The sequence below is a fragment of the Homo sapiens genome, chromosome 2 (assembly GCF_000001405.40).
Source record: "Homo sapiens chromosome 2, GRCh38.p14 Primary Assembly".
In the NCBI taxonomy this organism is placed as follows: Eukaryota; Metazoa; Chordata; class Mammalia; order Primates; family Hominidae; genus Homo; species Homo sapiens.
Genome location: NC_000002.12, coordinates 198,291,476 through 198,868,191, shown reverse-complemented (window position 1 = coordinate 198,868,191; position 576,716 = coordinate 198,291,476). Strand labels below are relative to the sequence as shown.

At 35.8% G+C, this 576,716-nt stretch overlaps 3 long non-coding RNA genes across 4 annotated transcripts, besides 1 other annotated feature; 2 read left to right on the top strand and 1 right to left on the bottom strand.

Moving 5' to 3' along the window:
- Window positions 1–95,861: 95,861 nt before the first annotated feature.
- Window positions 95,862–375,257, top strand: LOC105373831 (uncharacterized). 2 transcript variants are annotated; one of them, XR_923759.3, is made up of 4 exons: window positions 95,862–95,933; window positions 288,484–288,545; window positions 372,979–374,415; window positions 374,846–375,257. It is a non-coding gene; the product is annotated as an uncharacterized LOC105373831 (long non-coding RNA). The 2 variants fall into 2 exon arrangements; XR_923760.2 differs by lacking the exons at window positions 372,979–374,415; window positions 374,846–375,257 and adding an exon at window positions 314,654–314,917.
- Window positions 295,451–305,962, bottom strand: LOC105373830 (uncharacterized). Its single transcript, XR_923757.3, has 3 exons — window positions 305,881–305,962; window positions 296,715–296,838; window positions 295,451–296,336 (listed from the first exon to the last, which is right to left on the bottom strand). It is a non-coding gene; the product is annotated as an uncharacterized LOC105373830 (long non-coding RNA).
- Window positions 375,258–493,094: 117,837 nt separating the features above from the next.
- On the top strand, window positions 493,095–568,829 carry LINC01923 (long intergenic non-protein coding RNA 1923). Its single transcript, NR_110267.1, has 3 exons — window positions 493,095–493,309; window positions 493,575–493,716; window positions 566,376–568,829. It is a non-coding gene; the product is annotated as a long intergenic non-protein coding RNA 1923 (long non-coding RNA).
- Window positions 558,193–558,487: a silencer, noted in NCBI's record as "tiled region #7560; HepG2 Repressive non-DNase unmatched - State 12:CtcfO". NCBI's record gives its function as "represses a minimal TATA promoter and a strong SV40 promoter by Sharpr-MPRA in HepG2 cells {active_cell/tissue: HepG2}" and the evidence as "EXISTENCE:reporter gene assay evidence [ECO:0000049][PMID:27701403]".
- Window positions 568,830–576,716: the final 7,887 nt, after the last annotated feature.

Here is a 576,716-nt window from a genome sequence, read left to right as displayed (position 1 = left end):
GGTGAAACCCCCTCTCTACTAAAACTACAAAAATTAGCCAGGCATGGTGGCAGGTGACTGTAGTCCTAGATGCTCGGGAGGCTGAGGCAGGAGAATTGCTTGAACCCAGGAGGCAGAGGTTGCAATGAGCCGAGATCACACCACTGCACTCCAGCTTGGGCGACAGAGTGAGACTCCGTCTCAAAAAAAAAAAAAAAAAATCATTCTCTAAATTTTTAGGGTCAGGTTATATACCCCATGTTTTTCACTGTTTCAACAAATTTAGAGTACGATAAAATGTCATACACTAACATAATGATAAATAAAAGAAGGATTCTTTCTTTAAAGAGCTCACAGTTTAAGTAGAGTAGACAAATAGGCGTGCAATTCTATCAGGGTGTGGTAAATAATACCACATGGTAAAAGACTGGGTATTTTAAATGTATACCCCCCGCCCCAGAAAAGCCCTTAAATCATTCTTTGGTAGTTGTGGGTGATGTGGTAATGTGAAAATGCTTCCAGAGAAAATAATCTCTAAGATAAAATCTGATTATTCATTTCAGACAATAAAAATAGAATTACTATTATTTATGTAATTGCTTCTAAAAGAGATGCACATTTGCTTTTAAGTTAATTTTTTAATGTCTTCACTCTCCTGCTTCTTCCCTTTAAAAAAATACTCCCATATTCTGGACTTGTGATGCTGTAAACTAGGTTTCTAGTTATGAGATTTTGGAAAGAATAATTTTAGCAATCAAATATAAGAAAATATTTTAAAAAGTGAATGGTCAATTAAAATTTACTTCCTCTTACTCATAGAAAGTTCACAAAAAGTTTCAAACTCGATATTAGAAGCTAAGAAACTCAATTTTAAAAATGACATATAATGTACAGAAAAATATCAAAATGAAAATTCAGGTGATGCAATATCAAAATTGACATTCAAAGATTGTCAGATCCAAAGTTATGCATACATACTCATGGTTAATGTGAGGCAGAGGAAATATTTTATGATTGGGAAAGGTCACACCAAAGGGCATTTATCCTTCCTGGCTTCCTTGTGTGTAGAAAGGCTTATGGTTACTTTCTTCACAAATGAGTTTATTCAAAGTGAAGATAACATCTCTACCTCTAAGGGTATGAGGAAGAGAACAAAGACTTTTTCTTGGGAAAAAAAAATTGTATATTTCTTGTTAGTAACAGAATGTCTCCCAAGGGGAAAGAACCAAATCGATGAATTTTGTGCTGTGCCCAATTTTCTGATTAGAGAGAAGGGAAAATATTCTCTTCCATTTCCCTACTTATTCTGTAATAAAGTTAAAGCAAATAGAAAAGAAAATCCAGTTTATCAAAATTCTCCATTGGGAAACCAATGGCTTCTAGTTTACATACTATTTGTAATTAGCTTTAGGGTCTCTCACCTAATTCTTTCCTTTGAATTAATTAAAGTACATTTGAATGTGACAGACATTTCAAAATTCTCTGTAATCTTGCAGGAAGAGATTTTTTTTTTTTTTCATTTTCATTCTTTTTTCCCTCCATAACTATAGAAGCTCCAAGCTCTGAAGATATTACCACAATGCTGCAAGGTTGTTTACCTTCGCTCCTTCACAAAAGATAATCCAACAAATTACATTAATTATAAACCAATATGTTCCATTCAATTCCCATATGAGCCAAACCTGGGGATGAGCATCTGCTCTTATTTTCTGAGCTTGGTTTTGAGGACAAGATTCACAACAATGCTCAATCCATAATTAACAGAAAAATTAAAGATGCAACATCCTGACATCCTGCTTTTTGAAGCAGTATGCTTAAAAATATACATGCCTACTCCTGGCAGGCTTTTTTTCTCCCCAACTCAGAAATAGTTTATTGTTATCCCTGGCATGTTTTTGTTTGTTTAAAATATTTACATGTATGTTGGACTTAAACATGCAAATATTTTCTACAAAAAGAATGAATAATAATTAGCCATTGTGACTTCTAAAAAATTGGGCTTTCATCTTTCTATAGATAATATCCTCTCTTTCTTTTCCCTTAAAAATCGTGTTTATTGTGTATTAAGCATATTGTTTCATGGTATGGGAAATGGAAATGGACAAAATTTATTTAGAATATTTGGTTTTCTTTTTTTCCTGCTTGGCCCATAAAAAGAAATAATAGTAAATTGTACCAGATACCCATATACAACTACATATATATTTAGCACATACATCTTTTATTCTATTCATGGAAATCCCAGTTAAACAGTTGGTGGTAAACAAATATTTAAAATATCTGCATTATAGATACCTAATTCATATATAGCGTCCATATGTGATTGAATATAAATAGGCACACTGTTTAAGTACACCCACACACCACACACAAAGTGAGTGGAGGGAAGGGCAGCGAATGAGCTTCTCTTTTTCTTGTGCAGATATGTAGTACCTTAGTATAATGTGAACATGAGCATTCTTTACATAATTGCTCTGAGATCCTAAGAAGAAAGGAGTCATAAAATGAGCATAATTCTATGTACCTCTGAAGTGGTTTATCATTTATCTTTACTGCATATCCAATCAAGAAGGAAAAGTTATTCTGCTTTCATTGAACGTCCTCTGCCTCGAGTTATTCTCAACACCAGCTAGGTGGACTTAAAAAATCTTGCCATACTGAAATGGATTTTTATCGTAGAATTCGTGTTGTTGGAGAGAGATGAACGTGGTACAAGATTCTTGGTTCTTTGAGTGATAGGAAGTCCAGGTGACTCTTACGGTGGTCTCATGGGATGCTATGTCACAGAACACTGGCCTGGAGGCTGGATGCTCAGAACCACTGGCCTGATTTCTATGGAAAGAGAAAGTTTATCAGTGGGGTGGGCAGGGAGGGCAGCTGGCTCTGGCTTCATATTCACAAGAGGCCTGCAATTTGTATGTTAATATTCTCTCCAAAAGAAGTTTTACATAAAATCATGAACAACATTGAAAGAAGGACATAATACTTAAGATGCTTCTAACTACAAGCAAGAAAAATCCCAACTAAGCTGTTTCTTAAGTTTTTAGAAGTTACTGTTTTAAATAATAAAATGGTCACAAGCTGGCAGTGTTTGTGGGTTCGTAAAGTCATCAAGGACAGACCCAGGCTTTCCCATCTTTTCACTCTGATATCATTCATGCTTGGGTTTGTTCTCAGTATTGCCACTTCATTATTTCAAAATGACTGCCACAGCTCCAGACATCATATTCTCACACAGCATGTTCCAAAGTAGGAAGAGCCAGAAGGGGAGAAAAATCTTCACCTTCTCTAAGGCCCTCTATTTTTAGGAAGGAAAATATCTCCCAGGAACCCCCTGTTAATTTCCCTTAAGGTCTTTTTGGCTAGAATTGGGTACCATGACAAGGAACATAATAATATTAGCTTAGTGCAAAAGTAATTGCAGTTTTGGACCGTGAAGGTAAAATCATTATAACTAGGCTCAAACACATTAATAACCAAAATAGAAACCATTACAATCAACACATTTTTGCCAACAAGAAGTAAGTTTTATTCCTGTAGCGTAAAAATCCATGTTTTGGGATTTGATGAACTCTTGGAAAGCATTTTCTGCATCCTGCTGGTTGTGGGAGCATTTTCCCTGAAAAAAGTTGTTGAGCTGCTTGAAGAAGTGGTAGTCATTTGGAAAGAGGTCAGGTGAATACGGCAGATGAGGCAAAACTTCGTAGCCCAATTAGTTCAACTGTTGAAGCATTGGCTGTGCAACGTGTGGTCGGGAGTTGTTGTGAAGAAGAATTGGGCCCTTTCTGTTGACCAGTGCCAGCTGTGGGCATTGCAGTTTTTGGTGCATCTCATTGATTTGCTGAACATAGTTATCAGATGCAATGACTTCACTGGGATTCAGAAAGCTTTAAGGGATCAGACCGGCTGCAGACCACCAAACAGCGACCATGACCTTTTTTGGTGCAAGTTTCGCTTTGGGAAGTGCTTTGGAGCTTCTTCTCGGTCCAGCCACTGAGCTGGTCATCATCGATTGTCATATAAAATCCCCTTTTCAGGGCCTGTCACAATGCAATTGAGAAATTGTTTGTTGTTTTTGCATAGACTAAGAGAAAACAACACTTCAAAACAACAAACTTTTGTATTTTTGGTCAGCTCATCAGGCACCCACTTATTGAGCTTTTTCACCTTTACAATTTGTTTCAAATGCCAAATGATCCTAGGAATGGTCAACGCTGAGTTCTTCAGCAGCTTCTTGTATAGTTCTGAAAGGTTCAGCTCAGATGATTGCTCTCAGTTGGTTGTTGTCAACTTCCTGTGGCCGGCCATTAGGCTCCTCATTTTCAAGGCTCTTGTCTCCTTTCCAAAACTTCTTGAGCCACCACCGCACTGTATGTTTGTTAGCGGTTCCTGGGCCAAATACATACTTGATGTTGTGAGTTGTCTCTGCTGCTTTATGACTCATCTTGGACTCAAGAAAATCACTCGAATTTTCTTTTTGTCTAACATCATTTCCATAGTGTAAAATAAATATAAAATAAACAGCAAGTAATAAATCATTAGCAAAAAAACCAGAAAGCAATAAATGGGCATTAAAATAATATATAAAATAACTACATTTATTTAAGAATGTATTCCAATATCAAATGGCAAATTTCAACAATGCAAAAACCACAATTACTTTTGCACCAACCTAGTGTGATTAGACTAGGTCAATAATATTTCATTTTTATTATTTTCTAAGACTGAGAACATTGTTGCCAATGAGAAAATTGCTGTTGCAAAAATAAACAAGAGTTTGCTTCCCATCATGTATCTGTTGTACAGCATTGCACATGTGACCTTTACCAGGCTCTATCATCTGGAGTGCACTGTAATATAAACACACAAACAGGCACATGCACAGATACATCTATTATACATATATTTCTGTATAATGCCACAAAAATTATTTATATGTATATATTCCTATACTTTATAATGCCACAATTTTTTGCATTGGATGTTCTTACAGTATTAATAATGTTTATTAGTTACATAAAAACAATTTTCGGCCGGGCGCGGTGGCTCACGCCTGTAATCCCAGCACTTTGGGAGGCCGAGGCGGGCGGATCACGAGGTCAGGAAATCGAGACCATCCCGGCTAAAACGGTGAAACCCCGTCTCTACTAAAAAATACAAAAAATTAGCCGGGCGTAGTGGCGGGCGCCTGTAGTCCCAGCTACTTGGGAGGCTGAGGCAGGAGAATGGCGTGAACCTGGGAGGCGGAGCTTGCAGTGAGCCGAGATCCCGCCACTGCACTCCAGCCTGGGCGACAGAGCGAGACTCCGTCTCAAAAAAAAAAAACAATTTTCAAATATTACATGATGTTTGCCAATCTGTTTTGGAATTTCTTCTTATACATTTTTTCAAAGTATGGAATGGCATAGGCCTCTCTCAACCTCTATGAGATACTGGTGGTAGAATTTGCCAGCCGTGTGTTTATAAACATTTGTTACTTAATTTCTCTATACCTCATTTTTTCCATGGATGAAACTGGAATAAAATTCCTAGGCTGCCTAATTGGATCCTGCTCCATGGGAAGGATCCAATGATCCAATGCATGAATTACATAATACTGCTTTGGGAACGGCCTCAACTGGTAATCTCTATGTTATCCTTTTAGTGTTTCATACTGAGCTGCAGTGCAAAGATGGGTGGGGAAGCTTGCTCTGAGTCCCAGGCCACAGTGCTGGTCAGCACAGGAGTTTCCAGTGAAGGAGCTGGAGGCCCACTGGTTCCACTTGTCCTCCTTCCCTGCCCAGCCAACCACAACATGCCTCCAAAGGCAGAAAGTCTAACACTGGCCCAATTGTCTTCTGGGATATTTTGACCCCATCAGGAGACACTTTCCAAACATCACATTATTCAGTGTATTGTTGTACAACATTTGTAAGGATTGAGTTGTCCCCATAGAGTTTAACATAACATTTGGTAAGAGACAGAAATTAAGGCTTTGTAAATCCCATGTTTCTGAGATTTTATCTACTCTACCCCCTCTTCAACGAGGTTCCAAAAATGCTAGGAAAATCACTTTTAGTATTTTCACTGACACCAGTAAATAAGCTTCTTGCACCTCTTTTGGTCCAGATGTTTTCACACACAGAATATGGCTGGGCTCAAACCTCTGATGTGAATTTGGACATGTTATATTTAGCTGAGGGCTTAGCATCTGTCTCGTTTCTTCAGTTCACAATATTATCGACTGCTGTCTCTGGCCTGAGCATTCTTCAAAGGGCAGACACATAGTTAAGAAGTTCAAAATTAAGATGAGGAGACAAAACCCACAGGTATAAGGTATACCTGAAAATTATTTTTACAGCAATTGTCATATTATGTTATAATTCTGTGTTTTGTTTTGTTTTGTTTTGTTTTGTATTCCCCCAAGTCCTTGTAAGTTATTTAAGGATAGGAATGTGTCTTTTGTTTCTCTTTGAATCTCTACTGACTTGTATGGTACCTGATATGTAGCAGTTGCTCAATACATGTTTACTGAATAAATAAGATTACTAAGATATGAATAAAGAATTAAGTAAAACCAAATGTGTAAGACACTGGGCAGGTTCAGGTGAGTAATTCATGAAGGATTTCTGGAAGGATATGGAAGGTAAGGAGAGAAGACAGAATCAGATTTGGATGCATGTGGGTAAAAATAAGAGTAGGGTAGAGATGAGGGAGTGGAAAGAGCCATGTGGCAGCATTTTAAGAAGCAGAAATAACATTTGGAAAGACCCAGAAATGAGAAATATTATCTGAGAAACACCATGAAGCCTATATTGAAGAAAAAGCTTTTTTCTTTTTTTCCCTAATACTATAACCTTATTTCCAACCTTTTACTTTTACTGTATCAAGGGAGAGGCAACTAAGTACTTATAGCTTATTTACATGTGTATAGTGTAAGAAGTACTCTCTCCTAAGATCTCTAAGGGGGAGTATGCAAAGATATGGAAACTTGGAAATTAGGAGCCTCAAGAATTCTCCCTTCATTAAGAGACAATGTGAAGTTTTGGTGTAGGTTATTTGGCAGAGAAGGGATTGTGAGAGATCCTAAAAGCCAAATAATTTTTTCCTCCTAAAGTTTCTTCCTAGAGAGATGGATTTCCGCTGTGCGCCTCACAGGTTTCTCGGCATTTTATTAGGAATGAATTATCCCAGCCATAGTTTCAGACACTGCAACTTTTGCTAAAATTCTCTGCTTAGAGATTTGTATTCTCCTGGGGCTTTATCACACCCTTATTCTTAAAAATCTCCTGGAAGCCAGTAAACAATCCAGTGAGTCAAAGTTCTTGGCACTGCATGCCCTTTTCCAATTCACCTGGTATTAGAATGATAAGCAGAAAAACTGATTGTAAGTCCAATCAAGTAATAGGAAGGAAGAGGTTCCATCTGTGTTCCCACCATGAATTATCTTCTGTATAACAGCAGGCCCAGGTCAGGAGGGGAAGGTAGGATGGGAAAATTCTAAAAAACTTCTGATTGGTTCTCATTACATCAGTAAGTGCTTACTATGCATGTAACAGTTAAAAGCCACCTTTTCTTACTTTTCTTTTTCTTTTTCTTCCTCTTTGTTTTTATTTTCTTTCAACACCTTCCCTGTGCTCATTTAAGCAGTGAAAGAATAGGAAAATTCATTTCATGGCCAAATGTTTTAGTATGATTTTGGAAAGTGTTCACTGAATCTTAGATTCAACAAGCTGAATCTTTCTTATTTTATTTTATTTTTAGTCTTGTTCTTGTCTGCCCATAGCTGAGGTGGGCTTTATTTTTTAATTTTTAATTCTTGTGAGTACAAAATAGGTGTGCATATTTATGGGGTACATGAGATATTTTAATACAAGCATGCAATGCATAATAAACACATCATGAAAAAGGGGGTATTCATCCCCGCAAGCATTTATCCTTTGTGCTACAAACAATCCAATTACACTCTTAGTTATTTTAAATGTACAATTAAATTATTTTGACTAGAGTCACCCTGTTGTGCTATCAAATACCAGGTCTTATTTATTTGCTCTATTTATTTTCTTGTGCCCATTAACCATCCCCACCTTCCCCTCCCAACCCTCCCACTGCCCTTCCCAGCTTCTGGTAATCATCCGTCTACTCTCTATCTCCATGAGTTCAATTTTAGTTTGATTTTTAGATCCCACAAATAAATGAGAACTGTGATGTTTGTCCCTCTGTGCCAGGCCTATTTCACCTAACATAACGACCTTCAGTTCTATCCATGTTATTGCAAATGACAGAATCTCATTCTTTTTTATGGCTAAATAGTACTCCATTGTGTATAAGTATCACATTTTCTGTATACATTCATCTGTTGATGGACACTTAGGTTGCTTCCAAATCTTGGCTATTATGAACAGAGCTACAACAAACATGAGAGTGCAGATATCTCTTAGATACTCTGATTTCCTTTCTTTTGGGTATATACCAGTAGTGGGATTGCTCAATCATATGATAGCTCATTTTTTCATTTTTTGAGGAACCTACAAACTGTTCTCCATAGTGATTGTACTAATTTACATTCCCACCAACAGTGTATGAGGGTTCCTTTTTCTCCACATCCTTGCCAGCATTCGTTATTGGCTGCCTTTTGGATATAAGCCGTTTTAACTGGGGTGAAATGATGTCTCATTGTAGTTTTGATTTGCATTTCTCTGATGATCAATGATGTTAAGCACCTTTTCATATGCCTGTTTGCCGTATGTATGTCTTCTTTTGAGAAATGTCTGTTCAAACCTTTTGCCCATTTTTGATTAGATCAGTAGATTTTTTCCTATAGAGTTGTTTGAGCTCCTTATATATCCTGGTTATTCATCCTTTGACAGATGGGTAGTTTGCAAATATTTTCTCCTATGCTGTGGTTGTCGCTTTACTTTGTTGATTGTTTCCTTTGCTGTGCAGAAGTTTTTTATAACTTCATGTGATCCCATTTATCCATTTTTTGCTTTGATTGCCTGTGCCCATGGGGTGTTACTCAAGAGATTTTTGCCCAGGCCATTGTCCTGGAGTTTCCCCAATATTTTTTTGTAGTAGTTTTATAGTTTGAATTCTTATATTTAAGTCCTTAATTCATTTTTATTTGATTTTTATACATAATGAGAGATAGGGGGCTGGTTTGATTCTTCTGCATCTGTATATTGAGTTTTCCTAGCACCATTTGTTAAAGAGGCTGTCTTTTCCTCAGTGTATGTTCTTGGCACCTTTATAAAAAATGAGTTTACTATAAGTGTGTAGATTTGTTTTTGGGTTCTCTATTCTGTTCCATTGGTCTTTGTGTCTCTTTTTGTGCCAGTACCATGCTGTTTTGGCTACTATAGCTCTATAGTATAATTTGAAATCAGGTAATGTGATTCCTCCAGTTTTGTTGTTTTTATTTAGGATAGGTTTGGCTATTCTGTGTCTTTTGTGGTTTCATATAAATTTTAGGATTGATTTTTCTATTTTGTGAAGATTGGTATTTTTATAGGGATTGTATTAAATCTGTAGATTGTTTTCTGTGGTATGCACATTTTAATAATATTGATCCTTCCACTCCATGAACATGAAACGTCTTTCCATTTTTTTGTATCCTCTTGAATTTCATTCATCAGTGTTTTATAGTTTTCATTGATCTTTGATTTCTTTGGTTAATTCCTAGGTATTTAATTTTATTTGTGGCTATTGTAAATAGAATTATTTTTTGATTTCTTTTTCAAATTGTTCACTGTTGCTACTGATTTTCGTATGTTGATTTTGTATCCTGCAACTTTACTGAATTTATTTATTAGCTGAATTTACTGAATTTATTTATTAGCTCTAAGAGTTTTTTGGTGGAGTCTTTAGGTTTTTCCAAATATAAGATCATATCATCTGCAAACAAGGATAATTTGACTTCCTCCTTTCCAATTTGGATGCCCTTTATTTCTTTTTCTTGTCTAATTGCTCTAACTAGGACTTCTAGTACTATGTTGAATAATAATTGTCAAAGTGAGTATCCTTGTAATGTTCTAGATTTTAGAGGAAAGGTTTTCAGTTTTTCCCCATTCAGTATGTTACTAGCTGTGGGTCTGTCATATATGGCTTTTATTATATTGAGGTATGTTCCTTCTATTCCCAGTTTTTTGAGGACTTTTATCATGAATGTGTATTGAATTTTATCAAATGCTTTTTCAGCATCAGTTGAAATAATCATAAAGCTTTCACCTTTCATTCTGTTGATATAATGTATCACACTGATTGATTTGCATATGAGGAACCATCCTTGCATACCTGTGATAAATCCCACTTGGTCATAATGAATGATATTTTTAATATATTCAAGAAGCTGAATAGTTCTGCAGACACCATGCCCATCACTTATAAAAGTCTCTAAAGTTGTTAAGTGTCTACATGCTACTCATTTCTTGTTCTAATTAATAAATAATCAGTATTTTTACAAAACAATGGACTAACTGTGATGACAACTTTAAAATTGGGGGAGGAATGAAGGGGAATGTAAAGATGCCCCATTGTGTGGAAATGTCCAGTCAAAAAATAAGTGCATATTTTCTTTACAAACAATACTTCATCTCAGAGTGTCAAACATACAATTCCATTTTTAAAGAACCCTAATTTCATCTACATTTACAGGACTCTGCTTGGGTAACATATTTGTAATTTTACAGATTTTTTTGGGGGGGTGTCATTTACATTAATAAAATAGGGAAGTTTCCTTCCACACAGAGACTCAACTGAAAGGAGGAACCTGGGGCTGCCATGGCAGAAGCCTACATTTTACCTCACAAAATTGTGGGCATATTACTAGAGCAGGGTTTCATAATCTGAGAACCACAAAGATCTTAAAAAAATTGTTCTCAAACTTTGTGGCCTCACGACCCCTAAGCACTCTTAAAAATAAAGACTTAGAGCTTTTCTGGGTTATCAATATAGATATTTTCTGTATTTGAAATTAAAATGAAGATATTTTTAAAAATCTTATTAATTTATTTTAAATTAAATTAATAAACCCATTCTATATTTATATAAATAACATTTTCATTAAAAAGCTATATTTTTCAAAGCATGAAAAAAATAGAAGAATGCCTTTGTTTCACATTTTTACCTATCTATTTATTTGTCCAGTTTAAGAAAAGTCAACTGTTTTCTCATATCTACTTCTGTATTCAAAATGTTGCAACATATGGTTTTGATTGAAGACAACATGGCCTCATACAGATATGTAGTTGTGAAAAAAAGGAGTATTTGAATAGCCTTTTCAGGTAATTGTGAATATTCTGTTTTAATACTACAGCAAAACTGGACAAATAGTAGTTTTATTAAGGATAGTTGCAATATGTGATTTAAACCATTATGAATGTACCATTTGAATTCTGTTACATTAAAACCCTTTGGCTTATCTCATTTGCTTTTTTTCTTTTTTAGTGGTATCTCATTGTACTTTTAATTTCTATTTTCTTTTTTAAAAATAATTTTAACATTTATTTTAAACTCAGGGGGTACATGTGTAGGTTCGTTACAAAGGTATATTGCATGATTCTGAGGTTTGAGGTATGATTGATCCTGTCCCCCAGGTGCTGAGCATAGTACTCAATAGTTAGTTTTTCAACTTTTACCCTCTTCCTCTCTCCCCACTCTAGTAATCCCTAGTGTCCTTTATGTCTGTGAATACCCAGTGTTTAATTCCCACTTATATGTGAGAACATGTGATACTTGGTTTTCTGTTTCCGTGTTAATTTGCTTAGCACAATGACCTCCAGCTGTATATATGTTGCCACAAAGGACATAATTTCTTTCTTTTTTATGGCTACATAGTATTTCATGGTGTATATGTACCACATTTTCTTTATCCAATCCACCATTGATGGGCGCTTATGTTGATTCTATGTTTTTGGTATTGTGAATAGTGCTGCGATGAACATATTCATGCATGTGTTTTTTTGGTAGAAGGATTTATTTTCTTTTGGGTGTATACCCAGTAATGGGATTGCTGGGTTGAATGGTAGTTCTATTTTAAGTTCTTTGAGAAATCTCTAAACCACTTTTCTTTTGATTATTATTATTATTATGCTTTAAGTTCTGCGATACATGTGCAGAATGTGCAGGTTTGTTACATAGGTATACATGTGCCATGGTGGTTTGCTGCATCCATCAATCCGTCATCTAGGTTTTAAGCCCCACATGCATTAGATATTTGTCCTAATGCTATCCTTCCCCTTGCCTCCCAGCCCGATAGGCCCCGGTGTGTGACGTTCCCCTCCCTGTGTCCATGTGTTCTCATTGTCTAAACCACTTTTCACGGTGGCTGAAGTAATTTACATTCCCACCAACAGTGTATAAGTTGTCCCTTTTCTCTGCAGCCTTACTAGCATCTGTTGTTTTTTGACTTTAGTAACAGCCATTCTGACTTGTGTGAGATGTTATTTCATTGTGATTTTGATTTACATTTCTCTGATCATTAGTGCTATACAGCATTTTCTCATGTTTGTTAGCTGCTTGTATGTCTTCTTTTGTTAAGTGTTCATGTCTTTTACTCATTTTTAATGGGGTTAATTGTTATTTGTTTGTTCAATTGGTTAAGTCCCTTATAGATACTGGATATTAGATCTTTGTCAAATGCATAGTTTGTGAACATTTTCTCCCATTCTGTAGGTTGTCTGTTTACTCTGTTGATAGTCTCTTTTGCTGTGCAGAAGCTCTTCAGTTTAATTAGGTCCCACTTGTCAATTTTTTTGTTGCAATTGCTTTTGAGGACTTAGTCATAAATTCTTTACCAAAGCCAAAGTCCAGAATGGTATTTCCTAGGTTTTCTTCTATAATTCTTATGTTTTGAGGTTTTACATTTAAATCTTTAATTCATCTTGAGTTGATTTTTGTATCAACTCAAGGTAGAAGTCCAGTTTCATTTTTCTACATATTGCTAGCCAGGTATCTCAGCACCTTTTATTGAATAGGAAGTCCTTTCCCCATTGCTTTTGTTGACTTTGTCAAAGATCAGATGGCTGTAAATGCTTGGTTTTATTTCTGAGTTCTTTATTCTGTTCCATTGGTCTATGTGTCTGTTTTTGTACTAGTACCATGCTGTTTGGTTACTGTAGCCTTATAGTATAGTTTGAAGTCAGAACATTGGGCCTATTTTATATGGGTATTAATCCCATTCAAGAAGATTCCACTTCCATGAACTAATCACCTCCCAAAGGTCTCACCTCCTAATGCCATCACCTTGGGGGTTAGGAATCCAACATATTAATTGTGAGAGGATATAAACATCCAGGCAATAGCAAATCTGAAAGAGATCTGGAGAAAAATTCATAGTTCTAATCCTTGCTAGTTTTGATACAAATTTTACTATATTTAGTAGACATTCTTAGTATTTTGTATGTGTTTGGGGCAGAGGGGTTAGTAACCATTTTTAGGTTATTTTGAAAGGTGGGTTATTTTACATTCTTATTTTATCATTTATTTGGTTTTATAAAGCTGAGTGGAATAAAAATATCTTGATTCTGACATCATTTATTGAACATTCTCAATGTCTTCATATTTATCATTTTTTCAGTTTTTATTGTGTAAAAGTAAGATATATATAGATAGATGTGTAGATATATATAGAGAGACTTATTTATTCCTAATTATGGCTTCTATTTTGTCAGTAACCATACAATTATATCTCTACTTATGGTTAAGGTAAATGTACTATGCCAGTGTGGCATATTGAAACATATAAAGATTTAGATCTGCTTCAAATTCCAAAACTTCCATTAACTTGCTTTGTTTCTTTTTTTTAACCTTTAAGTTCAGGAGTGCATGTACAAATTTGCTACATAGGTAAATTCATGTCATGAAGGTTTGCTGTACAGATTATTTCATCACCCTGGTATTAAGCCTAGTACACATTAGTTATTTTTCTTGATCCTCTCCCTCCTACTACCTTCCACCCTCCAGTAGGTCCCAGTGTGTGTTGTTTCCCTGTATGTGTCCATGTGTTTCCATCATTTAGCTCCTGCTTATAAGTGAGAACAGGCAGTATTTGGTTTTCTGTCCTTGTGTTAGTTTGCTAAGAATAATGGCCTCCAGCTCCATCATGTTACTGCAAAGGACACAATCTCATTTTCTTTTATGACTGCATAGTATTCTATGGTGTATATATACCACATTTTCTTTATCCAGTCTACCATTGTTGGGGATTTAGGTTGATTTCATGTCTTTGTTATTGTGAATAATGTTGTGATGAACATACATGTGCATGTGTCTTTATAATAGAATGATTTATACTCCTTTGTGTATATACTCAGTAATGAGATTGCTGGGTTGAATGGTAGTTCTGATGTTAGGTTTTTGAGGAATTTCTACACTGCTTTCCACAATGTATAAGTATTCCCTTTTCTACATAACCTCACCAGCATTATTATTGTTATTATTTTTTACTTTTTATTAATAGCCATTCTGACTGGTATGAGATGGTATCTCATTGTGGTTTTGATTTGCATTTCTCTAATGATCAGTGATGTTGAGCTTTTCCTCATTTGCTTATTGGCCGCATATATGTCTTCTTTTGAAAATCGTTTGTTCATATCCTTTGCCCACGTTTTAATGTGGGTGGTTGTTTTCTGGTAAATTTGTTTATATAGATGCTAGATATTAGGACTTTGTCAGATGTATAGGTTGCAAACATTTTCTCCCATTCTGTAGGTTGTCTGTCTACTTTACTGATGGTTTCTTTTGCTGTGCAGAGGCTATTTAGTTTAATTAGATCATATTTGTCAATTTTTGTTTTTGTTGCAATTGCTTTTGGCATCTTTGTCATAAAATCTTTGCCAATTCCTATGTCAAGAATGGGATTGCCTAGGAATGTCTTAAATTCATCTTGAGTTAATTTTTATATATGATACAAGGAAAGAGTCCAGTTTCATTCTTCTGCTTATGGCTAGCCAATTATCCCAGCGCTGCTTATTAAATGGGGAATCCTTTCCCCAGTGGTTGTTTTTGTCAGCTTTGTCAAAGATCAGATGGTTGTGGGTGTGTGGCTTTATTTCTGGACCCTCTATTTTGTTCCATTGGTCTATGTGTCCGTTCTTATGCTAGTACCATGCTATTTCGGTTACTGTAGCCCTGTAATATAGTTTGAAGTTAGGTAGTGTAATGGCTGCAGCTTTGTTCTTTTGCTTAGTATTGCCTTGGCTATTTGGGCTTTTTTGTTGTTGTTGTTCCGTATGAATTTCAAAATAGATTTTTTCTAGTTCTTTCTGACTTCCATTGAATGAATCTTTACCCATGCATGATTTTATGTCACCATGCAGTGGCCATTTGGAAAATATTGGTTTATGGAGTTATACAGATCTTCCAAATGTCGCCATATACAACATATTTTAAAAATAATTTTGTTAGTATCATCTTTGATCAAATAAAAAATGTCTTAGGGAAGCTGTCAGGTGCATAATGGTATATATGTTTTCTAAAGTTCTTTGACCTTTGGGAACAAATACTTTTAGGTTTTTTGTTTTTTTTTTCTTGAAGTTATACTCTCTTTGTTTATTTGTGAGAAAATCTCTACCAAATACCCAAACTGTTGTCTGAACAACATTAGTTTGTCAGTCGGTCATCTTATCAAGTAAAAATAGTGTTCTAATAACAGAGAAACAATAAGTTCAGCTCACAGCTTAACCACCAGTACCCTTCCTCAAGACAACCTTATACTTCAGGATGCAGCAGAAGCATTACATGTAGACTTCCTGTTCCATATACAGAATGTCACTCAAGGTTTGACATCCAATAAAGTTAACAATTTTATTGCATCATCAAGGAGTTGCCTAAGTGAAACTGATTTTTAAATTTGTGTTCCTTATTTTTATTGTAAGTGCATGGCATTGAAGAATACCATGATTAATAGACAATATAGTGAATACAATGTTAGTTTATTCCTGCTGCCTTGATTCATGCTAAGGGGCCAACGGTTTTATCCAATATTACTTTTGTATTATAAGTGCAAATGTCAATACAGAGATAAAGGGAAATATTGTGTACGTATAATTATGAAAATAGATTCGACCTCCTGTATGTCTGAAGTGAGTCTTGGGGACCATAAGAGTACACAGACCATAATTCGAGATCCTCTGCTCTTGAACACCAGTGAATAGATGTAAGTTTTATCACTGGATGTGTATATATGTGTGTACTTTTCTCTTAGGGCAATGTCCAGAGCCTTCATTCTATTTTTTAGAAATGTGACGTAACCCAAAACAATTTAAGAAGTGTTGGATGTTGAGGTGCAGTCAAGCAGTAGGTGCCTTGCGATTTTTCAAATGAAGAAATGTGGCTTTAAAAAGTTTAGCCATTTGAACAAAGTTACACAGCCTGTAAAAAGGAGAGTCAGGACACCATTCCATTTTTCTTTTTGGCCTTAAAGTTCATGTTCTCAACCCCTATGCTAGAACTTAGGATAAGGCATTGTGAAAAATGGTACAGGAATACAAGAATAATGAGATGCAATGGGTCTTGTCATTCTTGTATTCCTGTACCAACGTGGCCTCAAGAAATTTGCAATATAGAATGAAAGATGAGGCATATAAAGAAATTTTAAACAAAAATAGCATGAAAAGGATAAATAACATTCACCTAGAGTATGTTGGGGGCTTACAAACAAGGACGTCCCATCAAATTTCACAGACCAAGAAAGATGTAGTGACCTTGGCAAGAAGATGGCCTTCAGAATGATTGTTACAGGTAGAAGCAATGTCATAAACAAAGGCAGAGAGCCAGGAAATTGAGGGTTGTGGTTCAGAAACCATGGGTAATCTAGTTCAGCTGGAGAGCCTGGAAATCATATACAAGTGAATTTAGTAAAATGTATTGAAATCAGAGGGTTATATGCTGAAATGAAGAGCTATATAAGACTTGGGATTCCACAGAGCCATTGAAAGATTTTTGAATAAGATTTGGGATTATCGTGCTCTTTTGCCTTGGTACATTCTTGGGACACTATTATTCATTGAGCAGTGTTTATTCAATGCCAGGACACTTTAAATGGAAAGAGTTTATGAAGGATTGTTTATTATAATTGTTATAATTTACCAGAGAAAGAAAATAATAATTTTCTTTCTTTTGTAAAAAGATGAATGAACGGTATTTAAAATGTGGCTTTCCATTGATGCTTGAGAAATATATTCACTTGCATAGACATTTTCTGATTATCACTGGATCAATATAATGGAACAATTATTCGTATTTCTCAAAATGGTTTCTATTCATGCTATTTGCTCAATACCAAGGATGTGGCCTGATATAACTAAAAAAAAAAAAGAGCATCAATCAAGTGTTCTCACCAGTCTGCTTAAACTTCCATTTGAACTATTAAAAAATGTTTAGATTCTCTTGGAAAGAAGAAAGGAAGTCTCAGTGCAAACCATAATGCAGAGAATAGTGAAATAGTTACTGAAAACAGGAATCCCACATTCCCACTCTGAAGAAAGACATTCTATCACTACAGGACTTCCTGGGTGTATGCTGCTAGATGGAGGCTCTGAGACTGTTACCACCACATTCAGGGTTGGAAGAGTTGTTTGTTTCCTTTCTTTTGGGGCCTATACAGGGCCATTAGCTGTGCAAATGATTTCTACTTCAGTTGAAAGAGGCTTGTAAATATACAGCTCTCTTGGAAATTCCTGGCTGTAAAGATCTACATAACTGCCATGTTTCTCCTGGAAATCAATATTCCACTGGCTAAGTACTACTGCCACCACTACCAGCACCACCATCACGATTGCCACTACCATTACTGGTGGCCACATATTGTGTACTAAGTACCATTTCTGTGCCAAACAATTTACAGGCAAACCTCTAAGGTTGGTATATTTCCTTCATTTTATACACATAAAATGGAGGATTAGAAGAGTTAAAAAAAAATCATAAAGGTACAAAGCTAGTCAAGAGGCAGTCTGTCCCTAAACCTCTCCCCTCACCTAGCTAATGCCTACTTATCCAGAAGCCTCATTTTTAATTTTTTTTTAATTTTTCCATATGTTATTGGAGTACAGGTGGTATTGGATTACATGAGTAAGTTCTTTAGTGGTGATTTGTGAGATCCTGGTGCACCCATCACCCAAGCAGTATACACTGCACTGTATTTGTGGTCTTTTATCCCTTGCCCTCCTCCCGTTCTTCCTATCAAGTCCCCAAAGTTCACTGTATCATTCTCATGCCTTTGTGTCCTCATAGCTTAGCTCCCACATTATCAGTGAGAACATATGATGTTTGGTTTTCCCTTCCTGAGTTACTTTACTTAGAATAATAGTCTCCAATCTCATACAGGTCATTGCAAATGCTGTTAATTCATTCCTTTTTATGACTGAGTACTATTCCATATATATATATATAAAATGGAATTATGTATATATAAAATATATATAAAATATATGTATAATGGAATTATATATATATAACATGTATAATGGAATTATATATATATAACATGTATAATGGAATTATATATATATAACATGTATAATGGAATTATATATATATAACATGTATAATGGAATTATATATATAATATGTATAATGGAATTATATATATATAATATGTATAATGGAATTATATATATATAATATGTATAATGGAATTATATATATATAATATGTATAATGGAATTATATATATATAATATGTATAATGGAATTATATATAATATGTATAATGGAATTATATATATAATATGTATAATGGAATTATATATATATAATATGTATAATGGAATTATATATATATAATATGTATAATGGAATTATATATATATAATATGTATAATGGAATTATATATATATAATATGTATAATGGAATTATATATATAATATGTATAATCGAAATATATATATAATATGTATAATCAAATTATATATATATAAAATGGAATTATATATATATAAAATATATATAATTCCAATATGTATAAAATATATAATGGAATTATATATATAAAATATATATATGATGGAATTATATATATAAAATATATATATGATGGAATTATATATATAAAATATATATATGATGGAATTATATATATAAAATATATATATGATGGAATTATATATATAAAATATATATATGATGGAATTATATATATAAAATATATATGATGGAATTATATATATAAAATATATATATGATGGAATTATATATATAAAATATATATATGATGGAATTATATATATAAAATATATATATGATGGAATTATATATATAAAATATATATATGATGGAATTACATATATAAAATATATATATGATGGAATTACATATATAAAATATATATATGATGGAATTACATATATAAAATATATATATGATGGAATTACATATATAAAATACATATGATGGAATTACATATATAAAATACATATGATGGAATTACATATATAAAATACATATGATGGAATTATATATATAAAGTATATATATGATGGAATTATATATATAAATATATATGTAATATATAATATATTATGTAATATATAATATATTATATATTATGTAATATATGATACATATATAATATATATTATATATAATATGTATAATATATAATATATATAATATAATATATATATATAATGTGCAAAGAAACTGTACACAGTTTCTTTATCCACTCGTTGATTGATGGGTATTTGGGTTGGTTCCACGATTTTGCAATTGTGAATTGTACTGCTATAAACATGCATATGCAAGTATCTTTTTTGAATAATGACTTCTTTTCCTCTGGGTAGATACCCAGTAGTGGGATTGCTGGATCAAATGGTAGCTCTACATTTAGTTCTTTAAGGAATCTCCACATTGTTTTCCATAGTGGCTGTACTAGTTTACATTCCCACCAGCAATGTAGAAGTGTTCCCTGATCGCCACATCCACACCAACATCTACTGTTTTTTGATGCTTTGATTATGGCCATTCTTGGAGAAGTAAGGTGGTATCACACTGTGGCTTTGATTTGCATTTCCCTGATCATTAGTGATGTTGAGCATTTTTTAATATGTTTTTTGGCCATTTGTATATCTTCTTTTGAGAACTGTCTATTCATGTTAGCCCACTTTTTGATGGGATTGTTTGTTTTTTTACTGGTTTGTTTGAGTTCGTTGTAGATTCTGGATATTAGTCCTTTGTCAGATGTATAGATTGTGAGGATTTTCTCCCATTCTGTGGTTGTCTTGTTTACTCTGACTGTTCCTTTTGCCATGCAAAAGCTCTTTAGTTTAATTAGGTCCCAGCTATTTATCTTTGTTTTTATTGCTTTTGCTTTTGGGTTTTTGGTCATGAAATCCTTGCCTAGGCCAATGTCTAGAAGGGTTGTTCCAATGTTATCTTCTAGAATTTTTATAGTTTCAGGTCTTAGATTTAAGTCCTTAATCCATCTTGAGTTGATTTTTGTATAAGGTGAGAGATGAGGATCCAGTTTCATTCTCCTACATGTGGCTAGCCAATTATCCCAGCATCATATGTTGAAAATGGTGTCCTTTCCTCACTTTATGTTTTTGTTTGGGAGGCCTCAATTTAAATATCATTGTCTCAGAAGTCTTGCCTGACTCCGTAGTTCTGATTAAATTATCTTGTTATAAATTCTCGTAGCTCCTTTTTAGTGCTAATCTTATATTACGCTTACCGTTTAATGTCTGTCTTTGCTGCCAGACTCAAAGCCCAATTAGGGCAGGGACAGTATCCATCTAGCCTCCTTCAGTATTTCTTCAGTTAAATAATGAAGTGACTTAGCCTAAATTATTTACAGTACACATGCTATTGGGGTGCCCCTGTCAAAATGATGAAAATGATGATGCTATCTGCAAAGATATATTCAGACACTATTACCATTAATGTCTCATCCCTCTTATTTCTGAGACCAAGGACATGGCATGTGTATTTTGGTAGGGCAGGTGTATTTTGATGAATCAGAAGTGGAAGTCACTGTCTCCAGAGCTCTGATCTTAGATGGGCATCAGATCTGCAGACCCCAAGCTAAAGAAATGTGTAATGAGAGTACTGAGCATCCAGGGTCAGACATCCCAAAACAGAGCAAGAAAAGTAGTGATAAGACAGCAACACATGTGTTTTTCCAATTGTATTTACCTTTCCCCAGAGCTTTGCTTATATTTATCCCTCAGTAGGTAAAGCTAAGACTGGAATGACCAGTGGACAGAGAAGAAATTTGAAGATTTTGTGCTTAAAACAGTCCAAGAACAGGAAACTCTCCTCTTCCCTTCTGGTTAGCAAGGTAACTAAAACACAGTCTTTGTTCATACATTTTTGTTGACTGAATGATTAAAACTTCCTGGAACCCATTGGTTGGCAAAAGCTTATTCTATATTTTTTCATGGACATTATTACTTAATTTGATTTCTTTAAATTTAAGAATCTCTTATGAGCTTATGCCTTTTAGAAATTATTGTACACAACTGAAATCACAAAACAATATTTACCTTTAATGTGTAAAATAAAAACTAACATTTTCTTTTCTATACTTTTTTTAAAAATGCTAATTTTTTAAAAAAGACACATGTGGAATTGATTTCATGACCTATTAATGGATTGTGAAACTTTCTCTTGTAAATTTAGTTTCAAGTACACATACACACACACACACACACACACACACACACACACATTTCTTATATACTGGGTCATTATGTAAAATACATGTATTACCATTACAGGTGGACACATTTGAAAGGTGCTCTTCTAAATCAATGCTGAATTATCTTTCCCAGCTTTTCTTGAAAACATCTGGTATGCCCTGTGCTGCAAACCATCTCAGTCAGGTCCCCAAGCCCATCTGTAGCCTGGAGGGTAATCTCCCTTTTGCAGAAATTACAGGGTTTCTGCACTTATTGTTAATGGGGAGGTCTGTCTTGCTCAGAGGCATCTAGAACATTGGAAGACATTTTCTTTTTCTGGAAAAATATTCAAGAGTGAAGAGTGGCAGAGGACTATGTAACTGATTTGGATGGCAAATTTTTTTTTTAAAAGCATGGCTTGTAAATGTTATTATCCTAGTATTTCTCAAGTATCATGGAGCAGAAGTTAATATAGTTTCATTTTATTAACCAGTTTTCCCTCTTCTTGTTCTTTTAAAAAAATTGTACATTCACAGCCATTAAAAATGAGTGTGTAAGAGCATCTTTCCCATCTGGGCCAAAAGACAACAATAACAAAAGAGGTACTTCCATCATTTAGTCCAACACTGTCAATGTCCTCTAAGATCAGTTACATGAAGGAAAGATAGATGCAAAAAGGAGATTATGCAAGTTGTTACAAAAGCATAATTTAGGCAGTGCTAAGTGTAGGTTAGTGAGGCTAGTTTATAAGAGAATTGATTAGAACATCATCTGCAAACTGCTTCTAACAGATTATAACTGTTTATTTTTCTAGGGCCACATTTCAAACCCCAGACAGTGAACAAACATTTTTCTTTGATTTTTTATTTTGTTCAGTTTTTTTTTGTTTGTTTGTTTTAATTTTGTAAAGCTTAGTCTTCTGAATTTTGACATTAACTTTGTTCCTCAAGAACAAGGTTTGAATTTGATTATTTTTCTGGATAGGGCATATAATAGAACTATTTTATAACTTTTCATTCACAAGTTTTTGCATGCTGGATATGTCCAAAGTACAAAGATATTTGATGGGAGATTCGAGGATGACCTTGACTTTAAGGAACATCTAAAGAAGGCAAATATGTGCCTATTTAAGACCATCTGGTTGGGCATTATAATTGCTGAGAAACTTACACAAAATACAGAAAGCCAAATCCTCTTCACAGAATGTGAATTTCTGAGTAGAGCTCAGGCAGCATTATTTTATAGAAGATTTCCCTATGATTTTAATCTCCAACTCTGGACTCTTGAGATACATTGGGAAATGCCATGTGAAAAGTGTAGAAAGAACAAGGATTGAGAACACACTATAGGCCTTTAAGAACTATTTCTGGCCTTCCCTCACTTAGTGATGATCCTGCGTGGTTTATTAGAAAATGCTTACCTGTGGTATTCACATCTGTAAAATCTTATGAAAAAATACCTCAAAGAGTAGAATAAAGATTAAATTAAGCAATGGGTGTGAATAGACTTTTAAAAATGTAATAAGCTCTGTATATGCTATCATTGCAATAACTAGCTTTTTAAAAATTTTGTTGTTGAAGGAGAATGGTAAGCAAAGAACTGAAGGAAGGCAGACACAGCTGGTAGAAGACATGTGTTGCCCTTTTATCACCACCTTTCTTGTTCTATTTTGTGATCTCTGACCCTAGATGCCCAGTTACCTCATTAAGAATTCCCATGAACATGGTACATAGAGACTAACAATTTGGGTTCTATCTTGAAAGCAATGAGAACTCATGGAAATGATTTTAACATAGAGAGTTATATAGTCAGATCTGTATGTTGGAAGCATCACTCTGAAAGCATCGTGTTGAAGTATGAAAGTGTGAGACAAGACTGGAGGGAAAAAGACTAGTTAGGAAGTTGCAGTAGTAATCTAGGCATGCTTGGATTGATAGGCTATATAACTTTTACAGAATAATAGAATGAGGAGACCATTAGACACTTCTGGCCTGGAAGACTACATAGGTGATTGTACCATCCATCCAGGTACAGAATAAGGAGAAAAAATATATTTGGTTCAGTGGTGGTTGGGGATGGAGGAAATGAACACATAAAATGAGTTTTTGATGGGGTTGAGTTGGAGATGCCAAGAGATAATTGCCAAGAGCAAGTGGATTTATGATTCTAGTGTCCAGGGAAGAGTTCTGAGCTGAAATGTAGATTTGGGAGTCATTAGCAAAAGGATGGAAGTTCAAGCTGTGAAAGTGAATGGAATTACCTAGAGAGAGCATGAAGAGAAGAGGGCAGAGAACATAAACATTGTGAAGAGACATATAAAGGAAGAACCTTCAAGAGACTAAGTAGAATTGGTTGGAGGAGTAGGAAGAAACCCCTGATAGAGCAGTGTCACCTAAAGCAAGGGAAGGGAGAGTACCTATCGGGATAGATTGATTTCAAATGCTGCAAAGATGTCCATTGACATAAGAACCGATAACCACCCATTGGATCTAGCAACAAGAAAGTTATCAAAAACCATGAAAATAGTGCTTTTAGTGTAGTAATGGGAGGAGATACCATATTGAGGTGAAGTAAATAGTGAATATGTGACAGGGAAAGAGACAATGAATGTACACTACTTTTCTCAAATATTAGCTCTGTAAGGAAGGAAAATCTAAAATGACTGTAAGGGAACCTTAGGTCAGAAAAGCATTCATTCTTTAGAAGGTGGATAGTAAGAAAGTAGAGGTAAGGAATTACCCCTTTAAAGAAATTATGCTGAAAAGATGGAGGGCAATGGGTGAGTAACTTAAAGAAGTAATGAGATGCAACATCTTAATATTTTTAAAAGAAAAAAGTAACAAAAGTGATTAAATAAGGAGGGCTACTGAAGGGCAGATAAGCAAGCTTATAGTGATATATTGGACGTTATTAGGGTATAAGAGCAAGTAGAAGAAGTTGAGATTAACAGCATATAAAAATAAAGAATGATAAAAGGGTCAGAACTTAAGGAATACTTTATATAAAAGTAGAGGCAAAGAGGTTATCTAAACTATACCTCATTGAAACAAAGATGTATGGTTTTCATATTTTAATGCTTCTGAAGTTGGAATATACAATCGATGTCAAAATAAATTTGCTAAGCCCAAGAGTGAAAAGTTAGCTTTGATATTATTGTTGTTTTATGTTGTATGAAAACTTAGCTATGTGTAGAAAGTATCTGCCTCTTCAGTTGTTATATGAATTATTTGCATTGGTAGTTCCATATGAGATTGAATTAAATTTGAATCCCTAGTAATTATTTAAAAGGTCTGTTAAAAGGTTGTACTTTGTAATATCTAAATGAACAGCACAATAGTGGGTTCCCTGACATATATCAGGCAGTAAAAATGACCAAATTTCTTAGAATAGATCAAAGTATGTTGAAATTTAGGAGAAATTAATTTGAACAATTATTAAATTTGTGGGAATATTACTTTGATTCCTAATACCAATGGGTCAGTGACATCTAGTCGGTGCTTAAGAGAACATTTTAAAACCTAGTTAATTAAATTAAATGTGACTACAAGTTTAATGAAATAGAAAATACATATGTAATACCAGTATTCTTTTATATGTCTTGAAATTATTTGGTCAATCTTGGAAATTCTGCTGCGGTTAAGATAATGAGCACAATTTTGAAAAAGAAGTCTGTCACTGTGGTGGAGTACATGCCTCTGGATAATCACAATTTAGAAAGATCTTTAGATTTTGTGTGAAGATGGCTCAAATCTACTCGAACTCTGCTTACCTTGAGGAACTCAAGGCTATGTGGCTAAGAGGTTCATGTTCATGAATGCTATTGTGGTTTAGTATGCATTTTATACAGTGACTCAACCTGTCCCCTTAAGCTATTACTACATCCTTTAGTACTTATATTTTGGCCCAGCTCAAGAATAACTAACAGAATGAATGAGTTTTAATTTAACATACTACCTATCACACCTATCATCAACTCAAGAAAATGTCATGTAGGCTGGGCATGGTGGCTCATGCCTGTAATCCCAGCACTGTGGGAGGCTGAGGCGGGAAGATCACCTGAGGTCAGGAGTTCAAGACTAGCCTAGCCAACCTGGTGAAACCTTGTCTCTACTAAAAATACTAAAATTAGCTGGGTATAGTGGTGTGTGCCTGTAGTCCCAGCTACTTGGGAGGCTTAGGCAGGAGAATCACTTGAACTCGGGAGGCGGAGGTTGCAGTGAGCCGAGATCACACCACTGCACTCCAGCATGGGTGACAGAGCGACACTCAAGAAAAAAAAAAAATGTCATGTAGTGAGTGAATTGTCATCAGAAGTACTTCTGCTGCTTTCTCAGTGTTAGAAATCACTCCTTCTCCCAGACCCTCCCTCAACCAGCCTACTACTAACTCACAGCCTACCAGCTTTTCAATTGGCCTTCCCCTTCCCACTGGTTCTCCATCTCTAAACTTATCAAAATTTCCCTGTCCTGTGTCCTATTTCTCTATGACCTATTGTCTGTAGCACTAATGTATAATACATTTTTAAACTTTTTATCACTTACTCTGCTTTTAAATCCCACTAAAAAAAAAGCAGTCATAGTGGAAATTTCAGGCTCCAAGGTGCAAGAGCTTAATATTAAAAGCCATTAGTTCTTTGTCCACTATAAAATGATAGAGGTAGAACTCAGTTGATGTTGGTGGAGAAAGAGGGAAAGAGAGAGACATTTGGGGAGGAGGTTTTATGTATAAATAGGTATGATAATCTTGAAATCTAATAATAGATAACGAACTCAGCTTTTGTGAATATCTGCAGAGCATATATCTTGGTGAAATTGTTTATTTTCTTCTGAGAGTTAAGATCTGTTTTTATTTTTATACTCTGGGGCATGAAAATATAGAGAAGGAAAAATAATCCAGTATTTAAAAATTATTTCATATACACATATATACATATGTATACACACATACATATATACAAATATGCATATTATATAAGCTTGTGAGAATCCAGAAATACTCCTTTGGCCTGAAGATAGGTGCTGGCAGCTCAAGGAAAGAATCATCTCCATAGATGGTGTACTGGAAGCAATCTTCTTACCAAGGAGTGGCGGAAGCCAAGTGTCCCAGCACCTCATGCTCTTGCCATCCTGACCACTATGTTGAGACAAAGAGCATCTTCCTGGGAGTCCCAAGGAAACTGACCCAAAGCAGCAGAAGTATTTACAGTGGGTACTTCTCTGTTGTAGCATCCTGCCCTACTCTGCTTTCTCAGAGCGTCCAGAATGCATACAGTGCTTTAAGTACGAAACAATATTAGTTTGAAAAACCTGGAAAGCAAGAAGGACCAATAGGCTAGAACTCCAATATGTAAAACAAGTTTCAAAAGAGCAGAAATGTTGGCTGGTTCTTGAATTGAGAAGGCAAATGTGTGAAATGTTCACAATGGTTCTAAGCAAAAGTCTTGAGGTTGCCATTACAGTATCTGCTCCGTTGTTAAGCAGCTAGTTACTGTCCCTAAGCCTGAGTCTTTTTTCACCTCCAAAAGAAAGGATATTTGACAGTGTTAAGCACTGAAATCAATTTCCTATAGTACAATTTATGGTAGAACATTGGACTATGTAGCTTTGGAAGTTACAAAACCATTTTTTCTCGCCAGTCTTCTGTATTTGCTCTGATAGATCCTGATTTGTCCTTGTTTCAGGATTTTCTTATATGCCAAGCAATTTATGTCAAGCTATGGTTTGGCTTCTGTCTGTCCAAGTTGTCTCTGAACATTTTTTCCTTCAAAGTTGAATATATTACATCCTTCTCATGCACTTAAAATAAACAACATGGTTAGAAAAAATTATTAATTGCATCTGGAATCCTTGTCTTAGAATTATGTTCATAACTAGAGCCTTACTGGAATTTGTACATGTGTAGAAGAGCATAATAAATTTGGAATTTACTGATGATTTTACTTTATTTGGTTTGCAAAATGCACCCTTAAGTGAGCCTGGAGCCTCATTTAATGTGGGATTCTGTTCTAAGTGAATGGAAAATGCAAGGGAAAAATTAAATAAAAGAACAATATAATCAGCTGAAACCAAAATAGACGGGAATCGGGATTGAGACTGTGAGGATAAAGAAGGGGTGAGCAACAGAGTGAGGGTAAATAAGCACCAGAAGCATTTACTAGCCCACATTATTTATTTATTTTTTCCTAGCCAATCTGCCTTTCTGTGGGGTCATGGGTAATAAAAGAAATAAAACCAGTAGGTCCTGCTTCCCAAGCAGTAATTCAGAAGTGGCACAATCAGTTAATATTAGGCAGCTGTGGTTGGCACAGAGCGTAATAATAATGTAGTGAGCTGGAAGGGGCCTTAGAAAGGGAGTTGTGCCCAAGATAAACCTAGACAAGCAACTGGTGACCAACAAAATTTTCACCCATGGTTTCTGATTTAGATCCAGACTCATTTTCACCACACTTCCCAACAGAGAAAGAAAATAAATCTAACTAATTTGCAAAAGAAATAACTCAAAGCAAACAATAAAACATCATAAACAAGGGAAATAGCTCAAAACTAGAAGTCAGTGAGATAAAATGGGCTATTTGACTGAATTCTTTCCTCGGCTCAGCTTTATTACTAATGGAATCAGAGTTGATCCTTACCATTCCCCCTGCCAAGCTCTCAAAGAAAATCATATCATGTTGAACATCCTTGCTTTTGACCCAGAACAATTTGAGTCTTTCTTTCCTCTGACTGTTTCACATTTTGTATTTCACAGTAACAGTAGCGGACCTCTAACAGTAGTGGACCCAGAACATCCTGCTCTCCATGATAAACTTCCAGGCCAGAAACTTTCCTATAACATAACACAATGCTGGTATCAGGATGAGCAAACAACAAGGCTTAAGTGAATTATCAGTGTCTTTTCAAGCTGACTTTTAGCTAATCTGGATTATATTATAAAACCTGATTCCTCAGACTCTTAGCTTCCTTACTCAAAATTTCTAAATATCAGACTGCATTTTGGGGGAAGGAGCTGTACTCACATTCATTGTTGTACTTTTTAAAAGGCTCTGTAATGAGATATAAAGATTTGACTCACATTTTGAAATGGACTAACCAGTTTTCCATGTTAAAAAACACATATTTTTTCTTTCAGAAACAGAATCTAACATATCATACATTCCTTAGGTATCTATTCAGCCTTCAGAATCTGGGATATTCTTTCTATCTATCTATCTATCTATCTATCTATCTATCTATCTATCTATCTATCTATCATCTATCTATCCATCTATTTTGAATGAAGTGATAACCATAGGAAGATATGACAGTATTTTTAAGGATAAACTTTAGAGTTACTTTTTCCTTGTAGCTAAGGAAAGCATCCAACTTTTGTGTGTGTTGACTAGTTTCTAATGGACCAAATCATTCTTAAAGCAATCCCTTAGATGCTCAACGAAGTGTTAGAAGCTGCTAAAAATGATTTCCAATTTCCAAAAAAAATTCTTTGCATTCAGATTTAGATAGAAACATCTTGAGTGGGATTTTCTTTGCCTTGGACCAGGCTCGAGGCGAAGAAAATAATTATGCTCTTTTTTGTTCACAATTCTGAAGCTAATGGTATACTTTTTGCAGCTTGTGGGCAAGTCAGATTTCATGTTAAAATATTTCAAATTTTATAATAGGGTCCACTAACTATCGTCTTTTTCCATGGAGCTAAACTGTTATATTCCACGGAATTATATTGAAACCGGAATCTATGAGTCACATTTGAATTCATCTCTTTAAAATACATGGTAACCCTTTATTTTTTTTTAATCCATCTTCTCATAAAACAACCCTGGTTAGCCACTTTAATGAGCAATTTTGTACCTACTTTTATTTCTTAATGAACTTTTCCCCTCTGGCTGAATCCTAGTCTCATAGTTTATTTTCATTGCTATAGTGACATCGGTCAGGGACAGCTCTGTAAAATTAATCATCACATTAGACCAGGCTTCAGCAAGAATTCTTTTCTGAAAGAAAGGAAGTCCCATAATCCCACTTGTATACCCACCTCTGGTGTTTTGTTTTGTTTTTTTTCACCCTAAAGATTGAGTTCCATAAATCAATGAGACATAGCAAGTTTGAGACAGAGTAGAAAATAGAGCAACATTCTAATAAGCCAAAAGCATAAGATGTTTGCTTTCTTTCATGTTTATATATTGGTTAGTTAAAACATATTATAAATTATTGCTGAATTAGGTTGCTAAGTATTTTAAAGGAAAGGATTCAAGTTAGTTATGACTTGTATAACTTCTTAAGTAAATTTATGCAATAAATCGAGATGCTGATTCAAAGGCTTAATGGGGGTAAGCATGTCGGTTGACCACTCAGCTTCTCTTAACCATAGCTGAATCACAGATTTCAGCAGACATGACTGAAATAATCACTTTTCAGAGACTTGGATTTGAAACAGTTGTCTTTGTGAAACACTTATCAACTCTGTCCCCAAGTGCCAAGTCATTAATTCCTACTGAAAATTTTTTTTAGATGATTTTGAAGTGAGCTTTTAAAGTAAGAGAGTGAGAAAATCTGTTGGCTAAAAATCAAACTTGTTTGTTGAATAGTAAATTATTAAGTTAGGTATCCAGTACCCAGTGGATTAAACAAATCCGCTTTTATAGGGGAAAGTAATTTGGGCAGTTAAAAAACATCATTGTCCCTACGCTCCCTCTCCCTGCCTTCATTCAACTCCTATTAGTTTCATTCCTGGATTGGTTATTTTGTTCATATGGCATAGTATCTTACAACATTTTATTGTTGTTTTGCTAGAGACCATTGATGGAGTTATTTCCTTCTTGCATTCAATAATTCAGAGTTCTAATAGGAGCCTCTTTTCTGTACAATAATCTCTGATTTACGGCTCCTACCTTCCAGGGTATAAACCCTGCATTTCCTGTGCACCAAAGTGTTCAAGGCCTCAAAAAATCAGAGGCTCCAAGAAATCCAGTGATTTGCTGATTTACAGCTGATTGGCTCTAGAACTTAGTTCTCTTCACTCCCAGGACAACTTTCTATGAGCTTCTATTATAATCTCTCTTTTGTTTATTGCTCAATCACAGAGATATCTTGTCACATCTTCTTTTATTTGGGATACTGGGAGCAATGGCAAATTTGAAAATTTCCTCACATCTCTCTGAATCCTAGTCTGATCCAAAAACCTTTCACTACTCATACCTAAGCCATCTTTTACCTACTGGCTTTGGATTGTGTTAAATGCCTCTGGGAATGGGAAGGCATATACCCTAAGTTGTTAACAATAATGTACATATCAGTACATAATATACATAACAGTAATGAAATAACCTTTTTAGCTGAAGCAGGGAAGTAGGTTTTGTTAGTAGGGTAGACAATTAGAGCAAAAAGCCAGGAGGGAAGGATATATTAATAGTTGCTGTCAAAGATAAGTTTCTCCCCTTCTCTATCACTCTGGATCATTTAACTGTGGGGAAGCAGTATATTCTACCTTTTTATTAATTATTTTTTTTAAAATAAATTTTATTATATATATTTAAGGTATGCAACATGATGTAATGTGATTCATATAGATAGTAAAATGATTACTATTGTGAAACAAATTAACATATCCATTATCTCACATAGTTACCCATTGTTTTGCTTTTGTTTTTGTGGCAAGAGCAGCTCATATCTACTAATTTAGCAGGAATCCCAAATACAGTACAATTTTGTTACCTATAGTCTTCATGGTGTACATTACATCTCTAGACTTGTTCATCCTACATACTGCTACTTTCTGTCTTTGGACCTACATCTTCCCATTTTCTCCCCCGACCCCTACCTCTGGTGAACACTGTTTTATTCTTCATCTCTGTTTATTTGACATTTTAAAAAATATCCCACATATAAGTGAGATCATGCAATATTTTCTTTGTGTGTCTGGCTTATTTCACTTAGCATAATGTCCTCCAGGTTCATCCATGTTGTAGCAAATGTCAAGATCTCATTCTTTTCTAAGGCTGAATAATATTCCAATGTAAGCATATTTATCCATACATTTGCATACAAATATGCATGCATATTTATGCATACATTGGAATATATATCACATGTATATAACAACTTCATTATCTGTTCATCCCTCAGCAGACACATAGGTGGTTTTCATGTCTTGGCCATTATGAATAATGCTGCAATGAAAATAAAAGTGCAGCTATCTTTATGAGGTAGTGGTTTAATTTCCTTTGGGTATATGCCCAGAAGGGGGATTGCTGGGTGATACAGTAGTTCTATCTTTAATTTCTTTAGAAACCTCCATACTGTTTTCCACAATGGCTGCACCAACCTACATTTTCACAAATACTTACAAGGTTCTTTTATCTCCACACTCTTGTCAACATTTGTTATCTTCTGGCTTTTTGATAATAGCTATCCTAACATGTGATTTGGTATCTCATAGTGGCTTTCATTTGCATTTTCCTGATGATTAATGATGTTGAGCAACTTTTCACATACCTGTAGGACACATTTTTGTCTTCTTCATAGAAATGTCTATTCAGGTCCTTTTCCCATTTTTAAACTGAGGCATTTGTTTTTCTACTTTTGAGTTGTATGAGTTTTAAAAGGAAATTTTGGATATTCACCCCTTATCAGATACATAGTTTGCAAATATATTTTCCCTATCCATAGGCTGCTGTTTCATTTCATTGATTGTTTCCTTTGTTTTGCAGAAGATTTTTAGCTTGGTTTATTTAATTTTGGTTTTGGTGTATCATGGGATTTTAAATGATAGCATATCATGTCTTTGCATGTGCTCCTCTTTTTTTCCCCCTAATACTACTGTCCTCACAAATAAATTAATATTCCTATCCTGACTGCTTGCTTTGGCCTGGACACTTGTCAGTACAAATAGAAAGTAGAAGAGGAGGCAGGGGGAGAAGAGAGGATAGAGAAACACTTGCTGCTACCCCACTTTGAAATGCCTCTTGATACTCCACATCAAGATAATGATGGTCACTGTTTATTGGTGGCACCTTTCAGTAGCATTGCTGAGCCTACTCCTACTTAACCTGCTTCTCCTGAATCAGAGTGTTTTGGGAAATTACACTGACTTGTAGTATTGGGGTGTGATTTTTAGTCACCAGTTATTGCAATTAGCCAACTATGGATAGTTGATTCTTTTAAATCCCAAAAACTTCGAAGAAAAATTTCAAACAAGCAGCAAAGTTGAAAGAATTAATTTTACAGTAAACACCCATATACCTACCTACTACATGCAATTAATGACAATTATGCTGGCTTTATTACATTTCCATCCTTCTATTAATTTCTCTATTCATTCAGTATTTCATCTTATTTTTTATGCATTTCAAATTAAATTGCAGACATCAGTTCAGTCCCTCCTAAATATTTCAATACACATATGATTCGCAAGGGCTCAATATTTGTCAATCTCTGCCCTTAAACTCCCAGTGGAAACCACTGTTCTAATTTTTTCCTCCATAGAGAATCATTTTCAGTTCTAGAATCTTATATTGTTGGAATCAAATAAAATGTGCTCATCTGTGTAAATTTTTCTTAACACACATAATGTTTTTGAGATTCATCCATGTTGTTGCATGTGGTACTACTTTGCTCTTTTTTGCTGCTGAGTGATATTCCATTCTATGAATATACCACAGTTTACCCATTCTCCTATCGAGGAACAACTGAGCTGTTTCCAGTTTTTTGCTACTATGAATATAGCTAAAGCTGCTGTGAGTATTCTTGTACAAGTTTTTTTGTTAATGTTTTAATTTATCTAAGGTAAATGCTTGGGAGTTAAATTGCTGGTTATAGGGTGTGTATACGTTTAGTTTTAGATTTATTTTTCCAGAGTTGCATGGGTATCTTGATGTTCTACATCCTCACCATACTTGTGGGTGTCAGTTTCTGATTTAACCATTCTGGTGGATGTGTATTGGTATTTCATTGTGGTTTAGTGTGCAGTTCCCTGGTTATTAATGATGTGTAGCAGTTTTTCAAGAGCTATGGGCCATTTGTATATCTGTTTAAATGTTTTGGCTATTTATTACTGGGTAGTTTATCTCTTTATTTTTGTTTTGTAGTAGTTCTTTAGTTTTCCTAGATACTATTCCTTTGTCAGATATATATTTTGCGAATATTTCCTCATGCTCTGTGGATTGACTGCTACTTTTATTGAAAGTTGATGGTGTCTTATAACTAGTGGGAGAGTTTTTAACTTTGACAAAGTCTAAATTATCAATTATTTATCTTATAGTTATTGATTTTTGCTGCCTAAGAAATCTTCACCTACCCCCAAGCCCTGAATATCGACTCTTATATTTTTCTTTAAAAGCTGTACTGTTTTAGATTTATGTTTAGATCTGTGTTCCATCTCAAATGTATTTGTATGTATGGTATAAGTTTGGGCCTGAAGTTGTTTTTTTTTTTTTCCCCATATCAGTAGCCAGTTATTTCAACACCATGTGCTAAAAATACATTTTTTTTTTTCTCATTTGGACTGCTTTGGTGCCTTTGTCAAAAAGCAAATAACTGTATAACTGTGGATTTATGTCTGGGCTCTCTCTTCTGTTCCATTTGTCTATTTGTCTATCCTTATGGCAGAGCCACACTGTCTTGATTACTGTAGCTTTAATAGCAGGTCTTGGAATCAGGTGGTGTAAATCCTCCAACTATGTTCCTTTTGTCAAGATTGCTTTAAATATTTTAAGTGCTTCGAATTTCATGTAAATTTTAGAACCAGTTTAATTTCTAAAAAAAGTCTATGGGATTATAAATGGTCTGCATTGAATCTATCAATCAATTTTGAGATAATTGACATTTTAAAAACTTTTTATTTTGAAATATTTTTAATGTTATAGGAAATTCACAAAAATTTGACAGAATTCCCACATGCCTCTTAACCTAGCTTCTCCTAATACAAACATCTCACATCACTGTATTACAATTATTAAGTCCAGGAAATTAGCATTGATATAATACTTTAAAATAAACTGTATCTTAATAATACGAATCTGCCAATCCAGGAACATGGTACATATCTCCATTTGTGTTGTTTTTAGATTCCATCATAATATTTTATAGTTTTTAGGGTAGAAGTTCTTAAATATCTTTTGTTAAATTTATTTCTAGCTATTTTATATTTTTGACATCATGATAAATGAATTTATTTCATTCTTCAATTGTTTGCTGCTAGCATATACAAATACAATTGAATTTCTTTTTTAATTTTTGAAACAAGGTCTCACTCTGTTGCCCAGGCTGGAGTGCAGTGGTATGATTATGGCTCACTGTGGCCTCGACCTGCTAGACTCAAACCATCCTCCCACCTCAGTCTCCTGAGTAGCTGGGACTACAGGTGCAGGCTAACATGCCCTGTTAATTTTTTAATTATTCTGTAGAGATGAGATCTCTCTATGTTGCCCAGGCTGGTCTTGAAGTCCTGAGCTCAAATGATCCTTCTGCCTTGGCCTCCTGAAGTGTTGGGATTATAGAGGTGAGCCACCATATGTGGCCTGATTTTCTACATAAACAATATCATCTGAAAATGCAAACAGATATATTTATTTCTTGCCTATCCTTGACTTATTTCTAATTTTTTTTGCCGTTAAGTATGATGCTAGCTATGGTTTTTTTTTGTTTGTTTTTTTTTTTGTAGGTATGCTTTACAGGTTGAGGAGGTTTTCTTCTATTCATGGTTTTCATTGATTTTTTTTTTAATGAATGGGTGTTGATTTTTGTCAAATGCTTTTCTACACCTTCTGAAATGATCATATAGCCAGTCTCTTTTGTTCTCTTAACATGATTTTCATGTATTAAAACAACTTGAAATTTCTAGGACAAACACTACTTGATCATGATATATTACCCTTTTTATATATTACTAAATTTAATTTGCTAATATTTTGTTAAGCATTGTTGGGCCTATGTTTATGAGGGATATTATTCTGTAAATTTATTTATTTGCAGTGTCTTCATTAAGCTTTTATGTTATGTTGTTCTCATAAAATAATTTGGGAATTATTTTTTCACCTCTATTTTCCAAAATAATTTTTATAAGATTGGTATTGTTCTTTTTCTTAAATGGAAAGAATTCACTGTTGACATCAGCTAATCCTAGCATTTTCTTTGTGGGATTAAAATATATATAATGAATTCCAATTCTTTAATACATACAGGGCTAATTTCTTATTTCTTTTTGGGTAAGTTGTGTTTTTCATATAATGTATACTTTTCATGTAGGTTATCAGATCTGTTGCCATAAATGTGTTTCCCCAACTCTGGGTGGACATATTACCTAGACGATTTGGGAAGAGGTAATAGGGAAAGCAGGCAAAATAGCTCTCCTCCAGCCCACCTATGAGGACAGTTTCCGGTATTTGACATTCTTGCTACTTGAGTTTGCTAGAACAAATTCTCATAGGCTATCTTTCCCCACTCTATTTACTCTTTTCCGCACAGAATATTCTCCTACTCTGCTTCCAGATAAAGGTCAGCAAAGGTAGGCAAATCTTATGGATTTTGACCAGAGAACTTTCAGCTCTGCGGGGAATATGTTATTTATGGTGTCCCACCTGCTTTTTCTCCTGAAGCTACTATCTTATTTAGCAGGTTTTATATTTATGTTCTCATTTGTTTTTGTGATAGATCTGGATCATTACTGATCCTCGTTTTCTCATCTGCTCTTTAACTAGAGAAAATGCGTGGTAAAATCTTATAATTTTTTATTTATTAGCTCAGCTTCATGGAAGGTGGGACTACTTTTCTAGAACTGATATTCTGGGAATGCTATTATTTACTAAACTTTGTATTTTCCCTTCTCCTTTCTCCTTCCTAACCACTTCCTTCATCCTGAATGTTCCTGGAGAAGTGTAAGTAGGACTGTGTGTGTGTGTGTGTATGTGTGTGTGTGTGTGTTTAATTGGAAATATGCTGTGGCACATATTACTACTATTGATGATATCCAGTTCTTCTCTATTTCTGAGCATATGGATAGATTGTATTTCTCCATTTCTTTTCAGTTAGATAGGGCTATATGCAATAATTTGACCAGTAAAATGTTAGCATGATAGATATGATGCGTGCCACTTCTGGGTAGAAGCGTTTAATTGCAGGTGCCCAGTACCCATTCTCTACTCCTCCTACTGCAGTTGAGAGAGCATGTGTTGATATACAGGTTCACTTCTCACATTTGCTACTTTTGTTGTTGGAATGCTACTGATAGATTGTTTGACATTATGTTTTCTTCTTTATTTTCAGTAGGTTTGTGTTCTGAAGTGTGGTCCTGTGAGCAGTGTCAATATGCCATCTTACTCCATATGTCCCAATATTAGCATCTAAAAAAATCCAAACTGTTCCGATTTTAAAAATTGAAGAAAAGTTAATTTATATTCACTAAGGAATATTTCATTCCTGGCACTGCTATGAATAATAGCTCATCCCCTCTCTGCTATCCAGCCTAACACAACAAAACAGTTTTCATACTCAACACTAAACTCATTTACACACAGCTAAAATAACGAATAAAGGAGTAAGAACATGTTTGGGGAAGAAAAAAATAAGCTTATTTTGAACTTACCAAGTTTGAGGTGCTGTAGAACATTAGCATAAAAGTATGGGTTTGTATCTTAGGAAAGAGAAGATAGCTTAAAGTGCAGATTAAAGAATCACAAACATAAATATAGCAGCTGAAACATGAGACAAAGTGCTTTAGCTAAAATTCATAATGCAAGAGGAAAATAAAGAAAAGAAAAGAAAAGAATAAGCCTCTGGAAATTACGCTTACAAGGACCTACAGAGTTGTAGGAATCAGCCAAGAAGCTGCAAAACAGGGAGGTGAACCAAGAGAGAATAGAAAAAAATGATGGGGTTTTAAGATGGATGCACTAAAGTATCAATGGAGGAAATGAGTTCAATTAGAATGAGTACAAAAACTGTGCCACAAGATTTGACTATTAATTTGTAATCATGGTAACAGCTATTTTGGAATGATTAAAGTAGAACCCAGAGTTTAACTCTTGATATTATTTTAAGAGCATGTGCAAACTGCAATCTGAAATTTTCATAGATGTTTATAAAGGATCTTTCATTTTGGCCAGGAACTAGCATTTTGAAGATTCTACATCTGCAAAGATTATATAGTTCCAAAACAACTATCATCCAGTTAAATGTCTTCTATGCTCCAGGTGGTGTTTCAGGCCCTGGGGTTGCAACAATAAGTGGAATAAAGGCCCTATGTTGATGGTGCTCAACCTAGTCATAGAATGAATGATGAAGAATAATCTAGCGTTGTTGGTATAGTGGTAAGCATAGCTGCCTTCCAAAGATGAAGAATAATCTAAATTATATCATTTTGAAATACTCAACAGGAAACATTATTCCTAGAAGCATACAATATAAAGAAGAAACATCTTAAAAGCTGTCAAAGGACATTCATACATGCATTAAAACAATCAACTGGGTGATTTTCCAGATGTAAATATTTCTTTTGAAAGCATATAGTTTTTTTTAATTTTAAATTTGGTTATTTGTTTTCATTTATTTTTTAATTTTAAGTTCTGGGGTACATGTGCAGGGTGTGCAGATTTGTTACATAGGTAAATGTGTGCCATGGTGGTTTGCTGCACCCATCAACCCATTACCTAGGTATTAAGCCCAGCATGCATTAGCTATTTTTCCTAATGCTCTCACCTTGCCTCCCTCCCCCAACAGGCCCCAGTGTGTGTTGTTCCCCTCCCTGCATCCATGTCTTCTCACTGTTCAGCTCCCACTTAAAAGTGAGAAGTGGTGTTTTGTTTTCTGTTCCTGCATTAGTTTGCTGAGGAGAATGGCTTCCAGCTCCATCCATGTTCCTTCAAAGGACATGATCTTGTTCTTTTTTATGGCTGCATAGTATCCCATGGTATATGTGTACTACATTTTCTTTGTCCAGTCTATCCTTGATGGGTATTTGGGTTGATTCTATGTCTTTGCTATTGTGAGTAGTGCTGCAATGAACATATGTGTGCATGTATTTTTACAATAGAATGATTTATATTCCTTTGGGTATATACTCAGTAATGGGATTGCTGGGTCAAATAGTATTTCCAGTTCTAAATCTTTGAGGAATCACCACACTGTCTTCCACAATGGTTGAACTAATTTACATTCCCACCAACAATGTAATAGCATTTCTATTTCTCCACAACGTCACCAATATCTGTTATTTTTTGACTTTTGAGTAAGGGCCATTCTGACTTGTATGAGATGGTATCTCATTGTAGTTTTGATTTGCATTTCTTTAATGATCAGTGATGTCAAGACTTTTTTTTTTCATATGATTGTTGGCCACATGTATGTCTTCTTTTGAGAAGTGTCTGTTCATATCCTTGATCAACTTTTAATGGGGTTGTTTGTTTTTTTCTTGTACATTTGTTTAAGTTCCTTACAGATGCTGGATATTAGACCTTTGTCAGATGCATAGATTGCAAAAATTTTCTCCCATTCTGTAGGTTGTCTGTTTACTCTGTTGATAGTTTCTTCTGCTGTGCAGAAGCTCTTTAGTTTAATTGGATTTCATTTGTCAATTTTTGTTTTTGTTGCAATTGCTTTTGGCATCTTTGTTATGAAATCTTTGCCTGTGCCTGTGTTCTGAATGGTATTGCCTAGGTTGTCTTCCAGGAATTTTATAGTTTTGGGTTTTACATTTAAGTCTTTAATCCATCCTGAGTTAATTTTTGTATATGGTGCAAGGAAGGGGTCCAGTTTCACTCTTCTGCATATGTCTAGCCAGTTCTCCCAGCATCATTTATTGAATAGGGAATCCCTTCCCCATTGCTTGTTTTTGTCAGGTTTGTTGAAGATCAGATGGTCGTAGATGTGCAGTTTTATTTCTGAGATTTCTACTCCATTTCATTGGTCTATGTGCCTGTTTTTGTACCAGTACCATGCTGTTTTGGTTACTGTAGCCTTGTAGTATAGTTGGAAGTTGGGTAGCATGATGCCTCCAGCTTTGTTCTTTTTGCTTAGGATTGTCCTTGTTATATGACCTCTTTTTTGGTTCCATATGAATTTTAAAATACTTTTTTTCTAATTCATTGAGGAATGTCAATGGTAGTATAATGGTAATAGCATTGAATCTATAAATTGCTTTGGGCAGTATTGCCATTTTCATGATATTGATTCTTCATATCCATGAGCATGGAATGTTTTTCCATCTGTTTGTGTCCTCTCTGACTTCCTTGAGCAGTTGGAAAACACACTTCAGAAAAGCTTATAGTTTGAACTTGAATTTCCTATCTAGTTATTAGGTGAAATCAATGCTTTTCTAATGATGTTAGATTCACACACAAAACAAATTTATTAGCTGGCTTCATTTGAAGCTGTTCTGACTACCTATATGCCACCACCAAAAAAAAAAAAAAAAAAAAAAAAAAAGAACAAAACAAAACAGAACCTTGGAGGAGAAAACCACAAAGACAAAATTCAGTACTGACTGTCAAGGTAGTATGATGCTTCCATTTCAATTATGTCCAAGAAACTTCCAAAGTAATGTCTCATTAACCAATTGAGCCATAGAGAAGAAGTTAAAGTCATTTTTCCAGAGATCAACTTTTGACCTACCCTTAACATATTTCGGTTATCCCCTATTCATTTATAATTGTTATATTTAAGTAGTCTTCAGTTATTCACTTTCTTATTTTACATCATCACAAAGAATGACACCTAAATACATTATTATGGAAACAATTATTGTTATCAAAAATATATTTATTTTTATCAAAATAATATTTTTTGCTAGGTCACTTGTGCCATTTAGGAAGAATCTGAAAAAATATTAAGTCAATGTATTTTCCACTACATGGACTCAATGTATTTACCACTTCATGGACACTTTATGGACAATCACACTGAAGCAAAGAAAAAATTTGATCATTGCTAATTAACACATTGTATGAGAAAACAGAACTTTTTGAAAATATGTGTAAAAAACATTCACTGCTGATTCTCAAGACACATTTCACATCATGACTGCTTTTTACTCATTTGAAACACTGTCTATGCACTTCATAGAGTAAAGGTACATCATGTGCAGTTAAATCTGTAGATCTCATGTCCTACAAATGTCAACCTTGATATCAGCCTCTCCTTTTGGTGCCATTTCATTCCAGTAATAAACAAGTTTAGGGAGATATCAGGGAGGGAATTGTTGCCCCTTAAAATAATTCTGTGCACTGCTTTTAGGAAATAAATGGAAGATACCTTTAAAATGTATTTCTGAATATATATTTTTACCTGTTGCCACTGACTTAGATCATGGAATTAGAGCAGTGCACATTTCTAAATTAAATTTCAATTTGACCTGAAATTAATGGGCATCTACTTAGGAGAACTATGGTCAGTATATCTGGTTCAAAGATGAGTAACCAAAAGCCTTCACTAAATATATTTATCGCTTAAGAGTGAGACCAATTAAATATAAGTTATCCACCATCTGAAAGCAAGTCTAGATTTTTAAAAATACAACATGACAAATATATTTGAAGGTAAACAGAGTAGGCCCTTTACATGTGCAAAGACTACGGGCTGAGACCTTCAAACACTGTAAATTTATGAATGCCACTAGAACACCAACTTTATTAGAAACAGTTCAGCTAGTCTTGCCCTGCTCCTGGATTTTTGTTTGACTGACTAAATATAGTCAAAGAATTATTGTCTTGCACCTCAATGGCCTGGAGTTTTTATGGTAGAATAAATACTGCTTAGTCTCAAAGCTTGCTGTGCTCCCATCAAATACACTCCCATCCATCCAGGGCTACCTGAAATCCTACCCATGCTTCTCATTCTTGGCTATGGATGTTCTGAAAGCCACCCCCCACCCCTCTGCTTTTTTTTGCATTATAGGTCAGTTTCATCTTTTTCCAAGACATTTTCCTTACACTAATATTTCTCCTCTATGAATTTTTAGTTCTCAGTGAAAATCCTTGTATAGCAATTTGGTCAGCTGATGCTGCCCCTTCTATTAACTCTGTATTTATGCAAAAAAGCCAAACTTCTCAAAGTTTGAAGTTTATCAACCTGCTCTTACTTGTAATAAAGATTAATTTGTAAACTGTTGACTTCATCTCACATTGCTTCTCTTTACTGGTGCCTTTTAAAAAAATAAAAGCACATGTCCGTATAGAATTCTAATCATTCTGTGCATATACTTAAGCTACAATCAACTGAAGTTGACCAAATTGTGATTAAATAAAATAAGAGTATTTAATAAGGTGTTTCTACTGATCAAAGCAGACTCCCTATTCAATTTTTCTTTTGTGGACACATTCTTCAAAGGTGTCATGGCATTCAGCAATCTGTCCCCTGAATAGTTTATAAGTTCAGTATTCACTCTAAAATAAAAACTAAGACAAACAAAAAACCACTTTGCTTTCTCTTTACTTCTGTCTTTAGCACTAAAACTTGATTTAGAGAATCAGGTAATTTTTTTCAAAAGAACATATTTTTATCACTTCTTGACAATTTCTACCATGCTTGATACCAGAGAAGAGAAATAAGGCCACTTTGAGATGCAGAGGATAGGTATCTGACTAGACTCACTCCTGCATATCAGTCTGTGAAGCATATTATACAAGGAAAAACAAAGAATCATCTGAGAGTTGGGGTGGTTCTATGATTGTTAAACAAAAATATATATCAACAAATGGGGCATGCATTTTAACCTGCTATAGGCTCATTGTTTCTACATATTTTTGATATGACTAAGAAATTTTCTACAAACTACCCAATCCATGTGAAATTAAAAACATATATATATATATATATATATGGACAATTACCATGAGATTACAATGGGAAATAAAAATATCATCTTTGAGGCAGGGAATAGTATATGCTGACTAATGAAATTTTCTAATAAACACCATTTGAGTAGAGTAATTATCTAGATCAAGCAAAGTAGGGCTAGTGTGGTCAAAATTGACTTTCAGGCCTACACAATTATTTCTCTCTCCATTACATGTTTATGCAAACAGTGTCTTAGCAAAAATACCTCCTTAAAGTTGTAAATAAAACACTAAATGTAGCATCATATTGTAAAAGAGGCTTCAAAGAAACATGTAAGTCAGATATTTCTGAAGACACCACATTCACAAAGGTTTCTAGTAAGCAGAAAGCCTTCCATGGGGGCTTCAAAGCCCAGAGGTTCTGATGAGTGTTTGTAGGAACCCCCGAGACATGGACCCTCTGAGGACCTTTTGGCCTTGTATCCTAATAATAGCCTCCATAATATGACCTTTAAGAGCCCATTAAAGGCCATGAGTTACAATAATAATTGACTAATGTAGACATTCCTCCTAAGCCAGTGCTTGCATAGGCAGGTGGGAGGGGGATGGGAAGTGGTAATTATATTATTACTCTTTATTTTCAGTTCTCTCTTTTCCATATTTATTACATCTCAAAATGCAATCATTAAAGGATAAAACCTCAGATAGGAAGTAATAATTATAATAAAAACAATAGCTATCATTTATTTAATATGTAGTATACCTACAATGGCAAGCACCAAGTTCATAAGCACATTTAAACCCATCAACAACTCTTGGAACTCAGAGTAAAGAGTATCATTATAATAGGTGAAAAATCTGAGCCTTGAACTCATGAAGAAGCTTGCCAAAGTCACACAGGAACTCAACTCTTCCTATTGTCAGAGTGAAAGTTCTGAAACACTATGCTTGCTTTTATTGCTACGATGGCCAGTTATTAAGCATGAAAACAAATACAACTCTATGCAGAACTAAACAAAATATTCTTTTTCTTTCTTCCTATTCTTGTTCCAGCTTAAAGATATATGTATGTATGTATCTATCTATCTGTGTGTGTGTATGTGTGTGTAAAACCCTACTATAAGTAATTACTGATTTTTACTTTATTTATTTATATTCCAATGTAATTTAGCTGAATGTCCAGACTACTCTTTTTAAAAAAAAAAACCAAACTACAGGGTACAAATTTAAATCTCATGTTAATAAAGCAACTTATATGGCTATTTAAAAGAATAACATAAAATATTATTTTGAATAATAGCACCATAAGACATTATCATTTTGTATTATTTATGATGGCATTTAAAATATGGTAGTGCTATGTGACTATTGCCTATTGTGTCCATTGCATATAATTATTATAACGTGATTAGGTTTTTCCTTTAATGGTTGTTTATATCCTTAATTTTCCACACACTGTACAAATCTCATTTTTATAAGGTTAATTAGAATTACTCTGTCTAGGAGACCATCATTCTTGTTATTTAGGACTTTTAATCAGATTATGATGGGCACTTCACATTATGACTTTGAAATAACAGATGGTCCTGTATGTTTTCCACTGACATATTTTGAGCCTTAAGCTTACAAGTAATACTTAAGAAATAATCAAATAATCAGATACCATACTCCAGATTAATTCAGCAACTATTATGTCACTCAATTAGTTTCTTCAGTTGTTTGTTACATGGAAAGCATATATTAAAGTCATAGCTGGGTGTACTGAAAGACAGTGGACCAAAACTTCAGTGATAAGATATATCTTGGTATTATTTTATAAAAATAAATACCTTTAAGTGATATTGAAACAACTTTGTATACATACAAAGAAACAGACAACTTTCTTTGATTTCAGGATTGTAGAAATGATTTCAATAGTACATTTACACTTTAGAATTTGTATCTTCACAGGAACAGAAGGCCTCTTTTATAGGTTACTAAAATAGTCTTATAAATGGTTTCCTAACCTGTGAGCAATACTCTCTACATTAATTCCACATTATACAACCAGATTAATCTCCTAAAATAGATCCCCATTCATGTCACTTTTCTCCTGCTCAATATCCTCAATAGTTATTGATTTCCTTCCAGATGAAAGGCAGATTTCTCAACCTGGGATTCTAATGATGGCATGGCCACAACCTATCTTTCTTGCTTTGTCTCTTATCACTTTCCTACCCAAATCCACACTGATCAATTTGCTGATTAGTTCCAATACTTGCATTTTCTTTACTTATGCTTATGCTGCTCCTTTACCTATGAGAGGTGAAGCTGGCTGGGCTTCTGGGTCAGGTGGGGACTTGGAGATCTTTTCTGTCTAGCTAAAGGATTGTAAACACACCAATCAGTGCTATGTGTCTAGCTGAAGGTTTGTAAATGCACCAATCAGCACTCTGTAAAAATGCACCAATCAGCGCTCTGTGTCTAGCTAAAGGTTTGCAAATGCACCAGTCAGCACTCTGTAAAATGGACCAATCAGCACTCTGTAAAATGGACCAATCAGCAGGACATGGGCGGGGCCAAATAAGGGAATAAAAGCTGGCTACCCAAGTCAGCAGCGGTAGCGCTGTCCCCTTCTATGCTGTGGAAGGTTTGTTCTTTTGCTCTTCACAATAAGTCTTGCTGCTGCTCACTCTTTGGGTCCACATTACCTTTATGAGCTGTAACACTCACTGCGAAGGTCTGCAGCTTCACTCATGAAGTCCACGAGATCACAGACCCACAGGGAGGAACAAACAACTCTGGAGGCGCCAGCTTTAAGAGCTGTGACACTCACTGCAAAGGTCTGCAGCTTCACTCCTGAAGTCAAGCGAGACCACGAACCCATCGGAAGGAAGAAACTTCAGACACATCTGAACATTGGAAGGAGCAAACTCTGGACACCCCATCTTTTAAGAACTGTAACACTGATGGCAAGGGTCCACGGTTTCATTCTTGAAGTCAGCGAGACCAGGAACCCACTGGAAGGAACCAATTCCGGACACACCTACTTGCAGGATTGAAAACCCTTTGAATGCTTACTTTCATGTTGAGTTAAATAGATTATATAGCTTATGCAAGAGGTCAGCCAAAGGGCCAAACAGTAAATGTTTTAAGCTTGGTAGGCTACATACTCCATGTCACTACCATCCCACTCGAAGTGTAAAAGCAGCCACAGACAGTACCTAAATGGATGTGGCTGCTGCTGTTCTAATAAAAGTTGACATAGGGACACTGAAATTTGAATTTCACATAATTTTCTTATCAGAAAATAGTATTTTTATTTTCCTTAATCATTTTAAAATGCAAAAATCATTTTTAGCTCACAGGCCATTATAAGAACAAGCAGTGGGTCATAGTTGGCCTACACGTTCTACTTCACTGACCTCTGGTCAATACAATGGACTACCATGCAGCCATGAAAGATGAGGAGGTAGACCTGTGTGAACTAAGATGAATTACATTATTATGTATTAAAGCAAGGAGGAGAACATTATTATGACATTGTAACTTTGGTAATAATAACTTTTAAGTGTTTTTTTTTTTTAAACATATTGTTAACCTTCTTTTAGGAAGCTAAATAAAATCCTGTGAATGATAGGACTGTACATTGGGGAGAGGAAAATTTTACTTTTGTAATATTCCTGTGTGACCAGTTGAATTTTCCAGGTCATGTATTATTTTTGTTATAAGTATTATTGAAAACATTAAGAGAATATATGTGTGAGGTAAGATGATGGATTATTTTTAGTTTTTGTCTTTATCATTTTCTATAATAGAAACCTGTTAATAGTATTTTTTGCGTGTAGTTTTTTTTTTTTTTTTTTTTTTTTTTGGAGATGGAGTCTCGCTCTGTCACCCAGGCTGGAGTGTAGTGGCATGATCTCAGCTCACTGCAAGCTCCGCCTTCCAGGTTCATGCCATTCACCTGCCTCAGCCTCCCAAGTAGCTGGGACTACAGGCGCCTGCCACCACGCCTGGCTAATTTTTTGTATATTTAGTAGAGATGGGGTTTCACCATGTTAGCCAGGATGGTCTCGATCTCCTGACCTGGTGATCTGCCTGCTTCAGCCTCCCAAAGTGCTGGGATTACAGGTGTGAGCCACCGCGCCCAGCCAATAGAGTTTTTAAACTACCAATTCTTCAAGGCCAAGAGGAAAAGACATTTTCCCCTCTTTCATTCCAAACTATTGTGCTCCTTCTCTTTAATCTCCCTCTCAATATAGAATTGATGAAAGTCTCTTATCAATTCCTTTTGGAAGAAGTTTATTTTTCCTACCTTAACACACATATTTGCATATGTTATACTCTTGTGGCCACATTAAGATAATAGGCCGCCATATTTCCTCTAGGATACACACTATTGCATACTCTTCCCTTCTACTCAGAAAACCATACTGGAATGCCACTGGAAACCTTGAATCCATTCTAATTCTCAAAATATAAATGTTTTGGTCTAAATACTTAAAGTATTCAACAGAGAAAAAGCAGGCCACATGCAAAGAATTAGCAATCAGAATGTCATTGCACTTCTCAACACCTACATTGAGAGCTAGATCAAAATGAATCAAAGCCTTCAACATTCTGAAGGAAATTACTTCCAAACTGGAGTTTTAAAGCCACTTCTACTATCAATCAAGGGTGAAAGTAGAATAAAGACATTGTCAGACATACAAAGCCTCAGAAATTTTCCTAGGAAGCCACTGGAGGAAGTGATCCACGAAAATGGGGTAGTAAAGCAAGAAAGACATGGGATGCAGGAAATAGAGGATCAGAGCTGGGGAAGAGAATTCTCAAGATGAGAGTGCAAGGAAATCCAAGCATAATGGCATGCCAGGCATAGAAGGCAATGAGAGCACAATGTGACAGAAAAGCCTTTTTCAAAAACATCCAATTGATGAAATATCTGACATACCTGTACATCTTTAGAAGAGAGTTATATGATTGGGGGAATTTGTTGTTTAATCATTTGTAAGTATATAGAAAATGTAGCAAGCAAACAAATACAAACATGACAATTATTAACCCAAAGGAAAAGAACTCATGAGAACCGAATGTGCCCATTTATTTCAAATTTTACATTTAATGACCTTGGTAACCTGAAATTGAACAAAGCAGGAGTATTTATGCCATGGGACTCAGCACACTGTACCAATCGGGACTTATACAATTATTTTCTTTCCAGAGAACCAGTTTACCAGCACACCCCTGGCACTAAAATCTGAGTTGAGTTTATGTAGTAACTACCAAATGTTGATCTAATCAAAGTTATAACCTTATTGGGAAGAGGGGTGGGGGTGATAAGGGATACATATGTGGTAGGGTCAAGGAAGTAAGAGAAGTTAAATCCTAAACTTCTTACATGGTGGGAATTCAACAGGTAATGTCTAAAATAGAAATTTTAAAAAATTGAATAATTTAGAGGAAAAAACAGCCAAAACCAACAAAAAAAGTGGGGGAGAGAGAGAGAGAGATTCCATTACTCTTTCAGAAGAAATAACTTTCTCTGAAGCTTCCAGCAAACCTCTCCTTGTGTGTCATTGATCATAAATGGGTCATCATCTGTCCATTTCTAAACTAATTACTGGAAAGGTGATTACTGTTAGACCAGCCCGTCCCTCCTTTGGAAGGGAGGTTGGGGCAGCTTCCCATGAGGCACTTTGTCTGAACAAATAAAGTAGTTACCTGAACAAATTTGAAGTTTTATTAGGGAGACCTGGGTCATGGAAACTGGTTAAGTAAGGTACAGTGCAGTGTTCATTACAGATGGACAATAGGAATGCCACTCCAGGATATTTTCATATCATGCAGTCTTGTTTCCAGGTCAACTCTGTATTTTTATTATTGATTGTGATTTTTGGAAACAGATCTGCAAAATAAGTCATTAGGATGTTAATATATTACGATGTGCCTTCCGTGATTATTGGCTGATTCACTGCCATCTGGTCAGGCAAGGGATACATTATACAAAGCAAGAAAGGAGAAGAATTAGATGAAGGAATAAAAATATTATATTAAATGAGACATATAAATTTAAAAATAGACTCCGAGTAGTTATACCAATTTTGGGGAGGGATAGTCCTAAAAGGTCTGTTGTTTTATTCATTTATAGTGTGATAAATAATGTTTTTCAGTAAGGATATAGATCTTTAATCACTATTTAAATCATTTTATTTCCCAGAATCCTCGACCCTTCTGCAACAATCATGTGGGTTTTATGGTCTGATAGGCCAAACTACTACCATATAAACATTAGCCTTTTCTAAATTCCTTTTCCAATCTTTATTATTTAGTGTCTGGACCAATATCACTTTATCTAGTGAGAATTTAAAACAAAGATAACTCCTGCTTGCTTAAAACAACCTTTGGAATGCCAAACCCTTAAAAACATTAAATTAAAAATATAAACTCCATGCACTTGAAGAATCCAAGAGCTAAATTATTATTATCCTAAATTATTATTGTCCTCATTATTTCCTCTAAACCATTTAAGTTCTTCAATTTTCTATTGTAGACTTTCTCTCTTGATCTCTCACTATGGGAGAAGTGTACTGTTAAGGAATTAGCACCCTCTCTCTTCTGCACCCACCACACATATACTCCCTTTCGTCTCCCCACACCATTCTCCCAATACAGTTATACTATAATTTTGATTAGATAAATATTCAGTATTTACATTAATGTGACATATAAACTCAATTTAGAGCTGAGTGATGTGATATATATAGCAAAGTTTAGAAAAGAACTACAGATATTTTTGTGTTAGAGTATGAGTAGAACTGGTATTCTATTTCCATAGGCTCATCTCTCCCTGCCTGAAGGATTTTTACCTTTCTTAAGCTGTGTAATTCGTTAAACAGTTTCCTTTGCCTTTTAATAAAAATTAAAGCTTTGCATGCCTCTTGGCTTTGTTTGCTACCTGCTTTTTCTAAGTTCCTGATGGGGCCTCCCATGTTTCCACCTGCCCTCACATGTGTAAATAGCTTGTTTTTCATTTATTATTTGATAGATAAGGTCTGAAAGTTTTCTGTTGGCTTGCTTTTTCACACACTGGATACAATTGTGTGTTATGTTTCTCTATGTTGGAAGTGGCCAAATATGATCCTGCTTTGAGCTTGACAGAATCCATGTAAAACATGCTCAGGCCTTGTTATTTTGTTCTTTTCCTGTGTAGATCTTGTGGCCACTTTACAAGCACTTTCAAAATGCTGCTTGTTTGAACAAGGAATTAAATGCAATTAAGTTAGAGTCCCATGTAAGGCTAAGTCTAATATGACTATAGTCGTGCAGGTGAGCATTGTGTTGGGTGAAAAAACAGAAACACTGTGATTAGGGCTTCAAGAAAACAGTTCATTAGACCTGCAGAAGCCACATCAGGGTAACTCTACCGCAAGTAATAATGGTACATATCCAGGGAATGTACAAGGGATACAACCACTTAGTATTTACTGTATAAGCAGCTCCTAAACTACAAATACTAATATGCTGCAAAGACTCCATATTCCTAATGTAAAAGACAAAGGATAAAAGACTTGTTTTCTCTCTACCTGTATCAATCCAAGCCTGGTTTATAATACTCCAAATTACCTACCATAACTGCCTTTTGCTATATTTAATTACTTATAATCTCCTAAGGCTGTTATGAGATAATAGATGTGTAAATGCTTTGGAAAGTAGAAAGTGCTCAACAAATGTTAGGTGTTATTAGTAATTAAACAAGTTTTCCTAATAAAAAGAGCATGTATGCCACAGAACTGGCAACTAGAAGATTCTTTTTTATTTTTTATTTTATTTTGCATTTTGGAACTTCATCTAGCCTGCATAAACAAAAACAAATTATCACTTTTCTTTGTCTCCATACCAGTTAGAACCATAAAAACTCACCTATCCATGTAATTCATCTGCTAATATTCTGGTTTTGTATCCTGAGTTAAAATGTGAGATCATTCTCCCCCAATTTAATTTTTTTGACAGTGAATATTTATACTAAATTTAAATTAAGTGTAAAAGAGCAGATTGATAAGAACACCAAAAACCTTGTAGATCAACCAATAACACCAGCTGTCCAAATTATTCTACAGCATTGCAAAGGTTCCTCTAAACTGCATATTTATTGCTGGATACATTCCATCCATATGACGTACAAATTTGAGATTTATACTTTTAAACATAATAAGATGGAGTTCTGCCATGCCTACTGGGTGATAAGTAAATGCATACACAACCAATTTGGTTTAAATCTCAGTCCATAATATTTTTGCATTAATCTTAGGCCATATGACTTTTTTTTAAGATCAAGTACTTATAATTGTAGAATGTACAATTTCTTTCCTATATACTTTCTACTTAAGGTTTCATAAAACTTCAAGGGGCCTCAGTATCCTGAGAAATATGACATTTTCACTTCCGTTTTATGCACTTATAGAATCCTGATAAAACAAAGGCAGTTATTTACACTGTGGCTCTAGATAATGCTTGATGGCCACAATGAGTCAATATTTAAAATGTATCTTTTACTATCCTTTGTATAGCCAAATATTTTGTAAATAAATAAGTTATTAATTACTGAAACATGCAAGTAGCCTCACAATGTGTACATTTATAACACTTTGAATAAGGGAAATCTCATTAATTCAAATAAAATGGAAAATACTGGGCAGAATTAGTAAACAAAAATCAATTAAATAATACTTTAAACAAATTTAATTTTATTTCTTTCAGATGCACACAGTAGCTGAATTAGGCTAGAAAAAAGTTGCATGATTTTTGCTGTCATCAATAGACAAGACTGTTTAAATAGTAAATATATTTTCACTATGTAAACGAGTACTTCTCAAGTGTTGAGAGGTAATCTGTTTGCTTGTTCTTTAAAACAACTCTCTACATAATCTCTCTTTATATTACCTAAGAAGAAAGAATAAGGAAGGTAAATGTTAACCCCAATGCTGAATGGTCCCTAGTTCCAATCCTAAGAGTTTTAAGAGTTAACATTAATGAGGTTTTACTGTTCTAATAGCTCAGTGTCACATGAGTATTGAGAATTTTACCTTTGAATTTTTTACATTATTAGTATTATTGCTTGAGAACATACATGTTTTTCTCTTGGTGTTTTTCAAGGATAAGCCTGTCTGATTGTCAGTGACTCTTAGGAATTTAGCTAAAGTATGGTTTTTATCAATACACCAGGACCTTCCTATTCACAGATTTTCAATGTTATCCTGTATTTGTAAGTTTAAAACATACCCTTTCATGGAATTTGCTCATCAGTAATATTTGCTAAGTTGCTGTTTTTTCTGACTGTAGCTTGCCTTCAGCCTGTTTTTATTTCTACAAAGTGGTCTACAAAGTGGGATGCTCAGAATACAAGGTGTAAATAATATAATCCTTTTTAGAAGGAAAATATTAGAATTGCTCTTTATGTACAGTTTTTTCTAATCCTTTAAGTTTTTCTCTCTTTGTATAAGGTTTTAATGTTAAATATTACATATTTGCATGGTACCATATCTTTATAATTTATAAATATGTAAGTTGAAGTTCATTGAGGGTAACTGTTTAAGTATTTTACATAGACGTTTAAGGATGACTGATCTAAGAGTTCTTTCAGATATTCAAACTTTCCCATTAATTCACTTTGTTATTTGTCTTTTTTTATGTTATTTTCGTCCCCAAAATACAGTAAAACATTCACTGCTCAGGTACACAGATATCATTTGCCATTCTTTATTGGCCTGATATGCTGCTTACTTTAGCAAAAAAAAATTGATTGTTAAATTTTTGTTTATGATAATAAAGTGTCATGACCTCTTTATGGCCTGAACAGTTTTTTTCTTTTTTTAATCTTTCCTTAACACAGCATTGACTAATCTTCTAATCCATGACTTGAAGTTCATTTTTCAGGTTGTAAACCGATTTTAATTTCACCTCCGGGTGCCGTATGACCCGGTGGAAGTTGAAAGGCTACTATGATTTGTTCCTTTTATTGAGTCAGCTAGTCCCCAAGTCTTCCACCCACTCTCCTGCAATGAATATGCACTGTTAATATAGCTGTAGACAATATTTGGTGTATATTATGGTTATTGTTGTTCCTGTTGATGTCATTTTTATTGCTATAGACTTTTGACTTATAATAATAATCACAAAATGAACAGAAGCCAGAGCTGTGTAACTAGAGACTTTTTCTTTTTAACAGCTGTTGTAAACTCCAGTATGTAATGTGTAAGGCTCAATCCTTTTCCCAAAATAACATGATAAAGCTTGCTAGAGACACAATTAGGCTCAAGAAAAGTTTTCCTCCATTTGTGGTTTATAATGTAATAACATTGTGTTTGTTGAAGGTGGGTAGGAGTAGATGTGTTTATGAGCCTGCTGTGAAGTGTTGGAACTTAGTCTTTTTATCACCGTATGATCTGTTATAGCTTGGCACACAGTAGGCACTCAATAAATAGTTAATGAATAAAGAATGAACAATAAATGAAAATAATTTTAACAAAATTTCATAATAAAACATTTCTAATGCTCTTTTGTATCATTCAATGTTATACACTTTGAGTATTATTGAATCATGTGTGCTGAATTGCATACTGGGAATAGAGTATGTCCATGTTGGATGCTGTGTAAGACAAGCAGTAATTTGCATATAGTGATATATGTTCTGGGAAGGATTTATTAAAACACAACTGATATAAAGGGGCTAGATAAAAATATAATTATAGCAAATTGATATAGAAGAGCTAAATAAATAAAATAAACATACTATAAAGGTACATTCAAAATTCATATTTGCAATTACTCAAATGTTGACCAATTGCCTAATATGTATTGAATGGTGCCAAAGATTATGCCATTGACCCACTATCATGAAGACAAGGTAATTGTATTTCTAGTAATGGTGATGACCAACTTATATTGCTTTAACCTGTTGCCCTCTGAGACCAACCAATGACATATCCTTGTAGATACCTTAATAGAATTAACTTTACTCTCTGCTATACCAAAACACAGAATACAGCTAATTTTTATCTCCAAAGACCAAAATGATCCTCTGGCTTCACTGATGCTAATCTTTAATCAATTGAACTAATCAGCTTTAGGCTCCATATATGAACCAATAAAACATGGATTATTTTAAAAATGGGAACTATAAGTTTATGACTTGCATAACTTTCTCCTCTTTTACATCCTGAAATCATCATAATCATGCTTATCTTGATACAAGTAATTGAAGGTCAAGACTGTTACTGGAAGTTTTAAGGAGTTACATCATCACCATTTACTCATACCTTTACCCCTTATTTCTGGCATTTTAATTATTATAAATAAAGTTTACTGGGCTTATTTAGATTGGTGGGTTTTTATTATTTTTCACTGGGGGCAGGACCCTGACAAGAAGCCTAAATTTCTGGGCATTATCTTTTGAGAAATTGCAAGGAGAAGAAAAACTGAGGACTAAAACATGACTGCTTATCAAAGTTGGGTATTTCTGGTGCTATTATTATTATTATTATTATTATTACTGTTTCTTTGTAGAAGCTTTGTGAGGTTTTATTATTGTTGTTGTTGTTATTGCAGAGTTTAGCCACTTTAGGACCAAAAGTGAGGGTTAGCTCAACCTTGATCTAAAATGGAGTCTATTCAAAGAGGCACATCTTTACCATAAATTAGATGGATAGTACCTTTGGGAATTTCCGCATCTTACAACTGATAATTTATAATAGATTTTGATAAGGTTAACTGCTTTGTTCTAATACTAACTTTATGTACAAAAAATATATGTAGAGTGGAGAACAGAAATGAAATATCTTGAGAATGGCTTTTCTTAGAGAAACTTTATCATATCTGAGCAATCAAAAATTGGTGTCAGAATAATGGCTTTTAAACAAAAATTTTCTGAATATGAAGTTCAATGATTACTTTGATAGTTTCAGTCATATATATTACCTAAGTTGTTTTTATTTTATTAGGTTGCATACTACAGAGCTCAGAGACTATATTAAAGTCCTTATACCAATATATAAACACTAACTTCTAAAAGTAAAAGACAAACTTTATAAAAACTTAATTTGACTCTCTTCTGAAGCTCACTTTCTAATTTTCTAAAGTAAAATATTTCACTTAACTTTTTATAAAGTAAAACAAAAAATAAAATTTAAAATGCTCCTTTTGTATTGCATAAAGACATATTTAGAGTATAAAAGGATTGAACCACATAAATGTAAACATGGGTTTAATATTTTTTTAGCAAACAAAATATAAATTAAATCGGTAGTTATTTTCATAGGGTCAAGTATTAAATATATTTTTTTGAAAACTGCTTACAATATTACTTTGGATGTATGAAGCAATAAACAAATAAAAATAGAATTAGATTCTTAGTGAGAATCTATTCTTAGAGGAAATGGGTATTTTCCCAGGATTTTTAGATGTTTATAATTTGGATGTCTCCCAGTATTCATCCCTTTCCTATCCCTGGAACATCAGTCATTTTCCGCATGGCACCTGGACCTGAAACGATGCTTCGAATTAATATATGTTAAAAATAAAAATTTAAAATTAAAAAAGGCTACCCAAATGCTTTTTACTTTGTAATAAAAGAGACAGAAAGAGAAAGATCCTTATGTATGATTTTTCTGTCTATAGGATTTTTCTTAGTAGTCTGACAGCCCTGCCAGAAAGCAATTAAAACCATCATATTCATTGTAACTGGTGAGTTGCTCTTTTTGGTGATGTAGCTATGTGGCTTCTTACCCCTGTCTCTGATGATGATTGTGGTTTAATTTTTCCAAGGATGCTGTTGTTTAGTAGTAAGCCTAAATCATTTAAAAAATAAATTATATACTTTTATTTTCCAGTTTTAAAGAAACATTTGGGCAAGCAGGATTATTTATACCCATTATCTATGCTCCATTTTTTTAAGATCATTAATAATTTTTTCCACATGGACTTGCTCCTTTTATTTACTGGTTTAAAGGATTAACCTATGCAATAAGATTCCATCTGCTCTGATATGTAAAGCTCTTATATTTAATTTTCATATTCCTATTAAAAAGAAAAGGATGGGGATATTAAAATATGTTCACATTTCTTATTGAATCCATGGTCTTCTGAGTTGAATCTTAGGGAAATGATCTTACAATGCTAAGATCTTACAGATGAACTCTTAATAAAAATGTTATGTTTAGTGAAGTCATTTTTGATCGTATAGATGTTTAATATATTTAATGCTTTCCCTCTGAAGTTAGTAAAGCTAGCAATGCCTTTATAGATAATGATTAAACTGCTATTAAAAATAATGTATATGCTTTTAGAATATGACAAGTGTTAACGTCAAAAGGAATCATTGACATTTATTGAGTGCTTGCCATTTGGCAATTTCTTTTACATAGATTATTTTACTTATTTTTCACAAGATTTCTTCAAAATTAATGTTAACACCCCTGTCTTTACTTATGAGAAAACTGATAAGCAGAGAGGTTATATAATTTTTCCCAAATCACACAGCCAGGAAGCAGAAGGGCCAATATTCAAATCTTGTATTGTTTTAATACATGGCTCATACACTACCCCTGGATAGATTTGATTTTAGAAATCATCTAGTTTGGGCCGGGTACAGTGGCCTGTAAACTCAGCACTCTAGGAGGCCAAGGCAGGCGGATCCCTAGAGCCCAGGAGTTCGAGGCCAGCCTGGGCAACATGGTGAAACCCCATCTCTATAAAAAGTACAAAAATTAGCTGGGCGTAGTGGCATGTGCCTATAGTCCCAGCTACTCAGGAGGCTGAGGTGAGAGGATCACTTGAGTCTGGGAGGTTAAGGCTGCAGTGAGCCGAGATTGAGCCACTGCATTCCAGCCTAGGGCACAGAGTGAGACCCTGTCTCAGGAAAAAAAAAAAAAAAAAAAAGGAAAAAAATAATCTAATTTGAACCTTTCACATTTTTACATGAAACTGGGGCATAGAGCACTAGTATGACTTACCCAGGGGCTGGGACTCTGAGAGCATTTTCTACTTTGCTGCCATTGGATAACTTGAATCAAACTTCAAGGACTGAATAATTGAATGAATTAATGAACAAAGGACAATGACGGGAGGCATACAATTGATAGAGCCCTAAACCAACAGTTAGGAAATTGGGCTCTAGGCTTGTTCTGTCTTTTTTGACCCATATGGCCTTGAACATGTTGCTTAACTCTTTCTGATTCAGTTTCTCCATTTCCATAATGGGAGTCATAGTGAATTTCCTGCCCTAGAGAGTTTGTTGCAAAAATCAAATGAAGTAATACACGTTAAAATTACTTTGCAAATTGCAGAAAATTTTATAACGTAAATCATTTAAAATCCATGTGCATTTAAAAGTACATACAGTTCAAAGCACACATACTAGACAGTAAACTTTACAATGCAAGTCATTCAGGGAAATGATATGTGACACACCAATTAGTCTTCACTGGACTGAAAAACTGTGGCTAACTTCTGCACAAGTCCAATCAAATTTGGTTAGCAGACGACAGAAGGTAATGAAAGGACACTCTCTGGGTGGCTCAGGGCATCTCCAGAAGTTAAAATATCAGCCCTTGTTTGACAGTGCTTCTTTTTGTCTAATACTATGAGGTTAAAATTCTAGTTTGAGGAGGGCAATATGGGTTCCCCAGGCTCATGTCAGTTTCTGTGCGTTTGTGTAAACAGAAGGAGAATGTAAAAACTTCTTAGCAGTGCATCTAATGATTTTTAATGTAGATCTCCCAAAGAACAGTCAATTTATCTACGTTCTTTGGGTTTACCACATAGAATCTTCTAAAATTCTGAAAAGAGGGGACAATGGAAGACACAGATATAGGGCAGGAAAAGTTAGGTAATTTGACCAAGAACAGCAAGTGGGACAGTTAAAGACTACCATTTAGGGAAGGATGAACAATTAAGGACTAACATATAACCTATTAACTTTCAGTTCAATGAATAATACACTAAAATTTCCTTCAAGGAACCTGGAGAACTAAGAAGATAATGTTTTATGCAGTCCCCTGAAAATTACACTTTGGGCTGCCTTAGAATACTCTTATTTCAAAGGTTTACATGTGAATTTATCTCATTTTTCTCTTCAAGACAATCCTGGGAAGCAATTAAGGCAGGTTGTACCATTATAATGCCAGGACACTGGGACTCACAGAGGTTGTGCTTTCTGCCTAATATTGTCGAGGCAGCAGACATTCTATCTTGGGGATTTTGACTCCTAACCACCATTCCATGCTGCTTCTTTAAGAAGAGAATATAAAGCTGACCTTCACATCTTTGACATCATGGTCCATATTGATAAGCATAGTAACTCCTTTGTGCAAAGAAAGCTGAAGATAAAATATTTTAAAAAATAAAAACTAAATCAAAATGGTTTGAATCAGTCATTTTTTTCAAATCTCAGATTCAAGCCACAGCCCCTTTTACATCCAACGGAAAGTTTTAGTTTAAAGGGGAAAATTTGCAGGAAAAAGCCTAATTCTTCCCAGTTCAGATTTCAAACAGTCTCTCTTCTAACCTAGTGTATCTTTAGGTCCCCTCTTGCCTAGCAGGATTGTAGGGAGTGCTGTTTTTGAAGTTCCATCAATCTATTAAACATTAGACAGAAGGTTTTAGGAAACAGGCCATGTGTATTGTGACGTACAGTCCTGGAAAGAAAAATGATCAATCTGTGTATTTGCCTTTTAACTAGTTGTAGACAAGTTGGCCACATCCTTGGCACATTAATGAATTCTGTCATGTCTCATCTCCACTGCTCTCTTATTATATGAATTCAGTTCTCCGTTTGGCAATAAAAATAAAGTCGCTGATTTAAGTTTCTACTTTCAAGCTAGGGCTCATGGTCCTTAATAATCAAGAGACTGGATCCATACGGAGAACAAAAAGTTTTGTAATGTGATTTGTAATGTGTAACTTGAACTAGATATTTAAAGGGAATTTTCTGTAAGATTATTCACAGAGACATATTCTTGCAAATGTTTTCTTTTAGATAGTGTGTGATCCTACACCTTTATGAAACTGCTTTTTCCTTCTTCTAAATTCCAGATATATGCAGGAATTTAGAATGTTATTGAAAATAGAGGCTTTCACATTTATTCACAGATAGATTTAAATTACAGTTATTAAAAACTTGATCAATACCAAAACATGTGAGTTGGGCATTTGATTTTTCCCAATTTACAGAGAAGTGATTGCAAATACAGCTTACAAGGCCCAACTATATTTTCCCCATAGTGTCTCTATTGAAGAGGCCTTTCTAGAAAATAGGGCTACTTTCCTTAGCATCTGGTCTCTTTTATCTGGCACATTGATTCCTGGCTCCTTTTTATCTAGGACAGCCTATTTATAAATCAAATATAACCACTTAGATCTCTCAACTAGTAGCCCCCCTCCTGTATTTAAATTAGTCTTTAGGGTATGTTCAAGTTTTTCCTAATGACGTATGTTAAGAATTTCAAGGTCTTTTTGATTCATTGGATAATGTCAAAAGAATAAGAGTGAATAGATCCTGAAAGGATAAAAATTTATCAACTCTAGACATTATCTTGAAGTGGTAAATATGTCTATACTCTGGAATATATGTTTTAATTTGAGCAAAACATTTTTCTGTATTAAACAAAATGTTCTGTTTTTCTCATGTGGGACTCTGACTTTATTACATTACCATAAACAATTAGTAAGAGGAGTCCGTCAATAATCCATTTGACGACTTCAGATTTATTTTCCTGTACTATGAGTGGCAAAATATTGTTTCCTTAATGGCTTTGTTTCCCTTGTCATTTTCTCAGTCTGGGACATTTTTTGTTAATTCATTGATTTAAGAGCTATTTATTGGAATGCTACTATCTGTCATATAAATACTGTCCTTGTTACAGCAGAAAAAGATCTTTCTCTCATGAAGTAGGTGTTGTGGTAGAAGGGAGAGGCAATAAAAAAAACAAGCAGTTAAAATGTACTCTTATTGATTCCAAGATGCACTTTTTTTTCTACCTGAAATGTTTCTGAAAGGAATATACATTTTATAACTGATGACATCTGATAATCACTGGTGACCTGGGGACGATGGTGATATGGATGTCACTGCCTGCTCATGAATGAACAGAAGCACCAGCATCAAAAATTGCAGAATTAGTGTCAGTGACCACAAAGAAATTGCACGCAATAGTGGAATGGTCTTTTAACTCTTAGAAATCAAAAAGTTCTGAGGAGGAGCTAAAAGAGGTGGGGAATCATGTTTAGCCCTGTCCTCAAAGGGGAGCTTTGAGCCTGTGCTTCTCCTAACGACATGTTTAGTGAAAGTTCTCATCCAATGGGAGAACATTTTCCCCTTTAAGATTATTCTATAGGAGTGAGGGGAAAAAATCAATGAATCAACATTTTCATACATTATCCTGTCATTCCTTTGGGCTAACAATGCAAAGCAGGAATCCTTAGGTCCTCACACTTCAAAACTACTCCACGATATAGGTATTCCTCAAAGGGAAATTTATCTTTTCAAAACATATACAACAATATTTTTACTGAGACTATACCAGAGCATTTAGACAAAAATTATAATTTAGTAAAAAGTATAAAAACAAAATCTTCTTGTTATATACATAAGAAACTTTCCTAAAAGATTCGACTTGTTTCCCATCTCTCTTTGCTTTGGCTTGCAGATTATTCTAAAACTTTGCAAGTTAAATTATATCATCAGATGTTGGAGGACAAACCTACTTCCCTGCACCAATTTGCAGGCAATGCAATTGCTTACATGTCTATACAGCTCTTGTGGTACTCAAAAGTAATCTAACCAAAATCATATTTTCACATGCACTGACTTAAGACAATATATATACTTTATTTCTAAGTGAAGCCCCAAGTTATTTTTTTCCTGTATGTCTTTATGAGGAGGTGCTTAACATGTTACCTTTTTCTTTTGGAAAATTCTCTTTTAAACTCTTTGGAGGACTGCAGCAGCAAGCAAGCTTTCTTCCCAGAGAAAACAAACTTTGCTACTCAAGTCACTGATGATGGCTTATTTATTTCAGTCCCGGCGTGTAATCTTATTGGCACTTAAATAATGATCCTGTCTTTGAATGTATAGTTTTCAAGTCTTTATTTTATGCATTAAACTCACAGCTGTTGTTTTATCCTTGACATTACCATTGATTTGGTAAGAAGAACTTTCAGTATTTTTTTAAATAAAACAAACAAAACTCCACTTTCAGTAAGTTCTGTAAGTTGTCTCAACTGCCCACCATGACATTATCAAATGACAAAACCCAGAACCTCCTAGAAAGCAGAACTTACCTTATAGAAGTATAAAACAAAACAACACACACGCACACACACACGCACACACACAAGCCTTTAGTAATCACTTAAATGAACATAGTATAGAACCAGGGTTATGCATTCCTTGACCTTTCATTATATTGTCAACCTTTGCATAAATGCCCTTGACAGTAAGACAGTAATGAGAAGATAAATATGCATTAGCAAGTTTTAAGAGCTTACTTACCTGGTTCTTGGACCAAGTATGCTTTCATGAGAAAAATGAATAGCTATCCTAAAAATCTGGCCTCCACCATAGAATGAGGTCATCATCACTGAGGAAATCTGACCAACTGCAGGGGCCCAATTAAGTAATTTTTAGCAAAAACCCATGTTGACTCAACTTTTCTATCCTGATTTGGTTTTCATAAGTCTAAAGACTGAACATAAATCTCTCATTCTGTAAAACTCCTCTTTTAAATATTTTGTTTATTATGTGATAATGCAAGCCATTCTTTTTGTTTCTTACATTCTTGAGGGGGCCACATGGTGTGTGAAAAAAGTATGAATTTCAGAATCCATAAGACCTGGGTTCAAATTCTGGCTACATTATTTACCAGTTATGTGACCCTTAAAAAATTACTTATTCCCTTGGTTTATATACTGTAAAATGGGGTTAATGATGAGAATCAATAATAGTACACATCCCAAAGGAAGTATTAAATAAATGGTTTGTTTTTTACCTTTTCCTCTCAGTTTTTTTCCTAATTGGATATAATGTTTGAACATCATAATCCCTACGAAAAATCAATTTTCCTCCCATCAATTGAAATAATTTGAGTAATGGAAACTTCTGCAATATAATATTTAACAGAAAATTATGACATAAGAGGAGTAAAATAAAATAAGCACATTTCAATTAAAAGAAAAAGAATTTGCAAGGACTATCAAAACTGTAGATTTGTATCAGTGCCCCGTCTTCTGACAGTAAGCAGCCCCTCAATAAATTTTTCTCCAAATCCTATTTAAATACTTCTGAAGACACAGAAAAAGTAAAGTTGTATCACTAACAAAAATGAAGACTTTTGGATATGCTTTTAAAATAACTTTGAAGGGATTCCCATTAACCTGAAGACAACAATGCTGAACTGAGGAAAGCCAGGTACTTATAAAGCTTTTCATCACAGTGTAGTTCCTTCTAGCTTAAGAGGCCAAAGGAAAACATTTTCCTCTATTATGCTCTCTGCCTCCGATATGAGACATGAGATATATTGGCATATAATTGGAAATAGTTATAATCAGCCAATCATCTGAGACCAGATCAAGTACCCTATAACGAATCCACATGATGGAGCACTATATGGCTCCCAAAGTCATGTTGCTGATGAGGCAGGTGCATCGGGTTGTTAGGAGCCCAGTCTCTAGAGTTATCCCTGGATTGTATCTTCTCCTCATTACTCGTTGAACCAGATATTTGTTGTACACTGTCCTCATTTGTAAATGCCTAAAAATTGGCATTTGATCCTCTCTTGGTGGAAGGTTGGATTCTGAGATGACCAGGGTAGAGTTCTTCCACTGTTGACTCTCATGGTCAGTTGCAACCCCCAAAACCTACAGGGATGGAAAGGGAGAAGGGAAGCAAGTACCTCCGGGACATTGGATGCCCTCCATAGTTTAAATCTGGAAAGTTGGCATAGGCACTCAAGATCCCAGATTGAACTGAACTTTAGGACCATCATTGTATGTATGCAAATTTCATTGATTAAGTATGTTGGAGAATGAGGCAGTGGCATAAAACCGCTTCAGCAAAACCAAACTTCATGTTTTTAAGTGTTGGGAATTGAGCTCAAAACTGAGCAAATCAGCCAGCCCTCCACTGTACTTGAAGGGGATTCATTCAGCACCAGGAGAAAGTAGTGCCATGCAATCTGGAACTCTGTTTTATTTACAGCTTATCTATTACTAGAATAAAGCTCAGCACATGAAAACTTCAGTATTTGTTAAATGAATGAATAAAGAGAGAGAAATGAGAAAAGAGGAATGAAGGGTAGCTCATCTATTCTGACTGTTACTAAATCAAATTTGTGTGCATCTGTCCTCATTTAAGGATAAATAAAGAAATAAATACACCAACAAGGGGCCTTTGAGAAATATTAGACAAAAAAATCATTCAAAAGAAAAAATTACTTCCCAAATTATCTAATCTATGAATTAGAAAATTTTTTTTGACACCTTCAAATGATTTTGTTCAAATCATCAGATAAGAACAAAAGAGCTGGCGCAAAAGGGCAAGAGAAGATGAAAAGAAAATAGGAATAAACTTAGTTAGAAACCAACCTGACAAGAAATGTGGATGAGATGTGGAAAAACTAAAATACAGAAATACTTTTATATTTTATATTTTAAAAAAACAAAAATATAAATGCCAACTAAAAAGTAGAACTCCACAATGTTAATAGGTGTTGACTCTGGATTATAGAATTGCCGAATATTTCATGTTCATATTTATACTTTACCATTGTTTTTCTAAAATGAGAATGCATTCATTTTAAGATAAGAAAAAAATCACTTTAGGGAGGCTAAGGCAGGAGGACTGCTTGAACCCAAAAGTTTGAGAACAGCCTGGGCAACATGGCAAAACCCCTCTCTACAAAAAATAAAAATAAAAAATTATCTAAGCATGGAGTCCCAGCTACTCAGAAGGGTGAGGTGGAAAGATAGATTGAGCCTGGGAGGTCAAAGCTGCAGTGAGCTGTGATTGCGCCAATGCACTCCAGCCTGGACCACACAGCAAGGCCCTATCTCTAAAAAACAAACAAACAAAAAAGATAAGAAAACATCATTAAGTTTTTTATATAAAAAAGAGTATGCCAATTCATATAGGAGTGTACTAAGATGGGCTTGTTATTATGAGATAAAAATGAGTGTAGTTTTCTTTTGGACTAAGCTTCACAAATTTTAATTCTATTTCTTGACCTAGTAACTTTCTAAGAAACTGTTGCTCTGGCTATGACCTTAGAATGGATTTATGTACATGGTTGGTCACTATAGCAATATTTCCAATAGTGAGTAATTTGAAACAGTATAATCAGCTAACAATTTGAGGCCAATGAAGTAACTTATGTTATATCCAGGTAATGAAGTGTTATATATAGTTATTGAAATTGTGTTGCTGATGAGACAGTTGCACTTGTTTGTTAGGAGCCCAGTCTCTCCAGTTATTCCTAGGATTATATCCCTTCCCCACTATTCTCTGGATCACTAATATACTGTCCTCATCTGTGAAAAGAGATTAAAAGCAAATGATGTCTTACTTTTGTTTTAAGTATTAAATAACATGATGCATAAAAAGTGCTTCTCACAGCGTGTCACAGATTGAGCCTTCCATAAATTTTAACAGTAACTGTTTTTGAAATTATAGAAACAATTTATGATATAAAATTAAGTCAATGAAGTAGAATACATGAATGTGTGTGTACGTGCACATGTGTGTGTGCACAGAATGAGCCCGGCAATATAATCTACCTATACCTTTACACATCACAAGCACATATGCACACATCAGAATCTTAGTTTTTATTTTAGGCAGTAGAATTATGAGTCATTTTTCTTTGTAATTCTGCGTATTTCCAAAATTGTCTATAGCAACATATATTACTTTTAGCATTAAGAAAAACAAATTAATACATAAAAATTTCATAATATAGTAGTTTTTATATAAGAGCTACCTGACTCATAGTAAGCATTGAACAAATACTTGTACAATGAATAGATGAATTAATGAATGAGAGCTAGTTGTTTCTATGTCCTTAAGTAACCCCTGATAATCCTCCCAAAGCATAACTTTAATCCAGAAAATCCTCTGCTCACAGAATTCCAAAGATCAGAATGCCAAGAAGTGAGTCCAGGTTCTTAAGAGAATAGCATAGAAAGTTCTATAGGACCTGGTTGAAAAGCACCTTTGCTGTTTTCTTCCAAGCACTTTACCTTTTCCCCGATATACTATGGCCTGGCTAAACTACTCACCCTTTCCACACCCAATGTACCCTTGTCACCTTGACTTATTTTTCCTGTCACTCAGACTCCCCTACCATTTTATCAAGCTTTGAGGCTGAGGGTCAGGAGCTTTGCCCAAATGCAGAACAGAATTAATTCCATCCTTTGTTGTGTTCCCATAAAAAATATTAACATATTTGTTCATTTTTAATACCACTTGTCATGTCTTATCCTTAAGATTTTTGTTTAATTTTCTAATAAGTAAGAAAATATTTATTTTAGTTACATTATTATCCTGTTTTCATCCCAAAGGAAAAAACAGAATTGTCTCCCCTTAACCTGTAGGAAAGGAGGATGAAATGTTTCCTTATTTTTTATGTATAATCTCTTCTTCAAAATATTTTATTTCACAGAAACACATATAGTGAAAATTTTAGAAATACAAATGGGTATAGAATAAATAGTTATTATATAACTATTCTATATTATATAATTATATAATATAAAATAAAATAATATATAATATAATACAATATAATATATTAGATAATATAATATATAACATATTACATAATATAATACATATTATATTATATTAATATATTATGTATTATATAATTATATAATATATAATATATTAAATAGTATTATATAGTTATATATTACATAATTAATATATAATAAAAATTATATAATAAAAAAGAGACAGAAAGTAGAATACAGTTTACCAGCGGCTAGGGGCTAAAGAGAAGTTATTGTTTAATGAGTACAGAGTTTTTGCTGGGGATAATGAAAACATTTTGTATATATAAGATAGTAGTGGTGGTTACACAATATTATAATGTATTTAATGCCACTAAATTGTACATTTATGAATGGTTAAAATGACAAATGTTATGTATGTTTTACCACAACAAAAAAGAAACCATCACCCAATCCAAGGTCACTATATAATTATATAATTATATAATATTCTATAATAAATATGATCATATCTCTCCAGAGTTTTATTGAGTTGTAACTGATGTACAATAAATTACAGATATTTAGAGTGTACAGTTTTATGTGTTATTAAGATAAGGAGCATCTATTATCCCCAAAAGTCTTTTACTTCTCTTTTGTTATTTTTAAATCAACAGTAGTTATTGAATTAAAATGTGGTTTTACTGAGACATAATTCACATGACAGATAATTCATCCATTTAAAGGGTACTATTCAATTTTTTTAGTATATATCCAGAGTTGTCTAACCATCATCACCACAACCAATTTTAGAACATCACCCCAGAAAGAAACCCTATATTCATTAGCAGACATCTACTTTCTCCATCTCCCTCCAGCCTTAGGCAACAACCTATTTACTCTATTTATCCATAGATTTATCAATTTTGGACATTTTATATATATGGAATCATACAATGTGGGGTTCTTTGTAACTGGCATGTTTCATTTAGCATAATTTTTTCAAGATTCATCATGTTGTGGCGTGTATCAGTATTTCATTCTTTTGTTGTGGCTGAATAATATTCAATTGTATGCTGGTACCGCATTTTTTTAATCCATTCATTAGCTGATGAACATTTGAGTTGTTCTTACCTTTCGGCTATCGTGACTAATGCTGCTATAAACATTTGTGTGGAAGTGTTTTTTTTTTTTTTTGAGTCAGAGTCTAGCTCTGTCGCCCAGGCTGGAGTGCGGTGGCGCAATCTCGGCTCACTGCAAGCTCCGCCTCCTGGGTTCACGTCAGGGGCCCGCCACCACACCCGGCTGATTTTTCTGTATTTTTAGTAGAGACGGGGTTTCACGGTGTTAGCCAGTATAGTCTTGATCTCCTGACCTCGTGATCCACCCGCTTCGGCCTCCCAAAGTGCTGGGATTACAGGCGTAATCCACCGTGCTAGGCCAAGGGTTTTTTTTGTTTGTTTTGTTTTGTTTTTATTAGACAAATGACATTATTAGGCGAGTATGTGCATTGGACAGTTTCCTCACAGCAAGGGGACTGTTCAGGTACTACAACGTGATGGTTACTACTCAGAAGTGGGGCAGGGCAAGGGAACTCCTGGGAAAAGCAGAATTATAAAGGAAACTGTGTGTCTAGCTGATATCCCTAAGCAGCAAAAAGGATCAAAGAACTCTGAAAGGCATAGGGGCTTGGGATATTTTTAATACAGGCACTTATTTATGACTAGCAGACGTTAAATGCAGTTTCATGGGCTTTGAAAAGCAGGCAGGCTCTAAATGGCTAACAATCTCTTTATTTGAGCTATGCTTGAAACTACTGAGCGTGAAAAAATTTGCATTTGGTACAGGTGAGCTGTTGTGTGCACAAGTTTTTCAGTGGATATCTGTTTTCATTTCCCTTAAGCATATACCTAGGAGTGGACACTAGGTTGTAAGATACTTCTGTATTTTACCATCTGAGAAACTGCCACACTGTGTTCCAAAGTGGCTGCACCATTTTCCATTCCCATGAGCAATATTTGAGGTTTCTGACTTCCCCGTATCCTTGCCAACACTTGTTTTTCTCTGAAGTTTTTGATTCTAGTAATCCTAGTCAGTGTGGTATCTCACTGTGGCTTTGATTTGCATTTCCCTTATGGCTAGTGATGTCGAATGTGTTATTATTTGCTTACTGGACTTTTGTGTATTAACTTTGGAAAAACATCTGTTTAGATTTTTGCCCCATTTTATAATTAGGTTATTTTTCCTTTTGTTATTGAGTTGTTAGAGCTTCTTTGTTTTTGTTTTATTTTGTTTTCGAGACAGAGTCTCGCTTCATCGTCGTCCAGGCTGCAGTGTAGTGGCATGATCTTGGCTCCCTGCGATAGAGCTTCTTTTTTTATTATACTTTAAGTTCTGACATACATGTGCAGAATGTGCAGGTTTGTTACATAGGTATACATTTATCATGGTGGTTTGCTGCACCCATCAACCCATCATCTACATTAGATATTTCTCTTAATTCTATCCCTCCCCTTCCCCCCGCCCACCCACCAACAGGCCCCAGTGTGTGATGTTATGTTCTTAGAGCTTTTTATATATTCCAGATACAAGTCCCTTATCAGATATATGATTTGCAAATATTTTCTCTCATTCTGTAGGGTTTGTTTTCACTTGCTTGATGATGTCTTTTGAAACCCAAAAGTTTTAAATTTTGATGTAGTCCAATTTATCTATCTTTTATTTTGTTGCTTATGCTTTTAGTGTCATGTCTACAAAATCATGAACTCAACAATTCAAAACTGAGCGAAGAACTTTGAGTATCTCCAAGGAAGATACACAAATGGCCAATAAGCACATAAAAAGATCCTCAACATTATTAGCTATTAGGTCGATGGAAATTAAACCACAATGTGGTATCACTCCATACTGATAAAGGAGGCTGTGATTTAAAAAAAATCAGAAAAAAAGAAAGTCTTAGCAAGAAAGTAGAGAAGTTGGAATCTTGTGCACTGCTGGTAGCAATATAAAATGGTGCAGCCACTGTGGAAGACCGTTTGGAAGTTTCTCAAAAGATTAAACAGAGAACTACCATATGACCCAACAATCCCACTTTTATCCAAAGTGGGACTTCAACAGATGTTTGAGTAGGGTTTTCCACAGATATTGGTACACCAGTGTTCATAGCAATGGTATTTGCAATAGCCGAAAGATGGAAACAATCCAAATGTCCACCAACAGATGAATAAAAAAATGTAGTAAAAACATACTAATGGAATATTATTTAGCCATAGAAAAGAATGGAATTTTGATATATGTTACAATGTGAATGGACTTTGAAAACATTATGCTTAGTGAAATAATCCAGAGATAGAAAAATATTGTTTTGCTTCACTTATTAGGTACCTAGAATAGGAAAATTTGTAGAGACAGAAAGTAGAATACAGGTTAACAACAGCTGGGGGCTGAAGAGAAGTTATTGTTTAATGAGTACAGAGTTTTTGTTGGGGATAATGAAAACATTTTGTATATATAAGATAGTAGTGGTTGTTACACAACATTATAATGTATTTAATGCCACTAAGTTGTACATTTATGGATGGTTAAAATGATAAATGTTATATATGTTTTACTACAACAAAAAAGAAACTATCACCCAATCCAAGGTCACAAGTATTTATCTCTATGTTTTTTTTTTTTCTAAGCATATAGTTAGAACTCCTACATTTGGGTATTTCATGTATTTTTAGTTAATTTTTGTACATACGATAAAAGGTATGGGTGCAATATCATTCTTTTGCCTGTGAATTTCTGATTGTACCCTAGCCATTTGCTGAAAACCGTTCTTTCCTCCATTTAATTGTCTTGATATCCCTATCAAAAAGCAATTGACCATAAATATGAGCGTTTTCTCACATTTCTGGACTTCTTGATTCTATTCCATTGATCTATAGGTCTACTATTATACCAGTACCACACTGTCTTAGTGATTTTAGTTTTGTAGTAAGTTTTGAAATAAGAAAGTGTGAGCCTTCCAACTTTGTTACTCTTTTTCAAGATTGTTCTGGCTATTCTGGGTCTCTTGCAATTCCATATGAATTTTGGATCAGGTTATCAGGTTTTTTTGAAAGGAAGCCCACTGATACTATAAAAAGGATTAAGTTGAACCATGAAAATGTAATATCCTTCCATTCATTTAGATCTTATTTAATTTTTAAACTATGTTTCATAGGTTTCACATTACACATTTTGAACTTAAATTATTAATTATTAAATTAAATTCATTTCAAATTGTTTTATATTCCTTTTGAGGCTATCATAAATGAAAATGCTCTCTTAATTTCTTTTTTGGGTTGTTCATTGCAAATGTATAGAAATGCAAATGATTTTTGTATACTGTTCTTGTGTCCCTACAACTTTGCTGAACTATTTTATTAGTTCTAATAGTTTTTTAGTAAATTACTAAAGATTTTCTTCATATAAGAACACATCATCTTTGAATAGAGATAGTTTTACCTCTTTCTTACAATCTGGATGCCTTTTATTTCCTTTTTTTCCCCAGGAAAATTAGACCTGGCCAAAATCTCTAGTAAAATGTTTAATTAGAAGTCGTGGGAGTGAACATCACTTTCTCGTTCCTGATTTTAGGGGAAAAGTATCCAATCGAGTTTTTTTGCTATGATAAAATGCTGGATTTTGTCAAATGCATTTTCTTTTTTTTATTTTAATTTTTATTTTAAGTTCTGGGGTGCATGTGCAGGATGTGCAGGTTTGTTACATAGGTAAACATGTTCCATGGTGGTTTGCTGCACCCATCAACCCATCACCTAGGTATTAACCCCAGCATGCATTAACTATTTTTCCTAATGCTCTCCCTCTCTGCACCCCCAACAGGCCCACACAACAGTGTGTGTTATTCCCTTCCCTGTGTCCATGTCTTCTCACTGTTCAGCTCCCACTTATAAGTGAGAACATGCAGTGTTTGGTTTTCTATTCCCATTAGCTTGCTGAGGAGAATGGCTTCCAGCTCCATCCATGTCCCTGCAAAGGATGTGATCTTGTTCCTTTTTATGGCTGCATAGTATTCCATGGTATATATGTACCACATTTTCTTTATCCAGCCTATCATTAATGGGCATTTGGGTTGATTTCATGACTTTGCTATTGTGAGTGGTGCTGCAATGAACATATATGTGCATGTATCTTTGAAACAGAATGATTTATATTCCTTTGGGTATATAGCCAGTAATGGGATTGCTGGGTCAAATGGTATTTCTGGCTCTAGATCTTTGGGGAATCACCACACCACCTTCCACAGTGGGTGAACTAATTTACATTCCCACCAACAGTGTAAAAGTATTCCTATTTCTCCGCAACCTTAGCAGCATCTGTTGTTTCTTGACTTTTTAATAATTGCCATTCTGACTGGTGTGAGATGGTATCTCACTGTGGTTTTGATTGCATTTCTCTAACGATCAGTGATGTTGAGCTTTACCCTCAAATGCACTTTTTACAGCCATTGAGATGATCATGGCTTTTGTTTTGTTTTTGAGGTTTTTTTTTTTTCTGTCATTCTATTAAAATGGTGAATTATATTGATTGATGTCAAACCAATCTTGCATTCCTGGGATAAATCACTCTTGGTCAAAATGTATAATCCTTTTTCACATGTTGCTAAATTCAGTTTGCTAGGATTTTGTTGGAGGATTTGGCCATTTAATTTTATAAATTGCTTTTAGGTATCTATGAAGATAATCATGGATTTTCTCTTTGAGGTCTTAATATAGTAAGTTATATTAATAATTTTCTTAACATATAAATATCCATTAGGTAGTGATGTACTATCTTTTTCATATTAGGTTGGAATCTACTTGCTAATATTTTATTTAGTATTTTTGTTTCAATATTTATTAGTACCTGGGGTAAAAGAAAATAATTTAAAAGAACGAATAAGAGCTAGTATTTGCTAGCACAACAGGGGGACTATAGTGAGAAATAGCTTAATTGTACATTTAAAAATAACTAAAATATCATAGTTGGATTGTTTATAATACAAAGAATAAATGCTTTAGGTGATGAATATCCCCATTTACCCTGATGTGATTATTACCCATTGCATACTTGTATCAAAATATCTCATGTAACCCATAAATATATACACCTATAATGTACCCAGAAAAATTAAAAATTAAAACATTTAATGTATAAGTAAGTTAGTATTAGCATTAGCATACACCTACTAGGTCCCCGCAAAAATTAAAAATAAAAAAATTGAATGTATAACTAAAATTAGTATTAGCACACACCTACTATGTACCCACGAAAATAAATTTAAAAAAATTAATGTGTAAGTAAAAATAAAAAATTTTAAAGTATAAGTAAAGAAAAATTTAATCTATAAGTAAAATTAGTTTTAAAATGCAACTAGTTTGCATTTAAGTTTTCAGGTATACCTTTGTGTTTATTTAATTATACTTAAAATTTTATTCAAAAATTTGTAATATTCATTTTTTATCTTTTCCTAAGCCCTACACAACTTAAGTAGTATTGAAGTTCTCTATTAAAGTAATTGGTTAGATTCACCTGTGAAAATTACTTGTCTTAGTCCTTTTGTGTGTGGGAGAGTGTGGGCAACAGTGGTTATATAGCTGGTGAAATAGACCTTTTGTGTATATTTCTTTCCATCAATTAATTTAAATATAATCTTTGTGTAATCTGTCTTATAAACCTATGACCTTTGCAGATATCTAGCATAATTTTCTGAATATTATACAATTTTCAAAATTCATTTATGTTTCTTTGACATTAATACTATTTAAGTAGCCACTACTAAGAAATAATTTTTCATTATTTGTTAATAGTGACAGCTGCATGCAGCACTTTAGTCTCAAGCTGCAGTTTGGCATATATTAGCAACAGAGAAATATGAGCAGCTCTCACGAATCCAGGATATTGCCTATCTCCTATTCATACACCCCCAACTTAAGCAAAGATTATCTCCACAAGCCTTCAGGAAAAGCCACATGGTTCTGGAAATTGCTCAATACTGATGAAGACACCCTGTGTTGTTGCTCATGTTTAAATTAAATTTTAAAATCAGGCTTCAGATTAGGAACAAGGAATCAGGATAGTAATGAGACAATTTTAAATAAAAAATAAAGATGTAAGAGTTCCTGGCATTGATAATTAAGAAAACCTATATGGGAAGATCAAAGTATCCTCCTTTCTACAAACTGATTTAGGGCCCATTATTTTAGGTTCCTTTTCTTGAAGCCACCTGCCCCAATATGTTGTTTATATTTCTATCAGGTTGCAAAATATTGAGACTTAAAATTCTATAATTTTATTATTCTCATTATTTTTCTTATACTTTAATAGATTCATGTGTTGCTTAACAATGGGGATACATTTTGAGAGAAGCTCATTAGGTAATTTCATCATTGTGCCAACATTATTGAGTGTACTCACACAAACCTAGATGGTATAGCCTACGACACACCTTGGCTTTATGGTCTAGCATATCACACCAAGGTTACTAATCTTTACAGCGTCTTATTGTACTGAATACTGTAGGCAATTGTAACACAATGGTAAGTATTTGTGTATCTAAACATATCTCAACATAGAAAAAGTACAGTAAATGTATGGTATTAAAATCTTATGGAACCATTTTTATGTGGTTCATTGTTGACCAAAGCATTATTATGTGGCTTATGATTGTATTATTGTATCAAGCCTGTAAACTCAATATTTAGTAATCAAATTTTCAGTAAGGACGTGTCATTTTTTAACCCTTGATGGTTTTCAAAGGTAACACTATCAAAAGTCTAAGAAGAGTGACCCATGGATCCAAACATTCACCAAAATTTGAAAAAAAGAGAAACAAAAGTTTCCAGAGCAGCCTGGACACCTGGGATCTGACAAAAGTTTGAGGGAGGCACAGAAAGGAAACTGGAATTTCACTCAAAGATCAGGGATAACAGTTGGTGAAACAGTGTGGGCAAACAGGAAAACTAAGCTAGGAAGGCTAGAAGAAAATAATTAGGCTTGAGAATGATCTGGTCTGGGTGGCACCTTGAGATACCTGAGCTGCAGAGGTAAAATTTTTTGGTAAGTTAAATCAAATTCTGAATGAACAAAAGAGGAAAAATTGTGGACAGAAGAAACCAGTGATAAACAGTTGACATCTCCTCACCCATGTTTAGCATTTTTATTAATTTTTTAATTAATTTTCAGCATTTTATTTTATTAATTGAATTTTCTCAATCATACATCCCAGTAATTATTGTTAAATTTTTTAGACTTTCAGTTAAATTATATTTCAGTATTTCTTAATATTACTCAATATTAGCATAACTTCAAATCATTTTCTTCGACAAAACAAGAAAGAGCATGTGCTCATTTCCCTTCTCTCTTCTTACCTACTCTACCCCACTCAAGCTGTCCAAACACTGAGTTAATATAGTCTAGGATTTTAATTATATATTATTATAACAGTTTTGTTATTGAAATGAATTTATTGAAATGTATTTAAATTGCACATCACTGTTTCCTTTGTTTCTGTAATCCAAAATTTCCTCTCCAGTTTAGTTTTTATTGTGCTGTAGTATATTCTCTATATTCTCAAGTAATTCCTTCAAAATGGCCTGAATCCTTGAAGTATAAAAATATTTTACTTTTTCTTCACATGTCAGTGATTGCTTGTCTATGTACTGCATTTTTCCTAAGAACCATGATTCTATAGCAATAATGCTTTATTATATTCAGTTTTGTAGTTGGGAATTGTTTCCAGCCTTATTTTCGTTTGTTTTGCAGATAATTTTTATTTTCCTTTCAAGGTGGTTTTACCATTTTATCTTTATTATTGCTGTTTTGTATATGTCTAGTTGTGGATCTTTTCCATTCATTCACTTTAGCACTTGGACCCCTATGCTCTGAAAACTTGTGTTTTGTTCAAATGTTCAGTTTTCTAATTATTTTTAGTGCTTACTACATTTTCTCTTTTCTTTCTTTCTGCAACTCCTAACCAAAGGACATTAGGACTTCCAGATTTATCTCCTAAGTTTTAATTTTTTCTTTTACATTTATAATTTCAGTGCCCTTTTTTTGGCTATATTCTGGGAGAACTCGTTAGATTAATCTTTGAGCTCCATAAATTTGGTTGTATCAATGCTGCTGTGTATTGAGATTTTGTTTTTTTGAAGTCATGTTTTTTTTAATTTCTACAATTTCTAGCTGAGTTTTTCATTGTTGCTATTGTTCTTGTGTTTTTATATTTGTTACAGTTATTTAAACTTATTTTTCTCTCTTTGTTCATTAGCTTTGTTTATCAGGTATTAGCACTTCTACTTTTGAATCAGATACTGATTATCTTGGTAGTTTTTCCCGCAAATACTCGATGATTTTCGCTTGTATGACAATATTTGTACCTGAGATTCCCTGTTGGCCTGTGTTTGAATACTGTAAATGTTACCAAAGTCTGCTTTTAATGATTTTTTCTTTTTAGGGAAAAGGTAGTTCTACTATTAGGTGGGGTTTGCCAGATACTTATCTCTAGGATATGAATGATCCGTATTTTCGCCACTCCAGGCACAAAACTTCTTCAGCCTAAACTCCTACAGTTTCTGTTCCAAATTGCTACCATTTCTTTTTGAAAGTACAGAAAGATATTCACTTGGCTGGTCTTATCATGACATCCCAATAAATCATCCCAATATCACTCTGGCAGCTCCTTTTCTTCACCATATATGTCACCTCTAAGTTGATAGCACCCTTAGGCATGCTGTTACCTATATTTAAAGTCTTTAACTATACGAAAACCTGTGGGATTATTTTCAATCTGACACCAGTTATCTCCTCTCATTCCAGAACTGCTCATGGTTTTCTAGTTCAAGGAAGATACTTGTCTTGTTTTTCAACACTAATGTGTGCAAATATGTATGAGTGTGGGTGGCAGGGGATAGGTGGTTGTTTGTTTATATAATTTTACTAGAATTTTAAACTGTCAAGCATATTTTCCATACTGACACACATACACACACACACTCACATACACACACACTAGTTATATATAACTAGATATTTTTTTCCTAAGAGATTAAGACTGGCAGGAAGGATGAGCTATATGCTCAGATGACTTTTGTAATCTTTTGGTAACCTAAAAATAAATCCTTATTTTTTTTTCAACAATAGGCTTTATTTTTTTAAGAGCAGTTTTAGATTCACAGCAAAATTGGGGTGGAAGGTACAGAGATTTCCTACATACCACTTGCCTCCCATATGCAGAGCCTCCCTAACTATCAACACCATGCACCAGAGTGGTACAATTGTTCTAGTAATAGATCCTGACACATCATCATCACCCAATGTATATTAAGTGAACACTAATGTAAACTGTGTACATTCTACAGGTTTTGAGAAATGCATAATGACATGTTCCCATCATTATAGTATCATACAGGACAGTTTCACTGCCCTAGAGATCCTGTGCGCTCTGCCCATTCAGCCCTTTTTCTTCACCCCCCTGGCCACCGCTGGTCTTTTTACTGTCTCCATAATTTTACCTTCTCCTGAATATCATATAGTTGAAATCATACACTATGTAGCCTTTTCAGATTGGTTTTTTTACTTAATAATAATCTTAAAATCTTTAGCTTTTAAAATATTAAGTAGTGTTGAAATACGTTAAGAAATATGAATATATTAATATAGAAATACAAAAGCATTAAGTAATGTAAAATAGGATTTCTTGCCCAAGCTGCAGGCCCACTTTATTTTGGCCTCCACCGTACCACTAAACATTTCCCTATTCATGGAATCAGTGATGAGACTAAGGTCAGGGATGGAACGAGGATTGGTGGTCCACCGAGGGGCAAGACAGGCACAAGATCCCATATTATACAGGATAAGCTGCTTATGCTGCCATGGTAACCCATCCCCAAATTTCGGTGGCTCGAAACAGAAATGGTTTATTTGCCACTCAAGCTACATGTCCACTGATTGCAGTAACTCAAGGGCCAGAAATGTAGAGCAGCCACCAGCTAGAATCTGGCTGTTCCCTGTGTTTGAGGGAAAAAGAGCTTTTGCAGGGTCTGGCACTCTCGATGAAAGGTCCTGGTCCAGAGTGGCACACATGGCTCCTCACAGCTCACAGCCACTGGTCATGTGGCCTGTTCCACCACACAGGGGCTAACAAGTACAATCCTACCCAGAAAGCATGGGGAACTGGAGATATTTCTAAGCAGCACTAGTGAATAAGTTTGTAAATCAAAATGTACACATGACATCAAAATAGCTGTAAAATATGAGGGTCAGCATTTTTTAAATATTATGTGCTGTCATCACTTCTTGAGCAATCTAATTCAGACTCTTACCTTCCTTTAATGTTCATCTTAAATAATGCAAAATGATATATGTTGAGATATATGTTTTCTTAAGTCAGAAAAATTTTAAGAACCAACGTCATAGAACAGTTTTGCCACATTTTAGGTATGGAAGAGGTTTCAGGTACTATATAGTTCAATCCAGCTACTTTTAGCTATTGTATACATTTATATGTAAGTATGTATGTACTTATATCTGTATATATATGCATACATACACAATATCATATATATTATTAGCATTGTTTATTTCTTTAGAATCACATACACACATAGATACAATGAATATTAAGTATCATATAAAATGCTTTGCTGAGTTTTGTGGATGGGGTGCTTATTATTTATATACAGTATATGCTGTTAGAAAAACACTTAACTATTTGCTCAAATACAGTCTGTTCTATCTGTGCACAATTTAGGCTGTATAATTAGCCGGGGTAAAGAGAAAACTCATCTCCTTTAGCTAGATTGACAACTCTTGAGTTGATTCAAGTTAGTGTCTTAACTAAGGTTTTCCTTCATTGTGTTCTCATTGATTACATATTAGTTTTCTTGCACAGATACCTAGAACTAGATGAGACTGAATGAAAAGTCATTGAGCTTAAATATTATCAGTAATAACAACGTATTGCTACAAAATATTAAACAATTAAAAATTAAAGATAACATTTTGGTCAAGATGAAAGTCACCAAAGTAATTCAAATATTAATATAATAAGACCTACCATTTGATGTGAGAAAACTAAAACTTTGGGAGATTTCATGGTTAGTAAATATCAAAGGAAATAAACTCAGACTAATGTAACTGCAAAGTCTCTATGTTTTCACTCTGCCAATGTGGCAGAGACAATACTGGGTGCTCCTGGCCTTTCCTTTTGTCTTGAGCACGGGGGAAGACCACATTTCCTAAACCTCCCCTGAAACTGAGACTGTATGACTGAGTGTGGCCAATGGTACGTGGGTGGAATTCATGCATGCCACTTCCCAGGCTTGACCATGAAAGTCCTTTGGGGACACTCTGGCTTTCTTTTCCCCCTGTTCCAGCACCCTCTGAGCTCATGTGTTCTAATAGGTACAAAATGGCAAAGCCTCAATGACCCTGGGCTCCTCGACGTCATACCAACCTTTATTGCACATCTACAGAGAGCAAAAAAATGTTTTTGCCACTGAGATTCTGGGACTATTTTGTAACTGTATTATAATCTAGTCTATCCTGACCAAAACATCTAGTTTAAGATAGAGTTTTGACCTTAATTCAATTGCAATCATATGATTTGCAATTGTAATCAAATATCTATACAGCTGACATAAATGAAAATTGAATCTGAACTTTTGGATTCTAAAACTGTTGTAAGTTCATTAAATATCATTTTATCTAAACACACTGATCCTTCTAAGAAATTAATTTTTGGATTCTTGGTGATGTTTTTAAATATTACGAAATCAAGTCAATATTCATAAATTCACAAGGCTATAATATTAATTTACTTTTTATCTTAGACCCTGTAACTCTTTTTACAGTTAAAGCAATGGAGTGCTGTCACTGAATATTTGTTCTCTGCAAAGTCTGTAAGTACTTTCCAATGAGAACCATCTATAGAATTTTTGGAGAAACTGGTAAAATTTGTTAACGTTTATTTCATTCTCCCACCCTTAAATAAGTGCTCAAATACATTATCTGACATAGACCTAATCTGATCCAAAATGCTTTGTTTGATCCAGTGATCATTCAGTCTTCTGGAGTTATATCAATTTTATGACACAAGAAGGGAAAGAACTTCAAGACTTTCCTGCTGGAAAGTGACAGTCTTTTTGCACAAAAATACTTCCCTACATAAGAGCTCTTACTAACAGAAAACAGAAGAAAAATTTGCATTTTGAGTGCTATGGAAAAAGATCCCCATGCCATCACTTGCTTCTGAGCAACATACTGTACGTGTTACCACATGACAATTGAGGCACACACTCATTTGTTAATCTCTGCAGTGGCAGTTCTTACCCCTCTGGATAGAGCGAACCTTATTCTAAGAGGTTCATCTGAAACAAGTTAAAGGTGATGGCCTTAGAATGACTACAGATCAGAACCATTTCTGCTTCTTTTAGAATTATGCATGTGAACACATAGAGCTACCGCTAGCTTGTAAGATGTCTTTATGCAAATAAGAAAAGACACTCCCTCTGGGCAGGCAAATCAGGAAAGAGTCTCCTGGAAGTGCACCTTTGTGTAGTGTACAAACTATACAACAGCACACGGTGGCTCCATGAACATATTGAAATAAGGTCTTGATGACTGGCAAGGTGTGATATTTCTTTACAGACTATTATTAGTGTTAGTCAGTTCCAAGAAGGTCAGAATATAATTACAAAAACTAGATTTCTATTTCCTTTATGAGGATTCATGGGTGACATTCATTTTAAGTATTGCTGCTTAGGATAGCTAGCACCTCCTGAGAAACTAGCTCATTCTATTGTGTGCTTTATTCTGGCTACTAAGAAGTAAGAATCCAATTTTCGATCCACTCCATAGTAGTCAAGATCCTTGGTTGCAAGTGATAGAAATCCAACTCAAACTGACTTGAAGAAAAAGGGAGATAGATTGGTGCAGAAAGGCTCAGAAAGCAACCTTAACATTATCAACATTTTAGGCTTGATGATTCTTTGTTAGAGGGGTAAGAGGCCATCCTGAGCATTTTAGAATGTTTAGGAGCATCCCTGGACTCTACTGAGTGGATGCCAATAGTACCATTCCCCCAGTTGTGACAACCAAAAATGGCTCCAGACGTTACCAAATGTCCCTTGGGGGATGAAATTGTGGTCAGCTGACAGCCACGGGTTTAGATAACTGAGAAGTCCAGGTATTTAAATAGCTTCAAACAGGATCACATTCATATTCAAATGTAAAGGCCCCAGAGCAGGCTCCTATTCTACCAGCTCAACAACTCTGAGGGTTGTGGTGGGGTGAGAGAATACCTCTTTCTGCATACCTCCAGCAAAAGCCCCAGGTAGCACTCTAGCTGTCAGGGATTATATCAGAAGCCTACCCAGGAGCCAGAGGTGTGGTCAGCCCCTACTTAAACTATGTGAGAAGGGGTTTACTTAAAGACAAGAAGTGCTTGTTTAAAAAAAATAGGGGATATAAGGCAGCTGGACAGGTAAAATCCACAAATGTCTACTCAGAATTTACATATTTATTAAACATATTTATTGAACAACTTATTGGTCGCGGGAATATAGTGAAATACAGATCACAGCTCATACTAGGCATTTTGCATATTATTTCTCAATCTTATCTTATTTTCTAATGTCCTCATTTTTTATCTTGTATATATGTCACTAAGCTTCTTAAAAATATTTTCTGGAAATAGTGGACTAAATTATAAGTAAATATATGTTGGAGCAAAACACTAGTTTTAGGAGGAAGATAAGTCTATCAGTCATTCTCATTCTGCTCCATGCATTTTAGGATGACTTGGGCTTCCTTCTTAATTAGAATAGCCAATTGTTAAAATATGTTCTTGTTTTCAAGTGGACAAGACACAGCTGATAAAAGTCTTGCTCATTCCCTGCAAGCGCCACTTAGTCCTCTCTCTCTTCCTCTAACCCCATTAATAGTTTTTAAAATATCTGGTAGGGTTGTCGTATTTGGTTAGTACAAATTATGACAGCAAGTGACAGCAATTTCAAAACATCAATGTCTTATATAACATAGAACTTTAATTCTCTCTCATGTCAATGCCTAGAGTTAGCCATCTAGTTTTAAAGACCTGGCTTACAATATCAGGGGTCCAGTCTCTTCAGATTTCTGATTTAATGTGTGAGTCTTCAATAACCAAAATTCCATGAGGGACCAGAATGGCTCCTGGAATTATAATTATTATTTTCTAGCCAGTAGGAAGAGGCAATAACTCTTTTTCTAAGAACATTTTCTAAAATTACCTATACCACTTCCACTTACATTCCATTGACTTAAAAATCACTCATGTGGGCCTCCTTACTTGCAAAGAGCTTCTCTTACCAAAGAATAAGGGTAAAACTGGTATTGGAGAATAGCCAATAGTGTCCACATTAGTGGGCTCATTTCCTGGTGGCTCCAGGTTTTACAAAGTTGGCTCTGTGTCCTGGAGAGGTAAGAGATAGGGGACAAGGTTTTGTTAGGATTCACTCAGAAAAACAGAACCAATCTATGTTTTATGGGAATTAAGGGATCAATATGGAAGTTAGGAATTGCAGCAATGTGGAAATTGCTGAGTGAAGCTTAGGAAGCCAAGCTGAGATTTGGAGAAACCATTACTGAAGACTCATGTTGAGTAATTCTCAAAAGTTTCATGGGGAAATTGCTGAAATTCTCAAAAGGCTTTGAAAAGTTTCCACTAAACATCTCGGTGTGTATAGCTAAGTGGATAGTCCCAAGAAGCCTGAGACATTTCAATGACATCATGTCTACCCATATGACGTGCTGCAAATGCCTAAAAATGTAGGCTTCTCACTTCTGTCTTCCACATCTTACTTGCACTCCTTTCACTGGCAAGCTTTGACCTAAAACAATATAAGAAGGGAATTCTGGGAAATGTGACCTTTGGAGATAGAAATAATGATAAATTAAAAAAAAAAAATTAAGCATAAGAGGCCTGAGTATCATTTATCCCCAAATTTGTCTCATTAGGGTTTATAAGGATCCCAGCAACAGCCTAGTAATTAAAATGGATCATATTATTATGAAAGATAGATTATATTATTACGACTTCTGATGTCCAGCACTCCAGTGCTCTTTTTGTCTGTCTAAGTAGAGATTACAGTGTAGTGTGAGAATGTACAATGACAGGCAGGCCCAGATTCTGCCACTCACTTAAACTACTCAAAATGACCTATTCACCTCTGAGAATGTGCCAAGCAATGTGCTAGCCATGTGACCCCAGGCAAGTCTTCTTTAGATCTCAGATCCAGTTCTTTCACTAAAAATGAGGTAAACACTTAATTTCAGAATAGATGTAATGATACAATTTAAAAAGTGAATGTAAAGAAAAGCACCCAGGCCATGTCTAATATGAAGTCAAACTTCATTTCGCTCCTAACTCATTTTCATCAAAAATCATCTGCAGTCAGGATATCATGATACTTAGTCCAATACCAGGAAGATATACCATTCTGAGCTAGCACCAAATTAGTTTTTATAGTAAGTCATACATTTTGTTAAAGAAATATTATTTATATTATTTTAATATAAAGATTTTAAATAGTGGAGCCAATTCCTTTCTGTGAGTCTAACTCTTTAGCACTAGGAAGAGGCTGGAAAACCATCTATCAGAGATGTGGTTATAATAATTCTTGCACTGGACCAGCTGAATTCTACCAGAGGTACAAACAGGAGCTGGTACCATTCCTTCTGAAACTATTAGAAAAAGAGGGACTCCTCCATAACTCATTTTATGAGGCCAGCATCATCCTGATACCAAAGCCTGGCAGGGACACAACGAAAAAAAAATTTCAGGCCAATATCCCTGATGAACATTGATGCAAAAATCCTCAATAAAATACTGGCAATCTGAATCCAGCAGCACATCAAAAAGCTTATCCACCATGATCAAGTCAGCTTCATCCCTGGGATGCAAAGCTGGTTCAACCTACATAAGTCAGTAAACCTAATCCATCACATAAACAGATCCAATGACAAAAACCACATGATTACCTCAATAGATGCAGAAAAGGCCTTCAATAAAATTCAACACCCCTTCATGCTAAAAACTCTCAATAAACTAGGTATTGATGGAATGTATCTCAAAATATTAAGAGCTATTTATGACAAATCCACAGCCAATATCATACTGAATGGGCAAAACCTGGAAGCATTCCCTTTGAAAACCAGCACAAGAGAAGGATGCCCTCTCTCACCACTCCTATTCTACATAGTATTGGAAGTACTGGCCAGGGCAATCAGGCAAGAGAAAGAAATAAAGGGTATTCAAATAGGAAGAGAGGAAATCAAATTGTCTCTGTTTTCAGATGACATGATTGTATATTTAGAAAACCGCATCGTCTCAGCCCAAAATCTCATTAAACTGATAAGCAACTTCAGCAAAGTCTCAGGTTACAAAATCAATGTGCAAAAATCACAAGCATTCCTGTACACCAACAATAGACAGAGAGCCAAATCATGAGTGAACTCCTTTCACAATTGCTACAAAGAGAATAAAATACCTAGGAATCCAACTTACAAGAGATGTGAAGGATCTCTTCAAGGAGAACTACAAACCACTGCTCAAGGAAATAAGAGAGGACAAAACCAAGTAGAAAAACACTCAATGCTCATGGGTAGGAAGAATCAATAGCATGAAAATGGCCATACTGGCCAAAGTAATTTATAGATTCAATGCTATCCCCATCAAGGTACCATTGACTTTCTTCACACAATTAGAAAAAACTACTTTATTTCATATGGAACCAAAAAAGAGCCCATATAGCTAAGATGATTCTAAGCAAAAAGAACAAAGCTGGAGGCATCATGCTACCTGACTTCAAATTATACTATGAGGTTACAGTAACCAAAATAGCATGGTACTTGTACCAAAACAGATGTATAGACCAATGGAACAGAACAGAGGCCTCAGAAATAATAACGCCACACATGTACAACCATGTGATCTTTGACAAACCTGACAAAAACAAGAAATGGGGAAAGGATTCCCTATTTAATAAATGGTGTTGGGAAAACAGGCTAGACATATGCAGAAAACTGAAACTGGACCCCTTCCTTACACATTATACAAAAATTAACTCAAGATGTATTAAAGACCTAAATGTAAGACCTAAAACCATAAAAACTCTAGAAAAGAACCTAGACAATACCATTCAGGACATAGGCATGAGCAAAGACTTCATGACTAAAACATCAAAAGCAATTGCAACAAAAGCCAAAATTGACAAATGGGATCTAGTTAAACTAAAGAGCTACTGCATAGCAAAAGAAACTATCATCAGAGTGAACAGGAAACCTATAGAATGGGAGAAAATTTTTGCAATTGATACATATGACAAACGGCTAATGTCCAGAATTGACAAGGAACTTAAACAAATTTACAAGAAAAAAACCAAACAACCCCATCAAAAGGAGGGCAAAGGATATGAACAGACAGTTCTCAAAAGAAGACATTTATGCAGCCAACAAACATATGAAGAAAAAAGCTTACCATCACTGGCCATTAGAGAAATACCAATCAAAACCACAGTGAGATATCATCTCATGCCAGTTAGAATGGCAATTATTAAAAAGTCAGGAAACAACAGATGCTGGAGAAGATGTGGGGAAATAGGAATGCTTTTACACTGTATGTTTATTGCAGCACTATTCACAATAGCAAGACTTGGAAACAACCCAAAAGCCCATCAATGATAGACTGGATCAAGAAAATGTGGCACATATACACCATGGAATACTATCCAGCCATAAAAAAGGATGAGTTCATGTCCTTTGCAGGGACATGGATGAAGCTGGAAACCATCATTCTCAGCAAACTAACACAAGAACAGAAAACCAAACACTGCATGTTCTCACTCATAAGTGGGAGCTGAACAATGAGAACACATGGACATGGGAAGGGAACACCACACACCAGGCTTTATTGGGGGGTGGGAGCTAGGAGAGGGATAGCATTAGGAGAAATACCTAATGTAAATGACTGGTTGATGGGTGCGGCAAACCGCCATGGCACATGTATACCTATGTAACAAACCTGCACATTCTGCACATGTATCCCAGAACTTAAAGTATAATAATAAAAAAACTCATTAAAAAAAAAAATTTCACCTGCATGAACTGATATTTATCTGCCTCACCACAACCCCTCAACTCATATGCTGAAAAGTATGCTAAATTTAGTGTAAACCTTATTGAGTAAATAAAAATATTTAACTCTTTGGAAAAAAGCAATAATTCTTGCACTGATTTGTTGGCAAGAACGTTTTAAAAGTAACTTTAAATTCTGAGATCTGAGTGATCTTTCTAGTTTCTTTATTTTAATTGTATCTTACATTTTTCCAAATATGATTTCTGGATTTGACTTTTCTATTAGTGTAAAGCTGATTTAATTTTTTTGAAGTGGAGAAAGGAATAGGTGGGGGGATGTACTGGTAGAAATGATAAGAAAGAGTTTGAAACTATGGGGTGGGGAAAGAAGTTACATAATAGAATGAGGCTTTCTTCTGTGGACCATCAATTTTACTCAGAGGTTGAAAATTCACATGTCTCCAGGAAAGTAGCATATAAGAGAAGGTGACTAGGAAGGGACGGTGGTGAATGGGTTGCCCGTGAATAGTCAACAGTGGCAACCCAGCCAGTGTCCAGCTCAAGTGGATTGTCACATCAGGATTTTGTACTTTAGAGCTTCTGTTGAAACCAGTACATTAAAAACAAAATCATATCTGTGAATCATATCCAGACTACAGGTCACCAGCTTTAAAGTATGATTTTAAACTTAAACCAGCAAGTGGAATACATTACTAAGTGCTACAATGTAGAGGAATGTTTCTCTAAACTATTCCAGTCTTAAAATGATTTGTAAATTTTTGCTCAGACGTCTGAAAAAAATCATTCTCTTAAGGTTATATCAGATATTTTCCCCTTTTGAAATTTGTAAAACAAAGCGATTTTCTAAGTAGAAGGGGAAATAGGGTTACTGTTAGACACTGTGCCCTCCTACTGTGCTTATAGAGTTCGAAGGGTGAAAACAAGCTGACTCTTCAGTTGCTACCTGGCATTGGCAGCAAGGCTGGGCTTCAGGTTCCTGTGCCCATGGTTGTCCCTGCACAGGAAGATCCTGCTGATTCTATTTCATATTTGTGGGTATCGCCCCTGCAGCTAAACCTAACAGGTGTGGCTCTTCACCATGAACTGGGTAATAAAAATATGTTTGTAGTTTAATCATGGTTTATAACCTATTAAATTTAATGTTTTATGCCTCATAAACCTGGTGGTGTTCTTTTGTTGGTGGTTGTTGCTGTTGGTCTAAGTGCATATTTGCCATGGATTTGTATAGATTCCTCTAGCTAAGATGGGCTAGCTATTAGAGTTACCATACACCACCAAATTTCAGTATTAGGCCACATTTGAATTACATGGTGGAAGGCTTTAATCTAAAAGGGTTTAAGTCTTTAAATTCAAGTGTACGATCACCTAGAACTCAGAGACATATAGTTAGTATTCGTCCAATAAGATCCATTGACTAAAAAGTTTTGTTTGATTTGGTCACTTCTCAGACTATTGGTTCTTGAATGAAAACATTGGAATCAATCATTATAACACTAATGATGCTGGTTATAGCTAAGATGCTGGTTCATTCTGTTTTAGAATACACCATGGCATAAGTAAGCATTCTATGGATCTAATCATGAGAAAAATACTTAGAAACAAAAAGGCAATTTAAATCTTAAATACATCTATTATTTCTTTCTTAAGGTTTTGATTGCCAAACGGGCAAATGATTTCTTCATTCAACCAATTGGAAACTGATTTGATGGAACATTAGCTCTCCAAGAACTCTTAAAATTGTTACATAAAGATCAGTGCCAGTAGATTTTGCTTCAAACAAAGTACCTCTTCTCTCAAAGTGAAAATTAATATTTAGTATTTTAAAAATGATTTATTTTCATATCCATCCAAAGAGTAGTATAAAAACACTTGGAATTAAGAAAAAGTTAAATCATCTGGCAGTTCAACATTATGTGATTAACATGAGATTCTTCTTTCTTTCTCTCTCTCTCTCTCTTCTTCCTTTTCCTTCCTTCCGTTTCTTTTTCTTTTCTTTTCTTTTCTTTTCTTTTCTTTTCTTTTCTTTTCTTTCTTTTTCTTTCCTTTTCTCTCTTATTAGAGTCTTGCTCTGTGCCCAGGCTGGAGTGCAGTGGTGTGATCATGGCTCACTGCAGCCTCAAACTCCTGGGCTCAAGCAATCTTCTCCACCACAGCCTCCTGAGTAGCTGGGACTACAGGCATGTGCTACACACCCTGCTAATTTTTCTTTGCAGAGATGGGGTCTCACTGGCTTGCCCAGTCTGGTTTGGAACTCCTGGCCTCAAGAGATCCTTGCACCTCAGCCTTCGGAAGTGCTGGGATTGCAGGTGTGAGCCACTGTTCTTGGCCCCAGTGTTCATTTCTTTATAGGTAATTCTGAGCCTATTTCTTTTGCCTCACTTATCACTTTTAAAAATAATTATATTCTATCCATGAATTGTTTATTTTAAATGACTAGTAAAAATGAAAAAGCCCCTAGGAAAACATGGATAAACACTATCTTTAAGGAGACATCAGTCTTCCGAATTTTAGATTAACCTTGAATATAAAACTAGATTCAACAATCTTAGTGTAGTTGATTGGTCAATACACTCTAACAGTCAGCTTGCTGCTCTTCCTCCAGGCAAAATGAGTTATCAAAAATGCATAGAAAATAAAAAAACAAGAAACAGCCACTGGAAGTAAGATGTGGTAAATATTTACACATAAGAGAAGTAACATGGCTTTCAAATCAGAAAGGCAGGAATAAAAATCCTTAGTTTGCCACTATCTATGCTCTTGGACAAGATACCTAAGCTACCTGTCTCTCAGTTTCCACATCTGTGAAATAAAGATAATAGTAGCTAAATTTCAGGATTGTTTTGCATTTTAAATCATGGAGTCTTTGTAAGATGTTACATAGAAACGTCATAGATACTCAGTGAATGTTAATGATGATGATTATTACTCATATTTATGACATTGGGCAATTAGTGTACACAGTACACCATTCTCCCTAGCCAATGACATTTTGATGAAACGAAAATATCAGTATCTTGAGTGCTAGTTGAAACTCATTTAGAAACAAAATACAATGAAAAAGGTATATGATACCTTTGGGAAATAAATCTCAGACATTTGTTTTGATTAAGACAATGCTCTGGGAAGTGCAATAGGAGGGAATTGTAAGTTCTGGGGTTCATTTTAACCTTGCTTTTCTATTGAGAACAACAGGCAACGATCATGGTATATGGTGTGCATATGATGTGGCTTCTCTTCCTGCAGTGATTGGGCTGAGGCTAGCTGTGACACTCAGATGTTAGCAATATGGGGTCACATTTGAACTGGTGACTCAGAGGTCAAGTGTTCTATAGTCTATCAGTTCCTTTAGTCAGATTCTGTGTCACAACTTTATTTTCTTAAATAGAGAAAGCTAGCCTTATAGGAGCCATTTTAAATGAATAAAACATAGTGTTCTGTATAGCAAATTCTATTTTAAATAACACGATCTGGCCGTTTTCTGGTTGGCCTAAATAATTGTGACCATTACTAATTTGCAAGGAGATACAATAGAGTTAATATGTTTATCACTAAATGAAACTTGATGGAAATCAGTTATTCTTAGATTCCCAAGGCCTCTCAGGATCTTGCAAGACCAAACTGAGAACTATGAATTATCTTGTAAATATGTAGAAAGATCAGAGAGTTCAAACATTTAGTCGATGAAATACCAGCTAAATCAACTTTTACTAAATTTTAGAATTGACATAGGGATGTACAGTCCTAACTAGCAAACAACAACAGCAGCAACAATAAAGTTATAAACAAACACACACAAAAAGGCGGGGGTGAAGAAATGGATAAGTATATCTTTAATTCTACCATAAATCTGGCTCCTATTCCGTGACAGCTACTGGGATGAGTGCTTTTTTACGTTCTCTCATTTAATCTTCAGGACAACCGTGAAAGTGGATATTATTATAGCCATACTGGTGAGACTCAAATGCTGGCAGTGTCCAGCATGCAGTAGGCACCTAGTGAATAACAATAAATATGAAGCCCTCTCTTCTACTGAAATTCCCTCCTCCCCCAAAATGATAACTAATGCCTTTGTCAGGATAGCTACTTCTGCAATGAGGATGATAGTTTGACACTTATTGATGGGGCTTTTCTCTTTTTTCTTTCCAACCTAGCATATTACTTTCTTCCTGACTGTCCTGAGACCTCCACCTGCCTAAGAACATTGGAGGAGAAAAAGATTTGTCTCAGAACAGTGAAAAATTAAAAAAAATACAGCTTCTGATATTTAAAATATCACATACAAGAGAATACCTTAGAAACCCAGATTGTCTTAAGAGAGACTTTTTTTTTCTAGATTAAATCTCTCTCTGTTGCCCAGGCTGGAGTGCAATGGCTCAATCTCGGCTCACTGCAACCTCTGCCTCCCAGGCTCAAGCCATTCTCCTGCCTCAGCCTCCTGAGTAGCTGGAACTACAGGCATGCGCCACCATGCCCAGCTAATTTTTGTGTTTTTAGTAGAGACGGAGTTTCACCATGTTGGCCAAGATGGTCTCCATCTCCTGACTTCGTGATCCGCCCACCTCGGCCTCCCAAAGTGCTGGGATTACAGGCATAAACCACTGTACCCAGCCTTAAGAGAGACTTTTATAAATTCATTTGCGTCATCCCGTTGCAACCCATGAAGAAGATGTGTGCTCTCTAGCATAGGAAAAAAAATTGCCTACAGCTGCTCTTCTAGAGAGGGGTGGTATAAGGGAGAAAATCAATCCTGTGTCTGCCTACCACAGAGTAAGTCTGTGAAAGAGAAGAGAGAGAAATGAGAGAAAGTTATCAAATATCTGTTCTGATTTCTTTTTTCTCTACTGTGGCTCTATGGGATTGACGGGCAGAACCTGGAGAAGAAAGGACACCCAATAGACTTCTCCAAATGGAACTCTTGAAGAAAGAGGGCCAGGAAATGACTGGAAAGGTCCACCTAGGAAGAGGGTAGAGTGGGGTGGCCAGGCAGGCTAGCTGGTGACCAAGAGAGGGAACCACTAAGTCAGAGGAGAAACACTGTGACTTGAGGTCTGCATCCAGGGAGAGCTGATGGGAAGCTGTCTAGGTGAAGAAGAGATGACCCTTGAGTTAAAGAATGGATCATTAGCTCACCAAACAGATATTTGAGTGCAAGAGGCCAGTGGGACAGAGATCAGTTGGACAGCACTCCACCCATCCACTTGTTCTTTGTCTTAGGAAAAGCATCAAGAGTTAGGAGCAGGCTATCTGAGAGACTGGGCCTTTTTATCCAATCTCAGAACTGTTGATACATTTAGAAATTCCTAAGTATTAAGCTTGGGAATAACAATTTTGTTCTTCAACCCAGCAGATGTGGGCTGAGAAGGTTTACTTGCAGATGAAAGGAAGGATTGACATTTCCTCAGCCTTCCATACATCGGCATGAGTTAAAGTTTGACACTATGACACTTGTAGTCCATCTGTAAAAATTGTCCTTAAAAATGAATGCTTAATATTTTGTTAACTTATCATTGCAGGATTTGCAGCCCCTCTTCCATCTTCTCTTTCCCAGGTCACTTCCAGTTCCTGGGTATCCCAGGGAAGATAATCTTACAGGTGTTCACAAATAAGTCTCATCAGAAGTGGTCTCACTGTGTCATTTCTCTTCTGCTCTGTATCCTTAGGAGTTGGGTACCTGACCCCAGCTAAACATTAGAGTAACCTAGAAAACTGGAAAAGCAGTATCCACGCTGGGGGTACCAAGAGTTAATGGGTCTGGGTGAGGCTGCAGACGTAGATATGTCTTAAGATTTCCCCAGGTGATTTTTACGTGCAGCCCAAGTTAAAACCACTGCCTTAGTGTACTGTGCCGAGGCATCCAGCTCCAGGGAAGCTGTGTGAAGGTTCCTTACTGTTGACAACAGGCTGACAGCTGGCCCATCAATGTGTCTTTCCTGGGCATTGTTGCTACTTCTGCCAAATACTGCCCCTTCCTTTGGCACAGCCACTTCACACTGGCCCTTCTGTTTCCTGCAGTAGTGCTTCTGATGTGCCAGCCCTTGAGGGACCTAAATTATGCTTCACCATACAGTAAGAGGTTGAGCCAGGGTTCAAACTGCTAACACTAACTTTATTACTGGTGGTCTCTACAGAAGGAAAAACAAGTACAATTTAAGAGAAAAGGCTCAAATCAGACTATGTTTTCAGTAAGTACAATGATTAGAAATGGGCCATATATGAGAGGACAGAACCACTTAACTACAGTGATCATTCTCCCCTCCTGAGTCTGTGTCTGAAGGGGATACAGCATCACCCAGGACTCAACTAGTCAACTAGAGGACCACTACAAACCACTGTGGTAGTTAGTGGGAGAACATTCATTCAACAAACTGCAAATAATAACAAATTGTAGGTGTGAAGCTCTTAGCTAGGAGCTGAAAATAAAATAAGTAAGACACAACTTCCTGCTTTCAGGAAACTCATGTTTGTTTGTTTATATTTTCTAATTTTATGAACAACTTTCAAATTATTTAGTCAACATGTACATTTGAAATATTTTCATTTAATTTGTATGGGAGCATCTAATAGCATACAGCTGCACTTGTTCCCAATGAGATTCAAAGTAGTTGCCTTACTTACAAATAGTCTTCAAAATAAGAACATTATGACATACCCTGGCAAACTAAAATGTGTATAGAAATAAAGTTTTATAAAAATAAATGAATGCTGCTAGCAAGTAGTATATTACTCGGCCCCACCCTTCTGGAAGTTCTGGGAGCTGATTACATGATTTAGTTCAAACTTTCAATAACCTCATAAAAGAATCCAATCCACAAACTGTTTACAGCTTTATTGAAGGAACTTAACCTTTCTTATTTTATAAAATAGGTAAGAATTCTGAGAGGAAAAGAACTGAAGAGAGCAGCAATTGGGAAAAGTCAACACATATAAAGTATCGTAATAAATGTTGTTTTCCAATGGAAGAGAGTCTAAGGTAATTTCATAAGTTATTCATGAAAGTGGAGTATCGAGGTCTGTGGCCTATTAAGAACTCATGATCACTTCAACTATCTTGCTCTAAGCCATATAAATCAACCAAATTCAGCATGCGAAAAAAGCTGTCATGGGAACACTAGTCTACCCTGAAGTTAGCCATCCCTTCATAACAATAGCTGAACTGATCTGGAGCTGGAAAAAAGCCACGGGTGGGGCACCCACTGATAGATTTTACAAGATGCCACACGTATTGAAAACTTGGTAATAAAAGTATATAAAATTTTAATCTTCAACTTTTCCTTTAAAAAGGATGGTAGAGTAAATAGGGAAGTGAGGTGAAAATGTGTTTTTAACAGTGTCAGGAAAGCAAGGGATTTTAAGTTCAAGTCAGCTCTTTTGAAGATATTTTAAAACCAAAAACAAACAAGAAAGATCTTGACAAATATTACTGTTCATCTCTCTATCCTTAAGTACAGGGTCTATTGCTAAGACTGCTAATGCATTATTTACAATAAGGATGAGTCTTTTGATTTCCTATTTTGTAACTTCTGTTTAAGTTTGCACAGATATCTGTAATTCCTAATAATCAGGTATCCTTACTTCTCAGTGTTACTTAGCTAATTTTATTTAATAGTTATATTTGTAGTGGGGATTCACTGGATGATGAGAGGATTGAAACCAAATTTTTAAGAAAGTTTCATTTAATAAAGTTACTATCAAAATAGGAGTTACTTATCATTAACATTTTAAAAGTCCATAACCACTTAATTAGGCTTATAATGCTTAGTGCATATGCTTTATGATGAGGCTGATAGGGGACAATCGGCTTTCACACTAGTTGAGTGAAGTTGTGTCATGTACCATTTGTAAGAAGAACCATATAGTAGAGTCAAATTTCTATTATGAGCTGTCAGTAATCCTCATGCTGTATTTGCACACCACAGTTCTCACGAGGGTAATATAACTCATACTCCTAGTAGGCACTCACTTGGTGTGTGAGTTGAACTGTTTAAAGCAGTCTGGATGGAACATGCCCATTGCTCTGGAACATGCTCTGTCCAGCTATGGCACGTTCCACAACAATACCAGGAAATCTATTGGCATGCTGACTCTGCCCCTGAAAGCATTCAACTGGTTCTTCCAAGCCAGCCTGTGCAGCTTCATACGGCTATATAATAGCAGTTGCATGGAATAGCCATAGTTCTAACTCGGAAGACCGTTGAGGGGACTCTAATTTTTGGAAGAACCAAGTGAAGATAATGTCTCTATTTACAGCCTGCCTGCTTTTGTCTCATAGTCCATAGTAACAGCTAGGAAAAGCAATGGCAGAAAAAACTTAGTACCATCATTCTGTGAATTTTCTTTAAGATCCAGAAGGGTGAAAATAGGGCATTTTATCTAAGCTCAACCCGTAGATCAACATACATCAGTTGTTATGACACTGAACAGAAAATTCAAACACAGTAAAATGTGTGTAGGTATGACTTTAGCTAGAGTGAGTGTTGTCTCTCCTTCCTACTTTAATTCACCTTCTCCTGAATGATTTGCTGGTCTCAAGACAACATATTTTGTATTATTTTCATTCATACCCAATTCTCAGGGTATGATGAAATATATCCCCCTTTTTTCATTCTTGGTTATTAATGTGCATAAAATTGCATTTCCAACACAAGAAGTAGTAGCTATGACTTCCCCTTGTGAGAAGGTTCTGAAATTATAAGTTAAAACAATTTTTAGAATCTAAAAGAGAGTTAAGTGTACTATTCCAACCTCATCTTTAATGAGAAGTATGAGAAAGAGTGAGCCATCGTTTTCTGACACATTCTAAACTTTCACTTTCTCTCTTGGTCCATTGCATTATTTCTAAAGCTGCGGGAAAAAAGGTAAAAATTTATTGGGTATAATAGTTTGTTGTACACTGACAGCAATGGGTGAAGAAAAAAAAACAAAAGAAATAGTTTGTGTCTGAGAATAACAAATGTATACATATTTTATAAAAGTGTCTCAAAAGCAGATAAATGGAATAAACAGATTAAAAATTTAAGCATTTTTTTTTTAAAGTAGTCTGATTGAAAGCCTGAGGAAGGGAGAATGAAAGTGCATAAACCACTGGGTTAGACAGAAAAGTCATCTCAAACTCATTCTTATTGGGTCAGAAGCTTCCAAGGGAGCCTTCGTTGCACTAATTATCTCCCTGTGATTACTTAGGTGTGTTTCTTTGTTCCTGTGTTTAAGAGTGTAGGTTTACGTCACATCCTGTTATCAATCATTATTATAGCTCATAATAGTCACAATGGGAAATTTGGTTTATGAAACAAGGCCTTTACCCTAATTAGCAATCAGGTGAGCAAAGCTAGCTTTGGGCTTAAAAATGCTGTGTATCCATATACTATCAGCCAAACTCTACTTATTATCTGGCGATCAAGAATAGCATATAATGGAATACTTTCCCACCTTTGGCAAAGGCACTGGAAAATCTGGGGACTATATGCCAGTAGACCTAAATGCTGGAAGGGCATCTCCAGAGTTTGAATAGTTTTAAGAGCTGTGATAAATTCACTTTAATGGGCGTCACCAAGGCTTTAAGTGGAGAGAAGGTTCATAAAGGTTAGTCAATCCAAATCAATGATTTTTAGAAGTGGATAAAAATTACTGCATGTCACATCTGGGGACAGTGAAGTGTTTGTGAGATTGTTAAGCAACTCACATTACAGACACATACCAGGATTTTGATTCAGTAGATCAGCAATCTCTATTCCGAGTTCACTTAAATCCCCATGAATTTATGATCAGGAACATCTTTCATTTATTCACACATTCATTCATTCAGCAGCCATTTTTGGAAAGCCCGTGATGGGTAAGGCATTGTACTCAGGGTGGAGAATACAGAGAAAAAAGGGACAAGCCATCTTCACATTCAAGAAACTCACCATTCTCAGTGACCCATGACTTGAATATTGTTGAGTAACACTACACATTTGAAGTATATCTATTTTGATAAGAAATGGGATGGGGAAGGGAGACAGCTACATTTGCTATGGTGAATTTTTTAGAATGCCAGCAATAGGGGAAGCTGCTGCCTCCAGCAGGCTTCATTGACCTCATTTAATAACTATTCCTTTGTTTCCACAGTTCCCCGCTTCTCCTTTGTTGGCTTTTGGAAAGTGGGATGAACATTGTTCTCTCAGATGTGTATTTCAGCTTCCCCTAGTCCCACCTTTTTGTCTCTTTAAAAATATGCTCTATTTTACTTTGAAAGCAGAGATGCTGAAGGAGTTAGAGAAGTGACATGAAAAGCTTTTAAGGAAAGAAATTTCAAAAATGTATTGGCAGCAATGACTCTTACCTACTTTACCTTGACAAAACAAAATAAAACAAAACCCCAAAACAACAACAAAAAATCATGCCAACATTCTGTAAAGCAGTTAGCTCTCTGATCAACAATACAGAATTGGTGACAGTCCCCAATAGCAGAGGAAACTGCTTGTGTCTCTGAGTCGCAGACCTGTGCTAGGTAACCCTGACCACTCTGCTACAGCAGAAGTGCATGAAAAAAACAAAACAAAACCAAACAAAACAAAAAAACAGGAAAAAAAAACCGATTTTCCCCCAGCCCTTCACATTGAGATTGACCATCTTAAGTGCTTTACCCTCAGAGTAACAGAGCTTGAACTGTCTTTTCATTAACTATCCAAATTATTTAGATAGTAGAGAAATTGCACTTCAGAAGTGTAAATCAGCTTTCTAAGGTTGTTATTGTAGTAAGGTTTACGTGCTCTTCAGCATTAAGGCATCAAGGTAGGCATTGAAGAGACCGATGGAATGAATGATAATTGTACCTCAGCTGCGTTAGATACAGCTGAGGCCAGGCACACCAAGGTAATCTGAGTATTCTGTGACTTCATTGGGCAAAAAGCTATACAATTATTTTTAATTTATTAAGAAGAAATGGACGATTAAATATAAACAAATTCTTACTCTGCTTACGCAATCAGAAGTATATTTAATATTAAGCTTAAATATTAGTAGACCTAGGAACAATGGGATTCTGTTGCTTTATAATTCTCATTTGTTACTGTACAAACAATAAGTCCTTGTATTTTACTTGCATGGAAAAAAGAGTAAAAGAAAATAACAGGTATATGTAGAATTTTTCTTTTTTATAAAAAGAAACAATAACTTCCAAGGTATTGTTTGGTATCCACACTGAATAGATCTAATCTTAGTTCTCCTTTTATAATACTAAACATTAAATAACTTATTCTTAATAGAAGTAAAACGTCATTTTTATACAGGATTAACTCTGTGCACATGCTCCTACATAGTATACAACATAATTAATGATTTGTACGCTGCAAACATACGTTAAAGAAAAAACATAATTTAAAATAGTGACAAAATACTTGATTTTGGATTCTTGAGCCCACATCCCTTAAAGAGTAGTGCCAATTTTCACAAGAGAGAGCTTGAAATTATAAGAACAAAATTAATTTTAATTCACTTTAACTAAAAGTCTACATATTTGAATATATACATATGTATCTTCCCAAGATCATTTTTAGGAAGAGGGAGAACATATAGGAAAGGAAGGGAAACAAACTCCTATTAAATGTCTAGTACAAGTTTATTTTTTATCCTCATGGCAATCCTGGGATGGTGGTTTTATTATCCCTGCTTTAACAGAGGGAGGACTTGAATCTCGAGTTAAAGTAATTTGCTCAGGATTGTAAGGTAAGTGGTAGGAAAAATAATCACTCTCCAGAGAGTCGACCAAAGTTTTCCACTGTACCTACCTCTAAAACTCTGGTAGGACATTACAATGTAAAAGGACAGATTTTTGTTTTTGTTTGTATGTCTGTTTGGTGGGAGGATATAAGGTTAGAGGGCTGATGATATTTTGGGTTCATTGTCTAGAGACCTAAATCAATCAGTTTCTTTTCTTCCCTAGCATGTGAGTAACCAGAGATGTGAGTAGGAGAAAGTTCCATCTTTCTTGTAAATTCTTTTCTAATAATTAGAGTAATAGCTCCAACTCGTGTAACTGATTTGATATTAGGAATAGTTCATTTAAATTGTGTAATGTCATCATAGACTCTAAATTTTCAAATTATATGTTATCTTAATAACTAGCGTCAGAGAAGCTGTATCGTTCTTCAAAATATAGCTTTTTTCCTTCTTTTAAAATGTGATTTTCACAATGGTTTTTAATGGCTTAGTGGGAAGACTGCCATCTACTGAATCAACAATACCTTTTCATGTACCACCTGAATAATTCTCAAAATCAGTACTATATAAAAGTTAAAGTTATATATATGTATATAATATATGCACATATATATATAAAGTATACATACACATATATGTGTGTGTGTGTATGTGTGTGCAATGTTTATGGACTTTAGCCCTGAAAATGAAATCAAGTGAGTAATCAATTTTATACACACACATATATATAATCAATATATATGTGTGTATATGTATATATATGTGTATAATGATGGTCATTGTATTTTTTCTTTGCATGTTTACCTGTGACTCTCTCTTAGACCCCAGATATGCAGAAAATGTATTCTTCAGATTTTCAGACATTTTGCTAAACAAATCTCATTTGTATAGAATTAGAATTATTTATTCCAAAGAAATTCTAAATGTGAACCTAAATCTCTGCTTTTTGTCAGGTCTTGCAGTCATGCAATATTTGATGACCTAAAACACTTTTTTCTTTGCTTGCTCTCTCCCTCCTGTCTCGGCTCCCATCTCACATTTCTCTCATAAACCCAGAGGAGGAAAGTAGAATTTTTCGAGGTGATTTTTTTACAACTTTTATAATTACTTCAATTTCATTGTGAACATAGGCCTGATTGTCTAAAAAAGTCTGTGCTGCTAAGTTGAAAATAATATTGAAGGATGATTATTCAGGACAGCCTATGTCCTTCAGACGCATCATTATCCAGTCAAAAGAAAATTTTACTATTTCAGCTTAATTGTAATTAGTAACAAAATCACTAATCATGTGGTCTTTTTGTGGAATATGTGCGTGCTGGTTTTTTCCCTCTTCTGCTCAGGGACAACCCAGCTCAGGGAATCAATAGGCAAACAGCACATTCACTCCTTTTACTGAATATCCCATTTGTTTGTTTTTGGTTTCTGGGGTATGTCATTTTTTGAGGAGGAGATGAAAGTTTGCTCTGAGATCTTCATTCAGAGGAGTTGTCAAATTATAACTTATTTTCTTTTCCTTATCCCAGGACACCAATAAGGAGACAAGTGGGTTCAGTATGGAAAGTCTTCTATCTATTTGGTTCCATAGATATTACCTTTCTCTCTCTTGGTATCCCTGGAAAAATTCCATAAAGTTAAAAACATCTATATTGAGGAGGGGCATTAAATAAATGACTGGGTTACCAAAATCTATCTTTTAATATGAGGTTCACTGTAATCATAAGGAGACATAGTATTAAAGCTTGAAAATTATGAGAAAAATAAAAGACATGAAAAAAATCTACAGTATTTCTTCATTCTAATTAGTTTCAATATATGTTTACAATATGTGATAACTAATATTATGGTATATAATGATAATATATAATAACTGATACAGAGCATGTATAACAAAATTGATTATTAACTTGATTTTATTCTCATGGGTAGTTAAGTCCATAAACATTACAGATAGAAGTCAATGTTAAAATATTTATGCCTGTAAAATTTTGTGGCTGCAAAACAATGTTAGCAAAACTCCTATTTGTAGTGCTTTGGTTACAAAGGTTACTTATGTTGTAGCTTCCCAGAAATCCCCCAAACTTCCTCATATATATCTTTACAATTATAGTTTCCCACCAAAAGTTCAAAATGGGAGAGGAAAAAATAATTGCATTCGTATTCACAGACTTGTTGGAAACCAAGATGTAAAAATAGATAAGATACAAATTATTCCAAAGTAAAGCTATTTTCATTGGGAAAGACGAGACATTTTCCAGGGCAAAAAATAGAAAATATAAATTTGATATGGTTGAAAGAAACATTTTAAAGTTGTTGAATTTTTAAACATTATTTTGCCAAACAAATATGTTGCCCCAACTATTTAAGTATTTAAACACTCTTAGTGTCTCTGACATACCTAGGATTATCACATAATTGAAAGAATGACAGAGAATCTAGAACAGCAATATGTAAATATATTCAGTTCAAATATCTGATTGTTGTTATTTTTCTTTCATCTGTAAAATATAGAACTTTGAAGGTTTAGTCCTTGAGGTCATGTTCAGGTCTCTGATTCTATGATTCCATATAATGTCTTGAAATCATCATAAACATCATCACCTTTATCCTCAACAGAATCATGCCTCTGTTCCTATCCACCTGCTTATAAATAGAATACTCACTGCCCTCTCTAGCAGCTCAGTTCTCCTGTGTCAGTCCTTCAATAAATAGAAAGCCAGTGAGTGTTTCTGTATACTTTTTACTTCTAAGAAATGAATGCCACAAAAAAAGGAAAGAAAAAAATCTAGAAGTCTACAAGTACAAACACAAGATCAGAAATGTCTCTCTTTGAATGACTGTTCTCTCTCTTTATCCTGAGCTTTCATCTTCTATTGGATTGTTCTTTTGGTTTTTCTCAGGGGTTTTATTTTCTTTGTTCTTTTCCATATGCCTTTGTTCTCTATTTACTGCCCTTTTATAGCACAAGCGTCAGGCTTGCAATTATTTTAGCTCCTCCAACATACGTTTGACTTTCACCACCACCGTTTGTTCTTACCATCACTTGTGTCAGCTTTGTCTTCATGCCCCCATGAGCTGGTCTTGTTTGTGGGACTTATGGTGTGGGGGCAATTGAGGGACCCACCCTGTGAAGAAGAATGGAAGTGTGATTTTCTTGAGGTTTGAGTATAGGACTGGAGATTAGGAAATGTGCATGTTTAAACTCAATTCTGCCAGGTAAATAATTTGTCAAAATATAGTTTAAAGTTTATGCAAATATTCTTTTTCTCTCTTCATTGTAAACAGCTATAAATGTTCTGCTAACATATCTTAGTAGGGAGATAATACTAGTTCATTCTACTAAATTCACCAGGTTTCTTAGTGCCTCTTAAATTCTGTTTTGGGGACTAAGGTTACTATGAAGAGAGACTTGGAGGTAGGGGGGAAGCTAGTCATAGTTAGTGTCAATTATTCTACTTAAAATTATGTAAATATAACTCTGGGGCATTGCTTTCCAATGGGATTTGTGCTGTAACAATAGGTTAATTCAATCTTGATTAAATCTAGTCCTGGTTACCATATTAACTAAGAAGACATATTTAAACAAATTATCTAAGTCCTAACCAGGCTTCATAATAATGCTAGGGTTAAAATATAAAGGAAATATGCTCCTTTTGTTTCTTTGACCTATGACAAGGGACAAAGTTTGATGGAAATATTAATGAGTTTAGCTTTCTGAACCTAGTTCACAAGCAGTGTTTGAAGGAGAAATTAAAATGTTCATTGTCTAAGTGGTGAACAAAAATAGGAACTTTTAAATTATGAATAGGGTTAACATCTGTTGGGCAAACTGTTTGCTTAGCCTTATTTTAACATTTCGCTTCCTTCACTACTCCCTCTGTCTTTCTCACACATCTGGGAATGTGGTGAGAGCACCACAGAAGCAATTATAAAGGCAGAGTCCAGTTAAGGACCCTGAATTTTCCATTTTTATCCTCTGCTGCAACATAGGGATGTCCCAAGAGTGGCGTGCATGGACTTCACAAGAAGAAATGTCTAGATTTAAATTATAAATAAAGCCAAAGTTGCAAAACAAAAGAGAGACTTTGAAAAGGCCAGTGGACACACACACACACACGCGCGCGCGCACACACACACACACACACACACACACAAAACTATACCCAAGAGTTTATTTAAAACATGTTATTAAAGATGCTAAAATATTTTCATTTGAAAGACAGTGTCTCATCTACAGAGGAGAAATATTTCAGAAACGAGTTAAAGTTAAAAAATGTTAGTGAAAACAGGTTCAAACAGGCAGGATATAGAGGGCTATATCCTCTATAGAGGATATATCTAGGACAGGGGCTGTGGTGTAAAACAGCTCCGGGTTCCGATCCTGGCTCTGCCACTTCCTGGTGTTGCCTGGAAGCAAATCACATAGCTTTTTAAGGCTCAGTTCCTTCATATGCAAAATGACAGTATGGTGATAATATTTATTTCATAGCATTATGGAGAATTGAATACCATCATGCACGTGTATGCTTATCATAGTGCTTGACAAGTTATAGGCGTAAAATAAATATTACTAATAGCTGTTGGTCATAATGAGATTGTTGAACGACCATGTTTACTGATGATATATGGTGACAGCAAGAGAACATATAATAAATCCCAGTAGTGAAGCTGTGACAATGATTTTTATGATGAAATGAGAAGCAAAGTAACTTGCCAAATAGCATATGATGGGACCATACACTGAAAAAGGAAGTATTATCTGCTTTTGTGCTGGAACAGTCGTGGTTAAGATAAGTCCATTGCTGAGTGAGGAAGCATTCCGATAAGGCATGACAGTAGTCCATATTTTCTCACAGTCCCCAGATGTGCTACTGTGTTTTAGAATTAGACCTGAAGAGACAATAAATGACTGTGATGGCTCAATGTAAGTTAAAGCACCAATCATTCCTTTTCAATCATTCCAGTCTTGTCTTCTCCAAAAATTCTCTACAGGGTGCAGGTAAAATATTTTAAAAATGTAAAATTGATCATGGCACTCACCTAGTTAAACGCATTCAAAAAGTCCCCAATACTGTCAGTGTAAAACCCAAAGCATTCTACAAAGTCCTCTGCAATTGCCCTCATTGCTCCAGTCGCAACTGGGACCACTACCCTGCTTGTCCCACCCTACTGCAGCATTGGCAAGTTACCTGATATCCTGAGGTCTCTTTTGCTTCTATACCTTGGCTTATATCATATTCTCCTCTCTGAACACTCTATCTCCAGCCCTTGGATGAGCTAATTACCAGCAGTCTTTTAAGACTCAACCCAACTACATTCCTCCTTGGGGAAAAATTTCCTCTCTTTATTCTTTCTCACTTCTCTCCAGTTGTTGGGGGTACCCGGGTATATGATTCCCGATTCCCTTTTTCTGTGAAACTGTAGTAGAGTTCTCTGTTTACACATTTGTATTTCCCAAGTCCTCCCATTCATTTGTGAATTTTCAAGGCCACGAATAATGTCTTGTTATCACTTTTAGTATAATCTCAATAAATACTACTTGAAAAAATGAAATGTTCCTGTGACGCTCTTCTAAACCTGTCTTTTATATATCAAACTAAGGTTCATTGTTTCTGATTTTTAATTCCTTTGTATTAATACCAGCCTGCTCCCCAAAGTAAGACTTCCTGAGCTCTAGGACTTAAAAACGTAAATTGGGAACAAGCCTTAGAAAGCTATGGTACCTGCAATACATACCATAATATTTGGCAGGTGGGTAATTTAGCTTATTTAATCCCAGATTTAAGGAGATCTCTAAACAAGGACCTCAGGCATTATACTTGAAAACTAACATCAACATGGTTCTTAACCAAATGTTAGGAGTCTGAGTTTGCCCTTTACGTGAAAATATGTAGCATTCATTCATCAAGACCTGTTGATGTCTCATTCATCATAAAGTGCATTACTGGTAATTGATAAATATGAAATAGTGATAACAATGAGGCTAATCAAAGTCTAGTTTTAGATATAAGTTTGTGTTAAATGGAAAAGCTAACCCCCTGTGTCTACACTAGCATCTGTAGTGTGCCCTCACTGTTCTTGGCTTGACGACTGCTGCACATGACTAAGGGAGGGACCCTTCACAGCAGGATTACAAGGTTTTGTTCATTGTCCTCAGCTCCCTCCCAAACATCTACAATTACTCATGCAGCAAATTTGATTGCAATTTTATTGCACTATCAAGTTCTTAATTTCAAACAACATTCTAAAATTTATTTTTTGCACAAACTTGGATTGCTTTTTGCACCCTTAGAATTGATATTAGGAGTATATATTCCCAACTCTTCAGGTTCTTTAAAGAAAAATAAGATACTTTTACAGAAAATATGTGAATATCTAAACTATAGGGGCAAAGGAGGTGGTTCTAACAAAAGATACTCCAAGAACACCTTTGTTATGTTGAGAGCGCAACTAAATATTTAGCAAGAACGGTTTATTGCCATTGACCTGATTCTATTATGCCTTTCAATTCATCTGATCTACAATACTCCCTTCATGTAGTGAAGTCCACGTGCAGAATGAATGTGTTCAGTTCATAGGAACATAAAACTATAACTATGTCCAATTGTATTCCATAATGAGAATAGTCATAAATATGAAGTCAGTCAAGACATTCAATTATTGACCCCTTTCCTTTGAAGTAAAGTGATATTTTAATTGTCCAATTGAAAATACAGTAGCTTATTTGTTCAGAATAAATTTGTATCCTATCAGAAGGCCATTCATTGCCTGGGAAATCTCATTTTCCCCCAATTGTGCTACTCAATGTGTTTAATCATTAACCTGAAAAGAAGAAATTCAGTTAAATAAAGGGAATCATAAGTCTTCATTGCCATTGCTAAACTATCTCTCATTAATGTGATGATGGTAAGCATTAAATGGCAAAGATAACTAAATAGCTTTCTTTTTTTCTGAAAAGTATAAGCTTAAGGTCCTCTCTGCAAACTGATGTTAAATACCAAATATTTCCTTAAAACAGTAGAAAAGGCCCTCTCCACCGCAAGTAAGAGGCAGATTGAAATTTAAAATTTAGAATAAAGACTTAGCTCTAATTTTTGGTATGACTCTTTGATTTATTATGTTTCTTTCAATGCAAGGTAATACAGTTTTGAGACATCAAAAATGTACTTTTACCAGGTTTCTTGGGATGCAAATATAAATGAAAACAATATTCAAAATCCAGATAGGTGAATCAGACATATTTACTAATTTTGCCTTTGGATTACACATGCTTTCAAATTGAAAAAAAAAAAGTGTTGGCCTCATTTAAAATAGTTTTATAATGCATATTAAAAACTCATTATTACTGGAAAATCTCATTAATAATTAAAACTAAAAATCAGATCTTAAGCCTACCTTAACCAGATGATATTATTATGAATATTAATAAAAAAACCACAAATTACATGCCAAAGGTGATCATAAACCTCTTAAATTTAGATCTTCAAATATTTGGTGCAAGTTTAGGTTACATTCTGGGTAAATACACACCTGATTGACTAATGAGACTTAAAGATAACTCTGGCATTTTTGCTCACAACAGCCTACATACTACAGAAGATTTCAAAGATGACAGATTTCTTTTGCTGTCACTATGGGTCCTGATATGCATGCCCATACACATATATGTGCAAAAAATATTTTTTGAAACACACTAATTGGGCACCTTCTGTAAGTTTCAGGTCTAATGCTAGATAATGAGAAAATCAAAATGACTAAGACACACCTTTTTTTCTTGAGTTCAGTGTAGTGGAGGAGACAGATATCTATATGGGGATAGGAGAAAGACATTGACATTGTAAAAACACACATGAGAATAAAAATTCAAGGCTAACTTTTATGTATTATCTTAATTACTTCATTTCTACAGATGAAATGTCCTCTGCCCTTTTTGTATAAATAGTGAAACAAATACTAAATTCTGCTTGTCCTTGTAGGTAGCTGGTGAGAGCTCTCTAAGAGATTACAGATCAGTGTCTTTAGGTTTCCTTTGAAGCCAGGTTTAAACAAAAAAATACTAGACCATAGATAGATACTACAAATGTTTGAGAATAACTGAATACTCCTTTTCACATACTCCCCTTCCCATTGTTCCTGTCTTCTTTCCCTCTGAATGGTTGCTTATTATACATATTTTTATATATCTATATATGGAGAAGATAGGCCTGAAAGCATTTTATGAAACATAAGATACCACAAAAGCCACAAGAAGAGAAAAAAAAGCTTAAAATAAACAAAGCTAGAACTAAATGTTCATATTTCACATACAGTAATTCAAGTGCCTCGGGTGTGATGGAATGGTAATAGAGCAGGTGAAAATGCAGAGGAATTGTGGCTGTCAAAGTACAGGGACTTCTTGAGAAATGGAAAACTTGCTTGTGGAAAGATCATTTAGTATGTTGTTAAGATAAAAGTGCTAAAATTTCAGTATGTTCAATGTGGGGAAATGACAACATATGTTTCATAACCAGTTACTTCTATTTTATTTAACATGATTTATTGTGATTTCCAACAACACTTTTTTGCATTGCCTTAATAAATCTTATGTGATTTGAAAGAGGCTATCCAGTGTGGGTTTATAAACCCTCTCTTTCCAAAGCTACCCCTTTTGAACTTTATTTGGAGGGGACTGTGAGTGAGTGTGTGCAGAAGGGAGATGGATATAAACATGTTTTGCTAAGCAATTTCCCTTTAATTAAAAATGTGTTTTGGATTTATATTTATTTACACTTGAATTATCAAAATGTTCCCTTGGAAGAATTTTTTCCCTTTGAGGCATCTTAACTCACCCTCCCGGAAGCCACATTTTGCCATAAGTAGAAAAACTCCACACCAAGAAGCTGGAGTTTTGTTCCAGACTCTAACCCTGCAATTTTGTGTGGGTTTTAAACTTGGCATAATGCATGAGCCCATCCCTAATCACAATCCATAATAGCACAGTGTGTGACAGTGGGAACAGAAGAAGGACTCTCCTGAAATATACCAATAAATCCACACAGGACGGTTGTCTGTGTTTCACTGTTCCCTTTGCCAACTGATCCCAGGAAAGGTTTTTCTCCAGCCAGACCCTTCTTTGTCCCCAAGATATTAGATAAACACAGATCTTGAAGCCTGCAAACAATGCATCTCAGACTTTCAAATTACTGGCCTAATTACAGGGATGTTCATCCCACTCATCGCTCACCATTTGTCCTAAATGTGCAATTCGCATGTCTTGCTTTGATTTTTGGGACCTGGAGTATATTCCATCTATGATATTTCCACACAGCTGCGTGTATGACCCATTGGGTTATTTACCTAACAGATACCTTTACTTACACATTTCCCTTTCACAAAGGCAGGGAGGGTGTAAAGCAAACATAACAGGATTTCCACTTATACCCATGAAGTTGGAGCTTCTTTCATTATCTTGCCTCTTTGTTGGGAAAAAAGAAAGTTTTTTTCTGAGTCATCCCAGTTGAGGCAAGCATTCATTTTTCTACTGTTAGTCTTTGATGGAGGCCTAGTTAATCTTGACAAAGAGTCTCTTAACTTTGCTAGCTTTGCTTCCTGTAAATGTGGCACAGCCGGTCTTTGAGATAACAGTGTGCTTCACCCCAGATGATGGCCTGAGGCCCTCTGCTTGGTTGTCACCCACAACCTCTAAACCACTGTAGGTCACGGCCCGGGTCTTTTGCTGCATCTAATGGCACATGTGGAGAATGCCAAAGCATCAAAACAATGAAAGTAATAAGAGCATCTTTAAAAGGTATTTGTTAGCACTCACCCCATAGACTTAACTATTATTTAAGGGAAACGTTATAATTGTGGTGAAATTATAGATTACCGTTTTTCTCAGACTTCCTACAGTTAACCTCTACCCATTATACTCCTATATTTGGACTAGTCCACTGAGCTACTTGGAGGAAGGCCATTAGCTCAGTGCTTACAACTGGAGTTATAAAAGAAAAAAAGAGAAACTTTTATGATAATTCTTATTTCATAAAGTGTCATGTTATTTATAGAAAAATGAGACAGTAAAGTATGCTTTCTTTTCAATCTGGCCTTTACTGCACCATGTAATTTATGGTAATATAATAAGTGATTTGAAAATAAAGATTTGAGACAACATTTCAGCATTAGTGTTTTTAAGACAAAACAAACATTCAAAATAAAACCTAAACCGCCAATGTGAACTCTATCATTAAATGCCTACTTTTTGCTAAATTTGTAGTTATGGCAGCTCAAAATCTCAAACTCTTCAATTGTGACCTCTTGCAAAGCAAAAATAATTGTATTATTTCCTGTGGTAGTAAGGCATTATGGCTCATTATATTTTTTCTCCCAAAAGTCCAAGTGGATTTGCATCGGCTGCTATTAAATGGGATTAATGAACTTGGAGGAATTTAAATAACAGTATGAGATTTCAGAGATGAACAAACTGCCTATAATATTTCAGGCTTCTGACTCTGAATTATTTCAGCTTTGTCTCATCAAGGCTCATTGAATCTTATTCCATTGTACATTTATAAATCAGTGTGAACTTTTTAGCTTGCATGAAATAAATTCAATTGAAAAGCTCCTTTCCTGCTCCTAGCATGCAATCTACTAACATACTATTGTGCCAAATATAAATGTGTGAAATGCTGTAAATAATCAATGCCAGGCAGTTCCTGAGATCATTAATGCTATGAAACAACTCTCACCTTCATTCATTATTTTTTCTGTCACTTAAGAAGAGAACACTGCATGTCTCAAGTCTCATGGTATGCTTTAAAATGATGAAGAGGAGAAATCCCTAAAGTGAAGGACATAGCAGCAGATGACCCTACTCCTCCCCAAATTCCCCTTTCTTTGTCACCTTGTCAAGATGGGTCATTCTAAAATGTTTTTATAGCATTCTTTGCTCATTTTACCTTTGAACCCTTAAGTTGTTCATTTGTCTTGCCAGCTTTCTAGATCTTATTCCTGATCCTACCTCTACAGTCAAAGAACCCTCATTATGAGGGCAAAAAGATCGTGCCTCATACCCCATTTTTAGGGGTAAAATTATTTCCTGTTACTTGGATTTAATAAAAAGTAAGACTTCTAGTTATAAATTCAATTAAAATATTTGTTTTTGTATGGATGCTAAAGCAATCCTAGCACCATCTTAAAGTTACATACTCACGATCAAATTTCTCCAAAATCTATTCTGGGCCAAGATTCTGCTTTCTCCTCTTGAGATGTGCCAGAAATACCTGTTGAATTCAATTGAATTGGAAAGGAATGTTATCAATTAGTGGTTCTCAAATTTGAGCACGCACCAGAAACACCTGGAGGGCTATTAAAATAAGATATCTGTGTTGGATTCATTAAGCCAGGAGTGAAACCCAAGAATTTGCATCTCTAACAAAAATCCCAGAATTTGCTGGTGCTGCTGGTCTGGGGAACCACATGTTGAGAACATGGGTGCATGGGGAAAGGGGGATAGATAACTCCCAGAGCTCTCAATCTTTTGTTTCTATGTACAGAAATATGCAAAATGTTCATGGTAGAAATTAGAGGGAATCTTGTCTTTTGTGACTGAATAGTAAAAGACACTTTGAATTTTTTGAGAGCGTGTCCTCAAAAGAAAATATGGGAATCAGTATATTCTATTGGTTTATTATTATTTCAATAAATTAATACTCGGATGAAGAGGTAGGTCTGACTACTTTATGAATTATTGTAGAAAAGAAAACTTCAAATACTCCAAGGAGCTTGAATTATTGGCTTAATTATAGAGTTCTTTAATGCAATTCCCTCATTTTGTGTGTGTGTGTTTTAATGACGCATGAACCTTTTGTGTGTTCTCTAGTAGTTAAAAGCAGGCAGGTATAAGGAGATATTAAAATTTGCAGCACCATTCAAGGTATTTCACAATTTCTGTATTAAGTGTCCCAAATAACTAACTGAATCTAACAAACTTTAAAGAAACTACATTCAATGTCAAGGATTTTGCCTCCACTGTTCATGCATGTTAAACGTGAACTTTCTCGGGTTCTCTGGGCCTTTTGGAAAGTCAAGCTCTTCATTGTTAACCACCCCTGAATTACCTTAATTCACCTTTGTGAGTTGCCCTGTGAAAGCTGCCTGTCATTAATTTGATTCCAAATACTAGAATGAACTCTGTGAATAGGCACAGTCTAAATCTTCCACCCACAGATCATGATTCAGACTGTAAAATGGATTAACCAAAGAAACCCACACATTTGCATTATCCACTTACATACCTCCAATTTATGAGATTAATAATCACAACACATATTTAGCACTCAAGGCATTCAGTATTACTCAGTGGGATCCCAAGAAGGAACACTGGTTCCTCAGCTTTTAAGTTGAGTGTCCTCATTGGTCTAAATATCTGAAATGGTTAGTGTTGTTTCAAGTTGCCAGATAAGCCACATGTGCTTCTTGGAAACATCTACAAATAATATCAAACCAGTTGTCACTGACTTCAGTGATATAAGAAGAGCCCAACCTGAGCAGAAATTCCTAAAAAATAACATCAGCAAATCTGGCATCACACAAAGGCCTTAAAGATTATTTGTATAAAATTTGTGAAGCCAAGGATTGAGGATGTTGTCCATAGAAACTGCACCCAAGTCACCTTCTCACCCCTTATTTCACAGTGATGTAAACTAGATTCAAAATAGTCAAACAATGAAGAGCCCAAGGTGTTTTCCTAAAGTCTTGCTACTTAGGGTGTGGTTGGTAGGTCTGCAGTATGGCATCACCTGGGAGCCCATCAGAAGTGCAACATCTAACAAAACCAGAACCTGCCTTGTAACAATCTCCAGTAATCCATATGCACATTAAAGTTGGAGAAGCATGTTCTAAAGCATTTGTTCTGAAAATGTGGGCTGCAGACCACCTTACCCAGCACCACCTGTGTTGCTTTTTAAAAATTCCTATTTTATTCACCATCTGGGTCCCATTTAGATCTCATTCATCAAAATTTCTGAGGGTGATGCCCAATAATTAGCATTTTTGAAAAGTACTGAAGGTTCTTGACACTCAAAATGTGGTCCAAAGATGGACAGGATCAGCGTTACTTGGAGCTTGATGGAAATCCAGACTCTCAGGCCCAGCCTCCAACCTGCCAAATCAGGACTTGCATTTTAGCAAGAACCCCAGGTGATTCCTATGCACATTACATCTGGAAATTCTATGTGCATAGGTGAATCTTATGCATACTAAAAAGTACTTTTCTAAGCTACATAATATTGTTATATGAATCGGAAAAATGAAACAAAAACTTTGTGATGTTCAGTCTCCTGTATCTTCAAATGGAAAAAAAAAAGAAAAGAAAAGAAACACACTCAACAACTAGGCCCACTCTTAACAATTGCAGGGCCTCAGACACAGACAATTTAGGCCCATATACCATTGGTATAAGTATTTAAAGGTTTTAAATCAGGCAAAACAACTATACAATAAAATATTCTCTGTCCTCCTGGAAGACCAGGTTTTAAACTTTTAGACTCCTTGGTCTCCAGTGCAAGAATGTGGTAGAGCAGAGAAAGCCATCCCCAGCCCTTGGCTGCATTCTGCTTCATTTCCCTTTGCAGCCCCAGCTCTGACCCACCCATGAGGCCTCAAGTACACTTTCTGGGACATACAACCTACACCTTGGCGATGCCTGGGCTCAGCTAGAGGCTTGGACTCTGACAACATGGTCTTTGTCCAGGAGAACAGATCCAGTAAAGAGGCTTGTGCATGCCTTGGAAGCTGGCACAATGTCTTTCAGGAAGGCAATTTCAGCTTCAGGTACTCCAAGTATTCTTAGAAGACATATGCGGCCGGGCACGGTGGCTCATGCCTGTAATCCCAGCACTTTGGGAGGCCAAGGCGGGAGGATCACGAGGTCAGGAGATCAAGACCATCCTGGCTAACACGGTGAAACCCCGTCTCTACTAAAAATACAAAAAAAAATTAGCCGTGCGTGGTGGCAGGCACCTGTAGTCTGAGCTACTTGGGAGGCTGAGGCAGTAGAATGTGGTGAACCCGGAAGGTGGAGCTTGCAGTGAGCCGAGATCACACACCACTGCACTCCAGCCTGGGCGACAGAGCAAGACTCCGTCTCAAAAAAAAAAAAAAAAAAAGAAGAAGAGAAGACATATGCTTTGGGTGGCATGTCCCCTTTGCACGCAGACAGCTAAACCTGTGGGGAAGGAGTAGACTAGGAAATGGTATGGAGCCCAGATGGGGGCTCCTCTTCCTTTAGTCGGAGGGGGTGGTGCCGCTAACTGGATGTGGTGACTTTGCTGCTGACCTTCCTATACCAGAAGGCCACATGGAATCTGGCTAAAAGAATGGAATCTGAAGTAATGCTTATCTAGTTTCATATCTTAGATCTAACACTTACTCTCTGTGACTATGAGCGAAAGTCACTACTCTCAGTTTTGTTGGTCAGTAGATGAGGTAATAGTGAGAAGACATTATAGGATTATTGTGAGAATTAAAATATGCATTTAGAACAATTAGCACAATGCTTACAACATGTAAACTCAATGAATGCCAGATATTACCATAATAGATTTTTATTCTTCCCAACACCACTACTTAGGCATGGGTCATACTGACAAAAGCATTTTAATATTTATAAATCACCATTTGTGATCATTCATGTTTTCAATCAAGAAGGCAACTTTCTTCATAAGTAATGAATGGGGCATTAGGAAATTTTTAAGTAGAAAGAAAAATCATGTTTTTAAGGCTGATTGTTTCCGTAGTTGTGAGAAAATGGTCTGATATGAATACAAACTAGTGCCGAGGAAAGCAATTAGGAGATGAAGAAGAATCAAAAACTGAGTTCGTTAGTGGGACAGTAAATACAGGGAGGAGCCCAATTCTGGAAATGTGACTAGAATGGAAACTAAAAGAGTAGTACCTTGGAATCTGCAGAAGGAGGAAGTAGATAATTTAAAGAAGGAGGTAAAAGACCACAGAGTGCTGAAGAGAAGTTGAGTACAATGAGGAATGAAAAACTAACCTTTGAACTTTGCAATAAGGAGGTAACTGGTGACATTACCATCAACCGTTGCATTTGAGTTGGAAGGAATGGTTAAGGAAGAAACAGGAGTTGAGTAGTGTTATTTTTTTCAAGAAGTCTAATTCTAATTCTAATTCTTCTAAAGAAAAGAAGAAAGGACAAAATCAAACAGCCTCTTTAGGGGAAGACAGGGCCAAGAGAAGACAACATGGTGTTTTTTTGTTGTTGTTTGTTTGTTTGTTTTTAGGTGTGTGAGAGGAGAGCCTTCATCTTATATATACAAGCCCACTACTTCTATCAAATTTGATGCTATTAAGCACTGGGAAACATTAGAAAGATAAAAGGAAAGATTCAAAGAAAAGGGATAAGAAAAGGAAGATTATAGATGGCACAGTAGCACCCCAGAGAACACAGAGGGATTCTGACCCTTGTAGTGCTGAAAACATGGGATGTTTCAGAAGATTTTTCTAATTGATTGTATTTACTCTGTAAAAAAAAAAATAAAGATCATCTGTTGAGGTTAAGGAGGGTGGGAATGGAGCAAGGGACAGGGAATCTTCTGCAGAATGTTAGGCAAAAAATAAAAATAAAATAAAAATGAAATACACCTTACAGGTAAATATCCACTTTGGATTTGGTTATCTGGTTATAGCTGGATGGACAGGCTTTTATATAACATTGATGGTGTAGATAATTGCCTCATATTTCCACTATCTGGGTAGATGCTACTTATGGATTTTAGATGTTTCCCTAGAGCTATGAGCTGTCACCATAGTTCATGCCTTACAATAGAAACTAAACAAGGCTTTTGGAAAGGGAGAAGAAATGTTTTGCATCAAACTTCATGACGTGCCATACTGCTAATGCGTTTTGAATTCCACACTCCAAAACATCTGGCAAGGCTCCCATGATTCATGCATCCATTGAGAGCTCCTAGCTCCAAATTTAGTTAAGTAAATTGTTGAGAATGTGTTTTAATTATATAAACGTGAGTTCCAAATAAGTCCAAATACTCTTGGAAATTTCAAACATGAATCCCATAAATAGTTTTAGATTTTGCCTGTAAGGCTCTTCAAGGCTAAACGATTATTTAATGATGATTTTAGTACAAAGAACATACCATTGAATTGCTGTGCCTTTAACTACTGTGAACATTGTTGGCTTACAGGAAATTTCCATAATTGATAATTGATATTTAGCATGCTTATTTCTGCCCCACAAGGAAATATGTATACACTCAAAATATTTTGTTGTGTTTTGAGTAAATTTTAAACCTTGAAACTTTTGGCACTATGCCTAGAGTAATTGTTTCCTAGTGAAACATTTTTCCATAACAATAATTAAATTTGAATTTATGAAAGTGTTAAGGACATTTTAACATTAAAACAATAATTAACTACAAGGAAGCTAATTTTACATTTACTCTAAATGTTCAATTTCTACATTATTTTATCTTTATTTATTGAGAGACCTAGAGCAGTGCTTCCTAAACTTTAATGTGCACAAAAATCCCCTGGAAGATATTGATAAAATGCAGATTCAGATTCAGTGGGTCTGGGTGGAACCTGAGGTTCTGCATTTCTAGCATGCTCCCAGTGATGCTGTTGCTGCTGGTCTGCAGACCATCTTTTGAGCAGCAAGGATCTAGAGTCTTCCAGAATGTGCAGCTTACAGATACTTTAAGGGATGTGTTTCGGGTCTACCCTTTCAGCCAAATAAAATAATAAAGAACAGCCGATTCTAAAGTTTAGCATTGTTCTGATCAGCAAATGTTGTTGATTTGGATATTTTTTTCTGGAAGTGGCAACTTCAAGTAAGCATTATTGAACCTCGGACTGTCATGTTTCACTATTATTACTAAACTCATTTTTAGTGATCAAAAAACTCTCCCAGCATTCTTTGTGCTGGTAAGCAAGCAGCTCCTTCATTAGAGACATTAGAGAGGTTATTCAGAGGGAAATGAATCCAACAAAATGTCTAAGATAACATACAGTACATTATTTCTTTCCATCACAGAAGTGAAAAGGTGTTCCATGAATCCTTAGGCATATTTCTTAGAACTACTTCTCAGCTACTGATTAAAACTGGATTTACAGGCAAGGCTACAAGTATGATGTGTCCCCTGCCTAGCCCTACAACCTCTCCTACTCCTCAATCCAAAGGTAGAGAGACACCAACCTTCTTTCAGTTTCTGCAGTGTGCCTGGGGCCTTTGCACTTGCTGTTTCCTTTGCCTTGCACACTTTTGGCACTGTCTACTCCAAATTCCCAAACTCAACACCCAATTGACTCCTGCTTATACTATACATCTCAGTTCACAAGTCAATTCTCTCCAAGGGCTTCCCTGAGCCCCTAGCCCATGTTAAATTCCTTCTTGTATCTTTTTCCAAGTCAGTTAACATAATTGCCAATTATACATTTAGTTCTTTCCTTATTTAATGTCCCCAACCAAACTAAAAGCTCCGTAAAGGTAGATTTCTTTTGCTTTTCACTGTCGCTCCATGCCAAGCACATTCCTGGCACATAATTGGGATCTCAGAGTAAACAGTTGAGGAAGTAAAGCCTAGGGTTTCCACTTACCTATTGTGTGCTTTGCACTTGTCATGGAGCCCACTGACAAGCATTCCTAAAGCATTTACAATAGGCAGGGACCTCACAACTGCGCTATAGTTGTTAACATCATAGAATTTTAGAATGAAAGGGTTAAAAGGGTTTTCCTAATATAGAAGGCAAATCTGAGGCAGAAAGGGCTGACTTGCTTAATATCACCCAACTAGTCCCTCCAAGGGAGACTAACACATAGATCCCATGCCATAACCCCATGGTCTTCCCCACAGCATAGGTCTATGATATCCCAGAGGAAATATTTGTAAATACACACAAGAAGGATATTTTATCCCACTTCAAGTCCCACTGAATATTGAACTACACAACAGTGACCAATAGCTAATAACTATCGTCAAAGGTGAATTTAGACTGCCAACACAAGACATCAGAATTTCCTAGATTTATGTCTTTTAAAAAAATTTCCCCAGACTGGTGTCATTTGAATCTTAACTCCCATTAATCCAGGACTCCTGTAAATTTATACCAATATTATGATACAGCCAAAGTTAGTTTTGAACTCCTTTATATATTTTTGATGCGTGAGTTATACACATATATACAAACATATGTGTGTTGGGGGGCGGTGGGGGTTAAGAGTTCCTTTAAACTTGTTAGTTCCTAAGGGCCAGAGGGGTCATATCAATTCTTTCTGGAACTTCACGTATTATATCAAAATAAATATCATTTACCAACTTTGGTACCAAAAGAGAGAAAGTCAAAAGGTATAACTTTACCTGAAAGTGGAATTCATTTATCTATCTTTTCTTCTTAAAGAGATTTTTGAAATTTGAAATTTATATTATATACCCATTACTTAATTCATGATTTGCTTTAGCATCCCTGGAAACCCCATTTCCCCCAATACGATATAAAATGAAATAAAAAATCATGCAGTGAAGCCTATTTTTATCCATGGTTAATCCTAATAATGAGCATTCAGAAGGTTCAAAGATGCTGATGAGGGGAACATGTGAGTTCCACATATGAAAAGCCTGTGAAGAACTTGCCAAGGCTTCATATGTCACTCCATGACAACCTAATATTAATGAATACATTCTTGAAGGGGAATTCTGAATTAAGCGATGGTTTTTATTAATTTCTAAAACTGCTTTGGCCTAGTGAACCATGGGCTTTGACTACAGAAGGTAGGGAGCATGGGCTCCAGCCCAAATGCTGTCAAAAGATAAGAAATGGCTCCGACAGACATCAATCTGTTACTGTTCACAGGGCTGTCTCTTCCCCTCCTTCTCCTTCCAGTTATTAAGCAACAGTGTCAGTCATGGACCCGTTCCTCTTTTCTCTTTTTATTAATGATTTAACATGGATATGTCATTACTGCTCTATACATCTTTATGCAGATGGCACGACTGTGCATTTTAATGGCAAATCTGTTTCTCACTTAACTACTGAACTGCAAAAAGACTTTGGCAGACTGGTTCCAGGAAAACAAACTGGTTTTAAAAGCAGCAAAAACTAAAACAATGCTTTTTGGCTCTACTGCTCATCAGAGCTTGAATAGTGATGACTTTAAAAGCCAGAATGATTTGAGAAAATGGCTTATTAGAGATAATTTTAAAATATTAGGTTGAGTGTGAGTACATGCTTAAGATTATATTACGTATTGTTTTTTCAAGAGGTAGAAGACTGAACTATAGAAAGGATTTCCTTGATTTTTTTTGTTACAAAGTTGTTTTTTAAACTGTATGTGATAATATTTCTCATTTACTAATTAATACTAATGGAAATTTTTCTTTTATTCAGTTTTCTGAAGACCAAACATTAAAACATAAATTGGTTTTAAGAATCTTACTCTTTAACATATATACTCAACAAATGTAAATTGTATCTGCTAAAATAATTTCTAAGAATGGAAAGCATCTGAAACAAATGTAAGCTGGGGCTGATTTTGTTCACATGAAATAAGTAACAATTTATATCCTAATCTATATAAAATAATTTGAAAATACCATACTTTGAAAAATCAACCCACCATGATATGTACTTTTTCAGTCTGTGTTTCTCTCTTCCTGTCTCTCGTCTTCTTTCTCTTTGTATATTCCAAATATTTTTAAAGTATATTTTAATTAAACGTTTTCTTAAAAGCCATAGGTCTTTCTTAACTCTATATATTGTACATATTGTTCTTTGTCTTTTTGTTAAAAACAGTATTAATTTTTGGTTAACAATGGCAACGTTTATTCACTGTAGAAAATATGGGGAGAGGGAGAGAAATAAACCCTGAATAATCTCACCACCCAGAGTGCATTTAATTTTCTTTACTTTCTGCTTGTATAATCCACATTTAAAAGCATCAGAAAGATGCTTTAAAATAATATCATTCAAATAATTAAAACTAGAGACCCTTAATGATCACTTAGCCCAGAGATTTCCAAATCTGTTTAATTTGGGGATTATTTTATTATATAAAAATTCAATACGTAAGACAACTCAGAGGATCTGTCCTACTGATAATGGAAAAACCAGCGTCATATCTGCTAATTCTATCCGCTCCTCTCTTTTCCCATTTCCAGGAAAAACAGTTTGAAGTCAGCTTTCTAGCTCAGTTCCCTTATTTTACAGATAAGAAAAACTATATCCAGAGTAGTTATAAACTTGTCCAAGGTAACACAGCTAATAAAAGAAAAACAAATAACTCTGCCAGATGTGTGCCAAGTATTCATCAAAGCATTAGATTAAGATAAAATTCTTACTCCCAAAGCACCAAAATGGTAGGGAAGACTGATTGTTTCCAGAGGGTGGAATGCATGTATAATAGAGACAAGAATTGGAGGGTGATAGGAGCACAAAGGGATGGGCCCTATATCAGCTCAGTTGATTCAACTGGAAAACCAAAACTTTCTGGCCAGTATCTGGTTTTATAAAAGGTGTGACCTGAAAACCACCAAATATTTATACTATTTTCTCCCTGTTTTCATCTAGCTTTCAACAGATAAAATCAACATTTGTGGGGTTGGAGTCTATCTATGGAGTGGGGGAAGGTTATGGAACACATGACCATTTTGAAAACATTTATGCTTATTGTGGCCTGAGTTAGTATGAATCCAATACACGCTGAAATTACATAAAATATTTGCTTCATTTTTTTCTCCTTTTGGCTTTGTGCATATAATAGTCAATGTTTTTCTGTGTCAAACACAAAAATGTAATAAACATAAAATCAAGATACAGTTAGTCTAAAATCATGGGATTTTAAATATTGAAAAATAATGCAGGATAGGAAGAAAAAACCTTCAAGAGTTCCCACAGAAGGACAGTCTCCTAGTATAGCAAATATAATTAAAGTATGTTACATCACAGATTTTAAGTCAACTGAATTTTATTCCATTGACAGGTTAGCATGACTATCTTTGAAGATGAAAAAAATTGTTGCTTGTTGGGAGAAAAATTGGGAGTGGATAAGGTATTAAGACTTCTAATCTAATGAGGAAGGCATCAATCCTTACTCATATGATTCCTGGCCACAATTCCTCTTTATATCAACTACCTTAGAATGTGCATAGCAGCATCTATAAATATAAATCAGAATGGAGTTGTTTCAAGAACAGTGTACATATTTTTAAAAGCATCACTTAAAGCATTCTTTCATGACAAAGCTTAAGTCACTTTTGTTTTATCATAAATAAAGGGAATGCAGGACAAATTCTTGGCACAAAGTTATCTGTCGAAAAGTAAATGCTGTTTGTTATCATGAGTGATTTATTGCCAATATTATGATTTTCAGATGCACTGAGTTAGTTGGTCTCATCTTTTTATGGGCTACATTGACTTCTATTCCTTCTCCTCAACTTGTGCCATGGAAACTATGCAGTGAAATAAATCTCAAGGGGATAATAGTGTGATGAATTGGTTTTGCAAAATGCGTTTTTTTTTATTTCCACATATATATCACTCCTTCCTGATAGGAAAGAAAATAATTGGCAAGATTAGTGTTCTAAGTCTGTAAGCAATTTTTTCTTTGAAAGTTCAGTAACTCATGAAATTTATTAAAAGTATTAATTTAGCACCTATGATGTGCCAGGAACTGAGGGTACTAAGGATCTGGCAACAACAACAACAAAAAAAACAGGTTAAGCCTCTGTCTTCACTGCGTTGACTTTCAAGTGGAGAGTCTGACAGGTCAACAAACAAATATTATAAATATATCCATAAGAAGCCAGCAGCAAGTACTATAAAAAATCAAGGAATACAAAAGCAAAAATAATAAATGAACGGGTTAAATGTTATTTTCTGTAGTCTGGTCAGAGAGGCCAGATTTCTGAAATAGAGCTAGTTTAAGGAAAAAAAAGCACTAGTATAAGAAAAAAACTAAAGCTATTAATATCTTGAGAAATTGAAATTCACAAAACAATAAGGGAAGGAATGCCATCAGAATGCTTTCTGAGGTAGTGCGCTCTTGTTCCAATAGGAATTTTAATTTTAATTTTTATGGTAAGAAAACTGCCATTTTGAAAAGGCCTTTCTGAGCATTCAATGCCTTCACACTGACCTGTCTAGTAAACAAAGGTTATGCCTTACTATATGATTTTTTAATGTAAGGCGTGCATGATATTTAACCCTCAGTTTCTTAAAGTGAGCATCAGTTTTTAAAATGTGATGGACAGCCTAATTTGAGGATAATTTTAGAAAGACTCTCAAATGTAATTCATACATTTTTCTGGAAGTTTCTTCTAATAGTTAACATTTTTCATGTTGTAATTATATAATGTACAAATAATGCATATAATGTATAATGTCATGTTGTAATTATATAATATACAAATATTTAAACAAATGTCTAAAATGTAGGTTATGTGGATTATTTACACTATGCATGTTTTCTCCTCTGATTGAGAAACTACCATCAATGTTAAATTTAGAATTTATCCTAACAGACGAAATCAAATAGAATTTGTCATAATTTAAATTGTAATTTGTTCATCATATATACATATTAGTCTACACCCATGAATATATTGTTATAAATTACATGCACATTTGTTTTTTGTTTTAATGAAGAATCATCCTGGACTGGTACTTTGTTTTAGCTAGAGCTTGTTAGCATAGATACCATCAACATCTAGTGAAATCATCTTTAAGGGATCTGGATTTATGATATCTGTGGAGTGAGAGTCATACTGGCCAACATCCAGTCATGTCATTAAAATTTAGAGGCGGATCTTCTGAAATGAGAGAATAAAATCTTCTTTGTGTATAAATTGTTTTATTAGATAATGTGTTGATACTGTAATATTTCAACTCAGGTAGAAGGCATTTTAATTAATATGTGGATTAAAATACCTATAAATCTTAATGAAGGTGAAATCTATTCCTTATCTAGACACATCTGAGCCAGGCAACAGATGGAGCAGGTCCTTGAACCAGACCTTGAATCAGGACCACTGCTTAACCTGACACTTGCTTAGAGGCATAGGCTTATTAAACTCTCTGCTTCAGGACTCCAGTAATGCAATCTCGGTGAAGAAAAATAAAATTTAGTATACCTGAAATTAACACTTTATACCAGCAAATTTGAAATAGCAATATGTTAGAGACATCTAGCCCTAAGAAAAACTTGATGATCTTGGCACCAAACAAATCCTTTGATGTCTCATTAATATGTCCTGTACCATAACTCTGGATATGGATTTTTCTCTGTCTTCTAGTAACTATGAAGCATGAGATAATTTATCCAAATTCCTGGGCTTGGGATGAAGATGCTTTTGCATTGTTCACAGGTAGCCAATTTTATTAGTTCATTCTGTCACTTGTATCAACTGGACCTGTTTTCTGACCAATAGGCTAGGACATAAGGGGATTAGATTAATCACTAAAGTCTTTTATAACTCAAAATATGAATCGGACTATTTTGACTAGTGAATATTTTATCAAGTCAAAAGATTAGATTTTATTTTTTCCAAGTCCTACCTTAACGTTCATTGTTCTTTAAAGAAGAATTACATTTTAAAAATCATTGTCTATAACAATATAAATGAGTTACTAAAATCCGTCAAACACATGACGGATAATTTTTGATGCTGGTGGAAGGGATATGATAAAAAGTCAAAGGCTTGGAGTCCTCAGCAGAGAAATAACTGGTCTCAGAAATAGCTTTAATTAAATGAAGATTAATAAAATGCAAAAAATAAAAAATAGATATTTCAAGATAGTCTAATATTAACTAATTTTTGAAATAAATGCATCTAATATTTTAATGTCAGGATAACCATGTACTGAAGAACATATGATACTGAAAAGTGTTCTTCAAGGTCTCATCTGTAGCCTTCTCTCCCCTTCTTATTGCTACAAACCTCCAGCTAGGACTTCCTCCTTATTTCACACCTGATCATTGCACCCACCTACCAGTCCCTCCGAGTCCAGTAACTGCCAATACATCCATTTACCTGGAATTACCTAAAATACCACTTTAATTGTGTTACTTCCCTCCTAAAATTCTTTTAATGTAAACTCACATCTGACCAACTTAGACTAAATGCAAACACTTTAGATTGTTTTCATAAAGAATATTAGTCTTATTTATCTGCTCAAATCTTTGAAGTCCACGTACCATGATCACTCATGCCTTGATGCCTTCACTCATCCCAGTTTTCCTTACTAAGAACATATTTTCCCCCTTTTGACTAGCCTAAGTCCAGTTAAATTCACCTTTAAATTCCCAAATTAGATCCCTTTAAGCATGAAACATTCTTTGAATTATCTAGTCTTCATTTCCCTTCATTCCTTTATACCATATTGAATGAGCCCGCTTTGAATGTCTAGAACAGAGGTGAAAAACTCAAATACATACAGGAGCCAGGGGCTAGGTAGGTTACACAAATAAGCGAAGAAGGCCAGAATAGAGTAGTGTGGAGGGGAGATCATGGCAAAGCAGTGTGTGTATTGTACCTAACTGGGATAGCTCCTACTCAGCTCCAACCAACTGTTGCAGTAGGAGAATGCCCACTGATTTTCCAAAACGAAATTTAAGAATCCAGATATTTTGCCTGAAATGTCCCTATGTTTAAAACACTATGGGCCAAACAAAATATGTCTTCATGTCTGCAGGCTGAATTTGACTGCAAGACCACCAACTTATGGTCCCTTGGAGATACAGCATTTATACTCTGTATTACATGATAGAGTATGTACACACACACACATGCACACACACACATACACACTTACATGTAATATTGTTTTTAGACAGTTAAAGAGGTCTTCTCACTTTCTCTGTGCTCTCTATGAATATTTTCTGTATTCTTAAAATGAATAGTCCAGTGCTAAGTGTGTGACCAAACCGCTTAGCTATGTAAATGAGCCATTGCATGTTTAAGGACACTACTGCTGTCTGATGACAGGTAAGCCTCATTATGAAGTAGTTACTACACTGTCCTTAGCAATAGAAATTTATCTCTTTTGAGGGCAGCAATATCACAGTTTTTTATTGATAGGAAAGTCACATTAGATCACATATTTAAATCTTGCCTCGATTTATTATGATTAATAATTAAGTCAATTCGTATCTGTCAGCTAATGTCAGATCTGTCACATTTGTAATGTGGTTCGGATTACATTATTAGTAGCATTTGCTTTATAAATTCAGTTCCTGGCATAATTTATTTGCATGAGACAGGGCTCTTCAGTAACGTAAAGTGTTTAGCAAATTTGATAGAATTAGGCATGTGTACGATCCAGTTAAGTAATTTGGTATATCAATTAAGTAATCTGGTATATCATTTAAGTAATATAGTCATGTTTACTAACTTTAATAATTCAGTAATATGATAAATCTTTAATTTGATACATCACATTTCATTTTAATAAACAGCTCATATTTCCACCCCCAGTCCTACACCTGTGTACAGTTGAATGAACAGGATCTTGCCAAGCAGATTCATCTAGGAGAAGGGTGGGGCTGGACCACTTTCTGGGGGAAGAGTTAATCAAAATGGATTTCTAAGGGAAAAATTGGATTCTTTGGAAAAGATGCCTGGCCATGTGTATATTGTTGTACAATGATAGCAAGATAGAAACTATGAAGCCATGAAGTCATGAAATACCTGGTACTTGCAAAATGGCAGGAGAGGAACAGAGCAGAGGGCTGGTGCCAAGCTCAGGAGTGCAACCTTGCATTGAGCCACCATGTGTCCAGCCACAAACATGCTCTGACTATGAATGAAGGAAAGAAGGTTCACTGGGGGGGCTGTGTTGTACAGCACTCTCCCAGCTTGCAATGGAGCCACAGGGCCAGGGTCCTGCTGTGGGGCTTTGCCACTCTCACTGTCAGAGAACTGACAGTACCTGGGCCTTTAAAAGAGAGGTGGACCATGTAGAATGATTCAAAAGGGCTGCATTTTAGGACACAGATGGGTATCAGCTATGAAGGACAACCCATAAGCATTTTGAACAGGTCCTGTTCGTCTGGCAACTAGCTGAGTTGCCATCACAGCTTAAGCATGTCCCACAGTGTGTTGAATGATACTGGAGGTGGGTCAGTGGCGACTCACCTCCCAGGCTGTCCCTAGTATTAGCAAAGGATGGTGTTGGTTTAGAGACACTGGGAAGCCCCTGCTGCACACTGCTTCTCCCCACACGTCATCACAGGTACTTAATACCTCAAGGACCTCTCTCCTCACCCTTTCAAATTCCCTCCTCTCCCTGGGTAAGGTTGGTTTCTGGCATCTTCTTAATGGATATCTCTTAATTCCTATTTCTTCATGACTTTGCCTTTTGATTCTCAACATATTCTGCTCTACAAAAGTCTAAATCCTGCAGATGAAAGCTTTGACTTTCTGGCTTGGACTTCAGTAGTCTATTTTGGGGGCCAAAAGCTGAACATTGACTGCTTCTCTTTGTCACAAAAACTGAAAGCTGCTCAAAGGAATGAACTCTTCCTACTGAATATGGGGAAGGTTATCTATCAGAATGTTTGAAAGATAAAAGCACATTAATTTGTATGTTAAAAGTATTACTAATATTTCTGTTTGCTTTTTTCTCTCCTTTTTTAGACATTTCCATCTTCTAGGACAAGAGTCACATCTTAGTTATCTTTAGAGTAACAACCCTGGCACAATATCAGAGGTATACAGGGCTTGATTGGCTTGTTTTTAGCTAATTATTAGAATAATAAATATAAATTATAAAGATGTGCTGATTTGAACTGGGTGTTTAAAAACTGCTGTAGACTTATCTAGAGAAGAATGACCAGAGGAGAGGAAATAAAAAACAGTGGCTCCCCAAGGCTTTGGGTTGGCATATTCACCCCTCCTTAATTCTTTCTTTCTTAAAGAAATAATCCTGTTTTCAAATGAGCGTGAGGCTGGAAGCCTATAGTCAACCTGCTGACCAGTTTAAGAAAAGTGAATATTCTCACCCTAATAATTCCTTGTCATTGTCTAAGCAGCATTTGCTGGGTGTGTGACTTTGAACCAGTTAGTGTGAAGCAGTCCCCAACTCCCAAACCTTCATAAACTTTCTTCCCGTATCTCTCTCCTACCCCACTAGGCCACTACCTCCACCCTAAATCAAGGCTCAGTTTAAGTTACAGAAGGGAACTTTTCCTTTTGTAGTGTAATTCAAGGCTGAAAAAGAGAAATTCTTGTAACATACTAAAGCATAGGAGATAAGGTAGCATAAGATGAATCACAAAAGTTCTCATTGTATTTCATAGATTCTTTCACAGACTAAACCTACAGGAAAGCCTCTTCATCGTCCCTTCCTCACCCAGTGAAGCTGTGTGGGGCACAGAATGACTGCTGGCCTGACAAAGGAGGCAGAATCTGGGAAACTGAGGCCAGGGAGCAAAGAACCAAGAGAACATGTGTGGGTGGGGGAGGAGAGTGCCGCTTGACCAATTTTTCTCCCCAAATGTCTTCCTGAGTTATTTTAGTTTTCTACTCAGGAAGAAAATTGTAGGAATATCACATGTATACATTTTTAATAGTTTCTAATTAATTAATTTCATCACTATCTTGGGACTATATGAATTGTGTATAAATTATCACACTTACTTCCCCAGACTTCTCTGGGTCTTTCACAAGGGAGAGCTTGGGCCATAATGGAGGTCTCAAGGCAGATCTACTGTGGCAAGTCAACAGTTCTGAATTCATGCCAATTTTGTGTTAGAAAGCAATGGGGTACGGTTGGATGTACACACATTCTAAAGTTCAACAGACCTTAGTGACTTATTTGCTATGTGATATTGGGCAAAGTTCTAAAGATTTCTAAACCTCAGTTTTTTTTAATCTATAAAGTAATGGCAGTAATCTCCTTCACAACAATTAAGTGGCCAGTCCATGGTACCTCTTTCTGTGGTAGCTGTTGTTACTCTCACAATCAACCAGGCAATTTGCAGCCATGTAGAGGAGCTGCGTGTTGTTCTTTCGATTCAGAATTCTTGGAGGGGTATTTCTTTGTCCAGCTTTTATTTTTCTTGTCTTACATAGTTTACTTTTAAGGTAAGGAGAATTTGACAGCTTTATAAAAAAATCTGGGCATGAATTTTAATACTTAATTTACTTCCAAAATGCTTTAGAAAAAAAGTGGTTTTTTTTTGTAGAAAAGTTAAATTCATATTGTGATATGACTACCAATTCATGTAGTAAATAAGTCTGTCTCTGTAGAGGTGAATAGGAATGTAAATGTATTGAAATATCTGGACATTTTCACCATGAAAAAGAGATGACTCAAAATTCTCTTTGTTAATTTTATTTGAATAGTTGTGATTTCAATTTGATACTCATCTATTTCAAAGTGACATGATTTGATAAGGAGAAATGAGGGAGTGGTCTTCAGAGAAAACTTTTCTTTGTGTTGGCTGTTGAAATTATCAGTGTCAAATGCTGATGTGAAAATAGATATTAGTGTTATAGATATAATATGAATGGAACAATGCAGCTAAGTATGAGTCAGTAAATTTTTTTTCTCTCTTTTCCTTTGTATGGTTTAAAAAATAAACTACTCATTACAAAGAGGTGTTTTTAAAATACAGAAAATAGAAAAAGAAAAATAAACATTAAAATTATTACTTGTGACCTACAGAAACTTGCAAAAATGAAAAAAAAAAAACTATAAAATTCCAGTAGGTAAATTATTGGGGATTTACACAAAATCATATCTACAAATATATATCTACAAATGTGTTCATGGAGGCACTATTTAAAATATAAAAAAAATAGAAACAATCTTAAAGTTCCAAATCTGGAAGATTAGTTAAATGGATTATGTTGTATATCCATATGATAGAATACAACGCTGCAGCCAAAAATCATTTCATAAAATACTTGTAAATGATGGTAAATATTTACATAAAGTTTAGTTCATTCAGCAAAAAAGTCAAGTTACCAAAATGTTCCATGTTGCATACAATATCACAAACTTTACCAACTGGCGTGGTCAATAAAAAGTCATAGTTGTACAACTTTTAGGCCCCCCATGCCAAATTTGTAGAAGTCCAGTCACTTTCTTTGGTTTCCACTTGGCATATTATGGAGTCCCATGGTTTATTTTTTATTTTTTATTTTTTTATGTCTGTCCATGCCCTTCACCTGCTGCCATTCACATACCTCCCTAAACATTGTCACCTAGAGATATTTGTCTCTGCAGTTCACCACTGACTGTAGCACTGCCTCTCGATCTTGGGGGTTGCTGGAGGTGGATTGCTGGATGACTAGAGTAGGGCCTAGTCATGCAAAATCTCTGGAGCCACTTTTCCTAAACACAAAATTGTGTTGCCTTCTTACTGGAGACCTGGGCAGGCTACTAGTTCCAGTTCTCTCCATGTCCCCACCACCTCACATTGTCCTTAGTTTGGGTCTCTGCCATTTGCCAAATTTGAATAGATTCTAAAGGTAAAAAGGAAGATACTCCTAGCATGGGTAATATTCAGTCAGAAGCCCTGTAAATGAAATTGTCTGGACTCGCCATTTACTATTCTTGGAGGTCCTGCTCTGTAATTCACATATGGCCCTTTCCCTGACGTACCAAAATAACAAAGTCCTTGACTTTGGTTTGGGCCAACATCTTCAGAGGAAACTCTCTCACTTTCTACCTTTATCATTATTTGCTTTTATGGGCTCCCCTGTGGCTTTTCTGCCACCTGTCCTCTGTCATGCCTTCACCATCCACTTCACCATACAACATATGGGCTCTTCTCATTTCAGGGTTTAGATGAGAAACATAGTACCTGCTTAAATCATTTTGGGCCTTTGTAGTTTTAGAGCTCTAAAGTTTGGAACTAAAACACCAGGGATGCCCAAAATTGGCTTTCGTGGCTGTTAGTTCTATCAAACATCAAAGACAAAAGTTGGAAAACTCAATCCTGAAGTGGCTGTGTCTGTTGGAAGCTGAGACTTACAAAAGGCATATCCTTAATTGCTTCCATCAGAGATCAGCTGAGGTTGCAAGCTGCTTCAAGGACTTAAGGGGAAAAGAAGAGAAAGAAGGGGAAGAAGGGAAGGAAGGAAGGAAGGGAGGGAGGGAGGGAGGGAGGGAGGGATGGAGGCAGGCAGGGAAGGAGGGAGGGAGGGAAAGGAAAGGAAAACACAGGAGTGATCTTTTTAGATTCCTATAGAAAAGCCTGCATACCAACAGAAACCGACCAAACGCAGTGGCTTACGCCTGTAATCCCAGCATTTTGGGAGGCCAAAGCGGGGGACCACGAGGTCAGGAGTTCAAGACCAGCCTGACCAACATAGTGAAACCCTCATCTATACATAGTGAAACCCTCATTTATACTAAAAATACAAAAATTAGCCAGTGGCAGGCATGGTGGCGGGTGCCTGTAATCCCAGCTACTTGGAGGCTGAGGCAGGAGAATCGCTTGAACCCAGGAGGTGGAGGTTGCCGTGAGCCAAGATTGCGCCACTGCACTCAGCCTGGGTGACAGAGCGAGACTCCGTCTCAAACAAAAAAAACAAAAACAAACAAAAATCATAAACTTTCTCACAGAGAATCTTGTCCTCGAGGTATCATCAACCCAGGTTTTGACCTTTGACGGGGCATAGCCTACAGATAATGGACTGAGAAAACCTCCCCAGAGGATGTCTATTGGGATTGAGATGTACATCTCCTCCAGCTGAACCTTAAGTTCTGAGTCATTAGAAATAAATTAAATTACAGTAATTCTTTTCTTAGACTACGCCTGGATTACAAAAAGACAAGAGTGGAAGCATTGCTTATATTTGAGCATGCTCTTCCAGAAGAAGGCTTGCATAGATATTGAAATTCAAATATATATTACAAAAAGTAACTGTCTCCAAAAAAGAGCTTAGAGTGCTAAGTTTGATATAAACATTGTAAATTTATTGAATTAAAAAATGGTATCTTGAGATTTCAGGGTCTTAAGAATGACTGAATAAAACCTTAAGAAAATATTCAATTGAAACCATGAAGTTTCAATTAGTAACATTATGAAAAGTAAAGAGCTTGTGTTTGATTATTTGCTAGTAGGTGTTAATGTGGTTTTAGCCACGAAAAAAGGATGACATTGTGAATATATATGTATGTGGCTAAAAACTATATTTAAATCAATAATTCTTTCACATGACCTTAATAGACTTAAAGTCAAAAAAAAAATTTACTTTGGGCTGAGAAGAATAGTCCCTAGGCTAAGGAATAAATAGGAGACTAAGGCAGAAATAAAGATAAAGGTGGCAGCTTTAAAATTTTATCATAAGCAAAACTGATTCTACAAAGTTGGAAATCAGATCAACTCTCCCTCTCTTCTTGGTTAATAAATCATTTGTGCCTTTTAAATATCATGAATTGATTAAAATAGACTGTACACTAAAACTGCAAACATCAGTGGTTTCCCCTAAATTTAAATAACATTGTTTCATCTATTTTTTCTCTGTAAAGTTTAATGTAATTATTACAAAAAGAAGAAGTGGGACTGTTGAGCAGGGCATATTTTGATTCCACAAAGAAATTGGATTTCTATTTAAAAACTAAATGTCTAAAGTTTTATATTAATATTTTGTAAAATAGAGACTCACATGCAATTACAGTGTGGACAAGTAGAAAAAATGATTTTTTAATGAATGGGTTCTAGCAGAAGCCACTAATTTATATGATTTCTATAAAATTTCAGTGATGCCTCTTCTATTTTTTCATTTACAGTTTATCTTAATAGATTACAGTTTTTTAGATTAGATTTTAGAAGTATGAATTTAAGAAGCATTAGGTTAAAGCCACTGAAAAAAACTGAGTTTTCTTCTAGGGCTATCTTTGATTAAAATTAAGAAATATATATATAATATTTATGGACATATATAAACATACATATAGGTAACATTTACATATATTTACATAATTTTATGTATTGTGTGTAAGTTTTAAATTACAATTTTAAAATTTTATATATCTGCTCATAATAAAAGTCAAAAAAGGATATTTTGGTTAAAAACTCAAGAGCCTTTATTTACACTTAGTTCTCTGCTAATCTAACTCTATGAAATCATTTGGATCTTTCTTCTGCAAACTTTGCTATAAAAATACACAGCATGAATATTGTGTCAATAAGGGAATGTTGCATAGTGTAAAAAAGAAAAGAGTTTGTGGTTTTGAAAAGGGAGCAAGATAAATTTAAAATCTTTAATATCAAAACAGGATTTAGAAAAGTTGCTATGTATTTGAATACATGATAATATAACGTTTCTAATATCACTAGAAATTAAATAGTAGGAAGCAGATTTTCTTCTTTTGTATGCTAGCCAGAACTGAAATATATAAATCTTGCACTTATAAATATACATTATCTCTTTGTAGATTAACCAGATGGTGGTAAAATAAAACTCAATGTACCAAACTTTGGATACAGAGCTGCTCAAGTTTTCCTATATTCTCCAGGTGGAATGGGAGTGGGACTTTACCAGCTTCCGTGAGGTGAGCTCTGCCACCAAGAAAAGACTAGCAGCTTAAAGCAGTCACCTTCTAAGAACTCCAAACTGTCAGCTGTACAAATGGCTTTAAATTGAAAATGAGCAGAAACTGCTGCAGCAGCTACTAGGGAAGCTCTTACTAGGTAAAACTGAATGAGAATGTATGAGTGACTCTAGAATAAAGAAATTCAACTGTACATACTTGGTAGTAGTCATGTACAGGGGCATAGAGAGGGGCTTTGGGAGTTAGAGAACTTGGGTTTAGGCAATAAAGCTGTACAGCCTGAAAGAATTTAGAAACAACAATAAAAAGACCTAAGATTTGGTCTGCTTTTTATTATCACTGTGCGCCAGCAGGTCTAGCAATGTTAGTGATAAGATACTACTGCTACTGGGCAGATGGCTCCCACTCCCTCTTTTACCTTGGTGCACCATTGTCTAACAGGGATATTTTAAGGATGGAAAGGACTGCATAGAAAACCCTAAACTTCACTCAGCAGTATTGCTATTTACATTATTCTGGTATTATTATTTTGAAATTTTTGTTAAAGATAAATAAGCACTTTTATTTACTTTCCAAAATGACTGATATTTTCATTTAAAGGGAAATAGATATAATTGTTTAGAATTAAAAGTGTAGAAATACTCTGTTGTTAGAACTAAAGAGTAAACATCAATACACATCTATTTTCTTAGCTTGGTTCGGTGATATAGCCCAAAAGTAATGTTTTACCATGATTTATCTTAGAGCCTAGTCACATCATTAGATTATTATCTCTGGTGCCTTTTTTCCCCCTACTGAAACCTGGGATTAATCTGAAGAAATTACCAAACTCAAATCTGGAGCAGGGACAAAATGAGCCTGCTCATTAGAACAAGATATTTTTCAAAGATTATTGGGGCCATATCAAATGGGCACAACTACCAACCTTGCAAGGATCCCCACTAGCCAAAATTGTTATAGTATAAGCACCAAGAGGAGAAGATTAATTAGGGTTGATGGAAAAACATCAAATGTATGAAAAGCCATAAGTTTATAATATTACACAAAATAGAAAAGCTAATCTTATTCTACAGAAAATAAAACATACTCATTGAATCTTGTTACACCATCATATTGATATTTTTAACTCATTTGTTATTCCAACGAACAACATAGAAATTAAAGAATGTCAAGTAAATCTGTAAGAGGAATGAAGGGGACATATCATTAGAAAAACCTCATAAATTGTGATCACTAGCAAGACAAAGCTATTAAATTAAAATTTAATGAAGTATTCAAATATCCATATCAATCATATATTCCCAAGGATACAAAAAATGGGACAATCCATTTGAAAATTATTTAAATTTAAAATTACTTAAAGTTAAAAGGAATATTTACTTGCCTAAATTAGGAATTACAATGCCAAATTGAATCAAATGATCACACAGGACAAGCACTCCAGAATTCTGTGAGTCGACAGAAGAATGAGGTAATGTGTTTAACTAGAACCCAGCGAAGTGGGCAAAGATGTCACTTCTTTAGTGAGTTATGGAACCTCTGATATAGAAATTATAAATAGAGGTCAGTGTATCTCATCAAGGTCATGGGTAAGAATTTCCTCAACATCTTAGTCCAAATAGCAGTATTTAATTACCTCCATTAACTGCAATGTTAATTCCTTTTTTTATGTCAAGCATCTATCAACTTTTAGAGTATTTGAATTTAACATAAAAAACTTAAAAAAACTCAAAACCATACTATTAATATTTTTAAATTAAGAAATAATCGGTATATACTTGATATTTTGTGTAATTATAAACAGTAAAACAAGTTATCTCCTTAGAATAAATCTGATGAGAAGTAAGTAGTTGAATACTTAAACTCAGGATTTTATGTTGGAATCTCATTAAGTTTATGTGCAGTGCTGAAGTTTTTAAAAGAACTTAAGCTCTTCTCCATTTACAAATTTAACTTGTTAAAGTTATACAGCTATTCATCAGGAAGATTTTATTTGAATTACTTAAAAATTTAATTGAAGTTCCTACATAGGAATTCAGTTTAATAAATACAGTTTTAAATATTTGAATATTTAAATATTTAAACATCGTGAATTAAGTTTGTGTGTATAAAACAAACTATTGCTTAAAATTCCATAAAGGGGATCATTGAAGTGAGGGATTTATAATAATACTATTTATAAGGTAAACTTAAAAACCTAGAAAAGAGCCCCTATCTATGCTTTTACTTTCCTCTGGCATCCACAGAGGACAAAGAGAAGGCCACCAAGATGCCTAGAAGAATTATATGGAGATGCAGGACACAAAACCCCAGAATCTATGGGCTCCAGTATACCTGGCCATCCGTGTGCCCTTCCCTCAGTGCCCCCAGCCTCAGTCCTAGTTGCCACAACAGACAGAACCTCATGCTGTGAAAAACACATTAGAGAAAATGTGACAGTCTTAGCCAAAAAAAAAAAAAAAAAAAAAAGAACTGTAATGTTTTACTGAATAAACATTGTGAATGCCTTCACATGTATGTTACCACCACACCTTACAAATTGCCTTCTGCAGTTTGCTGACTTAGGACTCCATGTTTTCCCCTGGTCCCAGCCATCACCTGAATTAAAGGAATATTCTTAGGTTGAAGTACGTTTAAACAGAAGTGAGAGAGTTGATGTGCTAAGAAACTGCATTATGGTGGTCAGGCAGCTTTTGGAGGTAAACGCTTCTTGTCCTTACTTCTTGTAAAACAATGATTAGTAAACAACACATTTTAACTTACATTGGGTATCTTTGGTACTTTTCCATAACAATGTATGTATTCATACCCATTTTCCACCTGCAAAGAAATTAAAGCCACTATGAGCTTGTGGCATAAACTTTAAGAAAATGTTACGGGTGTGGCTGGCATTATATGTCTACTAGACAAAGTTGCAATAGACATGGGTCATACTGCATAATGTGTTTGCTGGTTCATTTGTTCTTATCTCTACTCTGAGAGTCTCACACATTTTGGCATATAGATTTCTCTTACTACAGTATTAAAAACTATTAAGAAATATTTGTGTTACTTTTATTATCTTCAGAAAGGAGTTTCTATTTATAACTGTGACAATTTCCACAGTACCTGTATTTTAGAGAAACACACACACATTTTACACTTTTCTCTTTCCTGTACAATTCAAGAGTATAGATATCCAAAATAGGTGCAAACACAATGGATTTTTTTTCTTTGTATTCAACATTTAATGAGTGCTTTCTGTCTGATATTTGTCCCAAGAACTTACTTGTATTAATTCATGAAATACTCAAAACTGTAAGATAGGTACTATTACTAGTCTCATTTTATAGACAGGGAAGTGGAAGCGTTAGAAGTTTAAATAACTTGCCCGTGGTCCCACAGCTAAGATATAAATGTATCTGGGATTCAAACCCCTCAGGACAGTCTGTTTCCAGAGTCTCTGCTTCTGCCATTATGCAATACTCCCTCTCCTCCATGATAGTTTTTCACTTTGTAAAATAAAAAGCAGAGTGGTTTAAATTATGATTCAGCTATTTATTACATGTGTAGTTTCTTTAATGGTTTAAAAAATTTGGCGGCTGCACCTTTCTTAGTACCCCTTGAAATAAAAATCTTCCCTTTGGCACTATCCTCTGGATGCCCTTCAGTGTCACAAGTACTATGCAGTCATTCCGCTGACATCATTAGGTCTAACAGTTCACCAGAAATCACCTGCTATGCACCTTCTAATCAAAGCCAGCTGATACTATTTAGGTCTCTTTTTAGAAAACTTATTTTTTTAAACAAAAACACATCTTTCTGAGAACCTAGATGCCAATTTAATGTGCATTAAAACATCAGAAATCCATTTATGGATTCTAATGGGAATGCTGGCAGACCCTTCCCTGCATCAGGGTTGGGTGGGTGGTACTACTGTATATAGCTGTCACCATAGCATATTTGTGCAATAAAATTAAAATCTTGGTCAGGAATCAGATAGAAGCTTGATATTTTTGATTCACTTTTCTCTGTTATTGCTTATCATCCTTGAAGATGTATTTTTTGGCATCCTGAAAACAAGGAATCTGGTTCCTATTGCTTTAGGCTATATAAATATACCATGTTTATATTAAAATGATAGGCAAATATAGTTAAAGTTGAAAAACATGACCACAGAAAACATTTTTTTTCCTCTCATTACTAAACATGCTGACTTTTTTTTTATTTTTATTAAACTTTTGCCTATGGCCAAAAGAACCTTCTTCACATTTTAACACTTTCAGAGATCCCTTTCATATGGCCTGAATATATTCTATTATAAATATTATTGTGGTTATAAAATTAGGAAAGTACATGTTTTACAAGCATGCAATACTGCAATATATCCTTCAGTAACCGTGAATATTAAAATTCTATTTTTAAAAATAATTATAAATATTTCCATGGTTTACCTTGCAAAGCAACTGGCTTTTAAGAGAAAGCAATGAAGTGGAAAGAGGAGTTGAAAAGAAATGGATTTGAGTCCTGACTTTACCATTTACTAGGTGTGTGATTTTGAACAAATGCCTTAACCACCTTGATCCTCAGTTTTTTAATATTTATAAGGGCTAATAATATCTCCTTCCCAGGGTCATTGTGAAGTATACAGAATAAACACATATTAAAAACCTTACAGAGTGGACACTCAATAAATACTACTCCTGTATCACCCCAATCTTCTTTCTATTTGATCAATTTAGCTAATTAAGTTAAATGCAATTTATCTGCACTTGAATATCCATTCACAATTTTCTGAATTACATAGAATTCATACTGACAAACATATTACTCTATTTTTAAAAAGCAAGTTTGCTTTTCATATAGATTTATAGTGTTTACATTCTTTCTGTACATCTTTTGGCTGATTTTATAGTTTTGGAAGGCATTATTAGTACTCTGGTTTTTACATAACCAAGTCCTAGCAGATATGAATTGTTTGTGTAAAAGATTTTAATTCTAAATAATAAATCACAATTATGCATCAATTGCTATTTTTTTCTACTCTTGGGTTTCCGTGAATGATTCCCTCTTAATTGCTATGATTAGATGATAATTTAGCAAATTATACTTACAATGTAAATTACAGATGAATCTCTGATTGCAGAGACTCTGTTGGTTCCCTGCATCTCATCCCCAGGACTACTTCTAATTTTAGCCATAGTCTTAGATTTATGCAGTGTCCCACCTCAAGCAAGTGTCCCCACCTTTGCTTTCTGCTTGCCAAAACAAAAAGCCACTGCTGTTTGCACACACTAGGATGAGAGATCTAGGAGAGTTACCAACCAACCCCTCTGCACTTCCTCAACCAATGGAAAATGGGAACCATTTGATCAATTACCTAGTTTCCATCCTTCCTAGAATTCAATGCATTTTATGCTCTACTCAGAGATCCTTATGGAGTCAGGCCTTGTTGTCTCCAGCAGCAACTTACCAAACCCAGTCTTCTATTGGGTTTCCTGCTTCCCTGCTTCACTCCTCTCCTTCCTCACTCCTGCTACCTGGGATCACTCCCAAATAAGCTGCCCACACCCAAGTCTTTGTCTGAGGCTCTGCTTTTGAAGGAACCCAATATAAGATACTGACCTTGCAGCTCACCTCTTAAAATTCTTTACTCCCTTTTCCTTCCAAGATGAAGCCCAGGCTTTTTAACAAGATAAGCAGGGAAGATGCGACAGGATTTAACCTATGTTTAATCTCCTACTATCTTTTCTACATGACTAAACTCTAGCAGTACTTAAAAACGTGCTTATTATTATAACTAGGTTATAGTTATAATAGGTTATAACTAGGTTATAGTTATAATAGATTATAACTAGGTTCTCAAATGCCTTTGTATTTTTACAGAGGCTTTTCTTGGCCTAGAATAATATTCTATGTATTTGCTTTCTTTGTTTAGAAACATGATCTTGCTCTGTTGCCTCGGCTGAAGTGCAGTGGCACAATCGTGGCTCACTGCAGCCTTGAACTCCTGGGCATAAGCAATCCTTCCACCTCAGCCTCCCAAGTAACTAGGACTACAGGTGCACAACACCATGCCTACACACACACACATACACACACACACACACACACACACACACACACATATATATATATAATATTTGGGTGCCAAATCAGGTATGCATACTGCATACTCCCATTATATTACCATTCTTTATTTTACCATAATTGTAGAATTTGATCTAAGAATTGGCAAAAATTGGTGGATAAATATTATTCCTCAATTCTTGTGCATTGCTAGTGAGAAAGCAACTCATTTTAAAGGGAAATAGAATTAGGTCAATGGCCTACAGTGCGGTTGTCACACTTAGCAAATAAAATATCAATTTGAATTTCAGATAAATAACATTTTAATGTATAAGGATATCTCATATATTGAATGACATATACTTTAAAATGTACTCATTGATCAGAAATTTAACTGGAAATCATGTATTTTATCAAGCAACCGTATAAAGCCTGAGAACCACGGGAATGCTCATGCAGGAAAGAGAGGCACAGCTCTAGGTCTCCAGTGTCTTGCTTGGAGCCTTTGAGATAAAGGGCCTCAGGGAAGCCACAGTTAAAGCAATCTGGCTGGCAGGGGAGAAAAAAGAATTACTACTGAGTAGTTTTTTCTAGACAATATAATAATAACCAGACTAATGACCTGGGAAATAACTGCTGTGCTAATCCCTCCCTCCCACTAAACTATGAACTCCTTAATAGTAGGTATTGTGTTGTAGTCATTTTGGATCAGCACTATGAAGTGCAATGCTTTTTACATGGTAGGTATTATATGCATATATATATATAGATATATAGATATAAAGTACATGTTTAGTATGTAGCATATTAACATTTATGTAAATATGTTTATATATAATTTATGCATAATGATTTAGAGAAAGAAATTTGAAATATGAAAGTGTTACTTTCTTGTAAGTTACCTACTTTATAAGAGTTATTTATTAGTACTTAGTGTCAAGATTCTGATTTTTCTAGTTATTATTTTCCATATTATGTCTTATTTCCAAACATTCATTTCTAGAATTATAAGGTAAAGATTTTAAAACAATTTATATGTTTTTTTCCATTTTCTACTTACAATATGATTAAATTAAATGTTTAAAACTGTTTGTACTCCCAGCTACTTGGGAAGCTGAGGCAGGAAGATTGTGTAGCCCAGGAGTTTGAGTCCAGCCTGGGAAACACAGCGAGACCCCCCTCTCTTAAAAAAAAAAAAATAGTATTGATTTGGGTCTCTGTCTGGATCCTTATACTATCATAATAAAAGTCACCAGCAAACTTCATTTTTCTGCCATGGATTTGCAAATAAACTTGAGGAATCTTTTTTTTTTTTTTTTTTTTAACATTCCAGGCAGTTGGCTAAAAAAATCCACCAGAAATTTTTTTCAAAACAATTAACCAATATTAGAAGAATAAAAAAATTACAAGCATGCTGGAGGGACATATGTAACAACTGACTGAATGGGTAATTCACGTGAGAGTCTAGGTATTAGTCACCACTTTTCAATTGTCCTCCATAAAGACATTACACAAATGTGCCAGTCCTCTTCACTGTCTTTTGGGAAATAATATCGGCTTTTTCAAGGTTTCCAAGAACAAACCTCTGGTATGTTCAAAACTGGGCTAGAGTTATGGAGAATAGGCTTTTGTTTTGAGATTAGTCACAGACATCACTTCACCTCTCAGTTCAGTTTTTCTTTGTTCTAGAAACGAATTAGACATAAACTATAACAAGACACAATGAACACCAAGATGAGTTAAAATCACACTTCAGGGAAACAGATGGACAGGTGAATGGAAGAAAGACAGGACATTGTATTTTTTACTTTGTTAGTATCTTTACTGTTGAGTACCAAGTTCTTATTTAAAAAGCTCTTATTTACCAAAGGGCAAGGACAATTAGAAATCATAATTTTCTTTAATTTTAAATTTAAAATATTTTCTTTAAATGTCCTGTCATTAAATATTTGATGGATTGAGGTTATTTTGGTGAGTAAAACTTAAACTACACATTTTTTAAAATCAGAATAATCTTTATTAATAATATTGTACCCCCCATTCGCCAGGAAACTCAGCATGTTTGAGGCAGACGTGATTTTTATAATTCGATTAGAATCTGAAAAAAAGCCTTTTAAAATAACTCCCCCAAATGTTATCTATATGGATTTGATCATGCTCTCTATTAAAACCATTAAAATCTGATTCTTCTATCAATGGGACTTGGGATATTGCATCAGTTAAACCATAATAGTGAATCCTGGAATCAAAGTTAGAGTAATATTTCAAATCCATCATTAGTGCTTCAAATAACAAAAGCTGACATTTTGTGCTCATTTGCAGTCAGCAGGAATTTGGCAGGAAGATATCAAGTAGAGGGTTTCAGAAATTTTTCACAGAACTGATGGGACGTCTGTATGGTATTTTTCTCTGGTGAAGAGCAAACTTTTGTAACCAGTGTGAATAACAAGATTAAAGCCAATATGTGCCTGATCAGACCACTCTTCTGCACCTAGAAAAATTACAGTTATCCAGAACTCTGTCCTCTCTACAGCTAAGCAGGCAGAGATACCTGTGGCATTCATGTAGGTTTCATGACTAAATTTTGTCTTACTTTTTCTGTATCAAATACCTTGGCAAGTGGGCAGATCACTTTCCACTACACAAAAGCCACTTTTTATATTTGATATCTTCTTTAGAAAGTGCACAGAAGATATCTAACCAGAGCCTAGCAGTCAACTCCTTTTTCTTGTAATTGTCTTTACATATGAAAACTAATCTGCTATAAATCAAACAAAATATTATTTTAAACATTTTCTTTTTTTTGAGACAATGTTTCGCTTTTGTTGCCCAGGCCGGAGTGCAATGATGCAATCTCGGCTCACCACAACTTCCGCCTCCTGGGTTCAAGCAATTCTCCTGCCTCACCCTCCCAAGTAGCTGGGATCAGAGGCATGGGCCACCATGCCTGGCTAATTTTGTATTTTTAGTAGAGACAGGGTTTCTCCATGTTGGTCAGGCTGGTCTTGAACTCCCAATCTTAGGTGATCCTCCCACCTCAGCCTCCCAAAGTGCTGGGATTACAGGTGTAAGCCACCACGCCCGGCCTTAAACATTTTTTATGTAGCAAGTATTTACCAAGTACCTACTACACAGCAAGCATTTTTATTGGCTATTAGGATATAGCTGTAAGGAAAACAGGGCTTCTTTTGTCACTTAGCTTAGGTCCTAATGGGAAGATACACAATAAAGAAACGGACAACATGCCAGGTTGTGGGACGTGTCCTGAAGAAAAGGATAAAAAATAAGGTGGGGAGAAGATGGTAGAGAATCATCAAAGAATGTTGAGCATGGCCTCGTTGATAAGCTGTGATGTGAAGGAGTGGGTCTTGTAGCTCTGAGAGGAGAGAATATTCCAGACAGAGAAGCTAGTCACATACAAAGGTCCTGTGGCAGGAATGTAGTCAACGTATTTGAAAAATTGCCCATGTGGTTGGAGATGGTTTAGGTGTAGTGCAGAGGTCAGAAGAGATCAAGTCAAAGAGGCAGTGGGTGGTCACATTACAGGGGAATTTATAGGCCATGATAAGGACTTTGGATATTAGCAGGGGTGGATGGAAACAATTGGAATGTTCAGCAGAGGAATGGCGAGCTCCAGTGTGATTTCAAAGGATTGCTTTTTCTCCTGTGAGGAGAATAGACTATGAAAGAATGAGTTTGGAAGCCAGGAGACAGTAATACAGAGGTATGATTGTGGCTTGGACCAAGGAAGAGAGACAGAGAAAAGAGGAGTCGAAAATGACTTCAAGATTTTTGGGGTAAGTAACTGATAAAATACAATCTATTGGAATATGATATATTGAGATGGGGAAGATTGGATAATAAATTTGGAGAAAGTAATCAAAAGTTGGATTTCGTACATGTGTAAACTTGAATTGTCTGTTAGACGTTCATGAGGTGATGTCAAGCTGGCAGCTGATATACGGATATACTAATTGGAGGAACTGTGAAGGCTGGAGAGGTGCATTTGGGAGTAATCAGTGCATGAAGGGTATTTAAAGACATGGGCATGAATGAAATCACTAGAGAGTGAGTGTAAATAGAAAAAAAGAAAGAAAAACTTTGAGGATTGAGCCTTGAAGCATCCAACGTTTAGAGGCTGGAGAGATAAAACAGGTCAAGGAACCAGGAAAGAGTGGACCAATAAAGTGACCAGGGAACCAAGAGACAGAGGAGTCGTGGAGTCCAGCTGAAGAGAGCATTTTGAGAAAAAAAAAAAAAAGTGTTCAATGGTACCAGATGTGACCGAGAGATCAAATAAAAAGTAAACAAAAATGTGTATTGGATTTGGCAACTTTATGGTCATTAGTGACCTTAACAAGTGCAATTTCTATGTGCTGGGTAGGTGGGCAGTGGTGTATTGGAAAATTTTCAAAACTGACAATCTGGGGAAAAAAAACAAAAACCCAACAATTCTGATTGAAACATTGTCCAATTTGCATGGTGTAAACAGAACCATCATGGCTAATTTCAAGCTTCCAATGTGACTTTTCTTAATACTGAATTAGAAAATGACATACACAATTGGCTCTTGCAAGCAAGAGAAAGGGGTGTGAATAAAAAGTTACAAATAGAATTCTATTAAAAATACACATGCAACAAAGTAAAAACAGCTTATTCATTTTAAGACATATTAGAAAGTTATATATGTCTATAAAATGTATGTCCTTGGAACTAGTTACAAGGTCTTGCCATTTATTGATATCATAAATACATTTAATATTTGCTACAGAATTTTTCTACCTAGCATTATTAAAATGTCTGCATATTTTCATGCTTTCAAAGAGAAAAAATAATCTCTAGATTTAGCCTTGGACATTTGTAACTTGATATCTATTTATTTACTGACATTTGAGCAGTGTACTGAAATGGTTAGCTCCCTTTCTTGTCCTGGGTGTGTTAGTGCTAAAAAAAAAAAAAAATCCACTAAAGTGTGCAACTAATGCTCCTTTACATGAAAACTCCCATTTTATACCTTCATTGGTAAATAACTTTTTAAATTTTACTAGTAGCATGTGTTCATTATAGAAAAAGAACCAATAATATGAATAAGCAAAATATGATATAATTGTATATATAATATACAAAGCATTGAACAGAGAATACATAAAGAACCTTTAGAAAACAGGTAGATTTCTAAAAGAAAAAGGTAGCTAGCCAATAAAAAGGTGAGCAAACTAAATAAGAATTTCATTTCATAAGGAAAAAGCTCAAAAGGTTTATAAACACAGGAAAAGATGCTCAATCGAATGAGTACTCAGAGAAATACAAATTTGAATAACAATAAGACACAGTTTCATGCCCACTAGATTGGCAAAACTTTAAAGAAAGGACATTGTCAAGGGTGTAGAACAAGAAAAACTCTGATCAGAAAGTAAATTTATATAACCAAGTTGCAAAGCTGATTGGCACTAATCAGGAGAGTTGAATATGCATACAACTTACAATTTAGCATTTAGTATTCTCCAAAAAAATGCCTGCACACGTAACCACAAAACTTGTATGAGGATATCTAAAAGAGCACTGTTTGTAATACCAAAAAACAAAGAACCAACATTAGAATAAATAAATTGAGGTAAACTCATGTGACAGAATACTGCTAGCACTGAAGATAAACAAGTGACTGCTACATGCATCAACTTAGATAAATCTCAAAAATGTAATATTAAGTGAAAGAAATAAGTATGATTCATACATATAGTATGATGAATATATATGATAATGTATATAGTATGAATGACTATATTATATGAGTGAATATATAAGATGTATGTAGTATTAATCTATATACTATGATTATGTATAGTATAATGAATACATAGCATTCTGATGAATATATATTGTTTGATTTATCCTATAAAAAGTTTCCTTTTAAAGGCAAACAAGAAATATACATACGCTGGTGGTTAAAAATATAAAGAAATGGAAGGGGCTGATTAACACAAAATCAGGATAGTGGTTACTTCTGGGTGGTGGAAAGAGTAGATGATATTGGAGGGTGGTATACAGAAGGTTTTAAATTTACTAATAATGTTCTGTGTCTTAATCTTGGTGGTATAATCATCAGTGTCCATTTTATGATTTCTAAACTAGAAATGTTTTTTATGTTGTTTTATGTGCACACTATTTTTTCTGCATACTCCTACTCTCTATATATAACAAAAATGAACAACTAGAGGAAGAAGAAACAGTAGACAGTTAAGAATCTTCTATCCTGGGCAACATAGACCTCATCCCTACTGAAAACAACAAAAAGTGGTGGCGTGTGCCTGTAGTCCCAAATACTTGGGAGGTTGAAGCAGGAGGATTGCTTAAGCCTGTAAAACTGAGGCTACAGTGAACTACGATGGTGCCACTGCACTCTAGCCTGGGTGACAGAGCAAGACTCTGTCTTAAAAAAAAGAAAACAAAATCTTCTTTTTCTTTTTTCTTTTTATTATACTTTAAGTTCTGGGATACACGTGTAGAATGTGCAAGTTTGTTATACAGGTATACACATGCCATGGTGGTTTGCTGCACCCATCAACCTGCCACCTACATTAGGTATTTCTCCTAATGCTATCCCTCCCCTATCTCCCCACCCCCAAACAGGCCCCGGTGTGTGAAGTTCCCCCCTCTGTGTCCATGTGTTCTCATTGTTCATCTCCCACTTATGAGTGAGAACGTGCAGTGTTTGGTTTTCTGTTCTTGTGTTAGTTGCTGAGTCCCTGCAAAGGACATGAACTCATCCTTTTTTATGGCTCCGCAGTATTCCGTGGTGTATATCTGCCACATTTTCTTTATGCAGTCTATTGTTGATGGACATTTGGGTTTGTTCCAAGTCTTTGCTATTGTGAAGAGTGCCGCAATAACTGTGTGCATGTGTCTTTATAGTACAATGATTTATAATATTTAGGTATATACCCAGTAATGGGATTGCTGGGTCAAATAGTATTTCTAGTTCTAGATCCTTGAGGAATCGCCACACTGTGTTCCACAATGGTTGAACTAATTTACCCTCCCACCAACAGTGTGAAGGCGTTCCTATTTCTCCACATCCTCTCCAGCATCTGTTGTTTCCTGACTTTTTAATGCTCACCATTCTAACTGGCATGAGATGGTGTCTCATTGTGGTTTTGATTTGCATTTCTCTAATTACCAGTGATGATGAGCTTTTTTTCATATGTTTGTTGTCTGCATAAATGTCTTCTTTTGAGGAATGTCAGTAATCTAGATAAGCAACATAGATCTGGGCTATGTTGACAAGAATGGGAATGGAGACAAACAATGCAAATGACAGTAGAGAATATAAAGCAATCAAACCTGTTGGTTGCTGGGCAATGGACGTAAGAGAACACAGTTAATTTAAGGTGTCTCCATGCTGTGAAACCCTGTCAACATTGAAAGACAACAGAGTTAGAGAGAAAATGGCATAACAGCAGGAAGAAGCAGAATTGCCCTTATTGGGGAGCAAAGTCAGAAGTGGAAATTAATATTTGAGAGTCATCGGGTTATTATGACAATTGGCTATACATTAGTGGATACATTATCCCAGGGAAAGAGTATAAAATAACAGCATAGAGAATTAGGCTTTGAGGAATTTCCCTAACAGGAAATAAGGAGGGAGTTAAAGGAAGTCTTGTCCTCCCAGAAAAATATTTTGAAAACCACAAAATTGATAATCTCATCTCCACTAGCCAAAACTCTTCACAGCTTCAGATAATTTCTAAACTCTACAGCGTTCTACAAAATGCTATGTATGTTCTGATTGTATCTCCAGCCAGCTCCAGCTCCTGTGACTACCACCTATCTGCCATACACACTGAAGTATTTGCCGTCTTCTCCCATTGCTGCATGACCTTGACCTTGTAATTACTTTCCCTTCTGCCTGGATAGAGCCTTATCATCACACCAGATCCAGCGACCCCTCCTCTTAGAAGCCTCCCTTTACTGCTTTAAGTTGATCAGAAGCCCCACTTCTCCAGTTCACAGCAATCTTTCCACCACTGTATCACACATTTATCATACTCTTATATAATTGTTTCATTCTTGTCTCTTGCTTGAAGATGGTGCTAACTTTCATTTCTGTATCCACACTTAGCTGCAAGTGCACCAAGAAGGCCTTTAATAAGTGTTTGCTAAATAAATTAGTAGATGACTAAATAAATCAGTAACAAATGAAAAAGCCAAATGTTTCAAAAAACATTTATCAGGAGACATTTGGAAAGGGGAGTGAATGGTTAATAAAATCTTGTTACACTCAGGCTGTGGGGAATGGGAAAGGAGAAAACACTTGATTTAAAAATAAAGTGGTAAGAGACACAGCCTCCAAGTGGACTCTAGCTCCAGAACTGCCTGCCTTCAACGGGGTCCTAGCAGCATGGTCCTAGTGGCAGAGACCAGCACCACTGTGAGTGAGATAGTCGCTCTGGGTCCCTACCAAAAGCCCCAACCAAACTGCTTTAACCTCGTGATGATGGGCTTTGTGATGGATTTCAATGTGTTCATGGCAGTTCTTCAGCAACTTTTCCTGTCTCAAGATCAGAATACAGGTTTGGATCAGGCATGGTGGCTCATGCCTGTAATCCCAGCACTCTGGGAGGCCAAGGTGGGAGGATGGTTAGAGCTCAGCAGTTCGAGACCAGCCTGGGCAACATTGCAAAACCCTTCATCTACAAAAAATACAACAACAACAAATTAACCAGGCATGGTGGCACGCACCTGTAGTCCCAGCTACTCTAGGGCCTGAGGTGGGAGAATTGTTTGAGCCTTGGCGGTTGATGCTGCAGCAAGTTGTGATCATGCCATTGCACTCCAGCCTGGGGGACAGAGCAGGAACCTGTCTCAAACAAACAAACAAATACAGGGTTGGGGGTTGATGGGTGGCATTGAGAAAATCATTGTACAGGTAGTGGCACCTTTGGCACAGCTGTGGCCATGGAATAGGCATCTGATGCTAACCAGGGAAGTGGTTGCTGGCTACATGTATACCCTCCCATCAGTACCAACCCATGTACTATAATAAAACAAAGTATTTGAGTAGTCTGAAAACAAAACAAAACAACAACAACAAAATAACAGTGAGGTAGTCAGTGGTGAGCTCCAGGACTTTTAAGTTCAGCAAGTACTTAGGCCAGAAGCCATGTGAAGGATGGGTGGGGAGTACACTCTGAGCACTGAGGGTTAAGTGAAAAATAGAGGCACCATGGGACTATTTTATTTTATCTTCTTTTATTTTATTATTTTGAGACAGGGTCTCACTCTGTCACCCAGGCTGGTGTGCAGTGGCACAATCACGGCTCACTGCAGCCTTAACCTCCTGAGCTCAAGCAATCCTCCCACCTCAGTCTCCCGAGTAGTTGGGACCACAGGTGCATGCCACCACACCTGGCTAATTTTTGTATTTTTTGTAGAAATGGGATTTCACCATGTTTCCTAGGCTGATCTCAAACTCCTGGGCTCAAGCAATCTGCCCACCTCAGTGTCCCAAAGTGCTGGGATTACAGGCATGAGCCACCGCACCCAGCCACCACGTGATTAATTTTAGTTGAAAAGTCCAGTGACTAAAAGCATCAGTGAGGTTATTCAGAAACTTTGAGAAGAGTGTGGACACAGATATGCCTGGATGAATCAGTGATAGAGGGTACATTAAGAAGGTGCCACTAAAGAGCAAAAGGGTTCGTGGGAACTGGAAAGCGATCTTGGGTCAGTGCACTGGTAAGCTCATATTCTGGAAGGAAGGGTGAGATAATGATTGGAGAAATAAACTTAGCACTAAATGGGGAGGAGGAGGATGAAGGTCTAAGTGAGTGTCTTGTTGGGAGCACCTACATTAGGAAATATGCTTGAGCATGGATGAAGGAAAAGGAAAAAATTTAACAGAAGAATGATGATCTGGGAAATGTATTATGGATTTACTGTCATCTGGGTGGTTCCACAATATAGCTCTAGGGCTGGAAAGAAAATCAGAAGCTACTGCTCACAGTTGATAAAGATAAGCTGCCCAACCTTCCATGTGCTCCCATTTTCAAAGTATCCAAATCACCTGTGTATTTCCTATGTTTTCCAAACTTAGTTTGTGGAAGGTACTCAGCAATTAGTCCAGGCATCTTCCTTTATTTTAATATTTAAAGTCTTTCTGGTTCACATCCATTGGTTTAAATAAGAACACATCTGTCTACCACTCCCTGCTCCCAACACATACCAAACATCATTTATTGATTTTTCTGTTACTATAATATTGAAGTCTCAATACTCAAAATTGCCCTTTATACAAATGCTCATGTTTCTTAGTTTTCATGTCTGCATGTTAAAATAGGTGAATGTTGGGATCTAAATAGTGATTTTTACGGCAGCAATAAAATATTGTTTATGAATATATATATATATATATATATATATAATTTTTTCTTTGAGATGGAGTTTTGCTCTTGTTGCCCAGGCTGGAGTGCAGTGGCACAATCTCAGCTCACTGCAACCTCTGCCTCCCGGGTTCAAGTGATTCTTCTGCCTCAGTCTCCTGAGTAGCTGGGATTACAGGCACGTGCCACCATGCCCGGCTAATTTTTTGTATTTTTAGTGGAGACAGGGTTTCATTTTGACCAGGCTGGTCTCAAACTCCTGACCTCAGGTGATCCACCCACCTCAGCCTCCCAAAGTGCATGTCTTCAATATTCCATCTTTTGCCTTTGTGATTTTGTAATATCTACTCGAGATCTCAATAACCTACTTTTTGAAACAAGGATGAGTTGCATCAACATGGCTCAAAAACTTCCTGCTCCTGATACCTATAGCACCTTAGCTTTGTAGCATAGTAGTCAGTTCCTGGTATCAGTGGTTAGTCCCTGTTTGAATGCTGGTCCGTTGCTTCCCAGTTGTATAAGTTTAAGTGTGTCACTTACTCCTTCTAAGCCTCAGTCCCCGCATCTGTGAAGTGGAGATTAGTATCAGCTCATGAAGTTACTGAAAACCATAAATGAGCATGGTGCTGGCACATGGAGTATTCAACAAATATTTATTAGTTGTAGAAAAGTTATAATGGTATTATGATTTTAAAGGCAAGCTTGCTTTTAAATTTTGCATCACTTTTTTAATGGTATTAAAATAAAAATAAAACAGATTCCTCTTCCTCATCTCTTAATCTGGTAGAATAATTGGTCTTGTGGTATGAGGCCAAGACAATCAGTTTCTGATATGTTAAACAATCTGGAAATGATATCAGGTATTTAAGAGTGTCTCAGATAATAAAAGTCTATAGAATTGAGGATGCTGAAGTTTTTTTCAAATACAGTTAGTAAGAACACATTGAAGGTATGAACTTGATGACCTTCTCCTGGTTTGATGTCATTTTTTAGCGGTAGCCAAAGAAATGAAAGCTCTATAATTTAGGGTGAGCGAGCTGGGAAAGAATAAGCAAACTAAAAATTGTTAGTTGACTTCAGGGGATAGAGTTGGTCCCCTGGAACCAGCTCTTTCTAATATTAAGTGACTCTCAGTTGCTGCTCCAAAAATCGTGACAATGTATTTGAATTTGGTTTCTGTAGAGAGACTGGGACTTATTAAACCCACCACAGCCCCAGATTTCCAACCATATTAGGCATTTGCGAGAGCCTTGCCCTGCAGAACGTGATCTAAAGGCTGCCAAAATGAATGGCAAAGCTGTTGCATATCAGGATATCATTAGTGGATTACTTCTATCTAGAGATTACTTTCAAAGGTTATTTAGTAAACTGTAATTTTAAGCCTATTTCGTGTGCCTGGCCTTGAGAAAGTAGTAAAAATTTTAGTTGCTATGGGACACTCTAGAAAGAACACAAAATTCACAACAGTATCAACAAAAAGTAACTATTAAAATACAAGTATGCACAGATATTAGAGTGATAGATCCTGAAATTTAGAGAACTGAAGATTTGTACTCATTATAATAAAACTAGTCATAGTACAAAAATATGAACACAATTATGATATGTGAATATTATCAAAACAACTGACCAGATGATTTTTAAAAATAAGAAAAAGTTCATTGTGCAGTGTCACAGAAAAAGTTTTCAGACTGAAATTTTACTTACCACACTAGCTGTGCTCATTATTACAAAATAATTTAGAGTTCTCAGAGCAGTCTCTTCTATGCGCTGAAGAAATTAAGATGTTTTTTTCATACACTTAATAAGTCTTTGATTTAGTGTTACCATTGTTGCACTAAAAATAATATAGGTACTTTCTACTGTTAGAGAACTCTGGGGCAGAATTTTACAAGTGAGTGGTAAATATCAACTAACTGCTTTATCATTCAATTTCTTATATGTTAGAAAAACTCCCTTTTAGGCAATTACCAACTAATCATCAAATATCGATAGACCCCTACTCTGTGTCTAGCCCGATACTTGGCATTGGCAGTTATGGACATAAATGTGACAGACATGGTCTCTCTTCCCATGGAGTTTGTAGTCTATTGAGGAGGATGTGCGAAATGTGCGTAATTACAAGAGAGCTGAGAATCTCACCAAAGGTTGAGTACAGAGCACTATGGGAGCATGTACTAGGGAATTAACCAATTTCCAGCAAATAAAAATAAATAATTCATGTAGATGAGAAGCACCTTAAAACTGATTTTTCTGGATTAGTACATAGTTTTCTTCAGTACACTTCAGTACACTGCACATAAATATTTCAAAGCCTTAAAGTTTTTATACCTGGCCTCTTCCCCAAAATTGTTTGAGGCAGATAATATTTCTGTTAGCAAATTAGTCTTACATATCTATGAAAGAAATGCAAATACTTTCATCTTTTATCAATAAACTTTAAACAAGATAAGCCACCCCAATCTTTGTTGTTAATTTGAAACCTTTCGTCCTTCTCAGCTGACAAAAAAGAGCAATCCGTCATTCCAAAGGTGCATATCTTTGTGCCTTCTCACATGTACCACACTTTTGGTTGAAGGTCTGTCTAGATGTCTGCTTCAGCAATAAATATTTTTCCTTTACCACATGACAAGCATTTAATTGACAATCTGATAAATGCTACCAACAAAAAAAAAAAGCTATCAACTCTTTCCTCCAGTGTTCTATCATCAATTATCTCACCATTCAGAATATCCATAAAATATTCAGATCACTATGTAATAAAAAAGCTGTGGATGTATGCCATTGTGAGATAGCATATGTTCAGCAGCAAATGCTCAGTGACCTAGGAAGTGCTTCTTCCTCTCATAACACATGCCTTGGACAATCTGAACAGAAGTTCTGAAGTGGTAACCAAAACACGCTTCCTTCCACGACAGATGATGCATCCTGTCATTTTTTAGAAAAGTGATTTAATCATTTCAATGAAATGCTTTTTGAAACAAAATTAAATTTTAGCAGTTTACATACTTTCTACCTGATACTGTGCTTTTTTCACACACTAGCGTTATTGATGGCAGGATACAAGGAAAGGCACGTTAAAAAGCCAAGCTAGAGTTCTGTATGTGAAGTATATATATATATTTTTAACATACATCTAAGGCTAAGTAACAATCATTTATCCTACCTGGGCTTCAGTTTCTCCACCTCTCAAATGGTTCAAGGAGTCAGGGATTTGGCAATCTGAGCTTTTTCCTGCAAGACTGTTTTTATGTGGAATAAAAGGGTACACTTTAAGAAAAAATTACTGTGTAGTCTCTCAGCCATAAAAAGAAATGAATTAATGGCATTCACAGCCACCTGAATGAGATTGGAGACTATTATTCTAAGTGAAGTAACTCAGGAATGGAAAACCAAACATCATATGTTCTCGCTCATAAGTGGGAGCTAAGCTATGAGGATCCAAAGGTGCAAGAATGACACAATGGACTTTGGAGACTCAGGGGGAAAGGGTGGAAAGGGGGTGAGGGATAAAAGACTACAAACAGGGTGCAGTATATATTGCTCAGGTGATGGGTGCACCAAAATCTCACAAATCACCACTAAAGAATTTACTCATGTAACCAAACACCATCTGTTCCCCAGCTACCTATGGAAATAAATTGGAAAAAAAAAAAAAGAAAAAATTACTTAGTAGTCTTGTAGAAAGAAGATTGGACTTTGTCATATCAATTTGAAAAGATAAAACTGAAGGGAACTATAGGAATCATTTAGTCAAATCTTTTCATTTTATGCATGAAAAACTGGAACCAAAAGTGGTTAAAGAAATTGTCCCAGGCTACACAAACTGTTTAGGGGCAGAACTGAGATTAGAACCCTGCCTTCTTGGCTCCTGGCTTAAATTTTAGCAACTAGGATGATAGTCACAAACCTGTTTCTTATTTGTAAAGAAGATTGAAATTAACAAATGATAATGATGACTAACATTAAAGATGTGATGTGACAAACTAAAAGAAAGACTAGTCCAAGGAGCCTGAAACTCTACATGCGGATCTGGGCTCCACAGCCACCTCTGGCCTGTATGGCACCTACCTTTTCAACTGCTCAGTCAAAAAAATTAGATGATCTTGTGAGTCTTTATGTATTTATATGCAGATTAAAATAAAATCTTTAGGTAAAAGAGGATAAATAAATTCAGAATACAATATTAGGAACAAAACCAACCAGCAAGACTCAAATTTGTGTAGTTCAGGACTTAAGAATTCAGGCATTTGGCATCTTACAAATCTGAGTTCACATTACAGCTCTGCCACTTCAAACTGTTTATTTAGTTTACCTCTCTGAGCCTCTGTTTCCTCATCTGTCAAATAGATTTAATAATATTTACCATAAAGACTAGCCAAGATTGCGTGTATATAACTCATTGTGTCAACCTACTGGTATATAAACATGAATCGATTTAACCTAATTTCCCTAAATTGTGGCAGTTCCTTTGATAACATCATAGTCAGACGCCCTAACTGTAAAGTCACCTTTGCTTACAGAATAACATATTATTGATATATCAGAATAGTATCCATATAAGCAGATAAGACTCGTTCCTGGTGATTTTAAGACTTCAGTCTCCTGGCAGCAAACCACCATGGCACACGTATACCTATGTAACAAACCTGCACATTCTGCACATGTATCCCAGAACTTAAGTATAATTTTAAAAAAAACCTTCAATCTCATAATTTCATATTTTTTCAAAGCTCAAACTTGGAGCATGTGAGCAGGAGTAGAGCACAATGTGCATTTCTATATTTTATGTGTTGATTCCTCTCTATCTTTCTCCTAGTTTCCATTCCCACAGGCTTCAGCCTCTAGGATTCAGTCACTTCTAGGATGTCTCCCTCCCCCAACAATTAAGGAGAGAGAGGTGATTCTGCTCAAGTGACTACTATTTGCCGGTGTGGGGAGGAGGCTTTGCCTGATACAAGAACACGGCTTCTGCCCTTTATTTTTATCTGTTGCTTCATGTGAAGCCACTGCAACCCTTGAGCTCCTTGGACCCCTTGAAAGCTATGGAGAACTGAGATGGAGGGGGATTGACCTATCTTCTCTGATGTTCTCTACAACTTGGTCTCTTCGAGCACCTTTGGCTCTGACAATTCCTATGAGCTTCTAGCCATCAGAAATCTCTAACATAGGAGTGGAAACCTCAGTCTTCAAGGGGTATTAATCATGTCACTAGCTTCTGTAAACTTGATGCTTTAACATTGGCCCTATGTGTATATGCTAGACACGTCTTGTTCTGAACAACATGATAATATGCCTGGGTCACCTGGCCTTGGTCTCCTGCTTCTTCCTTCATTTAGCAAACTGCCCCCCTCTGCCATATCCCTCTCCTAGAGGTAGGCTTTTCAAATACAATCCAGTCCAGAGTCCACACTCCCAGTCACCTCCTTTACAGGGCTCCCACACTCTCAGCCACTATACACCGGCGCCCTAATTACCCTAAGGCCAAGTACCAAACAACTAGGGACATCCTTATGCATCAGAGCCCACTGAAATTATTCAAACTAGCCATCTTAAGGCTGAGTGCCTCCCTCACCTGCTCCTTCTCACAGAAACCACAATACAGGCTCTTGCCCATACTACTCCCACCCCTCTCTCGTGGCTGTCCCATGCCTCCTGTGTGGTCCCTTATGGCGTGGCAAGCCTGCTCCTCTTGGAAGCTGTGAGTACTACACTATCTTTGCAAAGGCAATCATTTCCTTATCTATGGGCCTTCCTATCCTTCAAAATTGAATGTAATATAAACTATATTTTAAAGCATGCAGGATACATGTCAAATACTCCTTTCATCTTTCCCATGTTAAGGGAGCTGGGTCCACAGGTTTTTCCTACTCTCACAACATTTGGCTTTCAAATAGGCCTTGGAGGTTGAGCATCTCTTATTCAAAAATCTGAAATCCAAAATGTTTCAATGAACATATCCTTTGAGTATCATGTCAGTGCTCAGAAAGTTTCAGATTCTGGAGCATTTCAGATTTTAGAGTTTTAAATTAGTGATACTCAACCTGTAATAAAGATGACCAGGTCCTTCATAACATCTTGGAGTAACTTCACCAGTCTTGACTTATTGCCTCTGGACTTCTTGATTTGCTTAAAAATAATCCCATATTTAGTTGAGTCACTATGATGAGGTATTCTTTTTTGCCTTATGCATAGCTTCAGTTAGGAATGATTCAATAGCAAGCAAAGTCTCTGCCCTCAAAGAGTGTATAAGGATAGGGATATACCTAACCCTATTTATTCTATACCGCAGTTCTGGTACAAAAGGAAAAATTTCACTGATGGTCTATTACACATATAAAGCAATTTCCCTTGTGCCTAGCCCACAATAAATAATGAATAAATTATACATGTTGTTATCATAACTTTTACACAGTATTAGTTAACACAGCTTCAAATTCTATTAAGTCAGATTAAACCCAATCTATTATTTACTTCAGTATAAAAAAGTACCCAGAATATTAAGTAAAATACTCCTCTAAAATGTTATTAACACTTTTGGTTTTAGAATGCCACACAAATATATAGTGTTGGTATATTAATTTTCTTTCTTACTCCTGTTGAGAGCATATTCATAGAGTAACCTCATCTGAAAACAATGTGTGATTAAATGTTCTTAATGCTAAGCTAGCCAGTGATAGCATTTAAAATGTTCTCTTTTCACATTATTTTTAGAGAGCAAAGAATCACATATAATTAAAGTGGTGGATTTTTGCCTTACAAAAATCAATACTGGGATTAAAAAGCCACAGAGAGTTTTCTTTAGTGCTTAACTTAAACTGATGTTTTTCTTTTCAAACTTTCCCTAATTCCTGTGCAACTCTCCAAAAACACAAAATTCTTGTGACTAAATATTTTAGATGGTGACTTTAGCTCACAAAGATTTTTCTATCTTTTGAAAACCTCTGGATTGAAAATAAAGAAAACCTATTTCAATTTAGTTTAAGCAAATTAAGCTGATCTCAACACCAGAACCAGGAATTATCTGTTTTCTCTGTTTCTCTCTTTCTTTTTTCTTCATTCCTGTTTCTTGGGTTGACTACATCCTTTCCTAATGGCAGAGGGGTCTTCTTATGCAGCAGAGAAAATGGCCACTATCAGCACAGGACTTACATCTTTCCAGATTAATAAAAACAGGAAAAAGTTGTTTGTTGCTGTTGTTGTTATTTGCTTGTTGCTCCTTTAAAAATCTTTCCTACTTTCCATTTGGCAATCCAGAGAGGTACTTTTGCCTAGTTCTTCTCAGGTCTACTGTGGGGGAGAGTGACCAGGATGATCACCCATTTAAAGTAAGGACTGTGGTAGACTGTTTACAAACATGGCTGTCAACAGTTGTCTCTCTTTCTGTACATTGCATGGTACACCCGTCATCAGGAGGGAAGAATCTATCCTCTACCCAGAATCTGCACTGACCCTGTGTCTCGCTATGACCAATAGAATGTGGCAGAAATGATGCTGTGATGTGTGATGGTTGCATGCCTAAGTTGTAAGAGACTGGTGTCTTCTTGGAAGTCAACTGCCATGTAAAAAAGCTGGAGTAAGCAGTGAATGATGAGTGCTCTAGTACTTAGAGAAAAACCACAGCACACCAGCCTTTCCACATCCCAGCTGAGGCGTCAGGTATGTAACTGAAGCCATTTTGGACATTTCATCCCCCATTAAGCTCCCAGCTGAATGCTGCCGCATGAGTAACTCAGTCAACTCCACCTACACCACCTGGAGCACAGATAAGCTGTCCCTGCACTGAATCACAGAAATTACAGTTGTTTTAAGTCACTAAGTTATAGAGTGGCTTGTTATGCAGGAATAGATAACTGAAGCAGTTACAGTGTGGCCCAGCCTGGGTCATGTGCTGCACTCTCTTTATGGTTAAGAAGCAATATGCTACCAGCAGAATGGTGACTGGTATTAATAGAAAAGACATAGCCACTTAAAGACACGCCACATCAATTTCTCTCTACCAGGACCTGACAAAATGCAAGAGTAAGTTATGTCACAGAGTAGAGTCTATTTTAGGGGCTGGCATCTGAGTGTGTCAGGAATATTAGAATTTCCTTAAAAGGAGATTAAATGGTATAACTATTTGTCTAGGACTGGTCCTGGATGTACTATTACCTTGTTATTCATGTTGCTATAGACACTACTATGTGTCAGGAAACTGCTACCTACGAGGCATGGACTAAAAAGGAAGACTATGTGGATCTTCAAAAGGTCCTTTATGATATAACTGATTATTTTTTTTAAAGCATTGTGTCTTTTTTATTTTTTTATTTTTTTTGAGACAGAGTCTGGGTCTCTAGCTCAGGCTGGAGTGCAGTGGTGCGATCTCTGCTCACTACAACCTCTGCCTCCTGGGTCCCAGTTCAAGAAATTCTCCTGCCTCAGCCTCCCGGGTAGCTGGGATTATAGGCATGTGCCACCATGCCCAGCTAACTTTTGTATTTTTAGTAGAGATGGGGTTTTACCATGTTGGCCAGGCTGGTCTTGAACTCCTGACCTCGTGATCCACCCGCCTTGGCCTCCCAAAGTGCTGGGATTACAGGGTGCGCCACCACACCCGGACTCTTTTTTAAAAAATAATTTCAACTTTTATTTTAGGTACAGGGGGTACGTGTGCAGGTTTGTTACATTGGTATATGGCATGATTCTGAGGTTTGGGGTATGGGTTCCATACCCCATAGTGAGCATAGTACAGAAAAGAAAGTACCATAAGTCTTTTAAATAATTATTAGAGAATTATACTTATTTTTTTAAAACTTTTTTTTTTTTTTTGAGATGGAGTCTCACTGTGTTGCCAGGCTGGAGTGCAGTGGTGTGATCTCGGCTGACTGCAACCTCCACCTCCTGGGTTCAAGCGCTTCTCCTGCCTCAGCCTCCTGAGTAGCTAGGACTACAGGCACCCACCACCAGGCCCAGCTAATTTTTGTACTTTTAGTAGAGACGAGATTTCACCATTTTGGCCAGGATGGTCTCGGTCTCTTGACCTCATGATCTGCCCGCCTCGGCCTCCCAGAGTGCTGGGATTACAGGCGTGAGCCACAGCACCTGGCCGAGAATTACGCTTATTTATTTATTTATTTATTTATTTATTTATTATTTATTTTTTTCGAGACAGAGTCTTGCTCTGTTGCTTAGGCTGGAGTGCAGTGGTCCAGTCTCGGCTCACTGCAACCTCTGCCTCCTGGATTCAAGCAATTCTCCTGCCTCAGCCTCCCAAGTAGCTGGGATTACAGGTGCGCACCACCACGTCCGGCTAATTTTTGTATTTTTAGTAGAGACAGGGTTTGACCATGTTGGTCAGGCTGGTCTCAAACTCCTGATCTTGTGCTCTACCCGCCTCGGCCCCCCAAAGTGCTGGGATTACAGGCGTGAGCCACCGTGCCCGGCCAAAGTACACTTATTTTTAAGACAGTTTAAGATTACTGCCTTCCATGAATGAGTACCAACTTTATGTTGGTATTTACAAATAAGTATCTTTAATGAAATTATTAATTGTCCAACACAGTCAAATATGTAGCCTTCTAGACTTGGAATCAAAACAAAAGTAAATGAAGCAACAACACTTTTTTTTTTTTTTTGCCTTCTGTTTGTTATTTGTTGAATTGTTTTGGATTCTTTTTTTCTTTTCAAGCAAAGCACATGAGTTGCCCAGGAAATAAATATAACTGATATGGACACAGGCATCAACAACAACAGATAAAGTTGGTTTACTATATATAATGGCTTGTAATTTTTTTCATGGTTGGAGAAAATTAGTAGTGTGTGATGGTTATGTTGCCCACATAAAATAGGTGGTAAAGAGATGGTCCACATATGTCACAGAGAATAGAGTCTACTCTGCTACCACAAGTAGAACTTGTCTTCCAGAAACAAATTTCAGGATAGCAAACCCTCACAACTCCCTGAGTTGGGTAGTGGAGAAGTCAAAAAACTTCCCCCTCTATAATACACTGACCAGCATTTGCATTTTGGGCCAGGAATGGAATTGCTTTAGGTTTATGAGTCTCCTGTTTTAAGAAAGGACAGTGTAAAATACACGACAAGCATCAAACCAGCAACAAGAAAATGTAACAAAAGTGAAAGGAAAAAACTTTTTAAAAAGTGGGAAAATAATTTATTATTGGATATATTTATTAGATTATCTCAAAGGAAAACCTTTTGACAAAGGAACTTAGATTTCACTGTTTATATGTGACTATTTTAATGCATCTATATCAAAAATGTGCCTTAAAAATGTAGAGGCTCCACTGTTTATTATCAACTATTATGAACAACAAGTAGCTGTGGCCTGTGTGCTAGCTCTACTCCCCCTTCAAGACATTCTTCTTTTTAATTTTGTTTTTTTTTTTGTTTTTTTTTGTTTTTTTTTTAGACAGGGTCTCACTTTGTCACTCAGGCTGGAATGCAGTGGCACAATCACAGCTCACTGTAGCCTCGACTTCCCAGGTCAGGGGGTCCCACCTCAGCCTCTCTAGTAGCTGGAACTAAAAGCATGCACCACCCTGCCTGGATAATTCTTTGTAAATTTTTTGTAGAGATGGGATTTTGTCATGTTGCCCAGGCTGGTCTCAAATTCCAGGGCTCAAGTTACCCACCTGCCTCAGGCCCCTAAAGTACTGGGATTACGGGTATCTGCCACCCACTGGGCCTGGCCTGAGACATTCGTTTTGTTTTGCTTCTTTACTTACGTGATGTGTGCATATTTATAAATATGCATTCTCTGTATAATCAGGTATAGCAATAAAGACACACACACATATATTTTGGCAAAACTGCAGTTGCTCTTAAGGGTTAGTTAACTGTTTGCAAAACTGTTATAATTAAAAGTGGTATAGTAGTATTATATTTAGTAATAACTTATGCATATTGCTTAGTGCCAACGGGACTCTTAGAAATGTATTTGAGAATTTTCTATGTGGTTGAGATCTAAGGATGAGATTGTATCATTGCTCAATGATCCTTGTCTCCTTCCTAATCTAACATCTCAACACACATGAACACGCATGCACACACACAAAGCAGCACTTAATATATACCCAGTTAAATAAAAATAACATCTTCAGGAAACCTACAAAATCCTCTAGATTGGGGATCCAGTCTCTTAATAAGGCCCATTACTAATTAGTTGAATCTGTCAGTTGAAAGAAAATAGGTAACTTTAAGAGAAATAATCACATGATATGATGTACTGATCATTCAATATACAAGTAAATTCTCAGATAATTTGCAAACCTTTTCCTTTTTTTGGGATGCTGGATGGCACTTTCTGAGTAATTAATAATAATAAACATAAAACTGTTAGTTAAACACAATTTATCTGCAAAACATTGCCTTACTTCCACCTAAAACAAAGCGTGTGTGAATGGGAGTAAGTTTTAAAAGCAGAAATGATATGTTTGTCTTTTCAAGATGCATAAATACCTTTAATGCATTTCAGTGGCATTGCATTCCTCTTAGAAGAAAGACCAATTCCCTTCTTAGGGCCCACCTAGCTTGGGCTGCCTTGGCCTGGCCTCCCTCTCACCCCTGTTATGTGGCTGCTCCCCAGCTACAAACCTTTTATGCACACTTCTCATTCTGCTCTGACCTCACCCTTGGATTTCCCCTATCCCCTGCTTACTAGTCTTGTCCTGAGACTTTAGCCCTTCAGCTTTTAGCCCTGCAGGGTGTAAACTTTCCCTGATCCCTTCCTCCATGTTGCATTCTCATAGGTCACTATTAGCTGTCTTTTGAAGCACATTATCACTGCTGTAATTTTACATTCATTTGTGTGACCATTGACTACTATCTGTCTCTCCCACAAAACTAATTTCCATGAAGGCAGGGACTATGCTTTTTTGCTCATTATTGCATCCTCAGAACCTAACATAGTGCCTGGCACATGGTAGCCATTAAAAACTATTTTAACTAAATGAATGAATTAATTTAAATAATAATTGCTGTTATTCTAGATTTTAGGACTCAGCCTACACTAAAATTAATGGTGTATTTGCACATTTCCACCCACCAAAGTTCTGTCTTCATTCTTTTTTTTCTCACATCTGAAAATGTTTTATGAGATCAGTGTACTAGGATTTTCTTTACTTTTCCTATTTATTTTTTAATGGAGTCACAAATTTTAACTCACTCTATAACTTGGATTTGAAGAAAAATGAGAATACTTTTAATTCTGCCTAAATTTAATTCTGTTGTCTTACGCCAATTACCACCACCCCCATTCCAAATTCCCACACATTAATTAGCAGAAAGAAAAAAATATAAAATATGGTTTAAAGTCTGGTCAGATCCAATGATTTAAATAGTCCATTTAGAGATCAGTCTCTCATATAAGTATGTACAATCTTTCAAGTATCTTCTTACTTGTGTTTCCCTCCTAATGTCTGAGTCTAGGTATGCCTTATATAACTTCATGACAACAGAGATGAGAATGGGGACTTTTGTTGGGATGTCATGTGCCTCTCTACTGGTTGACAGGGCAATGTCCTTTGTTCACTAGTGTTTACCTAGTGGCAATTGCACCTGGGGCCTGGTACATGGTGTAATTTATCATTTAGTCCAGCATGGTTATGTCAGGGCCCAGTGGTGTTCTTTGGCTGATAAATAAAGCACCTAGTACCTTTTGTGTGTCAAGTAAGTATCCAAACGCTACTGTTGATCAAATGTCTGCCAAGACAATCATGAAATAACTTCCTACTTTATTGATTGCCTTCTGTCAACTCTAAGACAAACATTCTTCTCCTCAAAGTGTATTATAATTTTAAAAAATATTACAGAGAGGTTGAAATCCCTTATAGATCCTCCAACCTGGTCCATATTCTCAATAGTTGTATAGCCCAAGCAGAACTTTGCAGTTTGCCTGCTTATGCACATATCTATGCATAAGTGAGAAAAGGTGTTTTGTTCTTCCTGGTTCTGGGACACGCATATGTTAAGTCTATGATTCTATTTGAAACAAACGCAAACCAGGGCTGATTTGGGAAAAGTATGCCTCACAGAAACCACACAATCTAAAAAGAGGTGATGCAGCACTGAACTTTGAAAATTCACTGAAGAAATTTTAGGGGCCATGTTACCCAAATATTTCATTTTACAGCTGATAAAACTATATATCAGGGTGGTTAAGTGATTCACCAAAGATCATACAGGGAGTAGATATCAGAGCCTCCATACAAGCCCTAGTCATCCCTTTGGGTTTTCCTCTATATTATATTGCCTGTCAGACTCATCCTAAGGTGAGACAAATTGAGCAAGTCACCCAGGACCCAGGCTTCAGATTTCACTTCAGAGATTTGCTCTTTGTGGAACAGAAGGTTAGACAGAACAAAGACATATATGTGTATACCTATACTTGACTTCCTTTACTCATCCCCTAGAAGCAAGGCAAAAGGAAATGAAAATGTTAACACCAAGGATCAATTCCCTAATGAGTCAAGAGATAAGTAAACATTCAACCTAGCAATCCCATTCCTAGCTATATACCAAAGGAAAATAAATCATTCTGCCAAAAAGACATCTGCACTTGCATGTTTATCACAACACTATTCACAATGGCAAAGACATGGAATCAACCTAGGTGCCCATTAATAATGGATTGGATAAAGAAAATGTGGTACATATACATTATGGAATACCACACAGCCATAAAAAAGAATGAAATCATGTCCTTTGCAGCAACATGGATGCAACTGGAGGCCATTATCCTAAGTGAATTCATGTAGAAACAGAAAACTAAATACCACATGTTCTGTTCTCACTTATAAGTGGGAGCTAAACATTGGGTACACATGAACATAATAATGGGAACAATAGACACTGGGGACTCCAAAAGGGAAGAGAGACGGAGAGGGGAAAGGGTTGAACAATTGCCTATTGAGTACTATGTTTACTATCTGGGTGATAGATTCAAAGACCAAACCTCAGCATCATGTAGTATTACCATGTAACAAACCTACACATGTATCCCCTGAATGTGAAAGAAAAAAGAGAGATCAGTAAAGAATATAGAAATAAAAAGACAGAAAAGAGAGTAAGAAATGAGGGAAGTAAGGGAGAGTGGGAGCGAGGAAGAGGGGAGAGAAAAAAGAAGGGAGGAGGAAGAGAAAGAGGAAAATGGAAGGAGGGAGGTAATGAAGAAAGACAAAACATGTGTAGATAAGGTAGAATATTGCTGGAACCCACAGGATTGCTGACCAGCCACAGCAATGGCAAATGGTTTCCTCTGCCCAAGTCAGGGAAAGAATCTGAAGCTTTTAGGAAACTATACCAACTGTAGACAAAAAAAAAAAATAAAAAGTTCTGGAAGGCAGGGATTAAAAATGCAGGTAATACTCAATACTGCATTTCTCAAACTGAAGGAGTCCTGTAAGTATCCAGAGAGCCATCAGAAAGCCTAAAATAGTGCACATCTGTACATTTAATTTTGTTAAATCAGTTTGCATAGCATTTCAGGATTAATGAATGGAATGCAGTTTATAAATGTCAGTTATAACTATAATGTTAACCCTGTGCCGTAATTTAATTCAATGAAGCTAAAGGCTAGTAAATTTAGAACCAATAAAAGGAAATACTTCCTTTCATTGTACACGTCACCCCACTGAGACCATTGCCAGAAGGTCATTGACATGGTGCCAGGTTTAAGAAGGAATTTGACAGGCTTCAATTAGATATATATGGTCAGTCAAAGTGGAGGTGATTTAAGAGTTACAAAATCTCGTGCTCTGGGTATTACCGAAAGCCTGTGCTAGGGTCATGCAGATCCTTCACCCTCTTTGCCCTGCACAGCTTATGGTGCATTAATCACAACTGCTTTTTATACTGAAGGATGCACAATTGATTTAGAGACGAGATTAGAGGGAAAGGTGTTCCTTTGCACCATGAACTTCCCACTGAATCTGGATGCTCTGCTTCCATCAGGGAGTGATCCTGAAGAGGGACTTAGAGGCCCCATGGATATCTATAGCCTTCGGGAAAAAGTCCCCCAAGTTCTCCTGAAGAGTAGGTATGGGGTAACTTTGGGCCAATTCACCCCTCTCCCTCTAACTTCTCAACTGTGCGTATTTTCCCATTAGAGATATCCATCTTGGGAACCATGGTTCCCATTGATTGCCACTTCAACTCTACCTCTAAACCAGTAACTTCCTTGAAAGTAAAGGGACAGGGCAGCAAGCCCTAAATACTGCTCCTTCCATTACCTTTGAGTAAAGGTAAAAGCCCATGCTTACATACCTGGCTCTATCTCACCTAGTGGATTTCGAGGGACCTTCCCTAGGGACAGTTTGGAAATGCAGGGGAGTGGATTTGTCTTCTAGAGTAGAGGTCCCTAGGTATTTACATATTGAAACACATTGTTTAGTTATATACTGTTTTTTATTTCTTCCTTATTTTACAGCAATTTTTTAAAGTTCTGTTATATTATCTCTGAATTTTATTTCATAGTGGTAAAGGAGATTTACAAAATATTTGTTGTAAGAGTAGAGTGTTAGATCAGAGAGTTTGAGAACCACAGATAGACAGCATGGGTTTCAACATTCACATATACTTGAATGATTTTTTTCCAGCTAAGTATCTAGGTTTCCTGTTCTGTATCTCACTGTTGATTCCTTCAAACTCATTGATTGCTCACTGATGCTTCTATTTCTGGTAAACACTGATGGTGTTGCCTTGGGTCACTTGCTACTGCTATCTTTATTCCTCCAAGTTCTGGATTTTTCATTATTTTAAGGGCCATATTCCTTTGTCTTTGTCCAGAAAGTCAAGATCTTTCAATGTGACTATTAGTAGGTTTTTCAGTATCTGATGGCAAACTGTAACTGTATGAGTTTTCTCACTTATGTGGGAGTTAAGAAATCAGAGTTGGAGAAGCATTGATTCAGCTCTTAAGAACTTACTTAACTTTCCTAAACCTTGGTTTTCTCATCTTTAACATGCAAATAATAATACCAACCTCACTGGGCTGTTTTAAGGACTAAAAGAGATACCATGTGTAAAGGATTTAGCATGGTATAAACCATACATAGGTGAAGCTCTTTATTCCCTACTTTTGAATTACTTGTGTGATTCTTTAGAGTATCAATTATATATTAGGTTTTTAATGAGTCCATTCTTTGCAGGATTTTGTCATTAAAACCTGCAAAATTAACTCAAATTTGGACCTAAAATAAACCTATTGGTTATTGGAAATACATTAATGCAATTGTTTATTATTTCAACTTGATTTTAATTAGCAGGGTGGGAGATGCTTTTGATACAATATTAAAGTGTTTTCTTAATTCTCCCATGCAGTCGTCTCCAGGGTGAAAGCTTCTGCTTTAGTGCTTGGTCAAGCCTTAAACTTTATATGTTTTGGCACTGCTCTGTAACAGAAGTGTTCATGGCTGAGACTGCCAAGTGCACAGAGTAAATATAAATTTTTATCAGTACAGTAAGTGTTCATAATACTGACTGTCAGTGGAAGGCTATATAATACTTTTATGATTCCAAGTTTTAGAAGAGCAATAAGGCTTTGAAGTGACTGTAAGATGTTTACATCTAAGCTATTGATGCCCACAAATCACTATTGCACATATAATAATGCCCACAGTATTTAGCATGAAACAAGCAAGGAATGAAGAGGCCAGGATATAACCCAAGCTTCATGATGACTCTCTATGAGCCAAATAAACTCAATGAGACCATTGCTGGTAGAAAGTCAACTTACAGGGTTACTTGGAAACAAAAAAAAATGAGCTAACACAAGTGAAATAGTACATTTCTATAGCATGACTCTACAATTGTAATGGCCTTCATCCAACTCCACTGCATTGTTTTTAAAGAATCCAGCGGCTTTTCAAGTAAGCCATTTGCATTGACACCGATTATGTGATGATGAAAAATAACCTGATTTCCATTCAGACCCATCAACATCAGAGAGATCTTCAAAAATCATATTGCCTATTTAATTATACTCCCAGGAATTTCAATTTTAACATGAAGATAACAAACAGAAATCTTCTATACACTCTCCTTAGTGTTGATGGCTTGTATTTTTCTCATTTATCACATTTTCGTTGAGCAGATATCTGTGCTGAGCTATGAAACATCTTTTAAGAAATGAAGGTACCACCATGCTTATACTGGAAGAAATTCCAGTCTAGTAGGGAGAAACTAAGTAAGATATTACAGAGAAAAACAGCCTATAAGGCCATGCCCCCCTCCCACCTTTCTTTTTTTCTTTCTTTTTCTTAATCAAAGTCTTACTCTGTCACCCAGGCTGGAGTGCAGTGGCATGATCTCGGCTCACTGCAACCTCCGCCTCCCAGGTTCAAGCAGTTCTCCTGCCTCAGCCTCCTGAGTAGCTGGGACTACAGGCTTGCACCACCACGCCCAGCTAATTTTTGTATTTTTTTTAGTAGAGACAGTGTTTCACCATATTGGCCAGGCTGGTCTCAAACTCCTGACTTCGTGATCCACCTGCCTCAGCCTCCCAAAGTGCTGGGATTACAGGCGTGGGCTACTGCACCTGGCCAAGGCCATGCCTCTTAAAGCAATTTCAATTCATTCTTCTTTTTTGTGTGTGTTTTGTTTTGTTTTTCTTTTTAAGTTGTCCTGTTGGAAACTGGGCCTATGCTATCCATGGAGCATTAGAACAAACTGTTCCAATCTGGCACTTGTCTAAAAATATTAAATCCACTGACTGCTTGAAAGAATGAATTGTGCTACTCCCCCTTTGAAAGTTCTTGAATTAATTCTCAAAATGCCAATACCTCTTGGAGCCCAAAAAGATAGCTCACTTATGCTAAGAACATTTTTGGCCATAGGAAAGGATTTGAGGTGAAATCAGAATGAAATTTTCTGCCCTAGAACAGCATTACATTAAAATGTTGTGCCTGATCTATGATTCCTGAAGCTCTGGTGTATCACGCATTTTCGAAATTGATAATATATTATCTTGGATTGTTCTCTAATTGTTTTATGATTCTTCATTTTAATCCACAACTTTAAAAAGGGCAGGGACAGCATCTTTTACTTCTGCCATATCCCTTATAATATCCTACACAGTGCTGGCATTCAGTGCAATTTTAATACATATTTTGTAAGTTCTCCTAGGTAACATGAATAATGCAGTAACTCTTTTGTTAGAATGATCCTTTCACTCATTCAACAGAACATGCTGTGTATCCTTTTATTTAGAAAATGAAATGCTCCAAACTTTTAAACTGGTAGACCCAAAGGGCACTTTATGTCTGGCTCATTCCAGTGCTAAGGGGATACCTCCCACTTTCCTCACTTTTTGCCTCTCAACACATCCAACTGGTTATGACGTTTTATCAATTCCATCCGCCAACCATCTCTCTGATCCACTTCTTCCTCTCCACCTTTAGCCCTACTGCTTAAATTCAAACCCTTACATCTTTCACCTGGGTTGTTTCAAAAGTCTCCAAATTGATTTTTGTTTTCATTTTTCATCCAGTTGTGATTCAATCAACACATATTTATCAAGGACTAACTATGTACCTAGTGGTTTCTAGGTACTGAGGATACAGACCAGATCCTTGTTGTTGTGGGTCTTCTGTTCTGATGCTCAGAGACAATAATAACCAAGAAGACAAATAAATAAACTAGATAATTTCAGGTGATTTTAAGTACTACAAATGAAAAAAATAAAGTGATGTGATACTGACTGGCGGATATTAAGGGAGGATTCTTTTTTTAAAAAGGCATTTTGAATTTGTAGCGTTTAACTGAGTTTTGAATGGGGAAAATGAACCAGCTATTGAAGGGCTGGGAAGACAGTCTTCCAAGTATGAATAAGGGCATGAGGCTGGAACAGAGAGCAAGCCCACAAGGATAGAACATAGAAAATGTGAAGTGTCATATAGGCTGAGACGGATAGGTGGACTGGCAGCAGATTATGTGGCTTTGGAGGCGTTTGAAAGGAGTCTGCATTTTATTCTAGGAGTGATAGGAAGATATTGGAGAGTTTTTAAACAGGGAAGTAGCATCATATAACATGTAATTTAATTTTTAATAGGCTTACTCTTGCTATCCTGAGGAGACTGGATTGCAAGTAAGCAAAGCCTGAATCAAAAAGGCGAGTTAGGATGCTATTGCAACAATCCAGGTTAAGAGACGATGGCTTGCACTATGGTGATGAAAAGTGAAATGAAGAAAATGATTAAACTTAGAATGTATTTCGGACATTAGGAGAAAGACAAAAGGAAAAAATGGCACCTAGGGATGGGGCTCCATAATCCAGTTGGCTAATTGTATTATGTATTAAAATGGACAATATTCCACAAATAGAGTAATTTTTCTGAAACTCAAGTCTGGTTATGTTTTGTGCTTACTTAATATATTTCAATTAGTTCAAAATTCTATTCAATATTTCCTGTCCTTTCCAATATAAAACCCAAGTTTTGTGTTATACGCATGGAATCATCTGAACTCGTCTTCCCTAACCAGGCTCCTTCCCTCTCACTCCTCCACAAAGCACCTGGAGCTCCAGCCATAATGAGCTACCCACTTCTTTTCTTGACATGCTGCACATTCTCATGTCTTCATGCTTCAGCATTTACTCTTTCTTATGCTTCATATGTCCTTGACCCTCCTCTGTGCTGCCACATGCTACTTATCTTTCAAGATGCAGCCTAAGTGTTACTACTCCCTCTGTGATGCCAGGCCCAGGTGAGTTAGGTGCTCCTCTGTGTTCTCCAAGTCTCCTGAGCCAGCCTTTGGGAATGAGACAATCACATTTCAGTGGCTAGATATGCCTTGACTGTGAGCTTTGTGAAGTATGGTCTTACCCAATTTTGTACTCCCAGGGTCCAGGGTCCAGGAATCACATGGTCATTGCTAAATAACTGTTTCTTAAGGAAACAAATGCTTGAGACACATTTAACACACTATCTTCTAAGTCTAGCTATGCAATTCTTCCACTTGTATAAATAGACTAGAAGCTCCAGTCTATTCCTAGTCCAAAACCCCCAGGACCTAGGCTGAGATGAACCTCACTGCAAAATCACCTTTGGAGGGGAATAAACTCTTTGGTAACTGCTCTGTAGCTATTCTTTGTTTGACTCATTTCTCAGCTTATGTGGGTCCCTTAAGGGCATGGACCTAGAACTTGAAAGGAAATTTCAACCTGGATATATACCTGGATTTTAGCTGAATCCATATTTGTGTCTTGGATAGCATCAAGACCAGGCAGAATGATCTTTAGGAGTTGCTGGTGAAATAACACTGCCTGATAAAAGACATTACAGCTCTCTGAATGGGCCAGGATAACCTGTACCTCACCCCAGTGAGCACAGTACTTTTACTCTTTCTGGTTAACAGGATGGGACTCTTTGTTAATTATTCATCTGTTTCTTACCTATAGCCCACTGCAACAATAAACAGTAATATTGGTAACCCTTTGTTGTTTCTTGACTCTAGGTTTGCTTCATGGATGTTCAGAAACATGGAAGATATTTTTGTAGAGAAAAAAATGTCATCAGGGTAATTACTTTATGGGTCTTGAGACCCTGAGACTAGCCACTGCACTTTGAAGCAAGATGTTTTCTTAATGAGGAACTTATTTTCAGTGTCTCAAAGTCATAAAAATTAACACTGACCCCTCCCTATATTTTACACTGTCTCTGTGTTGTGCTTGCCTAAATATGTTGCCAGTAGATTTATATTCTAATAACTTGATTTTTAATTAGTGAGAAACCAAGGCAGTACTAGTTAAATGTCTCAGAAAGCATTGCAGATGACTCTAAATGCCTTATGATATAAATACCTTGAGTAAAATGAAAACACAAGTAGCTTTGCGTATATTTATATGTTTTGCCCTTTAAGTTTTGAGTTTAAAGGCTGAAAGCAGAGACAGTGGTAAAAGCAAGGCAGCTTCTTCTGAAGATCTATGCACTAAATTAGTTTGATTAAACTCAGTGCACACTTACCAGGCACCTACTATGTGCCAGGCATGTGAGGGGCAGGATGAAGAATACTGAAACAAACAGTACAAAGGGCATGGTGCCCAAGATCTGTTCAAAATAAGTTATCTTCCAAGGGAAACCTTTTCTATTCCTTTGGGTGTTCTCAATACATAGGTCAAACCAGGGGTGATGCCACAATTCTGTGGTCTTAAGCATTTCTTTGGAAATTGCCACGTCCATGATTTTCAAAAATATCTGATACAATTCATTTTTTCAGGCAAACACTAAGTGAAAGTGCAACAGTTCTAATCATTATAATTCACTTCTGGAAAGTAAATATCCATTTACCCAAAAAACATAAGGTGCTTTTTAAAAGTAAAATATTTTTTAAATTAAGTAAAATGGTTTTAAACATCTAAAATTATTTCAAAGTTAAATGGTCTAAATCAAAAAATAATTTATTCTCTGACATTTTCACTCTGGACTAAAATGTAATTTCTGGTTCATTTTAGTTCTGTACTAGAATAAAATTCCTAGTCAAACATGTTCAAAAATCTTTCTTTTATGAGTGAAATAGGATTTTGTGAATTTGCTACTCAGAACTTTGCAATGGAATTGGTGTTCAGGACTAGAAAAAAGTAGAGTAGTTCTTGTGTTTATATAAGCGCTTCATTCATTCATCCATCTGTTCATACATCCAGCCACCCATGAATGCACTGAACACAAATTAGCTGGGCATCTCTCTATTTCAGGCTCTGGGTACTATGCTTGAGTTTCCTATTCTCTCAATGGGCAGTGCCATATTGTACTTTCTCCCTTCATTCATCATACAGCATCTTTTGCTTATTTGTTTGTTTGCCTTGTGCATGCCAGCATATCAGCTGTATTCTAAAGCACCTCTGTCTTTTTTTGAAGAGGTATGAGCATCGTCCAGACTGATATATCACCCCCCATCCCCTCACCCCATTCTAGCTGTTGTCCAAATAGTAAAACAATGGTCAAGGTACAGCAATATCACAGAAAGGTGAAGGCCTGAGTTGCCATGCTTTGAATGGACAGCATTTCTAAGAGGCAGTCAATAGAAGAGAGACAGATGGCTCACTAAACACTGAAGAAGACGCTAGACCCACACTGCATACATCTCATTGTCACTACTCCTCTGCCACGCTGGACAGGTTCTGTTTGTCCTCCACCATGTCTTTGGTATCTGTATTAGTTTTACTAGGGCTGACATAACAAAATACCACAATCTGGGTGACTTAAGACAACAGAAATTTATTCTCTCACAATTCTGGAGGCCGGAAGTCCAAAATCAAGGTGTCAGCAGAGTTATGTTCTCTCTGAGACTCTGGGTAGAGTTCTTTCTTGCCTGTTCTACTGTCTGGTGGCTCTGGCAAATCCTTGACATTCCTTGGCTTGTAGTTGGATCACTCATCTCTGCCTTCTCTCCTGTATCTGTGTCCAAATTTCCCTCTTCTCGTATAAAGACACCAGTCATTGTATTAGGGTCCACCTTAATGCATTATGATCTCATCTGAACTTGATTATATCTGCAAAGACCCTATTTCCAAATAAAGTCACATTCACAGGTTCCAGGTGGACATCAATTTGGGAGATGGGACACTATTCAACCCAGTATGTATCCAACTCCCTTTCTTACCTCTTCAAGTTCAGGGGCTTGTTATTCCTTCTTCATTTTCATGAACTTGTTCATGCAATTGTAACTTGTTTACACCATGTGAAATCCCTTTGTTAAAGTCTCTTCAAATTATCCAGTGTGCTAGTGTCATTTGCATCCTGCGGAGACTCAAACTGATACACCTGCCCTCCCACCTGCCTTTTTTTATTTTAACTTGCTTTCACTTACCACTTATAGCAGCAATGTTAAGAATAGAAAGCATTGAACCAGGGATGATTTGCCCTGGGGCCCCATAGCCTTTGTGGGGAAAGACCATTTGGCTTGACTATGATTCTGCCTTTAATCTTCACTGAACTGAAAGATTTTAAATGCATGGCACTGATAAAAAGAGCTCTAGGGTAAAGAAAGCCAAAGGGGTGAGAAAGGAAATGGCAATAGACTGCTTCCATATAGCTATAGAGAAATATTTTAATAACCACGGAAAAGCAGGAAGTGGACAGAAATATTTGTAAAATGGGTATGCTGTTGCTAATATGGCCACAAAGGTGTGTTTTGTTTTGTTTTTCTTCTTCTATGTGTAATTTATATCAATGCATCTTTTAAATCCTAGAAAAAAATCCTTCTAGTATTCTTATACTTTCGTTTAGGAGTTTTATATTTATTATAAGTGAAATTGGTTCATAGTTTTCATTTTTATGCTGTCATTTTTAGACTTCAGGTAAGAATTAGGCTAAATTTGAAAAATAAATTTTGAAGATTTTATTCTTTATTTACATTCTAAAACAGTTCAATTAGAACAGGGTTTAATTGTTCCATGAGTGTCTGTCTCCTGAAGATTTCAAATAATTTGCTGGTGAAACCATCTTGGCTTGACAAATTTTTGATGATTATGGATAAGCTTAGAAATTTATTCTATAATGACTACTTTTTTATTACTTTGGCAATTTTAATTTATTAAAATTATTTACTCATTGAGATTTAAAAATTAATAGAGCTTCATGTAGAAAGCAGTTAGTTTTTAAGTCTTTGTATTTCTAATCAGATCTTCCTACTTCTCTATAATAATAATAACAAAATATTACAATTATAAGAGTAATAATACTATTTTCCAGGCACCGTGTCATGCTGTGTACACATTATATTCTTCAATCTTTACCACGGCACTAAGAGCTAGATGCTATCAATTTCCTGTCTTTGAATGAGAAAACCAAGGCATTTATTACAATGGTTACATTTTTCTCCTTTGATGGAGTAACATATAAAGATAATAGCAGATCCTTCAATGTTGAGATAGCCTTGCTGAAACTCACATAAATCACTATGACTGTATTCCTTTCAATCCCAGGCTAACTTCAGAAATCATCCTCCTAACTCCCAAACTATATGTATTTGACTTTTTTCTCTTTTTTTCCTATATTGGTCTTGTCAGAGGTTTGTCTATTTTATAGACAGAGAACTAGTTATTAGCTTTATTAACAAACTCTACCTTTTCTATTTTTTCAAAGTTTATTTATTAATATTCTGGTTTTTGTCCTCATACTTAGGGTTAATTTTGATATCTTTTTAGCTTTTTCAGTTTAATTTTTATTCTTTCTTATTTAACGATAAAAGTATTTAAAACTAAGAAATTTTCCCTGAGTATAACTTGTAAAAAATCTTACACATTGCTATGTTAGGTTGAACCAATAAAATTGGCAATAGTTGACAGTTTTGAGATAACAAAAATGATAATTTCATATGGATCAACCTAATGCACAGTGTTATTGACAGAATTGTTTTCTTAATATTCTATAATTACAATTTGATATGCTTTCTTGTTTCAAAGATTATTTCAAGTGAGAGATTTAAGTGTTCTTAATGACTTAATTTTTACTCACATTTTTCTCAAAACATTTTTAAATTCTAAAAATTTGAAAGAATTAAGAATTCTAAAACATAGCTCTAATGTTCTCTTTTTACTCAAAAAAAATTTCCCTTGTTCTAAGGTGGCAGTCATTACCCACCACACCACCTCTCGACACACAGACCAACCTTACCCCAGTGTAACAGCCAGACCCCATCCTTCCCCTGCCAGCGTCTGGCATGAAGAAAGTCAATTCATCTTTTTTTTCTTTTTTTTTTTTTTTTTTCTGTGCTATACCCAGTGACCTCTCAAAACCTCTCATATTTCCTCTATCTCCTCATGCCAAACTTTGTCAAAGAGTACTCTACATTCATGCATCCCATTTCAACCTCTTCTATTCCTTTAGAATATAGCATATAACCTTTAGGTTATAGCATATAACCTGGTTTCACTTCTACTTCCTCCTGCATGTTTTCTTTTCTGCATCTCAATTGCTCTTGCTCCCCTGAGCCACATCTTCTCTTCCTCTCCCCTTTTGGCTACCCAAACACCACTCCCTTGCTCTTCTACCTCTCTGACCATTTCTCCCTCTTTCTATCAGCAACTATTGTTTTATTCATCTGCCAAGTGCTATTGTTCCTCAAGCTTCCACTTCTAGTTATTTTTCTCTTTTTTCCACCACATTTTTGGGTAATCTTACACATTTACTTGGAAATTTATATTGCTAGAACTAAGTTCTTTTCTGTGTGTCAGACTCACTTTTCCAGCTGTTTCAAATTTATTGCAGAACCAAATAATAACATCATGGTTGGGACCACAGCTTGGAGTCACAGATACCTTGGATTTTATCATCTGAAAATGGTGATATTAATGCTGACTATACAGGATTATTGTGATGTTAAATGAGATAATGTGTGTGAAGGACATATCATCCAGTACTTAGGGTTTCTCTCTCTCCCTCTCTCTCTGTCTTTCCTACTTCCTGTTTTTTTTTCACTTCCCATTGGATGTCTACCCCTATGTGCAGAATGAAATTCACATTTTGCCCTTATACCTGTGTTTCTTCTATTTAACTGAAGAGCAATGTCATATAACCAGCTAGAAATCTAGGAATTACCTTAAATCACTCTTCAGATCCAGGTGGTACACTTCCTGTCGGTCTTATTTTCTAATGTCTTCTGTGTGTACCAGATCCCCACTACCTCTCTCTTAGATGGTTTAATAGGTTTCCAATATTCTACTATTAATAGCTTCCTCTTTCTTTCCCCTTCAGTACATGCTCTACATTGCTGCCGAGATTACAATTCTCAGACATAAATGGGAATGTGCTTTAAAGCTCCTTGCAGCTCACCTTTGCTTAGGCTTCCTCATGCACAGAAGGCCCTCAGGAACAAACCCTTAAGCAATCAGCAGGGGTCAACTGCTTTATCAGTTGACTCATGATTGCAACAGAATTTATATATCTTTGAGTGTTTTGAAATTAAACAACTTTCTCCTTTATAGCTTCCAATGAACTTGTTACAATGCCTGACACATAGTCACCCTCATCAACATTGTTATCGACCTCAGTCTTGATGGTAAATACTACTGTTATTGAGTGCTGCCTATCTATGTGCCTCGTGCTGTGTTATGTGCTTTACATGTTATCTCATTTAACACTTTATGCCAAACCTATGGAGTAAGTACTAATACCACCAAAATAAAGCACAGAGGTGTTAAATAAATTGCATCAGGACTCACAGGTAGTAAGCAGCAGAGCCATCATTTAAACCCAGTCAGTCCAACTATAGAACTTGCCCCCTTAAACACTACTTTATTCACATAGTGCATATCAATACATGTTTGCTGAGTAAGTGCACAGAAGCATCAAATTGAAAACAAATGGATTTCTTAAAAAGTGCATAAAATGAACTGGGCAATGAGAATTAAAATGTTATTATTTAGCAGTATTCATTAAATAAGATTTTATTTATACTTAGGTGTAAAACAACTCTGTAAATTTAAGAGAATACAACAGTTAACTCATGGTATGCTTCTTCCTGAGATTAATTTATTTTCAAAACTTGCCATTCTAAAAATTATTGAAAATTTAATTATTAGACACTTTTCTTCTGTGGTCATTTCTCAAAGGTGAACCAGTTACATGTTTTCTGAGACATTTACTGTGTCTGTTAAGGTCGTGGTGGCCCAAAAAGAAGATTTTGAGATTAACAGCTTCCCGTTATAAAATTTTTATTTTTTGTCCTATCCTTTAATGAAAGTGTATTCTGTTGTTTCTCAAGCAGAAAGCTAATAAAGTTACTCAAGTAATATTTAAAAATTTATAGCGATACCTGGTAAGAAACTAGGCCAGTGATTGCTGTGGTGGTAGCTTAAGCTCTCTTTCCTTCAGAGCGTGGTGTTATGAGAGATCTAATAATTCCTAAATAATAATCTTTGAAAACTTGCAGGAAGAGTAACTGGAGAGGTGAACTCAGTGGCCAAATTTTTGGATGATGTCTCAAATAACTAGCTTTATCTGAGTTGGCTAAGTTTAAATGCGTAATTACCAGCAAGTCAGTCTTGCCTTTCCTCCTACTGTGACCCATTTCTTACTAATCATGTGCATGTTTTCATATTCTCAGTATTGAAAACAATAAAATTAACATCTCATTTTTTATTTCTGAGATTATCTATTTTCACCTTTACTACCAGTGTCCTTTTATTGATGGCAGTACTATAGAACAAAAGAGCCACTTTAATAGCCATGTAACTTATAGCCTTGTGTACCAGAGGATGAAAGGCCTGGTGTAAAATAATAACTTTATAAGGTAGGATTTGTTTTATGAAAAGCACTGCACCTTGAGCAGAGTACAAAGATCAGTTATGATGCATGTTTGACTGGCACAGTAAAGTTGTTGCCTCAATTGTCATTGACCAATTACTGTTTTATTATATTTTCTTTTTATTTTTATGACAGAGAATGCAACTTTTCCCACAATCAGTCCTTGAGCACAAATTCAACAACAATTTGGGGAAAGAGAATAAAAGGAATCTTAGTTTTATCTGCACAAAGGGACCAATTGGGGTTTACTTGTGCATGTAGTCATATTTCTATAGAGTGTTCCAAAGGTAACTTCTTATTGTAAATGATTCTTTACAGAAAAAATAACTAAAAGGAAACTTGATTTCCTTGACTGTATAGTTTGGAAATATTACAATTCCTAGAGATTTTATATGTGTATATGCAGAATAGATTTGCAGAGATGTAAATGTAATAAAGTAGAACATGATATTGATTATATTCCAGATAAGAGTCATTATTGTTGTCATTGGGAATACAACCAGCGTTCTTTTGTTAAAAATATTAAATCTATTTTTATTAAAAATTTTCCCCCAAATTAGAGTTTTAATATTTAAATCTGAGGGCTTATGTATTTACCATTTGAACAAATAAACACATAGTAATACATTTTGATGAGAGATGTACACGTTTTAAATTTTTTTAACATAACACCAGCATTTTTCCCAATCTCTTACTTTAACTCTATCCTAGGGAAGGGATAGCCTTTGCATGTTCATAACTTACCCTGTCTTTAGGGAAAATGTGGCAAACAGGCAGCCCTACCATAGCTCTCCATTCCCCTTTTCCATCCCCTTAGCACAGAAAGTGTGAACCAGTGGAATATGAGTAACCATCAGGCAGAGTTACTGCTTCCTTAGCACCACCATGTCTCCAAGAAATAAATACAAATTCGATGTTTCTCCTTCCTAGCATTTCTCCTGATACTTCTTCAGGGGTATCAACAGCAGCCCCAAGAAAAGTGGAAGGCTGTATAGAATGGCTTAATAATGCCTCTGATTAAAAAGAAAAAAATAAGTCAAAGACACAAAGAGAGACGAGATGGAAAAAATAAAACCTCTCCATGGTAAATATGAAAATATTTATAAATAAATGTCCTTAGTTATTTAGATAATTTAATTTTATTATTTTATTTTCAATACAAATACTAGTACTCACAGTTGTGCAAAAAAAAAAAAGAATCTGTGTAATGCTTTTTTGTGTGTGATTCGGAGGATTTTCTAATGTGATATATTGTGCGCTACCGCCGAAAACTGTCCTCACGTCATTGCTTTGTGGAAATGTAATTTTATTCTGTTAGAAAGTTACCCATGAATATGATGTGTGTGTGTGTGTGTGTGTGTGTGTGTTGAGGTGTAAAATAAAATAACTTTCTAACAATATTATGAAAATGAATATTTGATAATGTAGGGTATTAGTAGGGGTTAACAACAGTGGAGGGTAAGTCATGGAGCATTTACTATTTCTAAAGTAATACATTAATATAACACATAGCAGCAAAGTTTTCACTTAACAATTAGATTGCCATCTGTTAAAAGATACTGTCATTTCCTTTCTTTTTAAATATGTAATATTTCTCTGTGGTATTGTCTCTGAAGCCAGAAGCCGACTTCGAAATGTTACATGTGTATTGTAGAATATTCCCATTTTTTTCTAAGCTAGAGCCCAAACACGATAATAGGATTTGGCTTCTATAATATAATGACAGGAAAACAATATTCAAGTGCTAAAAAAATCCAAAGAACTTAAAACATTTTTTCATATAGTATATTTGTTTTCTTCTTATATTTGCCTACATATCTGTTAACTGATAAAATCTAATGATGTGAAAGAAGATTTTATTTACATTTGTATCCTCCATCTGCCAAAAGCATTTTAGATAATTATCAAAAGAATGCTACAAAGTTCTATTTGAGATCTGAAAATAACTTAGAACTTTTTTTACTGAATAAAATACATAAAATTTAATTATAACTTCTGGCACACAAATAAATTGGAAAATAATTTTAAGGACTTGAGAATAATATTGTCGTGAAGCTTAATGAAAATAATATAAAAACAGGGCAGGGGGAGCTTCACTCTTTTGCATGTTATTTTTTCTTGAAAAGAGTATAAAATGTCCAAGGATGGAGAACGCCAGCATTAGAAAAGGCGGTCTCTCTGTACAATAACTCAGGGATAAAAATTATTATTGGAAAATTAATGTCAAGTGGTTAAGTAGAGGGTTGTTTGTCACTGGTTGGGCTGAATTTCTCACAGCTCAATAAGAAGTTAAATATCAAACATCGACTACTTCGATATTTAGATTTCTATTGCACAGAGTGACACGCTGCAGCTTGAGAACGAATAATTGCTGGATCTTTGTCATTGTTGGTACTTTAGAAATGGTAGGGGTCGAGGGGAGCTCTATTCTGAGTTCTGTTTCCTTTCATAAGCCTTCGGTTCTGACTTTAATTTTCTTCAGCTTGCCTCCGAGATGCTGAAAAACTACAAGATCTTGTTCACAAGCATGTTCAGAATCTTTCTTTTAAACCCACCCCAGCTTTATTTTCTTAAGTGACTTAATCAAAGGTAATTCGAGTTCACATTTTTGTATCAATGGTTGCATTTAAAGAGGTCTTATCTGATTTCCATCACCAATTACAGGCTTGCATTTCTTGTTTATATCCACCTAAAAGCTGACAAGGGCCTGGTTTGGTTTTGATAGGAAGTCAAGCCTTCATCTCATGTCAAAAGTCCCTAAAGCACATTTGTTCTGGTAAAATTATATCTCGGGAATGATGGGTTCTAATACGAAATGAGGATGTGGTGGCGTGGGGTGGTCCCTGCCACTTTGTTTGAAAAATAAATTGTGAAACCTCAGTAGTAAATATTTGCCTGAGAGAACACAGTGGGAGGGAAATTACAGTGCTGGGGAATATTGCCATTAAGAGGACTGAAGTCAGAGGTTAACGTAACAGGAGTTGGTCTAGTCAAAAAGGTCACCGCGGGTTGGCCCACTCAGCAGAGAGCTCCTAGATGACTTTTAACTATTTTTGGCAAGATAGACATCATATGTCGCTGCCTTTGGGAGCAAAGAACAAAGGTCGAAGACCCAGGGGGATTAACTTCTTAAAAAGAGATACAATATTTAACTTGGCTGCCCTCAAAAGCCTTGGGTTTTCTGGCTTGCTTTCCTTAGCAATGGAATTCCAGGTTTTGTTTTAAACAAATAGAGTATCTTTTTAGAAGTCAAGATGTGGACACTAAACCTAATATCACAAGAAATGGCAGATTTTAAGTTAAATTTTAGATTTCAACTTATTTCAGAGACATGGTAGTCTGAATTGTTCTGTGCTGTGAACCACCTCCCCACCATCCCTGGGGGTCCTCTGCACCTCTGTTTAGTTCCCACAGTACCCTGGACACCCCAGCACCTGCTCTTCCCACTCTAGGCTGTACCTGTTAGCTGTCTGTTTCATCCAAATGAACTCTGAGTTTCCTGTGCTTCTCCTAGTTTATCTTACTTATTATTGACATCATTTAGTTCAGACAGTTATTCTGAAGCCAGATTGCCTTTGCTTCTTCTATGCTGGGTAAAATTGGACGAGTTACTTGTTCTCACTCTGCTTCAGTTTCCTTGAACTTAAGTAACAGTAATGATAGCACCAAATTCATGGGTTTGATATAATGATGAAGTGAGTTAAATTGAAACACAATCTCTTATTCACAATACTCAAATCCAAAATGTTCTGGAGACTGGAAAATTTTTCATAAATTTGTAGCAAACTCATTTGGCAAAACCTGGCCTGAACTAACATGAAGCTGCTTGTAGACTTTATCCCATTTGGTGTGACTGTTGAAATGTTTCAGTGCAGAAAAGTTAATATATTGCATTATGGGGTGCTGCTCCAGACCCATTTAGCTTGTTGTATACTCCACAAGCATCTTAAGAATTCTGAATTACAAATCATATCTGACTCCAAAAGTGTAGATGAAGAGTTTTGCTTAGTGGCACACAGAAAGCAATTGAAACCTGTAATCTATAATTATGATTTGCATTCTTACACCTGAAGTGATATCTGGCACAAAGCAGGTGCTTAATAAATCCTAGTGCTATTTTTAAAACAAATGCTCATTGATCACTTACGGTTCTCTTTACACCCAGCCTGGCTCTTTCCACCAAGTCCTGTGAGGTCAAGGTGTTCTTCCAAGGTCACACAGTAGGTGGGCGAGTAAGAATTCCAAAACGGGCAGGTTGACTCCAAACTGTATGCACAGAACCAGTTCACAAATTGCTAGTACTGAAACATACACTGAGCACCCACATCTCCAGAACAAAGCTATGGTGCTGCTTCGATGGAATCTGAATGCAGTGTGTCCAATGGCCTTTTTAAGTTTTGTGCTTTCTGTTGAATTTTATGTTGACGCTAGTGAAATCAGGGGCAGAACAAAAAAGTGAGCATCTTGAAAGAAAGATCGATGACAGATCACATGCATGTGTGTGTGTTTGTGCGCATTCATCTGCTAATGTCAACCAGTAATGCTACTGCACAATTAAGGTATATGAAAGTCAAATAATAAAGGCATGTGCTACACAGTTTTTCTCTTGTTTTCCTGCTGTGAATCACTTCTATATCCTAAGTCAGCAAATATTTGAATATTAAAGATATTCAGCATTTGTTTGTCCTTTCACTTAATCATTATCTCAAATATCTATAACACAAAATAGTCTCAGAATTTTCAACTTCTTGTACATCTGATAGAAAAAAATAGGGTCATCCAGTGATTAATGGTATTTTTTATTATGTAAGCCTCAAATCCATTCTTTATGAAAATGCCAGTGTATACAGAAATTGAAAAATATTTCCTCTTTTTAGTGCCAATTAAAAATAGCTTCTTTGAAGCTTAGAAGAATGTGTTCATTTTTTAAATATATTATATTATCTTATATTTCTATTAAAAGTGTGGTCTATGTGATTATCATGAGCCAATCTAAACTGTTCACTATGTTTTACCCACAATGATTAATCTCTTTTAACTTATATCATGAAGAACTTTACCGATAATTACTTGGTGTGATAGAAAGAACTCAGGAGAGTAATGACAGATGCTAAAATATGCTGTGGTTTTGCCCAAGTTATTTAGTGCATTGGGTGGACTTTTTTTGCCTTCTTTTATTATTATTACTATTATTATACTTTAAGTTCTGGGGAACATATACAGAACATGCAGGTTTGTTACATAGGTATACATGTATCATGTTGGTTTTCTGCACCCATCAACATTAGGTATTTCTCCTAATGCTATCCCTCCCCTAGCCCCCCACCCCCTGACAGGCCCTGGTGTGTGATGTTTCCCCTCCCTGTGTCCATGTGTTCTCATTGTTCAACTCCCACTTATGAGTGAGAACATGCAGTGTTTGGTTTTCTGTTCTCATGTTAGTTTGCTGAGAATAATGGTTTCCAGTGTCATCCATGTTCCTGCAAAGGACATGAACTCACCCCTTTTTATGGCTGCATAGTATTCCATGGTGTATATGTGCCACATTTTCTTGATCCAGTCTATCATTGATGGGTATTCGGGTGGATTCCAAGTCTTTGCTATTGCGAACAGTGCCGCAATAAGCATACATGTGCATGTATCTTTATAGTAGAATGATTTATAATCCTTTGGGTATATACCCAGTAATGGGATTGCTGGGTCAAATTGTATTTCTAGTTCTAGATCCTTGAGGAATCACCACACTGTCTTCCACAATGGTTGAACTAATTTATATTCCCACCGACAGTGTAAAAGCGTTCCTATTTCTCCACATCCTCTCTAGCATCTCGTTTCTTGACTTTTTAATGCTCGCCATTCTAACTGTTGTGAGATGGTATCCACTGTGGTTTTGATTTGCATTTCTCTAATGACCAGTGATGATGAGCTTTTTTCATATGTTTGTTGGCTGCATAAATGTGTTCTTTTGAGAACTGTCTGTTTATATCCTTCACTCACTTTTTGATAGGGTTGTTTTTTCTTGTAAATTTGTTTAAATTCTTTGTAGATTCTGGATATTAGCCCTTTGTCAGATGGATAGATTGCAAAAATTTTCTCCCATTCTGTAGGTAGCCTGTTCACTCTGATGATAGTTTCTTTTGCTGTGCAGAAGCTCTTTAGTTTAATTAGATCCCATTTGTCAATTTTGGCTTTTGTTGCCATTGCCTTTGGTGTTTTAGTCATGAAGTCTTTGCCCATGCCTATGTCCTGAATGGTATTGTCTAGGTTTTCTTCTAGGGTTTTTATACTTTTAGGTCTTACATTTAGGTCTTTAATCCATCTTGAGTTAATTTTTGAAGAAGGTGTAAGGAAGGGGTCCAGTTTCAGTTTTCTGCATATGGCTAGCCAGTTTTTCCAACAGCTTTTACTAAACATTGCTTGTTTTTGTCAGGTTTGTCAAAGATCAGATCAGATGGATGAAGATGTGTGGTGTTATTTCTGAGGCCTCTGTTCTGTCCCATTGGTCTATTTATCTGTTTGGTGCCAGTACCATGTTGTTTTGGTTACTGTAGCCTTGTAGTATAGTTTGAAGTCAGGTAGTGTGATACCTCCAGCTTTGTTCTTTTTGCTTCGGATTGTCTTGTCTATGTGGGCGCTTTTTTGGTTCCATATGAAATTTAAAGTTGTTTTTTCTAATTCTGTGAAGGAAGTCAATGGTAGATTGATGGGGATTGCATTGAATCTATAAATTACTTTGTGCAGTATGGCCATTTTCATGATATTGATTCTTTCTATCCATGAGCATGGAATGTTTTTCTATTTGTTTATGTCCTCTCTTATTTCCTTGAGCAGTGGTTTGTAGTTCTCCTTGAAGAGGTCCTTCACATCCCTTGGAAGTTGTATTCCTAGGTATTTTATTCTCTTTGTAGCAGTTGTGAATGGGTGTTCACTCATGATTTGGCTCTTTGTCTGTTATTGGTGTATAGGAATGCTTGTGATTTTTGCACATTGATTTTATATCCTGAGACTTTGCTGAAGTTGCTGATCAGCTTAAGGAGATTTTGGGCTGAGACTATGGGATTTTCTAAATATACAATCATGGCATTTGTAAGAGAAACAATTTGATTTCCTCTTTTCCTATTTGAATACCGTTTGTTTCTTCCTCTTGCCTAATTGCCCTGGCAAGAACTTTCAATACTATGTTGAATAGGAGTAGTGAGAGATGGCATCCTTGTTTTGTGCCAGTTTTCAAAGGGAATGCTTCCAATTTTGCCTATTCAGTATGATATTGGCTGTGGGTTAGTCATAAATAGCTGTTATTATTTTGAGATACATTCCATCATTACCTAGTTTATTGAGAGTTTTTAGCATGAAGTGATGTTGAATTTTGTTGAAGGCCTTTTCTGCATCTATTGAGATAATCATGTGGTTTTGTCGTTGGTTTTGTTTAGATGATGGATTATGTTTATTGATTTGTGTATGTTGAGCCAGCCTTGCATCCCGGGGATGAAGCCGTCTTGATCGTAGTGGATAAGCTTTTTGATATGCTGCTGGATTCAGTTTGCCAGTATTTTATTGAGGATTTTCACATCGATGTTCATCAGGAATATTGGCCTGAAATTTTCTTTTTTTGTTGTGTCTCTGCCAGGTTTTGGTATCAGGATGATGGTGGCCTCATAAAATGAGTTAGGGAGGATTCCCTCTTTTTCTATCATATGGAATAGTTTCAGAAGGAATGGTACCACCTCCTCTTTCTACCTCTGATAGAATTCGACTGTGAATCCATCTGGTCCTGGAATTCTTTTGGTTGGAAGGCTACTAATTACTGCCTCAATTTCAGAACTTGTTATTGGTCTATTCAGGGATTCGCCTTCTTATTGATTTAGTCTTGGGAAGGTGTGTGTGTCCAGGAATTTATCCAAATTTTTTAGATTTTCTAGTTTATTTGTGTAAAGGTGTTTATAGTATTATCTGATGGTAGTTCGTATTTCTGTGGGATAAGTGGTGATATCCCGTTTATCATTTTTTATTGTGTCTATTTGATTCTTCTCTCTTTTCTTCTTTATTAGTCTGGCTAGTGGTCTATTTTGTTGATTTTTTCAAAAAACAAGCTCCTGGATTCATTGATTTTTGGAAGGGTTTTTCGTGTCTCTATCTCCTTCAGTTCTCCTCTGATCTTAGTTATTTCTTGTCTTCTGCTAACTTTTGAATTTGTTTGCTCTTGCTTCTCTAGTTCTTTTAATTGTGATGTTATGGTGTCAATTTTAGATCTTTCCTGCTTCCTCTTGTGGGCATTTAGTGCTATAAATTTCCCTCTAAACACTGCTTTAAATATGTCCCAGAGATTCTGGTACGTTGTGTCTTTGTTTTCATTGGTTTCAAAGAATATCTTTATTTCTGCCTTAATTTTGTTATTTACTCCATAGTCATTCACGAGCAGGTTGTTCAGTTTCCATGCAGTTGTGCAGTTTTGAGTAAGTTTCTTAATCCTGAGTTCTAATTTGATTGCACCATGGTCTGAGCACTGTTTTTTTGTGATTTCCATTCTTTTGCATTTGCTGAGAAGTGTTTTACTTCCAATTATGTGGTCAATTTTAGAATATGTACAGTGTGGGGTTGAGAAGAATGTATGTTCTGTTATTTTGGGGTGGAGAGTTCCATAGGTGTCTATTAGGTCCTCTTGGTCCAGAGCTGAGTTCAAGTCTTGAATATCCTTGTTAATTTTCTGTCTCGTTGATCTGTCTAATATTGACAGTGGGGTGTTAAAGTCTCCCACTATTATTGTGTGGGAGTCTAAGTCCCTTTGTAGGTCTCTAAGAACTTGCTTTATGAATCTGGGTGCTCCTGTATTAGTTGCATATATATTTAGGATAGTTAGCTCTTCTTCTTGAATTGATCCCTTTATCGTTAGGTAATGCCCTTCTTTGTCTTTTTTGATCTTTGTTGGTTTAAAGTCTGTTTTATCAGAGACTAGGATTGCAACCCCTATTTTTTTCTTTTCTTTTGCTTGGTAAATATTCCTCCATCCCTTTATTTTGAGCCTATGTGTGTCTTTGCATGTGAGATGGGTCTCCTGAATACAGCACACTGATGGGTCTTAACTCTATCAAATTTGCCAGTATGTGTCTTTTAATTGGGGCATTTAGCCCATTTACATTTAAGGTTAATATTGTTATATGTGAATTTGATCCGTCATTATGATGCTAGCTGGTTATTTTCCGCATTAGTTGATGCAGTGTCTTCATGGTGTCAATGGTCTTTACAATATGATATGTTTTTGCAGTGGCTGGTACTGGTTGTTCCTTTCCATGTTTAGTGCTTCCTTCAGGAGCTCTTGTAAGGCAGGCCTGGTGGTGACAAAATCTCTCAGCATTTGCTTGTCTGTAAAGGATTTTATTTCTCTTTTGCTTATGAAGCTTAGTTTGGCTGGATATGAAATTCTGGGTTGAAAATACTCTTCTTTACAATTGTTGAATATTGGCCCCCACTCTCTTCTGGCTTGTAGGGTTTCTGCTGAGAGATCAGCTGTTAGTCTGATGGGCTTCCCTTTGTGGGTAACCCGACCTTTCTCTCTGGCTGCCCTTTATGTTACTTTATTTCAACCTTGGTGAATCTGACGATTATGTGTCTTGGGGTTGCTATTTTTGAGGAGTATCTTTGTGGTGTTCTCTGTATTTCCTGAATTTGAATGTTGGCCTGTCTTGGTAGCTTGGGGATGTTCTCCTGGATAATATCATGAAGAGTGTTTTCCAATTTGGTTCCATTCACCCCGTCACTTTCAGGTACACCAGTCAAATGTAGATTTAGTCTTTTCACATAGTCCCATGTTTCTTGAAGGCTTTGTTCATTCTTTTTTCTCTAATCTTGTTCTTTCACTTTATTTCATTAAGTTGATTTTCAATCTCTGATATCCTTTCTTCTGCTTGATTGATTCAGCTATTGATACTTGTGTATGCTTCACAAAGTTCTTGCACTGTGTTTTTTAACTCCATCATATCATTTATGTCCTTCTCTAAACTGGTTATTCTAGTTAGCAATTTGTCTACCCTTTTTTCAAGGTTCTTAGCTTCCTTACATCGGGTTAGAACATGCTCCTTTAGCTCAGAGGAGTTTGTTATTACCCACCTTCTGAAGCCTACTTCTGTCAATTTGTTAAACTCATTCTCCATCCAGTTTTGTTCCCTTGCTGGCAAGGAGTTGTGATCCTTTGGAGGAGAAGAGGTGTTCTGGTTTTTGGAATTTTCAGCCTTTTTGTGCTGGTTTCTCCCTATCTTCATGGATTTATCTACTTTTGGTCTTGATGTTGGTGACCTTCGGGTGGGGTCTCTGAGTAGACACCCTTTTTGTTGATGTTGATGCTCTTCCTTTCAGTTTGTTAGTTTTCCTTCTAAGAGTCAGGCCCCTCTGCTGCAGGTCTGCTGGAGTTTGCTGGAGTTTCACTCCAGACCCTGTTTGCCTGGGTATCACCAGCAGAGGCTCCAGAACAGCAAAGATTCCTGCCTGTTTCTTCCTCTGGAAGCTTCACCCCAGAGGGACACCCACCAGAGCTCTCCCGTATGAGATGTCTGTCGGTCCCTACTGGGAGGTGTTTCCCAGTCTGGATACATGGGGGTCAGGGACCCACTTGAAGAGGTAGTCTGGCCCTTATCAGAACTCGAACTCTGTACTGGGAGATCTGCTGCTCTCTTCAGGGCTGTCAGGCAGGGAGGTTTAAATCTGCTGAAGCTGTGCCCACAGCTGCCCCTTCACCCAGGTGCTCTGTCTCAGGGAGATGGGGGTTTTATCTCTAAGTCCCTGACTGGGGATGCTGCCTTTTTTTCAGAGATACCTGAAGAAGAGATGCCCAGAGAGGACGAATCTAGAGAGGCAGTTTGGCTGCAATAGTTTTGTGGTGCTGTGGTGGGCTCCACCCCGTTCGAACTTTCCGGTGGCTTTGTTTACACTGTGGGGGTAAAACTGCCTACTCAAGCCTCAGCAATGGTGGATACCCCTCCCCCCACCAAGCTTGAGTGTCCCAAGCTGACCTCAGACTACTGTGCTGGCAGTGAGAATTTCAAGCCAGTGGATCTTAGCTTGCTGGGGTCTGTGGGGGTGGGACCCGCTGAGCCAGACCACTTGGCTCCCACTTGGCTTCCCAGACCACTTGGCTTCAGCCCCTTTTCTGGGGGAGTGAACGGTTCTGTCTCACTGGTGTTCCAGGTGCCACTGGGGTATGAAAAAAGAAAAAAAAAAGAAACTCCTGCAGCTAGCTCGGTGTCTGCCCAAACCTTTGTCCAGTTTTGTGCTTGAAACCCAGGACCCTGGTGGTGTAGGCACCAGAGGGAATCTCCTGGTCTGCGGGTTGTGAAGACCATGGGAAGAGCACAGTATCTGGGCTGGAGGGTACCATTCCCTCACGACACAGTCCCTCAGAGGCTTCCCTTGGCTAGGAGAGGGAAATCCCCAGACCCCTTGCACTTCCCAGGTGAGGCAATGCCCCAGCCTTCTTCAGCTCACCCTCCATGGGCTGCACCCACTGTCCAACCAGTCCCAATGAGATGAACTGGGTATCTCAGTTGGAAATGCAGGAATCACCCGCTTTCTGCAACGATCTCGCTGGGAGCTGCAGACCAGAGCTGTTCCTATTTGGCCATCTTGCCCCAGACTCCAGGATAACTGATTGTATTAACAGCCCCACTTTTTCATGCTTCCAAGTATCCACACTACTGATGCCCATCAACACAGATTCTGGGTTTGGTCATATGCCTTAATTTGGACAGTAAACATTAACAAAGTTGATGAAAATAAAGGCCTGAAAAAAGTGCATTTCCACTGTGTTCATGAATCCCCCACCCCTCCCACCATGACCATGAGAATTTGTCCAGGCTGCCCTGCTGAAGGAAGGGATGAAAGGTATTTGGAACAGACCTAATTCATCCAAGCTGATGCCATCCCAGCTGCAGCCAGCTCCTAACCAACTCATTGGTTCATTGCAAATGTTTAAGCAAGCCCAGTTAATATCAATGGAGCCCAGCCAGACAGGAGATCTGCTAAGTTAATCATAGATTCCCAAGAAACAATACACAGTTGCTGTTTTGGAATGGTTCATGTTGTAATAACCACCAGCATTTGCTCCTCTGTTTCTCATGTCCTTTGCCTATTGGAAGAGATGAGACAGAATTTCAGTCCAATTTTAAAATTCTATGCTAATTCTTTATATTAATTTTATGTGTTCAAAGTATTATAGAGTTTGCATTTCAGTATTAGTATCAACAGCAGTACTAACAGCATGGCTCACAGGTATTTATTAAACACACACATGCTTGGCTTTAAATGAACTAAAGAAATTCCCACTATTCAGATCAGGATCAACTTTTTATCCAAAGGCCCAGAGAGTAAATAGTTCAGGCTTTATAGGTCGCATGGTCTCCATCACACCTATATAATTCTGCTGTTATAGATCATAAATGGCTATAGACAATATGTAAACAAATGGGCATGGCTGTGTTCCAATAAAAAATTATTTACAGAAAGAGATGGCAGGTTGGATTTGTTATGTGGGCAGTAGTTTACTAATCACTGATAAACCACTGAAACCAGACAACTTTGCCGTTGGAAAAAAATATGTAACAGCAAATCAACATAAGCATTTAATTTGTTTTTCTTTTTTTATTGTGGCAAAAAACACACAGCATGATATCTATACTCTTAAATTCTCAAGTATACAAAAGAGTATTGCTAACTTTATGCACATTGTTGTACAGCAGATCTCTAGAGTTTTTTCATCTTTATTGATAGAAATTCTATACTCATTGAACAACAACTCCTCATTTCCCTCTTCCCCTATTCCCTGGAACCGCCATTCTACTTTCTGGTCTTATGAGTTTGACTACTTTAGATATCTCCTATAAAGAATTATGCAGTATTTGTCCTTCTGTTACTGGTTTATTTCACTTAGCATAATGACCTCCAGGTTCATCTATGTTGTAGCGTATGTCAGGACTTCCTTCTTTTTTAAGGGGAAATAATATTCCATTTTATGTATATACTACATTTTCTTTACCCATTTATCTACCAGTTGACTTGTAGGTTGGCTCCATATCTTAGTTATTGTGAATAATTCTGCAATGAACATAGGAGTGGAAATATCTATTCAACATCCTGTTTTCGGTTCTTTGGGATAAATACCCAAAAGTGAGATACTTGAATCACATGGTAGTTCTATTCTTAGTTTTTGGAGGAACCTCCATCCTATTTTCAACAGAAGTTGCATTTTTTCATTCCTACCAACAGTTTACAAGGGTTCCAATTTCACCACATCCTCCTAACATTTGATGTATGTATTTATGTATAATGTATACACATATATCATGGCCATTTTAACCACTGTGAGGTGATATCTAATTGTAGTTCTGATTTGCATATCCCTGATGACTAGTGATGTTGAGCATCTTTTTATATACCTATTGATCTTGTTCATGTCTTATTTGGAGAAATGTCTATTCACATTCTTTGCACATTTTTTTACCAAGTTTTTTATTTGTTTCTGCCATTGAATTGTAGAAGTTATTTATATATTTTGGATATTAACTCCTTATCATACATATTGTTTGTACATATTTTCTCCTACTCTCCTACTCTATAGATTGCTTTTTCACTCTGTTGATTACTACTTTTGCTGGGCAGAAGCAAACTAAAGTTTGATGCACTCCCACTTGACTTTTTTTTTCTTTTATTGCCTGTGCTTTTGGTGTCATATCCAAAAAATAATTGCTAAGACTGATATTATGAAACTTTTCTTCTGTGTTTTCTTCCAGGAATTTTGTAGTTTAAGGTCTTACATTTATGTCTAATCCATTTTGAGTTGATTTTTATGTATAATACAACATAAGGGCCCAATTTCATTCTTCTGCATGAAGACATCCAGTTTTCCCACTGGGTTGAGTTGAACCCTTTCCCCACTGTGTGTAGTGTTGACACTTTTGTCGAACATCATTTGACCATACATGGATGGGTTTTATTGCTGTCCCATTGGTCTATATGTCTACGTTCATGCCAGTACTACACTATTACAGTTGCTTTGTAATATGTTTCGAAGTCTCTAGCTTTGTTCTTTCTCAAGATTGTTTTGAAAATTTAGGGTTCTTTGTGATTCCATAGGGATTTTAGGATTGTTTTATCTATTTCTGCAAACAAATGTCATTCAGAGTTTGACAGGGATTGCCTTGAATTTGTAGATTGCTTTGGGTAGTATAAGTATTTAACAATAGTAAGTCTTTTCATCAGTGTACATGAGCGGTTATTCTTATTTGCGTGTTATTTAATTTCTTTTAACAATTGTTTTGTCATTTTTAGTATACCAGTCATTCACCTACTTGGTTGAGTTTATTCTTAAGTATTTCATTCTTTTTGATGCTTTTGTAAATGGGATTGCTTTCCTAATTTCCTTTTCAGATTGTTCGCTGTTAGTGTATAGAAACAACTACATCTTGCATGTTGATTTTATGTCCTGAAACTTTGCTGAATTTATTTATTAGTTTTAACAGGTTTGTGTGTATGTGTGTGTGTGTGAGAGAGAGATAATTTTACTTTCTTTCTGATTTAGATGTCTTTATTTATTTACTTATCTCAACTAGTTGCTCTAGCTAGGACTTCTAGTATTATGTTGAATAGAATTGGTAAGGGTGGGCATCCTTGCCACTCTCCTAACCTTAGAGGAAAACCTTTTAGTTCTTCTTTTTGTGTATGTTGTTACCTGTGGCTTTCCATCTATAACCTTTATTATTTTGAGATAACCTCATTTAATTCCCAGTTTGTTGAATGTGTTAAACATAAAATTTTATTGAAATTTGTCAGTGCTTTTTAAAAAATGTATTGAGATGATCATGTCATTTTCATCTTTAATTCTGTTAATGTGCTGTATCACATTGATTGCTTTTTTTTTCTGTGCTGAAGCAACCTAGGAACAAATCCCACTTGGCCATTGTGTATGATTCTTTTCATGTGTTGTTGAATTTCATTTACTAGTATTTTGTTGGAGATTTCTGCATCTCTATCTATCAGATATATTGATGTCAGGGTTTTTTTCTTAGAATATGTCTTTATCTGGATTTGGAATGAGTGTAATGATAACCTCATACAATGAGTTTGGAAGAGTCTTCTCCTACTCTATATTTTTGAAGATTTTGAGAAGGAATGGCGTTAATTTTTCTTTAGAAGTTTGTAGAATTCTCTAGAAGTTTTTTTTTGTTTTAATTACTATTAGTGAGTTAACCTCCTTACTAGATATGTCTGTTCAGATTTTCTATTTCTTCATGATTCAGTCTTGGTAGGTTTATGTTTCTGGGAACTTACTGATTTCTTCTAGATTACTCAATTTGCAGGCATATTATTGTTCATAGTATTTTTACAAACCTTTCTATTTCTGTGGCATTGTTTGTGATGTATTCTCTTTTGTTTCTTATTTTTAGAATTTGTGTCTTTTCTCTTTTTCTTAGTCTAGCTAGATGTCATTCTTTTGGCCTTTTTTTAAAAAAACTCAGTTTTGTTGATTTTTTAAAAATATTATTTTTCTAATCTCTATTTTGTTTATTTATGTTCTATTATTATTATTATTTCCTTCCCGCTGCTAACTTTGGTGTTAGTTTGTTCTTCTTTTTCTAGTTTTATTGAGAGAAAATTTAAATTGTTTATTTAAGATCCTTCTTATTTTTTAATGTTGCCATTTACCACTATAAACTTCCCTCTTAATACTGCTTTTGCTACATCCTGTAAGTTTTGGTATAATGTGTTTTTGTTTGTCTCAAGATATTTTCCAATTTCCCTTCTGATTTTTTCTTTTATACATTGGTTTCTCAAGAATATGTTGTTTAATTTCCTCTTATTTGTGAATTTGTAGTTTCTTTGTACTGTTAATTTCTGCTTCCAACCCATTGTGGTCAGAAATATATTTGGTATAACTTCAACTTTCTTAGATTTGTTAAGTCCTCCTTTGTAATCTAATGTGATCTATTCTGGACAATGTTCCATGTGCACTTGAGAAGAAAGTGTAATCGGCTACTGTTGGGTAGACTATTTTTTATGTCTTTTAGAACCATTTGATCTGCAATGTTGTTCAAATCCTTTGTTTCTTTATTGATCTTCTCTCCAAATATTCTATTCATTATTCAAAGTTAGATGTTGAAATAGCCTACTATTATTGTGTTGCTGTCTAGTTTTCCCTTTAGTTCTGTCAGCATTTGCTTTATATATTTGGGTGCTATGGTGTTGAGTATATATATATATATATATATATATATATATATATATATATATACACACACACACATATATATACACATATATATATACACACACACATATATATATAAAATTTTGCATTTCCATAGGTTATTGGGGAACAGGTGGTGTTTGGTTACATGAGTAAGTTCTTTAGTGGTAATTTGTGAGATTTTTGTGCACCATTCACCCAAGTAGTATACACTGCACTCAGTTTGTAGCCTTTTATTTCTCACTCCCTTCCCACCCTTTCCCCCTGAGTCCCCAAAGTCAATTGTGTCATTCTTGTGCCTTTGCATTCTCATAGTTTAGTTCCCACTTATGAGTGAGAACATATGATGTTTGGTTTTCCATTCCTGAGTTATTTCATTTAGAATAATAGTCTCAAAATACCATATAAAAAGATAAAATTTGACACCAAAATATAAAGTGATATAAGGTAGAGTTAAAAACTATAACAAAGACAAATTGGTACGTTATAAAATAATAAATGTCAGCTCACCAGGAAGATGTAACAATAAATAATTAAAAACCTAAGAAAATTATAGGACAACAAATAATAAACATCAATAAACTTTATTGTATTGTATAAATAATTGTTATATCTTCCTGGTGAATTGACATTTATTATTTTATAATGTACTTCTTTGTCTTGTGTTATAGTTTAACTCTACTTTATGCCACTTTATATTTTGGCATCAAATTTTATCTTTTTATATGGTATTTTTATTAGCATGTTTTATAGTTATAATTTTTAAAATACTTTTATTATTTATCTTCTTTATCAGAACTAAAATATTATATAAACCACCATTGCACTACATTATTACAGTTTTCTGTCTTTGCCCACATATTTATCTTTACCAGTGAGCTTTACACTTTCATATGCTTTCATGTGTGCTCTCTTTTTGTTTCAATTTAACAACTCCCTTTAACATTTCCTGTATGGCAAGTCTAGTGGTGATAAACTCTCTCAGCCTGTATTTATTTGGGAAAATATTTCTCCTTCATTTTCTAAAGACAGTTTTGCTGGACAAAGAATTCTTGGTCAACAGAGTTGTTTTGTTGCATTTTGTTTTTCTTTCAGCAGTTTGCCTATATCATCTCAAACCCTCTCTAGCCTGTAATGTTCCTGCTAAGAAATCTGCTGATAGTCTCATGGAGGCTTACTTTTACATGATAAATCGCTTTTGCTGCTTTCATCTTTCTTCTTTTTTTTTAATTTTGAGAATTTCATTATAATGTGTCTCGGTGTGGACTTTTTTGGTTCATTCTATTTAGAAATCTATTGGCTTCTTAAATCCGGATGCCCATTTCCTTCTCTCAATTTGGGAAGCTTTAGGTAATTATTCCTTTAAATAAGCTTTCTTCCATTTATGTCTCTCTGTACCATCTGACACCCTCTCAATGTATACATTAGTCTGTTTGATGTTGTCCCATAGGTCTCTCAGGTTCTCTTCACTAATGTTTAGTCTTTTTTTCTCTTCTGACTGGATAAATTTAGATGATCTGTTTATTTCACTGATTCTTTCTTCTGCTTTATTAGTCAGTTGTTGAGTTTCTCCAGTGAATTTTTCAATTTATTCTACTCTTTAGCTTAAAAATTCTATTCGTTTTAAAAATATATTTTATCTCTTTGTTACTATTGTCATTTTGTTCAAGCATATTTTCTTGAAATTGTTGGGCATCTTTTCAGTGGTTATTTTGAATTATTTGTCAGGTAATTTATGTAGCTCTATTTCTGTGTTACCATTAAATCAGTATTTTCATGAGGGAAGGAAGGTCTAGGTCTTTCTACTTCACCTTCTTGCTAAGATCAATCCCCTTATTGTTGATGTTTTTTTCTTTGTTGGAAATCATATTGCTTGTTTGAGGTTTCTACCAGGCAGAGAAGTGTCTTAAAGAAAATGAAAACTTAGTAACAGGAAAAGAAATATTTATGAGAGAATAGAATAATATATACAGGTAAGAAAGTAAAAATAATGGATGTTCCTGTGCCGATACTAGGTCACACAGCTTCAAACTATTTAATTTTACTCACTATAATGTGAGAAGCAAAGCGTTTCTTTTAAAATATAGGATCAACAAATATTTATGTAATTACCATAATGATTTTCAATGCTGAATTTTTTAAAGCTGCATTAGTCACAAAACTACTAATGTGGAATTATATTTTACATTCATGTAGTCCATATGGTACAATGAGCATAGCTTTGTTTTGTGCTTAATAAATGTTTGATAAAGGATTAATAAGGTCTATTGTTCTTTAGAAGAAAGAGTAAGATGAGAACTTCTTTTTCTTCTCATTTTATTGATGTACTCTAAAAGATACCAAACTCCTAGGTATAATGCAGTCACTCCATTGGAAAGTTGGAATCAAAACTAAATATCCACTGATTGAGCCTTTGCCTAGTTTTGGACTTCAAGTAGCACTACATTTGATATTCAAAACTGTCCTTAATAATTATGTTTGTAATACCAAGCCTTACAGAAAACATTTTCTTTATATATTGTCAATAGGCAATTAGAAAATTTAATAGGAGAAAAGATCACAGTCTCAGTTGCAATAAAAACTACAAAATATCTTTATCCAGTCTATCATTGATGGGCATTTGGGTTGGCTCCAAGTCTTTGCTATTGTGAATAGTGCTGCAGTAAACATATGTGTGCAGGTGTCTTTATAGTAGAATGATTTATAGAATACTATGCAGCCATAAAAAAGGGATGAGTTCATGTCCTTTGCAGGGACATGGATGACATTGGAAACCATCATTCTCAGCAAACTAACACAAGAACAGAAAACCAAACATGGCATGTTCTCACTCAGAAGTGGGAGTTGAACAATGAGAACACATGGACACAGGGAGGGGAACATCACACACTGGGGCCTGTTGGGTTGGGAGGCTAGGGGAGGGATAGCATTAGGAGAAATACCTAATGTAGATGACGGGTTGATGGATGCAGCAAACCACCATGGCACATGTATACCTATGTAACAAACCTGCACATTCTGCACATGTACCCCAGAACTTAAAGTATAAAAAAAAATTACAAAGTATCATGACATAAAATACACAAATAATGATAGTATACCTAACTAATTCCTAGGGACATAACCACTGGACCCAGACTACCTAAATGTGAATCACAGCTCTACTGCTTACTAACTGTATGATGCTGAGCAATTTTTTAATGTACCTCTATTACCTTGTGTTAAAAATGCAAAATATAATAACTATTTCACAGGATTTTTGTGTGGATTAAAGAAGGAGAATATGTGTAAATTAGTTAGAAAAGTGCCTGGCACAGAGTAAATTCTATGGTAGGTTTAGTTTATCATTATTATTGTTCCTATTTCATGAAGAAAATTACAAAATGGTAATGAATGACATATCAGGTAATAGATAAAAATAGAAATAAAAGTCATGTTCAGAAAAGATAAACTCAAATGGAAACACAAATTAACTAAGATAAAAGTCAGTTTTACTTTCTTCTACTGAAGGAAGTAGAAATAAATAACATGATCCTGAATAAAAGAATTTAAAAGAGTTAAACTAAATTGATCTATAAATTTAAATTCTCATAAAACTTTCAATTTGGCTTTGCAGAACTTGACAAATTGATTATTAATTTGGAAGATAACAACAATAAAGATAGCTGTAAAAAAAACTGAAAAAAAACCAGTAGTAATGGTATTGCCCTAACAGGTATTAAGACATACTATAAAGCTATTTTAATTAAAACTATGCAGTATCGGTGCATGAATAGACAAACTTATTAGTGGAACAGAATAGAGAATATAAGTCTATCAGTAGAGAACATAATGAGTCTAAGACTCATTATATATGGCAATTTAGTATGTAATATAATGGCATTTCAAATAATTAGGTGAAAGACAGACTACTTACTAAATTGTGTTAGCTATGGCTATTCATATGCAGAAAGTAAGACAGATATTTTTCACACTTTATTTTACAGAAATGTGAATTTCAGGTGGATTCAAGATTTCCATATTTAAAAACTACCAAAAATAGAAAAGTCTTAATATGCATTATCTAGAACACAAAATATAGAAGTCATATGACATTTTTACTACAATGAAATGTAAAGATTTTATAGTAATAAAAGACATTAACAAAATTTAAAAGCATGCAAAGAATATGAATAATATTTGATATATCTGATTCAAATGATTAATATTCATAATATGTTAGATCTTGAAAATCATCAATTTAAAGATAAAACCCAACATATAGACAAAAAATACATAATCCATGAGATGTCCAACTTTATCATTAATTAGACAAATCCAAAATTATTTTTAAAACGATTTACTATTTTTTATTCATTAGATTACATGAAATTTAAAAGTGTTAATATTCTATTTGGTTGGTAATGCCCAATTTTACCAATGAGAGAATTGCAACTTTAAAAGAGTTGTATAGAATTGCTGGAGTGCAGGGGAGGTTGTGAAGACACATGTACTCACTGTTGGTGCAATGCAAATTTCTAATGCATTTTAGATGATGATTTGTGGGTTTCTTAAAAGATAATTTTTATACCATTTGATCCAACAATTTAATTCTAGGAATGGAAGTTACAGGTGTACTCACAGAAATGCAGATACACACACACATACACACACACACACACACACACACACACACACACGATGCTCATTGCAACATATGCTAATTTTGAAAAATAGAAAAAAATTAAAGATCTATCCACAGGAGAATAAATTACTTCCAGAGTATGGAATACTATGCAACATGTAAAATGAATATGATAAATCCTTATGGAATGATCCAGAAAAATCATAAGATATATTATTAAGTGAAAGGAGGGTTGTAGAGTATAAAATAATAAAAACAACAATACTTATATAATGTTTACTATGTGCTAGCAATGGTTATAAGTATTTCATGTATATGAAGTATTAAGAATTGTGGAACACATACACATGCAACAATTCTCACAAAATTCTTTGAGGTGTATACTGTTATTATCCATATTTTAAATAAGAGGAAGCTGAGGCACAGAAAGGTCTATTGACTTGGAGAAGGCTGAAGATTTTAAATTCAGGCCGTCTGACTCCTGAGTTTTGTGTGTATATGAGATGAGGCCTCCCTAAAAACAAAATAAAGACAATAACAATTTTAAATATCTAAAACTCTACAGGTATATTTATGTATGTATATATAACATAGTGCAACACATTATGAATGCATGGTAAAAGACCTCAAAGGATATACATTAACGTATTAATAGTATTGGCTTCAGGATAAGTGGGGAGTGTCTTTTTAACTCAATATTTTTCAGTATTGTTTGGAGTTTTACATCAAGAATTATTCCTTTTTTTTTAACACAGCAGCATTATATCCTGAAGAATTATTCATTCAATACTTGTAAAACTAAAAATAATTATTTAATTTAAAATAATCATCTATTATACACACAAATACATGTTACACTTTTTCACTTTACTTAACTGTGTATAATGTTGCTGGTTATTTGTGACAAATTGTGTATTGATCATGTCAACAAGGGCTAGAATTTAAGAACAAATGAGATCATATACTTTAAATAGTTTATTGATCATTCAATTAACCATATTAAAATTTCAACCTGTTGGGCCACTATTGGACAATTACATAATATAAGATATATTGGAGTATAATAACAGGTACATCTTGATCCAAGGTCATGTTGACTGCTTTCATATCTGTGTGATTAAATAGTTCATCCTCCTTTCCAGAATTTGTAGTTTTCTTTTCCTTTTCTGTCATGTTTAAATGGGTGACTAGGCCCTATAATGCAAAAATGGTTCATCACAGTGAAAAATCTTGGCAACCTGAGTCCTTTGGTTTTTTAAATAATTCTTTTATTCAAATTGATTTAGAATCCAATCCTCTACCAGCAATCCCAGGTGCCATAAGGCCTGGGGCCTGAAACAGACCCACTTCTAACTTGAGTGTCACCTCATTGTACCTAAAGTGATTTAGAAATACAAACTTGGAAAATAATTGCTTACAAAGCACACGTCTGCTGCTTCAGGGACCCTTTGAAAAGTATCTTACAGCAAAGGAAGCCCCTGCTGGAATAGAAGAGGATGTTCTGATCTGAGTTTTGTTTGATGATTACATTGGTATGAATTAAATGTAGTAGAGATTTTCAGTTTAAGCATTAGACAGCAACCAAGATTCTTTATGATAAAATATGATATACAATGATTTTATGCAGACAAAAATTTAAGGATAGCAAAATTCTAAAGCTTGATTGTTTATGGGCTAATACTTCAAGCTTCCAATCGCTCCATTTTAAACGACCTCGAGTTTACAATGATGCATCTAAAAAGCACTAACAAATCCTACCCATTCAACTCTAGTTATTGAAATGGTGTCTACCTTTGAGCTATAAAAATAACAGGTGATTGGCCGGGCGCGGTGGCTCACGCCTGTAATCCCAGCACTTTGGGAGTCTGAGATGGGCGGATCATGAGGTCAGGAGATCGAGACCATCCTGGCCAACATGGTGAAGCCCAGTCTCTACTAAAAATGCAAAAATTAGCTGGGCATGGTGGTGTGTGCCTGTAGTCCCACCTACTCAGGAGGCTGAGGCGTTTGAACCTGGGAGGCGGAGGTTGCAGTGAGCCAAGATCATGCCAGTGCACTCCAGCCTGGCAACAGAGAGAGACTCCATCTCAAAAAAATAAAATAATAACAAAAATAACAGATGATTTTTGATAACTTATCAGTTAACAGACTGCTTAGTTAGGGTAGCACATTTTTATGCTAATGTCGGCAGGGAGGGAGGAGAAAAGATGAGAGAAAGGAAGTAAAAACACGGAGCACTAAGGTAGGCTAGGGAGATATTTAAAGTCTTATTTTGCTGAGAAAATTAGAGATTTCTCTTCCAGGCATTTTTGTCCCTAAGGTAAGGTGGAGACTTTAGTGACTTGGACTTGTTTAAACTTAAACTAGGTCACAGGAGTAGGTGAGGGGAGTAATAAAATATGATTTTTTTTGTTGAAGTCCTATAAAATATGGCTTATCCTGGACACAACAAGGAGAAACTATGGCCAAAGAATTTTGTTGAAGTGCCAGTGAGCTAATATTTAGTTTAGAATAAATCATAGACCTATAGAATCTCAGAACTGGAAGAAACCTACAATTTTGTTGGTACAACCTGTCACCTAGAGCCTACATCCCATCTTCAACACCATAATAATAAAATAACATGTATTAGTATATGACATGATATTTAAGTTTTAACATTTATTAAGTATTTATTATGTTATAGACACTTTACTACACTAATCAACCGGGTAATTAGAGTATTAATGAGAACAGTACATTTTACTTGAATAATAAAGGAAGCACAAGGTTTACCAGATACATAGAGAGGAGAATGGTACTTAGGAAATGGAAACAACAAAAGTAAAAGCTCAGAGCAAAAAGAAAAAGATGATGTACATTCAGTGAACTTCATATTATTCAATAGTAGAAGACAGATTGCATCAAGGGATTCAGAAAATTAACCTGGGCAGGAAGATATAAAACACCTTGCATGCCATGCCAAAGAAAGAGGAGCAATCACATCAAGATAGAACCAAATGAACAAAAAAACCTTATTTACATGCTGAAGAGATGATTTAGACAGTTTTTTATAAAATAGATTTAGGCGGTGGGTATTAACGCAGTTTTGTGGCATGGATGTATTTGGTTGTGGTGAAATCTGGGCTTTAGTGTAGCCATCACCCAAATAGTGTCCCCAAAAGCTTTTATCTTTGCTGTTTCCCTTTTCTAAATACCATTCTCCTCTTTATCTATCTGGTAAACTTTGCATTTCCTTCTTTATTCAAGTAAAATTTACTGTTCTCATTAATACTCTTTAATCACCCAGTTGATTAGTGTAATAGAGTGTCTAGAGCATAATAATTTCTCATCCCTAACCCATCTCCCGTTATTCCACCCTTCTGAGTCTCCAGTGTCTATTACTCCACTCTCTATGTCCATGTGTATGCGTTATTTAACTCTCACTTAAAAGTGAGAACATGCAATATTTCTGAGTTATTTACTTAAGATAATTGTCTCCTGTTCCATCCATGTTGTTGCATAACACATGATTTCATTCTTTTTATGGCTGAGTAGTACTCAATGGTATAGATATACCACATTTTCTTAATCCATTTATCCTCTAATGGACACTTTGGCTAATTCTATACCTTTGCTATTATAGTGCCACAGTAAACATACAAGTGAAGGTATCTTTTTGATATAATGATTTGTTTTCCTTTAGGTAGATACCCAGTAGTGGGATTGCTGGATTAAATGGAAGTTCTATTTTTAGTTCTTTGAGAAATCTCCATACTGTTTACCACAGAGGTTATACTAGTTTACATTCCCACACAAAATGTATAAAAATTTCATTTTCTCCTGAATGCTATTGCCTAGGTTTTCTTATAGGGTTTTTATGGTTTTAGGTCTAACATTTAAGTCTTCAATCCATCTTGAATTAATTTTTGTATAACGTGTAAGGAAGGGATCCAGTTTCAGCTTTCTACATATGGCTAGCCAGTTTTCCCAGCACCATTTATTAAATAGGGAATCCTTTCCCCATTGCTTGTTTTTGTCAGGTTTGTCAAAGGTCAGATAATTGTAGATATGTGGCATTATTTCTGAGGGCTCTGTTCTGTTCTGTTGGTCTACATCTCTGTTTTGGTACCAGTATCATGCTGTTTTGGTTACTGTAGCCTTGTAGTATAGTTTGAAGTCAGGTAGCGTGATGCCTCCAACTTTGTTCTTTTGGCTTAGGATTGACTTGGCAATGTGGGCTCTTTTTTGGTTCCATATGAACTTTAAAGTAGTTTTTTCCAATTCTGTGAAGAAAATCATTGGTAGCTTGATGGGGGATGGCATTGAATTTATAAATTACCTTGGGCAGTATGGCCATTTTCACAATATTGATTCTTCCTACCCATGAGCATGGAACGTTCTTCCATTTGTTTGTATCCTCTTTTATTTTGTTGAGCAGTGGTTTGTAGTTCTCCTTGAAGAGGTCCTTCACATCCCTTGTAAGTTGGATCATAGGCATGGGCAAGGACTTCATGTCTAAAACACCAAAAGCAATGGCAATAAAAGCCAAAATTGACAAATGGGATCTAATTAAACTAAAAAGCTTCTGCACAGCAAAAGAAACTACCATCAGAGTGAACAGGCAACCTACAAAATGGGAGAAAATTTTTGCAATCTACTTACCTGACAAACGGCTAATATCCAAAATCTACAGGGAACTCAAACAAATTTACAAAAAAAAACAAACAACCCCATCAACAAGTGGGTGAAGGATATGAACAGATACTTCTAAAAAGAAGACATTTATGCAGCCAAAAGACACATGAAACAATGCTCATCATCACTGGCCATCAGAGAAATGCAAATCAAAACCACAGTGAGATACCATCTCCCACCAGTTAGAATGGCAATCATTAAAAAGTCAGGGAACAACAGGTGCTGGAGAGGATGTGGAGAAACAGGAAAACTTTACACTGTTGATGGAATTGTAAACTAGTTCAACCATTGTGGAAGGCAGTGTGGCAATTCCTCAGGGATCTTGAACTAGAAATACCATTTGACCCAGCCATCCCATTACTGGGTATATACCCAAAGGATTATAAATCATACTGCTATAAAGACACATGCACGCATATGTTTATTGCAGCCCTATTCACAATAGCAAAGACTTGGAACCAACCCAAATGTCCAACAATGATAGACTGGATTAAGAAAATGTGGCACCATTGCCACAATTAAGAAAATATACACCATGGAATACTATGCAGCCATAAAAAATGATGAGTTCATGTCCTTCGTAGGGACATGGATGAAGCTGGAAACCATCATTCTCAGCAAACTATCGCAAGGACAAAAAACCAAACACTGCATGTTCTCACTCATAAGTGGGAACTGAACAATGAGAACACATGGACACAGGAAGGAGAACATCACACACCAGGGCCTGTTGTGGGGTGGGGGGAGGGGGGAGGGGGGAGGGATAGCATTAGGAGATATACCTAATGTAAATGACGAGTTAATGGGTGCAGCACACCAACATGGCACATGTATACATATGTAACAAACCTGCACATTGTGCACATGTACCCTAAAACTTAAAGTATAATAAAAAAAAATTTCATTTTCTCCAAATCCTCTCCAACATCTGTTATTTTTTGACTTTTTAATAATGAAGAAGCAAAGATATTTAATAATAAATTTAGCAAAGTTTTTCAATATAAGCATTAATAATAGCCATTCTGACTGGTAAAGATGGTATCTCATTGTGGTTTGAATTTGCATTTCTCTGATGAATAGTGATATTGAGCATTTTTTCATATGTTTGTTTTCTGTTTATATGATTTCTTTTAAAAATATCTATTCATATCTTTTGCCCACAGTAACCAAAACAGCATGGTACTGGTATAAAAAGAGGCACATAGATCAATGGAATAATATAGAGAAGTCAGAAATAAAGCCACATACCTACAGCCAACTGATCTTTGACAAAGTTAACAAAAACATACACTGGAGAAAGGACACCCTATTTAATAAAGGGTACTGAGAAAACTGGATTGCCATATGCAAAGGAATGAAACTGGACCCCTATCTCTAACCATATACAAAAAGTTACCATGGTTGATTAAAGACTTAAATGTAAAATCTGAAACTATATAAATGCTAGAAGAAAACCTTGGAAAAATTCTTCTGGATATTGGCCTAGACAAAGAATTCGTGACTAAGACCTCAAAATCAAATGCAACAAAACCAAAAATAGACAAATGGGACTTAATTAAACTTCTCCAGTGTAAAAGAAATAATTGACAGAGTGAATAAAAACCCTGCAGAATGGGAGATGATATTTGCAAAGTATGCATCTGACAAACGACTAATATCCAAACTCTACAAATACTCAAACAACTCAAAACAATAACAACAAAATAACTCCATTAAAAAGTGGGCAAAGGACACAAACTGATATTTTCCAAAAGAAGACATACAAATGGTCATTTCCACAGTTTTAAAGGATCAGTAGAAGATGTTGGTGGTTGCTTGATGAGTCTATGTGCAAGCAGAAATTCAGGTAAAGAACTATTTCTCCCTGATAATAGTCCAAATAAAATATACTAAAGGGCTAAATTTAGCCTGTAGGACAGAAAGGAAAAGAACTGATATAAGACATTTTTAGTACATTATAAGTTTCAGAGATGAAAGAAGTTGGGGTTCCTCCTGAGCTTCTTGAACAAGTGACTGAAAAATAGTGTATCATTAGGCACAAAGATGAAGAGAAAGCTGTGAGGGCAATGACAGGCTTGAGGGGCTCCAGTTTATCCAGGTGATGACTAGTAAGCTGTTGGAAACATGGGTCTTGAGTGGTCTGGCCCAGAGAGGTTTTGGAGAGGAGTCTTTCTCAATCCAAGTTTTAACTAATTTTTATAGAAAATGATATAAATGACCATTTTCTCAGTTCTCTTAAGGATGGTACATTATCTGTTTCATTTTTAATGCACAAGAGAAACTTTAACTCATCATATAGAATAAAGAAAGAAAGCAGTAGTGTTTCATTCTGTGAATCTTGGCTGACATGGGATGAACTCACCCAGGGAGAAGAAGAAAGAGCAAGGATCTGTGTCCTCCCAGATTTCAGAGTCAGGGAATAAGAAGCCCACAAAGTAACCTAAGAAAAGAGCAGCAAAAAAGATTGGAAGAGATGTTTGGAATTTGGATTTCACAAATTAGTGTGTAAAAACTAAAGAAAGAGAAAGTTTCAAGGAAAAAAACAAATTTTGCCAAAGTCTCAGACTTCAGGAAAAAAGATAGGGTTGTGACTATAGTATTTATTGAGTAGCCATTGAAAAGTAGATGTAACATATGTAAATAATGAAAGGCTTTTAAAATTAGATTCAGGAATTAGAAATTCACTGATGACATTTAAAGAACAGTCAATCGAGTGGTAATTTTAGAAAACAGATGTAAAAAATTTAAAGTGAAACAGAAAATATAGAAAGATTTTGGTTCAAATATAGGGAAAGTTTTCTTTTTCTTCTTTTTTTTTTTTTCTGATGCTTAGGTCAGATCTGAAATCTGTCACCACTTAACAATAGTCAGTCCATAAGTAATTTGATGTTCCTGAGACAATATCTTCCATTTTTGAATGAGCTCTGACATTAAAAATGATCCTGCTTATAGACAGCCAAATTCTGTTCCCATGTAGCTTCCACTCACCCTGTCACTCACCTGCCTCTGAGCATCAAAGGAATACGTGCAGAGCCTTCCATGAAGCATTCTTTCAAACATTTGATATAATCTAACGTTTGTTCTGAGCCACTGCTACAGATGGGGAAAACGAACAGCCTGAAGTGCCTGGCCCAGAGTTGCACAGTAGTGAGTGACAGGCCTAGAATTAGAATCCAAATAAATCTGACTCCATTCACTATCTTCCTCACGGTACAGATGAGAAAACCAAGGCCCCAAAGGGGACTGATTCAGAGACACCCACAAATCAACAGTATAGTCAGGCTATTGGATTAATGAACCAGTACTTTATTGTATCTACTGCTTCTGAGAGAGGTCCTCATGAGGCCACAAGGCAAGTATCATATGAAAAAGTATGGTTCTGTAAGTTTGTTCAACCTGTGTTTAGGAGCAGACAGTTTTAACAGCATTCTTAAGATTAAGGAAAACTGAAATACTCCTGAATATCTCACAGAGTATTTGCAGAGCTCTGGTGCTTTATTAATACTGATAAAATTCCATGAAGTGACTTTGGCCAGGATTTTATAAACTCCACAAATAAATTTTTTTTTTTTTTTTTTTTTTTTGAGACAGTCTCGTTCTGTCACCCAGGCTGAAGTGCAGTGATGCGATCTCGGCTCACTGCAACCTCTGCCTCACAGCTTCAAGCAATTCTCGTGCCTCAGGCTCTCAAGTAGCTGGGATTAATTTTTATATTTTTAATAGAGATGGGTTTTACCATGTTGGCCAGGCTGGTCTTGAACTCCTGACCTCAAGTGATCCACCCACATCTGCCTCCCAAAGTGCTGGGATTGGACTTCATTATCTTCAAATATGTCTATCAAGACATAGAAGGGATTACAAATATTTCTTTTTACTTTTTTGTTTTTTGAGTCAGGGTCTACTCTGTCGCCGAGGCTGGAGTGCAGGGGCGCAATAATGGCTCACTACAGCCTCGACCTCCTGGGCTCAAGTGATTCTCCCATGCAACTGGGACTACAGGGATGCACCACCACACCTGGATAATTTTTGCATTTTTGGTAGAAACAGAGGTTTTGCCATGCCCCAGGCAGGTCTCAAACTCCTGGGCTCAAGCAGTCTGCCTGTCTCAGCCTCCCAAAGCACTAGGATTACAAGTGTGAGCCACCAAACCTAGCCAAAGGGATTACAAATATTTCCAGCAGCAACAAGGACATTTCCTAGGACCCCACATCTTGTTTGTTTGTTTGTTTGGTGGCCGAGAGGGCAGGGAGAAAAGCAGGAGCTGCCAGTTTGGGAAAGGCATCTTATGATTTATCACGATGGCATCTCTTCCTCTTTATGTCCTCCCTCTCCTTTTCTCTCCTCTTTATTGTTAGTATCTGAAACCTCTCCAGACCTAGAGGAGTGCCAGGTGCACAGTAAACATCCAATGAATATTTGTTGAGTGATACAAATGGTCAATGGATATTGCTATGAAAAAAGGACAAGGCTGCTCTTCTCAAAATTTCCTCACAGAAAAATACAATAAAACATTCTGTAACTTTCCGGTAAAAGCATCATATAGGTGACCCTAGATATTGGCATGTGGACTTGTTTTTGCCAAATAAGTAAGTAAAGATGAGAATATTAATGTATAATTTTGTGTAATTTGCAAAGAAGAATCTATGGTATCATGAAGTCTGGGGAGAGAGAGAGAGAGAGAGAGAGAGTGTGTGTGTGTGTGTGTGTGTGTGTGTGCTGGGCAGGGGTCAAAACCTCGAGAATGTGAGTGAATGAACTTATGATGACATCTGTACACACAACCATCACATCTACCCTCAACCCCCTGATATACACACTCAGTTTTATTTTCTGGGGAAATCTGAAAGTGGCACCCAGTAGGGAGGCATCTGGATTCTGATTCTGCTGCACTGGGGTTTCAGCATGTCTTCTTCAAGGGTGAGTGGAAAGAAAGGTGTGCTTCCTGAGCTCCTCAGCTCTACTGTCGTGTGGAATTTGGGGGCTTGTTTTTAATTGGGTTACTGTCTCCTTAGTGTTCTAAAGGGCAAACGGGTCACTTTTAGAAGGTGAGAGAGTCAATGATTAGTCATTGTTTCAAACCAATTTAAACTATGCCATATTCCCAATTAGAATATCCACGTTCACACTATAAGTGCTTTAAAGTCTCTTCCAACATCAAAGTCATGATTCTTTAACCATCTAGTGTTGGTAGCTAAAGGGATCTCAACAACTATACCTGATTTATGGCCTCTTAATGTTTAACAGTTGGCATACCCCCCCATATGTTACCAACCCTGTCTGTTAATTAGAAAATGAAATTTTCTAATTTGAAACGAAACTTTCAAAGAAATACTTTGTTATAGCTGTCTAAAATATCACTTCACACACACACACACACACACACACACACACACTCATCATACTTTGATGAGTGCAGGCATTTGTTCACTCAGCATTCAGTCAATATTTGTCAACTGCCACCTCTTAATTCATGATTTGTCCTAAACTAGAGTTTCAAAGACAAATAGTATACCACCCCCAATATCCTATAAACTCATAGGCAAGTAAGGGAAAACTGATAAATAGAACTGAAAAACTAAACTGAAAAGGTTGCTTCAACAAAACAGGTAATTGTTTCTTCAAATGGGATGAACAGTTTATTCTTATGAGTTAAATAAATTGTATCTCAGTATCTCACATTTGAGTAGATGAACAGGGAAGCCTTGGAGTGAAATTTCAGATTGTCATAGTAGGAAGCCACCCTATTCTTCTCCACTGGTTTTTATTTTCTCCAATCAGGAAAAACAGTCCATAAGATGAGACCTCTCTGAAGTCTATTATCCCCCGGTTATTAGTTCATATATAATTATCTCAATTCAAGACCTTGAATTTCAACATAAAAAAGTTTAAAAGACATCAGTCAATGGGAAGAAAATCTGGGATTCTGCATATTTGTGATATAGTCACATGTCTATGTAGCAATCCAAGCAAAAGGCTGAGTTTACGGTTGTGAATCATAAGTCACATTGGTCTTCCTCTGTATACATTGCCTGTAATAAAACAATCTGCATACATTGAGTCTGATGAAAATGGAAGCTATGTCTCCTTCCTCCCATAACTTATTTTTCATTTCTCTGGACACTTCCTATCTTCGTTTGAATCATCTAAGTATATGAGTTCCTGCAGTAGATTGCCACAGAGTCCTGTATGAAATAATGGCAGTTATGGGCTGTCTCTCTAAGTAAAGCATGTAACAAAACCACCCTGAAGAGGACCCTGTACCCAAGATAATGCAAGACAGAGAGAGAAAATGAGGGAGGCACCGATTTAAGCTCAAAGTAGAAAAAAATAAAAAATAAAAACTGACTAAATCATTTTAAATTTACCAGAAAACTAATCCATTTAAATGCAGATTACTAAATGAATGTTAACAGTGTTACCTCAATGAAAAAAAAAAAGTGGTTTTACCTCAATATTTTTATTTTCATTAACATATGGTAACTAACCAATAAGAAGACAGTAAAATTACATTTTGCTTCATGGTTGGGACCAAATTAAACCTCTTCCATAAAATCAAAAAATCTAAATTGTGTCAAGTTACAGCAGTACATCAGAAACTTTTCTAATGCATAAGATTTGGAAGATGGGTCATTCGAGCTTATGGGTCAAGTTTTTAAATTTTATGATAAAATAGAAACAGTTAAGAAATTCAAGTACACTGAGCCTCAAGCACTTACTAGTCTTAAAAAAATCACACACATTCAACGTAGTCCAGGACAATTCTAAACATACTTGCTTCCTATGAAACAAGTACAAGTGAATCGTTTACTGATATAGGAAAAATACACTAGCCATTATGCCTAGCAAAATGGAAGACAGCTGTATTTCTGAATTTTATTTTGAAATACGTTTGGTGCATTGAAGGTAATAGATATAAAAAATCATTCAGTATAAAAGGTAGACAAATATTATCTAAAGCCTTTTAAAAGAAGTATGCCACTTATGCATTGATAGACTGTAAGAGAATAAATTATTACTTTGGCTGGATCTATAGTTCAAGCTTTGAATTTGCCAATCAGGAGACAAAAGAGGGACTTTATCATAATGTTATCTACCATAATAGCTCTGTGACTCTCTTAATTTGAAAAGTTCATCAAGCATACATAAATTTAGATGTGTTGGAAACATATTTCACGCATAACTGATGTGCACCTTTAAATATTGGGAACTCTATTCCATGTTTTTATCAGTAGCAGCCACTGTCTGAAAGAAAGTAACCAGATACACAGTGGAGTGAATGTGGTTCTTAAATGGAATGTGTTACTCCTTCCCACTCTACTGAATGAACTGTTAAAAGACCAAGAAGGCTGTCATAGAGATATCACAGGAAATAAAGGACTCCAAGCCAAGGGTGTGTCCAATGGGGTTGGCATGGAATGACAGACCGCCCTCCCCACATGGAAAATCTCGTCACCCATCTGAGATATCACATAACGGTGGCAGCGCTCCAGAGACAGAATGAGCTCCACCTGTTTGCAATGTGTTTAGCTATTAATATTTATGTAGTAATTCAAGGGAGTAAAAAATGACAAAATGAACCAAGTTGTATCACTGTTGGTGCTTTCAACCAAGATTTCTCAAAAAAAAAAAGTAACAGCATGAATCTGTCCTTCACTGTAGGAAGAAATTGTGTGACATCCTTAGGATGCCAAGGATTGTTAGAGAAGAGAAAGCAGGAGCCACAGCCTTGGCATGCCCAGAACCCTTATTCTACCATGACTTAATAGGAACATTTTACTATTTGTAGTTGTACTTCTGGCTCATGTAAAAGCCATAGAAATCAGAAAAATATGTTCTCAGAGTCCTGCTAATATTAGCAAGCCATATCTTTAAATTAGAAGAAAAATTCTACAAATTTCTCATCTCTTATCTGAAACAAAAGAAAGCAAAATTACTGTTGTCTCTATCAATGTCCCCAAGGATATTTTGTGTAAGGTCATGACCATTCTTAGTGGCAGCAGACTCAAAAGTGAGCAGTATTCCATGAAGTTCATTTTCTTGATGCTTATGACCCTGTGATCCATTGGTTTAGCTACACTTACTTGAACTTATTCTTTTTATTGACCTATACTCCATCTTAAGGAGATCAACTCCTCAAATGTAGTGGGAAAATAATGTGTTATCCTATTTATCCCGAAATGGCCTATTTCAAGGATTTATCGTTTGGTGTATAGCATAATGGCAAAACTCAAAACTGGATCCAAGGACATCTAAATTCTAGTTCTGCTTCTGAGCAATAAGATTGGTATGATGAAAAAATTAGGAACACTGGTATCAGGCAGACCTGAATTCTAATCACAGATCACTCCAAATTAGCTGTATGATTTCATGCATTTATTGAAATTTTTGAGTCATGATTTATTATTTCTTAAATGGTGATAATAACATTATCTCACAGAGTCTTGGTGAGAATTGAGGATTGTGGCACATGTGAAGTGCCTAGGACACTTTTGAATTTCCCTTCTACTATGTTCTGGGCTAGGACTGATTCCAACATTACTAATGTAATTTGGATAGGATACAGTGCTGGACTGAAAAATACCTAGAACTTATTTTATTTCATTTAGTTATTTCTAGCGTGAAACTTCACCCAAGAGGTCTAGAGCAGTGCCTGGTGCATAGAGGGTATTTTTTGATGCATTATATGTGTGTGTGTGTGTGTGTGTGTGTGTGTATATATATATATATATATGTGTGTGTATATATATATATACACACACACACATATATATGATATATGATGCATAATTTTTCATTTACATATGAATGGAATGTATAGACATATATATACATTTATATATAAATGGAAAAAGGCATATACCTATATGTTTATTACATAAATGGAAGGTATCCACATATATATATGCATTTTATATAAATGGAAAAAAATCCAGTGTTGGATGTATGGTTCAAATGAAGATCCTCCTTTGGAAGTTTTAACCCATCTCAATAAAACTCTGAAAGGACCTGCTTTATGTTAGGACCTTCTGGAGACCATGGAGATATCTCTTTTGGATTTAATCCCTGTGGGAACTACAAAATGGCATTGGTTTTGCCCTCAAGTTCCTTACAATTCACTTAACACTAAATTACTCAAAGCTTCTTGATGATAATTTGTTCCTAGGGACCTTTCTGACACCTACTTGCACGCTACAGCACAGAATTGCCAGCTCACTAGGATGATATTTAGACCAAGGTTAAACGGTTCCTTCCATGTTAGAGTTTAATGCTTACGTCCTAGAATGTTTGCATGCAATTCTATTCCTCTTCTTCCCTCAATACTGAAGATTTTAAGAATTGTGAATGAGTACTATGGTCACTTGAAAATACACCCCTGACCCTAGCCCCTTGCCAAAGATATCAGGTCCTCATCCTTGGAGCCTTTAAATGTTACCTTATAAGGCAATGTCTTTGGAAATATGATTAAGGACCTTGAGATAGGAAGATGAGTCTGGATAATTAGGGTGCCCCTAAGTGCTATCACAAGTGTCTTTATAAGAGAGAGGCAGAGGGAGACTAGATAGACACATAGAGGAGATGGCGATGTGAAGACAGAAACAGAGAGTGCTGTGATATGCCAGCATCCCCCAGAAGGTGGAAGAAGCAAGGAGTTAATCATCCTCCAAAGGCTCTGGAGTGAGCCCTGCACTACCCACACCTTAATTGTGGCCCAGTGATACTGATGAAAGTTGTCTGGCCTCTAGAACTGTAAGAATACATTTATCTTTAGTCACCGAATTTGTGGTACTTTGTTACAGCCATCACAGGAAACTAATATAAGTACTCATTCTTCCTCTGGAGTCTGTTTCACATTTTATTGAGCAGCCATTTGCGAGTCACTAGATGGGAGCTGGGAATGCATGTATGAGTATGTGATGGTGAATCTGACTTTAACCAGTTCCGTAGGAAAATAAGATGAATGTAACATTCTTTAGCTACTGAAAATAAAGACTTACCATCTAGACTTCTTCTGTAGACATGCCAAGCACTTCTGGACTTTTCTTTACCAGAGCAACAATCTCAAAAGCTTCCAGAAACTCCTGGTGATTAGTTTTCCATCCCATTAGTTTTCTGTTCTGATTGTCATATCATAAGCCCTTTAATAGCCTCTTATCTCTAACAATGGGAACCTCAATATCTCTCCATCCTCTTTGCCATGATACCGATTTGGGTTTTCCTGAACTACTGCCTGTTCCTCCAATACACCATCCACACTCTCATCACTGAGCCCTTATACTTATGTTCCCTCTACTGGAAACACTTTTCTCTTTCTTCTTTTCCCTGGCTTTAAGGCAAAATCACCACCCCATGCTCTGTGTTTTCATAACACCTATATAGCCTCTCTTATTATCTTTATTATTATTTGTAATAATAATAATATGGTCTAACATGTTTTCCCCAATGGACTACAAGTTCTATAAAGATAGAGACTGTGCCCATTTTATTTATTACTGCATCCTTCATGCCTACCATCAAGTGTGCCTGGCTGTCATAATAGGTGTGTTAAATAAATATTTGTTGGTAAATGGATGATCGAATGAGTGAATGGATGGAAAACTTTCCCCCGAGACTGAAGTCCCAGCTAGCATGTTTATTTTCTTTTCCAAATATGATTCAATATTTCATGCTGCCATGATTTCATCTTAACCCTAGGCACATAGGCCTGAGCCTGAAATATATTTTATTGCTACAATAAAGGTCCTGTTTCTCAAATTTGAATTTGCCTCACTTCATCAGCTTTATTTATTAAATTGGGTGTGCGTATCCTATAGCAAGTATATAGATAACATCTGCCAGCATAGCCCCACCTACCAGAGAAGGGTGGATTACAATTCCACATAAAATGAGATCTATAAAAAGTCACAAATACCTAAGACATATCTCCACCTGTTTTAGAGAACATTCCTGAGGTGGTGTTATCTTCTCGTTTTATCTACACAAGCTCTGTGGAGAAGCTACACAGAGTGGCTTAGGTTACTTACATAGCACCCTTTTGCCCTGTATTTTATAAGTTATCCTATTGTGGGAGTTGATGCCAACTTGATAGCGATCAAAATTTTCTCTCATCAAATGCCAACTTTTTGGACCCTCTGGAATTAGTTAGTGACCATAACTCATTTCTAGTGGAAAAGGCTGTATGCAATAGCCAGCTGTCTGAGCAGGAAGGAAAATGATTTGCTTTTTCAAATTGGCTTTGAAAAGTGTATCTTCTGCCAAAAGGCCTCTGGGCATGTGTATGAAACATCGAAAACAGATACAACAATACACACAAAAAAGAAATAAATCCCCAGAGTTGGCTCCCCATGAAGTAGCCAAATGGGATCTACCAATCGAACTGAATGAACCATGGAAACAGCACTCTTCTTCTCTATAAATAGCACTTCTCCATGAGAGTTGAAATATATGGGGAAAGGAGACAGGTACACATTGGTACAATCATATGAATTATGATAAAAAATATTACTGCCACACCTTTTTAAGCGGTTCTGCTATTTTTGATCACATTTTCTATTTTAGCAAAATAGTACATCTTAGAAATAGTATTATTTAAGGATCCACAAAGACTAAAAATCTTCAAGCTCTTTGAAAATGTAGAGATGCTTGTTAATTTAACATTTAACTACAGTAACTTTAAAAAATACTTTGGCATCTTGGTTTCATTATACAAATATATTCTTACTCTCTTGCTCATAGGAGAATCTAGAATTCATATTTAATGTTCTGATTAATGAGCATAAACAATGCTTTTAAGATTTTTTTTTACCTGTGTATAATCAAGCCATCTAGTTCCCAGTAACTGCAAATGTCACAGATTTCAATGGTCTCTTTGGGACTTTTAATCTGTTTGCTTTTATAAAGAAGGTGATTTTATTTTTACATTAAGGAAGCATTAACATCATTAAATGGGCTCCCACTTTATGATAACTGCAAATGTCACATTGATCCAGAAAGATAAGAAAATGTGCTCATCTTTGGAACAAATATCCAAGGCATGAGCAGGCAACCCACACTATTTGCATTAAAAAACAAATTGTATAAATGCAGAAGATTGATGTGCCATCTGTTCATGTCCTTCACTTTTCTGGCTCTACTGTGTTGAGATATTTTTATGGAATAGTTACGTTTATTATTTTGAAAATGAGCCACAGGTTAAAAAAGTTTATGGTGGGTAATATAACTCAAAGCTACTGGTTTACTCTGTTCCAGGTATTAAAGCTTGCATTATGTTACATTTCATGTTTTTAAATGTATCACTCTGTCCCTTATGTGGTCTGATGTTCAGACCAAAATAAAGTGTATACGAAATTATAAAGGATGTTTAGGATCAAATCCAAAATATCTTACTAAGACATCTCTTGGAAAGGAGAAGAAAAAAGTCCTTTAAAAATTAACGACTTCAGAAACCTCTGGCAATAGGCATCAAATTGCTCTGTGACTCCCAAGGAACATAAAGGAGTAAAACAGAGTAAATAAATACCTTTTGGGGGGAAGCACATTGGCTTTTAAAGGATGTGCTAAGGCACTACTTTCTTCATTTAATTTGTCATATAAATATCTACTAGCTCATCTAGAAGTTATGAAATTCCATTTTTCTTTTACTTTCTTTTACTCACACCACCAATATTTGCTTTCTTTTTTGAAATGGAAAAAGAAATCGCAGTTTTCCTGCAAGAAGCTTAAGGCTCCATTGTGAGTATTTTACATTTTTTGATTAATTGGACACACACATACACTCACACAAACACACACACACAAAAGCAATTGTGCAGAATGAAGCTCTCATTCAATAATCGCCCTCTGGTGGCAACTGCCTTCGACACCCTAGGCCAAATTTTTTGTCTACAGTACCTTTAAAAATTTATACAAGCCTCCTTTTGCTGTGAAAATTGTACATCGTGTGGCGTCTATATCACTGAATACCATTTCATACATGTTTGTGTATGTGAGTGATTTATCTATAGGTTCATGTTCCCTCAGAGTTTGATCTTATGCTTTTGGCATCGTTGGTTTCTGGTTAGAAAAAGAGTGGCAAAAAAAAAAAAAAGAAAGTTTTTTTCCTGAATTTTGAAACACTCCTGTCAAGTCACTAAAATCAAAAGCTTAAAATAATTTTTAAACACATAATCTTATATTTTCCAAAGGATACCTGATTTTCTTCATCCCTAACCACCAACAGTTTACTGTATTTGGAAAAGATCTATGATGGTAGCAATAATAGCGATTTCTATTTCATTGTCTTCTCAGTGAACATGTGAAAAAAATGCACGCTAGAATAATTTTTCACACCATCAATAATAAACTTATTTTATGTGACTTCATATTTAGCATGTGTAATATTCAAAAACAGTTCTTATTTTGATTTTCTTTGTTTTTTTTTTTTTTTGCAAATGAGTCACTAGTGTACATGAAAGAACAGGACATTATCTGCTGAGAAGCTCAAGCCATATCACTTAGCATGCCTGGGCTTGGGACATGCCCCATGCATCCATGGAGGTCCTCTTTGATTAACTTAGTCTAAAGAATCAAAGAAAGTTTCTAAACGAGGGAAGAGGGATCAAAGGCAGCAACTAAAATGAGTGAAGAAAATACACAGGGTAGGAAGAAGTAAGTGCTGGTTAGGATTTTCTGGAAAAAGAAGTGAAAAAGTTGTGAACATAGAAAAAGCCACTATAGAATATTTTAGAATATCTACAACTTTTTCTTAAAATTGTTTTTACTTAACCTTAGGCAATAAATTGGTCTGCCCAATGACTTCCAGACTACAAGGATAAAGCTAGAGACCAAGTTGGAAATGTGATATGGAAAACATTAGTAAAATAGAGGTTTCAGTCATTACAGAACGTAAGTGACCTTCACATTGTATATAGAAGAATGAAATGCTGTAATATAATCTGCCATAGCATTTCATAAAGGTCAGAGAAAATTCCTGTAAATCCATATTTACTCATGGAAGGCATACAGTCCACCTTGGAAGAAGCAGTGGTTAAAACAAGTTTGTAATTGCTAATATTGGAAACATGCAGAAAAATATATATAACATATATCCATATTTTTTCATTTTGAAAATCTAAAGAAAGATTTTTATTTTGCAACCATAAATTGATCAATGAAAAAGGCTGGAAGTGACTATTTTGGCTCATTCTTCCTTATCTACTTGCACAATTCCAAGACAAAAATTCATGTTGCTTCTTTTTCTGTCTGAAATTTTGTTTATAAAATAATTTCAAAGGCATTTCATCTTGGTGCATCACAGTGTATAGTTCAGAATTCTTTATGTTCACATGAGAAGGCACACACAGGACTTTAGGGGCCTATAACATAAAATGAATCTGGACACAGTTTTCTGAATATACAGGAGCACATAATAATCTTTTGACTATTCATTCTCCAAATCACAGTTGTGCATTTATATTTTGTGTCAAACACACTAAAATCTCAGCTTATTGAACTTTTATTTTGTTCTCTTTTTACTCCTTTTAGAAAGCAATATTTGGCTATTTTCCTTCGTTTTAAAATAGTAGTATACAACTGCAATGTATAGTTAGTATTCAGTACACAATTTAATGTTATATATTCCTTAGTTCACTGCTGTGTTCTTGGTACTTAGTGTCTTAAACCATGTACATTTCTTTAAACACAATATTAGAGATCTATATGTTTCAAAAGATGTAAAAGGAGATTCCATTGGTTGTTATATTTTCTTTGTATACATTTGACTATGATATTATTCTTTTTCATGCTATTTTAAAAGCATGATTTACTGGGGATTTTTAGAAATTATTAATTTTTTTATTGGAAAGAACTTGATCAGAGTGTAGTTTGAGTTCTCATTGTGAGTGTGAAGGTTACTTTAATACACATTACTATTCAAAGCTAAAATAAAATACAGTTAAAGTATGGTAGAACCATTGTCTTGAATCCTTTCTTTATGCAGGAGAAAATGCCCTTGAGTCCAGTAGAAAACTATTCCATTAAAACAATGTTGTCCATCTCTTTAAGACACTGTACAGTAATGTACCTGGATTTTATTAGCATAAAAGTTCCAAAAGGGAAGCTGCAGTATGTCTTTAAAAAAAAGAGAGAGAGAGAGAGACAGCAGCTTTTCCTGTTTTCTGTATTCTTTCCTGGATGTTAGATTAAGCTTTGCTGAGATAATGCCAGGATCTGGTTTTCCTTTAAAAAAAAAAATTCTTATAAGAGGCTACCTATTTTAACTAAGTTATATATCATGATACCTGCTTTAGATATTAAAACCAGAAAAACTTAGGGTTTTTTTCAAAGTGAATGTAAAGATTAAATATTAAATTATTCTCAAGCTTTTTCATTGCTGCTAATGCAATAAATGATGTTCATATATTTGACTTTTCAGAGAAGGAAGTGTAAGGAAGCAAATGATTCGATATAACTGTAAAATACATTAAAATATAAGTAAAACAAGCTCGGTAAATCTTTTAAATGTATGCATTAAATTTTGGTAAGATTGTCATTTTATACGTGGCAGTGTGGCAAGCAAAAAGATAGTAAGCTATGTTTATCCACACTCCATCTTGGGGTTATTTGCTACCTAAGACAGATCATTCGAATGTGAAATGCCTTTTAAAACGATGTAGACCTGTAAACTCGAAAGACGGAACAGAATCCTGTGGTTTGGGGAAAATAATGATATCACACCACCTAACACTAAGCAATTGGCTCCACAGTAAAAGCATAAAACCCTCCTACAAGTGAGACTGAGTACCAAGTCTTGTTCATACTGATCAAAAAACTTTCTCCAACAACTGAAGGAAATAATTCATTTTAATTGACAACTAAAACAGACATTTTAGAAATTCACACAGTGACTACAAAATTAAGTATGTGTGGAGATGGTAGGGCAAAAGTCAGCCAACTGCCTGTTTTAGTTAGAGGAGCATAAGTAACTCCTTTGGGTAAGCATTTTTTAGCTGAATTGACCGATTGCTTTAGCGTCACGTACAATAAGAACAAGTAACAATAGGGGTAAAGCATTTATTTTTCCATTCCTAGGGAAATAAGCTATGATGCAAGAATATTTTAGAGCCTTATTGTTTCTTTTTTAGTCTTTTCCTGTGATTTTTAAGTATACCAGATAAATTTACACAAAATTAAGCAAAATTAAAGCCTTAGGATATGTGTTTCTTTGTACATGTGTGGTTGAAGAAAGAAAACAGATAGGTGGAGGAAAAAAACCCACAAATGGTAAAATAGAAATTTCTCAATTATGCATACATATCACATTTTTATAAATAAACAAACAGGCATAATATTTTTGCATGCATATTGTAAATGAGGCTATGTTATCTTAATACTAGTATTATAAAAGCTAATACATTATGATACCTATGATTAGCAGTCTTTACAGTCTTCGAGAAGTATAAGAAACTTTTTGAAGAATAAGATAAATTATTTTGGGGAAAATAATGTTTAGGCTGGCAAGAAATTGTTCCCTAAAATGCTATCTAATGAGATCTATTCATATTATTGTTTTTCAATTTATTACAGAACTTTCGTACTCCTTTAGAACAAAAAGTTGCAAATAACTTTTCTTGAGTTTGAGGGAAAAAAATAGAAATTTTGACTTTTAAAGGTCGAAAGAACTTTCCAAGTGCAGTCTCCTCATGTTGTACATGAAATATAGTTATCTTATTTCATATTTGGCTTTGCTCTTTTTTGCACTGTTCCTCCACACTGCTGCTGCACACAGAACCCGGGGTTACGTTCCTATGTCCTTTTCATGCATTTCCCCTTTTGTAAGCACAGGGGGTACCTCCTCCTCTAACTGATTAAGCACCAAAGTTATGCTCAGAATTACATAGAATATAAAATTAGATATTGTCCCTGCCCAGTGGGCTCACAGTATCTCCAAATTTGCTGTAAAATATGTCTACATATTGTATAACAGATGCACTTCAAGTGCTAAATGTCTGGAGATAAATCTATTATTGACTTCATCCTCTCAACCTTTCCAATTTCCTTTATCATTTGTCAGCTCTCTCTATGTACATGCCCAGGCGAATGGTAATTGCAGAGCATGTTCTTCATTTTTTTCTTAAGAGGTGCCACAGTCCAAATCAGCTATGACAGATTTTGGTCCTGCACATTGTGGCACTAATAGCATTTTGACCCTAACCCGTGGGCATTTGTCTCTCTACACTTAGAGCAATGGTAGACACTCAAGTGTGTCCTATAGTACTTTCTGCCTTGTTGGAAAACTCAGGAATCTGTCCATTTTAAAATATTTTATAACTTATTTTCAAACCAATTTTATGCTTTGTAGGACACACCTATAGTGTTGCTGTTTTTTAAAAAAATATTTCATAGTTATGCCAATGCAAAGGTGCATTTATATTGTGCATTTTGTCACAGACATATATGTGATGCATGTAATTTATATACTTAAATATATAAAAGCATTGCTTTCTTGATACCTCAGTGCTATTGTACATACTTCATTTATGCAGCTATAGCTTTTGCAGACATCTAGGTAAAAATCTTAATCTCCAAGACTGCAGGTCTGTAGTATTACAAATGTTAAAATCACAAAATAATAATCCTGCTAACTTCAAGTCTGTGGATCAGTAGTTAACAATAAAATTCCTTCAGACTTTGGAGTTGAAATGTGTTTTAAGCCTGCATGAATACAACTTTTGTCATTTATTTAATAAAAGAACAGTTTTACTTCTCATCTTAAAAATAAAGCAAGAAAAAATGTAAAAATAAAATGTCCTCTTCTTCCCTCCCCTTTTTGTTTATTTCTGAGTCTTTTCTTCATTTCAAATGAGTTTTTAAACACATTTGGCAGTCAGTACCCCTAATCATTCAAAGAGTTGTGTGACAAGGGGGGAGCTGGCTAGATACCATCAGTTCTTTTAAAATGTATTAGTCTTTAACCACCTGTCTTCTCCCTCAAAATTTAAAGAGAAAAAAATATATTTTGGTGAGGGAATCAGCTTAATGATTTTATAATGAAGCTGTGGGATACATACGTTAGCATATATCATGACTTAAGACCTTGTAAACATGATGGAAATGAGCACATTTGCTCAAAGTGTGTCTTTTGGTAAAAATCATCCTTTTTACCACAATGAACCTACATGGGGCAAATGTAATTGATCATCAAGAATGAATCTTTTCTATTGCTTGCTTTGTCTTTATGGCCCAAGGTAAAGTTGTATTTTGGTTTCCATGCTAGCTTTTTTTTCTGTCCCCAGGGTTAAGAGAGCAGAATCTCACTGTTGTTACACTGTTGCCAACAATCTCTTCTATGTTCATTGACTTTCCACCTCATAAAATATGGTTTGCATTAAGACACTAGTACCTGCTGATCTATTTTATACATCCTCAGTTTGATTGCGCTCTGTCATGTAAATACATGCTGCATCCGCTGACTTAATGGTTTTAACTGAAAGGATGTCAGTAGAATTTTGAGAAAAGCTCTTTAAAGCTATAAGGCCATTCTAAAAGTAATTTGTAGCTTTCATAGCCATTAGTGAATGTTGAACTGGATGATCTGAAGCTATTTCACTTTAAAAGTGAAAACAGACATATTTTTACACAATGTGTTCCTGGCATTCATAGGATCCTAAAATCTCGAAACTCTTTTGGACTGTGTTTCCTCTTCCAGAAATGTTGACACCTTCACTAGAGGTAGGGGGAAAGTTCTGATGGTGGAGTCAAGGTTGTAATAATACCATGCAATATAATAGAGGAGGAATTGCAAATGTGCTGCCCACTTTCTGGCCCATGGATCCACTGGTAACATTCCTAGCTAGGCTGGGGAAGGAAGATGGAAATCAGAGAAGGGAGAAACAAAACAATGATGCTGAGAAACAGTTTAATTTTCCAGTTTGGGACATTTAAGACAGAGGAAGGCTGAAAAATTCAGAAAAGAAAACCTACTATTGGTATAACACTTAATAAATAATTGGTCATATTCTTGAAAAATCATAGAAATTACTCTGTGATAATCAGATTTAATTCACTTAATCAATGTTTGTTAAATGTCAACTGTGCACTGGACATTATACTGGGTCCTAGGGATGAAATGGTGAATAAAACCCCATGTAGATTCTAGTGCAGCTCACAAATGTGTGAATAAGGTATTCACACAGGTATTAATAAAATGGTAACAGAATAGCAGTGTTCAGACTTTCAGTCGTAAGATGAGCAAGTTCTAGTATCTAATGTATAGCATGTGTGGTGAGGGATGTGTGAATTCATTTTGATTGTCATTATTACACAATGTATGCATGTATTAAGCCATGTTGTATACCTTGAATATATTCAGTCTTTGTTTGCCCGTTAATTATTTTCAAGTTAAAAATAGATTCCAATTTACAAAGGGAAGATAACATGGTGCCGTGAGGGCAGATCATAAGAACCTGGGCTTGTCTGGAGATCCTGAAAAAGTTTTGATTGAGATTTGAAGAATAAATATAAGTTACATTATCGTTCCATCAACATTAAAAGGTAGAAATAATAGAGCAGACACATTAATAATAAAGCTAGGCTTTTGCTTTGTGTTTATAGGTTTAATAAAAGGAAACTAAAGGCTTTATGTATCTCAGATTACTGTTAATTCATAACCTCATATGCTATTCAGATCTCACAATGTAACACTCACAGGCAGTAGTTTTACTATATATCTATAAACTTCAGTTTTCAGTTTAAAATCTCAGATGTTTCCATTTGCATTTAGCTACAAAATTGGCAAGAATATTATCATCTCTGATCCAATTTTTTTAATGGAAAACTAATTTTGATTTATGGGGTGGCAAAAATATAAACATTTTAGATAAATCTTTTGCCAATTTCTAGATAAAAAAATGGTTTTAACTGTTAACTTTGGCCTTTTGAAGGATTATTTTTAACTGAACATGTCAATGTTTTCACCCTATTATGTTTCTCTGTGTAAAATCACACAGTATTACCTTGTTCTGTTTCATAGTACATCGTAACCTTTTCATGAGACATTGGCATTTGCGTCCCTCTGCAATAATAGTCACTGTCTAATGAAGCCAGAGTCTTCATGTCATTACCATTTGTTCAGGCAAATGTGCGATAGTTATTAGCACATTACACAAAACATGGAAACTCTTTTAAAATACATTTAATACTTTATGTGATTGCTTTAATAAAAAGAAACAAAGATACTAGTGAGAAACATTCATGATATATCAATATCAGCATTAGCACTCATTTGTTGGTAGTGTGGTGATACCAGTTAAAGGCATCTAGAAAATAAGAAAGCTAGTTTAGGAAAAAAATTCCGAGCTCAGGATCTTTATGGGAAATAAACTCTAAGCAAGTTTAGAACGCCCAAGGCTCTTAAAGTTTCCCTAGGTAAACTATGCTGATTACTTCTAAATTCTTGCCTTCTAATGTTGTTTTTTCCTTTTCAATATTATTTTTTACTAAGTAAATTAACATTAATAATAAAAATACTTCCTTATTTAAGACAATACAATTTGCCAAACTCTCTCATTGAACTCTGGTCTTTCCCTTTCAAAGCATTTATCAGAATTTATAATTATGATCTCATTTGTTCATTTGCTTTTTTCTTAATTAACTTTGTGCAAATATTTTAATAAGTAATATACTATGTCAGCTGACCCTTACCAGTTTTATAAATCAGTCTGAAAAACCCATTTTAAACTGTTTTAGTGCTCAGTGCTCACCTCAGTGTTAGTAACTTTTGATTCTTTTCTTTTGATTATGTTACATTTACTGCTTACATTAAATATGATGGAGGACCTTACTTCAAAGCCTCTTAAATTTTAGTTTTACATTTTACCTTTTCAAAATGTGGTACACATATGTATACATAATACATATATGTTCATATATGCATATGCACATATATGCATAAGCACATATATAATTTTTAACAATTAGAAATGTCTTAAAATGTACATGCATATATATATACACATTTTTTCTGTTATATTTGTTTAAAATTACATATATGTATCTGTATATATAATATATATACACTGTCTATATATAGACAATTAGAAATGTCTTTTTTAAATTTAAAATAGTATTAAAATTACAAAGTTTATGGCAACATTCTGGCAGCTTTATTGAGATATATTATATATAAAATTCAATAATTTTAAGCGTACATTTTTATAACTTTTGACAAATGTGTTTAGTCTCATGACCCCCACAGCATAAGTATGTGTAACATTTCTATCATCCACATAGTTTCCTGGTACCCATCTACAGTCAATTCCCTTCCTCTGCTTTCTATCACTCTAGTTTTGTCTTTTCTAAGATTTCAATATTGGTCACCTTTTAAAAACGATTTCTTCAACAAGACTGTAAGCTCCCTGAGATTAGGCATTGAATTAGTCAACAGGCAACTGGATTTGAGAATTGAGAAGGAAGAGTCAGACACACAGACTTGGTGAAAATTACACTTCACAGCAGCAAGCTTGAAAGACACAAGGACAGCTGAGAACATGAGTTGAGTGAGTATGATTCTCGAATCTTAGTTTCTCCCTGAGACATATCCTGTTGGCTGTGATAATTAAGCTAAATGAGATAGATGCTGCCACTTTGTATAGACATTAATCAAACTCCTGTGTTCCCTGTCACATCATCCTGAAACACTGTCAAAATTGTCTCGTGTGTTTGCCTCCAACCTTATATGTTTGAATCTAAACTTTGTATTTCCGGTATGATTCACTATGTGTTATATTATTATTATTTTTATTTATTTATTTATTTATTTATTTTTGAGACGGAGTCTCGCTCTGTCACCCAGGCTGGAGCGCAGTGGCGCTATCTCGGCTCACTGCAAGCTCCGCCTCCTGGGTTCACGGCATTCTCCTGCTTCAGCCTCCTGAGTAGCTGGTACTGCAGGCGCCCGCCACCACGCCCGGCTAATTTTTTTGTATTTTCAGTAGAGACGGGGTTTCACCGTCTTAGCCAGGATGGTCTCGATCTCCTGACCTCGTGATCCGCCTGCCTCGGCCTCCCAAAGTGCTGGGATTACAGGCGTGAGCCACTGCGCCTGGCGTGTTACATTATTTTCAAGTCAACTAACAACCATTGGCCTTTATGTGTGTGGGGGTGTGCTACAATGCTGAGCAATCCAGGCCTCTCTGCACTGATTTATCTGCCTCATGACTTGACTCAGGAAGGATTGAGCAAGGCTGTCCTAACCAAGATCTCTCTGCGCCTATTTAATTCGTAGCCATGAATTTAGTGTTCAGCACAGGTCTTGCATATAGTAGTTATTCAATAAAGTTCTAGTGAATGAGTAAATGTGAAGCCTCTGTTTATTCATCCGTAAAATGGACTGAAACCATCTAGGTAAAAATGTATGTAGAATATTTAACATGGTGCCTGGCACATATTTGGTAAACACAGATAAAATGTTTATTGCTGTAATGACTAGAATAGCTCTGCAAATTAGAAGTCTAGATTAATTATCCAGATGATCCAAGAAGGAGCTTTTTAGTTTGTCTTATTCTCGGTTTTTCTTAGACTTGGGAAACTCAGCTAATTGAATGGCTGCATATATAATAACTCCACAACCACAGTTCCTACTTCTCAATTACTGGGTGATTGACAAATGTATTGGTCTAAAGAGTTTCATGAGTTTCACAGATTTTAATGAAATCTCCAAGTCAGCTTGTACTTCTGCCTGTGACTCTCTCCATGTATTTTTGTAGAGGGTAATGCCCCTGATGAATCGCCACAAAAAGTGTGGGTTTGTGGGTTTGTGTGTTGCCAATGTAGTTGTGCCTGAGAGCTTGGCATAGAGGGATTGTGTTTAATCTGCTCAGTGGGGTTTTTATAACCTTGTGGATCTATTATTTAAAGTTGAACGCTTGCAGTCAATGCTCATCCTCTTGTTACCTTGTTCTTGTTTACTCGTCTAATGCACATTTATTAAGTGCCGCTGTCAGGTACTTTGTTTAGACACTGTCTGGGAAGCCCTCAAATATAAAACTGATTTTCATATAAAATTTAGAGTTAGAAAGGACATTAGAGATCATTTAGTCTGAGAGATTAGAGAAATGCCCTGGGAAGTTAAGGGTAGAGCTGGAACCTTCAAGGTCTCTTAGAGTTCCCTTCCCACTCGGCTTCTGTTTTACTTTCCCTTATCAACAGGCAAGGCATATAACTCCCTAAAAATTGCAATATCATTTGCCACTATTTTTTTTAATTAAAGGATTTGTTTTCTTTAGACCCATTACAATGTGTTAATTTGGAGTACCTAGTTTGTATAACTTCTGCCACATGACCAGTGTCATCCTCTCATTACTTGCATCTATACCTCTATCTTCTGTTAATGTCCTCTAATTCAGGGAAAAGAAAAAAGAAACTAAATTTGTACACAAAATTCCCTCCCAAATATTCAAATACAAATTAGACAAAAATGTTAAAACTAAGTAGAAAACAAACCCAATGCTAAATGTTGAATTTCCTACATGCCTATTCTCTGGTGTCTTTCCATTTTTACATGTGATAGTTTCAAATATAAAGAAAAAATGAAAACATCAAACTTGTTATAAATCTGGCTTCTTCCTCATACTTCATCTTTGACTTAAATATTAGTTACTTTATTTTAATGTCATGGTAGCATGACTACTGATGATTCATAACCAATTGACCTAAACTGTTCAGTTCTGTGAGGCATTCAGTTGGGGGTGCCTCCTGGAACTTTATCCTGGTCAATTCAGATAACCTAAAGTTGCATCAATAACACACAGATAAAAAATTTCACATAGAAAAAGGAATAATCCTGTGGTTGAAGGAGGCCATGGGCATGAAAAGTGGGAATGAAAAATACAGTGTCCAGGCATATAAAGGTTTAGAAATGAGATTGGTCAAGTTAAGACTCAGGAAGAACACATTGTAATAGGCTAGAGTTTGTGTTCATAAAACTTAATAGTGTTATGAAAATGTGAGTGATAGACAGGAGGCAATTTTTTAAATGACAATTGTATTGGAAACATTACTTTTGCTTAATTAAACTTTTTAATTGTAAAAATGAGACATGTACCAGGTAAACAAACAAACAAAAACCAGTGTGCCAACAAATGAACTGCATAATGAAAATAACTATCTGTCCACTTTAGCCCCTAATTCCACCCCCCCAGAGACAACCACTAATGCTTCCTTCAGTGTCCTTTTATCTACCTTCTGAATGTTCCCAGTGCCCACTGAGGTCACGTCACAAATGCTTGAGATAATATTATAGTTTCAACATGACGCCCATGCAAGCAGAATGATTCTTGCAAGCCCTTTAAGGAAACCTATACATTTTTCACATTTCTAGGGCATCATTTCACAAACCTACTTTAAAAACCATCCAAAATTGAACATATTGGAGGCAATCAGCCAAAAATCAAGACTACACCATGTTAAGCATTAAGAGCCAAGAAGAGTGACTGGATGTCATGTGCAGAGCTGTGAAAACCCAGCCCATCTTGACAAAAAATAGATTTACTGTATACCGTGTACTGTAAATGGCAGCATGTGGAGCGAGCAATCGCATCAGCTGAAAGCAACTCTGTGACATGCCACATCGCAAGCTCTGCAGGGCTGAGATGCAGATGAACTTTCTGGTTACTTTATGTCACAAACCATTTTTTGGGTATGCTGTACTGATCAACTCATGAAGGTGTATGTTTTTCAACTCATGTCAGCTATTCTATAAATCAGAACAAAAAGGCTTGGGTACAGTGAAATTGTGTAGCTAACTCATACCCAGTTCTCTTCGAGTTTGTGGTATGACGCATCCTGGTATGGGATAAATTCTGCATTCCCAGGAAACAATAACATCAAAATGGAGTCAAAGTGTTGTTTCAGCATTAAATGGCAGATACTCCAAATGCCAGTATTTTTATCACCTTTAAATTCTATTATTTCTGAAAGTGAAGAGAAATATTCACAGGGAGAGAATCTGACTTTGGATCTCATACATTCCTAACCCACAGCAAAATGAAAAAATGATCCTGAAAAGTTCAGTAATTTTAGGCCATTTACTCTGTACATAAAACACAAAAGGGTAAATATCATTCAGGGTTATTTCCTTTCTGTCATTGTAGATGTTTCTCACAGAGCCAAGAGCTCCTGGCACTCCAAAATGCTAAGGGCTCCTAAAATCAGTTGGTGTACTTTTCTTATTTAATGAAGAATGTTATTTAAACAGCATTTTCCACTTGAGAATTAAGCAGTGCATGGTAACTTTAGATATAATTACTACAATGATAGGCTATTGTCATGTTTGAGTGTTATTAACACATGTTCTAAATAATCCAAATGTAATATGATTTACATGATATTAGATGATAAATTATACTTAAAAATATACTAAATAGTACACATAGCATATATTATATATTTCTTTATATATTATTCATTATACTATATGCTTTATACTAATATATTTTATTTTATGCTATATATACATATATTATATAAATAAAATATATATAATTATGAAATAATAGTATATATAACTCTTAAACCTATTGATTTCATGTTCACAGTTTTTCCTTAAAATCAAAAGCACTTAAGCTGTGTTCAAGAACTCAATAAATTATTAACAGCAATATTTCAATTTAAATACTTAACTTGAAAGCCTCAAACTGTATGCATCGTATACCCAGTGGGGTGTTTTTATCAGAAGTTATTGAATATCCCATGCAGAATTATACTTTGTGTTTAGTACGAACAAAGAGAGTATTTTCAAGAAAGCATAAGAATGTTTTTGCACAAGAATGTTTTCTTGTATATTTGTGTTCATTATAAGTAGAAAGTCTGCAAGTGCTGTTACAACATTATTGTACAGCAGCCTTCAAGAATACAGTATTGTGAAAGATAATTGCACTTTTAATAGTAGTTTCCTCTTCTTACTTAAAGAAAAAAAAAAAAAAAAACATATATTTAGCCAGATACCAGGCACACTAAGTTTAGTTCACTTGGCAATGCTTTAACCAGCTTTTCTTCATAATCTTTGTATTTAAAATAAATCCAAAATAAAACCCAGATAAGCTATAATTCAATGAGCATCTGAGCAATGACTATACATATCCTGTTTTAACAGAAAAATATATTACAAAGATATGATCAATTATTTTTTTAATGCAATGTACTGAAATGGCACAGAATAAAACCACATTGGTCTTCATTTTATCTGAAAAATAAAATTGCTGGGAACCAGTGGTGACTGGGGAGAGGAAACCTACCAAGAATTGGTTCCTGGGGAGAAACAGCTTTCTAATAGCTGTATTATAATAAAATAAAAAGAAAGTGGCTAACACAGCATTTCTAAATAACAAGGCAATAATGACATGTTAGATCATTCCATATTTAAAACCACAAATTGAAAATGAATAGACTTTATTTCATCAAGAGATTAAACTTAAGCCTTTCTTTTCCTAACCCTTTCAACAAAGGACACTTAGAGGTCAGAAGCAAAGTGCTACTTCTTCATTTCTCATGGAACAAAGTATTTTCAAAGTTCATCAAAGCTTTATCTTCTGGAAGGACTTTGGGGGTGGCATGTGCGTTGCAAAACACAGACAACTTTTCACTATTTCTATCCTATTTTGGTCTATGTGGATGGGGAAGGAGAAATCCTTCTATTCCATTGCCTCAAATGTCTTAGATATAATTTGGTTGTTCTGCTACCTCTTTATAGTGATACTTTGTAATGTGCAAACACATTGTGTAAAAAATAATAGATTTGAACCTTAATACCTAATTACTACCCTAATACCTAATTACTAACATATTTTTAAAATCCATTTACTTCTTTCTTGAGTTAGGACTCACAGCAGTTTCTTTGAGGGAGAAGAATGAATAATTTTACTTTTGTTATTATTATTTTTTAATAAAGACAGCTGTCTTTCTAAGAACTGCATCTATCTCCCAAACTGTCATTCAGAAAACAAGCAAGATTCCAAGCTAAGGCCTATGGAGTTCATGATTTAAATACTTCTTTACAAGAAGTTGAATATTATATAAGCTACCATTTTATGGTTATTCATGATGTGGACGAGGGTATGGTGGGCTTTGAGGATCCAAATCTTTCCATATTCCTCAGGCAGAAAAAAAAAATTCTCCAGAGTAGGCAGAAGGTCTTTGCCTGCCCTCAAGTTGCTTCCTCCCCTTAGAGTCTCCAGTATCCAATTTAACAAATATTTTCTGCAGCTCCTTTGTATTCAGCTCACATTCCATCCATTCCTGTTTATTTGTCTTTAATGTTCCCTCTAACACAAACAAAATTGAAAAATAATTTGGTTGAAAATTAGCATATGAGACAGGGGCCCTGTTTTCAACAGGTCTGTGTGGCCACTGTGGTTCCTATAAGCTTAGAATGATTACAGTTTCCTTGAATGTTTCTTATTGTTAATACAAGTCTCATTTCTTTACAAATGAGGTTCAGCAATTTATTTGCTGTCTCCTCCTTACAGTCTGTGATATGTTTTGTGTATCACTCTTCAAATGTAATTTTTTAGTTGGTATAGCCTGGTAAATCCAAACTTTGTCATTCCCACGGTTTGATTAGGGGTTTTATCATGTGAAGAAAGGCCACTTTCTTTACAAAGGAAAATAAAGACATTAACAGTTATGTTTTCATTCTGTGCCATACATTGAACAGGTGATGAACAGATCTTAACTCCTTTAATATTTGCCATACCTTATGATCTATAGATATTTTTATTCTTATGATATCAATATGGAGGCTGGGGCACAGAGAGGTTAAGTAATTTGTCTAAAGCCAGGAGGTATATGTGAAATCAAATTTGGCCTCTGTAATGTTGCCTTCCTGGTTTTTAATGAGTAAATCAAGTTGTTCTTTTGATTCTACCATCTTGATGAAGAAACTATGTTGTTAACTAAAAGAAAGAAAAACAGTATTTATTTAAAAACACTCTCACCAAATATTTTTAAGTTATTTAGCTTTTCAAATTTCGTTAAACAGCAACTATCCATAAGTTCTTAAACATTATCCAATTGTAATGTCATATATGAGGCTATAATAGCAAATAGTCTTTGGCAGTAAGATTGTAAAATGTTGCAAGGAAGATACAGTCTTATTTCTTCTCTGATAATCTTTAATAAAGAAGATGTTAAACTTACTCCTTACTGTATTACCATGATTTTAAACTCTCTTACAGTCATTTTTTTCCCCTAGAGTTGAACCTCAATCCTTTAAAAAGGTATCCTGGTTAGTGCTGACTGATCAAATGTGTGAGTGATTTTCTACTCTGTTCTAAGGGGAATGATTTGCCCCTTAAAACCATTTTTGATTCTGTGCCTTAGGATCTAGGCAAAATGTTATAAAATACTAACAACTATGGAGTAAACTTAAAGTCAGTGTTTATTATTACAATACAATTTTAAAAATCATGTGTTAATATAAGTAAAAGTTTAGCCTCCATGACTTGTGATTATAGTATTTAATTAAGTTTCATATTCTATTTGGAGGAAGATAAGAATACAGGAAAAAGTATTTCTAAGGCCGAAATAAAGAGGTGAGGCACAGTGCAGGAAAATGGGCAATATAGTGTCTGGCATAAGTGTTTATAATTTGTAATAAGTGTTTTTTTAAAAAACAAAAAACAAAAAACTAAATGCTTTTAAAAAAATTTGAACACTGATAATATTCTTAAATGAGTATGTACCTGCACAGGATCTAGCATGGCTCTTGGTACATAGTAGATGCTTTAGTAAATGTTTTTTGTATCAAAAAATCAAAAAAAAAAAAAAAGAAGAAGGAAGGAAGGAGATGGAGATAAAATTTAAAATTAAAAACTAAATGGGATCAATTATTTATCAATTACTTAGATGTTTTTTAAATTATTATAATAGATGTTAATAACACTTTTTTTGCTTCTCTAGTCTAGATTCCTTCCTAAAGGAATTCCAGACAAGAATCTCTGCTCCCACTGAGAAATGGGCAAAACAATCATGTAGAATTTTTTTTTTGATAGTTAAAAATAGCACCTTCACTTTTTACTAGGGAGTTAAAGACCAGAGTTTAATCAGAAAAGCAGTGACTTATTTCAATAAAATCCACAAATGTACATCAACCGCCTAAAACTGGTAGTCTGAAGAAGACAACAATAAACAAAATATAATAGCTGCCCTCAAGGAGGTTGAAATTTTGAAATAGAATGTAGTCACGAGCATAAATGACTATTACCAAAAAAATTCCACTTATGAAGTTCTCCAAAACACAGAATAAACACAGTGTGTAGACTAATCTAGACATAAAGTTCTGAGCTGAGAGCCAGGAGAGACCAGGATTATAGGAAGTTCGCCTGATGACTTTGGACCTTCTGTTCTTCAGTTTCTCTGCTTGGAATACTGGAGTATTAGTACATGCTATACATTAATTTTTATGGACATATAAAGATGAATAAATGTGTATCAAAGCAATTTTCTCTCTTACAATGAACGTTATTACTCATGTAAGATATTAGAATAAATATGTATTCCTTTTAAAGGCATTCCAGGAGCTCAATGAATTTAGGTTTAGTTGGGAAAAGCTGTTTGTATTTGTCAACAAATCACTGTAGGCATTGACATAAAGGAATCAAACTCTTTCAAAATGTTGTCCGAATGGTTCAAGTGATGTTTCTGATTATAAAATGACTTTTCTGCTGATGGACATTTCCTACTGTGTTTGTCAAATGGTAGGTTCATGGCTTAGTCAGGGACAAAGTTATTAAGGACATAAAACGCCATCTGGATGGAGCTAATAAACATAAAACATAACCTTCAGATACACTGCTGCAGTGGCCAGACTGTGCCAGGCCAGATTACCCTCTGTTTGTTTAAATACAAGCCATGTTCTAAGCTTTCGACTGTGCTAGCTTTAGATGTTTCCCCTTGACTCAAATGTACAGAGTCCATGAGGTGAACAAATTCACCTTGTATATCACACCAGGCTATAGATTTAATATCTGTATGACTGATGTGACATGTCTAAGCTATTCTTCCATTATTTTCTTCAGAAATTTCCTGAAAGAGTAACTTCATTGACTTAGTAAGAACTCATAAAATTATATAGGGAAATATATCTCACACTGTACAAGCTTTCTTTTAGTGGAGTCCAAGGAAATAAGCATTACAACCAGAAAATCCTGACCCTTGAAAAACATGTAAGTCCCTTGTAAAACATTATCTCCAACACAATATAATCATGCACATGCTAAGCTTCAGGACCTAAGCTTGATTGCAGTAGAAAAATCGATATATTTCTACATAAGCTTGCAATAATCAGTGGATCTCTCTCTCTCTCTCTCTCTCTCTCTCTCTCTCTCTCTCTCTCTCTCTCTCTCTCTCTCTCGTATGATACAAATTATTAAAATTGCCAAAGACTCCCTGAAAGTTGTTTAGCATCATGGAATGTATTAAGATGATTAATGACAAATTATTAGACAGTAGGGAGCAGATTCTTGAATAATATTCCATAGAAGGACCTTCTCACAAAAGTCAAGGAGATTGTACCATGCTGTTTACCTGATGTCTGACTGAACCTCTGTCATTAGAAGAAATGTGACACCCATGGTGGAAACTGTGTTGTGCCACCTAGGTCCCCATCAGGAGTGAAAGACTTCTTTCCCCAGCTGATGGGAGTGTTTCTGGGAGACAGTCCTCAGCTGTCAGCCATTTTCAGGGATTGCCTCAGCTGATTGCGTCATGCAAGGTCATGCCTCCTTGCCAAATCATCCCACACCCAGTTAGGGGTATAAAAGCCCAGCCCTCTGACCAGAACTTGAGTTGACTCTGATGCACCATCCCACTTTCAGGCTTCTGTTTTGACTGTTTTGTAACACAACTTCTCTCTCTTTCTAATCCTACTTCCTTTTCTTCCAGAGGTATTAATCCAATGAACATTCCTCAATAAACCTCCTGAACACCCATGTCTGCCTCAGGATCTGTGTATTAGTCAGGGTTCTCTAGAAAAGCAAAATCGATAGGATATATGTAGTTATGCAGAAAGAGATTTATTACACAGGATTGGCTCACACAACTGGGGAAGCTGAGAAGCCCCACAGTCTGCCAACTGCAAACTGGAAGCTCAGAAAATCTGGTGGTAGAGTTCCAGTCCAAAGCCAAAAGCCTGAGAAAGAGGAAAGCCAATAGTGGAAGTCCCAGGCTGAGTCCAAAGGCTGAAGAACCAGGAGCAGTAATCTCTGAGGGCAGGAAAAGATGAATATCCCAGCTCAGAAATGGGAATTTTCTCCATTTCCCACCTTTTTGTTCTACTCAGGTTCTCAACAAATTGGATAATGCCTACCTGAATTGGTGGGGGTGACCTACCTTACTCAGTCTACCAATTCAAATGCTAATCTCCACTGGAAACACCCTCACAGACACACCCAGAAAGAATGTTTGACCAGCAGTCTGGCATCACTAAGCTCAGTCAAGTTGACACATAAAATTAACCACCACTGTCTACTTTCTAGAAAACCCAACGTACAACATTAATCTAATCTTCTCAGAGATAAAGAGAGTAAATTCCACCAGCTAGGATGCCCTTTTCAAACTCCCTTCCCCTTCTTCTCAGCACTCACCAAGGGAGAGATATGTGCACTCAGTCTGCAGATATGGCCTAGATGCTAGTCAGCACTGGAAGAGTTAAATAGATTTAGTGACTAACAAAGTAGGATTATTTTTAAAAGGAAAATCATAAAACACTATGAGCCATGCTATGCAAATTGCCCTGAAAGCGACGGCAGTAAAGGCTGACTACTCAGCAACATCAATCCATACCCACAGGCCTCTGCAATTAGTCTACCATGGTGAAATTGCAGCGACAGACACATGTTTCATTCTTCATTTCTGTGTAGACTCAACATTTGAAAATTTCCTCTCTTCCTAAGTAAGAGGCATTTCATTAGATCAGAATGACAGCTATATAGTAAGAGTTTTAAAGCAAAAATGCAGATTACAAGTGGGAATGCTATGCAAAATGGTGATTAAATTAATTATGAGGTCTTTTTAAAATTTTCAAAGCCACATTATGTTAATATTCCCCAATAGATTAGGAATCTGAATGTTTTTCTTTCAAATGCTAACAGCATTAGGTAGGATTATCTCGATGTCTAATGCTATTTGGTTATTAATATTTTCCTTACACTTATTTATTTTAGTAATCCTGTCTTTTGTTGATTGACTAAAGTTAATTGTCCTCATGAAGACGTACATTTATGCTACCAAAAGACAGAGCTCTCCAGACATGTATTCTGTGAGCCTACTGTGACCTCAATCTTCTCCTGAAAGCATTTACCCTTTTGACATTAGTCACGTGGAACTTGATGCCATTGCTTACATTGCTGTTCTATTTGTTGTAATTGGTTTTCTACTTGATACCACTTTGACTATTGAATCCTCTCTCACTGAATTGCCAGTCTTTTCAGAGCCAAGATGTTTCTTCTGCTTCTTGGTAGGTTTTATAGCACTTTCCAAAGTAGCTCAAATGTGGGTAATGCTTGATCCATATTTTGCAACTAATTTTTTATCCTATTTGATTACAGACAATTTTATTTGTGTCTCAGAGACTGAGCAGTTGAATGGAAAATTCAATGACATGATCTCTGTCTTCCTTTAATACCATGGACCACTCTCTCATTCCTGACAGACCTCTCTTCTCTGGGCTTTTGGGATGCTGAGCTATTCTAGCTCACGTTCTGCCAAGCACCTCACATGTCCGGCTTCCTTTCCAGCTCTCCTCTTTCTTATGTTCCCTCACTACACAAGCCAGGCACTCTGCCAGGTGTTGAAATCTAAAGATTAATAACCTTTAATACCTATCCTCATCCACAGAAACTTCTTATTTTAGAAGGAGAGACTCCTGCATTTCCAGCCTTTTATATTTTACTTATTTAACAAAATATTTACTCAATATCTACTATGTGCCACAACATTGTGTTCTAAGGGCTGAGGTAAAACGAGAAAAAGCAAAATCCTACTCTCATAAAATTCTGATGGGAGTCGAAATGGAGATAGACAATACCCTAAAAAGATCAGTCAAATATAAGGCTTTTAGATGATGGCCGTGTAGTAGAACTGTAGAGAAGATACTGAAGCCCCTGTAAAAGTGACTGGTATTAGTTAGTGCATATAGTATTTATTGAATAAATAAAAAATAGCGACAAGTACTATGAAGAAAAATAAAGTGGAGGTAGGGGATAAAGATGGTGAGTACGGGGCTGCAACATTACACAGGGTCATCAGGGAAGACCTCAAGGAGAAGGTGACACTGGACTAGGACCTTCAAGGAAGCAGGGCACAAAGGCTTGCAGATGCCTTTGGGAGGAGCATTCTAGAATGAACAAGCAGTTAGCACAGAGCCTGTTCAGCAGAGGCATGCTAGGTGTGTCTAGCAACAACCAAGAGGCCAGTGTGGCTTGAAAAAATGAGAGGAGTGTAGAATAGTAGGGAGTGTGTCACCTTCCTGCTGCCTCTATTACTATTTAACTTCTATTTTTAAACCAATTCCAAGTTCTAATAATCATTTGCTTTCCTTACATGTCCCAAACACATTTGAGTGACAATCTGTTTTAACGTTTTAGTAAAAATTGTTATCAGACATATTGGTCTGCATTTTGTAAAAATTTTCCATGATTCTTTCTTTGAAAACTGATTGTTATTCATTTCCAGTCTTCTGGATCCTCTCCATCCCCTACTATTCCTCAAGGGTTATCAGCAATGGTTCTGTGATCAACATTTCTGAAAATCTGCGGATGTAATTTATCTGAACTTCATAGCTTGAACTTGTTCAAAGTGGAACTTGAGTGGAGAAGCATCCCCTTAGCCTGATGGACGTTTGTCTTCAGTCCTCTCTTTCCATCATGTCTATACTGCTTTTCCAGAGCTTTCTCTCCACATTTAAAACTCCCTCGAGTGGTAAGGTACCCCTTCTGTCTTCTTGTTCAGTGTAGGTGGTCTGAGGGCCCTCTCTGGCATCATGATCACAGCTTTTCTATACTTGTTTCTAATTCTATCTTTTTCCTTTTATCTTGGTAAGAATTCCTTACAATCTTAGATGATCAGAAAACTCCCTGGGTAGTTATTTTCATTTTCTTTGTATTTTCTTTCTTTTTTTTTTCACACTTGGATGCGTCCTACTTTTTTACTTCTATAAATCACAAAGATTATATTATCACAATGTATTTATTGAGGTACTTCCAAACTTCCTGATCCATTTTCCTTTGAGGTGATACCTGGCAACTTTTAAATGGTTAAAATAAGGCAGGCAACTTAATTGATTAAAACGGCCTGGCTGGAGCTTTGTTAAACTGGAGAACTTCCTGTGGAAAGGTGGCAGCCGATGCTCTCTTCCAGTTCATCAGCTGGATGGTACCAAAGTTGGCTACTTTTCAGAGAAGCTGAAGCTCCAGAATTTTTACACACAAGTTGCATTAGTTTCCTAGGGCTGCATGGCTTAGTGACTTAACTGAGTGATTTCAACAACAGAATTTTCACACAATCTTGGAAGCTATAAACCCAAGATCAAAGTGTCAACAGAGTGTGTTCAATCTAAGGGCTGTGAGGGAGAATCTGTCATGCAACTCCTGTAGCTTCTGGTGGTTTGCTGGCAAACTTTGACTTCCCTGGCTTGTAGAAGCATCACCCTCATCTCTGCCTTCATCTTTATATGTTGTTCTCCCCATGGGAGTGTCTGTATCTAAATTTCCCCTTTTTATAAGGATCCCAATCATATTAGATTAGAGGCTTGCCTTGCTCCAATATGAAATCATTATCTATGAGGACTTCTTTTCCATGTAAGGTCACATTCTAAGGCACTGGAGGGTAGGATTTCGGCATATGCATTTTTGGGAGACATAATTCAACCCATAACACAAGTTATGTTAGCAACCATTTATCACTTATTGTTAATCCCTGAGCAGTTCATGCAAAATGTACCTCCAAGCCAAACTCAGCTGGTGGGTCCAAAGTTTACAACTTCTGCTTCAGTTCTTAGTCCTGGGATCTGTTACTGTGCTGAATGTTGTGTCTTGTGTGTACCTGACACTTAAATCACTTATTTGGACATGTCTAAGATTATTCACTTTTAAAAATGCTAAGACAACACAGTTCCTTGCCACCAAACTCCTATTGTGCCTGTTTCCCTAACCTGGTCTGTCCTGACAGTTAAATATGTATTAATATTATGTATGAATAAGTCCTCCGGGCTTATTCACCACAATGAAGGCTTATGTGGGGGCCTCTGAGCATTGCAGTTCTTTATTGTAATGAAGGGTATTTTTGTGCTTAAACTTTTTTGAACCCAGATATTCCCAAACTGTGAATATTTAGTCAAACTTCATTCATACATATCTTATTCTGCATATTGCATTATAAATAATTAAGAGGAAGATAAAATTATAAAATGTTCAAGATTATTTATATTTACAAAATATCATGTTATAACATTCCTTCAAATATAAGAATGTGATTATATGATGGATTTTTGTAAAAAGGAACAAAATGAAATTCCACTAGCAATTAGGAAAAATGTTGAACTGTACATTTTAGGCTAAGAGATTAAAAAAAATATTTAGTTGTCATTTAGTTGTCTGTCCCTCTAATGAGTTGGGAGATGAAAGAAAGTTTTCTAAGTAGCTAATTATAACTATTAAAATTGCATGAGGCGCTTTTTGTTTTAGCTATAGAAATTCAGCTTGCAGATTTTCACAAATTTCTATCTCTAGAGAAAATAAAGATACAAACAGGAAATTCCTCTCATTATTTCCTTCTCTTGGAAGTTTGCTGTATATTTTCAAGATAGGCAGGTTATGATTTTCTTTAGTCAAAAATTCAAACTATTTCTGAAATACTACACCATCTGCTTTGTTCAGGGTCTAACAGATATGGGAGGTGAGTTACCTGATTGTGTAGTGATTTACCAGTTTATGTTTTTACAGAAACAGTGAGCCAAGTCTCCTCTTTTTGAAAATCAAGGTTATAACCATCTCATAAGTCCTTTCATAAAAGTGGATTTTATTTTGCAATTAAGGCTTATATACACAAGTTCTTCACCAAGGTGAAATGAGTGTTAATTTGTTTGTTTGTTTGTTTGTTTGTTTGTTTTGAGACAGAATCTCACTTTATTGCCCAGGCTGGAGTGCAGTGGCACAATCTCGGCTCACTGCAACTTCTGCCTCTCAGGTTCAAGTGATTCTTCTGCCTCAGCCTCCTGAGTAGCTGGGATTACAGGTGTGCACCACCATGCCCGGCTAACTTTTGTATTTTAAGTAGAGATGGGGTTTCACCATGTTGGCGAGGCTGGTCTTGAACTTCTGACCTCGTGATCCACCTGCCTCAGCCTCCCACCAGTGTTAATTTTTACAAAGAGTTAAAGAAAGCAAAACCTTTGGAAAGAGTTCACAGTGGAGAGAATTAAAATGTTCCCTCTTCAATAATGTAAAAAAATAAAAATAAAAATGGAGGAACACCAGAGGGTTTTTTTTCTTCAAGTAACAGGCATTTTTATGTCAGGCACTGTGGCCACAAACACAGATCCCCTGTTCCAGCTGGCTGCTCTCAGCCAGCTCGCTGGAACTGGAGCCCTTTTCTATTCCTCTCCAGGGACTGTGCTGAGAATTGTACCAATTTGCGTTTTCTGCTGCAAACAATAGAGATCATCAGCTCTGCCATATTTATGTAGAATAAAGAATTAATTGGAAAGATGTCAGGTAGCTTTCTGAATCAACAAGAACATTGGAGAACCAGACTAAAAAACAGAAACACAACAAACAAACAAAATCCAAAAAACTGGAGAACCAAGAGAGGTAGACAGCAAGAATAGCCATAGAAACTTCCTAGTTAAGATGATGCAGCAGGAAATACAACTACTGTATCACCCACCATTGACCACCGGTGCAGTAAGTAGGTATCTGCTGTGCTACCAGTCCCTTCACTTCCTTGCCACTATAGCCACTATTTGTTTGTTTTGGAATTTTCTCATTCTTAAAGTTTCAAAGTACTGATTGGGCAAGCTTAAATCAAATATCTATGTCCTACCTCACTAAAAGCAAGGAGAACAAATGCTTTAATTCTGTTTTCATGATGGAATGTGGAGCTCTTTCTTTCACTGATTCTGGAATTTTCTCAACAAAGAAATGTATTTAATTTCTTAATTGTCAAAGTTGGACAAATTTCACTAAGCCCCACCTCTCTGGCTCCCTTATATTTATACGCACCCTTCTTTTCATGCTTACAGTTCAAAAAATATAATGCAACTGCTCTTTCATATAATTTAAAACAGTCACTTATTGTTTAGGGGAGACTAACCAAAGTTCCATCAGATAATTTCTCTTGCTGAAGCATGGGACTTTAGGATAATGTCCATTCAATCCCTAGTATATACACGCATCCCTTGGTATCCATTAAGCATTGATTCCAGGACCCCCTCAGATAACAAAATCTACAGGTGCACGTCTCATATGAAATGGCATAGTGTTTGCATATAATCTACACACATCCTCCCATATACTTTAAATAATCTCTATGTTACTTACAATACCTAATACAATGTAAATGCTATATAAACAGTTGTTTATACTGCATTTTTAAAATCTGCATGTTTTAAATTGTTTATTGTTCTTTTGTATTGCTTTTTAACCAGATATTTTTTATCCACTGTTAGCTGAATCTGCTGATGCAGTACCCGCAGATATAGAGGTCTGGCTTTATTCTGGCACTCATGGTATTAAACTGTAGAATTCTTTATTATTGATTCCCTTAAAACATTAATAGTGGGATATAGAGAAATAAAAAAATAATTAAAATACATACATAACACAGCAAGGTGGAAAAAGAAGATAAAAGTTATAGTATTTGATTCATCAGGTGGTCACTACAATATCTACAGTATTTATGAGTTTCTGCTATTAACTATTCCATGTTTCTTTTACATTGAACTTGCCTCTCAGTTGGGGTTCTTTATTCAACGGAATAACCCAAAGCTTTATTCTTGAGAAATCTGTATCTTAATGTTCCTATTTATATAGGGTTCTATTAAATTTAACCATTGGACCAAAGAAGCATCATATGAGATTACCTGTTTTGTTGTTGTTTGTTTGTTTGTTTCTAGTGTATGTCTCTTCCATATATTTTCTGACATGAGGATTCCAAAAAGGCTAATTCATTTCCAATTCAATAGAACCATTTTTATGCCTCCTATTGGAAGCATTATTACTTTAGATACTGAAATCTCTAAACAGCAGAGTTCAGAATTACAGAGTGAAGAAGCAAACATTTTCCCAATGGGTAACCAGTTTTAATTATGAGAGGTGCCACCCCACTGCCATTCCTTTGGAGTTTGGGGAGAAACAGCAACTTCTATGAGTTCTGATTATACATTAGTTCAGAGAGTACACAGAATCTTGCTGACTAGTGTTTTAACTTGGCAGAGTGAGTGTTTGGGGTTTCCTTTGGAGTTTGGGGAGAAACAGCAACTTCTGTGAGTTCTGCTTATACAATTGGTTCAGAGGATACGCAGAATCTTGCAGGCTAGTGTTTTAACTTGGCAGAGTAAGAGTTCATCTGACACCTTAACGCAGTCTTGAATGGCCATTTTACTAACCTATAAGGTCACCTGTTTTGGAAGGTAGGGTACATAAATGCAGTAAATCTCATGGACATTGATTAATTGCCTTTATTTTCTATTGGAAAGCAAGTTTCTTCATCAGAATAATTCTTGTGCGAGGTATCTTATGTGTTTAAAACAGTAAATCGATGGATGGTGGGTTGGAGACAAACATAGCGGGCAGGAAAAACAAAACTGACTCATAAGTGTCTATTTCCATAAGAAAATAATATCTAAGTTATCCAGTAGCTGTCTCATCCTTAAAAGCCGAGTGAATTACTACTACTATTTTTGCTCTTAATCTGATACCAAAGGGAAAAACAGTGTGCTGCTGAGAAGTGTAGCTTTGGAACAGTGCTCAGCTCAGTTAGGCAACAAATGCCCAGTAATGACCTGATTTTGGAGGCTGGAGTATGAAAGCAGAGCAACACTGCCTTGAGTATTGATCATTCACTAGACTTGCAGTGACTTGGCATAGCAAAATTATTCATGCTCCCCATATTAACAAATTTAGGTTATTAACTACAGTTGTTACCTTCCAATATTCTAAGGAAATATGCTGTTTTGACATACAGAAATAAAAAGCAGTCTTTCAGCTTAAAAAAATAATTCTCTCTAGGAGCCGCCAATTTCAAAATTAAATAATAAAGACCAGAGAGCAAAGATAAAATTCCCATAGTACTGAAAATGAATGCTGGCAGGAAACTGAATGTCAGAATCAAGCATGAATTTCAGCAAAATACAACCCTAAAGCAGTTGGATTGAGGGGGAGTAAATTGTCCATATTTATTTTTGTAATATATTTAGCTTTGCTTTAGAAACAAAATTTACCTGAAGAAAGAGGCAGAGATCTGATCATCCCCAACAAACACCATCACCAAGATAGTCTCTGCCTTTTTGATTCAGAGGCCTATGTTCTTATTAAATTTTCAAGCATTCTACAGACATGTTTCTGTCAAACATGTGAAAGTCGAGGTTTTCAGCCCACATGTGTCTTCCTTTCAACTCTCCCATTTTTTTCTATATCCTTCAAGGGATAAGAACCACCAGGAAACAAGGCCACAAAAGATAAGAGTGGGCAGAGAACAGTGGCAGGCTGTCTGATGGGAGCTGTGGTCACCACAAGTAAGGTTCTGTAATCACTGGCTCAAAGTCTCAGATAACAGGGTAGGGAGAGTAAAAGAAGATCCCACCTCGATTAATCAGAATCATGCAAGAATCCCAGAAAGATGCCTAGAGTTGTGCTAGGATCAGTTTATAGCAGCCTTCTCTTCAGATACAGAGCTGGTCATCCTAGCACACAGTGGGTTAGGCAAGAGACAGCCACGTGTTCTGTATTAACATGCATCTGCCTATGACCCACCCCATTTGTAGATTCATAAAGAGAAAAGAATGCATTGTATGAAAAACATACTGCAGAACAGGAGAAAGAAAACAACATTCTGAAGACATGGGGAATTAGTGTCTGTTTGGAAAATAGTAAAACAGTTTAGAGTCACTTAACCAATTCAGCGAATACTTCCTATGTGCCTGACATGTCCAGGCACTGATGGTCTCTGGGATCTATAATTTTTAAAAATAAGACATACCTAACTTCTCCCTTTGTAAAGATTCAGTCTTGGTAGAAATATGGCCAAATAAACAGGAAGGTGTAATATCTTGTAGTACATTTTACAAAAAGGGAGTTATAGAGTGTTACAGAAACGCAGAAGGACCACTTAATTCAGTTTGGTGAGGATTGATGGTTTGCTCAGAGATGAGGTCCTGGATAAAGTGACATCTAGTTGAAAGTTGGGGTTACTTTGGTAAATGGCAAAAGAGTATAAATGTCTAAGAGGACAGTGATTGGAGGGAAGCATGAGGCTCCAGCAGTTCAATCTGGCTGCACCACAGGTTATACAGAGTGAATGGACCAGTGACACTGGCGGGAGGAACTGACTGGCATGGCAAGAGGTGGGGTAGTGAAGGAAACAGGGGCCAGGAGCCTGTGAGTCTCATCAGGAGCGAAGACTTTATCCTGCGGGCAATATACAGCTACAAGTGCTTGTTTAGGGGAGTTTTTTAAATATAATTTTAATATAATTTTAATGATTAGGGACATTAGAGGCACCATTCTGCTGCAGTGTGGAGAATTAGAGGTAGGTAAGATAGATACAAAGTGACCATGTAAAAAGGAATTGTCATAATCAGGAAAGACAATGGCCTGAACTGATGCCTAAAGAAAGTATAGAAATGGAGAAAGTGGACGGAATTTATTCACCATTAAGAGGTGCAGGCAAAAATATTTGATAATTGTATAAAATACAGGATGAGGAAGATGTATGAATCAAGGGCATCTTGGGTTTTCCTGGCTAGGGTGACTTAGTGGTGGCGATGCCATCTACTCTGGGAGGAAACAAATATAGACCAGATGAGAAGTGAGGGGATGACGAGTTAAAATTATGACATGAAAATATGAATTTTCTGTGAAATGTTTGAGAGAAAATGTCTAATAGGTATCTGGAGATGTGAGTCTGAATCTTTGGAGAGACTCAGCTTAAGACTTCGGATTCATAATCTCCAGTACACAGACCATAAGTGAAGGTGCTGTGCTGCTCGATATCAGAAAGGAAGAGTCTGTTGAGTGAGAAGAGATCAGAGGAACGTTTGCATCCAAGGGAATGGAGAACTCCACTGTAAAGAGGGGAAGAAGCAAGAATGAAGACAAATGTAAGTCAGGTTGTCCTATTTAAGTCAGAAATTTGATTGGATGGTTTGTATTGCCTGTGGGACCTAGGAGGAAAGTTCCTCCCTGGGAAAGTACATCAAGGGAAATAAGGGACAAAGCTGGCCAGAAAACAGAAGAATTGTTAGGCAGTTGCATTTGGAGCCTAGGGAATTTGTAACAGTTCCAGACTACAGGGTGAAGAGAGTACTCTCTCTCCTCCCAGCCAGAGATCTCAGTAGCCGTGGTATAGAACCAGAGGGAATATAAAGGAAAGGACTAAGTGATGAAAATGTGCAATCCAAATGATGATTGATACAAGCCAACGCACAGAGTAAAGAACAAATGGAAGCAAGAATATGTGTTTTAACAGGAAAAAAAATGTCCTTGCCTGTACATTCTTTTTGAATGACAGGCTTCACTTTCCAACAAGATAAGTTAAAGTAAGTAGATACCTCACCCCTGCACTGCAAGCTAGATCATGTTAGTGTGTTGTGGTGGTGGTGGTGTTATAAAAACTGAATTCAAAAAGAGATACAAGAATCCAGGAAGAAGACAAAAACAAAACAAAACAAAAAGTGTTTGCCTACTAGAGAAATGAAATCAAGTTATTTTCAGAATCCTCTGTAACACTAAATGAAAGAAAACAGAGTTTTGTGGGGGAAAATAGTGACCAAAGGGAATTGTATTATACATTTAGATTTAATCCATATTATAAATCTGTATTTAATCTGTGAAAGCAAAATAAAGATAATCTAAGATAACATAAAGTCTTAAGAAGTTTAACACTCATATCTTCTAATTGAAGCAAAAATTTAAGATTCATTTCAGTAGACTGAGAAGTAAAGGAAAATTAAAGGTTTAATAATAATATAGTATTCTTAGAGGATTTCGTGAACACTAAAGTCAATTAAGCAGAGAAATAAACCAAAATCATTGTGAATATAATACAAGTCTAAATAGGAATACTAAAAAGTATTTTTGAAAGGAAGTCTATGTAAAGTTGTTGCATAAAGTAGGAAATATATAAACCGTATGTCTAATATATTCAACAGCTTATATGAGCACAAAGAAACAAAATATTGGTATGTCTAGCGATACAAAATTTTAGAAAGCACAATTACACAAAATTAGAGACAAGAGAGTTTACTACTGATATGTATTTTTGGAAACTCAATAGAATACTGTATATATCCATGAAACAAAATTTTAATAAAATAGGAATTTTCAAAATTAACTTGAGGAAACAGACATTTAAAAAATGTAATAATCATGAAAAATTATAAGTATCAAAGAATTACTATTAAATATCAGGTCATAATTCTAGGGATTTTTATGAAGATATTGTTTCTAATTTTTATACAAATGATAATTTTTGTACTGTTTAAATATTCCTAATGTTTACAGTTTCTCAATTGACAAAGACAGTACAATCTTGATACCAAAACCTGCCAAAGATACCACATAAATATAAACTACAGGCCAATTTCATTTATAAGTAAAAAAAAAATATTTTATATAAAATACCATTAGATCTTAAAAAAATTATGCTTTTTTCAATCCAAGAGTAATGCATATCATAACAACTAAAATAATTTTTAAAAAAATTCTAACCACTAGTATCCTAAGGAATGTTAAGAGAATAATACACCAAGAACAAGGAGGCTTCTTTCCAGTGATACATGGATTGCTCAATATTAGAAAATTAATTAGTGTCCAGGAGGTCTTTATTGTCTCAGTACAATAGGAACTGATCTTTAGAAGTAAATTCACTTAAAACTGGAACCATATTCTCGTAGTTAGTAGTTTTTAGAAACAAAAAACATTTTATTGACAATCAACCTTAAAATAAAAATGAATTTGTGAATTGTATTTGTTTTCATCTAACAATATGTAACTTGGAATTGAAACTATGAACCAATTTCTATAATAAAATAAAGATGAATCAAGTAATAAATCTTTTAAAAAATAGTTCTCTAATAAAATTATAAGATCACATTTTCATAAATTATCATAAAAAGATCCTTCTGGCAAAATTTCTAGAGGTCTCAACTCATTTTCCAAGGGCCTTTTGAACCATTGAAAGTCAAAGCATTCTCAAAGTCCACTGAAGTCAAAGTATTAAATGCATTTAATGTCATCAAACTTTTTGATGTTTTCTTCTTCAAATACTAATTGTTTTAAATCTCTCAGACCTTCTTATATCAATGGATTTGAGTATGATCCTAGCAATTTCCAATTTTTTTTAAATTTTATGAAATCGTGTATATTTATATTTGCCATTTCAGTTTACAATTGATTTGCATTATCTGATGCTTACCATCTGAAATCAATGAATAATTTAATAGTATAATGTGATATCTTTATGAGGAAGAGACTAAGTTTAAAAGTGTTCAGTTTGCTAGTGAACATTTTTGTACTCTGATGAATTTTGCCCCCTTATTGTAATATTATGAGCTCTACGGACTTCAATAATAAATAATATTTCGATGAGTTTTTTCTACTTCCTCCCTTATACACGTGTAAACATTTTTTTCACCACTCGAAAGGTGGGAAAAAAGAGGGATATGTATCTCCAAAGTTACTGGTATAAAGGAAAAAAAATACCTCATTAGAAAAAAATCATGTAAACTAGAATTCAATAGATAATTCCTTAAGATTTTTTAAACATCTCAAATGTATAACTACTAGAGGCACTATCATTAAAAACCCTGGCTAAGATAAACTCAGTTCTAGCACCACTGTTATTTAACATTGTTTTGGAAGTTCTGATCAAATCAAAAAGTCTAGAAAAAAGAAATAAGGCTAATTTATTGGAAATAGAGAAAATTATTGGTCTTTAAAAATTATGTGATTGTATAATTAGAAAAAACTAACAGAATCAGTTAAAATATTATTGAAATAAGAAAATTTTTCTTACATAGCAGCTATAATTAGGTCAATATATAGCGAGTAGCTATTCCATTTATAATAGCAGCAAAACATAAAATATTAGGATATTTAGCCAAAAAAATGAACAGGACTTAAGAAGAAAAGTATACAACTTTACTAAAAAACCTAAATTAAGACTTAAATTAATATAGACACAAAATAGTTTACCAGAAAGAAAGGCAATATTACCAAGATGTTAATTGCTCTAAAATTGATTTATAAAAATTAATTTATAAAAGTAGCAATCATAATCTCTTCCAGATAAATCTCACAAAACTCTAATTTTTATCTGGGAGGAAACACTGGCAAAATTAGTCAGAAGAAGAAATGAAGAACGAGTAATTATTGAAACTTGCATGATCAGAAATAAAAATATATTAAAATATCACCATAGTGAAGAACATTGAACTATTTGCTCAGAAGATGACATGTCGTTGGAACAGAACGGAAACTCTAGAAACAAGATATTTAGACACACTCACAGTACCAGTATATCATGACAAACAAATGATCATCGTGGCACATAAATTCATTAAGAATGTACTCCATTAACAATTCCAGGACATTTTTTATTTGGGAAAGAACCTATTATTTTTGGAACATGAGCTACCCAACAGGCAAATGAAAATATGAAGCTGATTTTGGTCTTTGGGGAGATATTTAAAAGTCTAGTCTTTGAAAGTCATTCACGGTTGAAATTGTAGGAGGGCCCATATGAATAGAAACAATGAAAAAGAAATATACTGGATATACAACTTTGAGGAATTAACTATATTTATAGGCAGAAAATGAAAAGGAGCCTGTGAAGAGTCCCTGGGTCCTCAAAGTCCAGAAAGCAAAAGGTTCCTTTGACAAAATTTGAATCGTCAGAGAGACCGAAGAACATACCGTATTTGAGAAAATGTGGCACATATACATCATGGAACACTATGCAGCCATAAAAAGGATGAGTTCACGTCCTTTGCAGGGACATGGATGAAGCTGGAAACCATCATTCTCAGCAAACTAACACAGGAACAGAAAACCAAACTGCATGTTCTCACTCATAAGTGGGAGGTGAACAATGAGAACACATGGAGACAGGGAGGGGAACGTCACACACCAGGGAATGTCAGGGGGTTGGGGGTGGTGGTAGGGGAGGGATAGCATTAGAAGAAATACCTAATGTAGATGACGGGTTGATGGGTGCAGCAAACCACCATGGCACGTGTATACCTGTGTAACAAACCTTAATGTTCGGCACATATGTCCCAGAACTTAAAGTATAATAATAATTTTTGGCCGGGCGCGGTGGTTCACACCTGTAATCCCAGCACTTTACGAGGCCGAGGCGGGTGGATCATGAGGTCAGGAGATCAAGACCATCCTGGCTAACACTGTGAAACCCCGTCTTTACTAAAACTACAAAAAATTAGCCAGGCGTCGTGGCAGACGCCTGTAGTCCCAGCTACTCGGGAGGCTGAGGCAGGAGAAAGACGTGAACCTGGGAGGCGGAGCTTGCAGTGAGCTGAGATTGCGCCACTGCACTCCAGCCTGGATGACAAGAGCGAGACTCTGTGTCAAAAATAAAATAAAATAAAAAGCAATAATAATAATAATAATAATATTTTTTTAAGACAATAAAGGGTCACTGGGGTTTTGTGAAAGGCCAGAAACCAGTTTATGGGAGGTAAAGGAGAAAACACATGATAAAAAATTGTATTCAAAGGTAGACTCTGCATTAAAAATATTTGGCTGTGAAACAAAGGAGAAGAGATGACAAAAGGATGTTTATAGGTAACACACCAGGCACTTCCATGCGCCATTTTTTTAACATTTATTTTTGTTTTTAAACTTTTCATGCATTACTCTTTGGAGTGGGATTGTAAGTTTATTGATGTATAATTTACAAATCAAAACTCACCCATTCATGAAACAGTTACACTATTCTATGAATCAACAGAAATATAGTCATGTAAATACCACTATAGTCAAGATACAGAATATTTTCATCATCCCCAAAAATTCTCTCCTTTTTCTTTGCAGTAAGTTTCCATCTACACCCCACACCTCTGACATCCACTGATCTTTCCTGTCCCTACAGCTTTGCCATTTACAAAGTGAAATATAAATGGAATCATATCATATACAGCCTTTTGAGCCTGGCTGCCTTCACTTAGCGTAATACTTTTCAGGTTTATTCATGTTTTGAATATTTCGTTTTTATTGCTGAGTAGTATTCTCTTTTATGGGTATGCCACAATTTCACCATCCTAAAAATTAATCCTCATAACTAACTACTAAGGGAGATATTATTATCTACACTTTACTGAAGACATAATTGAGGATCCAGGAGGTTACTCAGCTTCCTGAATCCCATGGCTAATAGGAATTGGAGCTGGAGTTCATGCCTTAAAACCCAAGGACCGTATATACCTCAGAGATTGAAAAAGTAAAAAATATTAATAATAGAAAAAGGAATTATTACAGGTCTAGAAAATAGGTCAGATAATGATTTTTTTAAAAAATTCTATTAATTTGTCTCTCATGGAAAATTAAGATAAAGTGTTTGTTTTCTTTAAAACAAGCTTGTGCTTTTTCAAGTTTCATGTCTCCACTACCCTCTGTTGTGTATTTCATTGTTTTAAAAGATAATATAAGAATTTGAGTGAACTCAACCCACTTTGCACCCCTGGAACATTTTAAAGATCTTGAAGCAAATTGAACTTCTGATTTGGATCTGTTCCTGGGGGACATTTGCCACAGCCACATGCTTCCATCAAATGTACAGTACATGATCAGAAGGATTCATACTATAGATAGAAAAAGGACAAACTGCATTTGAATCTGTTCACTTCTAAATTTAACGGTTCATTTTTGTGTTTATGTAGAGCAGCATCAAAGCTCTGCTTTGCCAATACTGTATTTTATTTAATTCTTAGATTTATACTAATTCATCCATTTCCTGACTTTTGACTGTCTCATCTCCTTGCAGGAATGATTTTGTGCATATTTAGAAAACAAGTTGATCAGAATTCCTGCTGCCTTTGGTCCTGCAGCAAGTTCCTCTCCTTTTTTTTTTTTGACGATAATAAAGGCACCCCACAAGGACCACCACAAGGGAATGTGTTTCACATCACAACACAGATGGCTTGTTTACACCATTTCCCCTTCTTGCAGAAATTTTTAGGGATGAATTCAAATTTTACTTCTTGTCGCATTATGTGTCTTATAATTCCATTCTCATCAAAACCTTGTTTTGCCCTTGAAATACAGTAAAAAAACTATTCTGCTTTCATTTATTTTAATATATGAAGATCAGCATGAATTAGAGTAACTAGCTACCCCCTCCCAGCTATTTGCCAACTTTTAAACAACTGTCTACAAAATCCTTAGGGTCACTCAGTGCTCACCTTTATATTAACAAATGACATCTAGAATCTCTGTCTTGAATTTTGCAGCATTTAACTCATTAAATGATTTGTATAACTTCTTTGACACTATATGTAAATATTCCAGGTCAGTCTATTTTTTTTTTCCCTAGGCGCAACATTATTGATAAAGGCTAGAACAATAGTTCTCGGTCTTTATCATACCTGAGAATTACCTGGGAGCTTTTACAAAATGGTGATGCCTGAAGCCCGTCATCACAATTTCTCAGTTAATTGTATTGGAGTACAAGGGCCTGAGCATCACAATTTTTAAAGTTTGTTCGCACAATCCTAATGAACAGCCTGAACTGAAGAACCCTGGTCTAGAATTTTCAATCAAACATTCAATAGGATGCCAATAGAGGGCTTTATTTGCTTTTTTCTTCACATCCTCATGAAGTATGCGTTTGCCATTTAAGGTTATAGGAGTGCATGGATGTGGGAAGTTTTCCATCGTGATGAATATTTATGGAGAGAGTGGCAGCTCTCCTATTGTGTATCCAACAGGTTGGTGAGAGTGTTTTGTAAACTTCTATAGAAATATGATATTTATCTAGTTCCTGGAGCAGTTTTTATTCTAGTATCTTACCCTGAAGGACATTGAGTAAGCTCTATTCCCAAAATTAGAGAGGCCTATTCTCCAATTATGAAGAACCCACCAAAACAATTACACTTCCATTAGAAACGGTAAACCAGTGTGTCTCAACCTCAGCACCATTCACATCTGGGCCACATAATTCTTTGCTGTGGGGGTCGTCCTGTGCATCTCGAATGTTCAGCACCATCCCTTGTTCCTCCCCACTAGATGCTGGTAGCAGTTCCCTAGTTGTGTCACCCAAAAATGTCTGGAGACATTGCTAAATACTCACATAGGGGCAAAATTGCCCCCAGTTGAGAAACTGTTCTAAGCATATAAATGTAATTTTATACCTAGCTTGAAATGTTTTATCAGGGTCATTATCACTAGAACATTGATATGTGCACACATTGCTGCTGTACTCATTTTTCCATTAAATATCTGGAGTATTTAGCATCAGTTCTCAAAACTGTGGCAAAATGTTCATGTCAAATTAGGCCATGCACTATTATATCAATATTGTTATAAACTGGAGGCTCAGGGGCAGATGGGGATGGTTAATAGGTACAAAACAAAACAAAAAGAATGAATAAGACCTACTATTTGATAGTACAATAGGGTGACTAAAGTCAATAATAACTTCATTGTACATTTAAAAATAAAGAGTGTAATTGGATTGTTTGTAACTCAAAGGATAAATGTTTGAGGAGATGGATAACCCATTCTCCATGATGTGCTTATTTCACATTGCATGCCTATATCAAAACATCTCTCACCTACCCCATAAATATATACTCCTACTAGGTACCTAAAACAAAAATAAAATAAGAATGCTGAATAAAATATTATTGTAAACGTTTTAAACATCTAACATGAAGGAGACTGTGTTCCTATTATTGTAGTGTATAAGGAAGTATGGGAGACAGGAAATGTAAGGAAAAAAAGTAATAACAATACTAACTGCTAGTATTAGAATCTCCTTTTCAAATGCTCTGGCCCTTTGGCATCCTGTAATTTACAAGCAAACAAAGACTAAATCTGGTAGATTCACAGGAGATATAATGATTCTATTATTTTATCCCTTTCATGAATCCATGTTCTTCCATATGTGTGAAGAACATTGATATGGTTTGGCTGTGTCCTTACCCCACCCAAATCTCATCTTGAATTGTAACTCCCCCAATTCCCATGCGTTGTGGGAAGAACTCAGTGAGAGGTGACTGAATTATGGGGTTGGGTCTTTCCTGCACTGTTCTGGTGATAGTGAATGAGTCTCAGGAGATCTGATGGTTTTAAAAACGGGAGTTTGCCTGCACAAGTTCTCTCTTTGCCTGCTGCCATTCATGTAAGATGTGACTTGCTCCTCCTTGCCTTCCACCATGATTGTGAGGCCTTCCAAGCCACATGGAACTTTAAGTCCAGTTAAACCTCTTTCTTTTGTAAATTGCCCACTCTCAGGTATGTCTTTATCAGCAGCATGAAAACGGACTAATGCAAACATTATAAAAGAGATAGAAGAAATTAGGTTGTAATTTTGCCTTTAACTTGGAAATAATCTATTTGTGAGTTCTTCTTCTTCTTCTTCTTCTTCTTCTTCTTCTTCTTCTTCTTCTTCTTCTTCTTCTTCTTCTTCTTCTTCTTCATCTTCTTCTTCGACAGGGTCTCACTCTGTCACCTCTTCTTCTTTTGTTGAGACAGGGTCTTGCTCTGTCACCCAGGGTGAGTGGTGTATACAGTAGTTTATACTGGAGTTTAATGAAGAAGATTATCATTAAGGGTGAGAGAGAGAGACAGAGAGAGAGAGAGAGAGATTTCACAGGAGATCCAGAAATTGATCTGGTTTTTGTAGGAAAATTGTCTTATATAAGTATATAAAAATGAGGAAGATACTCCAATGGTGACAGAAGAGTAGATATCGTCAAGGAGAATAGAAAAAGAGAAAGAGAGAGAGGGAGTGGAGAGATCACTTGGGTGAAGTGGTGCTTGAGAGTGGCCTATAGAAAGATTAAACACCTATAAAGTAGATTAAAGTGAAAGAAAGTCACTGGATTAAACTAAGTTTAAAAATGCAGAATAGAGCAAACACAAAATAGTGGTAGAAGAGTGGTATTGGAAACTCTGTTGATGTATAGGCCAAAACTAGAAATCAGTATTCATGCATCATGAGATGAGGTCAAGAACTATGTGTGTTTGTGTCTGTGTCTTTACGTACATGTACACACACATGCATATATGCACTATTGTATAATCATATGACATTATCATTTTTTATTTGATTGAGGTAAATTCAAGATATGTTTTTATCTTTCATGGAGTTAATAGGCATATTCCCTGTGCTTCAGGATCCCGTCCAACAATAAGGACCCATTAACACACACACATGACAGACGCAACTGGCCAATTTTTTAAGTCTAATCTGAAAAGCATTCTTGATTGCCTGCTAGCATAAAGAATCCCCTTTAAACTCTGTATCAAACAAGACAATACCAAAAAGCTACTCATAAAATCATATATACTATTCAATTCCCAATATATATAAAATTAAATATGAAAATTCACCTACACACAGATATATAACATATGTATATAAAATACTGGAAGGAAATGCAGCATTGTTATTCCAGAATATTTGAATTATGAATGTATGCATTTTTATTTTCATCTTTATGTATATCTTCATTTTCCACAGTCAATACTTCTTATCATTATTTAGTCATAAAACATATACAAGTTGAGCATCCCTAATCCAAAAATTCAAAATCCAAAATGCTTCAAAATCCAAAACTTTTTGGATTGTGCACATGATGCCACAAGTGAAAACTTCCACACCTGACCTCCTGTGAGAAACACAGTCAAAACTTTGTTTCATGTACAAAATTATTTTAAATAATATATAAAATTACTTTCAGGCTATGTATAAGAGGTATACATGAGACATAATAGAATGTCATGTTTAGATTTGGGTCCCATCCCTGAGATATATTATTATGTATATGAAAATATTTCAAAATCTGAAAAAATATGAAACACTTCTGATCCCAAGCATTTCAGATAACAGATATTTAGCCTGTATCAATGTCGGTATGAGCCAGGCACTATGCTAAACCTTTGCAATACTTTATAAATATTATCTCATTAAATTCCTAAAATAGCCCTTTGGGGTAGATCTTATATTATCCTCATAGTGCAGATGAGGAAAATAAGGATAAGAAAGGGTAAAATTGTCTCAGATGACACAGTTTAACAGCGGAAAAACTAAGGTTACACCCCAATCATTGTAACTCAGGAGTCTGTACTTTTAACCTTGGAAAGCACTGACCCCCTTAATAAAAATAAGAGAATGGATATGTGAGAATACATGATTACATCTCAATGGAGTACATAGATTTCTCTAAAAATTCTAATGCTCTTCCTATTTTTCTATATTTACACCAAATTTTATTTTCATTAAACTCACAGGGAGTTTCACCTATTAGGTATGTGGTTTTATCTTCTTTGTAAGTGGGTATTCCAACATTTTGGGGATACACCCTAGACAGAGTTTACAAGATACTGTTCCTTCCTAAAAGTCCAAACCAATATGTATTTTAATAGATTATTTTAGTCAAAGCCTGCAAAGACAAGGTTAAGAATGACTGTTTCATGTAGTGACTGCATGCTGTTGAAGAACACTGGTTAGTTGTCAACCTGTTCTGCTATTTACACCAATTATATATTAGTCTAAATGTCACTTTTTATGAATTTCAGGTACATAATTTAGGATGTAACTAGCTCAAAACTAATAATAAAGCTAAAAGCTATACATTTATTTTCAGACATCACATTTTAAGCAAAAGTACACTATTTTTTATTTTATAAAAATAACCTGAATGTTTTCCATTTCACTTCCAGTGTTTTCCCGAAGTGAAATCTGACTCATATTTTACATGTAGTAAGATTTCTAGGACAGTCTTTATTTAAACAATTAAAACTCTATGGCACAAGAAAGACTGTGCTCAGTGTAGTAGATATAGAAGCAACATGTGTTATAATTTCAGTTTGAGTCATTTATCACATATCACAAGAGTATAACAAAAATCTTGAGGATCACATGCTATGCACTAGACCATTTAATCAACCTAATTGAGGTTAAAATTAAATGTAATTTAAGGTTACAGGAAAGCCCTTCATATCTACAATCCTTAACCACTCAGTAAAGAAAAATTTTTGAATTTTTTGTATGCATGACACTGGCTCAAATATGTAGTTGGTTTAACATCAAGCAGGTTTTATGTATGTGAACTAATTTACACTCCCACCACATATATATATATATAAAACAAATTTTTACAAAGGATAACAAAGCTAAATATTTCTATAATTTTGACATTTGTATTTAATTTGAAACAAAACATTCAGTAGACATTTTTCTTATTCTTTTTTCTGAAACACTATGCCTCTCATTGATATATTACAGAAAAATAAAAGTCAGCACATGCAGCAAGTGAAAGGTTATGTAGGTTTTTAATATTCTTAGTATCATGAAAAGGTTAGCTCTGTTAATTACCAAATGTAGAATGTATTATCTACTATGAGTTGTTTGATTTTAGCTGGAAAACAGAAACAAATTCAACTTTTGGCTTAGACTAGATTATATAAATGGGCAACAATATCTGTGTCATTTTCCATATTTAGATAACTTAAACTCAATGTACCATTAAAGATATGACTGAAACATCTTGATTCTTTCCGTTTACTTTTCTGATTTACAACTTTTATCTTTAAGTTTAGGGGTACATGTGCAGGATGTGCAGGTTTGTTACACAGGTAAACGGGTGCCATGGTGGTTTGCTGCACAGATCATTCCATCACCTAGAGATTAAGCCCAGCATCCATTAGCTATTCTTCCTGATGCTCTCCCTCCTCCCATCTCCACCCACTGACAGACCCCAGTGTGTGTTGTTTCCCCACATGTGTCCACGTGTTCCCATCATTCAGTTCCCACTTATAAGTGAGAACATGCCGTATTCAGTTTTCTGTTCCTGCATTAGTTTGCTGAGGATAATGGCTTCCAGCTTCATCCATGTCCCTGCAAAGGACATGATCTCATTCACTTTTATGGCTGCATAGTATTCCATGGTGTATATGTACCACATTTTTTAAATCCAGTCTATAATTGATGGGAATTTAGGTTGATTTCATGTCTTTGCTGTTGAGAATAGCGCTGCAATGAACATATGCATGCATGTATCTTTATAATAGAATGAATTATATTCCTTTGGGTATATATTCAGTAATGGGATTGCCGGATCAAAGGGTATTTTTGCCTCTAAGTCTTTGAGGAATCACCACACTGTCTTCTATAATGGTTTACACTCCCACCAACAGTGTAAAAGCGTTCCTTTTTCTCCACAACCTTGCCAGCATCTAATGTTTTTTGACTTTTTAACAGTAGCCATTCTGACTGGTGTGAGATGGTGTCTCATTGTGGTTTTGATTTGCATTTGTTTAGTGATCAGTGATGTTGAGCTTTTTTTCACATATATGTTGGCCGCATCTATGTCTTCTTTTGAGAAGCATCTGCTCATGTCCTTTGCCCACTTTTTAATGGAGTTTGTTTTTTCTTGTAAATTTGTTTAAGTTTCTTGTGGATGCTGGATATTAGACATTTGTCAGATGGATAGATTGCAAAAATTTTCTCCCATTCTGTATGTTGTCTGTTTACTCTGATGATAATTTATTTTGCTGTGCAGAAGCTCTTTAGTGTAATTAGATTTCATTTGTCCATTTTTGCCTTTGTTGCAATTGCTTTTGGTGTTTTTGTCACAAAATCTTTGTCCATCCCTATGTCCTGAATAGTATTGCCTAGGTTTTCTTCTAGGGTTTTAAGTTTTTACACTTAAGTCTTTAATCCATCTTGAGTTGATTTTTCATATGGTGTAAGAAAGGGGTCGATCCGCATATGGCTAGGCAGTTGTCTCAGCACCATTTATTAAATAGGAAATCTTTTCCCTATTGCTTGTTCTTTCTGTTTACTTTCTCATAAAACTACTTGGAACAGTTTTGTTCACTCAATGAAAGGTTTTAAGCCACAATCACTGTCTGAAGTTCCTTCTAACACTTTCACTTTTAGTTTTGGGAGACGGGCAAAGTTCATCAACGGCTCAGTGCAATGGCATTTCAACAATTTTATTATGGTTCACAATAAGATGTATATTTCATTTTGTGATTTAAAGTATGTGAAGATAACACATACCCTGAAACTAAAGTTTTGAAAACCAGCACTTACCAGTACTGACTGTAATTTATTCTAATAATTTTAATTCCAATGTGTTCCATAATGTTAAAACTTTTAAATATTAAAACTTTAAAAATCTGGTTATGGCCAATTTAACTGACTTAAAAACCCATAATGTGTGGGTCACCATGGTTTGAAAATAGCAACCTTCTTTGTTTAAAGTAACCACTTTTTCCAGTAATCAAAAATGGTTTCTATTAGCTGTAAAACTTGTTGGCTTTGACTCATATAAGTCAAATGCCTCTGCATGATAGACTCAAACTTTACTTTTAATCTTTGAAATATTACATTGATTCAGTGAGCCACTGAATTGTTTGCTATCTGATAAGAAAAACATAATGCCATAAATAAAAATTTATATATTTGTCTAGGATATAGACATATTTTTCATATTTATCTATTCAAGCAAACAGAAAAAAATGACTTTAAAAATGTAGTCTCCTTGTCTCCATTGTTAATGGCAACATCTTGATTATTTTTATCCAAATCAAACACATATTTGTTTGAGTTTTTCACATGTATGAAAAAGTTGTTAGAGAAATCAGATCCTGACTTGAAGCCCCTGACTTCCAGTTGCAGCAGTGGCCCTAGATGATTGAACTATCCTATTCTCCTGTCCTTACTATATTTATGAAGACCTCACTTGATGTTTTAAAAATAATTTATCCAAGTACTTTAATTAGAGATTTTTCTCTATTGATGAAATATACTTTATTTTCTCAACTGGAAGTTATTCATCCTTTATTTGTAAAGGCAATGCTACTATCATTTTTTTAAAAGTAACACATTAGGCATTAACAACAACAGACTCCCAGATAAATTTTCTTCTAGTTTCTCTTGAACCCAAATTTCTAAAAATTCATTTCTAGAAGAATAGTTTTATTTAATGGAAATGGGAAGGCAGGAGAAGGAGTAGGTCTGAAGAAGAAGAGAGAATAAAAAAACAGGCAAATATTGCCAGTAGCTTTCATTTAACTTAAAATTCTACAAGATCGTTGGAGAGCTGGTTAAATAAATTATTTACTGGCTGCTCATTAGCAGGGTCCTGGATCACACCAAGAAAAGTGAAAAAGGCTTTATTAAACAAATGTAAGCCTCTCAAACGGAAATGGGTTCAAAGCTAGCTCTATCCCTATGATGCAAAGCCAGAAGTAGCATCTTGGTTGCTATAGGCAACCTAATTTTAACCAGTAAACTTTCATTTAAGATGGAGTCAACTATTGTTTCCCCTGCCCCTGTGCTGATGTTTGCACTATGTCAAAAATCTGAATACATAGGTATGAACTCAAAAAATAATTATAGACCATGTCTTTAGACATCACCCCTACCTAATACCTATGATCTATTTAGACTTAATATGTAATTATTTTAGTAAAACATGTTTCTAATCCATTTTAAATTCAGGAATAAAATTTTAAATTATCCCTGATTAGGTATGAATGCTGAAAATAAAATATTAATTAATTTTTGTACTTCTAGTTACTATCATAACTCATCTTCACTGCTTTAGCTATTAATTCTGTGTGGACCTAATTTCTTGAAAGAGTAGAGATAGCCAGTTTTAAAATCACGGATAATATCTATTTCATTGTTACAATTTTGATGTGAAAACACATTCTCAAAGCCAAATGTCTTAATTTCAAATTGTAAAATCGATAATGAACTGAACTTTACTCTCCCAATACCTGGTAGTGGAGAACATTAGTTAGTGCTTGCTTTTATTTAAACAAACCTTTGTCATTTAGCCATGAAGATCTTATAACCATAAATCAAGAAATTCGTAGAGGAGAGGAACAAAGCCAGTCCCCAAAGCAACTATGAATATTATTAACAAGGAGTACTGGGGAAAGCAAAGCTAGAGCCAAAGCCACTGGTTTTCATTTAGCAGACAAGAAATGTCATCTTTCAAGTAAAATCCTGACAGGATATATCCATTTGTAACTGTGACAATGAACAGTTTCTATTTCCCATTTGAAAATTGTGAGGAAGATGAGGATGATTACGATGATTATTTATTCAGGTTATTTATGTCATAAGACTGTTCTTAGGTCCCTATGTTGTCTCCACAGTGTGCTATGTTCTTTCCAAAGGGAAAACCAAACTTACTTTATTAAGTGACCCTTGAAAATTTCCCCAAATCCCCATTTGGTTTGGATTTCCCTTAATCTATTCTAGGATGAGAATATAGCAGAGGAAAGCATATGTTCCTAATAGATATTCAGACCAGATGTTAGTTGTCTATTACATATCCTATTCCTGAATGGGCAAGCAGAAGAGTCTATAAGAGAAGATGGAGAAGTCGTTAACTAGAGACCTTGGCCATTCCACTATTCTTACCAGTTTACAAAAGTTAAGAGTTCCACATTGCAGTACCTCCGGTCTGTCACTTTGAATTTCTGGACAATGTTAACAGCAAAATTTGTTACATACATACATGAAGGGAGAGGGGAGAAGGCACACCTGAGAGCCTATCCCAGGCATGTATTAGAAACAGGAGGGCTGAGGACCAGGTTCAGTGCATCTCCACATCTCTGTTGTCTGCAGCAGGGAACACATAAAACCTCTTCAAGGAGTTAAATCATCCCTCCTTATTCTAAATTAAGGCATACCCCAGGAACCATTGTCTTGATTCCTGTGACCTAACCCAGAGCTTGGTACACAATAGGAATACAACATATATTTATTGAATAAATTAATAGAAGCAAATTTATCCTGACATTTTTGGAGACCAGGGCTCTGAATGGAATTGGACAATATGAGTTTGAACAAAGTAAGCATAATTAAAATGTTGCATTATGTGTACTCCTTTGAAATATTAAAATCAGCTATAGTTTTGTTATTAGAGTGATTACATCGCCTTTGTTTAAGTTGTAATGAACACTCTTACTGCAAAGAATATAGTTCATTTAAGAACTATAAAACATTGCAAAAGAAATTGTTTTTTTAAAGCTCATACTAAAGTGCCATTTACAAAACAAGTCACAAGTAGTTGTCTATACCAGTAACCATCATAGGGGTAAAATAACAAGATTTGATAACCAAGTATTAGATCTGTAGATTAGGAGTGTAAATAATCTTTCTTTTCAGTTGTTGAATACTACAAAAAAAAAAAGAGCGTGAAATGAAACATTTTACGCATGGGTAATTATGAAGAGAGACACAAATATGGTGCAAATTTGAAAGCCTTCTCTTTCTACACAGAGAAAAGACAACATTGCCCTTTACAGGCCAATTGGAAAGACTTTTTAATGAGAAGTATGGTTTGGAAGATAAATACTGTATGTTATTGTTTTAATCCCTAAAAATCTGTTTTCACTAATTGATAATCGCTGGCAAGTGAGGACTGTTAGTGATAAATATAGTTATGATGCTTCCCTCTTCATTTCCAATGAAAATCTGTTTTTTTAAAAAAATTTTAATCAACAGGAGCTAGAAAGAGAATTGAGGTCATGTACTGCCTACAAATGGTGTATACAATTCTAATGCTGAAAGCACTGGCATTTTCACAAGAGCTTACATGAACTCTTCTTAAATTATGACCTTTTCTCTCATCACAAAGGGTTTAGGGCTTTGTCTTTAAATTCAATAAGATAAAAGAAGAAATCAATAAAAGGATATCATATCAGTCCTCTTGGAGGTGATCAGCAGAAACCAACTATGGTTTTATGGAAAGACTCTCTGGGGAGTCAGCATTGACAGGAACCTGGAGGGACCTACTTGGAAAATTCATTAGGCAAGGGATGGAAACACAGCAAACATCGTGGAGTTGAAAACATCCTAGTCAGGATACCTCTGCTGGGATGAAGGACTAAGGGCACCCAGTTCTTGCCTATATCCTGTAAGAGTTAAAGTCTCTGGAGAGGTTTCAGAGTGGCTGAGTTTCACTATCCTCCTGTCCTGGATCTAAGCCCTCCCTATCAGATGGTGGGGAGAAAAAGGACCTGGCCCCCTTGGCTTTCTTAGTGGGATGCCAGAAGCTGGAATTACTTTCTCACCAAAACTGCACATAATGGGTAACAGATAATTTACTGAGCATTTAGAGTGCCATAAGAGGATAGGATGCTGGGAACCAAATGCCAAACAGTGTCCAAGAACAAAATAAAGTATTTATCATCCAACATGCTGTACCTCAATTATCAGAGGAAGAAACCAATATCAATGGCAGTACCTACACAGCCTCTATGAGCCATGAGACCCTGGAAAGATGAGGATTGAAGAGAAAAGAGACACTTCACGTATTGATCACTTGCTCTAGGAAGACATTATGGTAGATGTAGTACACGCATTCACTCATCTGATTCATGACTACACAATTAAGTGGGTTATATTGATTTTCCCATTTTAGAGATAAGGAAACAGAAGCACAGGAAGATTAAATAATCACACAAAGATTAAAAGGGAAAACTGATGGGTGAATTTGGGTGTGCCAGATTTTAAAACCTATACTCATTCCACACTAATAACACATGCCTATATGAGAGTCAGGGCTCTGCCGGAATTGCTACTTTATACCAAGCCTCACAGACACCAGCTCTGTAACAAGGAAAGTCTGGACGGGAGAAAGAATAGCTGAGAGGGAACTTGGCAGGAGTGGAGGAAGATGTCTGTAATTTTATTCTCCAGCTAGTCATGAAGGACTGCTTACTTTATGCTAAGGAGTCTGGGCTCTTTCCAGAATGGATAGAGGAGTAGGAAAAAATTGTAAAAGAGGGAAATATACAATTAGATTTTTCTTTAAATCCCTACTCTCGTGGCCTTGTAATGAAGGAATGAGATGATGGCAAAGCCAGTGGCAGTGATTTCAGAAAGCAATCATAACCATCTATTTGAGCATTTATGGCAACAGTGAACATGGAAATGGAGAGTAGATGCAATGAGAAATTTAGATGAGTTTGGGGAGATTTGATGACCAATATAATTTGGCTACATGTGGGAAAGAAAAGAAGATTTTCCAGATTTCTGGCTTAAGTGCCTGGATAGATCATTCCCTCAGATCAATGGTACTCATACTCTAGCATTCATCAGAATCACCTGGGGGCTTGTCAAAACACAGATTGCAAGGCCCTACCCGAGTTGCTGATACAGTAGGTCTGGAATAGGGCCCTAGAATTTGCATTTATAATAAGTCCCCTGATGCTGCTGATACATCATTTAAAAACCTATGAAGCAAGATTTATTATTAGCTCCATGTTATAGAAGAGAAAATCAACATTTAAGAGGTATTAAGTAATTTGCCTAACATCAAGCAACAGTTTCTCTCCAATGTCTATGCATGTAAACACTATACTTACTGTCTCCCAGCATATGGGAGATGAGAGATGCAAGGAAAATAAATTAGAGTTTGGGTGGGAGAATAGGGAGTAGACAGGGTCATAGGAATATTTGAGAAATAATGAGTTTAATTTTAATTACATTCAGTTTGAGCCATATAGGTGTTTGAAAATGTGGGTATACAGAGAAGGTTACAAAGACAGAGTTAAAAGTTATTTCCACAAAAATGGTAAATGAAAACCTAACAGTAGAGAAGATCACCTTGCAAATAAATTATGATGGAAACATAGAGGATATCAATTTTATGGGATGGTCAGAGAAGCTCATGAAAGAAATTGAGGGATAAAAATGAAACCTGGAAGGTAAGATGTTCAGAAATTGGAGGGTGTAAAGTACAAGAATGTTTTCAGATGAAAGAATCCATTGACGGTGTCAAATACTGCACAGAGGGTTTATGTAGAACTGGTTGACTCCACTTCTACCTGTCCCTCCTCTAAGGGCAGGATCTCTTGCCACACCTAATTGGGTTACTGTTTCTCTCCTTTATTTTCTGGACTAATAACTGTTAAATCCTCTGACATTCTTATATCCTGATCTAAGGAGAAACACTCAGGAAAGCATCCCCTTTGGTATGATAGGTCAACAGAGTTAAAAAAAAATTAAAGGTACAGGGTTTTGAAAATAACCTCATATACCATCTCTTATGAAAAGTTTATGTAAGTACTAGACCATCTAGAACAATGACTCTCAAAGCATGGTTCTAGGAGCAACAGCATCTCCTGGGAACTTGCTAGAAATACAAATTTCTCAGTTCTCACCCTAGTCTTACTTAAGGAGAAATAATTCTGGGCCGAGTAACATGTATTTTAACTAGCCAGCTACAGAATTCTGATGCTCCCTAACACTGGAGACCATTGATTTAGAACATTTGGAATGCCAATTGGGAGTAAGGTCAATTGAGAGGCCAAAATCAGACCCTGAAAAGAGTTTTGGAAGGGATCCCTGAAAGGGAGAAATCCCCATTCCCCTCCAGTAAGTCTAACACTTTATTATGAGATGTGACATTATAGTGAGAGAGGTGGTATAATTGGGAGGGGATTTGAGAATACATTGTAGTATGGAAACAAGAGCTTATTAAATTAGCACATTTTCATTGAAAACAGACTAATTGCCAAACTCAAGGAAACAGAGCTAAACAAGTTAGCTGTTGTATCCACTCATAGAAGTTACACTCGAGATATCACATGCTTTTCCCTGGGAATGTCAGTGAACATCAGACAATTGATCTACAAGAAAGATGGGTCTAACTTCACCAAATTTCCCTGGAAACACAGTCATGGTATTTGGTAAGGGAAAAGTGTTCTATGAAATCCAAAATTCTTTCCTGTTTATTTGCCCTTCTATGTTGCTACCAACGTTTTCCAAATGTTCTGTGTGTGCATGTGTGTATTTGTATGTGTGTATATATACATAAGTATTCATAAGTAGATACATGTTTACATGTACACACATACACATATATTCACATATACATACAGGTATATATATATATATATATATATATATATATATATATATATATATTACATACAGGGTACATATTTTCAAACACTTGACTTTTGTATCATCACCTTCCTTAGTTTGAAACTATACCTATGTACAGTAACTTTAGGTGCAGTGAATATCTACCTGTCCATCTACTGAGTGTCCAGCCTAATAAATAAAACAATACTAATTTAGGTAAACCCCCCATGTACCCTCTCAGATCTCATTCCTGACCCTTCCCCTTGGTCGCAGCCGTTATTTGTTGCTTTTTGGTCCATGGGTTTATTAATGATTTATACATTTGCCTCTATCCTTAAGCAATATGTAGTTTTGTTTTGTATGCTTTTAATCCTAAATAGACGACATCATAATGTATTCTATAACTTGCTTTTATTTATCCTCAACATTACTTGTTGAGATTGTTTGTGAGTCATTATTTGCGAGATGTGTCCAGCTAGATAGGGATAGATACAGATCATTCATTTTTTACTGCTCTGTAGTCCTCTGCACAATATACAAATTTATTGATCTTTTCTTTTGTTGACATTTAAATTGTTGCCAATGGTTTTCTATTATAAACACTGCTGATTTGTACATAATTGTACATTTCTCCTTTTGCATAGGGGGATGTTTTACTAGGTGTTATTCTAAGAGTGGAATTGTTTGGTTTAGGATATATTCATCTTCAGAAGCTATTGCCAAATTTCTCTCCAAAGTGAATTTTCAATTCCCACAAGCAGAATGTAAGATTCTGTCACTCCTCACTCTTACTCATATCTGGTATTGTTATGTATTTTAACAGGGATGAATATGATATGTAGGCAAGAGTTTCTTCTTGTGGGATTAGTTATGTTTCTTTGATTCTCATGAGATCAAGAATATTTCCATATATTTATTGGCCATTATAGTTTCCTTTTTGTGAAAAATTTATATCTTGTAATCATTTTATATTGGCTTGGCTTGGCCTTTATTTCTTCTATTTCTTCCTCCTTCTTTTCTTCTCTATTTCTAGGAACATTTCATCAGTCCCTTATCCTTTACAATGATATATATTATACAATATATCCCCCTTTGTAGCTCATTTTTCTCACTTTGTTATAATATCTTTAGGAGCACATTTAAAAAAAAATTTTCATGCATTTAAATAATCAATCTTCTTATTTATGGTTTGAGTTTTTTTTTTTAGGTTACTTAAGAAATAGTATCCTGTGGATACAAATTTATTATTTATACATTTCAGAGTTTGCTTTTCACATTTAGGTCTTTAATCCAGCTGGAATTTATTTTTGCTGTATGGTGTGGTGCAGGGATCCATTACATATTTTTTTCCACATGAATAGCTAATTGTTTCAGAACCATTTAGCAAATAGTTCATATTTTTCCACTGATCTGCAATGCCATCTTTGCCTTATGTCAAGTTACCACGTGTGCGTGAGTGAGTTCTTTATTCTACTTGTCCGTATGTGTGCAAATACCATATTCTCTAAATGACTGGTTTTAGAAGACTCGATATCTTATGTTATTACCTTGCTCTTCTTTCAAATAATATTTTGGCATTTCTTGCTTGCTTTTCCATATAAAGTTTAGAATTATAATTTAAAATTGCATTGAATTTATAGATTAATGAGATAATAAACATCTTTATCATTTATCTCTCATTTTGTTGCTTATTAAAGTATTTTCATAAAATTTTATATCATTTGTTTCCTAGAAGTGATGCTCAGATTTGCTAGATTTGTTTCTAAGATCTTGTAGTTTTAAAAATTTTATTTTATTATTATGCATGTAGTTAAATGGCATTTCCTAACTTTGGCTTTTGTTATAAAAGCATGCAATTAATTGTATAAGTAATTTACAAGTGTCTTTTTCTGAATCATCTTATTAATTTTAATAATGTGTTCATAGAGTTTATTGGATTTTATCTAGCAATTTTAAGCTCTAAAATAAATGCAAAACAAAATAGAACTGAATCCCAAGTCCAATGGAAATTTGTAAATTCCTTCTTCATATGCCATTGTCATGTATTTATTATTATTATTACTATTTTGAAAAAGATGGAGTTTTAAATTTACAAGGCTGACTTATCAACCAAGAATTCATCTTAATTCATTCAAGTTTTGATAAATGTTCTGTCATATGCTTTACTGGAATTTTAATATCTATCACGTCTTTTTTCCTCTTTTGTCTTCATCATATCAAGAAAAATTCAGTTCTCAAACTTTAGTGACACAATTGTTTCTACAGAACTTTCTGCTATTCTTTGCAGATTATTAAAGCATTTATTATTACTATTATTATTACTATTTTGCTATTAAGGCAATATAGTCTCAATGAGGGAAGAGGATATAGTGTAAGAGGCTTGGGGAGAATGGTACAGTTTTTAAAATACTGTTGTAAGGTATGGAAAAACAGCTGATTAGACACCTTGGTACTGAGGTCTCCAAATGTTGACTTGGAGGTATTTTCAATCTGCCATTGGTATGTCAGTGCAAAATATCCACACTTCTACTATTGTGTTAGTCCCACTATATTATTATTTTTGTTACCACTAGACTGGGAGATCTTCAAGGTCAGGGTCATAACTTTTAAAGTTTTGATTCCATAAATCTAATAAAACATCTCACATATAGCCCAGGCTCACAAAGTATTTGATAAATTCATTGCCCCTCCTACACCCCCACAGAGAAGCCTGTGATGCTCTTTGAGTAGGCCATCTTTACCTCTAAGACAACCCATATTAGGTTTTGGAGTCATTATCTGTTTTCAGGCATTAGTCAGGGTCAGCTTCAAAGCAAATAGGGTTTGAATTCTAATTGTCCATGTATATTTAGTTCCTCAAGACTTTTTCACAGAGCTCATTTCACAATAGCTTTTAGATTTAAAAAACAAGATTCTTGGCCAGGCGTGGTGGCTCACGCCTGTAATCCCAGCACTTTGGGAGGCCGAGGCGGGCAGATCACGAGTTCAGGAGATCGAGACCATCCTGGCTAACACGGTGAAACCCCGTCTCTACTGAAAATACAAAAAAATTAGCCGGGCGTGGTGGCGGGCGCCTGCAGTCCCAGCTACTCGGGAGGCTGAGGCAGGAGAATGGCGTGAACCCGGGAGGAGGAGCTTGCGGTGAGCCGAGATCGCGCCACTGCATTCCAGCCTGGGCGACAGAGTGAGACTCCATCTCAAAAAAACCAAAAACAAACAAACAAACAAAAAACAAAGAAAAAAACAAGATTCTTGATATTTTAGTAGGAAGCCTCTCCCGAGCTACCTGAGTTGCTGAAAGACAGCCCCTCATGAACTCCATATGCTTCTGTGTAAGATTGCATCAGATTTTCTTGATCAGTTTGTATATGAAATTCCAATTACAGATTTGGACCCTAAAGGTCACCCATCTGCATGCTTTAAAATGCAGCAGCTGAGAATTATTTAATTTAATTCTTAAGAATTTTTATGTTTTTCAAAATGTTGACTCACTTTATTTTTCTCTAAGCTTCCATTTTACCTATAAAATAGGGGTAATACAATGTTCCATGTTTTTGGTCTATATGAAGAACAAACTAAACGTTATATACTAACAATGTTAGGTTTTACCTGAGTCCTTTGCTCCCAGAAAACAACCAAGGGTTTAAAAATTATCTCACCAACCACCACTCCTTTGGGTTCCAGGAAATGGCTAATCTTTTTTTTTTTTTTTTTTTTTTTTGAGACAGAGTCTCGCTCTGTCGCCCAGGCTGGAGTGCAGTAGCGCCATCTCGGCTCACTGCAAGCTCGGCCTCCCAGGTTCATGCCGTTCTCCTGCCTCAGCCTCCCGAGTAGCTGGGACTACAGGCGCCCGCCACCACGCCCGGCTAATTTTTTTGTATTTTCAGTAGAGACGGGGTTTCACCGTGTTAGCCAGGATGGTCTCGATCTCCTGAACTCGTGATCCGCCCGCCTTGGCCTCCCAAAGTGCTGGGATTACAGACGTGAGACACCGCGCCCAGCCGGGAATGTCTAATCTTAAAGGAGTGTGGTGCTCTTGCATGTTCTGAGGTAAGCTCCACTTCTACCTTTCTTCAATGACTTGGCTAAGATCCCTTACTATCCTGTCTCATGACACCCATGACTTAGGGATGATTCCCTTGTCTGTCCACCTCTACAAAACCCCCAAGTCCCCTTCCTTTTCTTTGATGTTTCTCATTCATAAATGTTCTCTCTATTGCAATAGCCTAAATAAAATAATCTCCTGTATTGTTTAGTGCATTTTGCCTTTGATAGTACAGATAATCTAGCATGGTGCTTATGTACCTATCAATAAAAGTTTGTTCTTTTATGCTTTCCCTATTATCCTGCCTTATCCTCCAAAATTCTTTTAATTCACACCCTGAAGACATCTACAACTTTTTGGAGACCTATTATTTGCTGACTGTCAGCATTTATCTCTTCTATTGTGCCTCTGAAATATTTGTGCCTTGCATGTTTCTTCTGTTGGACATGAATCGCTATGTTGTCTGACCATGCAAGAAATTCCAACTCATGGTTTCATTTAGCAGACTTTACTAAGAAAGGACTGTGTTATCTTTAAAGAGTTAAGAAAAATATATATGTATATATACATATTTTTTCCACATGCAGGAAAATTTCATAGATCATGTATTTTCTACTCAATAAAATTTCAGTGAACACACCCCTATAACCATCATTCTGATTAATAAATAAAATATAACCAGGACCCAACTAGACTTCTACCCCTTCCAAGTCAACACTTTATCCACTCCTCCCCAAGGGCAACTACTACCCTGACTTCTAATACTATACATTATTTTTGGCTTTTTAATCGTTACAGAAATGAATTCATGCAGTGTTTATTACATATTCATTCAGTTTTCTCTAGTATGAATACATCCTAATTTATCTATATCACTATTAATTGATATTTCATTTTTTTCTAGTGTTGGCTTTTATGAACCATATATATGTATGTGTGTGTATATATATCCCTTTTTGCTGCATGAATGTGTACATTTAAGAATGTGTACATTAAGGTATGTATTTAAGAGTACAACTGTTGCATCAAGGACTAGCTCCAGTATTTATTAAAGGGTTTTTCAGATTTGCATACTTCAATCAGTAGTGTATGAGATTTCTAGTTTTTCCACATTCTTAGCACTGATTTGTTCTCCATCCCTATAGTTTTATCTCTTGGGAATGTTATTTAAATGGAATTATACAGTATGTACCTTCTTGAGACTGGTTCTTCTTACTCTGGGTAATGTTTTTGAGAGCAATCCAAGTTGTTGGGTATATCAATAGTCCATTCCTTTGTATTGCTAAATAGTATTCATTGTATGGATACACTTTAGTTTTTGTTTTACTCAACCATTGAACTACATTTGGATTATTTCCAGTTTTTGGTGATTATGAATAGAGCCATATAAACATTTGTGAACAAATTTTTGTGTGGCTGTAAGTTGGGTAATAAATAAAAGTACGATTGTGGTTCACATAGATAAAAAATATGTTTAACGTTAGAAAAAAACAACAAAGTGTTTTTCAGAGTAGCTGTCCCATTTGTATTTCTGTCAGCAGTGCATGAGAATTTCACCTGCTCCACATTCTTGGAAGCATTTGGTATGAGTAGATTTTTTATTTTAGCCATTTTAATACATGTACAGCAGTATCTCATAACAGTTTTAATTGCTAATGATTTTAACTTTTTAAAATTTATTTGTCATTCACGGATCTTTTTTGGTAAACTTTCTATTTTGCTGATTTTTTTTTTTTTTTTTTGAGATGGAGTTTCATTCTTGTTGCCCAGGCCGGAGTGCAATGGCGCGATCTTGGCTCACCGCAACATCCGCCTCCCAGGTTCAAGCGATTCTGCTGCCTCAGCCTCCCTAGTAGCTGGGATTACAGGCATGTGCCACCACGCCCGGCTAATTTTGTATTTTTAGTAGAGACGGGGTTTCTCCATGTTGGTCAGGCTGGTCTTGAACTCCTGACGTCAGGTGATCCGCCCGCCTCAGCCTCCCGAAGTGCTGAGATTACAGGCATGAGCCACCGCGCCCGGCCTTATTTTGCTGATTTTTAACTGGGTTGTTCCTTATTGTTGAGTTAGACAGTTTTTAAAATATTTTGGTTGCAAGTGCTTTATTGGATTTGTACTTTGCAAATATTTCCTCTCAATCTGTAGCTTCTCTTTTCATTCTCCTGTTAGTATTTTCAGCAACGCGTTTTTGAAAATTATGATAAATTTCAATTTACCAATTTGTTTTAAAGTATCATGGTTTTGGTATCGTAACTAAGAACATTTTTCCTAACCCCAAGTATTTTCTTCTATATTTTCTTCTAAAATTTTATAGTTTTATATTTTACCTTTAGGTCTTGGTCTCTTTTGTGTTAATTAGCATAGATGTGAAGTTTAAGTCAAAGGTTAACATTTTTATATAAACGTCCAATTTTTACAATAACATTTGTTAAAAAGCTATCCTTTCTCCATTAAATTAACTGTGTATGTTTATTAAAAATCAATGCACACATTCTGAATTTGTCAAAGTTTTTTTCTGTCAACTAATAAAATTGTGTTTTTTGTTAGACTATTAATATGATGGATTGCATTGATTAATTTTAAATATTTATATATTTAATTATTTATTTTTATTGATACATATTAGAGGTACATATGTCCAGGGCACAGGAGATAATTTGATACATTCGTAAAATGAAATAAGAGTAATTGGGATATTCATCATCTTAAACATTTATAGTTTCTTTACACTAGGAACATTCAAATTATTCTCATTTGTCTATTTTAAAATGCATGATCAATTAACGTTAACTATACCCACCCAACTAATCTATCAAGCACCAGGTCTTATTTCTTCTGTCTGAGTGTATATTTCTACCCCCAATCAACCTCTCCTCATCCCTCCTTGCCATCATCCTTCCTGGTCTCTAGTAACCACCAATCTACTATTCTTGTATTCATCATCTTTGCATTCACTTCTTATGTGATATTTGTTTATGCATGTGTACATACACACACATATATGCCAGGTTTTATTTGCTAATACCTCAAAGAAAATTTTTGTATCTAAGATTATGAAGAATTTTGAATCTACGTAATTTTTGAAGGCATTTTAGCTAAAGATTCTATTTCTTTATAGGAATAGGACTATTTGGTAGGTAGTTTGTCGTTTTCAAGAAATTGAGTCATTTAATCTAACTTGTTGAATTTACATCCATAGAGTCTTTCATAAAAATTCTTTTTTTATCTTTATAATATCTCTAGTGTATGTAGTAATATTTCTGATATTTATAATTTGTGTCTTCTCAGTTTTTTGTCAGTTTTACTGGCAATTTATTAATTTTATTGATTTATTCAAAGAATCAGCTTTTGGTTTTATTGGTTTTCTCTATTGTTTTTCTATATTAATTTATCAATTTTTGTTTTTATCTGTATTATTTCCTGGCTTATGTTTGCTTTGGGTTTATATTTGCTGTTCTAATTAATGCTATAAATGTGATGCTATAAATAAACATTTAGTGCTATAAATTTCCTTCTACACACTGTTTTAATTGCATACACAACATTTGATATGTTGTATTTTCATTTTTATTCAGTTCAAAATATTTTCAGATGAGATCGGGCACATTCAGGGTGGTATGACCGTAGACGCCAGTTCAAAATATTCTCAAATTGTCCTTGAGATTTCCTCTTGAACCCACTGCTTATTTTAAAGTGTATTGTTTAAGTATGTAGGGCTTCCCCTGTTATCGTCTTGCAATGGTCAATAGTATAAATCTATTGTAGTATAATGCAGCATAATGCAAATAATATTTTGCATTATTTTAATATTTTAAAAGTTTAATTTTGTATTCTGCAGTTGTTGGATGCAGTATTCTTCGAATTGTTTTTCTGTACTGTACTCCTTTTCCTCTCCTTCTAAGTCTGCTTTGATACAAATTTTAGATCTTTTGATGTCCCACCAGTTCCCTGAGACTGATTGTTTGTTTTACCTTTTTTATCTCTGTTGTTCACATTCATCTACTTCACATTCACTGGCTCTCTCCATCATCTCCATTCTGCTTTTAGGCTCATTCAGTGAGGTTTTGTTTTATTATTATTGTGGTTATTATGTTGTTCAGTTCTAAAAGTTCTGTATGGTTCTTTATATCTTCTCTTATTTGCTAAGACAATCTATATTTTCATTCATTTCAAGAATGTTAGCCCTTCTTGGAACACTTTAATAATCCTTGATTTAAAGTCTTTATTTGATATTTACAATGTTTTGTTGTTTCTGCATTGACAACTGTTGATCCTCTCCTCATGTGAGTTGAGACTCTCCTGGTTCTTTGTATGCTGTGTAATTTTGGAATGTATTCAAGATATTTTCAATACCAAGTTATGGGAATCTGGATCTTTCTAAAGTCCTATGGGAACTGTTGTTATTTTTCCTTTAGCAGGCAATCAACTCAATTGTGTTTAGGCCACAAATTTTAACTAGCCTATTATTTAAATTACAAAATGTCAGTTTAGTTTTCAAAGACTTTGCAGTGCTGTTTGGTGTGTGCTAACCAATGGATAGTCTGGAACCTAAGAGACAGTATATCCCACAGTTTTCTCAAAGCCTTTTATATATTGTTTAGGGTTAGATCTGTGAATAGGCAGCTTAGGAGTCAGCCCAAGAGCTCATGAGTAACATTAAGCAGTCATTTTTTCTAAACTGCTCACTGTAATTTCGCTGTACTTTTTAGCTTCCTGAAGGTCTCCATTTCTGTTGTCCATCAGGAAGGCTTGGACAATAGCTACTTCACTCTGCCTTGACTGTGTCTGTGTCCAGAACTAAGTGATGGAAAGGGAGGAGGAGAAAAAAAAAGCAACAGGCATTCTCCCCATCCTCCTCGGGTCACACCTTCTCTGATCAGAGAGTTTCAGGTGCCTGCGGGTCCCCTCTGCTGCCACTGTCACTACACCATCACAGCTACACAAGAGAGTAGAATAAAGAAAACAAAACAAAAAACAACCAAAAAAAACTCCCAGGGGATTTATTTCTACTCCATGGTTTAGGATCCTTCTCTTCTGCAACTCAAGCTAAAACTAGAGCAAATGTCCTGGTGTTCCCTCTGGAGCTGACTTCTAAGTTGAAGGATGCCTTAAGTCCAGAGCTGTGGATATCAGGGGGAAAAAAATAAAAATTTACTTTTACGTTTCTGGTACATGAAATTCTGATCTGTCCTTTTCATCCAGCTACTTTTAAGATTTTCTCTTTGTCTTTGGTTTTTAGTAGTTTTATTCTAATTTTTGTAGATACATTTTTTATTATATGCAAACTGGCTGGGGTTTATCATATTTGTTAAATTTCTTTATACCTTTTATCTCAGCTGTTATCTCTTCAAATAGTGTTACTTCCTTCTCTTCTTATTCTCCTTCTAGTATTCTAATCACACATATGTCATACCTTAGTGTTTTTTTTTTTAATGTCATCGATGTCTCTTACCTTCTTTCCAGAAATAAGCATATTTTCCCCCTGTGCTTCACTTTCAATACATTTTACTGACCTCTCTTCTCGTGCATTCATCTTTCCTTTAGCTTATCTGCCCTATTATTAAAAGCATCTATGAGGTTTCTAAATTTAGTTATTTAATTGTTTGAGCAGAGTATATCCATTTGATTCCTTTCTATAATAAAAATTACCTGATAAAATTTTTCTCACTATTTTTTAATACTGTAATTATGATTATTTTAACATTTCCATCTAGTAACTCCAATATCTAGACTTCTAGTGGATTGTTTTTATTGTTCATTTTTATCATAATTTCTGGTCATTTCATCTTGTCTCTTAGTACATTTTAATTTTTACTTGACTACAGGATATTTTGTACAAAAAATCATAGAAATTATTTGAGGATCTAGGCAATGTGCTCTATCTCCAGAGAGGATTTACTTTTGCTTCTGTCAGACATATCACTTTAATTCAATCTGACATTATGCTCAGCTTTGAATCCCAGTTTTGGTCTTTGCAAAACTTTCATTTGTTTTCTCTCACAAGTAGGGTGTAGCCCTTTGGGGTATACCTAAAAGTGCTGAAAACTCTGTTGACCTTTTCGGCCTATTTGCCAGTACCTGCTAATTAGCAAACACCTCCAATGTAAAAGCAGAGCTGAAGGTTAAGATCACTTCTCTGTTCTTTCCTTCTTTCTGCCATCTTGCCTACTCAAGTCTTTGATGCCTTATAACCTCTCTTATAAAGAGATATTCTGGGAGTATTCAGTGGAAGTGTTCTTCTGACAGTCTAATTCATCTTGAAGCAAAAGTCCCAGTTTCATTTTATATTTTTATGTTTTTCTGGAAAGAATAAAATTCAATGGAATATGTTTTACAAATCTCAAATGTTACAATACAAACAAAGTATTCTTAAAGCATTATAATATTTTCCATTTAAAAACCACACTATGTTTTCCAGCAAAGAATTATGTTTTATCAGGCTTATAAGAGAAACTTACTTAAAAGACTGTGACAATATTTTCCTCAATAATTGGGATCAATTTTATGTTGAAAAATTCTAAATTTTTATCACTATTATTTACAATAAGATAGCTAATTTTCCTGAGAATTTGCTACATATCAGCAACTATGCAAGCTGCATGATCAGTATTTAGTAAAATCAACTAAAATAAAAAAGGTTTCTACTGAAATTATAACAGTGGTCAGTCAATGGAATTCTGTTCCTAAATCAATGTATTTTATGTCTTCTTTACTATTTCAGAAGTATAATGGATATGAGAAGAGACAACTTTCCTCAGTATTTCCTATTTGGTATATCGAGCTAAGGGGTCAAAAACACATTTTCTCCAGCAATTCAATCTGTATATTGTTATATTCAATAGCCTAACTCAGCTGCTTTACATGTGGTGAAGAGTACTTGACCCTGCCCTGTCTATTCACTGCCTTACATGCTCTGAACCTTCTTAGTTAGAAATCCAGAGAGCATTTGTGTTTGGTTCAATTGTGTACAAATTGGCATAGTCCCCTAGCATCTTGGACAAAAGTTCCAAGCTAAGAGATACATGCCTGAAACCAACTCACTACCTGCTCAGCTCTTCTACTTTGGAAGAGTCTGCATTGTTGGCAATGCAAGAGAAGGAATATGTAAAGGTATTAATCAGATTCTGTTTCAGAGACCACGATGTCCTAGACACATAGATCCACTGGGAAGTGCTTTAATTATTATATAAATTGTGGTCTTCATGGTGAGTGGGAGAACTGCCCATCACTATCACTTCTGCACTGTCCTTTCCTTCTGCTTAATCTGTTATTACACACACACGCACACACACACACATACACACACAAGACTGGTGTCAACCCTTCGAGCTATGATAAAAGAGAGAAGACTGATGCTTACATACTTTTTGTTTTTACAAGTTTATCTCCCCTTCCTTAGGACAGGAAGCTATAAACTAACCCCATCCCCGCCTTCTGGCACTTAAATAAATACAATAAAAATAAAATTACCTCCAACTGAAATCACACTGTTTCACTTGTTTCGGATAAAAATCAAGGTATTTACAGTTGCCACTCAAAAAAAAAATGTCCTTGGCTTCCAGAAACTCAGCGCATTAATCCTCTGGAAACATGTTAGCGTTAAAAAGTAAGTCTGGAAAGCATCTAAATGGCCAATCTGACTTTTTTCTTGTTTCCCTAAACTGGGGGATTTTTGTAAATTATGTAATCTAATTAAAGTATACTCAATTTCAATAGTCATTAGAGCTACTTCAAATATTTTCCAATATTTTATAGAGGAACTTTCTAAAAGTTTTTTTGAATCGTGAATAAAACATTCTGGATGGCAGCAAGACTAAATTATTCTGGGCAAGAACTATTAGTATATTAAAAATAAGCATTAGACTTTGGGGAGAAAAATGTACAGGGTGTAACATTTTTCATGTGGTTACAATGAAGTAAGGGATTTGAAGGCAAAAACAAATCTGGCAAATTATAAGTTAGGGTAGTAATTCAAGGAAGTCATAAAATAGAAGACTTTTATTGCACCATGGAGACAGTTTGGTGCTATTAGTGGATTAAAAAGCATGTGGGACTGTGAGGCTGGAAAAGATGGAAGCTTGAAAGAGTTGGTGGGTTAAATATTAACAAAGAAAAGATGATGTTTACAGACAGTTTCTGCAAACATGCTCTAATAAATAAGATCCTCCAAGCATTCAAAAATAGAACTGTGCAAAGCCACAAAAAATCTATGCTATTGATCTTCCCACCAAACTTGGTCTTCCTCAGCAATGCATGACTTCACTGTCATCAGAATTTGTGTTAGTCCTTCTGGAGAATGTTGCCAGCATAGTCAAAACCTAGTAAAAATAGGAAAAAAAAGGTGACAATTTTGCACTTGTCTTTAAAAACTAGCTACAGTGCACTGAAAGCAGTAAAGTGTGGTGGAAATGTGCGAATGTGAGCTTCAAACAGACCTGAGCTTACATTCTCAAGTCGTACAAGTTAGCCTCTCTGAGCCTCAGATTCCTTATCTGTAGAACTGAGATCACCATACGCAATTCTCAGGGTTGCTTTTTAGTGTAAAAGTTGCTTTTTTAAAGTTTAATGTGCATATTAAACACCCGTAGAATACTGCTGAAATGCAAATCCAATTCTGTAAATCTGGGGTAGGATCCTGAGTGTTTAGCAAGCTCCCAGGTGATGCCTGTGCTGCTAATCCCAGGGGCACATTTTGATAGAGAAGCTTCAAATCATCAAAGCATTTAGTGTACACTTAATTAACCTGCCACTTAATTTTAATACTAACATTTTGCTTTTGTTCACAGTAATTTTTCTATAATATTTCTACATCAATCTTTTTAGGCTTACAAAATAGCCCTTGGAAAAAAAAAAAAAACGAGGTATTGCCATCCTAAGAGGAAGCACAGACACATTACAACGAGTGGATATGTCCATGGTCTTGAATAGAGGTGAGACATAGCCCTGTGAGAGTCATTCACTGAGTCTTCAATACTGGGTGTATTGAAGACTAGAATTTTTAAATTTATTTACCTTTTCAGCTAATTGCACAGCTTTTAATGCAATGAAAGGAAGGAAACCAAAAGCCTTGACCATCAATGCATTATTAAAAATATATATATATAATAAGCTCATTTAAAATGTCTGAAAAGTGTGATATTAAAATAACCACATTTGTAGACATCAGGAAGAGCTTAGTGAAAAAACATTTCAAGTCCTGCCCACCACATGTAAATAAACTCTTTGGAAGGCTTCACTCAAGAGCCTTGGCAAAGCTTAAAACAAACTAACAGTAAGTGATGCTGGGGGTTAACAAGAAAAATCACCTAGAATAGGCTTTTAAGAAAAGACAAGCTGCTCTAATAACAACTAGACAATTATCTGAGCTGTAGCAGGCTTCAAATGTTTGTATCTCCTACTGTAATGGGTTTTCCAAAGAGAAAAGACTATCAGGTACTGATTTTATAACAATAATCTAGCATCTTTTCATGAATTATTTTCATCTTATTAGTTTCATTAACACATTTGAGTACTAAGATTAAGTAGATGTTGCATAAAATGTCCTTTGTACTTTTTCATTTTATCTTTTAATGTAATTTTTAGAACTAGGTAAGGGTAATTAAAGGAAAGAAGTAAAAATTAACTCTATTTGGACATACTATACTCGAATGAAATGTGCTGAATGAACACAATGTATCCAGTTTTCTTTAAGAAGCTAATAAAATTATAAAGTACACATTCTTTGTTATAAAAGAATGAAGAGCTAAATATCTAGGCATGAGACAAAGCTTAGAGATGGGTGTTAATGGCTGTGGGTTGACTCTGCACAGCACTGCATTTTATTGTGCTTGTTTTGTTTTGTGCTTTGCTAAAACCAAACAGGATGTATACCCCAAAGGGTTCCTTCTCATTGTAAGATTGAAAATCATAGCATTTTTTTCTATCAAAAAATATAACTGTTCTTATAGGGGAAAATATGCTTCTAAAAGCATTATTTAAATTTTTTTCACATGGCAAGACCCATATCATTGCATTTCTTCTCAAAAGGTTGGTGAAGCAAAGAAGGAAAACAAACTATTTATAGACACCAGATATTTAACCATACTTGGGAAGGAAACAATGATATTACCATAGTCATAGTATTGTGGTAAACCTGAAGAAACTGTAGGTCACATGGGCAGAAATAAACTACCATCTGCTTCTACCAGCAGGTGGATGAGAAAACATACAGCCTTTCTCACTAATTACCTACAACACCATCTAACTCTAAATATTTTGCATGTAGAGATTTCCGTTCTATGTTTATAAATACACATATAGGACAAAGAAACACTTATTTTAAAGATCTTAATATCTTGTCTGTTAAGCAATTAGTATTTAGGAGAGGGGCTATGTTGACAGCTCTGCAAACAGAAGTTTCTGATTCATCTGCTAAAGAGGTACTCGCATACCTTGGCAGGCTTCCTCACTCTGCTTTGTTGAATGGTTTACCCATATTCTACATATAACCACCTTGTCTTTCCCAAACCACCTTGGATATCTAGCTCAACAATTAATCTGTTAAATATTAGAGTAGAGTAGCGTAGTCTGTTCATTCCTTGAATCGAGAAATGTCAATTTAATGTCAAAATATTTTATTTTATTTTATTTTCTCATAGAGGCACCTGTGCTATTTAATCACATCAACAACAAATAATTATAAATGAAGCAAAAAATCCAATTATGAATTCCAGGGAAGTAAAATATGCTGTAACCATTATCCATGAAGTTGCTTTCATACTTCTTTAGCATAACCATTTGGGCATGTGAGCATGTTTGTGTGACAGCAAATTTTAACTACACACTAAAGTCTATCTTCTCTTCTTCTTCTTCCTGGAAAGAGCTGGGTTACATTTTGCAGACTCCCTTGCAGTGAGGCATGGCTGTGTGACTGAATTCCAACAAACAGGATGTGAGCAAACTTGAAGGGTATCACTTTCAGGTTTCATCCACTAGACACTTCTGTGCATGTTCTTCCATGCTTGGCTCCTTGACCAGGATGGGGGTAACCAGGGTGAACATAAAATATAGGTGTGGAAGGAACCAACACCATGGCTACTGAAAATCCTAGACTTTTTACCCACTCAGAGTTTTCATGTTAACAAGGAAAAAAAATCTACTGTTTTTGAGACATTATGCATTTGGGAATCCATTGTTATAGCAGTTGACAATATCCTATATCGTTAGACAGCAGTCCCGAAAAGTTTGAAAATCAATTTGCTGTATTTTTGAGTAGCCTAATGCTTAATCAATCCAAGGTACTCTTCATTCTATTTTCAACACATTGGGGATATCTATTAAAGTTTTCCTTAAAAGTTCATATTAATTATTTATATTTGTTCATTCCTAGGACAGGAGAATACTATTGCCAAAAAAGGGGGGATTTTTAGAGATAAGTTTGCTGATTGTGAAAGCAAAAAATAAAAATAAAATAAAATAAAAAACAAAAAATACCCTAAAGTTTAGTATGTAGAGAGGAAACAGAAGAAACAGAATTAACAAATAAAAATAGAGGATTCCCAGTAAAATTTGAATTTTAGATGAATAACTACATTCTTTTAGGTATAAATATGTCTAACATGATATAACAGGCAAAGCAGGACTTGCTTGTACTAAACTTTTTTCGTAATATCTGAAATTCAAATTTAAATAGATGTTCAGTATTTTATCTGGAATCTCTAATCAGAATGGACACAGTCAAAACACAAATTAATTTACTGAAAAAGTCAGGTTGAATTGGAAAACACTGGATAAAAATTAAAAAGAAGAGCAATTTAAAAATGAACTTAAAGGATGAGGATAGAAGCAATATTACTAACAAATAATAAAGCACTCAGAAGAAAATAATAGTAGAAAAAAGATTAAAACAATTGAATAAATTATGATGAAAAAATCACATAATAAAACAGAAAAGAAGGACTTTAGAAGACAAGGGATGACAGATTAGTCATATGATAGTAAAATTGAAGAACACAAAAGACAAAGAGCTTCTAAGCTAAGATCTAATTCTAAGAATAAATTCTAGGAAAAATTTTAAAAGCAATTCTAAGAGATCCTAGAATGGAAGGAGAAAAGGGTAGATCATACACAAATGCAAAAGAATCAGTTTTCCAGCAGACAATTTGGATGAGAGGATAATTCAACACAATCCTCAAGATTAATACAAAGCCACTGGCTTCAGCAGTAGAGTAGTGTACCAGCTGGCTTGTCAGGCATTCATTTATTAGCAAGATAGCCTTCATTCTAGAATTCATTAATTTATTCCACAAATAGTAAGATTTTACAAAGTGTTCTCTATGCGCAGCATTGATCTCTCTAAACACTGAAAGTTTAGATGCAAGAGCTTTGCTTAAATCTCAATGTATTAAATGTATTACATCCTTCTAAACCAGCATGTCCTGCAATGTGATGTAGAACACTGGTGTTCAACAACTGCTAAATAAGTTTGTTAAAAGAAAAAAAAAGGACAAAAGGACACTTATGTTAGGAAATGACATATCTTAGAGATTAACATTGCATGTTGCATATAAAATACTAAAAAATCAAAAAAGAAATCCAACTTTGTTTAACTCAGCACTTCTTATTAAACACAATTGACCACAGAAAACTTTTTTTTTTTTTTTTTTTCAGGAATACCAAGTAAGCATTTCTAGAAACCCCAGTGGCCTGGGGAACTCAGTTTAGGAAAATTAGTGTTTTCATTTAAAAAATAATTAACATAACATAATAAAATTCAATAGTAAAAACAGTTACACATTGAATGGAATACATAAACTATATCAGCTATGATCTTTAGCCATATAAATAAAAAAAGTACCATCTCACTTCTTTATGTCATTTGTTTAAGCATTTTTCTTATTTCATATTTATTGAATGTGCTTTTGCAAAAACAGTCACAAGAAAAAAACACACTGAAGCAACTAAAGTTGGTGCTGAAATTTATACCTGACAGTACTTAACTACAGAAGTATTAAAATTACTATGGTACACATGGGGACTCATAGGCCCAGGATTTACTATCACTGAAATCACCCCTGAGTAGCTGAGTACATTACAAAACACAACACTATAAAGGAGACTGCAATATGGGAACAATGTGCTAGGAAAGCATTTCAGTAAATAAAAACTCAGCAGACTTTATGGCTGTTGGTAATACTTGTCACTTAATATAGTTTATAAAAATTTCCTTATTAAATTTTGTAGGGCAGAATAGCACATCTTCCAATTTCTAACAGTGATGTTGACATAGGTTTAAAAAAGCTGCAGCTGCAGTCTTCCCAGACCTTCCTCCCTGACGTTATTACAATACGTGTTGTTCTGAAATTTTCAATTCAGCTATAAACAATCTACTTTATCAACAACATGCTTTAGCACTTTTTGAAATGGTGCTTTGAGGCAGATAAATGAAAATAAGGATGGCAGAGTGCCAATAAAAATTCTGCAGACTGTATCTTCAGTGCAGTAAAGGCTAAGGCAGCACAAGGTTTTATGTATTTATTTATTTACTGTTGATTCCAGAATTCATTTCTCTCCTTACCATAGCTGCGTTATTTTTGTTGATTCTTTGTTCTAATCCCAGCTGACACTTTTAGATAGTAATGGCTCACACACTTTTAATTAATACTAAAAGAAGTGGATTTTTTGTTTTTTGCTTTAGAAATCTGGCATTTTGTCATTGCTTTACTTGTCTACAGGGTAAATGGAGGTTACATTCTGAAGTTTAGGACATATTAAAAGTGCCATTTACTGCCCAAAAACTCAGCCATTTTGAATGTATAAGACCCGGATTCCAAACTGAGATCTCTTTACTCTAAAGCATTTTTATGTAAAAGATAGTTACGCGCTTTTAGGATTCTTCACAAAGTTTGCTCTAAAACGATCTGTTATGTGAAATAACAATGAAAAATAAAAGTTATTATATGTTATGAAAGAAAAGAGGCTGTGAAATTGAATTTCTCCACTTCATACTGGTTTATGATGAGAACTTCAAATTCCAGTTTAATTCTCTGTAAGTAAATTTTAATTTTATCCACACTAATTAAAGACTTGCTATTTGATATTAGTTTGGAAATACCCAATTACAAAATACATTTTAACATTATGGGCTTTCAATTCTAAAAAGATGTCCTAAGGGATCCCTTCTTAGTAGTCAGTAATTTTATTGAGTTTGTAGTCAAATCACATATGTCCATGATCCGAAGTCTTCCACAAACCTAGCAAAATTTTATTCATTTTGTAATTATAATGAAATGATTCGTATGATAAGCTTAGAAAATTTAAATAAAGTTAGATTATAGAGTTCTAACATTGAAAAGTAGATTTTAAAGGGGCACAGTATGAATGCTTACATACAATAAACAATAAATACCAGTGAACTCTACTTTATCTGTGTTTGTCTTTATATTACCTGAAATCTGAAGAATGTTCATGCCAAAATACTGTCCAAATTTAACAGTCTAAAATTTACTGGTCTTTTATTTTTGGTTAAAAATACAATTCCAAAATTATTTGATATTTCATGGCACAGTTATATTTATTTGAAATTAAATATGAAAAGTAAGCCTTTAATGTATTTTCCTATCTCTATCAACAGGAAATAAATGCTCTTATCACCATGAGGAATTTCCAGAAATTCATATATTCTTGAGTATTGATTTAATGGCTATGATAGTTTTATTGTAGCCTCTTTTAATATATATTTTAAATTAGAAATTTAGAAATTATTATAAATTAAAGTATATAAATGCAAGAATTTTGTATTAATAAGGTTGCTACCTCAGCACAATTTCCATGAGGACTCACAAATTGTGAGTGGAATTATAAAACACTCCTAGGTAAAAATTAATACCCTTGGGTAATAATTCTAAACAACATATTTATGGGATTTCAAAAATAAAGTAAATTTGGACACATTCCTGTGACATCTATTCTCCCATCATACTTGACAAATCAAAACTGGATTAGAACCATTCCACTTTGTACTTGAAAACAAAGAGGAAATAAGAATTCTTAAAAAGCACAAAATACAGAACAGAATTAAAGTTCATTTCCACCCACATATACACAACAAAAAGATTAAATAAGGGAAATATAAATGGTTTTTTTAATGGATAACAAATGACAAAGTTATCTCTGGACTGTTCCATAGCCAGCCTCGCTCGGTTTCCTCTAACTCTTTAAATTCACTCCTTTTCTATTCGTACTACTTCCTACTCTAATCACCCCTGAGGCATTCGCCAGGAACTTTTGCACCTATTTTGTGTTTTTCCCACCTCCCTGTCTTCTGCAGTCACCACAGCTGCCTGTCCACCCAAGTCCAAGGATTCTGTAGATTTTTAGCATGTATAGATGATAGGAATGGGCTCATAGGATGAGAGTGTGATATTTGCTACAAACTTTTGGTATTGATCTTCCTATGTACTAGAATCTGCTCACACACCACTCCCACAATTTCCTGAACATGCTCTGTTTCATGATTCTGCCCCTTTTCATATACACTCTACTCAGGTTGTCTTAAGTGACCTACCCTCAGACTCAATCTGGGTAAAACCTTTGCTCTTTCAAGGCCCAGATACATGTTGTTTTTTTCAGTAAAGCCTTTTGCAGCTGCAGGAAGCCAATCATATTCCATGAAGTTCTGTAATTACCGGTCTATATACAGATCACTCCTCACTCAATTCCGAATGATTTGAGGACAGGAATTAAGCCTTATTAATCTTTCAGCTATAGAGTGTTCTAAATATTGTTGACTGAGTAAAAGAACAAAAAGGAGGATTCAATTATGATTCAGCAATAACCTTTTGAACGTTCACATAACACAGATGTTGTGTTAGGACTATAGGAGACACAAATTAAACAAGATGCGAAACTCTCCAGGAGCTTGAGCTCACAGGGTGGAGCTTGCTCCTGTGAGACAGAGACAGGACTGACCATGATGAATGCTGTGACAAGTACTTGGGCCCACTGTGCTCTGTATACAGAGTGATATAGATACTCTGATATCAGGCACAGAGAAAAAGGCAAGCCATCATTTCACCATTTTATTGAGAACATACACTGTGCTAAGTATATTAGAATCATGTCTTTTCATCATTATAAAAGCTGTATGATGATAGGAAATAGTATTATCCCCATTTTACAGATGAGGAAAACAGGACTGAGGTAAAGATACTTGCCTGCCCACTTACTTTGTAAATGACATATTTAAGATTTGAATACAGACTCTGGAGCCCACACACTGTTAATCTTTTGGAAGTCAAAACATTTTATTTAGAAAGCAGTTTGTTTTAGAGGTACTTTTAAATGTAATTCTTTAGTAGGAACCTCTAGCACAATTTGTATTTGAATAGCATTTAATCCTTAAGATAAATTCTGGATAGAACAGGTTAATTAACAAATTCAATATGGCGACACCTCCGCACAAGTGTTCGTGGAGTGAATGTATTCCCTTTTCTAGGGTTTGGGCCACACTGTGTTTAAATAACTTAACTGGCAATTTGAGCATCTGGTGTGTTTATTTAATCTCTCAGCATTTTAGCATCAGATTCTAAAATAGGGAATTATCAGCTCCTACTTCCTCAATCTTATGCTTTTTAACACTGGAAAACTGATGTGATATCCTGAAAAATATGTCCTATAAATACCCAAAAGTGGCTGCTTTTGCTAGAAGTAGCAGTAGTGGCACTATCAGACAGATGTGACCATTTTAAAACTTTTAGAAAAGCTACACATTATTGCTTTTAAACACAGACAACTTGTGAGAAAGAAAAGAACACGGACGTGCACAGTTTAATATGGAATTGGATTTTCTTTGTTACGTACACATGAGAAATACTATCTATCTATCTGAGAAGTAAAAAATGTGAATGAGTAAAGATGTAAGTTGAAAGAGTGCATTGAGTTGGTGGACGAACTATGCAAAAACAAGTTCAAACATGTGAAAATGTGACTTTGGTAATCTTGCCAAGGTCAGAGATGCTGAAGGAAGTATGCTGAGTACAGGCTAGCTCTGCAAGCAAGAGTCAAGGTTTGTTCTACATTCCATTTGGATATCATTCCCCGTGCCCTATATGTCCACCTTTCTTACTTCTATTATGTGCCATATCGCTCCTAGACACAGGAAACACGTTCTAGGAGGAAGAGAAAAGAAAGCCTGAACTTTGAAGCCTGTAAATAAGTTCACTGTGGCGGATCTCGTTAATGCAAATGTTATGACCAGCTAGCCCTAAGAAAGCTGAGCAGAATGAGCCTAGGAGGCCTCCTCTCTGCATGGGCACATGGCACACCCATCAGCACCGACAGAGCTTAAGCATTCATATCGAGGGGCTGCAAACCCCTGGGCAGAGACACACTGTATACACACTAGACATGGAAAATGTATGAGGAAAAAAGATTAACTGACAAAAAGTTAATTAAAACTGCTCTGATTATGAGGTAGAATTTAACAATTACTTTAAAAAATGCAGTGTGACACAGTGCAGCACTGCAGCTGAATTAATCATGAATGAGGAGAGCAATGTTTAATTTTTGTGTGCGGGAGAAAAACACTCAACAGATTTGACAATTAGAACAGGGTAACAGCATTGCATGGCACAATGCAAAGCGGGTTTTCCCAGTGGTTTTTTGGGAGGGAGCTAAGCAGATGTGCTCAAATATTTACAAATGCACAATATTCACACACTCTTCAGCTGCCCACCCTGCTGATTTCGCAAGAAACCGTCTTCAATCTGGAGGCCACTGAGGGAGCGACGTGCACTGCGTCTCACACAACTCCAAGAGCAGCTCAGACAAGGCCCCCACTGACTGCCTCCAGTCCATGCATTGGTTGTAGGAACAGAGAGGGCCAACAAGCTCTTTCAAATACTCAGCTTCCAGGATTCACTTTGTCCCACAAAGTGGGCAGCACATGCAGTTATCATGGATGAGGCAGGGTCTGCTCTGGAACAGCTGTTGTTTGGTGACTGTTCTCAATGAGCATTTCCACAACCCGATACCAGCTCTGTTTAGAAAGTTCACACTTGAAGCTGTGAAGTAGCCAAGATGACCATAAAAACCCCTGCCAGCATGGCCCTGTATAAATGCTTTGCTTTGCAAATTTTAGGCTGAATGTTTACCCACAGAATTATTTCAATTAATATTAGGGCATAGAAGTTTTTTTATATTGCAATTTTATTGAGATATAATTCATATAACATACAATTCATTCATTTAGAGTATATAATTCAAAGACTTATGGCATATTCACAGCATTGTACAACAATCACCACAATCAGTTTTAGAACATCTTTTGTCACCCCAAAAAGAAATACATTGCTCTTTGGTTGCCATTAGCCAATCCTCCCCTTCCCCTAGCCCAAGGCAAACACCAATTTACTTTCTCTGTAGATTCACCTACTCCGTATATTTCATATAAATGGAATCATATTATATGTGGTCTTCTTTCACTGAGCATAATGTTTTCAAGGTTCATCCATTTTGTAGCATGTTTCAGGACTTCATTTTTGTGGCTTAATAATATTCAATTTATGGACATACTCAATTTTATCCACCAATGGACACTTGGTTATTAATACTGCTTCTGTGAACATTTGTGTACAGGTTGTTGTTTGGTCACTTGTTTTCACTTCTCTTGAATATATACCTGGGAGTAGAATGGCTGGGTCGAAACCAAAAAAACTGTGTTTAGTTTTATGAGGAACTGCCAGACAGTAGCTGCACCATTTTACATTGCTACCAGCAGTGGATGAGGGTTCTGATTTTTCCACATCCTTTCGAACTCTGGTTATTATCTATATGTATATTTTATTAAAGCCATTCTAGAGAGTGTGGCTTTGACTTGCATTTCTCTGATACCTAATGATCTTGAGCATCTTTTTATTTTTATTTTATTTTATTTATTTATTTATTTATTATACTTTAAGTTTTAGGGTACATGTGCACATTGTGCAGGTTAGTTACATATGTATACATGTGCCATGCTGGTGCGCTGCACCCACTAACTCGTCATCTAGCAGTAGGTATATCTCCCAATGCTATCCCTCCCCCCTCCCCCCACACCACCACAGTCCCCAGAGTGTGATATTCCCCTTCCTGTGTCCATGTGATCTCATTGTTCAATTCCCACCTATGAGTGAGAATATGTGGTGTTTGGTTTTTTGTTCTTGTGATAGTTTACTGAGAATGATGATTTCCAATTTCATCCATGTCCCTACAAAGGACATGAACTCATCATTTTTTATGGCTGCATAGTATTCCATGGTGTATATGTGCCACATTTTCTTAATCCAGTCTATCATTGTTGGACATTTGTGTTGGTTCCAAGTCTTTGCTATTGTGAATAATGCTGCAATAAACATACGTGTGCATGTGTCTTTATAGCAGCATGATTTATAGTCCTTTGGGTATATACCCAGTAATGGGATGGCTGGGTCAAATGGTATTTCTAGTTCTAGATCCCTGAGGAATCGCCACACTGACTTCCACAATGGTTGAACTAGTTTATAGTCCCACCAACAGTGTAAAAGTGTTCCTATTTCTCCACATCCTCTCCAGCACCTGTTGTTTCCTGACTTTTTAATGATTGCCATTCTAACTGGTGTGAGATGGTATCTCATTGTGGTTTTGATTTGCATTTCTCTGATGGCCAGTGATGATGAGCATTTTTTCATGTGTCTTTTGGCTGCATAAATGTCTTCTTTTGAGAAGTGTCTGTTCATGTCCTTCGCCCACTTTTTGATGGGGTTGTTTGTTTTTTTCTTGTAAATTTGTTTGAGTTCATTGTAGATTCTGGATATTAGCCCTTTGTCAGATGAGTAGGTTGCAAAAATTTTCTCCCATTCTGTAGGTTGCCTGTTCACTCTGATGGTAGTTTCTTTTGCTGTGCAGAAGCTCTTTAGTTTAATTAGATCCCATTTGTCAATTTTGTCTTTTGTTGCCATTGCTTTTGGTGTTTTGGACATGAAGTCCTTGCCCATGCCTATGTCCTGAATGGTAATGCCTAGGTTTTCTTCTAGGGTTTTTATGGTTTTAGGTCTAACGTTTAAGTCTTTAATCTATCTTGAATTGATTTTTGTATAAGGTGTAAGGAAGGGATCCAGTTTCAGCTTTCTACATATGGCTAGCCAGTTTTCCCAGCACCATTTATTAAATAGGGAATCCTTTCCCCATTGCTTGTTTTTCTCAGGTTTGTCAAAGATCAGATAGTTGTAGATATGCGGCATTATTTCTGAGGGCTCTGTTCTGTTCCGTTGATCTATATCTCTGTTTTGGTACCAGGACCATGCTGTTTTGGTTACTGTAGCCTTGTAGTATAGTTTGAAGTCAGGTAGTGTGATGCCTCCAGCTTTGTTCTTTTGGCTTAGGATTGCCTTGGCGATGCAGGCTCTTTTTTGGTTCCATATGAACTTTAAAGTAGTTTTTTCCAATTCTGTGAAGAAAGTCATTGGTAGCTTTATGGGGATGGCATTGAATCTGTAAATTACCTTGGGCAGTATGGCCATTTTCATGATATTGATTCTTCCTACCCATGAGCATGGAATGTTCTTCCATTTGTTTGTATCCTCTTTTATTTCCTTGAGCAGTGGTTTGTAGTTCTCCTTGAAGAGGTCCTTCACATCCCTTGTGAGTTGGATTCCTAGGTATTTTATTCTCTTTGAAGCAATTGTGAATGGGAGTTCACTCATGATTTGGCTCTCTGTCTATTATTGGTGTATAGGAATGCTTGTGATTTTTGCACATTGATTTTGTATCCTGAGACTTTGCTGAAGTTGCTTATCAGCTTAAGGAGATTTTGGGCTGAGACAATGGGGTTTTCCAGATATACAATCATGTCATCTGCAAACAGGGACAATTTGACTTCCTCTTTTCCTAATTGAATACCCTTTATTTCCTTCTCCTGCCTAATTGCCCTGGCCAGAACTTCCAACACTATGTTGAATAGGAGTGGTGAGAGAGGGCATCCCTGTCTTGTGCCAGTTTTCAAAGGGAATGCTTCCAGTTTTTGCCCATTCAGTATGATATTGGCTGTGGGTTTGTCATAGATAGCTCTTATTATTTTGAAATACGTCCCATCAATACCTAATTTATTGAGAGTTTTTAGCATGAAGGGTTGTTGAATTTTGTCAAAGGCTTTTTCTGCATCTATTGAGATAATCATGTGGTTTTTGTCTTTGGCTCTGTTTATATGCTGGATTACATTTATTGATTTGCGTATATTGAACCAGCCTTGCATCCCAGGGATGAAGCCCACTTGATCATGGTGGATAAGCTTTTTGATGTGCTGCTGGATTCGTTTTGCCAGAATTTTATTGAGGATTTTTGCATCAATGTTCATCAAGGATATTGGTCTAAAATTCTCTTTTTTGGTTGTGTCTCTGCCCGGCTTTGGTATCAGAATGATGCTGGCCTCATAAAATGAGTTAGGGAGGATTCCCTCTTTTTCTAATGATTGGAATAATTTCAGAAGGAATGGTACCAGTTCCTCCTTGTACCTCTGGTAGAATTCGGCTGTGAATCCATCTGGTCCTGGACTCTTTTTGGTTGGTAAACTATTGATTATTGCCACAATTTCAGGTCCTGTTATTGGTCTATTCAGAGATTCAACTTCTTCCTGGTTTAGTCTTGGGAGAGTGTATGTGTCGAGGAATTTATCCATTTCTTCTAGATTTTCTAGTTTATTTGCGTAGAGGTGTTTGTAGTATTCTCTGATGGTAGTTTGTGTTTCTGTGGGATCGGTGGTGATATCCCCTTTATCATTTTTTATTGTGTCTATTTGATTCTTCTCTCTTTTTTTCTTTATTAGTCTTGCTAGCGGTCTATCAGTTTTGTTGATCCTTTCAAAAAACCAGCTCCTGGATTCATTAATTTTTTGGAGGGTTTTTTGTGTCTCTATTTCCTTCAGTTCTGCTCTGATTTTAGTTATTTCTTGCCTTCTGCTAGCTTTTGAATGTGTTTGCTCTTGCTTTTCTAGTTCTTTTAATTGTGATGTTAGGGTGTCAATTTTGTATCTTTCCTGCTTTCTCTTGTGGGCATTTAGTGCTATAAATTTCCCTCTACACACTGCTTTGAATGCGTCCCAGAGATTCTGGTATGTTGTGTCTTTGTTCTCATTGGTTTCAAAGAACATCTTTATTTCTGCCTTCATTTCGTTATGTATCCAGTAGTCATTCAGGAGCAGGTTGTTCAGTTTCCATGTAGTTGAGCGGTTTTGAGTGAGATTCTTAATCCTGAGTTCTAGTTTGATTGCACTGTGGTCTGAGAGATAGTTTGTTATAATCTCTGTTCTTTTACATTTGCTGAGGAGAGCTTTACTTCCAAGTATGTGGTCAATTTTGGAACAGGTGTGGTGTGGTGCTGAAAAAAATGTATATTTTGTTGATTTGGGGTGGAGAGTTCTGTAGATGTCTATTAGGTCTGCTTGGTGCAGAGCTGAGTTCAATTCCTGGGTATCCTTGTTGACTTTCTGTCACGTTGATCTGTCTAATGTTGACAGTGGGGTGTTAAAGTCTCCCATTATTAATGTGTGGGAGTCTAAGTCTCTTTGTAGGTCACTCAGGACTTGCTTTATGAATCTGGGTGCTCCTGTATTGGGTGCATATATATTTAGGATAGTTAGCTCTTCTTGTTGAATTGATCCCTTTACCATTATGTAATGGCCTTCTCTGTCTCTTTTTATCTCTGTTGGTTTAAAGTCTGTTTTATCAGAGACTAGGATTGCAACCCCTGCCTTTTTTTGTTTTCCATTTGCTTGGTAGATCTTCCTCCATCCCTTTATTTTGAGCCTGTGTGTGTCTCTGCACTTGAGATGGGTTTCCTGAATACAGCACACTGATGGGTCTTGACTCCTTATCCAACTTGCCAGTCTGTGTCTTTTAATTGGAGCATTTAGTCCATTGACATTTAAAGTTAATATTGTTATGTGTGAATTTGATCCTGTCATTATGATGTTAGCTGGTGATTTTGCTTGTTAGTTGATGCAGTTTCTTCCTAGTCTCGATGGTCTTTATATTTTGGCATGATTTTGCAGCGGCTGGTACCGGTTGTTCCTTTCCATGTTTAGTGCTTCCTTCAGGGGCTCTTTTAGGGCAGGCCTGGTGGTGACAAAATCTCTCAACATTTGCTTGTCTGTAAAGTATTTTATTTCTCCTTCACTTATGAAGCTTAGTTTGGCTGGATATGAAATTCACGTTCAGATTCAGGAAATACAGAGAACACCACAGAGATACTCCTCGAGAAGAGCAACTCCAAGACACATAATTGTCAGATTCACCAAAGTTGAAATGAAGGAAAAAATGTTAAGGGCAGCCAGAGAGAAAGGTCGGGTTACCCTCAAAGGGAAGCCCATCAGACTAACAGTGGATCTCTCGGCAGAAACCCTACAAGCCAGAAGAGAGTGGGGGCCAACATTCAACATTCTTGAGCATCTTTTTATATGTGCATGGGCCATTTTTGTATCATCTTTGAAGAAATGTCCATTCAGACTGTATTAGTCCATTCTTACACTGCTATATAGAAATATCTGAGACTGGGTAACTTATAAAGGAAAGAGATTTAATTGACTCACAGTTCCTCATTGGTGGGGAGGCCTCAAAAAACTTATAATCCGGTGGAAGGCAAAGTAGATGAAGGCACCTTCTTCACAGGGTGGTAGGACAGAGTCAGTGCAAGCAGGGGAAATGCCAGACGTTTATAAAACAATAATATCTCATGAGACTCAATCATTATCATGAGAACAGCATGGAGGAAACCGACCCCATGATCCAGTTACCTCCACCTCGTCCCACCCTTGACACGTGGGGGACACAGCCAAACCATATCACAGACCCTTTTTCTATATAGTAGTTTTTATTTGTAATATGTTGTCTTTTAATTATTGAATTGTAATTATTTTATATTTATATTCATATATGAATGTATAAGATATATGATGTATTACATAGGTGTATACATATATATTCTAGATGTAAGTTATTTTCTCTCATTTGTTGGGTTGTCTTTTTAATTTCTTGATAGTATCCTTTGAAGCATAAAAGGTTTATTTTTATGAAATCCAATGAATCTATTTTTTTCTGTTGCTGCTTGTGCATGTCATATCTAAGAAACCATTGCCAAATTCAAGGCCACAAATAGTTTACACCTATGCTTTCTTCTAAGAGTTTTATAGTTTCAGTGCTTACATTTACGTCTTTGGCCATTTTTAATTTTTATACATAGTAGTGGATCCAACTTCTTCTTCTTCTTCTTTTTTTTTTTTTTTGTTGTCATGTGGATAACCATTGTCCCAGCACCATTTTGAGAGAACACAGACATTTAAAAAATTACCACTCCCTTTATTCTCATGCCTCTTCCAATTCATGTCTTTATCACCCCACAGCAGGCTTTTGGAGAGTATGGAAGGAAGGACTCTTAATGATGTCCCATTGATAAGTATGTGCTTATCCCATTTGAACTGCTCATCTCTGCCACAGTCCACTTACCATATTCTTCCCACAGGTCCAATAACTCTCCAAAGCAAAAGATTTGGAGTCCTAGATCTAGACTTATTCTTAGCTTTCCTATTTATTAATCATGTCAACTAGCGAAAGTTATTCCACTCTTCTAGCTTCTATTTTTTTTTTAATCTGTTAAGTGAAGTGAGCGAAACAGAAGTGAACACACTGGGACTCTGGTCCACATTCCCTCAGACTTTTTTCATGGACACTCCTTTCCTCAGCTCCTTTGGCATTTGCTTCAAACAGCCTGCATCTGAATCTCCCTTTGAAAGACTTCCCTTGAGTCACTAGAACCATTTTTCCTGCCTGGGCAGAAAGCTGGAAGTGACTGGGAATTACATTACCCCCTAGGGATATGGAAACCTCTACCTTATGAGGACAAGATCCAAGCTGTAATTTGCCCTCCACAGTTCTCCCAAAGAATGAGACCAGGGCTAGAGCATCACCAGAAACTGTACCCTGCTTGCCTTTTTCCTTTCCCTGTTCTACATCCCCCATTCCCTTCTGGCTTCTCCCAGGGCGGTACCTTAATAAAATGCTTTAACACAAATCCTCACCTCAGGATCTGCTCTAGAGAAACTGACCCAAGATAAATAACTCCCTTGTACAACTCCTGCTTGGATAAATGAGATTTTGTATTCCACATGCAAAAGAATGAAGTCTTACCTTACACCATATATGAAAACTAACACAAGATGGATCAAAGACCTAATGTTAGAACTAGAACTGTAAAGCTCTTAGAAGAAAACATGAGAATTTAACCTAGAATAATATCTAAAAAATAAGAAGCATTCAATCAATGCCATTTGTCTTGTGATTGTCATTGTTGTTGTTTTCATGGCTACCTACCAACCAAAATTCCTAGGGTTGACTGTAGGCACATGACAGACCAATTAGTGTTTTTGTATTCAATTTTTAAAACTTTATTTTTGCTTTAATGTATTTTTTCCTGTTTTAACAGGTCTTTTGTGAAGACTTTGAAGTTGCAGGTTCATTCTGCCGCCATATACGTAACATTCTAAGGTAAACTTAGTTTAACTTAATGGTACTGATCGCCCACTAAATAAATAGGTACACCCTGATGTTAGTCAGTTTATATGTGTCTTATTTTTCCCTGATATAATTTTTTCAATGTATCTCAGAGAAGGATGCTTTTTAACATCTTTGAATAGCAGTATCTTCCCACAGTTCAGACCAGGTGTTCTGTGCCTGGAAGAAAAATTCTCATTAAGTGGAATATATTTGGCTCTTTTGTTTCCAACAAGGTAATGAAAAAGGTTTAATCCTATTAATTATCTTTAGGAAAACACAAAAATTATTTGCGTGTCATGAGCAGCCTATGGGTTTCTCAAGGCCAAAAATGAGTCTATTTCCTTGTGCAAAATTCCTTTCATAAATTCTATGATAGATTGTTTTGCTTTCACTGTGACAAGAATCAAGCCTTTGAGACTTTCTGTTCATCTTCTTTTTGAAAATAAGTACTGTGGAAAAACAATCTATTTGCTGTCATACTATGCCATGGAAAATTATTCCTGGAAAGGTATTTGTACTACCTTTGGAATTAGAAATGTATCACTAATCACTAGTTAGTTATATTAATACATAAAGAACTGTTTAATAAAGATATAAATAGGATCTATTTTAACATCAGAAATAATATTGTGCAGTTGTCTAGTGACATGAATATTATAGTTTCCTGTGCTGTATCATTTGATCATACAGCAGTCATTCAGAGCAATATTAGTTAAGGTTCTCCAGAGAAATAGAACCAGAAAAACAGGGCTCTCCAGAGGAATAGAACTAGCAGCCAGAGTATATAGATAGAGATATAAATATAGGTATCTAAGAGTGATTAATTATGGAAGCTTTCTCACACCCTTGTAAGTCCCCCGATGTGCCATACTCAAGCTGGAGCACCAGGAAGCCAGTGGTATAGCTCAGTCTGAGGCTGAAAGCCTGAGAACAGGTGGGTGGGGGCATGCTGGTCTATGTGCTGAAGTCTAAAGGCCCAAGAATCTGGAGCTCTGATGTCCAAGGGCAGGAAAAAAATGGGTTTCCCAGCTCCAGAAGAGAGAATGAATTTGTTTTCCTTTGCCTTTTTGGTCTATCTGGTACCTCAACCAATTGGATGGGGCCCCTCACATTGGGTGAGGGCCGATCTTCCTTACTTAGTCCACTGGTTCAAATATCAATCTCTTCTGTAAACATGCTCACAGACATACCCAGAAAACATTCTGTACTAGCTATCTGCATATCCCTTAACCCAGTCAAGATGATCCCTAAAATTAACCATCACAAGGATATTTATTATCTATCTCATGAATCTATATTTTTCTGTTGCTGCTTGTACATGTCATATCTAAGAAACCATTGCCAAGTTCAAGGCCACTAAAGTGACTGCTGTGTTGGAGATAAACAATACACAAGATAGTTGTGTTCCACTTTCCAGAGAATATAGTTGTTGCTACAAAAAAAAATTAACTGTCTAGACAAAGACTGCATCTCCCAGGCTCTTATGCCTTCAGATATGGCCATGAGACTATATCTTGCCAATAGACTATGAGCAGAAATGAAGAGTGTTACTTCCAGACCCAGGTTTTTAACAAGTGAGTCTGCATTAATCATTATCTTTCTCCCTATCCTCCATCTGACAGCAGAGGAGTCTAGGGCCCCCAAGGATACAGAGATCACAAATGGATATATGGATTCAGGGAGGAACCTGAATCCATATATCCCTGAAGAAAGGAAAACTACCCACCAAGTAGGAACCACTCACGCTGAAATGAACTCAGAACTCATGCCCTTACACATCAGGTAAACATGCAGTTGTTCTTAAATGTCATTGTGTATATAAACACCAGTGCAGGATATTACAAATGCAGATTTTCTGACTCCAACCCAGAGAGTACTCTTCCATGGGTCAGTTTAAATTGGCACCTTGGATAATTCTGTAACACCACCATAATAAAGAAATACACCACCTCCCCACTCTACCTCCATTAGATGGTAGAAATTACTTGTCTTGTGTCTAGATCAATATCTCACTCAGAGTACATTTACAATATTTTAAAACTTTTTCCTTGATGAATATATTATTATGTAGGAAATTGAAACTGGGGGAAAAAAATCCCCCAGCATTCACTCTCATGTTCCGAAAGATTTCAAACACCAAGGCAAGAAGATCATATCACTTTATCTTGGATTGTGTGTCTAGGTTACTGTGGACAGCACTTTCAGGAGGAGAGGTAAGTAAAGTGGAAATCTGGAACTGGTTTAAAAGGGAACATGATGATAAGGATATCAAAAAAAAAAAAAAATGTCCCAAAGTCACTCTGACTCTTAACTATCACAGAGATAATACAATGCAAGGAGATTAATTTTTAGGACTTAAATAAACTCACATTATTATTAAAAGATTAGTTCAAAACTTGAAACATATTTACCATTATAATGAAATTAATTAATACCTAATAATCCATATTCATTATTGCTGGCTTAAGGAAACATGAGGATTTCTGATGTAATTCTGACTCAGAAGTAAGAGCTAGATCTTCAGAGAAATATCCTGAGCTGGAAAGAGATTGGTGGTGTCAGAGATGCACGTGCACTGACAAGATGTTTAATAGGAATTCCAAAATTTCAATGGTTTAAAGGGAAACTCTTCAAACTGTCTCTTTTTCTGCCATAGAATACATGGAAATCTGGAAGAATATGCTGAAAATGTTAGTAATCATTACAGAGCCAGATCAATTTGACTGTGGCACTGATCAGAAAATAAATTCAATTGCAGGTTATTGTCAAGGTGCCCCAACTTCATTGTCAAAATCAATGGCATATCCAGGTCAATGAACATTTGTCACCATTTTAAGCATGGTGGATGTATCCTTAAGTTTCATATATGTTTGCAACTTATTTAAAAATAGTTTAAGGTACTTTTTTGGTTTAAAATTGATCGTAAATTAAGGATTTTAATAGTAACATTTTATAGCTTTATTACCACAGCAATTTGATTTCACATAAAGTTATGTCTTAAAGGTAATCTGTACAGCCAATTCTTTCTTATGTCAGAATCTAAAAATCTTTTTTCTGTTTTCATGGTCATCATCACAATGAATGTTATGTTGCAGTGAAAGATTGAAATGTTCTAAAAATTTATAGCTGTTCTCACATTTGATTTATTCTTTTTTGTTATGATATTTGATTTCTTTTAAAATGCAACAGGTTGTTTTACTAGTGTTGGATAACAAATTTCTTGAAGATTTCCAGAAAACAAAAGTTATATCAAAATGAGAAAAACAACTAAGCAAAACTCTGAAACACTTTACTTCAAGCACTAACATGAGCTGGCTTAGCAGTGTCTACAAAGTGCCAAATCAACCTGGTAGAGAGAAAAAAAAAATCATTAACTTGCCTGGTTGCTTTGGCTACATGTTGCTAGTTTCACTTTTTCACGGAAATGTTTTGGCATTAGGAAGAAAAATATATACATTGTAGATTGAAGAGATTAATACTTTGCTCATTTTTTCATGTGTTTTTTGGCTGCATAAATGTCTTCTTTTGAGAAGTGTCTGTTCATGTCCTTTGCCCACTTTTTGATGGGGTTGTTTGTTTTTTTCTTGTAAATTTGTTTGAGTTCATTGTAGATTCTGGATATTAGCCCTTTGTCAGATGAGTAGGTTGCAAAAATTTTCTCCCATTTTGTAGGTTGCCTGTTCACTCTGATGGTAGTTTCTTTTGCTGTGCAGAAGCTCTTTAGTTTAATTAGATCCCATTTGTCAATTTTGGCTTCTGTTGCCATTGCTTTTGGTGTTTTAGACATGATGTCCTTGCCCATGCCTATGTCCTGAATGGTAATGCCTAGGTTTTCTTCTAGGGTTTTTATGGTTTTAGGTCTAACGTTTAAGTCTTTAATCCATCTTGAATTGATTTTTGTATAAGGTGTAAGGAAGCGATCCAGTTTCAGCTTTCTACATATGGCTAGCCAGTTTTCCCAGCACTATTTATTAAATAGGGACTCCTTTCCCCATTGCTTGTTTTTCTCAGGTTTGTCAAAGATCAGATAGTTGTAGATATGCGGCGTTATTTCTGAGGTCTCTGTTCTGTTCCATTGGTCTATATCTCTGTTTTGGTACCAGTACCATGCTGTTTTGGTTACTGTAGCCTTGTAGTATAGTTTGAAAAAATGCTCACCATCACTGACCATCAGAGAAATGCAAATCAAAACCGCAGTGAGATACCATCTCACACCAGTTAGAATGGCAATCATTAAAAAGTCAGGAAACAACAGGTGCTGGAGAGGATGTGGAGAAATAGGAACACTTTTACACTGTTGGTGGGACTGTAAACTAGTTCAACCATTGTGGAAGTCAGTGTGGCGATTCCTCAGAGATCTAGAACTAGAAATACCATTTGACCCAGCCATCTCATTACTGGGTATATACCCAAAGGACTATAAATCATGCTGCTATAAAGACACATGCATGCGTATGTTTATTGTGGCATTATTCACAATAGCAAAGACTTGGAACCAACACAAATGTCCAACAATGATAGACTGGATTAAGAAAATGTGGCACATATACACCATGGAATACTATGCAGCCATAAAAAATGATGAGTTCATGTCCTTTGTAGGGACATGGATGAAGTTGGAAATCATTATTCTCAGTAAACTATCACAAGAACAAAAAACCAAACACCACATATTCTCACTCATAGGTGGGAATTGAACAATGAGAACACATGGACACAGGAAGGGGAACATCACACACCGGGGACTGTTGTGGGGTGTGGGGAGGGGGGAGGGATAGCACTGGGAGATATACCTAATGCTAGATGACGAGTTAGTGGGTGCAGCACACCAGCATGGCACATGTATACATATGTAACTAACCTGCACATTGTGCACATGTACCCTAAAACTTAAAGTATAATAATAATAAATAAATAAAACAAAATAAAATAAAAAAATGTGGCACATTAAAAAAAAAGACTTTGCTCAACTCAATTGTATGGATTTTTTTTAATTTGAAGACTTAGATTTTTTTCAAAAATGTTGGCTAAAGACTGAATTCATAGAAGAAAATAGTGGCATTTTCTTTCTAAATCAGATACTTCACTGACATACTGAGCCATCATTTTTCTCTTTGACATATACTTATTTCATAGTAAGATTGTGTCCTTTTTCTTAAGCTTATGTTCTTTTCAAAATTAAGTGTTTTATGTACATCAAAAGATGAGAGGAAAATTAAATAAAATTTGAGCAATTATTGAGGAAAATAATCACTTTTCAAAAATTAGTAGGCTTTAAAAAAATAAAATTGACAAGGATCCTGACAGAACCAAAGGAGTGGAGGGTTTGAGTAATATCAGGCAGATCACTTGCAGTCAGGAGTTGGAGACCAGCCTGGCCAACATGGTGAAGCTCTGTGTCTACTAAAAAAACAAAAATTAGTCGGGTGTAATGACAGACACCTGTAGTTCCAGCCACTCGGGAGGCTGAGGCAGGAGGATAGTTTGAACCCAGGAGGCAGAGTTTGCAGTGTGCTGAGATCATGCCATTGCACTCCAGCCTGGGCAACAGAGCAAGAGTCCACCTCAAAAAACAAACAAACAAACAAAAAAACCTATTGTGTTAAAAAAAAATGATGTTTTAAATTAAGGAAATGGAATATAATTATTATTTTTACTTTATATAATAGGACAAATACATTGTTTCCTGTTTTTTCCTAATATATACTAGTCATTAATAATGAATTAATATCTGTTTAAAAATTACAATTTAACATACCATCTTGAAGCCATCTTGAATTTTTCTAAAGATGCATGCATCAAGCAACATAATGTTATTATTTGCCATTCTTAGAATTTTAGTTCAACCCCTGGACAGATCATTTTCAATTCACCATCTTTTGTTTGTGTTGCAACATTCTGCATCTCTTGACACTTCTGCAGAATACCTGTTATAATGTTTGTCTCTTCACCTCTTCCATACCCCAGTGTTCACACCTCGAGGAATTATCATGTTACAAGTAAACAAATATGTTCTATCTACCAGTTTGCAAAAGTGGGCAAAACAAGTGTTTTTTATCACTACTCAGCATACACTGCAAATACATCTCGTGCATGCTTATTAAGTTTTAATTGAAACATTAAAGCTGAGGCTAAATTACTATTTAATTGCAAGACCACTGTTAATTATTTTATACTTTGTTTGTTTGGCAAGCAAATCAACAATTGAGTTTTCTGTATGAGAGACATTGATGACTCAAAAAAATGACCTAGAGATTTTACCTGCCTAGGGAAAAAAACAGAAAGTAAAATGTTTTCCATCTGATTTTAAGATGATCAGATATAGAGTACTACAAATATAATTTCCTAAGGAAATGCCATCTTTCTTTTCAAGTGTGGTGTTGTATTTCTTTCTTTGGGAAAAGCTGAGGAATCCGCTCTTTCAGATTCCAGGTGTAGAATCGGTAGATGTGATTCTTCCTATGCTGGAATCGGATTCAAGACAGCTAGCTGATGGGAAACGTAATTCACTAAGGCTGTCCATCAGTAACTTTCAACTTAATTTATGAATTTTGCATTTTCAGCGAAGACGAAATGCTTCATAAGAACCTGATTCAGGCAGTGAGTGCAATCAGATCCACCGCTGGCAAAATTCCACTGGGTAAAATAGAGCAATGAGATAAGCTGGAGCATTTGCCAGTCTAAAAAGAAAATGCAACCCTAAAAATATGTTTCCAGGTTTATTTAGAGAAAATTATTTCCATAGAGCCATAATTATGAGGTGTTGTGGTATCTGCAGTAAGCAATTTAATATTGTATTTCAACTCCTAAAGGCAGTGAGGAGGTAGCAGAAAATAGCATGCATGGAAAACCTTACCATATTATGTCAGTGAATGTTATGAATGACACCTGTGCCACCCAGCCTGGTTACATTTTTTTAATCATTATTTTAATCAAATAAAGACACATATAATCAGTTTTGGGTTTTTTTAATGAATACGTTGTATATAAACAGCCACCATTTTCATTGAATCTCTAATATATGGCTAGTATCATGCTAGGTTCTAATTTACTGTATATGATAGATATTTAGATTTATGTGTAATAAACTATACCTACTAAATATAAATACATGTGGTTATATATGCATGCAGATGCATAAATGTATATGAAATAAAATGGAGGAAAAGAGGCTTAGAATAGTGTTACACTTAAAGAGTAGCTGTTTGTGAACATTATTACAACATGTAAAAGTCTCCCTGTGGGGGGTGTATGTCTTCCTAAAAATAAATAGAGTGTCTGAGTTAATTTTTTAACTTACTTTAATTTTTCTCTCATGGACATGAAAACAAAACAGTTAAAAATGTAAAGTAATAGTTATCTTCTTTCTCCTAAGGCTACTGTGTACATATTCCTAGAAATTAATAGGAAATTAATGTGATTGTGCATCAACCATTAAAACTTGGGAGAAAATGAAATGTATTAGGAATACTGAGCATTTTGGATGTGGCGTGTATAAAGTATCTAATGTACTTAAATATTTGAACACCACTCCTTCAAGGATTCACTTTTAAGAAGAGGTGTTAAGTGATTGTGTGAACTGCCTCTTGTTTTCCTACATGCAGTGTTTAGAAAGAATTCAGGTTCCACTCAAGGATTGTTATCTTACAATATCTTCTAAGAAGGTGTTGGTGTGAAGGTCTTCTTAGACAGCTAACATCTCATGTCTGTCAGCCAAAGAAAGAATTCACGGAGGAGACTGTTTCCATGTGAGCTGGTGTTCTGCTAACTTAAAATTGTAATCTGTATGCAGAAATAAAAACAACAACAAAAAAAATCCTGTCATAAGAAATAAATAACTTCCCATGGGTAGTTACATGTCCTTGAAAAAGCTTCATACTATTGAAAACATCTTGCTAATTGATAACATTATTTGAAACATGCTGATAACTCACTTGGACCTTGTGAGAATAAATTTCCCATGAGTACTAGTAATGAACAGCATAGAGCCTACCCACCCAAGAAAACACCAATTTCCTTTAACTCCCTCTGCCTGCAAGTTGCACTATTCCTCCAGCCAATTAAAACATGCTTCAAGTATGTGGTGAGGCATGACCAGACCCTCCCAGCCACGACAGAGGAGTTCATAAAGCTGAGTGAAGTAGGAGGAGAGATAATTACCGTCAATATGCCTCCCACGTGGGAAACTGTTAAACTTACCATTCTTCTCAGTGGTACGTTTGATGTAATATGTTCATTTTTGTGCTTATTCTTATGTTTCAGGATGTTGTCTAGGAAAAGGTGTCTAGACAGAATGGAAAAGAACCTTTTCAGTACGTCTTGTAGTGGTTGTAAAATGAGTGACAAAATAACAGATCTGGTCATTCTGTGGTGGAAACTTCTAAAAGGATTGTTTTCCATTGTTTGTTTGTGGAGTATTTTGAATGTTTCTAAAATAGCTCTTAATACAGGGAATATTCCTGTGAAATAGGAGCCTCCTAAAATCTTTTAGCAAATTCATCCTTGCTGAGCAAGGTACCCTGAAAACTATACTGAACAAAAAACAAAAACAAGCAAATAATCAAATCAGCTCTGATTTTAGAAAAATTGCATGATGGCTAGCTCTCCAAACCTTAAGAATATGGACACTGAGCATTGTAAAGCTTCATCAGAACTGTGAGTCCACTGACCAGAGCTATAATGTCAGCCTTTGTATGGAACTATTTATTGCACGCCACTGGGTAACATGTAACTCTCATAACACATTATAATAATAATAACCAAAATTAATTGAGTGTTTAGTAGGCATTGTATTTCAACATATATAGATCATGTAATTTAATCATCCTTACAAGACTGTGCAAACGTGTTAGATTGTGAGAAAGCAATGCATATAAAGATATCTGTAATAATTATGTATCTACCCTTTATTGGGTGTTTATTAAATGTCAAGTATTAACATTTGTTACCTATTTTAATCTTTATTCAGTCATTATAAGGATATTAGTATCATTATGATTACAGTTTAGGAGAATAAGGCAAAGAAATCTTAAATAATTTGCTCAAGTTCACATAGAAGGTCTAGGATTCAGGCTCACGTTTACCCAATCAGTGTTCTTTCCAAAATAAAAAAGATATTAAATTTCCTGTTGTCACAGGAAATCTTTCTTTCATTTTCATTTTAGTTGACACACGATAATTGTACATATTTATGGGGTACAGAATGATATTTTGTTACATGTATACAATGTGTAACGATCAAATTAGAGTAATTAGTATATCTGTCATCTCAAACATTTATCATTTCTTTGTGTTGGGAACATTCAAAATCCTCCCTTCAACCTTTTGAAAGTATACAATAAATTATTATTAACTATATTCACCCATTAGTGCTATTGTACACCAGAACTTAATCCTTTTCTCCCCTATAATTTTTTCTATCCATTAACAAACCTCTTCGTATCCTTTCCTCCTCACTACACTTCCCAGCCTGTAATAACCACAATTCTACTCTCTACTTCTTTGACCTCGACATTTTTAGCGCTGACATATGCGTGAGAACATGCAGTATTTACCATTCTGTGCCTGACTTATTTCATTTAACATAATGTTCTCTAGGCACAGGGGTCCCCAACCCCTGGGCCACCCCTGGGCCTTGGACTGGTAGCCTCCCTGGCCTTTTAGGAACCAGGCTGCCAAGCAGGAGGTGAGCGGCAAGCAAAGGAGCGTTACCTCCTGAGCTCCACCTCCTGTCAGATCAGCGGTGGCCTCAGATTCTCATAGGAGTGTGCACCCTATTGTGATCTGTGCATGCAAGAGATCTAAACTGTGCACTCCTTGTGAGAATCTAATACCCGATGATCTGAGGTGGGACAGTTTCATCTCAAAACTGTCCCCCACTCATTCACAAACCCCACTGGAAAAACTGTCTTCCACAAAACCATTCCCTGGTGCCAAAAAGGTTGGGGACTGCTTCTTTAGGCTCAATCACGTTGCCACAAATGACAGGATTTTATCTTTTTTATGGCTGAATAGTATTCCATTGTGAATATATACCATATTTTCTTTAGTCATTAATCTGTTAATAAACATTTAGTTTAATTCATATCTTGGCTAACATGAATAGTGCTACAATAAACATGGGTGCAGATATCTCTTCAATATACTGACTTTTCCTTTAGATAATCAGTAATGAGATTGCTGGATCACATGATCATTCTATTTTTAGTGAAAAACCTCTATACTGTTTTCCATAATGGCTATGCCAATTTACATTGCCAGCAACAGTATATGAGTTCCTTTTCTCCACTTTCTCACTAGCACTTGTTATTTTTTCTTTTTGATAATAGCCATTCTAAGTTAGGTGGGATCATACATCATTGTGGCTTTGATTTGCATTTCCCTGATGATTAGTGATGCTGAGCATTTGCTCATATACTTGGCCATTTCTGGCTATTTCTGTCTTTTTGGGGAAATGTCTATTGAGATATTTTGCCCATATTTAATGGGATTATACATCATTATTTTTGCTGTTGAGTTGAGTTGGTTGTATATTTCGGATCTTAGTCCCTCATTGCATGTATAGCTTGCAAATATTCTCTCCCATTCTACAGGTAGTGTCTTCACTCTGTTGATTGTTTACTTTGCTGTGCAGAAGCTTTTTAGTTTTATCGAGTCTCATTTGTCTACTTTTGTTTTTGTTGCCTGTTTTTGAAGTCTTACTCATAAAATCTTTGCCTAGACCAAACTTCTGAAGTACTTTTCCTATGTTTTCTTCTAGTAGTTTTATAGTTTTGGGTCTTACATTTAAATCTTTAATTCATTGTTGAGTTTATACGGTGAAGAGTAAGGGTCTAATTTCATTCTTCTGCATATGGATATTTAGTTTTCCCAGCATACTTTATTGAAGAGGGTGCCCATTCCCCAATGTATGTTTTTGGTGCCTTTATCAAAAATCAGTTGGCTGTAAATAAGAACAAACCTCAGAGATGTGGGTTCAGTTCCAGACTATTGCAATAAAGCAAATATCGCAATAAAGTGAGTCACACAAAAATTTTGGTTTCCCAGTGCATATAAAAGTTATGTTTACACAATACTGTAGTCTAATAAGTGTGAAATAGCATTATGTCTAAAAAATAATATATATACCTTAATTTAAAAATACCTTATTGGCCAAATATGGTGGCTCATGCCTGTAATCCCAGTACTTTCAGAGCCCCAGGTGGTCGGATCACTTGAGGCCAGGAGTTCAAGACCAGCCTGGCCAATAGGATGAAACCCTGACTCTACTAAAAATACAAAAAAAATGAGTTTTGCGTGGTGACAGGTGCCTGTAATCCCAGCTACTCAGGAGACTGAGGCATGAGAATTGCTTGAACCTGGGAGTTGGAGGTTGCAGTGAGCCAGGATTATGCCACTGCACTTCAGAGAAAGACTCTGTCTCAATAAAAATAAATAAATAAATAAATAAATAAATAAACTTTATTGCTAAAAAATGTTAACAGTCATCTGAACCATCAGCAAGTTTTATAATCTTTTTGCTGGTGGAGGGTCTTGCCTTGATGTTGATGGCTGCTGACTGAGCAGGGTGGTGGTTGCTGAAGGCTGGGGTGGCTGTGGCAATTTCTCAAAATGAGACAATGACATTTGCCACGTTGATGGACTCTTCCTTTCATGAAAGATTTCTCTGTAGTACGTGATGCTGTTTGATATCATTTTACCCACAGTAGAACATCTTTCAACATTGGAGTCAATCCTATCAAACTCTGCCACTGCTTTATCAACTAAATTTATAAAATATTATAAATTCTTTATTGTCATTTCAACAATGGTCACAGCAGCTTTACCAGGAGTAGATTTCATCTTAAGAAACCACTTTCTTTGCCTCTTCATAAGAGGCAACTCCTCATACATTCAAGTTTTATCATGAGATTGAACACATTTTTCTAATTCTGGTTTTCTCATGATTCCCAACACTTCTAGTTACTTCCTCCACTGAAGTCTTGAACCACTCAAAGTCATCCATTAGGATTGGAATCAACTTCTTCCAGATTCCTATTAATGTTGATATTTTGACCTCCTCCCATGAACCATGAATGTGTTTAAGGGCATCTAGAATGGTGACTCCTTTCCAGGGGTTTTCAATTTACTTCATTCAGATCTGTCAGAGGAATCATTATCTATGGCAGCTGTAGTCTTACAAGATTTTTTTTTTAAATAATAAGATTCGAAAGGTGAAATTATTCCTGGATCCATTGGATACAGAATGGATATTGTGTTTAGTAGGCACAAAAACATTAATCTTCTTGTACGTCTTCCTCAGAGCTCTTAAGTGACAAGCTACATTGTTGATGAGCAGTAGTATTTTAAAAGGAATCTTTTTTTCTGAGCAGTGCTTTTCAAAAGTGTGCTTAAAATATTCAGTAAACCATGCTATAAATGATGTGTTGTTATACAGGCTATTTTCTTTCATTTATAGAGCACAGACAGAGTAGATTTAGCATAATTCTTAAGGATACTATGATTTGAGAAATGGTAAATGAGCATTGACCTCCACTTAAAGTCACCAGCTACATTAGCCCCTAACAAGATAGTCAACCTATCTTTTGAAGCATTGAAGCCAGATATTGACTTCTCCTCTAGCTATGAAAGTCCTAGAAGGCATCTTTTTTTCCAATAGAAGGCTGTTTCATCCACCTTGAAAAATCTATCAATCAGTGTAGCACCCCCCTCATCAGTTATCTTAGCTAGATTTGGATAACTTGCTGTGGCTTTTACGCCAGCACTTGCTACTTCACCTTGCACTTTTATGTCATGAATATGGCTTTTTTCCTTAAACATCATGCACTAACTTCTACTAGCTTTAATCATTTATTCTGCATCTTCCTTATCTCTCTCAGCCTTCACAGAATTGAAGACAGTTAGGACCTTGCTCTGGATTAGGCTTTGGCTTAAGGGAATGTTGTGGCTGGTTTGATCTTCTATCCAGACTGCTAAAACTTTCTCCATATCAGCAATAAGATTGTTTGGCTTTCTTATCATTTGTGTGTTCGCTAGAGTAGCATTTTTAATTTCTTTCAAGAACTTTTCCTTTGCATTCACAACTTGCTTAACTGTTTGGCACAAACGGCCTAGTTTTTGGCCTATCTCAGCTTTCAACAAGCCTTCCTCACTAAGCTTAATTGTTTCTAGCTTTTGACTTAAAGTGAGAGATTACAAACACCTCTATGCACACAAACTAGAAAACCTAAAAGAAATGGATAAATTCCTGGAAACATACAATCTCCCAAGATTGAACCGGGAAGAAATTGAAACCTTGAACAGACCAATAAAATATTCTGAAATTGAATCAACAATAAAAGCCTACCAACCAGGAAAAGCCCTGGACCAGAAAGATTCACAGCTGAATTCTACCAGACATATAAAAAGAGCTGGTACCATTCTTACTGAAACTATTTGAAAAAATTAAGGAGGAGGGATTCATCCCTAACATTCTGTGAGGCAGGCATTATCCCATGTGTTAGGCCATTCTTGCACTGCTATTAAGAAATCCTGATAGTAGGTAGTTTATAAGAAGAGGTTGAATTGGCTCATGGTTCTGCAAACTGTACAGAAAGCCTAGCAGCATCTGTTTCTGGGGAGGCCTCCGGAAGCTTTCAATCATGGCAGAAGGCAAAGAGGGAGCAGACACATGGCAATAATGGGAGCACGAGCAGGCATCCCACACACTTTTAAACAGACACATTCCTTGAACACTCACTCACAATTGTGAGGATAGCACCAAGGTGATGGTGCTAAACCATTCATGAGAAACCACCTCCAAGATCCAATCACCTCCCACTGGGCCCCATCTTTGATACTGAGGATTACAATTCAATGTGAGATTTGGGCGGGGACAAATATTCAAACTATGATTCCAACCCTGGCCCCTCACAAATCTCACATCTTTCTCACACTTCATAATACAAGCATGCCTTCCCAACAGTCTCTCAAAGTCAAATTCCAGCAATCACTCAAAAGTCCCAAGTTCAAGTCCAAAGTCTCATCTGAGACTCATCTCCTTCCACCTATCAGCCTGTAAAATCAAAACAAGTTATTTACTTCCAAGATATAATGAGGGTACAAGCATTGGGTAAACATTCTCATTTCAAAAGGGATGGATCAGCCGAAAGAAAGGGGATACAGGCCCCATGCAAGTTTGAAACCCAGCAGGACAGTCATTATGCCTTAAAGCTCCAAAATAATCTCTTTTGATTCCACATCCCACAGCCAAGGCACACTAGTGCAGGGGATGGGCTCCCAAGGCCTTGGACAGCTCTGCCCTTGTGGCTTTGCAAGGGTCAGCCCCTGAGACTGCAATCACAGGTTATTGAGTGCTTGTGACTTTTCCAGGTACAGGGTTCAAGCTGCCAGTGACTCAGTCCAAGTCTGAAAGCCTCAAAACCAGGGAAGCTGATAGTGCAGCCTTCAGTCTGCTACCAAAGCCACAGAGCTCCTGGGAATCCACTTATGTAAGTCCCAGAGACCAAAGTCTGATATCCAAGGGCAAGAGGAGCAGAAGCAAGTATCCCACTTGAGAAGAAAAAAAAGCCAGAAGATTCAGCAAGCAAATGTATCCCACCTTCTCCCATCTTCTTCAGCCTGCTTTGTTCTCACTGCACTGGCAGCAATTGGATAGTACCCGCCTACATTGAGAGTGAATCTTCCTCTCCCAGTCCACTGACTCAAATGTCAGTCTCCTCTGGCAACACACTCACAAACACATCCAGAAACATCCTTTATCATCCATCTAGGCATCCGTCAATCCAATCAAGTTGACATCTAATTTTAACCATCACATCCTGATACCAAAACCTGGCAGAGACACACACACAAAAAAAAAAAAGAAAGAAAAAGAAAAGAAAGCAAAGCAAAGAAAAGAAAACTTCAGACCAATATCCTTCATGAACATAGATGCAAAAATCCTCAATAAACTACTAGCAAACCAAATCCAGCAACACATCAAAAAGCTAATCCACCATGATCAAGCACAGGCTTTATCCCTGGGATGCGAGGTTGGTTTAATGTACATAAATCAATAAATGTGATTCATCACACAAACAACGACAAAAAAAATTATGTGATCATCTCAATAGATACAGAAAAGCTTTCAACAAAATTCAACATCCCTTCATGTTAAAAACCTTTAACAAACTAGGCATTGATGGAACATACCTCAAAATAATAAGAGCCATCTATGACAAACCCACAGCCAACTTCATACTGAACAGGCAAAAGCTGGAAGCATTTTACTTGAGAACAGGAACAAGACAAGGATGTCTACTCACACCACTCCTATTCAACATAGTACAATGTTCTTAATCTATAAGAAACTTAAATAAAATATCAAGCAAAAACAAGCAACCCCATTAGAAAGTGGGCAAAGGACACAAACAACAGAACAGTCAGTCAGTAGAAAGAAATAAAAGGCACCCAAATAGAAAGGAAGAAATCAAATTATCTGTTTGCAGAAAATATAATTTTACACCTAGAAAACCTCATAGTCTCTGCCCAAAACCTCCTAGATGTGACTAACAACTGGTTTCAGCAAAGTTTCATGATACTAAATCAATGTATGAAAATTAGTAGCATTTCTATACACCAGCAATGTCCAAGCTGAGAGCCAAATCAAAAACACAATCCCATTCACAATAGACACAAAAAGAATAAAATACCCAGGAATAATGCTAACCAGGGAGACAAAGATGTCTACAATGAGAATTACAGAACACTGCTGAAAGAACTTAAAGATGACACAAACATATGGAAAAACATTCCATGCATATGGATATCAAGAATCAATATTGTTAAAATGGCCACACTACCCAAAGCAATTTACAGATTTCAATGCTATTCCTATCAAACTGTCAATGACATTATGCACAGAATTAGAAGAAACTATCCTAAAATTCATTTGGAACCAAAAAAGAGCCCAAATTGCCAAAGCAATTCTAAGCGAAAAGAACAAAGCTGGAGGCATCACATTGCCCTACTTCAAACTATACCACAAGGCTACAATAACCAAAACAGCATGGTGCTGATACAGAAACAGATACCCAGGACAATGGAACACAATAGGGAGCCCAGAAATAAAGCCACACACCTACAGCTATCTGATCTTTGGCAAATTCAACCAAAACAAGAAATGGGGAAATCATGCCTATTCAGTAAATGGTGTCAAGATAACTGGCTAGCCACATGCACAAGATTAAAACTCTACCCCTTCCTTTCAAAATTAACTCAAGATGGATTAAAGACTTAAATGTAAAACCTAAAACTTTATAGTTTTATATAAAACCCTAGAAGAAAACTTAGGAAATACCATTCTGGACATAGACTTTGGCAAAGATTTCATGATGAAGACACCAAAAGCAATTGCACCAAAAACAAAAACGGACAAATGGGACCTAATTAAACTGAAGAGCTACTACACAGCAAAATAAATGATCAAGAGAGTTTATTTCTACAGAATAGGATAAATATTTGCAAACTATCCATCCAACAAAGATCTAATATCCAGAATCTATAAGAAACTTAAATAAAATATCAAGCAAAAAACAAGCAACCCCATTAGAAAGTGGGCAAAGGACACAGACAATTTTCAGAAGACATACATGTAGCCAACAAGCATATAAAAAATGCTCAACATTACTCATCATTACAGAAATGCAAGTCAAAATCACACTAAGATACTGTTTCTTGCCAGTCAGAATGGCTACTATCAAAAAGTCAAAAAATAACAGATGCTGGTGAGGCTGTAGGAAAAAAAAGGGAATGCTTATATGCTGCTGGTGGGAATGTAAACAAGTTCAGCCACTGTGGAAAGAAGTTTGGTGATGTCTCAAGGAACTTAAAATAGAACTACCATTCAACCCAGTAATCCCATTATTGGGATTATACCCGAAGGAATATAAATCATTCTACCATAAAGACATATCCATGTGTATATTCATGGTAGCACTATTCACAATAGCAAAGGCATGGAATCAACCTAAATGCTAATCAACAGTAGACTGGATAAAGAAAACGTGGTACATATACACCATGGAATACTATGCAGCCATAAAGATGAGATTATATACTTCACAGCAACATGGATGGAGCTGGAGGCTATTATGCTAGATGAACTAATGCAGGAACAGAAAATATCATATGTTCTCACTTATAAGTAGGAGCTAATAAAATACCACGTCTCACTTATAAGTGGGACACAAAGAAGGAAACAATAGACACTGGGGGCTACTTGAGGATGGAGAGGGGAAGATGGGTGAGGATCAAAAAACTACCTATGGAGTACTATGCTTATCACCTGGATGACAAAATCATCTGGACACCAAACCCGTGTTGTACTCTTGTATATGTACTCTTGTTGTACATGTACTCTTGAATCTAAAATAAGAGTCAAAAAACAATAAATAAATAAAGTGATACCTGTGTGATTCTTTCTTTCACATGAACACTTAGAGGAAATTACAGGGTTATTAATTGGCTACATTTCAGTATTCTTGTGTCTCAGGGAATAGGGAGGCCCAAGAACAGTGAGAGAGATGGGGAAATGGCTGGTTGGTGGAGTAGTCAAAATACACATTTATCAGTTAAGCTCACCATCTTATATGAGTGCAGTTTTTGGCACTCTGAAACAATTACAATAGTAACATCAATGATCACAGATCACCACAACAGATATAATAATGAAAAAGTTTGAAATCTTGACAGAAATACCGAAGTGTCACAGAAACACAAAGTGAGGACATGCTTTTGAAAAATTGGCATCAATAGACTTGCTCAATACAGAGTTACCACAAATATTCCATCTTTTAAAAAATGCAATATCTGCAAAATGCAGTAAAGCAAAGCTCAATGAAATGAGGTATGCTTTTATGTGGATTTATTTCTGGGTTCTCTATTCTATTCCATTGGTATATATGTCTGTTTTTATACAGATACCATGCTGTTTTTGTTACTATAGCTTTACAGTATATTTTGAAGTCAGGTAGTGTGATGCCTCTAGTTTATTATTTTTGCTCAGTATTGCTTTGGCTATTCAGGTACTTCTGTGTTTCCATAGAAATTTTAGGATTTTTTCTATTTCTGTCAAGAGTGTCTGGTATTTTGATAAGGATTGCATTGAATCTGTAGATTGCTTCAGGTAATATGTCACCTTTAACATAACTAATTCTTCCAATTCATGAGCATGGAATATCTTTCCATTTTGTTGTGTCCTCTTCAATTTATTTCATCACTGTTTTATAGTTTTCACTGTAGAGATCTTACAACTCCTTGGTTAAATTTATTTCTAAGTATTTTGTAGTCATTGTAAATGGGATTGCTTTGTTGATCTTTTTCCAGCCCATTTATTAATGTATAGACTCATTACTGATTTTTTGTATGTTGATTTTATATCCTGCAACTTTACTGAATTTGTTTATAAATTCTAAGAGTTTTTAGGTAGAGTCTAGATTTTTCAATATACAAGATCCTGTCATCTTCATAGAGAGACAATTTGGGTTTCTCCTTTCCAACTTGATTGCCCTTTATTTCTTTCCCTTGCCTAATTGTTCTGACTAGGATTTCCAGTACTATGTTGAGTAAAAGTGGTGAAAGTGGGCATTCTGTCTTCTTCCAGTTCTTACAGGAAATTCTTTCTATGATGTTAGCTGTTATATATTGCCTTTATTGTGTTGAGGTGTTTCTTCTATATCTAATATCTTGGGAGTTTTATCATGAAAGGATGTTGAATTTTATCAAATGCTTTTTCTGTGTCTTGAGATGATCTATTTTGTCATTTGTTCTGTTCATGTGATGTACTACATTCATTGATTTTCATGTGTTGAACTATCCTTGCATTCCTGGAATAAATCCACTTGATCATTATGTATTTATCTTTTTCATGTGCCGTTGGATTTGCTTTGTTAGTATTTTGTTGAGGATTTTTGCATCTATGTTCATCAGGGATATTGGCATGTAGTTTTATTTCATTGTGTGCTTCTCTGATTTTAATATCAAGATAATGCTGGCCTCATAGAACAAATTAGGAAGGATTCCCTCCTCTTCAATTTTTTGGAATAGTTTGAGAATTGGTGTTAGTTCTTCTTTAAGATTTTGATAGAATTTAGCAGTAAAGCCACCCAGTGCTAAGCTTTTCTTTGTTGGGAGAGTTTTTATTGCTGATTTAATCTTTTTATTTATTATTGGTCCCTTGAGGTTGGCTATTTATTTTTAGGTTGTATTTGTCCAGGAATTTATCCATTCCCTCTAGGTTTCCCCATTTGTTGGCCTGTTGTTGTTCATAATGGTCTCTAATGGTGCTTTGTATTTCTCAAAGGGAATCTTTGAGAGCAGCTTAACCTGTCTGAACTGCTGCTTCAGGCCTAAGTGACAGGCCCAGGTATTGAACTCATCTTTCTAAATTTGCCAACCTTGGTTTCTTTTTTTTTATATGGCTTACATTACATGGTTTATAGTTCAAAACTATTACCCAAAATTATCTATAGCTTACAGTAAAAACTTCAACTCAAATAAACTAAATATAGGGTGGTCTAGGTGGCTTTCTTATGCTCTGGCAAATATAGATTCTTTCAAAGCATGTTCATAAACTAGTAGCCTAGAGATTGGGCAAAATTTGACAAATAATTTGATTCAGCTAGCAAAATATTTAAAAATATTGAACCAATTTTTAAAAATCAGAAAATTTCATAGAAAAAAAAAGCCTAGATTGAAAACTCCTTTTAAACTTTCAGATGGCTCTAGCAGCTAGCGCTGTGCTCACATTCTCACAGGTCGACACTTGGCTGGAGACAAAAAGTAGCTGCCCCCATTAGGTGGGGTTTATGCTCAATTTGCCACAATTCCCAACATTTCCTGATGCCTCCCCTAAACTGAGGCTGTAGGTTGCCTTTAAAAGTCACATTTACACTGTTGTCTCTGCTGCCATGTCACCACAAAAAAATTATCAAATGAAAAATACAGTTGGAGGCCTGTGTTTTCTATGAGACCTGGTATTCTATATAGTCTATAGATAGTATATATATTTTTTTCTATGAGCCTGGATATTTCTTTATGAAAATGAAAATCATGTCCGTATATTCCATGTAAAATACCAAGTGGTCTTCCCTCACTTACTTAGCTGGCTCCTATAAGTGTTTTAGCTTGCAATTCTTTTCCAGTCATTCTTCCTGAAATTCTGAGAGGAGCTTCTGCAGCTGGGAGTGTAGTCACTAGGGACACTGTGGCTAGGACTCTGCCATCCCTCACTTTTCTTATGGCAGCTCCCCTCAACCCCCACAATTTGTATATATAGTAATATTTGCAAACAACTATTGTTTAAATACGTGATACTATGGCTAAAATTAAATTTGAAAACCACCCTTGTAATAATAAGCATTAGAACATCTGTATGCACCCTCATCCCCTTATGAAAACTATGACTAGGATTAGATTCTAATACCCTCTATTAATACTCCTACACTCTACTAGAGTAGAGCATCAGTAAAATGTGTCAGGAAAGAGAAATAGGTCATCTATATGATGTATTAACATACCTGACAATATATCATAATTTGAAAGGTAGTTTTAAATATTACCTTTCTGGATAGTTTTTACCCCATAAAAAAAGAATATTCACTATCTAAACAAATTAACTTGTACCATTTCAAATAAGAAGGCTTTATTAGTAGGCCACTAACTTCCACCACTACGTTAATATGAACTGTCACTCTACTTATAAAAGTCTCCACTTCTGACAGATTATACTTGAGAGCTGTATTGCATAAAAACAGAGCATTCCTCTCATGAATCCACTTTCTGATTTGCACATAATTACTTCTTTAAAAACTAAACAGGAAAGCTATCGCATACTTTCTGCGGGAGGCTCTTCTGGCCACTCCATCTATGGGGTTGTTTGGGTAACTTACAAGGTTCTCCTGGACACTGAGACATTACTCAAAGGTAAGTTAAGTTTTACTGAGAACACAGAATCCAAGGCTTCTCCAACTCATACTTTCTAAGAAGATGCAAATTGATGTCAGTATTTCAGAGCGTAATACAAAGCAGGTTTTCTCCTGAATGATTAAGGCCTGACAAGTGCCTCCTCTTAGCCCTGGCACCTTGTTCCTATATATGTTTGCTAGTTTAGCTGCACAAAGAAACACATTTTGGGGAGAAAAAAAAAAGATAAATAGATTTTGCCAGGTTGGCTTTGAACCTATCTTTCACACCACTGTGAAGTGCACTGCCAGGATGTGCGATATGTAGTTAGAAGCAGCAGATGGAAAAGCATTTTTGAGGGGCTTTTTGATGGTTCTGAATCTATGCAGCATTTACACACCAAAGCATGCTTGTTCATCTGTTATATATTTAGGGATATTTAAACTGTGAACATTTGTCGTCCTTAAAGACTACAAAAGTATCTGGAGACTGACTGACTTACTAAATAGACACAGTAAATTGATCAATAATTAGTCTGACATCCATCACCCCATGGCCCCTCACTTTCAACCAATTCCTGGCCCTCATTCTGTATTGCCTGGCAGTAGCCTTATGTGGAGCCACGAGCATCCTATGTAGTGGAAAAAATGTCACAGCACCAAAAGAAAAATACACTCCCCGTGTACGAGTGTGGAGAGAGAGAGAGAACTTTTTAAAAAGTTATTTATTTTTTAATGGACATATAAAACTGTATGTATTTATTATGTACAACACGATGTTTTGAAGTAGACATGTATTTGTGAAATGGTTAAATTGAGCTAATTAACAAATGCATGAACTCTCATAGCTATCATTTTTTCTGGTGAGAACACTTAACATCCCACTCTCCTAGCATTTTTCAAGAATACAATATGTTGTCATTAACTAAAGTCACCATTCTATACAATACATCTCTTGAACTTATTCCTCCTGTCTAACTGTAAATATGTATCCTTTGACCAACACCTTCCCAGCCTCCTCTCCTATCAGCCCCTGTTAACCACCATTCTACTCTCTACTTCTGTGAGATCAATTTTAGATTCTACATGAGTCAGAGAGACCACTTTCAAGAAGCTCCATGAAAATATAGGACAGTGAAATGACATTGAATGTCATCCTGTAATTCAGCAAAAGGTTGAAGTTTCCATAGTTGGAGACTTTCTGCTTAGAACTTTCTCCTAATATTTTTAAATATGATATTGGAGATGAGTGTCACCAAGAGAAAAATACACTTGAACAAGCCATAGGGGATTCATTTCTTTCCCAGTTGCACATGTCTTACTCAGTAGAAACCAGTGAAAATAAAACAACATGCTTAAAATTTAATCCTGGGATAAATTGATAGCCGCTTTCCAGGGCTAGTACCAAAATGGATCCCAAATTAATAATATTTAAATTAATGACTGACATTCTCTGAAATGCCTGCATCAGACATTTGTGTTTACTATATTCCCTTCACCCATCCTTAACCTTGTTGCCTCAAATTGGCAATTTCAGAGGAAGAGCTCATGGCAAGAATAAATAAGCAGCTGTTTATGGACAACAAAGTCACTGTTGTAATAATGAGATCTGGTTGGAAGTTAGAATTATTGACTCTGGATTGTTCTGTGAATTCTGAAACCCAAAGATTATTTAAAAACTTCCTGAAGCAAACCTCAGATCCTCATCAGGCACCACTCTGTGCTTACCAATGCGTAAGTGCTATAGAGAATGTGAAAGAAGAGGAGGAAGGACAGCAGGGCTCCAAAGACAAGCAAACCCAATTTTGACAAAACATGGGCAAAGTAAGGGGGAAAAGTATCCAGTTTTGACTCAACAATTAAAATGTATTTTAATTGTATTTCACTACTTTGGCCATTGCTTGGACTCATTACAGTGAATATTCAGAAACAACCGATAAATTTTAAAATCAGTGGGGCTGAAACCTGAGGATCTCTAATGTTTTATTTCCTCAGTCTCGGAAAGCTGGGAACAGTAACCAATGCCATCTTTCACTGACCTCACAGCCTAAACTCTAACGGGTTCTTGGTTGATATGCCATACTGCTTCCCTGAATAAATTAGCGTATGCACAAAGCCTGAGTCCCAGAAGAGACAATCAATAGGTATCAGTCTCAATCTTCCTTAGTAGGGATGTTTTGAGGATTCATAATCAAATTTGATTCATAATCAAAGCACTATTGCCTGGCACATATTAAGGGCTCAATAAATGTTAATTTTCTTCTTTCTGGCCTTTTCCTTATAGTTAAACAAAAACATAAAAACCATGACATTTTTAAATGTGAAACTCTGATAAATTTGAAAGAACATTCTGTGGACCCAAAAATAAAAAAAATGATATCTTCTAACTAAATATAATGTTTGTGAAACTGATTTGCATTTCAAATTTTGGCAGTACACCTATGAAGGGTGTCTCTGGCTCAGAACTCTGGCAAGAGGTGATGAGGACTTGAACTAAGGTGGTGGCAGGAGATTGGAGATAAATGGTTATAAGAGGCGGGATAGCAGAATTGTCAGGCCTTAAGTGCTGTCGACAGACAACCTGGGTTCCATCTCAGCGCCAACCCCTGCTAACTATGTGATTCAAGCACTTGTCTTACTTTCCAATCTGCGAAATAAAGAGAAATGTATTCTATCTTCACTGATGGATATGAGGATTAAATGAGACAATACATGTAAAGCACTTAGCATGGCTCCTGACATGTTTGTGCAATAAATGTTGGCCATTATTAATACCTGGAGATTATCACTGTGTGACTATTCCCAATTAAAAAATACGTGTTCTACTATTTAGTCTCAAACTGGTCCCTGATCACATGAAAACCTTGAGAAAAAATGGTCCCTCCATGTGGAGATGGGACAGTTTGTTTTGTGGGAAAAGAATGCAAGTGAAGCCTGGATGTGGTGGCTCATGCCTATAATCCCAGCACTTTGGGAGGAAGAGGATCACTTGAGGCCACGAATTCAAGACCAGTCAAGGCAACATAGCAAGACTGTCTCTACAAAAACTGAAAAAAGAATAAAAATTAAAATATTTAATTGCCATAACAGACTGTCAATCTTGGGACCTGAAAAATCTAGCATTCAGTTTTTGAGTCTCATTTTAACCAATAACATAGAATTCTGGTGTCCCGGGTATTAGAAAGCTCAGAATTATTAAACTGAGAGACCATTCAATAACTGCCAACATTTGGTTGAAAAAATACGTTTGAGAAACAAAATCATGTACCCATCCATTTCCCAAGGGGTTCTAAGTGCTAGTCTCTGACTCATGATAAAAGGCCTAGGAAAATTAGCTTTCTATTAAAATATTTTCGCTAAATTTTGTTTTAATTCAGAGTCAATAAAAAACATACCTGTCTGAAAAAATATGTTGTATTGCCAGGAAAGCTGCTATTAGAGACATCACCCATTAAATTATCTCTAAGATACCAGGTAAAATTTTTTCTTGGATATTTATGGTATGAAAATTCACCCCTGAAGAAATAATATATTTGTGTGCTTCTTTTTAATTTTTAATCAATAACTACATTGTTTTATTGTGGCATCCAGGGATCTCATAATTAAATTTCCTGTCCAAGTATAATATGATTTACGCTTAAAGTTAACAAAATTGGTAAAACTGTTTTCCACCTTTTTCTACTATGATTTGCCTGTCATTATAAAAATACAGCTGAAGAAGATAGTCAGGAATTGATACTTAATAGGTGGTCAACAGATATTGATTCCCCCCAACATACTTCAATCTACTAATAAATTTTCATTCGTTTAGATATTATTAACCATTATACATGAGATTTTAGTTGTAGCTATATAAATTTTTTAAAGTAGGGTACACGTGACTTATCAGTAATGGCCCTCAATATATATGGTTCTGATTGAAGTATTACATAAATATTTATTGGATGCCTATTATGTGGCATAACAAAACCATATGGTATGGGTAATGACAATTTAAATAAATTTAGCTCAATAAATAAATCAAAATGTTGGGAACAGATTATGTGCTCCTTTGGCCTTGTTAAGGAAATGTTATACTACATAAGTAATATATAATCATTGGAAGAACAAATTTAAAAATGGAAATTATGAAAATAAAGAAATTAGTATTAAAATCACTTGCAAGCCTGTTGAGACAGTCTTTATTACTATTTTGCTGTATATTTGCTTATCCTTTTTTCAAGCAAATTTATTCATATAAATACATATTTTACTTAAATTTAGAATCAAATCACTTACATTATAGTTCAATATATTTTAAATGGTATTTCATATCACTTAATATAGAGGGACACCATTTTTGATGATTGCATAGCATTCGATTGTATAGATACACCTTCACTAGATAAACGAGTCCTATACTGTTGACCATTTAATTATTCATCATTTGAAAAGAAATTGTCTTATCTCACTACAAATTGGGCTTTTTGTAAGTATTGGATTTGTAGAACTATCTTAGAGAAACCAGTCTAAAGAGAGGGAAAACATCCTAAGTTTAACTACTTTAAACCAGTGATGTGAGTGTGAGCACCTAGCACAGGAAAATGGGCAAGCGCTTGCCCTCCAACAGGTGTGTGAATTGTTAAAGGGATTTGAAGAGGAAAATTTGCAAGGTTCTCACCATGTGCATATCCTTTCAACTGGCAATCCCACCTTAATTCAATTAAGAAAGTAATTGAACTAGTGGCATATGTATTTATACAAATTAATGCTTCTCAGCAGTGTTAATATAAGGCAGGAGAAGATTTAAAGAGGCTTCTTCTATCCCTATTTTTTTTTACAGTACTTAGAAGTTTTAATCTATTTTTACATTTATGAAATTAATTCCCCTAGAATTTATTTTGCCATAATGTGTGAAAATGTAACTAGTTTGTTTCCTGATAATTAGTCATGTGTCCCAATACCATTTACTGAATAGTCTGTCTTATCCACAATGATGTCAATAAAACATTTTTTAACATTTTTTAAGCATATATTTATGTGAGCTTCTGTATTTTTTGTTCTGGTCCACAGGTTTACCCTCTATTATGATGGTGACATCAGACAGCTTTTATCACTGTAATTCATTAATTTTGAAAACATTTCTCTAATTAACTGTTCAACAAATATTTATTGCAGGTCTGCTTTTTATAAGACATAATAGCTGACACTATGAGCAAAAGAGACAGAGCTGTTGCCATTATGTGGCTTACAGTTTAATGAAGAAGATGGACAACAATCTCACAAGTAAATCTATACCTACAAAGTATGAGAAGTCCTGAAAAAGGAAGGTACAGGTAACTGGGAAGGAATACATGATTAACTCTATGGTGTCAGGGGGGCTTCATTCCCTCCAATTAATGTTTTCTTCCAGAATTTCCTTTACTAGATATATTCTACAAACGTCAGATATATTTTCAAGTTTTTAAACAAATTTGATCCATACTTTAATTAGAGTTGAATTAAATTTGTAATTGAATTCAGGAAGATTTCATGTATTTGTAATATTAAACATTTACAGCTAAGCACAAGGTGTATTTCACTTTAACTATGTATTTTTTGAAAATCCCATTAGGAAGTCAATTTTTTTTGGATGAAACTTGGATACGTCTTAATAAATTTGATATCAGACATTTAATTATTTTTGCTGTAGTTGTTAATGGTATCTGTTTTCATATGATTTTAAAAGTCACTTACTGGCATACAGGATAGCTACGAAGACTTGCATATTTGATGATATATGTCATTTAATAGTAATATTAGTAATATAGTAATATTCTATACCATATAAGTTGTCTATTGCAACTGTTTTTTATTCTTGGTATTTCTAGTGGATCATCAAATAATTAGTTTTTTCATTTCAATATTCATACTGATTTTTAACATTTTAATTGATTTTACTGGCTACCTCTTTCTTAGCATTGTAATATAAAATTGATGACAGATAGCAAGTGTGTTTGTCTTTTTCCTGACTTTAGGTTGATTTAAATGCAATTCTTCTAGTGTTACACAAACATACATGATGCTAATTGTTGGTTTGCTATAAAGTTTATAGTGTTTGGAAATATATTTCCAGCATAGTAAAAGTATTTTTAACTAAAATATAAATGTTCTTCAAACTTATCAAATAGATTTAAAGCAATGAAGGGGATGCTCATGCTCATCTTTTTCTTTCTGTCCTAGAGGTATAGTAATTTATATTAATAAATTTCCTAATATTGAACTATCTTTGAGTGAATAGCTGAATTCTATCTCCAATCATTTACTAAAAATATTTGTACTGTATTTGTGAGTTTAATCCATAGTTCCCTTATTTTTTCTTTCTTTTTTCTTAATCTTTTATTCATCCTTTTATTCTGAAAACAGCATTTCTGATATCAGAATTTCCAGACTTTTCTTATAATTGGGAAATTTTTTCTCTTTTATTCTATACAAGATGTTAGATGACTTAAGAATTTCTGTTTCTTGAGGTTTTTTTGAATGACGTTATCCAAAAACTTCTGTGTGCCTAGCGGCTTTTAAAGGGGAAGCTTCTTTGATAATTTTCTTTGATAATTTTTTCAGCATTTTCTATAGTCAATAATCTATTCAGGTTTTACTAGTTTGTAATAATATTTGGTCATCTATATTTTTATACTAGTTAAATTCACTAATATTTATCAAATGTTGTCAGATGTGCTCTTAAAATCAATTTTATTTCTTCTTTGTTTGTAATTATATAAACTTTACAGGTTGAATTTGGAATATTTTTATTTTCCTTTTTTTTTTTTGAGATGGATCCTTGCTCTGTCGCCTAGGCTGGAGTGCAGTGATGCAGGCTTGGCTCACTGCAACCTCCGCCTGCCGGGTTCAAGTGATTCGTCTGCCTCAGCCTCCCAGTAGCTGGGACTACAGGCACGCACCACCACGCCCGGCTAATTTTTGTATTTTTAGTAGAGATGGGGTTTCACCATACTGGCCAGGCTGGTGTCAAATTCCTGAGCTCGTGATCCGCCGCCTCGATCTCCCAAAGTACTGGGATTACAAGCGTAAGGCACCGCGCCCGGCCTTTTCTTTTCCTTTTTCCTGCTTTTGTTGTTTGTTTGCTGTTTTCTTCCAGCTTTCCAGGTAGGCTCAGTTAATCTCACTCTGTCCCTTTGGTTTCTTGCTTAATAATGACAGCCCTTAAGGTAAATAATCTTTCTCTAAGAATAGTTTTTGGCTACATCTTATGTGCTTTGGTAGATAGAATTCTAAATTATTTTTTATTTTCTAAATAATCTATAATTATAGATCTGATTGTTTTTTAACTCAAGTGTTATCACACACGTACATTAATGTGTATATGTATTTTTATTTCATATATATGTATAAATATATGCATATATGTATATATATTTAATACTGAAGTCAGAATATTTTTGTGTTTATAAATTATAATTTTATACTTGTTTAGAAATTGTGATAATTTCTAGTTTTATTTTATTGTGGTTAGACCACATGGACTAATGTCGGAATTTATTGAGGTTTTCCATTTTTAAAAATATTCTATGAGTACTTAAAAATAATGTATATTCCCAATTTTTGTGAATTCCAAAGTCTTGGTGATTTATTGGTTGGTCTATTTGGTGGTAGGGTGAAGCAAGGAAACTACTAAGCTGTTCTCTCCATCAGCTGGCTTCTCCACATCTCTCCAAATTTATCATTCTCAATCCTTATGGCTGCTTCTTTTTAGGGAGATCTAATCTAGTCCGACTTTCTTTATACATCTTACTTTTCCCTGCCTGGTTTGCTTTTGCTATTTCTTTACTCTGTCTTGTCTTTGAAGTCTCTACTAATCCACAATCAGCAGTTCATTTAAAAGAGTCATCCTTTCATCCTTTTACCTCCTGGCATCCTCACCTAACTAACCCATACTCTCTCTTTTGCTGAGGCTGTGGATGGCAAACGCCTTTAATTGCCTACTCCATAGTGATTTTCCCATAATTACTGACAGAACTCTGCTTTTGTTTATCACAAATATATGCCTAGCCCCAAAGCAATGGATTGTGATTAGGTTAGACCAATTATGGCAATCCTGGAACCTACTATTCCAGATTACAATTCAGGTAAGTGTGGCCCTGCAACTCAGATAAAAAAGAATAGTATTTGGATTTGCATGGATTTTGAAAAGCATTTGGAAAAGTCTGCTAGACAGTATGATTTGGGGGAAAGCTTTAACTTTCTAAAGAGATTCACTGCCTTCCCTAATTTCTTTCTGACTTAAAGGAGAATGTGATGATTTGAAACTATTAGGAAAATGTTGAGAGAGCTGCAGAAACATTGGCACTCGTCAATATACTAACAACATTTCAGCACCAAACATCCTCTATAATGTATATCCCTATTTAAAAATATATAAAGAAAGAATTATAGTTGGGCTGTTTTGTTACTTGCAGCCAAATGCATTTCTAACTGCTAACAATATTTCAGCACCAAACATCCTCTATAATGTATATCCCTATTTAAAAATAAAGAAAGAAAGAATTATAGTTGGGCTGTTTTGTTACTTGCAGCCAAATGCATTTCTAACTGATACATTAGATTTATATCCCCTTCTGTGTTGCGTTATAATTATCCTTCCATTTCTTTGCATATATTTAACTGTCTTAACTAGTTTGAAATTACTTATATTCAGGAAATTTTCTTATTTTTAATTTGTATCTGGAAATAGCTTAAGTCAGAACTCAGCACATGATTAGCATTTAATTATGCAATTACTTAGCACAGCTAAAATGTATTAAGTACTCTCTATGTACTATACAGTCTTTTAGGTGTTTTACATATATTCATTATTTATTCTCCAAAACCACTGTATAAGGCTACTATTTTTATATTCCCATTCTCACAGATTAGGAAGCTAAGGTACAAGGTCATACATACCTAACCCATGTCCTGTTTAGGAAAAAAAAGTGCAGCTCGCTGCCAGCACTCATTTCTTGGGGCAAATGGAAAATGGGTTAAGAGGCAAAGCCAAAGTCTGAACTGAAGAAATCTGGCCCCAAAGCCCATGCTCTCAATAACCAGATATACTATCTCTTATTTGATACATGATTTCAATTTTTTTAATTTGGCAATGATTTTTTGCATACCCATATATTTGGCAAACATACAAACACACATGCCTACTCTCACATATATAACACAACCCCCAAAGAACTCTTTACTTGATATTACAATCTGTTTAATAAACAGTCATCCTTTTCCAGGAAGTCCCTGTTTTAGTAGCTCTGGTAAATCGTTGAGTCCCTTCTTCATTCAAAAGATTAATTTCAGCATTTTCCCTCAAAGGCTAGCTAAAACCAGAACCTGCCACAATTCTAACTACTAGATTGTTTCAAAACAAAGGTAGTCATTTTATATAAAATAAGATTTGACCTGAATCTTCACCCTTTATTGGACTGAACCCAAAACCTCAACATTTCTGAAGCTTTGAGAACGAACTTCGGGTTGCTTCCTCACTTTTGTTTTTATACACCTCTTCACTCTTTGGGTTTGTCCAGGATGAAAAACTGAGTGACCAAAATAGCAGAGAGAAGATGCCCTTCGAGGCCCAGTAGAGCCAAGAAATAGTAAAAATTTAGGTAGAAAGCTGCTGTTTTTTAAAAAAATTTATAGTGTCATTTCTAAATCACTATTGTTTAAATAGAAAATCAGACGTTTATGTGACTAACAAAATATAATGTTATTTTATTATAACAAAATTTTGGACTCTCTCACTAACAAACATATAGTAAATTGATTAATGTAGAGTCCCTTAAAACATTACAAGTTTTGTGACCTTGGGCAAGGCACTTAACCTGCTTAGCCATCTATAACAAGGTTAATAATGGTGACTACAGCTAGGATTGACATGAGTTATATATGAGCTGATGCTTATAAGGTATCCTCATCATTATTGTCACAGAACAGCTAATATGTACATAGTTCTTACTATGTGTCAGGCTCTATTAGAAGTTTTTTTAACATATTAACTTGTCTAATTTTTACAATAACACTATGAGATACCTGCTGTTATCTTCATTTTAAGAGATGAACAAATTGAGGCACAGAGTGATTAAATAACTTACCTAAATTCACACTGTACATAAAGGATTCAAACCAGGTAATCTGACCCCCATGCCCATGCATTAACCACTGCACTCTAACATGCTCTCAGAAATAACCATTCTTATCACTACATTTTTCAAAATAATGCATAATTATTAAAATTAAATGATATTTCAAATCAAAATAAATATATTCAACATAAACAACCTCTACAGAGAAAGCTGAATTGATGTCTGAAATCAAAATGGTATAGACCTAAAAGAATTTAGGCAAGGCATCTGTATATATGCATGTAGATATGCATATATCTATATTGTCAGGGGTATCTGCAAAAACAGAATTAACTTATGTTTTTATTAAGCTGTTTATTTTGAGATAATTATAGAGTCATATGAAGTTGTAAGAAATAACAAAGAAAGATTTCATACACCTTTTCCTCAATGTTACCCAGAGTAACATCTTGCAAAACTATAGTGCAATATCACAACCAGAGTATTTATTTATATATATAGACAAGATACAGAAATTTCCATCACCGCAAGGATCTCTCATGTTACTCTTTTATAGCCATACCCATGCCACTTCCACTCTTTCCTGGCCTTAGCCCCAAATCACTGATCGGTTATTCACCTCTAGATTTTGTTATATACAAATATCCATATTTCTGAAAGTTTTCACAAATACAAAGTGGCTAATTGATTTTATGAGATTTTGAACTTACTTTGTGTTTATTAGATCCTCATTATCGCCTTACCAAATTGTCTTTAGTCAGGATAGGAGTGGGCTTAAGTGTGAATAATGAGAGAAGTAGCAACATAATGACATAAACAAGAGGATGCTCTACTTCCTCTACAGCAATCTCATTCCTACATATGACTTCTGGTTTCAACAACAGTTTTGTCATTCGTAAGTGTGAAACACTTTTTAGAAGATTTACATTCCAAGGTCTTATATTAATAAACTTTCATTGTAATAACATCATATTTCTGCCATGTACATTGTCGTTTGTGAAACAAGGAAACATAAAGGATTATCTAGGAATGTCAAAAGAAGTTCATTTACCCATAATGAAGGAACTTACATTACTAAAGAATTCTGCACAGAAGTCTCAAGATTTCATATAGAGAGTGACCAACATATCCATAAGCAATGCATAGAAGACAGAAGTTAGTGTGTGTTTGTAGGAGTTGGAGCCATGGGTGATTTATTATTTTATACTTTATTACCTTTTCTGATACTTGTATAATAAGCACACATCACCTTTATGATAGAAAATCATACTTTTTGACAGAAATATGATGAATTAATTTTTCACATTACATGCCACAAGGGCTGTTTTTCTGGAGAAGAAGATATGCAAGTGTATGGAGTCCCTGCATTTAACTGTGGGTGTTTCTGTGTGTCCTGACTTCTTGGTATATTATATTCTAAAAACTGCTTTGCAAGTATTTACTAGAAAGGAGTGATTATCCTATTTATTTTTCTAAATCAAGATAACACTTGAGTTTATTAATAGGCCAGTAAAAATTATATTGCACATAATGCTGCTCAAAATTTGCCTTTTACACTTTTTAAAACATTATTTCCAAGAGACTCTAATGAGTTAAATTTTATTGACATCATATAAGTTATAGTATGTACAACATAGAATGTCAGAATTAGCAATAAATTACTTGATAAGAAAATGTAATCGCTCTGAATTTGTTTATATTCAATAATAAATTATTCTTACATTTTCTTACTCTTCATTCCTATTTGAACAACTCAAGTTTACACTTCGGTTCTCCTGAATTTCTTCTTTCTAGCTTTTGGCTTTATGCTTTGCGTCAGTTTGGTGAATAGTTGAAAAAGTAAACAATAAACTTTTTTCTTTGCTACTCCTTATCCTTTATTTTGATCTTTTTAAACATCTTTGCCCTTTGGTATTTGGAAAGATAAGTGTAATATCTGATATACAAAATGCATTTCTAAAATGATCTAATCGACCAATCCTCAGAGTCTCCAGTTAAGCCAAATATTGCAGTGGTGAATGGTGTACAAAAATAAAAATGTAAGGTCCTTAAGCAAATATAATATTTTTCTAGACTGATCTATACCAAAAAGTCTTTCTTTAGGAACTTACTTATCAAGCAAGCATGAGTGCCCCAAATAATAGCATGCAATTCTATCATTCTGAATATTCTACTGATGGTCAATATTCTGAAGCCAGTCTTTTCCATACATAACTCCTCCCACCTTGTCAAGAGGATGTGGAACATCTGTATAGCATTAAAGGGTAGAGTAAATGCTTCCTCTTCTCTTCAAAGGCAGTTTTGTTCTTTTTGTTTGCTTGTGTTTTCAGCCTAGATACTATGAAGGCAGTCATTTGAAATGTATACAGCCGATTCTTTGTTTAAATGTGGAAGTTGGCACATAGCAAATTCGCTGACTTGTTAGCTCTCTCTTTTTTTGCCTTAATAGTTTGATAATGATTTTAGTGAGCTCACAGAAAAAAGTCACTTTTCTTGTATCTACGCTTTAGCTGCTAGCAAATAGATGGTCAGTAATTCATATCTCAGTAACCTAATAGGCATATTTGATTAAAGTTTATTTAAGCCTTTTCCAATAGGTGCTCTGTGAAATGAAGCAAATAGGAGAGCATCCATCTGATTGGGTTGACTTACCAGCCTCAGCACATTGAGGTGAAATCAAGCATCATTAGGGATTATCCAATACAATTTTAGTGCCTGCTTAGAATTAGGTAGTAGTCACTCAGGAAAAAAACTAGAAACATTATGACTTATGTAGCTTTCAATCCTAGCAAATTACACATTTGCTTAACCTTACCATGCCTGCAAAAGAAATTTTTTCAAAGGTGCTAATGGTCAGACAGCCATGCGGCTCTAGTATAGAAATCAAATTTGTTTGCTTCAGAATCAAGCATAAACAGTGTTACACAAACTGCTCGAGGCTATCTAATGGCTCACCTTTATCCCCCAGCTGAAACCCCACCTGGTCTATGGGAGCCCTGAGTCATCATTCTGTGTTAATGCATTCTGTAGCTATGCATCAGCACCTCTTACTCCTATCCAGAGGCAACTAACTCAGTTTAAGTTCTGTTAAAGTTAACTTAGGAAACATGTAGCCTATAAACAGGGGGAGCATTTGGGAATGTGTGTGTGCATGTGTGTGTGCGTGTGTGTGTGTGTGTGTGTGTGTGTGTGAATGTACTGGCATCTATTAAAACAAAGCTACTCTATCAAAAGTGCTCCATTGTAAGGGGAATATGCGGGCTAATTCCCATATTTCTGTTTATTTGTTTAACTATTAAGTGACATAATACTTGCCTGTAACATTGCTATCTCTATTATGAATGACATAATTATCTTAATTCTCAGTTTTAAAAGTCCTCTGAGCACTTTTTTTCTTCCTTTGTGAAAATTAAAACAGTTACTTCACTACATGCTCTATTGGGATGACTGACAATTGATGAAAACATACCAAGCTCCCACAAATAATTTTAATTTCCATCCAAAATAAAAATGTGTTAATTCCTCATGCCTATAACAAAAATATTTTCATAATGATACTGTTTACACAGATTTAATCGGTTGTGTCACTGGGGTACAGCAAAAACAGCAATGTGACCTGCTGAGATTTAGCACCAGATTGCAATTTACAATCAAGGCAGCAAGAGTCACTGAAGTGCATAGATCTTGCCCCAATTACTAATTAATCAGACCCAAAGAGGCCTCCATAAAAGGCATGACATTCAGCTGTGCATCCCATAAATGTAAAGGCCTCTTCTATATTGTAAGGAGGAAAGGTGACCCACGGAGTCAAATCATTACATGGTACCTCTCTTGTACAAAAGCTCATCCAACACATTCCATTGGGTGCCTACTTATCTTTCTCCACTCCTTTTTTAAATGTTCTGAATACAAAATTTCACACTATGGCAGTAGCCCAGCATCATTAAAATGTCAGTATGCTGGTTTCTGTATAAAAACAAGTGACTGGCTTGCTTTTTTGAGTTTCTGTATCTGTACAAGTCTTTTTTCCTCTGCAGCTAGTGTCTATAGAAAATTATGGGGTATAATAGGTAAATGTATTTTAAGAGTGTGTTGGGAATTGTGGGGAATAGCAATCAGTGTAATTCAGTTCAGTCCAACTTCTACCCAACTTCCTCAAATGAAAAATATATTTGATCCCCTTCACATGGGGATCAGATAATAGAAGTTTTACGAACTGCTGTGCTTCGACAAAAAAGATTCCAATTGAGTAGTCTAAAAGAAAACATGCGTTGCTGACTTGTTTATTTTAACCATCTTTAAAATAACGAGCCGGATTCTCATTTTTCTTCCTTTCCTGGATCCCTCCTCTATGTGGAGCATTCCCTTTGAAGTAAATGTCAGCCCTGGACCTAGAGGAGATCTGCAAGGGGAAGGAGCAAAATGAGAATCAGGCTGCTGATTTCAGATTCTTGATGGATGGCCTGGCCAAATGAAAGCTAAAATGATTTGAGTCATGTTGCATTAACCACACATTGTTCTGTATGGGCCACCCTTACACACAGGATCAGACCTGAAGGCAGGGATATTAATACCATCATATGTGTGCAGGAAGAACGACCAATTGCAGAATTGATAACTACTTTATCAGAGATTTTGATGATGCTATCTGTCCCCACTTTTGCTTACACGGGATTTCTGGAAACTGTCATGAAACAGGTATCATAAAGCAAATTATGTTTTTGCAGAGGAAAGGTACAATGACAGGAATTTTGCATTCTTAACCAAAGATCACATTGTGTAAATCATAGCTGTAGCAAAATAAGCTATGATAAGGTAAAAATGCAACAGCTATAAGTCACGATAAGATTTTTTTTTTCTTTTTTGAGAAGGAGTCTTGCTCTGTCGCCCAGGCTGGAGTGCAATGTTGTGATCTCGGTTCACTGCAACCTCTGCTTCCCGGGTTCAGCAATTCTCCTGCCTCAACCTCCCAAGTAGCTGGGATTACAGGCGCCCGCCACCATGCCTGGCTAATTTTTGTATTTTTTAATATATACCAGGGTTTCACCATGTTGGTCAGGCTGTTCCCAAACTCCTGAGCTTAGGTGATCCACCTGCCTCGGCCTCCCAAAGTGCTGGGATTACAGGCATGAGCCACCATGCTCGGCCCATGATAAGGACTTAAAACAGCTTACTTATGCTTCAGGTCCTAAATGCACATTGTACACTGAGTAGAGGAGGGATCACAACATCCATAACCTGGTATTTTTAGTCCCTGTCTGCCATTAAGGGGCTGTGTGATCAGGCATGAACATCCCCCCCAAACTCTCTCCTTGTCTATAACCTGAACATACCATATTATCACCATTTACGGTATGTATCAATATTCTATTGAATTGCTAGTATTTATGTTTATTTATTTCCTTAGCACATAGAGGAGGAATACATAAAATCCGTATCACTTAAAAAGTAGATAAGGTTTGAGCTGATATGTTTTCTTTCTCTTGATGACTTTCTCTTCTGTAAATAGAAATGGATGATGAAGATGGTGGTGGTACAATTTCAACAATAATTTTCATTGTATTAAGAATTTAGCATGTGATGAGCATGCTGCTAAGTGCCTTCTGGTCCCTTTTGTACCCTCACAACTCCATGAGGCTTTTATCACCCCCATTTTCACGTGAGACAACTGAGATATGAGAAGTTACATTACACTCAGCTAGCACTTTCCACCTCGACTCACCCCAATGTGGGGATAAGAAAGAGCTTTTTTACTTGCTTTTAAATTCAGCATTTTATTGACCCCCAAAACAGGGCAAACACTGCTGGACAAAGTGGATTGTTTCAGGCATTTCATGTATTTTTTTCTTGTTACTGTTGTAGCTGATGGTTTGATTCTTCCACCAGAAAAAGTACTTCTGCACTTCCCTACTATCGAGTCCCCTCAAAGTTAGAACAACTGTTTAATTCAGACCAAGTAGCACTTACCAGAAAGGAGGAAGGGCAGATAAAAAATTCTCGTGTGACCTTTCTGATTACATCTCTTGAGTGTGTAACAGCCATTACACACTTAGGGTCCTTATACACTTAGTTGGCAATTCATTGAGAGCATGACCATGTCATTAAGCTGACTGCTTTTGAGTTTAGATCTTGTTTCAGAAACTGCTGAAAAGCAGGGCCAGCTACATAATTTACCTGGACCAAATGTAAAACAGCCACCTGGGATATCAATCTCCCCTTAGCATGGGTCACTGCCCTCACCCATAGAGGATGGGAGACCCCTCAGGGATTACTACTTCTGTGCTAGAACACCCTTGGCATCTAGTTCAGGGTGGGCAACAGGCCCCCAACAAGCGTCCTGCCAAATGCACTGTGGTGCTTCCAGCTAGTAGCCAGATGGATAGTTAGGATACCATGAGGCACCCCACCCTCTCCAGTGCCCAGGGCACCTCAGTGCAGAGAGTGGAGGCAGACTGTGAGTTCCTCCATCCTACTCCCACCTCACAGGACCTGTATCCATCTCTTCTGGAGGATAGCAGAGGTATGGAGGGAGACCTGGCAGGGTCTCCTGCCCCACGGGCAGCTGAGACTCTGTTGGGGGTGGGGGATGGAAGGTGTATGGAAGAAGAGTGAGAACTAGACCACACTTGCACCGGGGTTCCCCACACTCAGCGCAGGCTCTGTTGTTCTGTTAAACTTCACTTGCAAAACACAAATTCCAAGACAAAAATTAAAAATTTCAAGAGGACCACCAGAGAACATTAAACCCCAAGTACTGAAACCTTGTGAGCAAAGGTGCTGTATTACTACACTGGTCACACACCCATGAGCCAGGCTTGCTAAATGGTTGTTCAAGACTATCCACAGGCTGGGTGAGGTGGCTCATGCCTGTAATCTCAGCACTTTGGGAGGCTGAGGCAGGAGGATTGCTTGAGGCCAGGATTTTGAGGCAAGACTGGAGAACATAGTGAGACCCCATTTCTATAAAAAATTTTTACGAATCAGCTGGGTGTGGTGGTACACACCTGTAGTCCCAGCTACTTGGAAGGCTGAGGTGAGAGGATTACTTGAGGCCGGGAGTTTGAGGCTATGGTGAGTTATGATCATATTCTAGCTTGGGCAACAGAGCAAGACCTTGTTTCAAAAAAAGAAAAAAAAAAAAGAGACTAAATATCAGGCTGCGTGGGAATAAGTGAAGTTGAAGTACTAAACCAAAGGAGGAAATTGACTTAATTTGCATTAAACATACTATTCCACAAATTCTGTGGGGCAGCATGACTAAATTGTGCCATTCTGTCTGTATTAGTCAGGGTTCTCTAGAGGGACAGGACTAATGGGATAGATGTGTATATGAAGGGGAGTTTATTAAGGAGTATTGACTTACACAGGTGAAGTCCCACAATAGGACATCTGCAAGCAGAGGAGCAAGGAAGCCAGTCTGAGTCCCAAAACCTCAAAAGTAGGGAAGCTGACAGTGCAGCCTTCAGTCTGTGGTCAAAGACCCAAGAGCCCTTGGAAAACCACTGATGTGGGTCCAAGAGTCCAGAAGCTGAAGATCTTGGAGTCTGATGTTCGAGGGCAGGAAGCACCCAGCATGGGAGAAAGGTGGAGGCCAGAAGACTTAGCCGGTAGAGTCCTTCCTCTGCCTGCTTTTATCCTAGCCACACTGGCAGCTGATTAGATGGTACTCACCCAGATTGAGGGTGGGTCTGCCTCTCCCAGTCCCCTGACTCAAATGTTAATCTTCTTTGGCAACACCCTCACAGACACACCCAGAAACCATACTTTGTATCCTTCAATTTAATCAAGTTGACACTCAATATTAACCATTACACTGTCCATCACTGCTCTCTCTTCAACCATCTTCTAAAACGTCCTTGCCACTTCCCCACTGAGATAACTTACAAGGGCAAGCCAGTTGCTCCCCAGAATTGCCATCTTGGTTATTTCCTTAATAAAATTTATCCAAAAGGAGCCTTTTCCCTAAGACGCCAGAGATTCTTACAAAAATACGTTTAGTCGGCCAGGTGCGCTGGCTCACATCTGTAATCACAGCACTTTGGGAGACCAAGGCGGGCGGATCCCAAGGTGAGGAGATCGAGACCATCCTGGCTAACATGGTGAAACCCCATCTCTACTAAAAAATATTAAAAAATTAGCCGGGCGTGGTGGCAGGCACCTGTAGCCCCAGCTACTCGGGAGGCTGAGGCAGGAGAGTGGCGTGAACCCGGGAGGTGGAGCTTGCAGTGAGGCATGATTGCGCCAATGCACTCCAGCCTGGGCGACAGAGCAAGACTCTGTCTCAAAAAAAAAAAAAAAAATGTTTAGTCATCAAATATATACAATTATGTTTTTGTATAACTTAGAATGCTCACCTTCTCCAGAAAAATTACATTCAAATATTAGAACTTCTATAATATGTAAAGCATATTTTAATTGCAGGTTTTTAGAACCATATTCACCACCATAAACCATAATAAATTTGTTAATTATATTTTAGTCACCTTTCTTTCTTTCTCAGAACTTAAACGGATATTTTGGTCTGTTTCTTAATATTTCTTCTGTGCAGTTGTAGGAAACCTAATTTTCTTTTTTCTATTCCAGTGACTTATGATGATGAAACATCATATGTATAAAGTGTGTTAAATAAAGCATATTTACACATAATTCTGTGAGCTGGTTGGAATAAATGTTATTGCATTAATCTTATAAATGAGGATAAAAATGGTTCTAAGGCCAAAAAAGAGCCTGTATAGCCAAGACAATCCTAAGCAAAAAGAACAAAGCTGGAGGCATCACGCTACCTGACTTCAAACTATACTATAAAGGCTACACTAACCAAAACAGCATAGTATTGGTACCAAACAGATATATGGACCCATGGAACAGAACAGAAGCCTCAGAAATAACACCACACGTCTGCAACCATCTGATCTTTGACAAACCTGACAAAAACAAGAAATGGGGAAAGGATGCCCTATTTAATAAATGGTGTTGGGAAAACTGGCTAGCCATATGCAGAAAACTGAAACCGGACCCCTTCCTTACACCTTCTACAAAAATTAACTCAAGGTGGGTTAAAGACTTAAATGTAAGACCTAAAACAATAAAAACCCTGGAAGAAAACCTAGGCAATCCCATTCAGGACATAGGCATGGGCAAGGACTTCATGACTAAAACACCAAAAGCAATGGCAACAAAAGCCAAAATTAACTAACGGGATCTAATTAAACTAAAGAGCTTCTGCACAGCAAAAGAAACTATCATCAGAGTGAACAAGCTACCTACAGAATGGGAGAAAATTTTTGCAATCTATCAATCTGACAAAGGGCTAATATCCAAAATCTACAAAGAACTTAAACAAATTTACAAGAAAAAAGCAACCCCATCAAAAAGTGGGAGAAGGATATGAACAGACACTTTGGAAAAGAAGACATTTATGTGGCCAACAAACATATGAAAAAAAGTTCATCATCACTGGTCATCAGAGAAATGGAAATCAAAACCACAGTGAGATACCATCTCATGCCAGTTAGAATGGCGACCATGAAAAAGGAAACAACAGATGCTGGAGAGGATGTGGAGAAATAGGACGTTTTTACACTATTGGTGGGAGTGTAAATTAGATCAACCATTGTGGAAGACGGTGATGATTCCTCAAGGATCTAGAACCAGAAATACTATTTGACCGAGCTTTCCTATTACTGGGTATATACCCAAAGGATTATAAATCATTCTACTATAAAGAAACACGCACATGTATGTTTATTGCAACACTGTTCACAATAGCAAAGACTTGGAACCAACCAGCCCATCAATGATAGACTGGATCAAGAAAATGTGGCACATATACACCATGGAATACTATGCAGCTATAAAAAGGATGCATTCATGTCCTTTGCAGGAACATGGATGAAGCTGGAAACCATCATTCTCAGCAAACTAACACAAGAACAGAAAACCAGATGTTCTCGCTCATAAGTGGAAGTTGAACAATGAGAAGATATGGACACAGGGAGGGGAACATCACACACCGGGGCTGTCAGGGGGTGGGGGGCTCGAGTAGGGATAGCATTAGGAGAAATACCTAATGTAGATTACGGGTTGATGGGTGCAGCAAACCACCATGGCATGTGTATACCTATATAACAAACTTGCACGTTCTACACATGAATCAGAACTTAAAGTATAATTTAAAAATTATTCTTAAAGAAAAAGAAAAATGACAATCGTATATGATTCCCATACTTTTCCTAACTTACAGTTCTGTGAAATCTAAACTTCAGAAACAGTTGTTTATAATGGAACATACTAAAGATCATACATATGTCTTTAAAAAGGTGGTTCCAAGGTTCTGATAATTTGCCTAAAATTATAGGAGAGTGGATGTCTGAGCTAGGTGTAGGCCCCTGGCTTCCCAGTGCTGGGCAGCTCCTCCTCTTCACTGTCTACATGTCCTAGGATCAGACGTTCTCATAGCACCATGTGGCAAGGCTGGTGGGTGAAGTATGTTCATAGGCACCTGCTTTGTGCTTGGTGCTTTTCATGTGATCACAATGTCTCTTCACTACCTCCAAAATATGTAGAATTGCCTGAATACTGAAAGGTTTTTGCTTTGATTTTTTATATAATCTCCCTATGTCCCAACAGTGGGAAGAGTGAAAACTTTCTGAAACAAAATAGAGCATAAACTAAGCCATGTAAAATAGAACATAGGTCATGTATTTGTGACAGTAGACACGACACTCATTTTGTGAAAAGTTGGTAAATTAAAAAATGCCTAAGTGTCTTCGTGTGAAGGCCTCTGCCAGAGAGAAGTCAGAACATCTGCACACAGACCATTATGTTCCCAATATCAGGTAGGATTAATGCTTTAATGTATATATAGGGAGAGTGAGGCTCAGAGAGATTACATAGCGTGGGCAAGATCACAGGGTTAAGATCCAAACACAAGTCTTTGTGACTCCAAATCCCACACTCTTTCGCACTCTCCTTCATGTTCAGGAGAGTATGTTTCTTGAGTTCTCTCTGCAGAAGACATCATTGTGCAAAGAAAGCTCTGAGCAGAGCAGGGAAACCTCCTCAGATTTTTCAGCCTGTTAGAATCCAGACAGTGAGAAAGCTGCTGCTTTGATGAGCTACAACTGCATTCTGTTGCTGAGAACCTCAGTTCCCCAGTGTGTAAAGAGGGTGAGGGTAGGAGGAAAAGCAACACAGTTCCAAAAGAATAGTGGAGTTGAATACTGAATTCAAGGACAGATACAGAAACTCACATTGACTCATTCATTAATGAATGAAAGGTGAATATAAGAAGGGTATATTAGATTACCCTAAATAATGTTCTAATCAAACCAAGGGCATGGGGCAGTGAAATATGTGTGAATGAGGAGGACAGAGACTCATGTGTGCTGTATGTCACAACATTCTGTGCTATGCTTCTTTTAAATCTACAAAGTAATTCCTTTAATGTCTTATGCTTTTCCTCTATGGCACATCCTTTCTTTGAGGATCAGGAATTATTACCAGTTCCATAGCATTCTAGGAATCCCTGATTACTTGTACAAAGCTATAAATACTGTGCATAGTCTATGTGCCTATTAGAAATCTTATTAGAAAAAAATTGACAATGGAACCCCACGTTTGAAAGGGTGAAATTGGAATGTGCAACACATCATATTTCTTCTCTGCTGGCAGAATAAGTGAATAGCATGTCTCTTTTCCATACCATTTTTAGCTCTAGAAGTGAAGTGAGTATTGTTTCACAGGAAGGAAGTACAACTTCTGCAAGACCACTTTCATATCAGATTTTTTTTTTTGATATTTTATTTTAGGTTCAGGGATAGATGTGCAGGTTTGTTATATAGGTAAGTTGTGTGTCAAGGGGGTTTGGTCTACAGATTATTTCATCAGCGAGCTGATAAGCATAATACCTGATATGTAGTTTTCTGATCTCTCCCTTCTCCCACCCTCCACCCTCAAGTGGGCCCCAGTGTCTGTTGTTTCCTTCCTGGTGTCCATTTGTTCCCAAGGTTAGCTCCTACTTATAAGTAAGAACATACAGTATTTGGTTTTCTGTTCCTGCATGAATTCACATAGGATAATGGCCTCCAGCTCCAACCATGTTGCTGCAAAGAACACGATGTGACTCTTTCTGTGGCTGTGTAGTATTCCATAGTGTATATATACCACATTTTCTTTGTCCAGCCTATCGAGCATTTAGGTTGAATTCCACGTCTTTGCTATCGTGAATAGTGCTGCAATGAACATACACATGCATATGTCTTTATGGTAAAACAATTTATATTACTTTAGGTATATACCCAATAATAAATTGCTGGGTCAAATATTAAGTTATCTGAGAAACTGCAATACTGCTTTACACAATGAATTAATTTACATTCCCACCAGCAGCGTATGAGCATTTTATTTTCTCTGCAACCTTGCCAGTATCTTGTTGTTGTTTTTTTTTTTACCTTTTAATAGTAGCCATTCTGACTGGTATGAGACAGTATCTAACTGAGGTTTTGATATGCATTTATTTAACAATTTGTTATAATGAACTTTTTTTTCATATGCTTTTTGGCTGCATGTGTGTCTTCTTTTGAAAAGTGTCTGTTCATGTCCTTTGCTTTCTGATGAGGTTGTTTTTTGCTTGTTAATTTAAGTTTCTTATAGACTCTGAATATTAGACCTTTGTTAGATGCATAGTTTGCAAATATTTTCTTTTTTTCTGTAGGTTGTCTGTTTACTCTGTTGGTAGTTTCTTTTGCTGTGCAGAAGCTCTTCAGTTTAGTTAGGTCCCATTTGTCAATTTTTGTTTTTATTGCAACTGCTTTTGGTGTCTTCATCATGGAATCTTCATCAGGGACTACATCAAGAATGGTATTTCCTAGGCTATCATGTAGAGTTTTTATTGTTTTAGGTTTTACATGTAAGTTTTTTATACATCTGGAATTGATTTTTGTACATGGTACGAGGAAGGGGTCCAGTTTTAAACTTCTGCATATGGCTAGTCAGTTATCTCAGCGCCACTTATTAAATAGAAAATCTTTTCCCCATTGCTTGTTTTTGTTATCTTTGTTGAAGATCAGATGGTTGTAGGTGTGCAGCTTTATTTCTGGGTTCTCTATTGTGTTCCATTGGTCTGTGTCTGTTTTTGTACTAGTACTGTGCTGTTTTGGTTACTGCAGCATTGTAGTATAGTTTGAAGTTGAGTAACATGATACCTCCAGCTTTGTTTTTTGCTAAGAATTGACTTGGCTATTCAGGCTCTTTTTTGGTCCCATATGAATTTTAAAATAGTTTTTTCTAATACTGTGAAGAGCATCATTGGTGATTTGATTAAAAATCATTGAGTCTGTAAATTGCTTTGTGTAACATGGTCATTAATATTGCATCTTCCTAACCATAAGCATAGTATGTTTTTCCATTTGTTTCTGTCATCTCTAATTTCTTTGAGCAGTGTTTTGTACTGCTTATTGCAGAGATTTTTTTCACCTACAAAAACCACATGATCATCTCAATAGATGCAGAAAAAGCTTTCAGCAAAATTCAACATGACTTCATGTTAAAAACTTCCAACAAACTAGGCATTGAAGGAACATACTTCAAAATAGTAAGAGCCATCTATGACAAACCCACAGCCAGCATCGTACTGAACAGGCGAAAGCTGGAAGCATTCCCGTTGAGTACCAGGATGAGACAAGAATGTCCACTCTCACCACTCCTATTTGACATAGTACTGAAAGTTCCAGCCAGATAAATCAGTCAGTAGAAAGAAATAAAAAAGCATCCAAATAGGAAGAGAAGAAGTCAAACTATCTCTGTTTTCAGACTGTATGATTCTATACCTAGAAAACCCCATAGTCTATCCGAAAGCTCCTAGATCAGATAAACAACTTCAGCAAAGTTTTAAGATACAAAATCAATGTGCAAAAATCAATAGCATTTTTGTACACCAACATCCAAACTGAGAGCCAAATCAAAACACAATCTCATTCACAATAGCCACAAAAATAATGAAATACCTAGGAATTTAATGTCAGACTTCAAACACAGCTTTGAGATAGATCAAAGGCAAAAACAGAAATAGGCTTTCTCTATGCCATCTACATTAAGATGATTTTGGCTATCAACCAGAATTTTTAATGAATAAAAGGGAGTTGTTTATCGTGACTTGGTAAAGCCATTCTGAAACACGTTTCATAAAACGAATTCTTAACATGTTCCACTTCCCTCTACCCTCCACAATAAAAAAGGAAAGAAATATTTTGAAAACTTAGTTACCACAGTAAGATAACCATATTTTATGTATGACTTGATAAAGTACAGTATTTTAACCACTTTGAGGTATAGCTTTTTTCTTGTTAGAAAATATTTTAAGAACACTAAAATTAACTTCTATTATATGACAGTGGTTGGGTATTGGAAGTAGAAATGAGGACGAGGAGAAAGTCCAAAGGTCCTGTGATGTACTCTTGATTGACCTGCATAGTATGTGACCAACTCCAGAGGAATTGCCTTACAAATTTAAAGTATGTATAGTATACAGAATGTTATGAAGCATAGCATGTAAAAATTATTGTCTTTCCCCTTCATGGATATTCTGTACCCATTGCCTTTGGTTTGATTAGAATATTATTTGAAGTAATCTAAAGTATACTCTTCATATTCATCTTTCATTTGTTAATGAATTTCCATAAAAATATTTAAACTTTTCAAGATGTAATATGTGTGTTGTGACTCTGAACATGGAATCTAAATTGGATTCTACATTCCCTTATTTTGCATCAGTTTTAAAACCTATGTTGTTTGTCAGGTAGTTTTGTGCTGTGCCTAAGGTTTAAACTGTAAACCTATGATTTTATATAAAAACAATGCATACAATAGTAAAAAAAAAAAAAAACTACAGCATAGGGTTATTGCATCATTGAAGAGAAATAATTTCCTACATTGCTATTCTGAAAGATCAACCATGCACTTAAAGAGAATGTGTACCAATTCATGTTTGACAACTATACATAAAATCAAATATGAGGTTATTTCTATTTCTTATTTTGTCAAATGCATGGCTATTCCCATAACACTGGCGGGGTGAGTTAGGGAGGGGGAGTCTTTCGACTCTTCCTACCCCTCAACAACATACCAGGGAAATGAAATGCACATCTGTAAATAAATGCATCATTAGATTCTCATCAATTTGTAAGCTTCCCTTGATGTATGGCTAAAATAATCCCACAAGGAAAACTAAAGAAGTGCTTGGTTCCAAGCACATGCCAAATAGATGAAGGGAGGGGGTTGATGAACGGGGACCAAATTATTTAAATGAAGAATTTTGCAGACGCTAGAAATATCTTTTACAACAGTCCAGAATGAGGAACTATTTTAAGTACCCAGCTACCGATGTATTCATTAACAGAGGAGAGCTCTGGACATATTAAAGGAGCACAGTAAAACAACTAATGATGCACTTGAGCAGTAACAGGTTGTCATTAGACCAGCATCTGCTCTCATCAGAGTTAATTATTCAGTTGCCTTGTTTTCCAAGTAGGTGTCTGGTAAAATTTAGCAGAATCTTAATTAAAACACATTTTCAAACTCCTTGGATGCTCATATCATCTAAAGGAATCAAGACAATTTCCACCATAAACATCAAGCTTCAGTTGAGCTATCAAAGGGAAGAAGGAATTCAACCAATATAAGTTGTTAAATATTAACTATTGGGATGCCTGGAGCATGCAGATAAGAAAAACCTACCTTGAGAAACAACCTATTTTCCCCAAATTACCAAACAGTCACAGCACACAGTCAAATAATAAGAATACTCATACATCTGATTTGCTTTCACTATGCAGTAGAGAAACAGGAATGTAGCATACAAACTTGGAACATCAAAAAGACAATGTAAGTGTATGTATTTACCCTTGAATTATTTATTTAATCATTAAAATATGACATGTATATACATTTCAACTTCAAAATTTGGAATAAATTTTCAAAAAATGAAAATATTTGCCCAAATGACCACTACTTTACAATCAGCTGCTAATGTATGGAAATACCATTTCTAGGTAAATCCTTAATATCAATATAAATACAAGAAATGTTAGTAATTTCAATATATAATTGATAAAATTGTAACATGTATACTGATGTATATCAATTCAATACTGCTATATCAATATACTGTGAATACAAAAAATATGAAAATTTGGACAATGAGTCAAGAATAACTGTTGTGTTTGACCTAATACTTAAGTACTTAGAAAGCATATCGCTGAAGTAAATAAAATAAAAGGTAAAATAATAATAATAACCATGAGGAATAAGTATAGATATATTAGGGCAGTTATTAGAGCAAAATCAGAGAATGCTACCAGCACCTTCCTTAAACTGTAAGGGTTGTAAGTTTACCCTGAATTTTCAGTATCTATAACACTGCCTGGAGGATAAATGTGAGCCGTTCAGTAAAAAGATTCTTTGTATGAAAAAAATAATGAACATTGATTTTATTCTGCCATCAAAGTGAGTATGGGGTTAGCATATCTCATAAAATGTGAACCTAGCACTCCCGAAAAAAAGTAAACCACATGCTGATTACTTAGTTTCACCAATTTGGATGTTAGGATATAAACTCCCCAAACTGGGTGGAGTCTACTTGAACAGGTATCTATTTATTGTAATTATCATATGGTTTTTTAAAGAATAGAATTATAATAATAACAAAATGGTATTAATGAGTAAATTCAATCAGTAATAAAAATACATATTGTTAATATATCCAATGAACTATAAAGGATATTCAGAGGAGGCTTCAGCTTCTTCAGTTTCTTCTCACCAAGAAATAGGTGATAACCCTTAACCACTATGACTAAGGCACCTCTAATTCTCCATTTATACTTTTTCGTAATTCTTATTGCTCTAATTCCATACAGTCTGACTGCTCTATTATGTCTGTTTATCTAAATTTAGTGCCTACCTTTTTTTTCTTTTCTTTTTTTAGAAACGGGTCTAACTATTTTGCCCTGCTGGACTCAAACTCCTGAGCTCATGCATAAGGGCTTAATTTAATTTTATTTATTTTTATTTTACTTTAAGTTCCAGGATACGTGTGCAGAGGGTGCAGGTTTGTTACATAGGTATACATGTGCCATGGTGGTTTCCTGCACCTATTAACCCATCATCTAGGTTTTAAGCCCCACATGCATTAGATATTTGTCCTAATGTGCTCCCTTCCCTTGTCCCCAACCCCCGACAGGCCCCGGTGTGTGTTGTTCCCCTCCCTGTGTCCATGTGTTCTCACTGTTCAACTCCCACTTGTGAGTGAGAACATGTGGTGTTTGGCTTTCTCTTCCTGTGTTAGTTTGCTGAGGATAATGGCTTCCAGCTTCGTCCATGTCCCTGCAAAGGACATGATCTCATTTTTTTTTATAGCTGCATAGTATCCCATGGTGTATATGTGCTACATTTTTTTAATCCAGTCTATCATTGATGAGCATTTGGGTTGGTTTACTATTGTAAATAGTGCTGCAATAAACACATGTGTGCATGTATCTTGATAGTAGAATGATTTATATTCCTTTGGATATATACCCAGTAATGGATTGCTGGATCAAATGGTGTTTCTAGTTCTAGATGCTTGAGGAATCGCCATACTGTCTTCCACAATGGTTAAACTAATTTAGACTCCCACCAACAGTGTAAAAGTGTCCTATTTCTCCACAGCCATGCCAGCACCTATTGTTTCCTGACTTTTTAATAATCACCATTCTTACTGGTGTGAGATGGTGTCTCATTTGGTTTTGATTTGCATATCTCTAATGATCAGTGATGATGAGCTTTTTCTCATATGTTTGTTGGCTGCAAAATGTCTTCTTTTGAGAGGTGTCTGTTCATATCCTTTGTCCACTTTGTGATGGGATTCTTTTTTCTTGTAAATTTGTTTAAGTTCCTTGTAGATTCTGAATATTAGCCCTTTGTCAGATGGATAGATTGCAAAAATTTTCTCCCATTCTGTAGGTTGCTGGTTCACTCTGATGATAGTTTCTTTTGCTCTGCAGAAGCTCTTTAGTTTAATTAGATCCCATTTGTCAATTTTGACTTTTGTTGCAATTGCTTTTGATGTTTTAGTCATAAAATCTTTGTCCATGCCTATGTTCTGAATGGTATTGCTTAGGTGTTCTTCTAGGGTTTTTATGGCTTGGGGTTTTATTTTTAAGTCTTTAATACATCTTGAGTTAATTTCTGTATAAGATGAAAGGAAGGGGTCGAGTTTCAGTTTTCTGCATATGGCTAGCCAGTTTTCTCAGCATCATTTATTAAATAGAGAATCCTTTCCCCAATTACTTGTTTTCATCAGGTTTGTCAAAGATCGGATGGTTGTAGATGTGCGATGTTAATTCTGAGGTCTCTGTTCTGTTCCATTGGTCTATATGTCTGTTTTGGTACCAGTACACCCTGCTGTTTTTGTTACTGTAGCCTTGTAGTACAGTTTGAAGTCAGGTAGCGTGATGTCTACAGCTTTGTTCTTTTTGCTTAGGATTTTCTTGGCTATACGGGCTCTTTTTTGGTTCCATATGAAATTTAAAGTAGTTTTTTCTAATTCTGTGAAGAAAGCCGATGGTAGTTTGATGGGAATAGCATTGAATCTATAAATTACTTTGGAACATATAACCATTTTCACAATATTGATTCTTCCTATCCATGAGCATGGAATGTTTTTCCATTTGTTTGTGTCCTCTCTTATTTCCTTGAGCAGTGATTTGTAGTTCTCCTTGAAGAGGTCCTTCACATCCCTTGTAAGCTGTATTCATAGATATTTTATTCTCTTTGAAGCAATTGTGAATGGGAATTCATTCATGATTTGGCTCTCCGCTTGCCGATTGTTGGTCTACAGGTATGCTTGTGATTTGCGCACATTGATTTTGTATCCTGAGATTTTGCTGAAGTTGTTTATCAGCTTAAAAAGATTTTGGGCTGAGACACTGGGGTTTTCTAAATATAGAATCATGTCATCTGCAAAAACACAATTTGACTTTCTCTCTTCCTATTTGAATACCCTTTATTTCTTTCTCTTTCCTGATTGCCCTGGCCAGAACTTCCACTACTTTGTTGAATAGGAGTCGTGAAAGAGGGTATCCTTATCTTGTGCTGGTTTTCAAAGGGAATGCTTCCAGCTTTTGAGCATTCAGTATGATATTCGCTATGGATTTTTCATAAATAGCTCTTATTATTTTGAGATATGTTCCATCAATAGCTAGATTATTGAGAGTTTTTAACATGAAAGGATGTTGAATTTTATCAAAGGCCTTTTCTGCATCTATTGAGATAATCATGGGTTTTGTCATTGGTTCTGTTTATGTGATGGATTACGTTTATTGATTTGTGTATGTTTAACCAGCCTTGCATCCCCGGGATGAAGCCAACTTGATCTTAGTGGATAAGCTTTTTGATGTGCTGCTGGATTCAGTTTGCCAGTATTTTATTGAGGATTTTTGCATCGATGATCATCAGGGATATTGGCCTGACATTTTCTTTTTTGGTTGTGTCTCTGCCAGGTTTTCATAACAGGATGATGCTGGCCTCACAAAATGAATTAGGGAGGTGTCCCTCTTTTTCGATTGTTTGGAATAGTTTCAGAAGGAATGGTACCTTTTTGTACCTCTGGTAGAATTCAGCTGTGAATCCAACTGGTCCTGGGCTTGTTTTTTTTTTTTTTTTTTTTTTTTTTTTTTTGGTTGGTAGGCTATTAATTCCTTCAAGGCTTATTTTATACGTTGCTTTTGCATTTGCTCAAGGCCTAGTCTTTAAGAATTAAGATTTTCATGACGTACTGTAGCTTTGGGCACACCAGCTGTGGAAGGGCAGTAGAGTCAGTGCCTCTCTCAAATTTTAGTGTTCTGTCTACCGCTGTGGTGACTGCACCCAGCTCCTGCTGAGAAGAACATGCCTTCAGTCAGGTAACAGATGGATCCGAAATAGTGAATCGAGAAGGATAAGAGTTGTATTTCTCTCTCAAGTATCTGTCTAGAAATAGATGGGGATGGGAAGTTCCAGCTGGTGGCACCAGTCTGCTGCAGGTCATTCAGGACTCCATTTACTTCCATCTGTTACTCCTGAATTTTCTAGGGCATTGTTGTTATTTGCTTAAGTTGGGTCATGGTCACATCTTTATTCTAACTCATGAGATGAAAGTAAAAAATGAAGGGGGTACAATAAATTCCTTTTAAGTGAGTGTCATAGTAGCTGTACACACCATTTTAGTTCACATTCCATTGGCAAGAACTGAGTCCCATGAGCCGACGCTGCAGCAAAGTCCAGGAAATACAGTCTACGGTGGGTCAATCATGTGCCCAGCCAAATATATTTTTCAATGAGATGGAGAGAATAGACTGTGCTGGGCAACTAGCATAGCTGGAAGGAAATAGACTGAAACAAATAATCATGTAGTGTTCACCTGCCTTTAATTGAATCAGTCTTTTTGTGAATGAAATTAAAATAATGAATGAGAGTCTCTATATAAGCAATACCTATGTATTTTCATTAAACAGCACCTATGTAACAGTTTCTCCAGGAATTACTGTTTAATCACTTTCCAGTCAATGTCAGGTGGAAAACCTTATGTTTCTATCGAACCCGTCAAACAATTTTATCTTTGATCATAGTTCTTGGAAGCATAAAGTGATCCTGGGTGTAATTTGGTCCTGCACTTCATTTTACAAATGAGAAAACTAAGGTGAAAGATGACGCGTTGGCTCATGCCTGTAATCCCAGCACTTTGGGAGGCTGAGGCGGGCAGATCACGAGGTCAGGAGTTCAAGACTAGCCTGGCCAACATGGTGAAACCCCGTCTCTACTAAAAATACAAAAAATTAGCTGGACGTGGTGGCAGGCACCTGTAATCCCAGCTACTCAGAAGGCTGAGGCAGGAGAATCGCTTGAACCTGGGAGAAGTTGCAGTGAGCGAGATCACGCCACTGCACTCCAGCCTGGGTGACACAGTGAGACTCGGTCTCAAAAAAAAAAAAAAGATGATACAATGACAAGAAATGGTCTCCCTATGTCCAAGATTACTAGCCTGGGAGTCTGGAAATCTGTGTCCTAGGCTCTGGTGCTACTTCCTGTCTCTTTCTTTCATTCTTTTAAGATTTATGTTGTATTATTTTAGTCCAGAGAAATGGAATAACACCAGGTGACGGTGAGGTGGGGCTTCAATGCTAGTCTGACTTAAACCAGGTGAAAACAAGATAGAACGTAGAAAACTAACCAAGGGACCACAAAGTGAAACATCAACATATTGGCCTCTGTCTGTCTTTCCATGATTACTCACCACAATCTCCTTTTATACACCCTATTCTGCTTACATAGCCTGTAATTTCTAGGTCTTATGCTCATGGAGTGAAACAAAACAGGGAAATTAAGGCATGTGTCACAGGGAAAATATTGTCCTTGTACAGAAATGCACATCATTGTTCATATGGTCCTATTTAACATTCTTTGTCATCATCCTGCAAATCTTAATTACTACAAATTAATCTGAATATAGCAAAAAGCAGTCTAGAAAATTGAATTAGACACAGTCCAGAATTCATTCTTGAGTAAAGTTTGAGAGCTACTGCTGACTACTGGATTCCTCATTGTGACATAAAAATTATTAAAACAGGAGGAATCATACTTTTGCCCAAAGCATTATTCACCCTCAGTCTATTATGAGTATGATCTTCTTAGACTAGCTGAGGTTTTAAATTATTCAAAACCCACGCAATTCTAAACTCAAAGTAAGGATGTCATATCTGGAGGCCAATTCTGTATGGTAGCTAGAATAGCTTAGTATCGGGTTGATATTTCATTTTAAAAACATTTTTCATAATTTGTAGATTTTATTCTTAAACCATTCTTTTAGTATTTTCATTTAGAGTTGGTAACCTATAAGGTTCAATGCTTCTTCAAGAACTTGGAGCTTTTCACTTTTCATGGTTAATTTTATTTTTCCCCCTTTCTCCCATCCTCCCTGCCTTCCCACCTTTCTTTCTTTTTTCTTCCTTTACACAAATATTGACTCAGCACTTAGTATGTACCAGGTACTCTGCTAGAGATTAGGGCTATAGAATGAATGAGGCAGTGTCTACTTGCATTAAGCTTACAATCTATTAGTGAAAACAGATACTAACTTACTTACAATTTTTCTAGTATTGTAAAAGTTAATAGTGCACTCTCTGGATTTGGGGATTTAAAAATCTCCTTTCACCAATTCTGCCCTCTGGACTTCTGGGAAATATTCAAGTTCAACCCAAAGAACATTCTTTGTTCTAAAAAATGCTTTTCATATTAATTTCAGCTCAACAAAAAGCCTTCTGAAGTCAGGCTTCAGAGGTACACACAAATAAGTGGGGTTCATGGCACAGTCACCTATCTGGGCCCACCCACAGCTTTCCTATCATCTCCCAAAGCACTCCATGGCCAGAGCAACAGGGAGTATTTTTCAGTAAACACTGAATTGACTGTTGGACTCCATAATGCAAATTTGATTTTTTCAGTTACTCTGGTCATACAGTGCACCTATCTACAATGGTCTGTGGACCTGCTATTATTTTTATGAGTTAATCAACTTGAAATTTAAGAATGGATTATAAAGCCGTCATTTTATACAACCAAAAGGGAGAGAGAGAGAGAGAGAGAGAGAGAGAGAGAGGGGTACTGCACAAGGAAACTTAAAAATCCCACCACAACAGATGGCTTGTGCCATTTTGAATTTACTCTCCCTAAGGAGCAATCCCTTGTAGAGGCTATTAAAGCTTCTGTTTGCATGAGAAAATGCTATTTCAATGTTGATGGCTATATATGTGTGACCTCCATTGAAAACAAAAGTCACAGAGATTTGCCCTGAATTCAGAGGAGTGAAACAATGAGGTTGGAAGACTAAACCCACCCAGTGTCACATGCATCTTTGAGAACTGATTAAAGTGACAGCAGTGAAACAAAATTGCACCACTCAATACAAGATTTGCCTCAAGGAATAAAAATAAAATAGGCATATTACTCCTCAAAGACACATATTTTATTTAGTTGTTAAGAGTAGAGTGTTGGAATTTTTGAAGAACTGTTGCTATTTAATAGAGGTGAAAGTTTTAATGTGAATACTGCCTGTGTGAGCGCGTGTGTGCAAAGTTGGCGTGACACATTCTGCTCAAATTAGACTTCTAAATAACTAGTAACAGCTGTGGTGCTTAGAAATCGGTTTGGTTTAAATGATGATGTCATGTGCTTATATAAGTAAAATAGGTGTACTTATTGAATGGCAGAGTATATAACTCACTTTTTATCTAGAAGAGACAGTGTAGGTATCTCCGTTTAGAGGCTGTAAATATGCCACACCTAAAAGTAAATTATATTTTTCAACACACCTAAAATTTTTATCTTCATGCACTACTTAAAAGTATGTATGTTCATATATATAGCAGATATAAGAACAGACATATAAAAACTATTTCATGGCAGCAAGAAAAATTACCCAACACTTATATCCCGTACCTGAATTAAGACCTGTGATATGGGTGACTGGGATCCTCCATCCATGATTAAAAATAAAATAAAATATAATAAAAAATAAAAATAAATAAACATCAGGAAACAGTCAAGTTTGTAGAATTACATTTTTATTTTCTAAAAGCACATTAACAGCAGAAGCTAGTAAATAAAAATTACTAAGAAACAGTTATAATTAAGCTACTAATTCTCTTTTCTATGGTAAATATTGGATAGAGATTAATGTCAGGGAACATGCTTGCCCTAAAATTTAGAAAAAAAAAAGTCATACAATAATCACAATGAATATTTTAGCCGATCTGACTCTAATAATTTGAGAAATGGATGGTATTTGAGTGGAGAAAAGGGAGCATATTTTAAAATTAAGTATATAATGAAGATTCTTCTCTATTACTAGAGGTCTGAAATCATGAATAAGTCTAAATCTGATGTCTCTCTTCACACTCACAAAGATAGAAAGACAGCAGTTAGCAGCACAACATACTTATTTTGATATTGTCTTATAAAAGACCAGGTTAATTATAAAAGCATTATTCATTTATGTGAAAAGATTTCACGCATGTTCTTGATTAAAGAAAAGCTCAAAAGAAATGAATTATTTTTGTTTTGAAACTAAAAATATGGCTCTTTTAAATGCCTTTCCTTCCAAAGCCTTAAAAAAGAGAGAGAGAGAGAACAGCTTCTCATTCAGAAACATAGGAGACAAGTGTTCTTCCAGGGAAGCCTACATTATTCACTCTCTGCACCCCTCATCTTTTAACATTGAGGGAATCTGGTGCTAACATACTTTCTTCACAAAATCACCAGTGCCTCTCATTTCAGCTATTAAGTATTTAAAGTCAAGTAGTTTGAGAGTGAGCCTATCTCTTCTTCTACTCCTGTGTGGGCTAAATAAAGTCCAAATTCTCAAAATGGCTTGCCATCTTAGAGAAAGAAGGAAGAAGTGTTTAAGAGGACACATAGAGGAAGAAGTGTTTCCAAAAGAAGTTATGGTGATATAATATGGTAAGCAAAAAAAAAAAAAAAAAAAAAAATGTTTGCTATGTCCTACACTCAGCTGGAACATCTCCTGTTTGGAGATAGTTCACAAAACGATTTCACAGACAAATGGTTTAATGCATGGCCAGCCAATTTAGCCTTTATTTTAAATATATTCTTTATGCATATAGATATTTTGAGATTGTGCCTTCTGGAATGATTACTGAAACCACACTGAAAAGTCATTATGCAGAAACATGGGTGTACAAATAGTTCATAGCTTAGGGGAACTATAAATAGAACTGACTGAATCTTGTTAAAGAGTTCATGTCCTGGTTATTTAAAAGAACTATTTTGATGGCATCGATTAGCTATAACACTTCTAATTAGCATTTCACTAAAATAAAGTACAAAAACAATCACACTCAAGTTTTGGAAAGGAATATTGATGAAAAATACACTGAATTGAAAAATGAAATATGGTCTAATTCCAACAACAGGGAAAGTTTTCTTTTTCCTTTATGCCATAATTTTTTAACTCTAAGGACATGTGAAGCAATTACCTGTAATTTTTTGGCTTAGTCTAGAGACCAATGGTAATTGAAAAATATAGAAATATCTAACCAGATTCTTAAAACTTCACTGATAATTGTTAGGAACCAAGTAATTAATACCCCATAAATCATTCTAATATTATGTGACAATGACAATTACATGTGGTTGTGGTATAACACTAGTTACTATCAAAGGGGTACAAAATATGATTTTCGATTTTTAAGGTATATTTATAAATTTGATACAATAAAACTGCATACTACCCTTAATAAAATCCCAATATCTTATCTTAGGAAATAGTCCTTGAGTTATGATACCCTCACTGTATTATCACTCTTCTCAGGGAATCCTTAAGTGACTAGCAGTCTCCATTTCAACCTTCCCACTTGGTTTTTCACATTTAATGGATAATTGCTTGTATTTCACAATTTTAGGAAGAAATGGACAATGTTTTGATACCTTTGGTGGACTGCTAAAGGGTGCTGAGGCATAGTTAACATTGAATACAGATATAGATATTTATATGTCTTCATGCATGTATGACATATATTTGCTGATGTGTATATACATGCCTGTGTACATACATACATATATCCTGCTTCAGCAATTTACAAGATCACAACACGTATCTTAGTAAAAACTACCTTGTTTGGGGATTACTGTGCACGGTCTTAGCCCTGAATGAGATTGAAAGTTCATAACCTCACAGACATTTATGGCTAGTTTTTTAAACTTTGATGAGTTTAAATTTTACATTATTAAACAGCTTAATTATCTATTGCATGAAACTATTTGAAAGTATTTAAGGTATGACTTACTCATTGATACCAGATTTTATAAGCTTTCTATATGTAAAACTATTTTAAAGCATTCCGTCTATTAGACCCAACATTAAATATCACTGTAAAAATAAGGAATAAAATATTTGATGACAAATTCAAACACCCAACACAAAATATTTCTATCTTATTTTTCATAGGAAAATAAAAAATAAATGCCTTATCTCAAAATACATAAAGAAAAACAGTTTAGGCTCTTATGTAGTACATGGGCATTGGAGTGATTTCCTTGATTTTCACATAGTTCTTTCCCTCAACATATTTATACTCTTTTCTCTATCCCTCCATCTTTTTAGCTGCCAACAAGGGTAATGTCAACCCAGCTGAAACTGATTAACCAACAACAATCTCATTTTAAATCCTTTATAAATAATTTAAATATACAGACCTCATGAAAAGTGGTATGCTACAACATGATGCTTTAAGAGTTCAAAGAAGATTGTGCCATAATATTTAAATGGGACTAGCTGCTTCATTTTGTGTCCTGTGAAGCATTATGCATTTAGAATACTGAGGTACATGGTGGGAAAATTAAGCCCATGAACAGCAGGAAAGATGTTTTTGCAACATATGCCAATGGAATACTCATTTGCCATCAACTTACTTAAATGAACCAAAAGATAGATAGTATTTTGGGCATTTATCCAAAAAGGAGGGTCTGGTGGGGAATTGCAAAAGCTTCAAAACTAAAGGAAATCACTCTGAATGCATTTCAAACTAAATTCTTATGGTTTAATTTAGATCTGCCTTATTAATCCATATTAATGGATAGTAATCATTTCAGTTATTATCTCCATGTATTAGAAGAATATTTTCATAAAGTGCGTAATGAAGTTGGATCTATGTGAGGAAATAAAATGATTCAAAAAAACTGCTAAGCTTAAATGATATTGCCATATGAACTTGGACACGTCTTTCACTTCTTAAGTTAATCAGATTATTCAATCATACCAACATATTCAAACATACAAGGGATACAGTACAGTTATCATTTGTTCATTCAGGGATACCTCATTGAAGAGAAAACCAGATACCTTTTTGGTTCTCATCAAGCCAGTAATAATAATCTACCATCCGCATTAACTGGTTCTGAGGCAAGTATCTGACCTAAGACAGGTCGAGCTAGATCTGAAAGTACAAAAGATTCTTTAAAAATAAACAACATATGGAGAGTAGTAAGTTGCTGGTCAGGTTGTGATATGTGACGCTTGGAATTCAGTGGTTTTGTTTCCTGCCAGATGGACTGAAAGACAGAAGCCAGTGTTTGTAGCACAGAATAGAGAGTGTCCTGAAAGCATTCACAGTGTTGTGTATCCATTAACTCTGAGAGCTCACTGGACCCTTGCTGGTCTCAGAGTTACATTAGGTACTCCAGTGTCCTTCAAATACCTCTCTTCTGTCTAATACAGCTCAAGTCATCTTCCTATTCCTTGTGCTCAAAAGAATTATAATTAACATACCAATAAATCAGTAAACATTTCTGATCGTTTACTTGATGCTTACCAATTTTGAAGACATTTGGAAGAATCAGTAGATTTAGACATAGTACAGGAAGGTACAATTAACTCATCCAAACTATTGTTATCCAGCACACGTTAACTAAGTAGCTACTATGCATTTTACTAGGACCTTAATACAGAAGTGTGTAAGGCACAGTCTTGCGATAAAAGCCAAAAATTGGAATAAATACAAGGGAAAAGGATGGTGCAGTGGCTTACACCTATAATCCCAGCACTTTAGGAGGCTCAGCTGAGCAGATCACTTGAACCAAGGAGTTCGAGACCAGCCTGGGCAACATGGCAAAACCTTGTCTCTATAAAAATTACAAAAATTAGCTGGGCATGGTAGTGTGTGCCTGTAGTCCCAGCTACTTGGAAGGCTGAGGTGGGAGGATCCCTTGAGGCTGGAAGGTGGAGGCTGCAGCGAGCCATGATCATGCCACAGCACTCCAGCCTTGGATACAGAGCCAGACCCTGTCTCCAAAAACAAAAACAAAAACAAAATACAAAACAAAAATACAGGCACTTAATATAAATGAAACCTAGGGTATAGAAAGTCTAAGTTGCTTAGAGAAGCTAAACACCGAATTTAGTGGTTGAGGGAGGTATCTCTCCACATGGACCTGAGGGCAGCCTTACAGAAGCCTATTTGGGGCTAGGAAAGCAGCAAAGAATTCCTAAACTCTTCCGAAGCCTCCTCCCTGCAATTCTCTCCCATGCTCAGGCAGAGAAGTTTTGAGAAGGCTGGAGAAAAAAGAATTGCAGTGGGAATATGGTGGACAAGAGTAGTTTATATTATGACCAGGACCATGAAAAGGACTATGGACACCAAAAGCAGGTGCCAACACAGCATGACCATAGACCATATAGAAGAAGGCAAAGGTCAGCAGGGACCCAGGTCCACACTGAGACCAGGCTCCCTCCTGCCCCTTCCAGGGTCCTGATGAAGGATGGGATGTAAACCCAGTCACCACCCTCCTATATAGATCACCCCCACATGAGAAAGAGAGGCAGTAGAAGCCAGAATGTTCACTGTACTAAGTTTAAATTCTGAACTGATAACATTTAAAACAGACTATGACTGAGATAGCTTGAAGGGGCAGGTTTACTTTTTTTTTTTTTTATCCCACAGAGAACTCATCAGCTAGTTGAGTTTAGTTACAACATACAGAAGTATTTTAAATCTGTTACGATACACAGTCATGTAAAAAAGTCTGAAAGAAGGAAAAGATACTCATATATATTAAATAGTGAAATGCACAATTCATTAATTATATAATCCCCCTGAGATTGTACAGTTCCTGAATATGGATACTAGGTTCCAGAAGACAGGAAACATAATGTAAAAATAACTTTCTTTTATGTAATATAAATTATTATTACAAAATTGACTTTTGGTGGTAAGACATATTGATATTCAGTGAAGCAAAAACGCTTTAAATTTGTGACTTGCTATAAATCTAGACTATGTAAACTCCAGACTTGAACTTGGAATATTTAGGTCCTAGCTTTGTCTCATATGAGTGTGTTCTTGAGTATGTCACTTAACAGATCTGAGATATATTTTATTAACCTGCAAAACAGAGAAAATAAAACCTTTACCTACCTCATATAATTGTTGTGAAAACCAGATGACAATATATGAGAAAACACCTTAAAACTCCAAAGCTTTACAAAGACATATGATTAAAAACGTAATGCTCAAATAGCAACTCTCTCATAAACAGTACTTAGTGCATGGCCTTGATTACTCAAAAATTATTTATGAGTGGCTAGGACATGATGTAGAAACAAAGTAATCCCAAATTTTTTATGGTTTAATAAAACAAACTTGCATTTCTTGCCCATACTATATATCTAATAAAAGTTGGCAGGAGACTGCTCCACAGTCACTTAGAACTCCAGGCTGACAAAATCTGCATCACTTTATAATGCTGCTATATCAAGTAGTGACATCAGAATTTGCCACATCACTGGAACAGAAAGTATATAGGATACATATCTACACCTTAACTGCTTCAGATGAAAGGTAACACAGTTCCCTTCCTTTCAGGGCCCATTGGCCACAATTTTTTACATAACACCCACCTAACCGCAAGGAAGAAAGTATTTGCATGTGTCCAAAAAAAGAAAAAGAGAGAAGTGAGTATGAATATGCTTTATAAGCTCTAATAAAAAGACACCATGAGAGATAGAAAAGATTTATAAAACCCGTTAATATATTTTAAAAGATATATTTAATTGGGAAGATGAAGCAAATATATATGAATATATATATTCATTAAAACATAAGTAAATGCAATATTTCTAGTGACTATCACTTCAGAATGCCCAAAGGTGGGATATATGATGAACCTCACTGCTTTTTCTGAAAATCACGTATCTTCCTTCCTTTTAAGAGTATCTTTATTTTCCTTTGCAGAATTATAATTCGCATCATCTCAGCCTATGTGCCAGAGGGGTGCATGACCCAGAAGTGACCATATTCAATTATTCCAGCAACAATGACAGGAATATGACCCTAGTACAGGCAAATATAAGTCAATTATAAAATGATTTTTGTGCTAATGATGGAGAAAATTTCTTTTTCCAGTGGAATTACAATTTGGTGCAGCACACCAGCATGGCACATGTATGCATATGTAACAAACCTGCACGTTGTGCACATGTACCCTAAAACTTAAAGTATAATAATAATAAAAGAAAAGAAAATAAAATATAAGCCTGGAGCTGCAAGAGGTCATCACATGGAAAGAAGAAGAAAGATTTTTTAAATGGGAAAAGAATAAAGAAGAATTAATGACATCAAATCAATGGATCCAGCAGAGCCTGAAAAATACAGCAGTGCCAATAAATTCTCCATTTTGCTTCGGCTGAGTTTCTGTGGCTTGCCATGGAAACAGTCCTGACATACATGGGAACGTTATGGGTTGGAATAGTTGCACTGGGCTTTACAAGGAACAAGTGTGAAAAGTGAGCTCTGGAAGATGAGTAGGACTTAGCTCCAGAGGAGGTGCATAGATAACATCAGTGATGATTAATAGCATAAGGAAAATACAGAGACAGTAATGATGCATATTGAATTAACTGGATTGGAAAGTATGTGGTGGTTAATAGTGACAAACAGAATTGAATGAGTAGTGCAGAAACAGATTATAAAAGATCATAAAATTCAGGCAGACTATTTTTAATTTGGTAAAATAAGCAGTGGGGTGCTGTGCAAGAAGACAATAAAACACAAGTGAAACCAACAGAATCTACAGATAGCACAGATACGTAGAGTCTCCTAAGCTGTTGACATTATCAACTCCAGACAGTAAAACTATGCTTACCAAATTTGAGTAAATAAAATCCAACCTTAAATTTTTGGCAGGAAACTTGAAACTATAAAAATTGCTATGGCAAGTTTGAAAAGAAACAAATGTGAAATTCTAGAATAGAAAAATAAATGAAATTAAGAACTAAGTGGATGGTTTTAACAGAATATATATACATATCCAGAGAGCAAATTAGGAACCCATAAAATCAGACAGAAGTAGTTATTAAAAATAGTAAAAGAAATGTCAAAATGATGGAAAAGGAGGAGGTTCAGAAACATAAAGGATACTGTGAGAAGTTGTAGTATATGTAAAACAGAAGACCCCAAAATAGAGGAGAAAAAGCACAGGACAAAAGCAATTTAAACATGTAATCCCTAACAATTTTGTCTTAAAAAACTGATAAACTACATGAACCTATCAACTAAAAAAAAAAAAAAAAAAAAAAAACAGGGATCAAAAGCAGTATTGATGAGAAATAATTACATAAAAAGGAGTAACAGTTATGTTGGCAATGACTTTTCAAGAGCAATATGGTAATGGGATGACATTAAAATACAATTTTCTGTATGCTGGAATAAATAATTACATAACTAAAATTGTATGTTGAGAAACATATTCTTTAAGATTAAGAGTGAAATAAAGACATTTTTGAATGTAAAGAAACTGAGATTGTTCACACAAACTGAGAGTAAGACATTCTAAAGTGTGATCCTGGAGACTGATTTGAGTGCTGACTCCAGTTCTCGCATGGTCAATTAAATAGTAATAATAATAATAATTTTAAAAATAAAAAATAAAGTGTGATCCTCAGAAGGAAAAAAGTGATCCTGAATTAAAAGTCAGAGATGCTATAAGAATTCAAGGAAAGTGATGTGGTAAATATGTGGGTAAATCTAAGTAATCATCAATAGTAGATAAAACAATAATGAAGCTGTTAGAGGCTTGCATACACTCACACACATAGGTTCAACAGCATTACAAACAACAAACACAGTCAATTGAATTAACGTGTTCTAAGTTTCTTCCATTGTTTGGAATGAAAATAAAATTATCAGTTTTAGATGCTGATAAGTTTATGTGTTATGATTTCCAGAGTATCTGCTAAAAAAGAGAAAAATAGTATATACTTTCTAGACTCATAAAAGGAAAAGGGACTAATATAAAGGAAATCCTTAATCATTCCAAAAGATAGGAAAGAAGAGAAAGAGAAATATTTGGCAGGTACAAAAAATATAAAGCATTTAGCAAGATAGTATATTTAGACCTAAATATACCAATAATTACAGTAAATTTAAATGGGCCAAATAGCTGCCAAAAGACACTTTAAACCAAATTTGATAAGAAGTAGATTGAAATAAAAACAAAAATAATATAATATGCAAATACTTAAATGTATACTATAAAAAGATATATACAAACATTAAAGAAGCTGAAATGGCTAAATTAAGCAGATAAAAGAGAACTGAAGAATTTTTAAGAAGCAAATAGACAAATTCCTAGTAAATACATTTTCAAAACTGACACACGAAGAAAATGAAAATTGAGTAATCCCAAACCAAAGAAATAGAATCCAAAAATCTGGAGCCAGATGCCATCAGATTAATTTAATCTTAGATGATTAAATTAACCATGTAAGAGCAATAGAAAACAAAGCTTATACAAACTCTTACAAAAAATTTAAAATTAAGTATATTCTCCAACTTAATTTATAAAATCAGCATAGCCTTGATTTCAAAACTAACAAGTAAACAAAAATAAATCAATTTCAAACACCAACCATCAAGTCCAAAAATCCTAAACAAAATATTAGCAATCCTAATATATAAAAATGTAAAAATGATCATATATCCTGAATAACTTGGGATTATCCCAGTAAGGCAATTGTAGCTTAATATTAAAAAATATGTAAATGGAATTTACCACATTAAAGAGGTAAATATTTTACTTTATATTTTTACATTTATTTACTTATTTATTTATTTATTTTTGAGATGGAGTTTCACTCTTGTTGCCCAGGCTGGAGTGCGATGGCTGGATCTTGGCTGACTGCAACCTCCACCCCCAGGTTCAAGCGATTCTCCTGCCTCAGCCTCCCAAGTAGCTGGAATTACAGGTGTGTGCCACCATGCCTGGCTAATTTTGTATTTTTAGTATGGATGGGGTTTCACCATGTTGGTCAGGCTGGTCTCAAACTCCTGAACCCAGGTGGTCCACCCACCTCAACCTCCCAAAGTGCTAGGATTACAGGCATGAGCCACCACGCCCAACTGGTAAACATTTTAAAATGTTGATATGATCACCTAAATAGTGGCAATAAAATTCAACATCCATTGATAGTAATCAAAAATTAAGTTAAACATTCTTAGAAAACTAAAAGTATGGTAAATTCCTGTATTTGCTAATAAAGATTTTATTCTAAAAGAAAACATAAGTTGTACTAAATTGGGAAATATTGACATTTTTTCATTTGCATTTAGAAATGAGATGAGAATACTCACTATCTTCACTTCTAAGAAATCTGTTACTGAAAACCCTAGCTTGTTAATTAAAACAAAAAAAAAACCCACTAAAATATATAAGGATTGAGCAAGAAGTAAAGTTGGAATTATTTAAAAATGATTTCATTGTATAAATAGAATATCCAATTGATTGTAAAAATAAGTCATTGAAGTTAAAACAAGTATAACAAGATTAATTTGCTTTTGAACTTACTTTTACATATAAAGAATACAAATTTGATAAGTGAAAAATTGTAAAGATATTATAGATACTAGCATAAAATATCAAACATGTCAGATTTACTCTGATAAAGATAGGAAGACCTATGTATCAAAACTATGAAGCATTACAAAAAATAAATAAATAAGGTTCAAATAAGTGGAGATTATATTGAATTCATTGATTAGAAGAGTAAGCATAAAAAAGTCAATTATCTCAAAATGTTCTATAGATACTGAATAACCCCAATTTATAACCTAACTTTATAAGTCACTTATTTGTTTATTTATTTATTCTTTCTGTCCTGTTTTGCATGTTTTTCATCTTTTCTCTTCTTTTATGCCTTTTCTCTTCCTTCCTTCATTTCTCATCTTTCTTTAATTCTTTCTCTCTCCTTCCTTCCACCATGGATATTGTCAAGCTGATTAAAACTTTATATGAAAATTCAAAAGACCAAGAATAACCATCACACTCTCCAAGAAAAACAAAGTGAGAGGATTGATCTACCTGACAAAAATTTTTATAAACTCACAGTTACATCAGTATAGTATTGCTTTGGAGACAAATAAAACAAAAGAATCAAATACAGACCTCAAAAACAAATCCAGGCATATATGGCAGTTGATTCATTAAATATGTCACTTAGGTACAAAGGAAAAAACAAATCTTTTTAATAAATGCTCTTGATAGAGATGATGAGGGAGGAGAATAGGGGTAGAAAGACTTCTATGCATTACTATACTTCAAAATACATTGCAAAATGTTGTAAATCTTAATGTGAAATGTAAAGCAACAGTGTCTCAAAACAATTTAGGAAAGTATTTTCATGATCTTGGGTTTATGAAACATTTCTGAAAGAATACACAAAAAGCACAAATCATAAAACATAAGGAAGGCTGCCAAGTCTGACTTCATTATAATTAATATTTTTTCATCAAAAACATTATTAATAGTGTGAAGACAGTAAGATACATGGGAAAGTCATTTTTAGTACATATAACCAAAAGGACTAATACAGAATATAGAAAAACTTCTGTGATCAATAAGGTAAAATTAGAATTTTAATAAATAAGTGGATAAGGCCAGGCGCAGTGGCTCACGCCTGTAATCCCAGCACTTTGGGAGGCCAAGGCAGGTGGATCACGAGGTCAAGAGATGGAGACCATCCTGGCCAACATGGTAAAATCCCGTCTCTACTAAAACTACAAAAATCAGCTGGGAGGCCGGGCGCGGTGGCTCACGCCTGTAGTCCCAGCACTTTGGGAGGCCAAGGCGGGCGGATCACGAGGTCAGGAGATCGAGACCATCCCGGCTAAAATGGTGAAACCCCGTCTCTACTAAAAATACAAAAAATTAGCCGGGCGTGGTGGTGGGCGCCTGTAGTCCCAGCTACTTGGGAGGCTGAGGCAGGAGAATGGCGTGAACCCGGGAGGCGGAGCTTGCAGTGAGCCGAGATCCCGCCACTGCACTCCAGCCTGGGCAACACAGCGAGACTCCGTCTCAAAAAAAAAAAAAGAAAAAAAAAAAATCAGCTGGGAGTGGTGGTGCACGCCTGTAGTCCCAGCTACTCAGGAGGCTGAGACAGGAGAATTGCTTGAACACAGGAGGCAGAGGTTGCAGTGAGCCAAGGTCGCACCACTGCACTCCAGCCTGGAAACACAGCAAGACTCCATCTCAAAAAAAATAAATAAATAGGTAAAAAAAATAATAACTGGTACAAGAGAGCAAATAAAAAGCAAACATTTCATTAAAGAATATCTATAAATGGCCAACAAACATATGTAACGTTGCTCAGCTTCATTAACAAATTCAAACTACCAATGAGATGAGTCACCAGATCTGCTGAAAATTACAAGGCTGATAATACCAAGTGTTGATCAGGTTAGGGAGGAATGAGAACTCTTACACAGTGCTGATGAGTTTGTACATTTTGACAACTGCTTTGGAAAACTAATTGGCATTATCTACTAATATCAAACATATGCATATTCTATGAGTCATCTATTTTACACACACACACACACGCACGCATAATGCTGTTGTTTTCATAGCAGTGTTATTAATAATAACCAAAAACTGAAACTCTCACATATTGTTGGTGTGAATATAAAATGGTAAACCACTTGGGAAAACAGTTTTTTGCAGGTTTTTATATAAACAGACACTGTCAATGTGACCCACCAATTCTATATCTATGTATTTATGCAAAAAAAGGTGAACATATATGTTAATTTAAAAATATATGAAATGTTCGCAGAAGCCAAGAAACATCCTAGAAATGATCTAAATGACCACTGGGTAAAGAAACTGTGATAGCCATACAATGAAAACTGTACACTAATGAAATAAACTACAACTATAAGCAAAGGTATTTACAAAATTCTTATCTTAAGAGATAATTTTGACGAACGATTCCATTTATAAAACATTCAACATGCACAAAACTTTTCTATTGCATTAAACATGAAGATAGTGGTTACTTGTAGAAAAAAAGAGAAAGAGTAGTTTTCGAAAGGGGTCATGTCATGGGATTCTTGGGGCCTTCTTAATGTTCTGTTTTTCACATAATTGGTGATCACATAGATCTATTTTTGATAATTTATTGAATTGTACAATACAATTTTTGTGCTTCTGTATATGTGTGGTATATGTAATTATTAAAACATTTCAAATTAATTTAAAATAAGCTAACATGGGAAAGTATTGTAAAAACCTCAGGATGTCAAAAAGTTTCCTAAGTTAAAGAAAGCACATGTCACAAAGAAAAATGTTGACAGATTTGCCTTTTTGCAAATTAAAAACTTCAATTTATCAATCATCAATAGGGTAAAACCAAGCAACAAAATGAGAAAAGAAACTTGCAACAATTAAAATAAACCTTGTTTTTGAATATTCGTAAAGACTTTTTTTTCAAATTTATAATAAGAAAGCAACAACCCAACTTAAAAATGAACAAAATTTTTGGCATTTCAAAAAAGACAATATCCAAATGGCCAGTAAACATATGAAAAGATGTTCAACATCATTAGTTATCAGGGAAATTCAAGACAAAACTACAAAACCACAAGAAAATATCATTACATGCTCACCAGAATAATTAAAATAAAAAAAAAGCAAGGATCAGTGTTACTTAAATTTCCTCTGCCTCAGGCTTCAATATGAATTGGCAGAGTTTGATTACTAATTCTGTTTTATGTAAAATTTTGATATTTTGATAATCATAGAATTTTAAAATTAATTTTTATTTTAATAAATATTTTATTAAAATATTATTCATCTTGCTTTTTGAGTTTTATCATGCCCCTTAAAACATTAGTGTTTCACTTACTTTGCTCTAAATGGCAGCCCCTCTAGCAGTAATATTTTGGCAAGTAAAGATTTAAAGGAAGAAATATTATTTACAAAACAATTCCGAATGCTTTCTGAAAGAAAAATAACAGATAGAAGTATATGTCTCACAAGTACATTGCACTATACAGGACCTTAAGACAACATGGGTGTAATAATTTAGAAGACAAAACACCAACATAAGGTATAAAAACAATTGACTGAGATAAAGAAGATGGTAGAGTAAAAAAAATAGTTAAAAAGTAAAATATTGTCATCTAGAAGCAATAAATAAAAGAGGAAGAGAAAAGGCACATCTGAAAATAAAATATAGACAAAGAGGGACAGCTTGAAGTTATCTGAGCGAATTCAGAGAAATAAAGAGAAAAAATTGAAAAAATAGAAAATAATAGTACAGAAAATATTCAATCAATCTCTCTCTACAAACATCATTTTTTTAAGTTTATATAGTCAATTATATGAATAGATTCTCAAATATTAAAGTCACCTTGTAATTCCTGGATAAATCCCACTTTGTCAAAATGTATTATTCTTTTTATATATTTTGAATTTGATTTGCTAAAACTTTGTTTTGAATTTTTTATCTATGATTATGAGAAGTTTTGGCTTGTAGATGTCTTTTTATATTTCTTTGTCTACTTTTAGTATCAGGCTAATTATCAGGCTAATGCTAGCCTCATATAATGAGTTGGAAAGTGTTACCTTCTTTTCAATTTTTCAAAGAGTTTGTGTAAATTTTATATTATTTCTTCCTTAAATATCTAGTAGAATTTACCAGTGAAGCTATGTAGGCCCAGAGTTTTCTTTGTAGGAAGATTATTAACTACAGATTTAATTTTTTATTAATAATAGATACAGAGATATTCACATTACCTATTTCTTTTTTAGTGAGTTTTAGTAGTTTGTTGCTTTCATAGAATTTGTTCATTTCATCTAGATTGTCACATTATTGGTATGATGATGTTCATAATATTTCTTTATCTTTTAATTTCTGTATACTGTAGTTACGACACTTCTCTCATTTTTATTATTAGGAATTGTATCTTCTACCATTTTTCACTAGCTAATCAAGTTAGAGATTTATCACCTTAAGACAACATGTGTGTAATAATGTAAAAATCACCAACATAAAGTATCAAACAATGGAGTGAGACAAAGAGGAAGATGGCAAAGTTTTAAAAAGTAAAATATCTTCATTTAGAAGCCAATATCTTACGGAATGGTCAAAAACTGGAAGCATTCCCTTTGAAAACCGGCACAAGAAAAGGATGCCCGCTCTCACCACTCCTATTCAACATAGTACTGGAAGTTCTGGCCAAGGCAATCAGGCAAGAGAAAGAAATAAAGGGTATTCAATTAGGAAAAGAGGAAGTCAAATTGTCTCTCTTTGCAGATGACATGATTGTATATTTAGAAAACCCCATCGTCTCAGCCCAAAATCTTCTTAAGCTGATAAGCAACTTCAGCAAAGTCTCAAGATACAAAATCAATGTGCACAAATCACAAGCATTCCTATACACCAAGAACAAACAAACAGAGAGCCAAATCATGAGTGAATTCCCATTTACAATACTACAAAGAGAATAAAATACCTAGGAATCCAATTTACAAGGGATGTGAAGGGCCTCTTCAAGGAGAACTATAAACCACTGCTCAACAAAATAAAAGAGGACACAAACAAATGGAAGAACATTCTAGGCTCATGGATAGGAAGAATCACTATCTTGAAAATGGCCATACTGCCCAAGGTAGTTTATAGATTCAATGCTATCCCCATCAAGCTACCACTGACTTTCTTCATAGAATTGGAAAAAAAACTACTTTAAAGTTCATATAGAACAAAAAAAGAGCCTGTATAGCCAAGACAATCCTAAGCAAAAAGAACAAAGCTGGAGGCATCATGCTACCTGACTTCAAACTATCCTACAAGGCTATAGTAACAAAAACAATACGGTACTGATACCAAAACAGATATATAGACCAATGGAACAGAACAGAGGCCTCAAAAATAATACCACATATCTGTAACCAACTGATCTTCAACAAACCTGACAAAAGCAAGCAATGGGGAAAGGATTCCCTATTTAATAAATGGTGCTGGGAAAACTGGCTAGCCATATGTAGAAGGCTGAAACTGGGTCCCTTTCTTATATCTTACACAAAAGTTAACTCAAGCTGAATTAAAGACTTAAATGTAAGACCTAAAACCATAAAAACCCTAGAAGAAAACCTAAGCAATATCATTCAGGACATAGGCATGGGCAGACTTCATGACTAAAACACCAAAAGCAATGGCAACAAAAGCCAAAATAGACAAATGGGATTTAATTAAACTAAAGAACTTCTGTACAGCAAAAGAAACTACCATCAGAGTGAACAGGCTACCTACAGAATGGGAGAAAATTTTTGCAATCTATCCATCTGACAAAGGGCTAATATCGAGAATCTACAAAGAACTTAAACAAATTTACAAGAGAAAAACAAACAACCCCATCAAAAAGTGGGCAAAGGATATGAACAAACACTTCTCAAAAGAAGACATTTATGCAGCCAACAGACGTATGAGAAAATGCTTATCATCACTGGTCATCAGAGAAATGCAAATCAAAACCACAATGAGATACCATCTCATGCCAGATAGAATGGTGATCATTAAAAAGTCAGGAAACAACAGATGCTGGAGAGGATGTGGAGAAATAGGAAAGCTTTTACACTGTTGGTGGGAGTGTAAACTAGTTCAACCATTGTGGAAGACAGTGTGGCAATTTCTTAAGGATCTAGAACTAGAAATACAATTTGACCCAGCAATCCCATTACTATGTATATACCCAAAGGATTATAAATCATGCCATTATAAAGACACATGCACATGTATGTTTATTGTGGCACTATTCACAATATCAAAGACTTGGAACCAACCCAAATGTCCATCAATAATAGACTGGATAAAGAAAATGTGGTACGTATACACCATGGAATACTATGCAGCCATAAAAAAGGATGAATTCATGTCTTTTGCAGGGACATGGATGAAGCTGGAAACCATCATTCTCAGCAAAATATCACAAGGACAGAAAACCAAACACCCTATGTTCTCACTCATAAGTGGGAGCTGAACAATGAGAACACATGGAGACAGGGAGGGGAACATTACACACTGGGGCCTGTCAGGGGGTGGGGGGCTGGGAGAGGGATAGCATTAGGAGAAATACCTAATGTAAATAACGAGTTGACGGGTGGAGCAAACCAACATGGCACATGTATCCCTATGTTGTGCACACGTACCCTAGAACTTAAAGTATAATTTTAAAAAGAAGCAATAAATAAAAGAGGAACAGAGTCAGAACATCTGAAAATAAAATACTTCGACTGATTTTAGCATCAATAAATATTATCAATTTTAAAGACCAAGTTTTTTAATTCATTGATTTTCTCTACTGCTTTTCTGTTTTCTGTTCCATTGCTTTCTGCTCAGATATTTATTATTTTGTCTCCTGCTTACATTAGGTTTAATTTGCTCTACATTTTTAGTTTCTTAAGATGACATCAGAGGTCTCTGATTTGAGACATTTCTTATTTTCTAATACGTACATTTAGTGCTATAATTTTTCTCTCAGTTCTGCTTTAGTTCATCCCACAAATTTTGATATGTTGTATTTTTATTTTCATTAAGTGAAAAAATGTTCTAATTTCCCTTCTAATTCTGTCTTTGACCAGTGGGCTAAGTGTGTTCTTTAGTTTCCAAATATTTGGGAATTTTTAAAGGATTATTTTATTACTTATTTTAACTTAGTTCCATTGTCCTCAGAAAACAGGCACTATATAACTTGAATCATTTTAAACTTAGTACCACTTATTTTATGGCCCAGAACATCATCAATTTTAATAAATATTTTGTGTGACTTTGCAAATGATATATATTCTGTTGGTGGGTAGAGGGCTTTATAGGTGTTAAATCAACCAAGTTGGTTGATAGTACATATCAAATATTCTTTCTCCTTATTGACTTTGACTACTTATTTTAACGATAGTTGAGAAGGAATTATCAGACTTCCTAAAAACATTTGTGGATTTGACTATTTCCACTTGAAGTTCTATTCATTTTGCTTCAGATGTTTTGAAGCTCTATTATGAGGTAGGTATATAAACATTTAACATTGTTATATCCTCATGATGAATCATGAAGTCATTAGGAAATTACCTTCCTCATTATTAGAAATATTATTTTCCTTGAAATATACTTCTGATATTAATAATATCTTTTCAATTATTTTAAAAATTAGTGTTATAATAGTATGGCTTTTTTTCCATTCTTTTAGTCTATTTGTATCTTATATTTAAAGGGCATTTCTTATAGACAGCATACAGTTAGATCTTGCTTTTGTATCCAATTTCAAATTCATTCCCGTTTAAATTGGATATTTAAGTCATTTGTACTTAGTGTGATTACTACTATAGTTAGCTTTGAATCTAACATCTTGCTGTTTATTTTCCATTTAACTCATCTGAAATTTTTTCCCTTTTTTCTTCTTTATTTGCCTTCTTCGGGGTTAATTGAACATTTATGATTCCATTTTATTTCTTTTGTTGGCTTATTAACTATAATTTGTTGTTTTATTATTTTAGTCATTGCTTTATGGCATAGTATATATCTTTAAATTATTGTAGTCTATCTTTAAGTGATATAACCACTTTGTGTATAACAACTTTACAATACTATGCTTTCTTTACTCTTCCTGATGTGTGCTATATTTGTTATACATTTTACTTTTACATATACAATCCATACAATATTATTATTTTCTTAGTAAATTATATTTTAAAGGATTTTTTAAAAAATATATATTGTCTATTCACCCATATAGTTATTATTTCCAATGCTCTTCATTGTTTTTTGTAGAGCTATATTTTTATCTGGAATCATTTTCCTTATACCTGAACTTCCTTGTTGTGAGGGTTTGGTCCTGATGAATGCTTTCACCTTTTTTATTTCTGCAAAACATTTATTTCACCTTTCTTTTTCAAATATTTTTCATATGTATAAAATTCTAGGTTAATAATGTTATGTTTTGTTTTCTTATTTTCAGGAATTTTAAAAAATTTAATTATTGTGGGTATATAGTAGGCATATTTATTTATATATTATGAGGTACATGAGATGTTTTGATACAGGCATACAATGTGAAATAAGCACATCATGGAGAATGGGGTATTCATCCCCTCACATATTTATCCTTTGAGTCACAAATAATCCAATTACATTTTTAAGTTATTTTAAAATAATACAATTAAGAAATTACTGACTATAGTCACCCTATTGTGCTATCAAATAGTAGGTCTTAGTCATTCTTTCTATTTTTTTTATACCTACTAACCATCCCACCTCCCCTCCAGTCCCCCACTACCCTTACCAGCCTCTAGTAATCATCCTTCTACTCTCTATGGCCTTGAGTTCAATTGTTTTACATTTTAGATCCCACAAACAAGTAACAACATGCGATATTTGTCTTTCTGTTTTCAGTAATTTAAAAATGTTGCTGCGCTGTTTCATCATTTGTAGTATTGTTGACAAGCACTTTGCTCCCATTCTTATCTTTGCTCCTCCATGTGTAATATATGTTTTCTTCTTTAGCTGTTTTTAAGATTTTTTTCTTTCTCACTGGTTTTGGACAATTTGGTTATAATTTGACTTGAGGTAATTGTCTTCATACTTCCTAGATTTGGAATTCATTGACATGCTTGTATCCCCAAGGTTGTATTTTTTTATAAAATTTGAAACCCTTTCACCCATTAGCTTTTTCAATTTTTTTTTGTTTTCTACTTTCCAGTGCTTTAGAAATTCTAATTACGTGTATATTTCACTGTTTAAAGTTATTCTACATCTTACTGCTTCTATGTGCATTTAAATTCTCTTTTCCCTGTATTTTCCATTTTGTATAGTTTTTATTGCCATATTTTCAGGTTGACTAATCTTTTCTTCTACAGTATATAATCTGCTGTTATTCCCATTCAGTATAATTTTTATCTCAGACATTGTAGTTTTCATCTCTCTAAGTTTGATTTGGAACTTTTATTCTCTTTTTTAATTTTTTTAAGTTTTACTTTATTCTAGATTCAGAAGGTACATATACATGTTTGTTTCATGGGTCTATTGTGTATTGCTGGGGACTGGGCTTCTAGTGCCCATTACTCACAAAGTGAGCCTTATACCCAATGGGTAATTTTTCAGCCCTCACCCCTTCTCACTCTTCCCTTTTTTTGAGTCTCCAGTGTCTATTATTTCTATTTTGAGGTCCATGTGTACCCATTGTTTAGCTCTACTTATAAGTAAGAACATGTGGTATTTGATTTTCTGTTTCTGACTTAATTTATCAAGGATAATGACCTCCAGCTCCATCCATGTTCCTGCAAAGAACATACTTTCATTCTTTTTTACATGGTATAGTATTCTATGTGGATGTATATCACATTTTCTTTATCTAGTCAACCACTGATGAACACTTAGGCTGGTTCCATGACTTTGCTATTGTGAACAATGTGCAATAAGTATACGAGTGTAGGTGTCTTATTTATATAGTGACTTTGTTTCTTTTGGTTAGATATCCAGCAATGGCTGTGCTGAGTTGAATGGTAGTTATATCTTTTGTTCTTTGGGAAATCACCGTAATGTTGTCCATTGAGGTAGAACTAATTTACATTCCTACCAACAGTGAATATACATTCCCTTTTCTCTGCATCCATGTGGATCTGTTATTTTTTGACGTTTTAGTAATAGCCATTCTGACTGGTGTAAGATGATGTCTCACTGTGGTTTTAATTTGCATTTCCCTGATGCTTAGCGATGTTGAGCATTTTTTATGTGTTTGTTGGTTGCTCGGTTGCTTGTATTTTTTCTTTTAAGAAATATTTGTTCATGTCCTTTGCCCAGTTTTTAATGGGGTTGATGTGTATTTTTTGTTGTTGAATTGTTTTAGTTTCTTGTAGATTCTAGACATTGGTCCTTTGTCAGAGGCATAATTTGCAAACATTGTCTCCCATTTGTAGGTTGTCTTCTCACTCTGCTGATGATTTCTTTTGCTATGCAGAAGCTTTTTTAAGTCCCATTTTATTATTTTTGTTTCTGTTGCATTTGCTTTTGCGGTATTTGTCATAAACCTTTGCCTAGGCCAATGTCCAGAAGAGTTTTTCCTAGGTTTTCTCCCTGAATTTTTATAGTTTCAGGTCTTACATTTAAGTCTTTAATCCATCTTGAGATCTTGAGTTAATTTTTGTATATGGTGAGAAATAGGGTTCCATTTTCATTCTGTAGTTCTCAGAATAACTGTAGAACATGCTGGGAATGCAATATCTTAAGGAGGAACTGTTTGGAACAGGCTGGGCTCTATTCCTGTCCACTCCGGAACAGAATATCCTTCAATGCTTTACCCCCACTGTATCATTGCCTCCAGATTATAAAATTCAGGATAGGCTGCTTTCTGGGCTCTTTCCCTTTCATTGCAAGTGGAGCATGTGCAAATGAGACTCCCTCTAACCTAGGCAGCTTTTCTGAGCATTGGGGGACTGACTAATCATAAATCCTAGGCTTCTGTTGCCTCATGCTGCCTATCTATAAGTAATAAACCCACTTCATGGAACCTGTGTGTATGAATATTGTGTCTAACTGTACTTGTGCAAGCAATAAAAGTACAGTCCAAGATACAGAAATGAAGTGGCAACCAGTGCAAAGTGAACCTGGTTCGCACTTTTTTCTTGTACTGGTCAGTTTCCCCAGTGTTATATCAGTCCCTTGCCTGGTGCTACAAACTTGGCTACCATCATTCTAAAGTCAAGTTGGAAAAGGAGGATGAAAGTCATAATTAAATGTGAAGAATTCATCTTTTTATTTTCAACTCAACACCTCACTTTACTGTTTTTGGGACTTCTAAGATCAGAGTCTACCTCTCCATAGAATACACCTTGAATCTGTCTTCTGCAGAGAGAAGATAATAAATATGCATGTTCTAAGTGCTCCTAACAGACTGTAAATGAACTATCCTGTTTTCAACCCAACTTCACATTGTTGCTTTCAGATGTGTGTGGAGCTCCAGCATCTCCTTCACTTACTGATCCTCTCTGGAATTCTCCAATGCAAATTTCCTTATTCATTATTGGCTTCTCTCAGTACAGAGTGTGAAGTATTTCCTTTCTCCATTTTGCTTGTTCATAAAAATTTTATCTTCCAAAATTCAGTTTACTTAAGTTTTCAGTTGTTTCCTTCCTGTCCTGTTCTTGCCTTTGTGTGTTCATTACATTACTGCCATTTTAGTACAGTTTGGGAAGCTTTTATACTTAAATACAAATATCACTATAAAGTTAGAACAAAAACATTTTTTGTTTGCAAAAGCCTAGTTATTAAGAAAAGGTTAAACAGATCATGAGAATTCAGAAGAGTAAAATAAACTAATGAGTGTCTAGCACCCTCACGTGTGTGTGTGTAAGTGTGCCTGCGTGCATGGGTGCACTCATATGGGCACACGCATATGCGAATGCATGTGAGAGAGAGTACAATTAGGAAAAAAGGGTTTGTTCTAAAGGTTTGATCACAATTATGCATTGCCTTCTCTGGTGGACTACATCTATTTAGAGACCTAATATTATAGTGGAGATTGGTCCCCATTTAGACTTCTAGTGGAGCTAGGTTCTTTCCTTTGCAGTGAAGAAACAGTAATAACTTTTCCTTAATCATCACAAGGTTCATGGCAGAGACACCTACAATAAAAGATAGATTAACAAGAGAAAATCACATGTATTTATTTAATATATGTTTTACATACCATGGGAACTTTAAAAAAAATGACTCAAAGATACAAGGAAAACTATTTGTTTTGCTTAGGTTAAATAAAGAGTAGACAGTCATGCAAAAGTATGATTGGACAAAAGAGTATAATCTAATGGTAATAAGCTGAGATGAACTTAGCAAGGCTTGGTTTTTCAGCTTCTTCTCTGTGTCCCTCTGTCCTTCAGAGATAAGGACATTCCTTTCCTCTGGTTCTACAGAGGGCACGTCTGAAATAAGGGTCTTAGGACCTCCATCAGGGAAAGGCCAACTATGTTTTATGACTACTCAGGGGAGAAGGGGCAAGGGAAAGGTTAGAGTACTTTGTTGCTTTCATTATTTTTTCAATTGCTAAGGTGCCATATTTTGGCGTAGCATATCCTGAACCCCATCACTTGTCTCAGAATTTAGTAAAAACTCAAGAATGGCAAACAGCAGGTAAATTTCCCTGGTTACAGGGATTGGTTCAGGGAGGAGCATGAGAAACCAGCAGAGCCTATGAAATATCAGGAAATTTTTGCTCAGATTGCCAGAAAGCCCCATGTTCCTTCCCACTGGACTTGAGATGCTGGAGCTGCCACAAACACTGATACACAAGAGGGCAAATATCTGCAAATGAAGCCATGTTAAACGGAAAACAAGGGTCCATATAGGAAAAGAAGGGCTGGGTCCAGAAACAGTGTTTAAATCCTTGTCTACAACAATGTCTGAGCCATATTGTCCCTAGACTGTTCAGTTGTTTCCCAATAAGTTTCCCTGGATTCGATTTTCTATAACTGGCATCTAAAGGAATCCTAATAAATCCACAATGCTCTACTCAGGAAGCTCCCAAGCTTCTCAAGACAAATTATTCTGAACAGAATGAAAAGGAAGTAAGTATTAAGAGAAATATTACCAAACAGTATATTGTTAATAAACAAAAGTTAAGGCCAGGTGCGGTTGCTCACGCCTGTGATCCCAGCACTTTGGGAGGCTGAGGCAGTCGATCACGAGGTCAGGAGCTCGAGACCATCCTGGTCAACATGGTGAAACCCTGTCTCTACTAAAAATACAAAAATTAGCTAGGCGTGGTGGCACGCACCTGCAGTCCCCGCTACTTGGAAGGCTGAGGCAGGAGAATCACTTGAACCTGGGAGGCAGAGGTGGCAATGAGCCGAGATCGTGCCACGGCACTCTAGCCTGGCGACAGAGTAAGACTCTATCTCAATTTAAAAAAAAAAAAAAAAGAGAAATTTGAAACCCAAACCAGTGACCATATGGAAAGGACCATTTAAATTCTCTCACCAGCAGATGTCCTGACCTGATCAATAACTACCCAACTGAATGAGAAAACAGTGGGAAGAAAATAGGAAGAAATCATTTGATCACCAGCAATAGTCAGTCTTTCAGGAACAATGGTGTCAGTGCAGGTGACAAGAAATGGGGGAATAAAGAGAATGGTGCAGTGTACAGTGTCAGTAAACTTGATATCGATTTGGAAAAGATTTGAGAACAAATTATTATGAGACTGCAAGGTCTTAGAAAGGAAAGTCGTAATCATCAGAAACCAGAATAACATCAGGAGGAATGAATTAGGTCAGAATAAACCCAATTATTTTACATTTTTATTGTGAACAGGATGTAGATATGAGGTCCAGAAAACAATATTACATGAATGTTTATATAGTTGAATAATATGGTCCAAGGAATGTTGAATAAAAAATACAAAAAAAAAGTCACACTTGACTAGAGATCAGTAGTTTTATACTTGAGATTCACACCTCAAACCTTTTCTGTTAAAATATTTTATCATGGCCCTAGACAAAAAATGGACAACTTCTTTATCTCTTTAGTGGGATAGCAATACAGTCAAAGACAGAGTTAGGGCACTAACAGTAACTACTCTTCATTGAACACTCACTCCATTCCAGATGTCCTATCAATGACTGGGCATATATCAATTCTATAAATAGCTCACACAATAATATTAAGCGATTTAGTATTGCCCTTACTTTATAGATGAGAGAATCAAGACTTTAAGATCCTATAATTGACTTTATTATACTGATGATGTCCCAAAGCCAGAAATATCAGAGTCAGGATTTAATCACAGGTCCTACAGTCAAAATTTGTGCTCTTAACCCAAAATTTGTGCTCTTAAAATGGACATACGGTATGTAAACAAGATAAAAATATCTGCTTAAATCCAAAAAGAGCTCCAATATAAAAGTAAAAAGTGAGCTTAGAAGAAACAGTGTTGAAAGGTAACATGGGTTAAAATGATTTGGTAATTTGGGTTGACTTCAAGCTTAACAAAAATCAAGACAATTATGGAACGGCAAAAAAATTAATGCTACTCTGAATTGACTGGACCACATCTGCGACATCATATATAATTCTTGTAGCCATGGTTCAAGAAGCAATTAGATATACTTGAGCATGTTCAGGCTAATTTAACTAGAAACTGAGTCATGAGAAAAAAGAAGAGAGAATATGGGCTTAAAAGGGGAAATATATAGGATGAGCACAGGTGCAGTCTTCAAATGTGGGAAAGGCTATCAAGTAAAAGAGGGATTAAAGTCATCCTACACTGATTCAGCATTATGATTACAGTGTACTGATGTCAGCTCAAGGGACTGCACATGGAATCTATTTTAACCTGATTCTCTCATGTTGCAGAAATAAAATGAAACTGAAAATATAAGTTATTTGTTCACAGTCACATTAGATATTGGTAAAGCTGAGACTAGAATTCATGTCTCAAAAATTCCAGTTGGAGAGGCAAAACCTCCTCCTCATTAGACTATTAAAAGGGAAAATAGGCAACAATATCTTTATCTAAAACCACCACTACCTTTGAACTTCTTGGTAAGCAGGGCCCAGGATTAAGAAAAGGGTAACTCATTTAAAATAATTAATAAAAACTCTGTTAATTGAGAGAATTTATCTGTAGGTGGTAAATCAGCAATTTCCATACTTATCCCATTGTTTCATTTTAAAAGACTAGAATGCTTAACAGTGTATCTTAAATAAAGGTTCCTCTTCAGATATTAGAAGGACGTGGTCTTTTCTAATCCTGCCCCTGGACTTTTACATGGCAAAACCATTCATTTTTTCCCCCCAGTACCTAAAGCTATAGGACTGACTGTCCTCCCTTTGAGGCCACTTCTGGGAAGTCAGCCTTCCAGTCCGCTCCTTTTTGCGTGGGAGTAGGAGCAGCTGAGGGGAAGCAGCGATGGCATGGCTCAGAACACACCCACCCGATTGCCTTCCTGCTCCTGAACATCAGTTGTTGAGCGGGGGAAAGAAGCCAGAATTATCACCAGCTGTTTCCCAAGCTGTTTTGGCAGAGACTCACAGAAGAATAGACGCCCCAGGCATATTCTTGAGTAATGTTACTGGAACTAAAGCTCTGTCTCCAGAAACATACAATACAGAGAAGAGATAAATGGGCTTGATCTCTTTCTCTTTCAATCTCCATACCAGAAGGCTTTTTTGAACACTGCCTACCAAGTTTACAATCTCTAATGTTTGCAACAGTCACCAACACTTTAATGATCCTATATTCAATCCTAATTTCCATAAATTTTGGTACCATTTTTATTAACTAAGACCAACTGGAATTGGTTTTGATATAGTGAGAGGGAGTCAAAACAACTGAAATCAAACCAGCTGGATTTTTATTTTTATTTTGTAGCCCCAGTATACTATACAAAGAATTACTTTGAATTTGACTAGGGAGATGTTATCCCAAGCAGTAAGTGATGTGTCAGATTGCAAAGTCACTTTTCAATTTTGGCTGTATGTATGTAGCTTGAAGAAGATTGTAGAGCAGAGCTGCAGTACAATTGATGGCTTAAGTTGCTAATTGTAGTCAACAAACACAAGAAATGGTATTTATTATGAGGTTCTAATTATACATGCATCTCCATGAACATTGCTATCCATCATGTGTCTCATACTATTTTTACATAATTGGGAGAAATGTCCCCAACATCATAATATATAAAATAATCTTTGTTCAGTGTATATAAATTCATCTGAAAATGTAAATCACCCAGTTTTTTTTAATGACAAAGAACACTTGGAAAGCGAAGAATGTTTAATGAAAGTTCATGTAGAAAGGAAGCCAGTCAAGTAAAATGCAAATGTTGTACCAAAAGTTTATTGAGAAGTCAGAGCTAAGAGAAATGTTAGTAGCTCTTAAATTATTTTCCTTTGAGGGTTTTTCCAAAAGGATTCAAGATATCTCACATGTTTTAGTGCATGACTGTTTTCTTGCCAAATCTAACTTGAAATATTATATTCTAAATATACATGTCACATAATCATGAATATCCTTTCCCTTACTTGAATGAGGTCTGGCCAAACATTTTCCTGGCAGTTATTATGTCTATAAGAATATACTAGATATTATAGAGCTAGCCAAAAAATTGGTAGGCTAACTGCCATATAAGAATATGAAAATACTTATTTGATCAATATTAACAGGCTTTATGAAACAGGCTGTATAACATAGCTATTATTTGACATCAGCCTTTCAAAAGCATTCACTGGTAGAAGGAAAAAAAAGGTTGATTTGGCAAAGTACCACTATGAAGTTCATTTATCTCTTTATTTTATCTAATGAGGAAGAGGAAATTTAAACATGCAAAAATAAAAAGGAAAACTGCATTCATCTTCCACTAGAAACAAATTAGGGTTTCATTAAACAAAAGTACTTGCTATCCTTATGCTCATTTCTTTAAGAATGTTGATACTCTGCATCTGAATGCCTTCTATTTCTTTTAATTGTCTTACAGCACCAGCAAGGACCTTCACTATAATGGTGAATGGAAATGGTGAAAACACACTTTCTTGCCTTGTTCCAAATAGTGACAGACAGGTTTTAATCTGATCATGTATAACTATTGTAGATCCTGTTTATCAGATTGAGGAAATTCCCTCCTATTCCTAGTTTACTGAGAAATATTATCTGAGAGAATATTAAATTCTCTCAAAAGAGTCTCCTGCATCAATTGAAATGATCTTATGATTTTTCTCTTTTATTCTTTTAGTATAGTGAATTGCATTGATTGATTTATAAATGTTAACCCAGCCTTGTATTTCTGGGATAAACCCTACTTGGTCATTATCTATTATTCTTTTTATATATTGTGGAATTTAATATTTTGCATCTAGGTTTATGAAGGATATTACCCTATAATTTTTTAAACTTATAATGTCTTTCTCTGGTTTTGATTCCCAGCCACGTGTGGGCTCTGCCTGATCCCTTCTGGTGGGTCTTTTCCACGCCTCGTGTAATTTCCTCACATGCATGTGAAGCATGAACAATATTCAGCTCAAAACTTCACTCCAGATTTCAATCTTTCTCTGTGCAGCTCTCTTCTCTCCAGTACACTGCCCAAAGTCTAGCCACTGTATGCATTTTAAACTCTGTCTCCTCAACTTACAGAAAACACTGAAATTTGGGGGGTTTCTCCTCCTTGGATTGCTGCGCTTCTAATGCAGTGAGAAACTGAGGACAGCTTATCTGAGGGCTCACTCTCCGGAGTTGCTTGCTTTCCACCATCTAAATCCACTTTTTTCACAGATTTTGTCTGGGTCTTTTCAGTTGTTTAATCCAGGAGGATAAATCTCATCCCCATTACTCCTTCCCTCAAAAATTCTTAACAGTTTTTAAAATGCTTAGCAAAGTTCTGGTAAGCAAGCCAAAGTGTATAGGGTCAAGAAGAAATAAAAAACCTTTTCTTGTAGCTTCTTTTATGTAATTTTTTTTTTTAAGACAAGGTCTTGCTATGTTGTCTAGTCTGGACTGGAACATCTGGGTTTAAGCAATCCTTTTGCCTCAGCCTCTCAGTAGCTAGGACGACAGGCATGTGCCACCATGCCGAGCTTACAAATTTTACTCTAGAAAAACGTATTTTTAAAAATTATTCCTTAGACCATAAATTTACAAAATAAATCTCATCTAGTTTCTCTTTACATATTTTAAACTCATGCCTCAAGAACAGTTATAAAAATATTTGTGCCTTAAAACAATACACACAATTTTTTTTGAAAATCTAGCATTCCTAAAGAACTTTTAAAAAATAAATTACTTTTAAATTCTAATAGGTCTCTTTGAAACTTTGCTCCATCACATAATTTGTTAATTTGAAACTGATATTACACCAGTGTTCTCCAAGCTTGATTCAAAGCTGTGATATGCTGAAGAGTGTTATGAGAAATTATACTGATAATGCAGTGTGTAGAAACCAGTTATCAAATGGCAATAACGGTACTCATTTTCCAAGAAAAATATTAGTTTTAATAATAATCTTTCCTATAAACTCAAATGAGAAGTGAACATAGCAAAGGTCTTTGAGTATATTAACATTTACAAGAAGCTTAGATGTCCAGTTTCTAATGTTGAACAAGTTTTATAAATAATAAGATGCAAGAATCTTTTAGTTACTAATTAAAAATTATTTACATTATATTAGACAATAAATTAATTAAATTGTTCTAGTTTTAATTCCATACTTTTCCAAACATACATTCTTAATTTAATCAGGTCTAAATGATTTTGGTTTAAAATTCACTATCTTTTCATGATTGATAGATAGTTAGATATTAATCTACAACCCACCTTCGAGGAAACAAACGTTCAGAAGAGTATTTCCAAGAGTATTGGAAAAGTACAGATATTCTTCCATCTTCTATAAAATTAATACTGCTGAAAACTGGGACAAGTATATTTCAAGACTTCTGGTTAATGCTTAAGGGTTATGGGAGTAAATGAGAGAAGCTGACCATATAAACACTGAAAACTGGTTTTCATTTGCTCTAACACCACAACCAGCTTAGGGAAGAAGTTCAGTTCTTTCTGGTTCTTGGGGGAAAAGTCTATATTAAAAGTGGGCTAAAAATTATCTTAGAAAAATTATCTTAGAAAGTTGAAAAAAGTTCAGCAAGTGATGTTGGAAGTATGGAGATAGTATTGTGTGAAGTAAGGAAGTATTTAATATTTTCCTAACTTGCAATAATTTCATAATTAACAGTTAGGCATTAAATACACCAACATGACAATAACTGAAACTTGAACTTAAACATTCAATAAAATTTGTTATAATATTCGCTTGCCTTTCAGGAAATGAACTGTTTACACTTTTATCCTCTAATAAAAAGTGCTTTACATTTTTCATTATAATTGGGCTATTTTAAGAACACTATCACTTGGCTAATTCCTTGTCACTTGCTGAATTTAAAAGTTGCTCCAATAACATAAAGTTCATTTAACCTAAAAAAACTCATTTTTAACCTGCAAATACTCCAGGCACACTTCCCATCTGGGAAATGTTAATCAGATTTGGCAGGGAGGGGTGCTTAGGGGGTGGGGAGTGCATATTCTAAAAGTACTCAAACTCATATTGGAGTCCATGGCTTCAATGGGAAACAAGTTGAATTTTCTAGGGAAACATATGCTCAAGCACCCCATTCACAGCATGCACCCTGGGGCTGAAATATGTTTTCTGGTGGGTTGTAAGCAAAAGAAACGTTAAATATTATTGACGGTAATGGAGTAGTCAAAGATAACTTTTATCACAGTGTTTTGCATTTTTCTCATATAATTTACTATCTAATAATTATTTTGCTTTCAATAATTAACCTGTTTTATTGGACTCCTGTGCATTACTTCAAATGTTCTTGGGATCAACATTCTTATCCCACCTGCTCCTGTGATGATCAATTATATATCTGCTTTGACTCCTTTTACTTAGATCTAACCTGACAGCACCTGACCAGATGCATCTTGCTTGTTTCTCTAGGGTTTCACTGGTGCCTTGAGAACCTTTGACACCTGTTTGCAGCTCGAAAGTCCATGGAGCACCTTTATGACCAATAAAAGAGAAGGACCAATGTATAAATATTTTTTTCTTCTCTGAGGATGGGCAATTCTGAGATGCATTGCATAAAGCATCAAGTTAATATTTAATCAGTTGAAGTATAAGATATTGCAACTCCCACATACCTGGCTTAAGGCAGGATACAAAGGCATAGAATAGAAATTGAATCTGAGAACATCCAAAAAGATGTCATGAGTCTCATTGTTTTATGGACTCTGGCCATAAAACAATGAGACTCGTGAAGGTATAAAAATCATGAATAATTTTCATAATTCTCCTTCTCCAAGGCCCCAAATAAATCCTTTCACTTCCTGAAGGAACCAATTGACTTTTTCTTTTTCTCAAGATTGTCAAGAGAGATTTTTATCCTCCCAGACTTGAATGTCTTCTGATTAGAGAAATATCTGCCCAAAAAACGTCAAAAAAGGAGAAAAAGAAGAACCTAAGGAACATGAACGTGTCATAGAAATTTCTCTGGGTGGTAACCCAGCCTCAAACGGACCAACTGTGTGCAAAGCTGTTCCCCATTTTCCTAAAGGAACAATGCTGCTCTTAATAGTACTTATTTTTCAGGGGGCCCAATTTCAGATATGTTGGTTTTGGCAGGCTTCTGCTAAAGCTGTATTTTTTTCCTACTGAATTACAGTAAGAACTAAGTATTAGAGGCTGTAATTAAAGGTTGGTGAGGCAAAACTGGAAATGTGCTCAATGGGCTGCACTCAGATCCAACTGATCCGGATACATCAAAATATTGGTCAAAACTCCCCATTTATGAATCAGCTCAGTTCTGGACTGAAGAGAAGCTTTTGAGACCCTCTGGATGCTTTCTCCCAGGTTCTCTGTTATGGGTTGAATTGTCATAGGTCTTCATAAAGGTTATTAAGTTATAATAAGGCCAAATGGTTGAGGCCCTAATTCAGTATGTCTAGTATTGCTAGACATAAGAACAAAAGACACCAGGATGTGCACATACGGAGGAAGGGCCATGTGAAGACACAGGAAGAAGCCGTCATCTGCGAGCCAAGGAGAGATGCCCCAAGAGGAACCAAACCTAATGACACTATGATCATGGACTTCTAGTCTTCGAACTGTGAAACAATCAATCTCTGTTTTTTCAGCCACCCAGTCTGTGGTATTTTGTTCTGGCAGCCCTAGCTGACTTGGATAGTCTCCCATGGTGAAGGTGCCCTGTGGGCCAGGCAGAGATTCTTGTTCCCAGAGCATGGCACGGCCTTTCCTGTCTACTGGCTTTTGCATGTGATACTCATGTCAGTAGGATACCCTCCTTTATTTCTTCACATATCCAAATCCTACTGTCTTTCCATGGAAAGGGAAAGCCCCTACACTACTGGTAAACTGGTAAGCATAAGCTTTTATAGACCTTATGAGGAGAAAATTTGATAATACCTATTAAGAGCCTTAGAATGTTTATCCTCAGATAGAGTGACTCCATTTTCTGGAATTTATCTTAAAAAAGTATTAAAGATGTGTCCAAAGATTAAGCTATATGGATGCTCATCAAAATATTTTGAGTACTGCAAAACTGGAAATATCTAAATGACCAACAGAAGATAAGGTAACAAACTCGTTAAAATGATGCTGCTTAAGTTTATTATTGCAGAAATATGCTAAATAAAGCATGGTATTAAGAAAAAAGCAAGTAATATAATTTTAATACATATATTCATATAGAAATAGTTCTGCAAAAATATATGCTATCAACAATTTGTATGTATAATAAACATCACATTTTATTTTATTTATTATTTATTTATTACATTTTTTGTAGCAACAGGGTCTCCCTATGTTGCCCAGGCTGACCTCAAACTCCTGACCTCAAATGATCCTCCTGCCTGAGCCTCCCAAGATGCTGGGATTACAGGAAACAAATATACATCAAGTTATCAGCAAAGATAGCAGCTGCTTGGTTTGCTTATGAAGTTTTTGTTTTGCTTTGTTTTTGCCTTCCTTGATATAATTTTTCTGCAATAAACATTTGTTGCTTTAAGAAAAGTAGTTCTCCTTTCCAAAAAATAGAAAAAGATTTTCTGTCTTTCAAGTCCAACTTTATTCATTACTACATTTTTAAACAAATATTATTTAGAGTCTGCTACGTATCAGACACTCTTCTAGGTACTTGGCTACCTACGTCAGTGAGATAAAGATGCCACTGTAGTATACTTTACATTCTAACAGAGGAATAATATTATAATAATAAATTACATCATATGCTAGAAAGTTATAAGTGCCATGGAAAAAATAAAACAATGAACAGAATAAAGGGAATTGGAAATACTGTGATCAGGTTACAGTTTGTTTTATTGAATAGAGTGATCAGAGTAAACCTCATTGAGAAGGCAAGATATGGGCAAAGAATTGAAGAATCTAAATGAAGATATGTGAACAAAGAGCATCTCAAGCAGAAACAGTTCCAAGGTGAGAGCATGTCTAGCCTGCTGGAGGAACATTACGGAAGGTTTGGTTAGAGGAGCTGTATTGTGGAAAAGTATGAGAAGAGGAGATCAGGGAGTTGACAGGAAGAGAAGACCACACAGGCCTTTGTAGATCATTGTTAGGAGTTGGTTTAACATCATCTCACATTCCCAAAAGAATCTGGCTGCTGTGATGAGACTGGATTGCAGAAGGGCAGGGGCAGAAGTAGGGACACAAGCGGCAAAATCAATGCAGCATTCCAGGAAAGAGATGACTGTGGCATAGCCCAGGGGTAGCAGAGGAGGTAGTACAAAGCTGGTTAGATTCTTGATTTTTTCCGAACGTTTTTAATGTAAATTTTAAAACATAGAGTAAATTTCAAAAAATTTTGCAGCAAATATTCATATATGCATCACTAGATTCTCTGATTAAAACTTGATATACTTGTTTTATCACATGTTCATGCATCTGTTTATACTTCTATCCATCTATCAATGCATATTACTTTAATGCTTTGCAAAGTTTCAAGCATCAGTACACTCCCACCAAAATACTTTTGCATTTATCCCAGAGTTTAATATTTTTACAGTACTTTTTTTGAAGTTAAATTTATATAAAATGAAATGCACAAATTTTAAGTGTACCATTTGACAAATGCATACATTTGTGAAACTAAATTTTTATAATGATAAAGAACATTACTGTAACCTCAGGCAGTTCCCTTATGTCTGTTTCCAGTGATTCACTATCCCTAGGCTCAAAGCAACCATCATTCAAATTTCTTCCACTGAATGTTAGCTTCACCTCTTTTAGAACTTCATGTAAATGAAATATACTGTATGTGTTATATTTTGTAAGTATTCAAACTAACAATTTTGATATTCATCTATATTACTGCATATATCAGTAGTGCTTCCATTTTAGTGCTAAATAATTGTCCATTGTATGAATATACTACAGTTTTTTTCATATTTTCTCCTATTGATGAACAACTGGGCAGTTTAGAGTTTGGTGCTATTATGAATAAAGCTTTATGAACATTTTATACAGGGGTTTCAGTGGATACATTTTTTCATCTCTCTTTGGCAAATACATAAGGGTAGAACTGCTAGCTCAAAAGATAACTACATATTTTATAAGTATATGTTTTATAAGAAACTGCCAGATATATTTTCCAAAGTGTTTTACCATTTTACATTCCTACTAACAACATATAAAAGTTCCAGTTGCTCTAAATCCTTGCCAATATTTGGTGTTATCAGTCTTCTTTTTTAATATTAGCCATTCTAGTGGGTACATAGTGGTATCTCAATTTGTTTTAAGGTGAATTTCTATACACTTATTTTTAAGGTAATTTTTCTGTATTAATTCTTCCCAGAGCATTCCAGGTCATAGTATTTTCTCTCTTTCTACTGGCATTTGTTACATTAGTGAATGTACCTCATCTGACTATTTTTCACCTATTGCCTCACATATTTAATTTTTTTCCTATAGTAATCCTTGTTTTTTAATAAGATTATATTTACCTTGAGAGTAGAGTCTTTATTCTTCTTCTGTGTTCCCTGTAATAACTAAAACAACACTGGGCTTAGAATAGCCACTCCATAAATGTTGGTGGGTAGGACAAAGTTAAAAATCAACCTTGGAGATGAATAAACTGTGGCATGCTTATACAATGGTATGCTACTCATCAAGAAGAACGAGCTAGCAAGTCAGGCAAAGACATGGGTGAATCACAAATGCATATAGGTACAGGAAAGAAACCACTCTTAAAAGGCAGTATACTCTATTTTGCCATTAATATGAAATGTGGGAAAAGCAAAACTATGCAGAGTATACTCAGATCATTGGTTTCCAGGGCTCAGTGTGGGGAGGTGAGTCAGTGGGAAGATTGAATAGGTGAAGCACACGGGTTGTTTTTACAGTGGTATAACTATTATGTATGACACTATAATGGTGGATACTTGACACTGTGTATTTGTCAAAATCCACAGAATTTACAACCCAAAAAAAAATTGAACCTTAATCCATGCCAATTTAAAAAAAAAATCATTTAGGATGTCAGAGTAACCCATGATGGAATACAAACTGTGATAAAAGAATCTAATTACATTAGAAATATATGAAACAACCAATGACATGGTGCTGGGGAAAGTAAGTGGAGTCTATATGACTCTTATTTATTTATTTAAAGCCAAAGAATAGCATGTTTATTTCACTTAAATTCTTAAAAATACTTTTTTGGCACTTACTCCATAAAATGTCCTAACATTAAAAAAAATTCATTGAAAAGAAAAGCATTTTTAAAAAACCCAAAATGTTAAGATTTTATTTACAAAGCTTTTTGATGTATAGAAAGTAAAAATGCTGTTAGAATCTTGGTGTAAGTGGTAGCCACTATCTACAATGCATGTAAGCACCATGCTCTACTTGAAGAAATTGTTTCCAATTGAGGATATGGGTTAATATTTCTCAAACCACTACATAGGCATACAGGAATTGAACAATTAAGGAATTGAATGATGAATGGTGGAAGCCAGGTTTCTTACTTTCGGAGTAGAAGGTTGTAGACAAGCAAGATGAGAAGGTTAGAATGACCCATGTTGTAATGGATTAGAGTTGGAGAAATCAGTATGAACCCATGTTTAGCTTCATATACATAAAGATCATTACATATAGGCATACTTATGGTTTTTTGCTTATACACGGTTCACACGCACACATATATTCCTTAATCTATCAATTAACGAGGTCTAAAAGCAAAGATACCCCAATAGCAATGGGCACACCCAACACCCAGATCTAATGCCATTCTCCAATAAAATAAACCAGGGCTCCCAGGAGAAATGGCTGATTCTAAGATTAAGGCAAGAAATATACACGATGAGCCTGAAGCATCTTGTAGTGCCAAAAATAAAGAAGTTCTCAAACACATACACACACACACACACACACACACATCAATGGTGATATGTCAAAGGGGCATAGAAGCCAATTGAAAAGGCCTTTAATGTACCAAAGATGGAACAATTTCAGTAAAAAATAAAGTAGCACTGGATTATAATTCAAAGTATAAAACAAATATTATTGGCTTCATGCTGACATGAATAATTGAATCAATTCAATAAATGAGGGAGAATAGACAAAGTTCTCATACAGAAGAATTCCAAAAAATTTATGAAGATATTTTACCCTCAAGGAGGTGGATAACTCCCTACTCCTTAAATATTGACTGTACCTACTGACTTCTCTCCAAAGAGTACTGTATTGAAAGGAGGGGAGGGGAAGAAAAACTTCACAGTGTAGAAACCTGGCAAATGCTACCTCAGCCAGGTGATCAAAATTAATATCAACAGTGATAGGTCATTTTGAGAGTATGTACACTTGGTATGATGTGATGAGAATGAAAATTTTCTTCTGTGGTCTTCCTCCCAAAAATCCATAACCCCAATCTCAGCATGAGAAAAACATCAGACAATTCCCTATAGAGTAGTATTCAACAAAATACCTGACCATTACTCTGCAAAAATGTCAAGATCATCAAAAACAAGGAAAGTCTGAGAAACTGTCACAGACAGGAGAAGCCTAGGAATACATGATGACTGAACATAATATGAAACTTTGGATGGGGTCCTAGAACAGAAAAGGGACATTAGATAAAACTATGGAAATAAGAATAATGATAGGTTGTAGTTAATAATGGGAAAATATTGGTTCACTAATAGTGACAAATATATCATAATGTAGGATGATAATGAGGGAACTAGGTACTGTGTATATAAGAAATCTCTGTACTATCTTTATAACTCTCCATAAACATAAAACTGTTATAAAATTTTAAAAGTGTATTAAAATGAGTAGATTAAAGCTACATGCACTAATAGGAATGAAACCCACAAATACACTGTTTGTTTGTTCATTTGTTTGTTGTTTGTTTTGAGATGGGGTTTCACTCTTGTTGCCCAGGCTGGAGTGCAATGGTGCAATCTTGGCTGACTGCAACCTAGGCCTCCCGAGTTCACATGATTCTCCTGTCTCAGCCTCCCAAGTAACTGGGATTACAGGCATGCGCCACCACACCTGGTTAATTTTTTGTATTTAGTAGAGACAGGGTTTCATGAGCTGGTCTTGAACTCCTAACCTCAGGTGATCCACTCACGTCAGCCTCCCAAAGTGCTGGGATTACAGGCGTGTGCCACCACGCCAGTCCTGACAAATACACCGTTGAATGAAAGAAATAAAAGAGAAAATGATGGATAATGTATGACATTGTTTACTTAATTATGAAGATGGACTTATACATGGTATTAGAAATCAAGAGAGTGGGCCAGGCACAGTGGCTCACACCTGTAATCCCAGCACTTTAGGAGGCTGAGGCAGGCAGATTCACTTGAGGTCAGGAGTTCAAGACCAGCCTGGCCAACACAGTCAGTCTCTATTAAAAATTCCAAAAATTACTTAGGAGTAATGGTGGGCACCTGTAATCCTAGCTATTAGGGAGGCTGAGGCAGGAGAATCGCTTGAGCCCAGGAGACGGAGGTTGCAGTGAGCCAAGATCACACCACTGCACTCCAGCCTAGGTGACAGAGCGAGACTCTGTCTCAAAAAAAATAAAATAAAATAAAAAATAAAAATAATAAAAATTTAAATTTTTTTAAAAAATTTAAAAAATAAAAAAAATCAAGAGAGTGGTTTCCTGGAGAAATAGTCCTAGACGGGAAGACAGATACTTCAAAGGTGCTAGTGATACTCTGCATTTTGATCTGAGTGGGGGTTATACTAGTGTGTTCACTTTGTGTTTATTATTGAGCAGTATACTTATGAATCACTCGCTTGTATGTATGTATACATTTAACACGTCAATAAAATATTTTAATTAAATGTTGTGCATGTTCTGATATCTCCAGGATTTCCACATAAAGTTATATCATAATCTGTTTTCAAGCAGTGTGATTGCTGATTTTTAGGAAAAAAAATATTTTTTATACCTACTAATATCTCATTAGCTACTTTTGCAACATTCTATTTTTTAAAAGATGAAAGTTGTCTTTCTACTACGATTTATGGATTGTCTCATTTTTAGAGGAATTAGTTCCAAATTATAAGTCAGAATAGATCAGAATAAAGTTCCTTATTTTCTTATGAAGATGTGAAATTATGAATCCTCAAAATAAAATTTCTGAAAGAAAAGATCTAATATAATCAAAGACTAGATAAGAAGGAAATCTGATATCCAATGACCAAATCTGGCTAATGATGAACTATAATAACATAATGGTTTCTTACACATTTCCAATGAGTTCATGTAATTTAATGCTTTATTATTTTCTTTAGCCATCCTTGCTCTTCTATAGTCACATATTGGCTGACAGGACTTTGATAACTAGTCAAGAAGTTATCTATAAAAAAATCAATTGCCTAGACATTTAAAATAGAGTATTAGCATTTGTGAGAAACATGTAAGTAAAACCACTAATGGTATGGATTTTTATTATACATGCTATTTGTATGTACCTATCTGCCATGTTAACTAAGTGAGTAAGTCAGCAATGTTTCCTCTTCTGGTAACTAAAGGGAAGTTTCAGTGGCCAATACAAAGCTAAAGATATCCCTATCACATAGATATTTAACCTTTGCCTAGACTCTTTGATGTCGACAAGCATGTCATTTTAAAATGCCTCAGTTTGGCTGGCATGGTATCAATTGATGTCCAAGAAACAGACACAATTATACTTTGTCACTGTTTATCATTTATCCTCCTTTCTGCCCAATGATTAACAAAGGAGTGGTTTTCACTGTTTAGTCTCTTGTTAAGATGGGATGCAAGATCTAAAGCCCCAGGGTAAGTTTTCTCCAATAGACTCTGTTTAGTCCACTGGTGAAATTACAGTATGTGGTTTAAAAAAATCTTTGAATGTTCATCTTTATTCAAATATATATAATCTCCTGCCAGATAAGATTTGGGAAAGTACATTAAAGAGAAAGTTCTCAACATTTTCACAAAGAAAAAATAAAATGTTTCTAATTCAATATTTTTTTTCCAGGTCGAATTGCATTTGATTAGTTTCCTAATACTGAAAACGCTGCTTGCTGACCAAAGAACAAGAAAATTTTATTTGCAGTAATTTAATATATAAAAAAATTGGGCAGAGAATTAATAATTTAAATAATTCCATCCAAATTAAAGATATATAACAAACAAGATTGGGACTTAAAATTACACTGTAGGTCAGAAAATATTTTTAATGTCATTTCCCATAATTTTGGTTACAAATAGCATATGATTTGAAGTCCTCCACCAAAACTTTGTTGCTTAGATTCAAACGAATACCAACAGTTTGTTCCCTTCCCAACTAGTCATTAGAGTTCCTTCTTTAGAGAAAAAAGCTTCTTCTTCAAGTACACTAGTATCTCCCTTCACCATAAAAATAAAATGTGCATCTTTTTTATCTCCCAAGGAGATGTGGACAATATAAGAAGAGTCAGAGTTTCTTGGTTCCTCTTGGAAGCATTAAGTAACTGTTGCTTATACAATTCACAAAAATATCTATAATTTTTTCTTAATAGAAATTAAATTTGTAGATCACAATAACATATTCCTTGACTATAATGTCACTGGGAACAAAGCTTGCTTCAAATGAAGTAATTTATTCTGAGCAGAAAAAAAAGAATAAATATCCCATTGCAGATGGGCTTTTTTTAACAAAATGCTTTGTGCCCCAATTCTCACTCGCACAAGTCTTTTGCAGCATCTATATATTTGATATAAGGACAATTCCCATGGAGTCAGGCAGTATTTCCCAGTGTTTTTCTGTAGACTAGTGCCTTGGTGTTAAAAAGAAAGTTTTCAGGCTCAAATAAATTTGAGAAACACCACATATTATTTGTAATTCTTGTAACTCTTGGAGAGTCAAAACATACATTGACATAATATGAGCTTTAAGAAATATTTTAAAAGAGAAATCTGTTTAATTTAGTTTACATCAGTGGTTACCAAATTTAGTGGGTCATAGAATATATGTAATTTTATGCACATATGCGTGTCTATGTATGTATGTTTTTGTGCATCTGTGTAAAAGAAACACTTATTAACATTTCATGGCAATCAGTGCTTTTTGGGAGGCACTAGGGGTAACAGCTTAAGAAATTATAACTCCAGAAAGCCAATGTTAAAACACAAAGAGGAGTAAATACCCATTCATGTCAATATCCATTAATAGGTGGGGCAAGCATGAAAGCCCAGAATGAAGTTCCTTAGATAAGCAGGAGAGAATGCTAAGACAATGGGCACCTGCTTCAGGCAGGAAGTTCAGCAAATTGTGAACCCCTTAGAAAGACGCAGAAGAGAGACTTGTCAAAAAAAAAAAAAAAAATCAGTAAGTTCACAGTCTGCCCCAAGATTAACACAACTACTTACACATAAGGAAAGCCCATTATCCTTTGAAAGAAAAGTTCTCATTCTTATCAGAAGTTGAGAATATACACGTTTTACTAGGTAAGAGGGCTGTCATTAAAATATTTACAAAGGTTGAATTGTGAAGTTATTTCATTTGAAGCTCATACTGCAATATAAAGATACTATAATATGAAAGCAAAATTTAATGAAAGATGTTCAATATCAAAAATATAAGCAGTTTACAAATCCAAGATGAGTGCCTATAGTAGAATATATCTAGTTTTTCTGTTTTCCTTTATTCTGGGAATACAACTATACATTTCCCAGCCTCCCTTATAAGTAGGTGAAGATGTTAAGTCCGAGTTTGGGCCAATTGAACGTGGGTGGAAGTGATAAGCCTCTCTTGTAGGCTTGGTCCATAAATATCCTCCCATAGGATCACACACTCTGTCTCTTCACCCATTTGTTTGCTGGGGGTAAAAGAATTGGCAGAGGCCTATGAGACTCTAAAGGATAGTAGCACCAAAGATTAGAAAGAAGCTGAATTCCTAAATCAATATATAAAAGGCTGCCCCCAAAAAACTTACGTTAAACTATCTTACGAGCAAGAGATAAAATTGCATGATCCTAATTAATTGAGATTTGGTACATGTTGAAGCAATTAGACTACCCCAACTTATAGAATGCCCAAAGAAGAGATTAAGAAATTGCATATAGTACCTTTTAGTCTTCCTCAAGAACTGGGCTTTTGAAGTATTTCTTACAATAAATATAGAAAGCACTTTACTTTGAAAAGTCCCCTTTAAATTTGAAAGAATATTTATTAATCATTACAATGAAATATCAGTTAACATTGAAAATATCAATATCACAAAAAGACTATTTAGATAGCAGTAAGCTTAACAGTAAGCTTAACATTCTTGAATAACGTTGAAAGGCCTGCATAATGTGCCTTGATGTATTAAAGAGTATAAATGAGGAACATAAGAGAAATCTTTTGAAATTATATATTCCATAGTTACAAAAATACAAACAATAGAAGGAAGGCTTTATGGAAGGCAGAATAGCAAACTAGAATAGCAGCTGGAGAGAACACAATCATCTTTATAACTGGCCCCGAGGTGGTTCTGTCACCTAGATGGCTGTTGGAGTAACCTGGTGCAGGTGCTATTTGCCAGGAGTCTAACCCACATGGCTTCTGCAACTTGTTTCCTAAGATTTGGCTGGTTAGGATTAGAGAAAGTATACTTGGCTGCTAAAGACAAATTGTGGCTAAGAACAGATTTCCCACTTCTATAATAGTCAATAGCTTCATATAATCAGGCAAAAGATGATTATGTGAAGTCAGTTGGAATTAGTCTCTTTCTGCTGTATGCTCCAATATAACTAAGTTAACACTTCAATGCTAGCATTTATCACTTTGGAGATCCACTGCTAGATTCATGAAAGTTCCTGGTGGTCAATTAATCCCTGAAACTTCTGAATCAACATATCCTGACAGCCTTTAGAACTTCTTGCTTACAAATTGCTTTATGTGACTTCTGTAACATGTACATCTCCTTTAAAATTACGATTTTATAACTCACCTTAATTTTTTTCTTGAAGAAATCATATCTATTCAGCTTTCACAGAAGGTGACCTTCCCAGCAAGATTATGGCAGTTGTAAAAAAACTAAACATTCAGTTCTTGAAATGATACTTGGCAAGGTTGAATGTGTACAAGGGAAAAAATGTATCTGGACATATATTGCTCAAACAATCCTTTATAGAAAAGGTTCTCAAATTTCTGAAGGGCTCCATAACCCCACAGAAAAGTAAGGTAAGGCTACCTTGCTCAGGAGATCAAATGTGATGGTATCCACATTATCAGCACTAAAGGAAATAGTAAAAGAGGGCTTCAAATAATTTCAATAGTTGAAATGAGGACTCTTGCTCTTTCCAAGTATAGTAATATCTAACACCTCTTTTGCACTTCGTGGCTACAAAAGTTGCCAAAGGAGATTTTTTCAGTGCCATTATATCATGCTGTCTGCTTTGCAAAGGACTGGAATCATCAGTCTGATTCATCGCATGCCAGTTGCTGATGCTACAATCCCACAGAAAATGACTAAAATTTAACACATTTTTATACAAAGATTTACCACTGAGCAACATTCATCATATCTCTTAAATGCATATTTTTTAAGTCCTTTACAGAAAACAGTCCTCAGTATCTCACAATAAAGGCCAGGAAGAGAGTATTCTTTACAATGTCCAAGTTTGTGAGATTTTTGGCTAGGACAGAAGAAGAAGGCATCACACTAAGAGAGAGAAAATGAGGTATAGCATTTTCATTTCATCACAAGTTAAATAGAAGAGGCTGTTGCCATTGGAAACTGTGACAAATGTTAACCTGAATTTCCTGTGTTACTTTAAAGTTGCTTGGAATTGGCTTTATGTGCATACATATCTGAGGTGTAGACTATATTAGGCACAAATTATGAACCAGATCCAAATAGCGTAGCTTGGGCATCTTTTTATAAAATCAAGTTGCTTTAAGATATAGAATGTGAAACCAAAATTATCATTTTTTCATCTTTGATCTTTCATCAACCAAACAACTATAAAATAGATAATATGGAACTAAATTCACCTTCCTCTCAATGGAAATGAAAAAGTAGACGAGAGATAGGTAAGAGAGATGTGTTTAAAAGTACATAGACCCATGGTAATTTAGGCTAAACTTCACTTTCCAAATATATTTTTCATTTGGTTCTGCACATAAGCTCTCTTACCACCAGGCTCATCTATTCATGGCCCTCAATATTCCTTCTCTAACCCAACCTCTAGTATCTTTCTGCTTCCCTTTCCTATGTATCTCATTCTTCACTGCCCAATATGAGACTTAAATCTTCAACAATCTGTTTGCAGTGAACACTTTTTCCTTTGAAACTTGATAAATGCAAGATTGTCTTACTTTAGACAAGTGACCTGACCTCCTTCTGTGGAAATGAAGGTACATACTAACACCAGCATTTTACAACTATTGTAATAATTAAATGAGATGATTCAAGGACAGATGCCTAGAATATTAACAAGCACACAGTAGCTGCTCAATAAGTGCCAAAGAACTTAGTTTTTACTTTTATAACACTCTCTGATTAGCTCAGTGAAAATACTCATGCACTGACATATATAATAAAACAGAAGCCATTTATTTTATACATTTTTTATCTCTCACAGTTTTTATTTATAACACATAGATGCTCAGCAAATATCTACAGATTGAGAAATGGAATAATTTTGCCTTTTTTGTATGTAGGCTATATCTATCCTTTAATCTTTATTTTTACTGCTAAATTTCAGAAATTGGGTTTCTCATTGCATCCATTTTCTGGGGCTCATCTGGCTCTCAGAAGCACTGAAGATTCAATTGTCCACTGTCATTGCCATGTGCAACAGACACAGCTGCCCCAGACCTGCAGCATGGTCTGACATCCAGGCATATTCCAAATACATCACCAACACATCTTGAAAGCTAATCTTTATTCTGATAGATTTCCTTAGTTGTTCACGTATCCTACCACTCCTGACATTACCAGTCACTGGAAGTCCTAAACTTTTTAACTCTAAGACAATCTGTGGCTTCAGGAATTTTTCCACTCCCTTGTAGTATACTTATGAAAGAATTATCCATTATTTTATGCCATTCACTTAAAAACCTCTTATCTTCATCTTTATCAAAGTAATAGTATATTTTTCAGGAGTATTTTCCCATGACTATTTGAGCAGAGATAAGAAGAAACATCTGACATGGTGATTTTTTTTTACCTCTCAATGAAAATTTTTATCGATATATTACACCTACAATAATCAATCACTTAAGCTTAAAGTCTCTTTTCATCCCTAACTCACTAAAAGGCCTTATCAATTTTATCAGTCCCAAAAGTCAAAATATTTACTTATTTTATGTACATCATCTTTCTCACAAATAAATCATGTTGTCAATTGTTCTCTACTCTATCTAATGATTGGATCAATACATGGCAGGGAAAGTGTGAGCAGGAAGAAATAAGAGCAACTTTGTATGAAGAGAGTTAAAAATAACAAGCAAAAGAAGGAGGGAAGAATTTCTGGAACAATGTCTTTTGTAGGGAAGAAGTCATGAATTGGTTTTAGACAGGAGCAGGGGAAGTTCATATGTAGAAGAAAACAAAAAGGTAGAGCATAGGGATGAAGATAAGAATATTGGTTGGAGATTGTGGATAAGTATCTAACACTTGAACTGTTAGTGGCACACATTAATTACAAAAACAAAATAGTTGTGCATGACTAAGTTGGCTGATAACAGTTGGCAATACAATCTAGGTTACTATTCAATTGTTATAGTCAAAATGATATCACCCTATCGATATCACCCGTTATCAAGGGTGACATCATGACACCTCACTGGGGCCCTTCAAAGCAATCTTATCTTTTCAATCTTGCCCTGAAAATGCTCCTCCCTCAATCTTCCATAAAGGACACTCCTCTCTTCAGCCCATCTTAAATCATGCTTATACAGTTTTCTTGGTTTCTTCCAAAAACTTTTTGATATAAGCTTCTAAAAGATTAAAACACCTTAGTTTTCCATTGTGTGTGTCTGTGTGTGTGTATGTGTGTGTGTGTGTATTCACAGAATATGCACAGCATGCAACTCACTAATTATTAAATAAGTCAACTAATTATTAAATAAGTCAAGTTTACGTAATTCACAGAATCTTCTTTTGCCCCATTGGAAATGCAAAAGGCAGTTGCTGCAGATTATTTTGATTATGGAATATAATTTAAATTGCCAGTCCCATTTACAAATAAGGCTAACACAGCCTCTTCCTTCACGAAAATGAATTTGAACTAAGTTTAGATTTCTAAAAATGAGAGATCTACAATTAAATTTAGTAGGAATTCAGCTTAATGTAATTAAGAGTGTGCATTTTTAAGTAAGACAAACCTAGATTTGAAGTCCAACACCATTATTCACTAATTTATGAGACCAAGCCTCAAGTACCTGTGTATAAAACGAGAATGACGAATGACACTACCTTATAGGGTTATTATAGCTAAATAAGTATATATATATATATATCTTATAATACATAATATTACAGGGTACCTGACATGATCAATACTAGCACCATTTAGCAGCACCCTATATATAGTTTTCTGTTGGAATGTCATATAATTGTGTCCACTTTGACAGCAAAAGCCTATATGCCAAGCTGCAAATTTAACTAATTTCTAGAGAAATGGGAAATTATTATGTAAGACTATTTTCTCTTTTGACGATAAGGAACCTCATTTATAGCAAGACTAACTTAAAACTGCAGACCTCATGGTTTAGGACCTGACAAAGTAAAATGATTGTTGGCCCATTATTGAGTGCATTCCTTTCATGGGCCCCAGCTTTGAAGTAAATGTATGACATTGACTCCAAGCTGAGCTAGGCTCTCATGCTATCAAGTGGAAGAAACATTGACTAGCTACTTCAACTCCATAGATAGAGCACATCTACCCTTAACCTTTGCCTTAGATTGCAGAACTATTACCAAGAGATATATATTCCTAGAAGGGGAGCAGGAATGTTAAGATGAGAAGGAGCACATGTGGTAGAAATAAGACAACCCTACAAATGATAATAACACAAGGCAGAACATATAGCCTATAGAGATTTGGGATCATATCGAACACAGATAACAGGAAAGCTCCTTAAAGAAGGTGAATTTGAGATATGCCCTGAAGTATGTACCCAAGATGCTTCGTATTTTAATACAATCATGGTGGTATAGAAACAGGCCTTGACTCTCAGTATGAATGTATGTCAAGCATATGGCATGGAGTGCATGACAGAGTAGAAGTTTATCTACTGAAGATATCATTTAGCCATGTTCATTGAACTTTATACAGTCCCTAAAATCACTGGAAGGGACGCATAAATAACATTACTCACGGCATCCATGACTTAAGAAATGATAACAATGGGAGTTTTCTTGTTAGACAGTTTATTCTGCATGCTTGTTCATCTTAATGAGCCCTTTGACAGACAAATGCCCTGTAAATTTTGTTTTTGTTTGACAGCTATAAATTAGACACAAGCATTGCTAATATAGTGGAGGAAAAAAATCTCAGACAGCTGAATACTGCCTGTTCATATGTAAGGCATGCAGCTGTTTCACTTTTTAAAATCCAACTCCAATACAAGCCTCAAAAAAAAGAAAGAAAAGAGAAAAGAAAACAATGTTTCATCAAATAAAAGCCTAGAGCTCAAAGACAAAATATTTGAAGACAATGTACAATAAAAGCTTTTTTTCAAGTATAAAAGCTGATTTATGAAATTAAGCTGGAAATATTATAAGTAGGAAATGACCACAAAATAAATAGGAACCTTTTAGAAAGAGAGCAAACATGTGTTATTTATTTTCCTAGTAAACAGAAGTGGCAGATTCAATCAGCAAGAAACATTGGATAGTTACGACCATTTTAATCATGTAAAAAAAATTCATAAGATTTGTTTATGGTGCATTAAACATCATCTTCAGGTTAGTATTAAAGAAAGTGAATAAATTCTATTTATCTGATAAAAAGACCAGAGATAAGAAGGAGCCAGTTCTCTTATGTGACTAGTAATGTAAAGGGACATAGAACATTTCAGCATCTCTGTGGCTACCTCCCTTTACTCTTTATAAACATATGGAAATAATTATACTCAATTGCATAAAAAATATTTAAGACTATAAAACAGTTCCAAAGCATGTACTGTGCCATATTTCATGTGGAGAGAGACTGCCTTTAGTTCCGTTTTGAAAGGCCTAAAAAGTGCAAAGCAATAGTACTTTAAGTATTTATATCTACTTAGATTCTCTAATGTTTAAAGTCATGTTGAAAAATGTTAATTTTAGATGTTAATTATAGAGCTGGAATAAAGCATTGGTTATAAAATAGCTAGCTGAGGTTAAATCTCTACATAATGATCAGTTTTCTGGTACTCCCTGTTATTTAAAATACTACCAAAGAAATACATTACAAAAAATACACTAGCATGTGGCATATCTCTTCATTCGGAATTTTTATGAATGATAAAACTAAACACAAGGAAATCAATATTTATCTGGCCCCAACTCTACTTTATTCCCTAACATGTTACATGGATAAATCTTATATTTTATTTAGAATTAATGATTAAAGACAATTTCATAACATAAAGATATCAAATGTTTCTTGAAGGATAGAGACTCAGTTCTACACAACTCTTAATTTAATGTCATTTTTTGCCTTGAAACTTATCATGGAGTTTTTGAAAGAGGGTTGTACAGACAAAAACATGTTAAGAACCACAAAGATTTGGTAAAATTCTACAGAACTCTCTGTAAGTTAATAGTTTCTCTAAATATGAACCAGTTTACTTCAGGAAGCCAGTGTTCACAATTCCCCAATACACTAATGTCTCCTTGACAAAGCAGACTGAACAGGGTCAACTTACTGGTTAAGAATTCTCCCTGGTGTTATATGCGATACAGTTGTCAAAGAAGGAATTTGATTTCCTTTGCATATGTAGCAGAGTTCGGTCTAATAAGTTCACACTCACCTTATTATTTTTATACCAATATATGAAGAAAGATCTAAAATATCATTGATGCTTTCCAGTTTCTACCCACTGACATTTTTATCTTTTAACCTTTTTTCTTCCTTTCCACCCCAAATTACCCATGTCTCATGCCATACTTCTTATGTGCCAATAATACTTACTTTTGAAATGTAGTCTGTGAGCCTTTAGTCTACCTTTCCCCTAATTGAAAATATAGCTGAGCTACTTTGCAAGCCATTAGAAATTTCTTTGCCCATTTTCTAATGTAACAGCTATAATAGTAGCCTCATTAATAAAATTATTGTAAGACAATCACAAACAAGAAAGGCTTACTATGGCAGCCTTCCATGAATATACATACACACACATACACACACACACACACACGTGCATATATATACATAAAATTTTTATAGGCACTTCAATTTCAGTGCCTAATCTGAAAGTCGCCTGTCACTGGAGCTACACAAAGCCTCGCCCCACTGCTAACAGTACAGAGAATGCCATTGATTTTAAGTCACATCATTATTTTATGAACCACTAAGAAAGAAAAAAATTCTGCTATTTAAACCGTGACATGATGCCTTAATGATAATCCTGTACAACATGAATTAAGAACATCAGCCCCTCATTGCTTTGAAATGATTTCATCTATTCCAAAGAATTTGGCAATCTACCCTACCTTCAGTTGCAGTACTTGGAGTGTGAGAGTAAGCTCGTTGCAAGTATTTTAGGAACAAAATATAACACATCTTCATCTACTTGTGGATATCTTCCTTTTTTAGGTCTCATAAAACCCTTGTTGTTAATTTGCAAGAAAATATGAAATTCTGATTATTTCTACAATGATGCTTTATTAACATCAAATTTATTTTTCATCCAGGGATATAAAGAACTCAAAAGAATGTCATTTCCACCCAAATAATGTAACAGAGCCAAATAAATTCACAATTCTTGAAACCATTGGAAGATGAAATTGCAGGGCAACCAGCTAGCCCAAAATCAAAGAAAAGACAGGTGCCTGTAGGAAGTGATAAGATATATGCAATGGCTTATCTAAGACAGATGCAACTGAAAACCAGTAAAAAGGGTTCAATTGATGTAACTGGCATATTGGTGGAGGCCAAGTTTATTCCAGAGAGAGTGCAAAGTTCCTAAGAGATGAGAAAATTAAGGAGTTCTACATTCTCCTTACAGTTTTTCTCCATGAACCAAGGGCAATCACAAAAAAGATTCAAGGAAGGAAAGTGTTTCTTATGGTACACATCAGCCCCTGCGGGACGAACACAGAGCCCTACCTGCACCCTACTATATCTCTGCTGTGGAACAGAGCCTTAAACTACAGAGGCAAGTGCAAACACACCCTTAACACACCAGTGAAAATCAATTGCAGCTAGAAGAAGAGAACAACAATTTTTAAAATCCTTCCCCTGAGAGAGGGGCAGCATTGCATGCAGAGTCCAGGCCTAGAGCCTGAGGAGGGAAACTACTCAGGAGTTCACACTGCAGGACCCAGAAACATAACACCATGCCAGCCTACGACTAAGTTTAATGTAAACAAGAAATAATGCCTCAGTACCACTCCCTGCTGACAAGCTAACAAGCAGTAGTAAGTAACAACATTGGAATATGACTTGGAGTGGCATAGGAGAGGAACCAATACATGAAAAGAAATTTTCTGAGGTACAGCACAAAGGAAGATCTAGAGTTGATATAGGATCACCCACTAAGTAGAAGAAAAAAAAAATCCTCTAGCAAACCAAACTAACACAAGGTATTTCTGGAGGAATTTGAAGCCAGTGGTGCCCTAAAGGTTACCATAGCAACAATAAACCTAAAACCAAGCTGATACCCTTACTACTTAAGGGTATTAAATTAACTTGAACTTAAATCTCCTACATAATAGTTCTACTCAAAAGAGAGACATTAATTTCCAGGGGTAAAAATTATATAAAATGCTGGACTTTCTTTTCCAAGATGCCTGACTTTCAACAAAAATTACAAAGCATACAAAAAGGAAAGTAAAAACAACACACTCGTAAGAGCCAAAACAGTCATAAAAACCAGACTTAGGTATGACACAGGTGGTGAAATTAAAAGACAGAAAAGTTAAAATAACTTGATTCATATGTTAGAGTCTCTAATGGAAGAGGTGGACAATACACAAGATCAGCTAGGTAATTCCAGGAAAGAGATGAAAACTATAAGAATCAATTGCAAATGCTAGAAATTAAAATATGACAGATATGATTAATGTCTGTTACAGGCTCATTCTTAGACTTATCATATGCAAAGAAGCAATCAGTGAACTTGTTGATATTTTGATGACAGGTCAATAGAAACTACCTAAACCGAACAAACAAACAAACAAACAAAAAGAAAAGAAAAGTTAAAAAATAAAAATAAAACTACAACATACAAAAGCAGTGTAAAAATATCAACATATCAATGGATCTAAGATACATATTCATTAGAATTCATAACTCTAATCCCAAAAAGAAAAGAAAGAAAAACAGAATTTTAAAAAATTTGAGGAAATAATGGCCAAGAATTTTCCAATGTTAATGACAGATACCAAACCACAGATTGAATAAGCTCAAGACTACCCATCAGATAAATACAAATAAATAAACTATGTAGGAATTTTATATTAAAAATACCAAAATCAAAAGCTCAAGAGAAAATTTTGAAGGCAGCCAGAACAAAAAAGACAAATTACCCACAGCAGAACAAAGATAAAAATTACAATAACCAGATCATGCTTATAATCCCAACACTTTGGGAGGCTGAGGCTGGATCACTTGAGCCTAGGTGTTCAAGAGTAGCCTGGGCAATGTAGGAAGATCTCATTTCTACAAACAGATTTAACAATTAGCCAAACATGGTGGTGCACACCTGTGGTCCCAGCTAGTCTGGGGGCTGAGGTTGGAGGATAACTCGGGCCTGGGAGGTTGAGGCTATAGTGAGCCATGATTGCATGACTGCACTCCAGTCTGGATGACAAAGTAAGACCCTGTCTCAAAAATAATGATAATAATAATAAATAATTATGGCAGGTTTATCTTTAGAAATCTTGCAAACTAGTAGATGATAACTACATCTTTAAAATGTAGAGTTTTAAACAACAACAAAAAATGTCAATCAGAATTCTATATCAAACAAAAATATATTTCCAAAAAAGAGTGAAAATTATTTCAGGTAAATAAGTACTGAGAAAATTCAGTGCCAAGAAGACCAACTTTATGACAATTATAAAAAGTAGTTTTTCAGACAGACATATACCATTGTAATTCATTGTATTTTTATGAAGAATACACAACTAAAATATGTGACAATAGTATGACAATAGCAAAAAGAATAAGAGAAAGAAATTGTTAAGTATACTGTTATAAGTTCCTTACAATATACATAAAGCAGTATAATATTTGAAGATAGACTCTGATTCAGTAAGTATGTTTATTATTAACTTCAGGGCAACCATTAATTTTTAACAGAGATATAAACATTATAAGTCAATAAAGAAGATAAAAATCATGAAGATGTTCAGTTAAATCAAGTTTTCTTTTTTTAGAAAAGGAAATAAGAAACAAAGAATAGATGGGGAAAATAGAAAATAGCTAGAAAATAGCTAGCAAGGTAATTGTTTTAATTCAATTATATCAATAATCACATTATATGTGAATGGATTAAACTACCAGTTTAAAGATAGAGATTACTGTCAGATTAAATAAAAATGTAAGACCCAACTAAATGCTGACTACAAGAAATCTATTTTAAATGTAAAGATAGGCTAGCAGTAAAAGAATAGAAATATATACGTATACATATATATATATACATATATATATATAAAATGAGTGCAAATACTAATAAAAGAAAGCTGGAGTAATCATATTAATATCAAATAAAATGACTTCAGAATAAGAAAATTATGAGAGACAAAAATGGACATTACATAATGACAAAGCAGTCAATTCTCTGAGAAGTCATATTAATCCTACATGAGTATGCACATAATGATAGAGCTCTAAAATATGTGAAGAAAAGACTTATAGAACTTAAAGGAGAAATAGACAAATTCCGAATTAAGACTTCAACAATTCTCTTTAATTCTCTTTAAGCAATTGGCAGAACAAATAAAAAGAGAATCAGTCAGTTTATAGATGATTTGGACAACACTGTCAACCAATTTGGTCTGATTGATAATTACAGAATACTCTACCTAAAAACATCAAAATATACATCTATTTAAGTGAACATTAAACAATAAGTAAGATAACCCACATTCTGGGCCAAAAGTAAAATACTTAAAAATTTTAAAAGAATAGAAACCTTACAAAGTATGTTCTTGGGCTGCAATATAATTAAACTAAAAATCATTAAAAGAAAAAGGAAGTGAAAATTTTCCAAATATTTGATGATGAAACTACATACTTCTAGATAAACCATGGATCAAAAATAAAATGCATAGTGTAAAGTACTCATCTTAGGAAAATGGGGGTTTCAAATCAGTATCTATTCTAAGAAACTAGAAAAAGAAGAGCAAATTAAATTCAAATCAGAAGACAGGAAATAATAAAGGTAAAAATCAAAATTTAAGAAAATGAAAATAGACAAAAATCAATGAAACCAAACACTGATTCTTTGAAATAAATAAATATTAAATTTATACCAGCTTCTGTTCATTGCTAAATACACAATAATTTCGCATTGCAACACTAAATCATACTCTTTTAGAAGCTATTTTAAGTGGTGACTAAATATATATAGTTTCAACAATGCACATAACTCAATCAAAACAGATTCACAGATAGTTCAGAAAAAGGAGTTATCAGATGGGGGGACTTAAATGGCTATGATTAATATATTAAAAAAATTAAAATATGTATAATATAGATGAAAACATGGAGAATTTAAACAGAAAATTGCAAAGTTAAATGAAAATTCTAGAACTGAACAATATAAAATCTGAAATGTGGAACTCATTGAGTTTAACAGCACACAACAGAAGACTGAAGTAAGCTCAAAGACAAGCAAATAAAATATTATTTTTAAGAAGAACATAATTTAGGTAACACATAGGATACAAACTTTAACCTTCATTTATTCATTTCCTGGAGAGGGAGAGATTGAGATACAAGCAATATTTAAAGAGATAATGGCAAAGATGTGGATCAACTGGAATTCTCAGGCATTGCAGGAAGGATTATACATCAGCACAACCCCTTTGGAAAAACTGTGTGGCAGTAGTTACCAAAACTAAACAAGTACGTATTCCATAGCCTAACAATTCCATTCCTGGTTATATACTCCAAAATGAGTGCTTATGCTCACCAAAAGCTTGTTGCAAGATGTATTATAAAGGCTTTATTCAAAATAACTTAAAAGTAAGAACAATTCAATTGTCCATTAACAAGAAAATGGATAAATTGATATATGTACAATGCAATACATCACACTGGTAAAAGAGAAAATACATAAAAAAATGTATCTTAAAACTATGATGTTCAGCCAAAGAAGCCAGACACACAAAATTTCATATTGCATGATTCCATTAATATAAAGTTCAATAATGGTTACCTTTGCTAGGAGTATTAACTGGGAGAAACACAAAAAAGCTTCTTAGTGCTAGAAATGTTCTATATCTTAATCCAGATGTTGGCTACACTAGCTATATCTATAGTTATCTATCTAGCTAGCATGTCAGATTCATATACTTAATGTATGCAAGTTATGTTTCAATTACAGTTTTTAAATATATTGTTAAGATATTTTTATTTTGTTCCTGGTTTCAGTAAAGTTCAGTCAAGAGACAGAAACCACACCAGTTTTTGTGCATAGAAAATTTAGTATAAAGAATTGACAAAGGTACAAAGTTGTTAACTATGTAATTGAAAGAATAAAAAGAGGACCGTATGGTATCTCAGAAATAGCAACTGTAGAAAGCCACTATCAGCCTAGGGACTGGGGAACAAAAATTTAAAGGTTGAGATTATTAAAATCTTAGAGGAAGGACCCTGTGGGGCTCAAATGCAGACATCTGTTGAGGAGTGCTGTTTAGCTGGGGTGTCTCTGCATTGGGACATCCAAAAGCTGGTTCTGTACGTGTTGGAAAAGTTGCAAACTGGATTTGGATGTTATTAGAGCAGGAAGCTCACAAGAAAATAGAAAGTGCCTTCCCTCCCCTTCAGCTTCCCAGTCTTCCTGTAGCACCCTCTATAGGCAGAATCTTACAGGGCAAAGTTGGGTATAGAACTGAGAGACAGTAATTTCAGTAATGAGCACACCTTATTTTTAATTTTTGTTAAAACATAGACAACTTTTTGTTTAGGGATAAAATTTTCCATTTTTATGCCTTTATGGAAAAATTTAAAAGCAAGTAAAAATTGTGGGATGGTCTATGTGCTAGCGGCCATAAACACAACAAATCTGGATTTTCTCTCATATCAATCAACAAGACTAACATTTCTGAAGAACAAAATAAAATAATTTGTTTTTGTTTTAAATATGATTTATTTTCTCTTTCTCTGCTGCCCCTATTGGTCTGTGTCCTTGTTACCACAGATTTTACTTCTTTGTCTTCCCACTGCACTGTAGGTACTCTATGGGAATGGGCTTTTATCTGTTAGTCCTCAGAATCTACCACAGTATCAGGAATGATGTAGATCCTCAAGAAACATCCCCAATACATACTATATTCTTTGTCTTTGTATAAAACAGTGTATTTTTACTTAAAATATTATCACTGCTGTTCTTTCTCACCAAACTACTCACCATTTAAACTATCTTACCATTTAAACTACTAATGCATTAAAAAATCATTCATTGACAATTGTGACGTGAGATCAGTTTGCCTATTTAAAGTACTTTGATACTAAGGTATAGGTTTAGACATAATGAATTTTCAAAGTATGCAGTTCCTACAGATCATCTTGTTCAACCAAGACCTCACTTACTGATAAAGAAACTGAATTCCTGGAAGGCTCCATAGTTGACCCATCATCATACAATTTGAATCCGGATTTGCTGTTCCCTATAGCCCACTATTCCTCTATTATTTAATGATTTGCAATTGATACCAGCCTTTGAAAAATATCTAGAAAATAAATAAGCAATTGATCATGGCCAGAAAACTCTCCCCTATTTGAAGTTCTACAGTGTCCTGAAGCTTGCTACATAGTAATGACTTGATGTTACTCTATTTTATACCTCACCTGTTACACAATACTAGTTAACATTATTGACTGCTTAATAAGTGTCAAAACTCATCTAAGGATAGATAGATAGATAGATAGATAGATAGATAGATAGATAGATATAGATATAGATATAATTTTCATGGCCATCCACCATCAATAGGTATTCCAATTTTACAGATTAAAAAAAGGAAGGATAAAAAGATGATTAAGTAAATTGATAAAGATCACACAGCTCTTAAGGTCTGCAACCAGAACTCTAGCCTATATGATTTTCCTCCAGAGCCTATGTTTTACCAAGACAATATACTGACTCTGAAAATTCTCTCATTTTCTCAGATTATTTTATTCCTTTTGAAAACTTACTTTGAATTTCACTTCAACTTTTCACATATATGCCTCCCCTCTACTGAAAAGTATTGAAAAATTTAAAATATAAATTCACTATGTATTTGCAATAAATTGTAGACTTCACCATAGTCTTGTAGAAAAATTAGCCACTGTATCAGTCACCTATTGCTACAATAATGCTGTGTAACAAACTATCCTAAGCATTATGGCTTAAAACAACAATCATTCATTATTTTTCACAAAGCTATGGCTCTGCTCAGAAGTTCTGCTGATCAAGACTTAGTTTAATAAATCTAGGCTGTGCTCACTTTTGTGTCTAGTCAGCTGAGGGTGGACTGGCATTGGCTGGTCTGGTATGGCCTCAGCTAGGACAACCCTGACCTCTTCTACCATCTAACATCCCTCCAGCAGGCTAGTCTAAGTGTGTTCTCTTGGTAATGACAAATGTCCAAGTGAATACATGGAAATCCACAAGGAATTTTCAAGCCACTTATGTCAAATTGTCTCGCTGGCCAAAGAAAATTCTGTGGCCAAGTTTTAGATAAGTGTGGGACAGTGATTATGTGGATTGGATATTTGTCCCCTCCAAATCTTACGCTGATATGTGATTCCCAATGTTGAAGGTGGGGCCTGTTGGGGGTGATTAGATCATGGGGGCAGATCCCTCATGAATGGTTTAACATTAGCCCCTCAGAGATAAGTGAGTTCTTGCTCAGTTAGTTCACATGAGAACTGGTTGCTTAATAGAGTCTGGAACTTCCCTCTTCTTTCTCTTGCTCCCTGTTCCACCATGTGATGTGCCTGCTCCCACTTTGCCTCCTTCCACCATGAGTAAAAGTTCCCTGAGGCCTCACTAGAAGCTGAGCAAATAACAGCACCAGGCTTCCTTTACAGCCTGCAGAACTGTGAGCCAATTAAACCTTTTTTCATTATAAATTGCCCAGCCTCAGATATTCCCTTATAGGGATACAAAATGGACTAACAGTGATGACAAAGGGCATGGCTATAGAAAGATGTGGAAAATTAGGGTCATCAAATCAATTGATCAACTGCATATATATTTCCCATTTTCTCTGGATTCTATCTTCAAACCTATTACAAGAAATCCTTTATTTGAGTAACGTGTAAGATGCTTACATCTCAAAGCTTACACCTTTCCCTTGAGGAATCTTGGAACTCAAGTGGTGTATCCTTAAGGGAATTGTCAAACGTCTCCTCAGTAATGAAGATTAATGCTTTATAAGGCTTGCTGTAATACATAATCACTTTAAATTTCTTCCACATATAGTAATATTTAACTCGGCTTTATTTTGTGATAAAGTAAATGAGCTAAAATAAATGAAAGGCAATGTCTGCAAATATTAATGTTAATTTGAATCATTGTGAATTAACACCTTCTGCAGAACAGTCTGTACATGGTAAGTTCATTTGGTTGGTGAATGGAGCTAATACAGATAGAATTATGCATTTAATTCTTATTTATTTTGCCTCATGGCCAGAGAAACAGTTCCTCATTCTAAATATTCATTATATTAATTAATAGAAAGAACAGACAAACAAGTCTCAATTAACTGATTGGTGGATTATTCCACTTAGGCAGGAAATATTTAACAAGTCTTTGCCATGTCCTTAGTTCTGGGAATGCAAAGAGGCTTAAGGCTTGGTCTCTACCCATTTCCCCCTTGAAGGAGAGAAGGTGGTGCATGGTGAGTTCTGCAGATGCCTTCTGTGGTCAGGTGTGAGAAGTTAGACCAGTGACCTCAAGTTGGTCTCCTGTAGCAACAACTTGGGCAGAGCCAATTGAGAAGAGTCCAAGCAGTTGCCAGGATGAGGTCTAGGTTGAGAAGTTTTGTTTCGTATTAGCCTCTGATTCATAGGTGAAGTAGACCAATGACAAAGCCAAATTAGGTCAAACGGACCTACTCATCCAAAACTTTTAGTGCAGAGTCCTGTAAATGGCCAGGTGCTCTAACGGTGATCTGAACAACATGCTATGAGAATGCTGAGGAAATAGGAGCAAAAATAAAAGACAAAAAATAATAATTGAAAGTTCAATTCCAACTAACAAGACCTAGGGGCCTAGGAGGTATTAAATCTGCATATGCATAAGGCAATGAGCTATGTCACTAGGAATTTAAAGCTGGGAAAACTCATTTAAGTCCCTGTCTTCAAAAGCAAGAATAAGAAGCCAGGTGCGATGGCTCATGCCTGTAATCCCAGCACTTTCAGAGGACTAGGCAGGCGGATCACCTGAGGTCAAGAGTTCAAGACCAGCCTGGCCAACATGGTGAAGCCCCATCTCTATTAAAAATACCAAAATTAGATTGGCCTGGTGGTGCTTGCCTGTAGTCCCAGCTATCGGGAAGCTGACACAGGAGAATCACTTGAACCCGGGAGGCGGAGGTTACAGTGAGCCAAGATCGCGCCAACGCACTCCAGCCTGGGTGACAGAATGAGACTCTATCTCAAAGAAAAAAAGAAAAAAAGCAAGAATAAGAAAAGTAGGAAAATGTGTGTTAAACAAACAAATGAATGTCAATAATAGAAAGGGCTTTATGGTTTTAGGGAGGTGGCTCATTCACTTGAGAGGATTAAAAGGGGGGAAACTTCATAGAATTATGGTTTTTGAAACAGAAATGGAGGATAGTCTGGAGAAAGTCTAGGTAAAGAGAAGAATGTAGCAACAAAGGAAATGTGCTGATTCTCTTTTGGAGCACAGTCAAGAGTCTTGTAATTGGATGAGTTGTTTCCCCCATAAGACAGCCATGACATGGATCCAAGGACACAAGTAACCCTTTGTTGCTTATTTATTTTTGTATGCAAGTGTGTTTCAGTAACAATAGGCATTTGAAGTGATGGTCACAGTAAGGAAATTGGCCCACCTTTTATGCCTGTCTACTATTGAGAAATGTCAAATCTGACTAAGAAAAATCACTTTTTAAAAATTGCTCTGGTTGAAAGCTCAAAAATCACATTAAATCTTAATATAAAATCTTTCGGTCAAGTTACGTTTTTGAAATAGGAACACATTATGAAAATGCTGACATAGTTTTAACCATAAAAATGTTGACTTTTATAGTACCTATACTATTATCTATTTTATAAATGCATTTGGAATTTTCATATAATGTTGATACATTTCATCAAAGCAATACATATGTATTTGGTCAGTGTGAATTTTATGTGACTATGAATCACAGGAACAACTATATAATAACAAGCTAAATGTAAGTCAGTTTATCAGAGCAAAAGAAGTCTAGTGATTTAAAACACCTTAATATATTTTACTCTTTAAAATCAGAAAATATGGGCTCAACAACTAAAAGAATACCTGAGACCAAAAGGAAAGGGCAAAGTTTCTGTTTAAGTAGCTTCAATTACATTATAATTATACAATTGTCCTAGATATTTTGAAGCTTACATTTTGGTTAATAACATTAATTATGTTGCATTTGTGTGTTGGGCTAATTACATGACTACTATTTATAAACCACGAAGGCTATTTTCAATACATATCCACTTCCCATTTACTTTATTTGTTTTACATGTTGCACTGTGTTTCAAATGCACCCTTCAAATCAGAAAAATAAATTTGTTCTACATTGAGCTATAGCTTCATTTTATAACCATAATCAGATATGATCACAAATAACAAGCATTGGATTTAAATAATTCAAAGGCAGAGAGCCTCAAAATATTTGGAGATTTTCATTCTCAACTGCAAGGCCTGTTCATGTCCCATAATCATGCCACCATTGAGCCTTGGGAAATGTTCTTCCCATTCTGGAACCACTCTGGGCATCAGGAAGTAACAGCTTTACCCCTCCCAACCCCTAAAGTTTTCTGTACTTGCTGCACCATGGTATGTTACAGGAAACTCTGAGAGGCAGAGCTGTACCACATAGGCACACTCCTGCTTCATCGTCATTACGGTGCAGTAAAACCGGTGTCCTCTTTGTTCCCCAGACCTCACCTGGGCAAGGAGAAGCTGACTCCATCTGACGTCATATTCTATTTTTACCCTGGCTCGATAACGCTCAGGCTTCTTTCTCTGAATTTTTGAGACAATGGAAATAAAAGTCTTGCCAAGATAGAGATGTGTTAGAGAATGGAAACAAACACCAGGAAAAAACACATGAGTTAGTGCACCAAAAATATGTTTGTGGAATCATGAATAAAATAATGTGGTTGCTCTCCTTTATATAATCACAATGCATGCTATGAGGACAGTCACTCTATTAATATTTACTCAATTCTTGCTTCAGAACACCGCATTCAACATTCTTGATATTTCTGATTTTGATTTTGAACTTGTGCCACATCCCTACAGCTGAGAAGCAGGATCTCATCTAAATGTTACCAGGAGTAACACCGCTTCTGGTGTCAGGTGGTGGAAAGGACACTATATCTTGGACCAGAGGCCAAGCCTGGGAGAAAGAGCTGGAACCCCAAAGGCAGAATGAGGTAGAAGTAGGTGTTGGGATTGGATGTTGAGTGAATGGGGGTCCCTGGTGGGCTTTTTTCCAATCCTAAATTTTCATGTGGTTGGATAGGAGCCAGTTAGCCATGGAAGAATAAGAAAGACAACTTTGCAGACTCCTTATATGTGCTTTTTTGACCCTCTTAAGTATTTAATAAAGCCATCTGGGGGTATGAGGTACCTCAGCTACAAGGAAAGAATTTTAACCCCAGTTAGATCATAATCTACATAGAAGAAACATACCACACCCCTTAAAACCAGCATGGAGTCAACACTGCAAGAAGTCCAAGAACTCAACAGGCTCAGAATTGTCTTTATTTCAACTGGAATTTCTCCCTCCAAGGCAAATCTAGGAGCAGCATTTCCACAGCCAGGCCTCCTTTTCATAAATGTAAATACTATATGAACATGCACACACACGCGCGTGCACACACACTCACACACACAAACACACACACACACACACACGTTGCCTGTACTCAATCTCCAATACTGTGACCTGTCCAGTGTGGCCTACCCCACTGAAGACACATCACGCCATTACCACCACCCAAGAAAATTTGTCAAACTTCACCTTCTATAATTTTCATCTTTTTTACTTTCTAAATATAAAATTATGTTACAACACAAAATATGCCTTTTTTTTTTTTCTTTTTAGAGGGTCTCATTCTGTTGCTCAGGCTGGAGTGCAGTGGCACAATCTCAGCTCACTACAGCCTCTGCCTCCCGGGTTCAAGCAATTCTCCTGCCTCAACCTCCCAAGTAGCTGGGATTACAAGCACCCATCACCACACCTGGCCAAGTTTTGTATTTTTAGTGGAGACGGGGTTTCACCATATTGGCCAGGCTGGTCTCAAACTCCTGACCTCAACTGATCTGCCCACCTCAGGCATTCAAAGTGCTAGGATTACAAGCATGAGGCACCACGCCCAGCCAGAATATGACTTTTTAATACCACAAATACTTGTCCATCTACCACCTGTTAAAAGTTGTTGCTTTAGATTGAAGCCTTTAATCCACCTTGAGTTTATTTTTATATAAGATATAAGGAATATGTCCAGTTTCAATCTACTCCATATGGCTAACCAGTTATCCCAGCACCATTTTTGAATAGGGAGTTCTTTCCCATTGCTTGTTTTTATCAGCTTTGTCAGAAATCAGATGGTCATAGATGTGTGGCCTTATTTCTGGGCTCTCTATTCTGTTCCATTGATCTATGTGTCTGTTTCTGTACCAATACTAGGCTGTTTTGGTTAGTGTAGCCCTGTAGTATAGTTTGAAGTTGAATAATGTAAAGCCTCCGGCTTTGTTCTTTTTTGCTTAGAATTGCCTTGGCTATTTGGGCTCTTGTTAAGTTCCATATAAATTATAAAATAGTTTTTTCTAGCTTGGTAAAGAATGTTATCGGTAGTTTGATAGGAATAGCATTGAATCTATAAATTTCTTTGGGCAGTATGGCAATTTTAATGATATTGATTCTTTCTATCCATAAGCATGGGGTGTTTTCCATTTGTTTGTGTCTTAAATGTAAAACCCAAAACTATAAAAACTCTGGAAGACAACCTAAGCAATACCATCCTGGACATAAGAACAAGCAAAGATTTCATGACAAAGATGCAAAAAGCAATTATATTAAAAGCAAAAATTGACAAATTTGATCTAATTAAACTAAAGAGCTTCTGCACAGCAAAAGAAACTATCAAAAAAGAAAACAGACAACCTACAGAATGGGGGAAAAATTCTGCAAATTATGCATCTTACAGAGGTTTAATATCCAGCATCTATAAGGAACTTAAACGAATTTACAAGAAAACAACAAACAATTCCATTAAAAAGTGAGCAAAGAACATGAACAGACACTTTTCCAAAGCATACATACATGCAGCCAACAAGATTATGGAAAAAGCTCAATATCACTGATCACTAGAGAAATATAAATCAAAACCACAATGAGATACTATCTCACACCAGTCAGAATGACTACTCTTAAAAAGTAAAAAAAAAACAGATGCTAGCGAGGTTGAGGAGAAAGGGGAACACTTATACACTGTTGGTGGGAATGTAAATTAGTTCAGCCATTGTGGAAAGCAGTATGGCAATTCCTCAAAGAGCTAAAAACAGAACTACCATCTGACCCAGCAATCCCATTCCTGGATATATATCCAGATAAATAAAAATCATTTTACCATAAAGACACATGAATGAAAATGTTCACTGCAGCACTATTCACAATAGCAAAGACACGAAATCAACCTAAATGCCCATCAATGACAGACTGGATAAAGAAAATGTGGTACAAATACACAATGGAATACTATGCAGCTATTAAAAATAATGAGATCATGTCTTTTAAGGGAAAATGGGTGGAGTTGGAGCCCATTATCCTTAGTAAACTAATTCAGAAACAGAAAACCAAATACTGCATGCTCTCACTTATAAGTGGGAGCTAAATTATCAGAACTCATGAACACGAAGAAGGGAACAACAGACACTGGAGCCTACTGAGGATGGAAGATGGGAGGAGGGAGAGAAGCAGAAAAAAAAAAGATTGGGACCAGGTTTAGTACCTGTGTGACAAAATAATCTATAAAGCAAACCTCTGTAACATGAATTTACCTATATAACAAAACTGCACATGTACCCCTGAACCTAAAATAAAAGTTAAAAAAAAAATGAAATTTGCTTCTATAGGGGTTCTGAGTTTTACCTTATTAAGGGTTCTTTTAATACCCAACAATTCTGTTGTATGTCAGACAGTGGGGACATAAAGTTAAACAAAACTTGGTAAAACTTGGTAACTACTTTGAAGGAGCTCAGAGTAGACTGGTAGAGAGAGAAATGTAAACAAATCATAAGGATTCCCTAACAGAAACTATGGCAGAATGAAGAAGGAAACAATTAACTTTGAGAAACTGGAGAAGCCACCTTAAGAAGGGGCATTTAATCTCTGTTTTATTTATTTATTTATTTATTTATTTATTTATTTATTTATGAGACGGAGTCTCCCTCTGTCGCCCAGGCTGGAGTGCAGTGGCGCGATCTCGGCTCACTGCAAGCTCCGCCTCCCGAGTTCACGCCTTTCTCCTGCCTCAGGCTCCCAAGTAGCTGGGACTACAGGCGCCTGCCACCACATCCGGCTAATTTTGTTTTTGTATTTTTAGTAGAGACGGGGTTTCACCGTGTTAGCCAGGATGGTCTTGATCTCCTGACCTCGTGATCCGCCCGCCTCGGCCTCCCAAAGTGCTGGGATTACAGGCATGAGCCACCGCGCCCGGCTGTTTTTGATTTAAGTGATTTTCTGATTACAAAACCATTTGCTAAAAATATAAAAAAGCAAAAAAAAATGCCACCCAGAAATATCCATTGAAAATATTTTGTTGTATCTTAGCATATAATCTATTTTTGAGAAAGGAATTTGGCATATGTGTTTTATAACTTACTTTTCTGTAAAAATAAACTATGGATCAATTTGAAGAAGGTATCCCTTGAATATTCTGCTCAGTGTGGATCCGCACCTGTGTTTGAGGAAACTACATGAGCATATGGAAAGAACTACCAGAAAGGATTAGAGAAACAGTGTCCAGACCCCTGCAAGACTAAGAACAGTATCTGTTCCTAACAGCCATCTCTGAGAATCTCATGGTTCATGGAAATTCGACAGAGAGTACAAAAGGATTCTGCCTCAGTAGTAACAATCAGTAACAGACTGAGCACTGGTCAGGTCCTACCTAACAAGCCTTAAAAGCAAGAACCAGACCCAAAAGAATCAAGCTGTTTCCAGATAATATATGTATACCAGAAGAAAGCTTAAGAATGTCTGAAGAAATATGAAAATATTCAGCACCCGTAAGGCAAAATTCACACCGTTTGGTATCCAATAAAAAATTAGCAGTCAAGAAAAGAAGCAGAAGAGCTGAAACCATGATGAGAAAAATAATCTATCCATCAAAAGCGCCCAAGAACTGACACAGAAGCAAAGATAGTAAATCATTTATTATAACTATATTCCATAGGTTCAAAAAGTTATGTAGCGATATAGAAGATATAAAAAGACACAAATCAAACATGCAGAGGAAGCTACTATAATGTATGAAATTAAAAATTCACTAGATGGGATCAACAGCAGACTAGACATTGCAGAAAAGGTTAGTGAACTTGAAGACATAGTATTGGAACCTATATAAAATAAAAATTTTTAAAAAAAGAATATCAGTAAGCTGGAGAGAGAGAGAAAGGTGAAGACAGGAAGAATATTTGAAGAAATAATGGTAGAAATTTTTCCAAATTTGATGAAAATTATAAACCCATAAATCCAATTCAATGAAACTCAAGCACAAAAAAAAAGAAAAAAGCTACACAAAGGCATAGCATAATCAAATTGTTCACAACTTGTGATAAAGAGAAAATATTAAATTTGGCATCCAATAATAAATCACTGGTCAAGAAAAGAGAAAAAACAATTATTATACTAAGAAAATAAATAATATAGCAAATTTTATGTCAGAAACAAGGCAAGTGACAAGACAGTAGAACAACCTCTTTAAAATTATTAAAATAAAAAAGTCAACTTAGAATTCTATACCCAGTGAACGTATCTTTCAAAAATGAGGGTGAGGCCAGGCATGGTGGCTCACGCCTGTAATCCTAGCACTTTGGGAGGCCGAGGCAGGTGGATCACTTGAGGGCAGGAGTGTGAGACCAGCCTGGCCAACATGGTGAAACCTCATCTCTACTAAAAATATAAAAATTAGCTGGGCGTGGTAGTGGGCACCTGAAATCCCAACTACTCAGGAGGCTGAGGCAGGAGAATTGCTTCAACCCAGGAGACAGAGGTTGCAGTAAGCCGACACGGTGCCACTGCACTCCAGCCTGGGTGACAGAGTGAGATTCTGTCTCAAAAAATAAAAATAAAAAATAAAAAAATAAGGTAAAATAAAGACTTTTTCAGATGTATAAAAGCCGAAAGAATTCATCATCCATGAACCTATCCAATAAGAACTATTAAAGGAAATATTTCAAATAAAAGGGAAAAATACCAGATAGAATATAAATATAGACAAAGGTATAGAGCACTAGAAATTTTAACTACAGAGGTAAATATATAAACATCTTTAAAAGACAATAGACTCTTTAAATGAAAGCAGTAAGAATGTGGTTTATAACATATGTAAAAGTTAAATATGTGACAATAGCACAAAGGTCAGGAGGAGAGAAATGGAAAAGTACTATTATAAGTATTGTGAGCTATACATGAAACGGTATAGCATCACTTAAAAGTAGATGTGATGCTAAACATAAATACCACAAAGCTCAAAGAAACCATCAAAATAATAAAAGAAATAGTTATGTCTAATTAGTTACTTATGAGATGAAAATCAAATAAAAAAGAATTAAAATAATCTAAATGAAAACAGAAAACAGGAAAGGGAAAATAGAAGAGAAGCGACAAATAGAAAACAAATTACAAGATCATAGACTCAAACCTCATAATCACCTTAAATATGAATGTAAACATTAATACTCCATTAAAAAGCAGAGGCCTTCAGATTGGATTTTTTTTTAAAAAAAAGAAGCAATTATATGCTGCCCACAAGAAATACGCTTCAAATATGAAGACACAAACAGGTTAACAATTAAAATAGGGGTAAAGAAAAATCACATGTACAATAAACAAAAGAAAGCTGGAGTGTCTGACATAATATCAGTTAAAGCATATATCTGAATAAAGGATATTACCAAGGACAAAAAGAAGATCATTTCATAATAAAAAAGAAGTCACTTCATCAAAATAACCTAACAGTCCTAAACATTTATGCACCTAATATCAGAGCTTCAAAATACCTGAAGTAAAAACTGATAGAACTGAAAACAGTATAAATAGATAAAGGCCACAATTATAGTCAGATACTTTAATACTCCTTCTCAATAATTGATACAAGTAGATAGAAAGTTGTTATGAATAGAGAAGATGGAAATAGCACAATAACTAATTTGACCTTATTGACTTATAAAGAACACTCTACCTAACAGCAGCAGAATACACATTCTTCTCAAGTGCACACAGAACATTTATTAAGGTAGATCATACTCTGGGAATAAAGAAGCCTCAATAAACTTAAATCATTCAAATTATACAAAGTATGTTCTCTGACCACGATGGATTTAAATTAAAAATCAGCAATAGAAAGCTATCTAGAAAAACCTCAAATATTTGGAAACTAAATAATATACTTCTTTATAACCCATGGGTCAAAACCAAAATAAAAAAGGAAAATTATAAAATATTATGAATGAAAACAGCAACACAGCATATCAAAATTAATGGGAAATGACTAAAGAAGTTTAGGGAGAAATTTGTAGCATTAATTAAATATATATATTCCTTTCTGTAGAAAGTTGGAGACTCAGAGGTCTTTTTACATTTCAAACAGCCAGTCTCTTTTCTGTTCCAAGCTTGTGGTGATGTTGCTTATAGATCTCTCTTAAAACCTTTGTGGATTTTTACATATATGATTTCTATCAACTGCATGTACCAAAGCCACACCCATGATTCTTTTTAAGCCATATTCTGTATTTATGGGCTCTTGGAATGAGTCAAACATTTCTGGGATCATTTCTTGGGCTCTGATGGACCCCTTTTGTCCTGTGAGAAATCTACTAGATATCATTCTAATCCTTTTGGCAAGCTTAACAGAGGGTGTTTCAGCTGCACTCTTGGCTTGATCATGTCTAACTGGCCATGTCTTTCTGGCAGCACCCCAGATTTAGTCTTCAACTAGTGATTGTGTTAAAATACCCAATTTTGTTATAATTGATTTGGTGAGAAACAATTTTCTATTTTAAATTTGCAATTTCTTGGCTCTTTACATTCCCTCTAAATTCTGCATGTAAATTGACCAGTCCTTTTCTAAGCTCATTTCTTTCTTGTGGTATTTTATCAAATTCAGTTCAAAACAGCCAGTTGATATCTTCAACACTTCTCCTGATACCTCCTAACCAAACTTTGCAGGTTCATTAGATACATTTTCTTTATATGACAGACAATAGTTTTACCAAAATACTTGCCACTGCAAAATATGGATTGCTACTTTTCCGTTTTATTAAGGTTTCCACATCATTCCTCCACCTAGACCTAAATCAAATGCCATATATTTCAGTGTTTTTATGACAGTACCCCACCTCTTGGTATCAGTTTCTGTATCAGCCACCTTTTTTGAATGAAAGATACTGCAACATTTTAGTGGCACTTAGCAACTTAAGTTATTTCTTGACTGTGCATCTGCAGGTGGCTGGGCAGCCCTGCTTCAAGAAGCGGGTGTATATGTTAGTTTGGGTGACTCTGCCCCACATGACTTACTCTGGTATCCAGGGAATGTCATCCTCATGGCTGTATCAGAAGCACAAGAAAGCAAGCCCAACTGCATCAGTACAATTCAAGCCTCTGCTCACATTGTACCCTTAACGTCCCAGTGGCCAAAGCAAGTCACAGGACAAAGTTCAAGCTCGAGGGGTGAGAAAGTATATTTCACCCACTTTGAGGCCTAGACCAAAGGGATATATGGTATTATTACAGTGGAGTGAAGCTTTAGGGCCAACAATTTCATTAGTTGTAAGGAGAGGAGGGAAAAGAGAGTAGAAGGAAAGAAGTAGAAGAGGTTGTCTGGAGGGAGAGACTAGAGACAGAGAAGGGGAAGGAGAGAAAGGATATGAGGGAAAGGGAACAAGCTTTCTATTAACGCCTCTGTTCAATGCTAGCTCTTTTTCTTGTCCCCCCTTTACCTGCTGTATCTGATCCTGGAACCTCTTGGGTTGTGGTGAGATCATAGGCCTTTTTCTCTGCTTAAAAGCCTCTTCTATATGTTCTGCATTGCTTCTTGTTCAAACGATATGATATGCCAGGAGATTTCCAAAGTCTTTCCATATTCCACCCCTCCGTGCTATTTAACCAGGGAAGACCAGGAGGCAGTTACACCTGAACTGACTTATATAAGAGTGCCAGAATTGAAGGAGGCAAAGAAAATTACTGGAAGATAGGTAGATAAGGAGCAGATCATGAAGTACTTTGAAAAACATCTAATAAGAATTTATATTTTACTCTGTATGTAGGCAAGGCCATTGAAAGGATAAGACCACAGATTTATAGGACATTTGTATTTTAGAAAAATAGTCCTGAAGATATCTAATTAAACATGGCAGGATAAAACCAGAAATTTACCTTAGTTCCTTCCCAAAGCTCTACTGAAAGAAATGAAACTTCTATAATCACAGAAGATCAAAACAACTGGAGAGGCAATGATAGATACTACAAAAGATGGAAAGAAGTTCATCAAGTGGTTGCTGGCTTAAAAAAAAAAAAAAAAGGAAAGGGATTAAAGGGACAAAGAAGGAGAATCAACAAAATGAAAAAGGACCAGCACTACAGAGCCTGGAAAGGACGTTAAGGAAAGCAGCCAGGTACTTCTAGGAATAGGAATGGAGGCTGCAAACAAAAATGGGAGGATTGGTGGAAACTAGGAAGAGAGATCCCCATTCACCATCTCATTGAAAGCCAGGAAAACAACTCTCAAACAAACCAACCAACCAAACAAACAAACCAACAAAAAACCCAAGCATCTTGCACCCAGGAGAGAGAAGATCAACTCCCTGGAAAAAAAGAAAAGACAACTCCTATCCTGGAGACACTAGGCATGCAGAAGGCTACAGGGAGGCAACACACTAAAATAAAGGAGATTGAATAAAAACCTGTTTTCTAAACCCTGGCTTATATCTTCTAAGCATCAGTTTGAAAGGTTAGAGAAACCAAGACTATTTAGAGAACACAAAAACTCAAGAAAAAAAAAGATGCACTCAGAGTCTCAAATTTGGCAGAAGTCAAGAAAGAAAATTTAAGAATATCCTTGGAATGTGAGAGTGAGAAAGCCATTTGCACCTTAAAAATAAAAAGAAAGGAAAAGAAAGATAAAGAAACTGGGTTTTGGGGACAATATTTTAACCCTAAGGAATTTCTAATATGGCATGTCTATCACTGTGACTCACGGGCTGCAAAAAAAATGTGAGCAAGAAGACATTCCTGGAATCGTCCCATCATGTAACACAGATGACCACCCACTCTACATATGTGAAAAACAAGTCATAGGCAGGAATTCTAGTGAGCCAAACTTTTTTAAATTTAATCTTTAAACAACCTTGAAATTGATAGCCTAAAATTTAGGTCCTAAATTATCTAAAGATGCAGAAATATATAGATAAAAGACCAGCATGTTTGAGGTGACTTAATGACCTCTACTCTTAAAGATAAATCATAGAAAATGTTCAGCCTGGTTATTTAAACAGTTTTCTGATAACATTATTGAGACTACAATCTTTAATAATAATAACCTAAAATGTAATGGAGATAACCTCTGTAGAATGAAGTTTCATGTTTTACAGCCTTCTCAGTTACAGATAGCACAAACCAAGCCCCCATCATTTTTTACAGAAAAATCAGTACAACTAGAACATGGATATTATTCCTTGTCACTTTCCTCCCGGTACTCTCTTTTCCAGCCGCAGTGATCATTCTTGTAATATGCTATACACTTTCCCTTCTCCATCCTTCTCTGCTCTTCTGAGAATGCCTTCCTTTTTTCTTTTTTCACCTTCCCTACCTGACCAACACACTTACCCATTTTTAAATAGCAATCCAAGTGTCCCATCTGTGGAGCCTTTCCTAGTTCTCTTCAAAGTTATTAGTTTCCTTCTTTATGTACCAAAGTGCTTTATAAATTAATCTTCTAAAACACTTATGACATTGTATTATATTTACCTGTTGATATGCATGTCTCAACTCTACAATCAAACAGAAACCATGTCACTTTCAGCCCTATAGTTCCAGATTCCAAAAAACCTTCTGGAACACAGTCGGTGCTCAGTGGTCAGGTAAAATGACTATAATTATTGGATTAAAATATTATTCTCTCTCAATATTTTCCCCATCCCTATGATTTTTTTAAATGGCTATCAAAAGTATCTCATGAATCTTTATTATGAAGCTTTTTTATTGATTTACTTTTTTTTTTTTTCAACAAAGCAGTCAACTACAGGTCTTGAATCAGAAACTCAATGTGTGTTAGACCAGGGGTCTTAAGAAAGCAAGCTCAGGTCTAAAAGTAAAACTATTTTAATGACCCAGTCCCATCACATTTGCTTGATCATTAATTATGATTTCTAAATAGTTTTGAGACCCTAAAATAGAAATTACCACATAATTATAGAGCATTATTATATAAGCATGTTTAATTAGGGATTACCATTATCTAAAGAAAAATGTATAGAATCTCCTTTGAGCGTATATATTTTTAAAAAAGGGAAGATTTTTACTGAATATGGTATAATATAGTGGAGAGAGGAAATGTAAGAAAAAAAAATCACTTGTTTCAAGATGAATTTAGTATAGACTTCATTTAGCAGCTACTAAATGCCAGAAACTGTGCTAGACACTGGAGACTTAGCAGTGAGCAAGACAGATATGGTTCTCTGACCTCATGGAACTTAAAATTTAGTGGGGAACTTAGCAAATTAACTATATATATATATATGTATGTATGTATATGATAAAACAAAAGTAAGTATAAATTATCATAATTCTCACATAGGAAACAAACCACCAGGATTGTGTGTTGAAGATTAACAAGGGTATATTTGCCTTACCTAATGCAGTCAGGGAAGATTTCTCTAAGGGTTTGACGTTAAAACTGAGACCTGGAGAATGTGAGGTCAGTTCTGAAACATTAGGAAAAGATCAGGCAGTCTGGGTATAAGGCCAAGCATATACAGGCTGAGATGAGAAAGAGCTGATGTGTTTAAGGAATTTAACAATAAAAAAGTCAAAGTGAGGAAAGTATAGTGACCAAGGAAAAGAGCCGTAGACAAACATGAAACCCTGGAGTAGGCAGAAGTCAGATCACTCAGGGTCTTATTGGCCAAAAGATTTTATTTCAGAGAAGATTTTATTTCATAGAAGTAGAAAAACATAAAAGGTTTTCAACAGCAAAACCACATAATCTGATTGGCGTATTTTAAAGGTCCCTCTGACAGGTTACATGGAAAATGGAGAAAAAACAAAAGGGAAAGTTGGCTGCTTCTGTTGTCCGGGTGTTCAGGTGAAAGGTGAACATGGTTTAGACTGCCAGGATAGAAGTAGAAATGTAGAAAGAAAAAAGGATTCAGGTCGGGCACAGTGGCTCATGTCTGTGTCTGTAATCCCAGCACTTTGGGAGGCTAACGTGGGTGGATCACAAGGTCAGGAGTTCGAGACCAGCCTGGCCAACATGGTGAAACCCCATCTCTACAAAAATTAGCCAGGTGTGATGGCAGGTGCCTGTAATCCCAGCTACTTGGGAGGCGGAAGCAGAAGAACTGCTTGAAAGTGGAAGGTGGAGGTTGCAGTGAGCTGAGATCACACCACTGCACTCCAGCCTGGGCAACAAAGAACAAGACTCCATCAGGAAGGGAAGGGGAGGGAGGGAAGGGGAGAGAAGAAAGAAAGAAAGAGAGAAAGAGAGAAAGGAAGGAAAGAAAGGAAAGGAAAAGAGGAAGGGCGGAAGGGAGGAAAAAAGAAAGAGAAAGAAAAAACGAAAGAAAGAAAGAAAGGAAGGAAGGAAGGAAGGAAGGAAGCAAGGAAAGAAGGAAGGAAGGAAAGAGAAAGGAAAGAAAAGAAAGAAAGAGAGAGAAAGAAAGAAAGATTCAAGAGTGTAGTTTGAAAGTAAAATCAACAGGGTTTTCTGCTGACTTAGAGGTGAAAGTTGGGAAAAGAATGATGCTCTTGTCACAAATGAGGAAGACTGGAGGAGAGACATGTTGGAGAGGTGACTGGGTTAAGAAGATCAAGAGTTCAGTTTGGAGTATTCTAGTTTAAGATGTCTATAAAGTATACAAGTAGATGTGGGAAAGATAAATGAGTCTGGACTTAAGGAGAATCTAGGCTGGAGATGGAAACTTAGGGAGTGTTGGCATAATGATGGTATTTAAAGTCATAAAAGAGATGGGCTTCCCAACAGGATGTAAAGAGAGAAGACAGAAAACCCAACAGAGCTCCAAAACTTACTAGTAAATTTTGGAGGAGGAGCTAGTAGAGGAAACTGAAAAGGAGAAACCAAGGAAATGAGAGAAAGACCCAGAAGTGACAGGGTCAGTGAATCCAAGAAAGGTGAGTGTTTTAAAAGGGAAAGATCAAATTGTTGAATGCTGCTAAAAGGTTAAGGTAACAGTAGAAAGTGATTTGTGTTTTGATAAAACAACATTTACTGTGACAGTGACAAGAGCCGTTTTGAGTTGCGTGGTAGAGGCAAAAGCCATATTGAATTAAAATAGGAATTAGGGTAGCAGGAAGGGAACGGTGATATACAATTTCTGAGAAGTCCATCTATGGTTGTGAAATAAGTTAGTAGCTACATGGAATATGAGGACCAAAGAAAGTCTTCATTGATTTGTTTTAGTGGGATTTGAGGAGACCTGTTGAGAAGAGAAATCCTAGAATGTGTTTGAATACCAGTAGGAATGATTCACTCTATATGAGAAAATGAATGATGCAGGAGAGAGACAGGGAATAACTGAAGAAGGGAAATATTTGAAAGGTGAGAGGTGGCATGTCCTACAGGACAAGCGGAACAATTTACCTTTGACAGCTGGAGGGATACTTCCTCCACTGTAAATGAAAAAAGAAGAGAAAACAGATGCAGATGAAAGATTTATAAATTTGCTCTTAAGAAAATGGGGCATTTCAATAAGATGGCTACTTTTTTCACCATGAAAAGGAATAGGGCTAGGTAAACATCTAAATGTCTGGAAGTAGGGGTATTGAAATTTTGAGAAAAAGAAGAGGCTATAGAAGAGTCATTTGGGGGTATAAAAAATAGAATTGAGGGAGATGTTGACTGTATATTTAATGGTGTGATCACGACATTAGAGTAAATCCTCATCATCCGAATTTTGTGATTTATTTTTTCCCATATTCCTGCTGCTCCTCAGATTCAGGCACAAAGAAATCAAATGAGTGGGTTTTTACTTGCCTGGATTTTCTAGATGAATGCAATGAAGAAAGAGATGGACAAGGAGTTCAGGACATGTCAAGACAGAGCTCAAAACACTGGGCTGCAGAAAAAGAGAAGTGAAAAAAGCATCCAATAAACAGATGTAATAATAGAGATAATGCATGTGAAGTCTCAAAGATGATGAATTGCTGCAGAGTAATTGAGCAAGTAAGAAAAGGAGAGGAGTTGGTATTGATGTAAAATGTTTAAAGCCAATAATTAAGAGATGCTGCAGACTTGATGTTGAAGTCCATGAAGCAACAATGAGAGCAATTGACTGAAGAGAAAAAGGCACAGGAGATGTGGCTGTCAAGAAACCAAGAGGCCAGGAACTGGCCTTCCCTTTACCAAGAAGCCATAAGAAAGCAAGCTGTAAGAAGTTGTTATAGTTACCCCATTAATATTTAAATAGCTCAACAAGATAATTAAATATTGGAACACGACATTAATCTTTAGTAAACAACAGGAAATACAAAATAGTTGGTGATTTTGGGGAAGAGATGGTGGGAATGAGGTATAGTGCTGGAACAAGGAATTCAGAGTAGCAATGGGTTGTGCCAGAGTGGATTAAACGTGAAGAAAGGCCATTAAGAGAAAGGTGGACATCTACTTTACCCAGTGACCCTGAGGACATGCTTGAGGGGAGTGTGAAGAAAGTGGTATTATTGGAGGACATCAAGTTTTCAGTTAAGATAGGAGATGGAGTTCTCTTAAGAGTAAGAATTGAGGAAGGATAGGAGGTCACTGAACATAGAAAGAGATGTTCAGCAAACAAACTGGAAGAGTGTGGGGATGAGCATGGATGAAGTCAGAGCAGAAGCCTTTGCATAGCAATGTAAAGTTGAGACCAGGAATGATAACACAGCTGGGACTGGAAAGTAGACTGAGATTAAGACAGGAATGAGGCATGGTGTTGGCTCTCTTAGTCTCTTAGATGAGAAATATGGCCTCGATTCCAGTTCTGTAACTAGATCAAGAGGAATTCCAAAACATACTTGGTCATCTGTCCATTGCCAGAGCAGTAGCTGCTCCTTTTGGCCACTGGCAGAAGAATGGCAGTGATGAGAGCATCACCGACTGCCATTTAATGGCAGCTTATTACTCTACTACTCAAAATATACTGCCTTTTTCATTTCCATTGAGTCGTGCCTCACTTAACAATGGTGATACATTCTGAGAAATGCATAGTTAGGCCACTAGGTGATTTTGTCATTGTCTGAACATCAGAGTGTACTTACACAAACCTGGATGCCATAGCCTTCTACACAACTAGGCTGTGTAGTAAAGCCTATTGCTCCTAGGCTACAAACCTGTACAGCATGTTTCTTTACTGAGTACTGCAGACAACTGTAACACAATGGTAAGTATTTGCATATCTAAACCTATCTAACCATAGAAAAGGTACAGTAAAACACATGGTATAAAAGATTTTTTAAAAGGTACACATGTATAGGGCACTTACTATGAACAGAGCTTGCAGGATTGGAAGTTGCTCTTTGTGAGTCAGTAAGTGAGTGGTAAGTGAATGTGAAGGTCTAGGACGTTACTGTACACTCCTGTAGACTTTACAAGCCCTGTATACTTATGCTACACTACATTTATTTATTAAATATTTTTCCTTCAATAATAAATTAACCTTAGCCTACTGTAGCATTTTTACTTTATAAACTTTAATTTTTTAACTTTTTGAATCTTTTATAAAAACGGCTTAAGGACATAGGCATGGACAAGGACTTCATGTCTAAAACACCAAAAGCAATGGCAACAAAAGCCAAAATTGACAAATGGGATCTAATTAAACTAAAGAGCTTCTGCACAGCAAAAGAAACTACCATCAGAGTGAACAGGCAACCCACAAAATGGGAGAAAATTTTCGCAACCTACTCATCTGACAAAGGGCTAATATCCAGAATCTACAATGAACTCAAACAAATTTACAAGAAAAAAACAAAAAACCCCATCAAAAAGTGGGTGAAGGACATGAACAGACACTTCTCAAAAGAAGACATTTATGCAGCCAAAAAACACATGAAAAAATCCTCACCATCACTGGCCATCAGAGAAATGCAAATCAAAACCACAATGAGATACCATCTCACACCAGTTAGAATGGCAATCATTAAAAAGTCAGGAAACAACAGGTGCTGGAGAGGATGTGGAGAAATAGGAACACTTTTACACTGTTGGTGGGACTGTAAACTAATTCAACCATTGTGGAAGTCAGTGTGGCGATTCCTCAGGGATCTAGAACTAGAAATACCATTTGACCCAGCCATCCCATTACTGGGTATATACCCAAAGGACTATAAATCATGCTGCTATAAAGACACATGCACACACATGTTTATTGTGGCATTATTCACAATAGCAAAGACTTGGAACCAACCCAAATGTCCAACAATGATAGACTGGATTAAGAAAATGTGGCACATATACAACATGGAACACTATGCAGCCATAAAAAATGATGAGTTCATGTCCTTTGTAGGGACCTGGATGAAATTGGAAATCATCATTCTCAGTAAACTATCACAAGAACAAAAAAGCAAACACCGCATATTCTCACTCATAGGTGGGAACTGAACAATGAGAACACATGGACACAGGAAAGGGAACATCACACTCTGGGGGACTGTTATGGGGTGGGGGAGGGGGGAGGGATAGCATTGGGAGATATACCTAATGCTAGATGACGAGTTAGTGGGTGCAGCGCACCAGCATGGCACATGTATACATATGTAACTAACCTGCACATTGTGCACATGTACCCTAAAACTTAAAGTATAACAATAAAAATAAACAAAATAAATAAAAACGGCTTAAAACACAAACATATTATACAATTATGCAAAATATTTTTTCTTTATATTGTTATTCTCTACATCTTTTTTCTACTTTTCTTCTTTTTCACTTCTTAAACTTTTTTGTTAAAAACTTAGATACAAACACACATATTAACCTAGGCCTGTGTAGGGTCGGGATCATCGGTATCACAGTCTTCCACCTCCACATCTTGTCCCACTGGAAGGTCTACAGGGCCAATAACACTCATAGAGCTGTCATCTCCTATGATAACAATGTCTTCCTCTGGAATATCTCCTGATGGCCTGGCCTGAGGCTGTTTACAGATAACTTTTTTTTATAAGTAAGTAGATTACACTCTACAATAATGATAAAAAGTGTAGTTTATTGTGAATACATAATCTAGTAACCGTTGTTTATTATCAAGTGTTATGTATTATACATAATTGAATACTTTTATATGACTGGCAGTGCAGATTTATTTACACCAGCATATCACCAGGAACATATGAGTATTGCATTGCACTGTAAGTGACATTATGATGGCTACAGCATCACTAGATAGCAATTTTTCAGCTCTCTTAGAATCATATGAGACCACCATCATATATGCAGTCTGTCATTGACATTGTGTGGCACATGACTGTACTTAGCTCAGTCTGAGAGAGTGTTTTAAAAAATAGAATCCTATCTCTAATGTGTCCTTCCTGAATTTTCTGTTCATGTCTGTGCATGTATTACAGGCTCGTGATAATAGTCACAGATGGGCTTGGTGAAACTTTCATAAGAAATGCATCATAGTGACTGTGCATTGAGGAAAAGTCCTAGTGGATGATCTGTGTCTCTGAAACAGTTTCATTTTCACAAGCTGGTGATGAAGGAGAAGAGGACCTTTGAACTCATCAACCTCATCCTATCTGGTGAAGTTTTAAATGGGAATGCATAGCTTTTTCATTTGTCAAAGACAAGCTTCTTTCCCAACCATGTTTGGACTGCAATTGGAAGATAGAGAAACAAACTATAGCACTGAACAGTCCCAGCTAGAGCAACCCTTCCCTGTGTCACCGCCCTCCCACAACCTCTCTTGCACCCCAATCCCAAGGGGTCAGAGGGAAGCAATAGGATCTAACACAGCAGCAGTGAGGAACTGGCTATGTTGGAGCCTTAAAGAGAGAAGGGGAAAAGGGGGCTTTCAAGAATATACAATAACAAATATGATGGGGGAGGCATGGGTTTTGTTTTGTTTTTTTAATAACAAACTAATAGTTCTTTTCTCAAACAAAAGGAAGTGGTAGTTTCTCAGAGAAAGATACCAGAATCAGGCTCAGAATTAGACTCACTGAGAAAATAGAAAATGCAATGCATCCAATCAAAAATTGTGCCACTTTAATTTCTCTATCTCCTCTTTGAGGAATATGAAGTTATTTTTTCACTAGCTATCTGTTCAAATTATGTACTGTTTATCAAAGGAGCAACAGATTTTTATTCCTGAAGAGAAAAAAGGAAGCCTCAAGAATTTAAAAACAGCTTTTAAAACAATTGTGTTTGTGTATGTATATATTATATATAAGATATAAATATACACATGTATGTGTCTCAGTATATGTGTGTATATGTATGTATATATGCATACACACACACATACACGCACACTGAGATTTTTTTAAATGAGAAAATATACAATGTGTTGTTTGTTACTTCCCTGATGTTAAGAGCTCTTTCTCCTCCTTTTTCTCTCCTCTTCTTCCCCTTCTCACACTTCCCTCTTCTTCCCTTTCCTTCCCATCCTCCTTTCTTTTGTCTCCCTCTCAACCACCATTCTCTGTACCCTAAAGCTCAGAAATGACATAACTAAAATATAGCATGCAGTGGTAAATGGGACCTAATAGCACTGGCTTGAGGAGCTAGGGGCAGAGCAATGAATTGACCCCTGTGTTATATCAGAGAGAACCAAAATATTCAGTCCCATTAAAATTGCCTTGAGATTCCCAGGCACAATGAAGCAGGAGAAGCCGCCCCTGGGTTGGGGGTAGTGCATGTTAAATCTGTAGGAGTACTGCACTGGCAGAGAGCAGATGACCAAACATATTTTCTGGGTTTCCTTTCCAACTCCTGCTCTACAAAAGAGCTGGAGGGGCCCATTCTTGCTACAGTATGAGCCAGGCTGGAAACTCCTCTCCCTGGTCTGTCTCTGATTCCTCACTTTGTACTGTCACAAACCTGGTACTCCTGGTCCCAAAGCATGTTCCCTGCAGCAGCAACTGCTGGTGCCTTCACCTAAGGTCTTCAGCAATTGGTCTGACCCTAGCCTCTCTTGCCATGGAGGAGTTTCTCAGAACAAAATACACAGAGTGAGCTAGTGTGAAGGAGTGATCCGTAGAATTATTTCTGTATTCTAATAGGCTTATTTCTTTCTTCTGAAATTTTTCTGAAACTTCCTGGCTGTAGGCTCTGTCTTCAACTCTGCAGTCTATAAATGGCAGGTTGTTCATCTTTTTAAAAAAATTTTTGAATGGACAAAAATTATATTTATGGTATATAACATGATGCTTTATGTATATATTGTAAAATGGCTAAGTCGAATAATTAACATATAAATTACTTCACATGCTTTTTTGTGATGAGAACATGTAAAATCTACTTTTTTTGCAATTTTCAAGTATAAGATACTGTTTTTATCTATAGTCATTATGACATACAATAGATATCTTTGTTTATCCAATGCAGTAATGATACATCCTTAACTATGAAGCAATAATGCAGTATAGATAAGGCAAATTTTAGGAAATGGAAGCAAAGAGAGAGGGAAATAAAATGTAAAGGAAATAAACACAGGCAGAGTTGGGTGAGGGACATACAAAGAGTGAGAAAAATAAAAATTTTTAAAATGAGTTGAAGAGTCGCCTCCAAAATTTTCTACAAATACAGAAGTTCCTGAGGATGTGTCTGGGTCCAGCTGCAGATTTTATATATTGGACTTGATTATCACTCCTGGTGGCCTTGCCACCTTGGTGTCCCACCTGGTGTCCTGGCAGCTTGAAAATGTGCCCAGCCTGTCTGGGCTGGAGACAGGCCTAGATGACAGGGTAGTTAAATGGAACCATGAAGGAGTGATTATAACATGGTTCAACTCCTCCAATTTATTTTATTATTACTGTTGAAGGATAAATATAGAAAGGAGAGAAAGCCACTCCAAACTTTGAAAAGAAAATCTAGTAATTTCTCTGTGGTATGTTTAGTCTCCTGCATTTGCCCCAAGTTTAAATGCAATTAAATATCTGTAAATCTGATTTTAAAAATGGTAATAACGCTGAGATAACGTGTTTTTAATTAAATTGTTATTTAAACCATGTAAATCATCCTACTGTCAACTTCTTCTATTTAAATCTTTTAAAAAATATTCCACCGGTCATTAAAATGATTTGAATTAATATTTATTGAACTAATATTAATATTAAATAGTAGTATTGCTCTTAACCTTGAAAATTATATATTCTTACTAATATATCTTGATTTTGTTTTATCTAAATGGAAATGAAGCAGACAAAACATAATGCTATGTGGGTGTCATTCAGACCATTATAGTCATCTTCACAACTGGCACCAAAACTGTGACTAAATAAATCAAGCAATAGCCTGCCTTTATTCTTAAAGGTGGTTATAATCAAATTGGTCATGCCACGATACAGTTCAATAACAAGGAACAAATGTGGTCAGAGCTAGCGTTTTACATGCAATACATACATTTAAGCAGAGTATGTCCCATTCTCTTCATTTTCATTCATCTGCTATACTTATTGATTGCCTACTATGTGTCAGCCTCCTGGTAAAAGGCTTGCTGTGTATCTAAGTCCATTCAGGCCATTAAAAAAAAAAAAAGCGTAGACTGGGTGGTTTATAAGCAACAGAAATGTATTTCTCCCAGTTTTCAAGTCTGAGAAGTTCAAGATCAGGGTGCCAAAGACTTGGTGAGGAACTGCTTCCCAGTTCACAGATGGCATTTTTTCCCCTGTAACCTCACACAGTGTAAGGGACAAAAGAGCTTTCTCAGGCCACTTTTATAAAGCCTCTAATCCCATTCATGAGGGCACAGCCCTTGTGACTTCATCAACTCCCAAAGGCCACACCTCCCAATACCATCACCTTGGGGGTGTGAAGATTTCAACATACAAATTTTAGGGGGACACAGACAGACCTTAGCACTAGGGTAGCAAAGCCTGGGGCCTTCCCTCAGGGGCTTACAGTCTAGAGGTGGATTTAGAAAGACAATTACAGTAGAGTACAGTACCTTACATACAGGCAAGATTCCCACCCTGGGCTGGGGTATCCCACCTAGTCTTGAAGAAGATCTAACCTCTTAGCTGATACTAAAGGAAAATAGGGTTTAACCAGCCAAAGGCAGGCTGAGTAAGAAATCGGAGAGAGGCAATTGTGGCCAGTGGGACCATCATTTGCAAAGCAGAGGAAAGAGAAAGCCCCATAGTTTAGGGCAAACATAGGGAGCACATGATGATTAAGTACAGTGTGAGGGAAGTTAAAGAAAATGAGTAGAAGCCAGTGATCATGAAGAGTGGTTTTGGGAAGCAGAGGTGGGAGGATCACTTGAGGCCAGGAGTTCAAGACCAGCCTGGCCGCATAGTCAGACCTCATCTAGAAAAACAGAAGGGAAGGGAAGTGGAAAGGGAAAAGGGGAAAGGGGAGAAGGGAAAGGGGAAAGAGGAAAGGGGAGAAGGGAAAGGGGAAAGGAAAAAGGGAAAGGGGAGAAGGAAAGGATAGGAAAGAAAAACGAAAAGGAAAAAGGAAAGGAAAGGATCTGTTTTTTCTGACAGTGATCATCCTCCAAATATTTTCTTAATAACCACCTTAAAATGAAAATATCTCACAACTATTTAAATAAGTCAACATCATATAACAGACATTTTATGACAATTTTTGAACACAAATTTTTATACCCCATTACAAAGCTTGCAGCATACTTAGAAAAAAAAATCAAACCAAAGTTTCAGAAATGATGTTTATGCCTACTTGTGTCAATTATTTACATGATACATTCCACTACTGATCAAGTAAACAAAACTTTATAAGTTCATTTCTGAAATTCTAGCTGACTCTAAATTTATTTTATGAAACATTTCTCATGCACCATTCTCTCATTCCTCAACATGCAAATTTAAAAATGTTTGGCATCAATTTTTAATAAAAATCTAAAATATTTATAACAGTTGCTAATGATTAATGAAGATCTCTTTGGAAACCCATATGTTGATTATTCATATCATCCTCTATTTTTCTAATCTGTACCAGACTCTGCTCTACTTTTCTAATTTATAAAAATTAATTAATTTCTAATTAAATATATGATGAATAATAAATTAAAAATGACTGTCTTCTCTATTGCCACCTGTTATAATGACAGCCAGATGAATTTAAAATCCTAAGAAAAAATATATACTTCTGAAAACTTCTAGAAATGAATTTAATAAGACATTGTGTTTGCACTAAATTACAAAATTAGGACTATAAGATAAAACTTAAAATTTCACAAGATCCTAATATATATTATATAAAAGTTAAATACCAATAAAACAGCTATACCATTTACAATTCCATATGGAATCAGATGAGAAGCTAGTTAAGAAAACAGCTTAGTAATCAGTATTAATGACAGTATGTTAAGAAGAACCTTATTGTACTGACATTGAATCGTTTTGAGTTTTAAGAAAAAAAAAGGAAAACAGTTTATATATGCATGATAATCAAAGCATATCTAATTTAGTAATAATTTTCAAGGTAAACATTTTCTATAATACAGCATAGGAGGCAAGTAAGCAGAGATATTTTGAGGATTCAAGTATCTGACTTTTGGCAACAAGTGTGAAACTAATACCAAGAAAAATATCAATAGCAATGCTTAAGCAAAATGCCTCTTTTAGTTCTCTGGATCAGCCTGGCTTATTTCATAATTTTCCAATTTCTTGTTCTTAGAGAAAGGCAAGGAGAAAATAAGAACTAACATATGTTACTTCTTATATTACCTCATTTAATCATTTAATATTCACAATCAGCCAGACAGTAGATACAGCCCCTTTTTCACAGAAGAGATGAGTTGTCCATATCATACCTCTGGGAAAGGAATCAAACTGCTATCTACTCTTTACTACAGGTATAGCCTTCAACACAAGGTACTACTTAAGTTCAAGAACTAAGAAATGATATTTTATAATGAGTCCTTTTTCTATAGCCAAAGACAACACTCTTGGGAATGATAACATTCTCACTCAGCATGTTTTAACTGACAAGAAATTAAATATCTTAATCCCTTAAGAGGACCTAGTATGTCTATAATATTTTTATATGTCCCAAAGGGGATTAATACAAAATGCTTTAAATAGCCATTGAGCTAGTGAGGGTTAGATTTGGGCACATTCACTGGCAATCCTAAAATAAGTGAAACTTACACAATATTCAAGTTTCTTTCTCTCTCACATGAGGAAATGCAGAAATTAGCAGCCGAGGACTGTTAGGTCAGCTCCATCAGGGACCCAGACTTCTATCTTTTTGTCTCAGCATTCTAGGGCATGAATTATATCATCCAATTGCCTCATGGTATAAGATGGCTTCTGAAGCTCCAGCCATCACATTGGTGTTACAAGCAGAATAAGACAGAAAGACAGAAATGCCAAGGACTTGTCCCTTTCAGCTGAGACAGCTCTCTTTATTTAGCCTTCCCAGAAGTTTCATACCACCTCTACTTACATCTTATAGGTCAGAACTATGTTGCATGGTTACACCTAGGAGAATGGGATAGACTTTTGTTTAAGCTGGCCAAGTGTCTAGCTAAAAGTCATGGTTCTGCTCCTAAGAAGCAAAGAAAGAATGAATGTTGGAATGAGAAAATGTCCCAGTCTCTACCACAGTCTCTATGCTAAAAGATATTTGGAAATTAACATACATGCAAAGTCAAAAGAAAGTAATAATCAAATTAAGTATTTTTGTCTATAGAATTAGGTCTATACTTAGGCTGGCTTTCAAGTTCCCTGACATTTTGGCATTTTATAAACTGTGCCTCCACTACATGCTCCATATTCCTTCAGTTCCCATCACACCCCAACATCTCCTCAGGAAAATGTGCTGGCCCTGTGCCTTGCACTGACCCAGCAGTAATCACTTGCTTTTATTTTGTGCATCTGAGTGCCCAGCACTGTGCCTTGCACATAGCAATTACACATTGTTTCACAAAGGATGCACCCACCAGGGGCAAGGCAATACATTATGTGCAGGTGAAAAGATAACAGAGACAACTTCAGCATCCTTAAGGATCAATACATCTCAATTAGACATGCAAAATAGAGACAATAATTCCTCCCTGTTAGAGTGTTATTTGGGTTATTTCTTTTAACAACTCTTTTTTGAGTATGTTCTTGGAGCAAAGCATGAGGCTGAACGTTATACAGGCCACAGAGAAAGCAAAACAGTGACCTATCCTCTAAGGGAGTTTATAACCAAGAAGGGAAGATAATATGCACATAACTAAATATAATCCTGGGTAGAGAATGAAATCAGAGAGGATGTACAAAAAGTGCTCTAGAACTCAAGAGTGTAGATGGCAAAATACACACACACACACACACACACACACACACCAGGAAAGAATGAGATACTCTAAATGTCTAAGTTAAAAAAGATGGAATCCAAGCTCAGTTGGCCTTTTCTTTTATGATTCATAAGCCCATGTATGGAAGGTCTGAATAAGTAGGAGAGACCAAGTTAGCCTTAATTTTGTTTTTACTAACTTGACCAGTTTGATGACTAATCCATCTCTAAATTGTATGATTTTTATAGGTACATATTTAGGTTATACCATGCCACATTAAAAATAGCTATTAAGTTGATTAAGACTAAACTCATTTTCAGGATCCATTGTAAACAATTTTTCATGCCTGATGTACACTTAGAGACTCTAGGAAAGGTATTATAATGTGAGCAAAGGTCAAAAGAAAGTTAGGGGAACACTAAATGCACTAAATGTGAATCTGCTATGCAAGGCTACAGGTGTGAAAGTAAATGCTTTCTTGGAATTTTATACCTGGTGTCAAGTAAGGAGAAATGGCCTTATGATCTTTAGTTAATCAGGCCCTCTTTAATGTATAATAGCTCACAAGTAAAATGAGGTATGGAGGATTTAAAGAGCCACAAAAAAAAAAACTGTTAAAAAATTTTAAGACCATTCTTTGTGGGGTTAAACAAAAGGAAATTGACTCATTTTCTGCCTAAAAACAGCTGAAAGGAACATTTAACAATTTTAAATATATGGAAAAAATGTTGAATGCTTCGTCATGAGTCATTCACAGCCAAGAGCATGAATTCCTCCTGTCTACTCTCCTTGCTACCTGGCTCCTGGCCACACCTTGCAAAGGCAACCATTCTCTCACACTTTCCTGTCATGTCTCATCATTGCAAAATCTAGTGATTTTTTTTTTCAGTCCTCATTCTAAGTTCCATACTTGAACTTTCTTTGTGGCTCTCCTGGCCTAACTTCTCTAACTAGGTGTGCCCCAGATTTGTTCCTTATACATTTCCACAGGAAAATATGCTGCTCCCACCCCTTATACTGCCTCTAAGTGTTTTTTCTCAGTCAGCATCGTCAATTCCTCTTCTTCCACCTGTTCTTATAGGTATTTTTGCTCCACCCCTTTTTTTATTGCTATAAATTTTCTATCTGGCTATGAGGCATTAGAATAGGGTCTAGAGGCAGGGAACCTAAAGCTGACTCACTCTGAATTCCTAGAGCTGAATCAAAACGAACCCCACCTGCTCCATGCCCAAGTAACAAAAGGACCAGAGGCTACTCCCTTTGCAAACCCACCCCTTTCCATTGCTTTGAAGAGGAACAATGGAAAGTACCTCTGATTGTTCCCCTCCTACCACCAATCAGACTGGTTGCAGGCCAAGTCTATTCTTTCCCTGGGTTTCAATGTTCAGGTCTATGCTATGACTTTTAAATCTACATTTAAACCCCTTATCTCCTAAATTTTGTCTCCAAATTTCCAATTCTCTACATAGCAATCAATGTCCATATTTCAGATCCCATGGCCAGAATCTGGATTCACTCCCATAGATTTCCATCTTCTCACCCTCCTGTGTTCCCCATCTCACCTTTTCCCTGTTCTTTCTTATCATCCACACTAGAAATATGAAAAAGATGTGCCAATACTTTGAGGATCAAAAACCCATGTTGGTCTACCTCTGCCACATCTCCAAACCCCAGCCCTCCTCATTCTCCTATTTATTGTCTCTTAGCCTAACCCATCACAGTAGTCTGGTGTTTTGTTTTGTTTACTTATCTGCCATTTTTCATATGTCCAATCTACCTCATACCATTTTATATATATATATATATATATATATATATATATATATATATATATATATATATATAATGATTTTGCAGGCATTATGTACTATTAAAGTACTTCTCTAGACTACGTTACTATAAATTTTAACAAAATAATTCCCTTGTTGTCTGCTGTGCTAAATGATTTCACAAGGCAATCTCTTTCTCTCTCTTTCTCTCTCTCTATATATATACATAATTTTTTAACAGTTTTTTTGTGGCTCTTTAAATTCTCCATACCTCATTTTACTTGTGAGCTATTATACATTAAAGAGGGCCTGATTAACTAAAGAAGATAATAAAGAAATTATCCATATATATATATATGTATATATATATATATATATATATATATATATATATATATAGAGAGAGAGAGAGAGAGAGAGAGAGAGAGAGAGAGAGAGATATTTTATTAATTCATTTCCCAACTGGTAAACCCTCCAAGGGTCTCAGGCACCTATAAGTCTATGCTTTTTAATGTGGGATAATCAATGGCCTGATTTTGAATTCCTATATTTTTAACATCTTATCTGTGGCAAAAAAAAAAAAATAGAAATTGAACTTCCACATGATCATCACATTTTTTACCTTTGCTCAAACTGTTCTATCAGCCTTAAATGCCATTTTCTCATCTCTACCTTTTTAAATCATATTGAGAATAAAACTTTTTATAAACAAAGCCCAAAACGCTTTGTAGCCCACTTTGGTAAGAAAGAATACTATTTGGATGACATTTGCATTGAAATCTTCAAAATACAAAATCTAAACTAAGACCATTATAAAAGAAACATAAAGGATCGATGTTTTAAAATGTAGTAAGTCAGTGATTAAAAAATGCAAAAATCATTGTAAATCGCTTGTAGCACATCAGTCTTAGCAGGGCATTTGAAACTGTGAGATGAGCAAGGGGAGACATTATATTCTTTCAGGTGATTTTTCAGGCATTATGTACTATTAGAGTACTTCTCTAAACTATGCTACTATAGCCTTGGAAAATAATTATGAAAATTTTAACAAAATAATTCCCTTTTTGTCTGCTGTGCTAAAATGATTTCACAAGGCAATACATTTATGAGAGGGTAAAACTACTTTATTAACTTACGGAATGGATTCTTCGGGGTCCTAAAAAAGAGCTTTACCACCTAGACCAACCCCACCCCATCCTCAGAGTTCCTGAATCTGATGGGAGGGGCGAGGCCTCATACCTGCAAACTGACCTGGATCATCGTAGGCTTGCTTGAGCTGAAAGGAAAAAGCTTGAGCTGAAAGCTGGGCATTTAAAAACATATTTCAACATATTTCACAACCTCTGAAATATTTCTAATTGCTGGGACTCTCTTGATGATAAACTTGGATAAATTATTGAGCATTATCAATAGTATTTTCTTAATTTATACAGTTCTACTTTTAAAAACTTGTTTCTATAACTAAATTGTGTCCATTATCTAGTCATGTAGAAAGACAGTTATTTCCAACTATTCCTTCATGCAACTCTCATTTGTTTATTTGACTTGTGTAAAATACCATTACTTCTGAGACACAACGTTCAGCAAGTGTTCAGTTTAAAGTCAAATAAAGGCAATGATATGGATAAAAGTAGCAATTGTAGAAAGTCGAATCTGGTAAGTGCCATAAAAATTGTTGCATAGCCATTTAAAAGAGAAGCAAAGCTCACTTAAGCTACAGGAGTTAGATTAGCACTATGAAGAAAAAGATACTTGAAGGGGGTCATGAAGAATGTGTAGCATTTCAAACAGATAGTAAGATGACAATTCCAGGCTAAAGAAATTATCCCAATAAAGTGTAGAATGTTGGGATTGTTTGGTCAATGATGAGTATTCCAGCTTAGTGGTTGAAAGTAGCATCAAAGAGTAGCAGGAAATAACAGAATGGTTGATCATGATCACAGTCAAGCACTCACAGAGGACCTTGAATGTCAGGCTATATATGGCTTGAACCATTTCATTCTTTGTTCTGCCATCAAGGGAGGGCCATCAGCAAGATTGTGCTATACACCGATGTAGTAACATTTTGGGGACTAGATTTATGGAATATGAGGAAGCACTGGAAGGAAAGACAGGGTGCAGGATGGCTGAATAAAGAATGGATGAGTCACATTAAATCCTCAGGTCTTGGCAAATATTTGGCTATGTTGATGGGGTGGAAGGTGAGAGACTAGAAAAATTGTGGAGTTTCTAGCCATGGTAAAACAAAACAAAACAAAAACCCAGAGGGTATGATAAGCAGAAATCAGAAAAAGAGGTAGAGGGTCAGGTTTAAGGAACATTGAAAGGCCTTTTCCTAAAATGTTTTTTTATGGTGGGGCAAAATGAGTTACTCCTAGCAGCTTTGAGAGCATGCTAAACCTGGTTGCTTCTTAACACTCACCTACTGCTTCTGTATTCCTGCTGGCACTCCCTTTTGCCTCTTACAGCATTTAAGTAGCATGATACCCCATCCCTCCTACTTTTGAACTCTCCTCCTTTGCCTATAAAAACCTAAATCAGACTACATGTTTCGAAATGAGCATGAAAAACCATTTCATTGACTTAGAGAATGGATTCTCTGAGGTCCTAATAAGAAACTTTACCACCCAGGTCGGGCACAGTAGCTCACACCTGTAATCCCAGCATTTTGGGAGGCTGAGGTGGGTGGATCACTTAAGATCAGGAGTTCGAGACCAGCCTGGGCAACATGGCAAAGCCCCTTCTCTACTAAAAAAAAAAAAAAAAGGAAAAGAAAAAAAAAAAAACAAATGAAAAGAAAGAAAAAAGAAACCCAACCCCAGCCCATCCCCATCCTCAGAGTTCCTGAATCAAGGGTTGGGAGGAACAAGGTCTCACACCTACAGTCTGACCTGGATCACCCAAGGCGTGCTGGAGCTGGAAACAAGATATTTAAAAATATATTTCAAAATGTTTCCAATGTCTGAAATGTTTGTAATTGTTGGGACTTTCTTACTGATAAACTTGGCTCAATTACTGAGCACTATCAATACAGTTTTATTTCTTAAAGTAATTATATAGTTTTGCATAAAAAGCCCTGTTTCTATAATTAAATTCTGTCAATTATCTGATCATGTCAAAAGACTGTCAATAAATTATTATTAATGATGATAAGAGACCTTGAAATGATTAAAATATTTGTTATTATTTATTCTGCTCAATATGTTGACTTTTAAATCTTCTTAATTCTTGAACGCCAGAGAAATGCTGAAATTCCTGGAGGTTTTGAATAGTTCATAACTAACATTAATATTTTATGAAATTCAATAAACACATAAAATGATTCTAAAAACTTAATAACTTGGGAAGGCACCAGCTTATTATGTAATTATCAGGCCAAAATTTTATCAGCCTATAACTATATGAGACTGTTTCAAATATTCACTCCTTCTCAGGGAAAAATGGAATTATATATAAGCTTTAGACAAGTTTTCTTCTTTTAACCAGCTTTTCAAATTTATATTGCTTTTTGTGGAGTAAAAAATAGCCAAAATACTAAAACCAAAGCAAACCTTTGTATAAAATTATGGTGATATAATAAAGATATTATAGATTTAGTCCTGTCGATTTCATTTTACAATATTTGCTACAATAAAAAGAAAAAACGTTGAGAACTCAGGTGCTACTGCAAAAGGTTTAGATATTTTATGACATTCCATAACTCAATCCTCCAAAATTGCTTATTTTTTGCTTCATTCACCCACTCATCCAATCATTCATTAAACATTTATTCAGCATCTATTACCACAAAGCAGGAGAGGGAAACAGGAACAAAAATAAAATTACTAGCCTAAATGTGAATATTCTCTCATTTCCTAGTAGTCTGCAATATCAAATTATCATCACCAAACAGAATAATTTTTTACAAACTAAGGTATTTTTAACTTTCAGGAAATTGAAGATAATCTTGTGCCAAAATTTTAAATATACAAATGTCCAGAAAAAAATGGACACAAGAGCTTGAAATGGAATTAGAAAGCCACTAGACACAAAAGTGCAAAACTGCCAAGAAGTATTCTATTCTGGTTGACCAGCAAAAAAGCATCAAAGAAGCAAGAAGATTAAATTTTAAAAGAATGCAAAGATAGATGATAGAGTAGTATTTACACTGGCTTACAGGTTACAAAGTGTTTTCATGTATGTGATTTCTTCTCATTTCAACTTCTTTAGTTTTAGGTATGGTACTTTATGGCAGTGTGTGTGTGTTTCTGTATACTTTTTTTTAAAACCAAATAATCATTTCTTTTTCTGTAGGAAATTTTCTCCATCTCCAAAGACACTGAAGATTCATCCATCTATGTCTAACTTAAAATGACAAGATGTGTTTTCTTTGATTTATTAGTAAACAACTAAATAGCAACATTAAGCTTTTAGGAAAAGATTAACAACATTGCACTGTAGTACCTGTCATGGTAATTTAAGTGAAAGCTGTTAAAAATGTTTATTCTTTATAATGGAGCATTCAATAGTCTTTGCCTAATGGATGGAGAGATGGTAAGAAACACCTTTGGAACTAGGGCAGCATGATAAGATGCAACCACGCTTTAGTCCAAAAAGCAGCTTGTTTTAAAATTGTTAAATATTGAATATATGGTATCATATCTTTTCTCAATTGCATATACTTTTTTTGTTCAAAAGCCTTAAATCTATATTGTGCATAAAACTGAATTTATTTGATAAAACTAAGGGTTATTCATCTAATTTTGCAACTTTCCTTCACTTTCTCTGGAAAACAAAAATGCCTGGATGTAAACAGATGCTCCCCCTAAGTACTGAACCAACAGTCAAAAATATGAGAATATGAGATCTTTTTCCCCTTGTAGCTGTGAGAATAATGATCATTCCCACCTTGACAGTGGGGAAGTGAATCATTGATGAATAAAATCACTTTTTTGTTAGAGGAAATAATTGAAATAGACTTAAAGATGAAAACCCTAGAATGTGAATTATTTCTTTTCACCAAAAGTCACAATACATCTTCCAGAAAATTTGATCTATTCACCCACTAAGAGATTGAGACTTTTTAAAACTCCTCACAGTATGTAAATTAAATAAACATTTAAATTCTGGATGTGAATTAATATGAAAGTTTATCTGTCACAGAAATTAAATTTCTGAACTTTTATTTAGAAATCAGTTTCATGTCTTTATGAAAACCTAGGTCAGTGCAATATTTGCATTCCAAATTTCTTCCCTCCTCTGATTACAGAGGTGAACAGCATGTGAAATCTGAATCTGTAAATGTTTCCATTATACCCACTTCTATGACATAAACATTGATGAATCAAAGATAATTGTACGTATTTGTTCAGTTAATTTGTTTATTTTTATGAGACCTTGCTACTATAGTCCCTACATTTTACTAAATTGAGTTTATTTTTACAGATACAAACCAAAATTCTTTCATTTGGAAAGAAATCAAAATATACTAACTCTTAAATCAGAATTAATCTGGATTTTAAAATACATTAAAATTTGAATTGGTGATCTTTGAACCAAAAAGATATATCAAGGAGATTAATCAACATCAAAAAGGCAGTTTCAGGAGAGTAGAAGTTGAATTCTATCCATTGTAGTCTGTTGACCGGAACACTAGCAAAGGAAGTGTGGTTTTTTAAATTAAGTTGGGAAAACTAATCTGATTATATTATAAAATGGAATAAAATTGAGAGAACTAAGTCATCTAGGGAATATCTAACTGTGGATGCAATATATTTAGACAACCAATCAATTAGTTTGCCATGGAGCAGAAATATGTGCAAGTAAAAAATGGTGCGTTAAAGAGGGTTTCCTTGGTTTTCCAAGCAGAAGCCTTCAAAGATGTATGAACCTTAGGAGATGAGCAAAATAAACCACATAGTACAGAAAAACTATTACTAGAATTTTTATTTACATTTACTCTTCATATAACAGTGAGAAAGAAATAAAGCTTTATTAATATTTAATTGTAGACCAACTCTAGTGCCCTTGTTTGATATCTTTCAGTGGGTAGTGTATGCCGTACAGTCCTCTTGATGTCCTGATGGAAAATCTGGCATGGCAACAGAGAAACTCACACCCATTCATCAGCTTTCATCATACTACATTGGATTGCAGAATATGTTCAAGAAAGTAGATTTACAGATTTTATTACCAAACTGTAACTAAACTATTCCTCACACAAAGAACAAAGGCTTAAAAGATTATTGACAAGAAACTGTGGACCAAAGGAGATACCACAAAGTAAGCAGAAGCAGACAGCAGGAGCAAGGCAGAGCTGGCATTACACTTCTTCCTATGATGAGCTCACCAACCACACCATGGGGTATAAAAGCAACGATGAACAATAGCTGAGAAGATGTAGGGCCAATTTTCTTTTTGTAATCTTCAAAAAGACTATTTGAAATGTAGATTTATATTCATTATTGATAATGATAAACCATATTTTAAGTGTATATCTCACCTTGAAGATAAGTAAACTGCCTTATATTTTATTATTTTAAATTTAATCATTTATCATTATATTATATAATACACATTATGTATTATACAATATATTAAAGATAATATAACATATTATATATATATATAGGCATTTATTGAATGTGGATGCTCTAAATATTTTACTGGAAAGAGTTCATGATCAATAAATGTATGTTCCACTATAAAACTAAATAAAGCAGCTCATAGTTTATTCCAACACAAAATAGAGATCTCTGTGAATTTATACTCTTCAGAAAAGCAAATGAAAGAAAAACAGAGGAAGAGTTAGTACAGTGTCTTTGATACTGCTTCCTGAATTTCAATAAACTGGTCTCATTGCTCTATTCAGAGCAGAACATTTGTTTTCATGGTTGAAGTGGCTACACTCCAGTCGTATGCTAAAGCAGGGGAGGGAGGGAAGTAGAAAAAAAAAAGGAACAGGCAGACAGAAAGACAAACAGAAAAAGAGAAAAAAATAACAGAAAGATAAAACAAGACAGGAAGACAGGCAAATAGAAGGAAAGAGTAAAAGGCAGAGAAAAAAAAACGAATAGACACAGAAGAAAAGAAGGACAGAAGGAAGGAAAGACAAAATGAAAAACTGACAGAAATGTAGAAAGAACAATGAGCACTGCCCCCTCCTGCACCCACTGTCCCTCTCTGGAACTAGGGAAGTGCCTCCAGAACATAGAGAAGCCTGGTATCCCTATGCCCTCTTCCTCCTCCTTCACTTCACCAAACTTGCCCACTTCTCACCATCCACAGGAAAATTCCTATATACACTCATTTTTCTTCATGCCACAGGAATGAGCTAAAGGCCACAGTTTCCATTGCAAAAATGACAGGAAAGAAATAGAAAACAGTGAGTAATTTATAATAAGGGTTAATTAGTTCTTTAAGTAGTAGAAACCATAATGTATAATCTGTTTCCAAAACAGAGCAAACACGCAGCACGAGTCTGCAAGGAATGATTTATTTATGCACGAGGATAACTCTACGGGTAGTGACTGTGATAAAGAGCAGGAGACAGATGTGCTACAGATATCTGCAGAGTTACAAAAAAATTTAGAACACTGATTTAATATACAAGGGGCAAAAATACGACCCATAATAGGGACATTAAGAAGCAATTCAAAGAATTCAAGACCCCCACACCATCTAACACGTTCTGGAGTCTTTACCTTTTTATCTTTATTTCTGTTCACTCTGCCTCCACAAGTTCAGGCTGGAGGACCACTGGCCTCCAATATTGCAATAATCCTTTATTTGACTGTCCTGCCCTCGATGTCTTCATTTTAATCCATCTTGACTATTTCTGTACTAAGTTTCCTGGAGTGTTGTTCTTTTGTGACTGTTTAAAATTCTTCAATAGAGGCTCATTGTCTCCTGAATTCTTCAGTCTGGAATTCGACAGCATGATCATGATCCCAACATACCCATCTAGGGCTATTGCACATTTTCCCCTATCGTGTATCCTTATCTCTCCCCGATAGATGTGTTCTTCAAAAGACCATTAGGGACCAAGTGAGGTGACTCTTCTGAGTTGGTTCTAATGGTCTTTTGAAGAACACATTCCCCCATTCCCTTGGTTTAACTCAAATGATCCTCCATCCACCAAATAGTCCCTGAGCCTCCCAGCCAGCTCTAGGCTCTCTGCCCCTTGACTCATCCTAGCCCTTTCTCTTTATTAAGACCCAGACTCACAGCCTCTACAAAACTTGAGCTGCAAACGAGGACATCATCTTGTAATGCCACTGAATTCTCAGCCACTGGAATGATACCAAGCAAATCACAGAGCTCAGGAAATATCTGTTGAATAAACGATGCAAGCAAATCACAGACCTCAGCAAATACCTGTTGAATGAATGAAGCATATCTGTTGAATGCTACCAAGCAAATCACAGAGCTCAGGAAATATCTGTTGAATGCCTAGTGCTATGGTTACTTGTCTTATTCTTCCTCCTGACATCAATATATTGAAGGTGAGTAAGGCCAGTGTCTTGTCCTCATCAGAGTCCCTGCAAATCTTATGCAATGCCTTATGTATGAAAAAGCATACTCTGAATTCTCATGTAAGTCAAATATTTTAGAAAACAAGAGAAAATGCCAGGTGTGGTGGCTTACGCCTGTAATCCCAGCACTTTGGGAGGCCGAGGCAAGTGGATCACCTGAGGTCAGGAGTTTGATGAAATGAATGAAATGAAGTGAGAAGGGAAGTTTAGAGAAAAAAGAATAAAAAGAAACGAACAAAGCCTCCAAGAAATATGGGACTATGTGAAAAGACCAAATGTACGTCTGATTGGTATACCTGAAAGTGACGGGGAGAATGGAACCAAGTTGGAAAACACTCTGCAGGATGTTATCCAGGAGAACATCCCCAATCTAGCAAGGAAATACAGAGAACGCCAAAAAGATACTCCTCGAGAAGAGCAACTCCAAGACACATAATTGTCAGATTCACCAAAGTTGAAATGAAGGAAAAAATGTTAAGGGCAGGAGTTTGAGACCATCCTAGCCAACATGGTGAAACCCCATCTCTACTAAAAATACAAAAATTAGCCAGGTGTGGTAGCACAAGCCTGTAGTCCCAGCTTACTCGGGAGGTGGAAGCAAGAGAATCACTTGAACCTGAGAGGTGGACGTTGCACTGAGCCCAGATCATGCCACTGCACTCCAGCCTGGGTGACACAGCAAGACTTCATCTAAAAAAAATAAATTAAAGGTCGGCCGCGGTGGCTCATGCCTGTAATCCCAGCACTTTGGGAGGCCGAGGTGGGCAGATCACGAGGTCAGGAGTTCGAGCCCAGCCTGGCCAACATGGTGAAACCCCATCTCTACTAAACATACAAAAAAAATTAGCTGGACATGGTGGCAGGAGCCTGTGATCCCAGCTACTCAGGAAGCTGAGGCAGGAGAATTGTTTGAACCTGGGAAGCAAAGGTTGCAGTGAGCCAAGATCTCACCATTGCACTCCAGCCTGGGTGACAGGGTGAGACTCTGTCTCAAATTAATTAATTAATTAATTAATTAAAATAAAAAATAAAAACAGGAAAAAAAAGAATGAACTTCAAAGAGCAGATTCCATTTTACAGCTTATCCTTACAAATGATATGTATATAAGCAGTGGGTCTGCAAGACACTGCTGGGAGGTAGCTGCACAGTTACTCTGACACAGTGATTTCATTAATGAGTTTGTAGAGCCTCTGTTGTGTCCTCAGTCAGAAGGGATGTGAAATCCAGCAATCATGTTATCCTACAGCACTTGCTCTCAGTGAAGTGCATCTCTCTGTCCACTGTGTCATCTGTCTTAGAATTTAGTCTCATTTAAACCTAGGGCCATCTGCCTATTACTCCTTTGTAAAGAAATATCCACCTTCTGCAAAAATGTCCTCATACTCTAGACTCACTGAGTCTTTCTATTATAATCGTATACATAAAGAGATTAAATATCAGACCATATTTTGTCATTTTAAGTCTATTTAAAGTGACTATTAAACCTTTATTTTGATACTTGGAAACATAAGGGAAAAAATTACATTCTCAAGTCTACCCACCTACTGTTAGCCTAAGGTATAATTATTGTTATTAGGGATTAGCAACCAAGTAAATGCCTTTTAATTCACAAAAGCTAAAAAGAAGCTGGCTGAAAAGAAGAAATTACTGTTTAACAAGAAAATAATGAATACCATGTCTCAGATGAATATATCTTTGTATATTTAATAATAAGTATTACATATTGGTATAATATTATTTTGATCATACTTCAAAATAAAGTGCAAAGACATGAAATTTTAACACAAGTGATTTCAAATATTATAACTCTTTTTTATGACTGTGTTGTTACAACTGGGGTTATATAGAGAATGTCAGCATTATAGAGAAGAAATGTTTCTTATCTAAGATTTGACCATCTCAGTAATTTGTTATCCATTTATCCACCAAGTTTGATGAACCACACTTCTTTGACAGGAAAAGATACAGCTTATGGAGTCAGACTTCTCCCTGCACAGACAATTCAGTCGATTCTGACAAAAGCAGATACAGAGAATTATATCATTGTCAAAATGTTCTTAAATTTTTCATATTTGTGAATATTGCTTTCTTCTGGATGAGCAACCAGGCACCAACTTTGTAAGCTTAAAACACTTTAAACTCTTTTGTATTGGATATTATTTTTTATATAACCTGATAAAAATTATGTTCACAATGTTTAAAATATTCTTATGTATAAATGATTACAGGGTTAAGGCAATATGGGAACTTTGACACATTTGTGTTTTCAAACATGTATCTTTCTTCAAATGGAAGTTTCTAACTCTGGAGAAATAGCCTTTTGTTGTCATTCCATGTTAATTTATGGAATACAAGAAAATATATTTTATGTCTCATGATAGCTTCTAGGTAAACAATTAAAATCAAAGCAAAACTTGGTAACATCACCAAATGAAAATTTACAATAGCTTAAAAGTCACATACATTCTAAGAAAAATGTACATGCAGTAAGTAATATGTTTTCTTTTTACTTTTATTTTTAATTGATAATAGTTATGTATTTATGGGGTACAAAGTGACATTTTAATATGTGTATGCATTATGAAATGACCAAATCAGAGTAATTAGCATATCCACCTCAAATATGTACTATTTCTTTGTGATGAGAACATTTAAGATTCTCTCTTTTAGCTTTTAGTAGGTGAACTTTAATGCCTGCCCTTTGGGGCAAATATTATGCATTTCCTAGCACCTCAAACTCAGGGTTGTGAGTTTAAGACCATAACAAACATAATGGTTTGTAGGAAATATGTATTCTGAGGCCTGATTTTCTGAATTGGAATGACTTTTACTGAGCTGACTTTGTGTCTCTATTTTCTCACTTGGAAAAAAAAGGACACATAGGGTTATCATGAGGATTAAATGAATTAGCATTTGAAAGCACTTAGAACCATACCTACCACATAATAAGCACTAGATTAATATTTATTAAAAGTAACATGTGACAAACTCACTCAAAACTGCACAACTACATGGAGACTGAACAACCTGCTGCTGAATGACTACTGGGTAAATAACGAAATTAAGGCAGAAATAAAGATGTTCTTTGAAACCACTGAGAACAAAGATACAATGTACCTGAATCTCTGGGACACATTTAAAGCAGTGTTCAGAGGGAAATTTATAGCACTAAATGCTCACAAAGAAAGCAGGAAAGAGCTAAACTCAATACCCTAACATCACAATTTAAAGAACTAGAGAAGCAAGAGCAAACAAATTCAAAAGCTAGCAGAAGACAAGAAGGAACTAAGATCAGAGTAGAACTGAAGGAGATAGAGCAACAGAAAACCCTTCAAAGAAAATCAGTGAATCCAGGAGGTGGTTTTTTGGAAAGATCAACAAAATAGATAGACTGCTAGCCAGACTAATAAAGAAGAAAAGAGAGAAGAATTAAATAGATGCAATAAAAAATGATAAAGGGGATATCACCACCAATCCCACAGAAATACAAACTATCATCAGAGAATACTATAAACACCTCTATGCAAATAAACTAGAAAATCTAGAATAAATGGATAAATTCCTGGACACATACACCCCCCCAAGACTAAACCAGGAAGACGTCCAATCCCTGAATAGACCAATAACAAGTTCTGAAATAGAGGCAGTAATTAATAGCCTACCAAACAAAAAAAGTCCAGGACCAGATGGATTCACAGCCGAATTCTACCAGAGGTACAAAGAGGAGCTGGCACCATTCCTTCTGAAACTATTTCAAACAATTGAAAAAAAGGGAATCCTCCCTAACTCATTTTATGAGGCCAGAATCATCCTGATACCAAAACCTGGCAGAGACACACACACACAAAAGAAAATTTCAGGCCAATATCCCTGATAAACATTGATGCAAAAATCCTCAATAAAATACTGGCAAACTGAATCCAGTAGCACATCAAAAAGCTTATCCACCACAATCAAGTTGGCTTCAGCCCTAGGATGCAAGGCTGGATCAACATATGCAAATCAATACATGTAATCCATGACGTAAACAAAACCAATGACAAAAACCACATAATTATCTCAATAGATACAGAAAAGGCCTTCAACAAAATTCAACAGCCTTTCATGCTAAAAACACTCAATAAACTAGGTATTGAAGGAATGTATCTCAAAATAATAAGAGCTATTTATGACAAACCCACAGCCAATATCATACTGAAAAGGCAAAACTGGAAGCATTCCCTTTGAAAACCGGCACAAGAAAAGTATGCCCACTCTCACCACTCCTATTCAACATAGTATTGGAAGTTCTGGCCAGGGCAATCAGGCAAGAGAAAATAAAGGGTATTCAATTAGGAAAAGAGAAAGTCAAATTGTCTCTATTTCCAGATGACATGATTATATATGTAGAAAACCCCATCGTCTCATCCCAAAACCTCCTTAAGCTGATAAGCAACTTCAGCAAAGTCTCAGGATACAAAATTAGTGTGCAAAAGTCACAAGCGTTCCTATACATCAATAACAGACAAAAAGAGATCCAAATCATGAGTGAACTCCCATTCACAATTGCTACAAAGAGAATAAAATACTTAGGAATACAACTTAGAAGGGATGTGAAGGACCTTTTCAAGGAGAACAACAAACCACTGCTCAAGGAAATAAGAGAGGAAACAAACAAATAGAAAAACATTCCATGCTCATGGATACAAAGAATCAATATCGTGAAAATGACCATACTGCCCCAAGTAATTTATACATTCAATGCTATCTCCATAAAGCTACCATTGACTTCCTTCACAGAATTGGAAAAAACAACTTTAAATTTCATATGAAACTAAAAAAGAACGCACATAGCCAAGACAATCCTAAGCAAAAAGAACAAAACTGGAGGCATCATGCCACCTGATTTCAAACTATACTACAAGGCTACAGTAACAAAAAGAGCACAGTACTGGTACCAAAACAGATATATAGACCAATGAAACAGAACAGAGGCCTCAGAAATAACACCACACACCTACAACCATCTGATCTTTGACAAACCTGACAAAAACAAGAAATGGGGAAAGGATTCCTTATTTAATAAATGCTGTTGGGAAAATTGGCTAGCCATACGCAGAAAGCTGAAACTGGATCCCTTCGTTACACCTTATACAAAAATTAACTCAAGATGGATTAAAGACTTAAATGTAAACCCTAAAACCATACAAACCCTAGAAGAAAACCTAGGCAATACCATTCAGGACGTAGGCATGGGCAAAGACTTCATGACTAAAACACCAAAAACAATGGCAACAAAAGACAAAATTAACAAATGGGATCTAATTAAACTAAAGAGCTTCTGCACAGCAAAAGCAACTATCATCAGAGTGAACAGGCTACCTGCAGAGTGGGAGAAAATTTTTGCAATCTATCCATCTGACAAAGGGCTAATATCCAGAATCTACAAAGAACTTAATTTTACAAGGAAAAAACAAACAACCCCATCAAAAAGTAGGCAAAGGATATGAACAAACTTCTCCAAAGAAGACATTTATGCAGCCAACAAACATATGAAAAAAAGCTCATCATCACTGGTCATTAGAAAAATGCAAATCAAAACCACAATGAGATACCATCACATACCAGTTAGAATGGTGAGCATTAAAAAGTCAGAAAACAGACGCTGGGGAGGATGTGGAGAAATAGGAACGCTTTTACAATGTTGGTGGGAGCGTAAATTAGTTCAACCATTGTGGAAGACAGTGTGGCAATTCCTCAAGGATCTAGAACTAGAAATACAATTTGACCCAGCAATCCCATTACTGGGTATATACACAAAGGATTATAAATCATTCTACTATAAAGAAACATACACAAGTATGCTTATTGTGGCACTGTTCACCATAGCAAAGACTTGTAACCAATCCAAATGCCCATCAATGATAGACTGGATCAAGAAAATGTGGCACATATACACCATGGAATACTATGCAGCCATAAAAAAGGATGAGTTCATGTCCTTTGCAGGGACATGGATGAAGCTGGAAACCATCATTGTCAGCAAATTAACACAAGAACAGAAAACCAAACACTGCGTGTTCTCACTCAGAAGTGGGAGTTGAACAATGAGAACACATGGACACAGGGAGGGGAAACATCACACACCAGGGCCTGTGAGGGGGTGGGGGGCTTGGGGAGGGATAGCATTAGGAGAAATACCTAATGTAGATGATGGGTTGATGGGTGCATCAAACCACCATGACACGTGTATACCTATGTAACAAACCTGCATGTTCTGCACGTGACACCAGAACTTAAAGTATATTAAAAACAAAGGAACATCTGACAAGATAACACATCATGAAATGGTATAATAATGAAACAAATACATTTGTAGAAGAGAAACACATTTTCTCATATTACTTTAGATTTCTTTTTTCTGTTACAAATTTATCTTTCTCATAAGTCTTTACCCTGTTAGATGAAGATAAGATGAGGAGGTAGTGGAGACAATATGACTCTGGCCCTTTGTATTAATATTTAACCTCCTTCAGAAAATATTTTTTAATGGATAGTTGACATCTCCTCTTCCATCTCTTGTTGCTCCCATATCAAGAGTAAGGAAGTTTAAATGATTCTACAATTCTTTGCCCTGGTGCAAGATTAAGCTTCATGACAGAGGGATGAAGACTTTGCTGTGTGATTTTTCTCATTCTACTTGACTTTTTTTTCTTCTTCCCACATTTCTCTAAGGATGGAAGGGATAAAATTTTTACCCTTTCCTCATGGTCTAGACTTCCTCATGCCATATCCCTAGGTCTAGCTACATCTGGTTTATAACAACCTGTATACGCAGATTAGCCAGGCCTAGCTCTTGGTATTCTACCAGCAGAACACAATTAAAAATTACAGATTACCATGTTCAGTAAATATATGGTTTACTATTCTAAAAGATAATATTCCTTTAACCTCTTATTTTTTTTCTTTTTTTTTTTTTTTTTTTTCCTGAGACGGAGTCTCGCTCCGTCACCCAGGCTGGAGTGCAGTGGCGCGATCTTGGCTTGCTGCAAGCTCTGCCTCTTGGGTTTACGCCATTCTCCTGCCTCAGCCTCCCGAGTAGCTGGGACTACAGGCGCCCACCACCATGCCCACCTAGTGTTTTTGCATTTTTAGTGGAGATGAGGTTTCACCGTGTTAGCCAGGATGGTTTCAATATCCTGACCTCGTGATCCGCCTGTCTCGGCCTCCCAAAGCGCTGGGATTACAGGCATGAGCCACCGCACTTGGCCTATGAATTTATTTTTCTAACAAGTCAAAAATGCCTGGAGAAATAGATACAAGTTATTTCTTCATTATAACTCTTAACATAGTATTTTACAAGTTTTTAGAGAATATTCAATACACCATCTGATTGTACAGATTGTACACTATTATACACTATCATATAAGTATAATATCAAATAGCATCTTATATGTATATTTCACTGTGTATTCATCTATATACAGCAATGTTGTGACACATGCAAAGTGAGAATTAACATTTCCATTTTTATGAAAGAAAAAAGTTCAGAAAAGTTTAGATCAAAGGGCATATAAATGGAAAAGTCTAAAGCTCAAGCTCTCTGAATCATAGTTTAGTTTCCATTAGCAGTTCATGCTTCTGAATGCTCCATCAAAAAGTCTCTATCTATACCTGACACCCTCTACCCCAGATTTGCAGAGGACACCAAATATCACATGGATAAGAGAAAAATTAAATGTCCTCTTTAATACTTTGTCATCAACGATCTAAGAATACTCTACTTTTAATTAGTAAGTTTTGTAAAAGAAAATAATCATCAAAGCAAGCCATCTATTTCCTGTATGTCTACTTATATATCACTTAGGTGTGTGTAATTAATAATTTCTAGTTATTCAAAAGTCCATTTATTTTTAAAGTCAGTCTTATGATGTTACATCTTGTATCATAAACTGTATCTTTAAAATGCCCACTAGAATCTGTTTGCTAAATAAAACAGTTATAAAGTACAAAAGAAGAGAGAAGTTATAAGCAAAAAAAGAGATAAAGCATTCTCAATTGTCTCTCAAAACACTGACCATAGCCAGTATCTTAACCTTGACTGTTTTCTATCACCCCATCTTACCTACCCTAGTTCCCTGCACATTATTTTCCACAGAATGAATACTCAATGAGTATATAATTTTAAAAGACCCTGTTCCTGATATATCTCAGAAAACATTGTCAACATTGTTTCTAATTCCAGTTAAACATATCTTCTTAAGCTATGAACTTGAAAGTATTATTTTATTATTTTTTTATTTTTTTATTTTTTTATTTTTTATTTTTTTTGAGACACAGTCTCACTCTGTTGCCAGGCTGGAGTGCAGTGGCACAATCTTGGCTCATTGCAACCTCCGCCTTCCAGGTTCAAGTGATCCTCCTGCCTCAGCCTCCCTAGCTGGGATTATAGGCATCTGCCACCACACCTGGCTAATTTTTTGTATTTTTAGTAGAGATGGGGTTTCATCATGTTGGCCAGGATGGTCTCACTCTCTGGACTGCGTGATCCACCCGCCTCGGCCTCCCAAAGTGCTGGGATTACAGGCGTGAGCCACCGCACCTGGCCCAAAAGTATTAATTTTAAACGGTTGTATTCTATCAATGAAAAGAAACATATAACCTTCTTCACTTCTGTAAAGTCCTAACTCATCTAAAATATATGACTTTTAAAATACCCTAACATACCAACTTGTCAGTCATTCATCCCTTCTTCACAGTCAAAAATATTCATTTTATATTTGTAACATTAAAATTTATACATTTCAGTCCTATTACAAAAATCATTTAAAACAATTATATTTTAAATGAAATATTCACGGCCGAGTGTGGTGGCTCACGCCTGTAATCCCAGCACTCTGGGAGGCCAAGGCAGGCAGATCACGAGGTCAGGAGATTGAAACCATTCTGGCTAACATGGTAAAACCTCGTCTCTACTAAAAATACAAAAAATTAGCCGGGAGTGGTGGCAGGCTCTTGTAATCCCAGCTACTTGGGAGGCTGAGGCAGAAGAATCGCTTGAACCTGGGAGGTGGAGCTTGCAGTGAGCCGAGATCGTGCCACTGCACTACAGCCTGGGCAACAGGGAGAGACTCCATCTCAATAAATAAAATAAAATAAAATAAAATAAAATAAAATAAAATAAAATAAAATAAAATAAAATAAAATAAAATATTCACTCCTGGAAATATAAACAGACATACCTTATAGAATCCAGTACTTAAAACATATACAAGTAAATGAGATAAGAACATTCTGCAGGCAAAAGAATTAAGACATAACTATACCAAGTTGCAGAACAGATACTGAAGAAAAATCAGTGCCTCTCCACGACTGGTCAAAAAAGAGGAAGATTTCAAAATGGCATTTGATGTTTGCTCCAATAAACAGTAGAATGCCAAAAAAAAACCCTGAAATTTATTTAAATGGAAAAGACGGTTATCAAGTTTTAGAACTCAGAGAGACCTCAGAGATTTACATGGTCAAACCCTTATTTTAAGTCTGATAGAACAAATTTCCAAACTTTATATACAGGGTTAGGGCTTTTCAAGCAGAAGCCTCCATTCTAACTAGAGAAAACAAGGAATTTTGTTTCCCCTCAATTCCATGCTCATCTGCAAGTGGAATGTGCTGCCTCCTTTTGTCCTGACTTACCCAGATATAGCAACCTTTGACCTTTCAGAGCAACAATATAACCTGCAACACTCTGGGTATTTCTGTTGTAATTGTCACTGCCCTTCGCCATGTCCAAGGTCATATATCAAGCATTTGGCAGAGCCAGGAAGATAATTTTTTATTTCAAATCCTCAGAACATTTTTCCCTGTATATCACCTCAGGAGTAGATTGGATACACATATAGTATTTTTTTAAATATTCATAAAGTGGCTATTTTCATGCAGTGTATTTTAATATCATTTGAGAAAATTGAAAGATCTTTATATCTATAAAAATAGCCACCATTTATCTCTGCTCTTTGTAATACAGGTGCCCACCTTTTCCCTGAGAACACTATCATCAATACACAGTAGTTTGTGTCTGTAATATATCATTCACATATATCAAAACCAAAATGCATGTACTCCCAGTAGGCATAAACTCTTGGTGAGCTGCACACAGTCTAGCTCAGTCTCTGCATATTTTGTGGCTGCCCAACAATGACAAATGATTACTTCAGTGTCATTAAAGATCTTAGATCAAAGGATACAGTTTATAAAAATTATTATGAGAAAATTTATTCCTACAATATCATTGTAAATGTTAAATAATTAGATCCATTGGCTGTTTATTAGCAATGCTGAGATCAAATAGTTTCAGATGGGTTTCATTTGCATATATAAAGAATACAGTGCTAATAGATAATTTGGCCTGGCATATTTAGGTTGTCTCTTTTTATTTAAACACTTCTATTGGACTTAATGTAACTTTCATGCACTGATAGAGTAAAATGGTTGCAGTTTCCTAGTTTTTGCTCAGTATCACTTTGCTGTAAAAATTCAGATGCAACCCTTCGGGTTTTTCAAGTTTGAGGGGAAAAAAAAATCACAGCAGTAGTTGCCTTTGTATATTCTATATAACAAGAGCTCTTTATTTTGAACTCAGTTTTTCTACTTCAGCTGTAAACAATGCTATTGTTTTTAAGCAAAATCATGAATATACTGCAGATGCATAAAGTATATTACAAAATTTAATAACCTCTATAAAAGCAGAATGGAGCATTCACAACCACTGGAATCTATTCAAAAATATCAAACATTCTGTCCCCCTTCAGCAAGTGCTAGCACACATCCATGAGCTAAGCAAAGCTGCTGTGAGTGAGCTCTCTAGTTCAAAGACAAAGGTGATAGTATGGAGCATTGCGATGGAGCAGCCAAATGGCAGTTAGAAAGCCTGGAATCTGTCTGTGTCAAGATTTAGCCTTTTTTTTTTTCTACTCTCACAAATGAAATGGCATTCTATCCCTAATGAATACTATCTTTTTAGTAGCATCCTTCATTGTATTCATTTCAGTTTTACAAAGCATATTAGCACTGTTTGGTATCACCTATTGTTCTCATCATCTAAAATAGCAAGTAATATTTTGGGGAAAAATGACAATTTTGTGTGAATTACAAGAAGAAAACCAACTGCTGGAGATTAAGACACATTCATACAAAAATACACTTTAGATGTATTTCAATTATTCAGGTAGAAGATCATGAGAAAACACGTCTAGGGAAATAGAATTTGCAAAAATGTTAGTAAGGTTTAGGAAAGCTAATTAGAGTATTGATCTTCAATAAGCCATTTAGGTGAAAGTTTGTCAGTTTATTTAGGAAGAAATATGTGTATGTAAGATCACTAGAAAGAAAAGATAAATAAGGAAAAATATCATATTACTAATGTATCCTATTAAACCTTACTTGTAAATTATGTACCCATTCTTTTTTTTTTTTTTTTTTTTTTTTTTGAGACAAAGTCTTGCTCTGTTGCCCAGGCTGGAGTGCAGTGGCATGATCTTGGCTCACTGCAACCTCTGCTTTCTGGGTTCAAGCAATTCTCATGCCTCAGCCTCCCGAGTAGCTGGGATTACAGGCACGCACCACCATGCCTAGCTTATTTTTGTATTTTTAGTAGAGACAGGGTTTCACCATGTTGGCCAGGCTGATCTCTAACTCCTGACCTCAAGTGATCCATCCACCTGGCTGGCCTCCCAAAGTGCTGGGATTACAGGCATGAGCCACCACGCCCAGCCCCATTTATTCTTGTAGTCAGACTTAGTGCCCACAGTGACTGTAATACAAAGCAAAATGACAGTATCATAGTCACTATGTATTTTACTTAATACTGAAATACTTGTACTACTATTGCCAACATTTTATCAATATCAAGATATAATTTAGCACCAAACAAAAAATCTTTTCCAGTTTAACCTTGTTGTCAATGGTTTTATCATCTTAGGTAGAGATTTTGATGCAGTGTTATTTGTATAATTTAATGGAGTCACATATGCTAGTTGTTTAGAAAATCTTTGAAGTAGAGTGTGACTGTATACATTTTGTTACAAAAGGTTTTCAATAATTGTCATATTTTTTCCTTCTTATCAGGGTTATGGCAATACAGAAAAACACTTTCTAGACTTTATTTGATTCAAAAAATTTCAGCTGGGCACGGTGGCTCATGCCTGTAATCCCATCACTTTAGGAGGTTGAGGTGAGCAGACTGCTTGAGCCCAGAAGTTTAAGACCAGCCTGGACAACATGGTAAAACTCCGTTTTTACCCCCCGACACACACAAAAATATATATATATACAAAAATTAGCCAGGCATAGTGGTGCACACCTGTAATCCCGGCTACATGGGAGGCTGATATGAGAGGATCAACCTCTGTTTGAGCCCTGGAGGCAGGGGTTGCAATGAACTGAGATTGTGCCACTGCACTCCAGCCTGGGTGATAGAGCGGAACCCTTTTTCAAAAAACAAACAAAAAAAATTAATTCCAGGTATGCCTTAAAATGTAAATGCCTCAAGTTTTAGATTATTAATACCAAATAATGGTATTATTCTAACAAAAACACGAATATTTCAATGAATAAAAGTATATACTGAAATACCAAGAGCTACTATTGCTAACTCTGGGTATTAAAAGTCTAAACTGGTTCAACCATTGTGGAAGACAGTGTGGCGATTCCTCAAGGATCTAGAACTAGAAATACCATTTGACCCAGCCATCCCATTACTGGCTATATACCCAAAGGATTATAAATCATGCTGCTATAAAGACACATGAACACGTATGTTTATTGTGGCACTATTCACAATAGCAAAGACTTGGAACCAACCCAAATGTCCATCAATGATAGACTGATTAAGAAAATGTGGCACATACATACCATGGAATACTATGCAGCCATAAGAAAGGATGGGTTCATGTCCTTTGTAGGGACATGGATGAAGCTGGAAGCCATCATTCTCAGCAAACTATCACAGGGACAAAAAACCAAACACCGCATGTTCTCACTCATAGGTAGGAATTGAACAATGAGAACACTTGGACACAGGAAGGGGAACATCACACACCGGGGCATGTTGTGGGATGGGGGGAGGAGGGAGGGATAGCATTAAGAGATATACCTAATGTAAATGACAAGTTAATGGGTACAGCACACCAACATGGCATATGTATACGTACGTAACAAACCTGCACGTTGTGCACTTGTACCCTGGAACTTAAAGTATAATAAAAAAAATCTAAAAGATTTGGTTGAATTATCTCCTTTTATGGATATGAACAAAAACTGTCCATGTATGTTTTCAAGCACATAGGTTGCCTTAGTGAATATGCCTATGATTATACTTCTCCCTCTCAGCAGGGCACAAATTGCACATTAGGAGAATAACATTGGTTACTACTATTATTAGCACTGCTAGCAGCCAAGACTATACATATGTCTGATATATCAAACTCACTGCTCCAATCTGATAGGTGAGTCCTTTTTATCGTTTTTTTTTTTTTAAATTGTATTCGGTTGCCAACATTTAAAAATTGTTAGATTTCACATTAAAATGTCCATCTTTTGCATGAAAATCCAAACTTGTGGTTTCCCTTGAAAACTGGAATATCTGGTAACAGTAGGCTTATATTCCTATTTGGCAAAAAAAAAAAATGGCTGTCATCGGAATCCAGTTAAGAAATGGCTTGTGTTCCCCACATGGCCACAGTTCGCACCCAAGACATGACTCAAATTAACTGCTTGGACCCTTGGGGGCATTTGAATTTGCTGACCCCGAACTTTAGGTGTACTGGATACGTAAGTGCCAGGAGCATGAGAGATGCTGGGTCTATGTGTAGAAACTATTATACCACTGTTATAGTGTTTGCAGTGTTCTGGGCATGGGCCCAGGAAAATTCATTGTTGGAGTAGGGGTTAGAATCCATCAATATTATAACTTGGTTATTTTCCACTCCTGTCTTCTTCCCTATGTTTAATGCAGTGGGGAAAATTAAGCCTTTCTTCTCTGCTTTGGAGCAACCAAAACAGCCATCTGTCTCACTCCAAGCAGGGAAGAATTGTGCTCATTGTCATTACTCTTATAAGGTCATATTCCTCTCCCTCTCCTCTTTCCAGAAGATAACTGCCACATTGGTTGCTTTCAAAGATTTCAGAGACACCAGTTACAAAATATTAATGCATAAGCAAAAAGATACAGAGCCAAAATTTTCTTTATTCTTCCTATTCCATTTTTTAATTTACAATAAATGTAATGTCATCTTATAAGCTATACCTCTTGGGAATAGCATTAAAAATTAGAAAGATAATCCACTTCCTACATCTGATCTTATGCAAAGAAGTAAACCTCACCAGTCCCTATGCCACTCTCATCTCCATAACCACCATTTACTCAAAGTATTTCCCGGTGTGGTGTTCCCAGAGTTCAGGAAGCATGTTCTGTGGGGTAAGGGAGCAATTCACTGTGAAAATAAATTTGAAACACATCCCAAGGGTCCCAAGTACACAGGATGGGCAAGTTCAAGTAGTATAAGAGTTGGCCAGAGAATGCATAAAGAAAAAAATGGCCTGCTTTTACGAGGTCCTTTCCAGGAAACACAAAGCAACTACGTAGTGTCCCAGGCTTTTGACCCTAGAGATCATGTGAGGTGGAGACAGATTAAGGTGCTGAAATCCACACCTGTGCCTGGTATTCCACCACTGAGGTTGAAAAGCAGACCCACCAGTGATGAGCCCATATTACAATTTTCTACACTCAGACTGTAGTGTGACTTGATAGCAACTCTGTAACACTTAGCATATCATATCAATTTGCTGGTTAAATACTTTCTTAACTGACAAAATATGGCCATTGGTAAGAAAAATATAGCTATTAAAGTAATTTTTAACATGGATAATAGATTTAAGGAAAAATACAGTTTATTGTAAGAATGAATCAGAAATACATCAATTACATTATCCCAACTAAAACATGAATGGAAAAAGAATCAGGGGAAAATAAAGTCAAAATTTTATTGAAGCCAAATCTGGAGATTTATTTAAAAAATTTAACACATCAGATTTAATCCCCTCCATACTACATAAAAAGACCCTTTGGAATAATGTTTTCTTTTTCTAGCTTATAATGTGCTGTTTGAGTTTCTTCTTTGATGTGACAAATCCCAGAGCTTTTAAATATAATTTGTCAATAAGCTGCTGTATTATCATTTACACCTGCTTTCTATGTCCTACCAAAAAGTTAATAATCAATTAAAATCCAATTAAGACCCCCCTTGGTTGCACACAATCACAGATAAAAAGTCACATTGAGGTTGATTGCATTCCATGTTCTAAGCAACAACCAATGGGCAATAACGATTTTTCATTTTATATGAGATGAAGGGAAAAAAATCATACGGTCTTAAAAATACACTTGTATCTACTTTTTATTCTCTTATTTTAAAAAGATAACGTCTGAAAATTAAATGGAAATTCTTTTAAATACCAAGCTAAAATGGATACATTTTAAAAGCTTGTATGTGTTAAAGGCTTATTTAACTTACAAAAGACACAACTTTTTTATAATCCTAAAAAATTAGCTCATTTTGCTTTTGCCTTTCTCAAAGGAAGCAAGCAATGCAAACACCAAACTTTCAAAATTCCTTTTAAAGTTTTACACTGAAACCAGAAATAACACTGTGGCAAAGAGAGACTCAAATAAAAAGCATTCTAATATAAGAAAGCCATCGTGAATTTATAGAATTTACTTATTTTTAACCAAATTCACTGCTAAACACATGCACAGAATATTTTCAAATTCTTTTTTTTTTTCTTTGCAGGTGTGATTCTACATCTGCAATATCTTGGTTACAGAAAACTCTATATCTGAAATAAGCTATTCTAATTAGCAACCTACATTCAGGACTGGTGTACCTAATTCCATGGATTAAGCAGCAATATAGCTACTTAGTAGTAAAAATGAATCTGTAATTGAAATCCTTCCATTGAAATGTGAAAAATTCCTCTGAGTCTAGGTGTTATATCATGTAAAACAAAGATCCTGAGTCAATAAATAGGAATCCAAACTTCTAAGAATCACAAAATTTTACTGCTACAGATGAGGAAACTGAAGCACTGTCTTGTCCAAAATGGCAATCAGTGTGAATGAATCAGAAGCATATAAATTATATTATTCCAACCAAGGCAAAAGTGGAAGTAAAAATCGGGAAATCCAGAAGAACTTAAATATCCAACTCCAAGTACATGATTTTTCTAAACACTTATTTCTCTTTTTTGAAGGGAAGGAGAATGTTGGGTGGGATAAGAGACACACAGAGAGGCAACTGAGAAAACTGGTGTTTTAGATTAGCTCATTTTAAGTCCACTCCGGATTTAAATCCCAGATTAACCTTCCTATACATTGACACTACTATGCCAAATTTTTCAATACAAAGACAATACTAAAAAGTTATATTCAAAAGAAACAAGCTATCATAAACAAAAAGGAGTAATAACCCCTACAGAGCAAATTTTAGTCTTAAGAGCTATGAACCTATGTGCAATTAATGTGCCTTCCCCAAGTAATTGCCTGCATTATGTAAATGTGCACATCTAAATCCCAAAACTTATGCAGCTATGAAATAAGACTGGGTTTGGTTTTCTTCGTTGTTTGTATGTTTTTCAGTCTTCTCACTTGGTACACCATACTTCATGGACACAGCCCATTTGTGGGCAGAGTCAAACCAAAGGCTAGGTGAACCACTATTACACATTTAACAGAAGGAGCAAGTGCTATTTGAGTATGGTTGGTAACAGTTGCAGCTATTCATCATGAAATCATCTCTCTATTTAAAGATACACCCTGAATTAGTGTGTCCATGAGTAAAGCAGTTTTTTCTAAAATTTCTGAATCTCTATTACGCCTCTAAAATGTTTTCAAAGATAGAAGTTGTCTTAGTCTGTTTTCTGTTGCTTACAAGAATACCTGAAACTGGGCAATTTATGAAGAAAAGGAATTTATTTCATATAGTTATGGAAGCTGAGAAGTCCAAGGTTGAGGGACTGCACCTGCTGCTGGCCTTCTTACTGGACTCCCTGCAGACTCTTGAGGCCGCATGGCAAGGGGGCTGAGTGTGCTAGCTCAGGTCCCTCTTCTTCTTATAAAGCCCCCAGTCTCACTCCTGGATAACCTATTAATCCATTTATCCATTGATCTAGCGATGAAGGCAGAGCCCTCATAACCCAATCACCTCTTAAAGGCCCCACCTCTCAATACTGCCACACTGGGGATTAAATTTGGACATGAATTACAGAGGGAACAAACATTCAAACCGTAGAAGGAGTGTGCTCAGGATTAGTACTGCTCCTTGTAGTTCTAGTAGGGCTTCAACATTTATTGACCAAAGAAGACAATTTTATGAAGCTATTATTCCAAAATACTAAAATGTGGTAGCAAATCATCACTTCAAATGGGTCAATGTCATTCTCAATAAGGACAAGCCACATACTAAGAAGACAACGTATTTTTAAGACTATTCAATATATTATATTTTCAAGCTATATGTTAAGAGTCTAACTTTAAAAAATGAAAGCTACTTAAATTATGTTACAAGCAAGAATGAAAGTACCTATCACTCAATATAGTAAAAGAGAGGAACACTAAATAAGTCACGGTGCCCAACAATTGGTTCCATCTATATCATATTCACTGTTTCCTCCCCTGACCCAGACCCCCCCCTCATGTTTCTCTCATTTTCTCCACACCAAGGTAACATTGCCTTTGATGAGTAGGTAGGAGGACAATTCAGATTGTCTCTCTGAAACATGAAAACAATCCATTGACTGGATGTATTTAGTCAATAACTTGTCAAATCAGAGTTGCATAAGCCAAAATGGCTTGAGAAAACTAACCCTATTTGTGACTAACCAGCATAGTCAGCTCAACAAAAATAATCTAAATGTTTCAGTCTACTTTTATTTCACAGCTTCTATTGGATTTTACCTTATCATAAATTTATTATGCTATAAATATTTTTATTTACATTATATAAGATGTGTCATGGAAAGATAAAGCCGACTTGTCTGGGTAATAACATAATATTGTGTAGATTTTCCTTGTATGCTTAACATCTATTGTTCAGGTGTTACTAATAGATTAATACTATTTCTTATTCCTACCTTTGGCAGACATTGCTGGTTGCCTACCAAATGGTAATTTCCCACTTTTTCCTTGCTAAATGTACTCTGACTTTGTTTAGATATCAGAAAGCTGGCTGGACACGGTGGCTCACGCCTATAATTCCAGTACTTTGGAAGACCAAGGCAGGCGGCTTGCTTCAGCCCGGGAGTTTGACACCAGCCTGAACAACATGGCAAAACCCTCTCTCTACAAAAAAATAAATACAAAAATTAGCAGGGCATGGTGGCATGTACCTGTAGTCCCAGCTACTCAGGAGGCTGAAGCAGTAGGATTGCTTGAGCCCAGGAGGCAGAGGTTGTAGTGAGCTGTGATAGAGCCACTGCACTCCAGCCTGGAAAACAGAGCCAGACCCTGTCTTTAAAAAGAAAAGTAAAGAAAGCCTTATCCCTCATGGTGGAAGGTGGTATGTTCTTTAGTTTAAACCCATCAAGGAATTCCATTCTCCTGGCTATAGTCAACATAGGTATAGCTACATTTCCCAACTGCTGACCAATGAGTCATAAAGGTATATTTGATAAACTTCATCTAAGATTTCAGGGAAAGTTTTCTTCTTCTTTGCAGAGTGATACATGGCAGAACCTCTCCCTGTCATGCGTTTGGATAATGTTGAGTGAGGACTCAAGGAGAAAGCCAGTGAATTAAGCATTGAGACATTGGATCAACCAGTCAAGGAGGTGCCTGCCATCCACTTTACTTCTTGTTATGTAGGATAATAAAATGCCCTTTATGCTTTACCACATTTTAGAACGAGTTATGTGTGGCCAAAATCATCCTAACCAATATACCTCTCTTCAGAACAACAACAAAGTAAGAACTTGTAGATTCTTTCTTGCTTTACGTAGGAATTTGCAGCATATAAATAATTTAAGAATGGGTACTAGGTGTATGTGAGAATACATGTTAGTGTTTCACAAACAACAAAGTATATATCCACTTAAAAATCTAACTACATTTTACTCGGCCTAATTAAAACACACCTTAAAAAGTCTCGAAATGAACCTACATTTAGTACATATTCCTTTTCAAATGTCCAGAGTATTTTAATATGTAAATACCAGATTCCTGTTCCATCAAACTTTGTCTATAATATAATGCAACAGAGTAATGGAATCTTCATATTGTTCTAATCAAACAGTTGATTTTATAGTGAGAATGTTTTCACCAATGACTTAAACTAAAATATACCTCAGATTAAAGTGCTTGAAAGCTTGAACCTCTTCGAGTAGCCTCACCATTTTCTCATCCATTTGGATTATGCACAGGTGTGCTTTGAAGTTCATAAGCCATGCCTCAGTACTTTTAAAATAACTTCTGGAAAATTTAAAATGCAGAGTGTGAATCAGCCCATGCTCAGGAAGGCGGGCCATCTTCATCATATTTACAATTATGACATATTAGATTATTTTCTTTCAGTGTTCGAAAGACCTACACTTTCCAAAAAGGAAATACAGTTCTTTATATCTGGTTCACATAATCCAGACCTGCAGTGTCAGTGCCTGAAACAAATTACTGTTTATATTAGAAACTTAGTTTAATAAATTAGGTCTGGTCTATGAACTGTCAAAGTCCTTCTAGTCTGCAATTCATATATAACAGATGCCTTTTCTATGACTCTTAACCAGAAGTGGCCAACGTGATTGTTTCCTCCTTGCCATTACTACATTCTGTAGGTTTAGTTATCTACTGCCCACAGAGAATTAAAAACAATTTAAAAGGGCATCTGGAATAAAGCACTCTAAGGAAAAAAATCTTTCCATATACAATAACTTTCTGTGTAGGTCAGAGAATTATTCAATAATTGGCACTTGTTTAAATAGACCATTCAGGATCGGTTTGGTTTTCCAATCACAGATTGAGTTACAGGAGTATTTATTCCAAACTTACATTGGAAGTCCTAATTTCCAGCATATTTGTGGCACCACTGTGATTAACAGAGTAGCTAATTTTTGTATAACATATGAACACATTTTTCAAAAGTGTTGTAAATAATTCACTAATTTTTCCACATTGTTTATAAATTATGAATTTTAGTTTTTACTTGCCCTAGTTTAGAAAATGCACCGGTAAAACAGGAGAGCTAAAAGCAGTAATTTTAGCTTACGAATGTATACAATTTAAATTTCATGAGGAAGCTGGGTTCTTCTATCTTTTATGCTACTTTCCCCACAAGCGTCCCTTTAAGAGTGGGATCAAGAAATCCGTGCCTGCCATGTATGGTGTCTCCACCTCTTACATTGTTTGCACTCAACACAGGAACAGTTGTTGCATAAAAAGTTAATAACGATGCACATCTACAAAGATTAATAAGGCCATGGAAATTCACATCAACTCAAATCCACACTTATAAATTCAGACACACAGACACTTTTTAACTGCTAGTATTTTTTGTTAAGGCTCCACTTAGAAATGCTATGTTACAGTGTGTTTCCTTTTGAGTAGTTTGGTCAGCAAACTTTCAATTCTAGAATTTCTATGCAAACAATTAAGAGTAATTGTATTTGCTCCTATCTTGAGAGCTAAACAGAGAGGATGCTCAGTGACATTTGAACATTTATGTCCAGTAATATATTTACATTTCAATATAGCAGAAGTTACCCTTAGCATGAAATGAGATGATTTCCTTACAATAACAAAAATGTCAGTCAAGCAAATGTTTTTAATCTTACAGGTTTAAAGTATTCACAGTAGCTACTGCAAGTTGTTCTTAATATGAAGATATTAGCCCGTTAGTACAATGAAAATGCAGGTAAAAAATCATCAATGTCTCTCTACAAAGCAACACAGTGCTTTGTGAATATGTAATCTTATTTTAAATTTCATTCTTGTTCTTCGGTCTTTCAAATGATTATAGTTTTCCTGGAGTGAAAATAACTTAAACTTACTAGACTTTTTAATATCTTTACAGCCAAACTGCTACAATTCTCACTTTGCTAATCTGTAATTCTCACAGAAGAACTGGCAGCGTTACCCGGCCTTTAGCAAGGACCCTGAAGTGAAATCACTTAAAACTTCCTCTATTTTAATTTCAAATGATATATTCTGTATATAAACCACACTTACATGCTCTATCAAATATATCGACATGTACCTGTGATGTTAACATTTCTTCCTAATACCATCAGGCTGGGGACGTTCATGCATCGTAGAAGCTTTGGCTTACTCTACAACAGGTAGAGAGCTTAAATTTCAACAGCTAGTTACCCCGCTTACTTCTCTGAAGGCCCAAGCATTATAGGCTATTTGTCTAAGATGCTACAGCTGAGTAGGGGCAGATTTAGAGATTGAACCTGCATCCAATTTCCTTAATAGTTTTTTAACCCTCATTGTTCATTGGAATCAGCCGGGAGGCTTTGAAAACACTACCAACATCTCAGCCCTACTGTACATTCTCAGCTAATGTGGGGTGGGGCCAACCTCGGGTATGTTTTCATGTCTTCCTGGTATTATAACATGGCCTATATTTATAACCACTGGACCACTGCTCTTTGAATCACAATTTTATATTTCAAAAGATTAGAATTAGATTTTCAGTTGTATCATCATCCTTTCACAGTCTCAGTTTCTCCTCTGAAGGCAGTTGAAAAATGTATTTGAATATTCAGAGAATGAAGCTTAAATTTGATAAGTAGAAACTCCATTTGATAAGAACCCAACTGTGCAAGACCCTTAAGGAACTTACAGCTTCTGCACTACAGTTTCAATAGACATAAACTAATTGTAAGGAAATATTAACATATATTTTAAGAAGTAAAGGGAGACAAAACATCTTAATAGAGGTTGAACAAATACTTAGTAAAACTCAGTATCTATTTACTCCTAGAAATCTAAGGATATAATATAATAAAAAGAACCTAAGTATAATAAAATTAAACATCTTTTCCAAACTAATTGTGAATTCACAAATCAACATCTCTCATGTATGCTAACAACATACCACTTTTTCACCTAAAAAAAATTATACCTCCCCCATTGTCGCCATCACATTTTCAATATTTATTTAAAATATCCTGTGTCAATGAGCATTTTAGGAAACTAGGCACTCTCATACTCTGTTGATGATAATGTAAGTTAATATTACACAATCTTTGCTTCTTAGAGGCAAATTGTCAATATGTTTTACAGCCTTAAATTGTCCATTTCTTCTGACCCAACAATCCTACTTTTAGAATTTTCTTTAAGAAGATATAAGAATGATACATGAGGATTTACATGAAAAGATGCTTAGTATACCATTACTACTAATAGCACAAAATACTGGAATTAACCTAAATGGCACTAATACGAAAAAAAGCAAATAAATGATAGCCCAGCCATATGATGCAATATTATCACCCAGTAAAAAATCTACTCTGAAGAATATTTAATGACACAGGAAATGGTCACAATAGAATATTAAATTAAAAAGCTATGAAACAGGACAATATATACTCAACCCTTGTTTTGTATATGTATACACAAACCTATATATGTATACATATACAAACCTATATATGTATATATATTCACATATATATACACACTTACATACATATATGTGAATACATGCCTGTAAAGAGAGATTTGATTTACACATATATATTTATATATATACAGACATCAAAATACAGATATGAAGGAAAACTACCAAAATATTATCAGTTGTTAATTTGGGGTAGGGAAATTATAAGTACTGTACTTTTTATTTCAGTTTGTATAACTTTTTGAATTTAAAAATTTTTATACCCAACATGAATTTATTTTAGAGTCAGGAAAAAAAAAAAAAAGTTGTATTTTCCAGAAAGCCCAGATTTTGTTTCAGGATTAGTGTCAGTTTACTCGAATTTACTAAATGTTTAGAGTGCCATTTATATTACTACCTGGGAAGAAAGGCACAAAGATGCAGGAGAAAAGGATACCAAACCAAGGGCTCCCACAGTGAATTAAACTGATTCTCAAGAGATCTTAGAGGAAATGAAGAATAAAAGAGTATTGAATGCCTACAATGAACTAAGCCTGGACTAGGTATTTTTCATCTATCACCTAATTTACTCCTCTCTGCAACCCTATGAGGAGCATATTATTATCTCAAATTTCCATTTTACAGATGAAAACACTGAAGCTCCAAGTGGTTAACCTGTTTACAGTTAGTGATCCAAGCCCGTGGCTACAAACTCCACGCACTTTCCCATTACCTCCCTGTTCTCCTCACAGAAGTGGAAAACTCTGTGATGCCCAGCTTCAACCAATAACTTGGAAATTCTTGTATCTCAGGGGCCAAATTGAGATTCTGATCAAAACATAAATTAATCCGAACTGAGGTTATTTCTTTTTGCAATGGCATCTGGGAGCCAGTAAGAGTGAAAAGGAACAGCTGCGAGCAGCCGTCGGCTCCCCGAAGTGTTGCTTCAGAAGTGTCACTTAGGCAGCAACTACAGGCAGAGGAATGTTGGGCATCACCCCTCTGGGCTCGCTGGGGTGAAATTTTAAATGAGTGCAAATCATTCCCCCACAAATAGTTTGATCTATATCTGATACTTAAAATATCTAATACATGAAATGTTATAACTTTTAAAATATTTTGCTATTTCTACAATAACTGAAACAAGAGATCAGGAAAAACTGGTGTTTCTACACCATCTTGGTTCCAGCTTTTAACCAAAAGCCAAATAGAAGCAAAGAAAAATTCTAGTGCCTAGAATTTAACATCAGCTGGCAGGAAAGACCCTATTAATTAGACTGTCAATTTGCAACTCACAATATCTTTTATGTTTCTTAACATTCCTAATATAAGCCTGAGGACTTGATGAAAACTATTTCTCTTTAAAAATATCACCCTTTCTGACTGTGCATACTTAGGACAATCCAAATATTGGATTATTACACTCAAAAATTAAATTCAAACTAGAAGCAATGCAGAATGAAGCAAGTTTAGAGCCCATATTGTATTTTCAAGCATAATTTTGATTATACTTCATATATCATTCCATTTAAGATAGTCCAGTACATGATGTTGGATTATCTAATAGTGATTATACTAAATTACATGAAGTCAAAACTACTGAATAAAAGGAATAGTGTTTTATTCATGTCACTAACATCCTAACTCCCAAAAACAACAAGAAACTTAAAATTCTCTTGTAAGCATTCAAAATACTGCATTTTTCTAAAAACCAATATTTTTTCATTTCTGACCCTCTCCCTCAATAGTGCTGTAAGACAGGGAAGCCTTCAGTAGCTCAGGCTCAATTTCCAGAAAAGTAAAGAAAGATTCCCTCGATCTTGTTACAGGGTCAGGAATTTCCAGCATAAACATCATTTCTAAAGTATCCTTTTAATGGATAAGTATTTTAATTTCCTGAAGGTGCTAACATTGTGGAATTAATTGATCCCTTTTCATAATTTCTCACCTAATGCTGTGATGATCCCTAAGGAAATAGGGCATAGTGTGAATACGATTTGATAGGAAAAGCATATTGTGGTACCACAGTGAAACTTGGACAGGCAGAATTAAGAAGCTGCAGTTTTTAAATTGCTGAGTAAAAGACTGTAAACACACTTCCCTCAGTTGATGTTATAGCTTAGGACCAAACTATAGAAGCTTCACATAAATATTTTTTTCTCTTATCTTTCTATATTGGTAATTAATTTATTGTAAGTTTTATTTAGCATCAATTTCCTATACTCACTTTTTTGGTAAGGTTTTACACGTCCTTTTCTTTAGCTGCTTTGGGATCCAATAATGTCAATTTGACTCAAGGATATTGGAACACTTGGACAATACTAACTACACTGACTCAAAATAGTCTTGGAATGACTCTGATGGGAGATTTCAGACTCTCTTTGTATAAATTAGAACAGTTAAGGATATGGTTTTCCTAGCGCTAAAAAAGCAGGCATCATTGTACCATTTTTCCCACTTTCACATATCACCAACATCTTTCAAAATTTTAATTGTAAGTCTGCACATGTTCACAACGATCAAAAGTAAAATGTGTCTCTAATACAAACCTCAAATGGAAGTCTATAATCTTTGAGATATAGAAAGTGAATCATGCTACTTTATTCATTTCTAGCTTTCTTTATGCTATAATCATAAATACTTACAAGACAGCTGGTAGAAACTGACTCCAAATGAGAAATTTATACTTTACATTTTAGTAAAATAAGTTATTTTAAAACTTGGTCCCACATTCTTGAACACCTAGGCATGTCTCTTGTTTGAATTTTCATTGGAACTCCCTTTTGAAGCAATACTAACTTTGCACTATGAAATATTTTAATGAATTCAACTTCTAAACAATTTCTAAATGCAGCATCTAACCAGGCTCTGTAGCTTGTACTTATAATAAAATGAATAGTTTAGTTTTTATTTAGCCGCCATTTTCTCTTTTCATTTTAAAACACTGGAAATAGTTGAATGTTTTCTTGTTTTATCCTGGTTATATTTTTGAATTCTCTAAAGTTTTAGCTTATTATATGCATAATCAAGACTAACATCATCTACGAGCCCCTGGAGGCTCTCGTTCTCCCAGTATAGTTTCAACATAATTTTTGCATGAAAAAATAGATTCAGAGAAACCTCTTATGGAAAATATTAATACACCATACATTCTTACCCTTGTTTGTATCTGTTTGGAGCAGCATTTCCATAGTTTATCACCATACTCACTAATATTCAACCATTATCTATAACTATAATTAAGTTAACTATAACTATAATTAAAATAACTATAATTAAGTATTTGGGGTTAATAAAATAGTGAAAAATAATCCTAATGATGTGTTCTTGAGATTATGGGGGAAAAGGAAATGTTCCAAGGTAAATAAGGAATTGAAATCAAAGATATACATGATGAATTAGTTTCATTTATTTAGGCATACCCTACCTTGGTTTAAAAAGTATTCATGGCAGCTTAAAATAATATATGGCAGGTCTGGATTTACTGTGTTAATCCATTATGAGTGCAGGAAAGGAAAATTAGGGTTAGGAAGAAGTAAAGGGACAAGATTTCAACTTAATTCCAAAAACTTCAAAAAAATAATATCAAGCATCTTTACAAAAGGCACTGCACTACAACAGTCTTAAGGGTTTTACAAAAAAAATTATATTACAAGCCACCATTTCTACTCATAATTTGTCTGAAGTACAAAAATGTATGTTAAAAAGTAATTGTGTGTCAGTCCTGCACTGGGGAGACCAAGACAAATCAGACATGTCTCAGTTTTGCAGTGTAGAAAAGGGAGATGGATGAGCAATTTCACTGTAATAGTTCTGACATATTCTATTTGTTGGGATAAAATGATGTATAAACCACAATAATGCAAGATTTCATAAGAGAAGTACATTGAAAATAATTGAGTAATGATGAGAAATACCCATATAATGAGAGGTAATATAGTAAATAATAAGTGTCAGCCATGTGGAAATACACTAAGCTTTATATGTGTTACTCTTCCTCTTAGAACAATCCTACCACCACTTACAGTGAAGACTGAGGCACAGAAAATTTAGGTAGCTTCCCAAAGGACACTATTAGGAAAGGAAGTTAGTATTTCTGTCTCTAGAGACTGGGCATTTAACCATACTGCCTCTCTAAATGCAAGGAGATTTATGGGAAGGAGAGCCCATGACTGGAAGAGGTTGTTGATAATGACTCAAGGGAGTTGGCATATTTTGTTTATTTAACAAATATTATTGAGTATCAGTTGGGTGTCAGAAGACACTATGCTAGACACTAGGAATATACCGATCAATAAATAACAGAAGTATATTAGATAAGCCAAACTGATGGGTAGGTAGTATTTCAATAAGAAGAGATGAAGAGGGGTAGGGATTAGGAAGAAAAGGGCATCTCCCCATGAAAGTCACTATATTAATAAATATGTCAAAACAAGAGCAAATGATTGCTTCTGCATTTAACTGCAGGAAATATATAAATTTACATTCTATTTGAAGGGGAAGAAGAGAGGAGGAGGCAGAAGCCTTTGGACATTTGGTAGCAGCCTCTAAAATGACTCTATCTAATCCCTACCTCCTGATATTCATGCCCTTGTGCAACCCTCTCCTTGAATATGGTCAAATTGATTGAGTCACTTTTAATGAATAGAATATGGCAAATGTGAAAAAGTGTCATTTCTGAGATATGTGACTTCCATTTTGGGTTCTCTCTCATACTGTTTCTTGGAACACTCACCCCAGGGGACATCAGCTGCCACATCATGAGACAGCCCTGTGGAGAGGCCCACCTGGTGAAAAAGCAAAAGCTGCCAACAACCAGGTGAAGACATGTGAAAGTGGAGAAAGTGGATTGTGCCTCCTGCCCCAGCGAGCCTCAGGTGAGGCCCCAGCCAACAACATGACTACCATCTCATGAGAGAACTGAGTCAGGAGCTCCCAGCTAAGCTGGACCCATATTCGTGACCCCTAGAAACTGTGAGGTCGTAAATATTTGCTGTTTGAAGCTGCGGTTTGGGAGTAATGTGCTCCTCAGCCATAGATAACAAATAAGGCATTCTACAGCACTTCAGCCTCTCTCATTATTATTCCATTTTGAACCACCCATATACAGATCTTCATCATAGAATCCCATTTTATAAATAACCCTTTTTAAGAAGAAAGAAGGCAGGAAAGCAGAGAGAAAGGGGTTGGAAGGGAGGAAGGAACAAAAAGGTACAGCAAAGGCATCTCTGCACATATCCTCTGACCCAGAGAGAAACTAACAAATGTGTGAGACTGTGTGTACACAGAGTCCACCTGGACACGAGTTTTATCTGCATTTTGTGGGGATGTTTTGTGATCCTGACGTTTACATAGCTTCTGTTTATTATTTTTTATTTTCTTCTGCTTGCACTTTGAATGGGGTGACAGTGTTGGCTGAATCAATTTGAAAGCGTGGCCATTTCCTTAGCTGACGTTTATTCCTTCAAGATTGCTGCTTCTTAATTAATCATTTGATTAATATTATCGGTGGTCCAGAAGTTCAATTAGAGAGACACCTTTTTATAGACAATAAACAAGCATGTAACAACTGATATAACCCACCATGTATGGGTAGTTAAAGTGGGCATTATTTTTTATTTGCTTTCAAACTGCAGAGCAGGCTGAACAATAGACAATAAACAAGTTGTTTTGTATGGCTTTTGTGGGACTTGAAAAGAATTTTGACTTAATGGAAACTGATGCTTTGTTGAAAGAACAAAAGAAGCAATAGAAGATCCACATGGTAAGTGCCCCAAACATATCTTCACAAATGATACACTTACATTTAACTCGAAAATTGGGTGGTAAAGGTTAGTTTGTAGTGTAGAATTAATAGATGGTATCTCACTAAGACTCTTCACCTCCTGCCTTGAGAAAACTTTCAAGGTTTCTACAGATAAAGAGAAGGACTCAAGGACTGGAGACCCCTCAAATATGTAGATGACACTGTCATCTTTTGCTTAAGCTAAAGACCTTGAAGCAATGGTGAAATAATATAACAGAAGAGCAAAGAATCTGGATCATTATATAAAAGAAGCATATGCAAAATCACATCGAGTACATACATTCAAGAGGGAAAGCTGGCTGCAAAAAAATTAGGCATTGCAAAGGAGTGTTTGTTGAGGCCATATGGCACACATTGTTACAACCCAGAAAGGTTCAGAAAGCAGAATAGACCCTTGTTAGAGTCTCTGTGAAGCTGAACATGAATAGTTCTCTACATTTAAAGAACTATCTACTAGAAAGAGAGATATGATACTAGCACATGCCTGGTTTTGGCAACTATAGCAAAAGCACACATATTTAACACTGAGAAAGAATGAAATTTGTGTAATAAAACAGGAAACACTTTGAGTATGGTATGATGTGAACAGACAAAAGAAAAACTGGTTAATAGCAGAATAAGGTTGACAATTACTAGGCAGAAAAATATCCGGCTTTCTTTAAAGATGTAATACATTACAGGTATAGGATGAGCCTGGTACACACCTGGGGTGACCCCTCCCAGTGGGTCAAAAAGGTCAGTTAGGTACCTTCATGGACTCGAATTTGTATTTACGTTTATGTAAATGAAAATCATCAAAACACATAGAACAAATTTGCAAACTTTATGATTATCTTCTATTCTGGAATAAGCCTGGACCATGGTTAGATTTCTTAAAATTACTCCTACCCTAGGCTTATACCATTACTGCTTTCCTCTTGGATTCAGAGGTGGGACAACAGGAATACTCAGAGGTGGGGCAGGTTTCTTGTTAATACATACGGCAACAGTTTTTCAGTATCTTAAAAGTTACAAAATTTTTCTAGGCTCTTTTAATAAAAAAGAAAAAATATAATTTCTCTTGCAGTCAATTGAATAAGCAGATATTGAGGTAATTATCCACAAAGTGAGAGTCTTTGTGGCAGAATATTAATCAGGAAATATTTACTGAGTCCCTTCTTCCATATGTCAAGCATCATGCTAGAGATCAAGGTGAACAACACAGACAGTTTCCCTAGACAAGTTTTCAGTTTAGCAGGGAAGGGAAGGAATAAGGACACATAAATGATGACAAATTAATTACCATTGTACAAAGAGATGTTAAGGGAGGTGTACAGATTGCAAAAGCAGTGTATAAGAAGTATACTCAAAATAATTGAAGGATCAGGAAAGGTTTGTGTACATGAGTGCTAGATACCTCAAGGTTGAAGAAGAAATGTTCAGGTAGTGTGTATGTGCATGCGTGTGTGTGTGTGTGTGTGTGTGTGTGTGTGTGTGTGTGGTGTGTTTTGACAGATCCACCTATACACATACACCTACAGTGGAACAGAGGGCAGAAGGACAGATATGAGAAAGAAAAAGATCTTGAAAACATCTGAGGCGATAAAACAAGTCCATTATTCCTTAAATGTAAGAGTGAGGGAGTGGTGCAGGGTGAGACCAGAGACAGTGAGGTCAGATCATGCAGGACCTTGTAGGTCAATATAAAGACTTTGGACTTTATAATGAGAGCAAGGGAAAGCCATAAAATATGACCAGCTAAAAAGTGAGTTTCTCTTTACCTGAGAAACATTAAGGGAAATGAATATTCTCTAAACCTCTAGCAATTCTCTAACTCAGCTGTATGTCTCTGGAGGATAGGGTCCACATTAAATGTATCCCTGTGTTTTACGCTGTGCTTTTTAGGGGGGAAAAAGCAGATTCATAACTAACCCCAGTGCAGCACAAGAAAACACAAGTGTCCCAAAAAGAGAACAAGCGGGATGCTACTAGAAATCAACACTGGAAAAGGTCACTTGGAGAGGGGAATAGATCATAGCTTTCTGTAAGATGTTACCTAGAATAATACATGTGATAGGCTAAATAACAGCTCCTAAATCCTCAGAACCTGGAGATGTTACTTTATATGGCAAAAGGGACTTTGTAGGTGTGATTAAATTAAGGACCCTGAGACAGAGCGGTTATCCTAGATTCTCCTGGATTATCTGGGCAGGCTCTAAAGGTAATCACAACGGTCATTAAAAGAGAGAGGTAGGGAGATCAAAGGAGGAAGAAGCAATGTGACAATAGAAGCAGGAGAAGGAACAGTGATATGATGGGGTGCTGTGAACCAGGGAGCGCAGGTGGCTTCTAGAAACTGAAAATAGCAAGGAAATAGATTCTCCTCTGGAGCGTCTAGAAGGAACCAGCCCTGCCACACCTTGATTTAGCCCACTAAGGCTCGTTTCAGATTTCTGATCTCCATAACTGTAAGGGAATAAATTGAGGTTTTTCAGTCACTAAGTTGGTGGCAATTTGTTAGAGCAGCAATAAGAAATTAACAAAATAGATATGATTTCCACAGAGTACATGGAGAAAGTATAATACTAGAAGGACAATTATTTGCTTAATGTTGCCCATTACAGTCTTGGTTTATGACTATTAGCCCAGCTTTTCTTTTATCAGCAGTGTCCCCTTTTTCTCCACAGATACCCTTATTTGGATTATAAATCTCTGTAAACAGAACTATTGAGGTAGGTGTTTGGAATAGCAAGTAGAAAACTGAGGGCCAAAGGGACATGGAGGCAGCCTCTACTTTTCATTCTAGTTTGCATAAAACACATCTCATGAATAACCACAACCTTATAAAATCAAAAGTTACACATTGATATATTGCTTGAAAAATGTGTTCTTAAATAAAGAAGAGAGGCCAGGCATGGCGGCTCACGCCTGTAATCTCAGCACTTTGGGAGGCCGAGGCGGATGGATCACGAGGTCAGGAGATCGAGACCATCCTGGCTAACACAGTGAAACCCCGTCTCTACTAAAAATACAAAAAAAAATTAGCCGGGCGTGATGGTGGGCGCCTGTAGTCCCAGCTATTCGGGAGGCTGAGGCAGGAGAATGGTGTGAACCCGGGAGGCGGAGCTTGCAGTGAGCCGAGATGGCACCACTGCACTCCAGCCTGGGGGACAGAGCGAGACTCCGTCTCGGAAAAAAAAAAAAAAAGAGAGAGAAAAGGAAGCCATGGCTCACCTTATTCCTTCTAGTCTCCTAGTTTTGACTTTATGTAAGAGGGCAGCCCTGCTGATTACTGGAGTCCATGAGATGATGAGGGAAGGTGTATACAGTCTGAACATTTTAATACCAGTCTCATAGATAACAGCATTAGCACAGATAACCTATACAGAGCTTGAAGATCACTTAAAAGCAAAGATGGCATGTTTGGAACTCTAAAAGTTAGATTTGAGGTTTCTGTGGGGAAAAAAAAATCTCTCTGGATTAAGTGTATGTTAAAGAGATCCCCAGCATCTCATATGCCTGCTAGTTTCGTTAAGTCCCCTATCAGCCAGGTAAAAGAACAATCTTATCACAAGGAGGTTGTTCGATTTGCCCTCTTGACTAATGCCAGTTTCATCTTATGAGCCATGCCACATCCATCTCTTAAGAACCAAAAAAGGTGTTCAAGTTTGTCGCATTTAAGGCCCCAACTCCTTTTGCTGTGGCCCCTCCTAGTCAATCTGTTATAGCCTCACAGTCCAGTCCAGCAGGTCTTCTCCTTATCCCTGCACACCACATGTCCATTCTCTCTCATCTCACAGCCCATGCCCTCCTCTACACATGGGACACCATCCCTCCTCTCTGTTATCCTTCAAGGACAAGCTCATGAATCCTTTGATTCTTCCTGTAGCTCTGCGGAGCTCTTGCTTGTCTGAGTATCTGTTGCATCTATACCCCACTATTATGTGCCACTTGTTGAGTCACTTCAACGTGTCAAGCACTGTACTAGTCACTGGTATGTAACTGGTAAATTTTCAAAAAGGACATAGTCCCCTGGCTTCAGATAAATAGCCAAAAATCAAGAAGCAAATAAGAAAATAATCACATATCATGATAAACGTTACGAGGGAAATGAACAGCAGATAGAGCTAGAGAAAATATTAGGAGCATTTACTTAAACAGGACAGTTACTAAGGAGGTAACACTAAAGCCAACACCTGAAAAAGCCCTCGGCCATGCAAAGTCTGCCAACTACAGCATTCACAGCTAGGAGAACATCAATGTCAGAGTATACTCCCATAATTGAGTTTAACCATCTCAAGAGAAAACAAATGGGAGCTCCAAAACTCTGAACAACTTTCCTAAGACTGTATAGCTTGAGGTGGATCTAGAACTATAATAACTGGGCTTCCTGACTCCCAGTCTGAAATCAGGCTCAGGCATCAGCTCACCCATTGATTATTTTGTAATTGTCTCATGTGATCCTTGATGAGCAGATACTAGGTCTTACACTTTTATTTCCTACAACTCTGCATATATAAAAGGTTCTCAATAAATATTTAACCAATTATGGCTGTTTCTTTTTACCCCTGTAACAGTAGCCACGTCTTGCTTCTGTTTTCTGGGCACTTCTGCTGCAGCTCACACAATAACGGGTTGGTGTATAACAGTGTTTTATAGGAAATGTAGCATCCACGTTTCTGCACAGTGGAGGAATTCCTATTTTTGCTCACATCCAATTTGGAGTCACTCATCCCACTCCTTGTGTCAGATCCCGATACCTTTTCTTGGTCCAGCAGAGCCAGAACATAAAGGCAGCTGTCCGGGAAACAGAGGATACAGTCGCTACACAGGGGTGGCTCTCTGCCGAGCAATTTTGCTACATTGCTCTAGTGAGCTCCTTCTCCCTTTCTCCACCAGGACTATTTGCGTTTCTCGTCACATTTTCTTCCAGACCCCTCCCTGTTCCTTTCTCCTCAAAATTCATCAGAAAATCGACGTCATCAGCTGGGAACTTCCACATCTTTCCAAACCGCCATATTGTTCTCTCGTCCACCTGCCATCTCCTCCTCCTCCTTCTTTCTCCCCAGTGCTCCCAGCCCCCTTACAATTGAGGAAGTGTCTTTCCTCTTGCCAAACCCAGGCCTTCCACATTGGTTCTGGATCCCATCCTCTCATATCTTCTCACCTTTTCCAGGATTTCCTGTCTTCAGTTATCCTCTGTCACCTGAATCTTCAAATTCTCCCATTCTACAAAATCCCTGAGCATTCAAACTCATCTGGGTACCATTTCAACCAAACTTCCCCTGACACCTATATTCACCTCTGGCTTCCACACCACTTTTGCTTCTCTTTATAGCTAAGCATTTCAAAAAAAAACAGAACTACTTAAGATGTCTCAACTACCTTTTTTTACAACAATAAAACTATTTGGAACATATAAAATATACAGTAATTTTCAAAAAGGCAACGACAACCTAAAACCCACTTCTTTAACTGCCATTAACATTTTGGAAACTTTTCATGTTTCAGTTCATACGTCTTGAGTCCATGAATATCTATAATTTTCATATTTCATTATTATCACCTTGTTTAAATGTAGGGTTTTATTTTCCCCTCCTGCCCCTCCAAAATGACAATATACCCCACTTGTAGCCAATGTTAACCTGGTCTGAATCCTTCTTCCTTTCTTGATGGAGTTTCGTTCCTGTTGCCCAGGCTGGAGTGCAATGGCACAACCTCGGGTCGCTGCAACCTCCACCTCCTGGTTCAAGCGATTCTCCTGCTTCAGCCTCCCAAGTACCTGAGATTACAGGCGCCCACCACCACGCCCAGCTAATTTTTTGTATTTTTAGTAGAGACGGGGTTTCTCCATGTTGGCTAGGCTGGTCTCAAACTCCTGACCTCAGGTGATCCACCTTCCTCAGCCTCCCAAAGTGCTGGGATTACAAGCGTGAGCCACTGCACCCAGCCTGAATCCTTCTTATAAGACTTATAAAAGTCTTCTTGTTAATATAATTGCTTTCAAAGATATATATGTACATTATATGGGTTTTCTGAAACTTTTTTATCCCCCATGTAACAGTAGATAGCAGATATTTCTCCAAGTTAACAGAGATACATCAAATTGATTCTTTTTAACAGCTGCATAATATCTCATGTTGAAAATGTAGCACAAATTATTCAACACTTCTCTAGTGATAGGCATTCACTTGATTTCTAGTTTTTGAAGGGCTTGTTTCTTGCTCCCTCAAATACTGATACAAACTAATTATTCTTGTATATGCATTCTTACATATTGCATCCTTTATTTTCCCAGGCTGTCTGGTTTCATAGCTGGTATTCTTAATTTTGTGTTATTTTCTTTTAATTTTTTTCCAGTGTGATAAATATAAATTGATATGTTCTCTTCCTTTAATTCCATTTTTTTCTTAATACTAAAGTGGTGAAACATCTTGTCAAATATTTATTTCTCATTTAGGTATGTCCTTTAATAAAGTATTGATTCATGTTTGTATCAGTTAGGGATTAAATTGAGCCTTTAAAAGAAAGTCCAAATAAGAGTGACGTACCAAGGACTTATTTTCCTTTCATACATAAACAAGAACAGAGATGAGCAGCCCAGCCCTGCTGCAGTGGCTCCCCTAGATCACCAGGGACCTGGGCTGCATTGAACTTTCCCACTCATCCCTCCTTGGGACATGAACCCCTCTCCACATTCACAAAGTAGCTACAGAGCTCCAGTTAGTCAGAGAAGAAATAAAGTAAAATGCAAAAGGCAAGAAGCACCTTTTCAGAAGCCCACATAGCAACCAGTGCTCCATGCCTCCTTGGCCAAGACCACATGACAAGGACACTCCAGTAGCAGGGGAAGGTACAGTCTCTTAGCTGGATCCATGCCACCCTAAATGCAATTAGTGCTCTAATAGTAAGAGAAAGAAAAAGACAGAATGGTCACTAGATAGACAACTGGTCATTAGAATAATATTCTTTGCTCATTTTTTTCTGTCTCATTTTTTGCTCATTTTTGTTTGTCTTCTTTTCATGAATTTATAAGAACTCTTTCTCTGTGTAGCTATTAATCCTTTACTTGCGATCTGTTTGCATATATTTTTCCCTAGAGCAATCCTAGAGCTCTTTTGTCTACTGACTCAGACATTAATTCAAGTATTATTTAGTGAGTTCCTTCTATGTACCAGGCATTGCACTAGGAAAATAGTAAGGAATGAAACCAGCAAAAATCCCTGGGGCTTATATTCTAGTGGAAGAATATAGAGGAAAAATAAAATAAAATGCACAGTATGTTAAATGGTAATAACTCTGATGAAAACCATAAAGAAAAAAGGACAGGGAACACAGAAATACAATTTTAAGTAATGTGGTCAAAGTCCACTACTGAGAGGATGGCATTTCTAAAAGAAGTTGAAGAGATGTGGGAATATTTGAGCCATCAAACTATCTACAGGAAGAGAGTGTTGTAGAGCAAAGGACAGGGTAATAGGAGATTCATTTTAGTGTGTTAAAAAGAGCATAGCATGTAGGGTAATAGAGTCACTGTGAGGAGTTTGAGTTTCACTTCTGTTGATGTGGACTACCACTGGAGGGTTTTTTGTGGAAATACATGACCTAATTGTTTAAAGGATTGCTCTGACTGTTCTGTGGAGGATAGACTGTTGAAAGTATAAAGACACAAAATGAGCCAGGTGCGGTGGCTCATTCCTGCAATCTCAGCACTTTGGGAGGCTGAGGCGGACGGATCACAAGGTCAAGAGATCGAGACCATCCTGGCCAACATGGTGAAACGTTGCCTTGTCTCTACTAAAAATACAAAAATTAGCCGGGCATGGTGGCAGCCATCTGGAATCTCAGCTACTTGGGAGGCTGAGGCAGGAGACTGCTTGGACCCAGGAAGCAGAAGTTGCAGTGAACCGAGCTAGCACCGATGCCCTCCAGCCTAAGTGACAGAGTGAGACTCCGTCTCAAAAAAAAAAAAAAAGAAAAGAAAAGAAAAGAAAAAATGGGAGACCACTTAGGAGGCGATGGTAACCCAGATAAGAGTATGTAAATGTGTGATAAGTGGTTGGATTTTGTACATATTTTGAAGATAGATCAACAAAGTTTACTGTTAGATCGAAGGTGGGCTGGAATAGAAGAAAGTCCAGAAAGACTCTAAGATGTTTGACCTAAGCAAGCAGAATAATAGATTTACCAGTAATCGCATTACAGAACGCTTTGAGTGCGACAGATGTGGGGGGTGCTGAGAATCTGGAATTGAGGGCTGTGGTCAGAGCTGAATACATAAAATTTTGGAAGTTTTCAATGTAAAATGTTTTTCAATGTGATGAGATTAGGTGAAATTGAGTAGGCAGTAAATCTAGTTAGAAAACAGAAAATATCCAAAGAACTGTTTGTATGGTAGAAGAAAAAATAGAAAAGTAGGTGTGTTCTATCTGGGAGAGTGCAGCCACTCCTCTTGGCTCAATTATTCTTACATGCTAATGACATCCGACTGCATATCTCCAGCAAAGGGGTTTCTCTTCCAACAATCAAGATGCTTTCTCACAACTCCAACGCAATCTAATGAAACTTCTACAATGCTTTTTCTTATCCCACACTCCAAACTCCTTCATTCCTAAATTTTGCTCAAGTTGTTTGTTGCCAATGATTCCAAACTATCATTAAACTCTTCTTGAAGTATTATTACTTTTATTTTAAGAAATTTTAGTTACCCTTTATGGTATACATTCTCAGGCACTCTTTAAATTAAAGTATATGTTCTGTACAATTTACACATTTCTGCAAGGCATAGTAGCTCACTCCTGTAATCTCAGCACTTTGAGAGGCCAAGGCTGGTGGACCACCTGAGCTCTGAGGTTTGAGACCGCTTGATCAACATGGCAAAACCCCATCTCTACCCAAAAAATACAAAAATTAGCCAGGCGCAGTGACTTGCACCTCTGGTCCCAGCCATTTGGGAGGCTCAGGTGAGAGGATCGCTTGAGCCTGGGAAGCAGAAGTTGCAGTGAGCCAAGATTGCACCACTGCACTCCAACCTGGGTGACAGAGTGAGACCTAGTCTCAAAAAGAAAAAAAAATTACACATTTCCTCTTATCTTCACCTTACCTTATCTCAGGGTCTGTTTTTATCAACACATATGTTGTTTGACTACAGGTACTTGGTTAATCTTTTATCTAAATTACTTACATCTGCACCTGTCTGTATTTTGCTCTGATAAAACAATGATGTTGTGCTTGGTTTGGGATTTTAGGGTTTCACTATTGATGTCCATCATATTGTTGTATGCACATATTGTAAAAGGAAGAGAAATAGACACTCTTCAATATATCTACCATTATTTCTTTATTGAAAAGATATCATAGAGAGTTGGCTCAGGAGGAATCCCAAAGAAACATCACAATTCTTCAAGCAGAAGAAAGTGCAATCATTAGGATCCCAGAAACCTTACAGCAAGAGGCACAGAGTTATAGATAACTGCATTCACATACACACATGTAAACATGAAAGTCTGCAGCAACCCTGCTCATGGCCTAGGTCTCACTAATGGATAGATTAATGTCCACCTCTCAGAGCTAGAATTGGAAAACCAACTAATTGTATATATCATGATCCAATCTATTATCCATCTGGCATTCATATAATACAGTGGTCTTCAAATTATTATGTGCTTGGTGATATATAAACACATGGACACGTGCGCCTGAAAAAAGGTTTTTGCAAATCATTCCTTTACTATAGAAAGTGTTTCTTATATACTCTATTCTATATCTTTTCTTAGATTGTTGGTTATTCTTCCCTAAATTTATAATATTACATACTCATGATTACTTCCTGCAATTTGAAACAAACACCAATTTACTGTGCCTTTTAGTATACTAAAGCAAAATAAAACAATAATAGCTGCCATTTTTCAGAATGTATGCACAAGGAACTATGCTAAGCACTTTACGTGGATTATCTCATCTAATCCTTAAAATAACCCTAAAAGTTGAGTACAATTATTATTTCCTATAGAATGTAGAGAAGAGAACTTGAAAATGAGAATGGTCAGTTAGTTTGCCAAAGGTGACACAACATAGCCATATCATTCTAGACACAATAGTTGATGATAATTGCTACATCCTATTACCTCCTATCTCATCCTCTCATCCAATCATAGCTCACAGTAGCCTCAAACTACTAGGGTCAAGCAATCCTTCCACCTCAGTCTCTCTAGTAGCTGGGATTACAGGTGCACACCGTTATATCCAGCTGATTTTTCAATGGACAAACATATCTTGAAAAATATAAGTCTCCAAGATGCATGAATTAGAAATCCTTAGTGAGACTCTTCCTTCCCCATGTGCCCTCCATCCCAATAGCCCTTCCAGTCCTTCTTTTAGGAGGAGCTGCAGTGGTCCCTCGTGGTGCTTCTGATTCTCCTCATTCTATATGTCTCCATATATTGACTGGTATCCTTTGTTTTCATATATTATCTGCTTGCTCATAACGATCCTAAATGCTTATCTTTTTTCATCACCTTTCTGATTAAATGCCTGCTGCTAATTGGCTAATTTAGTATTCCTGGTTAAATTCCTGGAGGGAAAGAATCTGTTTGGCTCAGTTCATCTTCTCACAGCTAGTAATGGCATCAGTTTGTGCTTATTCTTTGCACCCTTGCATATGTGTTCCAACCCTGTGTTTACAATAGTCGTGGCACCTTATCACATATATAATGCTCTACCTACATTTCATTCTCCCTTATTAGATTGTAAATTCCTTGAGAGCAACAGGTATGTCTTGTTTACCATTGTACCAAGTAATCTTAACTAATAGGGTAGACTTGTGTAACAGAGACATGAAATTAAAGGAGTGAACTTGCTGGTAGAGCAGCAACCACAAGCGAGAAAGAGAGATAATGAAGTCATAGAACAAGAAATTAGAAATAGGGAAGAAGTAATAGAAAGGCTATGTAGATAACATTCTGCCCTTAGCAACAAGACAGTATCCAGGGGGAGAGTATAAACATTAGGGCTGGCTGGGCACAGTGGCTCATGCCTGTAATCCCAACACTTTGGGAGACCGAGGCAGGAGGATTGATTGAGGCCAGGAGTTTGAGTTTGAGAACAGCCTGGGAAACATAGTGAGACACCCATCTCCACAAAAATAAGAAAAATTATCTGGGTGTGATGCTGTGCACCTGTAATCCCAGCTACTAGAGAGACTGAGGCAGAAGGATTGCTTGAGCCTAGTATTTAGACTAGTAGTTTGAGGCTTCAGTGAGCTATGATTGGGCCACTGCACTGCAGCCTGGGCAACAAAGACTTTGTCTCTTAAAAAAAAAAAAAAGAAAGAAAAGTTAGGGTCACGTAAGTAGCTCTAACCAGAGACCACACATGACCTCAACCTTCCTTCAGAAAAAGAAATGACAGATGACGCCAAAGGGTTTTTACCTAAGCAAGAATATGGAAGTGAATAATAGAGAACTGTGTTTGCCACAAGCTCAAACTGCAACAAACACATAAAAGATGAATTCAATATGTGGAAAACACTCAGAAAAGCAGCATTGGTCAATTTGACCAGTATTTCTGTGTTAATTAAGCAATTTTCTGAGTCAAATGTTGTCTGGTTTGAATCACAAGAAGTCTAAGAAACGAAGACATGTTGGGCTCTAGGGAAGACAAAGGGTCAGAAGGTAAATCATGTCCCAGCTATTAACATGCCAGAATTGGCTCTCATGGACCAACTTCAGGTCTTAAATCAACCAACAACTTCCAAGGCATAAGGAAACTTAAGGGAATAAATGAGGCCCTGGCTGCTATGTATCTCTCTTATACATACTTTCAAAGCCAAGCAAATGTGAGGCCTGCTATATTAAAAATCCAATCCAGGCCAGGTGCAGTGGCTCACCCCTGTAATCCCAGCACTTTGGGAGGCCGAGGCAGGTGGATCCCTTGAGCCCAGGAGTTCAAGACCAGCCTGGCCAACATGGCAAAACCCCATCCCTGAAAAAAAAAAAAAAAAAGTAAAATAAAAAAATTAGTTGGGTGTGGTGGTGCATGCCTGTAATCCCAGCTATTTAGGAGGCTGAGACAGGAGAATTGCTTCAACCCAGGAGTCAAAGTTTGCAGTAAGCTGAGAATGCACCACTGCACTCCACGCTGGGCAATAAAGCAAGATGTCATCAAAAAAAAAAAATTCAATCTAAGAATGATAATCCTACCTCAGCCTTCCGAAACACATTGCTGTCGCTACATATTCTCACCAGTATGAGAAAATCAAATTGATTTTATAGAACTAAGTTTCATATAATACTGCATGTAATCTAATGTAATTCACTATATATGCTTTTAAATTGATGCTACCAGATAATATAATGTTCAATCGGTATAATATTAGTTTAAACCTGCTTCTCATTAGTCACCTAGAAATATGTGTAATGTAAATATAAATAGCAGAAATTTAGAAAACATTTTAACTACTCCTTTATTGCTAAAAATATGTTGACTTTCCTTTTCCTTCACTCCTACCTCCTAATTTTTGTCTCTAAATCTCTCATAGGTTTGCTTAGAGAATAATTCAGTTTTCTGAATATTTCAAAAAGCTTTATCCAATAGGTTCCTTAATCAACTGTCAGTTTCTTGGTTGTTTTGCCTGTTGTCACATTTGCTTATTAGGCAAATTCTGCCCTTTGATGGCTACGCATGTATTTCCAAGGACAGAACTGGCCTTGTGTCTGTATGTCTCATCACTGTTTTCGTTGCTACTCAGGCTGTGCTTCTATTGACCAACTCCATGGATTTACATAAGCGCCTCTTATTTTCCTACCTCATCTCCTTTTTATGACTTTTTAAGTGTTAGAAAACCCACATTTCTTCTGTTGAAGCCCATTAAATTTTCAGTAGTTTCCATCAGATCACCACGTTTGAAACAGAGCAAACCTTAAGTATTCATGTTTGATTGTTAAATCCTCCTTGAATTCCTTTGGAGATCATATAGGAAGTGATGACTTCTAAGTAGGTTCTCTAGAAGGTTAATGAACACTAGTGTGGGCCATTGCTCCTTATGAAATAAACTATCCTGACCATGTACTTTAACATGGATAATGGAAAGGCATGTTTGCTATTTTTAAGTAATAAATCCTAGAATGTAACAATGCAGAGTTTGTATTTTCTTAAATTATGACTTTCATTCCAAATGCTTTGGTTAGCAACCACAAGGTATATCTCATGATATATACATCTGGCATGTGATGCCATTTTCTTTATAAATAAATCATTCTCTGCCATCATTTCTAATTAAAATTTATGACTAAATATTTCAAATGGAAAAAAAATAACCACTGATATCAGGCCATTTATTGTATAATAGCCATCAACCTGACTCAGGGGCTGCCGAGGACTCTGCTGGAAGCTAATTTCAAGCCAGCTAAAGACTGTGGATAGCATTGAGGCAAAGTGTGTTGATAAACAAAGGAGGAGGCTCTGTAATAAGGTGAAAGCACAGAAACTACTCCAACTTTAAGAGTAGTAAGAACATCCCATTCTTATTATGATGACGATAAAGATCAGGAGTAGAGGAAAATCAATCTGATGACCAGTCATCATTTGCAAAAACCCATTGCTTTAAGATAAGCTATTATGGTTTGGGAGTGCAGAGGAAATATATTCTACATCACTGCATACAATGTAAAATTAAAGTATTTCAAATGGCCAAAAATGTATTGAAATATGTATTGCTAATTAAAGTTGTACACAAGCATATGCAACATTCCAGGGAGTTGTCAAAATGACAGCACTCACTGATTTAAGTGAAATTAGTCTAAAAAGACCAACAGAAGATGTGAGCTTAGGAAAGAATTCTCAATAAAAAGTTAGGAGAAGTCAAAGGGAAGAGTGAGGAGGACCATGAAAATGAAGCAGTTGCCATATGCAAAGCTTTAGGTTGTAAGAGTTTGTGCTCCTGTTTGGAATGCTGCACACATTTGTTTGGCTGAAAAATATAAAGTGTCTCTTAGAAGCTTGGTATTTACAATAATAAGAACTAGAAGATCTGGTTGGAAACTATATTCCCATAGTTTCCAAGGGCCTGGCCAAGTTATCACTCAATAAAAATGCATTGGATGGAAAGATGCGTGGGTGAATGGGGGGAGGCAAGAAAACTAACACTGGTAGACTACCTACTACATGAAAGGTACTGTGCTAGGTACTTTCACCTATGTTATTTGATTTTATCCTTCAACTCCAAAATTTAGGTATCATCTCATTTTTGCAGATAAGCAAATTGAGGCATAAAGAGAACAGACCCAAGGGCAAAGAGCTAGAAACTGGGAAAACAAGGATTTGAGTGGAGAGCTAGCTAACTTCTTGTTCTTTTTTACATTATGACTTTAAATCTATCTTTAAATCTTTTTTTTTTTTTTTTCAGACAGGGGCTCTCTCTGTCACCTATGCTGGAATGCAGTGGCATGATCATAGCTCACTGCAGCCTTACTCCTGAGCTCAATTGATCTTTCTGCCTCAGCCTCCCAAGTAGTAGCTGGGACTAAAGGCTTGTACCACGATGACCGGCTATTTTTTTTTCTTTCATAGATATGGGGGTCTTGCTATGTTGCCCAGGCTGCTCTTAAACTCCTGGCCTCAAGAGATCCGCCTGCTTCAACCTTTCATTTAAATCTTAAATGAAAGAAAGGTTTCTCTTAGGAAAGAAGTCAGGCGCAGTAGATGGAGAACTCCCAGTAGATGGAGAACTCCCTCCCTTCTGAATGGGCCTCCCTACTCATTGTCCTCTACTTTCTATCATCTGTAGATTGACTTGACTATTCTTCACAGACCGTAACCACCACTGGCCTTCTGCTTGTTTATTTGCTTTGAAATAGTCATTGTTTTGTGGTTACTGACCCAACTCCTTTGCAAATATTATGGAGTCTTTTAGACATCTTCTTTGGGGTGGTCAGCCAGTAAGGCCAACTGTATCATGTGTTATTTATCAAAGTGAAATTATATGGCTAGAAAAACACAGCACACAAATTATAGAGAGATACTTACATCTTCAGGCCAATATCCACAGTGCATTGTTTGCCTTCTGAAAAGCAGGTATTTATTCACATCATATTATGCAGTGAAACAAAAGATAATCTGGAATTTGTAAGCTAATTGGCTGGAAATAATTATAGCCAATGAATTAATGATGCCTATTTGTTCACGTTTTTCTGTACGTAATCTGACCTATATGTTTTAAAAATATAAACTTATTTTAGCGTTTATTTTAAGTTATGCCATTATTCATGTTCCTGTCAACTGATTTTTGGTGTACTGCACTTTTATTTTTGATAAGATTATTGACAAACCCATTCTTACATGACTACAAAAGGCACAGAATATATATATATACATATATATGTGTGTGTGTATATACATGTGCTCATCTCTGACATTAACATAACTAATCTTTTTTAAAAGTATCATTAGTCTACATTTGCTGCCATAACACATTATTAATCTTTCATGATCAAATGTACACCAAATATACATTTCTTACCTGATAAGAGAATAAGTAGATCCAATCATGCCCATTTTGGTAAATCCAGTCATGCCCTTATCATAATATGGCCAAAGCAACAAAGGCAGACAGAAGATTCTTAGGCAAACACTGTTTCCAAGAATGCCAATGTTTATTGCCACTGAGCAGGTCCTATATAGAATGGGAACAAATATAATAAACTTTTGTGCACACTGACTACTGAGAATGGATCTGTACCACAAAAATTATTTTTTCACTTTGTTCTGCAAAAGAAAAAAAAAAGAACTAGCAAATGCCTCGAAGACTCATTCCCAGAGGTAGAGTACTCTCCCTCTACCTCAAATCCACCCCTGTAATCCACTCTGCTCTGGTCTTTAACATATTGAGGCAGTTCAGTATTTCTGTCAATGTTCATTACCTCCAAGTACAATTATTATCATGCTCAGAAATATAAAAATGAATCTGATACAATTCTCCTGTCCTCAAAGAGTTTACAGCTTGCTGGGGGAGAAAGAGAGTAGACAAGTTTAAAGCAATGTGTTGTATAATGTAAGGGAATTATGCAGCAGCATGTGGTGGTAGCTTCACTCCTTTCTCCAAATATCCTCTTCTGTATCCACTGATTCACACGGTAGCTGAGGAGCTTCAAAGTAGGTAAAGCAACTTGTACTGTCTCTTAATTGGTGTTTAGATTTATCTGCCTGCCTAGGGGGAAGTCAAAATCCAGAGCCAGGATTATAATATCCCTGAGAGAATGTATCATATGGACAAGACTCTGGAAGAGTGTATGTCTACTAGTGAAGGTGCATGTCAGAGGAAAGGAAAGCCTGCAGGTAAGGCATCATGGTGAGTACTTGAGCCCATCCAGACTCAGCAAATGTGGTGGCATGTGTGCACAAGGGAAAGGGAGAATTCTGTGATCAAACGAAGGAACTTCATAAGCTCTATAGCATGCCAGAGCCCAAGCAAACCTCCTGCAGATACCTCTCACTGAGAGTAACCCCAGACAGAGAAGAGTTCTGTGCTCATGATGGTGGAGACTGCTAAGCAGCGGCACTAACGCAGGTCCCTGTGGCACAAAAAGGATAGCTTTGATGTTATGGTAACTCAGAGCAGTCAAAGCCAGTTCTTCAGACCACTAGAGATGATTCCAGAGTTATAAGCCAGGTGATGAAGTTTTTACACCCTATGGGAAGGAATTTATCCTAAGGCCTGTTGAAGACTTTTATTGAGATCAGTGGTTTAATCACATTTCTGTTTTAGGACAATCACTCTGGTAGTTTGGGGGAATGGGCTGGAATGAATTAAGGCATGAACATCCTGGCTTGGCCTGAACCAGTTAGGTAGGACAGCACTGCCATTTGCTGCCTTATCCACAGACAAGTCAAGAAGACACAGCAGATTTCAGAGGAGGGAAAATCATCCTGTTCACCAGGAATGACCCAACCAGGAAATACATGAAACAGTTAGGGGTCATATTAAACAATCAAACTATGACAAATCAAATTTTAAATGTTGTATTTGTGAGAGGACTTGAAGAAGACAACATAATAGTTCAGAAATGGTGTTACAAATGAGAGAGAAAGAAATTGCAATAACCACATACATTTGGAAATCCTTCCAAAAGATAAAAATTACATGTTATATTTTTAACCTTTATCTTCACTGAAAGGCAACCATTACAGGAAGTAGATTAATTGAGAAATGAATTAAAAACTTGGCAAATGGCTTCTCAAGACACAACCAGGTCAGTAACCCATTGTTTGGACCATAAGATACATACAAGGTATCCCACCATTCCATGAGAGACCTGCTAGTGGCCAGTCATCGGTTTATAAACAGCTCTTATCCACTTAAGTTTCATAAATTTTTCCCATAAAGTAGTCCTTTTCAATGTATACCATGGGCTGGAAACCAAAAGAATTTGCTTTTGGAAATAAGTTTTGTGACTAATCCTTTTTCACAGGGTACAACTACTTTATCTCAGTGCTTGTGATGATGAAATGTGCACATATCACCAAATACTCAGAAGGTCTCACCCAGTCATAGTTAAAATGAGTTAAGGAGCTGCTTCTATGAAGTTAAAATGTCATCTACAAATTTAGTGAGATTAGCACTAAGGGGAAAAAAAGTTCAAAAAAGTAAAAAAAGATGTACAGATTTTAACATTATGCTAGCTTCATTGAAATAAGCAATCTCCTAGGTTTTACATCTAGGGGAAAAAAATCTATTCAGTTTTCAATTAACCTTCGGATAAAATATTCCAATAATCTGATATTTCTCCATAATATATGCATCAGGGGAAGTATTTATATTATTAATTCTGGGGATATTCTCATAAAAATTAAGCCCTTCAAAAATTTCATAAAGTCTCGTTCCATTTTCATGTCCAACAGTCACAAAAACATTCTATGACCTCCCTTGCATCTGTTGTTTTAAAATAACTCCACAATAATGTATGATTTCTATTCTTATTTTGTTGAAACCACTGGCATTTGCCCAAGCCGTAAACAAAAACAGCATTCCAGAAACCACCAGACATCAAGTATGCAATTTTCTTCCCTAATACTTGGTCTAAAAGAAAGCCTACACTCGCACATTTACTGTAACCATTGTGCATGCATTCGTATTCTACCACCATCTAGTTAAATTCATTTTTAATGAGTCACATCATGAAGCACTGTATATTTTTGTTGCTAAATTTATTAACATATACTTAAGGGCATATAGTTATAAAGTTTTTCTTGTGGTGTTTGTGTTTGTACTAATTTTTGCTAATTTTCTTTTGTTTTTCCAAGGAATATTTTTGTCTTTCTAAACCTCAAGAATTACATTTGATGTGGTTATCAAGAAAAAAATTCAGCAGTTTTAGTATCCATAGGCATATATTTCTAATATGCACTATCCATATACTTTGAAAATTATTTTGGGAGATAAACCCGGCATGTAAAATTTTCCTTCAAAATTTCCTCCACTCTTTCAGTCCCAGGTATCAAAAATGGAAGGCAGCAGTTATAATGAATGTATTATGGAAATAAATTTAATAATTAGATTCAGGGTCTATAGGTTACAATAGTGAAGAAAGTAATCCATGTTTTCAACAAGAGTACAAAATGAGGCCAAGCACGGTGGCTCATGCCTGTAATTCTAGCACTTTGGGAGGCGGAGGCAGGCGGATCACTTGAGGTCAAGAGTTCAAAACCAGCCTGGCCAACATGGTGAAACCCCGTCTCCACTAAAAATACAAAAAAAAAAAAAAATAGCCAGGCATGATGGCGGGCACCTGTAATCCCAGCTACATGGGAGGCTGAGGTAGGAGAATCGCTTGAACCCAGGAGGTGGAGGTTGCAGCAAGCCAAGGTCGCACCATTGCACTCCAGCCTGGGGGACAGAACGAGACTATCTCAAAAAAAAAAAAAGAAGAAGGCAACAGTGTGAGACAGTGGAAGTGAGCATGGGCTTTGGCATGACCAGACTTAGTTTGAATCAGAGTTTTACAAAAAGTTACTTAATCTCTCAAAATCTGTTTCTTCTACTGGAAAATGAGAATACTATTACCCACTTAAAAGAGCTGTTAAAATGAACAAGCAAAATCTGCTCAAAAACTGCTTATACCTTGGACACATAAATTAATATTAAACAAAACAGCAAGCTAAAAGTTTTGTCATTTTTATTCTACATATTTGTAGGTATTTTATATGTAAATCTACATGTGTTCATATCACAGTAGGCATATGCACATCCATATAAAGCAAGCAATACTGACACACACAAATGTCCACAATGGACCAAACTTACGTGAAGACCTGAGCTAGATAAAGTGTAGAAAGACCTTATTTTCTTATTAAGTTCAGTTATATACATGCATCATTGCTAAATAGGAAATTGGAAGTTTATTCAATGTCAAGAAAAGCCATTTAGCCACTGATGATTCACATTTCGCCTTGAGTAGTCTGGCAGGAAACTGGCATATCACTTGTTGGCAAAACTGAACGGTATTAAATTGAACAGGTAAAAAATAGACTTGCGAATTAACAAAATTAAATTTGCAATACATATTTCCGAATGGCATGGAGCAAGGAATGGTGATGTAATTTACAGAAAGTATAAGGATTCACAGCATAGTCATCCTTTCCAAAATCAAACCTCTGGAGCATTCTAGAACCCCCGCCTCTGGGGTAACAGTGTACAGCTGCAGGCTGCATGGTCTTTGAGCCCTCAGTCTTGTGACACCACAGCCAGAAGTCATTGGTCCCTTTTCTGTCAGAAAGATGACAAGGTAAGTCAAAGTCATATGTACATATACCTAGTAAAGCATATCTATTTCTGTTCACTCACTTTTATAAACCTTCATTCATCTCAATTTCTAGTTTATGTTCATTGCCATTTTGATTCTGACTCACTTCTCTACTTTGACTTCCAGTTTCTGACTATTTCCTGGATCCAGACCATCTCTTGACTTTCTCTGATTCACTAGTTTCAGTCTTCACTGATTGTGGTTGTAACTTGAATCTCTAATTCTGTTTCCTTTCCTCCATTCCCCATTTTCTTTGATTCTACTGGTGATTCAAAAAAAAAAATCTGTATAGTATTCCAGGTACCTACACTCCATGGAGACAATCAGGAAAGGATTTATCTCAACATTCTAATCACTGAACAGGAGAAGGAAATTCCTATTATACTTCTAGGAATGAAATTATGCCATTCAGCCCAAGGGAATATGAGTTAGTTCTCAAACAGGAACTGCTTGTGCTGCATGAACATTTTCAGAGAGATATTTTTTACTTTTGTGTGTTCAACATAACAACCAAAATACAATTTCAGGGGAGGTAGGAAGAACCTGGAATTGCCTCTCTTAGATGTTGACTTTTTTAGTTTTTCCACAAATCCAAGTAAAATCAAAATATAACTAATTTAGAATACTAAACTAACTCCAAAGACTTGACTGGATCCTTCAGCAAAATTAGACCTCCTGGGCACAGTCCCAAGAGACAAGCTGATGTCCTGATGTTTCAAAAACAGTAACAAAGAGAAATGAGGTTTCCAACCACCAGTCTTTTTTCCATTTTAAACACACAAGTCTTGGAGTACTGATTTTAACCATGGCAAACCCATCCTCAGCCCACAGTCTGGATATCACTGGAAGATACAGGCTCTGTCAGACTAGCACCTCTTCATGTCTGGGATGAATGGTGATTTTGCTTCCAAAGTGTTCTGTATTTCTATGTTGCACTTCTCCAACCCTCCAAAATGTCATAGCAATTCATTGGTTTATTACAGCATTGCTAAATGGAGACCATATGAGATGCCCATTCCAAAGCCAGCCACTAGCTTTGGTAGCCATTTATATTCTCCCTTCTGCCTTCCCCTTTGGAAAAGTGTCAAAGGTTCAGTTGGACCCATAGTATACAGCAAACACTTAATTGCCTCCTGTTGGGAACAGTTTCCTCCCTCCTGCTCCATGTTATTCTAGGTACCATTTTACATCTGTTTTCTTCTCCCACCTAAATCTCAGTGTTATATCATATTAGATAAGACAGTCTACTTCAGGAGCTTTTCTTTATCCCTTATCGGCCTTATATATTAGTCACTATTCTTTCATACAATGGGATTCAGAAGAAGAGCAACAAAAAGGAGTTGACTTTTTTCCTAAATGGAAGAAAAAAACCTGTCATTTTGAAGTCATGCTGTCATGGTATCACATATAGCATGCCTCTATTATTGTTGTGTAATGCCTAGAAAACGAAAAGTCTATAGTCCTAGGCATATGAGGGCAAAAAAATAATAAATAAAAATACTCCCCCCTCACTAAAAATTAATGCAAATGAAATGCAGATCAACAACACAGAAGCCTTGGGCTATTAAGTGTGCCCCTTCATACACAATGTAGGCTTGTTACAATACAGAAAGCTACAGACCTCGTGGACACTCCCAAATACCTGCCAAGTCATGCTGTCCTGGAAAAAAACTATAGTCAAGACGAGAAGAAACAACTCTGTAAAGATAAACTCAAGCTCAATTTCAGAAATATGGCCTAGCTCTACGAAGAACGAGCTGAGAAACACATCTGTTATGTAGCAGGCAAAGAATGGTGTACATGTGCAAAAGAAAATGCTATGACAAAGGAAGAGAGGTAAAGCTGAGAATAGCAAAATGCATGCTTCCAGTCTAAAAGACACAGAATGCATGAATGCTTCTTCTTGCACAGGAAAAGATCTCTTCATTTTTATAGCCAAACTTTCAACAAATATTCACTTAATACCACATGCTGGATCCATAAGACATACAAAGTTCTGTGGATAAGTTTCTCTTGGCACCAGGCAGAGGTAACTTTGATTTTAGTTTCACTATTATCAAGTGCCTTTCACAATGTGTTAATTTCACAGTTGTCTTTACATGTTCCTAAATGGTTCTCCACAACTATGGAGGGCTTATGAGAAAAGAAATCTACCTGTCTATGGACAAGTTCCCAATATAGACCAAACCGTATATACGACTTCCAGGGAGCAGAGATTATATTATCATCAGTCATAAGTATGTACCTATAAAGGTTGGGTCATCATTCTCCCCCTCAAACATGACCCAAATTTGTGCATGTCAGTTCTCACAGCCAGTGCATGCTCTTAATATTGAACATGAGGAATAGAAAGAGCCCCATGTTTGAAATTAGACAAGAAAACTGGACAATGATAACGTATGTGGGATAGTGTCCATGTATATTAAATTGTAACAATATTGAAAATTTTATTTCCAATAAAAGAAATGTCTTTTTAATTCTGTTAAAGTAAATGATTCATAGGATGCCTGCAATGCCATTCCTGATCAATTCATTGTTTTCCTTTTTATCTCCAGTTGCCAAGTGTATAGAATGTGACTTCGTAGATGGATGGATGGATGGATGGATGGATGGATGGATGGATGGATGGATGATTAGCTGTGATTAATTATATATTTGCCTCTTAATATTTATTCATTTAAATTACCAAACTTTCCACTATTATCTGAAATATATTCCCTGACATTTTTTAAGAACTTTATTTTCTTCTCTTTTATTAATTTTCAAATGCTACATTTCTTCCACTCTTCCACAATCCAGTACATTCAGGATTTCTCAGCTCCTAAAAAAGGGCACATGGAGCCCCTGTTGCACCTCTCCCTACCATTAAAGACTTGGGTTTTAATACTTTCCATTCATGCATACATCTTTCTATCTGCTTAAGTCCTATCAACAAAATTAAACATCTCTCCTAAAAGCTGCCTCTGCCAAGGGCTCTGATTGATTTTTCTCTGCTAAATGATCAAGTAATAATGATCACTTAATCATTCAAAGACTTCTTGATGACTTGTGCCTAGAGAGCCAAGGCAGGGAAGCTCCTTCATGCCAAGTGTCATCTAGTTGCTGTGCAGGAGCTGAGTAATGTCAGTGGCAAGCCATGGCAGGGGAAGAAAATAGAAAATTGGTGTATGTAACAGCATTTCACAAAGGTTAAAAGCTCAATGTAAATATAATGTCATCAGGAAAAAAACAGGTAGCTTAGTGGTTAAGAGTATGGACCCTGGCAACCATCTTCCGGGGTTCGTCATTCTGGCTGGGTCACTCACTAGCTGTGTGACCTTTAGCAAGTGACTTGCTGTCTCTGTGTCATAATTTCCTCTGTAAAATGAGTGTGATAATTGTGCCTACCTCTTAGAGCTAACGAGATAATTAAATTCATTGAGTAATGTGAAGTGCTTTGAATAGTGCCTGGCACAAAGTACTCAAATGTTAACAGTTATTATCATTTTTATTATAATAATTATTTTTTATTATTATTGCATTGAAGATGGAACAAAAAGGAAAAACAAGATAAAGAAAAGAACATAGAAAAGCCCAGAATGGGGAGAGTGAAAAAACATGGCACCAGCTTTTGACAGTCAAAGGCTGCTTTGTGCTATCATGTTGTGTTTAATTCAAATCTATCCCCCACCCCACAGGTACAAGGAAAACTTATGAACAAAGTAGTTCACTAAAATTCTCAAAACAATATGTCAATGGCAAACCTCCTAACTTATTTTTCAAGAAATATTCATTTTCTGCAACTGCCTAAAAACTAAGTAAAATGTCCCATTTTCTTTAAGTATAAAATATTAGAAATATCATCAACTCTTCAGTAGCTTACATCTTCAGATTAACTCTACAACCAAAACTTCTTCCTGTAAGTAGCCCCCAAAATAGTCTGTTTTTTTCTTTATTCCCCAGTCAAAGTATCAGTCCAGGCTCTGAATACTCCTTTACTTTGAAATCTGACTTTTCTAAACAACAGATACTGAGAGTTTTATTACTCTTCTACGATGCAAAAATATACATTACTTTCTTCTAGAAATTCTATTGCCTTATGTAAAAGGATGACTTTCCTTTCAATGTTCACAAGGTTTGTCTTCAAGTGGACCTAAATTCTAACATTTCTTCAATCTTTCTTATCTGACTGTTCTATTCTGTTCTAGTCCTCTCTATTGTACTCTCTTTTGTTCAAAGAATCCTTTATCTCCTGTTTTCAACTCACCAACATTAATCTGATTTTACCACCTACATTTTCAGTGCCACGCTTGTTCACATTCATTTGACAGGTATTTATTGTGTGTCTACTATTGTGTATCCTAGCATTGCAGATACAGCAGAGAATAAAAATAGACAACATTTCTACTCTCACATAGCTTATGTTTTAGCTGGGAAAGGCACACAACAAATAAATAAATATATAATGTCTAGGTGGTAATGGGTTTTAAAGAAAACTTAAGCAGACTAAGAGGACACCCACTAGAGGCAGAACTATCTAGACAGCTTGGTTAGAGAGGGCCCTTCTGATATGATGATATTTGAATAGATGTCTGAATAAGGTGAGGGGGTAAAAGATGTAAAAATCTGATGTATCATCTTAGGTAGAAGCCCAGGTATCAGCATCTTTAACATAAGGAAAATTACTTAACTTCCATAAGCCTCAGTTTTCTTCTCTGTAAAATAGCAATGATGATAACACCACTGTTTTGGGGTTATTGTAAAAATTAGAGCTAATGCCTGTAAAAGATTAGAAAAGGACCCAGTGCAATAAATAATCATCATTATCTCACACGGCTATGTAAGAAAGTTTAAAAATTTAGGATACACCAACAATACTTTCTGAAAATTTAGGATACACCCATAATGCTTTCTGAAAACTACCTAAAAATCATTTCAGAGTTTATAGCAAATTAAGTAGCTTCTTAAACACAAGTCTGAAAAACCAACAAATCTCTGAGTCCCAGTATTCTAATTTTCTAGATGTAAGATCTTGGGAAGCTTATACAATTTCTCCAAATTTGAATTTCTTTGTCTGTATAATGGGTTGTATTAAGGCCGAGCACAGTGGCTCATGCCTGTAATCCCAGCACTTTGGGAGGCTGAGGCAGGAGAATCACTAGAGCCCAGGAGTTCAAGACCGGCCTGGGCAACATGGCAAGACCCCATCTCTACTAAAAATATAAAAAATTAGCCTGGCATGGTAGCATGCATCGGTAGTCCCAGCTATCCAGATGGCTGAGGTGGGGAAGATTGCTTGAGCCAGGGAGGTCGAGGCTGCCATAAGCAGTGATAATGCCACTGCACTCTAGCCTGGACAACAGTGTGACACCCTGTCTCAAAAAAAAAAAATAAAAAGTTGATGTATGAAAAAGGCCTAGCACAATGCTTGACCTAAACAAATGTTGATTTCTTTTTCCACAGCTTTTTCTACATTTACTTAGATAGGGTAGCACAATTTGTTCATATAATTTGATGCACATAATTAATTTCTTCATATAATTTGATGCATGGAATTAAACAAGTTACCTTTTATAGATGAAATATTTAAAGGTGATCCCATATGGTCACAATAACCTTGAGGTTATTGGGGTATTGGGAGAAGGCAGAGAGGAGCAAGAAAATTAAGTAGTTGGCCTGTGACCAACTGCTTCTACCAAATACCCCAAAAGTAGCCTTTTACAGAATTTTTCTCTATTAAAAACAAAAAAGTTTTTCCTCAAGAAAGTTTGTTTACGTCAGGAGAGATTTATCATTTTACCAAAAGTGGGGAAGTCCTTGAAAACACCCAAAGTTTTCCTTACTAAAAATTCCTCATGAAGTTTGACTTTCCTAAACTCCCAAAATTCCTAATCCCATAAAAAAAATGGCCCCCAAAAGGGGAGGGGATGGTGAGGCCTCCAAAAATTACTACATCTTCAACTATCTGGCTGAATGTTGAAATAAAAGATTTTTAAAATAAAAAATAAAAATTATTGCATCCAATATTGATTAAAGGCAAAAAGACCAATGTATTCAAAGTCAACTGAAGAAAACAAAGGGTGCAAACACAAGATAAAGTAGCATCACTTTGAGGAACTAATTTAAACCAGAAAGCAAGCTTTGAAACAGAAAAGACAAAATACAATTCAAATCCTGGCTGAGTTCCAAATTTGGACATAAATCCTTTCACAGATGATATGCTAAAATGGGTTTGTTCATTCAGCAACTATTACGAAGAGCCTACTGCATGTCAGTTATCTCTCTGGGCACTGGGGAAGCAAAAGCAGACACAACAGACAAAACCCCTGCCCTTTGGGGCGTACACATGGATGGCGACAAGAGATGATACACAGGTGAGAGATATGGCAAGTCAGATGGTGATAAGTGCCATGGAAAAAAATAAAGCCAGAAAGTTGTGTGAAATGCCGAGTCCACTAGGGAGGGTTGCTTTTTTTGTTTTTTTTTTTTTTAATACAGAGTCTTGCTCTGTCACCCAGGCTGGAATGCAGTGGCACAATCTTGGCTCACTGCAACCTCTGCCTCCTGGGTTCAAGCAATTCTCCTGCCTTAGCCTCCCGAGTAGCTGGGACTACAGGCGTGCACCACCATACCCAGCTATTTTTTGTATTTTTAGTAGAGACGGGGTTTCACCATGTTAGCCAGGCTGGTCTTGAACTCCTGACCTCAGGCAATCCACCTGCCTCGGCCTCCCAAAGTACTGGGATTACAGGTGTGAGCCACCGCGCCCAGCTGAGGGCTGCTATTTTTAAGAGTGGTCAGAGACACCTACGCAGTACATAGATGACTTTGGGGAAAGATATTATGCAAGTGAGGAAGTGAGTCATGAAGGTATCAGGGAAAGGAGCACTCTAGGAAGAGAAAATAACAAATCCCTTGGAGGCAGGGATTTTCCTGGATTATCAAGCAAGTGCAAAGTGGGACATGTGGCTGGCGTGAAGTGAGCCAGGGAGCAGAGTAAGGGAAGAAGCCAAGAGGCATCTCAGAGGTCAGATCCAGTAGAGCCCTGGTGTCATTAACAGCACTGTGGCCGTCACTCTGTTCCGTAGAGAGCCACTGGTGGGTTTTGAGAAAGGGACTGAAATGAACTGATATTTAACCTCTATGGATTTGATGTCGGTGTATTGGAGTGAGGAGAAATGGACACAGGAAATGATGACAGCGGCTTGGATTACTGTCTTAAAACTGAGGTTTTATCCTGAGAAAATTCCCTTTTCTAAGACAGGAAGGACTGTTAAGAAGTGGCCTGTTTTGTGAGATTAGGATGGAGATCAGTTTGAGAAGCCCGTTGGACATCCAAACAGCAATGTCCAGTGAAAAAGAAGTTAAATACACATGCCAGGAGTTGAGGGAAGTAGTCCTGGCTGGAAAGAAAAAATTGGGATTTTTCAGAATATAGACAGTATGTAAAGCCTGAGAGATGAGATTAACCTAGAAAGCGAGTGTAGAGAGAGACACCTGAGCTTCCCTGGGTTCAAGAAGATGAGATACAGGCTGGGTGTGGTGGCTCACACCTGTAATCCCAATACCTTGGGAGGCCAAGCTGGGAGGATTGCTTGAGTCCAGGAGTTCCAGACCAGCCTAGGCAACACAGCAAGATCCCATCTTCATTTAAAAAAATATATATTTTTTAAGCTTTTTAAAAGAAGATGAGACACAGCTAGCAAAGGAGTGGAATAAGAGCTGCTGGTGAGGGAGGAAGACAACCAGAGCCATGTGAAAGAAATCATTTAAAGAGGAGTGAGTGATCCCCTATGGGGAAAAATAAAATGCTGCTTCTATGTCAATCAAGATGAGGGCTGAGTCACTGTATAGGAGGCAGCAATAAAAAAAATAAAGTAAAAGATGAGGGCTGAGGACTGACCATTAGGTTTAGCATCATGGAGGTCCTTGATTTTAGGAACAGAGCATCAGTGGAGCAGGAAAGGAAAGAAGGAGGGGTGGAAAGCCTAGGACATCAGATACAGACAGCCCTTTGAGAGGTTCTGCTCTAAAATGGACTGAAAAATGGCCAGGTGCGGTGGGGCATGCCTGTAGTCCCAGCTACTCGGGAGACTGAGGTGGGAGGATCCCTTGAGCCCAGGAGTTCAAGACCAACCCAGACAACATAGTGAGAGCCAGTCTCAAAAAAAATAAAATTAAATAAAAAATAAAATGAATTGAGAAATGGAGAGGCTGCAGGAGAAGTGGGGTGAAGAGAGATAGGAGAAATTACAGCAGAGAAAGGGAACGTTTGATGATAAGGAAAAGGACGAAGCAACTGCTGAAGTGGCATCCAGTGTCAGGCTCCAGAGGAGTGAGGGGCTCTCTGATCAAGAGGAGGGGCTGGTCTCAAAGAGGGTGAGTAGAGTACAACCATGGTAACAGCAGGACGCAGAAGCACTGGCACGGAGGCAAGTAAGAGGCTGAATGTGGAAAGTCAACCCCCAACGTGTTGGACCAGTTAATGCTGCTGGTCTCTCTGAGAGGTAACTATGGAAATCTATAATAAGCCAAAGCAGCTGCACCCACAGCTGATGTGAACCTGGAAGATACAGCCATGTGAGAGGACCACGTCATTATTATGGAAGGGGTTCTTAGAATTGCCACCCAAGTAGATTCTGTTGGAGATGGGAGGAGAAAGGGAGGAAAGGGAGTAGAGAAGGCCACACACAATCTTAAATTCAATATTTCACTCCCGTTAAAGATAAGCTGTTTATAAGCTCCAGTGTAGGGCATGTAATTCTATGTAAAAACTCTGTGGTTCCTCTTCCCACATGTAAATCATGATCACTCTACATTCTGCTCTCTGGGAGCCCTCAAGGCAAAGAGACAACAAGACTCGAGGTATAGTAATAAAAGTCTGGGTATTATAAAATCCACCCTGAGCTCCAAGAAAAGAATAGAAAGAAGGAAGCTCTGAAAAGTACTAATTTACCAAAGTTCAATGCAGTTTTGTAAATTTTTATTAACATCCTCGGAAATCCAAATGCCCATCTTGAAACTGAGGGTTTTTTTCCTCAATTATGGCTATATATGCTTTAAAGATAAACTATGAATTCTCTTTAAACTAAGTGCCTTGATAAAATAATGAGTATTAAATACATTTCAGACCACAGAAAGGACTTATCACAAGTCTTTGTGGTAGCTGAGGAGTGCCCCCTACAGACTGATATGCACAATGCAAGCAGATGAAGAGGAAAGAACTGAGCAGCAGTATTTCAGGATTCTCAATAAGGCATCAATGAAAAAAGGTAAGAAACCTTTGCTGAACAAAATGTGACACTAAAGGCTAGGAAATATATGGACACTATGAATTCTTGTTTTTACATATTTGTAAACAGCAAGAAATGAAAAACCTTTGTTTGGACTTTTCTTCTTTTTGACTCTCACCACCGATTGCCCGCAACTGAAGAATGTATTAGTAAAGTCTGTTTTGTTCTTTGGTTACTTCATATCAATATTTGAATACAAATGAAAATAGTAAAATAGTAAAAAAGATATTTTATTCTGCTGTGCAAAAACAACTACCTGGATTCAGAAATTATTTACTTCAGATGTCGGCAACAAAAATAAAACGTAACATATCTATTAAAATGAAGTTAAATGAATTCTAGTTTGAGGTTTTATTCCTTTTTGTAAAGACTCCACAGAGAAGTATTTGCCTTCTATGAATGTTATCGCTTAAAATGTTTATGTTTTTCAAACTAAAAATCACAAAAAGACATGAAAAACATATCCTATGTTTATGAATAGATTTAAAAATATATAAATCTATAAATGTCAAAATATATTACTACACTAAGATTCAATATTACACACTATATAAAATATATTACAATAATATTTGAGAGGCAGAAAGTTATATAGTATATAACCTCATCATAGTTAATAAATTTCATACATAACAATATATTCCAGTTTAATTTTCCATTTGTAAGAGAAAGGAGACAAAATATAATTCAAAACCTTTACATTTTTTATTAAAGATTTTTAGAAACGAATACTGGTGCAATTTAAATGTACCAATATGTTTGATGTCTTTAAGTTAAACTCAGAATTTTATAAATACTTAGCAATGGACAGAATAGTATTTATCCAAATTAACAGCCTTTTACATGATCTTTGAATAAATGTAGATCTTTGGAAAAATGCGTTTAACATCATAAAATGTTCATTTAGACTCAATTTCACATACACTCAGGAGATATACATAAATGTATGTGATTAAATTGATAAATTACACTTCCAAGCATTTTCATAAAGAATGTTTTTCACACTCAGAAAGAGACAATTAGGGTCATGTTTTGATGGCTTCTTTTTCTTATGGAATTTAATAAGATATAATCAAATATTTATATATTGCTTCTTCTAAAATTTTTTAAATTGCATAATAATGAAATTAGAAAATATATTCTTTCCTGTAGGTAATAAAAGCCAATGTACTTACAAAAAACTGCTTGCTATATTAATCTTCCTAAGTGTTCTGGTTATTGACCTAATAATCACAATTGTCTCTTCTTTCCCTCTTCTAATAATATATACATGATGCATTCAGATGTTAAAATGCAGCACTTGTGGAAATGTCTGTTAAAAAATATTAACATATAGGCCCCAAAAATGTATAGTACATTCGAATTAATGAAACTGACTGTTTTTACATGTAATTAACCTCTTGAATGCACTCACTCTCATTATAGAATCCTTGCCAAAATGCAGTATTGCATTTTGGAAGGAATGAAGGGGAAGGGGAGGAGAGGGGAGGGGAGAGGAGAGTAGGGGAGAAGAAAGAAGGAAGAGAGAAAGAGGAAGACAGAGGGAAGGGATTAGGCAGGTCAGCCAACTGATTTAGGTAAATGAATCCACGTTTATAAACATGCACGTTGTAAAATTAACAATTTTCAGAAGAAAGGAAATAATTTACAAGAATAGCATTGATTCAGAAATAAATGTTATTATTCCTAGATAACAAATACAAATAAAAAATCAAATGCCTTAAATATACAATGTTGATTATATGGTCTTATCTTGTGGAAATGTACAAAAGTACAATTAAGATAATTTTGAATAAACTTTTATTCAAATTGAAAACACAATTTTATGTTGCATATACTCCTTTGGTGTTTAGAAGATATCATAAATTCAGTTACTTCCTTATGCCCCAGAAAATGCGGATATTTTTTAGAAAGGCTATTGCTTTCATACTGTTTCTAACATGAAAAACGCTACCTTTTTTGGCTAATACAAAGAAACCACAATTAACAGTGAAACCATAAATACTTTCTGTGTTAACCACAAATGGCCTTTCCCATAGAGAAATGGCTTACATGTGTTCTAAATGTGTTTGGTTTCGTTTTGTATGGAAGGAGCTGTGGGTATGTTTTTATCTAAGAAAAGAATATGGCATGCACATGCACAACTTTCTAAAATGAGAAACACTCATTGAATTTAATCGGAGTTTCGTCTGGGGCGGAAATTCAGAATTAAGCTCCATGGGTGATGATTTTGGATTATCTGGACAGGACTTCAGGGTCTACTTGCCAAACTTTCTTGGACTCTCAGTGCAACATGAGGCAGAAGGGAGCTTCGCCTGTGTCCTATTATTGTATCTGGTGTAACCATGGGCCGATCTCACCAGGCATAGCCTTCACACACTTTCACTTTATCAGTTTCGTTTGAGTCAGTCCCATACTCAACTGTCCACTGCTCGTGACTCTGCTCTGCTTGAGTCTTTTGTGTGTGCCTGTGTGTGTGTAACCGTACCTCATTTCTTCAGTATTACACATCCTGTGAATATCAGGGAGTCTATGGAAATCTACACGTTGATGCTTGAGTATTACACATCCTGTGAATATCAGGAAGTCTATGGAAATCTACACATGTTGATGTTTATAATCATTTTTCTATTTGAATATAACATGTGCTGGGTCATCTTTATAAATGATGGCAACACTCTGAGAATACATAAGAAAGAGAAAGTTTCTTTCAAAAATGTGACCTTTGCTCACTTCTATTACTGAGTCTCCTTGGAAAAGATCTAAATGGAAATTAAACCAAATTTTTGTTTTGTAGTTTTTCAGTGGTCATATATAAAATAAAAAAATGAGGAAATCAAATTTAACAAATGAACAACTCAGGATTTGTTCAGAATACTCTCTACCCAGTTGAATTTATACCCACAAAATAGCACATCTAAGCAAAAAGATTTTCTCCATAGAAAGCATTTTTTAGAAAACTTTCTGTAAATACGTACCCCACTAAAGATTCATCTAGTCCTCTGTTATCTTAATAACCTATAGAACTATTCCAAAGAATAAAAAGGCAGCCTTCTTATCATTTGCAAGCTTAAGACAATAAACTGAACATTTGTTTTCTCATTTTGTTTACTTTATATGTGCTAAGATGATTACTAATTTTAAAAGAAGAAAACTATAATCTTCGTGGCCCTGTAAATTATTTGATTTTTAAAAAGCTAAGTATTCATAGCATTGAAACTAGATTTTTAAAAAAGAAAACATTCAGTTCAGAAATAGTAATAAAACCCTTGTTTGACATCATGTAGACAAAGCTATTAATTGACCTATGAATTTATTGCTTTTATGTGAATTTGTGATTAATTTGAATATGGTTGTAAGTAATGCTAATGATCTGTGATTCAAAATTAGGGTTATTTTGGTTGGTTGGTTGATTTGTTTTCATGAGGATGAGGCCTGGGAGTGTGTGGAGGCATCAGTGGGGGTGGGTCCCCTTGCCTAGAGGGAGATATAATGGAATTATCCGCAGCTATAGGTCTTTTTCTACCAGAGTAACTGTCCATTTACCCCCTTATGTTGAGCTATTAAATATACATAATAAAACTTGGAAAGTCTTTTATTCTGCTTTCACCCAATTACATTTTTAAAAATGCATTCAAATATATACAGTCAAAAAACGTGTATTAGTCTTTGGTATGTAGGCTTCTCTGTAACTAAGATAGCTACCTATATTTAAAATATTGTCAGATATATACTACTAAAAGGGCATGTATCATCAGATATACTCTTATTTTGATTACAGTTTAAAACTTGATTACACTTAAAAACCTAAAATATGTTCTTTGTGAGAATTTTCAATATTTGGGGAATGAATGGCCACCATGGGTGAATGTTGAGAATTCTTTTGAAAGGAAATTTCTTACATTCATTTTATAAATCAGGTGAATGCAAAAGATAAGAGTGTATGTTTTTAATACATACAGTTTGATTACAGTTAAAAACTTCAGACAAGGTACATAAAAGGTACAAGGTACATAAAAATAAAATCTTAAACTAAGGAGATAAACCATAAACACTTTTGGCTAATCCTAAGGTGTTTCTTAAAAAGGAATTTTAAGGTGATTTTTTAAAATTCTAGAAATAATCTTAGTGTAAGATGGTGTTATAAGATATTAGAAACCTTAAAAGCTGCCTTATAACACCATCTTATACTTCTCAATATATTTCCATTTACCTTTCCATCTGCAATACTAACAAAAGAAAACAAATATAAGTGCATCACATATAATCAAGACCATTTTTACTATCACATGAATATTAAAACAATAATGTCTTACAAACAGCATCAGTCTTATAAATGAAGTTTTAAAAACATACACTCTCATCTTTTGCATTCACTTGATTTATAAAATGAATGTAAGAAATTTCCTGTCAAAAGAATTCTCAACATTCACCCATGGTTGCCATTCATTTCCCAAATATTGAAAATTCTCATAAAGAACACATTTTAGGTTTATTGTCAACCTCATTTGATGTTTCTTAAAGTGAGGTCCATGAACCACTTACATCACAATTTATTTCTGAAACTTGTTAAAATGCAGATCGGAATCTCTGAGGTGGGGCCTGGGAATATTCATTTAACCATCCCTGAAGGGCTTCTGACACGTTCTGATGTTGGAAACACCTTCAAATGGCAGTTGCAGGAGCACAGGGCCTTATTAACCTATCTGTCCCCTGCACCTGGGCCTGTACCTGGCACAGAAGTGCGCTGAGCAGAGTGTAGTTGAGACGCATAACTGGCCTGCTGCTTGGATGACCTGAGACCACAGCAGTCCTTCTCAGCTCACAGCTGGTCAGGGTAGGTGCCTTCATCCTCAAGTTCCCCACAGCATGCACCACGCAGCCCGTTTGGGATGCATGGGCACCAAGGAACCCTCGCTTTGTGTGTTACTGAACTGACCTGACATTCTAACCAGAAAATAAATTCTTGCAGGAGAAAGATTTGTTTTGTTTCTTTTGTTCATTCAACATTCATGGTATACATGTTTATTGAGCACTTACTCCATGCCAAATGCCATGTTTAGAACTGGTATGGAGCAAGAACAAAATAGACATATTTTTAGACCACTGGAAACCCCTTGACTCCTGGAATGGTTCTCAGGAGGGATAATCCTGTACCTAAGTGGCAATTTAGACTTATAGTGTGTATTTCCATCTACTAGAATAGTGGTGTCAGAGCATTTACAGCTTACATACATAGTATCTCCTTATATACTTCCCTTTTATATTTCCTACATATTACAGTTACAACATCATAGATCCTCTTTCAATGATGTGCACAAGTAGGTAAGTATTATCTGTTAATTTCATTTAAGATTACTATATTGGGCATCATAAAATATATTTTTGTGATGGATAATTGGGTATAATATGGTTGAAAACCATTAACTTGGTGAATTTTTTAATATTAACTTGAAGATTTCCTTAGCACTAACCAGAGAGATATTTCCAAAGTATTTATAAAAACACATAACTTAACAGATTAAGTAATATAATTTCACTGTGCTGTAAACTTTCCTTTAGTCAATAAAAGCTTTCACATAGTTCTCAGATATATGCATCAGTGGTCTGTAGTTTAATACCATGTCTACATGACTAGGTGACCAAGAGGTTTCATGGTTTGTCAGCTAATTAAGTTAACTATGGCCAGCACTTACTATATCACCCTGAGAACATTCTGACCAACTAGGTGGTGACCATTGACTAAATGACTTTTTTAAAAATCAAACTGCCCACATTAATGTAACTATACTACCTAGACTCAGTTCCATTCCAAAGAAGCAAGCAAAAATTACAAAAAAAGTAGGTGAGATTTATCCCACAAGGAAGGAATATTCTTGATATTTTCTTACACTTGAAGGACAAAGAAAAGAAATGAAAATTACTCAGATGCTATTAAAAAGCAATAATAATTCTATACCTTGGGAGCTCTTTCCTTCATTGAATTCTAAATCACAGAGACACTAACAAAGTTCTACTTTCTTTCTATGAATGATCATTACTGCAATATCTTTAAATACTTATTCTGGCTTACACTGATGCTAAAACAACAGCATCTGATACAGCCCTTGTATTTGTAATTCAGGTATAGCAGGAGTAATCCATCTTTGGCATTAGAAAATATGCTTTATCAGCAAATGAAGAAGGAAAAACGACACCAAATGATGATAAAGGAATGACCCAGAGTAGTTCCATTGAGCTTTTATCACCATACTGTGTGAAGACCATCACTGTATAAGGAATGGCTTTTCCCACCTAAGCCCTCTCCCTCGAGTCAAACTTGTGTTTCCCTTTTAATGAGCAGTAACCACCAGGATGCCTATTACTTAGCTTGCCAGAATGACTACAGATTTATAGGAAAGAGGTAAAAGTAAACACAAATAATTTAAAATGCATTAAGTAGGAAATGCCTTCTTCAACTAAACTATGTTGTACATTTTATCAAAAATGTCAGAAAATATTTGTAAATCTTATATTTTCCTTTCTACAAGAAAAGTGGCACCCATGTCACTCAGTTCAGCAGTGTGAACAGTTGAATGAAATGGAAAACTCTTAAAAGTAGTGAGTAGCTTTTACTAAACTAAGAGTTCTTGAAAGTCAAAAAAAAAGGTTGTATGAAGTGCATCTTTTTCTTAAAATTATTTTTTCAAGACTTTTGATTACCTGGGCCACCATCAATTTACTATATGCATTGATGTAACCATCTATTTTCACTCAACCAGTAGAAAGTAGAAACAATGGATGTAATGTGTTAAGACAAAGGCCTAGGACAGTGGGACATGTTAGGCCATAAACATGTATATATGTGAAGTGCAGAGTTATTCCCTTTCAAAGGATGATGTGGAACACAAGACAAACTCCTACGCTGTGTGCAGTAGTGTCTGAGCCATGCAGATGCAGAGTGCTCAGGATTCTGCAGTATTTGATTGATTTTCATTTATTCCAATACCTCCTCCTACAGCTATTGTTTTTAGTCTGAGCTCTGATACAAAAGAGCTGCAACCCAGGAGGAACAGATATTATGGAGAGCTTCAGAGCTACTTACTCCTTGACAGAACAGTGATGAGAACTAGAAAACTTTGGAAGTCTATAAACCAGAAAGCACCATCTCAGCACAGCCCACAATTCTCTCTGCTTCAGCCCAAGATTTCCAACCCATTCCTTTTCCTTCTTTCCTCGGGAGGATAACGGAAGAAAAATAGCTTATGTATTTCCATATGAGTATCCCCAAAAGAGAAACAAGGAGTAAATAAGAGGTAGTCATAATTATCTGCCTCATTCCATCCCCAACTTTAATCCTCCTGACCCCAAAGACAGAATGCACATGGATTTAATTGGGATCCCAGGACAAAAAATGGCTTGTCAAAAAAGATCATGGTCTCAGGTCTTAGCATTCATACCTACCACAGAGCCCTGCTGAAGGGCAGGAGTGGCCGTTGGCTGGCAGTGTGTTTGAGGGATCTAATCCAGGTTAAACTGTGTGTGTTGTGATGAGCAATTTCACAAAGACATCCTCACTCCTCAAAACTCATGTATTCCTGCAGGTTCATGGGAAAAATGTCAAAAAGGCAACTGCCATATCCAGCATTTAACAAAATCATATTGGTTTCCACTATTTAGCTATAAACAGTCACTAAGGCTTTAAGCCCTTCATTCTTTCTCTTTACCTCCTACCACTTTCTCACTGTTGATAGTGGACAGTCTAGCCAGAATACATATTTCACACGTCAGCTTAAATCACTCCTGTAGCGTGACATCCCCAACTCACACCATCAAAATGACTCCCCTGTCATAAACCCTGCACTCTCTCTTTATGACACTTGTTACACCTGTATTCAAAGTTTATCTTTTCTGGCAGGGCACAGTAGCACATGCCTGTAATCCCAGCACTTTGGGAAGCCGAGGTGGGAGGATCACTTAAGGCCAGGAGTTCGAACCCAGCCCGGGCAACGTAGTGAGACCCCATCTCTACCAAAAAAATTTAAAAAATTGGTGGGGTGTGGTGGCACATGCCTATAGTCCTAGCTACTTGGGAGGCTCCAGCAGGAGGGTCACTTGAACACAGGGGTTTGAGGGTGCAGTGAGCTATGATCCCATCACTGCACTCCAGCTTGGGCAACAGAGTGAGACCCTGTGGCTTAAAAATAAAAAATTATCTTAGAATAAAAATTTCATGACAGCATGGACCATGCATATGTGCATCACCACTATATTAACAATGCTCGTTCCTTGCATAGTGTAGGTGCTCAATAAAATATCAGTTGAAGAAGTGAATAATATTTTAGTATCAGCTGATGGCAAATATTTTCTGCCATGGGACTCAGTAATAAGTTCTCCAGTGAACAGTAAGGCCGTGGATAATATGGATTAACTTTAACATTGCTGTAAAGACCAAAATTCCTAACATCAAACCCTGCCACCTTTTCCAGGTTCACCTTGCACCAGATTTCTCTTACTGTTCATTCACACTATTCTTTCAGTTCTCTGAGTGCACCACAGGACTGCTATACCACCATGGTTGTTTTAAGGGGCTATTTTCTTTGCTGGAAATATTCTCAACACCTCCATCTTGCATCTGTTCCTCATATTCTTTCTCACAGTTGAATTTTGCATTTATTTCTATAACCTTTCAATTCCTCACCAGATCATGCCATCTGTGAAACTAGGACAGTATCTCTTTATATTCACTATAGTATCCCAATGCCTAGCACAATGTAGGCACCTGATAAATATTGTTGCATGATTAGATAAATATTGTTGCATGACAGATGAATATATTTTACTGTGCCTTAAATCATCCAATTATATTACCATCTTCTTTTTGGTATTTATTGCAATGTTGCCTTTGAAACTATACGTTTTTCTATTCTTTATAGAGTTGCTACCACCATAGAATGCAAGAAAGTCAAAAATGTGCCACCTACTTCATAATTTTTCTCCTTTCTCAAGCCAGGAATTTTCCACAGATATACATCAGATTTACCAATTCCTAGATTTCTCCGAGACTATGGCCAGCCTATAGGAAAGGCCTGTCTTTGCATCTTCAGCTTTGGCATTATAACTTTGAATTGTGGTCTGTCACATTCAGTGGCCCCTAGCATTGATTCTTAACAGATATAAGCTAAATTACTACTCCCTTAACGAGTCCTAAGGACTAGACCAAGGTGGATTTAAGAGCTATGTTAGGCCAATGCATTCAAATATGTCCAAATCACTCACATTTTATGGGAGACATACTCTCTATCTTCCACATACAGCAGAGATGCACCTGCCCCCTGTTACCCATCTCAGGGTGGATGACTAGAATTGGTATTTTGATTTCTTGCTTCAAAATGGTAAGGTCTGACATCACCTCTCATCAGAAATCTATAATTGATTTCTTAAAATGGGATGAAAATGACTTTATGGATTACACAATGAGAGGCTAGACACTGAATTAGACTCAGAACAAACAGATAAAATTTTACTTTGCTTAATCTCAGGAGTCCTCTGGGCATAGGCCACTTGCAGGCAGAGCGTTGGCTAGCATTCTTTTCTTTCTGCTCTTTTAAACCACGGGTCATCTTAAGTAGATGTACCCAGTTAGTCAATCCAACAGCCTTTTTGCTGATCTGAGTCTAATTGTGACAAAATATGTGGGGTGTTGACTTTGGTCACCAAACCCGAGCTATTCAAAACTGCTGATGTGCCAGACACAGGTTTCCTTATAGACATATGTCAAAGGCACACTGCGTGCTCTGGCTCCCAAGCAGGGGTTTTAGAGTTGTTGGCTTCCTAGCTTGCAATTTAAACCCTCGGACAAAAGTATTCTTCTGGGTAGTGTGGGTGCAGCGTTTGCAAGCTTTAAGTTGTTTAAGCTGAGTTACCCCAAAAGGCAATTACTGGCAGCATTTCACTATCTTTCTTGCTCCTTTGATGTGGTATTCATTTTGTTTGAGGCATTTGCCTCATTTAGGAGGTATGAAGATTCTGTTAGGAATCTTCCCTCAACCCTTCCTAGGATTGGAGAATGGGTAGTCTCTGTACAAACCACAGAGCCCACTGCATAAATTGAAACACTTAAAAAAAAAACACACACACACAACTGTACATCTAGCATAATGAATCCAGCGTCTAGGCAAAAAAAAGCTGATATCTACAGATTACAGGACGTAACCCCTCTTGGGTTATCACACTTTGCCCCCTTCTCTCATGAGACATTGTAATAAATGTTTTGAAAAGCAGCAAAAACAAAAACAACATCCTGCCTTTAGATTGACATTTGAAAGGTATATACACAACTCTTTTCCCTAATTGTAACTTTACAAAGATCTTGTAGCCTTAGAAAAATGTCTTCAAAGTGTGAACATATCCATCTTCACCTAGAAGAGTGAGCCAGGTGGGTTTCAGAGCTGCATGAGTGGAAGTAGCAACCAGGCCTGGAAAATGAGCCCGCATGTCCCTAGCAACAGGTCAGCGTCTGCTAATTCCCTAGGTTTTAAATTATAACAGGGTAGGGCCTCAGTAAAAATCTGAAGTCCTGTGGGCACTGGAAGAAGGGAAGAGTTTAAGCTACATGCCAAGTAAGCTTCCAGGTGAAGTGGGCCATACTGATGCACAAAAATAGAGTTGCTTTCAAAAATCAATAAGGTCCATTCCTTGGATTTGAATAAGGACAATGTTTATTCTCTGTCAATGAACTTTTATTTCTGGAAAGTAAAATGAGGACAGATAGACTTTTGAAACAGGTTGTAACCAATGGCTCCATTTTCATTATCTATTTCAAAATAATCCACTTTGCTTCATTGGATTCATACTAGCTTAAAAATTTAAGTTATTAATGCAAATTTTTAAAATAGTGTGGTGACGAGAATCAATGTGAGTATGTTAAATAATTGTGCACTTTTATATACTGGGCATGAATATTACTAATGTTTCAAAACCTAAGTTGGCCTTTCTTTGCAAAATGACTAAATCCTTCTCACATTCTCAGTACTAATGATGTCACTCAGAATAATCTCTTTAAAAAAATACTTGTGACTTTTTAAAAAGCCTTTGCCACAAAATATCTAGTTACTACTAATATGAATTCAGGAAGCATGGAGTTAAAGAAGTTGGCTTTTTTTTTTCTTAAATCTGAACAATTGGAATCAGCAGTTTGCATTATTTTAAAAATGAATGCTTAGAATCAGCAATTTTCTTGTTTTTTTTTTTTAAGATCTTGAGGGTTTTTTTTATTTAAAGTGGAAAACTACATTAAGTGCAAGGCAGTCAACAAAGAAGCAGCCATAAAGCCTAAGTATTCCTAGAGTTATAAAATATGTCCATTGTGCCAATTCCACTGCCAACAATGAAGTTTTAAGCATTAATATGCCTTCATTGCAGTTTTAATGCCTTAATACTGACTCTATATCTCTTTTGGGTAATTTTGCTTTCTCTGGTACTTGAAAGGTGATGATGTCAGCATTCTTCTCACTGATTCATATGCAGGTTGATGAAGCTGAGTTATTTATTGAGTTCCATTATATTTTCTATAAACATTAGTTCTCAATAAACAGAGACATTTAGCCGAGGGTTTATTTATTAAATAGGTACTGTACAGATGGTTTTGCCACACATGATGTGCTGCAGAGGATATTACTCAGGAATAATCAGCTGTGTTATAGCTTGGCTAAATTAATAAGATGATAATGATGAAATTGATGCTTTTGAGCTAGGCTTGGTAAATGGTTTTTGCATAAACAAACTGATAAATTTGAGAAGCAATTACTTGCTTGTCAAAGATAAAAACACAACAGGGCCCATTTATAGTTAGGTCCTATTTATTTTTAAAGATTGTACCAGATTTTATGTTTAATACACTGCAATTAAAAAATAATACTTAAATGAAGAAGAATAAAAAAACTAACTTTCTGAGTTCTTCAAATCTGAAAAAACTGCATTGCTTGATTAGACATCAAGAAAACTTTTTTGCTGCATCTGGAGGGAAAATATATCTGAAAAACAACAGTGTAATATTCTACATAAATTTTTTGATCATATAGGCATATTGCACAAACTGCTAATTTACAACTCCTGCTACTCTTTCATCCCCTTCCCCAGAACACACAAACACACAGACGAAGGGAGATACACACACACTTAATAAAGGGCTCTACAGAAACTTGTTTATCTGGTTCCCAAATAGCAAAGGAATTATTTAACCTAGTTAATGATGTTCTACAAAAATTACAGTATTCACCCATCTTCTTCAACTAAAGTTTGTTCAGTTTTTACCTGAAGTCTGAACATGAAAAATACATACCTATTGATGAAATTTACTGAGATATTTTCATTACATAATGCTGGCTTTTTGCACTGTGAAAGTCGACCTGACTTCTAAAATCAAGGAAACAATTAGCTTCCCTTCTCAGCTATAGCAGAATCTTTTAAAGCCCTTAGGGCCCACCTTTTAGACCTGGATATGCTCACGTAAGTTCCATTAATATCAATACAAGCTACACAACAAATGTATATTGTCTACATCTGTGTGTGTGGGGGGTGGAGGTTATGTTTTAAACTATATAAAAAGAACCTACAGGCTATCTCCCTATATACTGCAGCATCTTATCAAAAGCTACTAAATAGCAGTTTTCATTTTTCTCCTTTTTAAAGAGTCTATGATTACCAAAGGTAAGTTTTAGCATATTCTTATTCCTCAGATATATTTACCGGTATCTACAATGAACAATTTGTCATATAGACAGGGAATCACACAAAAAAATTAAATATTTCAGTTTTAGATGTTAGGAATCAAAACTTTTGTAATCATAATACATCTATTTTTAAAAAAGTTACAGAGGCAGAGACCACCACTATTCAAAACTATAACATGATTGTGAGATGAATAAGATCATTGTTTCATTAAAATAGTTATCTTGTCTTTTGTAAAAAAAAAAAAAAAGACTTTGATTTCCTTTATTAAAAATGCGTTAACTTTAACTTAATGCTGTGACCATTCAGTGCAAGCCACAGTGTTAGAATGAGTATTTTGCATTTTATTGTTTGTGTGACATAAAATGAGCTACAGCAAAATGGTGTGTATGTGCATGGTAGAAATTCTATCCCTCTGGGAAGCTCAAAAACACCAAAATATTTATCTTCTCAGGAAATGCCAGTAAGTACTAAAATGTAATGATCCTAAATAAATAAGAATGGGCAGGATTGTTTTTAACAATATGTAACAGATTTTTATTACAAAAATTCACAATACACTGGTCTGATATCAGAATGCCTAATGATTTGTTATAAAACTTCAGTTGTGATTTTCTCCTCCTTGTTAATTGGAAACAACTGCTTCCCAGGACTAATTGCAACTCTATCAAAAAGAAAGGCGAGCCCAAATATGTCTTAAGGGAATGTAAAAACTTTGAAGGTGAGGGCCCATAAACTGAATTAAAGGATGAAATTTAAAACCATTCTATAAGCTATGCTTTCTAGAGACTCTTGCAATGAGCATCAAGGAAATAAATCCAAAGAGTTTTCCAGTGATGATATCAAGAGGCATGAAAGCATAACATACTGACATGCCTTAGATAGTGAATCCACATTGATCAGCTCACAAATTGCTTACTGTTAATAGAAATTCTATGTTGGGTTTGAAATGTCATTTGCTTTACTGAAAATAATTTTTGGTAAGTGCTTAGCAGAAACTGACTGCTTGAAACTGGTCTGAATTACCTAAGAGCACTGATCTGCACGTGAACGCTGCCCTAAGCTGTAATCTTGGTAATAATCCTACCTAACATGTATCATTTAGTTCATACTTGAAAAATTCAAGATATTCTAAATTACCTAAGAAATTAAAGAATGAATAAGTGCAATGGTAGCTCTGTGTTTCTTGTTCTGCTATTAAAGATTGCAGAAATCTGAATTGATTTCTCTTGATTTCCAACGTGCATGATCCTATGTCACAAACCTGACTATCTGGTTTTGCCCTTCCTTTTATAAATACTCTGCAATGCTGATTCCCAGTAATACACGGCACACTCTTGACAACTAATACGAGGGTTATTTGGTTCTAATACTTAAAGGATTTGTAAAAATTTGCTGCTTATTTGGCAGTCTAATGTTCAAAACAAGTAATGTTGAACTTAGGAAACATATCTTGACATTAAAATTGTCACATTTGTAAAGTTGTTTCTAATCAATGTTCATGTGACACATTTTTTCTCAAAAAAATAGGGAAATATTCTAGTTAAAGTTCACATATAGATATAGAAAAAGGGAAACCATTTTCCTAGTCAAAAATCATAACAAATAATTTTATAATTAAAAAATTTTATTATCTATGTGTTTTATCACATATTTTATCAATATATACTAATTTATATTTACCATTTGCTATATTTAATAGTCCTATATTAAATGTTGGTAGATCTATTCAATTAAATAATCAAAAAGAGAATCAAAGCTCTCTTTTTGACACATTTTGACAGCTATTTTGGGTTTATGGTTTTAAAAATAGTACTGTTTCACATTTTAATAATAAATCATATTTTAAGAATAACAAAATACTCAGAAACATTTACCCAGTTCTAATAGACATGAGCAAAACAGTTCTAATATATTTATTTGCAGTGCCAAAATGTAGTCATGGTTTCTCGTGTTTAAGAAATTTTTCCCTTTGTGTTAAATAATTTTATTGGTTAAAATAATCAAAATCACATTCATTAAATTATTATTTCACATGCAATGAAAAACACTGGATATAGCAGTGGTGAAATTATAAACTCTAACAGAGAATACAGAATGCTCCTTATAGACATACATCGGAGCAGGCTCCTCAGCTAGAAAGCTGAATTATGCCGATTACAAAGCAATTGTATAAGATGGCTTGCATAGATTAGAACACTAAGCAACCATTCAAAATGAGAGTGGGAGAATGTCAAAGGCACCAAGTAGAATAGAACGATGAATTCCTGCCACTCTGTCTCTTAGACTCCGTCTCTTTCATATTTACTTTTCATTTCACTCTTAGATACGAGTATGTGTCTCCAAAGGCTAAAAATGCATTCATTCATTTATTCATTGTTTCTCTCATTCATTAACTGAGTACCTAATGAGTGCACTGCAGGAATGCTAAAATGAATCAAGCAAGGGTCCTATCTCAGAAAGCTCAGAATAGTGGGAGAGACAGCAGAATGTAAGAGACATGTATCCCAGTATCACCAAGTAAAGTACAGCACAGAAGAAAAATTCATTAACAGGTCGCAACTGAACCAACATGCTCAGCTCTTGTATGTGCACGAAAACTGAGGTATCATAAGTCCTGGGAGAAACCAGGAACATGAAGTCTGAGGTTGAATTGATGAAAGAACATGGTAGATACCCAAGCAGATGTTTTTCATCCCAGAACATGTTCCCTGAGATAAGAAACGAGAAAGTGGGACCAAATGTCCAGTTCTAAAATGCAAGAGGAATGTGGGAATGGAAAGGAAGATAAGAGAGAGATGATGGACAAATAACTGAAAAAAGTCCTTTCCATGTTGGAAATGTCTAGATCTTCTGAAAATACTGTTCTTTGAGCAGTAGGTAATTATTTTCTGCTTATATCCCCAAAGACTTCTTTATCTAGGGTAACAACAGCTTCTCCTTTCCCCCCATTTATTCCTCTGCTTCTCTGCTGAGATTCCCAACAAAGATGCCAATTAGTGCCAATTGTCATGATGTTTTGAGATGTAGACACCTGTCTTCTAATAACTGGACTGAGACCACCAACTCATTTCATACAGACCATCAAACAGACATCAACTAGTAATGGCCTACATTTACTATCAACCTGGGCTCAAGCCAAGACCTTCTCCCATGGAACTGCTCAGCATTCTTGACGGCAAACAACAAGTTCAATATGTGCTCACTCTACTCCAATAAGTGGACCAGTACCTGTGGCAATAAGTGCCACTAAATAATCATGTCTCCCTCTCATTCTCTATGTTACCACCATATTTGACCTTTGTAGAGTCAGCCTTTCTTAAGCAAGTATTTTTAAGACCCACTGAAGTGGAATGCAGATTAAGACTTATGCACAATTTTTTTAAATATGGAAACTACATTTACATATTCATGTCCCACCATAAGATGAGGAGGTAAAGAAGGCTGCTGTATGTTAAATTCCAAGAAGCAAAATAAACAGTATCAACATCAGGGATGCATGAATTCCATGTAAAGTATTTTATAACCATCTATATATTGTAATTCTCTAAAATAATCTTTAAAGTAACTTTAGAGTACTTAAGTTCTAGATTCTCGGGTTCCCATATATACATTGAACATTAAAGGGGATATGGGTTTCTTTTTCAAATGTTAGTCTAAATGATCAAAAACACACAAAAAAAAGGTTTAGATCAAATGACAGTATTTGAAGAAATTAAGAGATGAAGTCCTAAAGAAGTGCAGGATACAGAGAAATTATTTTTAGTTCCAGTGGTAAGATATAGGATTGAAGAAATAAGTTAGAGTTAGTCCCTAGAAGGCTAAAGAATTTGTTGGGATGGGAATGCTTCAGGGATATTAATATAACAGAATAAAATGTACCTTATATAGAAAGACCAGAGGCAGGAAGGGCAGGTGGAAGATAACAATAGTTGCCCCAGAAAAATCTGAAGTGGGGAGGGGCGTTTCTTAGAGAGAGTGTTGGTTGAAATGAATAACTAGGGGAGAGGCTGTAGACTTATAAGGAAATAAAGTTGACCCTAAGAGGTATCTGGGTATATAGAAGACAGTGAGCTAGCAACAACAATCAATCAATAGAGGGAGAAAAAACAGAGGAGGTCAGAGGTAGATGCAGATGCAGATGTGGATGTAGCTGGGCGGGACATAATCATTTCAAAGTGCTAGTGAGCAGCTATCTCACTAGCACTCACAATTTCTATCTACTTTGGGAGTCACCTGAGAACATATAATAAAACACAGAAGGTAAATGAAAATGTAAAAGACTGCAGAGCTAGAAGACAAAAAGACGTACAACCTAGTCCCTCAGAAGTACCTTGTCTAACCATAGAGAGAATAGTGCACCTTCATAACAAAACCAAAGAAAAAAAAAGACAGTAAGAGTTAAATTCAAAATGTTAGCAACACAAAGCATTTAAATGTATAAGCATTTAGTCTTTATAATATATCTCTGACTAATTTTAATAACCTAGAAATTTTGGAATTCTGAGTCATGAAAGCTGAAGGTGGTCACTGTAGAGGAGTAACTCTCAAACAAGGATGATTTTTTTTCCCTCCAGAGGACATTTGTCAATATCTAGGAATATTTTTGGTTGTCACAACTGAGAGGTACAATTGGTATCTAGTGAGTAGAGACCAGGGATGCTGCTAAACATCCTACAATGCACAGGATACCCCCACCACAAAAAGTTACATGGTCTGAAACGTCAATATGGCCAAGAAACTCTGCTATAAGTCACTTTGGTTCTTTGCTTAATATTATCTAAGATACGTGACCAGTAAAGTCCACTAATGAGATGAGCTAATATATTACCTGACTTCTATTCGAGTGCTTAAGATAGTTATTCAAGGTACAAGGAAGACACTAAAATGTTGTAAGGTAATTTCTACCATAATCAAAAGTAATATTCATGGCAATTTGTATTATAAATATGTAGTTAAGCATTTAGAATTTCAGGTATTTAAAATGTTCAACACTTTCCAGTGTAATTGTGTTTCCTACATTTCTATTTTCCAAAATTCCATCAATTAGTTCATTCCTCACAGTTCCAATCCTTTAAAATGTTAAGATAAGTTAGTAGATACAGAAATGTACCTTGGCTGACTTTATTGCTAACTTTCCTCTTTGATCCCACATAACCTCTCCAGCACTTAAATTCCACTACACTCTGATGCATATTATTTTGTTATTTATGCCCATAGATCTCTATGATACTTATTTTGCTTTTATGCAGATTTTATTTTGGCAATGCTGCTATTGTTGTGTAAAAGTGCCTTCACCTAAACCCTCTCACAATGAAGCCAGCCACAGAACAACTTAACATCTGTGATTTACGGTTTACAAGGCACTTCCATGACATCATCTCACTTTTCAGGACAGTATGTGATACCATGTGTTACCTCATAGCACATGCTACGAGTTATCACCATGTTGGGAAACTTTGGCTTAGAGATACTCTTGAAGATTGGGCCCAGACCTTGAGCCCAAGTTGTGTGATTCTAGGTCCATTTAACCACATCCCTTACCTGATTGTGGTAAACGCACCGAGTGCCCCTTCCTCCAACCTCCAGGCTCCATGTTCACAAGGCCTGTCACTGTGTCACCATCTTTTGTGACACTGCTTGTGCAGATGAAATAAAATGTCCAATTTCTGAGGCTGCTGTTAAACCTCAAAAAACAGGCTGCTTCAATGGATAAGATTTTGATTACCACACTTTTTCTGGGCAGAGACTTAAGCTAATCATTCAAATGGGGCTAAAATACTCTGTTTTAGCCAATCCATCAATTCTCAGTAGGAAATGTTAGGTTGCTGGCTTAAAATATTAAATATGACAAGATTCCATTAACATGGATTTCTTTGTTGGATATTCACAGAAGAGTTTCCATGTGAGAAAGAATTCTGCTGACATATGTCGATATTCGCTTCCACTGCTAATGAGGGGTCCCCTTGGTCTCCAAGTTTCTTAGTCTCTGTCTCTCTCCAGCACCACCAAACTCCTCTTAACATCTTGGAAAATGGGTACCGAAGTAATGGAGTCAGTTATCAACTGACAGCTCTGAGATATGACTAGAGATTATCAAACATTATTTGGAATCTTCTCTGAAACATACATGGAAAAGTGGAAAGTGTTCTTTGTAGCTGATAAGAACTCATGAAGTGATGTAGAATAGAACCAGAGAAGGGACCTTAGAGTTCAATTGTCCAACAAGCTCATTTTCAGCTGAGAAAACTAAGCCTCAGAGAAGAGAAACTTTAATATAAATCATGGTCATTGCAAATACATTTAAAATGATGAAAATCTCTCCTGTCCATTTACCTTCTGCAGATTATCTTTCATTCCAATGCAGCAAGTGCCATTTTCTCTGGATTTTTTTCCTTCTGTTGTTGACTCGTCTTTCTCAGTGCTGTAAACTTCTTGTTGACTCATCGCTGAAATGAATTATTTGTGTTTATTTAACATTCAGTCTGCACTTTTTTACTCATGTTAAATATGTGGACTCTGGGACTACCTGGATTTGAATCCTACTTTTATCAGATGTTGGATAAGAGACTTAATCTCTCTGGCCTGCATTTCCTCATCTTTAACATAGTGATAAAGTTGTAGCTACATAATAGATGTTAGAAGAGAATAAAATGAGATTATAGATGTAAGAGTGTGTGTGCGTGTTTTGTGTTTTTTTTGTGTGTGTGTACATGTGTACCAGGCGCATCAAGGCACACATGCTTAGTACCATGCCAGGCACATAGTAAATACTCAATAAATGCCAGCTGTTATTTCCAAGAATAATAGATGTAATTATCAAAATTCTGGTTCTATAATTGAATTCAATAAATAAATAAATGTCACAAACCAAGTCACCTAATTGATCACTATGTATTTCCTGGGAGTTGGAGCTACAAACATGCCTTATGAAATAGTAGCCATTCATTGACTAGCACTGTGTGCCCATCCCTGTGGCAAGAATTATTGTTGTTTTGTCCCGTTTGAACCTTACAACAATCGAACCCTGTTTTTCTGTTTGCAGATTAATAAAGTTAACCAAGTCTGAGAGGTGAAATGACTTGCCAAAGGTCACTTAGAGATATTGGAGACAAGACTGGAAACAAGAGGTGTCTCATTTCAAAGCCGTTTCCATCTAAACCACTTTGATTTTTCCTCCTCTTGAATATGCCCTGCTCTGGAAAGTGTATAATCACATTCCCAAACTATGCAGACAGAAAACAAGGGATGTGCAACATAACAGCAAAAGTTGAAGGTCCTCATCCCTCTAACTCTTCTGCCTCTTTTCTTTGACATCTACCACTTATTTGTCTCAAAGTTTCATTCCACAAAGTTTGGATTCTAATTTTAAACTTTCATGACACACCTCTTCCTGCCTAATCATATAACCATTATTATTTCTTAATTTATGTGTCATCTTATTAAAAATGATTCACAACAAAAGCATTTAAAGCCCATCATAGGTAAACTCAAAAAATTGTTTATAGTACACCAACCTTATGCTATCCATACAAAATAAAATTAAAGCATTTTATTAATGGGTTGTTGCTTCCAAAAAATCCCATACCAAGTGTACTGCCTTTGAGAATCTACAAAGACATAAAATCACATATTGTAGGCATCCCATTCTGTGGAAGATATCAATTCAAAATAGTAAGGGCTAGATTTTTTTTCTGGCAATGGAAGTTTAATAGATGTTGAATGAATGATAGAAAAAAACAATGCACTAAAAAGTAATTTTTATTACTTTTCCTTTGGTGAGGAATACTATTTAAACATACGTGTGTGTGTGTGTTTGTGTGTATGTGTGTGCATGTGTAGTATGTGTTTGCTTTTCATAAAGCCTCTAAATAAAATTGGAGAGTGTATAATCCAGGAAGCTCTAATGTCAATCTTTATTTTACAGGCACCAAAATGTATATCAGAAGAAATTGTCATTCATCATGACACTTTACATGTACTGCATTGTTTTAATAGAAAAATCTGAAGTTTCATTATGTTAATGTTGAGCAATGAAAATAAAACATCATAAAAAAATAAGCACTTTTTGGTGATTGGCTATAGCAATTTTCTGTCAGCTTCGAGCACAATAAAAGCATACTGAATAGAGATAGAACAAACACCAGGAATCCAGCAGCACCAAAAATGTTTTACTGGATCCCTGGAAATCTAGTGTTCATAAGTGCCAGCCAAATAAAATGCAACTTCTCCAGCAAAACTATGTGATAATTGTTCCAGAGAAGGATTAATAGAATAATTCTTCCTATACACCAATGCTGAAAGAAATTTATCCAAATAACATTTCTCATTCAAAGTGATGGACAAAGTGACACATTTAAAATTAAATAGCTGATGCAGGTCGAATTCAAAATAGAGGAATACTACAGAGAAAATGCAACCCAGAAGCTCATTGATTACTTTGATTTTTTTCCTTTTGTAGACAACACAAATATAGAATTGATATGTGGTATTAACAGTAGAACCATCTACCATATGATCATTGTGCAGGAAAAAAAAAGCCACAAATACAATACTGTTATAAATAAGCTTGAGTACTTTCTGTTTACAGACACTTATTTATAGAGAAATTAACTAAAAATGTAGATTGGTATAAGAGGGAAGTGCAGATTTGGCTTAATATAAAATATCTTACTCTTAAAAAGTAAACTATTTCTTATGTATCAAAATGTCCACTTTTAGAAGATTTTATTATATTCATATTTTTTCTCTTCACTTTTTGCTTAAAACTCCCTTATTACAGCAATTCTCTTTGTCATGAAACAAATATTTTTTTATGTAATGTGGTGTACTAACCAATATATAATACTTATTATACAACAAACCTATAATAAATGATCAATATTTATTAAATTGAGTTAATATTTAATACTGTCACATAAAAATCTTTCAAAATAAACCACTCTATTTGAAAGTAGATTAAACAGCATTCCCCTGCAATGTACTAAATATAAAATATCCATCCATTCACTTACAAACCACTTGAAAGAAAGGAAAGACATGACGGCTAGATTATCAGGTCAACAGTTTGCCTTCACTTTTTGCAGCAGATTATTCAGGTATAATACAATTTACAGAACATTTTCTAGGAGATGATTAAAGATGTTTTAATCTGCCTTTCCTGAGACAAGTGAGTAAATTATTGTTTAATATATCCTACCCTTGCATGAAAAAATCTTGAAATACTAGTCAGTTTTACTAAATCTTTCTATTTTGTGTCCAAGAGTTTAAGTATTGCCCAAACCCTAACTTTGTGAAACTGATTTTCCTTCCCTATCCCAATTCCTTTATATGCCAGAACAGTAACTGTCCAATAACAGCAAAAGCTGAAATAATTGCCCAAAATAGATTTATAACACCCCTTCTTGCAAATCTGGATTTTGTTTTGTTTTGTTGTTTTGTTAATGGCTGATACAAATTTTTCTGAAGACTTAAATGAATAAGCCTCTTTTAGTGAGGGTTTATAGGCAATTGGGGTTTGTATTATGTTCTATATGTTTTACAATACACTGAATTACAAGATATCAGTATTTTCCCAATCTTCTGAGAGTATCTATGTTATTACAAACTTCACAGCCTGAATATTCCTGCTTGGTTCTCTTATATTCATTTTACAGGAATGAGTACTTTCCAGTCTGCAAGAGGATAAGCATTATCTAACCTATGACATGTGAACCCTTGAAAAGAGTTCATATGATCTGCGGGAAAAAAATTAACGAGTGTCCACTTTGCAAGATTCCTAGAGTTTATTTTGGTTTCCAGGACCCCTGGATCTTTTCAGTCCTGGTGTTCATACTTCTCTGAAAACAGAGACAGTTTATGGCCAAACCACTGGCACTGCCAAGCCCTTGGCCAAACTATCTGATGGAGTTCATGAAGATCCCTCTTTGTTCTGTTGTCTGTGCAGACAACACTCACTCGACTGTGTAGAAAAAAAGTGCTAGACTGAAGCTGTGTGCACATAAGTAAAATATTGTTGAATACTGCCTAAGGAAATAGAAGAACATTATTTTAAATTATCTCGATCATAAAATCCAAGTGAAGATTTGGCAATATAGCAACAAAAAACTCAAAACCAGTGATTCTTTTAAATAAAAACAAAAATGAGAAACAGTAACTATTAGAAATCCCACCTGGTGCTTTTCTCGTGTTAATGATGCTTCTTAAATTGCATGTGGGTAAATGGTAATTTTGTCTCACACCATTAAAAACTAATGGAACCCTTGATGATAAGAAATGCCATAGCTAGCTTGTTGGAAAACGTTTAATTAATAAAGTAATAAAATTATTGTAAACTAGTGCAGTTTCAGGGAGAATTCAATGGGATATAAAACATATAAAACATCCTAGCGAGTTTGTATAGAAAATAAACATTACTATATAAAATACCATATAAAGTAAAAGGGGTTTCTGTAACATAGAATTAAAATTAGCTATTATATTAATAAAAATCGATTATTCTTTCAGGGAAAACATGCTAGAGAACACAGCCTATAAAAAGCTATTTTCTATAATTCAAGAAAAGTCAGACACAGAAAAACATAAAAACAAAAAAAAGGAATGTTAACTCTATTTTTTCATAAGTTGGAACTCAAAATTTAGGCATAAATATGTATAATAATCTTAAGATAACAAAACAATGGGTTAAAATAAAAGCAATGTTATTCTTTCACCTACCTTTTCTAAAAATAAGTTAATTCTTTAGATAAACTTCTATACTTTTTCCAGTGCACTTTACATTTTTGTCAAATATTGAAACATGTTCAAGAAGCCCAAAGGAAGACAATTTTGTCATCATTTGGGAATAAATCACTAAATAATAAATATTCTAATGACCAGCCCAGTTTTTCCACGACTCCATAGGATAGTGTTGATTATTTTCCAGTTCTCTAAATCTCCTTGGAGTTATATTATTCTAAGACTAAGTTTATAAAAGGAACAAATTTAATGTCCTCACAAACAGGAAGATTGGGAATCTTCAACCAATGCCTCAATAAAAAAGGGATTTGAAACCTTCTATTACCAGTTCCACAGTGATAAGTAAAGTTGCCTTTGTAATGGTGGTGTTGCCTATTACTTCTACAGTAACTGTAGAAGTAATACTGATTTTTAGAGCTTTATTAATTCAAATTTTCATGTATTCTTTTATATATAAGCTTAGATGTATGCATTCATTCATTAATTCCAAAAATATTATTGAGCAACTTCTGTGTTCCGAGTGCTGCTATGGGGGGACACAGCAGTGAACAAGACAGAGGTCACTCGCCTCATCCAATTTATATTCCAGTTCTGATTTCTATTTTGTTCGGAAATTGAGCAAGTTTCTCCTTCTCTAGAGACCATTCTGTAATCTGTTCCAATTGCATATGTTTTTGTCAGTAAATCCCTAATTACTTTTTATTTTTCACTTGACGTTTTATCCCTAGTTTTTTATTTTTAATTAAAAATTACTCTGCTTATAATCTTGGGAGAGGAGGTCTTAGCAAATCTCCAAATCATAAATGATAAGAAAAAGTTTGACTTCACTATGCAAAGAGCTTTTAATAATCAATAAACAAATAATAAATAACATAATTTAAAAATTAGCAAAGAACTTTAACAAGTAATTTATAAAAGAGAAAATTTAAAAGGATAATAAACATAAGATACACAGCATTATATTAAAAAATACAAGAATTTCAGATTAACATAGTCACAAGAATTTATTTTCCTCTCTGACAGAGAAAAAAAAATAAAAAGTTTATTATACCAAGGTAGGTAACAGTATGTGAAAAGATTTACTCTGAAATTTAGCTGATAGCACAACTTCTAGGTGTTAATTTGAAAATATCTATTAAAATTTAAAATATGTGCAACGTTAACTAAATGATTCTGTTTCAGAAATGTATCAAAGGGAAAAAATGGAAAAATATACAAAGACATATGTAAAAGGATATTAATAGCAACATTATTTGTCAGCTGAAAATTTAGGGGAAAAATAATAAGGGACTGGCAAAATAAATTATACAGACATAAAACAAAAACACAATTGAAGAATAGCTCTCTATATATTTGATTAGAAGGATATCCATGACACACCATGACACACTATTAAGGAAGGCAGATTATGAAAAACTATGTATAATTTGGTACCATTAAAAATATGTTGTTTGTATATCTGGAAGATACACCCTAAACTTTAATTACTGTTTCTAGCAATGAGATTATGGTAGATTGTAAGGCACTTTTCATTTTCCATTTTATATATTTCTAATTTAATTCTCTGTTGCTTTTAATGAGCATTTATTAAGTTTGCAAACAAAAAGTATAAATACTTTTATCTTTAAGAAATTAAAAAGTCATTCTATTCTCAAAGACACAGAAACCAAATGTAATTGTCTGGTTCAGTTTTCAGGATGCCAAGGTCAATTTCCTAGAGTTTAGAAAGTGAGGTGTTTTTTTTTTGTTTTTATTTTTTTACTTTTTTATGAGTTTGAAATATTCACATTGTCACAACTTACGAAAAACTTCAAATTTGTAGGATCAAATATTATACCTGGATAAAGAAAGAAAGTGCCCAATATATATATCAATATATCTTTACATACATTTCCAAAACATGGGGCAGAGCATCCCTGATCATTCAAAGCATTGCTTCTTCACAGAACAGCAAGAAAGTTCACTTCAGAATTACATCAGCATTTGCATAAGGTTAATCATCAGCCATAAATACAGATGGAGGCTTAGGATTTTTTTAATCTAGGTACCCAGCAATGCTAAAGATATCATTAGATAGGCCGGGCGTGGTGGCTCATACCTGTAATCCCTGCATTTTGGGAGGCCAAGGAGGGTGGATCACCTGAAGTCAGGAGTTCGAGACCACCCTGGCCAACATGATGAAACCCCACCTCTACTAAAAATACAAAAAATTAGCTGGGTGTGGTGGCATGCGCCTGTAATCCCAGCTACTCAGGAGGCTGAGGCAAGAGAATCTCTTGAACCCGGGAGGTGGAGGTTGCAGTGAGCCAAGATCGCACCACTGCACTGAGGCCTGGGCAACAAGAACAAAACTCCATCTCAAAAAAAAAATATATATGTGTGTGTGTGTGTGTGTGTGTGTGTGTGTGTATACTTCTATGTATACAAAACAGCTGTTCAGATTACCATAGAGTACATCCCAGCACATTCATTCTAGGAATTCACAAGAGGTATTACTGAGAAGCCATCATAATTCACAAGGCTTCTCTCTCTCCTCCAAATTTGTCATCAAGCTCAGGTGATTCTATCTTAATGTCTGTCTCATCTTTCCTCCTATTCACCCATCATCATAATGTTAGCTCCAGCTCAAGGAATTTCTCACCTGGCTTTCCGGTCTTATGACCCCATCCTTATTTCCTTCCAATCCATCCTCCTGATTGGGGTTTCTAAAAGACTGATTGAATTATGTGGCTCTCTTGCTCAAAGCCCTTTTGTGAATTCCCAAGCTTTTCTAAAATCCAACTTCCTGCTTCCTTTCTAAGACTAAGACCTCCTTGAAGGCAGAAATACATTTGGCGTAGTTCTTGGCACATAGTAAACTCTCAGGAAATTTTCGTGGGCTGACTGAATGAATGAGTGAGTGATTAAAGAATGTATCACCCTGCACCCCGGAAACCTACACATCACCAAGTATTTTCATTAATAATCATATGACTGAAAACCATCACTGATTTCCACTACTTAGTTTATAAACTAACCTTTCGTGCTCTGGTTGACCAAAGTCATTTCTAAAAAGTGAAATGAGAAGCAAATATATTCCTAGTGAGATTTTCAGGTTGAGCTTAGCACCAAAAGACCATCAGTATCCATGTTAAACACCAATTACATAAAATGGTTTTGTCATCTAACCTGATGTAGGGCTCTGAGTCCACATGCTGTTTAAGATAATGGTGTTTCTAGTGACAGTCAAACAAAAATAAGTCCTCAAAATAGGTTACGAAACTGGAGGGAATCTCTTTCCATTGCAAAATGTCTGGATCTGTGTATGATTTAATAGTAACAGCAGCTTTATGGTGTGATGAAGTTAGTCAACACATGATATAGCTGTGGATTCGAAGGAAATAAAAGCAGCAGGCAGACGGACAGATAAGCCTTGCCAAAACAGTAGGAATAAAGGAAATTCTTAACAGCAAAGATCAACCAAGAGGCAAAAGAAGATAGATAAAAAGTGATTCAGAGGCCAGCTGCAGGATGGTAGTGAGAGCTCTGAACTAGGAGTAGAGGCCATGTTTGTGTCTTGGCTTTGACCTGTAAAACGGACATATCCCCCTTGAAACCTCTAAATTGCTAGCTTTCAGTGTGTGTGTGTGTGTGTGTGTGTGTGAAAGAGAGAGAGAGAAAAGACAAGGTAAGATAACTCTTTTACAGCCACTTAAACATTCACTTAAACATTACATGGTACAATATAACTTAAACATTATATGGTACAATATAGAGAAAATGTCATTAAACATATAATTATTCAAAGAAGCATGGTTGGAAGAGGCTGCTGGTCACCTTCAGATTTTCTAATTTATACCTTCATCTACAAGTATTCTAAAGTCTGTTTCATCTCAAAAAGTTATTTTGAATGCAGTCTTTCATTGACATCTAGCTATTTTTAAACTGCCTTGTGTCTCATTTACCTAAGAGCCAAGTTTCCCAAATGAATAACTTAAAATTTTCTATTGTCTCTTATGACATTGAGGCTTCTGATCCCAATTCCCTGGCAGCCTTGGCTAATGGATGTTTTCAGTCACCATCTTTGTTCATTTCTCTATGGCTTTTGATACTTACTCACCATCTCTTTCTTGATGCTCTCTCCTTTGACTTCCATGTACTACTGGTCTTCCTGCAATATCTTTGACTGTTCCTTCTCAGTCTCCTTCACTAGTTCTTTTCTGTGTGTCTCTTAAAATTATACCCCTGCCCCCACTCCAACCAGACACACACACACACACACACACACACACACACACACAGAAAAAGAGACTTCTTGTTTCACTTTTCCTACTATTCTTGGGCAGATTATCTGAAGTGCTTGAACATACCAAGAGGAGATTTATACAAAATCTGGGTAAGGATTAACAATAAGGAGATAAATATAAACACTTAACTCTCTAAGAAGTTGCAGTTAAAGAAACTTTCTAAGAAGGTTATTGAAAAGGTGAAGGTATAAAGGTGTCAAATTCCTATCTTCTATATAACGAAATCAGTAGACAATATATAAAACTGAAAAATGAGCAGTCTGTAGTATCAGCAAGTTATTTCAAATGCAGAGGTAAACATCAGGAAAACAAAAAGTCAATCGGAAGCATTGGAAGCATTTCCCTGAGGAGGGCGAATTGTGGAAGAGTACAAGGTCTGCTAGGCAAGGGACTGCTGTTTTTCACAAGACCTCTTATAATATCATTTGGCTTTTTAAACTTCATACACATTCATATAAAAGCTGACAAGGATACTATTCCAAAGCCACCAGTTTCTTCAAATATAAAATTAGTATTTTCATGTAAAATTTGCCTAAATGAAAAAAGATAACTGGCCCCATTCCAAAGCAGACCTTCAAGAATGGAGCAATAAAACAGAAAAAAAAAATGCTAGCATGGCAGTTGAAGGAGGAGATGAAGTGAGCACTGCCATATGGAATGATAAAGAATTAACTGCATACCCCTTTTCTATTAAGCACAAAACTATATTACAATAATCAGCTCCTAAGTCTTCATAATATCTGTTATAAGCAACTCCTGTGTTTGCCAATAGGAGTTTCCTAGGTAAAATTTTATCTGCCAGTTCTTTTTTTTTTTTTTTTGGTATTAAATTTGTTCTAAATGTATTTGATTCTTAATTTAGATGTTAGACTAAATAACATGGACTTATCTTTTAGGTCATTTATGTTGGCAGATAACACATTCATTATTTATCTCTTTACATGCATTAAGCATAAGAAATCCAAACAGAAAATTGTTGATAATAAATCAAGGGGTTCATATGTATATAACACATCTTTTGCATAAAAATGCAATAGTATGAAAAGAGTAAACACTGAACTTTCCACAGACTCCTATATATTCCATATTGTACAAATCTACCATGACGCCCTAGTGTGGCATCTTGTAGAAGCCTTTGGGGCTTTGCAAGTGTTATTGGATTCCAGTACCAATAATTGGTCTAATGTATCTTCTTTGCAGGCATTCCTGATTAAAAAAACATAGAAAGACAATCCAGAGAATGGAAGGAGTAAGGAAGGAGCATTCTTTAGCAATCTCAAACTAAAAAGGTAGTCATAATCCATAAACTATTGATCCAATAGACAGAAATTTCCCTTTGTTTTAAATCAATTAACATTTATACATGAGCCATTAAAAAGCTACCATGCTTATAAGCCATTACAGTGTGTACCTATTGTATTGATTAGCATGCAGTCAGTTATTAATTAATGACATCATAACTCTCCAACCTCTTAAAGGCTTTAGTGTCTTAAAGAGACACACCACCCTGCAGAGTTAAGTACTGTATATCTGACACTCTTCATATCCTTGAGCAGAATACTGTTTTCATAGATCTTCTCTGTATCCTTCTAATGCATGTCAGCCCGTACTGCACGGTGTGTCCTCCGAAATAATCCATTGCATTTTATAAGTAAGCCATAAAAATCTCCAGAGATACAATGGTTTTAACATTATTTGTATGAGTGACAGAAGCGTATTAACTTCTCAATGCATACCCAAGATGAAAAGTGTGGTAATTTACAAGGTAGGTACAATGACTGCCTTCTAAAGCTAAATGCCTCTTTCATCCTAAATACCCTCTTACACTATTCCTAAAGTGTCCTAACAAAGCAGGGCCTAAAACTACACAAAAACACAAACTCTATAAAGTCTGTAATATCAAATGTGCTTTCTTTAATGCAATATAAACCAGAATAATACTTTTTAATACCTTTTCTTATTATCTTCAAGATGGTTGTCTCTTTAGAAAAGAGAAAAAAGTCTTCAAATATTTGAAAATGAAATTTTTAGTTCAAGCTTCTGCATGGATGTAAGAGAACTAGAATAAAATCCTAAATCATACTGTGAAGCAGTCACTTACACTTAAAATACTGCAGTCTTTTGGATAACACACTGTCACCACTGAAAAAGTCTTATTAAGTACACAATAAAGTAAAATTTACCCTAGGGAATCTAAAATCTATTAAAGAATGTTAACATCATCTCTCTATCTAAATCAAATTAACATCTGAAGAAGAAACATATACCACAGAATAACTAATTATTATTCTGCCTATCCCCTATTAATCATGGATAAGCTAGTTATCTGGTTTTCTCTCTAAAACTTTAAAAATAATACAGAAATTTAACTGACATTTCTTCTTTATTCAACTGTACTTTGTGATTTAAAAAAATATTCTCAATAGATTTACATTAAACAGGCACAAGAATGAGATCAAATCACCTAAAGTTTTTTTATTTTTCTACTGTGTTCTCTGAGGTCTTAGCAAATTACTAATTATCTTCATTCAGAATAATTGGGGGAAAAAAGGTGGAACAAGTTTGTGTTAATTAAACCTGTTGAGGTTGAAATAATGTATGAACAAATTAAGTGTGCAGAATTATCTCCTCGAGTAACATCCTCCAACATAACTCAGCCTCGAAGATGAAAGAAAAAAGCACCAAGTAAGATGATGATGGTTATTAATATTACTTTGCCTCAAAAGAGCTCTCTCTACTATTAGCCTCAAAAGAGCTCTAACCTCTCATTAAATTAGAGATCAACCTGAAATAATCTGAAATGATGGTTACAGCATGAGAGGGTAGAGTAAGAAGTTGGTTAAATAAGGCTCCTGTCTCCAGTATCTGGGCCTCAAATAGAAGTCAGGTGTATCTGCTTTTATGAAAGACTTTGGTTAACGAAACAGTTTTTTGGGGTGTTTTTTTTTAAACCACAACAAAGTTATGCTTATTTCTTCCATGAAGGAAGACATCTTTTTTTTAATAAAATTGGCAGTGAGGTTATGTGTAAGGCAAATTGTGACTGAGCCAATAATCTGTCATTCTTACCATCCAGAATGTTCACATGAAGACATAAACAGAAAAAGAAGCCACTTCATATCTAAAGAAAAAAGAAGAACACTCTTCCACAGGATCTCAAAAACTCAGATTCACACTAATCATGCTCAGAGGTGAGCAGCAGAGAAGGTATGAAGGGAGAGAGAGAAAAAATACTAATGGGGGAACAGACACTGCAAATTATTTCACAGTAGGGACATTCCTGTAAAGTCTACACAAGTGTGTTTGGTAGGCCCAGTAACACTGCTCTGGTTTTAGTCGGGACAGGAAATCATCATCACATGCTATGTGGTCCTGATGCAGATACAAACAGTCTTTTCTTCAGTAATAATAGCTCAACTTCTAATGTCCCTCTTGTCATGCAGTGGTGTCTGCAGGACCATGTCACAGACACAAGAGCCATTTCTGCACTCTGTTCAAAGTCACAACCGTGAGATTAGTAACGGATTCATTACATGAGAATGAACTCATGTTAATTCTTTCTTTGTTTTCCTCCTTTGGTACCCTGAATTCCATGATTTTAAAAGATTGTCCCTTCATTCAAGGAAAAATCCACAGGTAGTTGAAAGGTATCATTTGGTGTTTGTGTACATCTAACTGTCTCAGATAATTATAGAAATGTTGAGTAACTCTAAAAGAATACATTTGTGGGGCCGGGCATGGTGGCTCATGCCTGTAATCCCAGCACTTTGGGAGGCCGAGGTGGGTGGATCACTAGGTCAGGAGTTCGAGACCAGCCTGGCTAACGTGGTGAAACCCCATCTCCACTAAAAATACAAAAAATAGCCAGGCATGGTGGCGTGTTCCTGTAATCCTAGCTACTCGGGAGGCTGAGGCAGGAGAATCGCTTGAAACTGGAAGGCGGAGGTTGCAGTGAGCAGAGATCATGCCACTGAACTCCAGTTTGGGTGAAAGAGCGAAATTCTATCTCAAAAAAAATATATATATATATATATCTGTGTGTGTGTATATATGTATATATGTGTATATAGGTACATATATGTATATATGTGTGTGTATAGATACACTCACATACATACATATATGTATACATATATACATATATATTTGCTGACCAAAAAAAAGGAATATATATTTATATATATATGTGTGTGTGTGTATATATATATATATATATATATATATATATATATATATATATATAGTGTGTCTGTATATATGAATATATATACACAATAATTATGCATGGCATAATGATGAGGATAGGTTCTGAGAAATGTGTCATTAGGCGATTTTGTCATTGTGCAAAGATCATAGAGTGTACTTACACAAACCTAGACAATACAGCCTGCTACACACCTAGACTATGTGGTCTAGCCTATTGCTTCTGGGCTACAAACCTGTATAGCACACTCCTATACTGAACACTGCAGGCAATTGTAATACAATGGCAAGTGTTTGTGTATCTAAACATATCTAAAGACAGAAAAGGTAACACATAGCACTATAATGTTATGACAGATATGACATCACCAAGCAGTGAGGGTTTTTCAGCTCTATTATAATCTTACGTGACCACCTTCTTAAATACAATCCATCATTGACCGATCCATCATTATGTAGTGCATGACTGCATAACAAATATGGTAGTTAATTAGTTATTTGGAGCAGATCATTTTACTGGCGCTTATCTCAGATGTCAGCTTCTATGAATCCAGAAACCTATCTGCTAAAGATCTTACTTTACCTGAAAAAACAGATTGGCACTTATTTAGAAAGAATTATATGGAGTCCCTTGCTATTCTGAGGTCAGGAAGGAGCAGTGAGCTCAAAAGAATAAAGTTTTTTAAGCATCTCTTGTGTGCCAAATAATATAGTAGGTGATTTAAGCATTGGTCCCTCACAACAGGATCCTTATTTTAGAGGATCCTGAGACCCAGGGCAAAAATACAGCTCGTAAGTGTTAAAGGCTGGATTTGAACCCAGATCTTACTGACTTCAAAACCCACGTCCTCTGCATTCCACCAGTCTGCTTTACTTGCATTAAACTGGAGAGGCTACTGTGATAGTTCTCACAAAATTTCCTATAACACAGAGCTTAGTACCCTGCACCTAGGAAGAAACAGCAAGGCAAGGGTTTTTATTTTTATTGTTGCTGCTGTTAATACTGCTTTAAAGCACGGGTCAAAATTCAGACAGATTATTGTGAGACATGGCCTGCTTTGTATCATCTAACATGGGACTCTCTGACATACGGTTGGTGTCTACTATTTAACAAGCTTGTCTTCTCAGTGGTGAAGAACTTTAGTTTTCCATTAAGGCTTTGGTAGAGTTCTTCAAAAATCAGTCAAGACAAAATTGAAAGTGATTATTTAAGCCTCTTCAAAAACTTCAAACCTGAAATTTAAAAACAACAAAAATGGCAAAATTAAAATTGATAGCAGCATGAATTTTCATGTACACAAACACACCATATAGCCATGTGTGCTTTAAGGGAAATGTTCCCTGTCTTATTGAAAGAGAGGCAACTTGTTATGATTTGTGCACACTTTCATGAAATACCAAAGAGGGAAAAAACCCTCCTGTCACTTGTCAGCTAGTTCAGTCAGTGCTGCTGTAGAGGTACCATAACATATGCACGTCCCCCTTCTGAAAATGTATCAAAAGGGGCTTTGGTAAACTCCTGTACAAGCATATCATATGTGCTAAAGCCAAAATGACTTAAATTCTATTTCCTGATGGATCTGCACATCAGATGTATAACTGATTAGTGACAACTGACACAGAAACAGAGAAAATGTTCACTGTTAGGATGAACACACGATTCACAAGAAATGCTATCAGGATGGCATACTATACTTTCTGTATGCATGTAGAGTATGCTTCTCTCCTAGGAGAAAATTCTAGCCAAAGAACTTTGCCTTTTAAGTACTAGCCTCTCAAACTGACTTGGAAATATGTCTTAAAAATGCTTATCAATTTAATATGTTCATCATTAAAACCCTGAAAAGCAGCACAAACATTCCACTCTTGAGTTAAAAATAATTCATTCAGAAATATTTCTCAAATACCTATTCTGTGCAATGTGTACTTCGCCAAAGCATAAGTGACAGAAAAAAATATATGCTGGTAGCATAAAGAAGTTCAAATAGAAGTTGATCGAGTTATGCACATGGCTCATATATTGAACAATTCTCAAAGATGTCAAAAATGTCAGAGATTTTGAATGGCCCTTCAAGAATGGGTAACTTAAACCAAGATAGTATTAAAGCATCCAAGAAAAAGATAATGTTCACCATGTATATGAAAGACAAAACTGTAAAGCACCGTATTCTCTACCTAGTTTATTTTTATTTGTCTTTCAGGAAAGTCACATGGGCCTTTCACTACCCTGGGGAAAACTATGCCGCACCATTAAGTATAATACAGAATTTAGGCCAGCCACAAAACAGACTTAAGAGAAATGGTTTTCTTTCCTTCAAAAAATGTAAAAATATATTAGATGCATAATTTCCACAAGTTCTTACATTGGCAAGAAAATTATCTTATGTGCCCTTGCTTTTGTTTGATTTAAGATTTTTTTTATCTTTTCAAAAAGTTTTCCCTCCATGAATGTAGAGATGATGTATTTTACGATGCCTGCCTCACCAGGCCTGTCAATAAAATTTCAACATATACAGGTAGTTGTGTCCAAGGTCTCAGGTAGTCAAACAAAAGACAGTCCTGGATTATTATGCTTCCCACTCCCCTCTCCTGCTCCTCCCCAGCCCCTACTATTTCTAATTCTGAATAGTTTGCTTTATTTGTTTAGTTTTTCTTCCTTTGCAAGCTTACCTCCTGCCCCCCACCTACCCAGTTCCCAAAAAAAAAACTGCCAGTTTCAAGCTAGTTGGAAAGAAATGCTCTCTCTGCTATTTTCTCTGCTTGTTCAAATCACATGTAAAGATGTAGATTAAAGAAAACATCTTAATTCAGTTCGCCTAAAACAAAATGCCTTATGTGCCCATCTTAAGTGCTGCAACAACTGCCAGCCGTGAAGAGACATGAATTACTGGTTGGGGAGGGTATGGGGCCAGTCCTCTCACATCAAGTCTGCACAGGATGAAGGAGGCAGCCAAGCACAGGTAACGGGCTCACTTCTTTTACCCGATGGACTTTGGGGTAGAAGGGTATCCCTTCTTCCACGTGTATTCTAAAAACCCTTCTTTTTCCTTTCCCCTCCCCTTGCCTCCTTTTCAGGTAGTATTCTCACAAAAAGTGGCTGCAGATGCTCTTTGTGAGATGGTGACATTCCCATCCCAACCCAGGCTGCTCTGCCTGGCACTTGCTCTGTTTCCTGGGTGCCACGGCCCTTCCGAGCTCTGCTTACCCGCGCTTCCAGCCAGGATGCCAGTGCCATATTCTGATTACTGTGAGGAAGCCAGTCACTCCAGGAGGCTATGTATTTAAAGTTTTTATACCAGAAGAACTGCACATAGATAAAGATGCCTTTCATCAGCCCTGTGAGAAACCAACACCAAAACAAAACCCTGGAGCAATTGAGTCACTTTCTTAAAGTGAAAACCCAAAAAGCCAGAATTCTAGGCCTTTATATTATAGTGTCCATTCTTAGGTTCTGTTTTACAAGTAGTCGTTTTTGCATTCTTCTCTTTACAAAAGGAAGAATAAGATCATGTAGGTTTTATATAAATGTAAAAAAAAAAAAAAAAAAAAAAAAAAGCCTCTCTCTCCCGCCACTGGCACTAATATCCTTGGTATTCTGCTGTCTCTTTTGCCTGGTGTGTTTTTAGCATGTTTTCATACCCTGTGCTCAGTACTGTAACACATAATGAAGGTTTCCAATCTCTGCTTACATTATTTGCCAGGGATGGTTTACAGAAAACATAGTCAACCTATACGGAGCATAACACCTGAAGAATATATCTAACTTATGAGAAAGATGCTCACAGGAGAGACTATTGCTTTAAAAATATGTATAATAAAGTAAATCAGCTCACATGCCAATTAACAGCTTACCGGAACATTACCTTCTTCTATGTGAATTGACTGGCTTTTGCACCAGTTCCTAATGTTAATGAAGTGATAAAGAAACTGCAAAATATAAAGGATATATGTTATAAACCAACCTGTTGATATTTTGAATAAGAAAACTCCTTATACTGCACCAAGTTAAACACTAACTATAATATAATATGTGGCACAATATTCTAATGTACCAAGGAAGTCCCTTAAGGTTTAAATTCTGATGATCTATTCACTTTTGATAATTTTTATGATCTGAAGTAGTTCTCTCTCTAATATAAAACATATCTCCAACCACCTACTACTAGTTATGAAAGCCATTAAATTCTTGCAGATTGAAGGTGGAAAAATAAATTGTGTGTATTTTAGACCCTGAATGATCTTCCTATAGCAATTTTAGAACAAACTATGAAGAATTCTGCAATTTTAATCTCAGTAGCTTCCCATTACTAAACAAGCAAAGCGCCACGATACAAATGTAGACGTTACATGTCATCTTGATCTGCTGCTTTTTTCTTTCATTAAAGCTTTAATGCAGCAATTATGGCTACGCTGCCCTATAAAAAAGGAAAAGGCAGTTTACTTTAAAAAGTGAAATTGCATAGCCTACTATTTAATTATACACAAATGTAAATGGCCTATTTTTCCATAACTGGTTATTACAGCACTGTTTTACTTTCTGAGTTTTCACAATCTCTAAAACCTACAAAGCTTCCTGCTACATAATTGTTTTGTTACATTATTGTTTTCATCTTATTTTTTCTTTTAATGTGAGTGCAGCGGGATAAATCTTGGTTTTAAGCCAGCCACTACTTCATCTACTTAAGCTTTTATAGATGAAGATTGCTGTAATTATCAGAATACCCGCTTATTTCTGAAGTATTATCCTGGCAACCTGCTGGCATTTACAACCAATTAACAAGCTTTGCCATTAGTTGCATGAGGGGTATCGCAGAGTAAACCCATTGTGTGCTAATTTTCTATTTTAGATAATCAGTTTGGCCATCCAGAATAGAAAGAAAAAGAAAAGAAAAGGTTTGACACTCAGTGGCAGACATGGAAAAATTACTGCGTGCCCCTAGAGACAAAGGTATCCTGCAACTCAATGATTGCTTCCTTGCCATCACTATTGGTTCTTAAGTACTTCCCTTTGTCTCTTTTGGAAGAAAAAAAAAAGTGGAGATTCAGCAAAGTAATCATGTCCTGTCTCACACGCTCTCTGTCTTTTAAAACTGACTAGCTTCTCTTGCTGTCCTGCCCATAATTTGACCAAATTGTACAAGTGTTAAACACCTAAAAAAAAGACAGAAAGAAATTGAGCACGAGTTCTTGGTTTTCTTTTTTTTTTTTTCTAACAATGCCTTTCAACCTCTTTCCCCTCCTTCCCCCCATTGCTATTAGAGTAAATTAATGCATGGGCTTCCTCCAACCCGGCTGCCTTAAAATTAGCCTGCAAGCTGGGTTTAGTTAAAGTAGTGTGTTGTTTTATTGCTCTGTTTAAACAGTCTCTGATATTAATATGTCCTGAAGTTTGGTCTAAAGCAAGACAAGAAGGTACAGTTATGTTTTGCTCTTAAAGCTCAAGCTTCACCACAAAAGGGTAAATGGCATCATCAGAACAAGAACTTCAGTGTGGGGGCACAGGAGCCCTCTGGGGCTTATGTTCAGAAATTCTCTCTATGTTTATCTGAAAAGTTCTTCTAGGCAAAAAGCTGCCTCCTTCGCCCTACCCCCAGATGACACTGAATCAGATGCAACTCTTCTCTGTAGGAGAAAAAGCACAACATGTCATTTTAAAAGCACTAGTATTGATCAGCACCCATAGTGGCATTTGTAAAGCTCTTTGGCCACAGAGCTTCTTAAATTTCCATGCCAAGAGCCACTAAAATCATAGTGTTTGGCACCTCCAACATGAGTTAATAGGTTATGTCTATTTGCAGACGTATCTTTAGAGCAGACCAGCATACTCCTTGCTTTGCTCCTTCTCAAAGGACCCATCTAGGACAACACAGTTGTAAAGTACCCATCTCTAAGAACCTGAAGTTGCTTTAGCTGGAAATCATTGACTGCCTTCCCCTCCCCACACAAAAAAAAAAAAAAAAAAAAAAAAAAAATCTGTAAAAGAACACTCACTATCCCGTGCATCAAGTTAAAACTTCTAAAAAATCTCTTTTTGTCCAATAGTTTGGTCACAGATGCAGGTAATGAATGTGTCTAGAGACAGAGCCATACTATCAGGGCATGACACCACTATAATAGATTTTTCTATCTTCATAGTCAAATTCAAGAGTCATTATGCCATTACATTTGAACATATCTTTCCAGCAGATGAAGACATTATTATGCTTCTCACAAATACAGCTTATTGAAATCAAGAAGAGACGTTCTATTCAAGGTTTGTTACATTCTCATCCTATTGTAAAATTCTTATGAAGAAAATCCTAGCTAACTTTTCCACTTTCACAGCATGAGGACCTAAATGCTCGTGTTTTGTGCACAGAACTACACACACACGCACACACAGACACACACACACACACAGACACACACACACATGTCAGAAGTCACTTAAAAACTTGGACAGTGACAGAGAAGGAAATAAAAATGTTGGAAGTTCCTTTATCATTATTTGTATCTCTTGGATGTTTCAGACAGTTATGTTAGTTAGCCCTGTTTTATAAGTTTATATTGTTATCCCTATAGTTATTTTGAGAGGCTTTTACTCTTTAAATTTATTTTATGGCTGTATTAGTTTCCGGTTTAAAAATTGCTGATTTCAGAACTTAGTGAGTTGAATTTTAACCTCACTTGATCTCTTGGAGCTATAGTGAAAGAGGACAGAGGAAAAAAAAAAACCTAAAAATGACTTTGTTTAGAATGCTGGAATTAACAGAATCAACAGGTGAGAGGAACATTCCCTAAGTCTTGTTCCCTCAACAAGCAAGAGGTGATTACGTGATAATGAGCATCATCTCTGAAGTTCACGTATTTCTCTAACTTTTTCTAGCTTTGCGATCTTGGTCAAGTTACCTCTCCGTGCTCAGTTTTCTCTTCTGTAAAATGTGAGTGACAATAGCCACTTCATAGAGTTATCTTAAAAGTTAAATTTAATAATGCATGTAAAATGCTTAGCACAATGCAAAGCACATAATGTATACAAATGCAATTTTGTAATTTTATCAGTGTGCTAATGATTATGCTAATCACTGCCAGGCTGCTCACATTGATCAGGGCAGGAGTCCTTATCACACAGAGCTTATGTAACCAATAAAAAGTCCTGGCAGAGGCCAGAAGGGAAGAATTTAAGAATATTTCATAACATTTCCCCCTGAGCATAAGTAGAAACCAAGACCTATGGTTTGGATTTTGCTTGTTAAACAGGTAAGCTTGTCTAGTTTGTTAAACAGGTAAGGCTAAAAAGATAGTAGTGAAGGAGAGCTAATCCCAGACATGATATACTGGTAAGCACATGCATAGTGTTTTATAATCATCTGTTAATTTTCGAAGAACTCCAGTAGAGTAAGCAAAAAAAATAGCAGTGTATGGCTATTACTAGTCAGTATTTGACATTACAAAAATATAACTAAGCTTGAAATCAGCAACAAGAGTTTATCTAATAACTGGAGATTTTATTTCAAAATTACTGCTATTAGGCCCAATAGAAAATGTTTCCCATAAACAGAGGAAATTTGGTTTCTTTGCCTATAAGCTCCATGAGAGCAAAGACCCTATCTAGTTTGCTTATTGCTGCATCTCCAGCTCTCAGCCAAGGTTTAACACAATTATTATTTGTTGGATGGATGAATGAATGATTTCATTTTCTGTTGGTGGCGTTTCTATCAACCACTAGTCTTTAATAAATTATTAAGTCAATAGGTGTTAAGTATCTAGTGCTGTATTAAATATGGAGCTAAGAATATGAAGAAAATGATATGGGAAAATTTTGTCTCTGAACAGCTTACTAAATAGTTTTAGAGCCTCTTTAGGGACTTCCCTGTGATAATGTTGCTACATACTAGAATGGTATTAAGCTTTGCTGAAAACTGCAACAGTATTCTCAGCCTGCAATTGTTTTATAAACAACAAATCCAAACTTCTTGTTTCATGAAGACTGCAGCAAGACTGAACAACTGTTCATTAAACTCCAAAGGTCTATTAAAAATCCCAAATATGCTTGTTTCAAGTAGTGGTTTAGGTTTTGTTCAATTACTAGGCCAGCCCTTGTTGATCTAATAATCCATCATAAATGTTGGAAAAGAAAAAGTAACATTTGCATCAACATTAGACAAAGGATAACTTAAAATTGAATATAAGTCCATTTGTAAAATAAGTTGACAGTTTTCCATTTTAAAATAAAACCAGAACATACCTTACAACTTGAAAACTTCTGAGCCACATTTCTATTGCTGTCAAAAGGTGAATTGATTCCACCTCTACAGCCTCATCAAAGTTCTCCAAATGGCAGCTTTCAGCTGTTGAGAGTTACATTTCGATTATATTTGAGATGAGTTTTCTAGTGTGCTTTTTTAATTGGCAGGAATTTAAGAACCACTTTTATATCACAAAGAGTTTCCTTTTAAATTAATGAAAGCAAATAAAATCTTGCAAGATTATCTGTCATTTGAAGTTCATATTTTGCTGTGTGATGTTAAATTAAATAATATCCCATGTAGCCATGGGAAACTCAGAATAAAAGTATTGCAGTTTAGATTAAAGGCCGTAAAATGTGGTATAATAAGTTATATCTTTTAAGATATCTGTAGCTCTTAAAGAAGAAAGCAAGTAAGGACAATTATATTTATGTTTCTAGCCCAATAATTAAGAGCACATTTTAATTGTCATTGTTTTTCAGTGTTAAGTTAAAACAGCTTTTCAAGGGAATGTTAGTCCACAGAAGGATGTGAATCATTTGTGTTTCTTTTGAGTTATTTGGCTATTACCATGCAAACTCGCAAGTCTCAATTCAGCCCCAATATCACTATTACAGCTTTGATCTATGGTATAAAAAAATAACAAGTCAATTCTGTCATTATGACCACATAATTTTTCACCAATGTAAAATGATTTCAAAACTGTATTTTATGTTCTATTAATTTATGGCCGAGAGCTTTTCAACCACACACATACATACACAGACAGAACTCTTTATCATTTTTTACAACTTTATTTAAAAGTATTTTAAAACAGTCACATATGTAAGACTATATTTTCAAGATATTTGTGGAAGGAACCCAAATCAGGACAAAAAAATAAATAAGTAAAAGTGCACACAGACTCTGAAGAATATGCTTTATCATGTCACTACTTTTGAAGGAGAAAAGAATAAAGGTCAGGAAAAGCAGTTGCATAGCACAACAATCTGGAAAGGAAAAGAAGTGTCGTTTATAATGACACAAAACCCATGCTCACAGATGAAGTGTTCTGGTTTGGGGAAGGGCAACCATCTGAAATGGTGGCTGAATGTGGTGTCAGGGTAGCATCAGAGAAGGACCTCTCTTCATTCTGTGGTTTATTATAGTGACCCAAGCTCTCCCATCCTTGGGGCCTCACTTACTCCCATGTTGGGGAGAGGAGCTAGCAGGCTAAATGCCACTCTCTAATCCAGAGACAAGGTCACCACTTACATTCTGCTTTATTCTCTTACTGCCCCCTGCCACTAGCCTTAGCCCCAGTCCTGACTACAGACCCTCTTGTTAGCAACTTTACTGGAGGACAGAGAAGAGGAGAATGACAAATAGTTATAGTACAACCCAAAGCATAAGAATCTGGAGACTACTATTTCTTGCTAATACTAAAATATAAGGGAGCTCTAGGGCTTGGGTTCAAGCCCTAGTGTTGCCACTTTGTAGCTGTGAGATCTTAAGTAAGTTACATAAGCAATCTGTACTTCAATTTCACGCACTGTAAAATGGATGTGAAGACAGCATCTATCTCATAAATCTCATAAACTTGTTTTGAGAATTAAATGAGTTCTGAGGCTCCACATAAAGTGCTTAGCACAGTGCCCAGTGCATAATTGATTCTCTATAAATATCAGCTATTTTTATCATTATTGTAATGTGAACAATGTCTATCTCCTAGGTGCTGGCACCATCCCACCTCCCCTTCTTATGTTGACCCAAAGCACCAGAGACTGCCAAAATAAGTTTGTGTCTCTGGACACATGAGTATTTAGATGGCTCTAGAAAATAGAACATAGCTTTATTTATTGAACACTGCCTGTTTGGGAACCCATTGGTCTTACACAGTGGACTAAGCCAAGATGTTGAGAGGGGCCCCAGTGGCCATTATGGACACGTAGTGTAGTCAAAGTTCCAAAGGGTGCAGTCAGACAGACCTGGTTTGGAATCCCTCTGCTTCCATTTATCAGTTATGTAAATCTGTAACCTGGTCAAATTCAATCATCTTTCCAAGCATCAGTTCCTTTTCTTTAAAAATGAAAAAAATTAAGAACTTGTTTGCAGTACTCTGGGAAATTAAATAGAAAGTTAGAGAGCTAGAGACATGTCATTTATTACCTAGCACACAGAAAGCACTCAATAATGTAGTAGTATATTTACTAAAATCAGGAAAAGGTAGATTACGGACCCAGGGAAACTGTGCAGGCCACATTATTGTCCCCCAAAGATGTCCATGCCCTCATCCCTAGAACATGTGAAGATGCTACATTATATAGCAAAAGGGACTTTGCAGATATAATTAAGGTTAAAAACCTTAAAGTAGGGAAATCATCTTGGATTATCTGGGTGGACCCAATTGAATCACATGAGCCCTTAAAAGCTGAGTACGTTCTCCAGCTGGAGGCAGAAGAGTGATAAGGTGAGAGAAGTCAAAGAGGTTCTAAGTATGAGAAAGATTTGCTGCACTGTCCCTCACTCTGGGATGGAGGCAGTCACAGGCTCAGTGAGGCCTCTAGGAGCAAAGGGCAGACCCAGCTGACAGTCAGCAAAGAAAGAAGAATTTCAGTCCTACAACTGCAAGGAACTAGATTCTGCCAACAACCGGATGATCTTGGGAGCAGATTCTTCCAGGAGCCCCCGGATAACTGGTCAACACATTGATTTTAGCCTTGTAAAACTTGCCACAGAGAAACCAGCCAGTGGCCAGGCACGGTGACTCACACCTGTAATTCCAGCTCTTTGGGAGCCGAAAGCAGGCAGATCACTTGAGATCAGGAGTTTGAGACCAACCTGGCCAACATGCTGAAACCCCATCTCTACTAAAAATATAAAAATTAGCCAGGCATGGTGGTGCACGCCTGTAATCCTCGCTACTTCGGAGGTTGAGGCAGGAGAATTGCTTGACCCTGGGAGATGGAGGTTGCAGTGAGATCTGCCTCAAAAAAAAAAAAAGAAAGAAAGAAAGAAAAGAAAAAGAAACAAGCCATGCCAACATAGAAACCTGGTCTGTAGAACTGTGCAATAACAAATGTGTGTTAAGTGTGTGGTAATTCGTTATGGCAGTAATAAAAATCCAATACATGAATTACTAGTATAAATGGTATTTTACTTCTAGATTTTGGTAGTCTCACTAATAACAATCAATGCACTCGAAAATTTACTTAGTGGAGCACAGTGCCAAGCGCTTTACATATATTATCTCCTTTTTACTTCACAAAACTCTGTAAGGTAGGGACTAATATAATCACTGTTTTACAAGTAAAGAAATAAACTAAAGCACAGGAAGGTTAAAAACTTGGCAATAATCACACAGCCCACCCATGGACGAACCAAGATTCAAACTCAGGCAGTGACTGCATAGCACATGCTAGTAACCGTAATACTATGCTTCCCTCAGCACAGTACAGTGATTGGAGTATAATCTGTATTCCATATTTTGCTGAGTTATTGAACAAATTAATAAATGGATACAAAGAAATAGTTTGTCTCTACTAATTTAACCAGTCTTTTCATAATCTGTTTTATTTCAAGTACAAAATCAAGCCAACCAAGACAGTATTAGTAGGTTATTTTACTAGTGAATAAAACTAGGCTGTGGTAACAAATAGTCCCACAACCTCAGTGTGTCGGTATGACCAAGGTTTATTTCTCATTTATGCAAATTCTGTTCTGAGTTCGGCAGCACTCCAGGGCAATTGTTTCCCATACAATAATTTGGAGAATCTAGGTTCCTTTTATTTTGAGGCCATGCTGCCTCCATAGGAAGTCCTGGAAGTTACTGATGTATAAGAAAAAAGCACCTGGCTACATTACACATACTCTTCTACACTTTAGCCTTAAGGTAACATCAGTTATACTCACAAAACCATTGGCCAGTACCAGTCATATATCACCTCCCTATTGCAAGAAGCCTAAGACATGCAATCTTCTATGTGCCAAAGTGAGAAGAATCAGATATTGATAAGCACAAGAAAAATCAATCAAAATCATTAAATCCCACCATCTCCAAAGAAATAGTTATTTAAAAAAAATAGCCCCCAACTTCCTGTATCAATTGTCTAAAGAAACCCTATTTCAGCCCAGTCTGTTCAACATCCTGTCCTCCTATCTGCACTTCAAATTCTTCATGACAAAGGAAAAGTTACCAGTTTTCACGTAGGAAAGGCTCTACCTTCTTTCTTAGTCTGTACATGGCCAACCACAGGGTAAAAATTTAGATAGCCTACTTGCCTTCCAGGGACTCTCAGACCCTCACACTGTCCCCTAACTAAAGGACTTTCATTACTAATGTCAACTGGTATCAATCAAATATGTATCTACCCTCAGCCAAGACAATTCAGCTATCAAAGAAGACCAATTGAGATTTGTTTGGGTTTTTTTATTATTAAAAACTTACCCCTGAATGCTATTTCAAAATTATAGAAAGTTCCTCATCCTGCTCAAATAAGGCTTTTATAAGAATCTCATTTAGGCTCTTACTTCTTTTCTTAAATTAATTAGTGAGTAAAGGTCTTATTTTGAATTAATGAAGGTATAAGAAAGATCAGGAAATGTTTTCTAATAAGTTAATGTACATATCCGCATAGTCTTGCTATTAGCGTTCTGTATGTGTAATATCACAAATCTGATAAATGCAGCTTAAACCACAGGGATATTGGTGTTCACCTTGGAGAGATTGACTAGATCTCTTATTTTAATGGAAATCTGCAAAATTGTAAGGTTTCATGTTTTTGAAAAATGAAAAAATAAGTTTTGCTCCATGTCATGCTAGGAGGATATTTTTCTATTTATTATATTTAAAACAATGGTTCTTAAACATCAAATGTATAGAAAGATGATTTTCAGAGTTTATTAAAAACAAAGATTTCTAGTGGCTATCCTCCCCAAATGCTTTATTTAATAGGTGTCCTATGTAGCCCTAAAACTGCATTTTAACAAGAGATTCCTACAAAGTGTTTGTTTTTGGTCTACAGTGAAGTAAGGAACTCATGTCAGACTGTAAAAAATACATAGATTCCTCCATTAATAAAGTCTTGCTAAAAAAATTGTTAGCTACACTTGGTGTATTTGGTGATGAAGATGACTTATATTCTGGGGCAATACTTTGTCTTGAGCAGACAAAAAAACAGTTGATAGGGCAAAACTCGTGCACATTCCATACTCTGAGGAACCACTGGTAGATGTCCATACTTGGAAAACCCAGCTCTAAGAATACTGAGATGTGGGCTTACCCTTTCCTATAAAATACACTTCTCTTTTACAGGTCACTATTAAGTCAGACCCTTGAGAATGGTGTCCACCCTTGTCTTACTTCCTGCTTCCTATAATATATTACAATGTAGAAATATAGCTGTGAGTCTGTGTGTTCTGATAAGGGCTATGTACATGTAGGCTTAAATAAATATGTCTAGTACTCAGTCCAACTGCTAGATTCATTTGATTTTATCAATATTTTATGAATACTCATACTGTGAATGGTCATTTACTGAAAAAAATAAGTTTCTGGTACAAAATACAAAATACTCTTTCTACTTCTAATGAAATCTATTAAAATCAGAATATCAATTAAAAATAGTGAAATCTCAATTATCCCTGATTATGAAACTAATGAGTCAGCTTTAATCCAAATCACCAGATGAAATCATAGAATACCTACATTTTTAACTCTTTAATCAATTTTAATGTATTTAGTATTAAATCACACCTCTATTTGGAAAAAGCCAGTCTTAAGGGCAGGATTCAAATTTATCATATAATACCATAATATCCAATTCACGAAAAAGATATCTTCATGTCGAGGAATGTACCTGAATATGAGTGAATATGAGTTTCTTATTTTATCCTTTCTTCATTATGAAATTACAGATGTATTAAAGGTAGAGGGGCAAACAGCATGACTTATTCATATTTATAATTCTCAGAGGAACTTGGACTTAGTAGGGCTCAACAAATCAAATAAACTTAATAGTGAATTTAATTAAATTTATTGCCTATAGTATGCCTAATAATGCCAATTTTAACTTATTTTTGGTCCAACCAACAAGTATTTATTGAATGTCAACTATATTCCCTGTACTGAACTAGATGCAAAAATCACTAAGACAAAATTCTTGCAAAGTGTTTGCATTCAAGTCTGTGTGACAAACTAAACAGACAATTACAATATTATATGATAGTGCTAAAAGAAGAGTATGTAATAATAATAGTGGCCAACATTTCAATGGTTACATGGAACCGAGTAGTACTCTTGGAACTTTTCTTTTTTTCACTTGCTATTCCTCAGAAACACAAATCATTGTTTCAGTCTGAATTCTTGGATGCAAGCAACAGAAACTGACTCTGACTACTTTAGGCAAAAGGTCAGTTCATTGGAAGACTTTTGTACGCCTCACAAAATGAACAGGAAGCTGGAAGTCTGGGCTTTGGTATAGGCAGGATTCAAGGCCCCTTCAAAGGACTAAGAAACAGGAAGCAGAAGCACAGCACCCAGCTAGCTTATGGCTGGAATTGCTGGCCAGGATGCCACCACCATTACAGGCCGCCATGGCTGCCACTGCTGCTGTTATGAGAACTTCTAGTCATGCTTCAGGCCTTGTCACTTCCTCAAATTTGATGTACCCAAAGAGGGGGTCTAATTGGCCAAAATCGACACTCAATTGCCCCATGACAGTACTAGGGAAGTATACTAGGAGAGATGCAATTTCCTAAAAGGCGGGGAAGGTGCTTGAAATAACAGAGATTCTGGACGACCAAAAATTGACAAATGTTAGAATCAATGTAGATAAGACAAAATCTAAAATAAAAAATGTATTGTAAGAAAAGAGTGGGCAGAGGAAGGTGTTTTGAGATACATTAAAGTTAATGATTTTCCAAACTAGAATTTTAATTAGTACATACAAATTTGAATTCACTGCTGTTGTTTAAGGATACACCTAAATTATTTCACTCCATGCTTGAGCCATTCAAATTTGTAAAACTGTCTACTAAATAAAGCCAGTTGAGAATGTAATAAAATTTATTCACTCATTTAATAAAAATCCATTCAAAGTCACTTTTGAGACAGATAGCTATTGGATACACAATGATACAGAAATACAGACTTCTTTGGCCTTTCAGGTTCAAGAGTTTAAAAGCAAATTTAATCATAACATAACTCATGTCCCTTATTCCTTTTCATAGTAATAATGCTTTACATTTAAATGACATATTTTAACTAAGAATACTTCACTGCCCTTACTCCTCACAATACTTTTATGCTCTAAACTGAGAGTATTATTCTTTTCACTTCAGAAAAGTAAGTCACTTGTTTAAAGTTACACTGGCTATTTAGAGTAAGAACTATCAGAAGATCACTTATGCTTACCTTTACATTATTTACAAAGTCCAAATATCATTCCAAAACTCCTACTGCTTTAATAGAGAGTTACAGATGAGAATAATGAATAACCTATGTTCCAGGATTCTCTCATACAAATTTTATTGTATCTGAAAATATTGGATGACAAAGTGCAAAGTGACAGTGAGTCAAGACTTGAAGTGTTTATAGAACTAATTTTTTCAGTGGTAACAGAAAAGCTTGAGAGGAAGGAAAGACTAAACCACACCTATAAATGGCAGATGAATCAGGCTGTGACTGCAGAGTTTTTTTTCTTTTTTTATTATCTTCATGCAGGATATGGGCTACCACAACAAAAATAATTTGTGGTAATCAACTTCTACCATTCATATAGTTGATGAGAACAAAACGATTATGTTACAGTCATTTATTTCACCCAGGACAGCCTGCCTTGAGTGAGAAAAAAACACTTTTGGAGTCAAAGTTCACTTTTCACAGCCAGGGACTACTGGATTATTATAAAGATTAAATGAGATAATGTATATGAAAATACCTTGTAAACTATAAGAGAATCTTAGGTGTGCCATAAACCAGTGATCGGTGTGATAAGCTATCAGAAGGTCACCAACTTTTTAATAAATAACAAAGTATTTCAATGACTAAAGACTCAAAATAGCTAGTTATGAAAACCTTTCAGTTTTTCCATGGTAAAAAGAATACCCTCCGCTTTTGTGATGCTGCTGCTGACACAGTATTTTTTGCATAAAATATTTTAGAGATATCAGCAAGAAGAGGGTTAGTGCCATCAGTCTGTTGAAGAAAGTGACCTCAGTCCTGTAGTACTTTCTCATTCCTGACTTCACCTTTCTCTGACCTGTCATACACCTTTGGCACCCAGTTGTCTTACATACTTATTTCAAAATCTTAATAGGACAACAAATCACAACCTGATCTTTAATTGTTCTTCCCAATGAAGTGTGGAAACTGAAAACATCAAGAATTTTTGCCTCTCCAAAGAAAATGTGTACATACATAATTGGAATCATTGCAGCTGATAAGTCACAGTGTGATAAAGAGATGGGATAATAATGGCAGAATTTTAGGCATCAGACAAATTAGGAAGAAAAGGATTATACGGGCATCAGAACCCTTCTGCTAAGCCTGAAACCATACTTCCTAGGTCATCATTTAGTTGAAATAAATTGAGTCTGAACAAAAATAAACTCCAGGACAATCTAACATTATCAAAATCCAAGTCACAATAAGCATATGATTTGCAATAAGCCAGCGTGGTACACTATTGTTCTCAGAGAGGTAAGATTTCTTGCCCTCAGAGATGACTCACCCAACAGCCAGACTGATGTTAGTTTCACCCACCTGAGTTTATATCTCTGCCATGGAGGACTGGAAATACAGTGGACATTTGACTCATGGTTTTCTTTTATTTTTCTCATACTCCCTTAGTTGATGCATCATTGACTCTAAAGATCAAAGGCGAAAGAAAGATATGTACCAAAACCTTAAAAGCTGCCCCAAGTTTCTTTCAGAATCTTTCTGGCATGCTTGAGATCTGCAGACAAAATAACATACTCATTTCTACCACTGGGTTATTAGGAAAATGTTCAGTAGGAGACACAACAAAAATTTCATCTATTCAGCAAATATATATCAACCACGATGTGTCAGACATTGTTCTAGGCACTTGATTTAAAAGGGAAATGTGAATCAGAAAACAAAATTTATTAATTTCAGTGGGAAAAGTGACAAGTACTTTTTAATTGGATCTTTAGGTAAAAATTGGGTAAAACTGAGATAAACCCAAAAAGATTATTAGGTATCCTGTCTAGTACACCCTTCTGGGCCATCCCTACCTTTTGTTGTCTTTGAGTTATTTTCTATCTCTGTGACTTATAGAAAATTAATAATAATGCAAATCATTCTTGTTCATAGAAATACAAATAAGGTATGACCTGTAGAATGCAATTCATTATTGCCTCATATATTGATCCATTTTGCTTCTATTTGTAAATTCATTTCAGCATTGTTTATCTGCCTGTATGTGTGTAGATGTGAATTTGAATCCTTTTTTGAGTAGGTAACATCTTACTGCTTTCCTCATTAATTAATGTAATAAAATCTTTAACACATGTTCATCTTATGTTTGTATAAGAATCATAATTATACTTTTTAAAAAATTATCCTTAAAGAGTTTACAGTAACTATTCATTACGGGACAACCTACTTCAAAAAATATGTTTAGAAAGAAATAGTAAATTGTTTAAAGCTCTTCAAATGCAAAGTATTAAATGCAGGGAAATAGTATCTTCTTACTATTATGTGGTATTTTAAGGCATATTTGATAAGGCCTCAGAGTGCCCTCACATTTCTGATCCCAGATAGAGGAATAGAGCTGAGCTATGGTAGAAAAAAAAAGAATATAAGATCTCTTGTTATTTTTTGCTTTAAAGAAATAATAAACTGCATTGTTGTAACTCAGTGTAAGTAGATTCGAGTAAGGCAATAGATATGGGTGCCAGAAGCTACTCATATCGTTCTTTAAAATGGAAATTTACCGTCTGCTGCATCACATGGACAAAATACAGAACTATTTTTCACAGCTTGTTCACTGAACAGATTATTGTAGAAAAAAAAAAAACTTTTACATTTTCTGCAGATTCCCAAATCTCAGTCAAAAAACTCTTGGCAATTTTTAGCAGTGAAACAGATTTCACTTTCAGATTGAGATACTCCATTTAGCAGTAGTCAGATGATCTTCCAAATAAATATAGACTCGTTTCACTCTTGATTTTATTTAAAAAAAATGTTTTCATGAGGTGTCTTGGAGGAAACTTGCACTTATTTGGTTTTCCCAAGCTAAAGCAAAGAAAAACTCGAAGGTCTAAAAATCAGAGTTAAATAAAAAAAGGAATGTTAAACTGAAAATGTTATTACAAATAATGCATGTTCATCACAGTACCAATAAATAAATAACCCTATAAAACTTTAGAATTAGTTGCAAAGATGCTACAGTCTTTTCTTCCCTAAATCTCAGCTCCCCAAAATATTACTAAACAGAAGTGCATGTGTTCGGTACAATATAACAGGCAGCAATATGTTGAGATACTTCACACAAAGAGGTCTCTGGGCCACTTTTCTCTTTCAAGATTAGCTCTATCACTTAGGTGTGAGGCAACTGCACTTATAAGTTTATTTATATAACCAGTTTTTCCTTAACTACCAGTTATTAATGCCACGGAAAATAATGGCTTATTTCAAATTAAATATAACATGACCAAAATCAGAATAATGATTTAATATAATCCTATTTCTGAGATCCCACTTCTATAGATCTACGCCTCCTCCCTAAATTTCTGTACTAAATTTTGCAAATGTTTCTTCTGTTCATGAAAGGAGGCTATATTGTAATTATGAGTAAAGTCCAGAGGTATTATCTTACTTTTATACTTATAAAAACAGATGATGTGTATATGAATACCACAGGATACCCACTAAATTTCACCAAATTTTGTTGCTATTTTTAACAAGTTTTTATAGATTTGTTAAAGTTCATCCCAGTGACATTAAAGATGATCTCAATCATAAGCCAAACAACCTGGAATTTAAAGCAGATGCTTTACCAAGTAGAGAAAACCAGAAATAGTTCATGCTGCTAAAAGCATTTTATTATTCTCCTAATGAAAATTTTACTGTCTGAGAAGGATTCATTGTGTCCAGTCCCAAAAGCCACATTTCTATGTTTAATGTGACACAGAAGAATAGGTTAGTTTTTGAACTCACCAGGACTCATTGAAAAATTTCAAAGAAGAAAAGCATTTTTTCATATCCTAATTATGATTTTATAAATATTTGGATAACATGAAAGAACAAATATTCATAATTATTTCTTAATAAAAATTTAAACTATTATAAAATGTATAAAAATTGAATAAATCTACTATGTCATGATAAAGTGTTAAACTTTATAAAATTTTAATAAAACCAAGTTGCTTGGCTCCAAGGTGATAACTGAATGTGAGAAACTTGCTGTGCCTTTGCATTTAAGTGTTGATTTCATTTGTAGGTCAGTGATAGAGGAGTGGGGAAGATGGATTAGAGATAAAAATGTAAAAGCTTAACATTCAGAAATTTTTCCATCTGAAAAAAATATTTGAAATAAACCTAAAGAGTTTTTGAAATTGTAATTCAAGCAAATGGGAAAATGAGACCTTGCATACAAAAATTTTACCACCATCAAATAATATCCTTTCCTTTTTTTTATAAAATTAATCCATATCTCTGTGCCTGCTTTTAAAAGACTCATCACAATAAAACATATTCTGAACCTCAAACTGTTTGAAAGTTTAGGCAACGAAAGAGAATAACGGATAGATGAGGAAAGTGAAACACCATTTCTAGGTGCATACGGCCAATTGGCAAACCCACCACAGGGGCCAGTACTGAGCAAGTGACTTTGGGACCGAGAGGAGGACAGGAGGAGATGCAGAGAAAGAAGGAGAAGAGACAACGGCAGTTGCTCCTAATTTTTCCCAACATGTAAAGTTTAAACAACTAAAATGAATAAATAACAGAATAATTATAAATTGAAATATTCCTACGCGTCTCGGAAATTAACCCCAAATTCTGATCTTTTCTTTTAAGAACCATCTGTGAGCCCAATATATCAAGATAGATACTAACCCAAATCATAGTATTATAATAATAACCACAAGAGCTGTACCTAAAATTAAAGGATTCTTTTTACATCTTATATTGAATTTTGGAGCTTACACTCTTTAGGAATATATTTTGATGCTGGCTACTAGCCCACACTGCTGAAGTCAGTACTCAGCCTAGAGAACCCAGACCTGTTCAAGGCTATCTTCCTTATTGATGATGGTGCCTGCCTTCCGGATTGTTAAATTTTTGGAGTCTTAACCCTGTAGAGTGCCTTTATCAGACAGTTGAATTGAGCCCTTTATTAGAGTATATGTCATGGGATGAGTCAGCAAAGGACGCACCAGCTACCGTGAATCTTAGTCCATGCTTACAGCCTTGTTGCAAGACATCTTCTCCCATGGAAAGGGATTAAGTCAATTCATCATAGCTAGACTTTAGCTAATAGCCCACCAAAACACTCAGTTGACAACCAGTGTTTCCCAGCAAATAAAGAAGATAATGAAAGCTGATGACGTGGATCTACTAATGCCCAGCTGCCTGCCAGACACTCACAGCTAATGATGTAACACCACAGGTCTTAAGAATTTAGAGCATCAGATACAGGAGTCAATTGGGATTTTCCTAAACAACTGTGGCTTTCTCAGAAGACTACAGCTGTGAAGTTATGAGGCTATAGTTATTGTTGCTTTTCCTTTTTTTTTAAAGAGGACCAAAGATAAGAGGGGTGAAAGTGGTGAATTATCCCTCGAGTAATTTCTATCACATGGCCCTTACCCTGCTAATGGTTATCTTTTCCTCATCACCCAACTTCCTTTTTACCTCTGGCTCAGCCACTCAGTCTCTGTGACCTGTAGATTTCCCTGACCTAACTACTTGTGCCTATGCACTTATTTGCTCAAACTATTACCTCATTGCCTTGCCATTTTAATAAAGTGCTTATATATTTTTAGTGGTTACAAAATATAGCATGCCAGAGATGAAAATCCCCTTGATCCTAAATGGGACACCTGCGGTAAACGCAAAGATAGCTAGCCCATATTTCTCACTCTCTCACTTTCTCTCTCTTCTCTTTTCTTGTCTCTTTGGCTTTTTTTTTTTTTTTTTGTAATGGGAGAAAGAAGAGGGAGTGCTTTTCTTACTCTGAAATCCTTGTTCAGTAAATGATGGCTTTTCAACATTTACCTGTTTTTGTGGTAATACTATAAATTTCATTCCAGCAATTCCATTCCTTTCAATAGTCATTTTACTCTTCATTTTCTAGGTGAACTTTAACTGCTTCCTTTGTGCATGCCAAAATGCATTTCTAGATTTTTTTACCAAAGTTTGGGCATGTTACACAGAAAGGTAATATAGTAAGAATGTGAGCAATACTTTTTAAATAAAAAGGGAAATCAAGAGGCATTTTATCCTTAACTTTCAAAGTTGTAGAATTTTAGAACTTTCTGTGACCCAAGAGATCATCTAAACCTAAATTCTCATTTTACACATGAAGAAACCAAGACACAGAGAGCTCTGTCGGACCTAGAACTGGTTCCCTGGACTCTTAAAACATATTCCAATACCCTGTCTAGTAGACCTATAGCTTATTTTTACCTTTTTCATTTTATTATCTCAACAAATTAATAAGTAAACATAAAGTCTGTAGTTACTTCACTTTGTGGGGACTTCCTTCATTAAATTTCTCACACCATTAAAAAAGTATCTAAAATTGTTATGCATTTGTTTTATGGGTGAACTGTTTTTCATAAGGACAATATAAAATATTATTCACTGGCAAGAAAATTTGTAGTCACTGACTGTGACACATAAGTCTCTTATGAGTTGATAATTTACAAGAAATTGGGTGCAAATGTGTATTTATTTTTTATTTAGATTTTCATGGTCTCTTTTACTCCAAAGAATCATTTTTACATGAGTCTTTGTCCCAGGAAGAAATGTTGTGATTAAATTTCACGGGCAGACTCACTGCTGCCCAGCTGATTAAATCCCAATTCTTTCTCAGTGTTTAGTAGCCTCTTTTTTTAAGCCACAAGTTTGTATTTTTAATTCGTAGCCTCCGAGGAAGCTATTGGGCATTTGAATGCCATCCTTACTTGGGCCTTGCTCACAAGAAATGATAGATTGTAAGAGATATTTTACTAAGTAAATTACAAAATACAACAATCATTTGAAACTCTAGGGGGGGAAATTAAGCTAAATGTCAATGGTATTCTCACATAAAATTTACTGTAATGTGAGTCCTGACTTCCAGGACAACTTGAGTTTTTGCATTTGGAAGGGGGTTTGGGGTCATTCCACTGATATCAAATCTATCAAAATGAGCAGAGATCAAAGCTCTGAATGTCTTGGCATCTCTGATTTTTATTAAAAGTTTCCCTTGGCTTCCTGGCTGGATCTATTATTCTCAACAGATCTCGGTGGTACCAATGATTCAGATTCTATAACCTGGCCCTTTTAATTAACCTGGGTATTGAAACCACCTTTTGACTGTGAAGACATAATGTGTTGGTATCACAAATGATGGAAAGGAAATTATTAATAACTAAGATTTAGAAAGAATATTCTTTTGCCAGTTTTGACTTATTTTATGCAATTTGCTTAATTCCATCTAAGGAATCAGGGGAACTCTCAATAAATACATACAAAAAAGTTTTTTAATGTGATAAAAGTAAGAAAATTGAATAGTGAATAATTGTTCATTAAATCTTTCTTTCTGTCATCAATCAATGACTTGTGCCCTAACCCACAAATAATTCACAAGCTACAAAAGATGGCTTAACAATTTGGCAAAAACATAAAATCTCTGTATCAAATAAACAAAAATCCCATCTCCTCACTTCTATGGTTGAGAATCTATTTTATTAAATAAGGGAGATTATTTTGTTTTTCATTAAAAGTAAACCTGAATGTTTACACTCTTTATTGTGATTTAGCAATTTAAATTAAAAATATGTTTTCTGCTTCGATTTGTCAGTAAATAATGGGTAAATAAGATGAATCTTATTACATTTTCAAAGGCCAATGTTCTGCTCTCTACTTATCTTACTATTTTATTCTACATCTCTTAATAAGCTAAATTTTTCACTTTTAAAATGACTTTTCCTGTTCATCTACTACACAGGCTGCAGATCAAATCTCCATAAATTTACAATTGTAAAGAATCCCTTTTACAAGAGCAAAAAACCAGTCATCTTTAATGCATTGGGCTTTTTACAATTATACAACAAATTTTTTTACTTTACTTTTAGAAAAAAAGAAAATATTAATATCTTAACATTTATGTTATGCCATGCAATAAAAACAACTCATAACTTTTTCTCATATTTCACCAAGTTTTCTATTAGAACTTCTTCCTGGCTATTTAAATATGCTTAAACTAATGGTTTTCTGTAATTTGTCTTTTTTCTTTAGAAACATACCGTGCCATTGTCAGTTTTTAAAAAGAAGCAATTTTCTGACTTTTGAGATTGAGTACGTAGGTCAAGGAAAAATGACTACTGTTGAAAACCTGTAATTAAACAGAAAATGCAGCTGCACTTATGAGAAACTAAAATGAAGTTTATTAATACTTGATTCTGAAATGGATTTTTGAATTTTGGGTTAAGGTTTCATTTAGAGCCATGCCTTATCTATACCCTCTTTGCTGATTACTTTTCATAAGCAATATGTAGGAATATAATAATCCTACTTTTATGAAGAAACATTTCTGATCTATTTCCTTTTCTCCTTAAAATATCAATTTCAGAAGTATTTTAAAACAAACTAGTGAAATATTCTTTGTCAATTTGCTTTTCTTTTGTGATTACTCTAGATAAATACATGTTCTCCCCAAACATTAAAAAAGTATGTTCAATAAATACATTTTAAGCACAAATTTTTATGATCATTTCATAAAGGGTAGCCTTTTAGAATATAAAATAATCAAAGCTTTCTTTTTGTATTGATTTTCATCATCATTAATTTTTCTAAATGTGACATATATCATTTCATTTCATTAAACAATACTCATAAAGGAGGTTTACTAAGAATACAAGCTAATTTTTGAATTTATGAGATTACCAGATCTATTTGCTGAGTATACCTCCTATTTGAACAATTCATCAAATTAGGTTACATTTAAAGAGTTAAAATATTTTGTACAAACACAAAACTAATAAACAAATAAAACCATTTAGAACAATTTAAAAAGTCATAATATTTGTCACTGCTTAATTTTAATGGTGCATTTTAACAAATCAAGATAAACACCCTTTAACCTCCCCTACAAAACTCTTGGATTGAAATCTGAATAACATTTACATAAAATTAGGTATAATGTGAAAGCCTTCTTAAAGCAAATGAGAGTACTATAAAATTATTTATGTATTGAAATAGTAGTAATCTCCATTTAGAAGCTGAAGCTGAATGTCAGAATATACATAAATGTTTGCTGCATCTTTAATTATAAAGCTTATGATTTTTCATAAGTATATGTTAAGTGGCACAGCAATATAAAAAAATAGTAATTATTTAACTGCAAATATCTAAAATCTTAAGCTTTGAAACTTAGTTCTACTTTTGAAAAAATAACTTTTTTCTGAGGAAGAATGTTCTTGTTCTGTTTTTGCTTTTGTTTAGAACCATTTTAAACACATCTTCAACCAACGTGTTGATTTATTTATTCTGACTACATGTACTCTAAAACGATGGGATAGTGGCTGGGAGACAGTGATATAAAACAATATACTTTTCAATTACTACAGACTTATGGAAAGAAAGTACTAGGAAGTGAGAAAAGCACCCAGTTTGAGTGGGAAAGAATTACAATAAAACTAGGGCTTTAATGAACACACTCCTCTTTGACATTCTAGGTCAGTCCTGTTATACCTGCGTGGTTTGGTCATTTCTGTTCATTTGTTAATGTGCTAAGGCCCTTGGAATTCTATTTTCCAGATGCTTATATTCCATAGAGGAAAGGAAAACTGATCCATGAAGTTGTTATTTGCATAAAATGCAGAGGCATCTGTCACTGGCTTCTTCCTGGTTGAGTTCGGCATGCAGGGATTCTGCAGCTGCTCTGCCGCAGCATTAGGTCCCCATGCGGGCAGCGAGAGTCAACGGTGAGGACAGCATCTAGGGGCAGGGTGAGAACTTGCTCAGTTCATAATCAGGGTATTTACAATTATATTTTTGATAGGATGATGACATCACTGGTCCTGTCTCTCTCTTTCTCTCTCTCTCTCTGTGTCTCTGTCTCTCTCTCTCTCTCACACACACACACACACACACACACACAACTAGCTCAGATTCAGCCCAAGAACAATTGTAATTGACCACATTTTTCTGTAAATATGTTTCTTATCAAGGTCATGATAAATTAATCATAATCTTGTTGCATAGCGTTAATGTAGCACAGAGGGTGGAAATCGGAAGGCAAGGTTAGGCTTATTCGCAGGCCTTCATTTTAGGGGAGATTTTTGTTTTGTTTGCCTTTGGTTTTGTCTCCTTTTCTCTTGAGTCTAATTAAAAACCTATCAGTGTGGGTATCTTTGTGCCCACTTCACACACTCACAGAAAAGAAACGTTGCTTCTATTGCTAAAGTAAATTGTAAAATCAGAATGGATCAGGCCCGTCATGGTGGCTCAAATAAACTTTAAAGAGGTATACTGCAGCTTCATTATGTTTCAGCATTTATTCCTGCATGACACTCAAACCAACAATTACAAGTGTCAAGTTTAGTGACCAAAAATGTCTACAAACTCCATGACTGCATTGTTGCACAAACCTAGATATGATTTTCCACAAAGATAAATATAAATCAGTTCAAAGCCAAATCATTTGTAATATTTTCCAAAGCATATTTCAAATAGATCTCAAAGTGCCTGATGTGGTAATACTATTTATAAAATACTTGGTATTAGTCTGCCTTCATTTTTCAGTGCCGATATATTCACTATGACCTGTTTCCTGAGGATAGAGTTACTGCAATCTGTCTGACAAGGACTTTGTGAGTAAAATGGCACAAAGAAGCAGGCATAGTAACCAGTTAACAAATTCAGACTTTGAAATAATAACAGTTCTTTGTAACAAACTGGGATAATTGGGCTAAAAGTTTCTCTGATGCAAGTTCATCAGTAAGCAGTAATCAGATAGGAGGCTTCTTTGAAACTTTTCTGATTCATAAATAATATAGTAGTTTACAAAGAGGAAGTTTGTGGGAAGCAGCAGTAAACAGTCTCGCAATCCATCTGTTATTATGGAATCCAGAAGAGCTGAATCAGGATCCACGTTGTTTATGATATAAAAGATGCTCGGGAAATGTTGCTGAAATAATTATTAACCAAAAATGTCATGTTTTTACTTTTTAGAAGTCTGAGTCATATGTGGTTGTGATGAAATGTACCCACCTGTGTGAATAAATGCAGGAAGTTTACCTGGATTAATAATGTAACAGAACACCAAATGCAATTCTTAAAAAGTTTTTAAATAGGCATTGCAGAATGTGTTCTTATTTTTTTAATTACTGGTTAATTTTTCAAAATTACATTCAAATATATTCTTTTTAAGCATAATGTGATTCTTCAGAATATAGCTTTAGAATTCCATTTGATAAAAAAGTGATTAAATTCAGCGCTGAGTATGAAATTAAAATAGCCAAAGCTAAAATTGTCTTTCTACTCTGTCTCTTGACCTTGACCTCACCCCAGTTTTTCTCCTCACCAACAGTCCTAGCACACACACAAACACACACACACAGAGAAAGAGAGAGAGTTAAAGGAAAGGAAAGATTTAGGGTGAGAGTTGCAGTGTTGCCTCCTTTTCAGGTCCAGGAATTATTCCTCAAGACTAACTTTTTTGATACTTATTTAATTGTTCAAAATTTTGCAAAGAACAAACCAAGAAATGTGTTACTATAAAGAAATTTCAACAGTGAGACCTGCCTTGTTTCATATTTACTCTAAATGAAGTCAAAATGTTTTTCCTTGTACATCTTTTTGTCTGAAGCATGATAATAAATACATAAATCCTATCATAGTAAGATAAGCCACCACAGCTGGAAAACATGGTTGGTAATACACAACCAGAGCAGAAGTTTTAACATCCTAAAACAATAGCAACACAATGATGTCTATGGATTTCCAATAATACTAACTTAGAAACGTAATACAATTAATCCATCACTTACCCTAAATTAGCTAGAAATAGATTTTGCTCATTATGGGGAAAATAAACTAAAAACCTAACCAAAATAGAATGCCCATATGAAGATGCAGCTATATTGACCATAAGTAACAGGTATATGGATCTAAAACATTGATCATGCATCATTTTTCTTGAGTTTCAAATTGGTTTGGGTTTTTTTTTTCTGTATTTTATAGAAAACCTATAGAATAAAAATCCACACATAATCCTCCTTTAAGGGCATTCTATTGGGCTAAACCGTACAGAAACCAGCTTGAATAACAAGAATTCGTTATTCTCTGCCTGCAAACATTGACAACAGTGCCATCTTCTGGCTCTATAAAAGCAACTCCTGCATTCTACTTTTGTCAAACTGCTGAAAGTTCTTTCTACCGAGAATGAATAATCCTCAACCAGGTTTTCGAATACAATGGTCTTTATTAACAAGTGCGAGTTTGCGCCTTTATAACTAGGACCAGGACAACTTAACTCCTGTGTTTCTTTTCCTTTGGCGTATATACCTTTGTAAGTAGTAAACTCTTTATTTCTATGTTAATTCTCTTTCTCACTCATCCATTCTTATCTTCAATTTCTGGTGTTTTACTTAACCTTAGCCCATGCCTACCTACTTGCTTAGTTCTAAGAATTTGTTTCTCTCTGTATAGTTCTAAGTATGTGTCTCTATTCCTCTTGTTCTATTTGATCTCTGCAGCTCTATTGGTGATGTTTATTTGGAATTAATTTCATACTTTAATTCTGTACTCTCTAGTATTTCTTTTTCCTATCTCCTCATGGCTTTCTTTTAAACCTCCTCTGTATTTTTCTAACGTTGTCCAAATTGGTAAAATTTAACAATTAGTAAAATGTAAATGAATAGCTGTAATTGCTTTAAAAATCTCATAGCCATAAAATACTATCTGCTGTTGATGAACATTGGAAGAAAAGCTACATCTTTTCATGTACATTCGGCAACAGATAAATAACCAAAATAGTAATGTCTCTTTCAACCTTTCAATATGTTCAGTACAGTTAAACACCAAATGGAGTAATGGTAACATGCAAGGGGAATTCTGCATTTCCCTAACAAGTTTAAAACTGCTATTCAAAGAGGAATAGCAGTGCTTTGGACAGGATGAGTGATCAACAGATACTGAATGAAAAATAATTAGGTGATCAGCTCCAAACAGGGGCACAGGAAATGACACAGGTGAATGGAATACGAGTTTGTAGAAAGGAGGGCAGAATGTGTGGAAATTTCCTAATCAAATGAGTACACAAAAGACATTGGAGCTTTTTTCCCTTCAAAAAAAAAGTTGCATTTTTTTTAAGCACTAAGCTTGTCAAATTTTAATCAGGGAGATAGATGAGTGACAGATGAGGAGTAGTAAATGATGAGAAATTTTCAGCGAGCAAAAAAACGAGTGAAAATGGAGAACAAAAGCTGAAACAGGGAAGCGAGCTAGATGGTAAGGGGAAACAGAGGAGAGAAGGGGAGTAGCCAGGGCGAGACCACAGAAACCCAGGTGAACCAAAGCTCTTTCTTGAACCTTGTGCAGGAAGAAAAGAAACCAAAATACTGATTGTTGCCCAGGGCTTTGTGAATCAAAGTAATGTGCTATCCAGAGCAAAGTGAGGAAAACACAAAAGAACAGATTTGAGGGTCTGCTGACCTGACTTCAATGGCAAGTGAATTATGAAAATTCTTGCGGAAATTATAACCCAGCCACACAATGCCACATGGATGTACCTCCTGCTTCACAATCAATGTATGACAGTGTCACTCTCCTGCTAGCCCAGCAGTTCCCAGACTTTGCACCTTAACATCACTTGGAAAGCTTTTGAAAGTCCTGATGCCCACATCACACTCTCATACAAACTATTTAAATATGACTTTCTGGGGGCCTAGCAGGCATTAGTATACACATTCACAGATCCTCATATCAGTCCAATGTGTAGCACAGTTTGGGAACCACCAAAGTAGACTAAAAATGTTTCCAAGGGCAAGGTCTATAGCTCGGCCCCTTTTGTTACCTTCGGGGTATTAGGCATAGTGGCTGCATTACACACCCTTGTTAAGCGAAAGTAGTAAACATTAGCTTTGGACCTTCCACCTTTGTGTGTGTTTCAGAGTCACGGACTTTCCTTCCTTTCTCCTGAACTTGAGAATTGAATATTTCTGCTTCCTAATCCCATGACCTAGGACGAGCTACTTAACTCTCTCAGCTTTAGTTTCTTCGTTTGTGAAGTGGGCTTTATCACAAAGCTGTTGAGAGGATCAAGTGAGATAATGCGAGCAAATCCCTCGGCTTTGTGCCTGCCAAATAGTCAACGCTCCAAAAATGTCAGCCGGTATTATTATCCATTTATTCATGAGTTAATTCCCTGCCAACATAAAGGATTTTTTAAAAGTCTTTTGAGAAAGAAAGTATCAAGAACTTTATCACAGCAGCCTGAAAAAGGGAAGTCCAAGAGACAAGAGGAAGAAACAATCTTTTTTTGAAGGGTTAGGAGAAAGTTGAAGATGCATGAAGGATGGGATATTTATATTAAATCCAACTCAATGCCTTATATTTTAGCCCACAGCTCCCAATTAAAGAGGGTGAGATTTAGAAAATCAATCAATAATTAACCAGTTGTTTGGAAAAACAGAAACATGCTTCAAGGGAGGGAACATTATAGCAAGTGAAGACAAAGTTTAGGGTCCCTCACTTCTTCCTGTCCCTTAAGCCGGGCCCTTGGAGCCTAGACAAGTGAGCGTGTGCCTGGTGTCCAGTGGCCCCTGTAAGGCAGTGTAGGTGGAAGCTCTCCCATGAGCCCAGCCTTCTGACCCACTTTCAGCTGGTCAACCCAGGAGACCTCACTTTGTCTTCTTGTGGCCAGAAATTCATCCTGAAATAGAGCAATTCTGAAAATGGGAGACTCTGATTTTTAACTGCCCCTGCCGGCCTCTGTGCTAGAGTTTTGCAGACCCCGTACAAGTTGTCCGATTGCAAAGAACTCAGTTATTGCAGCCTAAGTGAGGGGTGGGCACAGCAGCAGAAGTGTTGGGGCAGGGATGCCAGGGCAGAAGAAATTGCACTGTGAACAGGGCGACAGCTTATAATTGAGTTAAATGTATTATCTTTAAGCGGTTGAAGTCTGAAAGGCAAATTAACCTAAGAAGCCCTCCATAACCATTATGGTGGGGTAAAAAGCAGATCACTCTAGGTAGGAAGGGTTTCATCAGAGGCCAGGAAAACTAGATGATTGGCCATTATGTGTAAATTGGAATCTGTTTTCACAATAATCAACTTGTTAATTTTCAATGAAATTATTTCAAAGAAATTTTAGCATTTCCTGAACTCTCTTTATTTGCTTCTATCCTTTTCTTTCACCAGATGGACATAATGTCAATGTTTAAAAGGAAGTATTTATGCCTTTCTTTCAACAGTTAATTATTACCTGTCAGGCAGCTGAAGATATCAGGCAAGGCTAAGCAAAGTAAAATGTGTCACTTTTCCAGGCAGAAATTCACCCACTCAACAAATGTATATTGAGTACCTGATGTGTGCAGGGCACAGAGCTTGTTTCACTGAAAGCTGGTCAGTAAACTCAGAAAGAGAGAGAGCCCATTGCCCTCCACCATTCTAAACTTACACAAGCAAGGAACCAAGATGTTATGGATTGGACTGTGTCTCCCCAAAATGTATCTGTTGAAGCGCTAACCTTCATTATCTAAGAATAAGACCATATGTGGAGATAAAGCAGGGGTCCCTAAACCACTTCCCACCCCTCCCTACCACAGACCAGTACCAGTGTGTGGCCAGTTAGGAACCGAGCTGCACAACAGGAGGTGAGCAGCTAGCAAAGTGTCATCTGTATTTACAGCGGCTCCCCATTGTTTGCATTACCGCCTGAGCTCCTCCTCCTGTCAGATCAGCAGCAGCATTAGATTCTCAGAGGAGTGCCAACCCTATTGTGAACTGCGCATGTGAGGGATCCAGGTTGTGTGCTCCTTTTGAGAATCTAATGACTGATGATCTGTCACTGTCTCCCATCACCCCCCAGATGGGACCATCTACTTGCAGGAAAACAAGCTCAGGGCTCCCACTGATTCTATGTTATGGTGAGTTGTATAATTATTTCTTTATATATTACAATGTAATAATAGAAATAAAGTGCACAATAAATGTAATATGCTTGAATCATCCCCAAACCATCCCCTCCCACCCCACCCATTTGTGGAAAAATTTTCTGCCACAGAACCAGTCCCTGGTGCCAAAAAGGTTGGAGACCACTGAGTTAGAGCCTTTAAAGAAGTGTTTAAGTTAAAATAAGGCCTTTAGGGTAGGCCCTTATTCAATCTCCCTGGTGTCCTCATAAGAGGAGGAAATTTGGACATGTGAAGACATGCCAGGATTCCGTGCGCACTGAGAAAAGACCACGTGAGGGTATCATAAGAAGATGGGCATCTACAAGCCACGGAGAGCGGCCTCAAGAGAAACCAATCTTGCTGACACCTTGATCTTGCACTTCTGGCCTCCAGAACTGTGGGAAGATAAATGCTATTTATTTAAATAGCATTGTTTAAGCCACCCATTTTGGCTTATTTTGTGATGACAAAAGTATTTCTTTATAGCAGCCCTAGCAAAATAACATATAAGCCAAACATTTATAGGACCAAAATGACTTAGTTCTTCCTCATGCACGGCAAACTCTAGTTCCTTCAGTTATCATTTTGTGTCCTCTTTTTTCTGGAAGTCTCAGCCCTAAATTAGTCCCTGAATCCTCTAGACAAAAACTCACTACTCTTTTCCTGTAACAAAGGAATTTGTATGTATGGGTATGTGTGTGTGTGTGTGTGTGTGTGTGTGTGTGGTAAATATCCCATAATCAAAAACTGTTTCCTAGTGAGTTACAGAGACAAAATGCTTGAAAAAGTATGTGCCATCTTGTTACATTCTCTTAATTCTCTTTAGAGTGAGTACAATAAAGTAAAACTTCATTATATCATGGAATATAGTTTGTACAAAATAGTACTACTTCTACATTGAAAGATTAGTTCTGCCTGGATCCAGTACACATGTCATATTTCTGGAAAGTCATTTGACACGAATCAGTCTAAAAAATAAAACAAGCAGGTGCATAATATATTACCCAGAATAAAATAAACATGGCTTCATTTGTAAGTGCCAGAGTATTCGTCCATTAAATCTCCATCAGCTACTGCATCTTTGGCGCCCTCTTGTGTCCATTTTGGGATAGGTTTTTTTCGTGGAATTTGCGAGCCATTCACCCCACGGCATCTCTAATTCAATCCCTCAAAAATGCAAGCGAGCACTCGATAGAAATCAATCTCTCCTTTGTCTACATAAATTATACCAATTGTAAAAATACTATTTGGTTAAAATATATATTATAAGGTTTCAAATTTTAAGTAAACATTTCTATACCCATTTGACTTCCTGAATATTTGAGCTTTTTTCTGTAGATTATTATAGAGAAAAGTTTTTTCTCTTGCTTTTATAGTTAATAGGTATTCATATTTATTTGTTGATCCTTCAGCATTTTAGTTCTAAAATGTAGGTCCCTTAGGTATCCTTTAAAAATTAATTTTTAACTCAGATTTCCACTGAAAAATATTATGTAAAACATTTTTACAAATCAAACCATAAAGCATGTTCTCTGCCATGACTATATCTGTACAGTTTTGTTTGAGATACCAATTGTTAATACCATCATTGCTATTTCCACCAAAAAGATGAATAAATATAAGCAAATTCCCAAAACATGACTTCATGCAGATTAGCTTAGTACATTGGTGATTACAGTACAAAGGTCACATTGCGTGTTAAAGTTAATTTCCCCAATTCTGATCTAATAAGGCATCCACCTTGGTTATTTCCTTGTTTTGTATAGATATCATAAAATATGAATTGGCATCTATATCACAAATCATCTGGGCCTATCCCTATTTCTCATTACTAACATTTAGTTCAAATACCATTCATCAAAATCTAACCACCCAATTTACATTTATACTGTATTCAGATAAATAACCATGTTCATCTGGGGCATGGGCTTTATTTCTCCTGAAGGCATAATTAGGGCCAGGCGTGGTGGCTCATGCCTGTAATACAGCACTTTGGGAGGCTAAGGTGGGAGGATGGCTTGAGCCCAGGTCAAGGCTGCAGTGAGTCATGATTGTGCCACTGCACTCCAACCTGGGCAACAGAGTGAGACCCTGTGTCTCAAGAAAAATTAAAAAATTTAAAAATAAAGGCATCATTAAATTCCCCAAGTAAATTCATTAAAATTTACTCCGTAGGCAAGGGACTGGCAAACTGACAAATAAGGACTATTTCAGAAGTTTCCAAAAGATGCAAGGCAAAATAAATACCTCATAAGTCATCAGCGAGATGGACAACTGTTGAGAACAAACAGAAGCAACTTTACGCTGGAATCAGCAAAAGCTGCTGTGAGGTAGAACAAGAACGTTTGACAGCAAAGTGTGCACCAGCCAGGGACCTTGGACAGATCATCACCAGCAAAACAGGGATAATTCTTACTGTATCCATTGTTAATGGGATAGCACATAAGAAATACTTAAAGAAAAGGGTATGAGTAAAAAGATGCATTTAATGAATTAATGCAGTTTAGATATTTAATATAGGGTTAGAAGCAAATATACAAATAATGCTTTTATTCTTAGAAAACATCTTTATTCTTTCAGACTCTGAGAATTAGTCTAAAGTTGCAGATAAGTACAAAATTACAAACACAAAGCCAGAATTCACCTTTTTGTGGGGGAACATGGGAAGAAGGTAAAGCAAAGTGTCTGTGATTTTGTATCAACCTGGTTAGGCCACAGTGCCCATTTGTTTGGTCAAACATTAGTCTAAATGTAGCTGCAAAGGTTTTTTTTTTTAAATAAACTTTGAATGAAGCAGATTAACCTCCATAATGTGGCCGAGTCTTATTTAATCAGTTGAAGGCCTGAATTCTACAGCAGATTTTGAAAATGCCAATATTCATAACGGCATGAGCCAATTCCTTATAATAAATATTTCTTACACACACTCTCTTTCTCTCCACACACATACACAACACACACACTCACACACACATCCTTTTGGCTTTGTTTCTCTGGAGAACCCTGGCATACGTAATCCATATGTTTTATAAATATTATATATATTTATATTTATATATATATCTTACACATACTCTGTATGCATATATATGGATGCATGTGTGTATTTCTCATAGAACAAGGTCAAAAGTATCCTTGACAAGGGTACTTTTATAAATAGGTTATAGCGTTCTGGCAAAGCGGGAATTAGTTGAGGATTAAGATGTTACAACCTTCTCCAGGCCTGAATGAAACTATGGCCTGAGATTTTCTAATTCCGCAGGAGCTTGCCTCACCCTAACCTCACTGCAAGGTACCAGGTGGGTCATGCACCCCTCATTACACTGAATCTGCCCCTCCTCCCCTCTCTACTGTCACTCTCTAGCCTGTGACCTCCTTTGCCTATGACAGTGTCCTCTCTGGTCAGCCTTATTCCAGTCCTCCCCACACCCTTCTCCCCAGTGCAACCACCACCTTCTCGCCAGAGGAATCAAATCACATCACTCCCTTAAACCTTTGGGTGGCTGTCACTATGCCTCCCCTTTGTCACTGTCATTCTTTTAAAACATAATTACTTGTATTTCCTCAACCACACCCCCATTGTGTACTACTACACGCCTTTACAGAAGTGGCTACCGCTTCTTGGAATGGTCTCCTCTTGTCTTCTCTTCTCCTTCTCATGCAAATCCAGTACAAGCATTGCTGCGTCTGAAAGCCTTCCCAGCCAACCCCTCACAGCAGAATTCACCACTGCCTCTTCCAGGAGGCTGCTTTGCATTGCATCCTGTGATAATAATCAGCCCCTAGTTGATTCATCTTTGCCTACCAAGCACATGGCCCAGTGCCTGGCACACAGTGGGCCCTTGCAGAGTGATTACTTGAGAGAAGTGAATTGAATTCACCAGATGCCTAGGTGCAAGCTGCCATCCTGACTACCTATTAGTGAGAGGGCTGCAGGGGGTGGGGAAGGTGTCTGTTCACATCCCTAGCTGGAGCCAAGGAAAAGATCTTCCATCTTTCCTTGAGGAGTGGTCAGAAAATCTAAAGTTAATGATCTGGTGCCTGCCTGGCTGGGACAAGGGTCACAGGAAGGCTGTGCCTGGGGAGTGTGTAGGGCTGGAATTAGGGGATAAGAAAGAAGACAGGATATCCTGGACTGACAGAGGAAGTGAACTCAAGAAAAACAGAGGCCATCAGGCCTGAGTTTTTGAGAGAAAGATCTGGAGTAACGGAGAACCTGGGAAGTGGTAGCACAAAATAATGGTGATGATAACAGCAGCCATAAGCAAGACTGAAATAGAATGTGTGACAGAAGTTCAGAGGTAGCAGGAAGAGACAGTGAACGAGAAGATACAATTGGAAAACCTTCTGTTGATGGGCGAAGAGCCGGCAAGTGGAGAAGAGGGTGGCGGGTGAAATATTTTTGTTTTTAAATCAATAACTTGTCTTAAAATGACAACTGAACTTGCTATTAATTAATTTTCATACTCATCTTTTTTTGTGTGTTTGTTTTTAGTTTAGTTTGTTTTGTTTTTTGAGATGGAGTCTTGCTCTGTCAACCAGGCTGGAGTGCAGTGGCACAATCTTGGCTCAAGGGATTCTCCTACCTCAGCTTCCTGAGTAGCAGGGACTACAGGCACCCGCCACCATGCCCAGCTAATTTTTTGTATTTTTAGTAGAGACAGTATTTCACCATGTTAGCCAGGATGGTCTCGATCTCCTGACCTTGTGATCCGCTCGCCTCAGCCTCCCAAAGTGCTGGGATTACAAGCGTGAGCCACCACGCCCAGCTTCATATTCATCTTTCATAAAAGCTTCTTTGGGAATGATAAGCCCTCATATGACACAACTTGATCCTCTCTTTGAAGTGTCTATGAATTTTTCATGGCTTCCAACATTAATTATATTGTTTTATCATCACTTCTCTTTTTGGAAACACTCCTAAAAATGTTTTAGAATGTGGGCATGGAAAAAAATTACATTATCTTAAATTACTATGAATGAAGAAGGTAAGAACATTCAAGGAAATGGCAAAGAGGGAATTAAATGCAGGTTTTTTCCAGGTAACTCCAGCAAACACTAACAAAGGGATGACTTGAGAAATCAATAATCTGGTTCTTCTTTGCCTATAGAATCAAGTTGGTTCAAAAATGGAGCCAAACGTTTTACATTAAGAACAACTGGCATACTAAAATAATTATTTATAAGTAATAACATGTTAGTCTGAAACTTTAGATACCAGTCCTGACTCTCAGGACTGGGAAAACGCACTTGGCCCAGCTCAGAAGCCACTGAAACACTGTGGGTTTGGCACCTCATGTCAAGCCCAATCCCTTTGCTATTTGAGTTCATTTATTCTTGGCAAAATATAACTTCCTGCCCCTAAGAAGAAAGATTTTTAAAGTCTCATAAAAATGATTCCAAAGTTTACTTGGACTTCAAAAGGCTCTTACAAAACAACATTTTTATTAGTTAAATTTATGGAATATGGTGCATAAGGATTACATTTTCTTTTATCTTAAATAAATAACAATTAGGGCAAAACCAATGGGATGTGGAGTTGGGAGAAGCTTGGCAAAGAAAAAATCCACAGGGGACCACTTTGCCATGAGTTACAGGAAAAATAGAATCTCCAGAGAGGGAGTGTGCTCTCTCTAGGAACTCTAGAACTGGGACGCAGCTCAGTTTTTCTTCAGATCATCAAAGCCCAGCGCTTACTACCAAGGGAGATGTCCTTACACTAAGGTCTCTGTATAATAGCTCACATCAGGTCTGGTCCGATACCAGAAGGCAAAAAGAACCTGATAATGTGTATTGCTGACATCTTACTGGGTGCTCATGTTCTTCAAAAGATGAAAAGACCGAGTTACCTTCTCCAGTAAAGGCTGAGCACCAGCAGGAAGAGCTGAGGTGTGAACAGGAAAGCCCCAGGTCATGAGTCTGCCTATTTTCACAGCCTGGGCAATACCCAGTCTCAGAAAGAAGATCCCAGGAATGTGGCTCACGCCTTCCCAATGCCCACTCTACTTGATTATTAATCTTAGATTTTAAGTGCTGGGTTAGGTTAAAAGTCTTGAAATTTAGCGCACTAGATTTATTTAGTATAATAGATCTTTGTTAACCCAGCATTCATTGTGTGACTTCCTGAAGATGCCAGATTGTTTAGGAAAGCAAAAATCACCATAACATTAAGTGTTTACTAGTAATCTGACAACTTATAAAAATTAGTCCCCACTCCAGGAGTGCTCCTGGCTGGGTCCATCCCCACATAAAGCCAAGGCTTTGTTCATTAATTTTTCCCCAGATAGTCTGCTGTTGGAAATGTTGAACAGTATAGTGCTACATGCTGCAAATTGATATAAGTCTTGCAAAAGATGCAGGCTTTCACGGTGCCAGTGAAAGTGACGTTGGTGGATCTGCTGGAATTGCAGGCAAAGCCATTCCATATCCTGCCCTGGAGGTGTCTAAACAGACAGCTGCAGAGAGGGACTGCCTAGGGCCCCAGGTGTGATCACGGAGAGCCTGTGCCAGCAAGGCTGATGGCTGAGGAGGTGGTGGGGAGGGGAAACTCAGAATTGGTAAGCGAAAGGAAAACACTCAGAATGGGTTGGGAACATCCTGCAGGTACCAGAAAATGAGGATAATGTGAAAAATATAGTGACAATGATTAAAAAATCAAAGGATCTGACTTAAGGGAATTCTCATGGAAAAGTTGTGATAATTCAAATATTAAATAATTATTATTGTTACATTATAATTAAATAAAAATAAAATTAGTGTTAGGTATAAAATAAAAATAGTATTAGGTAATTGGAATGATTTGATCTATGAAAGATTGAGTTCAAAATCAAAGTCAAAGGAGAAAAGCTAAAAGAAATAGTAAAAAAAAGGAAACTTATAATACAAAAGAAGAATGAAAACAGGATTTATGTTTGTCATTATTTCATGAGGTAAGGGATGTATATATGCCTATATGTATACCAATGTACATACATATGCATATATGAATTATATGCACAAATTTTGCTGCTATATTAGTTTATAAATATGTGTGTATATAATATATATGTTCAGGGTAAGTAGAAAAGAAGAATGGACAGAATAATTGGGAGTGAGCTGAACTAACACAGAAATAGAAGGAACTCTATCAAGAACAGGAAGGGCTGATCAATATTCTGGTCTTGTATAATAACCAGCGGACCCACATTTAACCTCTGATGGTCACACAAAATGACCAAGTAGAAAGAAGGCTCAACAATGTGCTGCAAATGACAAAACAGAAAGAGGGTCCAAAGAGGAGGGCTCATAAAGCAGACTGACTTCCTCATCTCCTAGGAGCCAAAACCTTTAGATAACCCACAAATTCTTATAATATACTAATAAGGAACACACACGTCTAATGATGCTAAAAAAAAGTAGCTCAGTGAATCATAATGTTAGGACGATGGCTATGTACTGGACCATGTGAAGCTGGAAGGATACCTTATTTCTGGGGAAGACATCTAGTTTCAAAAAATTAAAGCCTATATCCCCGATGAGGGCTGAAGACATAACAAGAAAGCCCTGATTATTAATAGACACTCAACCTAATGATCAGTGTGCAGGCTTGAAGCTCCTGAACTAAATAAGCAGGTCTCACACCCACCCAAGAGTTTTGAACTGGACAGCCAAATCTTGTAACTTCTACTGGTCTGAGGCCACATCTCTTTTTACTTTGGGTTAGTAAATGTATTGCTTACTGAAAGCCTAAGGAGGCAACCTCAGGAATAAATGAAAATGAGGATAAACATTGTGGTGAAAATCAAGATAAGGATAAAACTGTCTGCTTAATTGTTCTAGTGGTAAGTGTGTTGAGCACTTTTAGAACCCTGGTTAGTTTGTGTTTGGTCTGTTTTGAAAGATTTTTAATCTTTGTAAGGTAATCTGATCTGTTAAACTTGTGATTTTTTTTTTCTTAGATGGGGCCATGCTCTGTCACCCAGGCTGGAGTGCAGTGGTGTGATCTTGGCTTTGCAACCTCCACATCCCGGGTTCAAGTGATTCTCCTGCCTCAGCCTCCCAAGTAGCTGTGATTACAGGTGCCCGCCACCACACCTGGCTAATTTTGTATTTTTAGTAGAGATGGGGTTTCACCATGTTTACCAGGCTAGTCTTGAACTCCTGACCTCAAGTGATCCACCCACCTTGGCCTCCCAAAGTGCTGGGATTACAGGCGTGAGCCACTGTGCCCAGCCCTAAACTTGTGATTTTAATTGTTTAAGAGTGTTTATATGTACAAGTATTATTTACATGTTGGGGGAAAATTTCTTTTTAAAGTAAATTCCATAAGTAGTATGTTAAAATTTAGTATAATTGCTTATTTTTTAAAATGCTAGTCATTTGATTAATAATTAAGATTAATGAAGTATTATACAAGTGATCTCGTATACCCTTCCACACTCAAAAGGCCATTTCATGGAGAAGAATCTATCTTTGCTCATTCTAAAACTATGCAAAGTTGTAATCTTTACTTATTTTTTTAAGTATAACTTATTTTTATACATTTCATTCCCTTTTCCTAGGTAAAGTTTCTCGTAAATTAGCTTGAACTTCTTGTACATCAGTTTATGTACAAGGTAGCCTGGGATGGATCTTCCCCCTAATTCTATTTCCAATACTTCCCAGGTCAAAACTTTTTAAAACATAAATAGGGAAGGACATAGCAACGGCTTTTGTAGTTTCTTTTAGAAGGCAGAGCTGAGCAAACTTTTCAATGTATCAACATGAAAAGACATGGCTGGCCAGGTGCGGTGGCTTATGCCTGCAATCCCAGCACTTTGGGAGGCCGAGGCAGGTGGATTGCTTGAGACCAGGAGTTCAAGACCAGCCTGGCCAACATGGCAGAACTCCATCTCTACTAAAAATACACAAAAATTAGCCAGGTGTGAGGTGCATGCCTGGACATTCAAGGAAATGGCAAAGAGGGAATTAAATGCAAGTTTTTTCCAGGTAACTCCAGCAAACACTAACAAAGGGATGACTTGAGAAATCAATAATCTGGTTCTTCTTTGCCTGTAGAACCAAGTTGGTTCAAAAAAGGAGCCAAATATTTTACATTAAGAACAACTGGCATACTAAAATAATTATTTATATGTATTCTATTTCCAATACTTCCCAGGTCAAAACTGTGATCCCTGCTACTTGGGAGGCTGAGACACAAGAATTGCTTGAATCCAGGAGGCGGAGGTTGCAGTGAACCAAGATCATGCCACTGAACTCCAGCCTGGGTGACAGAGCAAGAGTCTGTCTCAAAAAAAAAAAAAAGAAAAGAAAAAGATATTGCTTAGAAAAGTAACTTGAGTCCTGTTGAGCCTAAGTAAAGGACAATAATGGAAGTTTCTAGTCTGCAAAATATGAAGATGCCCCTCAGAGACACAGCTGTGGGTGCCTCTCACAAGACAGATGTTCAGGAAAACTGGGCTGTTGCTCTGGAATTTTCAATGAGTTATTTTACTTGTTTTTGCCTCAGTTTACAGAAAATAAACTGGCAACAATATCTCCTTGTTATTGTGAGGATAAAATAAAAGGTGTGACATTTCTATTTTAAATGTATAAAATGCCGAAAAATTGGAGGCAACTGGAAGGTACAGTAGTGGATGTGAGGTAGTAAGGGGGAAAAAAGGATATGTAAATCACCTAAGATGAAATAGACATTCAGAAGGCCGTAACGTGAAGTGTGAGTGACACTGATTCGCTAAAAATCCTATATAGTGTCTTAAAACAGCAGCAGTAACAACAACAAAGTTTATTTGAGAGGAGGAATTCTGGAAAAAAGCTTCTTTCAAAAAAAAAAAAAGAGTCTTCTAGTGCTCAGACAGTTCGTTCCTCTGCAAAGGCGGGTTACTCTGTTGGGGTCCATTATAGTTCTGAGGATGAATAGGACAGGACAAGGAGATGGTTCCTGGCCCCTGTTCTCCTGCCACAGATCTGTCCCACCTCCCAGGCTCCATGCATACAGTGACAGAGATGGAAAGCCCAGAACCAGTCCCTTTAATGCACTTATTTGCAAAACAAGATGTCACTATGCAGCAGAGTGACAGTCCTTTCCCCTGGAACTGTCCCAGAGTTCTCCAAGCTGAAGCCAGGGCTACATTCACCATCTCAGACTCCTGCTGAGCTAAGTAACCACCCTCTCCTACCTTCTCTTCAGGAGCCCTGGCACCCTTGCTCTGGGGAGAGTTTGAAGAGCAACCTGAAAGTTCCCACAGTTTTTCCTCAAATCTGGGTTTCCATGAGCATGGGCCACCAGTCGGGAGAGCCACATGCCTGCCCTTGCCTGGCTCAAGACTGTCACTCTGTCAGATTCATATCGCTCTCTGACCCTTAGCCTTCCAGTCTGGATCTTGACCTTGAACTGGACTCTGTAGGAAGTTCTTAACATTAAAGGAAGTTATTTATCTCTTTTCAACTAACCCAAGCACTTTCTAGCACCTTTTAGCAGTTTAAGCTCTATGACTCCATTGGATAAAATGCTGGGGAGCAGGACATTGACACAGTCACAGAATATCACACACGGAATCCTCATTCATTCCCCCAGGGAAACAGCACCTGTAGAAGACAAATCTGGTAGACACTACTGTGACAGGTGATTTTATATGTCAGCTTGACTAGGCCACAGGATGTGTAGACATTTGTCAAATTTTTTTTTATATGTCTGTGAGGATGTTTCTGGATGAGATTAACATTGAATCAGTAGACTGAGTAAAGAAGACCGCCCTCCCCAGTGGGGGTGTCCCTCATCCAACCTGTGGAAGCCCTACATAGAACAAAAAGGCTGAACCTCCCCCAAAATACGGTGATCTCAAGCTGCCTGACTTCTGGTGCTGGAACATTGTTCTTTTTCTGCCTTCCGACTCAAACTGAAAATCAGCTCATCTTGTATCCTGAGTCTGCTGGCTTCCAGACTGAACTATACATTGACTCTCCCAGGTTTCCAGCTTGCAACTGCTGGTCTTGGGACTTCTCAGCCTCCATAATCATGCATTAGCCAATTTCTATATAGATCTAGAAATTCATATATATATATGTGTGTGTGTGTGTGTATGTGTGTGTGTGTGTGTACGCATATATATACAGTCATGAATCACTGAGCAGTGGGCATACCTTCTGAGAAATGTGTCATTAGGCACTGTTATCATTGTGTGAACATCATAGTGTACTTACACACACCTAGACGGTATAGCCTACAACACACCTAGGCTATATAGTATAACTTGTTGCTGGTAGATTACAAACCTGTACAACCTGTTACTGTACTGAATACTGTAGGCAATTGTAAAACAATGGTAAGTATTTGTGTATCTAAACATAGCTAACCATAGAAAAGGTACAGTAAAAATACTGTATAAGAGATAAAACATGGTGTGCCTGTATAGGTTGCTTACCATAAATAAAGCTTGCAGGTTGGAAGTTACTCTGGGTGAGTCAGTGAGTAAATGATGAGTGAATGTGAGGCCCTTGGACATCACTGTACCCTACTGTAGACTTTATAAACACTGTACACTTAGGTTACCCTAAATCTATTTTAAAATTGTTTTCTTTCTTCAATAATAAATTACCCTTAGCTTACTGTAACATTTTTACTTGACAAACCTTTTAATTTTTAAAATTTTCTGACTGTTATAATAATACTTAGCCTGAAATACAAATGAATTGTCTAAGTGTACAAAAATATTTTCTCTCTTTATTTTTATTTTATGAGCTCATTTCTATTTTTAATTCTTTTAACTTTTCAAAATTTTTTATCAAAAACTAAGACTCAAACACACATTAGCCTAGGCCTACAGAGGGTCAGGATCATCAACATCACTGTCTTTCCCCTCCATATCTTCTCCCACTGGAAGGTCTTCAGGGGCAATAACATGCAAGAACTGTCATCTGTGATAACAATGCCTTCTTTTGGAATACCCCCTGAAGGACACACCTGATGCTGTTTTACAGTTAATTTTTTTATATTAGTAGAAGGAGTACACTACAAAATAATGATCGAAAGTATAGTAAATACATAAGCCGGTAACATAGTCATTTATTTTCATTATCAAGGACTATTTACTATACACGATTGTATGTGCTAGATTTTTATATGACTGTCAGCATAGTAGGTTTGTTTGCACCAGAATCACCACAGACACAAGAGTAATGCATTGAGTTATGATGCTACAATGGCAGTAACAAGTCGGCTGATAGGAATTTCTCAGCTCCATAATAATTGTGCAAGACTGCCATCATATATTCACTCTACTGTTGACCAAAACCTCATTATACAGCATATGACTGTCTATATATAAACAAAGAACCATATTTTTGAGGAATTTTAATTTTTTATTTAAGAGTAAAGTGTAATAAGGGTAAAGTGTCTGTGATTTGTTTAAATTCTTCAGAAAAAAAGGAAGAAAAACAGGATAGAAAAAACAATACAGCAGAATCTTGCTAAATGAGTGATGCCAATGTCGGCAAGTTGGGTGATGGATACATTGGGGTTCACTGCAAACTTTATATTTGTGTATGTTTGAAAGCTTTTATAATAAAAATTAAATACAGTATATATTAAATATGTATGCCACTTAGCACTTAATCAAAATTTTTTATCTCGCCTTGTTAGATTTTATTATTTTATCTTGAACAAGTAGCATCAACATAGCCTGGGCAATATAGTCAGACCTCGTCTCTACAAAAAATTTTAAAAATCAGCTGAGCAGGCTGGGCGCGATGGCTCACGCCTGTAATCCCAGAACTTTTGGGGCCGAGGCGGGCTAATCACCTGAGGTCAGGAGTTCGAGACCAGCCTGGCCAACGTGGAGAAACCCCGTCTCTACTAAAAATACAAAAAAATAGCCGGGCATGGTGGCGCATGCCTGTAATTCCAGCTACTTGGGAGGCTGAGGCAGGAGAATCGCTTGAATCTGTGAGGCGGAGGTTGTGGTGAGCCGAGATCGGGCCATTGCGCTCCAGCCTGGGCAACAAGAGCAAAACTCCATCTCAAAAAAAAAAAAAAAAAAACAGCTAAGCATAGTGGTGGACCACACGTAGTTCCACCTACTCAGAAGGCTGGGGTGGGAGGATTGCTTGAACCTGGGAAGTGAAAGTTGCAGTGAGCCAAGATCACGCCACTGAACTCTAGCCTGGGTGACAGACAAGACCCTGTCCCCCCCCACCAAAAAAAAACTCAATATAAGAAGTATTGCTGGTGAACATATAGTGCCCTGCACCTAGAAAAATGAAGCTACTTTCAAGAGATTAGTAGGAGAAGGGATCATTGATGATCCCTTGAAGCCAGGGTCTTAATGAAATTTGGAATGGGAAGCAGCTCAGTTATTAAAAAAAAAAAAAAAAAGATACCCTTGCTGGCACAAGGACGAAGGGTAAGTTATCACTTCCCTTTTTCTAGTGTTAAGTAAATTACATTTAACAAAGATGACTCTTGTCAATTTTGTATCACTTTGACTCTTACGTACTTATGCAGTAAGTTTCTTAGCAGCACTGCTTGCTATAACTTAAACTAGAGAGTTAATAGCAGAAATGCAGCTGTATCTGAAATATGCTACAACTACTCCTCTCAGGAAGGATTTGGAGGAGTAACTTTTAAATGCTTGGCTCAACATCTTAAAGACAAGTTTCTGTTAAGGTGAGAAGACAACAGTATAGAATGAAAAGCTTACACAGCTGGATTCTAAGGCTGACTCCCCAATTAACTAATTATGTGACTTTAAACCAATCACTTACTTTCTCCAACTCTCTCCAGGGTTCTTTGTTTTTAATGAAATGGGCTGGTGGGTGAATTGGACTCTTTCAAGGAGCTCTCCCAGGACAAAGACATGGTCATGCATATTCACCAGACCATATCCAGCATCTAGCACAGCTCCTCAAACATAAGAGGATTCCAATTCGTATTTTAAGAGAACAAAAAAAACCAGAATATCAAATAATTGGTTACATCCAAAAACCTGTCAATCCGGAAAATTTCTCACATTCGTCTACCTCCTTGACCTGGATCTTTTCAGGTTTATCACGTTTTCCCCCAAGAGAGCCTCCAGAAGTGAAGACGGCGTATAATGCAATATGACCACTAGATGGCAGCACGAACCCACCTCAGAATTATCCCTAAAGCGGCCACAGACCCTAGACCAGCTGTTTCAACTGAGCCTGCACAACTGAGCAGACTGTGAATAGTTAAGACTGCCTTGGCTGGTGTCTTTCCCTATACCCTTCCTTTTGTTTTAATTATAAGAAATCTATATGAGTTTCACTATTGATAGGAACATAAATGATCTGTTGTTTCAGCCCTAGGATATTGATATTGCCTTTATATAAATTGTTGATATTTTGTTCATCATGGATTTCCTTTCATTAATTTTGATTAATGCAAATTTTAAGTTACTTTCACCTTAGTCCTGAAAAAACAAGACTGCTTCCAGGGACCATCAAAATAATCTTACAGAGAGACTAGGTAGTATGCATCTGTGGGAGATGCATCTGTGCACACTGGAGACCTCCAGTATATACAGCAGGAGCTCAGTAACAATGTTTTTCAGTGAACCAGGACAAGGATATTCAGTGTATGGGTACTTAAAAAAATGAATGCATGCTCAAAAGGTGAGACCTTCCTTTCCTACTACATGTTTTTTTTCTTTCTTTCTTTTTTTTTTTTTTTTCACTAATTCATGGTCTTCTTCATCACCTCTCTCCTCCTCCTTCCAGAGCTCCATCTGCTTCCCTGGGTACTACATTGTGAGACACTTTGCTCCCTTCCTTTTTATTTATTTATTTTTATTCATTGATTGATTGACTGATTGAGACACGGTCTTGCTCTGTTGCCAGGCTGGAGTGCAGTGGTGTGATCACAGCTCACTGCACCCTTGACCTCCTGGGCTCAAGGGATCCTCCTGCCTCAGCCCCGAGTAGCTGGGACTAAAGGCACCCACCACCACACCCAGCTAATTTTTGTTTTTTTGGTTTATTTGTAGAGATGGGGTCTTGCCATGTTAGCCAGGCTGGTCTCAAACTCCTGGGCTACAGTGATTCCCCACCTAAGCCCCCCAAAGTGTTGGGATTACGGGCACGAGCCACTGCACCCGGCCACCCTGCCCCTTTTAAAAATCTCCTTTCTATTCTCTCTCTGCTGGCCCACCTTACCCAGAGAAGTTTTCTTTAGTTCCATCTCCTGTTCTATTTCATTTTTTCTTAGATCCCAGAGGAATTAAGAAGATGGGGTGGCTGGGAAGGGAAATGGGGAGAATCTCAGAGAATGGAAGGATCAGAGAGCTGGAAGCCAAATCTAGACTCTAAGCTCCTGGGGCACAGAACATCCCCACCAGACTTAGCACAGTGCCTTGCACAAAACAGGTGTACAATAAATATCCATTTGTATGGATGATTACTTGTGTTAATTAGCAATGTGCTCATACAAATAATGAAAAGTCATACAGTAATTTTAAACAATGTCCTATATACAACTATTTCAAGGACTCATGCAAGTGACAACATCCATTAACACTGTAGCTAATTACCTTTGTGCCTCTCCTCTCCTCCCAGTAGCTTCAAGTGCTCAACTCTTAAAAATCCTGAAAGTCAAAGGGCAAGCAGATTCCAGGCTCCCCTTGAACTTTCCCTGAGGCCCAGACAACATTAAGGCCATGGGCACTGCCAAACTCTTTTTTACTGGCATTGGTAAAGCATTGACTGTGGGTGAGGTCCAGGACCCAGGGCTGTATTTTTCACAGATGCATCCTGTGCTTGGTATCTTTACTTTGCACCCCCAGATTCACTCCGCTGACATCTCTGCCTGCTTTCTGGCCTGGAGAGCCCCATCATGAGAACCCTCAAGCCCTCTGGATTCTGGCTGGGTGTAGCCAATAGGAAGTTTTGGTATCACAGGGAGGTTATGACCCTTTGCTCCCTTGCTGCAAGGTTACCTGCAGATGACACTGCCTCTAGAAAGAAGATCACCCCTGCTCAAAGGCAGCAGTCTACAGCCCTGCCTCCTCCCTCCATTCCTAGCAAGGAAAGTTGGTACTACTAGCACTGCTGGTACTATCGCTGTGGTCCTCCGACACAGGCACATGGGTCCTGACCAATCTTTACTGAGCTCTCCACTTGTAGAACACACTGTGTACTCAGAACTCAGGTTTCCCATTCAGATAGACCCAAGCCAGCTTCCAGGGTCTGTTCAAGTCCAATCCTCAGTTCCGTCTCAGGGTGGGTGGGAACTGTGACCCCAGACCCAAGGGCCAGTGGGGCAGTTATTTGTGGAACTGTGAGTGGAGTTTGGACACATGGCCTAGGGTGTCTGGCCATGAGCTTGTAAAGGTGTTTGCAGAACTGAGGGCAACATGTCTATCCCTCACCTCCATGTTCTGGTGGTATGGTCTGTAACTTAGAGAATGTGATAATTCTATGTGCAGACCTGGCCTTCAAAGTCATTACATAAGTGCCCCATTTGTTGAGGTAGAGAACAGAACAGATTTTATTCAACAATGTGGTTGCTTGAGTTATAACTTTGAAATATTCTGACTCGGAGCACATGGGCCTCCATCTGTACTCTTGCCCTGGGCTCTGCAGCTGTCAGGGGAGCACCAACTACTGGCTCCAGCGACTGCACGAGTCTTTGTCGCTCCCCCACACTCGCACAGTGTGAACAGCCCCTGCTGTGCAAACTCTCTCGGAATCATCTCAGTTTGAGGGTACCCTCTGTTTTCTATTGGTGCCGTTGATTGATAGATATCACCAAATCCTAACGGTACCTGGCATACAGGTTCTCTATTTTAAAGAAAGTATTATTGACTGGAATAAATGGAAAAGGGGGAGAGAAGGAAACCTTCATATAAAACTAACTCAAACTAAACACCGAGGGGCAATCAAATTACCTGCAGCAATGGGGCTAGATCCATGTAGTGCTCTTAGGGACATGTGTTCCTGTAAGATACAGGCCTTCCAAGGTCATGGAGGAGAGATGTCCAGCCCCTTGGGTGGGATGCCTGGAAAAGCCACACTGGGCCAATGCACTGGAAGGGGCATGGGCCACAGGGGGCTACATTTTGTTCTTTTCCAAAGATTATTAAAATTCAGTATTGAACTGTTTATGTAATAACATGCCAAAGATGCCATGACACTTCCAGTGAAGCTGCTACTTTTCAAGTGGGATGACCTTGACTGGATCCTTCTGATTAAGTTGTCCTGGTCCCTGGACCTTTCCAGAAACTTCCATGGCTATTTCCCTGGTTTCCAATGTCTATGCTTCCCTCAACAACATTATCTTTATGTATTGCTTTCTCCCACCTCTGTTAAGTATTAGTTTTAAATATTGAGAGCCAGCATGTCCCACAAACTACTGTGGTGTTAATCTGTCATGAGATAAGACTTTTTAAATTTTTTTTTAAACTATTGTGGTCGCTGGGGAAACAATATGGAGAAAGATAGCAGCAATCCTGCCCTTATGGAAGTTAAGTTCCAGTGGGAGAGACAGATAACATTCTGATAACCACCCATCCATGTAACTGGCATGTATTGATAACTTTCAATGTGCCAGACACTGCTCTAAGCCCTGAGGATACAGCCCTAAATGAAATACACACACACACACACACACACACACACACCCTGCCCTACTGGGCTTATATACTAGGAGGGGAGATAGATGATAAAGTTGAGAAGCCAAGTACATAGTATGAGATTTACACTTTGGGGAGTTTCCCTAGAAGATAGAACCTGAGGCAACAGCTTATGGCTAAAACTTCTTTGAGAGTAAAATTCCAGAGAAGCAGGAAAGAGAAAAGATGAGGCACAGAAAGAGTTGTCAAACTGGCTATAGCTTCCTTAAAAGCAGTGCTCAGTCCAGCTGGGCCTGAACATGGAATGGGGGATTGGAAGTGGCTCTCGCAGAGGGCCCACCTGCCCAAGGCAGGGACGCCACGTTGCCGCCCCACCAGGATGGTGACAGAGCTCAAGAAGCCTACTTTCAGGCAAGGGCAAGCCCTCCCCTCTATGCCCACCAGAATGTGGTGGCTGCTGGGTGATCTTCCCGGAGCATCATTGAGCAGAGAAGCACTGCCCAGCGAATCCAGGAAGGGGCATGGACTGCGTCCACGAGAGTAGTTAAAAAGTGTGGCCTGTGATGAGGAGACTGAGTGGCAGGGGGGGTCTAGGAATCGTGAAGGCAATGGAAATTTGCAACTTTAACAGAGTGATCAGGCAAGACCCTCTGAGTAGGGGATGAACATTGAAACACTAGGGAGGAAGCCCAGAGGGAAGCACACTCTAGACAGAGAGAGAGGCAGCAAGACTGGAGGACAGCATGGAGGCAGTGAATCTGGAGAGGACAGGCTGCGTAGGGCAAGGGGTCAGGGAGTAAAGGCGGCTGCCAGGGAAGCCACACTGGGACGGGCCTGTGACTGAGCTGTGAGGGAGGTGGCAGGCCCTCAGATGACCAGCCTGGAGGACAGACTGATCCTGCACCGAAAGGGGGGCAGGAAGGTTATGAGGCCATGGCAGGAACCCGGGCAAAAGGCTCTGATGAGGTGCACCAGTCTAAAAACGGCAGAAGGCCGAGAGGCAGACAGGCCTCAGATAGACTATGAGGGCAAAACCAATGGGATTCCGGGAAAATGCATGTGGGGTAGGAGAGAGAGGGTGCAGACAAGGAAGACTCCAATGATTCTGGCTGACACAGCAGAGAGGCTGGAGCTTCCAGTAACCTTGACAGAGAAAGCCTGGGAGGGGCAGGTTAGAGGGAACAGAAGTTCCACTTTCGGGCATCCCAGTGGAGACGTGAGGGGGTTGTTTGTAAATTTGATCTGGAGTTCAGGGGAGAGGTTCGTGCTGGAAGTATGACTTTTGGACCTGTTAGGAGAAAGTAGCCATTAAAGCCATGAAACAAGTAAGGTAATTGCAGATAATAAGAAGTCCGATGAGGAAAAGCAAACAGGATCATGGAAGAGAAGGCACAGCAGAGAGAAAGCCAGCCAGGTAGGACAGTCAGAAGGCCTCTCTAAACAGGGGAATGGTCAGCTGAATCTTGAACAGTGGTAAACACGTCCACCGTCCCTTATACACAACCCCTAGGGAAAGGTGAGTTTCAGAATTGGAATTTTGGGATTTTAGACACAGAACACAGGTTGTGTTCATATACAACATACCAGGTTGTATATGACACCCACAGCAGGATCTGGGACAGCAACTCATGATCAGTCTTATAAATACTGCCACAGAAAACATGTATTTATCACATGAAGTGGGATGAAACACGCCAATGGCCTCATCAGTACAGGTCACATTTTATGGCTACAGGAGTTTGCAAGAAACTTACTTTTTTCACTTTTTTTTGTAATCTGACATAATTTACTCAGCTATATTTTTTTTTACTTTTCAATGCAAGGCACTGTTTTAAGTGCTCACACACATTAATTCATTTACTCTTCATTACAATCCTAGGAGGCAGGGGCGCTGTCACTATCACCACGCTACA